At 42.3% G+C, this 576,716-nt stretch overlaps 11 protein-coding genes across 13 annotated transcripts; 6 read left to right on the top strand and 5 right to left on the bottom strand.

Moving 5' to 3' along the window:
* Positions 1 to 7,490: 7,490 nt before the first annotated feature.
* adra1aa (adrenoceptor alpha 1Aa) lies at positions 7,491 to 45,016 on the top strand. The gene is made up of 3 exons (XM_034212429.1): positions 7,491 to 7,706; positions 11,731 to 13,182; positions 44,114 to 45,016. Exons 2-3 carry the CDS (start codon positions 12,285 to 12,287, stop codon positions 44,650 to 44,652), a joined length of 1,437 nt encoding a protein of 478 aa, XP_034068320.1. The 5' UTR covers positions 7,491 to 7,706; positions 11,731 to 12,284; the 3' UTR covers positions 44,653 to 45,016.
* A 2,893-nt stretch (positions 45,017 to 47,909) lies between these two features.
* Positions 47,910 to 61,163, bottom strand: dpysl2a (dihydropyrimidinase like 2a). The gene is given in 15 exon segments (XM_034212682.1): positions 47,910 to 49,651; positions 51,760 to 51,961; positions 52,072 to 52,251; positions 53,914 to 54,084; positions 54,203 to 54,344; positions 55,304 to 55,460; positions 55,571 to 55,691; positions 56,946 to 56,992; positions 56,995 to 57,013; positions 57,101 to 57,181; positions 57,354 to 57,415; positions 57,656 to 57,820; positions 57,982 to 58,166; positions 58,289 to 58,377; positions 60,825 to 61,163. Coding segments are annotated over 15 exon segments (1,755 nt in total). The 5' UTR covers positions 60,867 to 61,163; the 3' UTR covers positions 47,910 to 49,559.
* An 821-nt stretch (positions 61,164 to 61,984) lies between these two features.
* Positions 61,985 to 66,289, bottom strand: bnip3la (BCL2 interacting protein 3 like a). The gene is made up of 6 exons (XM_034212683.1): positions 66,184 to 66,289; positions 64,826 to 65,096; positions 64,664 to 64,745; positions 64,471 to 64,577; positions 64,234 to 64,383; positions 61,985 to 63,552 (listed from the first exon to the last, which is right to left on the bottom strand). The coding sequence occupies exons 1-6, from the start codon at positions 66,233 to 66,235 to the stop codon at positions 63,504 to 63,506; spliced, it is 711 nt and encodes a 236-aa protein (XP_034068574.1). The 5' UTR covers positions 66,236 to 66,289; the 3' UTR covers positions 61,985 to 63,503.
* A 1,270-nt stretch (positions 66,290 to 67,559) lies between these two features.
* On the bottom strand, positions 67,560 to 80,162 carry ppp2r2aa (protein phosphatase 2, regulatory subunit B, alpha a). The gene is made up of 10 exons (XM_034212545.1): positions 79,851 to 80,162; positions 79,392 to 79,469; positions 77,657 to 77,754; positions 77,244 to 77,409; positions 77,009 to 77,121; positions 76,316 to 76,493; positions 75,420 to 75,584; positions 73,838 to 74,007; positions 71,704 to 71,795; positions 67,560 to 71,353 (listed from the first exon to the last, which is right to left on the bottom strand). The coding sequence occupies exons 1-10, from the start codon at positions 79,855 to 79,857 to the stop codon at positions 71,074 to 71,076; spliced, it is 1,347 nt and encodes a 448-aa protein (XP_034068436.1). The 5' UTR covers positions 79,858 to 80,162; the 3' UTR covers positions 67,560 to 71,073.
* A 4,016-nt stretch (positions 80,163 to 84,178) lies between these two features.
* vps33a (VPS33A core subunit of CORVET and HOPS complexes) lies at positions 84,179 to 91,851 on the bottom strand. Its single transcript, XM_034212407.1, has 13 exons — positions 91,586 to 91,851; positions 91,216 to 91,281; positions 90,966 to 91,093; positions 90,678 to 90,864; positions 90,239 to 90,355; positions 89,526 to 89,700; positions 88,712 to 88,905; positions 87,922 to 88,048; positions 86,775 to 86,842; positions 86,492 to 86,629; positions 86,046 to 86,183; positions 85,781 to 85,949; positions 84,179 to 85,060 (listed from the first exon to the last, which is right to left on the bottom strand). Exons 1-13 carry the CDS (start codon positions 91,685 to 91,687, stop codon positions 84,867 to 84,869), a joined length of 1,803 nt encoding a protein of 600 aa, XP_034068298.1. The 5' UTR covers positions 91,688 to 91,851; the 3' UTR covers positions 84,179 to 84,866.
* Positions 91,852 to 92,875: 1,024 nt separating this feature from the next.
* On the top strand, positions 92,876 to 114,187 carry rph3ab (rabphilin 3A homolog (mouse), b). 2 transcript variants are annotated; one of them, XM_034212792.1, is made up of 18 exons: positions 92,876 to 93,181; positions 105,459 to 105,548; positions 105,661 to 105,672; positions 105,827 to 105,952; positions 106,070 to 106,199; positions 106,361 to 106,444; positions 106,539 to 106,707; positions 107,827 to 108,003; positions 108,560 to 108,739; positions 110,213 to 110,292; positions 110,425 to 110,499; positions 110,923 to 111,032; positions 111,163 to 111,289; positions 111,381 to 111,437; positions 111,547 to 111,701; positions 111,788 to 111,869; positions 112,018 to 112,114; positions 112,215 to 114,187. In XM_034212792.1, the coding sequence occupies exons 2-18, from the start codon at positions 105,475 to 105,477 to the stop codon at positions 112,343 to 112,345; spliced, it is 1,866 nt and encodes a 621-aa protein (XP_034068683.1). In that variant the 5' UTR covers positions 92,876 to 93,181; positions 105,459 to 105,474; the 3' UTR covers positions 112,346 to 114,187. The 2 variants fall into 2 exon arrangements, with proteins under 2 accessions (XP_034068683.1, XP_034068684.1); XM_034212793.1 differs by lacking the exon at positions 92,876 to 93,181 and adding an exon at positions 95,482 to 95,680.
* An 11,372-nt stretch (positions 114,188 to 125,559) lies between these two features.
* LOC117543851 (probable E3 ubiquitin-protein ligase HECTD4) lies at positions 125,560 to 173,183 on the top strand. Its single transcript, XM_034212432.1, is given in 77 exon segments — positions 125,560 to 126,212; positions 131,617 to 132,152; positions 133,738 to 133,827; positions 133,915 to 134,042; positions 134,891 to 134,999; positions 135,647 to 135,785; positions 136,126 to 136,296; positions 136,394 to 136,586; positions 136,687 to 136,848; positions 137,219 to 137,332; positions 137,428 to 137,568; positions 137,653 to 137,888; positions 137,998 to 138,140; positions 141,933 to 142,003; positions 142,100 to 142,205; positions 142,319 to 142,439; positions 142,552 to 142,680; positions 143,051 to 143,175; positions 143,617 to 143,770; positions 143,866 to 143,969; positions 144,148 to 144,346; positions 144,490 to 144,609; positions 144,702 to 144,806; positions 144,913 to 145,076; positions 145,243 to 145,488; positions 147,325 to 147,517; positions 148,026 to 148,130; positions 148,227 to 148,315; positions 148,399 to 148,417; positions 148,419 to 148,572; positions 148,843 to 148,978; positions 149,068 to 149,212; positions 149,339 to 149,505; positions 149,693 to 149,839; positions 149,938 to 150,122; positions 150,595 to 150,748; positions 150,835 to 151,115; positions 151,194 to 151,380; positions 151,468 to 151,549; positions 151,663 to 151,865; positions 151,966 to 152,101; positions 152,267 to 152,449; positions 152,534 to 152,698; positions 152,800 to 152,969; positions 153,186 to 153,301; positions 153,401 to 153,504; positions 153,905 to 154,066; positions 154,178 to 154,326; positions 154,543 to 154,622; positions 154,824 to 154,987; positions 155,169 to 155,406; positions 155,567 to 155,703; positions 155,804 to 155,930; positions 156,439 to 156,576; positions 156,738 to 156,874; positions 158,784 to 158,944; positions 159,028 to 159,209; positions 159,313 to 159,518; positions 159,614 to 159,744; positions 159,858 to 160,063; positions 160,151 to 160,333; positions 160,701 to 162,091; positions 162,174 to 162,381; positions 162,465 to 162,688; positions 162,777 to 162,922; positions 163,016 to 163,119; positions 163,487 to 163,610; positions 164,232 to 164,422; positions 164,594 to 164,740; positions 164,833 to 164,952; positions 165,323 to 165,478; positions 165,592 to 165,695; positions 165,975 to 166,196; positions 169,893 to 170,059; positions 170,172 to 170,367; positions 170,497 to 170,719; positions 171,195 to 173,183. Coding segments are annotated over 77 exon segments (13,335 nt in total). The 5' UTR covers positions 125,560 to 126,065; the 3' UTR covers positions 171,332 to 173,183.
* Positions 173,184 to 175,153: 1,970 nt separating this feature from the next.
* On the bottom strand, positions 175,154 to 178,191 carry LOC117543852 (L-serine dehydratase/L-threonine deaminase-like). Its single transcript, XM_034212433.1, has 8 exons — positions 178,056 to 178,191; positions 177,820 to 177,976; positions 177,151 to 177,190; positions 176,911 to 177,050; positions 176,655 to 176,746; positions 176,008 to 176,235; positions 175,788 to 175,912; positions 175,154 to 175,691 (listed from the first exon to the last, which is right to left on the bottom strand). The coding sequence occupies exons 2-8, from the start codon at positions 177,970 to 177,972 to the stop codon at positions 175,498 to 175,500; spliced, it is 972 nt and encodes a 323-aa protein (XP_034068324.1). The 5' UTR covers positions 177,973 to 177,976; positions 178,056 to 178,191; the 3' UTR covers positions 175,154 to 175,497.
* A 7,568-nt stretch (positions 178,192 to 185,759) lies between these two features.
* Positions 185,760 to 360,123, top strand: LOC117543928 (tetratricopeptide repeat protein 28-like). The gene is given in 26 exon segments (XM_034212592.1): positions 185,760 to 186,001; positions 189,702 to 190,001; positions 291,241 to 291,388; positions 296,752 to 296,999; positions 297,001 to 297,028; positions 298,199 to 298,329; positions 323,744 to 324,251; positions 332,932 to 333,728; positions 333,872 to 334,416; positions 335,619 to 336,142; positions 340,660 to 340,769; positions 343,943 to 344,072; positions 344,163 to 344,381; positions 346,164 to 346,323; positions 348,511 to 348,651; positions 352,038 to 352,182; positions 352,300 to 352,479; positions 352,641 to 353,182; positions 353,487 to 353,734; positions 353,832 to 353,956; positions 354,250 to 354,481; positions 354,709 to 354,785; positions 355,427 to 355,450; positions 356,200 to 356,329; positions 357,516 to 357,623; positions 357,780 to 360,123. Coding segments are annotated over 26 exon segments (7,428 nt in total). The 5' UTR covers positions 185,760 to 185,971; the 3' UTR covers positions 359,378 to 360,123.
* Positions 360,124 to 364,061: 3,938 nt separating this feature from the next.
* On the top strand, positions 364,062 to 381,036 carry LOC117543962 (phosphatidylinositol transfer protein beta isoform-like). Of its 2 annotated transcripts, XM_034212658.1 has the most exons (12): positions 364,062 to 364,146; positions 367,593 to 367,623; positions 368,918 to 369,063; positions 369,268 to 369,359; positions 369,505 to 369,512; positions 369,630 to 369,704; positions 369,800 to 369,883; positions 371,970 to 372,047; positions 374,530 to 374,640; positions 376,054 to 376,176; positions 376,801 to 376,879; positions 378,455 to 381,036. In XM_034212658.1, the coding sequence occupies exons 1-11, from the start codon at positions 364,127 to 364,129 to the stop codon at positions 376,846 to 376,848; spliced, it is 816 nt and encodes a 271-aa protein (XP_034068549.1). In that variant the 5' UTR covers positions 364,062 to 364,126; the 3' UTR covers positions 376,849 to 376,879; positions 378,455 to 381,036. The 2 variants fall into 2 exon arrangements, with proteins under 2 accessions (XP_034068549.1, XP_034068550.1); XM_034212659.1 differs by lacking the exon at positions 376,801 to 376,879.
* Positions 381,037 to 385,901: 4,865 nt separating this feature from the next.
* On the top strand, positions 385,902 to 402,969 carry mn1b (meningioma 1b). The gene is made up of 3 exons (XM_034212542.1): positions 385,902 to 390,525; positions 401,353 to 401,394; positions 401,494 to 402,969. The coding sequence occupies exons 1-3, from the start codon at positions 386,946 to 386,948 to the stop codon at positions 401,667 to 401,669; spliced, it is 3,798 nt and encodes a 1,265-aa protein (XP_034068433.1). The 5' UTR covers positions 385,902 to 386,945; the 3' UTR covers positions 401,670 to 402,969.
* Positions 402,970 to 576,716: the final 173,747 nt, after the last annotated feature.

Here is a 576,716-nt window from a genome sequence, read left to right as displayed (position 1 = left end):
CCCAAACGTGAATATCACCGGTACCAAAAGAAAAAAGACTGAAGTGCAAACCCAACTCCCACTAGCATTTAAGCCTCCACCACTCGCAACAAGTTCAGACCGAGCCAAAGCTATTACAAACGCCAAATATCCTTATGTTGCCATGTTAGCAAAGCGCTACCTGGCTGTATCTGCTACCTCTGTCCCTAGCGAGAGGGTGTTCTCCACAGCAGGAGACATTGTTAGTGCCAGCAGATCTGCCCTTTCGGCAAGCAATGTGGACAAGTTAATTTTTCTTTAAAAAAACATGAAAATACAATGACAAGTAAGTCCTAATGTCAAGCTGGCTGCTTAGGTACTAGTACAGTACAGTTCAAATACAGATTATTTCAGTTCATCGAAATGCTGCACCTTAATGTTTATTTTATTATATTTTGTATTTATTTGAGTGAATATTCACAGTTTAATAATAATTTAAAAAATAAATATTTTTTTTAATGTTTTGTGATCATTTTTTCTGCTGTACCGAAAACGTACCGAACCGAACCGTGACCTAAAAACCGAGGTATGAACCGAACCGAAATGTTTGTGAACCGTTACACCCCTACAATCAATGTTAACTTGGAAAGCCACAATATTAATATTTTAACTCAATGACATTAGGTGATATTATTGTGGCACATCAGTAAAGCCTTACATATAAATATATAAGGTGGCAGACGTAATTTAATGAATTTTAACTGAACAATAACTGAATGAGTTTGTTTCAATCTTAGACCAGCAGTGGTACCAAATCTATGAAGACTGCTGCAATAAGTACATTCATTAACTGTCTCATCGATGTTTGTCTGAATGAATATGATACTATTAACAATCATATTATTCCTATCAGCTGTCAATCCCTTTTATGATTCACATATTCATTTATTATTGAATAAACTATATTTTTTGGAGGAGTTAATGATGAATGTTCATCAAGATGCTTGCTCACCCTCCTTCAAATTTGAAAAACAAGTAATTATATCATTATTGATATACAGTTACAACCTTGACTTTACATCAGAAAGAACAAATATTAAAAAAGTGACTAACTGCATCAGTTAGGGTTAAAAAAAAAAAACGTGTATTCAGCTAAAACATATACATCGCTGCAGTAAGTTATTATCCAGTGGAAAGTCCTTGTCTACTGGCCTGGTTAAATCAAAGTGGTTACTTTCTGTTGGCTGGGCAGTGTAGTTTTACACACCGTCTGATTTTACTTTCTCAGGACTTAAAACAGTTTTTTGGGGGCAGACCCCCTCAAAGAAAAAATATATACACACGCATACAAGGTCATCATCTTAATAGTTTGTTATGCTCATCGAGTCATCCGTGAGCAGAGCATCAAGTTGGCATGTCTATTACAGCTGAATGCGGTGATTAATATTTTGTTCAGCAAAACGCCTCACAAACGTATTAAGATCCAAAGCTTTAGTGCGTTTTGATTCAATGCTGAGTACAGCCAAACTTGACATTCTCTTCTCTGTAATTGTAGATCGCAAATACCTCATTCCTTCGGTCTACTTGGGTCCGAAATGCTTCTCGATCATATTTCCAGTCTCGCGCCAGGGCCGGGGGAGGGGTTACAAGACTCGCGTCTTGTGCTGCATTCACTTGCACTCGGACATTAGAGATTTTCTCTCATAAATGTCCGATGAGCCACAACTTTTCTTTCAAAACAAAGATGCCAACTGGGGTGGCAGCTGGGGTGGCAAGGCTATTGTTTAGGGTGGCAGTTGCCACCCGATGCCACCCCGGTAGATCCGCCCCTGAGCAGGGGGACACGTCTGGCACTGCAGGATTTGAGTCCCTGGCGGCGTAGTGTGTTACTGATGGTAGCCTTTGTTACTTTGGTCCCAGCTCTCTGCAGGTCATTGACTAGGTCCCCCCGTGTGGTTCTGGGATTTGTGCTCACCGTTCTTGTGATCATTTTGACCCCACAGGGTGAGATCTTGCGTGGAGCCCCAGATCGAGGGAGATTATCTGTGGTCTTGTATGTCTTCCATTTTCTAATAATTGCTCCCACAGTTGATTTCTTCACACCAAGCTGCTTACCTATTGCAGATGCAGTCTTCCCAGCCTGGTGCAGGTCTACAATTTTGTTTCTGGTGTCCTTTGACAGCTCTTTGGTCTTGGCCATAGTGGAGTTTGGAGTGTGACTGTTTGAGGTTGTGGACAGGTGTCTTTCAGACTGATAACAAGTTCAAACAGGTGCCATTAATACAGTTAACAAGTGGAGGACAGAGGAGGCTCTTAAAGAAGAAGTTACAGGTCTGTGAGAGCCAGAAATCTTGTTTGTTTGTTGGTGACCAAATACTTATTTTACCGAGGAATTTACCAATTAATTCATTAAAAATCCTACAATGTGATTTCCTGGATTCTTTCCCCCCATTCTGTCTCTCATAGTTGAAGTGTACCTATGATGAAAATTACAGGCCTCTCTCATCTTTTTAAGTGGGAGAACTTGCACAATTGGTGGCTGACTAAATACTTTTTTGCCTCATCTGTATATGCATCATTATAACAATATACAGTGCACACATTTGGAGGTAATTTAGCGCCAACAAACCATCCTTCAAGCCACCTATGCCTCCTGAAATAACTGACAGCACAGACATGAGCATGCTGCCGTCTTCACTGTACCTATTACTGAAAATAACAGAGTTAAACTTTGCCCTTTGCTTTATTAATGCTGCCTGTTTCCTTACACATGTCTCGCTGTGCTGTGTGACCGCTTCTTGGCTGCACTCATTAGCTGTCAATACCGTCTCTGAGTCACTGGTACATTTTCCAAATACTTCCCCTTTATTGTCTCCTCATTTGGAGGTTCCATACCGGCAATGAAGGTCGCTGCACAACTTACTACCTCAGTCTGCATTTAGAAACATGGCATTTGACTTCTGCGCTCCTCAGCAATCCCCAAGGGTGGCAAAAAACTGAAATTAATTTACCTTCATGAATTCAAAATGGAGGGGCTCATAATGGCCCTGAAGTAATCAATATGTAACCCTGCTTCTCATTTTTCATTTTCCAGACAATACTTCATGTATTATAGTTTGTCTTTTCTACTGACACCTGTTGATTGAAGGATTTCAATGTGATATTTCTGAAAAACATCAGTAAAAATACCCATAGTGTCATGGGGTTGTGATTTATTAATCTGATGACAGTCAAGACTGTCACCAATTAAATGGGGGCACAGTGTGTTGCCATGTTAGATTAGGCCCTTCCACTAGACCGTAGTGCCTGTGCAGATGAGCTTAGTTTAGTTTATTATAGGACCCCCAGAAGCTTTGCCCTCTTCCTGTTGTGCAGGAAGACTGATGCATCGGCTGAGCACACTGAGCCCTCAGGGTTGTGTGTATTTCTGTGTGTATTTCTGTTGTTGTAAGTCTGCGTGGTGAGAATACGGCAGCATTCGGTCCCCCAAATAACCCCTGGGTATGACACTGAACAGTAAGAGAGCAGCAGTTAGACCATAATTAGAGTGGAGTTCTGCCTGCTGAGATAATTATGTCTGTCTTCATTAGAGCAATCTCAGAGAGCACCACAACTGGAGCCAAATAAAGAGCTGATCCATTATACCACTTGTACATCACGCAATCTCCCTGTGGCGCAGCCTTTTGACTTTTAAACCCAATAGGTTTCAGAAATAATAAAAATGTGCCACAGGTGCTGCAGAGCAACAAGCTCGCGCGCGCAGACTAATATCATTCTTTTATTTTTAGGCTTGTCGAGCCACACGGGGAGGACATAAAGGATTGAGCTTGTGGTTTGTGCTTTGATTTTACTCCTCCTCTTTGGATCAGACTTACATTTCTCTATCTAAAAACTATTGGATGGATTGCCATGATGTTGCATGACCCTCAGAGGATGAATTCAAGTGTTATTGATCCCCTGACTAGTCTTCTAATGCCTCCAGCAGGTCACACTTGAATGATCTTTTTCGGCTGGCACAACATTCGAGATTGATATTCATGGTTCCCAGAGGATGAATCCTAATGACTTTAGTGATCCCTTGACTTTCCCCTTGAGCGTCCATGACGTTGATAATTTATGTTTTAAGTAGAAACTCTACAGCTATTCGTTGGATAGCCACAATTGGTAAGGACATTCATGTTCCACTCAATGATACATTCTAACAACTTTGGTCATCCCTTGACCTTTTTTCTAGAGCCATTATAAGGTCAAAATGTCTCTGTCTATCTGTACTTTATGGAGGGCTGCAGCAAGTTACAATCACATCTTGAAAAAGTATTTTGCTGATCAGTCAAGTGTTCTTTTCTCGTTCTACTGCATTCAGGTTAAATGTGTTTCTAGGTGGGTGGAGAGCCGAGTGCTGCAGGGTGCTCTTCATGAGGAGCTTCATGAAGGAGGACAAACTCTGTCACCTTTATTTTACAATGTCAACTCATCCTTCAGTTTATGAAAAAAAACCTATACAGAGATATAGCACTTTAGTGGCTTCGAGAATCGGATTGCAACATGGCACGAAGTAGCTGTTTTTTAATTTGCCTTTGAAATGGAAAGCATATTATATAATAATCTTCTCTTAATGCTATTCCATTTCAAGGTTAGACAAACAAATCAGTAGCCTGCAGCATGATGTTAGCTGTGTGCATTTACTTCATGATTTAAATCTGTTTTGTTTTTTTAAAGGATTTTGTCAAAGAGTGGAAATCCCTTGATATGCAATTGAGGCGAATGCCACCGTAAATGCCAACGTTACTTGCAAATGCTCCGCTCTGGTTTGTTTCCTCCATGACAGAAGATGTTTTTTCCATTGCAGGGATATTGATTTCAGTATCCTTCAAACTCAGCAGCCCACCTCACTGCATGTGCAGCTTAGATAAGTAATTGCTTTTCCAGCTGGTTAGATAGCAGGATAGATGCAAATACACAGCAAACAACAGAAGAAACCTATGAGCATCGTTTTCGTTATATTTGCAGTTTTTCTTCAACATGGAATGGTTTCACTGGCTTGACAAACACAATTACACAACAGTGTTCTGTTTTTGCAAAAAATACTAATTCAGAAGATGATGGTCAACAATATCCCTAAATGTTATGACAACTGTAACCAAAATTGCTGTGAAAATTGCTTTTTGCTATTTTTAAAACAATCCTTTTGAGACATTGTGACATTAATCCATTTGTTCTGCACACAAAATAGAAATGTCTATTTTTTTAACTCTGTGCCTTTTGCTGATGTAATTGTATTTTAGAGAATTCAGCGGTGCGCTTGCGATTTTCCTTTTGACATGACAAAGTAGATTTTTCCCCAGGATATAAAAGCAGGTACAAAGACTACACTAAAAGCATTGTATAAGTACAGCTCTGTCATTGTTTGAGCAGAGAAGCTGTACTCTACACAGGCAGATGTTTTCTTCGCACACAGGTTTCACATCTCTCTCTGTGAGCTGGCAGCAGCCCCAGGTAAAGCATGATATTTGAGGATGGAAAACGAAGAATGCACAAACTGGCTAAACCGAGGATTCTGAGGAAACAAGAAAAAAAAATCAATGAATTGTTTCTATTCATGTGTCCTTGTGGGTGTGTTAGTGCTTCTTTCTTCTTTGCTCTTTACTATAGAAAAGTCGGGAAAAAATAGAAAAAAGTTGAAACAGACGTTGAATAATAAAGTCCCTGGTGAAATTAAAACGCCACACAAATTGCAATTGATTGAATCGCCTCAGGCATTAACACATGTGTATTGACGAAGTTGTGCAACGGATAGCACAGGGAGAATTAGGGTTAGGTATACACAGTAGAAAAACATTAAAAAAGAAGGGGGCTGTATGTAATGGAAATAATTATCATCTTTGCATGCTTAAAATACATGCTCTGTTTCTATGTGCATATATTATATATATATAGAGGTGACATTTTAGATTATAGCCAGCAAATTATAGTTTAACTATTAGGATTGAAGAAAACTTGATAAAATGCCCCTCCAGAGGAGAAAATGTGATAAAGAGCCCTAGGGTGCCATGAGGACAATATAATATGAGTCATTGACCTAGGGTGTCCTTCCAGTATAGAAAACAAGACGATATTGTGCAATATAGGCTGCACTATTCATGCCAACAGATATTCTGGTGCCCAACTGGTTGCCTTTTAATTGTTTTTGCACCTGCTCCTCAGACAGCCCGGGTCCACATGCTACACTTAATAGGTTGGGGTACATCGTGCTTAGAAAGACAGGTGTAGCATGAATGAGCTCAGCATCAGTATGGTTTGAAGTGATTATAAATTACTGGCGGTGTAGAGAAAAACCTATGTGAGTTTTAATTCCTGTTAACAGATGATAAAGATTTAAAGAGTCTTTAAAAACTTTATTTGACAACCCATAATATAATGAAAAATGTAGCAGTCTATTAATCAATTCATCAAATGACAAGTACTCTTTTTGTAATTTATGAGTTATTTTAGAGTGCGTCTGAATAATTTCAGCTGAGGTAATGACTTATTTAAGTTTATATAAGCTTATACATATATGGCATATGTTTATATGAGCATTATTTATTAATTCTGTTGAAAACAAAACCTAAGAGAAAAACACTCTCCTGGACATAATATAATTATCTAGCTGCATAATACCCTAACAAAAATAATGTAACCCTTTAATATATAAACGCACTTACATGTATGCTTACAACCTGTGCTCTGTTTGAATGAGCATTACTTTATAGTTTTTCTGATAAGATAAGGCTTTAGAATTTAACCAGATATAAGGATTAAAATGATCTTAAAACACATTCTGATTAAATCTGCAATAGTTTTTAGTTCTGCTGAAAACTGTTGCAGGCTATCCATAATTTCTGAAAAATGACAAGTCAATTTTTCTTAAATTATGAGCTATTTTATTACATGCGTGAGTAATTCCAGCGAAGGTATGACTCAGGGATACTGTGAGTTGATACTGTATATTTGTATAAAAGCATTAGTCATTATTATGTTCAAAAGTCAAAAACAATTAAGGAGTCAAATACTCTTACAAACTTTAATCATAGTTTGGAGAAAAGTGTAGTAGGCTATCAATCAATTTAACAATGACAGGTCAATTATTTGGGAATTTATTAGTCATTTTATGGAGCATGCTGGAGAAATTCCAGCTGAGTTAATGACTCTTGTCCTTAAAATAAAGTGCACTATTATAGTGAGAGAAAGCTCCTTTATTATACAGCCAACCCAAAGTCGTGTTTAGCCCCTTAACATTAAAAGTACACCATAGTTAATTTTCTATTTTTAGGCTACCCCCTATGTATTGTGGGTTGTAATCTAAAAGGGTCACCGATATGGGTAAATGTTCTTCCAGTTTGCAACGTGGATGAAACATTTGTGAATGAAAAGTCATGTTGGCAGACAGTGACTGGTTGTGATGACGCACAGGGAGTGATGCTGCGGGGGGGGGGGATGAGGATGGTTGGGTGGTGGTTATGATGATGATAGGGGGATTCTGGGGGAGAGTGGTTCGAGGAGAAAGCAGTGAGTCATTTGGTATCCATCACCATCACCGTCTGGAGAGAGTTGGAGCACCTGAAGGTCGGGCGTTTATCCCGGCAGATGTGAGGGCTCTCCACGATGAGCGCACTTGGCTTTCCCTTTCTCAGCCTCCGAGCGCGACTCAGCAATCACAATCGCGCCTCAGTCGAGCCATCTGGGTGAGCATCAAACTCAAAGTTGAGGTGAGTCCCGTACAATTAAAATGTGAGCATTCAATTGAAGCATTTATTCTGAAAAGTTGATTTTTCTCTCTGGATGCGAATTTAATTGTCATGTTTGTTCATGTGCTGGCAATGCAGATGTTGGATAAATGTCATTGTTTTTGATGAAATGACCGCACTTTTGTTAAAAAAGAACGCTAATTTCTCAGAATCTAAACAGAAATTGTGCAAAAGTAAAGAACCATAATATGTATTTGCAGCATCTAATATTTGACAACATTTAGTTTGAGGCTATAATTTGAAAAGTAGCGATTTATCGCGAACAGCTCGGGAGATAATACGCGCACTAATCTAAAAATAGTTGTATTATGTGACGCTACTTCGTTTTTTTATTTCAAATCTGCTTCAATATATTTCGCAAATTTAAAAATAATATGATGATCCTTTCCATGTCGTATCAGTGTAGTTTTAAAAGTGTATATAAGATAAATGCACTATATGTCTCCTGTAGACCATCATCATAAATCCCAGTCTCTGACATTTTATTAAGCTGGATGTCACTTTCTGTCAGGTAGCACCATCACCTATATTCCCGCAGTGGCTTCATTTTATAGAGCTGGGAATTACCCTGCACATGAGTGAAGAGGCTGCCTTTGACAACATCTGAGCCACAGTGAGTATTTACTGCTGGCCAATTAAAATAGCTGCAGACAAAGAGAAGCTGCATGTCACACTGTGCTCAACATTGTCGTGGATTCCCATCCAACCCTCAACAGCACATGTGTGTGTCACTCTGAATATTATTAAAGATCAATCATGGAAATGAGCAGTGTGCATTCCTGTACTTTATAATCCGCAGTGAAAGCAACAGTTCTACTATCAGGAGCTGTAATACTAGATTTGATTTAATCCAAAATTAATGGTTTTATTTAAGAAATTAAGTCTTGTGATATGAGCTACATTAAATCATATTTGTTTGTTGGAGAGGACAGTCCTTCTATAGGACTCACTACCTGTGGCACGGTTTATAACTCAATTAGCAGGTTAATTCAATTAAACAGTAACAAGCACAACCTCCCACTTACACTTGATGAAAGATGTTATACAACACCTCAGCTGGAATCACTTCAATTGAGATGGCAATAATCAATATTTCAACACTTTAAATATATTTTTCCTTTTTTCTTGTGTTTATTGTTGTGACATTTTTATGCTGCTGTCTCTGCCAGGTCTCTCTTGTGAAATAGATTAGTTATCCACGGGTTATACTTGTTTAATATGGATTGAAATATGTATAAGATATAATATGAGCTTGCTTTACAGTTATTATTTTATAGGTTATCACTGTGTGTGTGTGTGTGTGTGTGTGTGTGCGAATTGTCAATGTTTTTTATATTCAACACAATTTGTATTTCAGTGCTTATTTGTTATGAAAATAACAATTACTTACTGGAGAAAACACGCACGTTCACACACACACGCGCGCACGCACACACACACACACACACACACACACACACACACACACACACACACACACCACACACACACACACACACACACACACACACACACACACACACACACACACACACACACACACACACACACACACACACACACACACACACACACACACACACACACACACCACACACACACACACACACACACACACACACACACACACACACACACACACACACACACACACACACACACACACACACACACACACACACACACACACACACACACACACACACACAAACGGTTTATTGGAAATCTTCCAAATATGTAACTGGGTCATTCGGTTAGTTTGAACAAATTATATTTTCTCTGATAAAAATACAGAAAGATAAACATGATGATAAACAACACTTCAATTTTCACTCTATAATGTATTTTGTACTGCATCACAGAGCAGCGACTCATATCTACATCTTATTCATGTCACTGATGTGAACATCTGCCTCCTAAACTCCTTTAGTATTGAGAGAATAAACAGAGAAGAGCAATATGTGGGCTTAGTCAATATTACTGAACTTGTCATAAAGTAAATCTATCAAGCTTAATATATCCAGTTAGTAGGTTTAATAAAACAGTAACAAACAATTTAAATGCAGCTGGGACACTTAATAATTTAAGCCGAGGTAACTTAATATTTCCCCCCCACACAAAATAAAGATGATGTGATGAGCTCCTTCAGTTCTCCTGCAGATAAACAAGAAAGTCTTACTTTTATAATCACATTAGAGACAGCAGCCGTCCACCTCCTTCCTCTCCTTGTGTGGGTGGGAGAAGCTTTCAGGTGCTGCATTATAATGGCGGCTGAATGCAGTGCTTCGCCGCACCCTATGGCACATATGCTAAACTGAGTCATATTAAACATGTTTAACAGGTGTAGACCCTGTGAGGAGCGGAGATTTGTAGGGCACAGAGAAAAAGGTCAATGAAGGAGGGGAGGGGGGTTAAGACTTGAGGGGACTGCTTAATTCCTTCCCCCTCACTGTGTCTTTGCCCAGTCTTTGTGTCACGTTTGACCCTATTGAAAAATGATGAACCGCTGACAGACAGATACATAGATAGGAAATATTCTCTGTAGAAAAGAGGGCAACTCAGATGAACTTTTAATTACGTCTCAAATAAAGCAGCTTAACAAAATCCTCAAATCGTCAACATGGTCATTTTACAAACCCCATATAATCTAGCTAGTACGTTTAGAGAAGAAACATCGACATAACAAATGTCCCTAATCTGCTCAAACAGGATTAATTTCACATGGAACTAAATCATTTGTTCAGAAGTCAAAGGACAGAACATTCTTAATGAAATAAATGTATCCAAGCCAGAGGAGGATTTTCAGTCCAAAAGCAACCCTGCACTAAGAGAAACTGGATTTTGTGTAAATAAATACAATGGAATAATAGGAATGGAAATATATATATTTTTCAAATAAAGGTTTTTCTTTAAAGGAAAATATATTTCCAGGGCACACTCCCAAATGTTAAGGTATACATTGGCTACATTTCTGGGAATACATTTTAAGACATTTCTTTTGAGAGTTAGATGAGAACACTATCCTTAATCCATGCCATAACTATCAAGCCAAAACTAGCAGACAATTAGTTTAGTTTAGCATAAAGCCTGGCTTTGTTCAAACATAACACAAATGTACCACCAGCTCTTAAGGTCTGTTTAACATGCACCCATTGACTATGGAGTTAAGAGCCAGCAGACAATTAGCTTAGCTTAGCTTCATAAAAAGACTGATAGCAGGGGCAAACTGCTAGCATGGAGAAAACAAATCTTCCTTTACCAGCTAGCTTTAAAATATTATTCACACGTAGTAGCCTTATGTTGTTGCTAAATATTGAACTAAAAAAAACTAAATGTAAAGGTGGCAATTGGTAGGGGAGTTTGTGTTGGAGCTATTTGTTGACTTCCTGGAGGATTAGCTTTACTCAAGGCCATGCTAGCTGTTTCCCCCTGCTGTCAGTCTATATGCAAAATTATTTGCACGCTGGCTGTAGTTTTATATTTAGTGTTTGGTTGGAGGATTAAAGAGGTCAATATGTGATATTGATTAGTTGACAGGAGGGATTTAGAGCAATCCTGAAGGTCAGCTGAAGATCATATTATTGGTACAAAATGGCAATAAGATACACACCAAGTGTTTGGACGGAGGCTGTTGCATGGTTGACTCTTCTGCAATACTGACTCAGCTCAATGCCATTTAGAATATAATTGTTTGGTGTTCCCAACATAATCCGGGAGAAAAAGGCAACTGATTAGTCCTGATAACCTTTTTGCTCAAATTCACATTGTATTTAGTCGATAAAATGAGGCCATGGGTGGCCACATTGAACTGACAGTAACTGTGGCTCAGACATTGTCCCGTGAACCACAGTCTTTATAGATCTTAGGCATCGTGACATGGAAGAGAACAGCACAAAAGAAACAAAAGCCAAGGATGACTGCTTTGAGTTCACCTGTATTTGATGGATGTGTCAATTCTCTCAGATCCTTGTCTTTCTTTTCAAAGGCACTGCATGGCGTTGTGTTGAAAGTGAATCTGCTCCTGGGTCCAACAGGAAGAGCCTGGATGTTGACTACTGCTCACCTACCATCTTATCCAAAGAAAGTGGTGTCTCGCTCCCATTTTTAAGACTTTAAGGGACTGGATTTTTGTTTCCAAACTGCAATTATTTCTTCATAGAGCATTCAAAGGTTTTTTTTCCAACTGCGTTTTTGTACCAGCTGCATACTGTCATCACAGTTTTAAATCCCCACCTTTTCATGATGGATTACTTGATATCAGCCCGGTAGGTTCTTATTCTGCATATATAATACTTCTGTCTGTGTTTCTCTATGCATCCTGTAGTTTTGTTTTTCATGATGCATTGCCAAAGTAATGGCTCATTTGCCAGAGGCACCATCATTCAAATGATGTTGTGACAAGACAGACTTAATGTGATCATTACTCTAATGGCTTTTATAAGAATGCCCGCTTTTTCTGTAGAGAAATAAAATAGGTGACTGTCTATCCCACTTTTGCTGCGCAGGGCAGTGCCGAGCATCAGTTTAGCATCGGAACAGATGGTCCCTGTGCTGGACAATATGACCCCAGCGCCTCTGACACAGAACTGCTCAAACTGCAGCCAGATTTTATTCCCAGAGCTTAACGTGGTCAAGGCTGTGGTTTTGGGCCTGGTGCTTGGCATTTTAATTTTGTTTGGAATAGTTGGAAACATCCTGGTAATCCTCTCTGTGGTCTGCCATCGACACCTGCGGACAGTCACACATTATTTTATAGTTAATCTGGCCGTGGCAGATTTGCTGCTGAGCACCACTGTACTACCCTTCTCTGCCATCCATGAGATTGTGGATCGTTGGGTTTTTGGACGGGCTTTTTGCAATGTTTGGGCAGCTGTGGATGTGCTCTGCTGCACCGCCTCCATCATGAGCCTTTGTGTGATCTCTGTTGACCGCTACATTGGAGTAAGTTACCCTCTGCGCTACCCAACCATAATGACGAAGCACAGGGCGCTACTGGCAGTGATGCTGCTGTGGGTGCTGTCCATCATCATATCTGTCGGACCTTTGTTTGGCTGGAAAGAGCCAGAACCTGAGGACGAGTCCATCTGCAAGATCAATCAGGAGCCGGCCTACGCTATCTTCTCTGCTTTGGGCTCCTTCTACCTCCCTCTGGCCATCATACTGGCCATGTACTGTCAGGTTTATGTGGTAGCTCACAGGGAGAGCCGGGACCTGAGAGAGGGCTACAAGACGGAGAAGTCAGACTCTGAGCGGGTGATACTCCGGATACACAGAGGCAACACAACTGTACCAGAGGACGAGGGCCTCCACAGCCGCACACATTTCGCCCTTCGCCTGCTCAAGTTCTCACGTGAGAAGAAGGCCGCCAAGACCCTGGGCATTGTGGTTGGCTGCTTCGTGTTGTGCTGGTTGCCCTTCTTCCTGGCGCTACCCATTGGTGAGTTGTGTTCATCTTGTATACATTCTTAGGTCTGTACAGTAAAAATGATGTTACAGCCTGTGGCGTGTTATCATAGCTTAGGTTAGCATAAACTGAAAAAAGCGGGAAACCGATCAGCTAAATGCTAAAAGACATCTGCCTTCCACCACATTTAAAGATCACAAATGAACACAGTATTTGTTTACATTTTCAAAGGGTCAAAATCACATTTTAGTTTTAACTTAAATTTGGACAGTCAAGCTCTTTGTTTTCAAAAGAAAGTTTTTAAAGAGTCTGTATGGTAGCTGTTTCCTGGTTCCAAATTCATATTTAGTGTACAGAAACGAGATTCTTATCCAACTCCGGTAACATTGTGTGTTTTTTCTGACAATTCCACCATTCATTTACATTAAAGATGCACAGCGCAGTTGATTTAGCTTTTGTTTTAGAAAATGTTTTGGACTCAAGAGTGGAATTATTGGATCTAGTGTCAAAAGGGGGAGATAGGATACAATTGCCTGAAACCTCCCTGCCTTCCCAATTGATTCAACTTTTTAATTAATATGATTTTGCAAATTAAAAACGGTTTCATATTTGATCACCTGCACTCCCACATATGAGTCAGACACTTCTAGATAGCTATTTAACTTCTGCATTAATTTATTTCAAAGATCCATTCATCGATTCATGCTGCTGCCAGGTTTTCAGTAGTGGAGCATTTGATAGTTTGTTAATTGAATTTCTCATCTGTGGGCGGACACTGTGCAATCATTCAGACGAGCCTTGTGGCCTTTCGTCGTAAATGCTTTGACTTGGCCAGGTAGACTTTCTATAAATAGGCTAGATAAAAATGTTAGATCCCTGGCTGACTCCAGGTGACACTACTCCGGTCTGCAAAAAAAAATCACAGCATCTAAGGCCAGCAAATATTTCAAACACGAATTGTTCAATGAAATGTGAAGCCATTTCTCTGATCCTTCCTCTCTCCATTGTGTCTGTGACTCACAATCCTCTCAATGCCATGGCAGGGCTGACAGATAAAAAACATCACATTGGTGTCACACCTTATTTGATGTCCCCCTCAATGCTCTTCCTCAAGTGTGCTTGAGGGGAATTCACACAGCTTGCCAGTCTTGCATGGACTATAAGGGCTGGTGTCAATGGGGGGACCAATATGTGATATGACAAAACCCACATAAATCACTCTGGGCTTTTTTAAAATGTATTCCATACTCTCATGCTCGTAAATATAGCCGAGATCGCTTTTTTTGTTGTTTCCTGTCTGGGAAAGGAGGAAAAGCCTCAGTTTACCAATATTCTCTTACTAAAGCTAGCGGCAGACTGCATACTGCTGCCAAATAAGTCTCTGGGCATCAGAGGTCGCGTTAACCAAATATTTTCCGTCTATGACGGATTTTTTTTTTAACAAATCTGAAAGCAGTCCGTCATTTTGACAGATTAGAACAAACTCGGAACAGCGCCAAAGTTTCCCCGCAGCGAGGCTCCGGTGGTATGCCGTGTTATGCATGCCCTCCAAAAAGGAAATCATACCGTTTCCAAACCTAACTGTGCCGTACAAATCATTGAAATGTCTGTGAGTTTTGGCTTTACGCTGTGCACGATCCCGCGAGGTGTAGCAGCCATGCATAACACGGTGCATGTGAACTCTGTCCCCCCCCTGTTGACAGTTCACGAGCATGCTTCCCCCTTCCCCCTCGTCAGAGTTGTGTAAAGGCTGATGGGTAATTCTAGATTTTGACAGAAGTTTTACGATCCTGTCCGTCACGGGCAGTGAAAAAGTCTAGCGCAACATCTGCTGGACATAGAGAGATTTATCATGAACCAACAAGCAATGGTCTGGTTTTGACATGTTTAGCTGATTAAGACATGATTGATTGATGTTGTATACTGGAGTTAACATTATTTTGAGAATAAAAAAACATTGAGGAATTTGATTATGTAAAAAAGTCGGCTGTCGGCTGTGCGTGGTGATGACAAGCTGGTTCGAGGGGCCCCCAGTGAATGTTTGCCAAGGGCCCCCACATACTCTAGGTATAGGATCGCCACTGGGAAGGACATCTCTAAGCAGTTGACCAATCAAAACAGAGCCTGTCAGTTTACCAATCAGATCAGACTGGGCTCTGGTTTAAGACAGAGGCTGAAAAGAGGTGCTGCAGGACAGGCAGTATGAGAAATGAAGACCTTTCTGTCATGTAAAATGTTACAGAAGAGGCGCAAAATTCAAAAATTAATCTGAAAATGAGCATAAAATGGCCCCTTTAAAGAATTGAAAAAGATAATTTATTTTGCCTCTGTGTTTCTTTGTGGATTGTCTTCTTATCCCCTTCTCAGGGACTACATATAAAGGACTGTTTACATTCCCTTTGGTTTGAAAGTTTTATCCCTTGTATTTTGGTGTCCTTTTTTACTGTAGTTGATTACAGCTAAATCTCAAAATGCTGCTTGAAAGTATCTTTAGGACTGAGTTAATTGAGTTCCGTTTTGTAAAAAGGCTAAATATGGATAAAAATAACCTTGAGAGAGAATCAGCAGTCAACAGTTTTATTTTTAATTGCACACAATACATTTGACAAATATGACAACTTGAAATAACACAGTTTTCACATGAAAACAGCCAGTGATTTCTTATTGATTTTGCACAACAATACATTTATCGACAGCAGCAATACCTTTCTTCTTTTTCTATGGTGTGTAATAATAGAATTGTTCTTTTGACACAGCTGGGAATAAAATATATGAGCGGTACAGCCGGCACAAAAATAATTTGCTCTCAAATTCTCCCCACCTCTTCTTTCCCTCTCCATATCACAATCTCATTTTTCAACAGCCCACATATACAGTAACCATCTGCAACAGTCTGTCCAATATAACATTTCACAAGACACCTTCTCCCCTTCTACCTCTAAATATAGATAGATAGTAGGGGTGTAACGGTACACGTACCCGTACCGAAATTATTCGGTACGGGCCCTTCGGTTCGGTACAGGTGTGTACCGAAGTGTACCGAACGAATATAACGTTGAACGTAAAAAATTGAGAACGTGAACAACTTCTGGAAGTATCTCAGTGCTGCGTCGCAGCATTCAGAGTAATTTTGCTCACATTGGGTTCAACGCGTCATAGAGCAGAGCAGTCATTTCATTGGATGAGAGGCATACTATAAGAGCTGGTCAGAGGGATGCGTTCAATGTAGTCAGTAATTTTGAGGAACTGTCGAAAATTATGGCGAACGCAGATAAAGTTGAGCTCGAAAATCCTCCAGCATCATTGAAGTCCTCCCGGTTTGGGGAACATTTTCGTTTTGCAGTTACGTACAAGGGAGACGGACAAAGACAGGTGGACCGAACCAAAGCTGTTTGTCGGCATTGTTCAACTAAAATTGGTTACGCGGCTGGCAATACATCAAACTTGCACACTCTTGAAAAAGGCATCACCCGAACGTGAATATCACCGGTACCAAAAGAAAAAAAGCCTGAAGTGCAAACCCACTCCCGCTAGCATTTAAGCCTCCAACACTCGCAGAGAGTTCAGACCGAGCCAAAGCTATTACAAACACCAAATATCCTTATGTTGCCATGTTAGCAAAGCGCTACCTGGCTGTATCTGCTACCTCTGTCCCTAGAGAGAGGGTGTTCTCCACAGCAGGAGACATTGTTAGTGCCATCAGATCTGCCCTTTCAGCAAGCAATGTGGACAAGTTCATTTTTCTTAAACAACAAAATACAATGAACAAGCAAGTCCTAATGTCAAAACTGGCTGCTTAGGGTTCTAGTACAGTAGGCTACAGTTCAAATACAGATTATTTCAGTTCATCGAAATGCTGCACCTTAATGTTCATTTATTATATTTTGTATTTATTTGAGTGAATATTCACAGTTTAATAATAATTAAAAAACCCAAAAACTAATAGTTTATGTTTTGTGAGTACTAGTACAGTAAAGTTCAAATACAGATTATTTCAGTTCATCGAAATGCTGGGCACCTTAATGTTTATTTTATTATATGTTGTAATTTATTTGAGTGAATACATTATTCACAGTTTAAATAATAATAAATATATATATATATGTTTTTGTTTTGTGAAAAAAATTATGCTGTACCGAAAACGACCGAACCGAACCGTGACCAAAAAAACCGAGGTACGTACTGAACCGAAATGTTTGTGAACCGTTACACAAAAACCCCTAATAGATAGATAAATAGATAGATAGGATGTAAACCAGAGGAATGATATGTTTCTCTCCGTAGCTGCAGATTTTACTGTAATTTTATAATATATTCGATGAAACAGATACTAGAGAAAATGAAAATTAGCCATAGCAGCAAGATTTGATATTGGTTTTTCTCTTATTCAATGCAATAGATTGACATATTTTGTCTGTGTTTTCTGTATAAACATTCATATTCCCCCATAAGGTTAATTCTTATCACTGACCTTTCCTTTCAGGCCATCCTAAGGTTGACATTTTGTGGTGTCTAGACAGTTGTGTTAAGTTAATTTATTTAGTTCAGTCCTTTTGTCTTTTGCCTTGTCTTGTGATTTCCTGTTTTATTTTGTAGTAACCTTTCCCTCTCGTTTCAGAGCATTCCTGCCCTGGTGTGTTTTTCCCACCAGTGTGATTGTCAGCCCCTCCCTTAATTGTTGCCACCTGTGTCCCCTTACCTAGTGTGTATATATAGTCTGCGTCTCCCTTTGTCTTGTGTCAGTTCGTCTTGTCTCGTCAAGCCTGCCAGTCATCCCTTGATCGTGTGAAGTATATTTTTGATAGTCATGTAGATGTTTTTTGGTTTAGAGTTTTTGATCCTCCAAGTGAGCGTTTTGTATTTGACCTTAATTAAAAGACCTTGTTAATTCTAATCTGTTTCTGGTGTTGTGCATTTGGGTCCTGAGCCTCGTGACATTCTTAACAGTACGAACTGACCAAAGAATGGACCCAGCCGACCCAGACAGGTTCAGAGCAGCTCTGCGCTCACAAGGCACGCTTTTGTCTCAGCATGACGATCAGCTGAAATCAATTGACCAGGGAGTGAGAGAATTGAGTGGTCGTCAAGAAAGCTTCCAAACATCTGTGAACAGCCAAGTAAACCACCTGGCAGATCAGCTTGTTCGTGTCCTTGCCCACCTGGAAGCTGGATCTCAAACTGTTTCCGCGCTGCACCCCTGCCTGAGGCTGTGATCCAAGGACCTACTTCTTCTTCATGCTCTCGTCTCGCATCTCCAGAGAAATTCTCCGGTGACTCAGGTGACTGTCGTCCTTTTTTAGTCCAATGCGACCTGCATTATCAACATCAGCCTTCTGCTTTTCCAACAGACCAGTCTAGAATAGCTTTCATGATAACACACTTGACTGGTAGAGCAGCAGCGTGGGCTACAGCAGAATGGGCTAGAGACTCTCCCCTTTGCAGATCACTCGGACTGTTTACTGATTCCCTTAAAAAGATTTTTGATCGTACAGCGCCAGGGAGAGAAGCGGCTAAAGCTCTAGTTCAACTCAAGCAAAGAAATCAAAGAGTGTCTGATTATGCCATAGAGTTTAGGACAATAGCAGCAGACAGTGGCTGGAATGATCTGGCCTTGCTGGACGCCTTTGTAAATGGACTTTCAGGCCTTGTCAAAGATCACTTAGTCCCATTAGATCTTCCAGAAGATTTAGACTCTGTGATTGCTCTGGCTATACGAATAGATAATAGGCTCTGGGATAGACAAAAAGAAAGAGAACATCTGCAGTTCGTTCACCAAGCTCCAGGGGGGCCTCCTCGTGGCATCCGGATGAGGGAGGATTCGTTTCCAGGGGTCTGGATCAAGCCTCCTTTGACAAACGCCATCCACCACATCAAGAGGAACCCATGCAACTTGGCCGAGCAAGACTTTCACTGGAGGAGCGGGAACGGCGCCTCGCCAGGGCCTGTGTTTCTACTGCGGGCATCGTGGACACCTGATGGCCGCTTGCTCACTAAAAGACTGGGGCTCCCCAGGCAAGAGGAGGGCGCTGGTGAGCCGACTAACTTCTGACTACTCTCCTCGTACGCTGACTCCTATCCAAGTAAAATTAGGTAAGAAAACCTTAACACAGAATGTTCTCATTGATTCAGGAGAGCAGACGAAAGTTTTATGACTGGAATTTTGCCAAAAGCTTGAACATTGTCACCATGCCCTTAGCTCAACCTTTAAATGCCAGTGCCCTTGATGGAAGATTATTGTTTCAAGTCACTCACCACACAGAACCCGTCCAGGTTATCATAAATCACAACCACACAGAATTCATGACATTCCATTTATTCGACTCCTCACAACACCCTATGATTTTAGGCTTCCCATGGTTGAAAAGACATAACCCTCACATTGACTGGCGTTCTGGTAGGGTGAAGGGTTGGGGAAGAGAATGTAATCATACATGTTTGGTTTCACCAGGAGAAGTTGAAGGGCTGTCTGTAGGAAGGGTTACTTCAGGTAGTGAGGTGGAGACGAAGGAAGTAACTCATGACCATGCCTCTGACTTACCAGACCTGCCCAATGTTCCCTCCTGTTACCACAACCTCAGGGAGGTTTTCAGTAAGACTCGGGCCTCTACGTTGCCTCCTCATCGACCTTATGACTGTGCAATTGACTTACTACCGGGTGCCCCCATTCCCAAGGGACGTCTATACTCAATTTCTGGTCCTGAAAGACAATCTATGACGGATTACATTGACTCATCTCTGAAGGCGGGCCTCATTCGTCCATCGTCATCTCCTGCTGGCGCCGGATTTTTCTTCGTGGGTAAAAAGACGGATCCCTCCGACCCTGCATAGACTACTCTCCCCTGAATGCATATAACGGTAAAAACAGGTACCCTCTCCCCCTCATTTCCACTGCTTTTGAACTGTTAAAGGAGCTAAGATCTTCACTAAACTTGACTTGAGGAATGCCTATCACTTGGTCAGGATAAGGGAGGGGGAACGAATGGAAGACTGGATTCAATACCCCCAGTGGCCACTATGAATACTTAGTAATGCCATTTGGGCTAACTAATGCTCCTGCTGTATTTCAGGCTCTTGTGAATGACGTGCTCAGACAATATTTGAATCATTTTGTGTTTGTCTACCTGGATGATATATTGATATTCTCTCCTGATGAAGAGTCCCATGTTCAGCATGTCCGCCAGGTCCTCCAAGGCCTTCTGGAAAACCAACTATTCGTGAAGGCGGAGAAAATGTGAATTTCACAAGACCACTGTCTCATTCCTGGGCTTCATCATTGCTCCGGACCAGGTCAAGATGGATCCAAGCAAGGTCCAGTGCTGTCGCAAATTGGCCCACACCCACCAAACAGGAAGAAGGTACAGCAATTTCTCGCGTTTTGCTAACTTCTACAGACGTTTCATAAGACATTTTAGCTCCATAGCTGCACCTCTCCACTCACTCACCTCAACCCATGTTCAGTTTTTGTGGACTCTACAGGCCGACAAAGCTTTCCAGGAATTGAAAAGACGGTTTACCTCTGCTCCTGTTCTCATCACTCCTGATTCACTACGGCAGTTTGTGGTGGAGGTGGATGCTTCCAATGATGGAGTTGGGGCTGTGTTGTCACAACGTTCAGCCAAGGACAGCAAACTTCACCCATGTGCTTTTCTGTCACGTAAGTTAACACCTGCTGAACGCAACTATGATGTAGGCAACAGAGAACTTTTGGCAGTCAAAACAGCGCTTGAGGAATGGAGACACTTTCTGGAGGGGTCAGAGCAACCATTCATAGTCTGGACGGATCATAAAAATCTTGAGTACATCCGAAAAGCTAAGAGACTGAACTCACGTCAGGCAAGATGGGCTTTGTTCTTCACTCGTTTTAACTTTTCCTTGTCATTTAGACCCGGTTCACAAAATGTCAAGCCAGATGCACTCTCTCGTGTTTTTGATCCTGAACCCTTGGCAAAGGAACCAAAGCTCATCCTTCCACTAAACTGTGTGGTTGGAGCGGTAACTTGGCCAATAGAAACAGAGGTGAAACGAGCTAACGGTGAGAGCCCGACACCTAGGGGTTTGCCCCCCAAATAGGTTTGTTTGTTCCTCAAACTGTGCGTCCTAAGGTCATTCAATGGGCTCACACCTCGCTGCTCACCTGCCATCCTGGGGTAAAAAAAACCATGTACGTCATCAAGCAACGGTTCTGGTGGACATCTATGGAGAAGGATGTCAAGGAGTATGTGGCCGCCTGCACCATCTGCGCCAGGAATAAGACCTCTTCCAGCCCCAGATGGGTCTGCTCAGGCCCGCTGCCTATCCCCAGTCGGCCCTGGTCCGACATCTCAGTGGATTTTGTCACCGGACTGCCAGAATCCAAAGGTAACACCACCGTCCTCACGGTGGTGGATAGATTCTCTAAAATGACACATTTTATTGCTTTGCCTAAACTGCCATCGGCCAAAGAAACGGCTGAAGTGTTGTTGCACCATGTTTGTCGTCTCCACGGTTTTCCCAAGGACATCGTGTCAGACCGGGGTCCTCAGTTTGTCTCCCGTTTCTGGAGGGAGTTTTGCAGCCTCATCGGGGCCTCTGTCAGCCTCTCTTCCGGTTTACCATCCCCAATCAAATGGACAAACGGAGAGACTGAATCAAGAACTGGAAACCTGCCTCCGGTGCCTGGTGTCCCAAAACCCAGCTTCTTGGAGTAAACACCTCACGTGGGTAGAATACGCCCACAACTCATTGCCTACCTCTGCCACCGGATTGACCCCGTTCCAGTGCGTCTACGGTTACCAACCTCCCATGTTCTCAGAGACAGAGAAAGAAGTCATGGTTCCCTCGGCACACGCACTGGTCAGGCGCTGTCATGGCATTTGGGCTTCAGCACGTCGGGTCCTCCTTAGGACTTCGGCCCGCATGAAAAAAAGCGGCTGATCGGCATCGCCGTCCTGCACCTGTGTACAGACCGGGTCAGAAAGTGTGGCTATCCACCAGAGACTTGCCCCTGAACGTAGTCTCTAGGAAGCTGGCACCAAGATTTGTAGGCCCATTCACTGTGGAAAAGTGTATTAACCCTGTGTCTGTTCGTTTGCGCCTGCCTAGATCACTCAGAGTCCATCCAACATTCCACGTAAGCAAACTCAAGCCGGTCAAGGAAAGCAAATGGTTCCCGCTTCCAAGCCCCCCCCCTCCTCCCAGGCTCATTGATGGAGGTCTGGTCTACACTGTCAAAGCGTCTGCTGAAGGTCAGAAAACGAGGAAGGGGTCAGCAGTTTTTTAGTGGACTGGGAGGGTTATGGACCGGAAGAGGGCGGGAATGGATCCCGTCTAGCTTCATCGTGGACCAGAACCTGATAAAGGATTTTTGACAAAAAGCCATCCTGAACTCGCTGGGCCGTCCGGAGCCGTCCGTAAAGGAGGGGTACTGTGGTGTCTAGACAGTTGTGTTAAGTTAATTTATTTAGTTCAGTCCTTTTGTCTTTTGCCTTGTCCTTGTGATTTCCTGTTTTATTTTGTAGTAACCTTTCCCTCTCGTTTCAGAGCATTCCTGCCCTGGTGTGTTTTTCCCACCAGTGTGATTGTCAGCCCCTCCCTTAATTGTTGCCACCTGTGTCCCCTTACCTAGTGTGTATATATAGTCTGCGTCTCCCTTTGTCTTGTGTCAGTTCGTCTTGTCTCGTCAAGCCTGCCCAGTCATCCCCTTGATCGTGTGAAGTATATTTTTGATAGTCATGTAGATGTTTTTTGGTTTAGAGTTTTTGATCCTCCAAGTGAGCGTTTTGTATTTGACCTTAATTAAAAGACCTTGTTAATTCTAATCTGTTTCTGGTGTGTGTGCATTTGGGTCCTGAGCCTCGTGACATTCTTAACACATTTGTGCTTTAGAGGGAAATATAACTATTGGATGGATTGTTTTTCATTTTGCAATGTATTATTTTCAAGGTCTCAATGCTGTCTCTTTTGCAGGTGTTAGGTATCTTATACGAGCATTTTCAAGTGGTGGGAGGGGATCCCTACAGGGACCTCAGAGATACTGTAGAAGGGGCACCAACTTGCCTTTGAGAATGTCTTGAAAGAGTTTTCTTCAACATTTTAAATGTATCTGAAAATACACATTACTGTAACATATATCAAACATCATTTTAGGAAAGATAAATCAGCCGATTCGTAGGGGAGCAATTTAATTTAATTTCAAACCTTTATTTAACCAGATTGGTCCCATCGAGATCATAGATCTCTTTTTCAAGGGAGACCTGCAGCAAATAGGTTCCACATGAAACATAAAACAATAAAGGACATCATACATTATATTTACATGTTACATTTACATAGTTATCGACATTTACAAGTGCCCATAGTATCAAAGAGCATTTCATTTAGCCTAGCTTTAAAAACATGCAGAGGAATGAGATTGCTCAGTTTCAATTCTTGCTGAAGATTGTTCCAAGCAAGTGGAGCTGCGCACATAAAAGCTGTCTTACCTAAGACAGTCCTTGCTCTTGGCACATCTAACAATACTACATCATGCGATCTCAGACAATAGCTGCTTGCAACTCTGTGTTATCAGAGAGCAGATATAATACGGGAGTTTACCCAACAAAGCTTTATAAATAAACGTGTACCAATGACTGAGCCTCTTTACAGTAAGTGATGGCAAACTTGCCTTGGTATACAGGGTACAGTGATGTGTAAGTGCTTTACAATTTGTGACAAATCTCAGTGCGCTGTGATAGGCGGCATCTAACTTGTTCAGGCAATTGGCAGGTGCATTCATATAGATCAGATCACCATAGCCCAGCACAGGTAAAAAGGTCACAGTGACTAGCCTTTTCCTGGCTTCAAAAGAGAAACAGGACTTGTTCCTGAAAAAGAAACCTAGTCTAACCCTCAGCTTTTTAAGCAGCTTATTGACATGAAGTTTAAAAGTAAGACAATCATCAAGCCAGATACCCAGGTATTTATAACATGCAACCACTTCTAGTACTTGTCCTTGCATAGTAACAATATCTAAAACAGTTTCTGGTGTCTTTTTAGCTTTTGAAAAAAGCAATACCTTGGTTTTCTCAACATTTAAAAGAAGCTTTAGTTCAGCGAGTTGAGTCTGAATAATGTTAAAAACAGTCTGTAATTTAACACCAGCCTCCTTAATGGAGGGACCTGCACAGTACATCACGGTATCATCAGCATAAAAATGTAAAGTAGCTTCATCCACATTTTCACCTAAGCTGTTGATATATATGGAGAATAAAAGTGGACCTAAAACCTTGAGGAACACCATTAGCAATGTTCAACCACTCAGAAGACAGCCCATCAAATTGAACACATTGGGACCTTTCAGAGAGGTAGTTCACAAACCAACCCACTGCATGGCTGGATATGCCAATACTGAGTAGCCTCTGCTTTAAGATGCGAGGATCGACGGTATCAAACGCTTTGGAAAGATCAATAAATAGAGCTGCACAACTCTGCTTATTATCTAAAATACTCGTAATGTCATTCAATTTAAGGTACACAACATTGAGAGTAATCTAAATGTTAACATTACCTTATGCACAGTGCTTGAATTGGAATCAAAAAGGGGCCAGTACTCTAAATCAGCAACTGTTTCAAGTCAATTTATTTATACAGCCCAAAAACAAGTATTTGGCTCAAAGTCATAGTATATCCTATAATGCTGGTGGGTTTGTCTCTTTACTGTATATTTTAGAAAGGCCCACTGCACTTAAACAAACTGACTCAGGGTTCATCTGAGATTAGAGGGGGTGTAGGGGTAAAGTGCTATTTTTATAAGTGGGGAGTAGACCTGACACCCTAGGGGGGTCCGGGGGCATGCTCCCCCGGGAAGATTTTTTTTAAAATATTGAAGTTAGATGCATCAATCTGGTGCACTTTGAGAGCAAAATGAAGAGATATATGGATACCTCTCAACATCCATATGAAACAACTGTAAACAGATTTACTTTTTCTTCATGGATATAAAAGAAAGTAAAGCCTGACTCCTACTGGCGGCTGGTTAAATGACTCCTCGTCCCTGAGTACATTCACCATCTTTCAGCAGGAAAGGAGAGAGGGAATCCTTGTCCGGCGACAAACGCTGTCTTTTCGCACTATTATTAAGCCACGCTAACATTTTCGAAATGCTAACGTTATGTGATGTATTTTCTGCTCTAGTCTATCGCTGCGGCGCGTCATAGGTACGCTGGGCATATTTGTTGTCATGTGTCAATTAGGGGTGCAACAACTAATCGACTTAATCGATTAAAATCAATTACCAAATTAGTTGCCAACTAATTCAGTCGTCGATTCGTTGGTGACGTCATCACGTGTGTTTTACGCGCCGTTAAGCTCCAACGTTATCGTTCTTTTTATCGGTACTGGAGACATTTAAAAAATATATGTCATGTATTGTTGCTACATAAGCATTATATCGCAGTCTTAGTGTCGCCAACTCGTTTCTAAAATGCAAAAAGACAAACAAATGCGTTTATGATGTATTTTCGATCTTTCCAATCCAGAAGAGATCTCTCTCCCCGTCTGTGTGCGAGGGGGCGGGGCAGTGTACACACACGCAGCTGCTACATGCAGCAACACACTGCGGAGATGCGGAGAGAACGCGCTCCAAGGTGTGGTTAAACTTTACCCGTCTCGATGCTCGTTGCCTAAAGTGCAATAAGAGTTTAGCATGTAAGGGCGGTAACACGAGCAATTTGTCTAAACATTTAGCAAAAGTGCACCACATGCAGACGGAGGAATGCACCGGGTTCGACTGTCTTTCTAGCAGCTCTGTAGCCCCATCCACGAGTAACGGTTCCACGTCAGGTGTTATGTGCTAGCAGCAACACACGGAGTTAACTCAATTATACAAACATGGGTTAATGATAAGAGGTAACTGAGTTATTTATTTTGTTAAAGTTTCAGCTATTATGTTTACAGTTCTGTCATCAGATTATTTAATACGATTTGTTAAAACATTGTTGTTTCTTTTGATGTGAAATATTATTTATTTAATTTAAATAAAAAGCAATGTTAGTTTTGTTCAAAATGTGTTTAGTTAATTTAATAATATATGTATTTTTGAATCAAGTATTCATCTTTATTGTCTTCATTGTTAGTTTCCACATGCCTAAAACAACCTCAAGCTACATCTAAAAGTTGATGGCTAAATAAGAGCATTTGAGAAATTGTGCAAGGCATACAGTAATAGTCCAAATAGTCGATTAATCGTTTCATTAATCGATAGATTTATCGATTATCAAATTAGTCGTTTGTTGCAGCCCTAGCGTATCAGGGCCGGACTGGGACAATAAGTCAGGCCGGGAATTATACACCCAGCCAGGCCAAATACCAGTTTTTTGTGCCATTTTTCTGGATTTATTTGTCAATATTTACAGCGTTGCTGCCCATAGTGAGAGCCCTCTAGTTCAAATCTACTAACCAAAAATAAACATATGGACATGTCACATGGGTTACTATTTAAAAAAATGTGCAAATCTATTTAGGAACCTATCCATGTGAACATATTTGAAGTGAGGGTGGACCTCAAATCCTATAGGGGGGTCCGGGGGCATGCTAAAAAAAGATTTTTTTTAAATGTTGGACTTAAATGCATCAATCTGGTTCACTTTGAGGGGGAAATAAAGAGACTACACCCATATGAAACAGAACTGTATACATTTAAATAATCATAAAATCATAAGTACATGGCCATAACAAATAACATACCATATCCAATATGAAAAAACATTGAAACTTGTTTATTTATTTGTTTTTGGTTCATTCATAGTTGTGAGCGTGTCTGTGCTCCCTCATCTCCCTCCTCTCCCCCCTTGCTCCTCTTTGAGGCAAGCAGCAAAGACTAGTTTTAGCTCTCAACAAGTTTACCTTGCCTTTTTTCACCTATAGTTAACATTTTATTTTTATTATTCATGCATATTTTACTAATCACTACCCCCTCAAATGGAAATATGTGTTTACATAAATGGTGACCGAACCGTTTGAGACCAACTGAGCTGAGCTCACCTGAGCTGTAGTTATCAGCCTCTCAGTCTGACCGCAGAGGACTCTCCCCCCACCTTGTTGTTGAAACAGCTCCTTATATCCGTTAGCGCTAGGGTTGCCAACTTCCAGAAATGGAGAAACGGGACACATGCATGTATCCCCCGCGCGCGCGAAGATTTTCGGGTTTCTGGCGGATTTAGTTACTTTTTTTTGTTACTTTATTTCGGTTTTAGGGTTAGGGTCAGGTTAGGGTTGTGTTATTTAATTATTTTGGGGGAGCCAGCCCCTAGGGTGCGAAAATGTTTTTGGGGGTCAAACCCCCCAAAACCCTCAAAATGCATAGAAAACTATGCATACCTATAACACAATACAAACACAATGGTCTTACACCTGCATTAGGCTACTGCATCACATTGTACATCAGCATGTTCAAATCGGATAGGTGGGTACTATAGGACATCTGGGCACCTCGATGTACAATTGGCTATTTTGTCCAAAATGTTAAAAAATAAATATTTGAAAAATGGTATTAAGTAATGCAAAGTATACATGATGTGAACATGCACGGTACATCATTATTAGACTTAATGTTATCCTTCAACCAACCATTTTCCCAGCATTTCCCCATCAATCAGCTGACTGACTCTCTCACACACACACACACACACACGCACACATACACACACACATACACACACACACGTGCAAGCATTGTGCCTCCCCTGTCAACTGAGCGGTCCTAGCGCCCTTCGCATGCAGCACACAAACACACAGGCACGCAGCCAGACACACTGCATTGCGCGCAAACAGAAAACTATAGGTTACTTACGTAACCCCAGTTCTCAGAGTAACATGAAGTGAGATGTCTCACTATGGGATGCGCCTCATCGCGGAGCAAACAGAAGCATCAATCTCATTACGCCAATCCTGATTGGCTGGTGATCTTGACGTCAGCGTCAGGGAATTCACCCCCTATAAGTAGCTTGCGCCACGACGCATGCGTCATTCAAAATAAGCACCTCTTCTCGCTTCACCATAGCAAGGAGGGCCGTCTGGTGAGACATCTCACTTCATGTTACTCTGAGAACTGGGGACAGAGCCCAGGATGCAGCCAGACCCTGAGTCGAAAGAGCTCGCGGACCCGAGGGTGCCTGCGAACTCTGACTCGTATGGGCCCCAAAGCAATTGCTTCCACAAACCAGTGGGAGAGCCGTTGCTTAGTAACAGGCTTGCCCTTATAAGGGTTAGCCCAGGACACAAGGGGTTGGTCATTATGACGAAGCACCCTTGATCTGTCCCTGTACGTGCGTACAGCACGGGCTAGACACGGCAAATCCGACCCCTCACCGGGCGACTTTCATAAATACCTCCCCAACCTGTCATACATGCGTCCGTGGTGACCACTTTCCGTGAAAAGAAAAGCACCCATAGGCACACCTCGTGCTAGAAAAGTCGGGTGCAGCCAGTGGCGCAGTGCCATTACGCATTTCACAGTAACCATCACTCTTTTAGGTTTAGTTTTAGGGCGGCCACCCAGCGCTGAAACTCCCTCATGTGTAAGCGTCCCAGTCGTACGACCAGGATGGCTGACGCCATGAGCCCCAGCAATCGCAGGCATGATCTGAAGAGAACATGTTTGCGCAGCTGGAAAAGAGCGAGACAAGCTCTGAAAGCTTTCACTCTTTCCGCTGACAAGCGAGCTGAAAAGGGCACCGAGTTCAGGCGTAAACCCAGGAAGAGTATAGTCTGCGCGGGGCACAACATGCTCTTCTCTGTGTTTATTATGAAACCCAGGTTGAGCAGGTGCTTTACGAGGACATTTGTCTGCGTAACAGCCTCCTGCTCCGACTGTGCGAGAAGCAGCCAGTCGTCCAGGTAGGTCGCCAGGCGAATATCCTGTTGTCTTAACGGGGTTATCGCGGCTTCCGTACATCGTACAAACACCCTTGGACTAAGAGACAGACCGAAGGGGAGTACTCTGTATTCATAACAGATCCCCTGAAATGCGAATCTCAGATATTTCCTGTGTGGGTAATATACTGGGATGTGAAAATACGCATCTTTCAGGTCGACTGATGTAAATCTATGGGCATAGATATGTCTCATAATTATTTGTGTGAACATAAAAATAATTTGTGTGTAAATATGTGATTTGTAAATGTAAAACAACATCCACAAATGCATTTAAAAGATTTGCAAACTCACAAATACATTTGCAAGTGTAAAACGGATCTGCAAATACGCTAAATATGTTCACAAATAAAAAAAAGATCTGTGAATATCTCTTTAACATTTACACCTTTCGATCAGGCATTTGTGAATCCATTTTGTATTTGTGGACCAAAAATGCGCTTGCGGATCTCAAATCTCTGTTCACGGATCTCAAATCTCTGTTCGCGGATCGTCTTTTTACACACACGGAATTTTGAGACATATTTTCCGCCGGTCTCGGCTAAAATCTACTCGTGTCACTCGGTTATTTTCGGAAACCACGTGATGGCCTGCTGATGACGACATTTCCGCATGATTTCAAAGTAAGAGCATGATGGTTTGTTTAATGCTCTGTTTTTGTATTATAATGAACAGCGGAACGTTAGATGCATTCTTCATCACCATAACCCTGACCTAAATACGGTGCTTTTCTACAGATTACTTTATTACTGCACTGGTAAGGTAAAATTAGGCCGATTAATAAGATGTGAAGTGCTTTGTAACTTCGACCCGCTTGACTGAATACACAACAAACAATGAAGAAAGAGTTTTATCTGGGCTGCTTCGCTGCCAGCTGCTCCCCCGGGACCCGAAAGTGGCGTATAGCCTGCACTTCAACATCAACGAAAGTGCTCGATATATGCTATATTGAACCATTGAACCAAACTAACTGTATCACTATAACATGATGATGATGGTCAGGGCCGTATCCAGGATTTCCTAAATACCGAGGTCCAAACATGCTAGGGGAATTCGGGGGATACCCCCCGAGATTTTTGGGATTTTCATGATCTAGTTATGGTGCTTTTTAAGTCCTATGGGGGGTCACAAATTGGATAATATATCGATTTCAAACCATGTCAGTGGGCTGACAATGTCAGCATCAATTATTTTGAAAGTGTAATACATAATAAGAATCAGTTGATTGTTACTATTAATGATCTGGACATGCAGAAGAGGCTAAAATGATCACAAAACATTGTCAACATCAGTGGCGAGCCGTGACTTTTATACCTAGGCCCTCTGACCCACACCCCTTCCCTCGAGTTATTACGTCACAGCGTATACGTATACTTCAGCAGAATATCAAAACAACGGCCCGGGGTGCAAAACGCAATGAAAGCGACCCTCTACCACACAAAACAACACCTGTAAATAACTCTATTTGTGTTCTTTGAAATTGAAAAGGATATTGCATTGTGTTTGTTACTTTCGTTGCAGTTGTATGTCTTAAGTGTAATTTGGCATGCTTTTATTTTGAAGGCGAGTTAACGCTGTTGACAGGAAGTTGTTGTTGCTATGGAAACAAGAAACGTTTCACAGCGGGCAGAACTTGTCATAAAGTCCGCGATAATAACACCCACCCATTTAGCGGAAAGATATGATTGGTCAATTGTACTGTCATTTGACATTACTCTCTCGTTCAGTTTCTATAGCGGGGCCCTCTGTGAATTCATAGCTGGACCGCCTGGACGTCCAACAGCTCCTCTCTTCACAGTAACTTGCAGAGACGAGCTTCTTTCATTTAACTCTTCACATTCCAACATAAACTGAATAGGCAGATTTGAAGGTTTTATTTCTTTGGAAATGTTATTTTAAATACAATTAAATCAAGTTATTTTGGTAAAACTAATGAAAAATATAACTAAAAATATATATTAAAAAATATATAATTTGTTTTAATGTTTTTAAATATTATTTTGTAGAATATCTTAGGCCCTCACAGAGGGCCCTAACGGCTAACCTACAGCCTCTCTTCCATCTTCTTGAGTCTCTCTGTCTTCTTCCTGTTCATTACTCTCTCTGTCCTCTACGCTTTCTCTTTGTTCAATCTCTTCCTCGTTGTTCACTTTTTGCACCTCCTCACTTGTCGCTCCTGCCAGTGAATCAAAAGCAATTCAGCAATTTAGTTCATTTCACTTGTTTGTTTGCATTCTTTTTTTATTTAAATCTGTTTTGTTTGATTCTCAAAAGAGAACAAAGATGTAAGCAAATTGTGTTTTATACAATTGTATGTTATTATGACATCATCACAAGACTATTGTTATAGACACATTACATTTCTCTCTCTCTCTCTCTCTCTCTCTCTCTCTCTCTCTCTCTCTCTCTCTCTCTCTCTCTCTCTCTCTCTCTCTCTCTCTCTCTCTCTCTCTCTCTCTCTCTCTCTCTCTCTCTCTCTCTCTCTCTCTCTCTCTCTCTCTCTCTCTCTCTCTCTCTCTCTCTCTCTCACCAAAGCTGAGCTTCGACTGACTGACGTAGTCTTCTCATTATATCTGAGTCAGTGTAAAAAGAAAACAATACAATGTTATATCTTCGATGTTTTACTCAAATTGAAATAAAAGAAAAGCATTACAACGTTTGTTAAAAGGTAATCCTTCTGACATTGGATGAATGTAATTAACTTTAGCTCTCTAGCTAGTTTATTCACGCAATTTAAACCAAAGTATAGCCTATAGCTGCAATATAAGTTAGTGTGCATGTTGTCGGACGTCCACTGACTAACGTAGAGCGTTCACACAGGATCTGCTGCTCATATGATGTCCTGATGAACAGAAACACAAGCAGCCCGCTGGACTCAGATCTCTAGATACCTCATCATTCCTCCGCTGCTCCGGTACGAGTCCGGGCTGCGGTGATTTCTTGATACATGTCGTCTTCTTCTGTTTGCTTTAATCGAGGCTACGTAGTTATTCAGCGCCCCCATGGTCAGTAAATGGAAGTACTACAAAGAACCCCGTTTAGTGTAATTATTTCACAAGTTTTGTTATACACAGCTCGGAAAATATTACCGAGGTCCGGACCTCGGTGACCTCAATGGTAGATACGGCCATGAGGATGGTGATGGTGATGAAGAATGCATCTAACGTTCCGCTGTTCATTATAATACAAAAACAGAGCATTAAACAAACCATCATGCTCTTACTTTTAAATCATGCGGAAATGTCGTCATCAGCAGGCCATCACGTGGTTTCCGAAAATAACCGAGTGACACGAGTAGATTTTAGCCGAGACCGGCGGAAAATATGTCTCAAAATTCCGTGTGTGTAAAAAGACGATCCGTGAACAGAGATTTGAGATCCGCAAGCGCATTTTTGGTCCACAAATACAAAATGGATTCACAAATGCCTGATCGAAAGGTATAAATGTTAAAGAGATATTCACAGATCTTTTTTTTTTATTTGTGAACATATTTAGTGTATTTGCAGATCCGTTTTACACTTGCAAATGTATTTGTGAGTTTGCAAATCTTTTAAATGCATTTGTGGATGTTGTTTTACATTTACAAATCACATATTTACACACAAATTATTGTTATGTTCACACAAATAATTATGAGACATATCTATGCCCATATAACCAGTCGTCTTGTCGCACGAGCCGCAGCAGAGATGTGTGAGTGAGCATTCTGAACTTATATCTTTTTAGATATTTGTTCAGAGCCCTCAAATCAAGTATTGGCCGAATTCCGTTCCCTCCCCGTTTGGGAACGAGGAAGTACTTGGAATAGAAGCCGCCCTGACTCTGCTCGGCGGGTACAATAGATATAGCCCTCTCTTTCTAGGAGTGAGAGAATCTCTCTCTCCAGAATATGGGCTGACTCTCCTCGGGCCTGCGAATGCAGAATGCCCGAGAAGCGAGGGGGGGGTGACAGCAAATTGGAGTCTGTAGCCCCGTGTTACTGTCTTGAAAACCCAAGCAGATGATGTGAGCATCTTCCACTGCATGCTCCTTTGAGCCAGTGGAGATGTCACGTCTCTTCCCCTCTGAGTCTCTATTTGTTGTGTTATGGGGCCCTCTAGTGTCTGAACACAGTGGTGCCCCTTTTCGACAATCCCCACCGACACTGCGCATGACGGTGGTGCCTTCACAACCCCAGCCGGCACTGCGCATGCGCGTGACAGTGGTGCCTTTAAAGCCCCAGCTGGCACTGCGCATGCGCGTGGTGGTGGTGCCTTCACAGACCCGCCTGTAATCCGCCTTTTGAGAGATGCCGTAGCTGCTCTCAGAAGGGGAACAGTTGACGGGCTGTTTATTGGTTTCATTGTTTTTCTTTTCATTTTTTTGAGCTGCGCCCTCGGCCTGAAGCCTGGATCCGTCAGCGGCAAATGTTTTATGACAGAAAAATCAACAAATGTGTGACATGTGTTTGTGCGGACTTGAGGATGGTGTTGAGGCATCTCTCGAGGCGGCGGGAACACATTTAGAGCTGGGGAACCGTGGACTTCCAGCTCTGTCCCAGAGGGGAGAAGGAGGGGCTGTCACGCCGCTCGCTTCTTCTTCCTCGACTGCTGGCCGAAATTCTGGGTTGGCTGCGCCTGAGCTGCAGCCGGAACCGGAGATTTTCTAGGCCAGCTCGCCCTCTTCTCCAGCCTGGGCTGGGGACTCGGGGCGGGCTGCGACATCTGCGTCTTCGGTGTTTTTAAACCGAGCAGGGTTCGAGGCAGCTTGGGCGAAGGACTGCTGCTGCGAAGGCAGCGGCTGGACCCTTCAAGGGAGGCAGAGGTGGAGTGCCTCGTCCTCCTTCTTTTTCGACTCACACCTCCTTTGCATGGGAAAATTCCCTCGGGAACGATGGGCATATCCAGCACATCCTCCTTTTCCCGGTCTGGGAAGTTGGTGAGGTTGAGCCATCTCGCTCTTCCCTGCACCACCATGATCCCCATTGCCTTGCCCGTGGCCTGGACGGCGCAGCGTTGGACACAGAGACAAATGTCCGTGACCGCTGCCATCTCGTCCAGACTGGCTGACCCCGGGTTACCCGACAGGTCCTCGCAGAGCTCCGCTTGGTAAGCGGTTAGCAGCGAGGACACATTCAGGGCACTGGCGGACAACGCTGCGGCTTTGTAGGACCGTTCAGTCATTGTCGACTGAAATCGGTCCGACTTTGCTGGCAGCGTGGGGTTCCTGCTTGGTGACGGGCCCATCCTCTGTAGGAGGATGGGCGGTATGCGGAGCAGGCCGAGCTTCTCCATTCCGTCACAATCTAGGGAGGAGGCACCCTGGATTGGGACCTTGTTGCTGAAGGGCCGGTCTCTCCACGAGACCGACACCTCATCCAACATCTCCGGGAAGACCGGAAGGAGTTGCCTCTTCGTCCGCGCTGCTTGGGGGAAATGTTTCCCTTCGTAGCGGGACCTGGAGGTCTCCTTGGCCATTTCAGGCCACGGGATGTCGAGTCTGGCCGCGGCGCGTTTACACACGGCCTGCAGGTCCATGCTCAGACAGGGCGAAGCTGGTGTGCTATCGCCCGGGAGAGCAGCCCTCGCTCCAGGCTTTGCAGCCTGAGCCGATGACATGAAGATTTCCTCTTCATGTTCATCCGACTCGGACAGGAGGAACACCGAGGCGTCCTCTTCGTAGTCCAGCTCGAGGACATCCTCCGCGGCTGAGACCATGGTGAGGTCTAACCGGGAGCCCCAGCTCGGTAAAGCGTGGGGTCCCGTTCCCGCGTGTCTTGTCGTCACCGGGTCCCGGCCTGCCAGGGCGCGGGTTTCCGGTTCTGCAGCCATCGCAGATAATGAACCCCAGACCGACACAGAGAGGGGTTCACTCTCTGCGGAGGGCGCCCCCGCGTCTTGACTGCCGGCCGGCAGGTCAGTGGACATGGGGGGGTCCTGCTCCGACAGGCTAGCTTGGTATGCTAGCCGTCGGCGGAGGCTCTTCACGGTGAAGCGGACACAATGTCCGCACGAGCCGGGGTTGTCGATAGCGCCTCGGGCGTGTTCCAGCCCGAGGCAGGACGAGCAGACCTGGTGTGTGTCTGTTCCCGAGATCTTCAACCCGCAGCCGCAAAGTTGAGCCACCGAGTCCCTGACTCCTCTGGTGTGAGGGAGAGAGGCGTCCATCTTGTTCGCCTCGTGGCGTGGAGAGGACCCGCTCTCAACAGGTAAGTTGGGAGAAAAAAGGTGTTACCACCCTGTCCTTAATCCGGAGAAAAGGACGGTGTGGGTCTTTTATTCCCGGAGAATACTGACTGGTCCATCCATCCATCCATCTTCTTCCGCTTATCCGTGGTCGGGTCGCGGGGGTAGCAGTTCCAGCACAGAGCCCCAAACTTTCTTTTCCCTGGCGACATCAACCAGCTCTGACTGGGGGATCCCAAGGCGCTCCCAGGCCAGCGAAGAGATATAATCCCTCCACCTGGTCCTAGGTCTACCCCTTGGTCTCTTCCCAGCTGGACGTGCCTGGAACACCTCCCTAGGGAGGCGCCCAGGTGGCATCCTAACTAGGTGCCCGAACCACCTCAAACTGGCTCCTTTCGACGCGAAGGAGGAGCGGCTCAACTCCGAGTCCCTCCCTGATGACCGAACTTCTCACCTTATCCCTAAGGGAGACACCAGCCACCCTGCGGAGAAAACCCATCTCGGCCGCTTGTATCCGCGATCTCGTTCTTTCGGTCATGACCCATCCTTCATGACCATAGGTGAGGGTAGGAACGAAAATGGCCCGGTAGACAGAGAGCTTTGCCTTCTGGCTCAGCTCCCTTTTCGTCACAACGGTGCGGTTAAAGCGACTGCAGTACCGCTCCCGCTGCTCCGATTCTCCGGCCCATCTCACGCTCCATTGTTCCCTCACTCGAGAACAAGACCCCGAGATACTTGAACTCCTTCACTTGGGGTAAGGACTCATTCCCTACTTGAAGTGGACAGTCCATCGGTTTCCTGCTGAGAACCATGGCCTCAGATTTGGAGATGCTGATCCTCATCCCAGCCGCTTCACACTCGGTTGCGAACCGATCCAGTGAGTGCTGAAGGTCGCAGACCGATGAAGCCATTAGAACCACATCATCTGCAAAAAGCAGTGGTGCAATCCTTAGTCCACCGAACTGCAGACCCCCTCCCCCATGACTACGCCTCGAAATCCGATCCATGTATATTACAAACAGGATTGGTGACAAAGCGCAGCCCTGGCGGAGGCCAACCCTCACCGGAAATGGGTCCGACTTACTGCCGAGGACCCGGACACAGCTCTCGCTTTGGGAGTACAGAGATTGGATGGCCCTGAGTAGAGACCCCCTCACCCCATACTCCCGCAGCACCTCCCACAGTAACTCCCTGGGAACTCGGTCATACGCCTTCTCCAAGTCTACAAAACACATGTAGACCGGATAAGCGTATTCCCAGGCCCCCTCCAGGATCCTTGCGAGAGTAAAAAGCTGATCCGTCGTTCCACGACCAGGACGGAATCCGCATTGTTCCTCCTCAATCTGAGGTTCGACAATCGGCCTGACCCTCCTTTCGAGTACCTTAGAGTAAACTTTCCCGGGGAGGCTGAGTAGTGTGATGCCTCTGTAATTGGCACACACCCTCTGATCCCCCTTTTTAAAAAGGGGGACCACCACCCCGGTCTGCCACTCCTTCGGCACTGTTTCCGACTTCCACGCAACGTTGATGAGACGTGTCAACCATGACAGTCCCTCAACACCCAGAGCCTTCAGCATTTCCGGGCGGATCTCATCCACCCCCGGGGCTTTGCCACTGTGGAGTTGTTTGACGATCTCAGTGACCTCCCCCGGGAGATTGGTGTTGATCCCCCGTCATACTCCAGCTCTGCCTCTAACATAGAGGGCGGAGTTGTCGGGTTCAGGAGTTCCTCAAAGTGTTCCTTCCAACGCCCTAACACTCCATCAGTTGAGGTCAACAACGTCCCATCCTTACTGTACACAGCTTGGATGGTTCCCTGCTTCCCCCTCCTGAGGTGTCGGACAGTTTTCCAGAACAACTTTGGTGCCGCCCGAAAGTCCTTCTCCATGTCTTCTCCGAACTTCTCCCACACCCGCTGCTTTGCCTCGGCCACGGATGAGGCTGCTGCCCTTCGGGCCTGTCGGTACCTTGCAACTGCCTCGGGAGTCCCCCGGGATAACAAATCCCTGAAGGCCTCCTTCTTCAGTCGGACGGCTTCCCTGACCACCGGTGTCCACCAGGAGGTTCGAGGGTTACCGCCCCTTGAGGCACCTAGGACCTTGAGACCACAGCTCCCCGCCGCGGCTTCGGCAATAGAGGCTTTGAACACCGACCACTCTGGTTCAATGTCCCCAACCTCCACAGGAATGCCCGAAAAGCTCCGCCGGAGGTGTGAGTTGAAGGCCTCCTGAACTTGGGCCTCCTCCAGACGTTCCCAGTTCACCCGAACTACACGTTTGGGCTTACCAGGTCTATCCAGAGGCTTCCCCCGCCACTCGACCCAACTCACCACCAGATGGTGATCAGTTGACAACTCCGCCCCTCTCTTTACCCGAGTGTCCAAAACATACGGCCTCAGGTCCGATGATACGATAACGAAATCGATCATGGACCTTCTGCCTAGGGTGCTCTGGTACCACGTACACTTATGAGCATCCTTATGTTCGAACATGGTGTTTGTTATGGCCAATCCATGACTAGCACAGAAGTCCAGTAACAAACCACCACTCCGGTTCAGATCAGGGGGGCCGTTCCTCCCAATCACGCCCCTCCAAGTGTCTCCATCATTGCCCACATGTGCGTTGAAGTCTCCCAGCAAGATTAAAGAGTCCCCTTCAGGAGCCCCATACAGGACTCTTTCCAGGGTCTCCAAGAAGGCCGTATACTCTGAACTGCTGTTGGGTGCATAAGCACACACAACAGTCAGAGTTTTCCCCCCCATAACCCGCAGGCGTAGGGAGGCGACCCTCTCGTCCACTGGGGTAAACTCCAACAACGAAGCACCTAACCGGGGACTTGTGAGTATCCCCACACCCGCCCGGCGCCTCACACCTTGAGCAACTCCGGAGAAGAATAGAGTCCAACCCCTATCCAGAAGTAAGGTTCCAGAGCCGACGCTGTGCGTAGAGGTGAGCCCAACCAGATCCAACTGGTAACGCTCCACCTCCCGCACAAGCTCCGGCTCCTTCCCCCCCAGAGAGGTGACGTTCCACGTCCCCAAAGCCAGCTTCTGTCGCCCGGGTCTGGTCCGTCGAGACCCTCCGCTTTCACTGCCACCCTTCTGGCAGCGCACCCGACCCCATTGATGTTTCCCGTAGGTGGTGGGCCCGCGGGACGGAGAAGCGGAGGTGTTGCCCACGTTGCCTTTTCGGGCTGGGCCCGGCCGGGCTCCGTGGCAAGCCCGGCCACCAGACGCTCGCCGACGAGTCCTCCTTCTGGGCCTGGCTCCAGAAGGGGACCCCGGGCTTCCTCCGGGCCGGGTATCCTCACTTCTTAGTTTTTCTTTCATGAGGTCTTTTGAACCAATCTTAGTCTGGCCCCTTGCCTGAGACCAATTTGCCATGGGAGACCCTACCAGGAACACAAGGTTCCAGACAACACAGCCCCCAGGTTCATCAGGGCACACAAACCTCTCTACCACGGTAAGGTGCTGGTTCTTCAGAGAGATACTGACTGGTGTGACAGTTAATCCTTTCCTCCTCCGTGGGGAAGAGAAAATAAAAAACTTCCTCGCTACCGTGGTGTCGATAGTGAGGGAGCGAGCTAGCAACAGGTGTGTTGCTAGCTTGAAAAAATCAGACCTACCCTACTTTCCGGGGAAAGAGAACGGCGAGGTCGATTTCAATACTAATTAAAACTGCGGTCGCACTTGTGCGCGCAGTGATGAGCGGGCCCTCGCGTCCGTGCGCCTGTCGGGGAGGGCGGCAGGTCGTCCCGGCGTCAAGCAGACGTGCGCGAGTCCTGGGAAATGAGCCGTTTGTCATTTCTATAATTTTCGCGTCCCAGACTCCCAGGTGCTCCGGCAGCGACCCGGAAACGGATGTCGAAGGAAAATTAATTTCTCTAAAGGGTCGTCGAGGATCCATTATCGAGGAGGCTGTCTGGAGGAGCCGTAACCGAGGATACACTGATTTAGAGGAGAGAGGAGTGTCTCTGGAGGAGCTATAACCGAGGGTACACTGAAGTATTCTCCTGAGACGATTTAAGCCAACAGTGATGTTTAAAAGAGGCGTGACGCATGGCTGGACTTCTGTCAAACTAAGCACAGCTCTGCAAACTGTTCCCGTTGTGATTATAAGTTATTTGAGATGATCAAATGTGCATCAGACTTTCTGCCCTTTACAGTTTGTTTACTCACTAATCACATGTCCCCTGGATGTTAGGTGATGTTACAGTGAGAACAGCTGCTGAGGGCAGTGCAGAAAGAAGAACAGTGTGTATAATATATATCGCTCAATAACAAATGTAACAGGCCTACATGTCACACTTTATCTGTAGGCTTTAGGAGATATCTACAAATAAACATTAGGGTTAGGGTTAGGGTTAGGGTTAGGGTTAGCGAGTGTCTTTTGTAATGAATATGCTGCCAGCAAAGGGCGTTGTTGGACTAACAGTGTGTGTGTGTGTGTGTGTGTGTGTGTGTGTGTGTGTGTGTGTGTGTTAGGGTTAGGGTTAGGGTTAGGGTTAGCGAGTGTATAGGTGTCTGTTGTAATGAATATGCCGCCAGCAAAGGGTGTTGTTGGACTAACAGTAGGTGTGTGTGTGTGTGTGTGTGTGTGAGAGTTGATGTGCCAGGCAAACAGGCAGGCCTCAGTAGCTTATCTGACATATAATTGGTCAAAAATGGTACATTCTCCGTTAGCCTACGAGCTCCCCGTTTGAGCGAAGGACTATTCCTTCTCAAAGTAGCATGACATTGGATATGCGCTGAAGTTGTCCTGGATTGGAATTTTTCCGATCATTCCCCTAGGAGCAGTTTGCAAGAATGTGCTTAAAATGCATGAAAAAACGGCATTTTTTCAAAATGGCCGACTTCCTGGGGGGCGGGGCTAATGGAAGGCAATTTGAAATATGTGTGCAATCATAATAGCAATATGTATACAGGGTTTCGTGAATATTGGAAAAAGTATACGCGAGTAGTTTGGAGTCATTTGGAGTCATTTGTGACATGTAAATCGTAATAAATGGTGTATTCGCTGTTAGCTTACGACCTCCACGATTGAGCTATAAAAAATGTTCTTCTCAATTTAGCATCATATTGGATAGGGGCTGAACTTGTGCTGGATTTGAATTTTTCCGATCATTCCCCTAGGAGCAGTTTGCAAGAATGTGCTTAAAATGCATGAAAAACGCACATTTTTCTAAATGGCCGACTTCCTGGGGGGCGGGGCTAATGGAAGGCAATTTGAAATATGTGTGCAATCATAATAGCAATATGTATACAGCGTTTCCTGAATATTGGAAAAAGTATACGCGAGTAGTTTGGAGTCATTTGGAGTAATTTGGGACATGTAAATCGTCAAAAATGGAAAGTTCTCCGTTCGCTTACGAAGTCGTCGTTTTGAGCGATCGACTATTCCTTCGCAATTTAGTATCACATTGGAAATGGGCTGAACTTGTCCTGGATTGGATTTTTTCCGATCATTCCCCTAGGAGGAGTTCGCAAGAAGGTGCATAAAATGGCTGAAAACCGCACATTTTAAAAGATGGCCGACTTTCTGGGGGGCGGGGCTAATGGAAGGCAATTTGAAATATGTGTGCAATCTTAATAGCAATATGTATACAGTGTTTCGTGAATATCGGATTAACTATATCCGAGTAATTTGGAGTAATTTGCGACATGTAAATCGTCAACAATGGTGTATTCGCTGTTAGCTTCCGACCTCCACGATTGAGCTATCAAAAATGTTCTTCTCCATTAAGTATCATATTGGATAGGGGCTGAACGTGTCCTGGATTGGAATTTTTCCGATCATTCCCCTAGGAGGAATCGGCACGAATGTGCTTAAAATGCATAAAAAACGCACATATTTCAAAATGGCCGACTTTTTGGGGGGCGAGGCTAATGGAATGTATATACAAATATGTCCGCAATTCCATGAGGAATGTCTGTGCCAAAATTCGTGAAGTTCTGAGAAACTATATGCGACTACCACACAATAGGGGGCGCTAGTGAGCAGTTTTTTAGAAAATGTACGTTTTTTTTTTAGATTATCCAAAAAGTCGTGGGCTCTGACGTGTGTCCCAAGTTTTGCGTCTGAAGCTCATTTTATGCTACCGCAATTTAAAAAAAATGTATAGGCCACGCCCACATTCTGAATTTGTTGCGATACTTTAAATCTGAGTTCGTAGTCACCCCGAGAGTATGTGTAAAAAAAAATAATAATAATTCGTCCATCCGCTCTTGAGTTATAAATGGGTGGTGTTTTTGGCGCCCCCTATAGTCTTAAATGTAAATTATTTGGTGTGCCTATTTCCCAAGACAGATTGAACCTTTCCACCAAAATCTGTGGTGAATGGATACATTGTTGATGAGTTATGAGCATTTATTTATAAGCCCCGCCTTTTTGCGAGTACGTTTTAATTAATGGTGAAAATATTTATCGTTTGAACATGCTCATCTCCTAGGGTAATGTGTCTGACCCTCCACCGATGCTATATACGAAGTTTGGTGTTGAAAAACTGAAAATTGAAATTTAAGTGAATATTTAACTGTTTATGTAAATTAGCCAATTTAAAAAAAAAAAATGTAGGCGGAGCTTAGGGTTCCCATGGACTTATTTGTAGAGCAGGTATTCCCGGATATGTGTGCAAAATTTCAGGTCATTCTGAGTTACGGTGCGACTTTGTTAATTTTGTCCGAAATGGGATTTTGATAGGTGGCGCTAGTGAGCAAGTTGGAATATTTAACCCATCGACTCCAGAATATTGTATTTTTCACCAGTCCTGGCGTCCGTGCAAAATTATACAACTTTGTCAGCATCCTAAAGGCCTCAAAAACAGGAAACGCTGGCAGATGAAAAATAATAATAAGAATTCCACGAATAACAATAGGGATCCTCGCACTTCGTGCTAGGACGCCGTTGGGTCCTAGCACTCTCGTGCTCGGGCCCTAACTAGCGTTAGTATTACCGTCTTCTTGCGAAGCAGAAGGAGTAGCCGGCGAGCGCCCGTCGACCGAAATGGTTATATTTGGGTTCAGTCTGTGGACCGTTAAGCTTGTCCGGCTACTATAGAGATGTGCTCTGAAGCGAGAAGAGGTGTTTGAATGACGCATGCGTCGTGGCGCAAGCTACTTATAGGGGGTGAATTCCCTGACGCTGACGTCAAGATCACCAGCCAATCAGGATTGGCGTAATGAGATTGATGCTTCTGTTTGCTCCGCGATGAGGCGCATCCCATAGTGAGACATCGAACGGAGTGTTATGAATGAGAACTATTTTTTATTTTTCCCTTTACACGGGAGTCCGGGACAAACAAAGTCCCGTACGGGACACACCCCTTTTGGCTCAAATACGGGGCGTCCCGGCCAGCGCTGGTCCCGGCTAATACGGGATGGTTGGCAACCCTAGTTAGCGCAGCTAGCTAGCACCAGATGCTAACAACAATACACGTAACCGGTGCGCGCGCTTTCTCGCTCGCTCGCGCCACACACACAAACACACACACCCTCCCGAGCTTGAATGACACACAGAGACCAATCGAGGGCATTAGTATAATCTGTATGAAAGTGGCCATGTCGGCAGGCCACATCATGGAGACAGCCATTCACCCTCTGTGAGGCAGAGTCAGACCCACATTTGCGCAGCGTTGCGTTCACAATACATACATTTAAAAAAATCCTCAGGCCAGCAGGCCACTTAACAGGCCATCCTCCCGACCGCCCAGTCCGGGCCGTCATGATGTGCCGCCAGCGGTACCACATAAAAATAAAAATTAGAAGTGCCGGTACTGCGTACCGGTGAGTACCGGCCCAATTCAAGCACTGCCTATGCAATCAAGTAAGCTAGCTAACCTGTGCTAAAACACTGTGAGGCACACATTTACAACAGCAAACTAGTCATTTACTGCTTTATTTTAAATTATTTTAATAGCTAAATTGTTTGCACCATACGAATATTTAAAAGATTGTTGAAGACCCAATATAATATGCAACTCGCATTTATGCAATTATACTTATTGTTTCTCTTTTAGCAAAGATGTAGGCTACTTTGCCTGAAAAAGGTTGAAAACCCTTGCATTACATTACATTGCATTTAGCTGACGCTTTTATCCAAAGCGACTTACAATAAGTGCGTTCGACCAACAAAATACAAACTTGAAGAAAACAGAATCATATAAGTACATCAGGTTTCATAGAACAAAAACATTTCAAGTGCTACTCAACTGGCTTTAGGTAAGCCAGTCCTTTATTAGTATATAAGTGCTTTGTTAATAGTTCTATCGCTCGAAGTGGAGTCGAAAGAGATGAGTTTTCAGTCTGCGCCGGAAGGTGTGTAAGCTTTCTGCTGTCCTGATTTCAATGGGGAGCTCATTCCACCATTTTGGAGCCAGGATAGCAAACCCACGTGTTTTTGCTGATGGGAACTTGGGTCCCCTTCGCAGCGAGGGTGCAGCGAGCCGTTTGGTTGATGCAGAGCGGAGTGCACGTGCTGGGGTGTACGGTTTAACCATGTCCTGGATGTAGGAAGGGCCAGATCCATTCGCAGCATGGTACGCAAGTACCATTGTCTTGAAGTGGATTCAAGCTTGCTTAATAAGATCCCAGATACCTGTAAAACAAATTGCCTTCCCAGCAATTACACCTGCACTTTGTGTTTACCTCATTAGAAAAAGCGTCGGCCTGCTAACAGTCCAAATTTGGAACTATGGAAAATAATACCGGCTTAACGTTAGCATTATAGCATTGTCTTTAAGAGAATGTTTGCAAACTGATACAGCATTTTAGTTCATATTGCATCTGGTAGCTTGGGAGTTCACCTTTGTTTTCCGATCAATGTAACTCCACGTTTCAGAGAATAATTCAGTTTTAATAGTGTATTGTTCCTTCTGCTGTAATGTTTATCACTGTCATGTGTCTTTTGTTCCCACAGGCGCCATCTTCCCCGCATACCGACCTTCAGAAACTGTCTTCAAAATCACCTTCTGGCTTGGATACTTCAACAGCTGCATCAATCCCATCATCTACCCGTGCTCCAACCAGGAGTTTAAGAAAGCTTTCCAGAGATTACTCGGAGTTCCCTGTCTGAGAAAGACTCCCAGACTCCACCAACATCCTCTGAGCGCAGGTCAGAGCCAAGCAAGGGGTCAGAGCCAGCCTCTTAATCTGGGTCTGGACAGCAAGGGGGCTCCCTGTCGGCTCAGCCCCTCTTCCTCGGTGGCCCTGTCCAGAACCCCGTCTTCCAGGGACAGCAGGGAGTGGAGGGACTTTTCTGGAGGCCCCAAAAGCGGATCAGGGCCAGGCGGGAAGAGCAGGGATAAAGTGGCCAAACTCTGCAGTAAAAGCTTCCATCGGAGCTGCTGCTGCATCCTCAGAAGTGGGACTCCCCTACACGAGCCCCCTCCTGTCGGAAACCTTCCCACGATTAAAATCCACCAACTGTCCCTCTCAGAAAAAGGAGAGCCTGTATAACCAGTAATCCGTCATCCATTAGTCATGACTCCACTTTCAAGGTCACAGATGAGAAAATATTTCCTTTTGCTCCGTTGGATGAGCTGTGTTGTATTGGTGGCCTCTTTGAAACATTAAAGTCTCAACTTTTATATAATTCTGTGATTTTCTGTGAATACATGTCCATGTTTGTCATACATACTATATCTGATACCTTTAAGAAGAAGGCTTTTTTGCTTTTCAACACAAACTATTGTAAATAAACTAAACTTACTACTAACATTTTTTAAAGTTTACATATTTTATATGAGAGAAGACCAGGTAAAATGTACAAAACAAGAGTGTTTTATTTGTTGTATGTATGATTTCACCAAATGTTTCAAAATGCTGGTCAGTGGTGCTCTCCAAAATATGTTGTTTCTGTATTCAAAATGATGTCGGTGTTGCTCCGTACACAATAAAGACCAAGAAACCTTCTCATATTATTATACATTTGTACATACTCCTATAAAAGGGATTTACGAGGACATTTTTGGACTCTTTCTCGTTTATTTGTTGGATGATTCACTGAATAGCCTCTAAAAACGTCTAATTCATCTTGTCACATTCCCACCATATCATGCCCCCTCCGAGCAGTGCCAGATGGATGTCTTAATATACTTCTGTGGAATTTTAGCTTGCTGACCTCAATCCTGACCGGCACATAAGCCTCTTAAAAAAACCATCCGATTTAGAGATGTCGCATTTAGTCATACAGTCGCAGACATTCTTCTCTCAGGCCTTGTTTAAATACTTGTTTTTAGCTGCCGTACACATGCAAAGTATTGACCTTTATACTCTGCTGCTGTGGGTGCTGTTTACCAGTGTGCAAAGGTGAAAAACTTAATCTGTTAGTGGGAGTTTCGAGGCTGCAAAGTTTCACTCTGTTTACGCAGAGGCATCAAAGGGCAAGAGGACAACCTCTGCCAACTATATTGATTTGTTTTTCTCCCTTTGTAGTACCAAGATGAACTCCCTTTGCAAGTGCGAGAGGGATAAGATGCAGTCGTGTGTTAAGTGCAGCAGTTTCCCACAGGAGAGTCAGCGAGAGTGCTTGTCTGTGTCTGCGTTGTCATTGACTGGCATGTCTGTGAACCTGTAAATCACACCAGCTCTGGGCAGAAAGAGAGGAAGCATCCAGCTGCAGCAATAAACTATGCAGATGGTACAGATGACCTAATTCCCCCCCATCTATTGTCACTGTGTGCAGAGAGCGTTGGCATTATGCACAAAACCTCCTCTAATGAACACCTGTGTGCCAGGCTTTATAAAGATACATCATCCTTCAAATGCAATAGCTATAATGAACACCAAATTAGATCTGCAACCTCGTAGGAGCCATATATAGACTGGAACAAAGTAAGAACAACCCATCATTTGTTTTACCTGCACTTCCTTATTATATATATATTTGGTTAAATTATCAAAAGTGTGCATTCTACATATCCTCAGTATTATTTTAAACCTCTGTTAGAAGATTAAGCACTTAACGTTCAATGATTGTCTCCAAAGGGGAAGGAAATGAATCACAAATGCTTATAGTTTTATATTAATGTACTTGACGACAAATCAGTTCTTGACTTAATAACAGCGGTGTGTGTGTTTCAGTGGATTAAAAGCATTGCAATCACTGCTGGTGACTCATGTTTGCACACTTTTCTCAGGAGGGCTCAAAGTCTTCATTATTAATATTCTTTTGATTTTTTTCACAACATGTCACATTTTGGTCAGCAAGTCAAAACACTACTTTAATGTTGAAAAATCAGTCATAATACAAATACTACAACCAATAATAATATAAATAATAATAATAATTACAATAATAGTCAAATTACTGCTATTACTACTACTACATTACATTTCATTTGTGTGACGCTTTTGTTTACTAACCATAAAGATTCAAACTCAGAAAATTCAAACTCTGAAGTGCAGATACTTCAACCAAGTCATACTACTACTACTACTACTACTACTACTACTACTACTACTACTACTACTACTACTACTACTATTACTACTACTACTACTACTACAACTACTACTACTGCTACTACTACTACTACTACTTATAATAATAATAATACAATTAAAATTAAAACAATTAAAACGTATAATTGTAATAATACAATAAACTATAATAATAATAATAATAATAATGATACAATTCAAACTAATAGTAGTGGTTACATTATAATTCAAACTATTAATAATAGTAATAATTAAATTAAATTAAAACAGCAAACAAGAAAATATTGTTTTGTTTCACTATAAATAAAAACTAATAACACATGTAAAAAGAATTACAATAATAATATTACAATAAATAATAATAATACATATATATATATTATTATTATTATTAATATTAATTTGCAACATAAAAATAAATAAATCAACATCAATAAATACGCTTCCCGATGCTTTTTGATGTCTCTTTTAAGCTCATCATGCAGTCCCAGAGTCCTAATTGGACAGACTGGCAAACAGCCAGTGGGTTTCTCTCGTCACAGATCTGTTTCTGATGAGTGCATTCACTGTGACGTTGTCCTGCTCGCTTCACTTGACTGGCAGCGTCCCTGCAGGTGAATGTCTGAGGTGGAGGAGCAGCAGAAGGCTGCACATCACGACTCTGTGCCTCCACCTAGTGTCTCACCGCCTCTCTGAGTCACACCATTCAGATTCACATGGAGGTTTATTGGCAAGGTGGTTTAAGGAATTGTCTTGGTGTTTGGTATGCACAGTCATAAATATAAACTAGAAATACTATATAAAATACTACAAGAAATATGTACAATATAACTGAATTTTGGAATGTGCAAGGGTATCTACCGCCTGGATGTGGCGTTACTTACAAAAGTAGTTGAATTCCAAATTTGAAATTGATAACATTTAATGTTGTACTTCAAATATTTGTGGGATTTTTGGTAAATTATTTAGAAGGTTCCTGGAAAGGATTGCATACATATTACAACAATAGAGATAGGACTCAGTAGGTAGGCTTTTAAATAATTACTCCAATATATGCTTTTGTGACAGGAACTCATGTTTAATCAGGGGTGAAAACATTCTAAGAGCTTTTTCTTTACTAAAAGTATCCAAAAGATTTCACCCTTTGCTTATATTATTTCGATAAAAGTACACAAGTTTTAAAAAGAATTATAGGGTTGACAATTACGTGATTGTTATAATACAATTCTGTGTGATGAACTTGTGTATATAAAATAAAAATAAAGACTCAATACCATAAGTTTCATTTTTATTACTTTAATCCACTGAAGTCAACACAGACAGGGTCGAATGCTGACAAGACCGATGATTCCCCCCCAAAAATCCTGGTATCCTACACAACATACATGACCGATTAGAGTATCACACTTGCTGGGAGAGGGGTAACAACAGTGCTCAACATCACAACTCAAATACCATCACCAGGACACTTCCCCCAATGCAAATCACTTCACATTATAGCTTGGCATACAAAAACTACACTTGACAAGGCAATGAGGAAGAAACAATCTAGTGTTTTACAGTACACCGACAACGTTTTTGTGGTTTGGTGAATACAACTTACTACCTCGAGTGGATGTGGTGCGGTAGAAGGGATGAGAGGGGAAAAACAGGGATATCTGATTATTCATTCACGACACTAACACCGAGAACAATGGACAAATCATCAGCACACTGTGAGGGACTTCATATACATACTGAATTTTCATCAGGTCTCAAAGTTGGTGTTTCCACTTCTTGAGATAGCCTTCATAGATACAGTGTGCTATCAATATCTTACAGAACAGGCAGGCAAGTAGTTCCAACAAATATCCTAAAACATACAAAGCCATTAATACAAAATAAAAAGTTGCAAGCTCACATACATCTTTTATTATTTTGGATTGGTGCAAAACTAATTCTGAAGGAATGGTGACTGCTGTGTGTGTGTGTGTGTGTGTGTGTATGTGTGTGCGTGTGCAAGGACATCATCTGCACATTTACAGCAATGGTCATATAGCACCATGTGCAGAAAGCGCTGTCGGCAAACTTCACATTTGTATGTTTCCTGAATACACCGTTCTGATTATTGGAAGCCTTTTGCTCTGACAACCTTAAAACAAACACCAGGAAAACACAAAATGTTGAAATGAGGGAAAAGGTTCTCAGACAAATTGTTATGTGCCAGTTGAATGAGTGGTTTAACCCTTAAATACCCTTTCTTTTTATTTCAGCGCTTCCCAAAATGACAAAAACCATATACAACACAATATAAAAAAATAAAGAAAGTGCAACTATAACACGAAAGGAAGACCAAGCTGAATTGTTCTGCTGTACCTACACACAAAACAAAATACTGCAAAATTAGGATATACATATACATCGTGATATTCTAGGGTCATCTTTCATGACTAGTATTTTCAGTTTTAACAGTTTTTGTACTAAAACAGCCATTTTACAGAGTTACAACACCAGTGCATTCTTCTGTGGGGAATGGACAGCACGTTAAGAAAAAACGTAAACACTTGCAGTTTCTAAAAAACCTTCTTGTCCAACTAACTGATCTTTTCCGTCAACTTTCCGAGCCAAGAGAGCAAATAACCAGCTCAAACATGCACAGCAGAATTTATACAAAAATGTAAACAAATTAAATTAATCAATAATCAAAATTAGGCTTCAAAAGCAGCAAAAAAAAAGACGCTTCAATTAACTTGATCTTCCTTGACAATGGAAAATGACAGGAAAGATGTGACGTAGTGGTGGTGTGTGAAGAAGAATGGACGGAGTGCTTGTGGGTGAGGAGCAGGGTGGAGTCGGGGGTGACCAGATAGGATGTGGCGGCGGTGGGAGGGGCCTCTGGTCCCGGGCCGCCCTGCGTCCTCCGCCTCACGTGAGTAAAGAGCTTAGCCGAGGTTGGTGATGTTAGCTTTTCCACCGGGAGGAGCCACGATGCGCTGAGTGCTGCGACGAGGAATGTTGTCGTCATTTTGGGCACCTAAAAAATTTAAAATATAATACACTGGGTTACTGCAAGTTAAAGTCGAGAGATTTTAAAACCTCTTTAAGACCACACTAGAAGAAGTATAAAGTAAAATTGGCTGCTAATGGACAAAACAAAGGCCAATAATTATTGGAAATGAATACATTCACATGTTTAAACAGGACAAAAGTAGTTCATAAGAAGATGGTGCTGAGTAATCAGTGTGAGAAAAAGTTTTTAGAGAGTACTTGTCCATGGACAAGTGAGTTTGGCAATTTACTTGTCCGAATACATTTTTCACTTGTCCAGAATGGACAAAAATTGGGGCCACTGGAATCTTCTTATTCGTCATCGTATTTTACATTTTCCCACGGTTTTTACGATACCGCTAACGTAAGTGAGCGGTAAGATTTTACTGCATCACACATAGGGTTGGGTATCGTTTGGATTTGAACGATTCTGGTTATTTTCGGTTATTTTCGGGTAAAAATAAGTCAAACTGGGAGAAAAATATATTTATGAAAAGATTAAGTCAAATCTGTATTCCTATTTATAAATCACTTCATACTGTTGCATTTCTTACGGTTATTGAATACAATTTATATAAAAATAATCTCTGCATTGTTTAGTTAGTTCTAAGTGGTGCAGTTTGAGAATGTACAATTGGCCCAGTCTCCTCTGATGTTACACTGCAACCTGCCTGTGAGACAAAGTCCAACCACACATGTCCAACACATAGGACATAACCTAATAATAATAATAATAATGACACATTAGATGTATAGGCCTAGCGCTTTTCTACAACTCAAATACGCTTACACATGTCCTGCAATACACAGCTGCAGCTGCTCACTGTTTGTAAAAGTAAATAAATAGTATTTTCATTTCAATAATGTACTTTCTATACCCTGCTTCATAAACAATACTGACATCCCTGTGCTCCTCTGAGTCTGGGGGTCCGGGGATGTGAGGACAGCGCGAGGACACAGACAGGGAGGCTGCTTTACTTCATAAAGGAAATGGTGGTCAATATTAACAACATAGGAGTTAAAACGCTTAATAACCTTCATTGTGTGTTAGAGAAAGAACATAAGAAAGTTTGACAAAGATGAGGCTGTTAATCGGGCAGCGGATCCGCTGTGTGTAGAGAGAGAGAGAGAGACGCTGAGCTGCACCATGCAGCGATCAGCTGATACGGAGCATAGAGAGAGCTGCAGTCCGCGGGGCTCGGCCTCGCCTCCTGTCCTCACAACTCTTATTAATCCCGGTACCGGACAATTGTTATTTGTTCCTACTCGGAACCGTGTTTTGCTTCCCAACCCTGCCACTGTGCTACACTTCCCGCCCCGTCTAACTGTACAGAAAGCGGCGAGATGCATTTCCTTAGGAATCGACAAGCAGAACCGAAACTAACACTTCTAAACCAACAATGGCGGACACGTACAATTTGCGAATGAGTTCTGCCTTTTGTAAACTGAATGTATCAATAATTTGTCAATAAATCAGGCCGAAAAACGTCACTTGTCCGCCGGACAAGTCAATTGAAAGATCTACTTGTCCGATATTGTAAATAACACGTCCCGGACGGTGGGACGTGTACTTTTTCGCACACTGGTAATATATTAATATTATATTGATATTGGGATACGAGGCAATATATGAGATGGTATTGTTTTAGATTGTAGTTATCCTAATATTGCATAACGTTTACTTGTCCTGGTTATAAAAGTTGCATCATATTAACTGTTTTTCATTTTCTGAAAATACCAGACTTTTCTAACTGTTCATTTATGTACCTTTACCCACATTACAGAAATTATATCCTCATTACTGATGATTATCATTCAAACATCTCATTTTTAACCCTAATAAAAAAAGAGACATTCTTGCACTTCACGGATGTGCTCAGGGAAATTCTGGATAATTATGTAATATTTTGTCACCGTTCTTCCACCAAGCAAAAAAGAAATACATTTAGATTAATTATATGACTCCTATTGCAGTAAACAGTTAGCAATTTTACCTTTAAAAATCGATACCATTTTATTGATACCTATGCAGACTTTTGTAGTCCTAAATGTAAGTTGTTTTTTTTTTTAAATGAAACGTGTGCTTTCACTCACCAGACAGACTGAAGCTGGACTGGTGGAGGTTGCGCACCGGCTGGGGCCCGGCCTGCTGCTGCTGCTGCTGCTGCTGCTGCTGCTGCTGCTTGGCAGGGGACGTCTTCACTGAGGACACTGTGGACATCATCTTTGGAGTCACAGTCACCTCACACACCGGCCCGTCATAGTGGCCCCTGGGGACTCCTCGCAACTCTGTGAGCTAAACATACAGGACGATTCATCAGACCACAAGCTGTGTTGTTCACCAGCTTCCTTATTATCAGAATTAACATTAGTGTCTGATTAGAGGTCTGACAACATGGAACTCACCCTGCTGCGAGCCTTTATCCTCTTGTAGACATGGTCGGAGAAGGGCTTACGGCTGATGTAGCGCCCGCAGCCCTCGGTGGGGTGGAGGCTGCCCTCCTCCAGCACTATCTTGCCCTGACTGATCACCACCACTGGACCCCCGCGCACCTCTGTGCCCTCAAATATGTTGTACTCCACAGCCTGGGAAAAGAAGAGATTGATCAGAAGAATGCCTTTTGTGCCTAGTTACTATTATATATCAGTTTTTCCTGATACACGTTGTTCAATTATTCACTATGGATATCATGTAGCAGTACATCTAATACCTCATTCACACCAACGCAAATCAAGTTCAAGCACCGTGCTAGAGCTTTTCAGGTTCAGAACCGGTTCTTCGGTTTAGCTCCGGCTCTTTTCACACCGCCCAGAGTCCGACTGGTGCTGCGTCATTGCGTCATCGTTTGCGTCATGACGTAACCGTTTGCGTGCCTGCTTCATAAAGCCAAACCGTGCGGAAACCCCTCACAGCTGACACCGACAACAACAACAATGGCCGATTGTGCTCCAGCTTCCTCTGTACCTCTTCGGAAGACCAGATTCCCAGTAGGTAGCTGGTCTCTTCAGTGGACCACTGCTGCTTGTTAAGTTTCTCCATCGTTGTGTACAAACTGGATAAAACGCGGGCTTTTTTTGTTGTTCAGGAGTTGATCCCGCCCCTGCCCCCGCCTCGACGTAAGCGTGACGAATGCGGTGCTTTTGCTCAAGCCGGACAATTTTTTGGTGCTTGAAACGAACCGGATTCCAGAGCTAAGAGGCTGCTCCGCTGTGGTGTGAACAGGAAAACGCGGTGCTTTTCAAGCTCCAGCTCCGAACCGGCCCTGAAACACCGTTCGTGTGAATGAGGTATAATGCGGCTTTCACACCAGCGCTTTTCCCTTTCTAGCTCCGAGCGGGAGCTTTTCTGGTTCTGCTCCGGTTTTCCTTTTCTGCTCCCGCTCTGTTCACACCGCCCAGAGCAGCCGCTGCTACGTCATAACGTCACCGTTTACGTGCCTGCTTCATAAAATCCAAACCGCGCGGAAATCCCTCACATCGACAACAACAACAATGGCCGATTGTATTGAAGCGCTGTTCGCTTTGGTTATCCTCTTACGAAACTAAATGGAAGGCATCGGACGACTTTACAAGGGACGACTTTACTTGGAACTTTACAAACATCACATGCGAAATGCAAGACTTCTTTGTGGTCTTCAGCATCTACTTCAACCCGCCTCGACGTAAGAGAGACGTAAGCGACGCCGCCTCTTAGCTCCGAAGCTCTTGCCTCTAGACCGACAATATTTTGGAGCTGGAAGTGAACCGGATTCCGGAGCTAAGAGGCGGCGCCTATGCGGTGTGAACAGGAAAAACCGGTACTTTTCAGGCTCCAGCTCCGAGCCAGAGCTGAAAATGCGTTGGTGTGAAAGGGGCATAAGAGTCTATGTTTTGTTCACACAGGACACTGTTTTACTTCATTATCATAATAGATGAATAAAATAAAAGACAACTTGTAATCCCTGTTATAGTAAATTTAACTACAAAGTTTGAAAAGTAATCTGTATTTTTAAAGCAAATTTTTACACAGATTAATTTTTTTCTGTATTGGTTTTTGACTATCTTTTGTTCTGCTCATGGAAGTGTGTTATGTTATAGACCGAATAAAACAGGTTAATACCTTATACGGCCATTGCACCTTTCATCCTAACATCCTGCATTGAAGCCCATTACATACAACCTCAAGAACAAGCTCTCAACATGTCTACAACACATAAATGATTAAAGGCACTGTGGATACGACTAAAAGCAGCAGAGTAGCCCTCTGACCAGGTTGTGGGTCTTCGCTGAGATGATCTTCGTCATATCAGGGTCCCACAGCACGAGGTCGGCATCGGACCCCACAGCGATGCGGCCCTTGCGGGGGAACACGTTGAAGATCTTGGCTGCGTTAGTGCTGGTCACCGCCACAAACTGGTTCTCATCCATCTTGCCAGTCACCTTTTAGGAGAAGAAACCACAGAGTTGCATCTTAACATTTTTAAAGCTTTACAAGGTGATTTGCTCTCAATGACAGGAATTTTTGGATTTTGTGTAAAGTGGGTCAGATCAAACTCACCACACATTTGTCCCAGATCAGAGACATCCTCTCCTCAGTGCCATTGGTGCCCTCTGGGATCAGGGTGAAGTCATCTTTACCGATTGCACGCTGAGAAGTCTGGAAAGTGCAGTGAGCACTACCAGTCACCTGCAGGTCCCCACTAGAGAAGAAGGAACAAAAGAAGAATAAGGATTCATTTCACATAAATACTCATGAAGCTGTGACATTTACCTGCTAATTTAAATAATTAGCTTTGTGTATTTAAAGGGTAAAGCCGTAGATGACATATGAAGATGCACAACATTACAGCTCCCCAAAAGGAAAGACAACAGATGGCTCCTTCTCAATGTTAATAGATCGGGCTTTTATTTCATTTTCATTTATTTTTTACTTGAGAACATTCCAGTCATTTAAGTAAGTTCTTATCACAATGATGTATGTTAAAATGTTAATTATACTGATTAGTTTGGTTTTAATTAGTCATTTGATGCAAACAAAATTAGGAGAGATGTCATGTTTGATTTGACAGTTGCTCTGAGTGAAGTAGTCTCATAGCCTTGGGCCCAGGAATTTGTATTAGTCGAGATGATATATAGATTATGACGTAATATCAGGATCTTTATAGAGACATCTGTAAATAACATATCTCCTTAAAGAGTCAATAGTATGTTCACTAACGGTGTTTCTAGCTACTAGGTAAATAGCAACATTTACACTTACAGTACGGTTAGTCATAGGTGTCGGACTGTTGTGTTTTTATATCAGTGTTAGAAGACTAGCAGATTACGTTTCTGAAACAGGAGTCACAAGTTTGTGTAGTAGAAGTTTCAATTAGATTACAAATGTTCATATAGAGATATTATGGTTACTAGTTGTGCTTTCTAACCTAGCAGCTAGGAGGCTAACACTAACAGGTCGTGGCCTTGCTCGGCTTATGATTGGCATGTGTGGGGGACCCCTACACTAATACACAGAATTACGTCAACATTTGAAGATGGCAGTTCCAGTAGCTGGAGGCACGTCATCGATGTACAGTCTTTGAGTATAGCTAGATACAAATAAAATGCAGCTCTCAGCAGTAAGGTGTCAAATAGCGCTCCAGCTATCTTTAGCTCCTACCATGACAGCAGAGAGTTGAGGTAGTCGGGGGTGGTGGGATCAGGGCTGAGCGGGGGAGAAGTGACATAGGAGGCAGCCTTCGCCCAGTTCTTGCTCCAGTAATGGGTACCATCTGTGCCCAAGCTGGCAGAAATGGGCTCTCCGTAAACCACGGCACCTACAGGAGATGACAAGATGATGACAGCGGAACATGTGGGAATCCAGACGGACACAGGTACAGGTTAACTGTTGAGTAGTAAAGAAAAAGCTTAAAATGTCCCTTCTTACCCTTTTTCCTGGCGAGGGCAATCACATCAGCAGCACTCTTGCTCATCACCTTGGTGATGTAGAGGGGACAGTTGGTCTGGTTGGCTATGGTGACAGCGCGATTGACTGCCTCTGCCTCCACCTGCACACACAGACAGATTAATCAGAAGTCTGGTTTTTCAAGCATCTCTTCTCGCCTCCCACCTTAAGAACGGACTTCAAATATTACTGCTGGTTTATAAAGCACTGAATGGTTTACGGTCAAAATGCATTTCTGATCTCCTGCTAAATAATCGCCCAGAACTCTAACGGTCCGTCCACACACAGGCATGAAAAAAATCTTTCAAAGCTTCGCCCATTCACTTGAATGGGGTGACGTAGAAGATTTAGAATCTTCGCCGAACTGCATTGTGGGGAGCGGAGCATGGCTTTGCAAGCATCGTGAGCATCAAAAGTTGAGCAATGTTCAATTTTTGATGCTCCCGATGCTTTCGAAGCTGGCATCAGCCAATCAAATCCCGTTTATGCAAATCCCGCCAGTACAAGTGCTAGCCAATCAAACCGCGTGCAAGCTGGGAGAGCGAGACCGCAGTTCATTTCCTCATATTTCAAACGAGAAATTACGGTAGCAAATCACCCGGTTCTTTACGACCAGAACTATTTACCGGGATACAAACCGGAGGAACCAGGCATGGAGGGAGGTGGCAGAGACAGTGGGTGAAACTGGTAGGTTTTCGCCTGTTTGGGGAGTTTATATCCAGTTTACTTCGTTTTAACATTGCTATTAGTTTGTATGTCGGGGGCGGGAGATTCATGTGATTGGTTGTTGGTCGCGTTGCTCGCAAAAAATCGCCAAGCTTCAGACACGCCCAGCTTCAAGATTTTTCAAGATTTTTTTCATGCCTGTGTGTGGACGGGCCGTAAGGCCTTCTGGTTCAGCTCTGCTTTCTGTCCCCAGAGTGAGAGCTAAACATGGAGGAGCAGCGATCAGTTATTATGTTCCAAATATCTCGAGCAAACTCCCAGAAAACTGCAGGTCCGCAGCAACTCTCACCTCTTTTCAATCCAGGCTCAAGACTTTTCTTATGCTGCTGCCAATAATTAAATCAAATAACTACCCATATCATACACTGAGCTGTAATTTATATTCTTGTTTTTTATACGCATCTTCTAAATTTGAGCTCATTTAATTACATTCTCTTGGCTTTTTAATGACTTTTGATGTGTTTCTGTTGCACTATATCTTAATGCTTTTACTTTTTGTAAAACACTTTAAATTGCCTAATTCAAAATGAGTTATATAATAAAGTAGCCTTGCCTACACTGTATTGTGGGTACATTATCACAAAACCTATACTCCTTTGGCTAGCTTTTAAAATCCAGCCCTCTTTCTTACCTCCTCTGGGCGGCTGAGCACATGGCCTTCAGGGCCAGTGATCCCAGCTCCAGGATACGTCTCTGCTCCTAAAAAATCCACACAAGGACATTATAATCCAAAATATCAACGACTTCTTACAGCTTATACTTGACAGACTTTGTGGTTCCAGTTACCTCTGCAATGATGTCTCCATTTTCAGCATGCACCTGAGCAATGGCTCCAAGGTCTCTGATGACACTTAACACCTCGTAGATCTAACAGAAAATGATGCACACGGGTCAGGTTGTAGGCAATTTGTCCACCAGAAAAACAACTAACAGCCTCATAAAAACATTAGCTACGACAGACAGCGGTAGAGCCCACTTATATCTCTGTGGGACTAATAAAGGTATTCTGATTCTGATATCAACCTGAAGCCGAGCATACCTGAGAGTCAGAAAGTTGGAAAACATCCTTATAAGCCAAATAGACCAGGAAAGAGTTGACACCTGAAGATAGAAAACGTATGAGAGAAAACAGCCATAGGTGGAATAAAGAAATCAAAAGAAAGAAACCCCAGAGCAAGTCAAATCAAAAGCAGAAATATTGAGTTGCTGTTTTATTGTCTGTGAAAAGTTGTTTACTTGTTCCCCACATGCAACGTCTAAGAGACACTTCTGTGACAGCTAAGTCAGTGATATTTGGATTTGATGAAAGAGGAGAAGAATCTTAAAGTGTTGACTCCGTACCATGGTCCTTCACCAGGGTCTCCATCTCCTCCTGAGTGCCTGTGTTCCAGCTGGTGATGTCCACATGCAGGGAGTAGTCGCAGCAGGACTTGCTATCGGCCCACTCCCTCCACTGTTTGAAAGCTGCAACCAGGCTGACCCCAGGCTCCGGCACCACATGGTCGACTATAAAACACAATCAAACAGGTTGGATTTATTTATCAAACTGCAAAAATTAGATCATACGCTCCATGGCACGCAAATGTGCAACGAGATAATCTAGAATACTAAGCTTTAAAACGAGGGTTTCAAAACACACGTGGGATGATGTGTGATGTAATACGTACTGATCATAGTCGTCCCCCCAGCCAGGGCCGCCTTGGTTCCCTGGTAGAAGTCATCGGCTGACACCATGCCCCGGTCAGGCATCTGGAATCGGGTGTGCACGTCAATACCACCAGGCATCACCATCCTCCCATGAGCCTCTATGATCTTAACCCCACCAGGAACAATGAGGTTGTCACCGATTTGCCTAAAGGAGGAAAAATAAAGAGAAAAATCCAGACATTAAAGAAGAAAACAGGATCAGGCTGATGCTAAGATCATTTTTGTATCCACTAAATTATTATTTGTCAATCTTCAAATGAAACATACTTGATGACTCCATCCTCCATGTAGATGTCAGCCAGGAATGACTGATCATCGTTCACAATCTTTGCTCCTTTGACGAGGAGACGGTCACTCTGAAAGGAGGAGACACAAATCAAGATTACCCATAAAAACAAATTATCCAGAAATCAGCAGAGTAAAAGAGCAAGAAATCAATTCTGTTAATCACTTGCAGATAAATAAACTACTCCATGATTCAACAGGTAATTTGAAGACAAATGACTTTTTAAGAAACCTGTCCTACATGATTCATTCACACAAACTCCTAGTTTGAAAGGAGGGAATACGTCTTGATCAAAACCCTTGACTAAGTGCGCATACTCTTGAGTGGCACAATTAACTCGATCAGTATGAGATGAAAGGAGAGCTCACGAGGCTGGCCTACTTCTCCTACAGGCTTCCCGGGGTCTCTGAGGACCTTGGGGAGAGCTAATGAAGACAAGGGTGGCTCACTGCAACCCTCCCAGCAGGAAACACTGATGTCCAGAGTGGACAGGGACAGCATTAGGTATATTAATAATAGTTGCATTGACAATAGGCCATCAATAAGTGGGTCATAAAACCTATCCTCTCAAGCTCAAACAGGCTTTTGTTGCGCATTGCCGTAGTCCTTAAATTCCTGAATGAATGAATAACTATGTAATATATATATGGGTATGTTCTTCTCTGCGGTAAAGATTGCGATTAATGCTGTAATCTGCAGTAACAGAAATGAATTCATTACTAAGAAATTAATGTACTTATCAAAGGGCTCAGTGTTAAGCAGAGTCTGCTCTAAATGTAATAGTGTTACATAAACTAAAAGGTGTTCTATTATTAGCCTAGCCACATTCATTAAAAAATGTTGGCTAAAATAATAGAAATACCTGTCAGTGTCATGTAATTATATTTAGTAGCACAAGAAACTAGGACCTCCGGGATTATATTTTGAAGACCTCTTAACATTTGTTCCACAAAATAATGCAGAACTATAATTGTTTAATTCTTAACTATTAAACACCAGAATCGTATTGTATTTTATATAATCTTGTCTAATCTTAATTGCCAACTATTTTCATTTAGTAAATTATATAATTAGTAAAATTATCTGATTCCAGCTTCTTTTAAATATGATCATTTTTTCTGTATATTTGCTCGTCTAGGACCGTACACTTAACATCTTTGAGTAGTGGAAGTAACAATAAAAGGCTTTTAAACTAAAGAAGATACCTATTGAATTTTGTATCAGCATTACTGCATAAATGTATGGCTGTAACGAGTAATCATTTCACTCTCAGATGCAGCATGTTTTTTCTTAGTTTGTTTAAATGTTCAATAAGACATTACATGTCAATGAATTAGCAATATTTAGTCTTGTTAGCTGCATCCATTACAAATAATAGGACACAAGTATGATTATTAAAACTATTGTTTGCATTTACTGAGAAAAAGCCATTCATAATAATAACTCCTGTTGCTGTCGTTATATGGACAGATAATTGGACTGTGTGGTGGTACTATGGTGGCACTAGATGTATGTTTGAATGAATTCAGTTACTGTTGTTTAAGGACAAAGTCCAATGTTGGTGTTTTGTCGAGAGCTCTGAAAAGTGAAACCCTCTGCTTTGTTCCAAACTAACAAGTGGTGTGTGAGGACCCTTAGGGTCTGCATGTTGTGTGCCGGATGTTAGGACAGCATGTACATAACCTGCCTCTACCTGTGAAAGATAACTACCTCTATAACCAAGCATTACCCTAGGCCTAGAGCTAGGCCAACACATTTTATAAGACAGTTTGTTGAATATTAAATGATCAAACTCAGTATATATGCTACAGCTCTCTGGCTTATGCAGCTGACTGGTGTAAGCTTAGGGGAAAAAAAGGTTTGGATGGATGCTATCCAATGACCTACTTTCTAAAAGAGGTTTTACTTATTTTAACTATCACGGCATCTCTACTGTACGCCCTTAATACTGTGGTTTCTGGTTGAAAAGCTGCACCACAAAAGCAAAACAGATTGTGTCAAATCCCTGAATTTCAAACAGCATACAATACAATCATGTTTAAATATTTCAACCCAAGCTTATTCCACCTGCAGCATGGGAAGATTGTGCAAAAAATAGCTCTGCAAAAAAGGGCTGAGAGGGATGTCAGAGGATGGAGGATAACAGAGGAGGGGATGGCAGTGAAGGAAGCTGCGCCTAACTACACCCTGCAAACTGACAGGGAGACAGAGGAGCAGCAATAAAAGCTACTGATGGAGGCTAAAACAGCATTGCATTGAACAAAATACTACCCATCTCAACATGAGGACTTGTCAAAGAGATTACTGCAGTGCAAACCCACTGGCTGGTGATCATTGTTCATGGCAGGCTCTCTCATGTTGTGCAGGGCTGCTGGTGACAGCGTCAATGTAAATGAATGGCTAAGCGATTGCTAGCTTTCGGTCTAATCCTGAGGCTCACTCACCGCACGTTGCAAAAAACACACCACAACCAAGGGATGCATGATATATATTTTTAAATAATGAAACAATACTCACTGTAATTCGCGGAATGTTCTTCTTTCCTTGGTATCCCGACATTTTGAAAATTCCTTTAACACAGCTGTGCCCTGCCTGCCTCTCGGCTAACGCTAGCTAGCTCTCTGAAACACCTCAGCTGCCAATGAAAGGATGAATGGATGCTCAACCAGTCGACGCCCTGGGCTGCCTGTGCCTATCTGACAATTCCTCACGCAAATAGATAAAGGTCCACTCAATGCAGCCTGAAAAATGCTATTAAATGAGTGGTTAAATCTTTTCCTAACAGTCCTATCCCAGGATTTACTGCTAGAATAGGTCCCTGAAGACCAGACAAGCACCAAGAAGAGAAGGGCCACAAAGAGGAACCGCGCATGCGCACTGCCCCGCCCTGCTCAGCTTTAGCTCCATGTTTCTTTGATGATTATCATCATCATGGGGCTCAAACAGGTTAATAAGCATCACCTGTTTCATTTGCTGTAGTCCCACCAGCGGGTGTCTCAACAGTAACACATTAAAAAAATATATAACAATTAAAGGCCAATAACCAGGCTTAAAAACAAGCGTCGGAACATAACTGAGTACATTTACTCAAGTAGCATACTGCACTAATATATTCAGTTACTTGTAGGATACTTAAGTATATGCTATTTTATTTATTTTGAAGGCAAATATTGTCGAATAAGTATTACAACTTCAGCTACTTTATAGATTTAGATTATTGCTACAAATAAATGATACAAATGATAAACCAACTGATAAATGATGGTTTCATTACATTTGACCCAGCAGCATTTAGCAGTAATTAAAATACACTCAACCAACTGCAACATTGAGGCGATGAACACATCCATGCATCAATGATTATGAAACAATCATTTAATAGATATGATGCTGAAATGGGCCATATGACTACTTTGGTACTTTGTCCACCTTTGGTAAAAACGTATCAAATACATTTCTATCAGTGGTTATATAAATTAACATAAATAAAAAATGAAGTCATATCATGTTTTGTTATCGTAAACAACTGAATATCTGTGAATCAAATATAAATTAATAAAAACAATTGTGTCTCATCAATACACATCCATTAAAATGATACAATGCTCATTGATGTTATGTAGGAGCTCATATTAATGATATTAAATGTCATTAGTAAAGTAATCCACTAGAGTCTATTGAGCTTCAACCACTCTCTTTTATTTATATCTCAGCCGCTGTATACAGTACAAACTTTATTCAAATTCCAAAACGTTCTGTATTGCACACTGATTAACTGTACATAAGCCTGTTATGGTGACATGTTAATTGTATGTGTTAGCATAAGTTATAAATGCATTAAAGCTTCAATGCATGTTGAGCGCTTTCAAACCAATACTGCTTTTACTGTACATTATGATGAGTGATTTCCATATGATTCATTTACGTCATACATTTACAAACATTGACAAAAGAATCATCCAGTTATCCAATCAGCATCAATATACAGAAGTCACATGCATTTTCTTCAGGAAAAGCTACTCTAGTTTTTCTGGAAGTTCTACACATAACGGACACTGTTTATCGTATCATATTATGTGAAAAGATTGAACAGTGTAACCTACATAAAATCAGATAACACTCTTTAATCAGGCCCCTGGAAATACCTTCCTCTGGTGGTTTCTGACACCAACGCTCTAGCAATTCAACGACAGCACATTACATACACTGACACAATGCTATGTAACAACAATGATATAATACGCATTAATATATCAATGTTTGAACAGAAAAACACAACGTAAAAGGTGTCCATTACATGGGGAAGATCACAGCTTAAATTATTTTCACATCTATAACTTTAAATACCTAAACATATCAGAAAACAGTCTAAGATAAATCACCAATGTGCAGTGGTGAACGATAAACATTTGGCACTTTGCCAATGCTGCTATGTTAAAGAAGAAGATATGTAGGCAAAAAGGTCATAACAAAAATAGCATATGGCCTGGTAAATTGCCATCTGCCCTAGGTTCCACTATCATAATATGCTCAAACAACCTCACTGTAAAATGTTGGAGCTACATACTAGATCAATGTGTAAGCTTTCCAACCTTAAAAAAAATACAAAGCTTTAAAAAGAAACCCTTCAGGAGTCAACATGTGTGGGATTTGTAAATGAATCCCACTGTGCAGCATTGTTTGTTCCCCCCCTCCCCAATAACTGCACCTCGAATGTTAGCTTTAAAAAGTTAAGGCGATAAAAGTCCCACCTGTTCCGAGAGCCAATTTAATTTGTTTGTTTTGCAGATATGGCGCATATTTTTGGTTTTGTACACTCTACCACGGACACAAGTGGAGAGCCTGGGAGAAGGCCAGATTTCTCATAACACAAAATCAAAGCAAGTAGAGAAAACTTCAACCCTGAAGCCTCCTGAAATCAAATGCTTGTCACATATTTTTTAAATTGAACAGCTCTAATAGGATCAGTCATCTACTGGATTCAAGTTGATGCACAATGCTGCCCTGTGTCAAAATGTGATGGAGTGCAACCACATTACGTCAAGTGTATAACGCTATAACTACATCTACATAGGTGACAGAATTAGTTGCTGATTGGAAGGGAAATGTGGGCGTATAATAGATGCAGAGAGACAGCTTGACTACAGGAGGATGGTTGGAGACAGGAGAATATCCAGGCACTGCTTCATCTTCTATTCAGTAAGAGCTTGTGGAGGCTGTGGCAATTCTCTTTCCAATGTACACCCTAGAAGAAAAAAAAATCAGAACTTGCATGAAAAATGTGAAATATCTGTACAAACATGTAATAATTTAGGATTATGACTCTATTACATTTTCAGTTTCAAGCAAAGATCTAGTTTCCATCACTAGTATCTTTATACATGTTAACACATTACTGTTTTTATTGTGGTATACAAATGTTTACATATATCGTAGAAGAGGGTGCTCTTTTTCACTTTATCCAAATCATTTATTTAATCTTTTTATTGCACATTTTACTTTAACATTTCTATGTTTAAATGAATATAGAGTAACTGTCACATAACCCAGTTTTCCCACGAGATGAATAAAGTATTTTGCCTCTGATTCTGATGCTGACAATAAGGATGTACAGTAGTATTGAAATAAGGCCATTCATCCAAGTCAATCGATCATGTTAAATTAAGATATAGATTTTCATAAACATTAGACTGCTTTATTAAAGCTCCAGGCCTAAGCTAAAGGTTTCAGATATATACTGCCGTTATCTTTGACAGTTAGATATCTGTGCAGTGATACATTGACAATGACATAGAATATACTGTCCCTTGCCTAGGGCACATAACAAAGTCATAACAAGCAGAATGCGAAACTTTTACTTTTTTCACTACTAAACCTTGGATTTATGCCCCTGCATAAAGATAGAGCTGCATCAATCCTGACTTACCCGACACCAATAGCGAGGATGTGTGAGATGAGTAATGAGGGGATGAAGACTTTAAGGAATTCAGCAGAGAAGATGCCACCTTTCTTCATGGCTCCACTCTTCCTCATACTGAGAGATACTGAACGCCGGGGGTGCCTGAAGTGGAACTCTCTTTGAGGAATAATCAAACAACCAATGAATAAATGTAAAATAATTTAAGCTTTAAGTGAATTATTGTGGAGTTTATAGTTCGCTTACTTTGGTGGAACGTTTTCCGGTCTGCTCGACCAATCAGCAACCCAGTCTACTCCTTTGTTCATCAGGATGTCTTCGTCTCTGTCTTTCTCTGTACCATCGTCCTCTGACTGTAAAGGTGGAAGTTAAATATTTAGGTTTAAAATAAAAAAACTCAAAAAGGAATTTAGCTTAAGAGTTAAATGTGCTGTTTTACCTGACTATCTCTTGGGCTGGACATGTCCACATCAAACATAATCTGACCCTCATCCTGATCTGGACTTGGAGGCCTGTGAGGACTGAGTCAAGATATTGGAATGAAAAAAAGGAACTTGCAACAACAACCTTTAAAATGCATTTAATGGGCTGTTATCCCTACCTATTACAGGAGGAACTGCTTTGGCTGGATTCATGCTGTGCATCCAGGAGGATCTTTTCCATGTCTCCATTGTGAATTGAGGAGGATGACGGGACATGCTCTAGTCCTCCAATCAGGGTTTCATCACTCTCGGGCACCACGTCCAAGGTCTGCAGAGTTTGACTCATGGCAGTATTTGCGTTTATTTGGTCTTCAGCGGGAGTTATTGGCATGTCAGTCTGCACATCCTGGACCCCTGTGTTCCCATTAATCTCCAGCTCTACCCAAGAGCCTTGACAACACAAAGGTCAAGAGGAAGGAAAACGAGGAAATTAGGTTGTTGTCCAACAGCAAATCGCATGCAACAAAGAGACACGCCCCTGCCTCCTTTTAAATGGAAACAGCTGACCTACATTTCCTGCAGCACATACACTATGCATTTAAATGAACGAGCTGTGCACTGCATCAGTGTTTGCATGCGTTTCTTTGTGCCACTGCCCCACAAACAACTTGCACATTTTACCCAGACAGGAGGGGGTTATGTAATGTCCTATGCACAGCGTGGGTTAGCACACAATGTACACGTTATGATAACCCGAGCCGCCGTTTACGCCCGTTTTAGGTTTGTGCAAAATAATATATATGTATGCATTTCGAATGGATGACCGATGGCACATTTACAAGTATGTCATCATCAGGGCTGCTCTCATGTGAGGTATTGCATAACTGTAGTGCAGTGGGAAACAATCTGCCCAGGCATGTCGCTGTTCAAGCCGAGTGATATTTACACATACAAAGCGGGCGTCTGTTTTTCCTGTCAGTGCAAACGTTTTAGTCAACAAATACATTTGTATCGACTCAAGCCTGAAAACCCCCTTTTCCAGTCAAGTGATTTATTGTTGTTTTCTTTTTCCTATACATCTGCAGGCACTTAACCAACAGCCTACCATTGTCTACCGTTATGTTAAGTTAGAAAGACGGTGGCCTGTTGAATAATAAGGCGACCAATGAGTGAGCGTTGAATTACATATTAATAAAAATAAATAAAAATAACATCAAATAAAAGCAGCATATATATTTGTCTTTTGTCCAAACTTGTTTTCATTTTGGCCAGAGCACGCCCATCTCCGACTCGCTTACACGATTGGCTCTCCTTCCGTCAATCAAACATTTATCACAACGCGATTGGCTATCTTGACGATGACGTCAAACAACATCACTCTCCGCCCCTCCCAAAGAAGAGGAAATACCGTAGCCGATTTAACTTTTACAATAAAATCTTCATTACACGGAGATTCTCAAAAACACACACACTTGTTAAGGATACATGGAGTAGTGTTTGTGAAGTGGAGGAAGGTAAAACAGGCGGCGGTACTTACCGTGAAGCCCGGGCTCCTCGTTATTGTTTTGTTGAGCAGCAGCGGTGGACATGTTGACTACCAAGCTTCAGAATTCATCAACATGACACGCAGGCCCACTACGATGTACGCATGCGCAAAATCTGTCCAGAGTATTTCTCTTTATACATCTATGGTCCAGACCGATAAGAGATTAAAGGGCAGCCGCCAGTTCAGTGATGGATCATGTCAGAAAAACACAACTCTTATTAGTTATAGTACAGTTAGTATAATTTCATTATGTATGCAGTATAGTACACACGTCTATTTATTTCACACATATTTATATATTATTACTTTATACTTTAATTTATTATATGTAATGTCTTGTCTTTTATCTGGACCCTGAGTCTGTAATAAAGTTTTCATTCATTCATTATACAGCATTGTCCATTCTGATTTAAGTCTGAACTAAAATGTTGTTATAGGCTGGCCAATCATAATGTAAACTGCCTTCAATTCTGTATATTTAAATTGTGAATGAATTCGATATATTCTATAGATATGTAACCTTCACTATTCATATGTATATATTTATTTTGTTTCTTTTATTCTGTTGATAATTTGTTATTTGTATTACTTGTCCAATCCCTTATCTACATGCTGCTTTGACAAAATCCCAAATTGGGATCAATAAACTATATCTAATCTAGTTTAATTTGTTTACTTATTTATTGCCTGAATTTACACCTAAGAGATAAATAAAGTATGCTTCTTATTATTTCTGCACCATTATGTCTCTTGCACTATTTAATTTTAGTTTCTTGTCTTAATGTTGCATTGTTGGAGGATCCTGGGATATTTTATTTTCATTTCTAAAACTACACTGTGGCTACTGTGCATGAGTGACAAAACACGTTTGAATCATAGGACTTCACTAGCTGATGACTATCCCTCCGAGCCATCTCTTTGCAGTGTTTAAGACTGATGACAGTAGTAAGGCTCTTCAGTAAGTGCTGCATTGACTTGACTTAACTATTAATGTAGAGAGGCAGGCATTTCCATTAGCAGTGTTTCCTGTAGAGGGTCACCCCTCCTCCAGTTCCATAATAGGGTCCTGGTGTGTTATGAATTGGATGGAAGCTATCATGGTAAGGATGATAAATCCATTATTTCATCATTTTAGTAAGATTCGAGCTGTCTGGCATTTCTGGAGGGATTTGAAGATATTTAGTCATTTTGAAAGCACAGTACAGGGACTCTGCCCTGCTGATGAAATAGGCCAGTTCTACATTTTAAAACAGTACAGGTATACTTGCCTTAGTTTTATACATAGTAATGTGTGTTAAGTGATTATTTCCCATTTACAGCCCATTATCTTCCCAACACGAACCATAAAACAGTTATTTTATTCAGAATTCAGGTTTGAAATTCTTTATTACTTTTTCATCTAAATCGTATTTTATTCCATTTGACAAAGACAAACATAGCTGTACAATGAACCATTTGTAGTCCCCCCCACAAAAAAAACAATCACCCAAACTCTTTAATTCAAGAGCCCCTTGAAAGAAAAACATACAAATCAATGAAATTCACAAAAATAAAAAGTGCATTTTGTTTTAACTCCTGTGATACATTAGACATGTATATAATGCTGCTTCAAGTGGAAAAACCTCAACTCCAATTTAGGCCATTCTCTTGAGACTTCAGGATCCTTAGCAGGGCAAGTTTCTCCGGCCCAAGGTTCATTTTCAAAAACAATTTAAGCAAATTGTATTATTTACCTTATTATTAAAGTACTGAAAAGTAGCCTTTTTTCTTTTGAAGGTAAAAGGTTTTGATCACAGAGCAGCGGTAAATTCCCCTGAGCAGTCTCCTGTCTGGCTCTCCAGAAAATTCAAGAAACATACTTGATTATCGTATTTCTTGTTAACGCTATAAGAAAGGCATTAGGGTTCCTTTGAACATCTTTGTGGTTTACACCATAGCCTTGAACGATAGCTATAATAGACAATATGAGGGAAACTGAAAAGATGATTATTTCTCATGTGTTAGTTTTTTTTTTTTTTTAAATGAATGTAAGAGACTTTTCAATAATGCTCCGGCACTAAAACCGATGACTGCAAAAATGGGATTTTTTATAAAAGCCAATATTACTCAAGATTTTAATTTATTTTTAACAAACCTAGCCTGTTGCAATGAAGTATCGTTTTTATACAGATTTTTGTGTTTTCAAATATTTCTCACCAACAGAATGTTGGAGCAACTTGTTATGGATAATATTTTGAATGGTCAACTCTTTGTAAATTGGTGGCTAATAACTGGATCATTCTTGACTGTGGAATGGGATAAAGGTGCCACATTAAACAGGTTTATACATAAATGACACTAGACTAGTTACGTGAATAATCCTCACACAATCTTGCATCAGACACTAAAGAAAAGTTGTTTTTCAAAATAAAGATTAGCAAAGTGCCTCATTACCAGAGATTACCCAGAGCCCTGAGAGAGAGACACTCCACAGTAGCTTAACACCACCGTATAAAGACGGGTGGTTATTTTGGTGGCAAATCAGTTTTATAAAAAAGGTAGGAGTGACACAATAACTTACATAAATATGATCCAGTCGACCAATAAGCTTCATGCCCTGATTAATGGCTTAATCTGTCATATTTCTTTTTAATAAGGTGGAAACTGTGCTTTTCTCAACCCGTTTGCCCCAGAAAAAGAATTGGCACTGGTGACTGAAGCATAGTGTAGCAGAGAAACGGCAACGTTCATTTGTTAAAAAGTATTTTCCCATGTTCAATACAGTCAGTGATGACCACTCCATACATCATGCGCAACCCAAGTGGTTCACAAATTCTCCTCTTTAAATAAACAAGACTGTCTTCTCCTGCATCACAGGAGAAGACATTTCATTCCTGTCTCGATTTAGTTTTACAATACATGTTGGTTAAAATGTCTTTAACCCACAAGGGCCTATTCTTTCACAGCGAGCTTAATTACTCAGAAACAAAAACCATGGCACAAAATCAGAAAGTTGAGATCCAAATTAACCAATAACCTAACTCTGAAGCATCCAAATAAACATCAGTTACAGTCTGCCAAATTAAAAAAATAAACTGTTATAGTGCTCATGACTACAGAGGTACTGACACCTGAAAGTACTTTTCTTGGGACATCCCACGTGAGAAACGTCACAAAAAGTCACTAGCTTTTAAAGAAATGAACAAAAAGTCATGATAAAAAGGTTTACCTGAAAAAGGCGACCTTCCATCTACAATCAGTCCGAGATAGACAGCTAAAGAAACTACAGTGATCAGACTGTAATCCTATTGCCTCAATTTATACAAAAATAAATCAGCTATAGTGATTATTCTTCTTTTATCACCAGGTACAGTACAAAACATCATAAAAAAATCCCTACCAACAGAAACTAGATCAAGAGATTAAAGCAGTCTGCGACAACACGACAGGCTTTGTGGGGCAGCTGGCAGCGGGACTCAGGTTCGGTGCCAAAGACTACGACAGAATTAGGCTACATCACGCCATCATGCTCTACCACCTATAAAACCTTTTTCCTGTGCTTTATACGATGCTCCAAACATGACCAAGGACACCTCGTCTGTAAGAAAACTCTCAATGATTTTAACTTTAGGGTGCATACAACTGGTTTCTTTGGCATGATAAGCCCTCATTCAACTCCCATGTCCACAATACCTGACGAATGTGTGTGCGGCGCGCGCTGCTCTTGTGACCATGTTAAAGGACTAATCAGGTTGTATATGTTTTTAGCCATTATCTACACATTAATATACATGACTGCTGACCATTTCCATATATGTAGACAATTACATACAAGGAAAATCGACTTAAAGGTTGGAAACTTGCTTTGGATTGGTGTAAAAACCAGATGCTGATATGTTCAGGATACTCCAGCATTACAGTTTTTAGCTTGAAGCTAATGCATTTTCAAACTTCTGTTAGAGAATACCGCTAATCCAAAAGAACAATTTCCTTGTTTCCTCCATTCAAAAGGCAGATTTGAAGTAGCTGACGTAAAGTGCCAGATGTTATAGTATTCTTGAACACAGAAAAAGTATGGCTATTAACTGCGTGATCACCAAATAACTACTTTGACTTAATCAAAGACAACAGGAAATCCACTGAGTTGGAATTAATGTTGATTCGGTTCAATTTAGTTTCTTACTGTGGAGAAATAAACAACCATCTCAGAAATATTGGTACGCTTAGGTCAAAGGTCAGAAGTAATGTAAGCTATTTGTAGAGAATGAGCTAAAACATGATATAACATGAGAATATTCCTTTAACAGCATTACCATACTGTACATTAGGATAGAAGCTGTGAGTGAAATTGGCAACTTGAGAAATACTTGGGGCAAATATGGAGTGTTGACAGCGTGTACTAGAAGCGTTTTTAACCCAGCACGAAAAAGGAACTTGGTGACAGAAAGAAGTTATAACAGAAGAAATAATTTCCTATTAAAACTAATTAAACATGGAAGCTACAGAATCTTAAGTTGCAGCTCTGACATAAAAATGAAGTATGTCACGATGGCACAAAGAAATAAACTACCAAAACGTGTGTATTTAACACATTTTCCCTTTGGTTTGGGATGTAGTGGAGTTGCAAATGGTAGCTTGGTATATAGAGTACTCTTAATGGAGAAACCGTCACTAAATCCCAAATTCTGGACTCAGATCTACAAACCCTGCCTGTTTGCATTTCCCAAACAAATGGAGAATGTGCTTGTGATGGCCTGCTTGGATGTATTGTTTTCCTGTTTTATTGTTGTCACATTCAATACTTAAGTCACAGAGGGCAGATCATATCAAGACTTGGGGATTCAGGCAAAGACGGACAGATATTGTTTGTATGCTTGTATCATCTGAGCGGTTCGACAAATGCTAGTTCAGTTTTTCCTGGAATATGTACAGATTGTTGGTGGTGGCCACAGCAATGATGTTGTCCAGAGGATGCCAGGCAGTGTGGAGGATCTTCTTGTTAAAGTCCAGACTGTCTACACTGATCTCATCCTTTTTGCGCTTCCCACCTGTGCTTACTTTGCGAGGTTTCAGGACCGAGCGCGGCTTGCTGTTCTCCCGCGACGCCTCCAGGGTCACGTCCTGCCGATAGCCTCTGTCAAACATCCTGAAGAAGTTGTTGTAGGAGCCGGTCATCACAACGCTGCAGAGACAGGATATAAGTGAGTGATGGGGGACCAAATGATATTGTTGATCATAAAACGTATCGTTTTCTGCCATGAACTTCTACCAGGAGCATATGCAGAACACCCCCGACACCCTAACCATGTCACACTTATGCTCTGCACGGAGCAGATAACCACAGTTATTGATAAGCCCAGTGTTGTTGGCTAGTAAAGTTGTGTTGAATAAGGCAAAGACCAAAATGTTTGCGTCATTTGGGGAATTCCAAACAACTTTCTCAATTTGCTTTCACAATCGTGACATCTAGCAGAGAAATAACAGTTTACCAAAAGGCATGCTTTACCCTGATATAATAGACCAAATACTAACCTGTCATTCCCATTCCAGCAGCACTCAAACTTGTCGAAGATGCAGTCATTCTCATAGAGCGAACACAATTTACTCCTGAGATATTCATGCACCTGTTTAAACAAAAAAGAAGGGATGTAGAAGCATTGTAGTTATAATCAACAGTTGTGCAAGATTGAAAATAACATTGCAAAGGGATTCTGGATATTGTGAGAATTACTTCTCTATAAATGTGGGCACTGCATCTGCAGAAAAGACACCGATGTAACTTATATCTCAGCTAGGGCTGTACCCGAATATCCGTTTAGTTGGAGTACTATTCGGGTTTCGGTATTTATCAAAAGGCCGCATAATCCCCGCATTTTTCCACACAAAGTTGAGAAGAAAAAAAAGTTAACTCGTCTTGACGTAAAGTGATGATGATGATGACACGACGTCATCAGCTTGCGCATCACAGAAGGTAAACAACACCGTAGAGTGAATGTGTGGAGCTCACACGAGAGAGAAAACACCAAGATGAAAAAATCTAATCCATCTCATTTACCGACGAACATTTCTGCTAAAGACCGGGCAAAGCAGTACCCCGATGTCTTGCACGAAAGTGGGGGTAAACTATTCTGCACCCCGTGCAACTGTGTGTTGGAGCATAAGAGAACATCGACGGTGACGACCCACTTTGATTCATTCAAACATTCAAAAATGCTTTCTGCTGCTGCGGACAAGAAAGCCAAACAACTCACGTTCACCGAGGCATCGACCTCCAAAACCCTTTCGAGGGCTACAAGAAACGAGGTGAGAAGCCTACAAGATTGAAGCTGGTCAGATTACGAACGAGTAAATGAAAACAGAATGAGGCGGAGAAGTAAGTGTGTGTGTGTGAGAGAGAGAGAGTGTGATTAAAATAGCCCAATTGCTTTTACAATAAATAAATATTGAATGTGTTTAATTGAATAGTAAAGGGATTTAACGTTAGTGGCAGGTTGTGTGTGTGAGAGAATAAATAAATAAGATAGCCCAATATTTATTTTTTCCGCATATTTCTGCATATTTCGCAACTTCCCGCAAATTCACCGCATAAAATCACATAAAACCCCGGCTGTTTGATCGCATAATCAAAGATTTTTGCCCGCGTTTTTCTGGAGGGTCTAACTTAACCATAAACGTTATCGTTTACTTTCTCCGTCTTTATATGTAGATATTACTTTTCTCCGTTAATCTCCACATTGTTTCCATAGCAACAACAACTTCCTGTCAACAGCGCTAACTCTCCTTCAAAATAAAAGGATGTCCATAAATAGGAAGCCAAGCCAAATAACACTTAAGACATATACAACTGCAACGAAAGTAACAAACACAATGCGATATCCTTTTCAATTTCAAAGAACACAAATTGGGTTATATACATTAATAAATAACTATAAAACAACAATACTGTAGGGGTCACCAACCTTTTTTAGGACGAGGGCTACTTTAAAAAAATAAAACAAGTCGGGGGCTACTTTTACTCCTTTTTTTTGTTTTTTGCTGTGTATATCTTATATGCACATTTTAACATTATTATATGCTTACCTTTAACCTTTGTGTGCTGTTTGGGTCTGTGGGACCCGTTTTCAGTGTTTACTAAAAGAAAATGTATTGCATTTAATTATTTTAACCTGCTTTATTTGGGGGTGGACCTCACCTCCTCTAGGGGGGTCCGGGGGCATGCACCCCCAGGAAGATTTTTTTTAAATGTTGAAGTGAAATGCCTCAATCTGATGCACTTTGAGCACAAAATGAATTTGTGGATACAGCCCTCAACACTCATATGAAAGGGAGCTGTATACTTTTCAATACTCCAATTATCTTTAGAATATTATCACAACCAATAACAAATCATTTAAACTTGTTTATTCTTATCTTACATAGTTAGCATTCTTTCTTTTTATTTATGCATATTTTACTAATCACTCCCCTTTTAAACTGTTTTGTATTGTCCTATAGTACACACAGAATAACAAAATGAATGCCGTGAATAAACCGAAATACACGTGTTGAAGCGGTTCGCCGCCGCCGCCCCCCCCGAAATATTCGCTGCTGATTACTACCGAATATCCAGAGCCCGAAAAATGGTATTCGGGGCAGCCCTAGTCTCAGCACAGCAACAGTTACCGACCTGATATGTCTCTACTGGCCGGGACTCCATGTTGAGATCCCAGATTTTGACTGACAGGTAGTCGCGGGTCATCATGTAGCGTCCGCTGTGGCTGAACTTCACATCAGAGATGGATGAGATGATTTCAGAAAAGAATGAACGATTGTTCGGGTCCTCTGGCTCTTCAAACTCTTTAAAAAATAAAAATAACACGTGTCATTAGTACACCCTGATTGCTAATAATTGCATTGACAAGCAACATTTTGGAATATTAGTATATGCATCAAGTTTTTACAATACTGCTTCCTCTAAAGATAACAACAGCAAAAATCAGAAGCAGTTTGGGGATCGAACCCTAAATTAAGTACTTACTGAGTCTAAATACTGTTTAACAATATATATCAGCATATTTAGCTGCACTTGCTGCAACTGGCATTGTACAACTCTTGAGAAATATAGGAAGTTATACTTGAGCATTTTTCAGAAGGACACTTTCACTTGTCATGGAGGGAAGATCCCAGGTGTTACCAATAACACTAACGATGTCTCTGTGACACAACCTTCCACCTTTCACACAACTGGCCAGGTGTATGTCATTCACTAATTACAACTTTTTCTTAGGAAACTGTGGCCGTTTCTCAATCGTGAGCACACATGCTGCAGAGCAACTATTTCAAGTATACTACGTCACAGAGTGGCGCAGCATGTTGGGCATTTAACATGAATTTAAACAGTCCTTCGGTGCCACTCGATGACGTAGTATACTTGAAATAGTTGCTCTGCAGCAGTTTTACTCGCGATTGAGAAACGGCCCCAGTCCTTGGTTAAAACCGTTAAAACTGACTTCTTGACACTGGCTGTATCTTAACTGTTAAAACTACCTTTCAAACAAAATGTCTGACTCAAATTCAACTCTAGTCAACTTGTGTGTTGCAGGGTTCATACACTTTTTCACCAATGATTTTCAATGACTTTCCCCATGACCTTTACCTAATTTTCCATGACCAAAAAAATTACTCTCAGCGGTGCCACTGAAAATTGTTTATTTTAACATGGAACAGGAAAATAAGGTCTGCATTTGAAACATGTTGTGCCTATCTAAAACAAATCAAATAGTAGGCTTACTAGCTTCTACACGCTAAAGCTACTAACATCTCTCACCAGCAAAATACCTCGTCAGTTAAATGCCATTTTACGTTTCATTACTATACAGTATTTATTATCATTATCTTATTACTATTTCGGCGATTAGATAACATATAAATTATATTTGATGCAACTTTAGTTACATTTCCATGACTTTTCCAAAACTTTGGGAAAAACATTGTTTTCCATAACTTTTCCAGGGCATGGAATTAGCATTTTGAATTTCCATGACTTTTCCAGGTTTTTAATGACCGTAAGAACCCTGGTGTTGATAAATAGGCTATGGCAACTGCACTTCACGTAAAAGACTGGGCTCACAATTGTAACTGTTTGGAGGTCAAGCTGTCTTGACAGAAATGTCTTTCACTAATGTCCCTATTTCACTGTCCAACATCCAGCCAACACTTCAGAGTTGAGCAGCTCCCCTGCAGGCACAGTGTCAATGAAGCTGGCTTACGTTTGGCGTGCTGGTCACACAGTGCTGATGCCCTCATGTCACACAAGCGGATGGTGCCCTTGCTGCTGCTGTAGACAAAAGTGTTGCATTGGTTGGGGTGAAACTCTGCCGCTGTGATCACCTCTGTCAACTCCTCCATGTTGGTTGGCTTTATGTCAACAATGTCTGGAGAAGTGGGGTTAAGGTCAAACGGCTTACACAAGAAATTCTTACCACTTTAAAATGAACACTGCTATGGATCAGCAAATAAAGATGTTTTTTATAGTTTGATAGGTTGACAAATAAATAAGAATACCTTGCTCTGACCTTGTTAGGGGCGCAATCAGCACTTTTTTTATTTGTTTAAATGCACTTACAATGTCCTGTAGTATTTCACTGGCACTGATACTTTAGAGAGGAAGGCCACAAAATAAAGTCACAAAGTCAGCTCAATACAGGTTAAACACTTCTCTAAACTAAAAATACTGCCAAATGTACACATTTAACTATACAATGTATACAACTGTATGTTGGTGATACTCTATGTAAAAGTGAATAATACTTTGGTGACATCTGGTGGTAGAATGAAATACGACAGACTATTTTAACAATGTTTGGTCTGCACTTAAATAGTGTCTACTGTTTACATCAGCATAGAACTAGAAAATCGTAGTTTGTTTGTCTTTTATAATGCAAAGGATTAATTGTTTTTCTGACTAAATGTGGAAAGTAAAAAACGCTGTTTCTGTGTTGTTGCAGAGGATACATGGGTGGCATTTCCCAGTACAGTAAGAATTCTTGCAAATGCAATGCTTTTCTAACCATTAGAGAGATAATTAAAGTTAGACAGAAATTCACTATTATGTTAAGCCCTACAGTAGCCGGTGGAGGCATGGAGTTAGAGAGCAAAAGGATACTAAAGCTGCGATCGTTAATCTCCAGGTTCCACAGGTTGATGCGCAGGTCATCTGCAGACAGGTATGTCTCACAGTCACTGTTGACCGAGATGGAGTTGATATGGTAGGTGTGAGCATTCGAAAACACTCGTCTAGGGCTGGCCTCCACCATCAGGTCCATGGGCCTGAATACTGGTACCTGAGAGAAAGTGGGGTTAGCATCACTTTAATTTAAAAGGAAAGTGTGGTGTGATCATTTTGTCCTCCGTTTTTATCACATTTTTGACTGGTTGTGTGGGGGGTAAAAAAGGGTTTCACTAAACTGACAAACAGGAAGAGTTAACTGTCTCTTTAAACAAAGATAAATAGGGACTAGCCTCTGTGTAACACGCCAGACTGTTAGACTGAGTCTATATTTGGAAACTATTCAATATATATAGATCCGTGTGTCCCAAAGGGGAGGATGAACATGACAAGGGGGAAAAATGTGGAATGAAACTTCAGCTGGACATTTTTCTGAGCTGACATTTTGACTGCAACCTCAGATGTAATTATAAACATTATTGCTGGATTGCAGGAATGGATTTATAAACCTGTGCTTTAGGTGGTAAGAGATGTCTGTCTGCAATAATGTCTGTCCATTAAAAAACGGTAAATTCTAACAATTTATACATGTTAAATATTGTAGGAAATGATCAAATATTTCATACACACCCGTAGTGTTGTGACGGTATTAAGATCTCTGTATCGCCCATCCTCTTCCTTCAGATTGTAGCCCTCTGGTCTCTTGTCACGCTCACTAATTTTCCACAGCTTTATGGTTTTGTCTGCGAATAAGAACGAGCATGCATCATGAAAAGCTCATCTTCAGTAACAGAATAGTACAGACGGAAAGGTTTCATTTTCAAATGAGAAATATCACCAACTCAGAATACACTGGGTTACTAACCATTTGTAGACAACAGGAACTGTGCTGCGTTCTTCTGAGGCAGCCATCGGATCTTGTTGATCTTCTCTTCGATCTCAAGGCTTTTCAGGTAGTCGAACTCAGGCTCATGGCTCTGGAAGGTGCTGTAAACATTGTATTCTCCTCTGCACTGCGGCTGATTCTTACTCTGAACAAAGACATATCAGAGAGAAGTTTAGGTATTATTTGACTAGAAATAGATCAAAAGACAGTATTTCAGGTCATGTATGATCCGAAGCACCAGCGTTTTCTTTTTAATTTCACAGGCAATCATTAGCTTAAATTCTGAGTTCAGTTCAATTTAAAAACAGCTTGACTAAGCTATGGATATATCAGATTTGAAAAATAAAGGTTGCACCAGACTAAGATCAGTCTGATAAGTCACCAAAACGTACCTCTGGCTCTTGCTGAAAAATGACAACACGTCCTCCTTTGTCCCCAGTGGCTAGCAGCTCGCCAGAGTGGTTGAATTCAACAGTAGATATGATGTCAGCTATAAATAAAGTAGTGTGATTAGAAAATTAAATATGTGTGTGTACAATGTAAGAAGATTTTTGATGCAGGTATGCAGAATTTTGGGGTTTAACATTTTTTACAATAGTGTACAAAATGTTTCGAGGAGTAATACAAATACTGTACAGTGACATGGTGAAAAGACAACAGAGCAGTGACGTACATGTATTTATGCACAGTGCAGGGTGCAAGTGCAATCATGGAGCTACTGAGCACTCTGGAGGGTAAAACATCTTGCCCTTTGCAGCTATTCTGCACTTTTCAAAGACAAGCATTCTCATCAAATGCTACAATACAACAATCAATCCCTGTTTACAGGCTGGCACTGTTCTGAGCTTGTGCAATCCTTAATATAGACTATGGTGTTGTTCCACTCTAAACCCAGCGCACATAGTGCCTGATACGATCTGACCCCATACAAACTCTCATACAAAGCGAGGACAGCGTATTAAAGACTACTATTTCTGTAAAAGCTACAGCTATTATAGTTAAGTATTCAGCCTGTGTACTGCCATGTATTGACACAAGCAATGGCTAACGTCAAAACTTATGCAACAAAGCTTACTGTAAACAACTGTGTAGTTATTTACACACAAATAGGTACATCATGTACTGTAAACATAGGTGTTAAAAGCACTTGTGAAATAACTCATTGGACAGTGGGAAAAGAGGTGGGACAATCTAGCATTTTTTTCCCTTTCATATACGAAGTAAAAGGTCCAGCATAAATATGGAAATGTCCTACTTAGCACAATAGTTGTGCACTTTATTATCCTCATCTACTTTGTTAGTTTGACCTATTGTGGCGCAATAACTAGTTTATCCAGATCACATAAAGATAAGGATAATCACAGATATAATACCTAACCTCTTTTGTAGTGTGAACTACTATATGAATGAAAATAGTTGAATGAAAATGAAATGTTCCTGAAAAGGATTATCTTAAGGAACCAGCACAAAGTTTGTAAAGCATATTGTTATGCTTTGATCACCACAAATTAATTTACCTTCGCTCCAATTAGGATTGCAGTAATAGTCAAACAATATAAGAGCATCTGCATGGCTAGATATCAAAAACTAAGATGTTTGTTTTATGTTGACTTGGCCAATCAGACCCTTCGGAAAAGCAGGACTTTAATGCACTCTGAGACATATTTGAGGTTAACTGATTTCTCGACCAAATAAACGTACTTATATATTTAGTTCCTCATTGATTACGAGGTGCCCTTCTCCCGCAGAAGTAAAAACCTTAAATCTATTCCATTATGATGTGCATTTCCCTCCCAATAATGCCAAATTAGCATCACATGCACTGGACAAATCCACTATGGGGAGTTTAAAAGTTGTGACTTTTGACATTTTGGAGCAAATATTTCTCTAGTCTGCCAATTTAACCAGTCTGGCCCACTGGAAAATCAGCAGGGAAGTGCCACAATAATGAACATTCAGTGAAAACAGGTTAATTCTCTTAATTTGTAATTATCATATAACTTTTATGAAAAGCTAAAACAAAATGTGTGGCAGTAGCATTAAAGCTTACTTCAAAAAAACATGCACAGGATGCCAATCAGACAGTGCATGTTAGCAAATGTTCAGTGGACCAGCACATGGACTTACCTTCAGCAACATCATCATCTATCGCTCCTTTGACTTGTGAAAAGCACCATTGCACATCACTGTTCCCACCGCCGGCCCCTGCACAAAACACATACCCAAGTTTTAACAAACCACCAGCAAAGACAACTTTACACGCGTTAGCATGGTGCTGCTAACTTAGCTAAAATCAGTAAAGTGAGTACATAGACTCTGCTACTTTATTCTTATTGCATTATTTTAGCAATGTAACATATTCACATGCAACAGGAAATCGTTTAGGCATGTTTAGCATTCTAAAACTCTTACTTTCACACTGTCATTAGCACACACTAGCATATTGTAGGTATCCTAGCTTGCTAACTAGCCTGCGCTAGTTAACCACAACAGAGACAAACCCATCATCTGTGCAGAACAGGATATTAAGTGCAGAAAAATGATTAAACCTCAGCCACTCTGGCAGTGTTTTCTCGGTAGTCTTACCTGCCATGGTGAGAGACTCAGACAGGGTGTCTCTGTATCGGGCCCTGGACCGGAGCTGACCCGGGTCGGCTGCTGGTTCTGACAGAGGAGCAGTGCAGGAATACACCGGGGAGTGCTGCTATTAAATCCGAACACCGTCCAAGTCGTCAGCTCGGATGATATAGACAGCAGGACACCGTTTTTTAATTAAATAAAAATAACTGCAAATCCTCAGAAGTGAATTTTAGACTTTGCACTCTACTTTGAGATTTCCCTCGCCTCTGCCTCTCCCAGTATTACTTTCAAAATGGCGCAACGCGGGCGGCGTTCAGCAGGCGTCAAACAGAGAGCGGTGAGACTGCACCGTGACATTTTAATCTTAATTACTCCTGGTCCGTCGTGGATATGGGTCTTTTTGCTGTCCCCAGAGAGCAGGTTAATTGATTTATTTAACGTTTAATCTTCAATTCAAAGTTATTTAGACTTTTTTTCTACCAGAAAACCATGTTATAACGTAACCCCGCCCATGTGGGTTGTATCGGGGATGAAAATCGAACAAACCCACACCCAGGGTTAGTTTTTGGTTCTGAGCAAAAACGAAGCAAACTTTAGTTTAATTTAGAAAAGAAAAGGCCTACATGCAAGAGATGTATCTAAAGATAATTCAATTATTCATCTAAATATGTATAGTAGTTGTGTAAATTATGTATTACATGTTTGGGACGCTACTCCTGACACATAATTAAAACATTAAAATCTGTGTTGGCACCATAGGCTAAAAGTATTTACCACCTGCAACTTCCACTGAGCTTCCAAAGGATCTGCCATATTGTCTTTCGTCTGCTGGACAGATAGCTGTTTTGAAGAATTCCAATCTATTTTAATGACAAATTAACTACCATGCAAACTACAGATTAGTCACATTTACCTGCACTGGGAACCCAGGGCACCTATTTTAGGGGGGACCCTAAAGTAGGCTTTGTCACAACCAGACATTTTGTGTTGTCATAGTTAGTGAATCTCAGCGGTCACTAAATGTTCAATTTAAATGTCCCAACAAGCTATGACAGTGTGACAATGAAGCAGTGCACACAATATCAAAAATCTGAAGAAGCTAAATGTAAATCAGCCAATATTAAATGTATTACACCTGTGCTTCTCCCACTGTGACATGTAAAACAGTCTTCCATGTGTTTGAAGAAGGACTATTGACTCATCCCTCTCCCAATTCCATTTTTATATTTATATTTAAGATGTATTATTATTTTTGGCACTTTCTTTTGCCTTTTATAAGACAGTGTCAGCAGAAAGGTGACGAAACAAGGGGGAAAGATTACAAACTGTGACATTTCAGCATGGTTGGTATTTTAACCCTTAGGAACTTATTATGTGTGATATAAATTAAACATGATAAAGGCCATCACATTTCAATTCAACTTACAGAACAGGATGTCAAGATAGGTAATAAAGCAGGCCAAACATTCAAGTTGATATTGTAATTTGGTCGAGTATTTAATATTTCAATTATTTACCAATTTATTAAAGAATAGTGTGCAATACAATCTTCCGAAGCTCTGGGAGCATAGGGCCTCGGGGCAGCTCGCCTTTCTGGTGATTCAGCACCAAGGAACAGCTTTTTTTGTCACAATAACAGCTGACGTCCCACTGCTTTTATGTCTTACTAACATAAAACGTTTTGACATATTGTACATGTGCTTCCACAAGGAAAAAGACAGCTTTCAAGATTTTATCTACAAGAATACACAATACTGTTTTTTGTGTGCTACATAACCATACAATACTGTTTTATAGCTTCACTGTGGTCATTTTGCAACACAGCAGATATAACAATTTCTAATTTGCACATTTAAGCATTGTGAACAAACACATTTGATGCAAGTTGGCATGGTTAACATGGGTATCATTCAATCTAAGTGCCTGTAAAACCCTGTTTGGATTATTTTTAAAAAACCTAACACTGTAGCTGTGAGCACTAATGCAGAGTGTTAATCAAAAGGAGAAGCAAACATGATCAATCCAGTTGTTATTGTTGAGTGTGGGAGACATTAATAATTGATAGGAACTGCATAGACCACAAATCCAGAGCAGGTCTGCCTGATCAACTTCATTAATGAGCTCTAAGTCTGTGAACAGGCTCATTCGTCAACAGTCACTCTCTTTTCATTTCCCCAACATAAAATAAGTGGTCCATCTGGCAAGGAGCAGAGCACCAAACAGCACCGTGTAGCTGAAGAGAACAAATTTGAGGACTTCCTTGAACGTCCGGAGGAAGCGGATAAACAACGGGTCCACATCCAGATGGTCCTGCTGCATCTTCTGCCTGCGACAAGGTTGAGCCAGCTGTCCCATGTTCTCACCTCCACCCATCCTGCAAACACACACCTTTTTAATTTGAATTTCACAATAGAATACAAAAGTAGAAAACAACTGTAATGTGAACAAGGTGGTCGTTCACTGCACTAACACTCAGGGTAATATAATAAAATAAGACAAAGAACATAAGATAAAATAAATGACTTGTATGTTCCTTAATCCTATACTTACTCAAGCAGTAACAAGTGACATACAGAACCATTTTGAAGTACTTAACTTGAGGTATTTCCATTTTATATGACTTTATACTTTACTACAGAGACAAATTATTAAAAATGAACCTCATAATACATATTTTTCTGAAATGGGCCTTTGTGCAGAGGAAATACTTTATGGTACTTTATATATATTTTATTTGCCTATACTTATTAATAGTATATAATTATAAATAGAGCTATACTATAAATAGTACTTTGAGTCACTTGTACAGTGTAGAGTATATCTACACTGTGGTATTACTACTTTAACTTATGTAAAATATTTGAGTACCTCTCGATGTAAGTACATTCTTTTTAGTGCTTTATGTATTATTTAAGTATGCAGGTTTATTTATATCAGAAGTGCAAATCGATTTATTTCTAGCCTTTTAGAAGCTGAAGAGGCTTTATTGTCAAAAGAACACTATTAATAATTTATCCGTGAATTGCACTAAATTGGTTCAATATTGATCCACTTTCTTTGTCAAAAAGACTACAGATTGTTCTCCAGCATTGATGTTAGACAGACATGCAGCAACACGACTTTAAGACCAAAGAATATTTTTCGTTTAGATAACTTATGACCTTGATCGTTACTTTAATTGCTGTTTTTCCTTCATTTTTGTTTTAATTGACATATCCATGTATACTTTTGTTCTTCAATTTTAGTTATTTCTCCATTAATTGTATGAACCTTGGCTCAGATTAAAATGACAGTTCTCCCTCAATGTATAATTGTATAGAATAAATATTAAAAAAGATAGAAAACGCAGCTTGCTGTGTAAAACAAATACATACATTTTTTCTTTCAAGTAAAAGCTGATGTGAGCCATGAGGGAGTCAGAAAAAATATCCTACTCAAAACAATCCTACTGGTATTAATATAGAGTTAATCTTGTAAATACACTACAATGTCCTAAATGTGTTTAACATACTTAAACTAAATTAAACTAAAAACTCAATGAAGGAACAACTCACAAGCAAGATCAAGATATAATTTATATAGTAAAAATGAAAACTTAAACCAATCATACCTCGGTGCCGTTGGAGCGGGGCTGGAGAAGATAATTAAGTAGCTCCTCTGCTTCCAGTCCTGAAGTCCAAGTTGGTGTGTTGTGCTTTGGGCGTTTCAAGCCCCTATGGCAGAGGAGGGGCCAAAAGCAATGACTGATCACAGATCTGAATCCCCTGGGATTGATCTAATGGGAGTTTAAGTCTTCAGTGCACCTGCTCCTCAAACAAAGGGATTTCAGTGTCAGATATTTAACCCTCAAGCTTGCAATTAACATAAGTATCTTCTGACCCATTGATTCAAGGCACAAGATTTCCAGCTAATCAACATGTAGGAAATGAACATAAATGTACCTAAGAACAGGTCACCAAAATATCTGAGAGCTGTCAGCAGGTCTCCCTATGCTCACAGTGTATAAGGCACGGAGAGGGTATTGACTGAAACAGAGATCAAACACCCTCCTGTAGCACAGTAACCCTCTACCGGAACACGGAGCAAATGGCCTCCTAATTCAATCAGTGTCCATGCGCTGTCAAATCATGTGCGGCTGTGGGCTGAGCTCTCCAGACAGCACATGGCCATTATCGGCTGATCGGAGGCCTGTTGGTGAGCTAATTGCTCCTTCAGAGAGCCGGACCGCCGCTGACGGATACACTCCCATCTCTGCCTTTTATATCCCTGATCAGCTTGCCTTTCTGGAAATGATCAAGTAAAACAATAAGCAAAACATGACAAAGTAATCCAAATTTGATTTCAGGTAGTTAAGACTTTATTTGTATGCCTTACAAAAGCCTTCCAAAAATTAAAGAAGTGCATCTTTATCATCTTATACATGACATCATCTCAAACATCCCAACTATTTGTATCATACGTACATATTTACAGTAACTTCATAGTAAAGCAGGACAAGAAGCCAGAGGACAGAGGGATTAATGAGAGTAGCATTGAACCACTTTTATATTATATTACCTGGGACTGCAAACATTTTAAAGATACCCTGTACAGTTTATACACCTGGTGGAGCAATTATTTTACAGGTTGGTCAACAATTTATTTTTATCCTCACATGCATGAGGCAGTAAATGTTTTCACACGATTCCAATGGTTTTCAATTGCTGGCAGTACTGGACAAAAAAGCACCAGTAAAGGCACTCATGAAAGCATGCAAATAACACACTTTAATAAATCAGCTTTGCAAATATCCTGAAAAAAAGGAAATGCGTTTATCATGTTTGTCAGGCTGCAAGGATAAACACATTTTGGTCTGTTACACCAAGTGAAGAAAATACAACTCCACAGGGCACCTTTAAAGAGCCTAATGTTGGATACACATCAATGAAACACCTGCAGTAGACGGATATAGACATAAAAAACAGTAGCTGAGGTTTTCTGATGGATGGGTGTTTGATGTGGCCAGGTGTGCACGCAGGTGACTCAGGAGGTCTGGGCCTCGGGACGGTCCATGAGGGATTTGATCCATGTTGTACCGTTTAGGAGTTTCGTGGTGGCTATAATATACTCCATCCCGCTGTCTTCCATTTGAGACAGGAAACGAAGAGCGGCTATTTCTGCATACGACACTCCTCCGAGGAAGAACACCAACGTGGTTCGATTCTCCCCCTGCTGACCTGCGGAAGTAAACAAGATGCATGTCACTCACTAAGAAAATATAACAGCTAACGAGAATTTAAGCGTCACAAAAGAAATTTCTGTGTGTTTTAGTCCTTGGCAGTTTTTTTCATACCTTCATGACATTTGCCAGAGTATATTGTATGATATGGTTTTCTTCAGTTTTACAATAAGATTAATTTAGAATTATTTTGCCATCGCTCACTTTAAACAAACAACTAAAAACCCTTTCTTCCAAAGCACCATATTTGGACATTGTCATTGACATGAATTAAATAATAAATACGTCATCCTTCCCTTAGATTTTAGTCCTCCATTATCACCTTTTAAAATCCAATGTAGCGCAGGCCTGTAGAAACAAGTCAACGGCTAAATGCCCAGACTTGCATTTCTAATTAGCACATTTCAAATTCAGTTTATAATTAAATTCATTATTCCCATCAGTGTAACACCTCTTATTGCCAATGTGAAAACATGGAGGAAAACTGAAGGAAAGCACTGGCGGTGGTCACTGACAAATGAAGCACAGCATGTTTTTTATCAAGCCTTCTCTTCAACAGACACGGACAGTGGCTCTGTGGCATTGTCAGCTTTGTGCCATCAATCTCCTGCCGTTCAGCGTTTGACTCCACAGAAACAAAGCCTGTGTCTTATCTACATGCAGCAGGCAGGAGGACGTTTACTCTGTTTAGCGAGCAAACAGTTTGTTCGGTCCTTACGTTTCTTGTGCAGCCCGGCGGGCAGCTGCTGTCTCTCCTCAAAGTGCGGGCCTGGAAGCATCTTCAGCACCTCTTCGATGCTGCGCCACCCGGGCCTGGCTAACACCTGGGTCAGTCGGATGCTTAGTGGAGCGTAGCCACTGTACACGTAGGAGATGTCGTTGGGGTTCTGAGAAAGAAAAAAAAGGTCAGAGGTTAAGATCATCCTTAAAGACTGATGGGTTAAATCATGTATTGTTGTTTCTTCATGTAATAAGTCTTGTACCTGTTCATTGGCATCCTCCATCCACAGTTTGAGGGTTTTTCTTATAGTGGGGTAGTTGTTCCTTGAGTTCGACTGAAGCTTCAAAAGACCCGCCTTCTCTAGGTTGTTCAGTGTCAGTATGTGTTCATAACCATAGGTCTTTATGGAAAACAAAATAAAGACATTATTTAAAACAAAAAATATAATTGATATACTATCGATATTGCATTTTGACACTAGATAGTCTTTTCCTCGTTTCAAAGGCTGCACTACAATAAACTGCTTTTAATATCATTTAATAAGTTAACATTAATAAGGATTTATTCAGACAAATAATAATATTTGATAGTAATAAATTGTAATATTAGATTTTCTTCTTGAGTTCACTAGACGAGTATTTTCTTTGTTGATGAAGGACTATGGGCACAAAAAAGACCAAAATCTAATCTTTCTGTCTGTGACTCTACCTGCAGGATCTCCCTCCTGTAGTAGTCGAACACTTTCTGCTTGAGGCCGTTGTTGCAGACCGACTGCATGGAAACCAGGCGCAGAATCTTGATCAGTGGATCCTTTTGGGCAATGCTGTCTTCTATATACGTGTTCACCTGGACATACAAATAATATTCATCAGAACTATAGGGCACCAATAGATTAGGTATAACATCATGCAAACATTTCTAATAAAAAAAATCAAATCACTAAATACTGATGTGAGACTTAAATAACAATATGAAGTAAGATTAAAAATACCTTGTCCGTTTCTACTCCAGTCATAAACTCCTGCTCAACTGTCAGATTGTCGAAGAAGGCCTCAGATGCTGGAAGAAGAGACATTAATTAGCTTTTTATCACATTATAAGCTTAAAGGTCCCATGACATGGCCATTTCTACTGATCATAATTCCATTGTCGAGGTCTACTAGAATAGATTTATTATTGGTACTCTCTGTCCTACATGGCTTGTTGGAGCTCCTGCCCCCCCCCTCCCTGTGAGCCCACTGTGCTCTGATGAGTCCACCACCGTTACAGCGGAACATCAGTGACCATGCGTTACAATGGCGTTTGTTAGCAAACAGAAAATGACACCAGTAAGGACAAACAGATGAGAATGCTGCGTGGGGTCTGGGTGCCGTGTTGGCGGGACGTTGCGCGGCTCGCTGCTGCGAGGAGCGGACAGTGTGAGCTGGGTGCATTTCCTGCTTGCTGCGTGGGAGCTGCGAGACGTCGCGAATGGATGCGGGAAGGGGGGGGGGGGGGGTGCTGCAGCACCCCCATCTGCGAGGCTCCACTAGCACCCCCCCCCCCCCAGCGCGTCACAGTTTTGCCGCTGAGAGAGAGTGTGTGTGTGTGTGTGTGTGTGTGTGTGAGTGTGTGTGTGTGAGAGAGGAACTCCACCGACCAATGGGTCCATTTGGGTTAGGTCCGTTAGGTCAAGTCACTGTACCCAGGAAGAAAAAGACAAATCTCCAACGAGGTGTTCTGGGGCAGCATAGATTAGACAGGTATTTTCTGTGTTGGAGTTTTACTCGCTACAGGGTGTACTTTGAGGGTTTTTGACTCTGCAGACCGTTCACATGCATAAAAACCTTCATAACACGTAAGGGGGCGAGTAATAACTGGAAAAGCATGACATGGGACCTTTAAACATGTGATGCTGTAAGAGTACAGAAATATGGGATTATATACCAAGTATTAAAACCAGTAGAAAGATAAAAAAAAAAAGGTTTATTAATTATATTCAAAACCAAAACATTTGATTATGTATAATGAAAATGTGTGTTGGTTTTCCCAAACTAACGGCTGTAATTTGTCTTTATGAAAATATAGTGCCATTACAAAATGCACCCAGAATAAAATGTAAGGCAGATAAAGGGGGAAGAAAGGACTTGTTTACGCACTGGTGATGTCCTTGATCAGCTCGGCTATAGAAGTGTGGTTAGCCAGCGAGCTTCGAGCTGCCTGCATGTGAGGCAGCTGAGACACAAACTGCTTGATTTCTCCCACTGTTTTAGCATTATGACGCTCCTGAAAGACAAAAAAAAAAGTTACTTGATGAACTTTTAACATGTTTAGAAACAGCATTTAAATGATGGAAACCACAAAAAGACACCGCTACACCAAAAATGTTTAAATGAAAAATGATGTAACAAGTTTAGAGGGGTATTTTTAGACAGTTTGACCCATCTTCAGTTTGTTCCTATGAAATACAGCTCCCACACGGCACACAATAACCCATTTTGTGGACATTTCCTTCAGGATTAACAATGATTACACAAACGGAATAAATTACATTTGTGAAAACATTTCTAATTGTAAGATTATTTTGTCTACATTGCTTTCCTGGATTATAACCTCTGATGTCACGCTATTTTGCTTATCAACTCTCTCCACTAATGTAGTTTGTGTTACAATCGATATACCTGAGCCGATTAGAGAATAGTATTTCAATTTGGCCTTGTTAAGCCTTCTGCTGGAACAATTAGCACTTCACCTTATCTCTTAGTGATCGTCATCACTTCCCTAACCTCATGGATTTCCGTTATGACTTTAGAGGGTGAAATGCAACAAGGATTTTAATTTAATTTAATTAGCATGCAAATGAGTGTGCAACTACATTTCTTTAAACATTTTTGCATTACACAAAATTACACTATCATCATATTGAAACAAAGATGAGGCAAAACCAACCTCAAAGGCTGCTGAAATTATTTTGGCCTTCTTGCTGAGCGCTGCTCCGACCGCGTTGAAGTTTTTGTCACGTATTTCTGCGTACAGCTCCTCTGCTGAGTTTAGCTGTAGCTTCTTGGGCTCTGTGGGTAAATCTTTACTCGCCTCTCCTTGCTTCTTCTGAGCAAACTTCTCAGGAGGCAACTTGACGTAACCTGTGAGTCAGAGGGAGAAAAAAGGCTGGTGATTAAAATAGAAAAAGAAACAGACATCCAAGAAACACACAGTGTGACGTAACTGTAAGAGTGCATTTACTTCAGACTGTTTATTAACCCAACTTTATTTATATTGCGGGCACAACAACAACAACAACAACAACAACAACAACAACAACGAAACATAGTAATTTACAAAGACAAAGAAAAGGAAAAACCAAACAGAAAAATTTACTAACAGAGAAGAGGCAATCTTTTGATATTAATTAAAATATTCAGAATGAGAAAATTACATTTGATAGATGAGTTAGAATAATTAAATTGTAAAAAATTAAATACAGTTACATAAAAAGCCCTAGAATATTGCAATTATGGTAGACAATTATATAGATACACAAAATGTTTTAGTGTAAGAAAATAATACAGAAAGCAGCATACAGTTAACAGTTTTACAGTAAAGACATGTGGATATCGGTAGGTTTAAGATCACATTTCTAATTTCTAAAAGTTCAAAGTGAATTGATTTTAAGGAGGTGTTGTAGAGGATTCTGGTGCACTAACATTTAAAGCAGTTTTCTCCACACATAATGATGAAAGAGTCAATAAAGGTGTTTTCTTACCGTTAGTGATTCCATAGACCTCGTCGATGAGTCCCTCGTATGTGAGCTGCGTGGCCAGAGGAGTGAGCAGGTCCACGTTGCGGTCCAGGAGGAGCAGAGTGTCGAACACGGGCAGGATCTGATTCTGACTGCCGGCAAACTCCCTCTTCATCCTCAGCATCATGTTGGCAACATGCTGAAAACAAGCACAACATTTCTTCTGTCAAACTCAATTCACTCACCAGGATGCTAACAAGCCTGTGCAGTTAGCAGTGTCCGAATAATATTAATCATCATTTTGGTTATTATTATTTAATGTTATTTTGGTGAGTGTTATTGTTTTGGTCTTATTTCGTAGTTTTTCATATGGTGTTTAATTTTGGCTTTTACAATAAAAGTAAGGTTTTGATTTCCTACTGTATATATTTTTTATAGCATTTTTTATAATAATTTTTTTTACAGTGGATCTCAATTTTTTTTTTTACAACAACCAAAAAGAAAAAGGAAAATAAAAAATACAAGATGAGGAGAGAAGAAAGTATATTGTGCTATTTTATCATTTTGAATTGTTCTATTGTTGTGGTTGTCTGGCCAAGCTGGTGTAAAGAAAATTGAATGCTGAAAATGAGGCCAGGATTTATTGAAGGGGAATATATTTGATTAAATATTGTGTGTCCCGGCAAAGATAAACAATCAAATATGATCAAAAATATTCTTCCTAACACCGCACTCACCCTTGCACATTCTCCTTTCCCGTATATCTGTGGAATGGTGCCATACAGGGCCTGTAAGGTCATGAGGCCTTTGGCGGTGTGGTAGAGGCTGGTTTGGTCATTTTCTAAGTAGCACTCCTGTCAAAAAAAGAGGGAGTAAAAACACACCATGACAGTTAGAAATAAATCACAGCTAGGATGCAAAATAATACTTTTTTGTCCACAGGTAAAATGGCTTATGAATGTTAAAATTCAAAAGAATACATTTGTTTTTTTTGGTTTTGCAGATTACAATTGCCATGTTTTCCCATGGATGAAGTATAATAATGTTATTGTGTTGAAAACATGCGCTAAGTGCTCGTTGATTTTAAATCTTTACTACATAAATCAAATAAATACTTAATGTGTAAAGCATATTTATATATATATATTCCTTTTGGGATGAACAAATTCAACACACCCTGAAAGCACTCTCATACTCCATGGAGAGCAGGTCTCCATCATAGGGGATCAGGTCCAGGATGTACTCTTCGATGTTGATGAAGGAGGCCAACACGCCCTGCTCCTTCAGCCGCTGTTCACACAGCATGCTCCGCCGAGGAACAAACAAAATATGGAAGTCTCGTGGGGAATGCATCTTGTCCTCACTGAAAGTACAAAATCCAGGAAAAAAGTGTTAAAAAGTGTGGACATATAAGACTGTCTTTATCATGGTTTGAAATGTGGGGTTTTTGAGACAGAAACTGACCTGATGATATTCTCAGCGATGATGTCCATGAGCTCCAGTCTGGGACGAACAAAGAAGATGATATTCTTGACGTCAGCAGCGGGGAGTCTGCCACTCTTGAGGGTGAACATCTTTTCAACTTCATGTTCCTGGAAAACCCAGTAATAAGCATATAACATGTGTTTACTATCTGAAAACTTCAGATTCATGACCTGTGACTTGTGTGTGGGCTACTTAACAATAACAAATGCAGTGCACAGAGATCACTTACCTTCAGTAGAGAGTATTGAGCTATCAGTCCAAAAGGTCCCGTCAGATATTCATCCCAAACTATGGCCTGAAGAGCAAGAGCACATAAAGTAATGTATACAAGTAGCAAGATCTGAAAAAACATCTCTATGCGGAAATGTTTGCGGTCATTGTCTCATATGAAGCTACTGGTTACAATAATAAATAGATGCATTGTTTGTCAGTCTATTCACAATCAAAACATGACTTCAGTTTTATAGAAACTGCAAGTATTTTTGAATTATGTGCCGAGCATTGACAGCCCCAAGAGGCTAGCTTAACTGTCAGCTTCGTGGATATGCACAACTGTCACTTTTTCGGCCATTTGACATTTATAAGTGTGATTTCCTTACCTTACTTCCCGCACATTTGTCCAAAAACTCTCGAAGCTCTTTTCGTGCAGCTTCTCTCAAGATGTTTAAATTGACTCTACCGTACGATAGGTGGGCAGCCATGTTTCTTTATCATATACACAACAAATCATGTGATCATCACAGCGGTGAAACTCGATCACGTAACCAAAGAAGATACAATGTCAAGATAGTTCACACAAGCGCCGCTGATTTACACCATTCGAGAAAGCCCAAAAGCCACCCAGCATGTGTATACCTCCTATCGAGCAGTATTTCTAGATGTAAAAGGGTCTCAAATGATCGTAAAGGACAACTTTAACTAGCTAAAGGGCTAGCATTCCACCTTTGACTTGCAGAAGCAACTTCGTGTTGCACATGCGTATTGAATGTTCGTTAAACAACTTAAGTAAAGCCAATTTTTGAGAATATTAGCATCTTTCATGCATACGACTATCGATAGATTTGCCATCTTTTTCTGCATAGTCAACCTGTACTGGATTTATGAGTAAAGCAGTATCAAGTAGTAGTATAGAAGCAATGTAAGTATTCTATATGTGAGAAGCGAATACGGAAGTACTAAAGGAGTAACCTCTTGCTTCACCAACCGTCTTTTCCTGATGGTTTAGGTGTGGCTGAAGCCGATATTAACTCTTCCTATAATGACGTAAATCCAAATTATTTACAGGTGAGGGTGTTTTGTATAATTTAAATACAATTTCTACCCTTATAACACATACAAATATTTCGCAAAAGGAGCAAAAGGGCGAGTATTCATCCTTTATATTAATGCAATACATACTCAATCCGTTAGATGGCGCAATGTCTCCACAGTAGGCCTAAGTATCAAAGTACACATGCTCTTATAATTGAGACACTGATGTTAGAATTTCAGTGTTTTTTTGCGGAAATAGTACAGTTGCTGTAAAACCATATATTAACCCAAAATGTGTCACTAGAAGGGATCGCTAGCACATGTTATAATTGTGTGGGAAATATAAAGATAGTCCAGTATTTTCTGTCAAATAGTAAGGTATTTAAAAAACACACACACAAACAATCAACACAACATAAGACACACTAAGTTAAATTAAGAAATTGTTTCAATTATTTTTCTATTATTTCCATTGAAATGCAAAGTCAACTTTTAAACAACCATCTTGTTTTTACGTGATTGTTATTACTACAGTCAATACAGTACCTTGTGAAAAATGACTCAATAAGGCTGCATGGATGATGATGAGACAAATTTAGACCTGCGCTGTTAAAGAGACAATCACGTCAGGTGATGACTGCCCACTTAAGCTTCAGTCTTATCACTTCAGATCCAGGGGTTTCCTTCCCAGGGTACCAAGGGCTTTCCATCTACAACGCAGGAAAGACAACCAGTCCACACGCATTGTGGAGATCCGCTGTGCCTCCAGCAACAGACTGTTCCTTCAGGCAAAAATAAAAACACGGGTTTTGGTGACAGGCACCATGCGCAATGACTAACTCCGCGGTCGTAACCAGGCTCTGCACAGAAATTTAGTCCGCATCATTCCCTGACAGCTCCCCGAGAGAGGGAGAGGAGAGAGGAGAGCAGGGCTGGATTATCAGGTAAGGCTTTATCATCTCCTTCTAAGGCTTTTTGTAAAACATTGCATCCTCAAACTAAAATCACTGTGGGGTTATTGCATTTGGCATTTTACTCAGTGCGTTAGAATTTCTCATTTACAAGTTGAATGGATGCAGCATTTCATTCACAAGACCGAGAGATGGGCTGGAAATAACGAGGGAACACATTTTATTGCCTGTATTTATTATGTTGATAACACCATTGTGTTTATGAGCCTGTTACTCAGTGAGTCATTTGAATGAAAAAGAAATATTTGTGTGTGCCAGTGCAACTCAGCATAGCTGCTGCTAATTAACCTGTGAGAGGTACAAATTATGTAAATTACCCTTTGATTAATTCCTTTGTTTTAGGAAAACATGTCTTACTGAAAACATTTCTCTGCAGCAGAATTGTGCCGTCATTCATGCAGAGGTGTGCAGATTGCCTTCGTATTTAAAAATAGTTGCATTGATTTACTACAGCAGGCTTTGGTGTTGTGATTATGTACTCAGTTTATGCATGAATGGCCATGAATATAACTCTTGGTTAGGCTCGATAGGCTTTGCTAAATCCCCTTTAAGATTAATTAAAGCAGGACAGTTGGCCGGCTGCACTCCTAAAACACGGCTGCTTCTTTGTTGTAAATCTGACTTAATAAAACAGACCTGGTAAGTCATGTGGGAGATTGTGTGGTTGCAGTCCCTGGGCGTTGCTGCAGGATTTTTAGGAGTGTACACTGGGGCTTGATGTGCCTGCAGACTTTGAGGAACACATCTGTCAAAGAGCTGATGTGGGCAGGGCAGATGTGAACTCCAGCTGTGCCACAAGACAGGTGATTCAGTCATCTACTAGTAGTGCTGTTACCTCATCCTGCACCTGTGGTGTTATTACACTTAGTCAAGAGTAGTGAGTGTGTAAACAGACTTATTGGACCAAACAGGCTCCATGTTTCTGGTGTTAATATGGATGGAGGACAGAAAGAAGAAGCTAGGAATCCGCCTCTCAGTTCCACCATCTCCAACTCCTCCTACAGACCTGAAGCATGGGGATTAAATGGGGGAGGGGAGAAAAAGACTGAATGAACGGTCTGAGAGATATCTGCAGCTGCCTCCTCTCACATGAACAACCACAGTAGTGATTGGACGACACCCTTCTGCTGGTACCTCTCTATTTCTCTGACTCCCTGCCAGCACACTGTTTTCCTCCCAGAGAAAGAATAAATTAGACAAGAGAGAAAAGGGGGAAACTGCTTCTTAGGCACATCAAACAGGAGAAAACGAGAAACACTGGGAGACATGGGTGTTAAAGGGAAAGGTGAAAAAAAGATGGAGGAATGAAGTAAATGCTCTGCACGCTAACTGCATAATTTAAAGCTGAAGCATACAAGACGACTGTAGCCATAATCCCATGTCTTCATCTTGTCTTCCTCTCGAACCATGCTGTCTTTTTAACCATGATGATGAAGAAGATGCATCAATTGAGACAGTTTATTGAAGGACACATGATCCACTGATACTTGTATTGCAACCCATTTTTGCACAATTTTGTACAGTTATAATCTACTACAAACACAGACTGGTGGATACACACACATACACATACACACACACACACACACACACACACACACACACACACACACACACACTTTTAATCATTCTAATTCTCTTCTTCTGATCTTGCTGTTACCATGGCCACAGTTAGTAAAGGTGCATGACTCTATGTTCCTCCACACAATACATATATGGTGCTTCAGACCAAAATCACAAAAATATGTATTTTGGTTTCTGTGTGCTGCTTTTGAGCACATTATAAAATGTGTTCTGTATGAGGGATTATTCTGCCGTTTGTGGCCGAGCTTCAGAAGGGAGTGGCTCTATCTTCAAATGCTCCTGAGATTGGTGGGTGAGAATTGATTTAACGTTCTCTCTGAAACAGTTGATTAGATCTGCGTAAACACTGTGGCATATTGGAAAAGAGAGTAGTAATTAATGTGTCCTATAAGCAAAGTTCTCCCAAGAGAGTGGGGGCTTACAAATCTCAAACAGAGTCAGGCTAAGATCAAATCTTTAAACACACATCTATCTGTAAGCAACATCTCTGTCCACTACCTTTTATAATCTCTGTACAGAGCTGCAGTCATGGCTTCACCCTAGACGACAGAGTGACATCTAAAGTAAAACACTTTGCATTCAAAGTCAATAGCAAAGCTTCCAATCAGGGAGGTTTGTCTCAAAACGCTTATTGTTAGTGTGGCAGTGTTTCCAGGTTGTAACATAGTCTAATTTGCCAACAGAGATCTGCTAAAAGCACCCAGGGGCATTGTACTTGCTTGCTGGTGGGACAGGAGGGAGGGTCAGATATCCAGCTGCTGATCCGTCAGCGCCAGAGCTTCAAAGGAGAGCAACAAAGAGACAAAATCGTGTCCGTCACACAGAGGGATTGATAGGAGATCGGACTTACATGTTAAGAAGCATATCTCAACACACCACCAGCTGCAGGTCAGTTCTGATTAATGGGGAAAAGACGCATACAACAAGCCTTTACCGGTTGTTTTCCCAGGATAAGATGGGAGGAAATTAAAAGAGCAGGACTGGCCGGTGCATCAGCAACCAGTTTCTCAAAGTCTTCACTCCTAACCTCTGGGGCATACTGGGATGAATCACCATCAGCCAAGCAAATTCGAGCACTACTGCAGGCTCTTACTGCAGTTAATTGAGTGCTCCATGTCCGATAGCCGTTTACTTCTCTAGTTCTAAAATAAGGCCCAGATAAAAGACGAAGCCACCGAATTACATGAAAATGTCTGAGAAAATGTGGGTCAGCAGACAGTTTTACTCTAAATTTAAGGATGATTGCTGGATATAGGACATGGACTGCTTATTCAATGTGTTGATTTAAGAATGAAAAACACAGCCCCCAACCTGTAGAGGTCTGTTGGATAGGGCCAACAGTGATAGCAGGATAACAGCATGGTAACTTGTTGGTTACTGGATGGTCTTTCCTGTTTGTTCTCCAGCGATGCGGGACCGGGAGCCATGCCTGCCAAGAGTGTGTGTGTTTTGAAATTCTGCAACACTCTCACATTTAAGGGGGTGAAGAGCCCTCACAGGTTGTTCCACAGATGGTCGCTGTCAACTCCCCTGTCTCACTGAAAACATGGGTAATTTGTCGATGCCACAGACCTAAAACACCAACAAACAACCTTATTGTTTCCAAAAATAGAGTTCAATTCTGTCTGAATCTCAGTTTTTTCCATGAACCCACTGTTCTGTACATGATGTCTCGTATAGGTCCATGCACAGAGAGCGTGCACTAATGCCCTACAGAGGGGACTAACACAGAGTGAAAAGCAATGGTGGGTGGGAGTTGTAAATAATTAAGAAATGCTGAGTGATGTTTTCCTCCTGCAGCGGAGGGTTTTCTTGGTGCAGTGCTTTACACTCCTGTCCAGGTCCAGACCTCAGTGTTGTCAGCTCACAGCCCCTTTTTGTGGGTCGGATGAAGTTGTGCCATGCTGTGGGAGTGGGTGGCTACCCCCTGTTTTTTTTCTTTTGAGTCCTTCCTACCCTGTGAGAATTAGACGACAGCAGCTGAATACTGAGAGGAGTTAGTTTATAAGACCAAATGATCTGTAAAACAATTTGACAATCCATTCAGTAGAAAGTCGATCACCACTTATAACCCTTTCGGTTGGGTGTTTTCCAATCATCCCCACTATATTACCAGTGTTTATGGCCCAGACAGATGTGTGCTGGTACCCGTTATTAGATTGGATTTTTAACTATGTATGAAATTGTCTTCGCAGACCTTGAATTTCTTTTTGACATTCGAGCCACCTACCATCAGCCCAAATGTGTCGCCACAAAATATTAGGGAGCAGCTGCTAATACTTTTTTGGAGGACATGTAGCTACGTGTGAGTCAAGGTATTGACTCATAAAGTAGCAGAACTCATTACATCATTACATCAATAGGCTTTATTTATACAGTAATTTTTCCATATATATTTTTTTTTTTTACACTTGGTGACATTTCTTGCGAATTTTCCATCATACAAGCCTTGTGCTTATTAATCAGACGTTGCTTTCAGGCTGAGATAATAGCATCATTGAATATAGGTTTAACATTGATTTAATATTGCCCTTATTCTGCCCAATATATTGGTACATTTTGACCAATGAATGGCTCTCATATGTCTTTATTTATAGATGTGATTGAAAGACGGATTTAAAAGAGAGAAAATAATACTTTTTTCAGTCTTTCCTTCTCAGGCATGATGTCCCAGATCACCACAGGACTTGAGTCGAATCTGTAGACCGGCCAATTTTCTCCTGTCTGAGGATCTCAGGCTGTTTTCTGCTTCATAATACATGAAACAATTTTATCGCCAAGGCCAGATTCTTGCGAAGAAAAATGAAATATGTTATTTTCCTTCTCTTCTTTACCTCAGCTACGTGGTCTTTTCATTCTGCAGTTTAAAGATGAAAACATATGTGCTGTATTTCACAATTTTGTAATCCTTGGCAGCGATGTAAAAATAGAAAAACACATAGTATGACATTAAACTTATACAAAATATCCATGCTTTACAATAATCCCTTTTTTCTTTGAAGATGGAGCCCTTTAGTGTTGCTTTGTGTAACTTCACAACCTGATAAATTATGAATACACAATCACACAAGGCAGTACAAGCTCAGTAATGGCTCATTTCAAATAATGTTACAGCTGAGCTTGTTTCTCGGGCAATGTGAAAAATGGTGTATGGGTTGCAGGGTTATACGGTCTTTTAATAGGAAAAAAGCACAGTGTGTTGCAGCTTATAAAACATTTATGGTCACAGCGACCTGAAAAAAATGTATATAGTTTCACCAGGAATATTGAATCATTGGTAGGGTGGATATGATGTGCTGACATGAATATAAATACTGATACCTACTTAGCATCAGCAGGTTGGAATCTGCTGATCTAAGCGTGCATTGGTTAATATAAAGGGTTATTGGTGGATGATTTGTTCGTGGCTACAGCAGAGCTTTAAGGCGACATCTATTATTCGTAAGTACGTTTTTAGCCCCTGAGGCTTGGAAATTCGAATGGAGGTCTGATTAAAGATAAATTAAAGTGAAACCAATTGTGGATCTACGCATTGATCTCCGATTCTCATTAACCCATTTAAAGAAATGTCCTTCTTTGAGGATGGCGAGGGAATTGTTGCCCTGGAATGCAAGTGGAGTACCAGAATGTGTTTCAGTGTTATTATATTCAATACATTGACAAATAGGACACCAAGCAGGGAGTAAACGAATATGTTATTATTAAGTACAGTTGGAGTAAACAAAGTCACACTCATTTTTATTAAGGGCTGTTGTGTCTTGAAAGGTTGAAAACATTTTTAGAATGATTCATTTAAAAGCCACATATTCTATTAAAACCTTGCTTTTATGCATTGTGTTTTGCTGATCTCAGTACAAAGGAGATGATTCTGCTCCCTCTACCCCCAACCCCCCTGAAGCTCTGAGTGCTGTATCCATAATGATCCATGTTGGATCAATCCATCAATGTCCCGCCGCCTCATTGTCACTCTCTCTGCTTTCTTCATCTCTTGTTTCCACAAGCAAGTACTGTAATCCTCAAAAGAAATGAGTGATCTTATCGCAATCTATGTCCTTGTCTTGTTATATGTTCTGCATGAATGAGTCATACACCTGCTGTTGGAAGGCAACATTAATCTGTGTTGGCACAAACATGGATGTAAAATATATAGGTTGTGCTTTGGGAGTTGTGTAGTATGCTGTTCATCCCTGAAGATGTGCAGATTCGTATTGACAATCCTCTCAGGCCCCGAGGAGGAGACACAAGTTTCTAAATTGGTCCTCTCCACCCCCATACACAGGATCTACTCAAGAGAGATCCTGCTGGGTGGTTGACTTATGATGAGCAGGCATGACTAGCTCGATGCTCTCACTCCAGTCTTTCCTGTTGTCAACTCGATCATACTGTGCATGCCCGGTGTATTGGCAGACACTATTGTGTGGTTGCTTTCACAGTTCATGGCACCACTTTGCAGAACGCGACATCATGCATGCTTCATGACATTTCAGAGGGAAGAAAAAAAAAAACACAAGAAAATATCTCCCATGAGAAGCATCCACCACCTGACTGAGTCATCTTATACTGTATGGAAGAAAAACACGTACAAGATGACTGTCAGTTGCAGATGACGCAGATTAGTTGCATTTACAACCTCTGAGGGTCACAGTGATGTCACATCTGCAAAATTACAAGGCTCAATATGACATTTTGGTCAAAACGGTCCACTATAATTGGCCTCGGATACCTTTTTTATACGTCTGAGATGTTAACGCTCTCTGACAGCACAGTAGGTAAAACCAAGTACTTTGTCTGAAGCCTATACTGACAGCTCCTTATGAGAAAAGTGTGTATAAGATCATTTGGACTATCTCCTTCATGCTAATTGGACTGTCACCTCGGAAAAAGAGTGCACTTCTGTGATGCAGTAACATCCATTCCCAGTGCTGTAAAAGCTCAGAGTTGTCTGAGTCAGTGATCACCCAGCCCGAGCCTGACTGCCCCCTCCCATCTGTCTCTCTCAATCCACCTCTCCAGGACAATCATGTTAGACAAAAGTGGGATAATTCATTTTGGCAAGTGAAGGAGGGCCGCGCCAGAGAGCCTCGGTGTATATGATAAATTCTGTACAGTCAGTGATGTCTGAGACGTCAGACTGCTACAGAGAAGTGGAAAACGACAATTGCTCCCTGAAGACTCAGTTGCCACTGTTGGCTGGATGCACCAGGGAAAAGTCCACACCCAGAGTTTCTATTCGTAGCACAGTGAATTTGTTGTTATTCTGTGAACCCTGCTGACAGTGCAGCACCAGATTAGACCTGAAAAGATGTACGGAGCCTGACGTTACGCAGCATAATACTAGCATCTGAATGAGGGAGACGGTGGCGCACCCCTCCCTTTCGCTGCCTCTTTCCCTTTCTCCAAGCTTCTACAGTGCCGGATTTTACTGCTGTAAAAAGCTGAGGAGAAGTGAAATGTATTGATTTTCCTTTTAGCCTTATCATTATGAATCCCTTACTGATTCTGTCCTCATACTGCACCATCACAATTCTGGACATGTGAGGCTCCAGAGAGGCTATTAGATCCTCTTGTTGCTCATTTTCAGAAACCTCTTGTCTTCTCTGACTGCTGGTACTTCCCTCAGGACATACACTGCTGTTTCCCCCGGCCTATGCAGCATCACTCCATGTACAGTATTGTCTCAGTATTGAAGCAGCTGTAAGCAGGGACGTGCACAGACATTTGGAGGGGCTATTGCTCTAAACTGGAAAAAGGGCCTCCCACCCGAAAAAAAATATAAGACCAAAACGACTATTACATTAACTAATTTGAACAGTAATTCACATCATCATCAACTACTTGCATTCGGTGACTTGATTTTTAAAATGAAAACCAGGGACGTTTTTAGTTTTGCGGTCCATATCTCATTAAAATATCTAATGTTAGTAACTATTAAAGAAAAAATGGGGACAATTCAATGTAGTTTGACCATTATAACTGCTGTGCAGACATACTAATAAAATAGGGCTTATAATTACCTTAAATAAACTCACTAATGAATTAAACCAGTTCAATACGCATTATTCTTATTCTTATCATTCTTTATGAGCGCTATAACGGTAAGGTATCTAATTACTTATTTATTTATTCCATAACTTAATAAACAGAGATGGTTAACTTAAATTAAAGTACAGAGACATGGCTACAATAAAGCGGGACAGTGAAGGGTTCTCCTGTGAGAGGGCGATCAAGAAAAGAGAGCGAGTGGCGCGTTGAGGGAGTTTACCATGGATGGTTAATAGGAGTTTACGGAGCAGATGAAAAGACACAGAAATAACCGATGGTGTCAAGAGGAATGAAAGTCCCTGCCATGAGAAAACTCAAAATCCATTTTCCAAAATCCGACACTAGAGGTGGTCTTAAAGCACCGGCACCAATACAGTAGCCTATAATACATATTATATATATTAGGGCCGGGACTTTAACGCGTTAATTAAGATGAATTAATTACACAAAAATTAACGCGTTAAAAAAATTAACGCATTTTAATCGCACTTATTTTTGCACCGCGGAACGTTTCTCACTGGATGAGTTTCAGGCGTACCGATTATACTGGAGCACCAACTAACGTTCATGACTTCAGACAACAACAAACCACAGTGAACAACAGTGGGAAATGTTGTTTTAAAAAACGGACGGATGGAAGCGTCGATAAGAGCACGGTTGTGTGCAAATTATGCAAAAAGGAATTCGCATATCACCGCAGCACATCAAGCCTCAAGTATCACCTCAATGCAAAACATATAGCAGCTAGCGTGGAAGCTAGCGTGGACGTTAGCCTCTTTTATCGCGTTCACACCAAAAAGAGCCGGTACTAAAATTAGTTCATGAGAACCTTTTTACCCCCACGAAAGTCCCTGCTAGAGAGCAGAGAGCTGCAAGAGAGCCGGGACTTTCGTACGGCTCTCTTGTGAGAAAAGAGCTATATTTCTGATTGGCTGGGCGGATTGCAAACCACGCCCCGTAAAACTCCCAAAAAGTTTTGTGAAGCCGCCATTTTATTATCCTCGCATTAGCATTATTAGCATTAGCCCAGCGCAGAAACGCAGAGAGACTAACTTATGGCAACACAAAATAAAACATGGGAGCGGTGGAGATGAGGAGGTGTCGGCGTTCTGGCGATTTACTCGGAAGGCTGCTGGGACTCCCAGCAGCTTCTACTGAAGCCAGTCCCCAACTCCGGGGACTTCCGGCCGGGGACTTTGGGCGGCAGTATACGACGTGAAGTGGTTTGCTGCCTGCCAGTAAACCCAATGCAGAAGAAGAAGAAGTGACGTCAGCGGCTTCATTTGCCTAATCCTCCCCCAGTTTCAAAGAGTTCTCATGAACTAAATTCTCATGAACCTTTGTGGAAAAAGTACTGCGGTGTGAATGCGCCTAATGGTATACTAAAATCCATGTGAAAAAAATTGCTTCTCACTGTTCTCAGGTCAAATATTTATATGTGATTAAAAATGCGATTAATTTCGATTCATTAATTACAAAGCCTCTAATTAATTAGATTCATTTTTTTAATCGAGTCCCGGCCCTAATATATATATATATATATATATATATATATATATATAATACGTAACATGTGTAATCACACACTTGGCGATATAGAACATAAATAATAAAAACGTAGGCCTACCTGGTTTAAAACACTTTTGTGTTCATACTGTAGAATGAGTTCACACCCTTTATACAGTCTATGGAGTCACTGAAACGAGTTCTTCATTCAAAATGTTGCGGGCAATTACATAGAAGAAGAAGAAGAAGAAGAAGAAGAAGAAGAAGAAGAAGAAAGCTGGTGTGTTTCCCGCAGCGAGACACTACAATACTAATTGTGGGCTTATCATGTTGATTCGACCATAACAGAGGGGCAGGTCAGTCAAAAAGGGAAAACGGGCCGTTGCCCGGGCAACATTAGCCCGTACCTGTGCACGTCCCTTAGCAGACTTGCCCAAAGGCAATCGCTTCACTGATTTCTGTTGACATCTTGTATCAGCGTTACTATGTCACTCGGAGATTAAATTACATTGCTGGTGTATCATATGGATAAGAGCTTTGTGAGCAATTCGAACAGTTGACAGCACACGGTTTCCTAACGTCATCATTAGCGCTAGGCTGCTCAATGTACACAAATCACTTCAGAGCCTAATGTCTGTCAGCATGTAGCCTACTTCGAATACTCCTACAACAATCCAGTCCTGATTTCTTCACATGGAGTGACAACAACCAACCTACAGAGAGTGGTGAACAGTAACCAAGTACATTTAGCACTCTTATTAATTATAGCTACTTTGTACGTATTAAAGATATTATATGCTTACAGTATATGATATGATGCAGTACTGCACTATAAATCAACCTATCAATCAACAAAGTATCTTAGATTGTATCAGAACTGACAAACTACAACATTAAAATGTTCTTAAATGTATTTGTTAGTTATAAAAACGAATAATATAAACTTTTATAACAATATAAAACTGTGAACAAATGCATTTTGTATTTTAAGTATACATATTGCTGATAATACTTGTGCTGAGGTGACATTTTTAATCCAGGAGTAGTACTTAGAGTAATTTTAAGACCATAGTATTCTTTCTTTTACGTTAAAGGATCAAATTACCTTTCGTCCTTTGCCTATAGATCTTGCAAACTGCTCACCAGCCCTCCCTAGCATCTGATCCCCCCGACTCCCACCAGCATTCACAGAGAAAAAGAAAAACACTTTGGATACAAATTCTCAGCCTTAGCCAATCAGAAACACTGGAGACAATTACTCTTAGTCATCTTTATCAGTACAAACTCACCTCCTCCTCTACCTCCTCCTCTTCCTCCTCGTCCTGTACCGTGGCATAATTGAGCCACTCCTGCTGTATGGGACCATCTGTTTCTTTGATATGTGTGGATGTGGAGTCACAAACTGGAAGCAATTAACATTTCAGCATCATTTCCCCCGGACACTAATGTACAGGAGGGCTGTCTTTGTCATAAACTCTGTTCTGTTTGCAATACTAAACACCTCTACCCCTGTTAGAACAGCTGTCAGCTTAGCTTAGGCTTATAGGAACAGATCCATTGTGTTTTCGTCAGGTCTTTGCAATATTTCCTGGGTCTATTTACTGCTTGAATATGTCGGTGGGAACAAATTGATAAAACAGGCTTGGCAGGAGGAAATGGTACTGATTCTGGCACCAGAAAATGTGCTGTTATTGCCACCGGTAGCCAATCTTTTGTTGCTGTTTCATGCTTAATATGTAAATTCCTCAGAATAATGTAGATAAAGGGGGAAAAAAGTTCTCTTTACCTTTCTGGAAATTATAATTGATTGATCTATTATCTGCAGTGGGTCATGCATTCAGTTTGTGTGTGTGTGTGTGTGTGTGTGGCCTAGCATTACTATACTTGTGGGGACCTAAATCTGTTTACAGTCACGTGTGGGGACTCGCCTCCCTTATGGGGACAAATTGGAGGTCCCCATGAGGGGAATCATTAATTTTAGGGTGAAGACTTGGTTAGGTTTAGGGTAAGGTTTAGGTCTCCAGGAAATGCATGTAAGTCAATGTAATGTCCCCTGAAGTGATGTATACTGTGTGTGTGTGTGTGTGTGTGTGTGTGTGTGTGTGTGTGTGTGTGTGTGTGTGTGTGTGTGTGTGTGTGTGTGTGTGTGTGTGTGTGTGTGTGTGTGTGTGTGTGTGGTGTGTGTGTGTGTGTGTGTGTGTGTGTGTGTGTGTGTGTGTGTGTGTGTGTGTGTGTGTGTGTGTGTGTGTGTGTGTGTGTGTGTGTGTGTGTGTGTGTGTGTGTGTGTGTGTGTGTGTGTGTGTGTGTGTGTGTGTGTGTGTGTGTGTGTGTGTGTGTGTGTGTGTGTGTGTGTACAACCTGCTTTAGTAGCAATAGGCATTTCGGACAATCTAGTCTTAAAAATAAATAAAGACGTGTCTGACGCGGGCCATATTTTGGCCTTTGTCATCACTGAAGAACTGATATTAAGAAACAAGTTGAGTCTCCTTTTAGACCAAAGCATCATCAGATTAATCCATACCCACTAGCCTATATAATAGCATAATATATAAGGTAGGCTAAAAGATGAATAAATCCCAGTTTTTGTAATTTTTTCAATGACATCTTGATCATACAGGAGGCAGGAGGAGTGGGATTCAACCCTTCTGTATTTGGGAAGGGAGAGGGGAGACGGCTGTTGGAGAACCGTACTCTATTGAGAGCACTTTCACTATTATTTATTTGTTTGGCTTATGATGGTCTCCAGTGTGAGGTCATCATTATCTACCTTTTCATTAACCCCAACATCACTGTGTGGCAATTAAAGGAAGTGTATCTGGTGACTTGCCAATTTAAGGTCAGCAGCGTTGTGACTCACACATTTGTACGCTGAATCCTTGCCCATGGTGGTAGTTGGGTCAGTGCTGCATAAGCAAGAGATAAGGACAGAGGGTAGCTAAAAAAAGTGTGGAGTCAACACGCATAGCTTGGACGCAAGTCAAACTTTAAAAACTCATTAATTGCCCTCTCACATAAAGAGGCCTTAATGCAGGGCTGGCAGCTTTCAATGTAATTAGTTAAAGATGGTTTGATTAATTTCTTGCTGAATTAATGTGTCTTTCTTTCCATCCACCTGCAGACTGTGATAGTGCGGCATGACAGATACGGTGGTGAGCAGCAGCTCCGATCGCTGGCAGTCCAACGACAGGCAGAGAACCATGCACGCTAGGTAAGCATCGTCAGAACATTTTGGTATTATTTATTTTCTCTATGTGGCTACCAACACTTCACTTTACTCTTCTTTTTTCATGTTTTCCTCTGATGCGTAATCTGTGACACAGTGAGAAAGAGCAGTAAGTAGACAAACTCTTCTCTTATCTGCCTCATGTATAGCTGCTTTATACCCTTTTCTGAAAGTGGTTTATTGGCATTATGCTGTTTGTATGATAGGATATTGTTTAGTAAATCATAGAAGCAATCGCAACTTGAAATATGTTTGGCTCACAGGGGCAACTGGACCACGCAGCAAGGTCCTGGTCCCGGTCCAGACCTGACTGATGAAGAGAAGGAGATTATTAACAATGTGATCGCCCGTGCTGAGAAAATGGAGGCCATGGAGCAGGAGAGAATTGGGTGAGGGCTCGTCAAACATGCAGCAATCACCTGTTGAGACCAAAGATATGCATACATTTGGACCGGAGGTGATTAACGGTGACATTTTAAGAACAAATGTACCCTGTGCTGCTGCAGGCGCTTGATAAACCGCCTGGATGACATGAAGAAAACTGTGTGTGGGGATGGACAGTCCCGCTGTTTGCTGTGTGGGGAGCAGCTAGGTTCACCTGGGGTCAGCTCAGTGGTGTGTGAGGACTGCAAAAAGGTAGGTATTGAAAGAGCCAATCATTACAAGAAAGAATAAAATATCCCCTGCTGAACTGCATAAACACACACAATAGGTCATGGTCAATGTGCTGTGTACTTGGAGAATAATAACTGTAAATGTAGAGCAGCTGGAAATCTGTCTTTTCTTTTGTCGTAAAGAACATGTGCACCAAATGTGGAACGCAGTGTGGAAGTCGGCCACGTGCTGTGTGGCTGTGCAAGATCTGCCGAGAACAGCGAGAGGTGAGTGCTCTACGTACGCCACTGAACAAATACTGTGATTCAATTGTCTCTTGGTAAGCCTATAGCACACTGTTTATTTGTTCTGTTTTCTCAGGTGTGGAAGAGGTCTGGTGCCTGGTTCTTCAAAGGATTTCCAAAGCACTTCTTGCCATCGCCCATGCCATTGTCTAAACCTGGAGACACAGCAGCCCAGGAGGTGGCAGAGCCCAAAGGGCCGGCAGCCCTTAAGCTCAGGCAGGAAGTCACCCAACCACAAGCACCAGGTACATCTGCAGTGCACCATTCAGATTTGAGTCTGCAGTTTTTTTTGACAATTATCATCATATTGGATTTACCTTTTAGATTGTTGGCACGAATAGCTGGTTTACATTATGTTTTTGCATTTAAAAAAAGGATGTGCCAAACTATCTAAGATGCCTGTCAAGTAACACTTTATTTGTAACACAAAAAAATAAAGTTCTCCAAAGTGCTGAACAGCCACAGAATACTAATCAATAGAGTCAAACAACCATGGAAAACAATAAACTACAGAGAATGTAGTCCAGGTGTCAGCACAACTCAAGCATTGGCTATTATCCATTTAAGGTGTCTTTTATAAAAATCTATTTCATAAAGCTAGCAAGCTACCCGAAAAGTGCGAGCTTGTTAGCCTAGCTTGCTAATATTAGCCTGGCTTTTTGTTGTTATTTAAACACGTTGCTGAAAAATTGGCAGCTCCTACACATCAGCTGTCTGCCATGTAATCTCAGCAGAAACAAAATGATATTTTACTATCATCTTCTTGGTTATCACAATTGTATTTTAAAGATATAGGAGAGTCAAAACCAACATCAGGAAGGTATGCAAAATACTGACACTAAAATGTTTCAAAGCGCCACCTCTTTGAAGATTTATCGAAACCAAACCCCAACTCATTGCTCTTTTCAAACCTTTTATCTGCTTCCCAAATTTGGCAGTACCGCCCACTGTTGCCGAGGAGGGGGTTGAAGAGCTCAATTAAGCTGTCGGAAGGTGCATGCTGTGACATGGGATGGGCCTCAAGGTGGTGCTGGCATGAATGGTTACACTGTATAATTTCACACTTTCACTGTGATTACCTGAACATTGTGATTCTGCCATTAAAGAGAGGGGTAGTTTGAGCAGACTACAGTACAAAGCTACTGCACGTACAGTAGTCAGCTCCGGCAGCTTGTTGTAGTGTATGTAGGTCAATGCCTTTGCAAGGGAAAAGCTGCTACATCAAAAGTATCCAGTGAGACTTGAGAGTATTACTGATTGCACTGCAGTAGGAGCCTGAAGGGGTGTGATTATGCATGTCTCCCCTATGTATAATGTATCTATGCATTTACTGTATATACAGTGCTTTCCTTGCTTGTTTTTAGGGCCAGGGCAACAGGGCCGTGCTGGCTACCCACCTGTGGCCCCTAAACCATCAGTTGTACGCATGGCCACGGGCGGGGCGGGGCCTGATGAGGCGGGACAGGGCAGCCCGGTGGTGATGAGGAAGGCGGTGCCCGTCCACAGCTCCAGACCTCAGCCTGCTGCATCGGCCATGCAGGGTGAGAGACACAGTGCTTTGCTCAAACATAAATATAACATAGTGGTACATTAACTGTTGCATGCAATTTTGAGGTACTTATACTCCACTACATTCTGAAAGCAAAATGTTATAATTCCCTTTGATTTATTTAACAGCTTTAGTTACTTTGCAGGTCAAGATTATTATCACTAAATATACATTTACCATTTAAATGATGGTATTATATTACAAATGAAGCTACCTTGGCATATATGGTGATATACAATTAGCTTCACCCTCAGCAACTGCACATTTAAAGTGATTGAAATATTAATATAATGTGTAATGTAAGAAATAATTATTATCCATTTTATTATTATGCTGAAATGGGTCATTCTGCATAATCAGTACTTTTTTTGATGAGAGTAATTGTACTTTTAGTTAGATTTTGAACACAGGACTTTGACGTACTATTTCTAGTAGTATTACTACTTTGCTGTAGTAAAAGATCAGAGTTCTTCTTACACAACTGACCAAATGTTGCATCTCTAGTAGTGTTCATTTGTGCAGTCTCAGAAGATCTAATTTGGTTTCAGGTCCAGTGGCAGGAGATGCAGGGGCTTACTCCTCTGCTGCAGCTCCTCCTGAGCAGAGAGCACCTCCTGCAGCGAGAGAGGAGAGGAGGCAGCCCGCAGCCTACAGCGCCCCCCCCGCCCGACAGCAACCCCCCCCAGCGGATGAGGAGGAGGACGCCAACTATGACTCTGATGAAGCAAGTAAGTACGCCATCTGCTCTTGGAATAAAGTGGCCGATGTGTATAGTTTAATCTCACCTTATGTACAGTATGGCATGATTGGTTCCTCTTCATTAATTTAAGGTGAATGGCACCAGATGGGATGTTCTGTTTATTTGTTTTAACTTATAGTCATTCAGCATAAAGTATTGGCTGTTGATGACAATGTGGCTGTTATGCTTCGGGATCCTTAGTCACACCGTGCTGATGCTTGATGTCTGGCTTTTAGACAGTTGGTAATAATTCCAATTTCCCTATAGTCGTAGCAAATAGGAAGTATTATTCTGGCAGCGTCCATTGAGCTGTAGAAAATGACAAATGATGAGCACCATATGTTATGGAAGCATGATAATCCATATCAAGGGAAAACAAAATCACTAAGTCAATAGTGGAACATAAGCTATGTAATTGCGGGGTTCTTTCATATATCCCTCTTCCCATTTCAGTGATTCATGATCTGTGCCTGCAGCGTCTCACGGCCTTCATTGTCACTCTGGGGGATCGGTGTTAATTTATTTGATTGAGGTCCAGGAAAATGGAACTGTGCAAATAATTTAAGATATAACAGGGCTAAGAGGATATAGATTCCCCTTGTGTTCGATTCAATCCCGTCCATTGGGAGCTAAATGGCAGAAATAGCCATGGTTTCATGTGCCTGTCCCTATATAGATGTGACAGTAGAGGACTGATTGGTTTGAGTCGGTCAGCTGGCAAATACATAATGAATATCCAAGGCAAAAAAAGGGAACATAAAAAAAACATAAATCAACAGCAATAACTCTACTAATGCCCATAATAATAACAACAATGACCCCAATGAATGTTTAATGTGAATTAGATTGTGTATGGTTAAATGATTGTTGAATATTAATAAAACAGTTTGATAATCATATGAGATTGGATGTCTACAAGTTTGTGTTTTGATGTAAAGTCAATCCAATCAATCAGTACTACCGATCATTAGATAAAGATGGAAGATATAGTGCTTCATTTTGTGTCTTTGTGTCCTTTGAGCATCAAGTTGTTGGTGAATCTCAGCCCAGAAAAGTTAAGTTGTATAGGAAAAATTACCAAATGACTTTTGATCATTTTGTCCCCAAACGAGATGAAACTCCTCCAAAGAAAATCTGTGTGGGCAGCTTATTAGTCTTTTTTTTTCTTTTTTTTTCCTGAACCTAATTTTCTGGATGTCTTGAGAATTGAATGCTTGTATACTTAATTTATTTTATATTATGTGCCCTGCTTTCTAATTAGATTTTACTGAGGGCTATTCTAGACTAGCTGTGAATGTTTCATGAGCAAGGCTCTAGAGTTATTGTCCATCCTTTCTGTCCATTCTGGGCTTTTACTTGTTCTCATTTCTATTTTCACGTTAAAGTGGTTTAATTTCTAAAGGATTTGTCCCTGTATTTGTACTCTTAGTCTAATGTAATGACTGTTTTGTGTCTTTTTCAGCCACCCTGGGCTCTCTAGAGTTCAGCCTGCACTATGAACAGGAAAGCAACAGCCTCCACTGTAGCATCCTCAAAGCAAAGGTACCACCACGCTTCTGATTGTCTCGCATAAAGAGACAATTACAATCAAGAGGCTCCTGAATGGCACTTTACCTTAATTGCTCTCTGCTGTTCTGTATGATGTGATGAACATGGTGCTCTATTTCTCCTCAGGGACTGAAGCCCATGGACTCAAATGGACTCGCTGATCCTTATGTGAAACTACATCTGCTGCCTGGGGCTAGTAAGGTAAAAGACACATCTTTCCTACATTTTACTTCCTTTTTTAAAAGAAGAAAAATATCCTGCTAAGCAAAAAAAGGAGGGTGGTGATTTCAGGCCCCAATGGTTTGATTAGGGGCCTTTCTGCTAGCTCAAGCCTGACACCTTGTGGTCTAAAAAAACACAAGATGATAAAAAATAAATGCGTATTGAGGCATTGCAAGTCAAAGTAGTTGTGGAAGTACATTGGCAGCATTGTGCAACACAACTGTGCTGTGGTGGAGAATGAGGAAGATTTGAGTAGCAAAAACAGATGTTGACGGGAAGCAGCACCGTGTAGATTCTTCCAGAGAGAAAACAGTACAAACCACAGATGTGCTGAGGCTTTTGCCCAGCAGCATGCCAAGAAATATTTCCATTTCCTGTCCTTATCTAACCTTTATCTAACAGTCTAACAAGCTGCGTACAAAGACCTTGAGAAACACCCGCAACCCTGCGTGGAATGAGACGCTCACCTACCACGGCCTGACTGATGACGACATGCAGCGCAAGACCCTCAGGTGGATACCACTCCTCAGACAGTCAAACTTAAATCATACTTTTTATGTTTCAAACTTACTGTGCCCTCAGATGAGTATTTTTCAAGCTGTCAGAGGTCTATCATTTAAGACACTCTCTTGATTTACACAGGCTGTCAGTCTGTGATGAAGACAAGTTTGGGCATAATGAGTTTATTGGGGAAACCCGAGTGGCGCTGAAGAAGCTGAAATTGAACCAGAAGAAAAACTTCAACGTGTGCCTCGAGAGAGTTGTCCCCGTGAGTGAAACTAAATTGCATTCAAACAACACTTTGTTCTCCACGTCTGAAACACTTGTTGACCTGCTGTAATCTCACCCCCTCCTCACAGACAAAGAGAACTGCAACAGCCGGGGGAGCCAGAGGCATCGCTGTATACGAAGATGAGGCAATGCATTTTTGATTTGCATGCATGTCTGAACATGGCAAATTCCTTTAGAGGTTCTTGCAAATATTATCATATATCATACTAAACTTTCTCTCCCCTCTGCTCACAGCCAGGGAAAGAGGGGGGGGAGATGGAGGAGCGTGGCAGGGTCCTGATCTCCCTCATGTACAGCACACAGCAAGGCCGTCTCCTCGTGGGCGTTGTGCGCTGCGTTCACCTGGCCGCCATGGATGCTAATGGCTACTCTGACCCTTATGTCAAAATGTAGGTAGAGCAGGATGAGCTGACATTTGGATTGCAATTGGGGGGACTCTGGAAATGGTTTAAATTAAATGTTATTAATTTTACAGATGTCTGAAACCTGACATGGGGAAGAAGGCCAAGTGCAAAACACAAATCAAGAAGAGGACTCTCAACCCAGAGTTTAATGAGGTTTGTAAGAGAGTTCAAGGTGAAGAGCTGCAATTCACAAACATGTTCATAGCCCCAAATTATTATTAAATCATTGTGTTTGCAGTTTGAGGATGACTTGTGTTTGTAGTCGGCTTTAAAAATGGTCAATTAATGTCTCAAATGTCAGGAATTCGGCTATGAAATCAAACACAGTGAACTGGCCAAGAAGAGTTTAGATATCTCTGTGTGGGATTATGACATCGGGAAGTCCAACGACTACATTGGTAAATATTTGAGATGTGTGATTGCTTTGTTGAAATGAATGCAGATTTCTCACCTGCTCAGCACCACCTGCCTTTTCACGCCTCCCTTCCTTCCCGACAGGTGGGTGTCAGCTTGGCATCACTGCCAAAGGAGAGCGGCTCAAGCACTGGTATGAGTGCCTGAAGAACAAGGACAAGAGGATTGAGCGCTGGCACACCTTGTATAACGGGAATCACGTCACTAGTGATTAACTACTTGCCCCTAAAACATACAGCATGAGCTAAACCTCTCTAGTTTGTTTGCATTCATTTCCTAATGCACTTTTCCGCCTATTTTATTGTGTTATCTATTCTCTCACTACCTGTCCATCAACAACACAGGCTTACTCACCTCCCTTCCCTAATGTAGTATACTCTTCTTTCCTGTCCTCTTCTTATTAACAATTTGCCTCTGCTGATACTTAATCTGCATCTGGGACAAATCATGGCTTAATTTGATTAGATATTTCAATAAGATATGTGTCAATGAACAACTAGACAAGGACTACCATTCCTAACATTGATGTTGTATAGTGCGTTGAACTTGATAAGACATAGATAAGAAAAAAGGAATTGCACTAGCGCAGAAATAGAAAAGCAATATGTTACGGCATCTGAGGTCAAAGACCATCGTTGAAAGACTTGATTGAGCTCATAAAATCATTCGATTGTCAGGGTATGATTTCTTTGATTTCTCGTGTAATGACATCATGCTGTAGTGCAACACCTTGAACTGTATAAGCATGCCAAGCCACAGACACAAGAAAACATGCAGCTGCACCTTCAAATATTGACACTGTGCCCACTGTTCTGAACATATGTATATTTCCATGAAGAAAATGTTTACATACCGATACATTGCTCAGGTTAGAATAGATCTCTGATACACAGATGATTCATAAGTCAGTGGACCATGAGCTGGATGAATCTTTCATCAGTTGCTGTTAATTTGTGACTTAAACAGTTAAACATTAGGAGTATGGTTATTCAAGCTGTGCATTAAGATTTGTGGAAAGCTTTAACTGTGATAAGAAAACTTTTTTTTTTGCTCATTGAGAATTAGCAGGACGATGGATTTTCCTCCTGCTACCTCTACTCTTCTGAAGCTCGTGGTTCGCTCTGACACGTCAGAGGTTTTCTACTGTAGTCTTTACACTGAATGCACACGGTCGGGTCTCCCTAACAAGATTGGTGACACAAGCTATGTCATAAGTATGTGCAGCTTTACCTGCATGCACTGTGCTCGTCACTCTGACGTGCCTGAGGCAGTCCGCTCGCACCCCACCGCACAAAGCAGAACCCCTTTCCTCTCTGCCACACCCCTTCCATAAAGGCTTTAGTGTTTGTTCACTAATCACAGCAAACCAAGGAAAGCACACCTTACAAAGTGGAATGACCTCAATTTATACAGCTGTTTGCAAGTTATTCCAATGTCAAAGTAAAGACAAAAACAAAAAATCCTATGCATGAAATGTCTTGTGGTTCAAGATATATATACTTTTAAAGAAATTAATGCTATTGTAATTCCATAAATGTTTACACTTCGTCCCCATAACATTCCTGTTAATACTTTATACAAGAGGCCATATTCTGCATGACTATGGTGACTATATTGTAATCTGAAAAAACTGGTCTGATAGCATCCACAGGATAAGCTGATTATCAACTGAGCACATCAGAAAAGACTTGATCCAACTCTATCAGTAGCAGATATTGAGATGAATCTAATTCTTTGAATTACACTTTCTGTAAATACACATTTAAATATCTTCAGTCTCTTTTTCTCTGCACCCTACCCACCAGTAGCATCATACACTGTCTTATGTTGTGCTACTTCAGCAACATTAACTTATCAAATGATGATCAACACAAAAAATAAAAACCATAGCTGTCTTCTTCTTAAATATGCCAGTTCAGTGGAATGTTTCTTGCTTTATCTCTATATTTGTATATAGATAGTGCATGCACTGGAAAATATGTATGTTTGCAAATAACTTTGCATGTAAAGATTTTGCAGAGCGTTTACACTGATCAATAAAATCTAATGAAAACTGACAAGCCTCGAGTGTGTAAGTACTTATTTCAGTCAATCAAGACCATCCAAAAGCCTATATTTAAAATGAGCTTCACAAAAGTAATATATGATTCAAGCTAAGGATGCATCCTGATAAAAGTTAAGGAGCTATTATCTTATTGTCTGTAACATTTAATTAAGTTGAAAGCCCCCAAACAATAACCTGATCGACTTTCTATTTTATTTAGCCACACCCTATGTGATGTACAGTATGTCCTTTTTCAGTTGGAACAGCTGTGCAGCTATGCAGCTTTTGTCCTCAATCTGGGTGTAGACAAGTCTCATTAAATCACAGTCAGGACAGCATTTTTTCTCAGGTGACAGGGTGAGAAAATGCACAAAAGCAATGTCATTCTGCAAAAGTGAGGCGTGCCAAGTTCCTGCCGAGCCTCCACAAAGGAAGACCAATAAAAAGAAGACCGCTCAACCCAAACCGTTTATGCCAGAGGCACACATGCCATCAGAGACAGACATCCAGAAGCCGGCTGCTGCAGAAATACACTGAGCCTACAATTCATGAGGAAGATTTCGTCCATTCTTACTGGATTGATTATCGCCCATTTTACAGTGAGATGCAAAGGATATGCCTACAGGTTGTTTTGGCTCTATCATCGCTAATTCAATCCAAATCACAAGGTGTGATTGGATCAGGTCACTCCTGTCTCAGATCGAGGACTGCAAATGACGGAGAGACGCGCATCACGTTTCTACGAGAGGACGCACCCGTTGTGCGCGTCTTGTACCTCAGCCTATGGTCCGAGGATATACGACTGGTATCATGCGAGGTGAATGCCGATCCTTTCATCATAGAAACATATCGCACTCTTTGCAACAGAAGTGGCACCCAGAATGGAGAAATCCATCAGAAGTTTAATATTAGCATGCTGTTGGCTGCAGATACTCCCTGCGCACTGGCCTCTTCTAGTGCGCAAATGTTTACCAGACGCACAAGGAGAGATGTGAAAGTTGGCAAAACTCGGAGGAAACGCGCATGGATTTTCCCAGGGACGATGTGGTGCGGCACTGGAAGCCAATCAGTTAGATACGATCAGTTAGGTGAGGAGAATTCACTTTTTTCTGCACTTTAAATTCCCCAAAAGGGCAGGAGGGCATGATTGGAGATGAGACATCCGATGAGTAATGGGTAGGCCAATAGCATCTCGATGTCACTTCCATAGGGTATTTAGGAAGTTTGGGCCCTCTGAATTTTTTTTAAATACAGACCTTTGGGGATTTCAGGGGGCCCCTCTCTCCAGCTGTCACTATCATTACCACCACTCACTTCATCAGCAGATAGTAGGCCTAGTGTAATGTCTTCCACAGTAAATACAAATTATTATAAAGTAGTTGCCTTTGCATTCATCATACAGTAAAGCAACGTACTGAATTCCCTTATAGAATATTAAACATATAATTGACATTTGAGGTTTAATAAAACAACACAAAATAAAAAATCGAATGGCATTGTAACGAACAGAATGATTATAAACTATTGTAGTCACATAATCAAGATGTCCTTCCGCATATCATACATGTTTTAACAGTCTTTGATGCTTTCTGATTTTAAATGAGTAAAGAGATGATTGCTTCTGGAGTTCTATGAAATGTTCCCTCTGATATGTGGTTGAATTCAAGTCTTGTTCTCCTGCGCAGGGATGTTTGAGAGTGCAGATAGATGCTGCCGTGAGCACGACCACTGCCTGCATTTCATCCCGTCTTTCACTATGAATTATGGGGTCTTCAACCGCAACTTGTACACCGTCTCACACTGTGACTGTGACCAAAGGTGAGCCTCAGAATGCGCACCCAGGGCTGGGTTTAAGGTATTTACCGCCTTTAGGGAAACTCTTGCAACCAGGGATTCTCATTTCCCCACCAGACCTGTACCCTAAGTTAATGATCTGTCAATCAAGGTTAAGACTCGACAGCTGAACTTGATTAGATATGGAAGTTTAAAGTGTGTTCATAACTACACTGTAGCTACTACACATGACAATAAAAGCCTTCAAATTTGAAACTTGAAACTAATGAAAGTGTGGTCCTCTCTGGAATGCTAGTTGAATTAACATGTATCAATATGCCAAGTAAAGGGATTTTGTGATAACCATTCATCCAGGAGTAATAATATACCGCTGCAATCAGCCCTCCGTGTCAGGGTTGGGGAAAAATAGGACCCAAATGCAGATTGAGGAGGGAAGCAGGTTTCAAAATGAAACAAAAAGCGAGCTTTATTTACAAAAGCTGAAAAAACAAGAATCCATGAACAGGTACTGTAGCACGAGGTAGCATCCAAACAAAAGGTGACTGTGACCAACATGAAGGGAGACATGAACGACAAACAATGAACCAACACCGAACACAGGAAGAGACAAGACTAAATACAGGGAGGGGTAATCACGAGACGAGAAACAGCCGGGCAGGGAAGGAGAAACACAAGGCTCCAATCTCGTCCATTCCACCCTGGTTATTCCCAATGCCAAGGGTAGACCTCAATATACAAAAGGAGTTAAAGGAAAAATAAAGAATTACCAGTATGGTGCATAGTCCAGAATTATTTTGCAAGATATCACTCAGACTCAACAATCATATTTACAGATGGTTCCAAAGATCCAGAGACAGGGCGTGCAGGGGCAGCAGTTTATATCCCAGTGAGTAATACACATATAAAGAAAAGGGTAACAGACCATGTGTCAGTATACCACAGAGTTGTTGGCATTGGTGTTGTCATTGAAATGGATAGAAGAGAAATAAATACATAATAATGTAATTGCATCTGACAGCTTTTCAGCATTATCGAGTATACGATCAGGTAGATCTTCATTTAGAAGGGACATAATAAATGAAATATTTCTAATTATATATAAAATGCAAAACAAAGGCATAGCAACTCATTTCATCTCGGTTCCTGCTCATGTTGGTGTGGAGGGTAATGAACAGGTGGATATTCTGGCCAAACAAACACTCAGAATTATGAACATAGACATAGAAGTTCCACTCAGCAAAGCGGAGGTTAAAACATTCATACAGAAATATGCACAAACAACATGGCAAGATCATTGGGACCTTAGTGATACAGGAAGGCAAGGCAAGGCAAGTTTATTTATATAGCACCTTTCAACACAAGGCAATTCAAAGTGCTTTACAAAAAATGAAAGACATTAAGAAAATGGCATTTAAAATCAGTCATTGAAAAGAAAATATAATAAAATAAACATTAAAAGAAAAAATACATGGATAAAAGTTACAGTGCAGTCTAAGATATGAATAGTTCAATTAAAAGCAGTGGCAAAAAGAAAAGTCTTCAGCCTGGATTTAAAAGTAGTAAGAATTGCAGCGGACCTGCAGGTTTCTGGGAGTTTGTTCCAGATATTTGGAGCATAGTAACTGAACGCTGCTTTACCATGTTTAGTTCTGACTCTGGGCCCTGGGGACAGAAAGCTGACCAGTCCCTGAAGACCTGAGAGATCTGGATTGTTAATAATTTAGCAGTAGGTCAGAAATGTATTTTGGGCCTAAACCATTCAAAGCTTTATAAACCAGCAGCAGTATTTTGAAATCTGTTCTTTGACACACAGGAAGCCAGTGTAAAGACTTCAGAACAGGAGTGATGTGATCCACTTTCTTAGTGTTAGTGAGGACTCGAGCAGCAGCGTTCTGAATCAGCTGCAGCTTTCTAATAGATTTTTTAGTGAGACCTGTGAAGACACCATTGCAGTAGTCGAGTCTACTGAAGATAAAAGCATGGACAAGTTTTTCCAAATCCTGCTGTGACATTAGTCTTTTAATCCTAGATATATTCTTTAGGTGATAGTAGGCTGATTTAGTAACTGTTTTAATGTGACTGTTGAAACTCAGGTCAGAGTCCATGACTACACCTAGATTTCTGGCTTTATCTGTTGTTTTGAACATTGCAGACTGAAGCTCAGCGCTAACTTTGATATGTTCTGCCTTGGCTCCAAAAACCATTACCTCAGTTTTATCTTTGTTTAATTGGAGAAAGTTCTGACACATCCAGTCATTGATTTGTTCAATGCACTTACTCAGTGTTTTAACTGGAGCATAGTCTCCTGGTGAAATTGTTACGTACATTTGTGTGTCATCCGCATAGCTATGGTAACTTATTTTGTTGTTTTTCATTATCTGAGCCAGTGGTAGCATGTAGATGTTAAAGAGAAGAGGCCCCAAGATGGAGCCTTCAGGAACCCCACATGTCATATTTGTCAACTCAGATGTGTATTTACCTATAGAAACAACGTTTTTTCTGTACTTTAAGTAGGATTCAAACCAATTTAGAACTGTTTCCGAAAGTCCCACCCAGTTCTCTAGTCGTCGAGTAATATGTTGTGGTCAACAGTGTCAAACGCAGCACTGAGATCTAATAATACTAACACTGAAGTTCTGCCACTGTCTGTGTTTAAGTGGATGTCACTGAATACCTTTACAAGAGCAGTCTCAGTGCTGTGGTTTGGACGAAAGCCTGACTGGAACACATCGAAACAACTATTTAAATGCAAGAAATTACTCAACTGTTGAAAAACAACTTTTTCAATGATTTTACCTAGAAATGGGAGGTTTGATATGGGCCTGTAATTGTTCATTACTGAAGCATCTAGATTATTCTTTTTTAAGAGCGGTTTAATGACAGCAGTTTTCAGGGCCTGTGGAAAAATACCTGAGTAAAGAGATTTGTTTACGTAGATCTGAGGCCAAGCAACGAAAAACATTTTTGAAAAATCCTGTTGGAATAATATCAAGGCAGCAGGAGGAGGATTTCAGAAGTCGAGTAATGTCCTCTAGGTTTTTATCATGAATCTGATGGAATTGTGTCATGGTGTTTGAATTGATATTAGGTGGACATAGGGACAACACATTTTCTGTACCTGATGCAGAGGCACTGACTGCTTGTCTGATTTTCTGAATTTTGTCAGTGAAGAAGGAGGCAAAATCATTGCATGCCCTGGTGGATAGAAATTCAGAGGCTACTGACACTGGGGGGTTGGTTAGTCTGTCGACGGTAGCAAACAAGGCACGCGCATTGTTTTTGTTGGAAGACATCTTTATAGAATTCAAAGGTATGTGGGGGATGGAAGGAAGGTGGGGTTTAAAAGAAGGGAGGAACATGTAATTTCTCGGATGAGAATAGGTCATACAGGTCTCAATCATACATTAAGTATAATAGGAAAGCATCCAACCGGAAAGTGTATACACTGTAGCCAGCCAGAAACTGTTGAGCATGTTTTACTGCTTTGCAGGAAATATAGTACTCAGAGAAATGTGCTTTTCCAGACACTGAAGAAAGCAAAATTGCATGACTTGTCGCTATCAGGGCTGTTAGGGAAAACATCAGGCAATATGTAATGTGAGATTATTACGTTTCTAAGAGAAATTGATCAATTTAAAATAATATAGAGTTTTGGTTCTTTGTTTTGTTTTGTTTGTTTTGTTTATTGTTTTCTGCATAGTCTCTTGTCCACACTCCAGTCCAGTTGGTGGCGGTAATGCTCCTACAAGTTGGTTTGCCAACCGCCAATAAACACTAAAGAAGAAGAAGAAAAGAAGATAAACACAAGGGCAACAGGTGAACACAATCAGACAATCAGACACACCAGGGAAACTAACGACAGGGAGGAAGACAAGACACAGGGAGAACAGAATTGCAAAAATAAAACCATGACAAGACCGACCAAACTAAAACCGTGACATAAAACTAAGATCATGACACTCCGGATAATTTTTTAATGTCAAGAGTGAACAAGTTGCTCTCCACAGTGTTGGTTGGGCATACTTTTCCTGCTTTTATTAAACCTGCAGACATATTTGTTTTATTCTCACTTTACATCTGGTGCTGACAGGTGCATGGGTCATTTTGTTGGCCTCCACACCTAATTTGTAAGTAACTGACACTCACATACATAGATTTCATCCCCCAGCACAAATGCTATCTATTGCTTCAAACTGTGTCGTCTACCGTAAAGGTGCAGACAAAATATGGGCAGCGTTCAAGGATGTTTACCCACCATCTGTGTGTTTATTTTGACTGATATGTTGCTTAAACTGGGCTTGTTATTTTTTCCCCTCACCAGGTTTCGACAGTGCCTTCTTAGTGTGAATGATAGCATTTCCAGCATGGTGGGATACAGCTTCTTCAGCATCCTGCGGGTTCCCTGCTTTGAGCTGAAACAGAAGAAGCATTGCACTCAGTTGTACTGGTGGGGAACGTAAGAGACACACTGAAATTATTACACTATAAACAAGACATTTGTTCAGTGGAAAGAAAGTGCAGGTGGTTATATGGGAAGATTGAGCAGCAGATTTATTGTACTAACATGCCTGCCACTCTTCCAAACCTCACACAATTATAAAGGGCACTGTGCCATTCTGTTTCCACTACCTATCTATGATGTTACTAACAAATTGTCTTACAAACAAGATAAGATTAATGGTTAACCTTGCATTAATGGTATTTAATTGACAAACTGCACTATAATAACTATAATTTACGATGTGTGCGTGGGTGACTGATTCTCGAATTTCCACTTTGTTAGAGTCATTATCTTCCATGAAATTATACATAATTATCCCAAATAGCAATACATAAGAAACTTCTTCTTACTTCAATGAAATGCAAGGAATGTAGTTATAATATAAGTTGGAAATTCAGCATATACGTTTTTTTCATGGCTTGGTTTTAACATGTTTACTCTCCGCAGGTGCAAAGTATCCCAAAGTGCTCCGTATGCTGTCTTAGAAAGCCCCCTTCCTTACACCTCTGAGGTTACAAGCAAAAAAAGGAACCACACTGACAGCAACGTCTTAACAGGTAGCAAAGGGCAAAGCTTTGTGATCAGCCCACACAGAAAAACACCAAAAAGTGAACATCGATGTAGCTCCGGAGGAGACACTTTCTTCCCCAGAAGGAAAAAGGGAAAAGGATGTAAAAGACGCATGAAACTGTTAACAACAGCTCCCTCTCAAATGACCCCAATCTCAAGGGTGCACACCACTACTACTTCAATCACAATGGGTCTTTTTAATGCTTCTAAAAGTAGCACATTGATGCTTAATGAAAAAAGAGTTGTAAAAAAGAAGAGCGTCAGAAAAGGCCTGTCAGCTTACACCACAAAAAGGAGCCATGCTACAACACAGGTAGCCACAACCTCCAATCCACCTGTGACATCTACAACACAAATCACCCAAACTTCAACACCAGCAGTTCAGCCATACCTACCAACAGCATTCACAGCAGTGACTAAAAACATAAAAAGTCGCAAAAAAGTTACAAAACAAAGTCACTGTTGTGGATTCAGGACACCTCTGAGAGGTGACACTTTTCAGTCTCATTGTAAGAGTTGTCTTGAACAAAATACAACATCTCACACCACAACTGTTACAACCTCAACAACTACATATGGATTACCTATCAAAGTGGCAACAGCGAGGACTCTGAGGCTAAAAAAGAAAACAGAAACACCCAAAAGAGACACTACGAAAATAATCTGGAGTACAGCTACTTCTGCAAGACCAGTCACAACAAAACTGAAGAAAGCAGCCTCTGTTAATAAGAATGAGAAGCCCAAAAAGCAGAAGGATTTCCCTTTACTACAGAATAATACAAGCGGGGAGCCTATGGGTAGTACCAGAGCCCAAAGCACACATGCAGAGAGATGCCCGAAGCAAAATATTGTATTACATAATGCGACAGGTGAGTGTATGCAGCTGCTGAACACATGACATCTGCTGGGACTTTTTCTGTATCAGAGGCCTCACTTCAATAGTATGACACTATTACAATTATAAAGACATGTATTTATTATTAGTTAAAGGTGAGCAATGTTGCCACTATGAAAAGGTGATGATAAAATGAAAAACAAACCCAGTGGAATTATTGTATGTAAGGTGGCTGAGTGCAATATTCTCTCAAAAAGCTTGAGCTTCATGCTACCAATGCCCCCTACTGGTGGGACAGGATGTTAATTGTCATCCCAGAGAATAGCTTAATAAACAGATTGACAACATCAGTAGGCAGATTTAGTACGTTAGTTATCTAAAGAATTATGGCTAGGCTACGAACATATGTGAAATAACCAATGTTTATTTTTCACTCTTTCAGACAATCAGCTCCTGTGTGAAAGCCTCATATATCTTGATGAATGTAAATACAAAATCCGTCCTTTGAAGAAGAAGTTTTATCTGCAGAACAACGAATCAAAGACTGCATACCACTGTGATTGTACCAGCCGGTAACTTAACAACATTTTTGAACTTTATGTTGGAGTGATTCACAATCATTAAAAATATAAGCATGGGTTACTACGAAACAATTGGTGTAATTTAACTACATTTCAAACTTTGCATCTTGTGGCTTGCTTTGTGTTTTCTCATGTATTTTCAGCATGATATTCTTAATCCTGGAAACAGCTTAACACAGTTCATGGAGGCCAAAGAAATACAAAGGCGTACACAGCTTTTGGACCTAACTAACCCAAAAGCTATTTTCCCAATAATCCATTATGACTGTGTTTGGCATTCCTAAACTACTTCAAGGTTTGACCTGTAGATTGCAGTGAGACCATGAACAAGGCCTTTTTTCCCTTCTTTTTGTTAAGAGAAAATTATTAAGGCTCTTATCGTTGGCGCCCTTGAAAGTAAAGCTGTCTCCAGCAGTGTTCACAGTCAATACAATAATAGGGGGAGAATAGTCTGATAATAAACTCAAGGTGTGTTTGTCAAAACTATGACAACATGACCAAGTTTATGTAATAGCTCAAATGTTTGTGGTAAAAGACACACAGGTGTTATGTTGTGTATTTTATAATTTCTGGATATCTCAAGAAAGAGACTGGAGACAGGAGCATAAGATTTCGGCTTTGTTCAATTAGGTGTCCCAGTAGGCCACAACAGTGTGACAGGGAACCAGCATGCATTAAAAACCTTTTTCACAGCAGCTATTTCGACAGGTCACAGCAGGAGAAGCACAGGCGTAATTAGTTAATTATAACAAAGACAGCTGCATACCATCTAGTTCTGCTGGTTTTAGTGCCCTTTAATTTAGCATGCTAGATCAACGTCTTACTGAAACCCTTACAGTAAATTAACAGAGCCATCTTTAAAATAATTAGTTACAACAGATATCTAAAAATATATGTGGTGAAAAAGGCGCAACAAGGACCCTCAGACAGAATTCATCCTCTATTGATATCATTCATTACCTTGATTTTTATTTTATATTTCATTTCTGCTGTAAAAGCCTTGTGTTTTTTTAATGATAGCAGGTTGCACGTTTTTGTGTCATGTTTATATTTAATTATGTATAGGGACTCCGACTGCTGATTTTAACACTTAGGTTACAGAAGCATATACTGTAAGACTGTTATGTCTCATTGTTAAAAGGCAGGAGGAAGGCCTGCCCCCACAGGCTTCTTTCTTTCTCTTTGTCTGCTTCTGAGTGACTCACAAATGCATATTGCATACATCACACTCTTGTGTTTTATTCCTGCCTTTTTACCCACTTTATTCCTCTACGTGAGGTTGTAAAATGTCCTCTTCTTTGTCCTATTTTCAGCATGGCTGTTCAGATTGAAGGCTTCGAGCAACCCAGTATTCTCCCCACGCTACTGATGGATTTCGTCTCTCAATACTGCTTTAAACTGCCAAAGGAGAAAAAATGCCACAGCAGAAACAGGTTTTAAGCTCAGATAAGCTTATTAATGCAAATCTTAGACAACCTTTGGTAACAGCAGTGCAAGTATCCTGTTTAATGTGTAAACTAGGTTTCCTTTATAACATATTACCATGTTGGGTCTGGTTCTGACAGTTTTCATATGTTTCTTTTTTAGATGTTCTGGAGGCTTCAGTAAAGCCTCTGACCTACTTCAAGCAGTTGAGATGATGGAGGAAAAAGACACGGCTGGGGTGCGAAATTCAGGCAGTGACAGAAGAAGAGGGATTCCTGTTTGTCTCTATAAGCGATGCTTCAGGCTACAAAGAGAAGCCGATGCTATGGTGCAGCTCACACGGCTTTAAACTAAGTGCATATTTGCAGCAACATTGAATTTGGTAAGCTACACATGTCATGCGTTATTTGTTATGTTTCTTTCTGATGGTGTAGTGTAATATTTGTAAAATATTTGTAAATATGCCACTGATTTAAATGTAATATATTTATAAAGCACAGTAACAAAAAAATTGCAATCGTCCAAGTCGACACAAGTCCAACAACACTTTTTTCAGAAATTAATTGTTAATAAACATTGCAGTGTGATCTATACATACCTTTCATTATCTGATCTCTAAATGTGTTGTGAAGGCTACAACTGTTCAATGTGCAATTTATTGCCATTTCATGAATTCCAGCTCTTACAATGTGTTGCATCAGTTTTTTAGGTATTCACTTTTTGGGTATGTGAAACCGAAATTATTGTTATTTCAAATGAATTCAAAGATCCATTCCTGTGCTACTATACAATCGTACCCAAACATCTCACAAGGTTTTTGGATTTAGGGTTACCAATTTTGTGTTTATTTTTGTCATGGGCTCTATACAAATCTTATAATCTTATATTCTTAATCAAGACATATTTGTATTTACCTATTTTGCTTTGCTTTTTATTGAACAATGTTTAATTTTGATAATAGCCAAGTAGGTTAGACACAATGACCATTAACCTTAGGTGACCTCTAAACCTTTGAGAGCACTGACAACCCAAAAAAGTGGTTTATTGACATTGAAGAAACAGTACATTACATCTCACACAGCTACATGTTAAGAATGATATACACACTAGTTAATTGAAAGACTTGTTAATATTGGACTCTTATGTTCAGTACAGCAAGAAATACAGGTCAAATAAGACTCCATTAATATATTTTCTTTGCCTGATTAGAACTTCTTTGATGGCACCCAGATGATAGTTGACATCCATAGATCCACACATACATGCATTTTTTAAGCATTTGGACTATGTTGTGAATGTATTCTTGATAATTTACACCTATTGCACATATGTCCGTCCTGGGAGAGGGATCCCTCCTCTGTTGCTCTCCCCAAGGTTTCTTCCATTTCCCCCCCATTAACTGTGGGGTTTCTTTGGGGTTTTTTCCTTTTACAATGTGATGGGCTAAGGACAGAGGGTGTCATATTTGCATTCTGTATAAACTGTAAAGTCGCCTGGAATAAATGTAAAATGTGTGAAACTGAGATATATAAATACACTTTGGTTGATTGATAATTGCCCTGTAGTATAATTATTACTGTATTAGGTTGTGATGTTAGACACCAACATTAACTCATACATTTTTGACAGCTTTTATTTTGGCCCGCGGTGCATGCTGGGAGCAGCTAGTTGGCCTTGGAAACATGGCGTCGCACTGACAGCTGGGAGACTCTCATTATCTTCTCCAGCCACTGATACAGCGCCCGGGCCGCTAGCGGGGCTGACTTCGTTCACCATTTATCTGTGAAAGAAAGAGCTTGCTACAAATGCAGTATACCACCTGTAAAAGACTGTCGTTTTAACGTTGCGGCGCAATAACCGATTTAGCATTGGTGTCACGCCCACCCTGCTCGGTAACGTTATAACGAAAGCGTACGGTAAGTTAGCATCAGCTATTAGCCGCCGTTAGCTCGACACGACCACCCGTGTTATGCGAAGAGGAGAGTCTTCTAACTGCCTGTTTCTGCTCGGCTTAGCTCCGTTAGCCTAGCCAAACCGTAACGCTCTGCCCCGTCAAACACCATCGTCAGTAGCGACAGTTATGTTATTGTAGCTCGCTAGCAGGCTAACTAGGGCGTTTTCTGTCATTCTGTCACTGAATTTTTAATGTTCGACCCCTTTGGCATCACTGTCGGAGGAGAGAGCGATGGGCTCCGGGGTTGTGGACTCGTCCCAGTGGCTTTCGGTGAAGGAGGAGACCATTTTCCTCCACGACGGACTCATTCGGGTCACAGATCTGGCCGAGCTGCCCAGTGAAATTGGAGTGTCGGAACAGGGGGACACCGAGCAAGAGGTGGGTTAAAGCCATCTGACACACACTCACTCACTCAAATGTTTATATAGATAGAAACACACACTCATAGCTATGGTAATGGTGTCTTTTTTAAATTGTATTAATGTGTTTTAACTGTCAGCTGCAACACACCCTCGGTGGAAACGGTAGAGCTAACGTTAGCAAGTGTACTGCCTTGCATGTTATTGACCCACTGTCAAGGAAGCGACCGTTGTCAAATCACTTCCTGTCATCTCTTCCAAAATAGAAGCTCTGCACTGCACACCGACCTGTAACCTAATCACACAAGCAGCCACATGTGTAGTTGATACAAACTATACATCAGAGGTGCAGTAAGTCTTTTACTTAAGTAAGAGTGTAGGAATACTCTGTTACAAGTAAAAGTCCTGCAATCAAAATGTTACTCAAGTACAAAAGTACTAGCATCAGAATATACTGAAAGTACCTGTTATGCATATTGGCCAATCAGAATAATATAAATAGTTTGTTTTGATTATAATTACTGGTGCATTTAAGTGTTATGAAAGCTGGTAAAGGTGTAGCTAATTGTATTTACTCTGTATGCTGCAGGGTAGCTTGTGAATTGTACTCTAGGTATACATAAAGTCCTATTTCAGTGTTGCTTATGTTCATCATTATCATCATCATCATCATCATCATTTTTAATCAAATTCTGCAAAGTAACTAAAGATAGTAAATACATGTAGTGGAATAAAAGTACACACTTTACCTCTGAATTGTAGTGGGGTAGAAGTACAAGGTAGCAAATACAAATAACTGAAGTACTCAACTAAAGTACAAGTCCCTCAACATTGTAATTAAATACACTTCTTGAGTCAATTCAATTCAATTCAAAACCTTTATTTATCCAGGTAAAATCCCATTGAGATCAATGATCTCTTTTTCAAGGGAGACCTGCAGCAGTAGGTTCCACAAGAAGACATAAAAACATAAACAACAAAAGGACATAATAAATTGAGTAAATGTACTTTGTTACTTTACACTACTGCTATACATTCATGTAGTTTCTTCTAATGGCACATGCAAGTTATTAATATTGATTTGATCTGCTATATCATTTTGTTGTCATATAACTGCATATGCATTGCTGCATGCACTGCATTTGCTCCGGTGTCAAGTTGCACAGTTTAAACTTCATTAGTAGTGCCAGTGCAGCAGTATACTTAGGCAGGCAACTTCTCAGATTGCACCAGACAGTGAGCATCTCTTTAGTTGAACAAATGGGAGAGTTCAGACCACTTTCTTCCGTCACAACATGTTATGTAGGCCTATGTAGCTGATGACCCACACACTTAAATGATTTAAGTTAACATATCTCTCCTGGTGATCAAACTTGTATGATTACTCAAGTGTGGCATACTTTATAGTGACCATAACATGATTATTGACTGATGCAATATGTTCTTGTTCCCTAAACAAAAATAAGCCACGTTATGTCAGATCAGACGCTAGAAAGCACTACTATTTTCTATGTGGCCTTGATTTTTTTTCTCCCACTTTTGTTATTTTCTGAAATGTATCAAGTCTTAAATATGTGTGCCTTGGCAGAATGTAGTTTAATTCCAGTGTTAATGTTAAATGTAGTGCAGTAGATGTTTATTATTCGAGACTGTAGGCTTTTATTTTGAAGGCAACATCTCTGAACGCATGGGTCTATGTTGTTGCATAGCAGAGACTTTACAGTGATGCTGATGGAAACTTCGAGCTAACATTGTTACATCCCTGAAATTCCGGTGCCCTACCATGTCATAAAGCTTTATCTAGTAGTATCCACCAGTGTGGGTACATTGCCGCAGTAATCGGGTCACATGACCATGTGCTTGGGTCTAATGCCTGGTCGTGGTATATAATGATGTGGCTAACAGTGATGGTCAACCACTTAAATCAATGATGCCTTATGTTAGCTTTTGCTTTTATGTTTTGCCATTGCTGCAACTGCCATTTATCTTAGCATTAATATTTTAAGACATTTTTACGAAGTAGAATTATATAGTTTTGGTTCATTTATTTAACTTTACTTTGTGACTTAAGGGCGAAATATGTTGTTACTATTCCAATATTTTGAATCTATTACATACAAAAAGGGTATGTATGTGAATTCCTGTTTTAGATGCACAAATGCAGTCTCTGCAATAATATCATTATTTTGTTAACATATGCTACGATAAAAAACCACTTCAGCTCAAAAGTCAAGCTCATAAGATGGGACAAGTGGCATGTTCCACACTTTAGATTGGGAAGTGTTATTTTTAAGTGTATATGCTGAGATATGTGGAAGGCTTTTTGTGCTTATCCAAATACATTACCTGCTTGAGTTAATTTTAACAATATATAGTGTGGTGCATTCAACTGTTAGTTACGCTGATGGTTACACCAAAGTGTAACCTCTTTTATCCTTACCTACAGTATTAGCCAAGTTTGTAACTGGAGCTACAAATGACCGGTTTGTTATTTGTCCATCTTCAATCCAATTCACATTTTAAGATGTATTGGTAACATAACCGGCAAGTTATCAGCTTTAGTAAAAATTGTGTTGGAAACATAACAGCTGCAGATGGCTACTTTACAATTCAGCCATTAACCACATGCTGTTCTGATATAAGTACATATGTCAGCAGCCCCAACAGATGACAAACCACTGGTTAATTAATGAATGTGAATGGGCAGGTTTGAACCCCTCACCCTTTGTTTGTTTCTTGTTTTTCAACTTATATATTTATTTGGGGGCTAAAACGTAAAACAAATAAAGATAATGTCCCCAATATCCTTCAGTAAATTCAACACAAACCGAGCAGAAACAGTACATGTACGTGGTTGAGACTCAATAGGTTTGCATTTGAATTAAAGCTCTTACACATATATAAAGCTAAAGTAAATGTCTTCACATTTTATAAAGCAAACCTTTTAAAGAACAGAGTAGCCATGTTTGTTGTTGTCAACGTCCTTTGTCGGGTAGGTAGTAGGCAGCTCAAAACAAGACATAGGTCTCTCCACTTGTTCTAGGTTAACTTCTGATTCCCTACATCTCTTCCTTCTTCCTATCGTAGGTGTTTTGATGCTGACTATTTTTATCGGCATGCAGCATTGTTTTGCAGAGCAAGGTGGAGAAGGCCAGCATCCAGTTAAGGAGTGTTACTGTAACATTAGTAGCATTTCTGAAATTGAATCGATAGAAATTGGGCCTGCTAAATGGTATAATGGATTTTCTTCTAGTTCATGATTCGTGGGCTACAGAGTGTGATCAATAACTGAAATGCTGCCTAAGTGCACATGAAGCACATTGTTTCACTTGTGAGAGGCTCTCCCAAATGTGCCTTGCTATCTCTGACCATTACTTTGTAGTCCAAGTAAGTGTAGACACAAGCTTTTATCCTGTGGAGGTGATTCATAGCTGTATTGTGGAAATGTTGTGTTCCACTGAATTTCATAGCCAAGTTATAAATAATTAATTTAGCTTTAAATTAAAGTGTTGGCTGCATATTAGCCTACAATATAATAGTCTTCTTCTTCTGGACAAACTGGTTGTTTTTGTCTCTTCTGAAGGTAGAACATCCTTACTTTTGTTATTATCTTTAAGTGGAGGCCTACTGACTATTGATAACGCTAAATGCACTGCAATTAGAACTAGAAAATGCAATTCCTGAAGAAATTGCTAGTGCGAATGCTTTATGCTGAAAAGCTGACGCTAAACTGCTATGCTGAAATGTAATGTGTAAGAAGAAAGTGAAGAATTTAGATTGAAATGATACATGAACACTGGGGGCTTGAATGTATGATGAGAGAAGAAAAGAAAGTAAAAAGGCTTAGAAAAGCAGCAGGATATTTGAACTGCAAACTTTTGAACTAACTTGATGGCGAATGATCTGTCGCCATGCCAACGGCATTTGATGACATCCCATAATACGCTTAGATGCGTTGATGGCTGCATCGTTACCAAACCTGTGAAGTTTTGGGCCGTTTGGAGCATTTTCACTGAAGTTATGAGAAAACCGTGTTTCATGGCGAGCATTGTGTTGCCATAGCAACGTCATTTGAAGAAATCTCAACTGTCCCGTAGATGTCTTCACGGCTGGACTGTTAGCACACATGTGAAGTTTGAGCACTTTTTGAACATTTTTATAGGAGTTAATGTATAGCGACATCGTCTTTTATGGCGAGGGATGCGTTTCCATGGAAACGGCGTATGATGACACCCCATAATTGACGTAGAGCTGTTGAGGGCAGGACCATTAACCATTATCTGAAGTCTGCTGCTCTAATTATGTCAATTGGAGTTATGACATCATCGTGTCCCATGACACAGGTGTTTATATTTGAGCTAACGACGTGTCCAGAGATCAAAGGTTTCCATGGTGATCAGTGAGAGGAGAGCATTTTCATTGTTCTGAATGAGAGATAAACCTCTTACATGTGAACGTTTTGTTAAAGAACCGTAACAGATATCGGTGAAATTTCAAAGCGTGAAGCATGTCAAGGAACTTGAGCATCTGAAGTGTACTTTTTGTGTACTTTCTGGTTAATAATGTGTAGGGTTGGGAACCCAAACTCGGTTCCAGATGAGAACCGATAAGAAAATGCCGGGTACCGGGTACCCATACAAAATACACAATTTCGGTTCTACTTAACGGTTCCTAAACGCGGTAGACCCTGTATTCCACCGGGTCCGTCTGCGCCGCAGCGCTGCGGTGACCCGGTGGAATAGAGGGGCGGACTAGCCATCTGTGTGTTCTGGAGAATCACAGAACGGCCGGTCGTCAGCGGGCCGTTGTGGTGGGGAAAGGTGAGGCTGAACTTACAATGGGGTTTAATGGAGACATGTTGAAAGTCTTTGTCACTTCATGCCCTCAAAAGGCATTTTGTTTAATTATTTTTGCTTAATTATTTTTTATCTTTCAAGCTACGAGATGTTTTCCTACATTTGTCATGAAAAATTATGTCTCAGGAATGTAGGGTTTGGGAATTATGGCAGTTTAAAAAAAAATGAAATCTGTCCTCCACTCTAGCTGTGACATCACACACTCTAAAATCTGAAGAGGGCCTCTTTAGCAAGGTCTGAACAATGTTTAATATCTCTAAAAGTAAGAATCAGATTTAAAAGTTGTGTTACACGAATAATGTCAGCATTTTTTTCACAACCATAAACTCAAATCCATGTCAGTTATTTAAATTATCCTCTGCCGTGCTCTTCTTTTATATTTAAATTCATATTTCTGAGTTTAAATTCCCTCTGAGGAAACACACAGTGAAATATGTCTGTTTTTAATACTTCTAAAGTTGATTCTTATCTAGAAGGTGAACTCTGTGAAATGGTAACAATTTTGGACTGCTGTTAATGTAAAATGTTTCCTTTTTGTCTCCTTTGCTATCTTGCCCTGTCCTCCAGATTCTAACATTTGAGACAAAGAACCCGGTAGAGCTTGCTGAGCGACTGCGTGCTGTCTGTGGAAACCAGAGCAATGCATACGCACGCCTGCTGGAGTACCGTCTCAACGCTCTGCGTGGCCTGTGGGGGGCGCAGCGGCAGCTAGCCCTGGAGGAGCAGCAGGAACGAGAGGGGACCGGCGGGGCCGATGAGGAGACCTTGGCCTTGCTCAAAAGACAAGGTTTGCTCCAGCAACCCGAGCAGGCGCCGTTCACCTCCCGCGTCGGTCTGCTGCTGGTCTTCCCCCTTCTGCAGTCGCAGACTCGCAACGACCCGGCACTCTGCGGCGTCACTGCAGAGGTGCTGCTGTCCTGCCTCAGGGACTGTCAGCCGCTCAGTCTCAGCAAAGAGCCCGCCGACTGCCTCAACGGCCTGGAGGGGCTGCTCTGCTCCTGGCTGGAAGACGGTGCCCAGGAGTCAGGCCAGCCGCAGATCCTCCACACACACCGACAGAGGGAGAACGCTGCTGCTGCACTCGTGGCACTTGCATGTGCTAGGTGAGGCCATACATTCTCCCCTTCATTTTTCTTGAGATCCCATTGATGACTCTTATAGACAGTGTACTAACAATATAAATTGCACAGTAGTCAACCCATAAAAAAACAACTATTATTATATAAACAAATATTTATACAATAAGCAACAAGAACTCATTCAGAAATAAAAGCACAACAAAAGGGACACAAAGTATATTAAAGGAAACACTTCTGAGTTTCATTATTACCTAGATCAATAAGTCAGATATTCCATGCTGCCAAAGCTGAAACAGGTAACACAAGTAAGTGACCTTTTAGCCTGCTGCTGTAGCTTCAGCCCTTATGTTTTACAGTTTGTGAAATGAATGAAAGAATGGCATTGGGCCCTCAGAACAGACAGGGCCACTTACTATTTGTTATATCATATGCTTATATGAAGCGGTGGCACTAATTATTTTTATAACAAATAATTGTATTGTTCTTTGCTCATTTAAAAAAAACCTAACAAACACAACAACTATAACAAGAACAAAAGAACGTGTCAATGAAATACAAGTGGTTTGTTGTCTTTTGCCTTTATCACCTAGCCCACAGAAGGTGATTATAGGTGACGGAGCAGTACGGTTGTTTTTTGGCATCAGTGCCTGAACTCTGGCTTCTGCTGGTGACATCTGATCTTGACTTGTCAAAACCAGAGCCCTCTCCCCTCTTTGTCCAGCCTGTGTCGAGGCTGAGAGCCCTTTGTTACGGGGAACCATCCAGCCCTGGTGCCTTTCACCGGCAGTGGGAGCTAATTAAAGAGCTATCAGCGTTGCTCCCTCTCATGGGGTCGGTTAGTAAATTCACAATGTGAGAGGGTTAAAAGACTGCCGCCATGTGTTTTGACATCAGCTGTTGACAAGATGTTTAAATAGTGAGGCAGGGAAGGAGACCCAGACATATGACTCATTAATGTCTGTCATCTGTGGAACATATAGACGGTGATTCAAACATGGCAAAGCACATGGCTCTACCATGAACATTGTGACATATTTGCATTTTATATATATATATATATATATCAATTCATTTTTAGCTTCCTTGCTGCCACACATTGCATAGGATGTTCTTGACAGTTAAAATACACACTATAAACCTTATAATCAATATCACCTTGTTGTTATCTGGCCCTCCATTTCCTTTTTATGCCCAGTTTTTCAAAGCGCAGTTACAATGCTCGGTTCTTTTACTAAAGAGAATGCCAGAATAGCACTTCAGTAGACCTCTTCCTGCATATATTTTCTCTCTGAATATAGAAATACTTGAATGTGTTCAGTTAATAGTTCAGAGGAAAAGCAGTAAGTGAACACTGCACACGTCAAAGTAGGTTGCTCATTACGTCCTGCTGAGAGTCGCAGTGTAATAATAATAATCTCTCTGCTGCATTTCTTTTTGACAATATATTTTATAACGATTCAAAAAACAGCATTTAAATTTCCAGCACATTACATCAGATCTTTCCCATTATGCAAGCCGTGTATTATTCCACTTATAGTTCCAGAAATTCTTAACAATGAGCTTTCACTTGTGTTTCATCGTCTGATTAATTTGCCAAATTCTTCTCCAGGGGATCTCTGAAGACCTTCATCCACACAGTTCACCTCCTGCAGAAACAAACCGATCTGGGCCAGCTTCCTGTGTCAGATGTCCTGTACAGGTGAGAGCATATTTTTGGTTCATTTAAAAAAGAATGATTAGATCCTTTTTCCATTGTGTAACCACATTGTAATCTCTCCTGCTTCAGACTTTTGCTCCTGGAGGGAGGTCCCGGCTCTCCGTCCTGCCTCCTGGGGGGCAAACATAGCGTGTCCTGGGGTTTTGAGGACATGCTGCCCACACCTGATAATTCTGCAGGAGGAGTAGAGAGTAAAGGTAGAAACCCTTCCTGTCATTTGTTAAACTATAACCATAAATAACAGGCTATAATAGATGCAGTATGCGGTTGTGATTAATTACATCTTGTATGTCTCGTTTCCTTCATAACCTCCCTTCCCCTTTTTTAAAATCTTTAGAATATTTGTAATGCTTTTGTCTGTAATGCAAGTGTAGGAGTGAGGAGAGTGTGTTTAGTTGTTAAGGCTTATTTTTGCCATATTTTATTGCATCCGACAGAGGCTCATTACTGCATGTTGTCTCTCTCTCTCTCTCTCTCTCTCTCTCTCTCTCTCTCTCTCTCTCTCTCTCTCTTTCTCTTTCTCTTTCTCTTTCTCTTTCTCTTTCTCTTTCTGTCTCTCTCTCTCTCTCTCTCTCTCTCTCTCTCTCTCTCTCTCTCTCTCAGTTTCCTGCTTTATTTCAGCTTTACCATAATATAAGAACATAACAAATATAATATTTAAAAAGCCCCAAAATAATCTTGAAAGACAAATAAAGATGTGACTGTGAGGGGGTAAAGCAATGGAGTGGAGAGTAAAGTTCAGGGTAAAACAATCCATCAGCTGACCTTGTAGAGTGTCAGACGCTGATGAGCCATATATCCATAGAGGATGTTTGCATATTTACATTTTAATGTAACCAAACTCGAGATCAATTGTCCTGGATACCTGAATGAATCAAAATTGAAAAATAACAGATGCCATCACTTCCTTGTTTAGCACCCTTATCCTCTGCTCCCACTTTCCACTTCTTCCACTCCAAGTTGATACCCCCTCCTCTTTTTCATCATGATTATCTGTCATCTGTCTGTATGTTCTCTTATATTTTTTTGTCCCTGTGTCCTGCAGACACTGACCTGGGGCGCTGTCTAGCCACCGACGGGCTCTATCTGTACACCACCAACTCCTCTGGGAGAGGACTCAGCAAGCTTGGCTCTGGTTTACATGGGACACTGAGGTAATGTGACTCCCCTCCTCGCCTCACTTTCTTTTTCAGCAGCATGAGAAAGAGAGAAAGACGGAAGAACAGGGTGAAACCCTAAAAATACCCCTTGTCACTTACCCATCCCAAGGCACAGGGTTATTTCCTGTATGTTTTTTGTATCTGCAGTACACAGTCACATCCTGTCGAACTGTCTTGGATTGATTTGGTTGATTTTTTAAAAGGAACAAAAGGACATTTTGTGCTCTGCATCCTAATTACATGCTGTGCTAGCACATAATGTTATTAAAGCAAAGGACAACTCCCTTCTACAGTTAGTTTTGAGTTCAAGGATCCCAGAGTTACTTGCAGAAAAGCTACATGTGCCGGGTTTAGGAGTTAGGTAACTGTACACTTATAACCATACGTGTATAAACCATATAATTAACTAGAGCATTTTTTACAACTTATAGCAAGGGAAACAACTGTGAACTTTTGACATTGTCAGCACTGAAAAGGCTACTCACGATGCTTAATTCTGTGGGAACAGGTGCATTTAGTTTCTTTCAATCCAAAGAGTGACCCCTAAACTGGGTTTGCGACCAAAAGGTCCACCTTGAAATATTCAATAATCACACAATACAGAGCATGTTAACAGGTGCACTGTGTTTGTGTTTGTACAGGGGTTTTGTGTACTGTCGAAATGAAGAGCTTGAGCCTGGCTGGCTGGTGTTCAGCAGCGGTCGCCTCCTCCACCGCCCATCGTCCTTCGATGCCAAGCCTCATCAGCTGTGCCAGGTCATTGACCCCTTCACCCTCCAGGTACTTTATACTATAGTCCACTATTTGAATTTTGAAGTTATATCATTCACTAGACCTGTAATTGTACGTCTTGAAGCAATTCTTTTTTATCAACACGAGTGAGACAAATACTTATTAATCATTTTAATGCAATTTATAAAAATGTAAATAATTTGATTATGGAAACAAAGGATAAAGGCTCACAATGGGGCAGCCAAAATGCAAATACAAGAGGTGATGATGAACAATTGTTAATTGGGTACAAAAACAGGGTATTTTATAAGCTATGTCCATGCCAGCTCTTAGTTGATATGGCAAACGTAGGTGTAACCAAGGTGTACATTCACTGTGCTATTTTCAGGTGTGCCAGATTGTGCCCATGCCAGCCCACCACTTCCCTGTTGGCAGCAGCATGACCACGCTGCACCTCTGCTCAGATGGAACCTACCTGTACTGGGTCTGGTCCCCAGCCAGTCTTAATGAGAAGACACAGAAAGGCCACTCTGTCTTCATGGATGTCTTTCTCCTGTCTGTGAGTACTGTTTGCCCTGCCATGCACGGTACTTCCATTGCGTGTATGTCTGTGTTCCCTGTCTGATGTTTTCTCTCCCTTCCTGTCCTTGGTGCAGACACAGACAGGGTTGTGTGTTGCAGACATCTTGCAGGAGAGAGTTATTTTAACTCGCAAGGAAGGCGAGTCTTCAAAGTGCTTGAATGAGCTTCTCCTGAGTCGAATGTCACGCTTCCGGGCCTCCCATTCTGCCACATTGGCTGCTCTCACAGGCTCTGCAATCACCAACACGGTCAAAGAGGAGCAGTCAGGTAACTCAACAGCAGAACTTCAAAATCAACATCAATCCATGTTGGATATTATGTTTACTGAATATTTTCTGGTAACAATTTCTGATTACCTCTTTTACAGCTGTCAACACCAGCTGTGGGCTCCCTCTCAAGACCCTGAGAAAGACCCCTATATATGTGTGTGGAACCTACCTAGTGATGCTGGTCTCACCCCCGGGTGTATCTGGGAGCTCAGCCACTCGCTCCCTATTTGGAGGAACCAGCAGCCTGTCCTCTCTGAAAAGTAAGAGCATGCAGTCATTTGTAAATCCTCATTGAGTTTAGTTTTTTGTCATAAATTCCGACATTTATGCAGTGTTTTAGTTTTGATGCTGAAAATACATTACAAAGGATCATGTTTAGCATCTGGATGACAAAACATGTTCTGATTACAGCTAAAGTCTTAGGTTAAGATTGATTATAGTTTTGTTACATTACATTTGATCACAGACAATGTTATACATAAACATTAATAAGCCCTGTTGAAAAAATGCATCATTTTATAATCGATGAAAAGTTAAAAAGAAATGTTGTAGAAACCCAATGCTTTTAACTAAAGGTTGAACAATTGTAAAAAATGAGTTAATTCACTAATCTTAACTTTTTTTGCACAGTATTAGCCTCCAGTCTGGTTTTTAACCTGGCTGATGGACAGTTTAGCAGCCGCGCAGACCTCATCGATGCTCCTGGCAGCTCTCTCGGCAGGGGAGCACAGGTGGCGGGGCTAGGTGAGCAACACTTTTGTCACCTTAAGACTCTAATATGTTGAAATAGCAGAGGTGCCAAATTAAGTGACATATAACTCTCTTCTTTGGCTTCATAGGAGCATGTTACGATGCACTGAACAACCTGATCTGGACGTGCTCAAGTGATTACATAGATCAGTGGTGCAATCCGGGGAACCAAGCCTTCCATCATGTGTGTCACAGGCTCGGTGTCAGCCACATCATCAAAGAACCCAAAGGTAGAAACATATATCCCTGAAACCCAAAGATGCTCTTTTTATTATCAGACTTTCTAGACTTCTGAGATATGTATTCATTTACAGACGAGACGGTGGCCACCGGCGAGGTGATCAACCAGCTGCTTCATCATGTGGGCGCAATGTGTATACATCAGCTCAACCTGCTGGCAGCCAGCAGCAACAGCCTGCCCCTGGGGGCCCTGCTGGGCAAACAACACCCCATCGAGGCCCGTCACTTCAGCAGCATCTGTGACATTATGGAGAAAGCCATGGTCAACGGAGACACCTGTATCATCCGCTGCATCCTGGTGGTGTTCCAGGTCAGTTCGAGGTGCAGCTGGGGACAGTTTTGCAGAAAGTGACTCGGCTATTTCCTCAGATTCAGAAATTCCTGTGGTTGAGTAGTGTTTTTCTCTCTGGCCTGTGCAGGTGGTGTTTAGGTTTTTCAATCCTCAGTCAGAGCAGAATAGGGAGAGTGTGCGTCGCTCAGGCCTTCTCCTGTGGCAGCTACTGATGGCTCCAGTGGATCAGATCGGAGCAGAGATTCAACGAGAGGTGTGCCTCGCCATCAGGTAAGTCTGAAATTCAACATTAAGTCCAGGGGCCTCATTTATAAACGGTGCGTACGCACAAAAGATGGCGTACGCCAGTTTCTACGCACTGTTTGTGATTTATAAAAAACGGAAACTTGACGGGAAATGTGAGGTCCTCCACGCAAACTCTAACTCATGCGTACGCACTAAGCACAAAAATGCGAGAGACGAGAAACTGCGACACCATTGGCAGAAGGAAGAATGGAGAGAAATATGTGGAAATAATACCATAAATAAAATGTTACCTCATTTATCATATATGAAGAATTAATTTTCACAAATGGATTAAAGCCAATCTTAAAATGATTTAACAAACGCCTGTTTGAGACTCCTCAGTGCACACAAACACATAACTTGGAGGAATAAATAAATACGGAAATGTTATTGATCACCCCTCGAATATGTTCTCTTGTTAAGAAATGTATTCTCATAAATGATGCGGTAAACAGAAGGACAGAATTACTTTAAACTGACGCCGTTTTGCGTTTCTATAGATACGAGCATGGTTTTATATACTATCATGTTTAATCATGTTTTATGCCGTTCGCCAATAGCCTACTTGAGAAGTCGCTCGTAAAACACAGGAGTATGGAAACTAAGACCACCATATGTGGTAAATTGTACAGCTAATATAACACAACGCATTAGTTGTATTTCCTTTAACTGGTGGATTATGGTTATATAGTTGCTGATCGACAGCTGGAACACAAACCACCAAATATTTCAGATCCAGTCGTCATGACTCCACGGAGAGATTCCCTGATCATTTCTTACAGTTTCTCATCAAGGGGGTGTCTCCTGTCCCCGGTACAAAACACACTGCCTGAGGAAGGCTATGTGTATTGTTTTTATCATTAAACTTTTTCGGACCACTTATTTATTTATGTTGGTGACGATCCGACCTCCATGCTGCTACTCTGGTTTAAACTGCATCCACCAAACAATATGATTTATCTCGACCTCCCCAAAATAACCTAAATCTGACACGGTGTGAGATGTCTTTTTTAGCTGTTCTGTCGTCATTTCCTGCGATCTTCTTCATGCAGTCAGTCAGAATGAATGAATGGGCGTTTCTTTGACTATTTATAGGCAAATATGGGCATTACGTGAAGCCCGCAAAAGCTGCGCCGCATTTCGAGTTGATTGTGATTTATAAAGGGAAACCGGCGTAGGATGTGCCGTACGCAAGACCTGTGCCGGTACGCAGTCTTTTATGAATCGGAAAGTGTCGGTGCGTATTTATTTGCTTTGTCCTACGTAAGCAACCTTCCCACGCCAATCCTACGCAAGGCTTTATAAATGAGGCCCCTGGACACTATTAATAAGTACAGTATATGTGACAGAAGTAATTGTTAACATTTTGTTTAAAAGATTAGATTTATTTTATTATCTATCTCAGTGCAAAATCGTAGATAGGAGATACAAAACACACGATTTAAAATATAGAAATACAAAATAAGTATATTATTTGTAATAGTGCAAATTGACAGTTAGCATCCAATAAGTTATATCATTAATTACAGATTGCAGCTTATAAAATAGCAAGTTTTCTCTGACTAATTCATTCTGAGACTAATGCAATTAAAGAATTATTGAATATGTTCTGGCTGACCATTTAACAATCTTGGACAGCTTGTTGTTTTGCACTCAAGTTGCTGTACCCTACTGTTATTTTATATGATATGAATGTTATGATAAATGCTTTCAACCAGGCTTCTGTTCCATTTCACATACGTGTTGGCAAAAGCAAAATCTCCACAGCTTCCTGATTTTAAAACAATCACTAAGTGGCTCCCTTAGAAATGCTGTTTCAGATCTTATTAAAATTAGGGTCTGATCAATAATAGTGCCTAAGTAATACTTTTCCTGCAGGCTGATTATTGAATGTGACACAGCGGATATTACTGGTTCTAATTGCTTTTGTTTGGATTATGAATGGTTTTGTTTTGACCATACTCATTTCCAGTTACCTTGTCTGACACCAGCCTGAAGTACAGTGACCTGGCTGAAATCAGCCTCCTCATGTATGGGGTTGTCTATCAGTAGGAGACTAAAACGGGCCTTATTATAAGCATACAGTGGGGCAAAAAAAGTATTTAGTCAGCCACCAATTGTGCAAGTTCTCCCACTTAAAAAGATGAGAGAGGCCTGTAATTTTCATCATAGGTACACTTCAACTATGAGAGACAGAATGGGGGAAAGAATCCAGGAAATCACATTGTAGGATTTTTTTATGAATTAATTGGTAAATTCCTCGGTAAAATAAGTATTTGGTCACCTACAAACAAACAAGATTTCTGGCTCTCACAGACCTGTAACTTCTTCTTTAAGAGCCTCCTCTGTCCTCCACTTGTTAACTGTATTAATGGCACCTCTTTGAACTCGTTATCAGTATAAAAGACACCTGTCTACAACCTCAAACAGTCACACTCCAAACTCCACTATGGCCAAGACCAAAGAGCTGTCAAAGGACACCAGAAACAAAATTGTAGACCTGCACCAGGCTGGGAAGACTGAATCTGCAATAGGTAAGCAGCTTGGTGTGAAGAAATCAACTGTGGGAGCAATTATTAGAAAATGGAAGACATACAAGACCACTGATAATCTCCCTCGATCTGGGGCTCCACGCAAGATCTCACCCCGTAGGGTCAAAATGATCACAAGAACGGTGAGCAAAAATCCCAGAACCACACGGGGGGACCTAGTCAATGACCTGCAGAGAGCTGGGACCAAAGTAACAAAGGCTACCATCAGTAACACACTACACCGCCAGGGACTCAAATCCTGCAGTGCCAGACGTGTCCCCCTGCTTAAGCCAGTACATGTCCAGGCCCGTCTGAAGTTAGCTAGAGAGCATTTAGATGATCCAGAAGAGGATTGGGAGAATGTCATATGGTCAGATGAAACCAAAATAGAACTTTTTGGTAAAAACTCAACTAGACGTGTTTGGAGGAGAAAGAATGCTGAGTTGCATCCAAAGAACACCATACCTACTGTGAAACATGGGGGTGGAAACATCATGCTTTGGGGCTGTTTTTCTGCAAAGGGACCAGGACGACTGATCCGTGTAAAGGAAAGAATGAATGGGGCCATGTATCGTGAGATTTTGAGTGACAACCTCCTTCCATCAGCAAGGGCATTGAAGATGAAACGTGGCTGGGTCTTTCAGCATGACAATGATCCCAAACACACCGCCCGGGCAACGAAGGAGTGGCTTCGTAAGAAGCATTTCAAGGTCCTGGAGTGGCCTAGCCAGTCTCCAGATCTCAACCCCATAGAAAATCTTTGGAGGGAGTTGAAAGTCTGTGTTGCCCAGCGAGAGCCCCAAAACATCACTGCTCTAGAGGAGATCTGCATGGAGGAATGGGCCAAAATACCAGCAACAGTGTGTGAAAACCTTGTGAAGACTTACAGAAAACGTTTGACCTCTGTCATTGTCAACAAAGGGTATATAACAAAGTATTGAGATGAACATTTGTTATTGACCAAATACTTATTTTCCACCATAATTTGCAAATAAATTCTTTAAAAATCAGTCATCATGTGATTTTCTGGATTTTTCTCATTTCTCATAGTTGAGGTATACCTAGGATAAAAATTACAGGCCTCTCATCTTTTTAAGTGGGAGAACTTGCACAATTGGTGGCTGACTAAATACTTTTTTGCCCCACTGTATTTGAACAGAAGGACATTAATGCTGCACTGTATAATCAGTTATCATAATGATATTTAAATTTGTCGTCTTTGTTCATATCCCCTCTTTCCCTTTAGCTCAGGCCTGAATACTCTGTATCAGGGGGAGGCTGAACTCAGCAAACTGCTGAAACTGGTTTTAACTGAAGGTGACTATGACACTAAAGACACATCTGAATATAACTTGCTAGCTGTGGTGCAATCTAATATATCTAATATTCTGTATATTTCTGTGTGACACTAAGGTGAAAGGAACAGCGGGTTGTCTCATCTTCGTGATGTCATCCTGACCAACCTGGCAGACCAACTGCAGAAAAACAGATTTGGGAGTGAAGAGGATGACCACTACAGGTAAGTCGCTGTTCTGCACAGTAGGGTGCAATATCATTTCCAGCACAGCACAATATTGTGTCTTATGATAAAATACACTTTTTCTAAGTGATAATAAGCTCTCTCTTTGACAGATTGAGTGATGAGCTGCTTCACTGTATCCTCAAGACTGTAGTCCGGGAATCCTGCCTCGTCATTACCAAATGTCAGACTGTCGCCCGAGACGACTTCCAGAAGCTGCTCTCCACTGTGCCAGTACGACCATCAGCTCAGCAGAAAGACATGCCATCTGTGTTGATTAGGATCAGTTGTTTTGTGAGATGGCACTCGTATTAACTTGAGACGTTTTTTGCCCCCCTCTCTGCAGGTGGTCTCACCCAGTCTGCGCTACCTCATGGCTGTTCAGAACCACCTCCTCAGTAACACTATTCTTATCCGTCCCGATGATAACGATGACAGTGACAGCTCCTTACAAGGGGAAACAATCCAGGTAAAGGTAATAACCCCCTTTTAATACCCCTACCTCTGTGCATGTGGAGTCTGTTTGTGTGTGTGTCGATGAGAGAACAACCCACCAACGGAGCAACGGGAGATGAATGATCTTTTACGGCATTGCAGAGTCAATTGTGCTCATCGCCTTTATCAAATATCAGTTAACAGTACTATATAAATTAAGGACATGTTTCCTTTTCTCATCAGTAATCATGGTTACTGATAACAGGATGCAAGTGAAACATCTCACAGCTCAGATTGTGCTTCATTTAAAGAAATAATGTTTGTATAACTTCCATTTTGCATGAAAGAGATGATAATCGAAAGTCTTGAGTTACGTAAGTTTGGGTATATTGTGTTTGTTTGGTCCTCAGGAGCTGCAAAGCAGCATTCTCTCCCTAGCAACCAAGATCCTGGTGGGATGTGATGAAGTGCTGGAGACGCTGCAGCAGGTGACCACAGCGCTCATCAACAGCGACATCGCTGACAGAGAAACCAGGTAAACCTTTCACTTGTTTTTTCTAAAGTATCTTCTCAGGGTGGGAAAATAAACCTTTGGTTATCCAGCCACAGAGGCTCCTCTATACCTTTTTTATTAAACATATTCATAATATTGTATCTTATTATATTGCCTGAGCAGACCTTTTAAACTAATCTGTGTTGTCAACTGTGTTACAATTAAACCATAAATGTAACAAACGTAAAACCAGACTTGATGTTCTCTTAGTTCGCTGTAATGTGCTGTTTCACCATGAACCAAGATTTAGCTTATCCTTGGTAATGCTGCAGCCTCCTTAGAAAGATTAAAAGAGTGCATTTTTGGACGCAGAGTTTTTGAATCATTGTGGCTTTGTCTTACCTCTTCAAATGTCCTTGTTTTTCCGCCAAGACTCCATAACATTAACATTACATTTTTGCCTTTTCTCTTCTTCTTGTTCAGGTTGAAAGGCCTGGAACAGGTAACCAAGGCGACCATGCTCGGTCACCTGCTGCCAGTGTTGCTCACGTCTCTGATGCACCCCAACCTGCAGACCCTCACCCTCGCTGACGCCCTCATGCCTCAGTTGGTGCAGCTGGTCCTCTACACCAGCCAGGTTGGAGTCTTCCCAGTACAAAACACAATTCCTCGATTTAAACAAAACGTTTAAAAAGCAATTATCAATAAAGTATTTGCTTCCACTCTTTTCAGACTGCCCTGCTACTAAAGACTCAGTCCCCGCTTTTCACTGAAGAGCCACCACCTTTGAGCGGCTCTCTGGCGCCTGGGGCGAAGGCTTGTGCTGCTGATGACAAGTATGTTTTCTGAACGACTATAATAAGAAGTGTAACAACTAACATGTAATGAAGCCATCTGATAAATACATGCTCCATCAAAACATCTCATACAAAGGCATTTCATGAAATGGCAGCTGTTTTGTCTGTCCTATGCTCAGCTTTCTTAAACCAGTAATACATGTATCTGTCATTTTAGAATTCTTGATGAACGTGAGGAGCCTGGTTTCCTGACTGGGCTGAAGATCCCTGCCCCATGGGCTGCTGGGAAAACAGTCGAGACGGTGCACCCGGTGAGGGACAATTACAAGTTCAAAGAGACGGTCCACATCCCAGGAGCCCGCTGCCTGTACCTTCGCTTTGATGCTCGCTGCTCATCACAGTATGACTATGACAAGGTACTGACTCCTGCAATACACTAACTGTATGAACAATGGCCTTAATACTCAGTATCTCTTCCATACAGTGTGTGCAGTTTCTCTGGTATAGAATATCACTGGTTGCGTAGATTTTACAGGAAACATTTTCTCTGATATTTTAGTTGGTTATCTACGCTGGCCCTAACACGAACAGTCGCAAAGTAACAGAGTATGGAGGGAACACTCTGGGATATGGCAGTCGCAGTGTCTTGGGGACAGGATGGCCCAAAGACCTGGTCAAGGTAAGAGCAGCTGTTTTGCACAAACATACACAGTGAAGACAAAGTGCACATACAATTTTGTAGAGCTGCATTTTTACTATGTTGTGCTTTAGGTTGAAGGAGACACTGTGACGTTTTCCTTTGAGATGAGAAGCGGACGTGAACACAACACTCCCGATAAAGCCTTGTGGGGGTTCTCCTGCACCGTCAGAGCTCAGGTAAAACGTAGAAGTACTTAAATACCCATATTTGGCATTTAATGCAAAATACTGCTGCATGAAGAACAACAGCTAATTCTGAAGATGTCTTTTTCTTGTCCTTTAGGAGTCATCCGAGGATGTCTCTGGAGGCCTCCCTTTCCTGGCAGACCTTGCCCTGGGGCTGTCAGTGCTGGCTTGCTCAATGCTCCGCATTCTGTATAACGGGCCAGAGGTGACAAGAGAGGAAGAAGCCTGCCACGATTTACTCTGCTCAAAGCTGCTGCAAAGGTGACACAGCTAGACGAAAATACCAGATAAATGTCTCCCAGTGATATTGATTTCCCGTGTGATAAATATAGTACAATGTAAGAATTGGTGCACGCTCTCCAGTGACACATAGTTGAACACAGCACAACTGTTTGCAGACTGATGACAGGCTGTGTGTTTTCTCTAGGTGTCAGTGGCAGGTGGAAGCAAATGGTGCGATCTCTCCTGCCCTCACGCCCAGCCCCTCACCTCTGCCCCTGACCATTGAGGAGGACCGGGAGTTCACCTACCCCTCCGATGTGCTCATCCCACCCCCAGGCCTCATGCCGGGAGCATACTTTGACCTGCCTCGTATCCGCCTCCCTCCAGGCATCATGGGTAGGCTACGAGAGGTGTCTGGAAGAGCCCGACCTCAATTCCGTCCTAGCATCAAGTAAGAGGGTCATGCTGTCACAGTAAAGAGGGTATGCATGTGACATCACTGTAGACAAGGAAACAACATGGAAGTTTTTACAGACTACAAAAGGCTAAAGAGAGGTGAAGCAACATAAACAGGGCTGCACATAACTGGTGCTCCGCCAAAAAAAGAGCACCGGGTCATTTGAAACAAAGCGCATTTGCGTACCAACATTGAGAGAGGGAGAGAGAGAAGGGAGAAGAGAAAATAGAGGAGAGAGAGAAGAGAGAGAGAGGAGAGAGAGAGAGAGAGAAAAAGATATTTGCGAGTTGCATATGAACTCAGGGCCGGCCCGTAGCACTGGCTAGATGTTCGCCTAGGGCGCCAGACTTGGGGAGGCGCTGCGCTGGCAGTTCTGGGAGGGAAAAAAACATTTTGACCGTTGGGGCTCATCCTAATTTTCGGCCTTGATGTAACAATATTCATAATGAAGTAAATGTAACACCCTTTTCACCCCGGTTACATGTTTCATTTGCCCTGTACGATGGGCGCTGTAAGTGATGAAAGTGGGGGATGTTGGCTTATCTGGCGCCCGCAGCTCACAGCCAAAGCGAGTGAGCGAGGGAGAGAGGGAGGGTGCACCGATACCAGCGCTGTTGTTATTCAAATCTGGTGCCGTGCTAGCTGCTCTAACGGATATAAGAAGAAGATGTTTCTACAATAATGTGGAGGGAGAGTCCTCTCCAGTCAGACTGAGGCTGATAAGTTAACTACAGCTCAGTGAGGTAAAGGACTCTGAGTGTTTAGATAGTTCACTTTAGTCTTAGTTCAAACGGTTTGGTCACAATTTATGTAAACACATATTTCCAAGGCACTCCTTTATAATTATTGGGATAAACAGGTTTTAAATCATTCCAATGTATACTATAGGACAGTAACCAAAAATATCCTTTAAAACTGGCGAGATACAAAAAATGCATAAATAAATAAATGTTAAGGTAAAATAAGATATGAATGAACAACACAGATCAAATAAGTTACATTCATTTTTTATTGGCTATGGTAGGTTATTGGTTATGTTCACATACTTATTTGATTACATCCACTTGTCTAAGATGACAACAGAGACTTTCGACCCAAAACCAGCTGTTGACTTGTGGGTGCAAGCAGCTAATCGCAGACTCAACCAGAGAGGAAGTAGGAGGCCTACATCATCAGCTACCATGTCTGACAGAGAGGAAGACAGTGAGGAGAACAGTCAGGAGGGAGTGATGACAGCTTGTAGGATTACTGCTCGTGCTAATGTGTCTTGTGTTCACCTCTGCATGTGTGTTCTGTGTTCACCTCTGCATGTGTGTTCAGTGCCGTGTGTCTGGCAAATAAAGACCCCCTCAAAAGTTACGGTTTATTTAATGTTAAGGATGAGCACCAAGCAACATCTCCAGGTGCTCCTTTGAGAACCAGGGCAAAGAAGTTATGTGCATCCCTGAACATAAACACTTAAACTAAGCCCACTGTTTTGTAACTGAGTTTATAATGAAGATAAATATATTTTCAAACTGGTTCAAAGACTATAAGAATAACCTTGTCCTTGTGATTTTGATTAGTCTTTAAGACATTGTGCCTTTAAAGTAGAATATATAGACTTTTTTGGGTCTTGCATTATTTTGTTGATGCACTAAATGTATGATTTAGTTTTGATACATTGTTCCTTTAGTATTGCGGCTTTACTAAGTCATAGCAGCCATAGTTGGTTAGCTTTTGTCTGTTTATTGGATAAAGTGAAACTTCTTTAAAATAATTGATGATTCTCATAAAACTGTTTTGCTTTCAAAAGCATAACTGTTTTGTTCTTAACCATTTGTTTCTAAGGGAGGTGATCAGGCCCGATGTGATGGAGGAGGTTATAGTATCCTGTGTCATTAAACACCTGAGCCTGGTGGATGCCCTTCAGTCACTCGTCAACTACCAGCACCGCGAGGATCACGCAGAGGAGTATGACCTGGTCTGTAAGATTATGGCTGAGACCTTCAAGAAGATCAATGCCATGGAGCGTCAGCTGCAGGTGAGCCACAGTTACACAGTTTATAAACTAAATGCTTTGAATTAGGTTGCTTGCTATTAATGGAAGACATACCGTGCACACTATGCATGTTTGTCTTTAATTAGGCTGCTTTGAAAAGTTTAAAATAAAATACTAAAGTACTTCCTGTTTGCTACAGGGAACAGTATTAATGGGAAATGTAATTTGCATGCTGTTATTGGAAAGCTATTTTTATTAACAAGCAAGTTGATTTGCAGTATATTAAATCTACCTTATGATGTTGTTAGTCATCACTGTGCTGCGGATTTGAGAACAAAGGCAAGAGAGATTTTCATTATGGGCCGCATATTAAACTAAAAGCTTACATATTAGAATAATAATCCAAACAATAGAATAGGTTATCAATCAAATAAGGATAAACAGAAGACCTGAGATTGGCTTAAAAAAAGTAAATCAGGCTTCCAACCGGAACGGATATAAAAAGTGTGCGTTTTGTTCTGTGTCTAATTATCTCCTGTGTTGCTTTCAGAGTGTTGCAGAATTGGAACAGAAGTGGCAGAATGAGGTAGAGGAGGCCCAGCAGGGGAAGCTGGAGAACAACACTCCTTTCTTTCACGACTACCACTTCTTTGAGGTACCCTGCTCCATATACACACATTTCCCTCTAGAATTATACCCCCACTATTACCATTTGCTTTGATATTCATAATGTAATTCTTTTTTGTACCAGAACAAAATTAAGGAGCTGGAACTACTTTGCTCCCTGAAGGAGGTTCCCCTCGATTTCAGTGATCTCGAAAATGTTGTCCTTGCATTGAGGTAAGAAATGAAACATTATCCGAGCACTTGATTGGATGTCAAAGGTCAGTTTGCGCTGTAACGTCATGATTATGTTCCTACAGGGAGAAGTTCTTTCAGGAGGGTAAACACCATGCACCTCAGAAGCAGCACATCACTGGCCAAAACGAAGGCGCTGGTGAAGAGTCTGATGAACCGCACTGAGCTGCTGCTCCATGTTACCATAGCGCCACATTGCAGGAGCCTAACCACCACACCTGCAGGAACACCAGGTCCAGGTACACATACTCATTATGTCACACACATGTCCATCAGATAGTGTATGTATGCTAACTTTATGTAATTCACACAGGAGTTTGGCTTAAATTATATTTTGAAAATCAATATTTAATCACAGCCTTATACCTGAAAATCAATATTTCCATCTCAGTGTTTTTCAGTCAGTTAGCCCTGCATGATTGGTAGGTGTTTAAGTTACACCAAGACATCAATCATGGTAGACAAAATGACAGCGCGATTATTCTTATCTATCTCTCCTGATTTTATAGCCTCTAAGTCAGTGTCAGACGCTAAGTCGGTGAACCCCATGGTGAAGCAGCCAGTCTTTCTACGCAGCATGTCTGCACCCTCTGACTTGGAGATGATTGCTAACCAGGACCTGGAGTTCACACATGCGCCCCAACGGTATTTGTTTATGTTTCTTTGATAGAATTAAAATGAAAATCATTTAAGTGAACCTGCATTGAATGTATTCCTTAACTTGTTTCCTTTAGGAGGCGACACCACCCTACTAGTCATCGCAGCAGCTCCTTTACCCTGCTGCAGTCTCTAGCCATCGAGGACAGTCGTGACAGACCCACATACAGTGTGCTGCTGGGACAGCTCTTCGCCTTCATAGGAACTACGCCTGATCAGGCTGTGAGTCTCTTACTCATCACTCACTCCTTCTTTTTTTTGTACTTGTTTGTTCCAAAAGCTGCATAAGAATCAGTAGGTGAATTCTGGTCTGACATTTTAAATCTTTTGTATCCGTTATTTCTGTAGGTGTCAAGCAGCAGTTTCCTGTCTGCCGCGCAGACGCGATGGAGACGTGGCAGCACGCGGAAACAGGCACTTGTTCACATGAGGGAGTTGCTCACTGCTGCTGTCAGAGTTGGAGGCGTAACCCACCTGGTGGGGCCTGTCACTATGGTGCTGCAAGGTGGCCCAAGGTAAAAAGGGAGCTATAACCGCCATTAACGATCCTGTCCTACTCTACACACATATATAGGCAAACAAATGATTGACATTTTATTCATGTCCTCAATAGTACACTTTTGCAATGTAGTTATAATATTACAACATTTTTGTATGTGGCTGGTTCCTCTATAAATAAGTGTTTGTGTGCACTGTGTGCAGGATCGAGGAGCTGACCTGTGGTGGCATGGTGGAGCAGGTGCAGGAGGCCTTTGGAGAGACCATGACGTCTGTAGTGTCACTATGTGCTCGCTACCCCATTGCTTGTGCCAACAGTATTGGCTTGCTTTGCACAATCCCCTACACCAGGCAAGATAATTAATCTGTCATTACCTATATTTTGATATGTCTCTGGATTAGTTCACCCTATGGTTTCTTACCCTCACTTGATTTCCATGTTGACATAGGAGTGAGGAGCAGTGCCTGGTTCGGAGTGGTTTGGTCCAGCTCATGGACAGTCTGTGTAGTTTGAGTGGTCAGAGGGAATGCAGCTCAAACGAGAAGCAGACTAAAAAGCAGAAGGTGGCCACCATGGCTTGGGCTGCTTTCCAGGTGCTGGCTAACCGCTGCATTGAGTGGGAGAAGGTGGAAGGTAAGACATGCTTGTAAATCCTTAATACACAGGTACATGGGTATTTAAAAGAAAATGTATTTATTCTCCCTCGTTTAAAAAATAAAATAAAAAATCGCAATCTAAATGAAAACTCAAAGCAATCTGATGCATCTGTTACCTCAATATACAAGAAAAGTATGTATGTACGTGTGTAAAAAGTGGTGTTAGCAAGGTTAAACCTAGCACTATTTAGAGTTTTCAGCACAAAACGCATAGAAAGAAATACATTATAAAAGTATCCGTGTTCATGTACCAAGGCCTAACCCTGATCAGCTATAAACCTCAAAATATCTGTCGTCCTGAAAAATGAATTTGTGTACTACGTGCGTGCCTCGTTATTTGCAATATTAATTTTTGTAACCAAGGTCAGATGGAATGAATGACCACTACAAAGTTAGTCGTATGTTGTAATGAAAGGTTAGTAAGCATTTTTTTCTTTTTCTTTTCAAAGGTGGGTCTACCGATGCAGTGCACTCTGGTTTGGCACGGCAGGTGTCCAGCCTGCTGACCAATCACTTGGCCCGAGCCACAGAGTGCTGTGGTAACCAGGCCGCTGGCAATGATGCCTTACAGGATGTGCTCAGTCTGCTCAATGACCTTTCCAGGTAACATTTTGGATAATTTATTTATGTGTATGTCCTCATATACATTATTTGCATTCATATTATGGTTGCTTTTTGTTGTATTCCAGGAGCCACATAGGGAAAGCCATCCTGAGCCAGCCAGCTTGTGTTTCTAAGCTCTTGTCTCTGCTGCTTGACCAGAGACCTTCTCCAAAGCTGGTACTTATTATCCTGCAGCTATGCCGAGCTGCCCTGCCTCTCATGAGTGTGGAGGACTGTGGGAACGTGGCCCTGCCCTCGTGGAGCTACTCTATCAACACGCTGGATGCTGAGCAACAAGATGCCAGTGACCCTGCCTCGCGCATTGCTTCCTTGCTGTTAGCCAAGCTGGCAGACTATGTAGTACCAGGTTGGTCTTCTTTACCTTGGAATACTATTTTTACATTTTTTCCACAAATTCTTCATTTTTACACTATTCCCTCTTTAGGCTGCCAGACCCTGCTCTCCCCCAGCTCCTCTGAGCCAGACACTAGTCTGTCTCGCGCCAGTTCCAAAGGAGCCCTGAAGTCTGACGAAGTGGGGGAGGAGGGAGAGGCAGTTGATGGTAAGCTATCCATCTTCATCCATAAGAGAGAGGACCAGTCATCTCATGAGGTTCTACAACCACTTCTTAGGTATGTTTGCCCCTAATATCTTTTATTTGATTTCATATTAGCAAAATAGTTTCTGTGAGCTTTCTTTCCATCCATTCCAAAATGCAGCAGCTCAGAGGGACGTCCCTTTCGACTTGGCACTGGAGCAAACATGGAAAAGGTGGTAAAGATGGACAGAGACATGACAAAGGTAAGACTTTTACTAAGAAAAACCCAGCAATTAAAAGCATTACCAACAATATGAACAAGTGTGTAGCTTTATTCCAAGTGCTGTCCTTACCTACAATTCTGTAATCTATGTAGAGTGGCAACTGTGAAGTGATCACAGAAGAGGCAGCTGCTGCCTTGAGGAAGGCCAACAAGTGGGCCCAGTCAGGTCTGATAGTGAGCGTCGGTCCACCTATGGAGGCTCTGGTCCAGGAGGCTGCAGGAGGCATCACCACTGGAGATAAGAAGAAAACCGCTCAGACCGCTGTGTGTAGGGACAGGAATGCTGATCTGGCCAGGTATATGATTTATCATTCAAGTTGTGCATGTGTGTGGTTTCTTCTGGTCATATTTTCCGTGTGACACCATTTTTCCTTCTTCTAAATTTGCCCTGATCAGGTCGGACCCTGTGAGGCCATTCATCAGTGGCCATGTTGCCAACAGTATGGCTGCTGAGGTTATTGCTCTACTGCACAGCCTGCTAACCGCCCCCGAGTCCAACACCGCTCAGATCTGGACTAGCACAGCTGAAAAGGTAAAGGACTATTATGTGTTGTATCATGCTAATTCTCATTGATGGTAACTGAAACTTGTTGTCGACTGTTAAGAATAATCGACATAGATAATTTCTATCTGCACTGACATGTATGTGATTCGGTTTCGATTAAACTTCATGCTTTTACTTTGGGGTTTGTTGTAGGTTCTCTCCCGGGCCCTGATGTTTATCCCTCAGCTGGGGAAGTATGCAGAGAGTATTCTGGAGAATGGGAGCAGTAGTGGCAGGAAACTGGCTAAGCTGCAGGCCATTGGCAGACAAGCTGTTGCTGCTCTTTGTGCCCTCGGGGGCTTCAAAGAAACTATTAAGATCGGCTCAGAGGTCCAGGTTAGTTAAACGAGACGATTCAATACAAATAATTATACTTTTGTACCTTCTCCTGCTGTAATTCTTATCGCATCTCATCTGCAGGTGGTAGGTAAAGGAGTGCTTGGCAGTGTGGGCATAGTTATGTCCATAAATGAACAAGAGGGCATTGCAACGGTCAAGTTCCCTTCTTGCGAGTACAGGAGAGCTTGCCAAGCCTCAGACATCCTGACGGTACCCATATCACGCCTCTGCACACCCAGATCTGAGGTATTGATTCAGAATCAAACACAGTAATACATATTGCTTTTTAAAATATCAGGTTAAATCTAACTTTTGTCCCACTTTCACTTTCTTCCAATTCCCAACAGGCCCTCCCCCTCTATAAGCTCTCAATCACAGAAAAGGTGGTGCAGGCGGTGCAGTCCATGCTTCTGCCACAGGAGGGCAGTCTCTCCATTCACACTTCTCTACCAGCTACAGGAGATGGCTCCAGCCCAGTAATGGCTGCAGTACGCTTGCTGGCTGAAATCAGAACCAGGTTAGTATAGTGAATAAACAATTCCACTTCAGCTGTCTTTTGGCTCCTCTAAGTTTTTTGTGTCAGGTGAAGATTTAGAAGACACATTTAAAATGTTGGCACCTATTAAACCCATAGGTATTTAAACTATGATTATATGATATAATAAAAAAAGATTTAATGGCAGTTGACAACAAAACCATAGCCAAAAATCACCAGGTTCTTGTTGTTTTCCAGGGCATGTCTGGTGATGGCGCAGCTCCTGGAGGATAGCTCCTTCTGTGAGGAGTTCATCCAGCAGTGTCCTGCTGCGGTCGAGGTCCTGAACCTGGTGGCCCAGGAATGCAGCCCTGGTGAGCTTACATGCTTGTATTTTCCATATCACATAAGCAGCCAAAACCTTTTATCTGCAGTATAATATTTGTCTGACAAAGTTCTGAACTCTTGTGCAGGGGAGCGTCTCGGCATGGTCGAGGCTCAGTGTGAAAGAGTGAGAATGCTGTACCGGGACTGCGCTCGTCCTCCTCCTCCACCACTGCAGACAGACCGACGCCAGGTGGGAATTACCATATTTAGATTTGGTTTTTATTACTATAACCAGTAACAAACACAAGAGCCTTAACGTGTAACCTGCATGTATTCTGGATACAGCTGAATATTCACAATTATCATGGATGATGATGGAAAAGAAAGTAAGGTCAGAAAAAGTGATAACAAAAATGTTCCTTCATCCGAGATCCTAGCCTCGATCTTAAAAAGTGTTGATGAAAAACGACTGAAGTCTGTTGAATACATGGTTCAATTTACCGACAGCTGAAAGCAATATAATTATAATATGACATTCATATATTGCTGTAGGCCTTGACTCAATCTTCAAAGGCATTTTGATCAATTAAATAGTCAGAATTGTCGGCCCCGCTTATCTCCGGATCTCTTTGATGTGCTTGTCTCTGCAGCCCAAGGAGATCACTTGGTGTCCTTCCAGAGTGTTTCCCCCTGTCCGTGCCTGCATGTTCTCATCCCGCCTGACCTCCGTCACCTTCTTGGCTGATCCGAGTGCTGGAGGAGGGCTGCCCAGAGGCACCTTCATCTACGCCACCTGTCCTGTACCAATTCAGGTGGGCACATGCATTATATTTGCCATTTTCATTTATTTTACTATGAGTGAGAATAAATCAAGCACTGATACTGCAGCTAGTCTTCAATTTACCTTTTCTTTGTCCCCACAGGCCCCGTCCTTTTACTGGGAGATAGAAATTGTCTCCTATGGAGACTCTGAGGAGGACAGTGGCCCGATTGTGTCCTTTGGTTTTGCCACAGAGGCAGAGAAGAGAGATGGAGCGTGGACCAACCCTGTCGGCACATGTTTGTTCCATAAGTATGTTTGCCTGAATACTAACTCTGAGATCCTTTTCCCACTGCTCTGACTTGAGTGCTGACTGCTATCCTTCTCTTCGTTATGTTCCATCTCTGTGCGTCTGTCTCCTGTCTGTCTGTCTGTCTGTCTGTCTGTCTGTCTGTCTGTCTGTCTGTCTGTCTGTCTGTCTGTCTGTCTGTCTGTCTGTCTGTCTGTCTGTCTGTGTGTGTGTGTCAGTAATGGTAGGGCAGTGCATTATAACGGCTCCAGTCTGCTGCAGTGGAAGAGTGTCAGGCTGGATGTGGCTCTACTTCCTGGTGAGACAAGAGACTAAATATATTTTTCTTTATATTGTCTGCTATCTCTTTTTTAAAATCTGTATATGTAGAAATCCATACAGCAATGAATGTTATGGATTTAAACTAACCTCAAGCTGTATTAAGTGTTTTAAAATATGTCATTACCTCCTAACATTGAGACATTGCAGAGAATGTGACCTTGCGTATGTATGAACACAGGCGATGTGGCTGGAATAGGCTGGGAGCGCTCCGAGGGGACTCCTCCCCCCCCTGGTCAGGCCCCTAAAGGCAGGGTCTACTTTACCTACTGTGGTCAGCGGCTCGGCCCCATCCTTGAGGATGTAGCTGGTGGAATGTGGCCCCTGGTACACATTCAAAAAAAGGTGTGTTTGTGTTAACTAAAGCGACCTTGAAATCTTTATAATTAAACTGTTGTTGGCTATAATTTGGCTTATCATTGATATTTAATATGTATTAACTGTATCGGTTTCTTTACTGCTTTAGTGGTGCCTTTTTCCCTCAGGGTTGTTTTAATCTTCTATTATTCTTTCCATTGTTTTGTAGAACTCAAGGATCCGCGCCAACTTTGGATCCCGGCCGTTTGCATACGCAGAGGGCCAGGCGCACAGAAATGCAGCGGACTTGTGTGTAGATCTTGCAGAGGAAATAAGTGCAAATTTTGAAGCACTGCCTTTTGCTATGGCCTCAGACAGCGATAATGATGCAGGTGCAAGTGTTACCTCTGACTCTGGCTCCCATGGACCCCCTTGTCGTATTGCAGCTGTGGCTGTTGCTCAGCAACGTAGGTTCTTCACTTTTATTTCAGCCTTCTCATCATCAAAGTGCATGCTTTTTCCTTGACCTATTTGATTTAGCATAACTCTTCTCCACTTAAAGGCAGGGACTGCGCTACACTCATACCATTTGTGTATATCATTTTGTGTGTTTCCTTGCTGGTACAGAGTACAACAGCGACCTGTCGTGCCATTACAAAATTGAGCTGAGCTATGAGAACCTGGTGACCTCTGGACCTGACCCTCATCCTCCTCCTATCGCAGATGATGAGAGTGATGACGAGGATGATGATGATGTCCCAAGAGTGAGTCGGGTCTCCGCTTTTTTCACCTTCAATGTTGACTTTCAAATGATTTTTAAGTTAACAACCTTCATTGTTTATTGTGATTTGTGTTTGGCCCTAGGAGGACCACTATGCCTTGCTGGTAAAGGCCTGGGAGACCAAAGTGTTCCCTACCATCCGTAGGCGGTTCCGTAACGAGGCTGAGAGGAAATCTGGCTTGGATCAAATCAAAGGAGCTCTGCAGCTAGGTAATGAATGAAAACATATTAAAACATAACCTTAACGTCTAGTGTAACAAATGAATCATTTGATCAAGACGATGCATTAATTGGTCAATTGAGGTCAGTTACCTGTAGCCTAATTTAGAATACCAGGATGATGAACTATCATGAGACATTTTAATGTTCGAATCTTATAATGAATGCATCACATGCATCATTTAGCTAATGAACTAAAACTTCATAACCTATGACACAATGTCTCCATGGTTCAGAACATTGATAATGTCAAAAATATAGAAGCCTGTATTCAAACTGCTTTGGTATTCCCCCTTTTAACAAATTGGAACAAGGTAAAGTAATTATAGTGCAGTTACATTTGACATAAGATTAATTGACAAAAGTTATTAACCTATTTAATGAGTTTTAAGCATTAGCTTGACGTCAAATTCTATTAAATGAAACATTGGCGAAGCCTCAAACCTCAAACAGGGAAAACTTTACATCGTTTGTCTCTTGTGTATTTTGCTGGCAACAGGCATGGTTGACATTGCGAGACAGACAGTGGAGTTCCTGTATGAAGAGAATGGCGGCATTCCCCGGGACCTCTACCTTCCTACCATTGAAGATATCAAGGACGAAGCAAATAAGTTCACCATCGACAAAGTTCGCAAAGGTACCATTCACCTTCATCGCTACACCTAACAGTTAAAATGAGTTTACTCCCAGGTGCATTGTAACTAAGCTTTGTAGTAAAATTGTTATTTTTGCCAGATTGTGATGTGCACAACTCTGCAAATGATTTGACCTTTAATATATTTTGCTCACTGAACACAGGCTTGACTGTGGTCATCCGCTCTCCGGACAGCAACAACACCAACAGCACCACCGGAGGGACGGCCCTGCCCAAGTTTGCTATCCGGGGCATGTTGAAGACCTTTGGTTTGCATGGGGTGGTGCTCGATGTGGACTCTGTGAGTACAATACTTAAGGCTTCAGTGTTTCAAGCCATTATTGGAAATGTTCACTGGTTTAATGAATACTAATATTTTATTAGAAACATTGTTTCAAACATTAACAATAAACCAGTTTCGTTCCCTCAACTAATTCACCAGGCTGGTCTAATATTTGTAAAAATGTATAAAAATACATTTAAAAAAAACCCTGAAAAACAGCACCATCATACTCAGCTGCCGCTCATCACTGATTCCAGATGATCCGCCCCAGCTCTCATGCATTTCTTAATTAGAAGCATTATTTAAATGTCTCTGTCTTATAAACACATTACAGTTGAATCATTCATATCCATCATCTGAGTGATATCCTTGATGTCATTTAACACAAGAAGACAATGTTACCAGGATGGTTTAGAATAACAAAATGACTAATTAGACATTTCCTCTGGATCACACAGTGGAGAAAAATACTTCTTCCAAAGCAGCAAATCTTAATTGCAAAAGTATTGGTATTTTTCATATTTTGATAAACTAAAAAGAGCATTTTCAGTAAATTAATCTTATGTCATTCCATAAAAAGCACTTCACTGATATATTTGAACGTATTAGACACTAGGGGTGTTGAAAATAATCGTTTCTACGATGCATTGCGATGCGGACGTGGACGATTCGGTCTCGATGCAGTGACGGAAGATAATCGGTTATAGCGTAGTAACGTTGCTTCCTGATTTTCCGGCCGCGGCTTTACTATAACTTTTTTTTTTTCTGTCACTTTAATATCAAATCCACCAACACAAGAACACCAGTCCAGAACCAACAGCAGAAGGACCCGCTCTGAATCACTCTGTGTCGCTGCGGCTCAGAGACACAGGGATTTATGTTTTCCAAAAATAATCGCGTTACAATCATGTCAGGTTTTTGGTGGTTTTAATTAAGTCTTGGATTGCAGAGTATGAATGTCCTCTAGCAATTTTCAGACGATATATACGTGTGTAAAGTTTGTGAAGGCAGGAGGAAAAAAGCTTCCGCGATCACCGTCTCCTCTCCGTTCCTCCAAACCCCGCCCCCTCTCTGAAAATAATGAGTGACAGGCTGATAGTGACCCGATAGAAACTTTATTATTCACTTAATCACTGAGATATAATGAAGCTAACTTAGTCTCATACATTCATGGGATTTATGCAACAGTTAGACAGAGAATGTAAGTGTAAACCCACATGCAGTATTTTTGTTTGTATATGCTGTTGTAAATACTCCTGTTGTCTGCTGTGTTCAGACTCAAGTCCTGTGTGTGATGCCACATTCAGGACATTCAGTGTCCTTTCTTTAACAGAAGACTGTTGCTAGAAGCTGCAGCTAGTTGTTTTTGAGGATGGAACAACTTCACACACGGAGGCTAGACCTATACAATTCATTTATATTGGTTTATAAATGAATGTCAAGACATTTATGTTATTGATTTCTGAAGCACTTTCTAAATAATAAAAAGAGAGTTCATATGTATTTACTGCATGTATGCATTGATGAAAAATAAGCCATGTGCAGTAATATAGAAAATTGAGGATGCAACGCATTGGTATGAATCGTGATGCATCGGGATATCGAATTGAATCGAATCGTTGACAGGATAATCGTAATCGAATCGTGAGACCAGTGAAGATGCACAGCCCTAGTAAACACCTTCCTTAAAGATACATGTTCTGCAACTTTTTTTAATATTCTCAACATATTGCAACAGTTATTTCACAAATCTGTCATTCAGGGCCCATCTAGTTGTATACCGCATTTAAACATTTGTTTGGCTTGCCTGGTATCAACTATATCAATTGACCTTTTGCATAGCTTAGATTCCAATTTCACAATGTCCTCCTGTGCTAGATTTGAGCAGGTCATATAATGTTTGTCTTTTTACTATCATCTTATCCAGGTGAATGAGCTGGTGCAGGTGGAGACGTACCTGCGCAGTGAGGGGGTGCTGGTGAGGTATTGGTACCCTATAGAGATGCTGGAGCGCCCGCCTGCTGGATCTAGACGGACTGCAGCTAATGGCTTAGTCTCATTGGACAGTAGCAACATTCAGATTCATAGGTAATGTTTAAACCTAATGAGCATGATTTAAATGAATCCTGCACCAGTGCTGGAAATAAAATCTGTTTCACACTTTCCTGTAGGGAGCTGCTTCGCTGTGAGAGTGCGCTGGCTCGGTTGTACTGCCGTATGGCCTTGCTCAACATCTTTGCCCCCAAGAATCCCCACACCTTCACTCGTCTCTTCCACATACCCGCCATCCGTGACATCACCTTAGAGCACCTACAGCTGCTGTCCAATCAGTTACTGGCTCCCCCTCTCCCTGGTGAGTGAGATTAACCTTTCTCATTAAATCACAGGATATCTCAATGTGATGCTTATAATCTTCTGTGCTGAACGCTCTAATGTGCTCTATGTTCTTCTTGCAGATGGCACTATTAGTTCTAGTTCCATCCTACTGGCCCAGTCAATGCTCCACAACCTTCAGGGCCAAAGCTGCTCCCCCTCTGAACTTTTCTTCCAGGGCAATGCTCAGCCCATCCGAGAGTGGCTGACAGTGGCCATCACCCGTGCCTTGCATCAAGGAGAGGAGAGCCTGCTGGAGCTCACAAAGCAGATCTGCTGCTTCCTACAGGTCAGCTCATGCTTGATCTAATACAACTTGCCATAGGTTAACTACCCAGTTTGTAAAATTGCTAATCTTCTTTATAATTATTTTCATTTCAACAGAATGCACCAGAGCAGTTTACATCTGAGGAGTTTCCTGTGACCGAGTCAAAGGTCAGCATGGATGTCAGCTTTCCAGGTGCGGCATTTGTGATTGTATCCTGCAAGGAGAGCCAGCTAGGATGTCGCAAAGAGTGAGTCCATCCAGAAATATTCAACATCTGTAGCCCTTATGAACTCAGATGTGTTACCATCCATTTCCTGCTACATGCCTAAAAAGTCTACTCTACCTTTTCCACTCCATTAGCTCCAGCCTTTACAAGGCCCCCTGGGCTCGAGTAATGGTGTACGGCCTGGGTCACAAAGTGCGCAGGAACGGCCAGCTCAATCTGATGGAGGCGGTGTGCTATCCACTGGATGCCTCACCCACCAACACAGGCCTTACTCCCCCTCCCACCACCAACCAATACCCCTCAGTTATCATACCGACTGATAAAGTGCACATCAAACTGGGTGAGTGTCGAACTCGCAAAATGGAAATGGATCCAGCTGAAAATGAATAAGTTAATATATTTAACCATCCCATTGTTTGGACTGTAGGAGTGTCGCCCCCACCTGGTGCTGTGTTGGTGTTGCACTCCTTGCCGCTGGAGTTTCCTCTGGCCATGGCATTTGCTGAGCAGCTGTTGACGTGGAAGCTGGGAGAGAGCAGTGAGCAGCGGTCAGAGGACGAGCTGGACACAGTGCCATCATCTGTGCTGCTGCAGGTGGTAGAGCTGCTGGGTAGGTTGACCTCCAGATAACACAACACTCTAATGAGCCTCATTTATCAACCTGCTTGAAGTGGCTTCATACATGGTACCCTAGTATAATTGTTGACCTTCTTGGATCCTGTTCCTGATTGAGTCTTATGACCTTAGCACTATTTAACGCTTGGTTGGTGTATTCTTTTATTAAAAAACACAGAAGTAAAAACAAATAAACTCTCTTGATGTAAGATTTAAAGTCATGATTTTACACTACACTACTCTGTAGCATTTTCCTTATCCTTCACTTCTAGCTCCATAAATAACAAAATAACTTTGAAAGCGTACCAAGCATAATTACATGTTTCAAAAACTTTTCTTTGTCGTCGTTGTTATTGTTTTAGGTGGTTTGCTTTGGACCACTGATCTGGCTCCCTCCATAAAGGAACTCATCTTTCACTTGTTGGCTGAGCTTCTGCGAAAGATCCACCACCTGGAGCAACGCAAGAGCCCCGTGGGTCTCTCCAGCTCCATCGCTCTGCTACTCAACCCCTGCCTCGCAGTGCTGATGGCCCTGCAGTCAGAACTCCGAAAGCTCTACGACCGCGAGACTCAGGGATGGACTGCTGGAGGGACTGGAGCAGGGGGGTCTTCATCTGGAGGTGTAGCTTTGGCTCTGGGATCGGAGCAGAGCCGGTTCTCCACCTACTTCCACGCTCTGATGGAGGTGTGCTTGGCTGTAGCAGAGGTGACACTCCCCCTTATTGTTAGTGGCTCTTCAGTGGGAGCCCTGTCCTCCACCAGCGCCCCTAACCTCAGCGACTCCTCTTCATCTTCGTCGTCATCCCCAGGCCAGACGCCACAGAGCCCCAGTCTGCTCTCCAAACGCAAGAAGGTGAAGATGAAGCGCGAGAGAGCAGCGGCGGTGGCAGCAGCAGTCTCTGGGAAACGGAGAAGTGGAGGAACACGGTTATCAGAGAGTGACAGCGCTCTGCTGAACATGGCAGGCAGTAAACCTGAGGACATGCTGTGGTTCCACCGCTGCCTCACACTCCTGATGATCCTTCGACACCTCGCCAATAAAGACCCGCAGGGCTTAAGTGTGACCAGCGATGCAGTGACAGACGCCTGCCAGGCCCTGGTGGGCCCCACCGCCCACAGTCGCCTGCTGGTGCTCTCAGGTATCCCCACGCACCTGGAGGAGGCCGTGGTCCGAAATGCTATCCGCAGGGCCTGCAATGCACACGGGGGGCTCTTCAAAGATGAAGTCTTCATCCCTCTGCAGGAAGAGGATCCTAAAAAGCCCAAAGCTGGGGTTACAACCCCTCAGGACGGTAAAGTTGGACCTGACCCTGAGCGCCCCTTCCCCCACACCGGCGGCCCAGAGAGTCCTGACAGCTCGAGCAGCGTGACTCCAGCTATGAGCGTGAGCGCATCGGCTTCTACCAGCCAGACCTCCATCTGCAGCTCCTCTCAGGGAGTGTCCCGCACTGCCAGTGAACTTTCTGTCGATCAGGAGATGTTGGCTGTTCCATCCCACAACCCAGCGGCTGCAGCTTCGGCCGTTACGTACCCCCAGCATGGCACCCAGGACCCCCACACTGTTTCTAGTCAGGAGAGTCTGGACACCTCGCTGTGCAGTACAGGAAGCCTGGGCAGTCTGGGCAGCTTGGGGGAGCCTCTGGACAGCGCAGAGACACCGTCAATGTCAGATGGAGGCTCTATGAACACAGTCACGTCACTGGAGAGCAACGCAGTCATGGCCAGGCCCATCAAGGGCTATGCTGTCATTGAGGTGATTAATACCACCATGTTAGACCTAAGCTGTGTGATTATGTGTCGTTGAAATACACTCATCTTTCTTTTCTTACTCATAGGTTCGTTCTCGGGCTAAAGTGGAAAAGATCAGAGCCAGTCTTTTCAACAGCAGTGACCTGATTGGCTTGTCCAGTCTTGAGGGTGAAGAGGATCTCATGGAGTTGACCAATGAGGAGATCCTCACAGCCTCCAGTGTTAACCAAAGCCTGTTTGACACACAGGGAAGCTCCGCCCTTGAAGACTACTTCCTGGAGAAGTCAGTCAGAGGTTGGTATTTGATTGTTTCTTTTCTGCTTGACATTAGTTTTGCCAGTCTCTCACTCTTAAATGATCTGTCCCTATATTTAAAGGTGACAAGCTGGTACCTGGAGCACGAGAAGTCCTCACAGATGTTTTTAAGAGCTGCTCGCACTCAGAACAGATGCTCAGCCTCACACCCGCCAAGCCACTTAAAGTGTCTGATATTTATCTCAGCAAGGAGCAGATCAACGCTCAGACCACTGGCAACCTACTGCATACTTTCTTTACCAACGTTAGGCCTCCAAAGAAAGTACTTGAGGACCAGCTCACTCAGGTAAATAACATATTGGCAGTGAAGTCATTTTTTTTAAACCTTGTATATGTTTCTATTAACATGTGTCAACATTATTTATTTGTATCAGATTCTAAGAAAGTATGGCACTCCCAAGCCCAATAAGAACAAATACAGCAAAGCAGGAAAAGAACAGCACCAAGGCAAGGTGGTGAGCACCAAGAGGCCGATCACCAAACCTCCCACCAAGGAGAAGTCTGTGCTAAACAGTGTCAGGTGAGTAATAGGTTTGTTTGACCTTATGTACATACACAATACTCTTTGACACTTTAATTGAATGTGATTTCCCTGATCTCTTGACTCTGCCAGGACTGCACTGAGTGAGAAGAAGACGGTCCTGAAGCCAAAATCTCCAGAGAAATCCAGACCTGATGAGAAAGATGTGGAAAAATCTCCTGCTAAAAAAGCTGAAGGTCGGTAGTGCTACACACTCTGACAACACAACATATTCAAAGTTACAGACAGTTGGGTAAATGTGGTGTTTTCAAAAACGTAGGTTAAATCATTTGCATTTTTGCTCTATCATACTTAAATATGCGGTTTGCTTTACTCCGCTCCTTTGCTTCAACGTTGTGGTTTTTTATACAACATCTCAATACACTTGGGTAAAGGTGAAGATGTATTGCTTTTGTCTGTGTTTTGTATGACTGGAAATTACATTAACACATTGGCCAGATAAAACTAACAAATTGAAATATACGTTTGCAGTCTAGTAACCTGGTCTTACTATGATGCATTCAATTCCTGTTCTTAAACCACATACCACTTTGTCATCTTTAGCCCCAGAGGAGAAGTTCCTCACACTCGAAGGCTTCCACAAATTCGCTGTTGACCGGGCCAAGCAGGACATCCGCAGCGTCTGGAGGGCGATTCTGGCTTGTGGTTACGACCTCCACTTTGAAAGGTGAGACTGGGGGAACGTCTAACCCCAATGACTGCTGTAACTCAAACACTGTCACATTCATGAGCTGTCCTGGAACCAAACATGTCGTTTTGTTTTGACATTATGGGCTCCTTCAGAAAAATATGGGTCACTTCTGATTCATCAAGTTTTACTAGCTTTAGCTTTAGCTTTAGTTTCACATACATCAACTAAGTGTAGTGCAACACATCAGATGGTTATTTATTTATTCAAAATTAGAAATTAACCCACAAATCTATTTCTCATGTCAGGACTATTTATTAATCGATCCAACCTATTTCACTAACTACACTAGTACTTTTTGATTTCTTTTATTCTATAATGGCTTTTCTTCTCCCAATCCAAACCTTTATTGACGAGTATGTGCTTACTCTGGATATCATTTGATATTTATGTATTTTCTATTTAAATTGAAGAGCAAGTCAAATTGTATCTTTAAAGAAATTGGACACACATCCAAATGATACTGCTGTTAAGCCCCTTTCATTATATAGATGTTTTGGTCATATTTTCATAGAAAAGCGCCGACCACAGAATATTGAATTACCTGTGTGTCTTTATTAAATATAAGTGACCTAACGTTGTGGCTGTTCTCTGTACCAGGTGCACGTGTATAGACACTCGTCACGCCCAGAAGGCCTGCAGGAAATGGGGTTTGGAAATGGACGTGGCATTGGTCCAGTACATCAACAGGCTGTGCCGTCACCTGGCCATCACACCGGCCAGACTGCACCCCCATGAATTGTACCTGGACCCCGGAGACACTGCGGATCCTCGTGTGGCCAGTCTGCTCAGTAAGTAAACCTCTTCATTGCTACTGTCTGTTCTGTAAACAGAAGGCCAAAAACCTTTTGTTGTTGCTTGAATCCAATGCACAAGTGTTACATACGGGACATACTCTAAGTCACACTTGCTCAGTTTCTTCTTCTTCTACTATAATAAAACATGTTGTCCTTTGTGTTCAGATGTGCCAGTGGAGAGCATGCGCCTGCGCTTTGCTCTGCTGCAGTCCCTCAACAACACTCTGGAGAGTTTCTTCCTGCCGCTCGTAGAGATGAGACAGACACTCACCTATCAGAACAGCATTGCAGCGCTCTTATGTGAAGCCAAAGGTACACAGGTCAACTTGTTGTGAATGCATCAGTGTTTTTACCTTTTTAAAAGAAACCTTCCTTGCTAAATACGTGTCATCGTCTGCTTACAGGTCTGATCTACTACGACACTAAGGTCACTGTAATGAACAGAGTACTGAATGCCACAGTGCAGCGGACAGCTGACCATGCTGCTCCAGAGATTACTCTGGACCCTCTGGAGATTGTGGGAGGTAGGAATGCATTCATATAACATATAACACCCCTTGTTGTGCAATACCAATTATGTGCAATATATATATATGCCGTTAATAACTGTGCAATATATACTGGCTTCTATATCTCAGATCTGTTACAGGATGTGTATTTTGTAAATTGTGTAATTTTTCTTTTTAATTTTGTATCTTTAAGATTTTTTAATGCATGCTTCTTGGTTAATATTAAGCTCTCTTTGGCTCATTTCTTGCTGTAACAAATGCAAATGTCCCCTCTGTGGGACGAATAAAGGTATTCTGATTCACTCACAGGTTTATTGTTTCCTATTTTATTCCATTTGCACTGGATCTTTGCACTCATCTGTCGATGTCTTCTTTTTCCCTTCAGGTGAGATCAGATCATCTGAGAACACGTATTTCTGCCAAGCAGCGCGCCAGCTCTCCTGCGTGCCGTCGTCTCAGCTCTGTGTGAAGCTGGCCAGCGGAGGAGACCCGACCTACGCCTTCAACATCCGCTTCACTGGAGAGGAGGTTCATGGCACAAGTAAGAATTTCTCTTCACATTGTTTTTTCTCTACTGCCCTACAGTCTTTTACTTGTCAAGATTTCTTTTGTTAGCCCTCACTGACAAAGCTGTGATACATCTGCTTCTCTCAGGTGGCTCCTTCAGACACTTCCTATGGCAGGTGTGTAAGGAGTTACAGAGTTCTGCTCTGTCTCTGCTGCTCCCCTGCCCCAGTGCTGCAGCCAACCGTAACAAGGTAAGGGTTTCACTGTCTGACACTGTTTCAGGATGTCCTGTTTTACACACTTTTTCTTCCTCTCAACGAGGCATATAATGTTCGATCCTGCATTGACCTCACACTGCCTGAAATCAAAATGTTTCGTCACTGTTTACAAAGCTTATTACTATGCAATGTTTTGAGTTTGATATCAGTGACTATCCCAAGACTGCATGCTTTCTGCGAATCATATCTGGCACAACAAAGTTAATCACAGAAAATGAAATGTGAATCATTATAATTTGTCTCTGTCCTCAGGGGAAGTACATCCTGACGCCCTGCCCTATCAGCTACGCAGAGGAGCAGTTGTTGCACTTCTTTGGTCAGCTTCTTGGCATAGCCATCCGCGCAGATGTTCCACTTCCTCTGGACCTTCTGGGCTCCTTCTGGAAGGGTCTGGTGGGCGAGCCCCTCGACCCTGAGCAGGACCTGCAGGAAGCCGATGTGATCACCTACAACTACGTCAAGAAGTTTGAAAATGTAAGGGACCAGAAGTGAATCCCTCAGGTTTCTCCCTTCTACTAACAAACAAGTTGTTTATTGAGGCTTTCTCTTCCAGTATCAGACTTCCATCTAACAGTGTTGATGATATGGTGGGTAATTTCAGGTCAAAAACGACATGTCTGATTGATGCTCTTGCCCCTGCTAAAGCAAAACCAACCTCTGGTAATAAAGCACCATGGAGAAATGCCACGCGAGTGAGGCTGCGCAAACAACATTGTAGAAAAGCGGAACGCAGGTGGCGCAAGTCACATCTTCTCATTCATTTTGAGATATTTAAGGACAGTCTTCATAGTTATAATCATGAACTACGGAACGCAAGACGCTCCTTTTTCTCTGATATAAACAGCAATAACACCCGTGCGTTATTTTCAACTGTTGACCGGCTATCAAACCCCCGCATACCAATTGCCCCTGAACTCCTCTCTACTGAGTCATGTAACAAATTTGCATAATTTTTTACAACCAAAATTGAAAATATAGGATTAACGGTGAGTGCCTCCATTTCGGGAAAGGGGTCTATGGCAACCATTCATTCTCTTAAAATACACTTAATCCGCAAGACACAGTTTGATCCCATCAGCCATAATGCCCTTGAAGACATAGTGTTGCATTTAAGTTCTTCCTCCTGCTGCTTGTAGAGGAAACTTCTGTGTAGCATGCAATGGAGTCACCGACTCAGGAAGGAGACACGGGAAGAGTCGGAGCTTTGATGTCAAACCACTGTGATTTATTTGGAGTTGGTACCAGAGTATTCACATCACAAATCCAAGAGTCAGAGGTTCTGACTTCACGGTAGAGTTGCCACGTCAATTCTGGAGAGCCTCTCTCTTGCCAGCCCATCTAACTGGTTTCGCAGAGAGTAAACAACATATTTGAGGAGATAGCCTAAACAGTGTGGGAACACAGAGCTACTCGCCTCGGACACTTATGACCTCGAAGATTTTACCTTGGAGTCCACAAATACAGAGAAGGAAGTGTCCCAGTGTACCCACAACACAGACCATCTGTATCCCAGTATTGACCGGTCACAGAATGGGAACAATAACATTATTGGCTAAGCCGCCTGTGTCCTTAAAGAAGGTAAACAGACATCGAGGTTTGTCCTGTATGTTACAAATTGGCGTCTTATGATAATTATTTCCATAACACTGCTTAGATAGTATTCCCACAAGCTTCCTGAACATTTTTTTTAACTGCATGGCATCAGAGCTACTAGAGATAGTCAACACCTCCCTCAGCTCGGGACAGTTCCCAAAAGCACTAAAAACAGCAGTAATCAAGCCTCTTTTAACAAAAAAAACAACCTAGACAGCTCAATCATGCAGAATTATAGGCCAATTTCAAACCTACCCTTCTTGGGTAAAATTATAGAAAAAGCTGTTTTCCATCAACTCAACTTTTTTTTGGCACAAAATAACTGCTTTGATGCTCTCCAGTCTGGATTCAGAGCCCATCACAGCACTGAGACCGCACTTACTGTATGAGGGTCTTAAATAGGGATGGGTATCGTTTGAAATGTATCGATTCCGATTCCGGTTCTGCTTATCGATTCCGGTTCTTATCGATTCCGGTTCTTATCGAGTCCCCGTTTCGATTCCAAAATTGTAAAAGAAAGAGTTCAAACGTTTTAGATAACAAAAATATCGTTATTCTTTTAAGCTTTAACTGACATTTTTACAAATAAAAAATATACATGCAATACAAATGTATTGCACAATAGCTGTGCTTTATTTTAACTGAGCTATGCCTGTGGCAAGCTATTAACAGGCATTACACTGTGCCTTGTCTTTTTCTTTTTTAGTATAGTGGAGCCTCACTTCAGAGTGTTTACCGCGACCCATCTTTGGTGTTATGAAGTGACTGAGCTCGTGAACTGTCTACTGGAGGGCGGGGGAGCCTCGCTGCGGGGCAACTGTGGACCTCTGTCGCCTGTCAGTGCAACTTACATGATGCCGTTATTAAGGGCGGTGCCGGCTGTCAGCGTACTGAGCCGGCCGTCAACGGCCCGCTGACGACCGGCAGTTCTGTGATTCTCCAGAACACACACAGATGGCCAGTCCGCCCTTATCCTGTATTCCACCGGGTCACCGCGGCGCAGACGGACCCGGTGGAATACAGGGTCTACCGCGTTTAGGAACCGTTAAGCAGAACCAAAATTGCGTATTTTGTATGGGTACCCGGTACCCGGCATTTTCTTATCGGTTCTCATCTGGAACCGAGTTTCGGTTCCCCACCCTAGTCTTAAACGATATATATTTAAACACAGGCAAGGGACAAATAACTATTTTGGTACTGCTGGACCTCAGTGCCGCCTTTGATACAGTGGACCACAAATTATTACTGGACAGACTAGAAAACTGTGTTGGTTTATCTGGCAAAGCACTTAATTGGTTCAAATCGTATCTGCAGGACAGGGACTTCTTTGTGTCTGTTGGTTCTTTTTTAAATCGCAACAAACTGCAATGACTTGTGGAGTTCCCCAAGGGTCGATTCTTGGTCCAATTCTATTTACCATATACATGCTTCCACTAGCCCAGATCCTAAAAGTTAACAAAATGTCGTACCACAATTATGCAGATGACACTCAGTTATACATTACAATAAAGCCTGGCGACTACGGACCATTACAATCCCTCACCAACTGCATGGAACAAATCAGTAGCTGGATGAGCAACAATTTCCTACAATTAAACAAAAACAAAACAGACAATTATCTTTGATGCCAAAAGGGAGGAATGGGCTGAAGTAAGCGCTAAACTAGAAGCAAGCGCTAAACTAGAAGCCCTACTGCTAAATACATCGGAAAAGGTGAGAAATCTAGGCGTAGTTCTGGACCCCGACCTCAATTTCAAATCCCATATAAACACAATTACTAAATCAGCATACTATCACCTGAAAAACATAGCCAGACTTGGAACATTCATGTCTCAACAAGACCTTGAAAAACTAGTTCACGCCTTTGTTTTTAGCAGGCTTGAATACTGTAATAGTGTATTTACAGGTCTCTGTAAAAAATCGGTTAGAAAACTACAACTAATCCAGAACGCCGCTGCCAGAGTCCTGACAAAAAAAACAAAAAGAGTAGAACACATTACTCCAGTACTCAGATCACTGCACTGGCTACCAGTAGCTTACAGAATCGATTTTAAAATAATATTGTTAACTTATAAAGCATTAAATGGTTTGGGACCCCAATATATGTCTGACATGTTGCCCTGTTACGAGCCCCCCAGAGCTCTGAGATCATCGGGGGCGGGCTTACTCATTGTTCCCCGGCTCAGAACCAAACACACCGAAGCTGCTTTTAGTTTTTATGCTCCCCACAAATGGAATAAACTTCCAGAAAACCTGAGGTCTTCACCAACGCGGAGTTCTTTTAAGTCGAGGCTAAAAACACTACTTTTTACAGCTGCTTACCCAGAAGCCTTTTAACTTGTTTTAGCGCTTACCGTATTTACAATGTCGTTTTTAAACTATTTTATATCTCATTAATGCATTGTTTTTATGAAACTGTAATTCCATTATGTTTATGTATTATGTTCCTCTCTGTTCTACTATCATGTGTTAATGATCATGTAAAGCACTTTGAAATGTGCTATATAAATAAACATACCGTACCTTACTAACGTAGTTCTAATGACGTTAATGAGACGTGTGTTCTCTACCCTTCAGGCGAGTGATGAGGCGGAGCTGGAGGCCCTGTGTGCTGAGATCTCCTCCCAGCACCACTCGGGAGAAAGCCCCGACTCCCCCAGCCGGCCCTGCTGCACCTTCACATACATCACTATGACGGGCGAGGAGGTGGAGCTTTGTCAGGGAGGTCGCAGCCTCATCGTCAGGTACAGGAATCACATCGTTGTCTTATTCCATCCTCATTATCAACTGTTTCTAACTGTCTCTACAATAGTCTCATTCTTAATCTTAAAATGTTGTGTGTTTGTGTTTTTAAAGCTGGGACAATAAGGACATGTATGCGCGGGCAGTGCGGAGCCTCCGTCTGCGGGAGCTGCAGAACGTGGAGTGTATGACGGCGGTGCGTTCAGGGCTCGGCGCCATCATTCCTCTGCAGCTACTCACCATGCTCATCCCTTTAGAGATGGAGCTACGCACCTGCGGCCTGCCTTACATCAACCTGGAGTTCCTTAAGGTAATGCAGACACTTGTGACAGTAAATGTTGAAGTCTGTTTATATCACCAATAAATATGTCAGTGGTTTACATGAGAAACACCTTATTTCCTTACAGTTAAGTATTGATCAAATGTAATCCCTCTGCAGGCTCACACCATGTATCAGGTGGGTCTGATGGAGACCGACCAGCACATCGAGTTCTTCTGGAGCGCGCTGGAGATGTTCACTCAAGAGGAGCTCTGCAAGTTCATTAAGTTTGCCTGCAATCAGGAGAGAATACCGTTCACCTGCCCCTGCAAGGACGGGGGGCCTGACACCGCCCACGTCCCCCCGTACCCAATGAAGATCGCCCCTCCTGATGGAGCTGCAGGTAATGGCTAACAAGGTTTCAACAGAGCCGCGATTAAACTGTGCTGTCCATCTCTCTATCTTCTTAGTGCTGTTAGTGCAGAAAGTACTGATAGCTATAATCAAAGCTCGTCTTGTCTTAAAACTTTAGACAGACCTTGGACATGTTTGTGATAGCTTGCTTGTGTCTGTAAATGAATAGATTTGTACAATTGACGTATGAAGCTGTTACATGAAGGAAGATAAATAGTTTCTGATGTGTGACTTTCACATCTTTCCAAGAAGAGGGATCTATTGTAGTTTTCAGACTCACTATTTTTAATCACGTTCTACTTCAGTTATCTATAGATAAGATAACACTTACTTTTATCAGCTAAACAGGCCTATTATCACTTGTTCCTGCAGTTTCACGTAGAACTCCAGTGGTAATACCTCGATTCATTGTGCAACAGAAGCGATTTTGTTGTGATGCACCTTGCTGTTTTTCTCCTCTCCAGGTCAGCCTGACTCTCGCTACATCCGCGTGGAGACCTGTATGTTCATGGTGAAGCTGCCCCAGTACAGCTCTTTGGATGTGATGCTGGAGAAACTGCGATACGCCATCCACTACCGCGAGGACCCTCTCAGCGGCTAAGAAGACTTGACAGCCCTACGTCCACAAGCGTCCCCTTCCTCTGAGACACACCACTTTAATTTCATTTTGAGTTGCTGTTAATGCTTTGCATGTTTATCCCTGCTTTCTTTGTTTTTACACAAATGCTACATTTTTTTTTTTTATTTAGTTTGAGGCATATTTTTGTGAAGAATTCAGGGAAGTTACTCTGACACTGTTAACAAGTGTCTGTGTTGCACTGAGTTTGATGATGGCATTGAAGTGAAACAACTGTGACATAGTTTTGGTTTTGACTTTTCCCTTCCCCTACATTAAAAAGAGGGTTTAACAACATTCAGTCAAGTTCTGTGAATTGAACAGCTTAACAGGATGTCATCAGATCTGCGGTGACATTATAGTATTGAAAACGTTGCACTGCTGTGAAGGCAACACACAAACTGTTACTCTCCTAAAGCTTAACCTAGCTGCCTCTCTCTGTCTCCCCTCTGTGGGGGTGATGTTCTGAAACATGCCTTTGCTGTAGGAGCCTCTGCAGAGGGTGATGTTGGAGAGAAAACCACTGATTTCCACCGAATTGAGTTTTGAGGTACGACTACTAGCAACATTAAGGAGATGTGTGTTGCTGCCTATTTTTTCCGCTATGAGAAAGCAGAAGATGGGAACAAGTGCTGTACAGGATATGATGTAGTTTACTGCCTGTTTAAAAAAAAAAATGAACTTCTAATGGACAAAGTAACTTATGCCTATATAAACTGAATACATTTTATCCAAGTCTCTGAAGAGAGGGTATTTAAGTCGTGTAAAAAGTCATACTAATCTATTAGTTTATGAAATTGCTCTTTGATTTCTCTGAGTAGCTCTGGCGGCATGTTAGGGCAGTGGAGAGGAGAGGCCTGTCGGATCTGATATGCCTGCATTTCAGGTTTGTGAAACCTGTGTTGCTTTGTGAAAATTGGAAGGAGAATACATTCTCAAAAGCCGCTCTCCTACTTTGTTTGTGTGCTACTGCTACTGAATGTGCAACAACCCCCCCTCGCTCCCCAAAACACACTGGGGGAGGGGCGGCGGATTATCTGGAGTTCTGCCTTTTTATAGTTTTCTTTATTAAAAGAACAGGATTCTGCTGTTTATTGTTTATTTTTTCTTTCTTTCTTTTACCCATAACCAAATGTTTAGCTGTGTAAAAATAAAATCAAAGAAAAAAATGTAAATAGACTGAAGTTATGTTTGATGGCAATTTTTATTAATTGCTAACTCACTTCACCTTATAATTTTATTTTTTCGTTTGCACTACTCTTCCAAGAAAATATTCTAAAATGAGCAAACTGGGCGATGTCTGTTGGATATCCCGTTTGTTGTGTTATTTTTTATGAATTTTGGAAATACCAGTAATCTTATCACCTTTTGTCTTGTACTCAGATGGATTCAATTTCTTCTACTCATGGTGAAACATGTTTTCTTGTGTGAGTAAGATCGCCATTTTGCTTAGAACTGAAATACAGCCCAGAATTGACACATAACGGATATTGGATTGTTGAATTGCTTGCGAGTTTTGATTTTGGTTCAGTTCTTTGAAGGGTGACACACCGCTGCTAACAGGGACGCTCTCTCCTCTACTTGCTCCTCTTCTGGGGGAGTAGATAAGGTTATAAAAGGACATATCCATACAAGAGGTGTTGCGAGAAAAATGTGTGCTGTACATTTACTTGATATTTATTACAATTATTTATGGTTGCATTAACTTAACTTTTACTGTCTTACCTCTGCACATCAGAAACGTAACATATCTAAAATGGATTATACAGATGTAAAGAATCGGATGGCATTTGAGATTTCTGTGTCACAATAAAGAAATGTCTTCATGTAAAAAGAACTCTGTCCTGCTTTATGTATTTTATATATTGCCCCCTTATATATTTCTGTGCTTATTTTAGTAATTTTTTCTTTAAGACATTGCTGGGATAAACATTCAGTCTGGTTGGGGAAAACAGGTTTCATAAATGTTTTTTTGTTTTTTTACTATCATTTGCATAACATCTGAACAGTGCGGATATGCTTGTTACATGTGTGCACAGACAATGAGTGTTGGTCATGGTGATTGACGCCTGTGAAAACATGTTTTTCCTGCTTTAGGACATGCCCTTTATGTAAGGACCCTGCGACTCTGGTTTCGTCACAACTGCTTGTAAACCAGACACCTTCAGATCTGGGCCAGGCCAGTTCCAGCTGGATCTCCAGTCATGCTTTTCACTGACTCACTGTCCCTCCTGCTCATTATACGCTCTATTCAAAGAGTACTATCCGTAACTATAGGAGCAAGGTTTCATCAGTAAACATCAAATAATTGGTCATATTTATTTGTTACACTGTAAATTCAGTTCATAAGATATATTTCCAATTGCTCCAGAAGCTAAGCTATACTGTGGACTACCAACAGTGTGTAACTGAGAACAGCGTGTTCAAACAAATACATCAATCTATATATAAGTAACGTTTTTGGTATTTTTAATTTTAAAAAATGTCATTGATTGTTCAAACAATGCACAGTACAACACAGAATACTGCACACACCCCAAGCTAAACAGCACATTCAGTAAAAACAGATATAAATGTAATTAAACAAACAATGATACAAAATAAAATGAAATACGTCACATAATTAAAACTAGTATATGTATATAAACCCTATCAAATAAATGTAATATTGTTTCCAGTCTACTTTTATAAATCATTTCAAGTACCTGTCAGTTTAGGCGAGACAGTTATTATAAACTGTATCAAGTTGTAATATTTTAAACGTTTAATGCCAAGTCTAGGTTTCCCAGGAGGAATTCTAGAAATGTCCCTAGCATGTTGACGTGTTGGTTAAAGAACCAACTGTCCCTCACACACACATACTGTAAGGGCCCTGCCAATTGCTTTTATGAGCCCCAGACCAATGAGAAACTTTGAAAAGGGCCACATCCCCCAAAACTCCAGCCAATTGAGTGACTTCTGTTCAGTGTGTTCAAAAGGTGTGGAGATGTCTGCTCTGGTCATGCGATGTGCGACTGACCTATAAACAGCTTCTTCCTTTAAAGTGCCCCTTCATCTGGAAGGCAAACACTGCTGACTAAGAACCTAATTTTAGGATGTCTATGTTGACAAAATTACTTGTGCTACTCTGCTTTGTTTTTAAGTTGTAGGTCAAATATACAACTTTATATTTAGCTAATTTATTCATAAAGCACCACAGCGGCTCAAATATGTAATTGTGTATGCATTGTGTCTGCCAAAGCACTCACTGAGGAGAGAGGAACCTTATTAGAGAGTAAGCTACTGAGGCCGGGGCTATTCATGAATTGTCTTACAATGAATAGTTTAATGCTATGGGAGGAATAGTATTTAAGCTGTAGCCAAAGTAATAACTTTACATTGTCAGACATCCAGAAGTCATGTCAAGGGGCCATCCATGACAAATGCAATACATAAATACATTGTATAAACACACAACTAATATAATGAAGCATTTTTTTGGGATGTTTGTTTAAAGAGATAATAAGGAATAACCTAATTTGGAATTTCTCTACTTGCAATTTTGACATAAATGAGAGATAAGCTAATATTGCCTGGACTATTTACATCGTTTTATTATAAAAAATAGTATTTGTAGAAATCTCATATAAAAATAGTAAACACATTAAAAGTAGAAGTCCACTTACATATTCATGTTCATACATATGCATGACTGTAAGTTAAAGCTTATGTTGTGAGGGAGTGGTCTCATCTCTATTTTATATACTATCCTATCCTCAGTCAGGAATAAGAAATTGTCTCGGTGGAGAAATGATTCTTTAGGCAGAATATTCAGAAATATAATTTATTATTTTTTAAATACAATTCAATGTACAAAAGCAGAAGAAAAACATACTGGCAAACTTAAAACCAATACAACCTGAAAGTGTTGGTGTACTTTTTTTGTTAAAAGTCGAAAAACTACCTCTACCAGAACAGCATCACAATGATAAAGGCTTTACAAGATAAAAAACAATCCCTCCAGCATCTCTGTCCACATGTCAGCGCTCAGGAGTGTCTCAGTCTGGAATGATTCGGTCTATGGAGCACGTGAATGACGGGGGTTTATGGATCGAGACCAGCAGATGAAGGAATAGAGGAAAGGTCAGAAAGACCCGAGGTAGTTGGACGCACTAGACGATACCGAGCTGTTTTTTCAGCCTCGCTAGCTGCTCCATGCTGATGTTGTTGCCGCCGCATACCACGATGACCACCGGGCCGAGACGCTGTGCCAGCTTGCCCTCACCCTGCAGCCTTTTGATAACGCCGCTGTACACGGCTGCCAGGGCGGCCCCGCAGGCGGGCTCCACCAGGACCTTCTCATCATCTGCAGGAAGAGGACACACCAGGAGAGAGATCAGTCTCACTGCAGCAGTTTAAGACCTATTTTTTGGATCAGTGTGTAGGAGCAGGTTGTACTCACCAACAAAGTGTTCCACAGCTTTTACGGCCTCCTGGTCTGTGACTAATTCTGAGAAAACCGTGTGCTCCCCCACCAATTTAAACGTCTGTGCAGACACCCTTGTCAGGCCCAGAGTGGTTGCAACACTAGAGAGCAAAGAAGAAGGGTTAATCCTAGGAACTATGTGAGAAAAAGCAGATAATGTTATAATTTGTGTATGATATCTTTGTTTATGAATTACCTGGTAATTTCAGGTAAAGTGACCAGCTCCCCAGCCTTCATTGCTGCATTGAGGCTGTGTGCTCCAATGGTTTCCATGGCTACAATGGGCACGTCAGCCCAGCATGCACGGCGCAGTCCCTCCACCACCCCGTTCAGCAGGCCTCCGCCTCCCACTGACAACACGATGGCTCCCGGCTTCACCTTAAGGTCCTGCTCCAGCTCCTTCACCAGAGACGTGTGGCCTTCCCTGCACACATGAACACAACACAGACCCTGTTAGTTTCAAAGTAATCTGGATGCATTTTTATTAAAATGTGAGAAAGAAACAGCCATTCCTTGAATGCATCATATCAGGAGATTCACTGTATTTATGGTTGTTGGTAACATTTTGACTGTGACATGTGATCACCCCATAAAGTAAGCACTGTGATAAGATACCATGTTATGTGACATAACACTTCATACATGTATGATGACACCGCATGATAAGACACAGTTACTATCATTTGCACATCCTAAAAGTAATTAAATGTTCACATCTAACCACGCCTCCATCTCTTATCTGTTCATGACAGATAGATATCTATGCAGGAATTCCTTCACAGTACATAGTAATGTATATGCTGTCACAACCCCTGAACGACAGGCGGACTCAGATAAACTCACCAGATGAGCGGATCATCAAAGGGAGAAATGAATATCCAGCTGGGGTTGTTTGCCACAAGCTGCTGTCCGTATTCAATGCTCTCATTTAGTGCCTGAAAGAGACACAACATCATGTCATGTGTTGAACCATTTTGCGTTGTCAGCCTGTTTAAATTGCAATTCAAATCTCTCCAAAATTCACCTAATCCTATTTATGCTTAAAAATATGACATTATGATGTAAGGATTGTAGTAAACAACACATGAGATTAGCTTACCTTGCCATAAATCACCACAGTGGCGCCCTCGTCCTTCAGCCTCTCCACCGTTGGGTTTGGTGTAACACTTGGTACTACTATAGTTGCAGGAACCCCGAGCTGACGGGCGGAGTAAGCTGCGGCCATACCAGCATTTCCACCTGTTGGAACCAAAAGGCTTCAAAGATTACACACTCAAACACACCGGCAGAGGCAAAGATAACTCTAACATTGATTTAATGTTTTTGCTTCAGTGCTTACCTGAACAGCAGACAAACCGCTCACACCCTCGCTCTGCCCACTACAAGAAAAAGAGACATAACAGTCAGGATCAAAAGACAGAGTGTAAAACAATCCAAGTTGTCTGACTGGTATTTACTGGGTCATTATGGTCAATAGTGGAATGTAACAAAATTATTTTCACTTTACTTAAGTACTGCTTTTACATATTTGCACTTATCTTGAGAATCTCCTTCTCATGCTTCTATAAACTTAAATTCCCCCAAATATCATTGGCAAATACCATACACTTTACTCCAGTACATTTGTTTGACACAAAGTATCTAGAATTGGCTCAACATTGACAAACTACAACATTAAACTACTCTTACATTTATAAATAAGTGATAAAAATCAGGATAGATATTTTATAATAATACTATAAAAGGAGCCATTTTGCATTCCGTGTACTTTTTCCGTTTACTGTTATACTTTGAGTACATTTGGCTGATAATACTTCTGTATATCTACTCAAGTAACATTTTGAGGTCACAAATGTTACTTTAAATTGAGTATTTGAAGATCCAAGTATTTCTACTTGTACATAATTAAAGGAAATTAGTAATTCTTCCACCTCTTTTTGAATCTAAGTTTAGCACGACACAACACAGGAAAGGTCCAGTCACCCCAAAACAGAGAAGAAGTACTCACAGTTTTGCAGAGGTGTCCGATGCCCCTGATCTTAAATGATCCGGTGGGCTGAGATGAATCCAGCTTGAGGTAAACTGAAGTCCCAGCTACTTTAGTCAGGGGAAGGCTCTGCCTCAGCGGAGTGGCCACATGAAGAGGCTGATGGTTCTTCATCTCACTGTAAACAAACACATTATTTGTCAAGTAAAATCCAAATAATTCAAATACTTTTCATTTAAAAAACAAAATCAAATTACCTTTTTAGATGTATTGCAGGATAACAAGTTGGGTTAAATATCACTTATCCAAAACGTCCTTTACTTCTTGACTCTAGCATCTTAAGTGCACATATATACTCAGTGGTGCTGTGGGCTTGGCAGAGGAGGCCCACATATTGGCCAATCAGTGATAGGCATTTTGGCACCAGACCCTCCCAGTGACCGCGAGGAAGAGGATGATTGGAATTCCTCCCATTTATTATCATCCCATTATCCCCCATAATGTTGTTAATCTGTTATGATCCAAATGTAGACTGTTTTTTTGTTGTTGTATTTTCAAACAACCTTCTGTGGTGTAAATGGAGAGCATTTGCGCTAAATTAGCACCTGTTAATTAAAAAAGGTAATATTTTAATCGCTCTTCATGATAAAAGGGTGCAAAAACGTATTTTCCAACAGTCATTAGTTCGTTTCACAGTTCTCTGCTTTGCTGTGACCCCGTGGCTGTGACATTTTTACTCGCTGTCCTTGGCGCGTTGCTCTCCCCTCTAAAGGAGTTGCACCCTCCGCAGACATTACCAAAAGAGTCGCTACTATTTTTTGCCGCGATGGAACAGCCTCCGTGTGCACTGTGCAGGGTTCAAACCTGTATGATCCGGTGGGCCGGTCAGTGGCAGCTGCTGGTATAAAACGCTTTAATAATAGTCAGCTAAGTCAGTCTTTATAAGATAAGATAAGACTTTATTCATCCCGAAGGAAATTGTTGTGCCAGAGTAACACAATACAATAAACACAATAAAAAACACAGCAGCAAAACTGTACACTAAAAGTGCAGCAAAAAGAGCAATTAAACATCCACAGACAACATGAAACGAAACATAGAAGGTCACACAATCAATGAAATTATTATTAGCAGTAGTTAGTAGTGCAAAAAATAAAACGTAGTGGCAGTTACAAAATTGCACGTTATCATAGCATTATTAATAATACTAATAATATAATAATATTGCACATAGTTATATATATAGCAGTGAGTGTATTGCAATGATGTTAATTGTCTTGATATGTATATTGCACATTTATAATGAAAATAGTTTTTAAATCAAACAATTGGTGGAATGTAATTAAGAAGTAAACTTGCAGGCTACGAATTGCAGGTATTTGTTCTTGATTTGAGATTAAAAACTACAATATTGTTTTATTGAATGATTCAGATTAAATTATCGGGCTATATATTAAATATTGAGAATAATAAGCCCCAGATACAATATTGAAACCTGAATAGGGGGGGGAGTGGGGACGAAAACACTCTTTCCTCAGGTAATCAGAGACTAATTAGATAAGATCAACCAAATGTCAATATTAAGGTTACACTAGTCTGACAATTATCTATACCATTTAAAAAAGATTAAATATTGTTACCAATATGGAAAGAGTCACATCACAGATCAGGAACATTTGCATTGCAACAAGTAGAAAAACACATTCAATTTCAATGATGTATTTTGACTCATTGAGCATAGTGTTATAGAAATACAGTATTATTAACTTACTTAGTAATATTATGAAATAACAGTGATTGAGTTTTGTTGTTTGGGCATAGACACCTTCAATCAATGTGCCTCTACATATTTTAGTGTTGCAATTTGTGCAGAAAATTAAATGAACACATTATTACTTTATCAACTATCCTATCATTTAAATACCAACCAATGACAAATGTATGTTAAAAAATACTGTTACATGGTCTGTTATGATATCGCTGCTAAGCCTAGGAACAGTTGTAAACAAGAACATCATGTGCTAGCTAGACAAGCTACCCTTGACACATGCATACCATGTCACTTACACAAAGAAACAAATGATGAAATCTACTTAAGTTTAGATTAATCACTACACATAATGCTCACCTACTCATTGTGTGTTTTAGCTGCCTTGATTTTGAGCTCATTGATGTAACTGGTTCTATTTTGTGAACCTCTTACAAGCCACTTTAGTAATAGGCTTACTTTCCTTGAATGTGGTCATACCAACAGAGTAATGAGTTTGAGATAAAAGAGAGAGTAGAGGAGAGTTTATGTACAATTAACCTGCAATTCAGTAGACATGTATCACATTTCAGTAAGTAAGACCCACAAGGAGCTGTTACAGTGATACAAATACTGAAACCAAACTACTATATAGCATTGTTAACTTCCATAACTACTGTATGGAGCTGGACCTTTATCATGCAGTGTCATGTACTCATAATCACAATTACATTTTATTGTATGGAAGCATTGTTAGAAATAAAGTCTGAGTTTTGAGAATAGATAACACAATGACCAATGCTGTTTCCATTAGCAAAACAAAACAATTTTCAGATTTTGTGTCAAAAACTGACCTTAAAATTCAGTAAAAATGTTCAGATTTTTCGTCAAAAACTGACCTTAAAATTCAGTAACAATAAAATAAATTGATTCAGTTTTGTTTTAAGGTCTTTGTAATCATTTTGATCATAAATCTTAAAAAAACACAAGTGAACACAAAAAGACAATGTTTTCACATGATTAATATTACACTTATTGTACAAGGCCCATTGCAGTTTAAACAATCTCGTGTGTAACACATAAAAAAACGACACACTATGAGTTTTGACTCTTAAGCAGAAAAAACAAAGGTGAAGCCTATTCAAATGTTAACTATGGCCCTTTTTTAATGTAGTAAACCCTGTGCAAGTAATACAACACACAGTATCAGGAACCCTCAACTGCCACAACTGAATGCAATGCAGGCAGCCACAAATAAACACTAAAGAGATGCCAACGGAAAAGGCTTATTGCAAGACTAGCTTGTTCTTCTGATGGAATTACATGGCTGCTGGTGTCGAGACTAAAGGCCACTCTGTAAAGGATTGTTGCACCATCTGCTGGTGATGGGCTGCACACACAAACAATATATGTTTTATCCAAGTGCATTTGGTCAGTCTCTCTTATTTCTTGGTTTTATAAGACAGACTGCTTGCATATTTATGCGAAATTAAGTTTGCTATCTCTTCTGTGGCTGCAAAACAGTTTAATGAGGGTGGAGATTTTGTACTCAAAACAAAACTGAGGGAAACTGCAGTCAGCTGAAAATTCTCTGACTTAACTAAAATCCTGCTGCGTTCAAGCAATGTCTGCAAATAGTGTTCTCCTTCTTCTCTTTTGGTTTTAAGGCACAACCAGAGATGGCAAAAGTACACACATCCTTTACTCAAGTAGAATTACAGATACTCGTGATTAAAAATACTCTGGTAAAAGTAGAAGTACTGACTAAACTTCTTTACTCAAGTAAAAGTAAAGAAGTATGGGCTTCGAAATGTACTTAAAGGGGACCTATGCAAAATGCAAGTCTTTTATACAGAAACATGTGTCCTCTCTGTGTAACGAGATTCTGAAAGTTTCAGGAAAAAAGATTCGCTCACCTTTTGTCCTGATCCATTTATATAAAAACCTGTCTGAATTTTGGCCACTTTATGATGTCTCAACGATTTTTTGGCTTGTGTAACCATTAGCCAATTACCAACCAAGGTAACCCCCCCCCCCCCCACCTTATCACCTGAATCTCCTCCTAGAGCACCATTGTGTTCTTTTTAACCAAATATCTCTCAGAGGGGCGTGGCTCCTTATTTTCATCTAGAGTGAAAGACAGAGAATCAGCACTTTTGAAACAGGGCTGAAACAGAGGAGTTTATGGGATGCTACAATGCATGATCTGTTGGGTATTTCAAGCCAAACACTTCAGAGACATGTTTTGTATCTGAGACCTATTATATATTGATGAACAACAGTATGATAGGGGACCTTTAAGTAAAAAGTACCCATAACTATGAGGGGCCGTACAGGCCATAATTCATACTGGTCCTCTCACGCACATACATTCTCCTTTTACATACATATATTTTCACTCTTACATACATACATTCTCCTTTTACATACATATATTTTCACTCTTACATACATACATTCTCCTTTTACATACATATATTTTATAATATGCATGTCTGAAGAGAATATATGTATGCAAGAGAAGAATGTATGTATGTGTGAAGACAATATATATGCAAGTGAAGAATGTATGTATGTGTGAAGACAATATATGTATGTGAGAGAAGAATGTATGTATGTGAGAGATAAAGTATAGTGGAAACGGAAGGAGTATGGTTGAAACGGAAGGCAGGTCATTCTTGCGCTGTGATTGGCTCAGAAGGTCGAGCGGGGCGGGCTCATGTTCAGAACTTCTGATTTCAAATCAACATAACATGATGGAGGGAGATGATTCGCGTAGATTGCAGCAAGCATTAGGGGTTTTAAGGAACATTTTGTCAACCCCTGAAACTGTCACATCCCTGGCCAGGTGTCCTTGCGGGTGCGTTCGCTTTACTTATCAGAGCGTGCCGTAAGGGCGGTTACCCTTTGGTTTATAAACTCCCGCCTGGGATGGACTGATGCATTAGATTATGTGCTATATGGAGGGGACTTTGACAGAGTATTTCTCACAAAGTACACAGTAAAAGTACTTCAATGTATTGTTAGTAGCAGTCAAACTAGTACCGAGTCCAACAGTGTCAGTTTTATGAAGAACTTGTGGTAAAATATATTTGTAAAAAGAAAATGAAGAGCTACTGATTTGAAAAAACGGCTCTCTGTATAGTTTAAATCTCCTAACAATGTTGTCCATTTATTCTTCTCCCCTCGAGTCCAACAGTGTCAGTTTTATTAAGAACTTTCAGTAAAAAATATTTGTAAAATATGAAGAGCAGCTGATTTGAAAAGACAAACGCGAGAGACGGCTGAGTGACCTCAGTGCAGAATCGCTGTATAGTTTAAATCTCCTAACAATGTTGTCCATTTTAGACACATGCCTATTATATTTACAGCCTTAATAACATTCATTTTCTGGGCTCAATGTGTGTCTTGGCCGTTTTCGTTGTGATCATTAAATTCACCTTGTTTCCCCTTGTTTATAATTATGTTCAACGTTCCAAGCAAACGAGTGCTTTTTGTTTTGAAATCACTTCCGCGAGTAGGGGGGCTCGCTACAATGACCATTAGACCATTTAGTAAGGTAAAAAACAAAAAGCAAAAACGCCTCGCAGACACTCTTCCGTTTACTTGTTTAATAAAGAAAAACAAGTGGTCCGTAGATACACGGAGTCATCTAACCCTAACCCTCTCCCTCCATCATGTTGATTTGAATCAGAAGTTCTGAACATGAGCCCGCCCCGCTCGACCTTCTGAGCCAATCACCGCGCAAGAATGACCTGCCTTCCGTTTCAACCATACTCCTTCCGTTTCCACTATACTTTCTCTCACACATACATACATTCTTCTCTCACATACATATATTGTCTTCACACATACATACATTCTTCTCTCACATACATATATTGTCTTCACACATACATACATTCTTCACTTGCATACATATATTGTCTTCACACATGCATATATTATAAAATATATGTATGTAAAAGGAGAATGTATGTATTTAAGAGTGAAAATATATGTATGTAAAAGGAGAATGTATGTATGTAAGAGTGAAAATATATGTATGTAAAAGGAGAATGTATGTATGTAAGAGTGAAAATATATGTAGGTAAAAGGAGAATGTATGTATGTAAGAGTGAAAATGTATGTATGTAAAAGGAGAATGTATGTATGTAAGAGTGAAAATATATGTATGTAAAAGGAGAATGTATGTGCGTGAGAGGACCAGTATGAATTACGGCCTGTACGGCCCCTCATACATAACTACCAACTGTCTTATAGAGTAACTGACCTCCCTTTATATTAATAGAACAATAATGTAATTGTTAGCTAATGAATGTTTCGATGCTGAACAACGGCAAAATGACAACGTTTTCATTGGTCCCTCTTCTTAAAGCCCCAGTCACACTGTCCGGAAATTGACACCAGATGGACACACGATAAAGGAAATGTTCAAATTCGGCTCTAATCGTAACAACATCGGGCCATTCGTGAGGGCCATCGTATGACCGCCGGTGGTGGAGTTTCTCAGGCTCCGGCAGCAACTTCGTGAGCGGTGGCAAAATCTTTGGCATGCCAAAAAATTGCCGAAGGACCTTGCGAAGGTTAATTTTCGTGTTGAATTCGTGTGTCCATTTTGCCCTCCGTAAGGCACTTGTGAGGGCATCTTGTCAAATCGTGTCATCTTCGTCTGATCATTGGTGCCATCGGGCATTTTTCGCCTCACAAAGACAATACGAAGGAAACAAGAAGCTGCCCGATTATTTTAGGAAGGCAACAGACAAGGCAACTACGTAAAGCCCTCGCAATGCCGTCGTGTAGCCAGCGCATTATAGTACGATGACATCGAGATTGCATTTATTGAACAACAAAATCATGTAAACATATTATGTAAATAACCCAATTTGTGTTCTGTGAAACTGAAAAGTATATTACATTGTTTTTGTTACTTTCGTTGCAGTTGTATGTCTTAAATGTAATTTAGGTTAACTTCCTGTTTTATTTAGATGCTTTGTATTTTGAAGGCGAGTTTACGCTGTTGACAGGTAGTTGTTGTTGCTATGGAAACAACATGACAGAGATAAGTAATATCTTCTAATCTACATATAAAGACGGAGAAAGTAAAGAATAAAGTGTATGTTTAAATGTTAGCACCCCCCAAAGAGGCACAAGCTCTTATGTTGAGTCTGGATACATTCTAAATCATCAGTAAAGCCTACGACCATATTTTTGTGTGTGGTTCGGGTGCCATTGTGTGGCCTTCTGTAGGCATCGTACTTGCTTTGGCTGTTGCTTGGCTGTTGACCAAGTTCGGGGCCATCTTCGTGCGAAATTCACAATTCCATATTCGTGTGTCCATCTGGTGTCAATTTCGGGACAGTGTGGCGGGCTTTAGAGAAGACCAGGAAATGAAGGATACACAAATCGTGTTAAAATCAATAGACACGCAATGACTCTAAATAATAATGATCGCGCCACCAAACACAGATTAAAACTAAAGTAACAAATCTGTTATGAAAATGTAAGAAGTAGAAAGTACAGGACTTTGAGTTAAAAATGTAAGAAGTCAAAGTAAAAAGTCGTCAGATAACAAAAAACACCAAACAAGTAATTCAATTAAATAAATCTAATGTTTTCATATTAAGATGATTGCCGCAACTGCTTTAGCCTTGTAGTCACATCATTTGAATAGCTCATGCACTTTTGCAGTGTTATTTATTTGCAATGATAGGTAAGTTAGTAAAGGCAAACGGTGCATATCGTTAAATAAGCTGTAAAAATGTTATTATGTAAATGCCAGTAATTGTACCATTATTTTATTAGCAATCTGTACTTGCTGTCATAATTTAGGAAGTAGGTCTACAACCCAAGAGGGTGAATTTAACTCCTAACGGCTCATTATTTCTGGTTGAACAATTTTACCTGAACGCATCATCAGTCAGGCCAGGCCAGGTTGGGCACCAATAACGTGCTGCACGCGGGCGAGGTGCCCCTTTTCCTCTTCACCCTGAGCCCTTACAAAGTCTACGAACGCCAACGACCTGGAAGTGAGCAAACATTTGCTTTGAATTGCACTTCATAAATAGTTTGTAACACGTATAAAAACATGCACATCAAAACTAAGTGATGCTTCTTTAATCAAAAATGTCCCTTTCATTGGAATAACCTCCCTCCTCACAGCGGTCAGAAATCCGCTATGGCAACAGGAGGAAAAACGTCAAGAAAAAAGGAAAAGATTTGACAACATGGCGCACTTTCCTGAGAAAAGTTTCTCCTGAAGGCAACACAGCTCAGTCTTCGTAGATTTTCCTCGGAGTTTAGCGACTATAACGTGGACCTTTCGGCTAACTTTCCAACAGCACATTGAACCAAATAAAAAGACCAGAAGGAGTGTGATGGGATGAGAGCGATAACCCGTGGCACAAACCAAAGCAGTCAGACAGGATGGAGCAGCAAGCGACTCTGAAAGAAAAGGTAAATAGACAAAAAACAACTACTTTCTACACTGTCATGCAAGCTGCCATATGTGTAGTTGTTGGCATTTTGTTGCCTCCCCCCTGAATAACACTTTTGTTACCTCGCGTCCTGGACAGGAAATGCCAAATGACCATTCCTGCGAAAAGCTCGTAAAAGCCCGATTTTCCAGTCATGCAAACTGTGCTGGACTGCACAGAGGATGTGTGTGCTCTCCTGGCTCACACAATAGCTAACATTAATGTGATTCAAATGCAAATATAAGATCTTACACATTACAAAATAGGCTCTAAACATAAATCATACTTCTTTTGTTTTGCATGAACAAAGTGGCTTGCACAGTGGCAGTTCATTTGTGTGTACAACCATGATTACACCACATTATTCCCCAACAAAAAGTAAATGTGTGCATTACAGACTGTGTTTTTTCTATGGAGAGTTGACTTAATCTCTGTCTCCTCGTGATTAGGTTGGCAGGGTGTCCTCTGTGTTGGTGTAGGCTCTCATTATCACTCCCTCTCCACCCTTCCTGCCCACATACAGCCCAATGAAACACATGAGACAGCACTCACCGTGGACCTTCCTGTAAAATATCTGATCAGTTCACTCCTCTCTGGTCTAGTGTACAGTGTTTATCTGAAAGGAAAACCTGCATGCTCTTCGGGCCCCTGGGAGAACTAATCAATAATAGATGTTTCTCCTGACATTGCTTTGGAAGCAAGTCTTTGAATTTCATCATGCGTGACAGTGCTGTCAGTTGTGCTGTGGACTTCACTCCCTCAGCTTTGCAGTTTGTGTACTTCTGAGAGGTGGGTTGCTAAGCTCTCCATAGGATTTACAGCAACAAACCCAGCAGCTAACACTTGTTTTAAGACCTCCTTGCACAAATCCCACTGTTTTACATCATTTTGTTGTAGCTTAATGGATTTTTTTAACAATGTGAAGGTGTTACATTGGCTTTAAAAGGTACACTATATTGTGTTTCTTAAAAACGGCATACCAATTCTTCAGTTTGTTTTAGTTCTTGGTCATTGTCTTACTTTATATAATCTATTTTGGCCCTACAGTATACTTGCCTCACATGCTCTGTAATCACCTAAACACATACTTTAAATAGATACATGGAGATACAATATAAAGCACTCATCAAAGGTGGAAGGTCAAAAGGTGCAAGAAAGCTACTGATCGCTGCAACTTGATGTTGGACCTACTTAAGCCCTCATATTTGCTGCGTCTACTCCCCGGGCCTCTGGAAGTAATTACCCAGCCTGCCATATCCCAGAATTCAGTCCGAGGAGGAGTGGTGAGAAAGCGGTATAAAGGACGGCCCTAAAAACATGCATCCCTGAGATGAATTTCCTGATTCAGTAATACTCACAAACCTTTCCCGATAAATGGATACATCACTCATCTACTTAATCAATTACACTATTTGGTTTAATGCAGCTACAGCAAGACTTGCACAAATTGGTCTTACATTCAAATGGTTTGCCTTTTGGTTTGTTCAGGAGAGTAATACATTGAATATTAATTTTTACAATTATAGATTCAATCCCACATTATTGCCAATGACCTTGCTCTAAGGCAGGTTTAAGGCTTAATCTTATTGTAGGAGATTTAGCAGCGCACTGAAGATGTCTTTATAAGGTTGAACTTAACACTATTGTTGTGTGTTTAAACTTAGGTAAAACGGCTGTGAACATCAGAATAGTTATGGGCTTTGTTTTAAACTGACAGGATGTGAAAGATCAAACTGTCTTTGCCAAAGGCATACCCTATTTTTAACCTGGATGGGTCTGTTCTTCATAAACAAAGGTGAGTTAACCTTATTTGGACTGAAACCAATATCCCATATGCTGTACAGATGTGGCGGTCTCTCAGAGGTCAAAACACAGAGCAAAATCAGGAATCTCACGAGAGACACACACAGACCTAGCTGGCAGAACAATTCACATTGTTTTGGAAATCGAGTTTTTAATTTAAGGTTATGTCACAATACACCCTCAAAGATAAACTGATTAGTTAGTCTAAATACAATATTTGTATACTGCAGAATATGTGGACTTCAGGTTTTCTGTAAGGTCTTTCTTTGATTTGAGCTATATTAAAGTTTATAGAGACTTAACCCTCATACAGTTATACTAGGCCAAAAATATATGAATCATATCCTCTCTGTTTTTTGTTTTCTTCACAGCAGACAGTGATGTTTACTTTACATAACAGGAAAACCACAATTGGAACAAATAACATTAACAACTGTTTAGTTAGGTCAGTTTCCCAGAGAGCAATAAAACTGTTAGCATGCACAATACAAGGGTCCTTTAGCTGGCTAAACTGCATCAAACTAATGGTTTGTTTTGCTATTCCAAGTGTCAAAAGGTCTGTTCAGCACATTATCATACTCATCATAACACTACAGTGCTTGTTTTCATTGCTTTTGTGGGAAAAGATGAGTCAGTTTGGCAAATATGCTTTCTCATACACTCTTTTGGAAACATGCTGAGTCATATCACACATTGAAACACTATACACCATATTCGATTCTGTATACCATCCACAAAAAAAATACATTTACAGTTGAAACACGTTAAAGGTCCCATGTCATGGCCATTTCTACTGATCATAATTCCATTGTTGTCTACTAGAATAGATTTACATTGTTCAATGTTCCAAAATCACATTGGTTTCTCATACAGCATCTATAGTATGTGTATTCACTCTCTGTCCTACATGGCTTGTTGGAGCTCCTGCCCCCTCCTGCCCCCTCCTGCCCCCTCATGCCCCCTCCTGCCTATGAGCCCACTGTGCTCTGATTGGTCAGCTCGCCCACTATGTTCTGATGAGTCCACCACCGTTAAAGCGGAACATCAGTGATTATGTGTTACAATGGTGTTTGTTAGCAACCAGAAAATGACACCAGTAATGACAAACAGATAAGAATGCTGCGTGGGGTCTGGGTGCCGTGTTGGCGGGACGTTGCGGGGCTCGCTGCTCCGCCCTTTGAGGATCGAGGAGCGGACAGTGTGAGGTGTATTACTGGTGTCGTTTCCTGGTTGCTGCGTGGGGTCTGCGAGACAGCGAGACATCGCGGAACTCAGCCTGAGCACACACATACACTCACAGCCTGAGAAAAGATAAGGCTGAGTGAGTGTGTGTGCCGGCGAAACTCCGCGGAGTAGCGCGGCTGAGAAAAGATAAGGCTGAGTAAGTGTGTGTGTGTGTGTGTGTGTGAGGAGCTCCACGGATTGTTCCATTTGGACCAATCCGCGGAGCCGTTTCGTCACTATGCCCGTTTACGTCACTTTACTCAGGAAGAAAAAAATGGAAAAAGAGAAATCTCCAGCGTTCTGGGGCAGCATAGACAGGTCTTTTCTGTCTTAGAGTTTTACTCGCTACAGGGTGTACTTTGAGGGTTTGTGACTCTGCAGACCGTTCACATAAAAAGCTACATAACACACAAGGGGACGGGTAATAACCGGAAAAGCATGTCATGGGACTTTTAAATAATCTTATCTTGTGTGTTCTATACCTTACCCATTTCCCCCTCCTATTGCCAAGGTATTTGAATTGTATTACTCAACTTTTAAGAACTGTTATTTGTTTAAGTGCATTCCTGTGGGTTAAGTTTTAAGTTTTTTTCGGTTAACATTTTTTTATTTGACTGATTACAGCTGTCAATCCCCTCTGTGTATTTCTTCAGTTTTCCATATTCGGTTCTCGGACAGCGGGCAGACCTATCCAATGTGTTTCTGGAGACGACGGGGCCAGGTGTGGGCTCAGCAAAGCAGAGTTCATGGAGAAAGTGCAGCAGAGCAATGAGGCGTGTCAGCGGGGTGACTTTCAGGCGGCCATCCATTTGTACACCAACGCCTTGCAGGCTGACCCACAGAACTGCATCCTGTTCAGTAACCGCTCAGCAGCCCGCCTCAAACTGGGACAGCACCAGGCGGCACTGGAGGACGCTGAAAAAGCCTGCGAGCTCAATCCCAAGTGGCCCAAGGTAAGTTCGCCTCAAGCACTTTATCTATGGAAACACTAAAGTATGAGGACAGTAAAAACATGAGGAAACAGTCCTGAGGTTTTCACCCTGTACATCATATACATTTTATCTTCTTAAACAGAGATTATTGGCTTTCATAAGTGCACCAGTTGTGTCTCATTGCCAACAATTCTTCATTTCGTCAAATCTAATTTATGGGCTCTGATGTCCATACAATTTCCAATTTAAACTTTAATTATCAGGATTTAGCTGCATAGATTTAAATGGGGAGAAGTGTGAAGTACGTTTGATCAAACATTTTGCTGAAAAAGGAACAAGTAATATAAACTAGTACTATAGTTATCTTGTTGTTGTTTTGATCACACATTTTAGATGATTTACAAGTTTGTAAGTGTTTCCAATTCCACTCACATCTTCACTCCTCAGTTGCATTCTCTCTGCTGATCAATACGAAGTTTTCTGGGGTCTTGTCTTTGATCTTGTCCAGGCCATGTGGACTAACCTGTGATAGATTTCACATTACTCAGCCGCAGAGATCACTCGGAGACCAATTCCTCTCAGTGATAGAAACGCATTGATTTCACAATTTAGCATGGAGAGATACTTTTGTCTTTGGAGAGAGAGATTGATGATAATGTGGTAGAGTGGTATTGATGATAATTTGTCGCTACCAATGATGAATCAGCGGCCACCTCTTCTTTGATCTGAGGTCGTGTATCTTCAGCTGCTCAGGTAGGTTTCCTCTTCAGTAAAAATGTGGTGCTGCAGTGGGAACTGTCACCTTTTATTACGTAGATAATGTTGTGTACTTGCTGCATTGTGAAAAAGTAAATAGACCTACATACATTTAGTCCTTCTAGCAGTTCTCCATACTTTTGTTGGAATGATTACACAGCTATTGACCAGCTGTTGTTTTAGAAGCTTTTTAGTACACTACTGTTTCTATATCGTTTTATTTCAACCAATTTTACAACAATAGTCTCTCCTGCATGTTTCCACATCTCCCTCTCCCTCCATCTGTAGCATCTGAACATTAGTAAATGTCGTTCATTCTGGAACAATTTCATAACCCTCTGAAGCCAGCAAGGCCAAAATATAATTGAAAATCACTGCCAAAATCATTCTCCTCTTGATATGCTATCCAAGTACAATGAAGCTCTTTGTGGTCTGGCTGGGGGGATGGTTGGCTTAATCTAGGCAGTGTAGCTCTGCTGATTCCTGGATTTACTCCCTGACAGCTCTAACTCTCATGCTGACGTTTGTGTTAGCAGACTAGCTGCAGATGTATAGCCTGATCCTTGTGTTTTACTATGTTACATGAGGAAAAATGATTAGTATCTCTGTGGTATTGACAATTATACTGAAGTGTGCATGTTTTGAAGTTTCCTGAATCACCACTAGGGGTCAGTGTTGTCCAACTGGAGGGATTTTAAGGGTTTTGTGTGTGCAGGACAAAAAGGCATTGAGGTATTTTAATATCCAATATGCTTTTTATATGCAGTGGGTTAAAGGCCATGTTTATCATGACTGGCTTTCATACAAATATTGAAATGTGCTTAAAAATGTATCAAAGCAGCCGCAATGGAGGCCATTTTTCTACTTGATTAATCTGCGGTCGGAGGCAAAGCCAAGGTCACAACCACTCCATCTTTCATTTTCTTATCTGATATGTCAGGGAAAAAAATACCTTCTCTGGTCCTATAAGAGTCGGATAATTTGATATCATTGCCCTATAGTAGATCATATATGACCATATATAATCAATACACATGAATGTATTGCAACTCCTGTATTCAGTTAGTGCTACCTCAAAGAATTGATTATTTATGGTGGTCTTGACACTAATGGCGTTGGCCTCGGGGAAATAGAGATTTGGGGTTGTAGAAGTCCATCTGCTACGCCTGAATGTTTGATGAAGGAACAGGGATTAAATCACAGGAGTGTGCTGGCATTCAGATCCTGTGTGAGTACATAATATCATCAATCATACCCGGCTATGACTGCACTTCTGGATTGGCCCCGTCAAACCGTGACAGGCGTGGTTTTGCTGCCCCAAGCACCAGCGAGCAGCCCACCATCCTGAAGCCCACAGAAGCCTGTGAAGGAGCCCCCTGTCTAATCTGTCAGTTTTGCTTGCTGTAAGTGCCAGAAAACACATTCTGAGAGAAGAAAGAAAATGTGTGGTTTAATGACCCAGGACAGCTTTAGGCCCTTTGTATCTCACCCTCTTACTGAATATAAAACGCTTAAATGAGAACAAAATAGGGTGTCATTTCATAGACAAGGTGTGTGTCACATTTATTCTCTACGAGCTAGTGTGTGAATAATCTAGCTGCTTTTCTTGTGCATGATTCATTTATTGTATGATGACACTGCAGCAAACTTCCAGTATCACTTTAGGATGGAAAGCGTCTTTTAGCTTTTGCTGCCAGTGAGTATTTTGTGATTCTGTATTGCACCCTAGTTGTTTTTTAGGCGTGTACCAGTGACTGAGAGGACAATACCCTCTCTAGATGAATTCGCTGTCTATTCTGCTCCTCCATCTGGTCCCTCCCTCTCAACACGGCTGTTTCAGTGACATGGTAAACAAACAGCATTTTCTGCTATCCCTGCCATTCTCCTGTGTGAGGCTGACAGGAGAGTTCCCAGGGAACCAGAAGACAAGTGGCACTGCATTGTCTGGGGAAACATCTCTATCATTTGCATATCTTCTGATTATAGGTTATGATGGTCGAGGGTATTCTGTCTCCTCAAGTGTTTATCTCCAGTTTTCACGACACCTTTCAAGCCTTGTATCCCAGATGAGGCTTTTTTTACCTGAGTTCATGTGCACACATTTTTCTTTTTCACCAACATTAAAATGGCTATTTACATCCCAATGGAAGGGCCTTGGGTATAACTGAGACGATGAGTGTTTGCATTGGAAAAGGTCATTGTGTGTGGAGTGCTGAAAGGGGACTTTAATTACAGCAGCAGCATATCCAGTAATTGTGTAAGGAGTGGTACTGACAGCCTGATAAAGCATAAAGCTTCTCTTTCCTGCAGTGCTGGGTGATGACATTAGCTTTTTGCTGGTAATGTACAAGGAAAGGAAGACAAAGAATTGTGTGATTTGACGGCCTCATCCTTTGCCACTCTCAGCGGCGCTCTGCTTTTTATGTGGATGAAAACCACTGGGGTGTAATGCTCCCCTGTTGGTATGACAGTCCGTTAAACCAGCTCCCATCTGATCTCAGTGTGTGTAAAGCATAAAGAAGCTGGCTTTTGATCTCATGTGGAGAGTGGTTATAGCTCTTGTACCTTTCTTTTTGCTTTCATCCTTACCATCTGAGATATTTATTTCACAACATCTTGGTGAGCTGTGCTTTTATTTTGATACATGCTGAATACTAAAAGGAAAACCTCCAGTGAGGAACAGCAGGTGGGCATAAATATGTGTTTTTGTGTTTGTCGAGCAGAGAACATGTATTAGGTGACCTTTTTGTTGTAATGCACTATGATGAGTTATCCATGAATCATTCATGAGAATTCAGTGTACAACTTAAATCTGTCATCCATCCTGCTGAGTGGCTTTGTCTAGCCACTAGATTGGTAAACCAGCCCTGACTTTTCCTTTCGCAACATAATTGCGTCAGAATTTTTAATTAGCTACATTTTGCAAGAATTTAAATCAGAAATCAAACAACATTCTAAACAGACTCAATCAAGAATATAGAAAGCATCATATTTGTTTAACATCATCATGTTAACATTATTTTCGAAATGTTTAAAGCATGCTGGCGTTAGCATGTAGTTCTCTAAGCACCAATTTGTCTCAGTACACATGAACTGATATATATCATAGATATGAATTTATAGACTTTTTAGGGCAAAACATTTAAAGGGGCCTTAGAATGCTCCGTTTCAGGTTCCTATTTGTATTTTGTGCCTCTTCTTTGACATGTTAACATTCTTAAATGTTCAAAAGGGGCTTTATTTTTCTCATCCTGCCTGTGCTGCAGCACCTCTTTTCACCCTCTGTCTGAAACCAGAGCCCAGTCTGCTCTGATTGGTTAGCTGGCCGGCACTGTTGTGATTGGTCAAATGCTTAGACATGTCCCTTAGCATATCATAGTGTTGTGTACTTCCTGCATTGTGAAAAAGTAAATAGACCTACCATTTAGTCCTTCTAGCAGTTCCCCATACTTTTGTTGTTATGATGTTAGTGATGTCACTATGTTACGGAAGTTAACACAGAGTCCGATGGACGCGTTTCAAGGAGGCGGGGGAGTGTGTGGGAGAGGATTTTAGCCTTTGTAGAGCATTGACATGCACACAAACCAATGTAACACACTACAGGAAAGAGAAAACCCCCAAAGCATAATAGAGCCTCTTTAAACTGTGTTCTTTTAGATTCAGTTCTATTTGAAAAATGTCCATCAATTTTTTGACATGTTATTTATCACAATTACCCCAAAATGGAAATGTAGACTAAATGTAACTCTGGCTATATATTGGGGCTAACATATGTATCCATGAATATTAATAATATCCCTTGATGAATATTCATGATTAACAACTGACATCAACCTGCATACCTGTATTATGAAACAAATGGGGATAAAATATGAATGCCTTTAGCTTGTCATGCGAATACTGATGCAGGGAATGATGTAAGGAGGATGTTGCTCACCATGCAGCATCTTCAATCAGATGTGTTGCTTCTCGCCTTCTCATGCTTTAAATGACTGGGTTAAAGTGGAAAATGGGGCAATGGAGGTCATCTCCAAGTGCACATCCTTCTCCAGATCCTCCATTTCATTTAATTTCATTGTTTATTTAGCAGGGACAATGCACATTAATGAACACGTAAAACAAAAAAATGCAAATAGTGTAAATGTGCCGGATTTTAGCTTGGAGCTCATTTCCATCCGCAGTCCCTCACATAAAACATTTAAGAACATGACAATTATACACATAGCAAAAACAAATACATGATATGCAAAAAGAGCAAGAGCAGCACACACAAGTATTTACCACATGGCAGTACAATCTAGTAGCAACGACGTATAAAGTGCAAGATAAGATACAAGAGCTACCTAAAGTGCAAGAGGAGAAACCCCTGTATTAAAGTGCATTTAGCGGTGAGTGCACGTCTGTTTGTTTCTCAACCATTCTTTTAGTTAACCTTTCTCTCACACATCACCTACTGTTTAACTACCTGGTCACATGATAGTACAACAACATTAAAACCACTGGAGTCATTGTACAAACAAACACTCTAGGGTAACAAGAGGTGCAGCGAGAGGAGATTGCATTATTCCACTCAGAAAAAGTTCTTTCAGTCAGTCTTCATTTTCTGTTAAAGCTGCTCAGCAATGGAACTCAATCCCACCTCCAATCAGAGACCAGACCACATTCACTTTATTTAAATCAAAACTCAAAATATGGTTGGTGAGGAATCAGCTCTGCCAACACTGACCCAATCTTCTGCTCCTTACAACCCACTGCCTGTGTTTTAACATGTTCTTTTGTTTTGTTTTATTTGTTTTGTTTTAATGTTCTGTATTTTAAATTGTTTTATTTAAGTATCCCAGTAATGTCTGTTGCATGTTTTAAATGTATTGTATTTACTTGAAAAATAGCCTCTTGGCTAACTCTGGCACATTTACAGAAATGTTCATTAATGTGCACTGTCCCTGTTAAATAAAACTAAAACTATTGAGAGTGGGACAATCCCGTATCTCAGTTGGGAGGCTATTCCACAATGAGCTGCCTTTAATGGAAAGGACATTTTGTCCAAAAGTGGTCCGTCTACGGTGGACCTCACAGTCTCTTCTGGTTTCTGACCTAGTGCAGCGTCCAGTGTGTTTTCTGTGGATGAATTCGCCAGTCCATGTAAACATTTATAAATAAAGCACATACATACATACATACATACTACATACATACATACATACATAGTTGTACTCTGTTGTCCAGTGATCTATCCTCTGCCTCCTGTAAAGCTTCACAGGTCCGTCGGTTATGTCCTGCGCGGCTCGGCCAGCTCCAGTTCAATCAGTCATAGAAAGTCCGAAGAGTTTTTGCAGGGAGCGAAACGGCAACGTAGCTGCTTAATGTCTTTGGGTTTTTTGACATGTCTCGTAGTTTACATTGAGTGTTGACAAGAAACACGTGTAGACGAAATATGTGTTTTTATTTTGATGTTTTAAGGTACGCAAAGGCACGTATACTGACACAAGTGACGTTACGCAATTCAGATTTTTGCCGCGCATGCGTACCAGTTATGTGCACCCCTGCTTATATACACAGATACAAATGATATAGACAATAATACAAAAAGAAAAGACAAAGAAAAAATATAGGGAATCATGCCACCCCGTCCCTCCCCCTTCCCACCCATCTTGCCATTTCACAGAAAATCCTACCTGATGCTTGTTAGCAATCGTCTGAGTTCATCTATCTATTATATTATATATATTATTTATATTATAGCATAACAATTTATCCACATCAAATACATTCATACCTTTTTTTCCACATAACATTTCATCTGTTTAAGCTGAATTGAGATTGACTCCTAATAATCTCCAAATGCACCAAGGTGTGCATATATGTACAATCTTAATTTACACGAGTGGTATTACCAGATCAGCAGCTCTTTTAATAGCCTCTAATGTTTGCTTGATATGTTTCTTAAAAGTCAAGTTCGAGTCCAGTATGACTCCAAGATATTTGAAGTGGGAGACTAGTTCTATTTCTGCTCCGTTTAAAAATATGTTGGATCCTTCGATTTTGACTGGTCATTTACTGAACATCATGTATACTGTTTTTTTTTCATTTAACTGTAAGCAAATGTTGTTCAGCCAGTGTTGAACCTTGTCCAAAGCATTAAAGAGACAAGATGAGATCATTTCAGTGTTTTTCCCGTGTATAAAGATGACCGCATCATCGGCATACATTTGCACATTCAACTCAGGACATACATTAGGCAAGTCATTAATGTACAGGGAAAAAAAGTAACGGTCCAAGAATGGAACCCCAACAGGGTTGACAAGGTAGGGCGATTTTGCACCGTTGACCAGAACACACTATTCAGACGAGGCAGATTTCTGGATTTTACCTATTGATGACTTCCTGAATTTTTCAGGGCCTCAAACTATTTAAAATTGAGTGGTAAGATTCTGTGACATAAACGAAAAAATGTATGACTTGCAACATAATGATGAAAATTAGTGGCATAGAGGAAGAGAGACATTTATAAAGTTATAGAAGGAATTGGGAATTACAAGAATATTTTAACTTATCCAAAGCTCAAATATGTGACGGCATATTAGACCCTAGCAGATCTAATTTGCAGTACTAGTCCTAGACCCTCCCCTATTTGAGTATTAATAGATTGTTCTCAGTTATACAGCATATGCTCAGTGGTTAAAGCTTTGGTTTAATTAAATTGTTTTAAAAGCACCCGTGTGTAATGTGGAAAGAATGCTCCTATGATCCTCGCAGAAAAAGTGATTCCTTGCCAAAGATTTGGTTCAAGCCTTCAGTGTTTTGTTGTCTGTAATATCAGAGCTCGGTGACCTTCTCAACAGCACAGCAGTGTTAGAGGTTTTACGGATATACACTTATTACGACAGTGTGCATCCCCTGCTGTCTCTTTTCATGAAGTTGTGTGCTTTGGGTTAAAATAAGGTCTTCCCGCCTGTTTCCCCTCTCTAGCACTGCACTGCTGCTGTTTTCCACTGTCGCGCCAGAACTCACCACGGAGAGAGCCGAGTCATGAACCACTAATAAGAGGGTTCCGTTTTGCTTCTACCCAGCCGAGGCTTGAACTAATGAACAAATCAAATGAATGGCATGTAATTATAGGCCAGAGAGAGTGGGACGGACAGAGGGTTGGCGCTAGCGGGCACAAACCCCAAATTATTTGTCTGGAAAATCTGTGAAATGAGCGGGAACAGTTCAATTCAGTTTTTTTCCTTACGAAGGCCCATTGTGGCACATATGCAAGGGCCATGATGGAGGGAAAGTGACCAGACACAAACTCACACACTCTTTTGATTTCACTTATTTAGCAGCTATGTTGTTCTTTCAAAGATGAGAGTAAACTAATCCTGAGCTGCAGTTTTCTGTCTCATAAGCAGTCTGTGTGTGCTTTTCTGAAAGACACTTATTTCTTAAATTACACTGTTTAACTGTTGTGTATCCCATGTGATAGTCTTCAGTAATATGCAGCATCAATGTTTCTGAGCTGCTGCATTGTTGTGAACCTGAAGGATGCAATTTGCTGCCAAAATCATATCCCCTTCTCTCAGTCTAGTACATGAAAAAACTGTTAGAATCAGCTCACATTAAGATTTCTGCTGTGTTGACTTGCCAGTATTACAGCTCAGGCATTTCAATTATGCTAGTAATATGACTGATATCATTTATATCCGGAATAAGGCTGCTGTTGTCAGTCCACTAACTGAATAGACTGTTGATGTGTTCAGTGTTTTTTCCTTTTTTCTCCCATTTTGGCTTCGAAATCCTGCTTCCCCGGATCGCTGTGATGGTGGCCAAGTGGTTTTCCTCTCTGCCACCCAGGCGCCCTACCAAATTGTAGTCTTTAGTAAAATGTAATCTGCTTTCAAGAAACAGCAGACGCACAGACATGCAGCAAAAAAATGAAAACAAGCCTTTCCTTTTCCTTTTTAACACTAACCATAAACTATGTTACAGTATATATCTTCAGTGCTTTCCTGGAGGCCACACAAGCTCTCAAAAAAAATGTTTTAGTGTTGCATGATGTAATGTGATTTGATGTGTGTGTGATGACCTCCCTCTCACCCCAAAGCTGTCTGTCTCTACGCTGTCTTAGGGCAAGGATGAGTCAGAGCTGATGTCACCCTCAGCGTAATCTGTCAGGCTATCAACACCCTCGAATACCTACTGACCGCTCACAGATGCATGATCATAAACCCTCGCCACCCTAAAAATATTGAAACAGATTCAGTATATGTGGGTATTTCTGTTCTGGCTAATTTGTCCGTATGACATTTAAAAAATGTGTGTTACTTTTTGCATAAATTGCTTTTCTTTTTTTTGTTTTGATAGCCATTTTGCAGATAATCTGTTCAGAAAATTAAATGCAGTGGCCTCTTTGTCCCTGAAGAAATAAAATGTGTCAAAGCCTAGGTAAGCACCTTAAACAAGAAACTTTCAATCATGTTGGAGAATGTCTGCGCACTCAGAAAGCTTTTTCCCTCCGGATACATCAATTGATTACCAGCCTAATAGCTTTTTGCTTGCTATTACATGGAAAGAAATGTCAAAAGGCCCAGAGAAAGCAAGCTCATTGCCATGCTCATGGCATAACACCCTGTCGCTGATAGTGGATCAGCTTTACAAGCCCGAGGAAATGAGGAAAACAATTGCACCTAGCATATAACCTCTTAGTTTATACAGATGCTTTTTCTTTTTTTTCTTTCAGGGGTTCATTTTGTTGTCAGCCTCGTATTGTGCCGGTCCCTCCCACCTGGGAGCTAGGCAAGGCTCGGGTCCCGAGACCTGGATGTCTCCAGAATTAGCACAGCCTGGCCCTGCTGCAGGGAGGAAGTTCTCCCATTGGGGAAATAGGGTAGAGCAGAGAGCAACCTGCTAGAAGCCCATTAGTATACACTGCATACGCATTGCACGATGAATAACAGAGCAGAGAGGTTTTTCATCTGCTCTGATCTGCATCCTGTTCCCATTGCCTTCGCCTCTGAACTTTGGGTGACTAGTACGCTAATTATTTCTTGTATCAGTACCAAGAGCGCTGTCAGATACATACCAATATTACAACACAGATTAAAATAAAGAAAAATCCTTCTACTGATGCGTAATATCACAGATGTATTGTTATATTTTCACCCCGTTAAGGAGGTGCAATGTTTTGGTCTGTGCTTTCTCCTTGGTGGAAAGTGTTCCTCTTTTAGCTTGTGGTCTGATTCATATGGCACCTTTTCATGATGTAACCTCCTTCCTACAGTAGAATGAGTCATTTGCCCTGGTTCCTCCCAGAGAAATAAATTGGTAGGGGATAAAGATGCCACTAATTTTGTTTCCAGGTGGCTGACTAGCATTTTTGGAAAGAAGCATAGCAGAAAATCACAATAGTTATTTCTAGAAAGAGGAAACATATTGGTCTAGACCAGTGGTTCTCAAACTTTTTCTGTCAGGCCCCCCCTTTGGAGAAAAAAAAAGGTCGGGCCCCCCCAACACAAATAGTCAGGCTCAGTGGCGGCGCCAGAGATTTATTTTGGGGGTGCTGTGGGGTAGCTCAAACATTTAGGGTTTAATGTACCGGGCGCTACAGTGGAATTTTCTACTGCAACACTCCCCACGCAAATACACAGTGTACCCGCGACTGTTACAATGAAGGCTCGATAATCAGCTCACGGCATATAGGTGTAAGCAGGGGTAAAGTGCTATTTTTATAGGTGGTGTGTGGACCTCACATAGGGGGGTCCGGGTGCAAGCTCCCCCAGGAAGATTTATTTTTAAATATTGAAGTTAAAAGCATCAATCTGGTGCACTTTAGGAGCAAAATGAAGAGATCTATGGATACATCTCTCAACACCCATTTGAAACAGACCTGTTAACAGATTTACTTTTTATTTATGGATATTTTACAAATCACCCTTTTAAACATTATTCTTTTTTTACTGTCATATAGTATTTCATACCTGTTTTTCATTTATTCTCTTATTTTTGTATAACTATAATGATCATTTAAACGTGTGCCTCGGAAATAATTGTTTACATTAATGGTGACCAAAACATTTGAGACCCACTGAGAGAGTCCTTTAGCTCACTGAGTCTCTCAGTCTGACAGGAGAGGACTCTCCTCCACTTTGTTGTTGAAAAAACTCCTTATATCCGTTAGCGTAGCTCGCTAGCACCAGAAGCTAACAACAACGATCTCCAGTACCGGTGCGCTCTCTCTCTCTCTCGCGCACACAAAATGAGTCGAGCTTTAATGAAACACAGAGACCCAGACGTAATAGTACTGTACTGCATCATATTATTTTCGAATCAATAATTTTTCAAATTATGATTTTTTTTTTTTAATCATTTTTTTTTTTTAATAACCATTTTTCCTCCTGGTCTCTCGCGACCCCCCTGGCATGCCTCTGCGCCCCCCAGGGGGGTCGCGCCGCCCACTTTGAGAACCACTGGTCTAGACCAAAGTTTTGTTTGGAACTTTTCTCTCCGTATCACTATTAATTTAATTGTTTTTTACTGTCAGCTTTGTCTTTTTTTACTCAAACAAAATAAAGATTGATTGTTTATTCTTGATAAACCTGTAATTCTTATGTTGTACTCAGGGAATACATTATTGTTCCTACAAAAATATAAACGCATTTCATTTATATATGTATCATTAAAATTACGGGATATCATTATGGGACCTAAGATCTTCATTGCCATAACTACACTGTAGCTACTGTGCATATGATAATAAAACCCTTGAATCTTGAATCTAAAGGGATGCTCCAACCCAATATGTTGTCAATATCACTTTCTCATTGTTGCAGGCTTTAAATATGGGTGAATAATATTTTTGCAGTTTTATCTCTGATGGAGAACAGCAGCTGTGGTCGGCCTGATTTCAGTCAGTAACTGTGTAAAAAGAGAGAAAATCTTTTTTTAAATCTTCTCCTCTTATCTGCTGTCCAGCTGTAATCTCAGTATGCCCTAAACACTCAAAACACTGCTTTGAGGATAGTTTTGTACATCTGTAAAGCCTTGAAGCTCTGCCAGATGATGCATATTTATGTATTGCGTGCATGCTGGTGAGTTTTCATATTCTATAGGTGGAGCTACACTGCTCTAGAGTGCCATTAATAGTCAAAACTCCACATGGTAATTGAAATAAAAGTGTAAACGACATCTTTCCTCATTATTCAAATAGAAACAGGCCACATTACTTTGCAATTCACAGTATACAACTGTGTAAAATGTCAGTGCACATTAATAGAACACAATCGTTCAATAATGTCACTTAAAATCTGTCACTGTTTAATGCAATCAATTGATGTATCAGCAAAAAACAGTCCCATTTGTCACCGTTGCTCATATGGAACCACAGCATGAAATGTAATCAGGCTTTAGTTTAAATATGACCTAATTTTGTCCGTAAGTGAGTGCTGCATGGTCAACATTTTTCTATAATTACTGAGTTACATGGCATGTCGTACATGATTAATGATGGATGATTTCTAATAAATAATGGATGTTGGGAAGGCAGTCTGCAACAAAGAATGCAATATGCAAACTAATATGTTAACCCCTGTTATAATCTCAGATCCTTCCCTTAAACTGTTAAACAGGACCATTTCATATTCAAATCCAGTGCAGTTAAAGATGTATCTTCTTTTTCAGTCTAAATGTCTTGGTGTGTAATGACCTCCAGCCTAATTCATTCTTCTAAAGTGCTCCTTATAGATCTCAGGTTTCGTTTTTAGGCAGCTAAATTACTCACTTGTGTCAGGTTATTACAATTAGCTGTTTGAGTGCTTGCACTCTTGCATCTTACCTAGATACTTCCCTTTAATTCTTTCTCTCCATAATGAGTTTTACAGGGGAATGCACCAGCAACAGCAACAACAGCAACAGCAGCAGCTAAACGGAAAAGCCCGGGGAGATGTATTAGCTAAAAAACCTTGGAATGCAGGTGGTGTATTTATGTGTGCGAAGCTGACAAATGACTTCCGTGGTTATGGATACAATCACCGTATTTGACCAGAGGGTAAGCTGTTTCAGTCAGGCGTTAAACATCTCACACACATACGTGCACACGTTTTCTCAAACAGAACTTGAGTGTGTTGCTGTTTTAATGAGCTTGACAATCAAATACACACTCAGTGACCAGAAAAACATAAATCTCTGCTCTGTAGCACACTGAAGCATCTTTGGCTGATATGAGCTGGCAGACATTATGGTGCCGTGACTCCCTTGTTGAGGTGTTGAATCTGAAAATGAAGATATTGGTGCTTGGCGCTTTCGTCTCAGGGCATGCTTCAATGTTTAATGGGATTCCTATCAGGGGGGCTGTGGTGGCAAACTCGTTAACATAATTTCACCGAAATGTTACTCAAATCATTCAAGGGTGATTGTTTTGCACCTTTACAAAGTCACAATGTTGATGAAGTGCCATTATCAAGGAAAGATAATGGAAACATGATTTATGAATGGATACATTTGATCCAGCACAATGATACTGGATGCTCTAACACTGAGGCTTTAACAAAAACACTCAGTGACCACCACTCAGCTCTTACTAAGTCTATAATGTTTATGCTTGCTGATAACACATGTCTATATTTTAAATCCATTTATTTTATGGTTTTACACTATACATAAGGCATCCAGGGCAATGATATAGCAGTAAACAAGTAGTTGCTTTGTAAAGATATAGTGGAGAAATGCCGTTCTGTAGAATGAAGTCTCACTCCATGTGTGTGTTTCAATCTTAATCTGAATTTCTCTGTGCTTAGTTTATGTAGTCAGTCTGGTTGTGGGTGCATGCTAGTGTATGTGAGTCGTCGTTGTTGTTGGTTGTTTGTGATTCCCACTGGCTAGCTAACGGCTGCTGTCCTTGTTAATGGGGCGGTGGTGGCGAAGTCGATAGGGACGGTCCTTGGCAACTGGAAGGTCACCAGTTCAAGTCCCGGCAAGACCAAGTGCTACCGAGGTGTCCCTGAGCAAGGCACCGTTCCCCACACTGCTCCCCGGGCGCCGTTCAAAATGGCAGCACACTGCTCCTAACACTAGGATGGGTCAAATGCAGAGAAACTATTTCCCCACGAGGGATTAATAAAAGTCCATCTCTCTAATGCTGCTCTTCTTTAAATGGATAAATATTCTCCAGTATTGCCGTGTAATTGACTGCTTTTTCCTCCTTAGTTTATTGAAATGTACCTTATAGATAAAGTTAAAACTGAGTTTTCAATGATGATGCAATATGAACATTTGAATAACACTGAATGTTTTGCAATACGAAGGTCTGTCTTCTTAGCCTTGCTTTGCTTCGTCTGAACCAAGCATTTTAAATAAAGGACTTTTCTGCTAAGCCTTCCTGCATCCTGCATTTGGGTCCACGCTGCTCCTCTCACCGTGACAACTTCAGCCTTATGCTGTGTTGTGACTCTCCTTTACTTGTGGCCCAAACCACCTGACACCCCCCATGTTTACCTGGCACGGTCCTCCTCCCTCCGAGCCAATGTTTTGAAGTGTCTTTTTTTCTGCTCCTTTCATTGTACGCCTTTAAGTTCGCTGCCTTTGAGAGGAGTAGCAACTCTGCGATCTTGGCAGTGCTCAAACCGCCCTCCAGGAACCCACAATCATGCCTTTCTCCACGGCTGTCCACGACCATGATTTAGGTCCACTTTTGTTAACCCATTCACATGCAAAGTAAGCGTGGAATTGGACTTGCTGTTGTATGCACCTGTTTGTGTAGCGATACACATGCAAATGAGTAGGACCACTTTGACTGCAGGGGCAAGGGTTTTTATACTTCTGATCACTTGAGTTTAGCTCATTGTATTTGTAAGAGACCAAGTCTGTCTCAGTATAACTAAAGGAAGGACTGGTTTGGATTAACCAACGCGTGTTATTTGTAGTTCTTTTAGCCCATTAATTGATGATTCCAATGATAGAAAATGTATCTCCAATCAGTCCATTGTTTCTGTGAATTTCAGCCAAAAATGCAATATTTGTTCACAAATGTGATAGTTCATGTCATTTACAGAAGTTGGTATACCCCCATTGGTATATAGGGTGCAGTGTAGTGTGTTCTCTTTGCTCCATTTTGGGCTTTATAATCTTCACACAATATTTAGTCCTCTCTCTGACTTGCAACGGCCAGGTGGGTCACCCAAGATACAATAAAACATGTTTTACTCTATTGGAAAATAACAAAGCAAATCAAGATGCTATGTTTCCAAGGCGTTCATTAAATGCAAAGGGCATCACTAGTTATTGATCATAATATTGTGGATTGTTAGACTAAACACTGAGTCACAACAGCTCCTTAACCATAATCATTATTTCCAATCGTCATCTCTAATGACTGTCCAGTCACCCTGGGCAACCACATTTAGACTGCCTTCTTCCACCTAATTGAGTGTAGTCGCTGCTATTGACAACTTCTTTTTTGTGTTAAAAATGTTCGTTCCTTTTGTCTACATGCAAAGTGTTGAGAGTGAAAGTTTAAAATCAAAAGGAAATGGGAGAAACCAAAAAAAAACAACATAATCCATATTCCTGTTCAACAGGAGATGGCAGCTTAAAAAGATTAGGCAGACATCGCTACAGCAGTCACACATGGACGCAGTCTCTCATAATATGTATACAAATAAATAAGGAAATAAACATAAATCTGAAAATGTGGCGAAAGGCAAAACATTTGAACGCTTGTTTAATGCAAATCTTGATACAAATAATAGCTCTAAAGGATGTAATTGTTACTAACCCTAATATGAATTACCTTGCAAGTGAGACGTCCTAAATGGGTGTGTTAAGGTTTGTTTATTAGTTCAGAGTATTTTGCCTCATTAGACGGCTGAGTCAGTTAATTTAAGGGAAATACATTTGATGTTTACCTTTGAGAGAGTTACTTTGGTAGTTATGTTTTTATTATTAAGTCCTGTCCAACTCGACACACAGCTGCCATACAATAGTCATGTCTGAAAGAAATAAAGGGGTAAGCATCATTACCAAGTGAATCAACACTGAATTGCCTTCACTCATCTAATTGTTCCAATGTTTCCCCATTGGACTAAAGGAGCAGGTGGCGACAGTGAATTGACAATCAGCAAATGTCGTGTCACACTAATGCTACTACGTTATGTCATTACTACAAATGTTTTAACAATTATCCTGAGGAGGGGGAGGAGGATAATGACGCTGATGTGAACATCCATTATGTCCTCCCACATCTACGCAGGTGGCATCCTGCAGGCGCAGTGGAGCAGCAAATCCCACAAATGCTCTCTTTTGAGAATAAAACCCTCAAATAAAAGCTTGTGAGCAGGTGCTATGGTTTTTTTTTTTTCTTCACTCTTTAATGCTGATCAAATCAATATTTTATTCTTACTAATCCTGTTACAGCTAATGAAAATCGTTTTTTGTGATTAATATAGATTTTCAGTCATTCGGTTACATCTTAATTTAAAAGAATGTAGGAATGAATGTCTCCAATTAAACTGGGGGAATTGTTGCATCCATAATTGAGGTCTTGTGAGCTCCTTCTGTTTATTATTGATTAATGCTACCTAATTAGGGCTTGGCACCTAACTATGTTGGTTAAATGATGTAAGGTTGTGAAAGACAAGAACGCTGTTAAAAAGAATATTATTAAAGAAACATGATTTGAAGACATTGTAGCTCCACCAGACCTCCTCAAAGATGTAATTGGAATAATGCTATGTCGCTAATGTGTGATTGTAGTTGTATACATGATGGGTTGAATCATAAGCATTAAAACATTGTGGTGAGGTTGTGCTTTAATTAACAATGCTGACAGAAAATATATACAACTACTAAACCTTTTGTCTAGTAAAACATCCACCTATCAGATTATTGCGAGGAAACCAGTGCAGTGTAGGTCTTTTTACTCTGAGAGTTGAAGCAGCCTAATCAATCACTTTAATTGTGACTGTGCAGCAGTGTGGATTTTACCCACTGCCTTTCCTATCAAATGTTTCCATAAAAAAGAGTCTGCTACACTGTTTTCTATTTGTCATTTGACACAATTACCCGAATGCTCATTTTCAGGTTCATTTTTGTATTTTGTGCCTCTACTGCAGGGGTCACCAAACCTTTTTAGGGTGAGAGCTACTTTCAAAAAATAAAACAAGTCGGGGGCTACTTTTACTCCTCTTTTGTTGTTTTTTGCAGTTTAGCACATTTTAACATTATTATATGCTGACCTTTAACCTTTGTGTGCTGTTTGCGTTTTCAGTGTTTACTAAAAGAACATGTATGCAATTTCATTATTTTAAACTGCTTTATTTATTTTGAGGGCCTCACCTTCTCTAGGGGGGTCCGGGGGCATGCACCCCCAGGGAGATTTATTTTTAAGTTAAATGCATCAATCTGGTGCACTTTGAGCACAACATGAATTTGGATTCAGCTCTCAACACTCAGATGAAAGGGAGCTGTATACTGTTCAATGATCCAAACATCTTTAGAATATGATCACATCCAATAACAAATCATTTAAACTGGTTTATTCTTATCTTATGTTACCTAGTTAGCATTCTTTCTTTTTATTTATGCATACTTCACTAATCACTCCCCTTTTAAACTGTTTTTACTGTTCTATAGTACATTGGAAGGATTTCTTACTTTATCTATATTAAATAGATAAAGGTGTGCTCTCCCTGGCTCTCTCTCTCTCTCTCTCTCTCTCTCTCTGTCTGTCTGTCTGTCTGTCTGTCTCTCTGTCTCTCTCGCTCGCTCACAGAGGCTGTGTGCTCCTCCGTGGCGATGACGGCTTGCGTTAAAATAAATAAATAAACATATTTGTAAAGTGGGGGGACACAAACGGGATTTTGAAAAGAGCGGGGGACATGTCCCCCCTGTCCCCAGTGGAAATTACGCCATGATGCGTGTGTGTGCGTCAAGTGCAATAAATATAGGCTATGCAAGTTGCAACACACAGAGTAAAACTCTGCCCCTCATGTGTTGTAGGCTGGCATGATAGGCTGTTCAATGGGGCTGATGTGTTGTGTACATTCTGCCAGAAGGAAAATCAGCGGGGAGGTGCCACATTGCTTTTCTTTCCGACTGCAACGCTGGTCCCGCAAATCAAGCAAGAACGTGATTGATTGATATTCATTGTGGGGGTGGGGGAGGAGGGGTGTTAGATAGATATGAGTTGTAGTAAGTAGATAGAGTTCGCTATGATTTAGGTTTCGTTTATGCATAGGGTAGATTCTTTTAATTACATTTCCTTTTTGTTTTGTGTATTTTATACATTTTGGATTTGCTTTGCGACCTATTTTTAGAACATGCCCCGCGGGCGACTCACGTTGCCCCTGCAGGCGACTAAGTGCCCGCGGGCACCGTGTTGGCTACCCCTGCTCTACTGTGACATGTCTCCATGCTTTAATGTTCAAAAAGGTCTTTATTCTTCTCATACTGCCTGTGCTGCAGCACCACCTTTTACCCTCCGTCTGAAACCAGAGCCCAGTCTGCTCTGATAGGCTAAAAGATGGGGCATCTCCAGTTAACCAATCAGGTACAGTGTGTTGGAGCGCTAGCCAATAGAAGTGCGAGTGCTTTATAGTGATGTCACCATGTTACGGAAGAAAACAAAGTTGTCCAATGGAGGCTGTTTAGGCAGCTTTGGGATTTTTAGCCTTTACAGACTATTTACATGCATAAAAACATATATTACACACATGGAAACTATCCCCAAAGCACAATAGGGCCCTTTTTAAATGTCCCATGTCATGCTTTTCCCGTTATTACCCGTCCCCTTGTGTGTTACGAAGGTTTTTATGCATGTAAACGGTCTGCAAAGTCACAAACCCTCAAAGTACACCCTGTAGCGAGTAAAACTCTATCACAGAAAATACCTGTCTATGCTGCCCCAGAACGCCTCGTTGGAGATTTCTCTTGTTCCATTGTTTTCTTCCTGGGTACAGTGACGTGCCCATACCCAAATGGACCCATTGGTCCAAATGGACCAATCCGTGGAGCCGTTACGTTAAGTGCGTGGATTGGTCCAAATGGACCAATCCGCGGAGTTCCTCACACACAAACATTCAATCTTTTCTCAGCTGCAGCTCCGCCGATTTCTCCTCCCTGAGACGGCGGGACGCGGCGAGGCTGTGAGTCTGTGTAAGAGCACACACACAAACTCCCAGCCAGGCTGCAGGTGTGTGTGTGTGCTCGGGCTGGTTTCGGGCTGGGATTCGCTGTGTCTCGCTGTCTCGCAGACGGCCACTGGGCTCACAGGGAGGGGGGGGGGGGGCAGGAGCCCCAACAAGCCGTTTAGGACAGAGAGTAAATACACATACTATACAGAGATGCTGTATGAGAAACCAATGTGAGTTTGGAAAATTGCACAATATAAATATATTTTAGTATACCTCAGCAATGGAATTATGATCAGTAGAAATGGCCATGACATGGGACCTTTAAGCGATATGAAGTAAATAACTGTACACCTGCGATGTTGCATGCTCTGCCATGTATGCAACAATAACACCTGTATTGTTGCATTACATTTCCTTTTCAGTTTGGTTCTGATAACATTCAGTACGATGATCAGCCTCAAGAAATTCTCTACTCATTTACGACAAAGAAAATATGTGAAACGACCCGTATGAAAAGGAGGTCAAAGCCTTGGTAGTGCACACAGTCCTTGGGAAATATTTAACAATGAGATTTAAAACGGAAACTGTTTGGGAAGTTTGTCAACAGAGCTCGGAAATGACCTCTTTCATATTTCAGGGTCACTGAAATCCAAACACTTGGAGGAGCATTTTTTGTTTTCACCTTGGTCAAGACTGATGTAAATGTAGACCGTAGTGGTTAAAATATCAGCCTCTTTTACCACATGGTAAAATAATTAGTATTTATTTCAAGACTCACAGTTGTTAGTCATGTCTGTCAGATTACGAGTTCTTCCTGCATCACTGACACATGCTTCTTGTGCTCATTTAACATATAGAACTCTGATATTGTATATACAAAATAGACCCATTGATCCTTTTTAAAGGCTGATTAAATTGCAAAGATGATATTCAGTGATCATGAGTGTAAAACTATTTATGTCCCAGCCTTTTAAAGTTTGTTTACAGATACAGAGGCACTGAGTATCATAATAAAATATAGATGCATGGCGAATCAGAATGTTTCTTATTACTTCCACAGTATTCATTGACTCATAAATAGAATAAATTACACATTTACCCTAAGCATTTGCATGTTTATTTATGATGCAGTCTCCTTTTGATTTCATCGACGTACTTCATGTAATTGCATATTTGCATCCGCACAGCTCTCATTTCCCCGAGCAACACTTATGGCACAACACATTCATTCATGCCACATGGGATTTTACCATTACAAAGTCTGTGGTAAAACACGGTTACATTGTGGGGGTCGTTTTGTGGTAACGTTCACTTTTTATTCCAGGAAAAATAGGGCAGCAAAGGTATTTTATGTGATATGTACTATATCATGCCGCATAATGTGATATACCGTGCAGCTATTTTAACACTATGTTTAAAATTATACAAAAAAGCCAATTTGTATATTTACTAATGTGCCTTTAATGTGATTTTATTTGTTTGCCTCTCTGTTTGTGCACACCTGGATGTCAGCTTTGTGGCTGTAAGTGTTTGGCACAGTTGATATTATACCAAAAGCATAATTAAACAAGGCGCTTATGTGGATGTGCAGGGAATTAAAATCTCTAATGTGTGACACGTTTGATTAATAAATAAGCGTGTTTGGCCATTTGGGACAGAAGGAGGGGATGACTGATAGGCCTGCAAAGTCATCGCAACCTCAGTTGATAAGGACATCAAATATGCATCTAAATATTGCCGTCACACAGTTAACCTCATTGTTTTTTATTCATTTCAGTGGTTTCTCAGCAAATGAAGTACTACCAATGTGGCTGAGATCATCTGGGACAAGTAATAAAGCTACGATATATATGTATATAGTATCTCGGCTATTTGTAATATTTGAGCATCCTTGGTGAATTGTCAAAGGCTTCCAGTTGTATGGCCTAAATTATGCAGGCAGCCTTAAAGCAAAGCCAAGCACTATTGATAATTCACTAGAGGTTTTATTCTGAGTGTCTTCTTTCATTTCATCCACTCCAGAAAGAACTCTCACAGAACATGTTGAAAAACTAACCTTGCCCCAACTCTTCTCCGTACCACACGATCATGAAACTGTCTCCTTCACTTGTTGCAGAGACCCTACTTTACCTGACGTGTAATCACAAGTTGAAGTGTGTGTGAGTTTATTTTGTATTTGTTTAGAAGTTTCAGTGTCATCGGACTTGCATTCTATCAAATTAAATATCATTTTCAGTCTTGTTTGTCAGGCTTTAGTGTTGATCGTTTTTACAATAGTGTGATAGAAAAGTGATATTTAATTGAATCTAAAGGCTTTGCTACGGCTAAGAATAGCTAGTTTTCTGCCAATATTGCCACTAATAGGGATGAAGGCTGTGCTGTGGTCGTATTGCTCTCATTCTGATCATTGTTGATCTATTCCCTTGATGAATCGTAACACATTGTTTGATTGCTTTGCCGTCTCTCATCTTTATCCCTTCTGCTCTGTTATGGTCAATACCCTGGACCGCTTGGTGCCATTTCACAGAGATGGTTCCATTATGGTGTGTGTGTGTGTGTGTGTGTGTGTGTGTGTGTGTGTGTGTGTGTGTGTGTGTGTGTGTGTGTGTGTGTGTGTGTGTGTGTGTGTGTGTGTGTGTGTGTGTGTGTGTGTGTGTGTGTGTGTGTGTGTGTGTGTGTGTGTGTGTGTGTGTGTGTGTGTGTGTGTGTGTGTGTGTGTGTGTGTGTGTGTGTGTGTGTGTGTGTGTGTGTGTGTGTGTGTGTGTGTGTGTGTGTGTGTGTGTGTGTGTGTGTGTGTGTGTGTGTGTGTGTGTGTGTGTGTGTGTGTGTGTGTGTGTGTGTGTGTGTGTGTGTGTGTGTCAAGATGCGCACATGGAATACATACTTTAGACTGAGCTTTAGGTGAATAACAACAAAAAGTGTAGCATGCTAACACCTTAAACTAAGATGGTAAACATGGTAAATAATGTACCTGTTAACATCAGCATGTTAGGATAGTCATGTTTCCTTGCTAGCGCATTAGCATCAGCTCATAGGCAATAGGTAAACACAGATTTAATGAGGCAAATGAATTATTATATGAAATAGGAGGAAAATTGCCAATATGTTTCGTATCTGCCAATAACCTTTGGACGTTGACACTGGTTGAGTAGAATAAGAGTTGACAATGCCGGTGTGGAAATACGGCCTGTGTTTGAGAATGTATTACACCCAGGGTAGTTAGAGCATCGGTGGTTACAGGTTGTTTGATTGGCTGGATACCTTGCTCTATCAGTATGTCGTGATGGGCTGTAATATGTCTGAAGAAAGTCTGATACAGCTGTCACAACCTCTGCTCTGATCCTTCCACAGAAAGAAAGGCAGGCTGGGTTTCATTCTCTTTTATGAGGAAGGTTTTATTGGATGTGGCAGACTAATAAAGAGTCTCACTTTGGAGTTGAGGTGAGGGGTCAAAGCCGGTGATAAGGGTATAGATGAGGAGGGATGGGATTTTCTGTGTGTGTGTGTGTATATGAGTGTGGATATGCGTCTTTTGGGCCCTGGATCATATTCCACAAATCCTCAGGGCACAGAGGGGAGAACTGGACCGGGATTACAGCGTCTCAGTGCTGTGTTCCTGTCACTCACAGAGAAACACTTCCTGCGCTGAAGAGTCTGAGAGGGTAGAGGGGTGAGGATGAGAGAGAGATATCATGCTGTTATCACTGAAAAATATCATTTATCACATGACAATCTATTAGAAAGATTGAACTGACCATCATAGTAAGACATCATTCTTACATGACATTAATGAAATGTGAAAAAAATCGTACTGTTGCTTACTTTAGCTGAAAATGGATCACCCAGGATACTGTTTTAAAACAGCCCTTTTATTCTCATTTCAGGTAATATTTGTATTTTGAGCCTTTTCTATGTTTACATGCTTTAATGTTCAAAAAGGTATTTATTTTTCTAAGACTGCCTGTGCTGCAGCGCCTCTTTTCACCTTCTGTCTGAAACCAGAGCCCAGTCTGCTCTGATTGGTGAGCTGGCTAGCTCTGTTGTGATTGGTCAACAGCTTAGAGGTGTCCCACCCACATCATATTTATTTATGATAAGATTTTCAAGCTGTATTGCTTTCAGTCAATCCATGTAGTCGAGTGGAAATAAGAATATAGTTTTCTTGGTAAACTACTGGATGCTCGTTTGACCACTGTGGTCTTTTTCTTTGTAATAAATTAAGTAAATGAAGCTGAGTGTAGCAGTAATGTGCAGAAAGCCTTATTTTCTTTGAGTTTTTATTAACCCTATGTGCATATTCTGCACATGTTGACGTATTTGGTGGAGGTGGGAAACAAAGGGCTTATTAGCTTCACGGCTATGCGACACACATTGTTAATGCCACATATTGTAAACCTCAGTCCTTTGTGGAGGTGGTAATAAATGTTCCATATCTGTTCCCCGTGGTGTGAATGCTGTTGTTATGGTGGGGGTTACGGGCGTATAGAGGGTTGCACTAATTAGGACCTCTGCAGCTTTTGTGGCATTCTCATTCTGCCAGTTCCCTTGGTGGCCTTTTATTAAAAAAAAAAAAAAGTCTTTACATGGTCATGCATTATTCACAACGCAGGTGTCGATATGACCCTTGGCGACATCAGCTCATAAGACGGCACACTCCAACGCAAAACTAGATCCCACTCACGGCGGTGCATTGGCATGGAGTAGTATGCATGAGGGTATCTGTGCAAACAGATGCTCGGGGATTATGAGCTTTCTTATAGTTTGGTTGTTGTTTGGACCTAATTTCTTTCCTGTCTGAATTCAATTCTTTCCTGTTTACTCAAATGAGGGTACATTCTGGTACACTATTAACCATATGTATCTATGAAAGCAGTTTAATCAGTAGATCTAGAGGTAAAAGGAGGACTGGCCGTATTTCACTGCTGTAGATGTCTTTTTAAAGAAATCCCTGTAAGAGCTGTGGTCATCCGTGCTACAGCTGGCCCCTCAGTGACCTTTCATTTTCTCTATAATTGCCTTTTTTTCACATCCGTTATGGTGTGAATAACAGAAAATAATATTAAAAGCTCTATAATTTAGAGCTTTTCTTCATGCTTTTTCATATCCTGTCTCATACACCTTTAGTCTCTCCATCTTATTATGCGGCCTATACTGGTCCCATTGTTCACTAGTGAGGTCTCATAGGGCATGTTTTTCCTTAATAAACAGCTCTCAGTGTTTGTCTAATTTCTCCTTATTAATGTGGGTGCGTCTGGCACTGAGCCGCTAGCTCTTGAGTATTTAGAAACCCTAATTTGCCATGCAGAGACATTGCTGTTTGAGGCTAGGGGAAGAGACAAGGGCATCATCATTAATGTTTCATGATTTAATCATGATACCTCCTCTGGTCTGCCTATGAGGGCATTGGATGTGTGTGTTCTTATTTACATGTGTGCACTTCTACGAGGGAAAGTGAGAGCGTAAAAGTTAAAGGACACAAGATGAATTGATGTGTTTGTGAAATTTAGGATTTGATTGTTTATCATATTTGTCAGAAGGATGAAGTCACCTCCCTCTGCCCTTGGTGACACTGAATCAGTATCGGTGGACTATCCATCACCCCACCGTGGTCAATGGGGGTCACTTCTGAGCAGTCACCTGTTAACGCAGCTAATGGAGGTCCATATTTGCATAAGGCTGAGTAAAGAGGGGACTGGAGCTGGATAGCAGACAAGCTGGGCGGGGCCTTTCTCATTGCACAAATGAGACCATTCATCACAGCTTTGTTTGCCTGTATGCACCTTCTCATGAACAATTAATGTGCTGCAGTCATTTTAATGCTTTTCTCCTCTTGTTGTATCTTACCTTCTCTTTGTCTCACTTTCAGGGACTACAGTATAGCTGCAGCACTAACCCCTCCCTTTGATGGGAACTTTTGGTCCATTTATTAATTTTGTATTTTCATGCTGAGGCTGAAATTATGTTTCCTTGACAGCCAAGGGGCTTCAACACATAAAAGCTTTTGTTATGCCCTCTTTGCCTTACCTGTTTTATTCTTAACTGGCTTCTATGTGTTGCCAGAAATGTGCTCCAGGCATTTTCTGATTCCTCAGACGACACAGAGAGCTGTGTATTATGCTGGTAAGATTCATGCACTGGATTAAGTTCTAAAATCGGATGTGCCAGGTTCATCATGATCATTTACACCACATGTATCAGCAATATTTTGATGCTTCACATGCCTTTTAGTCAGCCATTAAACAGTGTCTTCAGCAGTCCTTTTCTCAGAGTAATCTTGTGTTACTTAATTGATCCATATTTTTTACGTGTGATCAATATATATTGTAGGATATTTACCTAACCAATTTGGTTAAAGTGCCTGGCTGCACGAGGTTATAGAGACAGAGGCCCACCTGGGAATAGATGCCGATATAACCCGGACAAGAGTTGTCAGCATAAATCAGCTGTCACTTACCATTAAGCAAACACGTCCTTAAGAACATTTCAATTTCTTTGTTTAAGCAGACTGCCTAATGTTGTCTATCGGGTTTCACACAGGGGAACTATTTGTCTCAGCTTCTTTAAATATTAAAGCACAGACATGAGTTATTTCTGTGTACATGCCAGCCATGTTTTGTGAACTGCCTCGGCTAACGGCGCCATAAAAAGAGAAGTATGAATAATAAATGATAATGGCGATAAACAATGGGTTTCGGTTTTGAATCTATCTCTCACTGGTTGCATTTCCACGCATGGTGTACTTTAATACTGGCCCTATTATTATATAATAAAATAGGTAATCGGGTTCACTTTTACTTTTACAAATACATTATTATCATATTATTAGTATGTTAAAAAACATCATACGTATCATTTGGTATTAACTATTGCCTATACTAAATGTATATTGACTCGTTTTAACCTTTATATATACAGTCTATGGTTTTAACACCAATATTGAGCAGATAAAACCCAGCAACCCTACTTATAGATCAGGATTTCATAATGCATTATGTGGTGGAGTTTGAGCGGTTGTATACTAGGGAATAAAGGAACACATTTTTGCTGGAGCTCTAGACGGTTAACAACATTATCTCTGACCCAAAACATGTCCTGAACATTGAATATTAATTTTCTACCATCAAATGGGAGACACAGTGTCCCACAGTTTAATTTAGACTGAAGCAAAAAAATGACACATATTGTATTCAGTGTTTGTAATGTTTTGTTAAATGTCTGTTGTCTTGTATCTTGTCTTAATATTTGTCCTTGCTGATGTTTGAAATAGAGCTGCCATAATGCAAGAAAAATGTCAGACTACATTTGACAATAAAGTTGTTTGGCAGTCGTATCACATCGTATTGTATGGTATGGTATCACAATGTATGGTATCACAATGTATGGTATCGCATCGTATGATATCGCATTGTATGGTATCGCATTGTATGGTATCACATTGTATGGTATGGCATTGTATGGTATCACATTGTATGGTATCACATTGTATGGTATGGCATTGTATGGTATCGCATTGTATGGTGTCGCATTGTATGGTGTCGCATTGTATGGTATCACATTGTATGGTATCGCATCGTATGGTGTCGCATCGTATGGTATCACATTGTATGGTATGGCATTGTATGGTATGGCATTGTATGGTATCGCATCGTATGGTGTCGCATCGTATGGTATCACATCGTATGGTATCACATTGTATGGTATGGCATTGTATGGTATGGTATCACATCGTATGATATCGCATTGTATGATATCGCATTGTATGATATCGCATTGTATGGTATCGCATCGTATGGTGTCGCATCGTATGGTATCACATCGTATGGTCTCGCATTGTATGGTATCACATCGTATGGTATGGTATCACATCGTATGATATCGCATTGTATGATATCGCATTGTATGATATCGCATTGTATGGTATCGCATCGTATGGTGTCGTATCGTATGGTGTCGCATCGTATGCTGTCGCATCGTATGGTGTCGCATCGTATGGTGTCGCATCGTATGGTGTCGCATCGTATGGTATCGCCTTGTATGGTGTCGCATTGTATGGTGTCGCATTGTATGGTGTCGCATTGTATGGTATCACATCGTATCGTATGGTATGACATCGTATGGTATCACATTGTATGGTATCACATTGTATGGTATGGCAATGTATGGTGTCGCATTGTATGGTGTCGCATTGTATGGTGTCGCATTGTATGGTGTCGCATCGTATGGTGTCGCATCGTATGGTGTCGCATCGTATGGTATCGCATCGTATGGTATCGCATTGTATGGTATCGCATTGTATGATGTCACATCGTATGGTATCGCATCATATGGTATTGTATGGTGTCGCATCGTATGGTGTCGCATTGTATGGTATCACATCGTATCGTGTCGCATTGTATGGTATCACATTGTATGGTATCACATTGTATGGTATCACATCGTATCGTGTCGCATTGTATGGTATCACATTGTATGGTATCGCAATGTATGGTATTGTATGGTGTTGCATCATATGGTGTTGCATCATATGGTGTCGCATCATATGGTATCGTATGGTGTCGCATTTTATGGTATCACATTGTATGGTGTTGCATCATATGGTGTCGCATCATATGGTATCGTATGGTGTCGCATTTTATGGTATCACATCGTATGGTGTCGCATGATATGGTATCGTATGGTGTCGCAATGTATGGTATCACATAGTATGGTGTCGCATCATATGGTGTCGCATCGTATGGTATTGTATGGTATCGCATCGTATTGTATGGTAGTGTATGGTATCGTATGGTATCGTATTGTCAACCTGTCACCTTGAACTTTACAATACTGCCATTAATCTGAAATTATTTTACTTGGGTAGGTTATATTATAAGCACAATTATTTTTACTTGTAGACATACGCTGTCTGTCATGTCGCACTGCTCTGTGTGCGTGAAAAGAAAACGTGAAAGATCAGACCAGTATTATGTTGTTTGATCTGGTGGACGAGGTCCAAATGACTAAAGTCAAATACAGGCATTATATTTCATCTCAGGTAAATTGGTCATCATTTCACTTGTGTAGTCACTTTATTAATGAGAAGCAAAACAGGTATTTTTGTAAATCCAATACACATATATGATATAAATCATGCAGTTGTTATGTTCATGTTGCAGATATTCTCCACACTACTTGAAGAAGCAGCAGCAGTTACTGTCGTTTCTACTCGGGGTGGCAGGACCCCCCTCCACAACCTCTCTGAGGCAGAGTGATAAAACATGCATTCAGAGACCTTGGGAATTCACACACATCTGTGCCTTTTCTTTAGCACACACTGTTAAACACACTGTTTGCAGATAGAGATCTCGGGATGAAACATTAACAAACAACTGACACCCTGAGCTAGATTCTCTCGTTTGAGTTTCAACACAAGGAGCATTACTGCATTAAGCTATATCAATATTAAGACTCGGTTATTTTGCCATCTGGGCTGAAATACCACAACAGAAATGGAGAGATTTATTTAGCTGTTGCTGTTTTCTCTATACTGTGATAGAAACAGCCGTGAAGCTTTGAGCATTGCAGTAAGGATGGTAATAAAGATGGATTAAAAATCATAGAGTTGTTGTTAGAAAGCAATTGATTTAAATGTCAGGGAGCATCTCGCCCCTCCCCCTGCTCTGCTTTATTGGATATTGTCACTGGGATTGTGTGCAGTCTGTTCTTCGGAGACTCGGTGAAGCTTGGAAATCCTTGCAGTGGGGCTGATGTGTAAGGGACTTTGGGAGGGAGGAAGACATGGTGGTAACATCAATAATTCACAACAGTATTGCTAGGGAAACAGGATGTAAAGGTATCGGGGAGTCATACCAATAGGAATAACACATCTCTCCATGCACCATGCAAATGAACTAGACCCGAGCTGCGCCATTTATTTTCATAGCATTTCACAGCGATATAAATGTATTGAGCCCATACAAATTCTTAATGATTGCATTGATTTCAAAGAAGCCGTTTTCTTCCCACAAGCTGAGAGTTTAATTTACTGGTGTGTCGAGGCTTCTGGTTTTATAAACCCTGTACTTGAAGGAGGAAGAGAAAGGTATAAGGAACCCAAAAGACTATTTCCCGGGCTTGCTTATTAAATGTCCAATCATTGCCGACGGTGCAATGGCATTAACACCATAAAGCACCTCTTCGCTATGTAGCCGTCCGGGGAGAAATTGCTTTTGCTTGGTGGAAACTTGAGTGTTTCCTTAGCATTGATTTCTGTTGAGATTGGAGGGATGGAAATGGAGTTTAGGCTATCATTAAAACTGAAACACAGAGGGATTTCTTAGCACTGCACGCATTAGCTGCAGCTTCTGTAGCCTTTACCACAGGTGCTGAGTGGGCTTTATGAAGCGCTCCCTCTTGTGTTTTTGGCTGCTCATTTTGGCTGCTTGGAGCTGGTCCTTGTTATGGATATAGGCTTAATCCATTACCGCGCTGATTGCCAGTGTGATTTCTGTCACACCCTTCCCAAGGCTTGGGTCAATTACAAAGCTGGCAGTAAACACATCAGCTATTCATGGGGAGATCAGATGAAGAGTAATAAGTCCGATGATTACCTTTTTGATAAGCAGGGAATCGGATTATGATTTTGGATGTATGTTATGATGAAAGACAGTTTTTATTTCATAGTCTAACATTACCTGTATCATTCAGCTCACTGTACTAGTGTTTAGCTGCTTTTCCATCTTATCCACACTCCCCAGTGACTCTCTCCCTCCCTATTGCCCCTCCTCAATTTTCTCATTAGTGATTAGAGCAGAGTTTCCATTTCCAGGCTATTGACTGTGCTGTTGGAAGCTGAGAGCCCATTACATACGTTGGTCCCACTAATTGTTTCCAGTCATAATGAAGTTCCTCACAGTGGAAGAATGGTAGTTAAGGCACATTAGGTCATAGGCACGTACAATGCATTACTGTGAATACAACCTGTCTGCTGTTTCTTCAGTCATTCACGTCATGATTGTGTATTAATTCAGTGTTGATAAGGGATTCTGGATGCCATTAATGGGTGTAATTATTTAGCATACCTCTTAGCATAGTCAGACCTGATTAGTTTTCCTTTTCCTTCGTTGGAGGGCAGACACAAATATGTCTGCAGTCGACAGTGAGGTATAGTATACTGTATGTGCGGGCTGTTACAGACAGGACATGGGAGTCGAAGATTTGTGACAGTAGAGCCAGTCACTGCCAATTTTATTAAAGGAAGATAATGTATTACCAGCCAATACTGGCTGTCTCTTGCTCTGGATGGCACTTCTTAAAACGACATGCAAAGACACTTAATGTCTCACCGATGGACGTACATTCCATCGAACCATTTTAAATCCTTTGCCTTGGATATGGTCAACATGGCGTATAGGAGCTGCAAAATGGCCCAGAAAATCTTTATTTTCTTCCAGCAACTTCCTCCAGGTCAACCAGAAAGACTTGATCCCTTTGAGAATAGATAACAAATATAAAATAAAATGTGGCATTGCCATTTGATTGACATAATATACAAGAGCAACACATGTGTAGAAAAATGTTCATCTTACCATATATACAATGGGTTACCTAGTTACCTAATATTACAGGCAAAACAATTACTAAGGAGACTGGTAAGAAGGAATTAAAATCAAAAGTATAAATAACGTACTAATGCCAGAATAAGAGCAGCGCAATTGAGTTATTATAGAACTAGTTTATTGACCGGCCCTTGGACCTATTTCAGGAGTTGCCTTATTTCTTGATTTGAAGAGTTGGATGACCACAGGCAGGAATGAAAGTGTGCCAGCCAAAAGGTGGATCACATTTGATTGGATTGCATTTGGTTTGAAAAACTCAAGTGGACAAAATGGATGTTATTTTTGAATTTTTATTTATGATTTGAATATAATGCAATCATTCTACTGATAACACATAACAAAATCAGAAGGAATGCATTTGAATACATGGTTTTAAAAGCACAACTTTCCAAGGCTAGGAGTTCAGTGGTGTTTGATGCACGCATTGATGCTGAGATCAACACACACCAAACACGGTGTATGGCATTGAAGGGCCACACATTAGTCATGGCTGCCTACTTCGGCTTTGATTCACAATAAATTAATTTGTTATATACTAAATTGATTCTTTGTTTTTTATTAGGTAGACAATCTAGATATGCTACATGTGCTATTATATCAGGAATAACATCAAGCGAACTGTCTTTCAATAAATGTTTATGTGTGCCCTAGGATTTTAAGAGATGGTCTTTGTCAGTGGAATGTCGATAACATTTTAGGCCCAATCGTAAGCTACAATGCACTATATAATTGCATCCTTAGTTGTGCCCAAAGATGCAGGTGATTGAAAATGCCTTGTCCTTCCCAACACATTTTCTGGGAATCAACCTGCCTTTTGCCACGTTGGAAACGGAGCCCACCGACTTGTTTTCTTTCACTGTTCCTTTGTACATATCGTACAAACACATTACATTAATGATGCATTAAGCTCTCTGTCGACGCAGCCATGCAAGAGAACATCATGTTCAACCAGTCAGATCAAGAGCCTGCATGTTGTTCAAACACTGAGTCACAGCATGGCAGAATGACAGCAGTGTGAAATGGAGAGTGATGACACCAGAACAAAGAAGGGGTCTGGTTGAGATGACCCTTAAACGTGGCACACCGCACTCTGCTCCAGTCAAGTATTAAAAAAAAGATTCTACTCCATCTCAGCCCCCCCCCCCCCCTCACTGCTCGCTCCCCTACCTGCCTCTTCAATATACTGACATGGCTTCTGTCCATGTCACATCTTTCTTCTGCGGCTACACTTCACTGAGGGGCCAGAAACACTGAGCAGCTGCGTCATGATGCATCGTATTATGGCGGGTGGACCTCATAATACCAGAGTACTTATATCAGAATATTGCTTGCCATTACAGTGTGGCTTGGCCCCAGGGGGTAAGCAGCAGAGCTCTTGAAGAATCAGTGGTTGAGTGATCCTCTTGAGTGATTAAATGCAGGAGTTAGTCTTGCAAATGGTCACCATCTTATTCTTATTCATCTTGAACTGTGCCTATGTCTTTTCCTTCTTCTCTCTCTTTCTTTCAAATACAGCTATAGCCGTTTCTGTAGGAATGATGAACTGGTGTTAGCATCCCAGCAAAAGTAAATAACCAAGTATATGAATTATTGATGGAGTGCATGGCCTTTTTTTCAGGAGAGCCATCTTGATTCTCTCACTTAAAGCTCTCAGTTGCAGGTCTGCTTCCTTATCTGTGTGCGTTTGTATGTGTATGTGTGTGCGTTTATGAACTTGGAGAGCCGTATGTGTGTGTACCAAGTTATATATTTACTGAACAATGCACATGTAGAGTCCCTGCAGTGGATTGCTTCTCATTTTAAACAACTCTTGAGTATAGAGCAGGTGGACATAATAGGAAGCACACACTCACGCACATACGTACACACACACACACACACACAGCTGATTGGTGCCTCTGGGATGCAAAATCCCAAAACACACCTGTAATTACCGCTTATCCCCACAAAAACTGCCAAAGAGAATGAAACAAACACTTTTGAGATTGTGATTTGAAATCCAATTGAATTGTTGGACTTGTCTCCCACGCTTGTGTTAATTCCATCATAGAGAACAGCGAGTCACAGTTACTGCAGTCCCCATGCTTAATAATCTCTGAAGCAATAGTTAAAGCAACTTGCTTTTGATCTAAGATGAATCAGCATCTAGTTTAAGACGTACACGAGAAATGTCAACATCTTCCAATTTTGTAAATAAGAGAAGGTTAATACATCTAATAAGCAAAACTGCAGTTTTAAACTAAACAAACGTGCTTGTCTTAAATCATTGGTGTAAAACTGTGCTGATGGTGGTTTTATGTAAGAGGTTAAACCGTCCCACAATACAATTCCAGTCACAATCCCTTTGAGGATGCTCAACAATAACAAGTGTTTTTGGCAGGATGTTATGGGAGTTTTTGGACAATAGCATCTTGTTATAAGTCCAAAGCTTCTGCCCTCTTATGCTGGAAGCACAATCATGCAACATGCTGAGAAGGATGATCAAAAAGCTGATGCAAACTCAGACTGTAATACGGAGTCACTGAATGAACTGTACAGTAAGACAGTCATTCTCTGCGGCTGATATCACCACGGACAATTTTACTCAGTTCGTGATGCAACAGAATATTTGTTTCAGCAATAAGTTTACACTCTACAGCGTATGTGGAGAGAAACTCATGTGGACATTCTCAGTGAAGACGCCGGAGTCCTTTGGTTTAACATGTTTAGTTTCTTCATTGATTTTATCAGTAGACAATGAGGGAGTTTAACATTATGGATTAAACAGAATACTGTAGCATCCTGCACTGTATGCATCATTAATTCAATTTAAACATGATTTATTTACACTTCCTAAACTTGATCAAATGTAATATTTACTGTAACACAATAATATTGTATTGTTGATGAGAATTCCAAGGTTGAATTGCCCTCACTGATAATGGCATATACGTACTGTATGTGTACACTGAGGTCAGCCTGCAGTCATGCAATTCTTCTAAAAAAGATTGAACAGCATTTCTCATTCTCTACATTTCTGCCATTCATATTCTTAATTGAATTTCATTACTCTGCCAATCACAGTAACACATTGTGACCGCATCTACACAGTAAACATTTTTTGCATACATATTAAACTCTTTTGCACCAAACAGCTACTGCCTACCTCAGGTCCTTTCAGCATCTTGCTTCATTTGCATGTGCCTCATATTTGTTTAAGCCCCAGAGACTGTTGACGTGTGGTAATGCAATGCAATGCACATGGAGACAGACATTCTCACACGCCTGCTAGCCTCTCCATATCCAGCCATCTGTCATGTTAACGGCTTTAAACGTTGGCGCTTTGCATCTCTTTCATGGAGGCTAAAGTGTCATGAGCTGCTGCCCCATCGTGCTGTGGCCCTAAAGCCATGTAGCAGCAGAAAGCCTACTTCATTATTTAAAATATCAATGAATTCAATAGTAACTGTGCTTTGGATATTTTATAATCCAACTTGTGATTTTGATTGGTCGGTGTTGTAATGCATTGGCCTCTCTGCCCCACAGACCATCCAGTTCTACAGAAAATGTCATTAGTCATTTGAGACTGTATTACAACGATAAATTATTTAAACTTCTATAAATGTATTCTAGGGGCGGCTGTGGCTCAGGGGGAAGATGGTCCTTCTTCAATCGGAATGTTGGTAGTGTTAAAATTCTCTTCAACCCCCCCCACCCTCCAGCTTGAAACGAAACAAAACACTCACTTCTATTGGCTAGCGCTTCAACACATTGAACGTGATAGGCTAAGGAGTGGGTCATCTCTAAGCTGTTGACCAATAAGAACAGTGCCGGACTGCTAAACGAGAGCAGTCTGTGCTCTGGTTTCAGACAGAGGGTGAAAAAAGGTGCTGCAGCAAAAAATAAAGACTTTTTTGAATATTATGTATGTAAATATGTCACATTGGAGCACAAAATACAAATATGAACCTGAAAATGAGCTTAATATGTCCTCTTTACCCCCAAATTACTTCAGAGTGTGTAAATGTGTTTGAATGTTAGTTTCCTTGAGCAGGTAGCACCTTGTATAGAAGCCTCAGCCACTGGGTATCCATTACTGGAAAAGCGCCAAAGGAATGCAGTCCATTTTAGTCTGCCCATCACACTGTACTCCTTAAACACTCTAAGAACCATATTTTAGATATTTGTAAAATGTACTTCCTTCTCTACATCACACTTACCATTGTTTTCGTCTTCCTGTCACTGAATGGCAGGACCTTGCAGTGCGTTTGCTACCAACTCCACTGCCTCCTTTTCACTTCACATAAATGCTCTCCTTCCTCCCCTTTTCCACTTATTGTTCGGCCTGTGAATGACTCTGCTACCTTATCAAACCTCCAGCTCCTCTAGCAGCTGGTTTAGAAATAAACAGGGTGGTGGTTTCTGTGTTGGCAGTGTCGCTCTGATCTGGCGGCTTGTAGGCGGTGTAGCGCTGCATGCTGCTCCAGATGCTTGAAATGACGGCGTCCACACTGCAGCCCCCTCGCTACCCCCGACTGCTCGCAGCTGCCACTGAAAGACTGGGATTTCATAGACGCTCAGTCGGCGTTTCTTCACGGGCAGTGTGCACAAAATTACACTTCATTACTGCAGTTTCAGCACATCAGGATCTTGCTCAGCGCTCTCTTTTAAAGACTATTCTTGACACATTTGAATAAGATAATGAACGAAGCAAATGTTGGAGCACAGATGTTTTTTTTTTATGTTTCAGTGCCTCATGAACACGGTCCAATTATTAAAATACAGATAAGATGTAAAGGAGCCTTCACTTTTCTCTCTTACTTTTGCTCACACGCAGAGTCCTAGCTCTGGGTCCAGTGAGAGCTCCAATGAGGGGGTCATCTGAGCTTAGCATGGCAATTAATCCTGCCACTCACCAGGAGTTGCTTCAGAGCGGTACTGGTTTACAGTGGAATCATGCTATGCACTAATTAGCGGTTAGCATTGACAGTGTCAAGGAGAAATAGTGAACTGGAGCGTGATCATGTGACAGCACGGACCAAAGAGACTAATGCTGTCTTTTACATTCTTATCACTCAGTGGGTGGGTTAGCCTGTCAATATCCTCTTCCACAATTCTACCCCTTTTCTTCATTTATGCATATTTCTTTACAAATCTCATCTTTCCTGTTTGCCTTTTTCCATCCTTTTTTCCTCTACCCTTTTCTTTCTTGGCACCCAGCCAGCCCTCTGGCTGTGCGCCTCACAGTTGCCATGGTAATGATATAGTTTCTCATCTCTCTAATGTGATGTCTTATTAGGTTTCATTGGGGCGTGTGTCACTATTTTATTTCACGCACCATTTGGTGAGCTTGGGTCACCTGTTGAAAACCTCGTGCCTGAGAGGTGAGCAGTGAGTGCGCCGACAGTGAAGTGTAAAAGAGTGTAGGTACGAATGCGAGGGTCCTGATGAAGAGGACAAGATTGAGTGAGACGGAGCGAAGAGATATGTGGGGCAGTGCCTGCTGTAGCTACATTATATTTCCTTCTTGGTTCGCAGTGTTAACTTGCAGAATAGATAAATGAATCATAATGTGAAAGGCGCTCTTGTCCCTGGGTAGCTCTGTCTTTCTCTCTGTTCTGTGAGGCTGGCACACCGGGGAGGGGTTTCAGCTGCTACCCAGCAGGAGGCACTGTGTGTGTGCTTTCAACCATCAACTGAGAAGGCACTTTATTTGCAGTACAGTTTGCCACTGTATCTCCATCTGTCTTGAGAGGGATTTGTAAATGGGTTAGTTGATGTGGACCATTGATGATGGTGATCCAGTAATAGGAATACTGCTGCCGTCACTTCTGTAGACACATTTTTTCATTTTCTCTCACACTGTTGGAAATATGCTCAGTATTTGTGCTATATTTTTGATAATCAATATTCGTTCTTGCACTGGAGGCCAGTGTGTTTGCTTAGAACTCATCCTTTTGAGTTGTCAGTGTGCTTTGTATTGTTCTCCTCAGTGTGTGTCTGCAATTATAACCAGTGCTTTGAACTGCTGTGAAGAAAGCGGTGGGAAGGGGGCTGCAGTCAATATCTGATCAATATTAGCCCAGATGCCACTGTCAAACACATCAATAGAGTTTCTTCAACGGTGGTTTTTATCCCCCACCGTGCCTTATGTCAGCCCACGGGGCTTTTAAAAAATTACCCTCTCTGCTTCATCTGTCTTGTCTTTGCAGATGTGCATTTCCATAGGCGGCGTCCGTTGAGACATGACAGCTAGCTCTATGCGATTGTGGCTATTGAACTGGCAATTGGAGTGGTAATTGCACATCGCCACTTCTGTTAATTTGCCCAGGATTGCGGCAGCTGAATGAAGCCGTTCGGTTTTCTCACTATTTCGAATTTGAAAGTACTCCATATTTCAGTGCGGGTGTGAGTGTTAAAATGATTTTTAGCAGCCAAGATGACGTGTGTTTTTTGTACTTGAAAAAAACACATATTTTCTGGTGTTGAAGTTGGCATCACATTCTATAGTTTTGTTCTACGACCAGAACATTTTGAATAGACTCATCAGACTTTATATAAAAAGCAGAAAGAGGAATATTTTTCAATCTCATGCATCTCTCTTTGATTGGCCTTTGTAGTTAGTCGAATATTACATTTACACTTATACATGATGCTATTAAAAATACATTAATGTGCATGTTTTGAACTTTTTGCATGTTTTGAACTTTTATGCAGTGGCCTCATAACAACATGCGGGTTAATTTACACAATCTCCACCCACCCAACTGTGCTGAAATACACCTTTGAAGTTCCCTTGTAGTCACTTTTTAATAATGCTCTCAGAAACCTCATTTTGCCTCTGCGGGCGAGGAGGCAGGTGACACAAAATACCAAATGCCATCTTCCTGTGTGTGTTTACGATGAGACTTGTGTAAGCACCAAAATGCCGTGTGTACAGTTAGCATTTGGGTCTGTGTATGAATAGCTTTCGAGTTAAACCCTCACTAACTAGGTGAAGCATGGTTGGAGTTTGTTCTCTTACGGTGCCCTTGTTTTTTTTTTAATGTTTCCTAGCCAGGCTCATAATATAGGAGGGATGGTGTTTAGATGGCATCTGTTGTCTTTCCTTCTCCTCTGGGCTCTATGCCAGTCGTGTGTTTGTCAGATGGCAGTGCTGATAAGATGGAGGCTTCTAATATATCTTGACAAGTTCTCCTTGTCTGGGTCATTTGTAGTATTTTGAGACTTTGGTTCATTATAATTTGCACCTACATTAATCACAACTTAAATTAAAATGCTGCCCTCTGTGCACACATTCAGTAGTGTTGCGCCAGGAGCCAGGTCTGTTCAAAGGATATCATTAGCATTTTACCCATTATAAACCCTGAAATTTATAGCTAGCTATAGCCTAATAGGCTGTCCTTGAAAATACATTTTGTATGTTTTGTTTTCCTTTATCAGCCGATGAACATAATTCAGCATTTGTAAAAAATGGTTTATGGTGTTTACACCTTACACATGTTTCATTGCACATGTCACAAAGAAAAAAGGTGCACAATTTAATAATGCATTCTTTCAGTTTAATAGTTTAAAAGAGGCCCTATTATGCTTTTTGGGGTTTTGCATTTCCTGTATTGTGTTATAGGTTTTTGTGCATGTAAATGGTCAGCCAGACATTTATAAAAGGTGATGAAAAATAATTGTTTCCCCTCGCAGGAGAACTGGATCAGTAGTATCATCAAACTTCTAAATTGTGAAACTATCAGTTATACTGTCAAATTTGTTTAAGGGATCTCTAACATCCCAAACTGGTAGTATATTGACATACCCCAGTCCAAGATCGAAATACATCTGAAATAAAACCGTAGTAAATCTAAGCAACACATAATGAGAGTAGGAAGAATGCAAACAACAAAGACTAATGGTATGAGCGTGATCTGCTGAACCTCATGCATAAATGATAACATTGAGAGCACAAATGATTGAATCCTACCCAGAAATGACTAATTTAAGAGCACAAATTATTGAAGCGTGCACACAAGTTTGTTTTCTTTTTTTCTCTGTAACACCTCATGTTAGCCTAATTGTTTCTCATATTCAGAATTAGTATAGTATCTTGCCAATAAATATTAGATGATCAATGCAAGGACTTTTACATTTTTCAGGTGAATGAGTATTATTGTCCTCTTGCTTAGCAGCTGCTACAGAGGTGTCCTTTAGTAAAGCACCTAACCTCAAACTGCTGCAGAGGAGCTGCTGATCAAGATTGATGTTCACACTGCAAGGAGGATGGTGTTGATGTAGGTAATGTGAATGTGAGGTAGGAAGACTTTTACAAAGACATGATTTTGTTTTACATGCTCTCATGCTGCTGGCAAGTAACTAGGAGTGGATGCTCACTCGTATTCACAAAAACAAATTATATAAAATTAGATAATCTAATACATTCATGTCCTAACACGACATGGCAGCATCAGGACAATTTTCCTAACTGCTACATTCAGCTAGAACTCGAGCTCCGTCAGAAAGGGAATTAATTACCCTGTAAAATGTGAAATTTGAAGGTGTCCACTCTTCCGCTCTCTTCTCTGCTTGGGAGCAGCATATTTAGGTCAGGGAGATTTGGGGGTGGCAGAGCAGCTGGAGAGCTTGTTCTGGACTGTCAAAGCTGCCCTGTATACCATCTGGATGAGCTGATAGTGCTGCAAAGCCAGTTATCCTCTTTGGAGAACTGTGTGGATCTGCATAGCAAGAAGCCTCAGAGGCAGCTCCACCTCGGGTGCATCAGAACTTCAGGTGATAATGACCTGCCTATCACATTACCACCATTACCCATCACATTGTTTACTTTTGTTACACATCGTGTGTGCGAGTGGAAACACACCTGCATGCACACCAACACAAACAGAAACACAAATGTAACCTGGCAGTGTTCACCATACAGTCAAGATTTTGAGAATACATTACAGATTTACCCTGAGCTTCATAAAGTAGTTTCTACTTTAAACATCTATGGACAATCTCACTAGAGCTAGGGCTGCACAATTAATCAACATTTCATTGACAAAGCAGTATGGACTAGTGCACTATCCAAATAGCGGTAAATGCAATATTTGCTTAACGTAAATTATTTTCAAATGTAATTCTGAATGAATTATTGTGATGCTGCAAAGAAGTCCTACAAATGGTACACTACAGACATGTTTGATAGAGATCCTTTGTAAATGTTCATTTCAAAGTTGTTGTTAGTGTAAGAAATTAAAATCAATATTGAATGACGTAATTTAGCTTAAACACACAGTAAGCTTAAAACTGTTTTATTCTGAAAACATTTCCGGTTAAGTTTACTTTGAAAAGCTGTATTGAAAGGCGTTACCGTTGTCAACAAGTGACCATTTCCGGTTTTACGTTAACATCGATTACAGCCGTTAAAATGCATTAAATAAAAAGTCATGAATGAGTGTATGAGGAGAAAGGGCGTGTGGAGTTATACAATGAACACACAACGTCTAAATCCTCTGTTATGCGCGATATCGGACATTGGAGAAAGGAGGGCGGACCCCCTACGTCACAGCCGCCATTGAGAGGAGGAGTGAAGGAAGAGATACGGGCCGTTTTTCAATCGCGAGGATGTGGCTTGGTAGTCGCGTACTTCCAAGTCACTTCCTTCAGAAACGAAGCAAGTATGCTTCCAAGCCACGGCTTCGGAAAACGAAGAAGAATGGAACAGGCTAAGAAGTGTGCCACTCTCTCTAACGGTTTCAACATTCACTGTACCGAAAATAAATACCTCACGATGTCTATCTAATTATGAACTTGCTTTACTTTCACGGAACACATTTTTGGTGATAACAAACAAATGTAACAAAGTAACATATTTACCAACACATGTTCTATGCCACTATACTTACATTTAAATGTGTGCTGCGTCGGATCAGCAATTCTCCGCAAGGGTTTTTGAAATTGGTCCGTGCGCAAAGCATTATGGGGATTTTAAGGACGCAAAGTCTACCCATGTGCAGCCTCGAAATTTCCCCCAAACCAAGGACGCGGCCTCGGTGGAATTCCAAGTATGCTGGAGATTGGAACAGTCTTTCGGCGGCACTCGATGATGTAGCATCCTTGAAATATTGGCTTGGAAGCTAGAATCCTCGGGATTGAGAAACGGCCACAGACTGAGGACGAATGTGATCTCTGGCTCTCCATCGCTGCAGCCTTGGGACCCCAGCTGTTGTTCCAATACCTCTATGTTTGTTTCTGAACCACGCTACTTAATTCAAGTACCAATTTGAACCTTTTACGAGACTCCATTAGTCTCTTATTTTAAACTTCCTCCTGGACGCGAGAACAACGAACACAATCTAACATTAGTCAGTAATGTTACAAATGGATCATTCCCATTACAATTGCCAATCATATTGCAATTGTAACATCAGCCAAAATAATTGCAATTTGTTGGTTTTTTCCAAACTGTGCTGCCCCAACTAAAGTTAAAACAATGAGTGGATCACCAGACAAATAATGGCCTATTAGTACTATGTTGATATGTATTTAAAAATAGCTCACATGCCATTTTGGTGAGTTTTGGCCTCCTGTTGAAAAAGTAATTGATGTTGCAGCTCTAAATCTCGCAGATTTGTTCCTCAGCCTGTCATGTCAGTACTGTCATGCCCAGGATGTCCAGGCTGTTCCTGACGAGTCAGCCAAGCAGTCACAATTTTCATGCTCAGCAGCAGCCCTTTATGCCTCAGTATTAATCGGCACTGCCTTATGAAGATTGAACACTTAACACTGAAAGCTTTCACAGCCAGGATTCACTTGTCAGGTTTGAGAAGAGTAACACAAGTTTGCATATTCTGATATAACCGTGCAACAGACAATATGAGCATTGGTGTACTGTGTAAGCAGCAGCCCCCTCCTCTTTGTGCCTCCATGCATCTCTCATTTCCCCACGGTTCAGAGGCTTTCTGATAAATCCAACTCAACGGAAATGCTTGAACAGTTGATGGGGAAAATCCAGTTCTTTATCCCTAAATCCACTTCTTGTTGAGATGCCATTTACTGTAGTAATCGCTCAAGCACCACTTCTGCTGAGCCTTTTGTGGAACGCTCTTCTCTAAGTGGAAGGTGGAAATGAACATCACACCTCTCAATTGATGCCAGTTATCATACCTTTGGTTTCATCCCAAAGTGTTAATAAATGTTGTGTTAATGAGCTCATAATCCAGTCTTTATGCAGCCTTTTTGAGTGTGATTTGCTTGTCAGTTGGGGTCAGATGTTGATTTACACACAATTGTACAGCTGGTAGTTTTCACTAAGCAGTGAAATGGATCAACGGTGCTCAATTCCTGTTGCAAAACTGTGGCTTCCCATACATTATCAGATCTAAGCTGCTACAAAGGGAGATAGATTTTCTAATCTGTCTTTTATTTATTATTTATGTATTATTTCATTAAATTAACACAGTTATGAAGCTTCGATAAATCGTCCTTTGAGAATCTTCCTGATTTTGTGACTTTGTTCTAGCTACATATATAATTCATGTAGTTTTAAGTATGAGATGCTATTTGTTTGCCGTTACGTCATCTTGCTTATCTCCACACGGACCGCACACTGTGTGCAGTGAGCTCGATGAAAGACAATAGATGATTGATGCACACAGAGCATCCTCACATCTGTTGTGCTCCTCAGGGGGAGTTTTGAGGGATGCCCATCCCCTTTGAGAGGTGCTGGGGTGTGGGAAGCTGCAGTTGGGACATAACATGGAAACTCCACAACTCTCAAACTCAGCTTTCACCAGCATTACATCATCCCTTGGCCTTTTTCTACAACCACATCAAACGGTCCTGAAGCGAGGCTTGTTTACAGGGAAGGGCCGTAGATAGCCTCCACTTGGCTTTTGGGTTCTCTGGAACCTGTTCTTGTTTTCATGCTTTCTGGCACCTGTGGACCCAAAATATAATTACAATTTTTAAAAGATATTCAACTGTCAAAAGTAGTTCTCTGTTTGTCAAGTAAAGACGTGTTTAAAACGTACAATATCTCTGCGTTGAACAATGTAGCATCTTTATTTGTTTCAATTATGGCTTTTGAGTAGAGTCATTTAAAAAAGTAGGGGTAGAAATAAAATGAGTGTTGTCTGGTGTATAAAATGTCTTTATTTATCATTGCACTAAGTTATTCTGGTCATGGGTAACATATTTTGCGTGCGTCGAGGCTATGGATGTGTTAAGAGAATTGGCGTTGTAAGCAGGACCCCATTATTTAATATGAAGCCAAAAACATTTGACTTGCCGAGAACAGGTATAAACATCTTAGTCTGTAATGTAATTAACGCAGCCTCTTCTATTTTCATAAAACAATGCCCTTTGTTGTCAACGTTCAACTCTTTCATTTGTGTTTAGCACCTGGTCATGACTCAAGTGATTCAATTCAGCTAAAGATAAATCCAGCAAATGAAGCTACTGTCACATTAAGTACCAGTGCATGCATCTTAATATCGCACAGCCTTTAGTTATGAATTGCCACACATTTTTATTAAGTGCTCTGACAAAAGGGCATGACACAGTTATGAAACAAAACACGGTTGATTGAAGTGGCTGCTTTTTTGATGCGTTTCAGTCGGCTGCTGATGGAGATGTTGTGATGTGATGAATGCCAAATTGAGTCCGATAAAGTGATGAGTCACAGAGGAGAGTGTCAGCGCTGAGGCCCAGTGAAGGCTGTATCTGTATCTGGCCAGGCTGGGGGCGGAGGGTGTGCGCCGCAGTGTGCGGGTGGTGATGGATGAGTAGCGAGCAAGAGAAGGACGAGGCATGAAATAGAATGAGGATGAAGGACAGAGAAGTCCTGGCCGGCAGCGGGGGGGGGGGGGGGGGGGGGGAGACAGAGACAGAGATGGAGAGACTGAGAGTGGAGGAAGAATGAGGGTTAGAGAGAGACTATTGAGAGACTACTCTCAAAATTGCTGATGTTTGCTCCTCTGATCTGCACCGGGGCTTGCCGTTTAAATTTGCATTTACTCAGACAATATCAGGCAAAGTGTATCAGGGAAGTATTCTTTCTCAGCTGTCACCCCGCTGAAGGTCAACATGTCAATGAAGGAGACAGTGGAAGCACTGAAACACTATTAAAATAATAAGAATTCCATTTTCTGTTTTTACAGTGACCACTTTCACCTAAGATTTTGAGGCAAGTTTCCTTCTGTTTTATAAGAACGATGGCTAAACATGTTTTCATTCATTCTAAGATGTACGTTTAAACAGTGTAAACATTGATACCTTTTGTAAGAAAAGTAAATATAGTTAAAGAGTATAGAGACACTAAATAAATCCCAAAATTCTCTTAACATACCAATTTGTTTTGTTCATTTGAGCACAATTGGGTTATTGATTAAAAATATATATATAAATATTTAAAGCCTGGTTTAAGACTATATTTGATTTTCCACCTCTTGTAACAATAAAACATTGTGTGCATCAATATAATATTGATGGGCTACTCCACATGTATAACATTATCTTGAGGTCTATCATTTGAAGATCACATAAAAACCAGACAAAATTCAGTATATCAAGACGATTTATTACTTTTAACACATTAAGAAACCATGTCCTAAACTCTCAACCAGCACCAAACTATTCTATGTCTGTGTGCTTTATGCTCTCCAACGTGACTTGGGATTGAAGATGAAGAGATGGGCTATCATGCTGCGATAGACCAAACTCAGCAGGCGGTTTAATTCTCATTTATTCCCCACCTTCTTTCCAGGATGATGCAAGATTAAACACATTCATATTCCATACAGCATCATATTAATGTCAATATAATTATCTCCCTGTTCCCATTGTATCCTGAATAAGAAGAACACACTCCTGTGGGCTTTTTTTTTTACCCCATTTCTAATGACCTTCCAAATGGTCATCCATACTGGAAGTCCTGCTGTGGATCTGCTGTGAATTACTGCTGAATTGTGGGTAAATGAAGCTTTCTTTCCGGCTGTGAGCTGTCATGATCTGTTTGAGCAAAGCGGGATTGTATTCATGCGTGCACACATGCTCACATACAGTACACACACGTACACACACACACACACACACACACACACACACACACACACACACACACACACACACACACACACACACACACACACACACACACACAAATACACACACACGCGCCATGGAGGCTAAGAGAGAAGCATTCATCAGTCAGAGTCGCGCTGAGGGTGGCAGCTTAAAGGATGCATTATCCTTTCTGTCTCTTATAGTCCTTCTCTTACTTTCTCTGTCATCCATTAGTTTATCCGCCACTCCTCTCACCTCCTCAGTAATGATACTCTCTCTGTCTCCCAAATTCATAAATAGCTTTGTTGGCATGACCATAATGACAAAGACGACCCCAGTTTCCCACTCTGTTGTTGAATACATTTCATGAATACACACAGTAACACACATGCATAGGAAGCGAAGAGGCTGCCAAGGAGCATATTTGGGGTTTGTTGCCTTGCACCTCTCTACCTACCAATTCACACGCTGTATTTATTTTCAGTAGGACAATCACAACATGCGTCTATACATGTACCAGTGTGTGTGTAGATATACTTTACAAGAAGAACAATGTACTTGTTTTGAACATGAAAAAACAAATCAACTAAAACATCCCCCCACCCCAGTTCTTAACCCTGCAGTATGTAAAAAACAAACAAATAAAAGCAAATTAGTGATTTCTGTGCAGGATATAACGCTCTCTGTCTTTCTCCCTTTCTCTTCCTGGCCATCCTCATGTGGCCTGACCTTCCTTGGGTTGTCTTCCTGTCTGCAGCAGGGGAGAGGGTCCGGCTGTTACCAGTCCAGCCAGATGGCAGGGTCTAGCCTGGGACTCTAGCGCTCGGACTGGGGCAGACCTACTGGCCAAACTGGTGACTGTTGCACCAGACAGTGGCTCTGTGGGAAGCGGCTTTTCACGCCACTGTAACTCCCCCCATGGTCAGAAATGCTAATTAGCTGTCTTAAGCATTCAGACAGGTGAGGCGAGAGTCCTGGATTTGTTCTGCGGCTTTAGCGCAGTCACAGGTGTGGTTTCAGTGTTTCATTGCAGCCTCTCAGTTGACAGGAGGCTGAGCTGGAGTGGGTTGAAGATGATTCGAGTAGAAAACAGCTGACAAGGAGGTTTGACAGCAGGGGAGAAAGTTGGTGGGGGTGAGAGGCAGCATGTGTTGAGGAGTCTGATAGGAAAGGACTGGAGTGTTCCTGTCCTTGGAATGGAGTCAAACCCACTATGACTTCCTTCTTCTGCCACATCACCTCCCGAGCCTCGACATGATGCGCATCAATAACACAGGCCCTGCTTTATTTCTTGGGGAGTATTCGCTGCACCTTGCCCGAGGATATCCTGTAAACCCCTCGTTAATATTGGCAATCATAAAGTATGCTTTGCATAACCCTCGTTTCAAAGAAAGCAGAGAGCGCAGCTGTTTGACTCAGCCCCTCTCAAAACACCCGGTGCATGCTAATGAAGCCATCCTGCTGATACATTAGAGCTGTTATCAGAGCGGTCAGGATGAGGGAGGACAACTAATTCTGGTGGGGCAACAACAGCACTGCGTTCCTGTAACTGAGCTCTCTGTATTCCAAGCCATAAGTCAGCGGTTGAGATGAAAGAGAGGCCTGCCTGTGCTACATGGCTAATTTAAGAGATTAACACCTGTTCTACCAAGGCAGATTAATCCTAATCCTGCTTTAACCCCTTTGATCTGAAGTCAGAGTGATTTAAGGAGTAGACTGGCCTAATCCCTTCACATCAGTGAGCAGGAACAGGTACAGTGGAGTAGTACAGTGTTTACAGTACCACCATTTTGACTTACTTTCCCTTGTCTCTACACCCAAACTGTGGAAGCCATTACTGAATCCTCCCTCTCCTCTTCAAAAGGGTTAATTCTCATTTGATGCGCGCTCACAGTGTTGGATTAGTAGGAGCCGGAAAAGCTGCCATTGGCATAATAAGCCTTGAGAATTAAGGTATTATAGCCTGATCATTGAAGAAGAAAATTGTTTGTTGAAGCAGTCACCAGTCTGGCCTTTGCGGCTCAGCCCTAGTTAGCTTTTTAAAAAATTCATTTTAACAACCACATGCGACCAAACGAGTAGAGGATCTCAGAAGTAGTTAGAAATTGGCGCTATTAATTGTAGTCTGTTCAAGAGATCATCGGTCATAAATTGTGGCTTTAATGTGCTTATTATGATTACCAGATTGTGGTGTTTGACTGAGCGCGCTTGCGTGTGGGTGTATTTGTGATGGCAACACATGGATACATTTGATATGAGAGAGAAAGAAAGGAAAAAAAGAGACTGTGGGAGAATTTAGATAGATTTGGTGTGGTGACGATGGTGGGAAGAAAGGTAATTGAAAAAGAGAGGTATGAGTTTGGTTTGGGGTTTTTTTTTTTTTTAAATGAGGGACTAGCGATGGGTGGGTCTGACCGCAGCGGGGTTTTGTGTGTTTTTATGTGCGTGTGTGTATTTGTATTCGTGGAAGCAGATAGACACAAACACATTGGAATACATTGTCCTGCTCCGTGTCTATGTTTAGTATATAGACTGAGGAGGACCACACAGGATCTCTGTGTCATGCGTCGGAGTATGTGGCAACGCTGTTATTATTGATCCCGCCACAGACGTCAAACCCAAGCGCCTACTTCACTGCTGGCCTGATTCAAACAATATGCTGGAGCCTGTTTCATCCATGTCCAAGAACACTGAATTATTAAACACATATCTAAAGCAAAGGTCCTTCTCTTTTCACGCTGTCTTCACACAAGTTTACTCTTGAGGTCTTAGGGGATAAACAAGCCCTTCTTCATTAGCGTAATTGGGAGAAGAAAAATAAAGAAGAGAAAATTAGGGGATGGGACTTAATAAAGAAAAAAAATATCATAATATTAAGCCTTTATCACACTGTGTGAAGAATTATTGATTAAACACAATAATGTCTTCAAAAAAGCCTTCAATAGCATTTCATTATCGTGCACATTACAGAGTACAGATAAGGGGTTTTATGTTTTCTCTGTGGGATTAAAACGCTTTTGGGTGCATCATAAAATAAACATTTACACTCCAGGGGCCTCAGTAAAACAGTTTAACATTAGGTTGTATGCGTGGATGTTTATCTATTTAGGTGTAAGTAACTTTTATACCTTCAACCCACAAATTGACTCTTGACTTGAGACCTAGCAGTCTTGTGATTAGCCAAACCCAAATATATTCTTTTAAGTTCCTTCATACAGTTACCATCCCTTTATTTTGTACCATTAAAAATAGTTTTCCCAGGTTCATTCAAACATGTTATAGCAAATCTGGTAAAAGCTCATTGACACTTGTAAAGTACACGTGTTGAAACAAATACATTCTAAATGCTTGCTATGTATTTGTGGAAATGGGTGTGTTGGTTTTTGAGCCTCACAGTGAAAGAAAATACATTTAACTCACAAAGGGCTAAAGCAATTCAGTATCACCTCGGACTGTGTGAGATGTTATGAAGCAGAATAAGCACAGATTGTAGTTGTTAAAAGTCCTTACTAAGGCAGTGTTACTAGTGAACAAGGTGATAGTTTTGTCACCTTGTTCACTAGTAACACAAGGTGCTGGCGCCATTATTTGTTGACTTCCATGTGCTGACATTTTTTAACAGGGTCTCCTGCCCCTTTCTTTTTGCCAATTTGTTCAATTATTTCTTTACTTCAGTCCTTTTCACTTCTACCCTTTTGGCCACACATTTAGACACTTATTCCCAGAAACATTTAAAATGACAACCTTTAGAACCGTCAATTGTATATGCTAGTAGCTTGGATCTTGGTCTCATGGTTGTTGAGTGTGGTCTGCCTGTAGCACACATCACTCATCATGCAACCCGCTGACCAACAGGTGTTGATTTCAGGGTATAGAGAAATACATTTGAAAAATATGTATTCTTTACACTAGAAAACAACTTTAGAGTAGTGATGCCTCCAGCTGAACACTGACCGGCCTAATTCCTCGCGGTGTGAGTGAGTGAGTGAGTGTTTTGACTTCACTCTCTGCCGTGAGTCCACTTTGAGATGAACCTCTCTGCTCCCTGTGGACAGGACCCATCAAACAAATACGATTTTGAATTGTTTTCAGGGCCCGGAACATCAGCCTTTGCTGGGGGGGGGGGGCATGCTGGGTGGTCAGTGCATGTGACCTTCTCATAGCGGGGCTCCCTAACCCCCATCCATCCCTATTAGAGGACACTTATCAGGGACAGCAGCCAGAGTGACACAGTCCCAGCTGGCCTTCCCTGGAGAAAATGCTGTGCAGTGCAGGGAAAAAGATCCCTATGGTGCACTGAGGTGTGTGGGTGTGTTTTTGAGTATGGGTGTGTGTGGAGTTGTTCTCAGCAGATAGGACCCTGTGACTCTGAGATATGCACAGGCTCATTAATTAGAGGCTCTCATTATCCCCCCTCAGGCTCCAGACACTTAATCAACACCAAGCTCCAACTAAGACACATGCATGCATGTACACACACACACACACACACACACACACACACACACACACACACACACACACACACACACACACACACCACACACACACACACACACACACACACACACACACACACACACACACACACACACACACACACACACAACCCCATGGACACCCATCTCACATGATCCACAGCAGGCAAAATTCTGACACAACATCATCCAAGAATAGAGCACTGTAAAAGAGGTGAATGATTGAATGATGATGAGGGTTATTTGTTTTCGGTGATGTACGGCACAACAGAGTGGGTGGGTGTCACTGCTGTTTAACACTTTTATTATTATAATGCTGTTAAGCATTTCAGAACAGCTTCATCCGTCTGCCATGTGTGACAGTGGAAGCAATCTGTCAAACACTGTAAATTATATTCTCCTGTTATAAATGTTCATGCAGGGAATATGATTTCGTTTTCAAAGGCTCTTGCCTTCATGAATCGGCCATTTCAGTGATGATTTCTGTAATATTTTTCTATATTCTTAAATGTATTCTTTATTATTTTTTATACTGATGCTATCTTCTATACAAGCATGAAAAACTTAGACCTTGTAAAAGAATGTGCAGTATTGTAGGAGTACGTATTGTTAGAGCTGTTTGCATATTGCATGTCTGTGCATGTGACATTAGGGTACATATCTCTGGGCTCTTACTACGCAATGTATTGCCTTGAAATTCCATCCTTGTAATTAAAAGGCCATTGTTTATTTGAGTGGGGGACAGATAGCGCACAGCGACACTCCAGACTGACTTAAGAGCGAGTGTCTGTGTGAAAATATATTATCCTCAGACATTCTGAAGAGCTTTTGGAGTGTTGCTCCTCAGTCGGGTTTTCAAAGACCTTTCTGACAGTTATTTGTACTTTTTACACCAAGTAGAATTATTGATAAACAGACGGATACATGACGGCTCATGTTTAGCTGTGTTCAAAACTACATTAACCACAGCAGATGTGATGTGAAGACGTACAACTTCACTGGTTCTACAGAACTCTCTGATTTCTGATGATCTTAACTGGAACTGATTTCTTATATGTAGGCAGATTAAGAGTCTTTTAACTGAAAATGTGGCTCACTGAGCAGCAACTGAAAGGTACTAATTGTTCATTCCAGCAGAAAATATGTGCCTTGTGGAAAAAAATAAAAGCTTCAAGGACATTTTATTAGACACATTTTGTGAATCAATGGCAAATACTGTAGTAGCGTTCCTAAAGGGTTAGTTTTACACTGAAAACAAATCCAATTACTTTTTAATTCATATAAATTGCTAACAAACCGCAGAATAAGCCATGTTTTTCTCTTCTTGTAAGACAGTTGACAGTGACATTGGAGACAGAGCTCTTAGTTCTGGGTGATTCACTTTTTACATTAAACACGAGTCAGTCTTTATTTTTGTACAGCTTTCTGATTCAGACGACACTTTATCATGCTAACCCATCTTTATGAAACCAGCCCACGATCACAACATACAGTGGAGACATTTTTGAGGGCATGATTGGCAAGAACAAGAAAAGGAAGCGCAAACTTTTAAACAGCTCCAAGTTGTGGAAAATGAAAGAGGGGGTTTTTGTTTCCCTCTGAAGGCTGGAGTCTGATTTCCTGTGCGGCTCTGATTGGGAAAGCAGAGGCACGCACAGGGAGCCTGCTTCTGTATGGGGATGCCAGATGACAGGCTTCACTACGAACAGACTGTTGCTGAACAGCACACTGAACTGGCCTTTGATCACTCATCAAACATGGCTTTTATGAAACAATCGCTTGTGTAAACCTGTTTTAGAGGGTGGGACTTCAATGTCTTTGAGTGAGCGTGTGTTTGAAAGAGAACATCAATGTAAATAGTAGTCGTAGGATACAGGAGTCCGTCACTAGCTGACCATAGGAATACAAGTTATGTTTTGTAATCTATTGTCAAAATATAGATGCAAACAATGAAACTCTGTGACTACAAACGTGTGCTTTGATCACACAAAGTGTCTTTCTGCCTGAGTGCCGGCTGTGGACTAAGTTTCCAGCATTTTGCACACAGCAGGAGTTTGTCCATAAGGCCATATGCCAACTTGCCCCCCTCCTCCTTCTTGTCTTTTGTTATCTGAATGACCCTAAGGTGCACGACCGACCCATCTGCCCCTGAAGAGACACCCGCTTATTGACCAACTCTCAGCTCCATAGAGTCCATTACCTAAACCAATTTAAATCAGACACATTTCACCTCGCTTCAATATTGACCATTTCTTTGACTTTCCTTTTCACCTCAAGATAATACCTGATGAATAGAAACAAATGTACTTACTGGTTTTATGCTGTCTCATATCCAGTGATGAATGCATTTTGGTGTTGTGTTGCAACAGCTGTGTTCAGCACCAGAAGATGTGTTGTAACTGTTGATAGCTGTTTTCATTCAGTGACTGTGGCAGTGATCGCGGTGCGAGGTTTCTATACCAGAACAACCATGGCCTATGCTTTCAATTTGATCCAGCCCACTTCAATATTTAATGATTAAAAAGTCAGCTTTTTAAACCTGGAAAAGCTCCGACCAAATAATGCCAAACACAAATCTTTGGCAATGTTATGCGTCTGATGGCCGTGTGCAGTAAAATATTGCACAGTTTATGATATGTGACAGCTGCTCTCAGAAGAAGGAAGTAGGCAAAGCGTGCACAAACAGGGCTTCATTTGTCTCCGGCGTCCAAGGCTCTCCGCCCTTTGTGAATCATGTGAAAGAATTCAATGTGCTATTCACATACAAATATTCAAGGATGATAGATACCAATGTGCTATCAAGGCACGAATCACTGGAGTGATGTTTTGTGAATCTCCTCAGCTCATTATCACCAGTTTGAGTTTATTATTGCAGGTTTTATTTTTCAGACACACTTTCCAATTTAATGGACTGTATGAAGCTCTTTAGTGATTCCGATCCTGAGTGCTAAACTACGGGAGCAACGGGCTGAATTTAACATCGTAAGAAGCCTCCTGCGCTCTGCTAATATGAAACATGGACTGGTCTAGCAGCTCAACTACTGATTATGTTTACCCACAGCTTTGCCAAGGCAGAAGAGGCAATGGACTTTTACCCAACGCAAATCAAACCAACACTGGAAGGCGGCTCTTTAGTGATTCTTTAAGAGATTTAGGGGGACATTACATTGCAAAATCGTAATACCTAAAGGGATGTTAATGTGAAAGGTTAGAATTAGGGATGCACGATATTGGTTTTTTGAAACCGATACCGATACCGATAACTTCCTGCTTCTCAATACCGATAACAAAAAAAAATGTTCGCCACTAATTATTTTAACGCGATTAACGCATGTGTATTTTTTTTCCTCGGCCGCCCCGTAGTTTCAGAGCGCATCGAGTTTAAAATACCATCTACAAGCTGATGCTGACAGCCCCGCTCCTGTCGCCCGCTTGTGGCAGACCACACTTCCACGCTCACCGGCAGGCACCGACTGGCCATCTGGAGGACCGGGAGGGTGTGTGTATGTGTGGCCCGAGCGAGCGAGAGAGAGAGACCTTACGTGCATTGTTGTTGTTAGCATCTGGTGCTAGCTAGCTGCGCTAACGGATATACGGAGCTGTTTAAATGAAAACAGAGGAGCGACATTTCGCCACAACTGCGCCGAGCACTTGACTTTATGCAGGAAGCCAGACAGTGGGACATTGTACGAAAAGTCAGCACACTCAGCACGGATAGTGCGCAACATGATTGCAGCGTCCAGGCAGCTCCGGTTTGAGCATATGCCCCAACGCCCATACCACCGACGACATGTTTGTTTACTGTCCTGGCTTCACGAGTTAGGGAGCGCTGGATTTGTGAAAAACTCCCCTCTTCCTAAACCACTAATACCACAGTACTGGCAAAACGGGAGGAGCCGAGTGAAAAACAAGCGCCCCTCATCCCAATCCACCCACACCGCAGTATTTTTTTCTTTTTTTTACCCAAAAAATATATTGTATATTATCGGGGCTATTAATACTGGTATCGGGTTTATCGGGATGACGTCATAATTCATAATATCGGACCGATAATTATCGTGCATCCCTAGTTAGAATGTGACTGAGATAACAAAAGGATTCGTGATAATTCAACCATTTTTTCTGTGACAATTTCCCATAGGTCCTGCTAGTCTATCTCGTCAAACAAATTTAAAAACGAATTTGATATGTTTTTATCATAATGAGACCAGGCTAAAAAGTATAAATTCCTCCATGTCATGAACCATATCGCATATATATGTCAAAATAGTTGCAATTAGTTATTTTTCAAATTGTGCAGACCTAGGCCTTACAGTATGGAAAACACAATTATGTTGAAAATATATGTAAAGTATACTGACAACTTTTACTTTGTACCCAAAAATAGTTTTGACGTTCCTCCGCAAATCCCCAAACCATAGCTCAGTATCCTGTTTATTCAGCATGATGGACTGGCACAGCAGGGTGGCACGTGGCTACAGAGACCGTTCAGAGGTTCATTTCCTGGAAATGTGTCCTTGAGCAACACACCAAAACCACAGCTTGCTTTCTGTCTGGAGGGCAGCGTCAGTGTGGTGCGTAAATGTGAAGCGCCCTCTTCGGCCGGCGGCGCTATGACCCAGCTGCTGCAGCCTGCCCAGCTCCACCGCTCCAAGTCTGCAAAGCTGGAGGAACGCATGGAAGGAAGTCATCTGAGAGCTGTAGTCCAATTTGTTGCTGTTGCTGGAATCAGGATATCCTTCCAGCTCCTCGCTGAAATTCCAGGGATTTTTTTTGTGCTGGTTGTACACCCTCCTCCCCCCTGAAAGTAATCTCCCCGCTTGTCGCTCTGTCTCCGCCGGCCTCTCTTGGACTGTTTATCCACAAATACTTCCAAAAGTGTGTTTCGACCACTGAAAAACGGGATTTGACAGCTGTGATTTATTTGTTCTGCATTTCGGCACACATTCCTCCTATTTCCTATGGATCGAAGAGAACAGATTGGACATAGTCTACCCGTGTTGCGCTGGACTAATGGTGTTGCCTACATACACGGAGGACTTCGGTTCGAAAAAGTTTAGGAATTCATTTTTCCTTAAACACACTCCAGATTGGTGCTGGAGGGGCCGACTCTGCGTGAGGAGTCAGGAGGGAGTGGGTTCGTAACGGACTCGTACTTTGGATTTACGCTCAGGAACCTTTCCCTCAAACACTGTCAGTCGACACCATGTGTCTCTGATTTATTCTCCGATCTCAACTGTGGATTTAACCGGTGTACGATTTGTGTTGACTGGACTGTCTCAACTGAAAAACTGCCGCAAAGCTGATACTCGCACATCATCATGCATCGCTTCTTGGAGAAAATCTGCTGCAAAACTGAGGGAAGTCGAGAGGCAGCATGACTTGCGCTCTGGATTTCTTTGAATCTACATTCCATTATCCTATAATATCTTAATGCTGTTCAATTTTGGTTTACAAATATGATGAAATGGCAGCCCCGGAAGAAGGTGAGTCTGGCTGATATTTGTCTTCCAATTATGGCGATAAATAACGTGTTTGTGTTAGAGCACAAGTTGAAAAGAGGTGGCTCAGTCACACACTGCTGCTCTTTCTATTCGCTTACTACAAATTATGCCTATAGCACTAAGCAGATCAGCAGTATGCTGTAGGCTTCTGTACTGATCAGTTAACAAAGACTACTTAGAATGATGAGCAAGTTTTTATAGCATTCATTTGAAGATCTTTCTCCTATTAATACATGTCCCCTCTACTACATTTAAAATATTGTAAGAGAGGCACTTATCAGCTGTTGTGCACTGCACTAAATACAACCTATACTGTTCATGCATAGTGCTAATCCGGGGTATGACATGTATTGCTATGTTAATGTTTTATATTCCTGTGCTTTGTATGTTCTGCACCTCTTAACAACATCATAAAGGCTATCATTGTTATCTGGACTAATCAAGAAATCAGTGATTAATGTATCCTGTAGTGAATATTTTGAGTTGTGGGCACAAAAAGTGTTGAAACCTGGGTTAAAACAAACTTATGGCAATTATCCATATTTATAGAAAGTGAAAAATTGCATCTTACTAATATTTGCACCTTAAACTTTCAGAATGAACTGGCACCCCCTCATTTGATACCTATATATTATAGAGGACTGTAAGAGAACTAAAACATGTTCCTTGCTTTCTTTTTTCTACAAGTACACACATATTCTTCAACACATTTGTATTCATCATGCATTCTTATTGCCCCATTTTCGTAGCCTTGGAGTATTACAACATGGAAAATGTCTGAAAATCATCTGGGGTCTATAAAAAATGGAATGAAATGCCTATGGTTTAGATTTTTACCAGCAGGGGGCACTTGTCTGACAAGAAGCAGCTTTCCTTTGCAGAAGTGGGCTTTACACTGGTCTAAAGTGAAAGAAAAAAAATTAAAGGATGGGCTCTATCACATCATCCTAATCTTTATGTTCCCCAAAAGACTTTGAACAACAGCAACATAAACGTGTGCAAGATTTTTTTCTGTGTGGCCCAGATTGTTCTGCCCTGTCAGCTGAGACATGATGATGTTGTGTCTGTAACTACCCAGTATAAATAGCACTGGTTACACATACAAGAAGTAGTGTAACCACTACTACTGGCACTGTTTGTAGCTGAAACCCACTTCATTGTGTGTGATCTAAGTCATTTGCAATCTCTCTGCCTAAATTCATTTTGGTTTGTCGTTTGTTCCACATCAAATGTCATTAATGAGGATAATCTCACCCTGAAAGATGAGATGAAAGTAAATAATCAAAACCAAGCTTCTTAATGTTGAATTATCATCAGAAAAAGATGTGAGCATACCCAAATGATTTTTACAGCTGTGCAGTGTATCTGCCAGAATCATCCCTGAGACCCCCTTTGAGGACTAAAAGCCTTTTCCCACTGCGGGAATTGATTCCCCGCCACACTGTAGTCATATGAGCTCAAGCTTAAAATAAATCATAAAAGTAACACTGTCCTTCATGTGCATATTCTCTTTCATCACAGACCTGGTAAGCGTCTGCAAAGGGTGAGCAAACAAGTGTACCAAATCTGATGACTATCATCAAGGAGGGGATAGTTACTGCTTTTTTTGTGATGTTGATTAATTAACCTGTTAGTCATGTTGCATGCAAGACGCATACATATGATCACAAGCAAGAAACACTCACAGGGCAGTGAACAATCATTTAGATTACTTGCGATTCTGTATGATATTGTCTATTCACCCTGGCCTTATGCCAATCATGTCGCCTGACTAAGATATTGAACAAAGCATAGGACGCTGGAATAAAAACAGCTTTTGTGCTTCGCATAGTAAAGAAATAGATTTCTGTGTGAAGCAGTTCTCTCTTCTAAAAGTGCACACACAATGATGTCACAAAAGATCCTTCAATTTCCCAATCCTGCTTCTTGTTTATCCACTTTTCAATCTGTCTCTTTACTCCACTCGATGGGAATCAATAGAAAGTGTAGGAGCATCAAATTGATTCGGGCTGAGTGTCCTGTCCACCTCTTCATAATGGATTTGACTAATGAGTCAAAATTACAAATATGTGATGTTGAAGAGAAAGGAGAGCCATTCCCTTAATTTCGCGGGTAGATTGCTCATCTGTTTTGGAAAAAGGAAAGGAGTCAAATCTCTATCACTGGGGATTTCTATGATTCACTTTTTACTGTCATTTTTGATGTAGTTGCTCTGAGCACCAGAGCTAATTCAGAGAGTGTCTATTACACAGCGTTTAAATGTGATGGGGGAATGATATGACTCAAGGCTGCCATATGTTTTTGATAGAGGTTAGATATATACTCCTATCTGTATGGCCAGTGACAACCAATGCTTAAGAGGAGATCGCCCTTTTGGAAGGCTAAGCCCTTTTCCCTTTAAAGTACAGAGCCACTGATGTTTTGTGTTTGTGAGGCTGAGGAATGCCAACATTAGACCCATGCTGTGCCTAGTAGCATATGTGGAAGGGTGGGTGTACAGCGGCGGCCGCTGCAGTCGTCTGTGGTCAGGTTGTATTAGAGGAAGGTAAGCATTAAAAAATGTGGACAGCACCTGTCCTGAGGGGAAGCTAACTCGTTGAGTCAGGTAAGAGATGGCAGCGAGCCTAAAGTGCACTGAGAGAAATGAAAGCCACCAGGTTGCATTCAGAGAATGAAGAACCTGTGGGATTGTGGGTTTTTAGGACATTGGATTGCTTTCCTGTGTTTGTGTATGTGTGCACACAAGCACATGACATGAATTATGGACTCCAGTGGCTTGGAAAGTTTCTATGTGAATGATATCTGCCTGTATCAGAAGGGTTTAACTCTGAGTTCAACTGTGATTTTTCTTTGTCCAAGGTTTTTTTTATGCAACAGCATTTTTCTTTTTGCTACCAGATGTTTTTTTCTATTTCTAAATCATCTTTAGCCCATGTTTTCAGAACTGCTCACAACCTGTTAATTTGTTGGGTGGTCTCGTATTACGAAGCCAGGCTCTGCATTTGGAGTTCACATTATGCCCTGTGGCAGTGTGACCAAGTTCAAAGGAAGCCACTGTTTGTTTTTGTGGTTGTGCCAGATGTTTATGTGGGTTACACACAGTTGACGAGGCCTTCTCACCTGAGAGGGCAGGACGCCCTGCTCATGTTTCTGTGGCCTGGCTCACGGGGAGACAGAAACTTTACCATCAGCGGGCGCACTCTTACATCTCTGACCATGTTCATTGGCTTTTCACATCGGGGAGTTTCTCATGCTGCTTTTCCTCTTTGATTTAGTATTATTTATGAGGTCTCCTTAGGGGGGGAAAGGGCTATCTCTGCCTCCAGTGCTCGGTCTGTCCCCGTGACGTCTCCTGGCTAGCAGCAGCCCAGCAGTTATGGAATACATTTACAACAGGGGAAAACCCATCAGAATGTGAAGAGAAGCGCTGCAAGACACATCTGAGCAGAGAAGAAAGCGGGTTAGGCTGTCAGTGGGAGAAGAAGTCACTTGGGAGAATAGAGTGCTGGACATAGATTGAGATACATCAGGGAACAAATGAAGACTAGATTGTAGGATTGTAGGAAATTGGATATTGAGCAGAATAATTGCTGTAGACCTGTAGACATTGACAGGATCTGAGATGGTTGGAATTTAAGAAAGTGGGAGAAAATGGGAAAGGGTTGGAGGCTGGAGAATAAGATGGTGCAGGAGACCTGGAATTTAGGAGTGAGAGACCCTAGAGTGATGCAGAGGAGATAATTAATGATAGGGAGTGATGGCACCTGCTGTTCCTGATGCTGTGCAGTATTTATGGCCCAGCATGCCGAGTGGAACGGGATGCGGCTGCGTGGCCAGCCCCCTGGCTCGTCCTCATGGGGCCTGAAAGGAAAGGTGTGGGGGCGGGGGCTGGGTCAGGTAGGAGGGCGTTACGAGGGGAACAGCGACTCAGCAATTCAGCTGAAATGTATGTGCTGTACTCGCTCTGTTAATCCTGGTCCACTGCCTCCCAGTGGGAGAGCTGGACAGAGATGGAGGACAGGATAAAGAGCAAGGCCTTCCTACGTCTTATCGTGACGATATGGTCTGCTGTACGCACACGCTGAATGTAGGCTATATGCCCGGTAATGCCCTCTAGGGAGTCCACTGTCAAAACACAACAGGAGAAACAATTGAAACAATGCTGACTGGGCCATCCTGTTCCCATTAATCCTCATTCCTGGGACCTGCAAATTCCTCTGAGTGTAGAGATAGATTTTTGGCTAGAAACTGGTAAATGCTAAGATTGATTTATGTGTAGAGCGATTCATTTGTAATGTTTTCCTCCAAGCCTCAGAGCACTCATTTCTGATTTGCTACAGCTTTCCTTTACCTCCCAGTGGTTTTGTTGGAGCAAATGGAGCAGTGTTTGAGTTTATTGAGGTCATTGTTCCAGGGGTGTGGTCAGCTGCTCGCAGGGCTCAGGAGGTGCCTGACTCTGGGTGCCTCCACCGGGGAATAAAGCGGACCTGACTTGATGGACCACATCAATAGGAACACATTTCCTTGTTCTTTGAGGTGGAACAGGCCTTTGCAGGACTTAAACTCTATTATTTTCATTCTTTTCATTGGCTAAGCTTCTGTATTATGTACTCAGTCTTGCATATACTGAGAGCCAGGGTTTCAGACATAAGCTGGCTAAAACATGTTTTGAATAAGGGCTGTCAGTGGCACAAAAGACACATCCCCTCAGCGTATGGCCTTAAAAAACATGCACACTTTTCTCTGTTTCACAACATTTATCAGAGTACAGCTGCCAACACCGCAGTCACAACATTCCTTAACTCCACACTGGACTGGTTCCAGTGGGCCGGGCATCGTATCAGCTCAGGCTTCTGGCCTCGCAGCTGTCTCCATCCAACTCAGTGCTGTGTGTACTGACAGACATTTGCTGCTAGTGTGTTCCAAAGAGGGCCTGTGATCCAGCCTGGATGGAGACGTGTGAAGAGCACCACTAATACCACCCTGCCTCATGCTGACGCCCCTAAATCCCACTAATTCCATCTCTTCTTTTGTCAGAGATGGGATTCATAAGCCCCTCTTTGAAGGCTCAATTTTCCAGGAGTGTGTCCCTGGTTTAGCTGTTGGCTTCATGTGTCCAGCACTAGACATTTCATTCCTCAGATTGACGGCCTGGTCTGGCACCTGAGTGTTCAGTATCTAGTCCTTGAGTAGATTATTGATGATTATATTGACCGTGAAAAAACAGAGTCAATTAACCCCTGCATCTTTATGACCACTGCCCACTTGTATAAATGGCACATATTACAAGAGAGGAGCAAACTGGATTAACCTGAGCTTTGCTTTCCTCTTTAGAAAAGTAGTAAGTGCTGTGCAATGTTTTTACAGTCATACAGTGTAGCAGACACACACAGACGGCCTCAGTGGAGTGCTTCTCAAGGGGTCACAGAAACAACCAAGCCCAGAGCAGATTGTTTTAGTTCCCCTCACCGTCACTCTGGCCTATCTGGCCCTGCCTCTCCTTAGTTTTCCTACCATGTTGAATGTAGTGAGGGGAGCTAAGAAAGGTTTTTACTGCTGGCTGTAAAATGCTGCAGGAAGGAAGGAGAAATGGTGCCGAGCAAGACCCACTGAGCCTTTCCCCCCTCTGTCTCTCGAGGATATTTATATGAGGCTTATACTGGGATACTTATGTCAGGCATATGTTTATAGTCACTAAGATATGTGGGCCAGGAGCGCTTCAATATAGTCCATGGGCTTGTCTCCTAAGGGAGATTCATGATTCCAGCACCCTTAACAAGGCAGACAGACAGGCAGGTGGTGACTGACAGGCACGCTGAGATAAATTCAGTAATGAGGACTACAGAACAAACCTCTGAGGTCTACCTACCGTGCTCCCCTATCTAAAATGATCTCATGCCTCATAGATTTTATATATTTAACTAGAGGTTCTGTTGCAGTCTAATAGAGCCGTAGCTACTTACAATATAATGCTCTCTTTGCCTCCTCCCCCCTCATCTGTGCGCTCTACAGTGTTACCTCCTGTTGTGCATGTTCTTGCCTCTGCAAAAATAAATCTTTTTGATTGTTGTTTGTTTGTGTCACTATCTGCAGCCTACATTTGTGGATGTGACTTGAACTGTAATGCCTACCACAGCCTCCCAGCTCCAGAACATTTCATTGCCACCTTTCCTTAAATGAGCTTGATGATAGGAAGGATCTGTTTGTGTGTCCATGAATGCGTGTGTATTTTTGCATTTCAAAATGCCCTTGATTTGAGTTAGCCTTGAAGTCTCTTGGAAAATGATTGTCTTGACAGGTGAGCGATATCCTTGTGTCCGATAGGAAATGATATATGGAAACGCTGCGATATTATCATCCATCAGAGATGGAATACTTTTCTATCTTCTCTCTGGCAGTCAGTTATTCCCCTCCTCCAGCCCTCTCTCTTGATCTATATTCATGTGACCGAGGTCAGAGGCCACATTAGAGCATGTATTGTTCAGCAGTCTGAAGAGTGCTCCAGTTACCAGTGTGAAATCTCAAGCATCAGCGGCTTCTTAGTTGTTTAAATATACTCTACGAAGCAGAACGCAGAGGGGTGGGCCAGACACTACACAATGTCTCTGGTTTGAAGTTACATTATTTTAACTAATGCCTGCCTTAATAGCCATGTAAAATGTGTTTGCCGACTTCGCCACCTGTCTGGGTGTTCTGCATGATGGAATTAGAACATGTTTATTGCCATGAATGCTACTCAGTCTTTTGCTATAAAAACTGGTATATGCAGTCGGTCCAGCTGCTTGAATGAGGGCTGTAAAAAAAGATACATAATCGCTCATTGGAAGAAAAGACTATAACTTGGCACACAGCAGTTGGTGTAACGCTTCAGGTGTGAAATCACTCCCACAATTTACATTTTAGAGTATGGGAGCCACCCTTCTCTGCGTCTTATGAACAATGTTGTCTTTTTCAGAGAAGGCTGCATCTGTTGTCGTGCTATTTCCCAGGCATAATGGTGCAATAGTGTCTTTTGACAGAATAGTATAGTTCAGCTGCTCCATTAGGTCTGTATGAAGCTAAGGCAAAGCTCAGGTGTGGAGATGCTGACTCAAACTGCAGAGCCCTGTGGTATAATGAATGAATATTTTGTGCTTTACAGACACTGAATGCGTCTCGTTTGTTGTTGCTGGGCAGTTCACTGCTTTACAACACTTCCCTGGGGACATTGTTTTACCATAGCCATGGTGGCTGGCATTTGGTCATGTGAAAGTATCCATGCCTGTGTCTGTCAGTGGACACGACTGCATGTGTCCATCATGCTCTGAGCAGCAGCAGAAGCCTTCATACAGGTCTCAGTAAGGCTGCACAGCTGAACTCACACACTTACTTCCTACCTGGAAGGATACCGTTTCTATTTTCTTCCAGACAACTGAGATGTTGTATTATTTATAGCAGTGCAGTGCACAGAAGCTCAAAAGCTATCATCTTGAAACTCATATGTATTCATATTAGGTTCTCTATTGCATTATAGTTAGTTTGAGCTAGGCTGTTGACATTCACACCAACACATCTATTTCCCCCAGCTTTCTATCCCTCCAGCCCCTCACTCCTCCATCCCCGCATTGTGCTGCTGCTCCGAGCTAACAGAACAGGGCCTCGGGCAGAGCAGGTGCGGGCTGCTGTGATGGTGGCTCTTCTGACGCGCACACACATGCATGGAGGCACTCAGGGGAGACAGGGTTGGCTGTGGTACCGCTCTCAGTAAAATGGAAGAACAGGATTGTTTGTTGGACAGGAGGAAGAGCTCTGTGCTCGTTGTGTTTTGTGGTCGAGAGTGAGCAGGTGTTTAGAAATTAAAGCAGTCCTTCATGTGCCAACATGCTCTTGGTCCCGATGGTACAATTGTGATCTGGTAAAATCCTGTGCGCTGCAAATCTGTTGACAATGCTGGGTGTTTCGCTGCCAGTTTGGGTTTGAAGTTTGTCTTTCTGGCAAAAAATCAAATTTAATTGAATAAGTTGGTTTGTGCCTGTTGCTGTGATTCTACAGTTGATGAAATTACATGGCTTAAGGCATTTACACATCAATATAAATCTTGGCCTAGATGCATTGATTTTGGAATGATACGATATAAAACAAATTTGTTAATAAAGAAGGGATACTGTCAAAAACAGTACGGAAGAGGCACAGTTACACAAATGGATTAATAGTTACTTTCTTCTTTCAGTGGTGTTTGTCCTATTCTTTATTTCTTCACGTTGTGCTTTGTTCTGGAAAAAAAAATGTACTTGACATTTAAACGGATTTCTAATCAAAATGAGAGACACATGTAATGTCTGTGTGATTGAGCTGTCAGTCTGATGGCTGTTGGCAAGACAGCTTTGATACAATCCTTAGAAATCCTTTATTTCAGCTACAGGAGTAATAATTAGAAACATTTTGAACAATAGTAAAATTGCTGATCAGTGTGCCGCTTTTCCTCAGTGCTCAGTATATGTGAGACATGTTTCCTTTGTAAATGGAGTTTGTCGGTCTTCTGAGCACAGTATGACAAACAGACAGATGGACTGGCAGGTTGACAGATAATGGAGATGCGAAAGTGGCGAGCGACACTCCTTCTGAGACACCTCTTTGACTGTTATCACTGCCACTTGTCCCCATTCCCATAAAGAGACACTCATTTAATTCCCCATGCTCGTTTCCTGAGATGACGGAAACTGTCGCCCTGGAAAGAAAATGGCTTGTATCAGACAATGTACACAAAACAGAAAGATGTTATCCATCCAGAGCGCATTCTGTTGCTCCCATCAGCTGTTGATGCACGTGCTTAGTTGTCTCAATCAGAGCGCGTCTTTAAGTGCTTTCCTGTTTTGGGAAATTAGCGTCAAATGATCTTGTTTGAGTGCCCGTCTCATCTTGGCTTGTGTGATGGGGAGTCCCGGGGGGGGGGGGTGTATGAGGATTCAGATCGGAGGTTGTTGAGAGGAGGGGGAATTATGAAACCTGATTAGAATATGGTTTGAGTTAATTAACTAAGGATCTTTTTTTTCTTCTCATTCCATCTATCTATTTGTAATCTAATTATGGTGGTTTTCCAGTTCCTATCATAGGAAAATGTAACTGGTCCCACGAGGAAGGGGGGAGAAATGATACCCCTCCCATTCGCTCACCCACCTCCTCCTTCACCTCCTGGTCTCATCCTCTTAAAGCTGCTGAGGAGCTAACAGATGTGATGTCAGAGCAATCAGAAGGCTTTGTTTCCGTCAATGCTTAGTTTATTCCACCGGGCGCTGTGAAACTGACACCATGTCTGTCAAAGATGCTGTAGGTGTCTCACCATTTAATTAATTTAGCTTAAAAACGGCATTAAGCGTTACAGAAACAATGACCTGATTTCTTCACGTGTCATCAGACTCTTGCTAACACCTCCACATGTTATGTTTCTGTAGGCAACAACTCCACACGTGACTAGTTGAACATAAATTGCATCATGCTTTTATTATATGGAGAATAATGAGACCATTGTGATTTGATATTGTAACAGCGCTATGGTAATAGTAGCAAATGGTGTGCTTGAGTTTTCCAGCTGCAGTGTGGACCCCAGACATAATTAGGAACAGATGGCGGAGGACCTCTCATATTCGTTTCTGTTGTACTTCCTTCTACCGTCTTTGTTCTGCCTGCTTCTACCAACTTCTGTGTATCTCTCAAACTTCTCGGAGTGAAGTAAACTTCTTGATGCTGACACCCTCTTTTGTTTCTGCTTTTTGAATATCTGAGCAGCTCTTGTCATGGTAGCTGATTGGAAAGATCAAGAGCTGCTCTTCAACTCCAGTCTCTTTGTACAAAGAAGTTAAAGGCCAAAAAAGCAATTCAAGCATTTCTGTCTACCCTCAGAGATGACACTCATATTAGTGCCAACGTCTTGCTTTCCTGTCTCGCATCTTTTTCTTCCTTTTTCTTCATTGTCTGAATTCAAACCCCTCATCTCTCCCCATCTACCTCTGCATATCCTCTGTACTCCATCTTTATGTTGGTGCCTCTTAGGAAGAAACAGCCTTTAGCTGTAAATTAGCCCATTTCTCACATTTCATTTCCGAAAGTTAAAGCAGGTAGAGAGTAGTGGGGGGAGAACATGCTAGCCAAGCACATTGGTTGAACTGTGAATTCATTAGTCTCCCTGGGCCAAAACAAGGGAATAAGAGTTTTTCTCATTAGCCAGAAATCATGTCCTTTTCTGTTGCCTGTACACAAGCCTCTTATATACCGGTCGTGAAATGAAACGGAAGCAGGCAGTTAACAGAGAACAGTTTACAGCAAACCAGACTCAGTGCTTTCCTGAGTGAAAGACATTTCCATTATTCCACCAATGTGTAAGTCCATAAAAGCATAAAATTAGATATCTGTGGAGCATAAAATTAATTCTGAGACCTCTGCAAAAGGTCAAAGGATATTTTCGAACTAAACCCACGATTAGCTCCTTGTTTGACATACAATGTTAATGCTTGGTAAGAAGTCACCCAGTGTGGAATTGGTATGTCCAGTTACACATTAATCCAGCTTTGAAGTCTTTAAGTCTTTTGTGACCTACTAAGGATTAGGGAAGAATTTCCCATATTGTTCTGATGCGTGTACATAACATTTGAGACATCATTGAAATCCACGGTTGCGGCGCATTTTTGCTGCTGTGGCAATCTGTTCGCGTTCGCTGTCCCATTTTCCCCTGTCGCCACTTTCCGCTGTTGGAGATTAGGGGAGGAAGGGGAGTGTAGCAGCCAATTACAGTTATATCTTTGTCCACTGACTGCAGCCCCTCTGCTCAGTCAAAAGAGCAACCCTCTTTTCTCAAGCAGCCCAATTTGTCAAGATCACTCATTCAGATTGGTGTCGTTTTTGAGTGGGGGCTGGTGTCTGCCTTAAGAGAGGAATGATTACGGCGGAGGCAGATGAGAAGGCAAAATGCAGATGATCCTTAATCTCTTTTGAGGAGTCGCACCTCTTCTTGCTTTTCTTCACCTCTTTATCTTATGATCCCATTTCCTTTTTGTTCAAGGTCTTCCCGGTGTCCCATTGACCTCTCAATTCTTTCTCCTTGATTCCGCTCTCTCTTGATATCCTTTCTACTCTTCATTATCTCTTCTCTTTCTGATTCCATTTCCCAATGTACCACCGTACCATTTTCGTCTTACACTTTCTTTCCGCTTGGCAGCAGATTCCTTTCATGTGTGGATGACACTGCAACGACCCTATGTAAATGTGTAGGCTAATCTGAGTTTTCATTAGTTTGTGTACATGAATATTGCATGACTGGTTCTCCTGTGCTATCCCAGATTAGTGCTCAGTTTTTTCCCGTGGTTAATTGAAAACCATTATAAGTGACTGCAGTCAGGAGTCGTGCTCCAAAAAGCTTATTTCTAAGGCTGTACGCTCAGGCTGCTCTGATCTCCCTTACCCTCCGCGCCCCTCCCGTCAAACCCAAAGCCCGCTTTTCAAATGGACACCAATCAAAAGGCTCTTCTGGGAGAGGCAGAGCAGAGTGTTGGGAAATGAGGTTAAGTGCGCAGACTGACCGACCTTCAATATTGCTACGCCCTTCCTTATCAGAATGTGACAGCCCGTGAGAGTGTGGAAAGGAAGAGCTTCGTGGGACGGGTTGTAATTGGACTGGGATACCAGAGAGTAGATGAAGCATTCAAGACTCCAACCTGTCTATTTTCAGTGCATGTAGGGTCTGAGATCACACATTCAAATGTTTTTGACAAGAGCTTCTGTATCCTTTCGCATGCAATAAACAACACAACATCCATTTTCAGAACCTTTACATCCCGTATTCATTTTGGGTGGTAGAAGCCGAACATGGAAAAAATGTCAACAGTGAGTTCCTAATTTTACGCTCTGTATTTTGTTGCTGGTAGTTAAAATCTTCAGAAGAGTGTCTGTGGGGTGCTATTTTAAACAAGCCCCTCTCCCCTTCTCTATCTGATCTTGTGTTGTTACTCGGGGACATGGGGGGGTTGAGCAGAGTGTGTCGAGACTCTTTGGAAACAAGGTCCTCCATGTTGCCCCTGGACACGTTCCCCTTGTCAAGCAGCTAATTTTATGCAACCCTCATCATGCCTTTGGAACAGAGAAAGAGATGGAGAGAGATATTATCTTCGGGGTAGTGCCAAAATAAGAGGAGGAAACTGAGTGGAAACTCTTGCTATGCATAAAAGCAAGCGCTATATCATCATGGGAGCATGTTTTCCTGCTTCCATCCTCTTTCCTCATTTATGATTTTGAGACGGCTGTTGACGGTCTGATTCCCTTTTTACGTGCTCGGGAAATATGCGAGACGTTTACACATCAGCAGAGATGGATATATATGAATAGATGTGTATGTTTCACAGAGTGCATTTTGAGGCTGCCAGTACCTGTGGCGAGTGTTTACTCATACCACAAGACTCTCCTCATAATTTCCTATATTTTCCACCCCATTATTTCTCTGTCAAATATTTGTTTTTTCTGCACTTTCTCACACCTGTGCTGGTTTGTTTAAAAAGAGCAACGGAATTCTATTTTCTACTTTGACCTTGATCTTCTGCTGACACATTTGTGTGTGAGACGCACATTATTTTTCCAGCTGAATACTCAAGCATTTTCCTCTGTTGCAAAACATGTCATTTCCTTTTCCTCTTCCCACACCTTTCCCCCTCTCTAGTACCACCACATGATGCTTCAATGCTGGCTTCAGGAATGGAAATGAGATGCACGGTGGCACTGTGTCAAAGAGCAGCAGATTGAACATTAGCCTGAATGGTCCAGCAAATGTTTGCAGATTTTTTTATTCAAATTAGCCCAGACTATTGGCACAGAAGCCAAGGATGCAGAGAGAGCTCGGCGGTGGACACCTGCTCCATTAACCCCACATGATGTGTTTGAGTGTGATTGCATGAATTATCACAACTACAAGATATAATTCTGTGTGTGCTATTTGTGTTTGCCTCTGTGTCTGTACATGTGGCCCATGAGAGCATGAAAATAGAGAACAGAAGTTAGATTTATCTGCCTTTAGCATCTGATTAGTTGTTATGTGGGGTATGTCTGCTTTGTGTTTGTTTTCCCAAAAGCAAAGTTTTCCACTTTTAGTATAACAATGAAAGTAAACCTGAGCAGAGGGAGGGCGGCTCCTGCCTGACATTAGACAACATTATTTATGGTGTGTGTGGCTGTCATTGGTGTTTGACTTATTGCAGGGTTACAGGATGTGGGTGGATTTAGATGGTACTTTATCACTCTTACCTCACCATTCTTAATCAAGTCACGTCCCACCCTGTCAGTGTGCTGGGTCACCTCCAGTATCTGTATCTGTGTGTTTGTGTGCTTGTGTCTGTATGTATAGTATATACTGTATACGTGTGCTGCACAACACCACTTGATACTATCGACTTGGGCCACACACCATTTACCTCCGGAGGCTGATGTCATTTGTAGACCAGCATTCAAACTCTCATGTTTATGTGCAAAATTAGAGGACATGACTGGATGCACTGAATATATTAGCTAGTTCCTGACAGTTGATTCATGGCAGAACATCCCATTATACCTTCCCCTATGTCGATTAACCGCTAGACTACAATACTGCAAGAAGTAGACTTAAATTCACTTTAGATTCGATATATGTTTTAACATTTCATTTTGTGCAGTCAGTCTTGTGCTTTTAAAATGAAGGCATACTGTAGATCATATCATCAAAAGAGTAGACCATTGCTTTAACATTGCACTTCTAGTCGATGCACCAGAACCAGATTTATATTCTTTTTTTATTCCACAAATGTTTCTTACTTTTCAAAACCTTGCACCTACAATGCAATCCACAATGCAACTCAACCGCTGACAGTTAAGTTCTGATGTGTTGCGTTTCTTGCAGTTAATACCACCTTAAGCTGCCAGCCTCAAGCTGAGATGAGCAGCGGGCTACAGAGATCTGATAAGTTAAATCACTTAAGGCAATTTACAACATTTTGAGCAGCTCTTATGGTGCAACCATAAGCTTTATACAACTTTTCACACATATGCAGTAATACAACCCTAGACTTGAGAACCGACTTTGATGTGTATGCTCGATGGAGTTCCCCTTTACCTTGTAAGACTAACTCCTTGTTGTATACAACTGTAATCTGACAGTGTCACAACAAGCTCTCCTCTTGTGTGGATCTGGGATTTTATATCTTTACAGTATACAGCATATCGCCCACAGCCCTCCCTCTGTCCTTGGCTGGTTTGTTTGCGCTGACAATGGCTGCCTTGTCCCACTTTTAACCTTAGTCTGCAGGCATGACTGATGGGATTCACCAGCCTCCTTCCTGCTTCACCTCTCACCGATGATATATGTGTGGGTAGAACTTTACCTATGCTTGTTTGTCTGTGTGTGGTTTTGAGTGTGTGTGGGTGTGTCAGGTCTTTGACTTTGACCTATACTCTTGTGTTTTGTTTTTTACTGCAGGATTTGTCTTTGTGTGATTTAGGAGTAGAACAAGTGTCTGCAGCTCTCCATCACACATGTGGTTTGACTAAGTCTCGGCTGACTAGAGATCATGTCAGGCGGGTATTAAATGTTTAATGCTAGTGGATGTAGAGGATTGCCTTCTACTTGTCCTGATTAAATATTTAGGGGCGTCTGAATGGTGCATTTGACATTGCTAGGTGCTTAGGGACTCTGTTCTCTGTGTGAAGTGTGGGAACATAACTGACTGCCAGCTGTCTGTTTGGCTATGACTAGGGTACAACTGGGACCTCTGTGAATATAACTGGTGGCAGACTCAGAATGGGAGGTGAGAGGCGAGGTTATATTTAGCCATGTCCTTCCACAGCCTGCTTCCTCTTTATACAGCTCACCCCTGCCTCTGTGAGAACCTTTGCTTTGTCCTTTTGAATATATGGGACACTGGACACGGATAAAACTTAGGTTGGCATTACAAACCCAATTTAGATGTCTGCAGACAACTATGAGCCATGTATTTCTTAGTTCAACTTGATGGAGACAGAAAATGCTGCCAATTTTCATAATACTGTAAAATGGAGTATACATTAACTAAAAAATAGTGTTTCCGACTACAGTAAAAGTTCTCCAAAGGAAAGAGATTGAGTTTATTTCAGTTTCCATCTGGAAAAACCAGCGAGGCTCAAGTACAAAGACAGGCTTGGATTAATATCTTAAATCAAAGAGCCGCTCACGCACCGAATGGCATAATCCATTTACCTGACATCTTAGTCCACACTGAAAGTGGAAAAGATGGCAAGGCAGCTGTATTTATCAGGTTGCTGACAATTCTTCATAGCGGACGCAGACAAAAACTGTTTGGTATATAAATAAATGAATGTGTAATGTATTCAGATCCTTTGTCAGCTCTTTGGCTGCTTGGTAGATCAAGTGCCTTCATTTCTCCTGCACAGATTACAGCAGATTTTACTATTTGATATTTAAACATTGGCAACAGAACTTGAAATGTCCAATATAATATTCACTGAGCTTTGATATAAAATAGCAGATAAATCTTGCTATCATAAAAAGTATTATCTTCACAAGTGCATTGGTGTGTATCTATTTAATGGATCGCAGTAGGCATGACAATAAATGAATAAAAAAATACTGAGTGTGAAAATAGAATGAGTATGAAACCGTGTAGAGTTGGCTAGAATAGATAGTTGGATCTCAGTTTCTGAAAAAGGACATATAACTCTTCCCGTTGGGAGATGATCTGCAGAGGTCTCTCCCCTTCTTACCATATCCTTCTTCCTTGGTAGCAGTAAGAGGTGTAAGTATATCAAAAGCATATCCTGACATGGGACCCCTCGGATCGACTCAGTAGACACCTGGTCGCACCACAGTTCACTTAACAGCACTGGCTCACACTGGCTTCATTGTTCTGGGAAGCTCACAATGGAGAGATGCACACGGAGGCGTATTCTGCAGAGACACGATGCATTCCTCTGAGGTTATGATGTAGTGAGCGTCCTGGCACTTTCTCTAGCGCACACATACTCACATCCACATGGCTCATACAATCCAATAGTGTGTCACCCAAAAGCAGTCTGCAACTGCTGAGATAAAGAGAAGGCAGGCAAACTGAGTCCAGCTGGAGAACATTCCCTCGGGTCTACAGAGGAAAACAAAAGTAAGCTAAGAGCATGTCTGACTTAGCCTGTCTGCTTGGCTGGCCTGTTGGACGACCCACAAAGGGACGCGGGGGATTGATCAGAGGAGAAGAGGGCCTTCACAGGAACAGCCTGGAGGCAGGAGAAACCTTCTGCTCCACAGTGAAATATACTTCTGAGGAGACAAATGCTCAAAGGATGAAAGCAGACTCAGATGTGATCGCCGCCTTAGCTCAGACATGTCCCACGATGTACGTAGATGCTTTGATAATAGTTGGGTGAAAGGCTCTGCATCTACTGGTGGTTGGCTGGTGCTTGTATTTGCTGGACATACCCTAATTACCGTACGACAGATAACTCGGGTTCTTGGAGTTATTGAGTGGCTCTTGAAAATATAACAGTCAAACCAGCCAAACTCTCTGAGTACCATAGAGCAGATGTCCTTTCATGTTTTGATAGAAAAAAAAGCTTTAGAACTTTGTGGGGGCTCAACTAATGATTTAAAGTGTGACTTGTTGTGGTTATACTCACAATAAGCAGATTTCATGGCTGTCTTCACCTACTGTCTATTCTTTACAATATTCTAGAGGTTTTGTGGTTGGACTGTAATGCTATTTTCATTGTGTGGTTTATTGTTTTCGCTGGTATCTGTTTGTTTGTTGTACCATTCTCCTCAGGAATGTTGTTGGGTCTGCTTTTCATTAGCTGGACTGCAGTAAGGAATCTGACCCATGATTTAAGGAGGGGGGTAGGAGGGGTTAAAGCATGTATGCTATTGTAATCCTTTCGTGCCTCTCTCTCGTAACATTGGTCTGAATCACCGCTCATTAGCGTTCCTTTGATCCTGAAGTTCTGACTCCAGCACTGCGGTGTGCTGCTAGTTAATATGTCAATGCCTTAACATGACTGATTGGTTGACACATAACACTTTACTTCTAACTTCTCAAATTGTATTTTTGACTCACCAAGGGCTGCAGCTATCTTAACTTATTAAAGTCATTTTTTCAACCACCATTGACATAATATTGAGCTAGTTATTGGTCTCTCGGTTTATTGCTATCTAAATATTTGTCTGTGTGGGATTAAAAAAAGCCTTAATGCTAAGAATTTGGATTGATGATTTTTAGTAATCACATTTCTTGAGGAATGGTAGTTTAAGCTCTAGATGTACCACACAATTGGCTTTAAATGTCATCATATAAACTGCACCCCCCTCACCCCTTACCCCCCACACACACTCACATACACCCAAGGCAAACAGTGATGTTGTGCCCAGTGTTTAGGGAACCTTGCTGTGTGGATCAAGGCAGGATAAGTGGTAAAGTATGAAGGAGGCCTTATAGGCCCTGTTATGGCTGAATGGTTTAGCTCTAATCCGATTGAGCATGCTGGGGGGACTTGATGCGGGCATCAGGTCCTCACAGCCAGACAACCAGTGTGCTCACACCTGCCACTCCATTCACCTCAATGTTTTAGCTGATTACCGACAATAATTAAAATGTCTAATTATATCTGAATCACCATCAAGTAGGATTTGTAGAAATACAGATTATTAGCTTGTTTGGTTTTGGCTCAATTACCCACTTACCTCCCGTGGGAGCTGTAGCTCGTAAGCAAGCTCTGCCAGCTCGATATCTCCAGCAGCTCCCCGTAGCTCCCCCTCCTTAACACCTGCAAGCATTCACACTAGGTCTGCCTTTTGGTCAGTGGGACTGTGTAATGATGTGGGGTTACCAAAATATGTTTTACTGGCTCACACATTGGCGGCTCTTGTTGAAAGAATGAATATTCAGAAACTGTGTCGCATGTAAGGAAACAGAAGAGCAGAGTAAATCATTCATAACAGCATGTCATTGGGGTTGTTGAAGTTTGTCCAATCAAACCCACAGAAAACATGAGCAGGTTTCTTGAATATTGAAAATAAGGAAAGGACTTCTTCAGATTAAAAGCAAGAAACCAGTGGTGGAAAACGTGAGTGGCAGAAGCAATCCTCTAAAGCAATCTATAGCAGCCCATCCAGCCTTGAAGGAGCTTACAATAGCTCGGGCCGTTTCCTCAGCATTAGCAGTCTTGTGTGGGATGCTGTATAATCTACCTGCCAGATTAAGATGACATGGTCATTGTCTAGAAGAGAGAATTGAATTATGGTGTGTGAAGGGGGTTTAAATGAGATTATGGGGAAAGAACTCATCCAGCATGCGTGAGATTTGCAAAGTCAGGAGCTCGGCACGACTACACTACACACCCTTTCACTTTTCTCATGCAGTGTAAGCTATTTTACATACACTTAAGCACCAACACAAAATATGTGATTGTGAACATACACACACACACACTCACATTTGCTCTTGTACGCCCATACACATTTAGCCCATATTCCAGGTCACACTGCATCGGGGCTCATATGCTGCATCCTTAGGAAGAGATGATGATTTCCTTTCTCCTTTTCTTTTTCGAGTAACATTGCATCCTCTGTCTGTGACTCTGTTTTCAACTCACTCAAGTGTTTACTGCGTTGACTCGCTAGGGTTCCCCTAACACAAGTATATGGGCTAATCCCCAGGAAGAGTGTGATTAGCCTAACAACTCTGCAGCATATTTAGTACATGTATCTGCTCTGTTTAAGCGCGGCTAATCTCTTAGCATCCCCAAACTGCTGAGTTCTCATGATCCTCCCTCTTCATGTTTACACTTAAACTCTATATCTCTTTTCATGTTTTTCCTCAGGCTCAGGCTGTTTTTTGCTTTCCCATGGAAGCGTGGCAGTATATGTGGAGGCTGAGTGCATGCACGTGTGTCAACCTGTGCATGTGTGTGAAGGGGTCTGCACTGTGTGGCAGTTTAATTCCTTTGGATGCTGTTATCTTAGAGGATCTATTTACTGTATGTGTTTCCCCTGAGGGACAAGAATATGTTTAGAGATGCTGCAGCAGCAGCTTACCATTTATATTATCATCATTGATCATCAGGTGATAGGACACACAAAAGGCTTTACAACAATAGTGATGGTATCAATTAATCACATTTACAGTATTGTGCTTTATTAGATAGGATGTGATCTATTCCCTCTGAACTGTGTTTCTGCCACACGTACACATGCATGTGTGTCTGCGCCTGCACTTCTACTAATGGTAGATGGATTAGAATTAGCAGATGGACTGTATTTGCATTAGCCACCCGGGTGATAACACAGACGGAGTCAATCTGGTGTGCAGGGCTGAGACCAGGTTGTTGCTCACTGGGGTAGAGCCAGGCCAGGACACCCCGTCTGGGACTCACAGCAGCAGGGGGTCCGGGTTGGGCCCGGAGTCCAGTATGTCTGCATATGGAAGCTAATATTAAAGAGGTCAGTAGCACATTGGTTAAGTGGAAAATTGGATTTGTGTTTGTGTGAAGATTGAAACAGGTAGATACAATTGGACATTTTACCGTGGTGCTTCTCTGCAAAGGTGAAGAAACAGAATATAACAGGAACATAAAAGGAGAGGAGGAGGTTACAAGTGGCGAAAGGCAAGCACAGTGAGAGGAGGGAGGGCATGTGAGGGGAGCTCAAAAAAACCATTGCAAGTGTTTTGGAGTCAATTAGTTTTCTTCCTGATATATTCTTGCTTTTTTATTTCCCTTTGTTCTCCATTATCTTGCTTGGTTATCACAGTCCCAAGCTCTCCAAAAACACTGTCACAGTGTTTTGCTAGGCGAGGCTTGTGTCTGTGTCAACCAACCATCACATTCCCTGCAGAGACGGCCAACTCTTTTCTCTTCTCTCTGTGTTTCTCAGATATCTATTCCACTCTGCTTTCTTGCTTTGAAAATATATACAGCATGCTTTCAAGAAAAACATTTTCAATGATTATGGTGCACAATGCATCCAAAAGTTGTGAAAACATTTGTTTTTCTATTTTACTCTAACTTGAAAACCCTATTTTTCATAACCAATGCAAATTCATATCCCCATTGAAGGCCATGTGTGTTCTTCTCCAATATGTGCCTTTTACAACACCATTCAGCTACTGTTTTCTAAATGCTAACAAATGAGTCTTGAAGAGGTCAGGCAAGCCAGACTGCTGTGATTATTGCTCATCAGAATCCATACTAATCGATGGGAACTAGCCTAGTAGAAAACAGCAAATGAGAAGCATGAGGTTGTCGCCGTGCTGGTGCCACTAACAGCCACATGCAGACTGTGCAGGGTTTGAAATAAGTGGCAAACTTTTCCTGCCAAAAGCAGACGGCGAGAACTCTTTTTATAGATGCAGCTCTCGAGTTAAGAATTAAGAAGTGATAGCAACTTGGCTCGAACTACCCAAGGGTCCTTTGCAGTAAAAAGACACAGACGTACTGACAGATACTTAGTGGGTTGTTTTAGCGGCGGTTTACAAGCATGGCAGTTGTGGAACAAAAGTAGAGATGAAGGCTAGTATGGTCTCCAGAGTTTTTAAGCTTTCGTGCAGACTTCTATTTTGGGAAAATGATTCTTTGAGAGAACAAGAGAGTTTGGGAGGAGGGTAGGAGAAGCAGCTTTTTTTTATTGCACCCATTACATGTCATCACTCCAAACTAATCATGTCCTGGAAATTGAGCCTGAGAAAGACTGCTGAGCTTGGATTTACTCTGGTCCGGCCCCCTTACCCTCCCCCTTTTCTTTACTCTTTCCCTCTGTCTCTCCCATTTCTTTCTCCCACCCTCAAATCGTTTTGCCTCTTTATCTCGTTCCAATCAGTTATCCCCCTCCCCTCCTCTCTCCATATCGGTGCCCTCTTTTATTACTTTCCTTCTCTTTGCTTACTTTTTATTCCCTCTGCTCCATTTTTCTCTTCTCTCCTTATTCAGCCTTTCTCTGCGTCTCTCATTCCCTCTCTCTTGTATTTCACTCTTAACTGCTGAACCAGGGAATAGCACCCCAGCTCCTCTGTCCTTGATTGTTTGCTATCAGAAGAGCAAGAGAAGAAGTGGATTTTCAATTAAATTGGATGTCATTAGAACGACGCCGGCACTCTGCCTTTCCAGGGCAGTCTTCAGCTCGGGCAGCCCTTGCACATGCTTTGATGATGGCTCATTTTCATCAACGCTGTTCCCTTTTCTCCCTCATCCTGTCTTAGACACTTGAGCTCCATGTCTATGTGTGATCATCTCAGAAGCACAGCTCTCACACCAGTGGTCTGGGCTCCAGCAGACATTAATCACAGTCATAAGGTGGAAAAATGCTAAGTTAAAATGCTGACTGAACCAAGATAATCGCTTTCTGGTAATTGCATTGGCTTAATAGTACCAAGAATGCTATCTCCACATGACAGGTGGTCACGAGATGTGGCGTGATAAATCGCTGCATGATTTACAGAGAGTGTTGGAGTAGCAGTTTTGCTTTAAAGGTGAAGTGCAAGCATTTTAAGAGGAGAGACGATAAGAAATGGGATGGGAAGTGTTACAGGGGACTTAACCATGACACAGGGGACTTGGGGGCTTTGAATGGTTGAATCCTGAATGCATTGTGGGAACTGGTTATCTTCCAATACAAAAACACAAATAATTCAGGTCTGGGTGAATGAGTTTGAAGCGCAGGAACAGAGGTGCCTGGGGACAGCATACAGATTACATGCGTGGTATATCCCCCAGGGTGTGAAGAATGCACTTTATTTCTCTAACACGGTATTTTCATACATATTTGAACCTCTCCTAGCTTTGATTACAACTCACCACAATGTCAATCTCCATTTCTCCCCACTTCTAGTCTGTCACCCCTCTATGTGTGTGTGTGTTGGGCTTTTCTGTGTGTATATATGCGCACATTGTGGGGAGAAGGGGGGCCAGTTATATTAGATTTGGCAGATGCAGCACAATTTGTCTGACATGTTGAGGGAGAAGATTAGAAGGGGAAACACAAATTGTATTCAGTATTACACTCTCATCTCACAGCTGTAGCAATTGATTTTTTTTAAAGTACACATCGGAGCGCCTGGACCGCCGATAGCTGAGAGGGGAGGTGTGGAGAACTGCCATTATCAGGCCAAAGACTCCAATTCACACATGTAAAAAATTCAGAATGAAAAGAGGATAAACAGCAATAATCTGTTTCTGCGGGTGGAAGCGTGTCTAAAGTCATTTGGGGGGAACCCGCTGTGTATGAGTTTCTCCACTGCTCTGGCTCATTGTCCTTTACTACATGGCTCGGCCTAAGCCTGCCCTCTGGGTCAGATTACTCACAAAATGCCTCATAGCCTTTCCAGGATTCCCCTAGTCTGGGTTTATCATTCTCACACACATTCAGCTAACCCGCTGGAAAGCAAGGGCACTGTTTTAGCGCGAGACCACAGTTTTTCTGCCAGTTGCCCAAACATTGTATGGACAACAAAACAGTGAGAGAAATGCACCCATCAGCAGTGGATTGCTAATATGGGTCAAGCACCTGACGAGCCTTCACAGCAGTGAAAAGTGTGCGGACAAACGAGTGGAATAGATTGAGATATCTGTGCTAAATAAACAGAGTACACATTCACACCCCTGCTGCTCCCTGACCATCGATGAGGTTGAACTTTAAATGGAAGCACCACTCAATGTCAGCCAGTTAATGCCGTCCTTTGGCGATAAATGGTTTCTTAATGGTTAGTCAAAAATGAGTGTAGTCTCATATGAAATGATTAGTGATGCATGGCTGTGTTAGAGAGGGAACATCAATCAAGCCTGAGAGAAAAGATGGCTAATGACACATGTGTCTGAGAGGCAGGGCCGAGGGGGCGGCGGGTGCCTATAGTGGCGGGGAAGCTGCCTTTCACACTCAAATATGTATTTTTGTTCGCTTTGTTCTCTCTTCTTATCTGGGAACTTGTAATTATTAGTTGCTCACACGGACCTCATTTGAAAAGTTCACTCTCCCTGCTTCCTCTTATGAAATGAGTTGAATTTATTTTATAAACAAGAATCTTTATTGGACTTTTGTGCAACTAAAATTCACAACAGAATCCCCTTGTATTGCGACACCACAGCTACAGTCAGGTAAACATGTGTGCCTCAGAGTGTGTGTCTGCTCTGTTGCTGTTGATGTAATGCCAAGCTCTTCTTTATGAGTCCCCTCTTCTCCATGTGTTGAGCTCTTCTGACGTCAGCACGACTTCGTGAACCCTGAAGCCCCACATATCATGTGAGCGTAGGAACAGAGGAGACTCTCAAACTCTCTCTTTGATCATTCTGGAAAACTCAAACCAGCTCCCATCATACTGAGCCAGTGAGTGGGAACACTTTCACACAGTATTTACCTTGATGGGGAATTGAATCTGACTTGGTGGAGGAACGTGACCCTCCCGGGGTTTAGAACAAAGTGCTTGTGTTTGTAAACAGATGCATAAATTGCATTCTTCTGAGCTGTGAGTAACAGCTCGCAGACTTGCACAGCCTGCACGCGGGGGTGTATAATTTCAGCATCCCCTGAGCTTCCCAAGGCTTTGGTTAAACATTCCGGAAATACCATCCTTGCGATCCGTCTTTGGCCACCATGCCGAGGAGTGGCTTCCTGCTCCTCCTCCCCTTGAGGTCTTGAAGTGTGTGCTGTTCCCTTATGTAGCGATCAGTTGGCACTTCGGGCTCCATCCATCTGTTCACACTTTCTCTACTCTTGTGTTATTCATAGCTGTCACTCAATGTGCTGTATATAATCCATGCGTTCCCTATGGAGGGAACATTATTAGTGTGTGTTGTTTTATTAGATTGTGACACTGGCAGTTCAATATCAAGGATACCATCTAGAATATTTTAAATCATTTTTCAGGGCTGTGGTTAAACAACTTAGTCCAGAGTCTTGTATGCCAGCTGCTATAACAAAACAACAACAAAACAATTGGTATTGGCTGTGTGATACTATAAGGCTCATAGTTTGCAATATAGCAAAGATAAGGGTTTTTATATTCAAAATATAAGGATATCATGGTGTTTGGCCTGTGATCTCTCACGTCTCATGTGTGGGAGTGCTTGCCAATATAAGCACAAGTGTTATGTAGTGATGTCACAATGTCACATAAGTAAACAAATGAGTACAATGGAGGTGTTAAATGCAGAGGTGGAGGGTGTTGGAAAGGAACTCCCTCTGGCAAGAACCTTTTTGATTTCAGCTTTTACAAACCACAAAAAACAATGTTAAACCCTACAGGAAAGGGAAAACCCCAAAAAGCAAAAAAAAAAAAAACCTTTAATAAAAAAAATGGCCCAGTTTTTATTATAATTGTATTTCTCTTGAAGTAGAAAGATATTGAGAATCATACTCTATAGCCAGGCTGCTAATTAAATGATAACAACTGGGTTAAGATAACAAAGAATCAGGTCATGGGCTAACAACCCAATGCCATGCATCCTGAAGCTGCATGTCACACTTTATATACCTTCAGAGAAATCATAGCATGGTTTTGCCCTAATTCTAACTCAATTACAGCCTTCCCTCTTCTGAGCCCCGAGCTTAACCTTATCTTAGATGGCCATGAACCATAACTGATATAATCATAGCAGTCCCTGTGTGGATGTGTTACCAGCACATTATCAGATGTAGTAAATCAGTTTATGGATTAATCAAATTTAGCCCCCACGTCTTTAAATAGCTGTCCCCCCCCCCCCCCCCCCCCCCCCAGTCTATTCCTCCTGCAGTGGATTCAGCTGAGCGCTCTGCCCATTTCCAGAGCATTCAGGTGTGGCACAACCTCCGCACTCTGTTAATAAGGACGTAATGGCTCCATATCTGCTCCCAGGACAAATGAATTGAATCAGTTCCGCAGTGTGATTAAGAACGTGGGGCTGGTGTCCTGCGCTGATGTTGTAGCTCTGGCTGAGTGTAGCGGAGTTCAGGGGGGAGGTCTTGGTCCATGCTCGCTGGATGCCTGCAGCACCTGCCTCCGCTCAAACACACATGATCAAAGCTGCTCAGCAGGAGACCTGACTGCAGAGTTAAAAAGGAAATATTTCTGGTATTTTTAATATGGGAGCTATTTGACTATTTGAACCTGTGACACTTCCATTCAAGTAGTGCGGTAATTAGACCCATATTGTCTTTTGAGGGAATTCATAATGTAAAACATTAATCTTTCACATGAGCTGCATGCATTTTTCACATAGACTGAAAAGAAAATCAGAAGAAGTAGCCTCTTCAAAGTATAAAAGCAGTCATCACCTCTCATGTTTCTGTGTCATAATGATAAAGCATATATACATATAAAGAACAAAGGAAGCACACAAAGCAATAGCACACAACCAGCCACCTAATTAGGTATTTCTGTAGCCAACAGCCATAGATAATGAAGGGAAGCGGGGGTTGCTTGGAATTGGTTTGACAGCCTTTTCTCTGTTTCTATCTCCCGCAGCACCGCCCTTTTGGTCCTCTGTAAATACTATTGAGATAAATTAGCGTCACTGATAAAAACAGGCCTGCTTCACAATAAACGCAATAAGTGACGGTAATTGTCTTTCTCAGATTACATTTCTAACCTTTGCACTGCGTTCCCCTTCTCCTCATAGCAAGCCGTTCTCTTGAGCGCAGAAGCATTAAACTGACAAGTTGTGTTATTCAGATACAGTGTTACTTTGTGGAGTTTAAGAGGCACTTTCTCTACTATTTCTTTGACTGCTTGTCATACACTCCAGTGCCACTGATGGAAAGAGTCATCACTCGCTGTCAGAGCAGCCCTGCTCAGTGGACACATGTGACAAACACCTCTTGGTGCTTTGATCCTTTTTGAATTGCACTTCTCTGCCATTCACTTCACTTCTAACAGTTATTCACACTATGCATCTAAAGTCTTTTCTGGCATTGACACAGCCAGAATATCGTACATTGATGCATGTATGGTAAGCTGCAATATTGTGTTATTTTTTGGAGGAAATCTAAGCTGTAGCCATCCTCAAGAAGACAGAAAGTAAAGTGATGGATACAATAAGGCAGAGAGATGTAAGGGTGGGTAAAAAGATAAAGCTAGTGAGAGGGAGGGAGGGACTGAGAGACGGAGGGATGAATAACTGTTTGACAGGTGGAATGAAAAAGCCGCAGAGGGTGTTTGGAGCAGTGTGGTTGGAGTGTGTGCGGTGTGGTGTGGCGCAGCACAGCGTTTGGGTCATACATCAAACTAATACAGCAGGAGGACATAGCCTAGCACAGCGCTATGCAGAGCAGGCGGAGAATAATGTGCTGCGCTTGCACCCGCTCAATCTGATTGAAACGCACAGCACAGACGCTACATTTACTCACCCCCCACATGCACACTTTATAAATCTACTCTTGGCCTGTATATTCTCCCGGATAATCCGAAAACAGAAACACATGGGTTCTCCATCATGGTGGGAGGAGGGTCTGCCGCAGCGTGTGTTTCAACTTGCTACATGTTGCTGTGTGGAGCTGCTTTGCCAAGGCCAGAAACACTAAAGTACAGGGGCATGGTGAGTGAATTGCATAGCGTGCAATTAATAAAAGCATTAGGTTGCCATTTAAGAATGGGTTTAGCTTCATCAGGATGTATTCCTTTGTAGAGAAAGAGAATAATAACAGCAAAGGGTTCATTTGTGTGTATTTTATAGTAGATGACATGCTGACTTATCTTATCTTAATACCCCAAATTCGGGGTGGAGTCTTAAAAGCTGCTGAAAATGGACAACAAGTATTTATATTATATGACAGGGCTATAAATGTTTTAGCTATCTCAATGTAGGAAATAATCAAGTCTTCATTTAACTGTGCCTGGCTCTCTGCTGCTCTGCTCTGTCTGAAAGCCTTTGATCACTACAGCAAGATTCAAAGCCATTCTGATGTGAGCTCAGAGCCTCTTTCTCATACTACTGACATTTACATTACCCAGCCTGGTCTTTCTTCAGCCCTGATAATTAGCTCCATCACTGCAGTGCTGCAAGAGTATGACGATATCTTCTCTGGAAGGATGCTATACAGCAGCGATGTGTTATTATAAGGCAGCCTGTAACACAAACTCTAAGCTAGGCATGGGAGGGCCCACATATCAATCACACCTAACGACATGCAGCAGAGGAGATGGGATATTCATGCAATGAGTAATACATTGCTATCCTTACTGTGGGTGCATCTAATTGGCAGAGGGTACAGGACTGGAAGCCTGCCACCTGCTTACTCTGTCATTAGCATAGGGAGTGTGCTTTACATTTGGCACCTCTCACCTCCTTCGGGGAGCTGTGGATTTAGGTGGGCTGAGTGTGGACCCTTTGCTGTTGCACCACTCTGACCTCAGGAGGTGATTAATTAAGGCTCAGGGACCTCAAGATGATCGCACTTACAAAAAAACACACGCAGAGGTGATGATGAGGAGCATTTAGATACCCCCCCGTCCACCCTGTCGCGCTCTCTCACCTCCCGACCATGAGGCTGATTGAATAGAGTCATCACTGAGGGCAAGCTTTTCTCAGATGTGGGTGGGCTCAAGGTCTGCATTGGGAACAGAATTGGATTCCCCCACCACTAATAAGGATTTGTTCACCAGGGAGTTAAAAATGGATGGAGGTTGTCTTTGAAAGCTGTGCCTATAGGGGTTTGCCATATAGCGTTCGATCCCACTGTTGACCAAGATGCTATTTTCATTATTGTGCTGGTCTTGTCTTGGTCTGTGTTCATTAGAGTAGAGGAGTGGGTGTGCACTGTACTTTCACAAGGGTTGAAATTGGGGTTTCAAGGGGTATGAGAGGGCCCCTCAGGCGGTGAACTGGTCCTTTGGAGCATTGTGGGATTTGACAGGGTAGCTGTAATTGCTCCTCAGAGACCAAGAAGAGTCAGCATCATCAAAAACGAGCACTTCTGAAAGGGATTCACTCCCAAAAGGAAATAAATGCTGCACAGGAGGAGGGAGACCTCAAGAGAGCCGGGCAGGAAAAGCCATTTATTCATTTTGTTTTAATAACTTTTATATTTGTGGAAAAATTACCTCTGATGTCTTCTGTAGGTTCCCTCGGGGCATTGAAATCTCCTGCCCCTTTAAACGCTACGTCCTTTTCCTCTCAGCAATTTATTTTTTCTTCCCTCAAGTGTATTTTCTTTTCATTTGTGTCAATGGTTTTGTATTGAAAAACATGAGAGAGTAAGGCCAAGGCTCAGGATCCCCCAGGGCTAGCTCTGAGGCTCTCTTTCTGATGCCGCATGATGTTCAAAGGCTCCTCCAGTTTTCAGCCCAGTTGAAAGCCAAGTGTTTAGGTTGATTCACAGTAATGGCCGTGTCCTATGCTGCACTCGGTCACGAGAGTGGCTTGGGTCATGGGCAGACGAGGGACGCTGCCATTTGAGGATGAATAGCCTGTTATAGCCATATTCACATCTGCTGCTTGGAGATAGTAGTTGTGGTGTAGCACTTGAATTGATCCTTTCTGTGTGAGGTCTGTCTGGAGGCTGTGATAAATATACCTCTGTAATTGACCACGGTGTCAGAAACCACTCACTTTTCTTTGTCTGGATGTAGTGAATGTTGGTTTATGACTGAAGGGCAGAGACAGCTGCGGGAACTGTGTGGCAGCATGTGCTGTTGTGTAACTGTGTGTGTATGTGGTGGTGGAGGATGGGGGGGGTGGGCATTATCCAGGTCAGATGGGTCATCACTGGAGTGATGGGTGTGTTTTTGATGGGTGACCTTACCTCCTCACCCTTCCACCTGCCTCCTCTCTCTTCCATGCTTCACCCTCCTTCTCTCCTGAACATGATGTATCGCTGTACACCCAGAGAGAAGAAATATGATGGTTTAATCGTATCAGTAGGCAATTAGTCCTCCACCCCTGCCCTGTGTAATGCAGATTTATTCACATTAATAAGACCAGACCTTCATGGCTGACTGCCTTTAGAAAAGACCCCTTTCCATAAACAATAGCTGCCGTCCCCTTGGGTGGGACCCAGTATTTGACCCATGATGAACTCCTGACCAGAGCTGCCATGTCCCCCTGACTCAGTGCAGTGACACTCTCGATTGTGACCCACAGACAGCGAGAGCGAGAGACAGACTGAAAGTTTGACCCAGACACACTGGAATGCAAATATGGGGATCTGGTGAGATTATCCTGCCGGCTTAAATATCCATGGTGCTTCTGTGTGCGAGTCACCCCTGCCAGAGAGGCCTGGTCAAAGAGATAGGTGCCTTTTTTCTTTTAATGTTGCAAAATGTAGTTTCACTGGAACTGATTTATTATTATTTTACTTTTTTTATTTATTTTTGGCACTACAGTACGTTCGGTGGGGGCTCAAACAGAGTGCAGTGGTGAAAGATATACTGTTCTCTAATCTTATCATCTCTTTTGTGTGTATGCAGTCCTAAACCGGGTGCCTCATAACTACGTTTGCACCTTATCCTTACATTCTCACTCTCTTTCTCTTTCTCCTTCTCCCTCCCTGCCACATTGAGATGGTTGAATGGAAATTATTCAGAAATGAAAAGTCCAGGGTTCCGTGGCTCTTTGTCAAACCATATCTGTTCGACTCAGAGAAGAAATAGTAGCAACTGGGGCACACATTTCTTAACTTTGCTGAAAAGCCGTTTGTTATTTAGGCAGTGTAAGCACTGTCTTTCTTTAGCTTGCAGCGGACTCCTATATGAATGTAGCAATGTTCTTCCCTGTAAACAATGAGGGCCAGTGTCTTGAGTTCATATTCTTTATTTAATTTTTTTTAAAACCTGCATTTGCCCTTGTATTTTCCCCGCTAACATTCTATACAGGGTTGCCGAGCATCACCATATGGAGCAGGACCAGATTTGCGAAATCCATTTATCTCCAGGGGCGGATCAAAGTGCCTCAGGGCTACATGACATTTTATTATAAGGTGCCTTCATGGTTGACTTCAGCTTTACTGTTTGTTCTTTAAGTGCTTCTGAAAGTCTTTGAAAGGTCTAGGTCTTCCCCAGTCATGTTCTATAAACTCAGGGGCTTTTTTGTCATGGATGGCTGGATGGAGAATGAATTGGATTTATAAGTAGTAATTTTGCTTAATTGTGCTAATATTTTTGAGCAACATGGGCACACCTCTTTGACAAACATTTAGTGTAAATTGATATTGGGGATGTTCTTGTTTTTGCTTCGCACATTCTCAGTGGCACGGGACATTAAAAATGTCCTTCTCGAAATCCTTCCCTCCTGTTCCGTGTTGTCCCTGCTCAATCACAGGTAGCAGTGGAACCTGGGACTTCTCTGTAAGCCTGGTGTCACTCTCCCAGAGCCTGAAGACAGCAAAGAGAGGAAGGGGATTTGTCTTCCTTTCCCCTTCACTTATCTCTTTTGTTTGTCCTGCTTTCCATAGATGAGCAGCAGCCCTCCATTCTCTTCTCAAGCGAAACTAAGTGCTGCCGCTACTCTCGACCTGCCGGCTCCAAATTGGCAGCCTGACCTTCTTTTTCTTCCTCGGGCGTCTGCACAAAGTCATACCTCTACCATGGGGGAAAAAATGCAATTAAGAGGTGACATAAACACTGAGCACCCGTTGTAGCCTTGCCCAGGAAGAAGGAGGGGGCAAGGCGGCTGCCATTGTGACACGCATGCATAGATATTGGTCTATTAATTGGGCTTTACGCATTGCAGGTTGACATCAGGGTGAACAGAAACGATAGAAAACAGTGCGTCTGACTCGGTCTCACTGAATGAGCCTTGACAGGGGAGTGGTGTCTACCTTTGACCTGGCTTGTGTTCACATTAAGTGAAACTGCTCCCTGACCTTTTGTTTTGATTTGTTGTAGGCAATTATCACCTAATGTTCCTGATCTGATGACAAAAACAGAATATGGAAAGCAGGGATGCAAATGATAAGCACTGTCGTCCTCACTGGTATAATGATACCTTGAAGTTACTTAAACTACAACTTTTTTTTTCCTTGATAAAATCCTTTATAAAATATTTGGTCATATTATGAAATAGTTTACATGTCCAACAAGTTTTAAATAAATGATAATACATTGTGGAATGTATAGAATTTACTGGACAGCATCATGAAAGGAAATACATAACACATTTAAAACAAAACCTAATGCATTATTGCAGTAATTAAAAGTGTATTGGCCAGTGCCAATCAAAATATAATAGGCTAACTAATGTGTTCAAAATTATTGATACAGTACAAAGACATCCTGTCACTTTGATTGAGTTTAATAACTTAAGAAACTCTACAAGTAACATATAAATTACCCTCAGTTAAAACACAATAACCTTTTTCGTAATGTGATAATATAATATCCTGCAGTTTTTATTTCAGTTGTACTGGAAGCCCATTAAGACAGTCACTGAGGGAGAGTGGTGTTTAATTGCCAGCTTAGGTTTGTGACATTTGAAACGGCGCATCAAATCTGGCCCAAAGTCCAAAAGGTGTTGTGAGGGAGGGAGTAATTACTCTGGTGTCTCCTGGCACGGGTTTAATAAGAGACAAGGTGATAAAAGCGGGCACAAGCTCACTGACACATTTAAATGCAACACACAAACGTAGACAGAGCAATCAAATACTTTTTTGCTTCTACCATGGTGAGTTTGAAACCTTTTGGCAGTTTTCTTTACCCATCCTTGAAGTATTTGCTTTAATTTTGTCCTGAATAAAAATGACACAAAACCTCGTAGTTAGCCAAATGTTCATTTAAGCATGGTTAACCTGTGGTCCCAAGCTTACATTTATCTTCAACTCTAAGAACCTAAAGTGCTGCTAGCATCTAATTGTATCTGCTATATTCTCTACATGTTATTAACTTACCTTCGTTTGACCTCTTCAGAGGCCCTCTCTAAGAGTGATCTATCTGCTTAGTTACTGTAGGCTTGTAAACAGCCCACCGCTCCACCATGTCTGTGCTTACCATGTTTGTACAGTTGATGAGTCGTTTCCCTGGCCCTCTCCTCAGGGTTGTTTGGCTTTCAGACCCCTGACAGAGGAAAGGAAACCCCATTGGGGGAACATGAAGCATTACAGGTTGAATGAAATTCTCTCTGAACACTCCAAAGCTCTCTTCATCTCCACAAGCTCTTGGGAAAAAAGCTGCAGAAAAAGGTCTAAAACCAGATGCTAATCTAGCAGCACTGAAAAAGCATTTTTCCCCTTTTTACCCAAGAGAGAAAACACTTTAAAAGAAGCCCAGCGTGATAGGCCAACATAATGAGCCAACACTGGCTGATATTAGGAAGTTCATTCATAGAGTAGCACTAGAAGATGGTTTAGTGCAGGATGTTATCTTAATGGCACAACATGATAAATGATGCGGAGGATAGTAGGAGATAGTTAGGAAATATGTTGTATTATTTTTTCCAGCACAAGGAGCAGTAACATGTTTTGCAAATCTGTGTGCTTTTGTTGTGTGCTGACATATAAAGAATAATATGTGCTCACAAACGTCAGATAAACAGAATGAAATGAAACTGTGTGATACCCTTTGCTCATGGTTTATAATTAGCCCAGTAAGCATGATATAATATGCTTCAATATCTGTATTGTAGTTAAGTAATAGAACATCACTCATACACAGGGCCATCTAATGATAAGTTATGAGTCCTACTTAAATGCTTTAGAGGGTCTGTGTGTGTGCGGGTGTGTAAGTTATTGCAGGGTCTCAAACAGGGGCTAGTGGCTCAGTAAATGATGGCAGTGGGGTTGGCTTCCTCCACTGGGGTCATCACTCCTTGGGAAGCCAGATAGGTAATTCATACACCTTAGCTACATCAGGGGGGGGGGGTCACTGCCTTTTTCCCATTTATCACACCACTTCTATTCCTAAAACCCCCCCTCCCCACTGGTTTGCTCTCAGATAAACTGTTGCATTTATACAGAGAGACGAGTAGTGCAGTGTGCGGAGATACACAGCCCTCAGTATTTAGTTTGAGTCACAGAATAATTCCTCTTATTAACCAAATGGTGTCCTCTAGGTATCGCACCGCAGAACTGTGAGTGTAGGCCGGCAGGTCCGGACAATGTTCTAATTTGAATTTGCTGGTTTGCTGATGTTCATTTGCAAAGTGGTGTTGCGGACCTGCACCTTGCTCGGGGTAATCATTAGCACGAGAGGACAACTTAGTATTCTGCTCAGCCGAGGCTCTGACATAGAAGGGTCCCTGGCTTCTGTTTCTATTAGTGTCTAGGCCTGCGGCTGCACAGCCAACACTTCAATGAGCGCTTTCTCAACGCGTGGCCATTTCTCTGCTGCAGTTGCTGCCCTTGTAGCTCTGTGGCTTAGGGATATAAATGTGACACTGGAGAACACCCGTAGTATTCTCATGCCCTACCCTTCTTTCTTTTTTCTTCTCTACTCCACACACGATTTCACATCCAATTTTCCATCGCCCGGTGACGCCCATTACCCTAAGACCCCCAGCTACTGCAGGATCACTGGACTCCCCTGTGAGTGTGTCTGCGTTTGTGTATTTGTGTGTATGTGTGTGTTCTCTTATTGATCAGGGTTGTGTCTGTGGGCTCCTGCTGCTTTTATCACTGCAGTGTTGAGGCTGGGGAGGAGGGAGTGTGGAACATAGCATAGAGAGCCCCAGGACAGTGTGTGTGTGAGTGTGTGTGTGTGTAGTTGCGCGCATGGGACAGTATTCACAGTGGGATTTCAGTTATAGCTTTTTCTCTAAGGTCTTATGTTTGCAGCAAGCACAACCATTTGCAAAGTTAAACAGGCAATCATTTCCGCCTATTGTAACAGTCCAGCAGGAGAAGGGTAACAAGGTAATTCATGAGGAATTAAAGTCAGTATACACAGGAGTGTCTAATGTGAAAAAACAAGACCACTTCTATATTTGTCTTTGAATTAGTATCTGTTCTTATGAGCGATTAAAATGTGATGTATGTGAAATCGATTTTATGGACGCCCCTGAAACACTCCAGTTTATTTTCAGAGAAAGAAAATAGGCAAAATGAGTTCAAGGGAGGGAAAGACTGGCCATGATGAAACCAAGGGAATGTGGTGTATTTCATATTAACGAGAAGTACGGTACTTGCAGCTAAAAATGTAGCGGCCTTATTTTACTCAGAGCAAAGTGAAGGTGAAGCAAGGAGAATTCATCCTTATTTTCCACCTTTCCTACCTTCTTTATCTACAGTACTGTAGTTATCTGCTCAGTGGGTGTGGATAGGACTCTTATGATGGATTGCACTACTGGTCCTCTTGAGTGCATGCATGTGAATAAATGGCTGCAGTGTGTGCATGTTCCTCCCCTTCTCTCCCTCTACCCTCCATCTGCATGTCTTTTTTTCTTTCCTTTTTCCACAAAGTTCTCCTTACTACACCTCTCCATCCGTTTCTCTGCTTTTTTTGGACATGTGTGCAGAAATGTATGCTGGGACACGCGTATATCCACATATGGCTACCCACACAGACGTGCAAACACACTCAGCAGAACGGCTAACACTAACACCATTCCTCCGTGGCCACAGTGATTAATTACTTTTTTACAAAGCAAATAGAGTCCGGATCAATCTTTTCTCCGTGTTCGTGTGATGTGCTGTCACCAGTAATTGTCAAACTCTGTGTTGTATGAAATGAGGGCCACTTTCACCTCTTCCTGGTCCTAAGCTAACCATACTTTAGCTTACATTTGATATGCTCTTGCTCTCCTTGCTTCCATGGCTTCACTCTCCCCTTCTTTCCCATCTTCCTCTATATCTTCAGCTTCTTTCCTTGTGATGCAATCCCTTCCTTTGGACCCATAGTGGTTTTCAATATAGCTGTGAGATAAGTGGTCATGTGATCTAATTGTACCTGGTTTAGTGGCTGCCTTATGCTTTAATGCAGCATATATAAAACTCTAGCATCATGCCTCTTGCCATCAATGCATACTAATTGGCATCGCTCTGCCAAGCTGATCAAACACCATTAATCTATTTGTAGTATATATTTGTATCTAAATGAGATAATTAATACATTCCGCTACTACAGCCAGCTGGATGTGGTGAGCCCCATTGATTGTTGGCACCGACAGTATGACTCATAGCCGTGAGCAAGTGTTTTTATTTGGCTTGCTGTGTGTGTGTGTGTGTGTGTGTTTGCCTGTGTGTGTTTGCCTGTGTGTGTTTGCCTGTGTGTGTGTGTGTGTGTGTGTTTGCCTGTGTGTTTGCCTGCGGTGGATTACTTCTACATTAAGACCAGTTGCCCGAGGACTTTTGACTAACACATTTACTTTTTGTTGAACATATTAAGTGTCCACAGGTGGTACGTAAACCTGTTCACTTTATGGAATTACTGGACAGGCCATCGAGTCGCGCAGCGTGCATAGACATAGATATCAAAGCCAGGGAAATACAGCTAACATGATTAGCAGGCGGATGCTATTAATGATGCATGGTGATGGCCAAAGAACACCAAGGGAACTTGCTGTTTAATGAGCTAATACAGAGACTGTGCAGATGAGTAACAGGACCACTCAGTGTTATCAGAGGCAGAAACGTCCCCTCCGTAGAAATATGCCAATTAGCCCCTGCATGCATTTCCAAACATTTAGACTACCTATGTTGCAAATGTATTATCTTTTCAATTTACACACGGCATCTATTGCACGTCTGTCCGTCCTGGGAGAGGGATCCCTCCTCTGTTGCTCTCCCTGAGGTTTCTCCCATTTTTCCCTTTAAACTGTGGGTTTTCTTCGGAAGTTTTTCCTTGTACGATGTGAGGGTCTAAGGACAGAGGGTGTCGTATTGTCATACTGATATTTTGTACAAACTGTAAAGTCCACTGAGACAAATGTAACATTTGTGATATTGGGCTATATAAATAAACATTGATTGATTTATTGCTATGGGAGTTGACTGTCAGAATTTCAGTCTAAAATAGTAAGTAGTTGTTGCATGTGCATTACCAGCTTTGTGCTTGTTAAAATGTGCGGCTGCAGTGAGTGTTTTCTTTCCTCTGTGGGTGTAATCATTCCTGTGAAAATGAAAATACTGTTAAGCTCAACTACATGACAGATAATTCTCAGTAGGAAAGCAGCCCTGAACCACTATCTTCATTAATAATGAAAAGTCCACACTGATCCACTCATAATGGTCCTTTTTTACAGCTTCTCATATTTTCCCTTTGCCAGCGATGTGCTGGACCATGTCATATATATGATAAGTAGAGGAGCCTGTCCACGTGGGACTCATCACACACTTAAATTGGTGCAGCATGGAGTTCATATCGCAGTGTGGACGAGGGGGAATTAGCAAGTCTATATATAAACCCCTGCCGCATGTGTTGTGAATTAAAGTGCATTTATCTGGTAATCGCTGGGGAGATCTCCGTGTGCACAAGCATGGCAAAGCAGTGGCGCTCCACAACAGCCCAGTATAATGATGCCGCTATTGCACTGGGAAATGGAAAGGAGAAACAGGTCATACACAATAAAGAGCTCTGATAGCCTGGAAGGCAGCAGACATAGATAGTGAACTAGGAAGGAATACCAAGAGGCATCTCTATTTGTCCTTCATGCTAACCTATAGCTTTCTTTCTCGACCTCATCCTCTGTCTTCCCAACTCTTCCTAACTTTAAGATTATGCTAACCCTTTGGGTTACATCATTATTGTGTTTCCTCATCCTGCCCCCTTCTCTCTCTCCAGTCTTCTCAGGCCTTATCTGAGATTGAACTTGCCTTTTACTCAATCATGTATGACTCCTTACTTGCAGAATCAAAAGCAGAAGGGTATCATGCCATGCTTTTCATTACAGCTCTCCATAAAGGCCCACTGTGAGTCTTTTGAAGTATAGCAGGGCAGCTCGAGAGAAGCCACTCTGTCAGGCGGCCTGTGCTGCTGACTCTTGTTTGATGAAGCAACTTCCCACCAAGACCAGAGCAACCTAATGATCCCAACACAAGTGCTGACACTGGCAAGAAGCTGTGTGTACTGTGTGAGGAAAGTCATGATTTGGTGGATCTTGTCTCTTTTTGGGATCTCCAAACTCAGCAGGCAATGATAACCAATCCCATAAAACACCTCAGGCTCTCAAACACTTATTTCCCTTGGCAGCCAATGTTACACACCACTCTGAACAGCTCTCACTTTGTAAAGGCTAAGTACATAGTTTGTAAAAATATGTTGCATTTTTTTTTTACAGGGGCCTCTGCCTCTCACTAGAAATTCAATACATCAGATGGCAGCAATGTTTGAGAAGTGAAGCTCAGAGACGATGTGAGAGGGTCAGTTGGACATGACTACCTATCCTAATGGCTAATGGAGATGCCTGGTTTCCCCATGTTGAGAACATGTGTCTCTCAGCCAGTGTTTACTAAGAGGAGGGTATTTTTCAGCCATGCTTGAGTTCACTGTCAAAGCTAATTAAGGGAGTACAAATGAAGATGGAGGATGTGGTGCCTCAGGAAAGGAGAGTACAGCACTGGGGCCAAGTAGCCCTTTCTGTCTGCACTGTAGGGCTAAACACATCAGGGACACATATGGTCAGGGCTGCTCATTCAATTGGCTTTTGCATAATCAGTACCTTCAAATAACGAAAGGATAGTAGTAGTTATTGTGATTTGTTTTCAATGTTCTAATGATTGATAGGAAGGTCTGTTGTGTCAATTATCCGCAGAAATTGGTGCTCCATAATTGATAACACTTTTTGGTATCAAAAAAAGAAAGAAAAATGTAAGCCTTGTAGGTATATTGTGATAAAGCCTTTTATGGCCACCTCTTGTCTCGTCAGGAAGGAAAGCACTTCTACAGTGTAGAGTTTTTTTCAGGTTCACCATCTGGCCTTGATTGATTAAAGCTCCTTTAAGTAATTAATGCCTACTTTAATTGAGAGTCAGCCCCTGTGGCTGTCGGTTTCGTTGCGCAAAACTCAGACAGAGGCGAGCCAAGGATCTAGTGGAGAGGGGTGCGGAAATCTGTTTAGCACCCTGACCCTCTCAGCCTCACAACTCAAGACTCTTAAGATGCTAATGAGAATACAAGTATGCTAGCTTCATCCATGTGACAAATCAGGCTATAAATCATAGAGCAACAGTGTGACATGTTTTTTTTCTTACATTGGAATTAACATGCTTGGAGTTAGCTACAGGCATATTGCCATTTTATCTGTTGGTTTCTCACTTTCCATTGGTTTGTTCCCTTTGTGAAAACCCTCAGTTATGGTGGACATGCACGTAGCGGAAAGCAAATTGAATTCCCTTTGCCAAACAGTGTATTGTGACAGCATGTCTCTCCACGACCCCACATCTTGCTTCCATTGTGCTGTTTCATCTGTTTGTGATAAATGAGAAATATCACTTTTTCCCTTCCATTTCACTTCAACTGTCACAATGGATGTGCACACCATGACACTTCCCAGATCACAAACCATGACCTTCTTTATTGAAGCTTCTCTTTGTCTTGTAGTTATTGTTTTTATAAAGCGTTAAACCATCCCCCCAGTGAGATAATACAAAACACAGTGAATACAGAGTGCTCAGCATTGATTCCACATACCTGACTATGACCTTTTCGAATCTGAAGTCCGACGCTGGTTGCCAGTTTGATGTGAGCCGGCTAATCGATCCCTCGCAGCCACGAGAGAGTACTAAAATGTCTCTCACGCTGAAGTCTCTACCAGGCATTCTGGATTTTACCTGGGTCTTATTGTCGCCACTCACTGAATAATAAAACATTTACCCTTTAATTGCCGGCTCCACAAAGAAAGATCAGTTTAATTTGCTCTCATTAAAGCCATCTAATCTAATGGGCTAATTAAGGGCTTCTGATGGACCAGCAATCACCAGTCTACAACGCCCTTAGGGAGGTATACATCAATGCATCATTAATATTTTATTGTGTATACCTACATGCAGATTGTAATGTGCTTCCATTTGACTTGCTACGTGGATGTGGAGTATGTTGTTAACATACAATCTTGTCATGGGGGGCTCCACAAAAGCCATCCTGGTCAGCATATTGGACATAGCAAAATCCTGAAAATGCAACATTTTTCATCGATTGGCTGGATTAATGCAGAAATCGCTCATTCTGTGTGAGGAAAAATGAGGCTGTCACTGTTTTCTCTCCACTGACACAACACATACACACAGATAAACACACTCACGATCGATGTAGGTCAGGGGTGGTTGCTGGTCTAGGGTTTGGGGTTATTAGATTGGGGAGAAGGTAATAGACAGGCAGCTGTGTCATGATTCTATCCCAGTGACCCCGGGGCCAGAGGTGTATGTCTGGCCCGAAGCGAGGGGTGTGATGCCCCCACCGCAGCCTCTGTGAGGACCGACCTCAGACCTTTTCTGTCCTGGGGGAAAGAGACCTCTACCTTCAGAGAGGCAACAGAAGATGGGTAGCAACTCACTGCCTTGGCTTGAGAAAAGTACTTTTATACTGTGGCTTTCAGCTTGTCAAGTTGAAGGGCAGAAGGCCCAAAGCAGCAATCATTCCATTTGACTTTTTTTTCCTAGGTGTTCCTAGCTAATTTGTCATGGCCGACAGTTATCCTTGGATATTAAATTAAGCAGTTGACATTTTGTGTACCCTGCGAATCGACTGTGTCACCTTGAAAGTGCAGAGGCAGAGATTTGCAAGGGATGGCGGAGGCACACGTCTGAAACCCTGGCCGACACATGACATTTCTGGGTCACATTGGAAACCACGACAACGGCACCTATAGTTAAAGAGCTAAGAAACGGAGGAATAAAGGCAGCAATCCCTTTGTTCCTGTCACACCATTAGTTTTAATCTGATCCCGGCATTCTTGCCTGTGTGGAAAGCTGATTTCAAGTCATACAGCTTTGTTTGAGATGGATGGGTGGTTTTCTTGAAGGGTTATTGATGTATTTTTCTTCAGTTTGTATTTGTGTCTGTGTGTGTGTGTGCAGAGTGTTTGCAGCCCGCTGTCCCTATTTGATGGTCTGATTTGGGTTCCATTATGTCGGCAGCGGGGTTTCTGTTGAGAGTTGTCGCATTGGCACCAACTGCTCTGTGGGTGATCAGAAACCATCTGCAGCAGGCATACCCTATCACACCACAGCAGCGAAGGGTGTGGCTCGATCTCAACGGAGTTTACGCGGCTTCTATTGATTTCCACATTTGAGAGTATCTCTATTATTGTTGATCACCGATCAGGACACAGCAAGCCTTACAAGTCCTTGGGCTACTGGAGCACAGCTGGAGCAGACAGTTCAATGACAGGCAGCCTGAAATGTGGGCAAGGAGTTATGCTGTTTGTTTAGAGAGAATTGATCGTTTGAGATTGTTTGTTTAAAATTGTACAACTCTTAAAGTGTGGCAGGAAACAGATCCAGCTGTCTGTAAATACACAGACTACATGGGCGGGTTACTGTGCCCTTAATACAAATTATTTTATAAATGACCATGCAATTTAACTTCTTGCTAGAGATGACAGATTCAGGATAGGGTAAACAAATAAGTCTTAGTATGCGTTTTGACTTGGAAGCACTTTACACATCGCATGGTGCAACTTAGGGAAATGAACTTAGCTATAGGAAACATGTATAGGCTCTTGGATATATAAAACAACCTCTTGACACAACATCTGTGGAAGACCTTTCATTTTTGTCAGCATTTATTCTTTTTTTATTTTAAACGGTTAAAAAATAAACCTTTTCAATACACTCGATTGTGTATCAGGCAGGATCTTGAGTGTGCACATAGCCCAACAGTATACAGTGGGGCAAAAAAGTATTTAGTCAGCCACCAATTGTGCAAGTTCTCCCACTTAAAAAGATGAGAGAGGCCTGTAATTTTCATCCTAGGTATACTTCAACTATGAGAGACAAAATGAGAAAAGAAAATCCAGAAAATCACATTGTCTGAATTTATTTGCAAATTATGGTGGAAAATAAGTATTTGGTCAATAACGAAAGTTCATCTCAATACTTTGTTATATACCCTTTGTTGGCAATGACAGAGGTCAAACGTTTTCTGTAAGTCTTCACAAGGTTTTCACACACCGTTGCTGGTATTTTGGCCCATTCCTCCATGCAGATCTCCTCTAGAGCAGTGATGTTTTGGGGCTCTCGCTGGGCAACACAGACTTTCAACTCCCTCCAAAGATTTTCTATGGGGTTGAGATCTGGAGACTGGCTAGGCCACTCCAGGACCTTGAAATGCTTCTTACGAAGCCACTCCTTCGTTGCCCGGGCGGTGTGTTTTGGGATCATTGTCATGCTGAAAGACCCAGCCACGTTTCATCTTCAATGCCCTTGCTGATGGAAGGAGGTTGTCACTCAAAATCTCACGATACATGGCCCCATTCATTCTTTCCTTTACACGGATCAGTCGTCCTGGTCCCTTTGCAGAAAAACAGCCCCAAAGCATGATGTTTCCACCCCCATGTTTCACAGTAGGTATGGTGTTCTTTGGATGCAACTCAGCATTCTTTCTCCTCCAAACACGTCTAGTTGAGTTTTTACCAAAAAGTTCTATTTTGGTTTCATCTGACCATATGACATTCTCCCAATCCTCTTCTGGATCATCTAAATGCTCTCTAGCAAACTTCAGACGGGCCTGGACATGTACTGGCTTAAGCAGGGGGACATGTCTGGCACTGCAGGATTTGAGTCCCTGGCGACGTAGTGTGTTACTGATGGTAGCCTTTGTTACTTTGGTCCCAGCTCTCTGCAGGTCATTGACTAGGTCCCCCCGTGTGGTTCTGGGATTTTTGCTCACCGTTCTTGTGATCATTTTGACCCTACGGGGTGAGATCTTGCGTGGAGCCCCAGATCGAGGGAGATTATCAGTGGTCTTGTATGTCTTCCATTTTCTAATAATTGCTCCCACAGTTGATTTCTTCACACCAAGCTGCTTACCTATTGCAGATTCAGTCTTCCCAGCCTGGTACAGGTCTACAATTTTGTTTCTGGTGTCCTTTGACAGCTCTTTGGTCTTGGCCATAGTGGAGTTTGGAGTGTGACTGTTTGAGGTTGTGGACAGGTGTCTTTTATACTAATAACGAGTTCAAACAGGTGCCATTAATACAGTTAACAAGTGGAGGACAGAGGAGGCTCTTAAAGAAGAAGTTACAGGTCTGTGAGAGCCAGAAATCTTGTTTGTTTGTAGGTGACCAAATACTTATTTTACTGAGGAATTTACCAATTAATTCATTAAAAATCCTACAATGTGATTTCCTGGATTCTTTCCCCCCATTCTGTCTCTCATAGTTGAAGTGTACCTAGGATGAAAATTACAGGCCTCTCTCATCTTTTTAAGTGGGAGAACTTGCACAATTTCTGGCTGACTAAATACTTTTTTGCCCCACTGTATCTACCTTGCCATATGCCAAACCATACTCCTGTTGTTTATATCCATTTAGCACATCTATTCAATTTTCAATTAATTCTTCCACTAAGCCTGTTAGCCCCAGAACTAGAACAAGGATAGACAAGTGCAAACAGCAGACTTGCCCCGGGGGTTGAGGACACCCCCGGGGCTACAGGGTACTGAAGAGGAGCCTAAGAAGGAGGCAAGGACATATGTGGAGACATTAATCTGCTAACAGGAAAGGAGCATCTAACAGCTGCGTCCTGCCGCCAAACTCCCCAATCTTAATCTTGTCAACTTTCTGTTTAGCTGCTCGGACTTTGGGTCTTATTGTGAACCACAGCGCTGTCACTGAAAGAAAAGCGCCCAATGTATTATAGTATGTGTGTTGTTAGAGAAAAGGGAGTGTATGCGACTGTGCATGAGCATGTGTGGAGAATGTTGGAGCCCCGTAGTGTGTAGCACAGTGTACCAGTGTGAATAACTTCTTCTTTGCATCATTTCCCTCTTCAAGCATAAAAACATGAATATTTAAAACTACATCAAACAAGCATTCATGAAATATTTAAATGTTCGAGAAACAAAAAAAGCTTTTATCCTCTCTCTTATTCGTATGTGTTTTCTAGCCTCTCTCTTTCTCTCCCTCTCGATTTTCCTCACACATGCGCACTAGCACTCTCAGATTTTACCCACGGGTGACAACGACAAACCTTCGCACTCGATCCACTCTTCTGTGGTATCAGCACATTGCTGCTTTAAATAGAGGAGGCAGCAATGCAAGAAGGATCAATAATTTACCCTGGATTGAATTTCAAGCTAAACACATGTTTTTTAAGTTTTAGTTTGTGGGTGTCATGTTTTACAAGATAGCTAACAGATGCATCACATTTCAGGAGAGAACTGAGTCATTCGCTAAAATGCATCCTGTTTAGGAAGATAGTTTTTTGCGAAGAGAATAATCACCGACTTGGAGCATAATGTAACATGTTGATAGGGCAAAGATAATTTGTGGAGCCCTGTATTTTTCCTGTAATTCACACCCCCCTCCTTCCACTGTATCTCTATCTCTCTCTCTGCCTAGTTAAGAGAGGCTATGCTAATCACTGAAGCAGCAGCTCCAAGCAAATGCTGCTGTGTTTTTAGAAAAGGTCCTGTCAAGTGTGAATTAAGAAAATAGGTTGTGTAGGGGATAGTGTTGTCACGATACCAACATTTTGGTTCCGATACCGATACCAAGTCAAGAATTGCGATTCCGATTCTTTTTCGATACTTTTCTTAAAAAAAGGGAAACAGTCTTAAATGTAATTAATTATTGTGCTTTATTTCACACCAGAACCAGAACCATAACACAAACTTTTAAACAATGAGAACAATAAACAAAATAAATGACAATAATTCGTATTAAATAAAATTAAGCATCATCTCAAACAACTTTTTTGTTTTATAAAATATAATTGTTTTTATATTTTATTAACATTTAATAGTACAGTAATATAAATAATTATTGACAAAATGTATATTGCAGATGTTAGCCACATTGGTAAGTTAGCTAAAAAGATAGCCATATTAGACAGTTATCAATGCTTAGCCAAGTTCATGATGTGTTGGCTCCCTTGGTTTGCAGGGATCTAAAACATTTCTCACAGACAGGCCTCGTGGTGTCCGTAGGCTTGCCCTCACTGTCAGAGATATAGCTCAAATACTTCCAAATTTAGCTTATGGCGTCTTTGTTGTCAACAAGCCGAGGCGCAGCGGCAGTTGCACTCCCACTTGCTGCCATGCTTCTCGTTTTCTCACATGCTCTGGCAGCTAGCGCGTGGCCGCGTGCACGAGAGAGGGGAGGGACTTAGAACGTGCTTGAGAGGGGCACGGCTGCAGGGCAGGCACGGCTGCAGGGCAGGCACGGCTGCAGGGCAGGCACGGCTGCAGGGCAGGCACGGCTGCAGGGCAGGCACGGCTGCAGGGCAGGCACGGCTGCAGGGCAGGCACGGCTGCAGGGCAGGCACGGCTGCAGGGCAGGCACGGCTGCAGGGCAGGCACGGCTGCAGGGCAGGCACGGCTGCAGGGCAGGCACGGCTGCAGGGCAGGCACGGCTGCAGGGCAAGGAGTGGAAGCAGAGCACTGAACACACACGGCTCTTATTAAAACGGCGCTTTCTCACCGGAGTACTTTTCCCCGTCATTCTTAAAGTACCGATACTAATGAAACGGTGGAATCGTACCGTTTTTAACGGCAGGGTATCGCGGTACCTTTCAAGTATCGGTACCACCGTGCAACACTAGTAGGGGAGGGGTACAATCTTGCTCTCTACTCTCCCACAATGCCTTATGCCAATAGCATAGCCAACCTTTTGATGTTATATCTGCAAATCTGCATATTTGGTGCTTCCTTATGCTAGCATTCATCTATAATGTAAATTCCACTGAGCCCACTGTTTTATAGGAATATTGGTTGAATTGACTGTTGGATTAAATGTGTTATGGCTTTGTGAAGCTACATGATGTGTGTTGAAGGCTCTAAGAGATTAATGGAAGAAAAAGAATCCTATAAGGCTATACGGCACATTAATTCTGTCATTTCTACCGTGCCTCTTTCTTTTATGCATTTATTCTTGTGCTTGTGTTTGCAGTATTTGAATGCACTCTCCACACAGTCTATTCGTTTAGCCTTATGTAAAACAGCATATATGGTAAAATAAAGGGATTAAAGGAGATGGCATTTTTGTTGGAATATTTTTGTCCTCTCTTTTCCTCTTTGTGTTCTCAGTTAGGGCACGCTGTTCAAAAGAATAGAAGAAAGATCACTGGGTGAGCAGTCATATTGTAGGCTAAATCTAATCAAAGGGAGAAGTGCTTTTAAATGTCTTTTGTTCCCTCAGGCAAAACGTTTGTGGGCCTCCCTACTCCAGCCAGTACGTCCTGCCCAAACTCCACTGCCACTAGATGCAATTAATATTGAGCGGATACCCTGGCCTGCACTCCCCTCATATAATAACAGTGTTAGAACAAAGGTTAATGCTTTGAATCTAATCTCGGTCCTCGTCATTTTCAATGGAGTTGTGATGCAAGGGAAGGGAGATAGAAATGAGGAGGGGGGCAGCAGGTCTGGAGAGAGATTGGTAGTCAGTGGGGGGCTCAGACGGAAGACAAATTAATTTACTGGTCTCTATAATTCAATGTCATGTCTCATTTTCTTTAATCCTCCCCGCCTTTTTTTCACTGCCGAGCTGTGCTAACAGAGAAGCTTGGGAAGACTAATGAAAAGGCCTCTTAGATGCTAATAGCCAAATTAGCCCTGGTGTCACTTTTGGAACTGTGAGTGGAGCGACTGTCGGCTCAGTGAAGAGGTAGGACCAAACAGCTGCCTGGACTGCATGTTATACACCGGCAAAATAAAACATTGAGTTGAAAAGTTAGGGCACTTAAATGTTACACATATTTTGTTGTTTCGTTGCCACACACCATTCTCGCCCTTTATTCTCCCTTATTCTCGGCTGCTGAAATCAGGCTTTTCTGACACACAAACCCAGATACGGACTAGTCTGGTGTCTCTGGGGGGATTTAGTGGTTTGGATCGTGAGTTATGAGTTGGATATTGTTCCATTTTCTCTTTGCTGCTTTTAAAACTGGACCCAGACTCAGGTTTATCAAGTCACTAAGATTATTTTCTGATCAGGCTTCAGACACAAAAACATGAGTCACAAACTTGCTTGGATAAAACATCTATTTTCTCTGCCGAGTCCAAAGGAAAAATAACGTATTGATGGGGCTTTGGATCCCAGAGACAGCGTCTGTTTTAATTTTCAATCTGAAGAATGTTCCAAGACAATTTAGTCTCTCACAGAAAGATACAGTATGTCAGCACTGCGTGCAGTTTATATCTCAGTTGTGCTGAATTATTATACTCACAACAATGTGACTCTCTCCGCTCTGTGAAAAACAGACTGGATGACAAATGTAGTTAATTTCTGTCTGTTTGAAGAGTTTTTCACATTCCAGACACATCTGATGTAAAAATATGGCAAAAACAGACTCCGGCCAGTTGTGTTATTATTTTACAACTTTTACAAAGGGAATGAACAATCTGAAGAATGTATGGGTGTTGTTTTTATTGAGCTACAAACGACTTGAGTAAGTAGCTCTCTCTCATCTCCTTTTTTTTTCTTTCTTTTTACTTTCTTTCTCACACAGCCCAAGAGAAAACCAAGTTCTGTACTGCTTTGCACTTTACTCCCACAGCGAAAAGGAACAATATCAAAGAGAAAAACAAAAGAGAAGGCAGCCAGCCAGCCAATATCTGCATTTATGTAAAAACATATAATCCAATTAACACATACAAAAAAACAGTGATCGCTCTATTAATGGAATACAAAGGAGAGAGGGGTGCCATGTTCAGAAAACTACTCATGTGGAGAAAATGCAAATGGCGTGAAATGAGTGTGTCTGGTAATGTGTTTGTATAAAGCTGCATGCTGTGGCACTAGACAGGAGACTGATGACTCTTACCTTTCTCTCTCTACAGGCATACTTCCGACAGGGTGTTGCCCTTCAGTACCTTGGTCGCCATGCCGACGCACTGGCCGCCTTCGCCTCCGGGCTGGCCCAAGACCCCAAGAGCCTGCAGCTGCTGGTGGGCATGATAGAAGCCGCCATGAAGTCGCCGTTACGAGGTGAGTTGTAATTGATTTAATTAATGTATGTGTCAATCAATTGTCTTAAAAATATGTCTGGGTTTTTTACTGAGTATATATTTGTTTAGGTTAACCAACTACCAAGTAGAGTACCTCCCTTTCATTGTAATCGTTAGATCCTTAAAGTCATAAAAAGATGTGCTTGAAGCCAAATCCAGAGTCCAGATTTCCCCTCTCCATTCTTTTGATTTACGTGGGATTTGCCTTGAAGCTGCAGATTGGAGGCGCTTTATCCAGTTCTCTTTAAACATCCATGGTCTCAAGCCCCCAGGAAGTGCGCTCGGCATTGAAGCACATTTTCATAGTGGCCAAACAATGACGCTACAACTTCCGTGCCATTGGGCCCAAACATTATTTTTCCAAATGACTGGAGAATCTGCGTATATTTTAGTTTGAGGTAAACCAAATACCGAGTCAGACACTTGAATAGCCCTTCTTTCAATCACTAGGTCCTACGTGTTGTTACATGTGCTTAAAGCTTTAAACCACAGTTCCAGAGTCATTTGAATGACCTGAGACCAGACATGATTCTGACGTGAGGGAGCGGATTGGAGACGGGGCCAAAGGAAAATGAAAGTGCGCATCCATATTGGCCCAATGAATGCGGAAGATTGCAAGAAGGTCTCGGGAAGATACCGGTATTTCTGTATTCAAGAGTCAGGCCATTTAGCTTTAGGCACCACTGAACAACTTTCATAGAAATGAACAGGGCGCCGCCTCCAACGCTTTATCTAGTTCTCTTGATAAATCTATGGTGTGTCTGGGTGTCACTGTCTCTCTGCTTCACCATCTCCACCTGTTTTTGCTGCTGTCTCTGAAATAATCCTCACTCTGTCAGTCAATAAGCCTGTTGTGGTGACTTTACCTGTCAGGTTTTTTACCCTTTCAGCAGACAGGCCATCTCTCTATCTGTCTGTGTTTCTGTCTTTGTGACTGACTGTCAGTGTCAAGTACTTACCTCGGGAATTTGAGGCCTGACGCACATGTTATTGTCAAACGGGCTGTATTCACACTCACAGATAGCCCTGTTTATCTAATGAGCATCCAACACTAATGCTATTGTCTGTGTGTGCCCATGTATAAGCCTTTTTCCTCAAGCTGAGTGGATTTGTAAGTAGTGCATTCAAGCCAAGACTGTAACTAAAATGCGTTCTTTCTGTTTAACATTAATATCTGTTGTATCAGCCGAATGCAGTGACCTGATTGTCCATGAGTAATCAGTATGGGCCAGCCTAATGAGCCTCAAAATAAACCTATCAACAATTTTGGTTCAGATGACCACTGCAGAGAATGTAATATTCTTCAGATCTGGATGGCACCGGCTGCCAAATTAGACCGAGTCATCCTGCAGTCTTGCTTTGTCATCGTCTCTTCACCACTGTGCTGAAACTGCGTATGGGAAAAAATGCCTGGTTTTATAATCCAAAATTTGCTGAACTGAACAATGAGATGAGCAGCTCTGAAGGGCTTTGTTTGGTGAGGAATCTGTTTCCCTTTGATTGAAAATAATATTCTTGTGCAAATGCAGAAGGAAAACAGAATAAAGAAAAATGGGCCCATCTGAGCGGCATTGATTGTATAATCCTGACACTGGAGCCAAAACAGGAAAAGGGTTTGGGTGCAAGCCCAGAGCTGAGCATCATGGACCAGAATGGGTCCTCTCTGTAGGGCAAGACCAACATTCAGCCCAAGCTATTTAATCTCTTAATTGTTTACCCTATTTCCCACGGTGCAAAGCAACCAGCAGAGAACCTAATCCAAGGTGTGTCGAGGAGAGGTAGCTAGGTCAAAGGATTAAGAGCAGTGATCCTCTCACAGGGGCTCCTGGCACAGTGGGACGATAATCAATGTTACGCCAGCAAACAGGGAGGATAATCAGTGTTACTCAGCCAAGGTCCCCTGATAAGTAAAAGGTAGGCGAGCAGTGCTTTCTTTCCTTAAAGGAGGAGGAGTGCCACGTTCCTGCCAGTGTTTGTCGACCACATACTCATCCCAGAATTCACCTTGATTGGCTGAGCCACCGAATGAATTACAGTTGCCATGCTAATGCCAAAGTTTAGAACATTTCCTTTAACACCTTGAGCCAAAATATGGCTATAAGTCCATTTACATAAAGTCATTGTACTCGGCTGGTTTTAACCTTCTTGTTATGGGTTGTAACTACATTGCAATTACATTAAAAGAAAAGTGTAATCCATTTGTAATTACACTTTTATCTCTTTATAGCAGTTCTGCAAACACAACATTATTCCCATATGTGTGTAGACTTAATGTTGCCTCCATATTGCCAAGAAAGAACTGATTGTATCTAGCTGTGATTGCAGTGTTCACTTATCTCTGTCCTTATCTTACCGAAAAACATCTCCCACACACTGTGATGTTTACAGTCCCCACGAAGAGCACCTTTGTGTTTATTTTCTGCCACAGAGCAAAGGGATGCATCTGAAGACAGACGTACCAAATGAGCAAATAAATAAATCAGAAGGACAAATAATAAACCTCAGATAACTTTATCAAGGCATATTTCTTCAAGGACACAGTGTGAAACAATTCATCAAAGCTTGCCTTGTTTCGACAGTAAGGTTAACAATTATATGTAGAATGCCCCAATTCTTAGAGTGTCATATACAATTCAACCCAGACACACACTGCCACTCCTGATTACATAGATGAAGGTTTCTTCTCATTATTTTAGAGTCAAGCAGCTGTTGTGCTCTCATGCGATTCAAACTGTATCTTCCATAACAAAGGGGCTCTCACACTGGTGGAAACTGCTGCAGTATTTTCTTACTGTACTGTATCTGTCTCCCTGACTGCCACCTCCAAAAATCCCCTGCAGCGATATTATCCCCAATTTGTTAACATTGTCCATCTGGATCATTGGATGAGCTGTGGGAAATCAGCGTCTCACAATTTTATATATTGGAATCTTTGTTTCATTATGCATGGTATCACAGGGGCAATTGTTTTACCATTCATCCTGCTCTAGTTCTGTCTCTCATTTAGCTGCTTTGGGCCAAAAAGACTGCAAAGGGTCCATTAGTCGTTAATTATCGGATTGTTTTCCACATGTGCTTACTGAAAAGCTTTTCTTTCTTTCAAAGATCCCTACAGATAAACCATAGAGGAGATGGTTCCCATCGTGGCAGTTATTGATCCTGGCTGGATAATTTCCCATTAAAAACATTGTCCTTAAACTGGAGGATTTGGTGCCTGTGTTCATTAGCATCTGTCCTACTGAGAAGCCTTTGAGCAAAAGTGCTTTTGATTATTAAAACATAAGCACAAGAGGGGCCGTTATTTAACTTTCTCCGACACTTAACCCCCCTGGAGACGACATGAAAGGGGAGAATTTGATGGATCATTTAATTATGACATTATTACTTATGGATAAGGGGGATAATGTCTCATATTTATTTAATGGTCATCAGATCCAATAAAAAGACCAAAACGTACAATGAATTGATTCTTCTTACACCAGAGTCTGTGTAGCCAAAACCTAATAAGGCATGTACCATAAGCTCCCATAGTCCAATACTATAAACAAATATATCCATATATGTTTTCCACAACATTTGCACTGTTTATATGTGTTTCTATCAAATGGCCATTGCCGTTTATGAAAACAAGGTTAAGTCACTTTCTAAAAACCTCATAGCCCAACTTTTTTAGGGAAGCTATCAATCCCCGTTTTCAGTGTAGTTTGTGGAACACTAGCAAATACAGGAGAGAGAGTGCATCAAATGTGTTTTTATTTACATGAGATTTAAACTCTTTGACGTATTGCAGGTATTTTCGTATATGAGAATATTGTCATTACAGTGAGGTGTGGTCCTGGTTGCATAAGCTTAAAAGCCTCTCTGAAAAGAGGCAAGAGGAGAAAGATGAGGCTTAAAAACACTCTGTTATGAATTTCTGTTAGCAGTGTGCATATCAATGAGGTGAAGTTGTAATTCTTGCTTCATATCTTGATACAGTAAAGACTTTAGCATTTGACTTGTGTGTCCGGTGTGTGTACTGTATGTGTGTGCGTGCCTGTTTATGTGTGTGAAACAGCACGAGCCGATGTTGTCATAACAACCTGCTTATAAATGCAGCAGCCATGACACCTTTTAAAAAAAGGATTCTCCCCGTGTTTTGATTTATGACTCGACTCTCGGTGTCACTATGAAGGCAATTACAAGCTATGAATGGATATTATATGCACGCACTGACTCCGTAAGCACGACATTATGCCAAGTGCTGGAACAGAAGCATTGCTCTTGAAAGAGCATCATCAGTTATGCTTTGGAGTGCTTGTGTGAGGAAGCATCTCATATTGTGTGTGTGTGTGTGTTTCTGTGTCTAGGTGATTTAGAGTCTGCGTGTTTCTATTAACTATTGTGGTTATTCACTTGTTTTGCCTAAATGTTTCTCTGAACAAATGAAAGATGTGGTTTATGAAAGCTTGTGCCTTATGCTGCTTTTTAGACCACACACACAGCTTGTACAGGCACATTTTACACCATGTATCTTCTCTTAAGAGCTTTGACCTAATTAGTAGCAATCCTGCTCAAAATATTTGCAAATACAGGGCCATGAGAATTAAGTATCCCCCAGATACCCTCCTATATTTTACAGTACATGAATGCAAATATAAACTGACACACAAATGCATCAATAGACACACTCACACACAGTTGGGCATGCCCCCCCTTCCTGTTGTTCGATGTTGGTGTCTGCCAGAGGGCTTTGTAATCTGGAGGGGCTGTGGATCCCAAATCCCGCGTGGCCCACCATTGATTTATGTCATTGTGTGCATTTTCAGCCTCTTCAAAGGTCACCTTGTGTGTCTCCTTTGCTCTGCATTCCTCTGCTGCTGCTACTGTTGAGCATTAGCTGCATTAGTTTACCCTCACTCTTTAAACTCGATCTCGAAACCCACTCAGCCCTCTCTCAGTATTCCTCTCAAACAACCATATCAGCTGTCACGGAGAGAGGGAATGGAATTTGTGGTTTCTAAAGACAGTTGCCCACAATGGTCTAAACTTGTGGAATTTCTATACACTGTTGTTGGAAATTGCCTCAGATTACCCCAGTGGAGGGAACAGAAAATGCTTGATATCTTGTTTCAATGTCAAATTGTCAGTAAAAGCCGCCACTCAGCCAAACTCCAGCGTAAGCTTATCCAGGCAAAACACAACAACAACTCAAGAAAAGTAGAATTCAGATAAACATGTAACACAGTGAATATGGTAAAAGTCAGATATTGTTGTCAGTCACCACATCAGTACAAGGTTATGTTTTCACATTTTCTGGGGCCTGTTTCTCATATCCGTCTTACTCATGTCCTTCCTGTGCAGAGTCTCTGGAGCCCACCTATCAGCAGCTGCAAAAGATGAAGCTGGACAAAAGTCCCTTTGTGGTGGTGTCTGTGATTGGCCAGGAGCTGCTGACAGCGAGCCACCACACAGCCTCTGTTGTGGTGCTGGAAGCCGCTTTGAAGATCGGCACATGCAGCCTCAAGCTCCGCGGGCTCCGTCTTCTCCGCCCTCTAGCAGCGCCCACTGGTCCCTGGGGCAACACAGAGAAGAGCACTGGCTACATGCAAGCAGGACCTGGAGGTGGCCAAGACCTTAGGTAAGAGGCATGAACTGGGAAATAAGGATTATAAATGTAAATTAGTGCTTCAAATGATGATTCTTTTTTTCTTAAAAGTGCAGAACACACATTCCCAGAGCCAAAATTACCCTCTTAAAGATACTTGATTCATCCAACAGTAGAAAAATCTAATTGTATGTAATGTACAGAGATAAAGAACACATTGGCCGCTGTAAAGCTCAGTGGTTACTACTGTTTAGAATCTGGCCTGTTCCCTTTTTGCGCGTCATTCACTCTATCTCCCCCTTTCATAACTGTCACTCTCCAATAATATAATCTGGCCCCAATAAATCTTAAAAAAATAAAAAATAAACTCAAAGTAGCAAATCCACCACTTTACACCAGACAAAATTGTGGTTAAAATGTAATTTTTAACAGACATTGCTATTCTCAACAGGATGAATCCTGTCTTTTAATCCTGATACTGTCATCAGATCAGAATTTGATCCTATCACAGAGCGAAGTGAAGCGATAAGAAATACAAAAATTAGTTCATATTTTTGCCCTTTTCTATTTTTCTCCATTTGAGTCCACTGCTACCAAAATCTGAGCTAACTAAACTTTGCATCAGAATTGGCCCGTTTTTGGCCTAATAATAGATCTTACTAACTATATATGGGGATGCTGTGTGGGTGTACAGGAGATAAGGTATGAGAGAATAACAGTTAAGGAGGATAAAAGCTTAAGGTAATTTAGGAGTAAAAAAAACTACAGAGAGTAGCACAGACTGGCTCCACTGTTCTCACCCCCACACAGTTTGACACATGACTGGGCAGAGCAGCTGGAGATAAGGAGCTGTGGTTCTCAGGTGGAGCGCAGAGACTTGCGCTTTACTTTGGCCCTGTCTGTGGGGCCTCTCTGTCAAGCAGAAATAATAAGGCTTTCCCCTCTCACCCTCTGGAGCATTGAGATCAACACTACCAGCTGTCAGAGAAGCCGCTCTACTGTGGAGAACTTTTAACGGCCACTTTCCCTTTTAAGGGTGCAGTGGCATGTCAGTGGCATATATGTGGTTCATCACATCACCGTTCAACAGTGGCAGTGGGAATATGTGAAACAAACACCAGTTGCTCTGTAATTTCGTAGGCTGTACTGTAAAAATGCTTTGTTGGCTATTTGGTTTCATCTCTTTTGGTTTTCCCTCTTCAGGTGACCAAACAGGGGAATGCCGCGCTCATGGCAATCTGGGCTCGGCATTCTTCTCCAAGGGAAACTACCGCGAAGCGCTGACCAACCATCGCAACCAGCTGGTTCTGGCCATGAAGCTGAAGGACAGAGAGGTAGATAGCACACACTTGAAAGCAGTTTTTAAATGGTTAGAGCAGGCAGACTGTCATAGCAGAGGACAATGAGTTGAGGTTAAAAAGTGTTTTTTTCTGAGTCTCTTATCATGTTGTAGGTGTGGGATTGTGCTATGCCCAGCATTCCTCTGTTCTGTATGTTTAGAGGGTATCTGAAGGAGGAGTCTGAAGGACACAGAGATGCTGCTGCTCTTTGTCTATTTAAAAACACGGGTGTCAAGTTGGTCCCGAGAACAGATGAAGGTGATGGGGGGAGGAGAGAGAGTGAGGCAGTCGAAGGAACGGCCAACAGGATAGCCTTAGCAGCTGCTTCACCTTATTATCAATGCAAACCATTTATGCAGATATTATGCAGATGTTTATCTGGTCCGTGTAGCAGTAAGTCTGGGGCTTTGTAACATACGCCTGTTTTGGAATGCAATTTACACAGATTAATGTGTTTGAATATGGGGCAGAGAGAGGAAGAAGAGTGGGAGGGAAAGAAGAAAATGAAGGAGAGGGAGGGGAATTACTTAGACGGACTGATCCATTTTTTCTTGACTGTCTGGTGCCCTCTTTCTCTCCTCACTCTGTCTCAGACTTCTTTCTTTCTCCCTCTCTGTCTCTCTCTCTGCCCGACCTCTGTGGTCATTGTTTGTGGGGGAGACAGGTGCTTGTTCCAACACAATTCCCGTCAAACGAGGAGAAGAATGGCGTCCGTTTCCCCTTCATTCCTTATCCTCCACAGCAGGCTGGCAGCCCTGCTTGTTTGTGTTCCCTGATATCAGGAGACATTTAAACAGTCCAGTCAAAGGCAGCACAATGCACCAGGGTAAAACTAACAGTTGAAGAATGAGGCCAGAGGTCCCCTTGACATTTCTCCCTCCCACAGTTTGACGATATGTGCAGGGCGGACGTATGATTATGAGATACAGACAGCAGTGCCAAAAACCGCTGTCATGTAATGAGGTTAGAGAAAGATGGGTCAGAAACATAGAGGACACATGCACGTCTGCTGTGAGCGTTTGAACACATCATTGGATGTAGCAGTAACTGGCCAGCTAAATGTCTGATTAAATGTTTTGTCTGCGTGCAAGTGTGTATATGCCCTCTACGTATCCGATGTACGGACTAGTATGACTCACCTCTTAATGATGTTTAAAGACCTAGCAGTACAGTATCAGTATATCAGTATCCAGCTGCTGTAATCCATAGCGGACCACACTTTCTGCCACTGAGGCCCAGGCTGCACACATGTAGGAAAACAATACCCAAAGTGCAGCCCATGCTTACACACAAATGGCAAATCGGCCACTTATGAGGGCCCTGCGCCTGCGGAGGTCATTGAGCACCTTTAATAGTTGCATCATACAGTATAGAAAACGTCCTGATTGGCCCTGCACGGCCCACCCTACAACCCCCCCTGCCCTTGTTCCTCTGAAGGCCCCCTAATCAGAGTCATATGTGTGTCACACCACCTGGTCTCCCTCAGAACACACTGGAGCCTGGTGGAAAGCTCATTACGTCCAGCCTGATGTTTTTGTTTCTGATGTGGACGTTTTATCTGGCCTTTCTGAAGCTGAGGTCACTTCCTAGGCCGGGGACAGGATGTTGATTCCGACTGGATTTCCAGTGTGCGGCCTTCAGTCTAGCAGTGAGGTGAAGAGACTGAAGAAGTGGCATCGATTCCAATCCTAAGTGATAAAGGAAAATATGCCATATGTGAATTCAACCACATTTAATAATTGCATATAGAATTTCCTGAGCTTTAATGAAATCATATATGTTTGATGTGATAAAAGGGCCTGATGGAACATATGGCTTTGATATGACGTGGGATGTTGGTTAAGAGCTTCAGGTTTTGTGGGTAAAAAGAGCTTGGAAGATGATAACAGACACATTTAAATTAATTCGATACAGTTTGTGCGTGCGTGTGTGTGTATTTGTAAATGTGTGAGCATGTCTGGGTGTGTGCAACAGACCGTAGTCGCTCTAGTTGTTTTGTCTGCTGAAAGATTTCCAATTTTAAAAGAAATTTAGTTTTATTGAAACTGTAGTTCTTTGTTGTTTTGGCTGTCATTCCTTTTCATTGGGTTATCATTGTCCTCATCTGGGAATGTGGTTGTATCACTGCAAGAGAAAATACAACTGAATTGTAAAATTACCCAAACCGTCAGTTTTAAACATCCAACATAACTTATAAATATAGTGCACTTGCTTTTTTTGTTTTACTTAATTTAAAATGTCTTTAGATAATCTGACTAAACTGTTAATTTACCGCCTGTGTTAGTTTAAAGGGACCTTATTATGTTCATTTTCAGAGTTCATGTTAGAATTTTGTGATTCTACAATGACATGTTAACAAAAATGTTTGTATGCTTCTCATACTGCCTGTGCTGCAGCACCTCTTTCTCTGTCTGAAACCAGAGCCCAGTCTGCTCTGATTGGTTAGCTGGCTGGCTCTGTTGTGATTGGTCAATCGCTTAGAGATGTTCCAACCCTTAGCCCATAACATACAATGTGTTGTTGCACTAGCCAATAGCAGCGCAAGTGTTATAGAGTGATGTCACTGTTACAGAAGTAAACAAATGAGTCAAATGGAAGCGTTTCAGGCGGGGGGAGTATGTGGGAGAGAAACTTTGGGATTTTAGCCTTTTCAGATCATCTACATGCACAAAAGCCTATATCACACACTACAGGGAAGGGAAAACCCCAACAAGCATAGTACCCCTTTAATATTTTTGTTGCATACTTCCATTGTAACCTGATTTAAGCTATTACCTTCCTCTATGTGTAATGTATGGCATATTACTTATACGACTGTCGATAATGGGTGGTAGTGTAACTTAAAGCTCTGGTTTACAACATCACTTCAGCAACTACTCCACTACAGCCTGCACAGTGCTCTGTCACTGTGTGTAATGAAGGAGCAGAGAGAGACACAAAACAGAGATTCCAGATGAGTTATCTATAAATCAAGAGGCAGTACAGTCTCTGGGTCTTGTTATATCAGGAAAGGAACCATCGATGGGTTCTCTTTTCATCCTCTAATAATGAAAGAATCTCTGTTGTGGCTCTATATGGCACAACGCAGCAAAAAAGGCAATGACCACTCTGTGACACTAATAAATCCCCCTGATTCAGACCAGGATAATAATCTGAAAAAAAGAAAACAGAAAATAAGGCTGAGCTGGAGAAAGGCTCAAAGAGTGAGTGCTGCATGCAGTCCAAACCAGTGAGGTCATAGGCTAGCGTGAAGTTAGTGTTTTTCTTAAGCTTGCTGCCTTTTGGAAATATCCTTAGCAGACTTTCAGCTGTCATATATACTGCAGATAGAACATAAACACACTCCCTAGTCTTTCTAGCTGCGTGTGCCTGTTCCAACTTTTGTTTTTGTCCCAGTTTCCACACCTGGCGTTATCCAAGGCCTGCCAGCAACCATCTTTAACAAATGCCTTCTCTGTCATTGTGAAACAAAGCTGTTAAACTATGTCTTTCCTTTCCAAACTCCCTTTTCCCGTCCCCTCAGTTTGTCTGTGACGTTCTCATCTTAAATAGTAGGTTCAAGTAGAAGGAGGTAACCCCTAATTTTGGGGTGTGAGTATTTAGGAGAAACTGAGGCGGGCTGGCAGTGGTGCACTCTGTAATTATGTCTTGTGTGATGTTTAAAAGAGGCTCCGCCGCTGACTCCCCCAACCCCAAGTTGAAATGGAAATCACGATCAGGGAAAAGGAAAAATAATACAAACCATTTTTTTTTCCATAGCCTCAACAGTTTTTACTCTCTCCTACCGCCATTCTCCTTTTTAACTCCAGCTTTGTTTATCTATGCTTTCTTTCCCTCTCCCTCCATCTGCCGAAAGGAATTTACTCAAACTTTGCCCCTGACTCTGAAAGTGACACTGACTATGTCATCATGAGTGTTTATCTTGCCTCTAGTTAGGGGCTGTATACATTCTGCTGGACCCTAGCCGGTATAATGAAGCGGAGGGCTGAGAAATGAGCCTCTATCTAAGGGGTGAGGAAGAGGGCTAAGTGTGGGTGTTTCTCTTGTCAGGGTCAGGGTTTGTCAGTGTTTGTCAGCACTCTCGCAGAGGGGATCATTAAGGAGTCATTAGGGTATGGACGTGTGCCTCCAACGCCTTTCTTGGGGCCCACGCTAATAGAGGATGGCAGAGGAGGGAACTTGGAAACCCTGTCTCCTTCCTTTAGCCTCAACTGATTTTCTGATTAAGAAGGAGGATTTGGGGATGATTACAGGGCCTAATTTAGCTGAGATGCTAGGTAGGGGTAGAACGGTGTCCGACTAAATAAAAGGCAACACTTCTCTTGCTAACAGTGCACACTTCACAGGGAAAGGTAGTATATAAGTGCACTCAGCTGTTAATACTTCTCTAGTAAAAACACAATAAGACCTACACAGAAATACTTGCTTCCCCACCTCCTGGTGTGCCACTGAGGCGCAGAGCTGTCCGTGGTGCAGCGGTGCAGCGGTGCAGCGGCTCTAACAGCATGTCCAGCCCGCTGTGCCTTAATGACACACAGGCTCTCCTCGGCCCAGTGGTTTAGAACTGCTCCACAGCAGCTCGCTTAGCCATGAATCATGAGAGATGGACGGCAGGCACCAGCCAATGGACCAGACCTGGGAAACGTGTGTGTGTGTGTGTGTGTGTGTGTGTGTGTGTGTGTGTGTGTGTGTGGTGTGTGTGTGTGTGTGTGTGTGTGTGTGTGTGTGTGGTGTGTGTGTGTGTGTGTGTGTGTGTGTGTGTGTGTGTGTGTGTGTGTGTGTGTGGTGTCTGTCTGTGTGTGTGTGTGTGTGTGTGTGTGTGTGTGTGTGTGTGTGTGTGTGTGTGTGTGTGTGTGTGTGTGTGTGTGTGTGTGTGTGTGTGTGTGTGTGGTGTGTGTGTGTGTGTGTGTGTGTGTGTGTGTGTGTGTGTGTGTGTGTGTGTGTGTGTGTGTGTGTGTGTGTGTGTGTGTGTGGTGTGTGTGTGTGTGTGTGTGTGTGTGTGTGTGTGTGGTAGGTAATCAGAGCACATCTGTGTTTCCATATTCCAGTGTCATGTTGTGTTCATGTACCTATTTGTCTTTGGACATTCCAGTGTGTTAGCGAAGCACTATTAAGCACATTACATTACAAAGAATGTAGGATTGTAAAGTGAGAGTAACATTTGAGATGGTTTTCCACCTTAGAGGTTTGCCTCAACTGCCCTTGAGATTTACTGTTCTTGAGTTGACTGTTGCAGCACATGTGCACATTGGTTTTACAAAAAAGAAGCAGCAGATAGGCTTGTGAGTCAGAAAATGCATATGTGAGCGTGTGTGTGTGTCTAACTGACGACTGGAGATTTGTGCTTGTACAGGTTGCAGTGTAATGGTGTATGTACTGACTGACCATGTCCTGCAACATACCGCGATTTGACCCAGAACATCGCGCTCTGTGTGTGCAGGCACAGCAAAAGTGTTCATAAACATGTATTTCCTCTGTATGCACATATATGCAAACATGCGTGTGTGCTCTGCATTTGCTGCATTCAGGGTGACGCAGCTTTGTGTCTCCCCAGTGGAGCATTTGGAAGGCTGTCAGAGAGATGAATGACTGCCGTTATATCGACTACTGCTCTCTGCCTCTCTGCTACCTCCTCCCTCTCTCCTTCCTCAGTTGCCCATGCTCCATTTCTCCTTCCCTCCGCCCTCTCCCATCATCTCAGTTTCCTTTCTTTACTTCTCTTCCTGCTCCCTGCTTCCCAACACCTCCTTTTTTTCCCTCTGTTCATCTTCTCTTGTCTCTATCCCTGTTTGTCTGATCATTTCTCCATTTGACAAAGTCTCAGACCATGTCACCATGTTGTGTGGCAGATTGGCCTTTAGAAAGAGCAGACACAATCCAATGGTAAAGGATCCTTTGCTATTACGGGCTTGGATTTTTAAATTGTCTCCACAAAGCTGAACGCAGTATGGACTTCTACATATACTGATCAAAGTGTCAATACACATGAATCCCAAGCCCCTCTGCTAATGCTACTCTAACAATACCTTTATCTAAAGACGGCAGTGCCTTGTGTGGATTGAACTACTCACAGTTGGGATGTTGAGTAATATATCTTGAATATTACACCTTGTCCGTCTTTACCTCCCATGCGGCTCCAATCAAGGGCAATACAGAGGGACAAATTAGATAACAAATAAACAGTGACATGGTCACAGGAGGCTCCTTGGCTTTCTGATGTGCTGCTGTGGAGCACTATATGATTATAGATGACAACCACAGACACATAGGTAGTGCTCATCAGAGGGAGGCGGGAGTCCAACAGGCTCCTTGGGGTTTCCACTGCACCACAGAACACAGAGTACGCCGTTGAGATTTTAATCATTAGGAAAATCTAAAATCCGATCATTAATCTTGTCAGAGGGGTTTGATGTCAAGCGGCGGGAGGGATGAGGACAGAATGTGCCAACTCATCTTCCCTAGATAATGGCTGGCGATAAGGGACAGAGCCCGATTAAAGGCGTCATCCAGCGGAACGTTAGTTCAAATGGCTTTGATTGAAACCGATTGTGATTCATTGTCCACAAATGAAACACTCCCACCTCCACTTCAGCCAGGCTTTTAAATGGTCCCATATTTGACTGACTTCCAGGAGAGTCCCCAAGTAGTCTGAAGAGGCCGGCTAATGTGTTGGCTTTCAACCTGTGTGATTAGTTCCTTATCTGATCTCATCAGCCGAATCACTATGATAGTGTTGGTGAGTCCTTTTAATGTAAATTCAGATCCCAAGCAATTTAGGTGTTACGAACCGTTAACAAAATATGCATCGGAGTAAAGACTCAGGGCACAACTCCAGTCTAAAACATGCGCTCCCTCATTCTCCTCCTCCTCTCCATCCTCAGTCCAGCCCCCATCCAGGCTGGTCAAAGAACCATTTAAAGCTCTGGAACTGCATCTCCTTCTCCAGCCCGATCGATAGTGGAGCTGTCAGCAAGACGAATGGAGGCTTTAGGAAGTCCATTTTAATGAAGGAGAAGGAGCGAGGGAAAGAGAGGTACTTGTAAAAGTGGGGGGGGAGTGGAAGGAGATAGGGAGAGCCACTGAAGGTAGTTATGAAGGACAGGAAGGAAAAGAGAGAGAGAAAATGAAAGAGAGAGAGAGAGAGAGAAAATGAATGTGTATGTGTTTATTGAGCGTGTGTGTATAATTATGTGTGTACTGTGTCCAGTAACAAGGGGAGGGGAGGTGTGGACTAGGTTGAATTAGCTACAGTAAGACCTATTTGTAGCTCAGCAGTGTGAAATGGCTCCTTAGCTATAGTAACTTACAAAGCACCCCCCAACACAGAAACCTATATTAGTGGACTGAGGGGATTTCATCTGGCCTGCACACCAACACCACATCAAGTCCTCTTGCTCATGAATCATATCAGCAGCTCTGTTGTAAAAATATATTGTTGTGACAAGGGAGAGCTACAAATCCAAGGCAACTCCCTGCACAACTGCCCTCAGCCAGCACACTGGCTCGCATCAAAAGATTTGTGTAAATTAGCATTTAGAAGCAAACGATGTCCTCTGGAGCAGACATGTAACCTGGGATTCCATTGATGTTGTCGTTTGGTGTTTGCAGCCCTTTTCAGCTGAAATCCTTTACCTTACGTCAATATGCAGAAAAGGCTGCATGCTAATTGGTGATTAGGAGCTGAGGTCAGAGGTACGCACAACCAGTGGTGTAGAGTAACAATCTCCTCCAGGCAATGGCCCAGCCCAGCCATGTTTTCACTCATTTGAGCAATTACTGGCCCTGATTAGTCAGTGCGGCTGTGGAAATGTTTGTCGATTTATGCATATGGCCAAATAGCTCCTCTAGTCAGCCAGAGCTCCACACACCAAGAGTGCTCAATGCCCGGACAAAACCACTGGCATCCAGACAGATGAAAGGAAAAACTGACACAGAAAAGCAACCTTTAATGCCCTCTTGTCCATCTTTACTTCCTTCTTTTTAAGGAGTAAGCCTTGGTGGTATTTTAAAATAGTGCCCATATTGTGTGAGTGTTCTTAATTTGTTTATTTATAAAATGTATCGATTTCATTTCAATATCTTCTGCATTGGCTAGAAAAACAAACTTAACCCAAAGAAAGCAATGCATTGTCCTGTTTATATCTTGTATTAAAGTGCTTGGGTTATCTGATTACATGTTGTCAGCTCTATGTACAGGTGTCAATGGACTCAAGTCACATTGTGATAGTATAGAGATCCAATCCACAGACCATATTCAGACGTTTTTTTGGGCTGCACTCGGCTACGTTCTTTTAGTAGTGACTACACCATGTGTCCTGGGCCAACTGCCTAGTCAACTTCTCTGCTTATGCAATAATAAGTACCCAATTGTGCGCCAACAGCTTCACGTTGTAATGCAACAACAGACAACAAAAACATGTTGTCCAAAGTTTCTAACCAATAGGCAATAGAAATATCCCAAATGTAACTGACTTGGACATTGCACCGGGTAAAATATCGACTCTGTATTGTTTTGATTTGTTCTTCTAAAAGAATCTGACAGACTAGCTAGTGCATTGCTACCTCCGGTCGATTGAAAACAACAATGCATTTAATCTTTGCAAACAAAAGTGTATGTGTTCATTTGCATTCAGAGCAGGGTAGTGAGTTGTCATCACAAGTGGTCCCTGGGGGCACATTCTAATGCCAAGTGTGAACTGAAGTACATCAAAGAAGACAAATCAACAATGTGCGCGTCATTCCTGAGATGATGCGCACATCGTATATTATATGATCTTATAATATACGTGTGAATTCATGTTATCAATGCATGACATATTTACATTTAAATTACTTGGCACAACGACAAGGAAAGGAGCTTCATCGTCATGATGAGGTGCTGGATATATTGTTCTTTGTTTGTTCTTCCTGTCTCTTAAACAAGATTCATTGTGAAGAAAAGCCTCTCCTCCTTCTTCTTAGATGTTTTTAAGAGTGAAATCAAAGATAGAAAGCAGATTAGTCCTCACTACTCACCCATCTGTATATTAGAGATTCGTTTTTCCTTAGAGATAAGGTGAAATTCAGATGGTGCGCTGGAGTTTTTAACCGGCCTGAGTTTGGGGAATGGTTTCTGTATTACAAGGGAACAAGGGTTTCCCAGGGAGAGAGAGGTCAGCGCAGTTACAAACGTTTGATGTTTGCATTATATATAGCTGCAACTCACACTAGGATGTAGGAGACAGCATTTTTGCGGAGTGAGGACATAGTCTCCTGCAAGACTCCCTGCCATCGCGCCAAAGTCTTGGATTATGGCTCCTCAATTTGGCCGCACTAAAGCCTCCTAACAACTTCTATACAATGAGACAGTCTCTTTCTCTCTCTCCACCCTCATCTTTAGCTTTTGTCCCAAATTACAGCAGTGTCAGCATTCTTGTCCCTGTGGCACAGTGTTCAGACCTTCCCCGCACTCTCCTGGACCGGAGCCCTGTGTCGGTATGAGGAGGTGGAATGTGTCTTTGTGGAAATCGCTTAGAGAAAGCAATAAAATGGAGAGAAAATACGAGGCCCCAAATGAGTGAAATGAAAGTACTCCATCTTAGGAGGGGATGGAGGCCTACGGGTTCTGCTTATACTTGACCTTGCAGCACACATATTAAGGTCTCTAAAAAACAGTTGAGACAGAACTTCGCTGGCTACACATCAACCTGCGGAAAAAGTTTATTGTATGTTCTGTCTTAAATAGAGAAAGAGACCGGGTGGAATCGAGGTTGTAAAATATTCAGTAGAGGTAAAGACAGCTCTGGTATTTTATTGTAGCTAGACTCAATTTTTGAAAGGTTAGTAGCTGGTCCTGTCAGCTAATTTAATGCAGCCATTGGTCAAGGTTTGGCCATCTCATGTTGATGCCACTCACATGAAATTGCACAAATATACTTTTTGAGTGCCGTCTTTTCATAACAGTCACAGGTGTAGATTTTGGATTTATATTCGAAAGAAATCTTGGATAAATGACCCAAATTCAACCAAACTAATCATATTACTTTCTAAATTGAGATTTGATACTTGACATGCTTGGACAAATACTAAATGTTCATCTTTTCTACAAAATGCGCTGTGCTTTAAGTTATTTGATTTGATTATTGTTCAATTTTTAAGTATCTTTTTCAGCGTTCACATTACTCTTCAATGCATATGAAGCTTACTGCTATGTGTACATGGCAATAATGGAAGGTGACACAAGTGAAACCTTAGGGGGACTTTGGAAATTACACCCTTGACTTTAGAAGTGGTTCCTAGTAATATTATCTTCCTGCAAAATGTCCATAATGAGGTCACACAGTGTTTGGTGTTTAGACATGCTTCTACAGACTGCTGCTTGTGTGTATTGTGTGTTGTGATTGCGGCGATGAAGCGCTTGCCGCTATGTGTGTGCGTGTGTGTAATGAGCTGGGCATCTGTGAATATGTGCATGGGCACGTTTTTCGGCTTCATCGCCATTCAGAGAGGCTTAGCGTGATTAGTGTGATCCTCTGAAGAGTTAATGATGAGAGAAGCAGTAGCTCCACAGAGTCCAATCACACAGCAGCCTCTGACAGCATGCGCAGGCTTATCTTGCTCTACGTATTGTTTGTGTCTGCACGTGTGTGTGCACATGTGTGTGCACCGCATTGGTTTTACTGCGTGGGAACATATATATTATGGGATTTCAGCTATCATTTCTCACATGATAGTGTTTGTTATAATCTACTCCTGAATACCATTAGAATATGCATGATTCCTTTGACTAGATGTTTGACATTTGAGGGTTTATGGACATACAGAGAGGAATTTATAATCATATAGCTTCATTATGGTAGTGTCAGGCATAGATCTGGCTCAGGAGGGGCTCTTGGTACCTCTGGGTCTAGTTCAGGCTACACAGCACATTGAGGAAGGCCGATGGCGGTTTCCCCTCCCCACACTCCAGAGGACTGACTGACAGGCTTAATGACACTGTCGGGGTTACAGCACGTCTCCAACTCATTTTACAATGTGATTGAAGTTCGCAGTGGGTAGCTTTTCATCAGTGTTGAGCAGACAAAAGGGACCTTTTCAGTGTTGTCTTTTCATGCGTGTGCAGTTTGTGTGTTTGCATGTGTACGCCTGCATTTCTGAAGAGATGCACAAGAGAAAAATCGCTTTATGGTTATTTTCAGTGCTGTGTTGGTATATCACGTTCCAAGAGATGATGAGTTTTGTATGGGGTTGTCTCTAGTGTGTACTCCGCTTGTTTATTGCATACCATGTATACACAATCAGATACTTACTGGCAGACACTAAAACTGAAGAGACTGCACAAATAGGATTCTATGTCAGGGTCAGCGTGTCATTTAACCAGTTTGCCTTTGTGTACTACCCAAATCTACATGAACAATTAATTTGAACGTAAACAAATTCAAAGTCAACATTTTCAAGTCTTAAAAGCTGGACGTTTTGTTTTTTTGGCCGATAGGGAAGTTTTTTAAAAAATATTTTATTAATCCCCGTGGGGAAATTGTTTCTCTGCATTTGACCCATCCTAGTGTTAGGAGCAGTGTGCTGCCATTTTTGAACGGCGCCCGGGGAGCAGTGTAGGGAACGGTGCCTTGCTCAGGGATACCTCGGTAGCACTTTGCAAAATCGCAAAACAGTGTGATTTTCCTATTCGATTTCGGAAAAATGCAACAACAAAAAAACATACGTATAACATTCATAATGTTAACATGCTTTATTCACCTGGATAATGGTCACATTACTTCACCTCATTATCGCTTAGCTTAAAGGTGGGGTAGGTAAGTTTGAGAAACCGGCTCGAGATACGCTTTTTGTTATATTCCATGGAATGCTCTTAACATCCCGATAGCAATGAATATCTTAAGTGTTTTGACAAAAAATCCATGAAAAAAAGTCATCTGTGGAAGCCGTGGCGCTGTAAAAAGCACGACCAATCATCTGAGTCGGCCCAGCTAAAATAACTGGATGGCCTTCCTGCCTGTCAGCCTTCCATCTGTGCCCTCATTGGTCATGTGTGCGTCCGTGTGTGTTGGAGGAGGGGCCCTGTAAGGAAGTGGCAGATTTTTTTCGGTTGTGTATGTTCAAATCCTAGCGCACTCGAGCTGGTTTCTCCAAAATTACCTACCCCACCTTTAAGGCGACTAATAATGGGATAATGAAGTTTAGTATTCGAATTAAGTCACTTGCAATCACTGTTTTTAAGACACAGAAGATTTGGAAATTCACGAGTTGGGTATTTTGTGACGTATTTTATGTTGAAGGAAAAAACATTAAATCTCTTTTGCTTTGTGAATAAAAAATGTTTTTCATGCATCTTACCAAAAATATTGACTCCAAGTCGAGAGAACAACAAGTGGCAAAATGCAGACTCATTTCCCATTTTAAGGACTCATTCCCAAACCACTGGAAGGAAATAAGAGTAATGCAACATACAAAAAAGTGTTACGTAAAGAATCTAGTCTTATTTAGTCTCCATTGTACATATCGGTGAGTCCATTGGCTGCACTGCTCAGCCAGGCTCCGGTTACAGTCCACCTTAGGCTCGGGCCATTTGCGGCTGCAGATGTGGGATGAGTCATGTAATAGTTGTTAGTGTTGGCTCAGCTGTACTTCTAACCCCCTCCTCCTCCTCCTCCTCCTCCTCCTCCTCCTCCTCCTCCTCCTCCTCCTCCTCCTCCTCCTCCTCCTCCTCCTCCTCCTCCTCCTCCTCCTCCTCCTCCTCTTCCTCTTCACCCTTCCTTTCTCATTCCACCCCTTTCTTTGCTCCCTTGTTCTTAGTTCCTCCAAATTAGGCAGCTCGCCTTTGTTAAGCAGCAGTTACAGTAGGCATATGTTGTGGCTATGAAGCCTGCATCCTCTCACTTAATGGCAGCACAAAAGTGGCCAGTGATTGTTCCATCACTCTGGTGTGAAGAGGCCAATATAACACAGACAGAAATCACTTTATTTGAAGCCACATTGGTGTTTTTCCTATCATTTGTTCTCTAGACCAGTGGTTCTCAAATGGGGGTACGCGGACCCCTAGGGGTACGTTGGAGTACTGCAGGGGGTACGTGAGATTTATTTTATGTTAATGAAAAAAAAAACGTAATTAATGCATTTAAACAAACTACTAATAGTAGATTAACTACTTTCTTCAAAAGTGTACAGTAATTCTGGATAATAAAATGGGAACAATAAACGGGGTGCTCTCTTTTCCTCTCCCTCTTGTGACAGCCCGTCAGTCGCGTGCAGCTCGCTGAACCTGTAATAAGTGACCCGACAGTAAAGAATAAATATATGTATAACTAGTTTAGCTAGTTCCAGAGTAGATAAACTAGCTAAGTGTGTTAGGTCTAACTCTTAGTGTATTTTCCTCGGCTCAACGGTCCGTCACAGCGGACAGAGCTGTGATCATGCAGAGCTGCGTGTTCTCCGTCAGCAGCAGCAGCTGATCTGATCTCTGATCTCTGATCTCTGATCTCTCTCTCTCTCTCTCTCTCTCTCTCTCTCTCTCTCTCTCTCTCTCTCTCTCTCTCTCTCTCGCGTCCGGTTATACTTCACTCGCGTCTATGTCCAAATCTATCAGATCTAGCTAGTTCTAGCTAATGATATGACTGCCTGCTTATCAAAGGACCTAAACAATAGGCGTGTGGCCGCAAAGTATAGCATATGTTAAATATGAGGGGTCAAAATCCCATGCTCATAAAATGCTCATATATATTTTTCTCTTCATTCCCCACGCCCCAAAATAAATAAATATACAAATTTTAGGAAAAGTAACGAAGTTTGATCAGTGTGGGTTTTATATTAACAGAGTTACACATATTTCAAAACTCAAAGTGTAATAACCGCAATTGCCTCCCTGTCAGAATGACAAAGATCCTCAGTGAAGCACAAGCCCATGTTTCTCACTACATTGTAAGTACAACTTATTAAAAAGATCAGTTCAATGCAGCTAATGTCGTCTTCGTGTTATTGCATGATGTTAAAATTGGTTTGCCATGAATTTAGTGATGGATTGTAAACATTTGAAATGTAGCATTTAAGTGTTTCTCAGTTACAAGGTTGTTGTTTTAATAAATCAGACACTGATGGTGCAGCGCTGTACTGTACCTCTTTATATAGGCATTTTTTCCCTAACCATTGTTTTTGTGCTGATCAGGGGGTACTTGGCTGAATTTTTCTTTCAAAGGGGGTACATTATTGCATTTTTTTTTAGAACCACTGCTCTAGACTGCTGGAAGTAGAGTTCGATTGGGGCTTATGTGACTGCTTTTAGTCAGCTGACACTCTTCAGCTCTTGCTCAGCATACAAAGTTTCCCCCAGCCAGAGCAACTTCTTTTAGCTTCAGCTTGTCGTCAGTGGGGAGTCTTTAAAAGAGCCAAGTATTCCTCCTGCGCTGGCAAATCCCCCTTCTACATTGCGTGACTTGAACACAACATGCATTCCAGAAAAACATATTCCCCTCTCTGCTCTCTGTTTCTTTATAGCTCTGCCTCCTAAACACCCCTTTTCTCTCCATGTATCTTTTTCCATTAGGATGCCTTCCTCAGGAGGCTTTTGTTTATGTTGCAATTTTGTTGTGGGCACAGAGCGGGTAGTAGGAGCAGAAAGCAGCTCTAAGCAACATGCATCTCGGGTGGCTTGGCTGAGATGCCAACTTAATTTGTGGCTGAAGGGCTGTAACAAAAGCCAATCACCCTTCCACTCTGGCTTCTATTCTGCCAGAGGCGAGAGATACAATCAGGGCCCCTGCTAGCAACTATTTACCCTCTCTGTCAATCAGAGTCCTGTGGCGTGTGCTCGCAGCTGGAGACATCGCTGGCAGGTGGCCCAGCAGCTCCCGGAAAACATGTCTTAAAAGCAACGACTATTTCCTGATTGTCCCTTCCCTTCTCATCTGCACCACACCCCATGCCACAACCTGACTCGCGCTTGATCTCTCAGGCGGTGTTTATACGAGAACGAAATGGGTTGTATCTGCTACTTTTCTCTCGCGTATAGCCCGTTCGTTCACACGAGGCCGTAACGGAACCGTGGAAACGGACCCCGCAAACGATAACGAGTCCCAAGGTGGATAGATCTGCAAACAGAACGCTCTGGGGGGCCAAACGGCTCAGTGTGTGTACGATCATTTCCTGATAACGATTAATCCATAGCCCCACTTCTCCCCACCTCTGCTGCTCACTGCTGTAGCATGGTCAGTAGCTACTGTCAGTAGCTGCTGCTACTGCTACTGACCATGCTACAGGTGTTAGTGCAAAACCTACAGCTCCTCTACCACAACCATCAGCAACAAGTGGACATGGAGAATTACATGAACTACATGTTGCTAAATCTACCGCGGGGCATAAACAGAAGGGCGCTGGGGCAACCATGCTCGGGGGTCTTCTTCGCTGCTTTTGGTGTATTTTGTGGCAGAAGTACAGCGCCACTTACAGGTCCGGCATATATACTACAGCGTTTCCAGTGGTCTCGTGTGATTAAATGATTTTGATAACGAATTTGGTCCGTTTGCGTTTGCGCTCCCGTGTAAATGGGGTCTCATATGCCACCATCTTTATCTTTCTGGCTGCCAGCTCCTCAGTAGCTCACATCACATGCAAATGAATGGCATCAGTGGAGATCAGCTGTACCGTCCTGGGAAATGTTGGACTTAAGGAAAATAATTAGGAAATTCTGGTTTTGATCCTTCTCCCTTTACGCACACAGACACACATTTAAAGAAGGGACACAGTCCCCCCAGGAGGCAAATGTGTCTTACATGGGACATGGAAAGGAATGTTGCTGGGATTTGGTTTCCATCATGCTGCACTAAGGGAGCTTACCTTCGTCATGGTCCTAAATCTCTGTCACAGTGGGAAGTAGTGTGTGCACACACATGCCGGTGTGTATGTGTGCAGATGTGCATACTGTGTTTATAGATGTGATAATACAGCCCAGTAGTGAGATCCTCTTTTTAGTCTTTATCAGTAGGTCTAGTTCTGTCCGCCTGGGGCTAAAGCGAAGGACCCAGTGGTGCTGAAAGCATGGGGTCAGTCTGGTGTGGCCTGGAGCAGCCGCAGTCTACAGAGCAGTGAGGTGCAGAGGTGCTTTGGAGGGACAGCCCAGTCTTTTGATCCCACCAACTGCTGGTGTTGATGCTGTGTTCCCAGGCCACAGTAGCCACCTTCACCAGGCTTGTAATTACATTTGGGGAATAAAAGCACAGAGGGAGGAAGGGATTTAAATGGTTTGTGTGCCGGGCTGGAGGTAGAACGAGGTCCTTTCGCTCGCTCAGCTGCATGTCATTGCAGATTTATTCACCCAGCACGTCAGAGCATGATGACAAGACTGGTTATTTTATGTACAGGTTAGAGAGGCGATGTTGTTTTGACGAGGGTTATGTAATTTATTTATTTTACACATGTTGACCTTTTTGTATAAAGGATTGAACCGAAGGGAACATTGAGCTTCACTTGGTAGTGTATATATTACAGTAGGTATACCTTGATCGATCAACATGGCCCTTTTTATGGCTATTTGTCATTATTGAATGTTATCAACATCAGTGTTGCAACACAGCTTTAAAGTGAAAATCTAATTTAACCTTAAAAAAGTTAATTTTAATTTAAACAGGACGACATTAGCTTTTCTCTTGAATCATTCTCTGCCATTTACTTAAAGGATTACTAGTTCAAGCAACAACTATCTAAAAGGATAACACATTTAATCATTTGAAAGAAAAAAAAACCCTCTGTTTCGCCATGTTGTGGCAAGGACACTGCCCTCTTTCAGTAATAGCCTGTTATGTCTCGGTGTTGGTTGGCTTGGCTGAGTTCAACAGAACAGAAGAGACACTTTGTCTGAGGAACCAAAGGCCAGAAGAAAAGAAAAAAGAAGCCACTGTTCTATTGCTCCTGAATGTAAAAATTACTTTTGCAAGGTTAAAGCCATGGGCAAGCTGTCAACTTTCATAGCTGCTGCTGAAACAGGAAACAGTACTGTAGCGCTGGCTAGCTCTCCTCTCTGATCACCTTCCTCTTCGTTTCTGTTGTCTTATTCAGATCATTCAAAGACAGGGTCTCAAAGAAAATAATAACCAAATGCAGAACTCTATTCTGAAGCCCCTATTATAGCATCTTTGACATCTTACTAGTTGGTAGCTTCCTCGTAGGCGGTATTCTTGAAGTCATTAGCTAGCTAGCTACCAGCTCAACATTAGCCCAAACTGTGGTCACATGGTTTGTGTGTGTTTAATGTCACAAAACAATGACTAGTTGTTCTCACACCTAATTTGAATCAGATTTTTGGCAAGGTTGTTTTTCTAATATATGTAGTCACTACCAGTACCAACACATCAATGTTTTATGTCAAATATCTTGTTGGGATTAGATGTTGTGAGGACATTGAAGCTGTCCCTATCCAGTTTACTCATAACCGTTTCTTACACATGAATAAATCAGAGACACTGAGAGCCTTCTGTCCTGTGATAGTCCCCTCTGTAACCTCTGTTTCAGCGCTGTTGACCCAATATTGACATGACAGGAGGTGGGAATAAGTCAATATTCTTTTCACCACTCCAAAACTACACACACTGACTGTAGATCAGGACATTTTGTTTTTTAAATATAAAAAAACCTCAAAGTGGCACAGTTTCATGAAACAATATATCCTGCCAATACATCTTATTACCAACGGTTTCTCTTTGCTTATTTCAACATAAAAAATATGAATCACCCCTTTACATACCACAAAAGAAAAATCCTTAAAAAACAAAGCAATTGAAAGCAGCCATGCATCCTTCTATTTCACAGAGATCTGATTTGGTCTAAACCCATTAGGCATGAGTTACCTGCTGTTGCACATGGATTAGAGGAGAGCGGCACAAAAGCTCTTTCTGCTCTCAGCTCTTTCTCATAGAGAACGCCGAGGTGCTGAGAGGCTGGACATTTGGTTGTCACTCTTCATTTCGTTCATTGTGTTCAGGCTCCTGCAAGGCAAGAGCTCTGGTCAGCTCATATTGATCTTGGTCCTCAGACCTTAACCTTGTTCTCTTATCTCTCCTCTCCTCTCTCCTCTCTCCTCTGCCACTTTAGAAATGGAATGTTTCGTGTACCACTGAAAAGGGTTACACTATGTGTATGTCAGGCCTGATTTGTCCAGTAGTGTGGGCTGTCAGGGACAACGCCTCCCATCCCCGGGCCGCCAAAATGCCCTTGAATAACCCTGGACTCCTGCGTCCTTGGAGTGACTGCCCGGCCTCCTGCTGGAAAGCTATCAGACGCAAGAGGGGGCCTGCAAGCCATGCTATATTTGGCACTGTGTCCTTAGACCCGGAAGGAAGCCATAACAGCAGCTAATTAGCTAATAATGGATAGACTTTGAGATCTCTATAGTTTTTGCTGTAAATGTAATGCATTTATATATCGCTTTTCTAGTCGTTGCCAATCCTCAAAGCCCTTAAACAATTCAGCATTCCCCCACTAATTAATACAGAAGCAGAGGCTCAGGCTACCATAGAAGTTGCCACCCGCTAATCAGGAGTAATCAATATTCACACCCTTAACCACTTTGGCCATGCATTTGCCACCCATGCTTTGGATTTATATATTTCTGTTGTCAACAAGTAATATGTGATTCAGATTAGACACAGCAATTTCTGATCATGTCACCTTAAACTCTCCTAACCCCTACTGTAGAAGTGTTTTTACAGAAGGACTTATCCACTCTTCACAGCATTATGCATTTCTCCCTAGCTTGAGGCCTTGCAAAGTGGCAAACCTTGATGTTTACCTCGAACTCCTCCTGCAATGACTTTCAAACAACACTGTGATTTCCCCTTCTGTCCCCACAAGGTCTCAGAAGAATTGATTCCCTTCACCAGCAGGCATCACACAGCTATGCCTGTGGAGATTTGACTTCAGTACAGAAATAAACAGCAGCCCTTCAAGGCTTTGCTCTGATTTAGAGTACATTAAGATTCATTCACAGTGCCCCGCTTCCCCTGTGTACCACCTCTTCAATTTCCTCCTCAACCAGACTTAAGATTCATGTGTTTATATCAGAAGGCAGGAGGGCTGTTTGTGCATTTGAACAATGCCGACATCCTGTCACAGGGGACAGGCACTGGGACTTAGGTTGGGGCTGGAAAGGTGGAGCCTTAGCTTTCTCTCTTTTCCTCTCGTAACATTTAGCCGTTTTTATAAACCTTGTTTTGTCTAGCGTATTGTCAAAGAGAGGACGCTTGAAATATCAAACCCCCCACACTACTCGAAGGGAACCGTCAAGTTTTCCACCAACACAAATGGAGACTGTCAGATCCAATTTCATATGGGGCCTCGTGCGTTTCTTCCTCTTGGCTGCCTGTTCGCCACCAACTCTCACAATATAGCCGCAAACAAACACACAAGCATATATGCCCTAGTGTAAGAGCACAAATACAAGCAAATACAAAAATGTGGCCACACACACACACACACACACACACACACACACACACACACACACACACACACACACACACACACACACACACACACACACACACACACACACACAGACACCAGCCACAAAGCTCTGGGATACATTTTGTATATTTGTGTAATACTTTGTGTCACTGTTTAAGTATGTGTGAGAGAATGTATCCTGGGTCTCTGGAGTAACCACAAATGATCCACCATTTGCCTGGCACCACTGCACAGACTACCCACAGCTCAGGAAAGAAATATGTTGTTTCACTAACATAAGCATTGCCTGCACTGCAGCTCGTCTCTATCTTGCTTCTTGTTATGCTGTTTGGGTGTTGGTGTGTTTATGTGTGTGTTCCTCAGTGTACAGTATGTGTGACCGTTTGAGTGTGTGACCGTTTGAGCAGCAGATAGTCTGACAGAGAGCGCAGTAGCTGTCACGAGTGCCCTTACCCGTAGCTTGACCTTTAGTGACAATCAATCCTTTGTGAACATGTCCTGTGAAGGCTAAAGGAATTATCAAGCTACAGGCCTTCTGGCGTCATTTATCTACAAGCTGGAGGTCACACAGGTCACAGAGAAACAAGTGGCTCCATTGGTACCACAACACTGTTAATAAATCCGATCAGCTCTAAAGTTTGATTAGGGGAATTGGTTAACAGCCTGGTATATAAAAAAAGTCATTCATTAGCAGGCTTTCCAATATAACTGAAGGACACTACCTGTTTTGCATTGATTTTGATTCTGAAAACAACACAGTTATGGCTTTTTAAATCATTTAAAAATGTGGAAAGGTAAAAAGAAAAGGGTCTGCAATTGGGCTCTAGAGGATTTGAAGATTAATTTAACTTTGCCTGTGCCGGTCTTATCAGCCACAGTGGACTGCTGAATCTGTCTGTGTGTGTGCATGTACTGTATGCTGTTGAGTGTGAATGAAAGAGAGCAATCAGGCCCAGCTGTACCTGCCCTCCCTTGGCAGAGCACAGCGTTTGCCTGGTTAAAATAGCAGAAGGTTTTGATATGGCAGAGAGGCAGTCATTTGGCTGATCTAGTGGTGGCTCCCATAGGATCCATATCTGCGCGCCAACACTGAGCGGGGGAAGAGAATGAAGCATACACGCGTAAAACCAGCTGAATATTTGATCATATCCATCCCTGCCCCCATCCTGTACACATACAACCTAATATTGCCTCCTCTATTTCTCACTCCCACCTTTATCTCTAATTTATGCACACATGCACATACATGTTTCTTTGCACATGCACTCACGAGAACATGCCCCATGAAGAAAGCACATTTCAAGCTTCTTTGAGCAACTCTCTGACGGGTCTGTTCCGTCTCTCAGTTTATTACAGTTGAGATGTTTCCTTTTTTGTCAAAATGCATCTCCGCAGGTGAAATCAGATCTAAAGACATCCTCGCCCAGGGGATGTCTCCAGCATTCTCTTCTCTCATCCTTCAAACACAATCTCTCCCGTAGCCTTTTATCTGAGCCCCTCCTCCCCCCCTGCTCTCCCCCACGCCCCGCTCCTCCCAGAGTGCAGTTATGTTCCCTGCCTGCCAGCTCCTGTTGCTGCTGGAGCCCAGCTCGTTAAGGGAAACACTGGAGCATGGTCCTCCTCACCTTCCCTTGCACTGCCTTTAATTAGACAGCTGTGTGTGTGTGTGTGTGTGTGTGTGTGTGTGTGTGTGTGTGTGTGTGTGTGTGTGTGTGTGTGTGTGTGTGTGTGTGTGTGTGTGTGTGTGTGTGTGTGTGTGTGTGTGTGTGTGTGTGTGTGTGTGTGTGTGTGTGTGTGTGTGTGTGTGTGTGTGTGTGTGTGTGTGTGTGTGTGTGTGTGTGTGTGTGTGTGTGTGTGTGTGTGTGTGTGTGTGTGTGTGTGTGTGTGTGTGTGTGTGTGTGTGTGTGTGTGTGTGTGTGTGTGTGTGTGTGTGTGTGTGTGTGTGTGTGTGTGTGTGTGTGTGTGTGTGTGTGTGTGTGTGTGTGTGTGTGTGTGTGTGTGAAAGCTTGAATACATGGACAATGTGTCTGTTGTGTTTCTGAAGTATTTGTTATTTGTCACATGAGTCATCTTTTTTAAGTGATTGGTATCAAAGAGTAGCTTGGTTGTTTCTCTGATCATCATCCCTATCATTAAATAACTGCGCTGTGTAGCTTTTGGACACACATATTTGGTAAAGTTAGCCAGATTTGAATGCAGAAATCATTGGCTTATTCATTAGTGAATTGTCAAAAAAAACCAATTTGGATAATTGGTCTAAAATGTTAGGTTTAGTAATCTATCAAGCAAGAATTAGCTGGTTCCAGCTTCGTAAAATTAAGGTTTTGTCCATGCTACTGCTAAGTGAATTTATTTAGGATTGCAGACAGGAGGTCTGACAAGATGAGAATTAGACATGTCATCTTGTCATCTTCCTATCCCTGGGAAGTAGCATTCTGCATTTGTCTATATTTTCTGAAATATTTAGTGACTAAGCGATTTACAACTTAATTTAATTATTTCATGCTTTGAATCTTGATTATTTATCTTGATAAGCATGCCAATTAAGGCATTACTTGGAAAGATAACGTCATGTTTCTATATTCCAGTGAATGCAGTTAGTGCATGTGTCTGCTTTTTTGCTAGCAATGTTGTTCCTAGGCAAATTGCCTAACATCTGTATTGGTACAGTGCAAGAAGGGGTTGTTCCCATAGAATCAAACCCATCCCCTCTTGTCAAGAGAGAGTGACTCCTCTCCTCTCCCATATAATCCCATTAACAGCACTTTACTGAAGTAGTGGCTGCCCTGCCCTCCTGCAGGACAAACTGTGGGCTCTTTAACACCTTACACCTCCTTGCCCTGCTAGTCCCTCTCAATCTCAGTTTTTTTTATGTTGTCTTTCTCACCCTCAATTTTTTTTAAATAAACTAATATTTTGTGTGTCATGACAAAATTCTTACCAACAAACCAGTTGTACCTTGGTGATGTCTGTTCAGGTATAATTGGTAAAACCATGTCAATCATATCGAATGACATGTAGTCATCTCCATGACAACCGTGCTTGTCCCATAAGCTCTGCCAGCCGGTGATGATTATTTGCTTTGAGTATATGAGAGCTCATAGGTTTAAAAAAAAGAGGATTTTCAAAGGCAAGGCGAAGCAGCACCATAGCTCAAACACAGCAGTGGAGTGGTGGGCAGAAGTGTGCTGTTCCAGAGTATGAGATAAAACACACCAGGGAAACAGATCGTGCACCAAGCCCAGCCAACAAGAGCGGTTCTGCTGCATGACATAAGGGGCTAATTATGCTAAGTACAATGCATTACCTCTCGCATGTGCAATGAAAGCAGCCATTTCTCTGATGTGCTACAGAATATAAACACACTTAGCAGAGGGGGCTGACAGAGGAGAATCAGTGAGGAATCCTAAAACACTGTCCTTGTCAGAGGAAATAAATAGAATAATGATGCTGGAGCCAAGCATTTCTGATTAACATGTCATCTCAACACTCCCCTGACGCCTCCCTTCTCCCTTTCTCGTTTCTCCCGGGCAGAACTAGTTTACCTTTCATTAGGAGACCCTTGGTGCAAAATGTGTTTGCTGATAAGAGCCAGCAGTTTATCAACAGTTTATAAAGCACGGCGCTAGGATTAATCAAATCAGCACACATCCGGAGAAGGGCTGGACTCTGTAAACACAGTCAGATCTGACTCTGCAGACGGATTGAGAGAAGTGGGGGAGAGAGAGCCAGAACAGGGAGGGAGGACAGATAAGTGCAGGAAAGAAATGGAATCAAATTAGAATGAAGTCAATTTGGCAGAAATTATGTATTTCGGGCAATTATTTTCTCCCAGACAGAATGTTATTTTGCGTCATTGTGGGGAGTCGAAATGAGCAGTGGTGGGAGAGGGCTGCAGTCAGAAGCGATAGAGATATGGTCCCAGTCTCTGTCCCTGAGCCAAACACAGTGCATCCTCTGTGACTAGCAGGGCTGGCTCCTCATTATCTTGGCTTCCATCTGAGGAGAAAATGCAGCGTTGCAGGCTCACTTTAGAGGGACACTGATCACAGGAGCAACTCATCTCAACTGGAGAAAGATTGCGCCTCCCTCTCTCGCTTTCCCTCCTCCTGTCTCCCACTGCATTCGGTTGAAGACAGACTGAGACGAGGAATCCTCTAGTTTTTTTTGGCTGAAAAGTGGAAGTTTGAGTCGGAGAGATGGAGCGAAGCTTCAAAAGGCACATGTAATTGAGCAGCCCTAGATAGGCTATCTGCGAACATGAAACAGCAACAGTTGTGACGGAGGATAATTGCCTCCCTGGGCCTGTATAATGCCTTGTCGAGTCTTTAAACTTGAGCAAACTGCTGGAAGTCCTTATGTCAGCAGGTAATTGGTTCCAGGCATCAGCAGCTATGGGAAATGAAGGAAAGATAGGTATAGGTGGGGTGTGAGTTTAGAAAAATAATGAATGAGTGATTCAAAGAAAAGCATCTTTACAACCAATGAGTTTCATTATTTGCCTATCTTGATGCATATATGAAATAATAACTATATGTAAACTGAGCATTTAGGTTGCCAGCACTCCTGATGCTCTAAAGCCCAATGCAAGTATCAGTGGCCAGTTTTGCAACATATGGCTTTGAAAACTACTTTCATAAACAACTTACAGCTGGAGGGACATTGGAAAGTCAGTCCTTTACTGCAGCTCACTTTTGACCTTTTAGTTTCTGGCCCTAAACGCCCCCAAGATGAACCTGGTCAAAATGGGCAACAGTGTGGCCTTCACTGTCAGGCCATCTGTCCTCTCTGCTGGCCTTCATCCAACCCCCTTCCTTGCTGCAGGATGCAAAGCGGGACCTCAGGAAAGAGATGCTTTATTAGCTGGCCCTGCGTGATTAATTGAACATCTGCTCACACAAAAACAGCTGACCCCAATCCCAGCTGTTTACCCTCTGTATAAACAGTCAAAAAGCCTGCAGTGAATGTGTCACATAGGGGGTCAAGACTGCCTCTTGAGAAACCTCTCCATCTTACTGCTTAAGCGCACCTTTTGTAGTTGTAGTTAGGGATCACAGGCGGACACTGCTAGAGAGTATGGAATCAATCAATCACATTTTATTTATATAGTACAATATCACAAATGCAACATTGTCACAAGGGGCTTTACAGTGTGTGGAGCATAAAACACCCTCCGCCCTGAGACCCTTGCACCATACAAGGAAAAACTCCCAAAGAAACCCCACGATTTATGAGAAAAGAAGAAATCTCAGGCAGAGCGGACAGATGTGCGGTAGAGGTGAAAAAAGATAATTCAATTACAAGATAGAATATCCAAATGATGATAATGTGAATTTATTTAAAAAAGAAATTCAACAATCTTATAGGTGCAGCCAAATAAAAATAATGTGGTTATCAGGCAGGACCGTGGCAATATGATAATATTCAGAATATTGTTCTCTGTTTTTAGCTTGAGAGGTCTTGCCAGCAGTCAGTCAGTCAGCTAGTTGCCCCCCCACGACTCTGCTGTGAAGCTAAGCCCCTCTCCTCTCCCCCCCTGATTAGCAGTGTCTTTGTTCCACTGGTGGTGACACGCCATGAAGCGTGATTGCAGTGGGCAAACTGACGGCTTTAAAACAAGCCTGCTGCTGCGCTGATCTGCATCACACTTTACCCCCCCCCCCTTGCCCAGCAAAGACTAAATCAAATCAGGTTTTTGTTGTTTGGTCTCTGAGTAGTAAGCCCCCTAAGAGATTTGGGAATTTGTATTTGTTTTCTTCTTTTTTTCCATTTGATGTACAATACTTCTGGCTAAAAGGACGTTTAAATGTGGTTGGGGAATCTGTGATGCAAGGGCAACAAAAAGCCTCACTGATGATAGAATATGGGTATAATTAATGGGACTGATAATTTGAAATGTTACGCATAATTTAAAATCTTGCTGTTTTCTTACTTGTCTATATTTCTGTCTCTTTATCCATAGGCTGCTTCAATGGCGCTGAGCAGCTTGGGCCATGTATATACAGCCATTGGGGACTATCCCAATGCCCTCGCCAGCCACAAGCAGTGTGTCCTGCTGGCCAAGCAGTCCAAGGATCAGCTGTCTGAGGCTCGCGAGCTGGGGAACATGGGGGCCGTCTACATCGCCATGGGAGACTTTGAAAATGCTGTCCAATGCCACGAGCAGCACCTGGGCATCGCCAAGGCCCTGGAAAATAAACGAGAGGAAGCTCGGGCCTATAGTAACCTGGGCAGTGCCTACCACTACCACCGTAACTTTGACAAGGCCATGTCCTACCATACTCATGTTCTGGAGCTCGCCCAGGAGCTGGAGGAAAAGTCCATTGAGATGAGAGCCTACGCAGGGCTGGGTCATGCTGCTCGCTGCATGCAGGACTTGGAGAGGGCCAAGAAGTACCACGAACAGCAGCTGTCTATAGCTGAGGGTCTGAAGGACAGGGCCGCCGAGGGGAGGGCCTCCTCCAATCTGGGTATGTATGCAATTACTAAAATAATATGTTGCTGTTAGGCCAAAGTCTTTCTTATGTACCTGATGGATTATCATCTTGCTTTCTATTGTGAAACTGTCACAATAGGTGATAATATATTTCATCATTATTACAAATTTGGGGGAATGATTTCTGCCAGTAGTTTCAAAGATAAATGGCCAATCTTCAAAATTATGAAAGTAAATGAGAGACAAAAGTATTTGACTTCATCAGCTCCGAATACTAAAAATGTAAATTAAAACAGCACTGAACTCATAAAAGGTTTAATGTTGAAAACCATGTAAATGAATATATTTGTTCTATATCCACTTGAATATGATGACACTTGACACACACATTTTTATAAAGAAAAATGAAGTTTCGGATTAAAATCTGGTCAAATCATGATACTAGGATATATTTTTGTAATATTGTAATTTATTAATTTGCCAATGCTACACCATACCCTAACCCTTAAACCAGATTTAACAGACAATTCCCCTTTTTTTGCTGAAGCCCTCTATTGTTGCTCGAAACACCACCTCAGTGTTTCTGTTGGGCACAACAGTCAACATTTTCAACTCTAATGTATGAGTATTGATCACTGGAGTGAATCTCTCAGGGACACTTCAGACTGACTTCAGTATAAGACTTCTCCTTAGAAATTGATAAGTGGGATCTCCCAAAGTACTCCAATCCCTTTTACACAGATCCAGGTATCATCTCATCCCCTTTAATAGACAACCACTGACAGCATGTACAGTATCTAGTGATGCTGGTGTGTCGCCCTTTGAGATTCCTCTTTGATCCAAACAAGCACAATGTTGCATTAGTGCCCATCTGCAAGGGACTGCCTACTAGTTAGATTTAGTTAGAAGATATAGTTGGCAGATATCTTGCAGACTGATGTAGGTGTTTAGTGTTTGTTTACTGAAACATGGGGATTTATGAGCGTTATTTAAACTCAATATGACCTAACCTACTAAAAGGAGGGATGAGAAGAAAAAAAGACTGCGAGGTGTCCTGCCTGCTCTTAATTGTTTTGGGGATAAAATGTGAGAGCTTCCATTTCCTGCTAGTGTCTTCACTGTGCTGCTGGGAACCGTCCTCTGTTTGTCTGCATTTAAATGAGCTGTTTACCCACTGTTGTTTTCAATGATATTTATGGTAAGTGAGACCTGAGTGTTTTTGGTATTTTAAGGCAGAGGACAGCAGTATGTTATCGTATCGTCCCTATTTTATGCAAAGCTGTTTTTAGATACAGTATTTAAGGTTATGTATAATGTTCCTCGGTGAACGTTACCCAGAAGATAATGTACGCATAAGGTTGTTGAGTCAAGGGCTTCTTCAAGGGAGCTGGGGAAGAAGATGGTGCATGTTAGAGCCAACAGTATTTGTGAGTTCAGGGAAGCAATATGGCGATAGAATGCTAGTAATACACTGTTTGCGTAAAAATAAACCCCATAAAAAAACGGAAATCTCTTCACAATAATATGGTCTTTCCTTCTCACCGGCTTGGACTTAATCACGTCTTCAAACAAAACGTTTTTTAAAGATAAATGAAAAAACTAGATGGTTGAAATTAATGATATACCATCAAGTCTTTTGATTGAAACTTAAAACATACCAATTATGCCCTTTACAATTCAATGTCTTGGAGCCAAGTCCTGTGAGAATATCATTATTGGCAATGTTACTTTGCGGAGTCAGCTAATATAATGATAAAAGAAACCTTTGGGATCAAGGTGTCCCTTTGGATATTCAATAACCCATAAGTAAAAAGTATATGGCCAATTCTCTTGCAATTAGTCCAACTGTTACAACCTACGCTGGGAGACTTATGATAGCCATCAATGCAGTAGTAAACCTGACTCTAATGGACAACTAAGAGCCATAATAGTTCCTCCCAGATGAATTATTCTTTAACCCAATTTGTAAAAGTGTGCAAGCAGAGTGAGGTTAATCAGCCAAACATAAATTGAAGTCGTCCTTTGACCGGCCTAATGGTCGCCCGTACTGGAGTGCTCTTAGCACTAACACGCACCTGATTTTAAAAGTGAGCTGGTGACTGGTTGTCATAAATAAGGGGCTGCTTTAGTGAGAACATTTATGAACATACAGTGCATGTGAGCTTTATTACGAGTGACTTAATGTCAGGCAGACAATGTATTCCTAGCTGTAGTTTGATTGCCATTACGATGGCAAGAGTGCTCGTATTCATTATTAGTTGCAACGGAACGCTACAGTTGCTCCCGTCCATGACAGGCTAATGATAGTGTAATGATGAAGTGTCAAAGATCTCCAGCTAGGGACAGAGCAGAAGATAAGAATGAGTGGGTGGTAGCTATAGAGCGCCATGGAGACGCCCTGGGCAACCTGCACCATCATGTGGTTGCGAAACCTCTTGACACCAGAACGACCTCTTTGCCCATTTCAATGCTGCCTGATCTCTTACATTTTGTCTATTTCTTTCTCTCTTTTTTCACTTTTTGAAGCCTTCTTCTCTCATTCTCTCCTCTCACCCCTGCTGATTGTAATCTGCAGCTGTCAAGCTCCCAGTAATTGAAACTGACTTGATGAATCGCTTAATTACCTTTAATAGCTGATTCAAGAGGAGCTGAATAATGAAGATAACACAGAATGAAGTGGAGGTTGTGAAGCATCAGTCTGTAATTGCCCCATTGTTGTTGTTGTTGTTTGCGGCACTGGAGTGTGCATTGTTACTCCGTCTGAGGCGCCCGTGATCCTGCTTAAAACAATGAGATATGAGCTAAAAACTAACAGGGTATTGTTTGAGACTTCAAAAAAATGCTGCCTTTGCGCTGTGCACAAATAGGGGATAGATGATCGAGTGAAGATTAACGAGCTACGATAAAAGTAAAAAACACTGAGGGAGATGGGAAGGAGAAGTTGCAGAAACAGCGAAGAACAAACTTGTATTATGCCCTCTCAGCGTGTCGTTAATATTGCGTGTAGTGTGGGTGGAGCAGCAGCTGACATGGCTCTGAGGTACACTAGTATAGAGATCGCCATGCTTTAATATCTAACCATGATGCCCAGCGGTACCAGCAGCTCTGGCTCAGCACACTCTGACCTATAAAGGATATGAGAATGTTGCATTCCAGCCCCATTTATTATTCATTAATTGGCCAACTTACCCCCTAGTCAGCAATATTTAATATCTGAGAGAGGACTGAAGGGGTAGATTCCCATGTAGCTCATAATTTCTGGTATTCATGAAACAGAATCTAAATTGTATTATTTCCCCTTGCATTTCACTTCAAAGAGACTTTGAATAACTTTGTTTGATAGCGTCTGTGTCGTAGCCTGGACCCGCTCGCTTTTTCCTCGATTCCCATCTCCTCATTTGACCATAGGTCTTAAAGAAGTCACTTGAAAAGGTCGACTCCATCAGAGAGAAAGGCTCGAGGTAACCTATTCCTAATTAAGCACCACCTCCTTTCTTTTATCTAACATCCTCAGGGAATGCTTTCCGCTGATGCTCACAAAAACAAAGGAAAAGGAAAACAACAGGAAGAAGACTTCGCAAAACAACAGAATCCGACAATGTAATGCTCTGTATTCAATCAGTAGTATCTAAAACAGCACACAACTTCTGTATGTTATTAGTTTCAGACCTTTTATGCTAAACCCCTTTCAAATGCTTTCCCCCCTCAATGGACATGTGAGAATTGAGCGTTGGAATCAGTTTTGGAAAAATACTCTGTCCAGACATCTGATCACCAGATTTACTAACATACTAACAATGTCACGCCAGCAAGCAAGTTGAAATATAATAACGCCAACACTGAGACATCTGATTGTGATAGTGTCAGCCTTTTATGTGAATTGCATACAAATAGTCAGAATCATGGAATAATTAGCAGATAAGATAAACATCCCTACTCATGAAATGCTTTTACAACAACTCCATCATCATTATCATCATTATCATCATTACAACTACAAAAACAATGGTTGCATATACATAAATAATGTACCTTTTCAAAACTGATTTCAGTCTGCCCACAGCATGGACAAAACACAGACAGTGACCAGACTTGCCTGGGGGCACTGAGGCAAAGAGATTATTCAGTTTTGTACCAAAGCCTTTTGAAACAGCCCTGATTGAAGATATATTATGAATCTGACCAGGAAAGCGAGCAGGGGAGAGCTGAATTTACAGAGGAATTTAGCAAGCCTAATGGCCCAGACAGAATGAATGAAAGAACGCTGTAAGGAGGAAAGACAGGGAAGGAGCCTAACGAATACATAAAAACGTGCATTTATCTGAGACTGGTGACATTCTAAACTGACCACTAATGACTGGGTAAATATCCTGAGTAAATATTAGCAAGCTGGCAAATGGAAGAGAGGGGGTGAATCTAGGAATAGTTGGAAAAGAGGAGGGGGAATCTTAAGGATGCCAGTCTTGAGTTACTGTCCTGGAAAGATCTTTGCAGCTTGGCCCCAAATATGTGTTTGTTGGAAAAGCAGCAGACGCTCCCTGACTCCCCCTGCATGGCCTCCTTCAATCTCCTAACAGAGGACCCTGCCAGAAACTGGACTGAAGCCCTGCGAAACATACTCCTCTAGTCTTTTGCTTACACTAAACTTTAGCTCAGTGTATGCAGTTATTATTATATTCACTGTGGAGCTATTAAGTGAAACAAAAGAGCTGTAGCATTCTTTTACATGAAGCAACTTGGTGCCCTGCATAAAGCACATCTGCTAATTCAGCAGGAAATGTGATCTGTTCCTTAATGGAGGGGGGTGCAAAAATGTAGTTCTGACGGAACATTATTGTAAAATGTAGTAGGGGGAGATGTCATGCTTGTGGTCGGTAAAGCAACAGTTTGTTTAAAGGAGTGGTGAGGGTCAGCAAGAAGGAAAAGGAAAGCAGCTAAGCTCATGCTGCAGGCGTCATGTACTGTACTGTGTTACTGTTGACGACCACACACACATTCATCTATCCATACCCTGTCCTTTTTTATCTTCCCCTTCCTGTCTCTCTGTCAGTCCGACTGCAGGAGATGTCTGTGTCTGAGAGTGAGGATTTGCTACCTTAATCCCAGACCCCCAGCTCCGCCCCCTTCTCTCCTCCTGCGCACCCCAGCTGGATCTAGACCCTGCCTCAGCTCACTGCTTCCCCCCACAGATCATAACACACACTATTCTATATTGTACAACTCGTACAGCCCAGTTAACCCACTTTGCATATTATAATGGAAGCTTTTGACTTCCATTCCCCCGTTTCATTCTCTCATAGATAGGATTATGGTGGAAGTGAAAGTAACCCTCCATATTATAACATAGTTATCCATATCTTTTATTGAGGGGGTTACACATTCTAGGTTTTAACCGTTTCAATTTGGGATTTTTCCTTCTCTGTGCTCGATGGTGACTAAAACGTGTGGTTAAAATAAATAATAAATGTTTTACCAAAAAATAGAACCCTAACCTAGGGAACGTGCTATGAGAATTATATTTTCAAGACTTGGTAGGGAAGAACCTTCATCCATTTGTACTAACTCTCAAATCATTGGTGCAAGCAGCTTTGTTAATTCTCTCACAGTGACAAAAGGATCTACAATTTATAAAAGGAATTCAGAAGTGATACTACATACGCTTGCTCTGATAAGAGCAAACATTTCGTCCATACTGCTTAGCCTCATTGGAATACACTTCAAATGTTGACTTCCCTTTTGAAATGTTTTATTTTTTAACAGGCGTCCGCATAACCTACGCATCACAGCCAACGTTTCAAACGGCAGCAGGATAAAAGAGACAGCGCCATGAGAAAGCGTAGTTAAAAGCTAGTATATATCCAGCTTATAGCATTTTACACATTCCAATCTCCATGGGCTGAGAGACTTGAATAGGCATCAGCATTTCCACAAACCAGCATCCTGTTCTGGTTTCTTGTTCTGTAAATTATAATGTCGACCTCATTCTGAAATATAAATGAAAACCACACCCCAGTCATTCCTGGCTCAGCATGGTCATCTCAACTCTATTCCTAGTGGCAGCTCAGTGGCAGCAGCACCATTGTTGGTCAAATCCTCTTAGCTGACGGTAGGCAGCGGCGCTCTGGACCTCCATCGCTCCCTGGAAGAATGACACAGTGATTTACTCAGAACAAGACACCATCCTTCAAAGTCATCACTGCTGCATATCCCTCTATGTACAGCCAGCTGTGTAATGAAAAGTGACAACACATTGCCACGCTTTTAATGTCTTTGGTTATGGGGGGATGGAGAGGCCTCTGGATGGATAGGGCGCTGTATGAAAGTATTTGAATGATATGGTGTGTGCTTTGTCCTGGTTTTTCACAGTCATCACCTTAAGCTGTGCGCATAAGAGAAATAATTAAGCCATATTATTCAACATGTGCATTTAGTATGCACAACATACTTAGGATGTTAGGACTACTCAAATGAGATATGATTGTAATTTGGAAAACACACCCACTTGGGCCAGAATTCCCGTACTAATTCCACATTTTTGTGTTTCATCAGTTTTTAGTAGCATGTTCAGTATGGCTTTATTTACAAAATCCTCTTGCCATATGGGGGATGGCAGAAAATATTTCTAGCTTCAAGTGAGGCTCCAGGCATAGCCTAAGGCTCATGGCAATTTTGGCTGCAGCTTCCAAGCCAAGCCTCAGACCTGGCTATACTCCCCCAGCCTCTTTCCCCTGCTGTCCCTTCCACCCCTTTGCCATCACAGAGCCCCAAATCCATTGTTAGCCTCCAGCATGGAACATGTTTGCTGTTAATACATCAGTAGGCATTATATCCTCAGTAAGATCAGCCTCCATTGGGGAAAGCATAACCTTGAGAGTGACTTTGTGGCGAGAGCTGTCAGTGCTCTTCCAACTAGCATGCTGTGAATCTCAACATGCTCCCACTCTTCGGAAAAAATCCTAGAAAAGGCAAAGCTGAGAGGTTTTTCCAAGATGTAGGAAATATCTGTTCCAATAGAGCCTAATTTCATTCATTGAATTTGTGAAAAGACAGTTGTAGTGTGTTGGTACTGTAGAGTCCAAAGCTTCACGTGGATTTTTTTGTTTGTCATTTGCAATCTGTATACTTCCTTTATTTTTTGCACTGCTTGTCTCCCTGTTCCTCTGTGAGATGCCTGGCATACCAACTCCTCAGGGCAGTGAACTGATGATTACAAGGTCAGTTCAGGTGGTATCACTTTAACCTGAGAACACAAGCAAGCAGACAAACAGCAGAACAGTTTAGATTTATCCGTAGGTGTCTGCTACATGCTGAATCATGGTCTGAATTGAGTAGGCAGAGGATCTTTGATGGTGTTTTCCCAGAAAAATCCAATCAGGCACCCAATTTAGGCAGCTTTAAGGGAAACTAATCTCCTCATTTAGACTTGATTTTAGAGTGAAATACTGATGATTCAAATTTCCCATGGGTATTTTTTCCATGCTCAACAAACTATAAAAGATTGTATGCACTTTATGTATATTCGTCTGAATAAACGTACCTGGTGTAGTGTCAAACCAATATGCAGCCCAGTGGCTTATACTCATTTCCATTCTCATTGGTCTAATATACTGCTTCTCAACAGCGCCAACATCTGAATGCATAGCCACATCTATCGTATAACTTCTGCATTTGTTTGTTTATTTTCAATCCCTCTGTTTATGTAGCCTGTGTTCGGGCCCATAATGTGGCAAGTTTCGGATGAAATAAATGGGAAAGCACACATGGCGGTAACTAATCCCGGCGGCACCATCTTGCTCACCACAAGCCACAGGAGCCCCTCTCCAGCCCTCGTTCCCACCCATTCTTACCGTTTCCATTTCTGGTGTCCCGTCAGCGGCTGTACCCCCGTCATAGCAGCCCATTAGTCTTCATGCTGATGCAGCAGTGATGGCCAGGCTGGTGGATGAATGACTATGTTATTTTCTTTGCAGCTGCTTTTTCTTTCTCCATCCACCAGCCTGCAGCCCTGTCGATTTTTCATATTATCAGCGCTATTATTAACATTGAAAAGGCTGGGTGACAATGCAAAAGGAGAGACCCAGAGATTAGTAGTGAGTCTTAGAGGGAAGAAAGGAGATATTGTAGATATGCTTTGATGTCTCTTTACTCTCGGCTGTGTTTTAGTCGGTATGGGAATGTGGGTATGGGTGCACATTTGTTTGGGTTTTGTGTGTACAGTATGTGCCAAATGGTGTTCTGACTCTAGGGTAAAGTTATTATTTTTAGGAGGGTATTTTATCAGAGATTGCACCAGGATCTCCATTATTTATTGTTTCTCAACACTTTTCATTTATATAAAGTAATACGCTGAGCTTTAGATCAGCTTTTCACACTCTCACCCACTTTTACTCCCTCAGTCTCTCATAACCACTTCCAACCCTTTGGAAAATTTGTTGATTTTGGTAAATCCCTCAAAAACAGCTTAGACGATCAAAATATTCTGTTTCGGGGTTATAATAACTCTGTTTGATTGCACTACATTTTAATGACCATAATTCTTTGAGAGAGTGTGTTGTGTAAGCAGAGAACAGATGGCTCCGAGAGCATATTCTAACAACCAAATGACTTGTTTTGTACATGAAGAGCTGACTAGGCACTTGAATTTTACTCAATTACAATTTCCCCTTGAATGGGTCTTTAACTTCATCCTGTTGCTCTCTCTCCTCTCTCCCCAGGCATCATCCACCAGATGAAGGGGGACTATGAGACCGCACTGAAACTCCACAAAACACACCTGGCCATTGCTCAGGAGCTGAATGACTATGCTGCTCAGGGCCGGTCCTATGGCAACATGGGTAACGCCTACAATGCCCTGGGAGCCTTCGACCAGGCTGTCCGATACCACCGCCAGGAGCTCCAGATTTCCATGGAGGTAAATGACCGGGCCTCGCAGGCGTCCACCCATGGAAACCTGGCCGTGGCTTACCAAGCCCTGGGAGCCCATGACCGTGCTCTGCAGCATTACCAGAACCACCTCAACATTGCTCGTGAGCTCAGGGATGTCCAGAGTGAGGCGCGGGCTCTGGGCAACCTCGGCAACTTCCACTGCTCTCGAGGAGAGTTCCCTCAGGCTGTGCCGTACTATGAGCAGTACCTCCGCTTGTCCCCCGACCTTCAAGACATGGAGAGCGAAGGGAAAGTTTGTCACAATCTGGGTTATGCCCACTACTGTCTGGGCAACTACCAGGATGCCGTTAAATACTATGAGCAGGACTTAGCTCTGGCCAAGGATCTTCATGACAAACTGAGTCAGGCCAAGGCTTACTGTAACCTCGGTTTGGCCTTTAAAGCGCTGGGAGACTTCACTAAGGCAGAGGAGTGTCAGAAATACCTGCTGTCACTGGCCCAGTCCCTGAACAATGCACAGGCTCGCTTCAGAGCTCTGGGGAACCTCGGGGACATATTTGTCTGTAAAAAAGATGTGGCTGGAGCCATTCAGTTTTACGAGCAGCAACTGGCCTTAGCTCACCAGGTACGCCCACACAAATTGAATTCAATACAGCATATACCAGAACCATTCATCATATAAATAGGAAATGTCATGTGGAATGTAATGTTGATATCACTCATATCACGTCCCTCATGCTGACATTATGAAATTCTGTCTTGTTTCAGGTTAAGGAGCGTAGGATGGAGGCATGTGCCTATGCCGCCCTCGGGGCCACCTACAGACTTGTGCAGAAATATGACAAAGCTCTAGGCTACCACACCCAGGAGCTGGAGGTCTATCAAGAGCTGGGCGACTTGCCAGGAGAGTGCAAAGCCCACGGTCACCTGGCAGCTGTCTACATGGCTCTGGGGAAATACGCCATGGCCTTTAAGAGCTACGAGGAGCAGTTGGAGCTAGGTCGCAGGCTGAAGGATCCCGTAGTGGAGGCTCAAGTGTACGGGAATATGGGCATCACTAAAATGAATGTAGGCGTGATGGAGGAAGCTATTGGCTATCTGGAGCAGCAGCTGGCCACTTTACAGCAGCTGAGTGGCAACGAGGCCATGATGGACAGGGGCAGGGCCTATGGAAACCTGGGAGACTGTTATGAGGCTTTGGGAGACTTTGAGGAAGCCATCAAGTATTATGACCAGTATCTGGCTGTGGCCCAGAGCCTCAACCGCATGCAGGACCAGGAGAAGGCCTACAGAGGCTTAGGCAATGGACACAGGTGAGTCTGCTTTCAACAAATGTTTCAAACTCACTTCCCTCAAGGGTAGGAAAATTGCTTTTTAGTATTTGTAAAACGCACCAGTGTCAATATCCCCTAGCTGTTGCAGAAGCAGATAATTGTATTTACTGGGTATTACTAATAATCACGGTAATCCTACTTTGCATATTATCTTCCTCGCTGCGCTGACTATAAAGGACCACCATAGTTTAGAGACGATGATGCTAGCTGTCTCAGCAGAAGCCTAGTGGCCCCGGCCTTATCTGTATGCAAAGAGGCTTTGGCACACAGACGTCTGAAACTGAGGGAAGCACATATATTTCAAGGAGACCTCTTACATCTTGTCGCTCTTCTCCCTTCTATTTCTCCTTATGCTTCAAAGAGCCCATAGCATCCTAGGAGACTACAGAGCAAATGAAACACGAGAGGCTTGCTGAAATCCTCATTTCGCAGATGATTTTCTTCTCATTGTGCGTCATCGGCGCGGCTCCACAGCAATCACGCACGGCAGTATTAGCCATGCACATGTTTAGGGGGGAATAATAGACACACTCAAACCCATCTCGCCTTCTAACAGCTCTTAGTCAAACACATGCATTATCACAAATCATTAATTAAGCTTAAGGCTTTCATTCTGTGAATGCTCCATTTTAACCGGCATCCAGCAATTGTTGAGATGCCTGAGTATGTGAATAAAGTCTGTTTGAAGACTTTGAAGGCTGTGAAGGGGAATGAGATGTTGAGAACAGGATGAATGCCTCTCTGTCAACACATACACTAGAGGATGGAAGTGAGAATCCTTTGACAGATGACCCATCTTGTAATAAAGGATGGTACACAGTGTTACAAACAGAGCTTCAGTTTGACTTTTTACAGCCATTCACACACATAGTCTGTTCACATCAGCAGCTATCTTCATTGTTATAAATATATATTATATTTACAAAACAAATTATCTTGTGAAATTATCTAGTGTTATCTGGTTTTTGTTACAGGAGACTTGATATGTATCTGTATGAATCAAGAATACAGTTTCCTCTAGATATGAGATAAGCAAATCGTATTTTGAGTGTTGTGGGCATTGGAGATATCTCTCTATTTGTTCAATTTGACAAAAAAGCCAACGACAGATTTACTTTAGGTTGTCTTGTTGGTTTCTTATCTGACTCCTAATCTCATTGGTTTTCTGCCTCTACCTGCAGGGCCATGGGAAACCTACAGCAGTCGCTTGTGTGTTTTGAGAAGCGTCTGGTAGTGGCTCATGAGCTGGGGGAGTGTGGAGGCAAGGCTCAGGCCTACGGTGAACTGGGCGCACTGCACAGCCAGCTGGGAAATTACGAGCAGGCGATTTCCTGTCTGGAGCGTCAGCTGACCATCGCCCGTGACACCCAGGACCGGATCTTAGAGGGTGACGCCAGCTGCGGTTTGGGCACTATATATCAATCTATGGGAGAGTATGAGACGGCCCTGCGATGCCACCAAAGTGACCTGGAGATTGCGGAGGAAGCGGGCAGTCCCGCGCGCCAGGCCCGCGCCTATGGGAACTTGGGCCTTACCTACGAGTCGCTCGGGAACTACGAGCGGGCGGTGGTGTTCCAGGAGCAGCACCTGAGTGTGGCGGCTCAGACTAATGACTTGGCTGCCAAGACACTGGCTTATGGCAGCCTGGGGAGGACACACCACGCACTGCAAAACTACTCACAGGCTGTCATGTACCTGCAGGAAGGTGAGTGAGTCGGGGGAACGGCAGAGAGGATTGCCTTTGTTGCCCGAGTTGATAGGCTTAGAGTTTGTGCACTCATGAATATGAAATTCAGAGCCTATTTGTTGCTAAGCCTTTGCCACATTTTTAGTGACTGTGTGTATGTGTTATAAGTGCACAGGGGGATTTTGTGTATATATTATGCGTCTGTGTTGTCTTCTGTGCCGTATAGGTAGAAGCATTTGTGTGTGTATGTCTGTGAAAACAAATCAGGATGCACGCCAAGGCATTTTTTGCTGTTTACTGCTCGCAGTCCTTCACACCTCTATATCTACTTTTCTCAGAGGGTTCTTTGCAGTCAGGTGGCAAAGAATCTTTTCACACAGTGGCTGACAGACTACTGCCTCTCATGCTTCATTGTCCCCTGCAGATTACGGGGAAGTAAAAACCTGCAGCTTGGCCCCTCAGAAATTCATTATGTTAGTGACGGTGCAGGACGGGTTTGTCACCCAGGATGGGATAAGTGGAAGCCTCCGTGAATGTGAGCTTAATGTCCACATCGCCTGCCTAGCCTGTGCCCGTTAACAGACTTCATTCTCAGCACACCCACCGTGTTACGACCCAACTCAGTTTGAATCCATGAAAATTGCAGCTTGTGTAAGAGGACAGTTGTATATTTCACCCAGCAGGGAGTGAATGCAAAGGAGCAGGAATAAATCTCCTCTCTCTCTCCTCTGTCCGCTCTATTAGAGTTAGCAGGGCCTGCAGTGACCCATACACCCTCTGCTTGCCTCCTTGTTGAGCTTTAATGGAAACAAAGGCGACAGGCCATTCTGTCTCCACCCTGTCCTCCTGTTGTCCCCCGCATTGTCCTTGTATTGTTCCTCGGTCTGGCTGCGAAAAAGAACAGTGCCTTCACTATCGCTGACAGCCAATTATTTCTGGCCAACCTACCCAGACCGAAAAGTTGGCGAGGTTTATTCTCCCTTCAGTTTTTCTATTTGTTTCCTCTCAAACTACTTGTTGTGTGTTTCTTTTTTCTGTTCTTCATGCTGCACTGCTTGTTTTTTGTTTATCGAAAAATATTAATTGGAAGAAAGGATAGAAAGGCAGCTCCGAACTAGTGCAGATACTGTTGACAACTTGTGATCTCCAAATCATTGCATGTCTTAAATGTGTGTACTTGTGTGTATGACGGTTATCCTGTATCGCACAGTAACACAGAATAACAAGGCTTCAGTGGAAGACACATGAAGACACCAATTAAGTGATGATAGGCAGACATTATTTCTGTCACTTCAAGTGTTCACACTACTCCACAAGTTCCTGTATTTTACATTAAATGGCACTACACATTGCTGTCTGAATATTAAACAAAAGAGGCATTTCCCACCGAGATCCACCTTTTCAACGATTAACTCGGTAGTGTCATTAAATCAATGCCGTCATTGTAGCGACTAATGGACGTATTAAAGTTTCTCCACGCTTCATTTATGGAACCACAACTAATGGAGTAAGAATATTAACCTACAAAAGCTATTCTTGGTCAAATTGTAACTAATGCTTTATATTTTAACCTGGAAAATGTGATCGTATATTGATAAATACAGACTGGAATAAAAAACAGAAAGTAAATAAGCAGATATTCTTATAATCTAATCAGTTTTGAAAATGTAGCATTTAAATAATTTGTATATGAACAGATTATGTATTTGTATCTTGGTTTACATGTACAAAATACATATGAGATTTAACTCCTATAGTTGAGGATTGTATGAAATCTGTAGGATGTGTAAGAAACAGGCCTCAATCATGTGTAAAACGGAGCATAAAACATAGCAGGATCATGTACCGAGTATATAAATGTTGTCTTTCATAACATGCGATTTTATTCAGTGTTATCAACACTATAATAGAACTGAATCAGGATTTGTAATACAGCACATTCATGTAGGTAACCCTTTGAACAGCTTGTCAGGAGGATTAGAAATGAAATGCAGTTGGATGATAGGTATCACAGTGTGAAATGTCTGGACCTTTCATCATCATATGTGGACCCCTCGCAGTTCTCCATGTGTCTATTTTTACGCTACAAATGTTGAATGTTGGTTGCTGGTGAAATGTCAGTAGGGATTTGTCAGATGGCAAAGTGAGCTGCTGATAAGCGTTCTGCTTCTAACCTTTGTAGATCTATGTGGCTATTTTTCTTTCTCTTTTTATATTTTATTTTACTAATTTCTACTTTCTTTCTAAGAGCGGACAAAATAATTTACCTCATCATACATTTTAGTAATTAAAATCTGAAAAAGGATAAAAAAGAATAAGCCTAGCTCACATTATTTCACACATTTAAGGAAAGCTATTTGCTTTTGACTTTCATGTGTATGATAATAACATTATCTACACTACATGTTAGAGATCTGTAGTCAAATGTTGGAATAGGGAGATACAGCAATAAGAGTGTATATTTTGAACATGTATTTTTTTCCTTCAAGGATTACTAGTATTTCCCTACAAAAAATGATATGCTGCACTTACTGTAAATGACCCACTCTTATTTTCTGCATGCGGTCATGATCAAAGTGTCCTGTGTTGTCATGTGTCATGAGCGTGCATGTGCCGGGGTGTTTTGTTTCCGCCACAGCACACTTGCGGTTCTACAGTGCGTGAGATTTCCTTGTTCCAGCGCACGTGTATGTTGTGTCTGCACGTAGAGCTTGTGTCTGAAGCCAGAGGTGCGTAGGCCCGGGGGATGGAGAGAATCTCTCCCCCAGCTGTCAAGCAGCCTTTAAAGTGTTCTCTAGTTGCTCTTCAGGGTGCAGCCAGCCACGGCCACATCCCTGTGTCAGCTTCTGCTACGTGACTGTGCCTGCTAGGCGCTCCGAAGGCACGTGAGAAGACGGTGACAGACACTGAATGATACAGAGCGGGAGAACAGAGGGAATGAGAGAGTTGGGGAGGAAAGAAAAAATGGAGAGAAAGAAAGAGAATGGCAAGCGGGCTGAAGGGAAAGACAGAGATCAGCATGAGTCATGATTCCCATGTATTATTTCACTGTCAGCTGGAGAATAAAGAAAACATAGAGTTGGTTGACACTCAGGCTTGATCATAAAGTACTATCACAGAGCTTCTCAGAGAAAGAAAGCTTTTTCCGGTGTGCGTGGTTGTGTGTGTGCGTGCAGATGAAAGGCTTCGGCGTTGGAGTTGAGATGAGTGAGGGGTAAGGCTGTCAGAGAATGAAAAGGATAATTTAGATCTGTTTCCTCTTTCTTGCTCCAGTGCCTAATGAGCTCTAAGCAGTGCAGATTCCCTGCAAGCACTGCCACCCCAGTCAAGATGAAACAGGTAGAGAGAGCAGAGGGGGGGCCGGCAGAGACACAGGCACCGAGATGAGAAAATGAATACGGGAGGCAGAGGGAGAGAGGAGCACGGCAGATGCATGGGGGAAGAGGGCAGGCAGGCAGACCGAGGGAGGGTGTGTGCAAAGATAAGGCGAGGGGAGAGACTGTTGCCGGCTTCAAAGGCTGCCGCCTAACGTGGCCGTGGAGGAGCCATGAAGTCTACGGTTGCGTGGTGTGCTGGGTCCTGCGGAATAGTATGACTGTTTCAGGTCACGCTCTCTGTTCTTGGCTTATCTGGTCCAGCCACAGACTGTTTTCCAGGAATGCCGGGGAAGCAGACTCGGATGAGGGTGGCTTGGCCCATTTGTCTCCCCTCTTTGACCAAAAGCATGTTTAGACACCTCCATTGCACTAGCAAGAGGAGAGAAAAGAGGGCCTGTGTTAAGTGAGACTGTGCATGAGCAATAGCCTATTGCAAACAGCAGACTGCTTGCTGTGCGTTTAGCACCTTGCAGGTGATACTGTGGTCTTTTTTCTTCATCATTGTACTCTGTGGAGTGGCATTTTCATCCAAGTAATTGGGCAGAACCAAGTACTCGACAGGCAGGCTGAGGACACATGCAAAGATGTGACAAACGCCTCACTGCTTGAGGGATTGGAAGTGAAAAACAAACTGCATCCTCGCCAGTTGATCTTACACAGGCACTCACTGAACATGCACACTTAGACACACCCACACACACATGCGTACACAGGCACATTCAAACCTCCCCTGGCTTCCCAAACAACTCGTCACAAAGTAGGCTTTGCGCTGTGAGTTTGCACTGAGTCTATTATTAGCTCATCACTGTGTTTGCAAATATTTGTCGACGTCTTCATGATATTGTGTGGCTTCTTTTATGCAAGCATTGGGAGCGCGTTTGTGTTTGCTCAGCCAGTCGATGCTTACCATTGATTACTATGCAGTCCGATTAGTGCTCTACCAGCTTCCCTCCATGGCAGGAGTGAGTGTGTGTGTGTGTGTTGTAGACCTGGTGTGAGCAGTATCTTACAACTGAGGCCAAATATCCAAACCTGTTCGCTGTCAGAACATCAGTCCCACGCTATGCTTACATCTGTTACTCTGAAAGATACCTAAGAGTCTGCCTGCTCTGAATAATTTTTACTCTCATCTGCTCCCGTTTCCCCCCCTCCTGACAGGCCTGCGGCTTGCAGAGCAGCTGGCTCGGCGTGAGGACGAGGCGAAGATCCGCCATCGTCTTGGGCTCTCTCTGTGGGCCAGTGGGAATCTGGAGGAGGCCCAACATCAGGTAAAGCTTCTCCTTCTGCTGCCTCTTCTAGCCTTGACTCTACTCTCAAGCCGACTCCTCTCCTCTCCTCCATCTGGACTCCTTCCAGCTGATCCACCTCTTGTAGTTAAGACTGACCTCTAATAAGCGCACATCTGTTGGTCGGCAAAGACTACAAACGAGAGTAGGGAAATAGATGATCTGGAGTGTGAAATGTAAGTTTTAAGTAAAGCCCAATGGTAAAATAAATAACCCATAGGACGAAGAACAACAGGAGAAGAGGTGGCTGTAGGGCTTGAACATGGCCGCTGGCAATATGCTGGGGTGTCTGTCAAGCTGGTAAATGCTGTCATCTCAGCAGACAGGCGACAGATGACTGGATATTTTTTCGTGCATGGTCTCGGGAGTCCCAAGCCTCCACATCACACATACACACACTCCCTCCTCTTCAGCCCACTGCCCACCTGGCAAGCATGGAATATCCCCTTAACATCTCTCTTTACAGTCTGTCCACACACCACAGCTCAAGATTTGATTTGATTTTTCTCTGCTTGTGTATCCACACATAAGTCTGTGAACAGTCAGCCAACAGCAGTTGCTGTCTCACGTGTGTCTGTAGGGATGTTATTCAGCTGCTTTCATTTTCAAAATCTAGTCCAAAACATTTCTGGTATAATACGCACACGCTACGCACATCTATGTGACCCAGATAGCTTTCTGTTTCTGTCAAAAGTAACTTTGTCTGTTTGCAATTATCTGTAACAAGAGTTAGAAAAGAAATACTTGACCAAGGTGGTGACTATGGCAAAGGCTCATGACTCATATTGAGGAATTTGTGTTGGATTAAAGCAAAATATTATTCTTATTCTTATTCCCGATGCAACATATTTTCCACTGCATATTTGCTTTCCAGTTGAACACTTGCCCTTAAAACCTTAGTAGGGCATGTTAACAGTGGGCTGATTTTGTCCTAACATGCATAGATCCCGTGTTTTTCCCATGTGTTTCTCCCCATGTCAGATTGTAGCCCACAGGGTGAATTGGTGCTGAGAAAGGACACTGTTTTCCTCAGTGTACATCAAATGGTTATTCATGAGCTGGCCTGTTGCTACAGATGACCTTGGTTAATTCCCTGACCCACTTCAAACCTCATTTTTATCGGCTTGTATTAAAATTCATAAAGCATCCATAGGTGTGGATGGAATGAGAGTTCTTGACCTCATGTTCCTTATTCTCTAAATATTTCAATCCAATTGTAGTACAGAGGAGCTGCGCATCTAAAAGCTGTCTTAGGGAAGACAGCTTTTAGATGCGCAGCTCCTCTGTCTTGGAATAGTCTGCAAATTAAATGGAAACTGAACAATCTGGTGCCACTAAATGTTTTTAAAGCTCGGTTGATGCTAGTCAATCGGAAGCTATTGGTACCTGTTTATGTGGATAATTATGTAAATGATGCTGTATGATGTCCTTTTGTTGTTTTATTTATGTTTTTATGTTTCATGTGGAACTACTTGAGCAGGTCTCCCTTGAAAAAGAGATCAATGATCTCAATGGGATTTATCTGTATAAATAAAGGTTTGAAATGAAATGAGTTCAACACTATGTCTGTGATCCTGGTGTTCACAGTGACACGCAGATTGACGTGTCCTGATTATAATCAGCTATTTTACCAGCGCATACTCCCTCTGAGATGCCCTCACATTCATATGTAAGGAGAGCATGGATCAATACATTCATGTTTACTTAAGTAGCAGTGCTCTACTGTAGATTTTCTTTATTCATCTGATATCATCTGCCACACAGAATGAGAGCTTATCAGGCAGGTTATTTTACAAAAATCATTAGAGGCATGCAAGGATCAACCTCCACAGTGATTCAGTGACATTGACATTCACTTAACCTGCCAGATAAAAGCCATGTTAGTGTCAGAGCTGTAAAACATGGCAGTGCTATCTGAATGCATAGCAGCTGAAGAATGTGGCAGCTTTTTACCTGTACCACAGCCAAGGCGAGTCACTGCGGACGCAGCACATTTGGGATTGTTTCCCCTTTCATCTGTGCCAGAAGGGGTCAGGGAGGAGGAAAGGCGCTGTGAGAAATTAGTTTCACTCTTAAAGGGATGTCTGCAAGGCTTACAGATTAAACTAGCACTGCAGCAGTCTGCCCACAGTCCTATCAGCAGAATCAGCCTGAGACCAGCAGCTCCGTCTACTTGCACTAATGCAGCAGAGCTCACAGATTCTATGCTGATCTCTACTCTCCCCGTTCACTCTGACACACTTTTCCTGCATGACCTTGGGATATGCCAGGCGAGCTACAGTGTATGCATATTATGTGAGCGCGCAAGGCACACGCTATTTTTTTCTTTCTCTTACCCGACCCACAATGCTGATACAATCCACTTCATCCACCTTTTCTTCACTGCAGTTCTTTGTCTTGTATAAACTGTGATCAAAGCAGTATGAGCAGAGTGCTTTGGCCTCTCTGCTGGCCCCGGACTCCCGGAGAGTGGCTCTATAACGGCCCTAGTCACCCTACAGGGCTGCTATAGGCGCAGAAATAGGAAATCAATAAAGGCTCCCATGAATCAGCACTCCTGGCCAGCTCCGCTTGGCCAACGTGCAACACTGTCCATTGTCTCTTTTCCCTATCTCAATCCAATGTCTAGCACTGAATAGAAAGGTCTAATAACGCAGACAGGCCTAGTGCGTTTACAAAGATTATCCTTTTTGTCTTTCCAAGATTCCCAGGTAATGGTTTAGCTTCTCGTTGCGCTTTCCCTTGTCCAGGCGAATAGGAGCCGAAGAGAGGTTTACTTGTGTTGTATGGGGATTCATCAAGCTACATTATGTTACTTTCCTCAGTTGAGAAAAGCAGAATTGGAGGGCAGCGGGTCTCATAAGTGATGACCGCTGAGGTGGGATTGTGCCATCTAGTGGCCACAATGAATCTCCCTCTTTAAAAGGCTTGTACATGGTAAACAATGTACAAGTGGTGTATGATTTGTTGGACACTTTTATCCGTAGTGTCTGAACTGTGCCCTGACTGCTTACATTGTATCATCAAACCTATAAAACCTGCACTGATGCTTTCCACAATAATCAGAGCTAAAATTATGTATGATGTTATAACTTTTCTTTGAAACTGAGCCAACTACGAATATCTAATGTGTTGTTGTTGTTGTTTATCCTCAGCTCTACCGGGCTTCTGCACTGTTTGAGACCATCCGCCATGAAGCCCAGCACAGCACAGACTATAAACTCTCCCTGTTCGACCTGCAAACCTCCTGCTACCAGGCACTCCAAAGGGTCCTCGTCAGTCTAGGTATGCCCATAGACACCTCTCGTACCTTCAATTCTTCAATTTGTCTAAGCATATACCTGTTAATCAGTTCTGACCTCTGAATCCACACAGGCCACCACGATGAGGCTCTGGCGGTGGCGGAGCGGGGTCGCACACGAGCCTTCGCTGACCTCCTGGTGGAGCGGCAGACAGGCCAGCAGGACTCGGACCCCTACACCCCGGTAACAGTGGAGCACATATTGGACACCGTCAACAGCCAGAGGGCGTTGGTGCTTTATTTCTCAATGGCGGCTGGCTACCTGTACAGCTGGCTGCTGGCTCCAGGAGCAGGTAAGGACCGACTCTCTGGCTATGGCTCTGTTGTAAAATAGCTTTTTGTAGGAATGTTAAAGACTTTCTCCCTTATTGTTATTATTTCCTGCCTTAGAATTGTTGTTCTGGTGTAACTCACTGTATGTGAACAATCATATTGGGTGAATAGGTTTCAAATTTCCCCTATTTTACTGACTTATAACAGTTGGCCATATGGTACTGGTAACTTTACACTTTGGCAGAAAACCCAGGAACCACTGTTTTTTATTTCGCCTTAAAGTTGTTACATTCCTTGAGAAATATTGCATACAGAATATGTCTTGTAATACACTAAGGTTACGTGCATATTCAATTACAAAAACGGAAGGATGAAAGCTAAAGGCCATCCTATTATTACAAAAGGATATTCAATAATGTAACACAAACTGTAAATATGTGGACATAAAAAACTCTCCGTCTGTATTGAAGCAGCTTTCTTGTACAAAGTGTAAAGCTATAACAACTACACATACTTGCTTCAAATCAAAGTGTATGAAAGCCTAGAGGCTGTAGCTTGTTGTCAGCTGCAGGGGTAAGAAGGCCAGCTTTTAACACCAAGCGGCAGTGCCACCTGCCACTCTGCTGTTAGGATTTGCCCCCTGCTTCGCTTCTCACCCCAGAAGGCATCCCCCAATGAACCATGCTAATTGAAAGTGACACAGCCAAACAACATCGGCAACATCTCTGCACATGCCAACAGGAAAACACTTAGCTGTTGTACCAAGCCCAAACATAATTTGGCTTTCTCTTTTCATCCTTTTTTTCTGTTCCCTTTTTTCTTTGGATTTTCTGGTGGTATTGCTGTACTTTTGCACTTCTTTGTGTGCTTCTTATTTTGTCTCTTTTGTTGGCACACTGAGTAACACCACACAGGCAGAGGGATTAAGATGCAGCTTGTTTATATGACTCGTGAAATTCCAGTTTCACAAAAAGAATAGGCAGACTGCGGGTGAACTACAGTGCATGTCACACGACTCCCCGTAGCTGTTCCTTGGCTCTCTTCTGCTCTCTGCTGTAATGAGAGGAAATGAGAGCCGTGACCCATGTCCCTTGCCACCAAGCCTGAACATTTGATCATATCCAGCTCCCTGGCAACCAGATGAACTTGACCCCCCCCCCCCCAGCACTAGTCATACGGAGGGGAGGAACACTACAGGGACCAGTGGAGATCTTCAAAGCGCTGAATATTACCCCAAGCTAATAGGGAGCCACTTGCTCACTAATCGCCTGTCTGTCACTTCCTGGCATTCCCTGGCATCCAGCTGGCACACAAACATGGCCTACTCTAAAGACTCACTCAAAAGAGCTTCTAAAGGTCCTAATTACTTCAGTAGTGTAAATTATGTGACATTTTATAGACCGGAATTGCATATACTGCCCATTCAATTACATTTAATACAAAATCGACATGATAGCACATCTATTTATACAGCACTGACACACCCACAAACTCACACACCTACACAGTACACACACACAGCCTGTTCTCCATCCCAGTGTACTCTTCCCCGCCCCACTCAGATGTTTCTGCTTGACACTCTCATGGCGGGCGGCAGATGGCACAGGCAGCCTACTCTTATATTTTATTGAACATTATTTGTTTTATTCATTTTGCTCAACATATGCACTGCTGCAAACTGCCTCACTCACAGCCTCCAGTTGAAACCATCCAATATTCCTGACATGAGCGAGTAATTCAAAAGAAGATAAGCAATTTAACTAAAACAGCCAGTCGTTTTTGACACTTTTCTCTTTCTACAGGCATCCTGAAGTTTCATGAGGTGTATCTGGGCGAGGGCATGTCAGAAGTAGGGTCTGACTTCCAGGAGGGGGGCAACGGAGGGGTGGTTTGCGGCTCCTCGCTGGAGCAGTACATCGCTAGTGCCCGTGAGGCTCTGGGAGTTGAATCGTATTACAGCAGGTGAGATTTTTACAGCTGTCACAGTGAAAGGAAACGTCTACTGTTTGTTTATGAGCTCATTATGCATGTGAAACACTAATTTAGGACTTTTTGCTTGAAAGTTTGCACTGCTTGCTCTTATAACTAATAACCCAGTACCTATTTAGTCTACATCCAACTTTTTTATGGTGTCTTTTTCCTGAGCAGGGATAGCAATAATGGATTAGCAGACAAGGAAGAAAACATACCCACATAAACTTTATTGACAAACAAATGAAAGAAAGCCAGTACAAATCACTGTTTGATTACCAAGTGCACTTGGAAAGCGCTAGACAGTCATCAGAAGCCAGTGTAAACACTACATGACTCCTCATCAAGAGTGTAGCCCAAACAAACAACAAAGATTAACACTTTCACTTACACTTTAATCCCTAGAGCTAGTTGTAAAAGGGATTATGTTATCATTCAGAAAGTGTGTGTTTGTAAAAGAGTGTTATGCCCCATTGCACCCTGTGATGACAGGCTTCTACTACCTTTCTAAAGTACTCCGCTCTCACCACAGTGGAATAAATGAGACGGAATAATGGCTCTTTGGATAGCCAGACTATTGAACCCACCAAACAAACATTAAACCTGACAACTAAAGGAAGAGAGGATGGGATTTCCTGAGAGTATAAGGAAGAATGGGAAGAAAGTTGTGAAAGAATCAATGGAGTACAATTCAAAGAAGCCGAGGCTGGTGGTTAAAGAGCAGAACAGGGATTGTAGCCATATGGGACTCTACAGGAGGAAATGGAAATGGTGGCGAGATATATCGACAGCTAAAATCACCCTTTGACATCATGGCGTCTACACACCATTTGACATTGCCGTTGTTCTCTAGTTGGGGTTTGATCCATAGTGCCAAGCTGGTCTGCCCAGTGCCAGCCTCCGCCACCCTAGCAGCCTGGCCCTCCTGCCCCATTACCAGCTCATTTACTACTCCAATGGGAAGCTGTACACACGCCACTGCGCCTGGATGGGCACAATATGGCACCACTTACCAGCCCATTCATTCTCCAGAGTGGAGAAAAAGAGAGGCAGCACTCTGAAATGACATGGATGGAGAGGAATGGGGGAGAGCATATGTGTGCGAAATAAAGGATGATGACAGTAGAAAACATTGTATTAAAGAGGCCCTATTATGCTCTTTGGGGGTTTTATGTTCCTATAGTGTGTGTTAGGTTGTTGCATATAAATTGTCTGCAAAGGCTAAAATCCCAAAGTTCATACACTCCTCCCCCTGCCTGAAATGCCTCCATTGGACTCCTTTGTTTACTGCCGAGACATAATGACATCACTATGTAACATGTGCGCTTCTATTGGCTTGTGCTCCAACACACTGTATGCGATCTGCTAAGGGGCGTGACATCTCTAAGCGGTTGACGAATCACAACAGAGCCAGCCAGCTAGCCAATCAGAGCAGACTGGGCTCTCGTTTCAGACCGAGAGTGAAAGAGCAGTACTAGAAAATAAAGACCTTTTGAACAGTAAAGCATGTAAACATGTCACAGTAGAGGCACACAATACAAATATGAAACCTGAAAATTAGCATAATATGGTCCCTTTAACTAATTGCTTTTTTTGTACCATCATCTTTTGAAACGGATTTATATTCTGCATCCAGCATTTCTTCAGTGCACGTACATCTGTCGGTATGTATACACCCCCGGGAAAATGAATCTCAAAAGAGATATATAATGCAAGGATTTCAATGAAATGGTGGCGTTGGTGGTTGTGGCAGTGGGAGCATGAGATGATGAGAGATCCATGGTGCAAGAAGCTGACATAAGAGTTACACGATGTGGGTGCATCAGAGGAGAAGTTGAAGCATGAAGGGAGAGATAGGGGGGTGGTGGTTGAGAGGTAGTGATTGTGGGTTGGGGGTGGTTGATTCCCCACTGACTGGATCAGCATCGCTAGCATTATAATGAAAGGATTTATCTCTGCTTACTATCAGGGTGTTGGACCAAGCCTGGGAAATTAGGCCAAGTGTTTGTGGGTAGAACAGTGTGTTTTGGGGGGAGATCAGCAGTGTGTGTAGTTGACTTAACCGCTGAGAAACAATGTAAGTCTGTGTATTGTCTACTTTCCCCAAAGTGCCCCTTTCTTGCCAAGAAATCTCGGCGGCTGTGCATGTCTCTCACTCTTTCTCCATCTCTCTTTCAGAGGGTGCTCGAGCAGCGAGACAGAGAGCGAGGCAGGAGATTTGTTGGACCAACAATTTGAGGAGCTCAACAACAAGCTTAACTCTGTCACCGATCCAACGGGCTTCCTGCGCATGGTGTCCAGAAACAACCTGTTCAACAGGTAGGGGATGATTCACAAATCACCTGCACGTTCCAACCCTCTCACTGTGGGACAGCCATAATTAACAAGCGCTACATAGACCCGCTTTCTCACAAAATAAAAGAAGATGAAAAATATCTGCTCGGGTAAGGAGATTCACGGGTATTGTGGTTCATCTGTGAAAGGATTTTCTTTTCCATTGTTTCGCCAGCGCAGAGGCAGCATGTGAATCCTTCTTATTAAAATAGACTGAGAAGAGCCAAGCTGCTAAAGCTCTTATCAACTGCCTACTCTGATGGGGCTGTGTGTTTGTGCACACGCGTGTGCGTGTGGTTTTAAGATGTTTGCACTATCTGTGTTTTTTTGTTGTGCAGATTTATGACTATGATTGGTTATTTCAGTGAGTCTGCCAGTGGCCCCTTCAGAGCATTATTTAACGATACTATGCTAAGTATTCATTTACACTGAGATGATTGGTAATGTATACAAATAGAGTGTGTGTCTCGGTCATATTTCCCTGTCCTCGTCCACAGTTGAGCTGCTCTTTGATGAGAGGGTAATTCCAGCTTTAATTGAGTCTCGGTGCTCATTAAGCCCCTTTAATGGGCTGCCGGTAATAATCCGCTCATTCTTTTGGGCCTCAAAAAACTCTGAATTATAAAGCTCCTCGTGCTTAGGAGCCTATCGTCTATCACAATGTTAAAGCAAGAGAAAATGAAGAAAATATCATTTCAAGCCATCTTGGGGTTTCATGTACATATGAGCTTTTCAAAAGCTCTCAATGACTTAACTTCTCTCTTTAATGTTCCTCTAGTCTAACATGTCAAGATTTAGGCTATTAGTGTTATTAATACCTCAGTATTTTCACAGTTACATTACATTGCATTACTGACAATTAAGAGAAAGAAGAAATATAATGAACTCTAATTGGATGACATTTCAATCAAAATAGGTGCAAGAACAATATCCTCACATTAAAAGACCAGTGCTTCTTTACGTGATATCTTCACTCTGTGTTATCATCGATTGCCCTATTTTAACACAGAGATTGAATCTTCACCAGAGAGCTTGCAAGGATTACTATGGGAAGGTGATAATGAAAGTCTCCTCGTGTCTAATCCCCTCAGTGTGTAATTGAATACGTTGTTATGCCCAATGATAGCATAGTGAGATTTTTTGAGGATCTTGATGAAGTTGTCAGTGAATGAGCTGTTAGCACTGATAAAACAGGCATCAAAAGAGCTGCCACTACAAATACAATTGAATTAGGTCAGTAGAAAAAGCCTAATGTGTGTGTAATAGAGGCTAACTTGTCGCCCTTTGTATCACCTCTCAGATCACACTTGAAGTGCCAAAAATAGGCAGCCGCCGAATGCAATCTTAAGCGTTCGAGTCACGGCTTTCAGTCTTTTCTTTACGCTGTCTCCCTCTACACTTGACACTCACCTTCTCTTGGCGTATCCCCTGCCTCCTCTCTCATTCTTCCTGTCAGGCTAACAAACGATTGTTTGCTTTCCCATGGAGGCTCATGCCAAGGCCTGGGAGAGAGACAGAGTGTTGGGAGGCTGGAGGAAAGCCAGTGGCCGGGGGCTACCAGAAGGGCAGGATAGATGTCTGTTGGCTGGGGCCCGGAGGAAACTCTGGCTGGTGGAACAGATGGAGAGAAGTGACATGTGCGGCCATAAAGCTCGGCCCGTGTGCCTACAGCACCAAAGGCTTCTTACCCCATGGCCACCATTAGCACAGTTATCAGTATGTCGCGCGTCTCTGGCTGAGCAGGGGAGCTCTCACCCCCGTCACACAGGAGACAAGCCTCAAACACACAGGGATATATTTCTGTTAGTATTGCAACAACACTTGTTGGAAGAGGATTGAAGGGTTTTACAATCTCATTCTTCATCAGCTGGAAGTCCTGAGTACTGATTGTAAGTAGAGAGGGTCGCTGTAAAGATGAGATGAGCCCGCTCTCAGCCTCTTTTGGTTATGATTCTGGCAAGCTGATAGCATTCAATGCTCCTTCATGTTTCTGTAGGCACTATACTACCACAGTGCTATACTGCCATCCAGTGGAACGTTTTATAATGACATCATGTTTTCTGAAGCAACGCTCATGTGAAATTACATATGTGAGTTCACCTAGGCCCTAGGGATTAAAGTGCATAACAATAGAGATCCAGTATGGCCTGCTATCATCTGCCTTTTGCTCATTTTGTTTTCGGATCTGACAGATATCATGTTAGAAAAAAAAGATGGGTCTCTGATAAAGAGTGTTAGATCTCACCCTTCTTCTGCAGCAGTAAACTGCTACCACACACAAACTCAGAAGAGTTCCCTTGCTGAGTTTGCATCGTGCTAGATATTTGATGTTATTGTATGCAGTAGTTAGACATGAAGCTTTTTCAGCTTTGTTTCCAGCACACATGCGAGGCTCATTTTTTGCAGCAGCATGGCTTGATGTTTAAGGACAGTTTAATACATGAGACTCCTGTTTATATGCAGTACTATTTTTACATGTATTGTGTTATCATAGAATATACTTTTTCTCTGTAATGGAGACTCCAATTATTACACAGTATTGTTCTTAAGGTTCCCAAAGCATTCATAGTTTAATTCATGTTGACTCAAGGACACTCAAGGGGGGGCTTAAGTAGTATGACATTTTGAATATCTGTAGATCCAAAGGAATGAAAATCATTGTGTAACTTAAAGAAAACAGAAAAGGGGATATTTTACATGCATATTATTTGGGAGCTAACTGAAAATGCAATATAAAATCAAATTACATCAAATACAATTTTATTTATGTAGCCCAATATAAAAAAAACACATTTGTCTCTTAGGTGGCTTTACATTTGTTACAGATCAACAAACATGAATGACAGTGTAATATATATATATATATATATATATATATATATATATGTCATAATAGGTAACAACATACACTGTATAATTGACAAAATGGTAATGTGAATTAGGGCTGCTCGATCATGGCAAAAGTCATAATCTCGATTATTTGGGTCAATAATTGATATCACGATTATTAAAAACGATTATCCATTTACTTTGATTTAAAAAAAAAAAATGTTGAACAGTATGTTTTTAACAGTTGATTACCCTGAACTTTAAGTATAATTTAACTGAAAAACCAATCAAAAAAAAAAAAAAAAAATCGTTTTATTTCGATTATGTTGTTTTCATAATCGTTGCAAGCCAAAATCGTAATTGCAATTAAAATACGATTAATTAAGCAGCCCTAATGTGAATATAAAATATAAATTCAATAAAATATAGTGTATGGTATGAGTATTTTCAATATGTGATAAACTCCCTCAAACAGCCTTGGGTCGCCAGCATAACAGTTTGAGGCACAAAAATAAAAACAGTATTACTTTATGTTTGTGCAGGAGCTGCCAGAGTATGACCAGCCTGTTCAGTAACACCATGTCACCCGCCAAAGACGGTACTTCTTCCCTGCCTCGTCGCTCCAGCAACCTCGGAAAGCCTCCACTCCGGGCACTTTATGATTTGCTCATTGCACCTATGGAGGGGGTAAGTACTACCTTTATGGGTCATTGCTTGAATATCGATTTAGTTGTGTGGCAGAGAGAAGAGTGTAAGAGGAAATGCAATTATGTGTAATGTTAAACTAATCCTTTTGTCTGACAGGGCTTGATGCACTCCAGTGGGCCAGTTGGCAGACACAGACAACTGGTGATGGTGCTGGAGGGAGAACTGTACCTCATCCCCTTCGCTCTGTTAAAAGGAAGCTCCTCTAATGAATACCTCTATGAGCGCTTCAGCCTCATCGCCATTCCCTCCATTCAAGGCCTCGGATCAAATGCAAAGGTTGGCCTTCTTGTTCATAAAATAATGCTAAATTTCCATTTGAAACTACGTGATGAGTACTTTAATTATCCACAGTTTCTACCTTTTCAGTGTCCTACAACATGAAGTAATCTCTGACAGGTTGTAGCGGTAGAGTGTAACCTTTAATATTGTGCCCCTAGACGAACTCCCGGCGCCCTGGACCAGCTCCTTGTGGAGGTGTCTCCATGGCGGCAGTGGTGGGGAACCCCCGCCTGCCCTCACCTGTCATGGACCGCTGGCTGTGGGGACCCATGCCCTCTGCAGAAGAGGAGGCTCACATGGTGGCAGAGTTGCTGGGCTGCCAACCCCTGGCTGGCCCTGCTGCTACCAAGGAAAGGGTGATGAGCGCCCTCTCACAGGCTGAGTGTGCTCACTTTGCCACCCACATTTCCTGGAAATTAGCAGCTCTGGTGCTCTCCCCGAACCCTGAGAGCGTGCCTGGTGGGTCGAGTGCCAGTGGGGGAGTAGGGACATTGGGGAGAGGGGCCGGGGGAAGGAGAGGCAGCAGTGGTCGAGGCAGGAAGGGCTCCGGAAGCGGCTACACCATCCCCGAGTCCCTCCACATGCAGGATGACAACAGTGACTTGGAGAGCATATGTGATAGTCCCCCGCTGCAGGAGTTCCTGCTCACAGCTGCAGATATACTGGACATGAGGTTGCCAGTCAAACTGGTGGTGCTTGGGTAGGTTGGCTGATTGAGGGAAACACATTTAAATAGAGTCTTTATGTTGATTTAGGTCCTGAATTTTCATTTTATTTCTTAAAGTTCTATGGGAAGGCCATTGTATGTGTAAATCTGTGATGAAATTAATCACTCAGTAGATGTGAAGTGATGATTATATTATAACTATTTTAGAAAAACGAATTAGAATGTAATATAATAACCTGGACAGATAATAAAAGCAAATAATGCTTGACATTTTATTTTATTAAGCATTTTATAGCTTTCTTATTAAATGACCCACTGGTGTGTCATTTGGCTACAGGTCGTACCAGGAGTCCAGCAGTAAAGTGACTGCAGATGGTGTTGTGGGATTGACCCGGGCCTTCCTGGCTGCCGGGGTGCAGTGTACTCTCGTGTCCTTATGGCCTGTCCCTGTCGCAGCCTCCAAAGTTTTTGTCCATGCTTTTTACACTGCCATGCTTAATGGGACCAAAGCTAGTGCAGCACTGGCAGATGCCATGAAGAATGTCCAGACCAGCAAGCAGTACTCGCACCCCTCCAACTGGGCAGGTTAGAGATGTGATTCACCCATAATTATACATTCCCATGATAAAAAAAAAAGATAACTTTGAAATTAAGCTCTTTTTATTGCAATCTTTCTCTTCAGGATACATGCTGATTGGAAATGATGTGAAGCTTAACAGTCCCTCTTCCCTCATTGGCCAAGCTTTGGCAGAGATTCTACAGTATCCAGATCGAGCACGAGATGCTCTGAGAGTTTTACTCCACCTGGTAAGACATGGACCCAAGAACAAACACACGCACACACACACACACACTATATTTGCATCACTTTTGAGAACATTACATTAACTTACATTACATTGACTAACCCAAAAGGTAACTTTTCCTGGAGTCTTACTTAGACAATAAATGCTACTTAGCTAATCATATCCTTAAACTAAACCTAACCTTAAACCAAGTCTTAACCCTAAAATGCACACTTGAGGATTTACTATATGGGCGTAACAACCAAAGACATGTGAAAAAATGATGCTGATGCTGCACATGTCTGGTACTTGCAGGTGGAGAAGTCTCTTCAGAGGATACAGAACGGCCAGCGGAACTCCATGTATACATCCCAGCAAAGTGTTGAGAACAAGGTGGGGGGGGTCCCTGGCTGGCAGGCTCTGTTGACAGCCGTGGGCTTCCGTCTTGACTCTGTGGGCACTGGTATGCCCTGTGCCGTCTTTTTCCCCACTGCGGATCCAGGAGACAGGCTCCAGCAGTGCAGCACCACTTTACAATCACTGCTGGGTAAGCACACCGTCCAATGTTTGACTGATCGGGTGATATGTGTTTGTTATGATATGTTTTAACACTGTTTTCCATATACAACGTAGCCAGCTCTGTCCTCTTTGTTTGCAACATTTCATATCACTCCACAGCCGACCTGTTTAGTCAAAGCGCTACTTAGTTTGGGGGTATTAAGACCATGCCTTGTGTGGGAATAATGAGTATCTCTCTTTGATCTCATCCCTCAGGTCTGCCGCCGCCAGCTCTCCAGGCTTTGTGCAAACTCATCACAGCTTCAGAGGCAGGAGAGCAGCTCATCAATCGGGTAGGCCCCTGCAGCTCTGAGAAAATGCTGCTGGAGTTTTAAATCTAATGCACCAGATAGAAGGTGGTCTTTGTCTCAAACACCTTTGCTATTATTCATTGTTAGGAGCTAGTAGGTCACTTCCTTTCACTTTCTCTGAAACTCTTATACTGCTTTGTACCACGAGGTTCTTGCTCGAACAGAATATCCATTGCGTAAGTTAGTTACGTCAAGATTCAGTACACTCTTAACGCACCAGCAACTCATGCTGCAGCTTAACCTGCATTGCTGTGCAGCATAGAAGCCGAACGAGCACTTCAATTACAAAATCTTTACTACAATCTAAGTCCTGTTCACTTCTACCCAAGCTCATGACCCAAGGAAATTAATCCCACGCCTTTATCCCTCTTTACGTGTAGCATGTGGCTGTCACATGCTCACAGTAAAGTGAAAGACTATCCAGTTAGTTGCTAATTAGTTTTTGTTGCCCTATACTGTAGATACTGGTCTCTATGCAGAGAACATCAGACATGCTCAACCTAATCTATGTACTGTATGCTGATTGCATCGAGCTGTAAACACTTCTGTTGTTACCCTTTGGCCTGTGTGCATGCAATTAAAAGCCTTTTCTCTCTCCCCTGACCCTAACGTGCGATCTGAAGGCTGTTAAAAATATGGTGGCAATGGTAAGTGTGCCTTCACCTACCTGCACTCTTTCCTATCCTAACCCTTTTCCTCCAATCTCCTCTTAATGTTCTACAACACTGAAAAAAACCTCTTTCTTAGAAGCTGCATGACACTAATGTTCAGTTTTGTTGTTTTTGTGCTGTTTTGCATTTGCATGCATTGTAGCCAAACAATCATTGACTGTGTTTCTTTTTCTTTTTCATTGCTGGTTCCTGCAGTCAGATCTAAGGGATTGTTAGTATTAAAGGATTAACAACCCTGGTTCATTACAGGTCAGAGGAATGTCTTAAGGTGGTGAAGGGGATAAAGCTATGATGTAAAAGAAAAACTCTAATAATTGAGCAAAAAAAAGAGTCAGCAGACGAGGCATGTTTCTACTTTTAGAACAGTTATGTCACGTTAACAAAGGTGTCCCTGTCCCTAACCAAGTAATCCCAAACATAACGGGCAAGTGTGCTCCCAGGGAACTTGTAAAACCCCATAAAGCTGACACCCTTTCAGCTCGGCTCCCCTGCAGGTGTTCTGTTGATCTCAATACTCAGAAAACATGTTTTGCTCTACACAGATGAAAATAAATATTCATTGAGAGCATGCAACTATAACACTTTGATGATTTAATTTTTGGTCTCAAATCATGTTTTTCCATTAATTTCATCAGTAGATTTGACCAGTTTATTGTGTTCTTGTAATCATTCATAACCACACCATGCCTGATTTCCCTGTTTGTCTTCTTTTTCTTCTTCTCCAGCTCCATCAGGTGCTAGTCCAACTACAGACAGGAGAAAAAGAACAGGATTTCTCCCTCCAGCCCATTCAGGTGTCCATCAGTGTGCAGCTATGGAGGCTGCCAGGATGCCATGAATTTCTGGCTGCTCTTGGTGAGTCAACTGTTACCTAAGAAAACCTTCTAACTTATCACCCACCATTCATCCATGTGGACTCTCAGACTGAAGTCGAATAGTCCATTTAGCTTAGGAACCTTCCTAACCGAGTGAAATGACCCGGAAGTCCCTCAGTGGCAGCCATGATAAGTGCCATTCGAATTCTCTAGATGATAGGAAAGGAGGTTTCAAACTTCCTTTATAACCTCCTTTAGCTTAGGAACCACTGGACCTCCCTTTACGAAAGGAGAGGAGAAAATGCTGCCCCACAATGCCTTGCAGCCGCAGCATTTGCAGTCACACAACAGTCGGCCGTTCACGGAAACAACCGATTATGACCGAGAAATGATATCATGAAAGTTATGGTGCTTATTAAGCATTTTAAAACGTATGTGGTAAATTGCCAAAGTGCTTTGTTTTGAACGTTCATCAGTATTATAATCAAAAAGAGAAATATGAACGTTAGTTTTTACTGAAATTATCAAATAAAGTCAACATTTCACAGTCTTTACTGAGCTGTGTGGAGTTTGTTCAACTTTTAAAATATGTTTGAATGGTGATATACACAGTGATAGATGTTAAGGACTAGCGTTTATAATAAATACATTTTGTATTTATTTTAAGATCTTTTAATAGTTCATACAATCATACGTATTGGGATCATTTGTATTAATGTGGACCGGAGGGAGAGGGTGACGAGCATAAGTTTCACTTTCCTTTTTTATTTAAATTCCAACTTTGGTCATGAAGAATATGTTTCTCTGTTGTCCCCGTTCATAAAGCATAAAGCAACAGCATCAGAGCACGGTGCAGAGTCTCGAGATGAGTCCCTCGTTCTTATTATACATCCATGTTGTAGTCCGCTGTATAGAAAACTGTAGTTTCCATAGTTTCCCCCACAGCAGCAGACGCACTGCTGTCATGACGTCCGCTGGCGCATCATAAACACGTCAGATAATGAAAGTGCAGTCAGATTCTCTAGCACCGCTGTCTCTTCTCCTAAATCCTTTTGAATTCTCCTATCCACTATCCCTTAACCCTGTCCCTGTGACGTTTCACACAGAGGTCAAGGGATAGACGATAGGGTTGGACGTTGGGAGCTGATTTTTGCACTATTCGACTGCAACCTCAGATTCAGTGGCAAATGTATAAGTTATAACTGTTGATTTTTGTGTGTGTGCAGGATTTGACTTATGTGAGGTAGGCCAAGAAGAAGTGGTGCTAAAGACAGGCAAGCTAGCCAACCGCCGCACCTTGCACTTTGCTCTCCAGTCTCTGCTGGCGCTGTTTGGTAAGATGCTTTTATGCTCTTGTTCATTGTATAATTTAAGTTCTTTTAAATGTGTTTTGATTGGGCATTTTAATCATCAATGTGCATTCAATCTTGCAATCATGTTGTTTTCACCAGGTGTCACATGATTTCCTTTTCTCCTTTTCTCTTGTCCAGACTCCACAGAACTGCCCAAGCGTCTAAGCCTGGATAGCTCATCTTCCCTTGAGTCTCTAGCTTCAGCCCAGTCTGTGTCTAACCCCATGCCCATGGGATACTCAAGCCTTCCTTTCTCTCCTCCTTACCTGGACAATCAGGCCTCAGATGCCATCTCTGTGTATAGCCTCAGCTCTGTAGCCTCCTCCATGAGCTTTGTTTCCAAGACAGATTGTGATTTCCTTGGTCATCGGCAGCGCGGTGGGGCCACAGCGCACTACTCTATCCACAAACACCCTCATGTCCCCCGCAGTCGCTCGTCTCCTCACGGAGCAGCTGCAGCAGCGGTGGCTGGAGCCCGGGGGGATGATGAGGAATATGAGGGCTTTTCTATTATCAGCAGCGAGCCACTGGGAAGCCACTGTGACTCTCTGCCCCTGCCCCCAGGCCACAGCCAGCGCCACCGTGGAGGCAGGGGGGTTATTGGTGGGTCCAGCACAGGAGCAGGGAGAGGCTACACTGTATCAGTATCATCAAGGGGCAGTGTCAGCACCCCCACATCCCCCGTTAAAACATGCCTGGTGCCCAGCCCAAACTCACCAATCCAGAAGGTGGGAAAGGTGAGCAGCTCAGATACAGGTGAATCGGACCAGTCCAGTACCGAGACGGACAGCACTGTCAAGTCTCAGGAGGAAAAAGCTGTCCCTTTGGACCCTCAGGAGCTGGCACAGAAGATTCTGGAGGAGACTCAGAGCCATCTACGGGCTGTGGGTAGTCTTCAGCGGGCCGGGCCAGAGGGTGCAGCAGCTGTAGGAACCTCAGTGCGAAGCAGCGCCTTCCGCTCTTCTGAAACTAGTGCGTTCAGCCGTCCTAACAGCAGTGCTAGTGGCCGAGCTCAATCTTCCCCCAGACCCAAACCTCCCTCCCGTTCCTCTTCTCTTCAGAAAATAAGCTCTGGCTACAACAGTCCTGCAATCTCTGAGTCTTCCCAAAGGGAGGGCAGCCATCCTTCGCCCACTCTGGACAGCCAGTTCAGATTGAAGTACCCAAGTTCTCCATACAGCAACCACATCTCTCGCTCTCCGAGTAATGTGTCTCCCATTTCAGGTCACCTTTCCCCGGCAGGAAGTGCTCCATCCCCTGCCCTGTCGTACTCCTCTACAGGCTCTACTTGCTCTACTTCGGCTGATATACCTGACTTGGACCGGCTACGAAGAGGGGTCATTGATGAAAAAGTCCAAGCTATTCACAATCTGAAGACCTTTTGGGCTAACGCTGCGGCCCAGCACCAGTCACACCTAGGTCCTGTCAGAGCTGTCCACGGTGCTCCTGGCCCTCTTGCTTCTGCTGGCAGGGATGTACTGAGCCTTCTGAACCTCTCTCCACGTCGTTGCTCCCCTAATGATAACCAAGACAGCCTGGAGCTGCGGGAGCTGGGGCTGCAGTCACTAGATAGGAACAACAAGAATGGACACAACTTCTCCAACCCTAGACAAATGGCCCCGTCACCTACAATTTCCACAAGCAGTAGCCCTGGTCCTCGTTCTATCCGACTACCTGCTGGCAATGGATACAAGTTCCTGTCGCCTGGGAGATTTTTCCCTTCCTCTAAATGCTGAGACATTTAAAATGGTCCCATACTTTTATCTATCATTTAATATCCTGTGCGCTGGAGGAGAGGGGCACTTTTTGAGGACTACTATTGGTCCACTAAGTTTGACTGACAGAAGGATTTGATTGGTCGGAGAGTGTGATCCCACAGAGGCACATGAATGCTTTAGAGAGTGTCTTGTCTTTGTGCCCATAACACTGTAAATGGCAATGAGAAATACTCAACGACCTGATACTGTGTTTGTGTGTAACTGTGTGTCAGGTAGATGTAAATGCCATTTGGTATTTTTCTTTGCTGTTTGTGTGGGCCAAGATGCAACAGACTGATTTTCTCCATTTTATTTTATGTTTTTAAATGTAATGGTTATTGTTATTATTGTTTGTTATTGTTATTAATATTATAATTATTATTATTATTATTATTATGTTTTGTAAATTAATTCCAGTGTTTCACAATCAGTATTAAGCGTTTTTATATTATTAAAAAGTGAACAAACATGTACCATGTAAAGAAGGATAGAGTGGGAAAAAAAGATTTAATATTTTTTATGAAATCAAAAGGGCATTTTGCCTGATTTCTTTGTGAATTGAGTGTCTGCTCTGAAGCATGGATTCTCTTGCTATTCAATGTTAAGTACCATGTATGACTTTTTAGCCCATGCTTTTTTGAGATTAAACATGAAAGTTTAATGACAACCATCTGTCATATATCAGTAAACTGTTTCAATAAAAACATCATGTTTGCTTTCTTGTTTGCTGACTTTTGGCTTATTCTGTTGAATGGTGCCCTCATGGAAGGATGGATGAAGGGATGGATATATAGAAATATAGATAGATGGATAGATATTATTTTTAAAAGTCTTCTTCGCCATAAATAAAGTCCTTTTGCAAGGGTGTCACTTTCTGTTCAAAAGTAGTGGGACAAAGAGGGTGAGAATATTTCTAAAATGGTCGTGTGGGTAAGGTATGAGGTCACAGTAGATAGAAAGGGGGTGGAGTAGCTATTTTGTTTAATGACTTATTTCAATGCAGACTATGTATGGAAACTTTGCTTCTTTTGAATATGTGGCCCTTCAGTTGAAATGCTCCTTTCGAGCTCTTTTCCTAAACATCTACAGACCACCCAAATACTGTGCAAGCTTTTTTGATGATTTTACCGAGTTGTTATAGTGTCTGTGTATTGACTTTGACCGTTTAATCATTGTTGGCGATTTTAATATCCATGAGGACAGAGGGGCTAAAGAACTGTTTTGTGTTATCGACAATTGTGGACTGACTCAGCATGTCAAGGGTCCGACGCACAATAAGGGGCACACGCACACCCTGGACTTAATTGTATCAAAGGGTCTGAACATCTCTAAGCTTGTGGTGACTGATGTTGCGCTCTCCGACCATTCCTGTGTTTTCTTTGAGAGCTCTATTACCGTCCATACAACTGTTAAGAAAGAGATAACCACTAGACGTCACTTAACTGAAAATGCAGAGGAAATGTTTGACCAGATTTTTACTTCCTCAATTGCCCCTGCTAACATCTCAGTAAATGAGCTAGTAGATCATTTTAATTCTAAAATAACAAATGTAATGGATGCCATCGCTCCCATTAAAATAAAGGAAGTATCTGGCAAGAAAATATCTCCATGGAGAAAAGCCATGACTGTGAGAACAGCAAAAACTGAGTGCAGAAAAGCTGAACGCAGGTGGAGAAAAACAAATCTCCAGGTTCACTTGGAAATATATAAAGAGAAACTCGGTTTCTATAATCAGGAAATAAAAAAGGCACGACAGTCTTTCTTTTCTGACATCATTACCAAAAATAAAAACAACTCACGTGCCTTGTTTGATACCGTCAACAGACTAACAAACCCCCCAGTGTCAATAGCCTCAGAATTTTTATCCACCAGGGCCTGCAATGATTTTGCCTCCTTCTTCACTGACAAAATCATGCAAATTAGACAGGCAGTCAGTGCCTCTGCATCAGGTACAGCAAATGTACTGTCCCTGTGTTCACCTAAAGCCAATTCAGACACCATGTCACAATTCCGTCTGATAAATGCTAAAGACCTGGAAGACATTATCCAACATCTGAAATCCTCCTCCTGTAGCCTCGACATCATCCCGTTTTTCAAAACTGTTTTTCATTGCTTGGCCTCAGATCTACTACACATAGTAAACAAGTCTCTTCAATCAGGTGTATTTCCACAGGCCCTGAAAACGGCAATAATTACCGCTACTAAAAAAGCATAACCTAGGCGAAACCATTATGAATAATTACAGACCAATATCAAACCTTCCCTTTTTAAGCAAATTGATTGAAAAAGCAGTTTTTCAACAGTTGAGTAATTTCATGTTTTTTGACTGACGGTTTTGATGTGTTTCAGTCGGGCTTTCGACCTAACCACAGCACTGAGACTTCACTTGTTAAGGTCTTAAATGACATCCACAGACAGTGGCAGAATATCAGTGTTAGTATTATTAGATCTCAGCGCTGCCTTTGATACTTTTGACCACAACATATTGCTAGACCGTCTTGAAAACTGGTTGGAAGTTTCAGCAACAGCTCTAAACTGGTTTAGCTCCTACTTGAAGGACAGAACAAACTTTGTCTCAATAGGCAATTACAAATCAACCCTGATAAATATGTCATGCGGGGTTCATCAAGGCTCCATTTTAGGACCTTTGCTTTTTAATATTGATATGCTACCTCTGGCTGAAATTATTAAAAAGAGCGATCTAAGCTATCACATATGCCAACACATCCTCACTCCCAGGTCGGCCTATGTTGACGTTATGTCAAGTCCTGTGTCGGCTTTTTCCAACGCAAGGGGGGGGGCCTTAGCGTCCATTTTCAACGCAAGAGGGGGGCCCTTAGCGTCCATTTTCAGCCTTCCGGGATGTCCATATGCTTCTATGGACGCTCATGGAAGCACGGCATTCGTTTGTGTCGGCTGCCCTTAAAGGCAATGTGAGCGTCCATTCTCATTGGATAACGGAGAATTGTACACCCGGAAGTAAGTATTCCTCTTACTGTCGATTGATTTTACAGTGATATCTGCACTACTCATCGACTAAAAAACACCAGAGTATCCTTGTTAATTACACAACATTGATTGGTTTAAATTGTGTGCAATGCTTTTGTATTTTTCCCCTTCGATTCGGAGAAACAAATATTTTTTCGGAGTAAAGGATGGCAGAAGACACCCAGATTTATTTTAAAATTACACCGGGAGACTACTCTCCGATTAGAACACTGAGCAAGTGCATAGAGCACATCACTGACTGGATGACTCAGAACTTTCTCCAATCGCACAAAGACAAAACTGAGATCATTGTTTTTGGAGCAAAGCAGGACCGATTAAAAGTAATCACAGAGCTTCAGTCGGCAGACTACAAAGTAACTCACAAAGCAAGAAATCTGGGTTGTAACAGTCACATTACAACAGTTATTAGGTCTGCATACTACCACCTGAAGAATATATCAAGGATTAAAAAACTAATGTCGCAACAGGATTTAGAAAAACTTGTCCATGCTTTTATTTCAACTACTGCAATAGTGTCTTCACAGGGCTCACTAAAAAATATATCAGAAAGCTGCAGCTGATTCAGAACGCTGCTGCTCGAGTTCTCACTGACACTAGAAAAGTGGATCACATCACTCCGGTTCTGAGATCATTACACTGGCTTCCAGTCTGCCAAAGAATTGATTTTAAAATACTACTGCTAGTTTTTAAATCACTAAATGCCTTAGGACCGAGGTATACTGTATAGACGACCTCCTCCATCACTATGAAGCATCCAGGAGTCTAGTCTTCTGGGTCGGGTCTGCTCTGTTCCGAGAATAACCACTAAACATGGAAAAGCAGCTTTTAGTTATTATGCCCCAACAATCTGGAACAAACTGCCTAAATCATGCACGTCCGCCGAAACACTTCCTATTTTTAAATCCCGACTAAAAACGCACCTATATTTGCCGCTGCTTTTAATTGAGCTGCCCACACTCACACTACAGTATGCCTTTTTAGTCATGTATTCTGTACCTGCTGTGTTTATTTATGTATTTAATTTCATTACCTTTGCTTATTATGCCTGTTTTTAAATGCCTTTTTAATAATGTATGTAGCCTATGCTGTGTTGGTAAAGCACTTTGAATCGCCACGTGCTGAAAAGTGCTATATAAATAAAATTGCCTTGCCTTGCCTTAGGAAGAGTAATGGAAAAAACAGGCAGAAACTAGAACAATAATTATTTAACGTACTGTACTGATCAGTGCATGCATTTTTTTGGATCCTTTGAGAATTATAGGCAAGGGACTTCTAAGCTTTGGACGATGCAAATTCATGTATTCTATTAACATTGTTTGATGTGTCATATGTTGTGTAAAAAAACTAGGCCTACTTGTTGCAAGATGTTTGACAGAACACTTATGCTTGTGAACAGATTATGCTTTAAAAAGTAATGGGGACAAAATCAGCCATTCCAAAAAGGGATGAGGACATATCTCCAGCGTTCCCAGTGTAAAGTGTACAGTGTAAAGTGTTCTTCGGGAAAAGTTTTGTAGCTCAAAAATGTTTGGGGGTTAATACATACAGTATTTATACAGTCTATTGTTAACACCAATTAGCTGGTCCATTCCATGCCTACTTCTGCAAATCAGGCTCAGGGGGGAGGGACCGGGGGCCCCCCCTAGCTGCAGCTCATGACGTCAGCAGCAATCAGCGCTTGTTTGGAAGTTACAGTGGTACCGAGAGGAGCGAGCTACCATGGTTCTCATCAAGGAGTAGTAAGTCCGATGTTTTCTCTTTTATCCGGTATCTTTTTTGAAAACGTTAAACCAACTGCAAGCAGTGTTAACAGATTCGCTTGGCCTGGGCAATTTTTTTACCTAAATTTGACACGAATGAAAACTTTTTCATCTTGGCTGTGTCACTCACACGAGGGAAGGGTGGGATTGCTCTAGAGCTGCTGTGGCCTACCGGCGTTGACAGCGCTATGGCTCTGTGTGACAGCTTCTGTTGTACCTTACAGTTTCTCGTGGTACCTTACAGTTTCTCGTGGTTTCACCTTCAGTTATTCGCTTCTAAATTCTTCAGTCTATGCTTCATGTGCATGTTATTTAAGATAAGGGTAACGGCATGGGTTCACTCCTTTTTGTGAAACTTAAAATTAAGTTGAGCTACGAATTAGCTCACGGTTTGCTAATGCTAGCCAACCTAATGGTATAGCGTTGACATGAATGGATATCACTTAGCACTGCTAATGCTATAATTTGCAACTTTGACAGTAAACGTTACACATGTTGCGGTGTCCACTAATCGTATCCAAGACTTGGACTAAAAGGCACATTTGTTGGTTCTCGCGTTGAAGGAATTATAATATTTCCATCAACTAGCCTGCTAGCGGTAGTAACGTTAGTGTTTAGATGACGCTAGCTAGCTGTTAGCTGTGTGAGTTGTGAAGTTGGATCTAAAGATGCTGGTGTTGACATTAAGGGCTAGGACACTAAGCAAACCCTCAGCAGTTATTTAGTCATAGTTAGAGTCGGACTTGTGTTTAATGAGTGCTTGCTGAATTTGGAAATGTAGTTTGTTACTTTACGTTCAACAGTAAAGAAACTGTTGCGTTTTGTGAGACAGGAAGTCTATAGTGTTTATACTGTTTCAGGCTCGAGTTTTCTGCTGCTATATCTTAATGAAGTATACAACTAAAAGCCTGTACCACGGGAACGTGACACAGGTCTAAACATCAAAACACAGATCAAACACCACAATGTTGCATACTATTAATGCATCAATTAAATAGGAGCTTAATTATGCAGATCAGCAACGTTTCTAAACATGTCTCGGGTTTGGTTCAGGCCTTTCATCTCGTTTGCTTGAATATTAAAAAATATGTGTTGGCATTTGTGATTAGTGGTTTTATTGGGCCCTTTCTATTAGATTTGTTTTCCTACAATGAACCTCAACATGTCATTCTGTTTTGCATATTGCAAGTACTTATTTACACTCGGCTGCTTGTTGTTGAGGCTTAATGGGTATTTCTTAAGTCCATATACTTAGTTCTAACACCCTGTTGTTCCTATGGATATTAGGAAAGGAAGGATGAGGATTGCTGGTTTAATTCTGCAGGCCACACAAACTCTGGCAATACAGTACACAGATTAGAGTTATGTAAAATCATATTACCACTGTGTTACAGTCCAGAAATACCCCTGCACCTCAGCACTGTGCTGCCTCAATAAGAGTACCTCCACTGCCATTCAAAAGTTTGGAAACACATATATTGATGTTTTTCTATTTGACTTCAATAATGGCTATTGTATTATAGTTTTGGCCCTGAATGAATAATAATTACATTAGTTAATAATGTCCCTACAGGGTTGCATGATTGAACAAAACTTGTTTCTTTCAAGATACAAAATACCATTATTTATGTTAGGTGACCCAGAGCTAAACACTGTAGCCAGGAAGCATTTTTTCTTTGGGCCCTCTGGACTATTTGTGGTTAGATTAAATGGGTATGAACTAGGGATGGGAATTTGAAAGCAAATGTATATTCGACTCCCAAAAAAATGGTTAATTGATTAACCGAAATGTACATATCATATATATATATAAAATAAATAATTAAAACGTAACTTTTAAATTAAAGAGGGATCATACGCGAACAACATAACGGATTAGGGTAACGTAACCCTAATACAACAGAGATCAACAACCTATAACAGGGCCTATGCACAGAATGCAGCTCTTCAATACTCATTCTTGTTTAAGAATATGAGCATGTCTACATGCTCAGGGGAGAGGCGGGTGCGGAGGCGATTCACAATCAGGCCAGCTGTAGAGAAGACCCTCTCAGCTGGAATTTGGGCATAAGATGAGGTTTGAGTCTGCGTGATCTGCGTGTATGGAGGGGCAGCAGCCATATCATTAGCTAGATCTGATGGATTTGGACATAAACGCGAGTGAAGTATAACCGGACGCGAGAGAGAGAGAGAGAGATCAGCACCTGCAGCTCTGCCCGCTGTGAGGGACCGGTGAGCGGAGCAAAACACACCTTTACGGCCCATCCACACTACAGCTTCGACAGCTTCAAAAACGGTTTCCAACGCGTCTGCCCCAAGCCCCCAGGAAGTGCGCCGGAGTCTGATGAGAATATTCGTTGTGGCCAAACGGCGGTACTACACTTCCTTTAGGTTGCTGGGCCCGGAAACACTTTTTCCCATTGACTTACATTGGGAAAGAGTGGTCTGTAACTCGTTGGATACTTTTTTTTAAACTAAATAAACAACCCAGTATGAACACTTGTATAGCCCTTATTAAAAACATTCGTTCCTCAAGTTGTCAAAATGTGCTAATAACGTTATTCTGAGAGTTATTTCCCTCTGCATTATGAACGCGCATCTAACCCGCGGGACCAGTCAGAAATTATTTATAAAGAAATAAAACAGAGCACCAAGTGTCAGTGTTGAATACAGCCTAGCTTTAGATGCATGCATTGAGAGAACTTCCTCTGCCTACTTGTACCACCTCTTGCACTGTATGGTTTGTGGTCATTGACTGAATTGTCATGCTCATCAGGGTAAATGATGCAATTGGTTCTAACCCTAAGTACCCTTACCTCACCCTGAAGTAACAGTCTGTCAGGACATGTACTCTAACTATGCAACAAGAACACACTGTCTTTTAATGTTCTGATATCTTGTCGGATACAAATTAAGATATTGTTGTTGTCAAAGTGCTGTGCCTGCTGTCACTTGTCTGCAGCACATTTGTTGTTTTAAGAAATATTTGTGACCTAAAATGGCCCACTCCTTACATTTCCCTCTAAAGTCCTCCTCATTACTATTGCTCTGCTCTAATGATGGGTTCCTCTCATGTTGCTGAAGTCAGCAGTTTGTCAAACTGGGCAGTAATGGTTGTTACCTCAGGAAGAGCCACAATGACTGGCTTCCTGTTCTCATACAGTCAGAAGCGTGAATTATTGATGTTATTTATAAGGCATGGTAGTGGCAATGCTGCCCTCCTGCGGCTGTTAACTTTGTTCATATTGTGTGGAGAAGTGTTTTTAGAAAGTGTATTGTCTTTCTGCACCTGCCTTGAGGTGAAGTTATACTCGTTCACTTCATAAACAATAGTGCAGTGCTTCTGACAGAAGTGCCTAATAATAAACTGTGTCTTTAAGAAACAAGTATGTTTGAATGTAATCACACTTCTCTTTCTCTTGCAGTCGAGTGGTTCTACCCTGTAGTGTTGAGGAGGTGAGTCATCTTCATTACCTGAACAACTAGATTAATGATGTCAAATGCTCTCATTTCATTTATTTCTTCTAACTTTTTTCTTGTACATTTTCACTTAGTCACATTTATGTCTGGGGCAAACAATGGCTCCAAAAAGTGATTGCCACCTTTTTAAAAAATAATCTTTTAAATAGTTCAAAAATACTGCTGCAGCACTTTATTTTTGACCACATCGACTCTATTCTTAATATTTGTTTATATGGATCACACATGTTCTTATTAAGAAATGTGTCTTTAAGTTTGAAGAACATCAGATCAATGGTATATGATATATATAAATGTTATTTGCTTCATAGTTGGACACATCTATATTAAGGAATTGATTTTGTTCACTAAAATACATTTTACACTTGCACCTTATGATCTGTTTTATTATTTAAGTGTATCAGAGTGGTGGTTTATAGGAATTAGTAATTATACCTAATTGTAATCAATATTTCTCAAAAGATTATTAATCCTCTCAATTAACTTATGGTGAATAATAAATGCACCTCTATCTAATATGTCCAGTGGTTGGCTTCTGGTTGCACGTTAAGGCAACACGGTTTCATCAGGGGGAAAAGCATCATTTGTTAATCATGTGTGTTGCGTAACGAGAGCTGGATTTATTCCTACTGCCTTATATGGTCATTTAAATATCTTGGTGACTAATGTCGCATTTTAAAGTTCATACCAAACAATTGAAAAATGACTATTCTCTTCAGATGGGAAACACTAGTAAGAGCTCTGGTAGTTTAAGCAAACATCCGCCCTTCTGGTTATCCGTCTGCCGTTCAAACATCATGACATGCGACACTAGTTAACTTGGCCTGCAGACTGAAGGGTAAACTTGTAATGCAAACAACAGACTGCCCAGATTAAGCCTGCTGTAGTCGTATTCTGATTTGGAAAGACAGCAGTATAATAAAAAAATAAGACGCTTGCTCCCACACTAAAAGTCTTACATAACCTTCTTTGACTATTGAGTTCTGCTGTAGTTTGTCTTGGCAAGTTATATAAATCTGCAATTTATTAGAGTGCCATCAGAACAATGAGAGTTACTACGTTTAATTTTTTTAACGCATATCAAGTGCTGTGTCTCTATAATCATAACATAGACATAAGACACAGCTGTAACCTAAAAGTGGATCCCTACCACGACTTTGGGAATCCACAAGTGGCCTAAATGAGCTGGAACTAATGAATGATTACAATTAAAGCTGTAATAAGAAATGACAGAGTGACTGATGATTTATTTATTTATTTTCTGTTGCAGTACCAAGTGGGACAGCTGTTCTCCGTGGCTGAAGCGAGTAAAAATGAGACGGGTGGTGGTGAGGGCATTGAGGTCCTCAAGAATGAACCCTATGAAAAGGACGGCGAGAAGGGACAGTTCACTCACAAAATCTATCATCTAAAAAGGTATTTGTTTGTTTTGCCTTCTCAAAGTGTAATGGCATCGTGCTACCAGGCAGTGGCAGCATCGTCTTATCTTTGTTGTGAAGGATTTCAGGTTTTGGTTTCCTACCTGCACAATAGAAATTCTGATAACTGAGGTAATACGTCTTCCCTCTCCTTTTCTTTACCTCCATTTACCCGTCCCCCTCCTCTTTACCCCGCCTCCAGTAAAGTCCCAGGGTTTGTCAAGGTGTTTGCCCCGGAAGGCTCCCTGGAATTTCATGAAAAAGCCTGGAATGCCTACCCCTACTGCAGAACCAGTGAGTCCCCTCCCTATATCACTCTACCCTTGCTTTACCCTGAAAACCTAAGTCTTCTCCTGTTACACGTGACTTTATAGTGTTTTTATTTGTATCTAATGGTACGTTTTTCTCTGTTTTCTCCTCATGCCTCATCTTGATCCAGTTGTGACGGTAAGTAGTCTTAATGGCTCTTAATTTGTTGGTTATCTTAACTGATTCCTTCAACTAAGTTTGAGGTGCTTCTACATACTCGGTTTATACCTTAATGTTATCACCTCTTCTCTCTAGAATGAGTATATGAAAGACAATTTCTTCATTAAGATTGAGACGTGGCACAAACCAGACCTTGGAACACAAGAAAATGTGAGTACCTCTACACCTTGTCTAGATTAATTTATATTTGAATATCAAATTTGTATTGGTAAGCTCATCTTACTTTTTTTGTCATGTTTGTTCAGGTGCACAAACTAGACAGTTCCACGTGGCAGAACGTAGCGGTGGTGCCCATTGACATCGCAGACAGAAGTGAGGTGTCCGCTGCGGTAAGTAGAACCTCTTCTTGCACAGAAGTAAAGATAAAATAAAAAAGTTTGGTGCCTTCAAGTGGACAAGCCTGGTCATTACAAAGAAATCTGCTGAACTAATCCACTTCACATAAGGGATGTTTAAATTAGCGTTATTTAATAAATGTTTGATAATGAATCATCTTTTCATTTTAATGTATTTTTTTTTAGGAGATTTAAAAAATATATTTTCTTCAGAGAAACATTAACTTTCAGTGAACATTTAGAGAATATATAAATGGGAACATCATTACCACTAATCATTTGGATAACACATTTACAACTGTATGTATTCAACAGATCAGCATTGGTTACGCCCGTGTTGCTTTATCTTAGTGAGTTTTACTAGAGAATTCAAATAAGCCTTCAGGCTTTCTTGTGTTTTTAACATTTGTAATGTGTTTTAAACATCACATAAGATACATTTAAACAATAACCAGAAGCTTGAATACCATTACACACATGTCTCTCTGGCTATCAATGGATGGCAAGAACCGACTATATAAAATAGCATGATGTAAATACATCAACGTAAGCACCACTAGATTGAAACCTTTTGAATCTTTTAAAAACCATACACACAATTTGCGCAGCCTTAGATGCCCTCATTGATATTTCAAAATATGAATGAGTTGTTACTTGATACTCATGGAATCTCTGAAATCTTTTTTGAAGATGTTGCACGTTATTGCTGTTATTTGACATCACATTGCCTCATTTCACTGTGTGTGTGTGTGTGTGTGTGTACGAGAACATTTGGCTGAGCAGCATTGCTCTCTGAGTGTGTGTACATGTTTGCTTGCGGTGGGTAGTTAACGAGGCGGAGGTGTTTGCCTTGCTGGAGGAGTGTGTTGTGTCTGAGGACCCTATCAGCCCTCAGCCTCAGGCATGGCTGCAGGGCCTGGGGCGTACTGCCACCACAGATGAGTTTGTTAGTGTAATTAAAGCTCACAGCGCTTCGTATGCCGGAACCAGACAAATACACACTCTTGCACTCTAACACACACTGTTTTACTTGTGGAGTAGCTCCTTTTCGTCGACCACGGCATATCGATTCACAGGCCTCATTAGTGCAGCACAGCGTATTGTTATAGTGATGGAGCTCTCAGCATTAAAACAGCCAAATTATTGTGTGTGTGTGTACGGTCGGGTTTCTATCTCTTTCCACACGGTTGGCACCCTCCTGTTGGCCGATAGCCCTGAAAAGTAGCTTTTAGCCGCAGGCGCATCATGATTTATTTAAAATTGCTGGGCCCTTGAGCTGTTAGTAATTTGAAAGCCATTTCATTTATTTGTATTACTATTTGTCTTGCATTTTTTATGAATTGAACTTTGTGCTCAGTATTTTTCTACATGCTTAAAAAATATGTCTGCCATGAAACCAAGATCTTTCTGTGCTATGGCAAATAAATGGTTAGTTCAAGAAAAAAGGTTTAGCTGGACATAACTGTGAACATATATTGTAAGGAGTGTAATTGCAGTTAAAGCAGCTGTACTTACAGTAGACACATGCAAATGCATTCAATTGTGCAGCAAGCAACACAAACTCAGCACATGCAGGTAGATGCAAGCAAATTCACGTAAATGAACTGGTATCAGTGTTGCCTAATTAAACAGATGTTGCTGGCGGCATGAACGCCCCATAGAGTCTCTTGTCTCCGAGCCACTTAAGGTTCAGGTCAGGCTACATGACATTATCTCTGAATCGTGGAGGGTTTTGGAAAATGTGTAAAGTTAGTTAAGAGCACAGTGAGGGAACAGCAGTGTACGACAAACATGGCATTCTGTTACCTGCTGAATGCGCTAATGAAATAAAATGAAACTATCTTTTGGTTGGTGCTTTGTATTAGATAATATTCTAAAGATAATGTCTAAATCTAGACCTGCTTTCTTTTCATATCATGCTGATTTAAACAAAACGCCTAATCATTGCTCAAGTTATGATGTAGCAGTATTCACATAAAAACATTTAAATCAGGAACACATTACCTCAGCCTGTTGAGCAGTTTGTGTCTGCTAAATATAATGTGCTATGTATCAATTATATAAATTGCTCTCACTGTAGGACTACAAGCCAGATGAGGACCCTGCCAAGTTCAAGTCAGCAAAGACCGGCAGAGGACCCCTGGGGCCCGCCTGGAAGGTAACACTCGTGAGCTATGCAAGTCACATATTGCATTCAAACACAAATGGCAATTATTTTCACCAGAGATGAACAAAGATATAACCCACGTCTGACCCCCAGACTGTTTAGAGAGGATACATACCTGGTTGCTATTCAGCTGAGGTTTTACTTGTTATTTTCCCACTGTAATTGCATAAGACCTTGCATAATCTGTGCAGACATTTTCCAAAGCACTAACACTAATAAGTACATGTGGTAATAAAATGGAAAGAATATGGAACATCTGTAAATCGGTGGAGAGCAGACTGTCCTCCCCACAGAGAGGCCTGTGCCAACTCTGAAGAAGCTGAATGATCGTGCTAGGAGACACTACGCATGCAACAAACAATATCCCACTGTTAAAAGCCAAACACATTTACAGCAGAAGGTATGTGGGAGTCTCTCAAACACATTGGAAGTGAGTCCAGCAGTCTGAGAAGCAATTATTGAGCTGGGGGGTGTTTGGTGGTGCCAGCATCAGGCTGTGGGGAGGCTACTCTGCTACTGGTATGGAAGGATTAGGATTGTGAGATGACAAAATGAATTAAGGAAAAGACAGGAAATCTTTTAGGGGAAAACCTGCTGCAGTGTGCAAGACTGCTACTTGGGAGAAGATTTGTTTTCCAGCAAGACGAGGACTCCTAAAAAATAAAGCCAAAGCTACTCTGGGAAATGCATAAATAGTCCAGACCTCAATCCAATCAAGAATGTGTGGCTGGACTTAAAAAAATGTGTTTCACTCACGGTTCCTATGCAGCATGACAGAAATGGTGGTCGATGTGTTTGAAATGTATGTAGACCTACATTATGTTGTGTTTTTTTATTTTATACCTTTCATTCATTTGGATCAATTTGTAGAGATATCTTTTAAAGAGTCCTTTTTTTCCACCATCGCCCGTTATAATGTGAGCAGCTCTGTGCACAGGAGAGCACTGAGCTGGAGGAAGGCTAGACTGGGGTCGGCAGATCTGTGAGGCAGCAATTTGATGAAGACAAATCACCTCTTTTCAGCCCTAATTGGATGTAATAGAAATGTCTAGTCACCGGGTCAGATAAAGGTTTTACTCTGAGCTCCGCCTGCCACGCTGCGGGACAGAAGATGAAGACACAAATGGGAAAGAAGCCGTGTCAGGACATGGGTTCTGAATTTGACAAGCAGCAGTTCTGTATAAAGACTGATGTGTTTTTGATGGAGGGTAATAAGTCAATAAGATATTGCTGCTCCACACAGAGAAACTTTGTCAGGAGTTGTTGCTTTCCCCTCTAAACCCTCCGTACCCTCACAAAGGGTCCTGCTCACTGGGAGCACGGAGTGTTTCTACTCTGCAGCGGAGCCCTCAAAGTTCACCATGGGGAAACTTTTCTCTGCTTCAAGAAGTCAAGAACAAAGGCACCCAAACAGCTTTAAAAAGTATGAATAAAGAAGCACAACTTATTTTTTTTGTGTGTTTTTAATTAGATCACTTTCCCGTCCGCTATGGACATAGAAAAAGACTGTTTTTGAAAAGGTGAGGGGAAGAAAAAAAGTAGTTATGTGACAACAGAGGCACAATTTCTGCCAGCTTCTCAGAGCAATAAAACTCTTGTCTATCTCTGCATGCACACATGCTTGCATATCGGTACCCTTTGTATTTCTGAAAACTTCTGCTCCTTTGAGTGGGGCACAGAGAGGGAGAGAGGGAGAGAAGAAATGTCACCGTAAGTGTTTTGATGTAGAATCCGTTTCATGTGAAGTTCTCCTTTAGCGATGACAACTTTTCTAAACCCACTGCAAATTTAGAAATGTTTCTCATTCCCCCCCCTCTCCCGCTCCCCTCCATGATCGCAGCATCAAACGGCAGTGGGATGAGGGTGATTGTCTGTGGCATTTTCTCTTGGAATGCCGAGCCAGAATGAAGTGATTAATTAAACGGGTGTTCTCGGAGGGAGAGTGTGTGTTCTGGGGGCGAGGAGGTCCTAGGTGTTAATAATGTAACCAGCTTTGCACCGCGACGCCTTTATCGCCTAGCGAGCGCCGTTTTATCTGCTTTCCGTGGCCACAAAGGCATGCCTGTCGGGAACGGTGTCGCTGTCAGGGCGGAGGCAGAGAAATGGTCCCTTCATCTGGAGTTTATCCACTTTGCTCTGCCCCCACCCACCTCCTCCGTTTCTTCTCTTCACAAGGAGACAGAGTGCAAGCGGCGGATGGATTTAGAAAGTGTGTTGTAGATTAGGGCACTTTTATCTCTGCACAGCACATCTTCATGTTGATAATTATTTCAGCAAGCTCCATACCCAAAGCATTATGTATTAATGATTTTTATGCTTTTGAATGTTGCAAAGATTAGTCTTAAATCATATTCTTTCTTCAGTTTTTAGGATTATTCTCTCATTGGAAAGTTTTTCCTGCGTTATTTATTCTGATAGTGTCAAAAGTGAAGGCTTATGCTTCGGTTTGTTTCTGCTGTTGTTCTCCTAACAGAAAGAGCTGGTTAGTAAGACGGACCGCCCGAGGATGTGTGCCTACAAACTGGTCACAGTCAAGTTCAAGTGGTGGGGCCTGCAGACCAAGGTGGAGAACTTCATCCATGAGGTGAGAGTGACATGTTCACACAGTTAAACTAGTTCACACAGTCGATTATCTAGGCTCTGGCTCTGAGTTAAAGGTTGCCGAAGCAATTCCTGACCGACCTGACTGACCAATACAAGTACTTGTTTACGTATTGTCTTTTGAATTGAAATGTATCATAAGTTTGTGTTTCTGTTTTGACACATTTGTTTTGTCCCATGTCATTTATACCAGTTTACGTACCTTTTCTATACATTTTAAAGAATACTCACTAGGCATTAGGCTATAAGTATGTGAGAACTAGAACCGAAACTCGGTTCCAGATGAGAACCGATAAGAAAATGCCGGGTACCGGATACCCATACAAAATACACAATTTTGGTTCTGCTTAACGGTTCCTAAACGCGGTAGACCCTGTATTCCACCGGGTCCGTCTGCGCCGCGGTGACCCGGTGGAATACAGGATAAGGGCGGACTGGCCATCTGTGTGTGTTCTGGAGAATCACAGAACGGCCGGTCGTCAGCGGGCCGTTGACGGCCGGCTCAGTACGCTGACAGCCGGCACCGCCCTTAATAACGGCATCATGTAAGTTGCGCTGACAGGCGACAGAGGTCTACTGTTGCCCCGCAGCGAGGCGCCCCCGCCCTCCAGTAGACAGTTCACGAGCTCAGTCACTTCATAACACCAAAGATGGGTCGCGGTAAACGCTCTGAAGTGAGGCTCCACTATACTAAAAAAGAAAAAGACAAGGCACAGTGTAATGCCTGTTAATAGCTTGCCACAGGCATAGCTCAGTTAAAATAAAGCACAGCTATTGTGTAATACATTTGTATTGCATGTATATTTTTTATTTGTAAAAATGTCAGTTAAAGCTTAAAAGAATAACGATATTTTTGTTATCTAAACATTTGACCTCTTTCTTTTACAATTTTGGAATCGAAACGGGGACTCTATAAGAACCGGAATCGATAAGAACCGGAATCGATAAGAACCGGAATCGATAAGAACCGGAATCGATAAGAACCGGAATCGGAATCGATACATTTCAAACGATACCCGTCCCTAGTGACAACTGACTCGAAAATAAATGCAACCTTCCGGTGAAAGTGTTTTTCTCATTCTTTGATTAAGTCAGTCAGGTCTGTAATATTAGATCAAATGCATAAATAAATAGATTTTCCAAAAATGTGATAATTAATAATAAACACATTAAATGATTAAATACTGTTGACTGAAGAATTAAGCCCTTTAAAATGTCTCCAAGTACAGATTAGTTCAGTACAATCATCAGACTGGTATGAACCAATGCATTAAAGGGTTATACTCTATGTATGGCATCATAGCCTAAGACTATTGAGATATTATATGTAACTCATATCCCCCAGCCCTGATTTGAACAGCTAAGCTCTAACCCAGACTACCTCTGTGTCCCTCAGCAAGAGAAGAGGATCTTCAATAACTTCCACCGCCAGCTCTTCTGCTGGATTGATAAGTGGGTGGAGCTGAATATGACAGATATTCGTCGTATGGAGGCAGAGACACAGAATGAGCTGGATGAAGTGAGTGTATAAAATGAAATGACCCATTATTTAAAAATAAAACCCCATGCTATCTAATGTACTTATTATTGATGACGTGTCAGGAGTGTACAGATTACACACCACTACATTTCATATCCTGAACTCGAAAGGAACCAGTAGTACACCTTTTTAGTTTCTATTCTGATGGAGCTGTTGTCTTCCAAGCATTAGACTTACAATAGTTCAATACACTAGAATTATTAAGGTGATAAAACAGGAAGCCTGCTGGAAAACATATTTCCCGCTTAACCCCATTAGTTTCTGTTTTTAAATAAAGTCTCTATGCTTTTTCATACCCTGGTCACAATACCTGCGGGGCTGTGAAATACTAAACATATTGAATTAAAGAGAAGGATAATGACATCCTGATTACCATTGCTGTATCATTTGCTTCCCAGAGAGTAACAACAATTTGGCACCCTTTTCTCTGACATTTTGCGGAACAAATATGACTTCCTTGATCCCTAATGCATTTCAGAATACATTTTGAGATACATATTTAACTGAAAGGAACAAACCTTTCCATGGTTACCTTATCCTTGCTTCCCCCACATGCTCCCTAATCATCATTTCTGTGATTTACTGTATTTCATTTTTGTCTAGATGCGTAAGAAAGGCTCTTTGCGAGGCACTAAGGCTGCAGACCAGTAGCCAGGCCATGTGTAGGTCTGAGTGTTGCTGTGTAAGTTCTCTCTGGTGCAGGCCAGTCTCTCAGAAGCTCTCTCTGCTCCCTGTCTCTGCTTCTGTAACACTGCATGCTGCCTTCACTCTGTTCCCTTCGGTGTTCGCTATTTCTGTCCGTGCATGTGTGTGCGTGCATGCTTTCACTTGCAACACCGTAGCTCAATGTGAATTAGTTAATCAATAACACCAGAGAAATATGACGCATGTGCTAGGTCGTTAGGTGTTTTGCTGACCTAGTGAAAATCTTCTACCATGAGTGCCTGTTGCGTATGTGAACACACCAGAGACTGTACATATATACGGTAAACACTTGCAAATGCCTTAACATCTGAGCAAACCTTTGTCAGTATTACACGTGCTATATTTTAAGAGGTGGCCAGCACTTCAACACATACACAGAAGGTATGCTCTCTACCAGTACCTGCAAACTTGTACTCCCCATAGAGCAATTAAAGGCACAGAAGTACAAAAAACAGTCCTCAAATTGAAAGCTTTAATTTCTGTGATTCACATCCTCTGTTTAAACCTTACCACTGCTTTGCTCTTGGAACTACGTTAAATATCAGTGTGGGAGCTTTTGGCCGTACAAGGAGAAGAAGGGAGGAATCTGGGCCGAACTGGCCAAAGTGGGCCAGGCTCGAACATTCCTGGCCAACTTGCTGCATTCTGTGCTTAGAACCCCCCCCCCCTGCCACATCTCGCCCAATTCAGCATGTGTTTCCCATTTTCCCTTGGAGTAAGTAAACGGACGGTTACCATCAAAGAGGGCTGTGGTGCAGGGGCCGACGGGGCCCGAACTTCTGGGCTCCGGGTTGGCAGGGTCACACGGTGCCCACAGACAGTCGCTGCCATTCACACTGCAGCGGGTGAAAGAGAAACTCCACGTGACTGAGAGGATGCACTCAGTCACGTCTGCCTCTTCTTCTGTTTACTGGTCGGGAGCTGCAGAAGGGGGAGGCATGAGGGAAGGGAAGGACAAGAACGAGGGGGGAGGCTCCAAGATGGATCCCCTTTCCTCATTAACATACAAATGGAATTCTGCAGTTGAGAAGGAGTCTGTGCTGTGATTGAGAAAAAAGGGGGAGGACGGGGAAAAGGATGGAGAAGTCGGAGGGTGAATCCTCCTCGTACCATTTCATCAGATCTGTCTATTCCTCTGTTTAGAGCCACCGTTAGTTTGAACTCTTCTATTAAGGTGTGTGGCTATCAGATTCCACCACTAATTGACTTTCCAAAGCCATCAGCCTCAAGGTGGGAGAATTTGAAAGTGATGCTTTTATCTACCAAAAGACAAACAAGAGCCCTGATGCAGACTGTTGGAACAGATTTCTAAGGAAAAGGGCTAAAGATGTCGGCCTGCAAAAGGACATGTGTGGTACTGCTTATGGTTTGTGGAACAAGAAGGACATCTTAGTCCATTTATGAATACAAATGTGTCCAAACATAAGCACACTAACCAGCAAACATGCACGAAGTGGTTCCACTGTAATGCAAGCCTCCAACTAACACGCCTCTCCCCGATTTAGCTTGCCCAAATCTAACGTATGGTGTCTCTCTCTCTGTTTCCCCACAGCTTCGCAGACGGGGAGAAGTACGAGGAACCAGTGCTGCTGCCGACTGAAAAGGCAAAGGATTTTAAACGCCCACAATGACAGGAGTGATGCAAACAAAAAAAAGAGGGCCTCTTTGGTGCCATATTTTTTTTTTCTGGCTGTGTGGGGGCAATCATTAGAGCAGATCCCTGACTTTCACCCAATCATAGACCTTTCTATACACTGAGGAAAAGATTTATAGAAACCAACACGATGGTAGTGTCTGATAAGACTCATTTTGATCTCCTGGGCAGAGAAAGGCCCGATATCAGCATCATGTTATTGACGACACCTAGCCTTCAGGAGAGATATGAACAGGAGCTGTTTGCAGTAGAGATACATTTTTACAAAGCACATTTATTGGATTGATTCCACTGTGGCAGGTGTTGGACCAAACATTTCCCCTGTCAGTTTTAGACTTTCTTTCTCCAAAACATTCCTCTCAAGATGATGCCCCGCCTGACCTCTCTTTGTCTCTTCCTCGCTCTGAACTGTACACATTGGGGCTCAGGGGTTTGCATTCCCCGGCATGAGTGTGTGTGTTTGTCATACTCATGTTCCTTCCTGCCACAGCCTCCATTAAGAGATTACTAACACCCTTGGCGCATTTGCCCGTTGTAATCTCCCCCCCCCCCCCCACATCAGCCCACTTTACCCAACACTGCATCTTATTATCACTGACAATCATGCCTGTACAGGTATTCACTCTCGTACACACTTACTAGCACCCCACACATGCATGCATATGACGCATATACATCACGCACATAAGAATAAACATGTGAATTCATTCTCACACGCTCACAGGTGTGGATGCCTATGCAGTGACTGGTCTCCTAACAGCGTACGCTGGGCAGATCTATGCACGCTGGTGCAGCTAAAAGGATGGTACTTTGAAAGTGTTTACAGCTCCCACTGATTCCTTTTTTCCCCCCACTCCACACACTCCCTGTTCTGAAGACATTCGCACAAAACATCCAACACACCATTCACCTCCATAGCAGATGTCCCCAAAGAAAGAACTGCACTGAAAAACAGCCACAGATGGTGCTGCACCCCTCCAGCCTCCGTCACAAGCCAAACTGCACCGCACTGCTCGCCCCACCTTGCCCAGCCCTCCCCAGAGGCCCGTCTCTCTCCTCTGGTTATCTGAGGTAGACGCTCTCCTAAAGGCCTCTTTTCTTCTGCTTCACTCTGGGTGTGTTTACAGGCCGTACCAGGGCCCAGTCGACACCAGCACCACACACTGCTCGCCGTAATCTCCGGACCTATATCGGGCCTTTTATACCTATCGTACCTCTGCTGTCAGCTGTTGCTCTAGCTACCTCCCTTTTTTCTGACTGGCAATTTTCCTAACACCAAAAGGTTAGCACAAGCTATGAGCCTACTACCCGTTAGGATTAAATCATGTCAGGCAGATCTTTATGAGCAAAGTTGTTGGGGATCAGTCTCTATTTTACTTCCAGGCTGTAAAGTGCATGTTTCCCGATATGTTTAGCAGTGCCTGAATCATTGCCATTCCTTCAGCAAGCTAAAACGTTGCCACCAGATAAGCCTTTACGGTACAGCGTTTGGTGCAAAAGTCTGCAGATTTCCCATCAGCCTTTTAATTGACATGACATATTAATGACTCTTCAACTCCATAGTGCACTTTTTTCCCCTTAGGCTACAGAATCATGTGGCACTAGCCTACAGTGATCATCAATAGTGTTACATACATATACAGTACAAGTGGTCCTCATTCAATCCTTGTTTTTTGTGATGTTTCAATGTCTGAAATTGAGCAACGGGGATTGGGGTTCTGTTTTTAGAGATATTTTCAATATATGCTATTTTCTCCAAGACCAAGATTCAATGAAATAATCTGCATTCTCCTAATGTGTTTATTTGTGTAAATGTATGAGATACTATCACTTAACGGTTTAGTGGCTTGTCCAAAGGGTGTGAATGGATGTCTGATATGTTTACATAAATTCAGCAAATGTGGTTAGTATTAAAGGAAAATTGAGAAGCTAAATTTTACTTCACAAAAAACTTCTCAGGTGAACATAATGACACGATATTTTAGCTATAGTTGCTCACCAGTCGACCCAATTAATTCTCTTCCTTTCACCAAACCATATCCTTTTCTGGGAAATATGGTACACTTAGAAACCAGTGGGAAGTGGTATATACAGCAAAGAAGACGGCCAGAGATTGTATGCATATGTCTCAAATAGCAAACAGTGTGAAACAGTTGGTCTTCAGTGTAATCAATGTTTCCAAAGTCTATCTTAATGATTCCTGCTGTGTGTTGAATAGAGAAGCCAGTGGCTAGAGAGAACAACCTCAATCAATGGTTTACCGTCGCTCACGACAATGTTTTGGGGGAGAGGAAACTGTACAGTCTTATTCTAATTTATGAAACTGCTTGCTATTTAAATGTTTCTGATCAGCTTTTGAAATTCAGGGGACATGGTAGTGAATGTATGATTTTGTGCCTTTTCTTTCCGAAATCTTGTTTGTGTGTGCCATAAGTCTACGTATTGTATCTAAATATCAAATAAATTCAACATACATTTCAGATTGGGCTTCCGTCGTCTGATTGTATTGAGGTGGTTGTTGGAGATTGAAGGCTAGACCTAAAGGGGACGTGGTAAAACTCCTTTCCTGTTGGGCAATAGTTGGATTAAGATTTCTGTCTGTGTCCCTTTTTTTCCCCCTCTGGTATAAAAACTTGCAATAGCAAGCATAGATTTGCCTGCCTAAATGCAGTATTTACATTATATACAGCTTTTTAACAACTGTCTACAAACGTTTGCTCCCAATAACCGACTGGCTTGAGCTTCATATTAAATACATTATTTACTAGTTTGGATGAGGTCTTGTTCTCTACTGTAAAATGCCTTTTGGATAGGATAAACTTCCCCTCAGAAAAAGTTATTGGTGACTTCATCATGGACTAGACTTTCAGTGACCTGCAGGTCAGAAGAGTCGCACAATAACAGTGGAATCCGTGCTAAATAGCAGGAAGAGCCGCCTGTCTGCTGCCTGAGATATCCGCCTTTTTTATTGTTTGTGGAGGAATAGTCACATGTGCCTGCTGCAAGGAAACCAGTCATATCTGCCCCCAGAACAAGCAAATAATGCTATTTCTAAAAGCGGAGATGGGCAGGCTCGCCCACACACCTCCTGTTAAGTGGCAGCTCACAGTGGTCTACAGTAGGCATGAATCCATCCATCCATGTGTCTCTCTCGCAGAGATGATGAAGGGACATGTCATGAGTGAGCCTGTGTCGCTTAAATAGACGAGGCAACAGATGAAGAGAAGAAATGGATCTCAAAGGGAGGATCAAGACTTGACACAGCAGGACATTCAGGCATGATGCCGAGGAAAGACTTGACGATCAGTGCTAAAAACACTTTGTGATAGCCAGAACGACCAGCTTATTGCTTTCAACCCATAGGCAGGAGTAACAATATTCTGAAATGTGTCAAAATTAAATGAGGAGGCCTCCAAAACTAAGAAAAGAAACCCACTGTTTGTTGCACCACATTGCTGCAGCTCCTGCTACAAGACACTGGCGAGATCTGTCTGTTTTTAAAGGGGAAAGGCGCAGTTAAGATTTAGCTCCAAGTCATGTCCGCCCCTACTATGTTTGTGTGTGCGACCTTCGCCCGGGGCCAGATTTGCTCAGGGGCTGCAGGTTTTCTTGGAAAGGAAAGTTATTTCTGGCGGGTTGGTGTGATGTCACTAGTGTTTCCTCATCCTCCGGGCCTGGGTCAAGTTTAGCTCCAGAGATTTTCCTGTTGTTCTGGGAAAGGTGTGGAGCCAACCGACAAGGAGAGAGGGTTAGGGGGGGGGGGGGTCTCTGTTGCATCCCTCCCCTTTATACAATGGTTCTTCTCTGGATGACAGATGCTGCTTAACCCACTCTGACCCAGGGAGTTGTGATGCCTCAGCTGAGTGACAGGCCCATAGAGAAGAACTAGGCTCCATGTTGCCCAAACGGGTTCGTGCCCCCCCCCCCTTCTCCAACAAGGGAGGAAACAGTCTCTTTGGGCGACCCCCCATGTAATTATATGTCTATCTGAGAAACGCCATGAATTAAGGGTAGAGGAGGTTACCCACTTCTGCTATCTTGTCCCACTGAGTGAAATATGGAGACAAATTGAGTGCTAAATCACTACAGAGTAGAGTGGTATTGTGACATTACTTGAAAGCCTGTTGACTGTCCATTGTCATGAAGTTGCCTCTGCTGCAGCAGCAGCAGCAGCAGCAGCTTTCAGCTGCATTTATCATCACTGGGGACAGAGGGGAGAGAGAGACCATGCCATCGGTTTGTCATACTTAACTTGTCTGTCTCCATCTGAGAAGACTGTAGTCAGAGCTAGCAGAAGCTGTATCACAGGGGGATTAGTATTTCGGTCAGATGGAACAATATCTTTATTTCTTTTTTGTGCTGTTGAGCTGCTCCTTGTTTCCAGTGTTGTTATTGGGTTTTGTGATACAAGAAGCCTTTATGAGTTGAGAAATGAACATGAATCATTATATTCCTAAGGGGCTTCACAGAGCAGTGATGGCCGCCTCGGCTAAAACAGTTTGATATGCAGTTTGTATGGGTAAAACTCTAATGATGCTACATCCAGCTGGCTCTTGGATATAAAAGCACTCCTCTAGCAAGGTGATACTGAAAAAAACTGTTGGTTGTTTTTTCAGCAACACACCACACAAGCACAGCAGCTCTCAGAACATCTCAACATTGTCTTTCCTTCTCGAGAAGACGATTACTTTAAACAATGTCTCCTTCACAACACAACCAATGTCTCTCCCTGCCTCCTCCCTTACAACGGCTGTCCTCTCAGCTGCAAGAAATGCACATCCACTCCCCCAAATTTCCAAAAATACACATTCTCCTTCCCAGCCCCTTCCAATGCCTTGTCCTGACATACAGCCTCCTCCTCTGGAGCACAGTCTGCTTCTGTTAGACAGCCGTGTGTGCTTTTTTATAGAGCTGCTTATTTTTGTAAACACATAGAATTACCTAAAACATTCAGTAAAAAGCATATTAAAACGTTGAGTATAGTATAGAATATCTCATTATATTTGAAAATCTAAGACATGAATTGTAATATTACAAAAACAAATATTGCATTACTTCCCGTTAACCCAAATACAGGAAATACTGATTGAGCCACTGCTGGACAAATACGGCCAACCTACTGGCGTACAAAAGATGTACTAGAAAATGGCATATTGATAGATTTTGTGCATGTTAACAATATATTTTCCTGTACTGTATCACACATCCTAGTTTTAAAACTGAGTCAACTAGTGAAATGTCTATTGTTTAGCCTTTGACTTATATTTGTCAGTATATTGCCCATAGACAAAAATGTTTGGCCAGTTTTCGAAGAAAGAGTAAACATGTTGAGTAAGTAATTTTCCCTAAAAAGGTTTTCCTTCCACTGAATATTTACAACAACAAAACAATACTCAGTGTGAAATGAAAAAACAACAGAACACCAAGTGATAAAAGGATTAGTGGCAAAGGATCTCCCTTTTTACACCCTTTCAGTAATTGTATTACATTAATAAACACAATTATAGTATCCGTTTGTTATAAATTCAAAATAACAATAACAAATGGTATTCCCAGAATGCACCAATTTGGACCTGCATGCCTTTTTATGCTCTAACTATTTTCTGAATGCTGCAACATGAGCGGTGGTCGTCGCTAGGTGGCACTGTGTCTGTTTGGTAAAAAGTCCTCTCGGTTTCCCCCAGAGCTGTCTGATACAAAATACTCCAAATGCCCACTGTCCACCATGTCGGGAAAATGAAAATGTAGAGTTCTTATTTCACCAAAGAAAATATCCATGGTGGTCAATGGAGGAAGTATATTATATTTTGTATTCCCAGATGTTTACTTTATTTCATATAATGACTTCAAGTTTTTCTGTAAATCTAAGATTACCCCACGTAGGCCTACACAATCTATGAGAATATTTTAAAACATCTTTCTTTTTTGTTAGGTTGTTTAAAATGTAACGAGGGAAAATGAATGTGAACGCCATGTCAGAATTACCAACAAGATCCAAATTATCTCCAAAAAATGAACTAACTGACTGATATAAACACACTAACAGAAAGTGTAAGGAAGCAAGCTACAAATAATATTCAGGCACTTTCCGAATGACACAATAAGAATTAAAACATCTTAAACATGCATAACTATGGCATAACATTTGAATATATCAGAAGGTAGGTTATTTTTACTATTTTTACCAAGGGACTCGGCAATTAGGCTGTCTTATAAATTGAGACTTTTGTCTGAAACTCGCATAAACATAAAGATAATCTTTGCAATAATTGAATGTCTTCTTATTAGCCTATTGCACCACTATATCTTACACAGATAACTTCGGTCATTTTAGGCCTACAGCTAATTAACCCATTAGGTACATTTTCCTAATTTAGCCTAAGAATGTTCTATTTTAATAGCAAGAGAATGTTATTGATTATCGGAACTGAAGCCCAATACAATCCACTTGATTTAGTTCAGATGGTCTTTTAAGGAGGATTATTTTTCGCCGTTGGGATTCACATAAGACACGGGCGAGTTTGATTGGTCAGAGAAGCGTGAGTGATACACGTCTTATAGCTTAATATTAATATAATGCATACCTTCATCACAACATCAATATACAATCCGATATTTTGGTTCACATTTCAGATATTTAGTAATTTCTCAGGCAGTATGCTATATATCCACCTATTGAGATCAATGTAGAACTATTTAATTGTTCCATGTTGCATTTCTCATATACACATAATATTCAGCTTGTGAGCTTACATTAGAGATTGACATCGATTTTTGTGAATTGACTGTCTCTGAATTATAAACCCAATTCGTAACTGGTTGCTCTTATATTCTTTCTACAACAGCTTGTTAACTACTTAGCCTGTGTTTTTCAATAAAGTCCTTGCAATACATGTTATTGCATTGGGTTGATACACTTCCACTTAATGAGTTGGTGCAATAACTGAACAAAATATTCATGGTTGAAGAGGACTAAAGCAACATACTTTAAGCTCTGTTATTCAAAGGATATGAGAGTTGCAGGATCGTTCCTCACCTCAATAATTCTGTGGTAGAGGCAACGATGAACAACAAAGGTATCCCTTTGGAAATAAATATAAATATCTTTAAGACGAGTTAAAAAGTTAGTGTGTTTTTTAATGGGACAAATACTGCGTAATCTATATTGTTAAAAACATTATATTATGAGTGAAAGTCCCTTTTTAAGATTTGATTCTCACTGAAGCTGTCATGGACCACCTTAAAAGAGTTTGTCCCGCCCTCGAAGCTTTCTCAGGTCGTTCTGATTGGCTGAGCCCTCGTGGATGGAAGCGGCTGCAGAAATGCAAAACTTGTTGCTGGCTCCTCTGGACGCGTTGATCTCACACAGCGCCAAGCGGCACAGCAGAGTGTGAGTGTATCTGTGAATCGCTCCCAAGTGCACTCAGACCACACCAGACAATACTCGGTTAACGGAGGGACGCACACGTTAGGAGCGAAACGCATTGGAAGGACTTAAGGCAAAAGCGCTTCGCTGCAAGCCGCATGACGGGCAGCGGGTGAAGGATGCTGTCAAGCCGCTCAGCAGTAGTGGAGAGCGGGTAGTGCATGCCGCGCTGCTCCGGGATCAGTTCGCGTAAACGGACGCCCCGGTTCACCGGTTCCCGGTTTGGAGAGCCGTGTTTGTGGACTTTTCATCACACTGGACTTTTGGCTACGTGTCTTTTCAGTAGAGATTTTGAAGGACATAGGTGGGCTGTATTTATTTAAAGAACATTTCCCCCTCAAAGCTACATAGTTAGTTTTGACTTTACGGCACCACTTGGACTTTTTTCCCCTTGTTTCCAGCATGGGACCTTATACAAAAAGTCGCTCCGGGACATTTTACTTTGGACTGGAATAATTAATTAGCTGAAAGGGAATTGCCATATTTTCGATCAGTCCAAATTTTTTTGTTTGATAGACATTTGTTTTTGTGCCATATTCGCACCAAAGAAATGCGCACAGACACACTTTGGAATATGGTAGGTCACTCATGAAGCAAGTTTAATAACAGTGTTTTATATTTGTTTGCGTAATCAAAGAGAAAAACAATAGCAGTCAAGTGCACGCATAAATAAGACAGCAGAGACACAGTTTAAGTGCGTATTTGGACACAGTCTGTCCTCTCTTCCCTACGCGTCTTTGGAGAAGTTGAAAAACAAAAACAATTTATTCGCAACCATTAGAACTTATCCTGTGATATTAACATTTCATTTTTGATTAAGCGTTTGATCAGTAGATTCATACAAACATTTCAATAGTTTATTGTATTTTTTTAACTTTTTGCTCTTGGAGACAGACAGAAAAAACAGACAGTGTGCCGATGTCTGGCAAACTGGCCGTCATGTGGGATTGATTGCAGGGGAGTATGTTTGGGCTGGAGCAGTTCGGTTCTCAGATTAATAGCAGAAACCCTGGCCAGTCGGAAAGAAACATAAACCACCCGAGACTGAACATGGGCTCCCATTATAAAAGCCCAGGTTTTCACGCTGGAGGCCCACCAGGAGCCGTGGAACCCGGCATGGGTCCTCTGAGCGAGCCGCAAATGCTCGGGCTCAATATGAACATTAACGGAGAGCAGTACGGGGGCTTTCACCCACGGGGCCACTCGGACATGCATGCAGGCGGTGGGCTGCAGCAGCAGCAGCAGCAGCAGCAGCAGCAGCAGCAGCAGCAAGGACCCATGCATGGATTTTTTAACAACCAGCAACCTCATCAAGGACATCCTCATGGCCATCAACCTCACCCCCACCAACCTCACCCTCATTTCAGTGGGAATTTTGGAGGCCCAGAGCCAGGGTCATCTTGCCTGCATGGTGGCAGGCTAATGGGCTACAACAACAATGGCATGGGACCACAGCAAGGCTTTGGAGAAGGATTTGATCCTCTCTCTGAGGGACAGGCAGGGGATGGCTTTCCCCAGCAACAGCAGCAGCAACAGCCGCAGCAACAGCCGCAGCAGCGGCCCGGTAACATGCCTGATTTTACACATCACGGGCCCCCCAGTGGTAGCCATGCTGTCCCTGCTCCCTGTCTACCCCTGGACCAGTCCCCTAACAGAGCAGCATCCTTCCATGGTCTCCCATCCTCCTCATCCTCATCATCTGAGTCTCATGGCCTGGAGCCTCGGCGGATGCCCAACCAGGGAGCAGTAGAGGGATTAGAGTATAACTTTCCAAGTGAGCCTCCATCTGGACATTTTGATGTACATGTATTTTCCCCATCAGAATCAGAATCTCAGTTACCCAATTTTGGTCCAGGAAGGCCAGTTCCAGGCGCTAATTTCCCAGGGAACCCTGGCATGCCACGGACACCAGGTATGCCCAGCACCTCTAAGGGACACCAGCCGCCACAGCCCCAGCAGCCTCAGCAGCCTCAGCATGGAGTGTTTTTTGAGCGTTTTGGAAATGGCCGGAAGGTGCCCGTGGGAATGGAGCCGGGGGTCAATGCAAGACATCCTCTCATGCAGCAGCAACAACAGGCCGGCTTGATAGCCAGACAGAATTCATGCCCCCCTGGCCTCCCCCGACCCCCTCAGGCTGAGCCCGGCCCTACTAACCCTAACATTCTGGACGGAGGGGTCATGATGCCTGGCCAACACAACCAGTTTGAATATCCCATTCACAGACTGGAAAATAGAGGTCTGAACCCCTATGGGGACCCCATGTTTAATATGCAACAGCCAGCCCCTCCTCCCTCCCAACAACCCCCAAATCAGCGACTGCAACACTTTGACTCTCCTTATATGAACATGGCGAAAAGGCCAAGATTTGACTTTCCTAATGCACATGGCGGTGAAGGCTGGTGTGGTGCTATGGAAAACCACCTCTCTCCATCGGCCTACCCCGGCCTGCCTGGAGAGTTCACCCCACCTGTGAGTGAAGGTTTCCCACCAGGTCCGCTGCAGCATCCAGGGCCTGAGCAGCAGTCTCTGCAGCAGCGGCAGAATGCAGCCATGATGATAAAACAGATGGCCTCTCGCAACCAGCAGCAGAGGATGAGGCAGCCCAGTCTGCAGCAGCTGGGCCACCACGGCGAAGTTCCTCCTGGCCCAATGGCTCACGGAGGCCCAGTCGGGAGCATGCCACAGCCCAACTTTGACAGGGAGAATGCTGGCAGAATGCCCAACATTGATGGACAAAATCCTCATGTAACTCAGGAGAACTCCTGGTTCCAAGGTTCCCACCCACCAGGGGAGATGATGTCACGGCGTATGGGTGGAGCGGGTAATGAATCAGGGCCCCACGACATGGGGCTACAGCAGAACGGGGCTGGAATGATGTTTAGGCCTGGCATGGGCATGCAAGAGCCCATGAGAATACAAGGAGATGGGCATGTACAGGCTCTCCATTCCCCGGGCATTCACTCACAATTCAGTGGGAACATGGGCAACCTCTCACAAATGCAGTCTCCAGGAGCAGGGACAGGGCATCCGAATGCAGCAGCGGAGAGGCGGCCAGCTGACTTCCCTGCACCTCCAATGGGAGCACAGCCAACGTTTCCCTATGGGGGGGCTAACCGTCAGGGGCCAGCCCACAATGCTCCCCAGGGGTTGAACACCTCACCAGGGAGCTACCCTCCTCAGTCTGAGTTCCCCCCAGGCCAGCGGCCGTCTGTTAGTAAGCTTGGAGCCCTGTCCCTCGGGAACTTTAGCAAAACCAGCGCTAAAGACAGTGTTTTCGGCCAGAGCTGCCTGGCGGCCCTTTCCACAGCCTGCCAGAACATGATCGCTAGCCTAGGGGCCCCCAATCTTAACGTAACATTCAACAAGAAAAACCAAAATGAGGGCAAGCGAAAACTGAGTCAGACAGAGCAGGACATTAATAGCAGCACATCTAATGGGACTGGCAGTGCTGGACCTGAATATTTTCAGAGCGGCACTTCCCAGAACAGCCAGATGCCTGGCACTGGGAATAGCAACTCCAAGCCTGTAAGTCAAAGCCAGACGGTGCAGGGGGAAGCCAGTGCCCTCTCCCCAAATTACAACATGGACGCTACCCCATGCAGTGAGGGGAAAGCAACAACAGGGAATGGGAGAGGGAGAGGAAGGAGAAAAAGAGACAGTGGACATGTGAGCCCTGTCATTTTTTTTTCTCCTGACAATGCTAACCCTGTTGTAAGTCCAGGCCAGCAGACCCCCTCTGCTGGCATTGGGGAGAGGGGTGGGGGTACGCCCCACGAGAAACACCTCCAATCACCGTCTTGGGGAAAAGGAGGCGACCTAATCTTGGGGGACCAGGCCGACCTTATGTCTTCTTTGGACAGTGGCATTCAAAGTGTCGCTAAGTCTGACAGTAGCTCACCACGAGTGGACTTTCCTGACGATGTCAGCACCCACTATGGTAACGAGGATGAGGTTTCCTCCAGCTCAGATGCAGGAGGGGCCTCAGCTACCAAGCCCAATCGCAGCCCTATGATCACCGGCTCACCCAAAATGCAGAGAACTGACCATGGTTTGATCAATGGACAAAAGCCCCTTGTCATGGGCATTAACAATCATACTACCTCGACACCAGACAGTTATGGACTTAATGCTGGTGGGGGCACAGGGGCCAATGGGCCGAGCCACCCGGGCACTCCTGGGGTGGAGCAGGTACGCACCCCATCCAGCACCTCTGGCCAGGATGAAATCCATCCTCTGGAGATTCTGCAGGCCCAGATCCAGCTCCAGCGGCAGCAGTTCAGTATCTCTGAGGACCAGCCCCTGGCTATCAAAAATGGCAAAAAGAATGGTGACTGTCCCTCACAGAACGGAGACAATGAGCTGGCAAGCTGCAGCCCGGATGCTGGGAAGGGCTCAATGGGCACTATTGACCTTGACACCCTCATGGCAGAGCAGCACGCCACCTGGTACGTGCCCAGTGACAAGGCCATGATGGACGGGTCAGAGGATGACAAGGCCATGGGACCATGGGAAAAGAATAAGAGCCAAAACAGCAGCAAAGAAGGTAAATAAATCATTCCTATATTTCACCCACTTTTCTCTCTCTCTCACACATTCTGTCTCTCACACTCATGCAACACAGGCTAAATGATGTATTTTGCTTTTAAAAATAGTTGATTGTATTTCTTAAATTGCTATTTATTTTATCTGAAATGCAGTGTGACACCACATTCATAATAGATTAATTGCTCTGGTAATGCTTATAATATACAGGACCTTTTGTCTATTATATGCGCCCAGAAACAGCCGTCTCTGTTTAACAAGGGTCTGTGCATTTTAGAGCTTTAGTGTATAGTAAGATAATACATTTAATGCTAGCGCCATTCAAGTCTTTAGAAGGAAAAAAAACGATTTCTGCGGTGTTTTTGTTTCTATAATGTGTCCGTGTTAAAAATGGGATTCAGAGTGGAGCAGTTTTAAATGCCTTCTTACTGAACTAAGTCTTCCTTGTGCCTTTACGACAATATAAATGTATACATTTCTTCATTGTATAGGAACTTCAAAAGAACAGCTCAAGTAAAGTAAACATTTCCTGTGGTTCTTTATCTCGGTTTTCAGGGTGAACAACTACATTGAGAAGATTAATAGCTTTTTGAGGATATGCGTTTGCGCAGCGGGGTTCCCCTCGCCTTGTTACGTGTTTGTTTTTGTTATTACCATGGGATAATACCGAGTTGGTGAAAGTGGATTGATTTTAGATTGGCAGCACAGGATTTCAAGGATTACATATCATTTTGAAAAGAATAGAGCCATTCACTTTCAATTTTATTTTCCGTGGGAAATAGTTAATTTGTAATTATGGTAATATTTTTAAGCATTTAGTTTAAACGTGTAGTTAGATTATTGTTAAACATTTTGTAATTATCTATATGTTTTTGCAACATTATTTATTATATTTGTAATTGCTTCCTCGTGTAGTGTAAAAAATGTATTCCTTGTCTTGCAATGCAAAGTTTGTTAAGGAAACATTTACAAATATTTTCGCCTAAAGGCACAGAGGCAGTTTTTCATCTTAACGGAGATATACATTTTGCAGTTGTTGGTATAGATTAAAAGTAGTTTTATCTTAATATTTGTATGATGGGTCTTAAATCCAAATTCAGGTACTTTTACTGTTACGTTGCTGTTGATAAGCTTCCACTATAGTTGTTTCTTTTAAGAATAGTAATGATTAATCCAATTGGAGTTATTTTCTATTAATATAATTTTAAATATAATTTATACTACTTCATTATTATTATTTTGTTCTTGTTTTTTGATATTAGGCTATGTTGTGTGCTTTGATAGTAGGTGAATATAAAACAAATGGTATGCGTTGTAATGCATTACAATTGTATAATTAGTCTTTTTAGAATATATTTATTTTATTTCTTTATTCATTTATGTTTTTTTGTTATTTTACGTTTGCTTTATTGCAAATATTTGCAAACCAAAGCAGTACACAGAAGAAATACCAACAGTCAGGGTTAAGCTATGATATATGGATTTATAATAATGTGACGGTACTTTATATAATTGAGGAAAGCGCCGAGCGCGTCTCGAGCGCCTCTTTGTTCTGATCAGTGCGGGTGCAAAACGGCGGGAGCGCGCACGGAGCGGAGTCTTGAGTCCAGGCGCATTGTTTATATGAGCGCAGGGTGTCGGGCGCTATCACTAATACCGTTACTTCTTAGAGCACTGTAACTTGCCCTTTCCACCGGTGTAGCATGCTAAGTTCTCCGTCACCCCTATTATAAATCCATAGAAAACTAACAAGCAGTGCACTTTGTAATTTGAGCCATGTGATCAGAACTATATGTTTCACTTTTTCCAGTCATTTATTTTTCTCATGATGTGTCTCCACTGGTCTCAGCTAAATCAGAAGACACATGACAGGATCATTGAATAGTGTGGCTTTGATGTTGCTATTTTTCCACCTATTGTCAAAAGTTTTATTTTAGTTCTACAATTAAAAACTATATTTATATAAAGGGGTGTCGAAAAAGAAAGAGAAAACCCCCACTGATGCCAGGAGATAAGTAACATCATCACTTTAGATATTGATTAATGAGGCTATTCTTTTGAGTCGGAAACCCAACACTGATAAGCAGTCAGCCAGTCACCCTGTTACTCTATCTGTTTTAATTTCTCTGGAGCTGATAGCACTTTAAATAATATCAATTCATACAAATCAGTAGATATTTAATGCAGAATAGTTTTATTTCTGCTCTCATTTCCTCTCCTCTCTTTCCTTCCATCTCCTTGCTCCTTCTCTCCCCTCTCCTCCCCTCTCCTCGCTCAGCCCTCCCTGCATGGACACGAGGCATGCAGCTCTGGAGCGATCGATAGCTAGTTAGCACAAATCACGGCTCCTGACAGTTTCTCATTTGAGTGCTTCAGACAGCAAAGATGAAAAAAAGGGTGGAGGTGTATTTGGGAAGGGAGGGGGATTCGAGATTGAATCTGATGCTTAGGCTACACAGAAGGGAGCAAAATAACATAATAATTTAAGATAAGTCATAGCCCACAGTGTAGTTCCATAAGAGCATCCCACAGGCTTTTCCCACTGCAACAAAATATCCACCTCAGTCTTGCGAACAAATTCTACCATTAGGGAGATAATGTCAGTGACACTAATTTGAAATAAATCAGGCCAATTAATTGTACGATTAGCATTAACTTAACGTGGTCAAGAAAATTGAGGATCATTTTATAATTTATGTAATTCCAGCGACACCGAAAACGTTTTTTTCCCCACTTATAATACATTTTTTTACATAACCATCAACACATGACCTAACTAGTTGAGGTTTTCCAATGGAAATATTCTGAACGGTTATTTTGGTCGGAAATAAGAACGTTTGTTTTTGTAATGAAGTAGATTTGATTTTTGCTTGCAGGTAAAATGGTTCTAACATTCCAGTACATGTATATATGTCTGTTTCTGTCTCTCAGTAGAGCCGACATTATATAATATTAAATAACTAATACATTCAGTAATGATAGACCATAATTAACACATTGATTTTCACATACAAATGTAATATAAATGCCTAAATAAAAAATCTTAATTGAAAATGCATTTAAATTAAATGTTTAATGATAATAATATTGCATAACTTTGACTTAAAGTAGAAGGAGAAATACATTTACCAAAAATGCAAATAATATGAGCTTATTTGTTCCTGTTTAGACTTTAGACAAATCGTAAATAATGCATATTTTTGGTTTTTCACTTGAAAGGGAAGTTATCTGTAACTGCTAGATCATTTAATTTAAACCGGTGAATCATGATGTAGCATGTACGTGATGTTGTGGAGGAGTTAGCTTCAGAGGAGTTAACTGCAGTGAAAGTTAAAGAGCTTGGAGGTCAAAGGTCAGTGTGGTCGTATGAGGTGAATGTTTACATCACTCCATGAAGTTTCACTGTGTGCTCAATGCAAAGTTGTGTGAAACTTTGCGAGTTGATTTTGTATCAGCGCTCTGTAAAAGAAGGTCTACAGGAGTCACAAATATATATTTCAAAAAATAAATTCCATATTTAGCCAACCTCCCCTAGCGAGTACAAGTTATACTCTGCTTATTTGTAGAGGAACTGTGAACCCTGTGCATCCCAGCCTCTCTGTGCTCCCTGTGTGCCTGTTTAAAGTGATGCTTGCTGCAGCAATGGCCCCCTTTGGACCCCACATTTGGCATCCTCTCTCTGTGACAGCATGTAGCTCAAGTTTTTCACCGAGGCGCAGTGATACCTGCAACTGTAAGCTCATGGCCTGCAGAGTCTTGTGTGCAACACGGCATCATGTCCTCCCATGTAGTTGCACGTGAGCAACTTTCCTTGTACGGTGTCAGTTAATATTTGTTTCCCCTTTTTGTGTTTCTTTTACACTCTTCCTCTTCCTTTCTCTTCTATATATCTTAGCCAGAAGCCGACCGTTCATTTGGAAACTCATGCACAGTCGTGATAACAGGCAACCAGCAGGCGTAGGAAGTGATTCAGTTATTTGTATTTTAACTTTTGCCACACACACTGCTGACTTCTTTTTTTATCAGCACAGCTAAAACACTTCACAGTTGACCTTGTGGACTAGTTTCACTCTTCACTCTCAATAATCAGCCCTTAAACAGCTCTAATCATGATCAAATCTCTTTCACTCCGACTTTGACAGGTTTGAAAAGAGGGAACTTGCATCTTATCACACCTACTAGAAAGCACTTAAATCCACTGAAAGAGCCGTATTGATATTTCACCACGGAGAACAATCCTGTGAGACTACCTGGCTTTGACATTTCCGTACGACAACAACCCCACAAATCACACCAGTAATTTCTATTTCCTTTTTTTTTTAAAGAAGAAAGTGATTGGCACATGCCTGAATGTGAGAAAAACAGCTTGGGGCAGTCTATGTTCTTTACCGGTCATTACAAGGTGTTTCATATTGACTTTTTACAACAACACACATTCACCAAGCACCTCGCACACTCCTGTACAGCAGTAATGATAATCACTATGATAATCATAGCAATTAGCCTTCGTAATAATGTTTCCAGAAGTCATAATTCATCCTCAGGCAACTCCTGTAAGTCTTGGTTATTGACATGTCCATGGGAGGGCTTCAAAGAACAGTTAGGGTTTGTCTGTAAGTGCAGATTTCTGAAAAAATAAGGACGTGATTGTGTCTTTCTGAACAAAACTATCCCCGATGTGGACTAGAAAATGAATGTTATCGTGTTCTATTTCTGCTTTCGCTGTTGTATGCATCTGTGTGTGTGCTGGTATGCACGTGAGTGGTTGGCGAAGGGCAGGTTTGTAGACACTGCAACTTGATAGTGTGGATTTGTAAGGTGTAGACATAAAGTTTGATCTATTTAGACTAGGTGTCAGGCTCACGGCTTCAGCCCCGATCTCAGGTGTCTCGCTCGGTGGAACACGCTCCCTTAATTCTAATGTGTTGAAAATATTTAAGAGTATTCACTTGACTTGTAAATAGTGCAGGACTGAAAAGCGCCCATCATGCATTTAAAGCTTTTGGAATTTAATACAGCGTGTGTGTGTGTGTGCGTGGATTTGTGTTTGTTGATATTTTAGGTGCGTGCGTGCGTGCGTGCATGTGCGCTCTATGTTCTCAGGCCTTTCGCAAGACATTGAGCACTAGTGACAGTCAAAGGAAGCCTATTAAAGAAGCGTGCTTGTGACTGATGAAGACAGAAAAAGATGAACAAAGATGTCAGGCCTTGCTGGATTTTTAACTCTTCAAAATAGCAGCTCATCCGGTGTTTTGTTTTCCCTGAGGAAGGGTGTTAGAATAAAAAAACTTGTCTCAGCATGTGGTAAATATTCTCCTTGGATGCAGCAGGAAATGGAAAACTGTTTATCAGGAAGATGCACAGAGCGAGGCGTTCAAACCTTCGATCATGGATGTCTGTGCCCCCCCTCCAAATGTCCAATATTTTGTAAATTGAATTGCAAAAAATGACTCCAGAAAGGTGTCCTGGGTTCCCATTTAGCCCGGTATACAATAACAGTTTTTAAAAGGTGTGTGTGTTTTCAGGTATCTGTGGAGGTTGTCAGGCTGCCAGCAGCAGTTATGTTATGTAGACACACAGGTAGTCGTCATCAGGCGCCTTTCATTTCTATTGAGCAGTTGACAAATGGATTATGACATTGGAGCTGTTTCTCCTGGGTGACAGACTGAGGGAGTGATAAAGAAAGTAGAGAGATTTCTTTTTTTAAGAACATCTGTAGTTTTTCTCATGAGGCGAGATGGCTGTGTAAAAGCTCTGATTTGCATTTACTGAAGAGAAAATAAATCAATTTAAAACATTTTCCATAATATCATGCTACATGAATATTGCTAATTCTCAAAGCTGGTGTGTTTAAAGCACACATTAATCTATTCATCAATTTAAAATATGTCCCCACATAATAAAGTAATTAACACACCAGCAAAAGAAAACGTTAAGAATATAATTTTGAAATTTCATTTAATTACACAGCAATCTCTTTGCCCTTTTTGCGATTCACAAATTGAAAATTCCCACACTATTATTTTCATCATAAACAAAATCCTGTCATGCACATGCTTCTAACCTCAACATTGCCCCTGTTTAAACATGTGGTTGACCTTTTTCCAAATGGATGAAATCACAGAAAGTGTTGCAGCTCGATGCTGAAACAAAATAGAGACAGCGAAGTAGATCAATATGTCACCGACTTGGACGACATGCTGGACAGGTCCTGGACATGGTTGTGAGTTATGAAAGAGGCACTAAATCACATCCCATGTTCTGATTTGTGTCTGGTTTCCTAAGCACTTCTTGCGGCCAGGGGGGGAGGGGGGTGTGTGTGTGTGTGTGTGTGTGTGTGTGTGTGTGTGTGTGTGTGCGTGTGTGCGTGCGTGCGTGTGTGTGTGAGTATGAGAGGATGGGAGGATGGGAAAGGGTGTGTTGCTGGAGAGAAGTTAACGTATGCTGGGGGCAATGCCTGCCTGGGCACGTATTTTCTCCATTTATGTTGCAGGCCAGAGAACAGAGAGGAAATTCAAACCTAAATAACCCCTGTGTAAGAAATGCCCCCCTCTCACTACCTTCAGATATACTCTCTCAGAGGGAATGGTCACTTGAGTGGGGATTTCAGGGAGCCTCATGTGCCCCCTACCCACCCTGGGGCACAGGATACTCGGGGGAAAGTAAATCTGTTAGCCCTAATCATCATATTTTCTTAAATATAACAGTACTAAAGGGATATTAGGTTTTCATGGTAGCTTAATTATTTGGCAGCAACCTAAATGTCCTGTCACTCTTAAAACAGTCATGAGAGGAGCCTTAAGTTGTTTATTTCCAGAAAATAAGGCGTTGTCTACGGTTCCGTAGCTCTCTCTTTTTTTCGACTTCGACTAAATCCGACTTCTTCTCCGTGGATTGTGATGGGTGTTTTGTGCTGACAAAGACGGAATCCTCTCACAAGGCCATAGTGGTAGTTGTTATGCTAAAGGAATCTGACCTGATGTCACACACTGTCATAGGAGTGGAGGCCTTTGGGTGTTTTTGTCAGTGAGCGGAGCCTTCTGATTGGGCTGGTTTGTGTTTAGAGAGGACGGGGTCACGCCCTCAGGAGCACGAGGTTAAAGGTGAAGTGTCGTCATGGAGGTATAGGGCTTGGGATAGAAAAGGCAGAGGCCTGCCGCATGGGATTGTGGGGCCTAGGAAATCAATGTGACGGCTCTGAAGAACATGCTCCAAAGAGAAGCTTTGAATCTTCTGTTGAAGAAATATATTCTCTGCCCTACTTTTGTATTTAACAAATGGTGACAATATCTGTGTCAGCTTCAAAAGGTGACTGTCATTTTCCTGACTGTTGTTTTTAGGATTAATTGAAAAAAATAATTGCATACTTATTAATAAATTGCTAGAAAAAAACACAGTCTCCAAGCAGCCGTTGTTTACCTCCCTGCGTTGCTTGGAGTGTGTTGAGTGTGTGTGATATGACATGTAAACCCGTGTCAGGCCGTCAGCTCCCAGACACATTGGTGTCATCCCGACAACCAAAGCTGTGCGCTGTGCTCCCAGCCTTCATGGCATTCAAGCTCCACTCATCTCTGTAAATCGTCTTTGGCTGTGTCTGTGAGACGTTCCAAAACCCCACTGCAATGTTTGTGTGTATGTGTGTGTGTGAGCTTCATCATCAGGCGCTAAATAACAAAGTACTGCACTCAGGGCGAGAGGTATAGGGATATAAGTGCATCACATTAAATTCAGTATTTACTTAACACATCACAGTGGTAATCTTGCCTGGCTGTAATGTGGTTAAGGATATTTAGGTGTATTTGTGGCTCCGCGCAGCTGCTTGCGCTGTTACTGTTCCCTCTTTATTAGGTATTTTCCCCCTCGCTTGTTGATGCTAAGCACTTGTTCCCCTCAGATGAATAGGCTATTATTGAGATATTACCGCGTATATGAATTCCACGTTAGTCAATGAACAGCCATAACAAGATAGATCTTATTATATATATAAAAAAAAGATTTGCCTGCTTGTGAAATGTCATGGTGATTTGCGATTTAGACGTGATTTCACACTGCCGTTTCCACTTTTGAAGGAATGCGCCACCATGGATAATGCTTACAATTTAAGAGTAGTTTCTTGATTTGTCCATAAAAATGACATCCTTTGAATTCCCTTTGGCTACCCTTTAATACAGGCTGATATTTTAATCCTGTGGTCAAGTGTCTGGCTTATTTTACTAGTGGTGGATTTAGCAGATGCTGTTAATTACAAAGTGTATCGTTACAAATGGCAATTGGCCTGTTCCGAAGCACTTATTGTTTTTAGCTTGAAGAGCTGATAGAAAAATTCACCATTATATAAATATATATCATTTTTAACAAATGCATAAAACAATAATTGATGAGCTAATACCTGGTCTTGAATACTTTGATTATATAATTTGTGAATCTGCGTGGCCTAGAAAATACGGTTATCATATCATTTGATAATGTGTTTTTATTTCTCAGTGTATTTTCCACATTTTGCATTGAAGCTTAGTGGCGAGTCTAGCTGAGAATGCGTGTGTGTGTTTATGTGTGCATGCTCGTGTGTGTGTGCGTGTGGAGCAGCAGCTGAGGGCTGGTATGGCAGCGGCGGCAGTGGTTGTCGTTATGTGTTTCTTTGGCTGTGTGTGTTGTCAGTTTGCTGTGTGTCAGCAGTGAGCCAGGGGAACGCTTGGCTGCCTATTCAGGCCGGTGCGGACCCTGCTGTGCCCAGCTAGCATGAGCTGCTGGCGGACGCTTGAGGGCACAGCGCTGTGAAGAGGGGAGTGTGAGTGGGTGAAGGGCTGAGGTGCGGTTGAATATAGGCGGAGGGGTTGATACTGGCAGGGGGTGGGGATCCGCCATGCTGAGGTGTATGACTGGACCCTCTGGCAAATGTTAGATCTTGTCACCGCCACCACCATCACTGCTCTAAATCCTCATTTCTTTTTACCCCCTGCAAACCATAACCCCCACTAACACCACGTCTGTAGTCCTCAGGAGGGAGATGGAGATAGCGAAATGTAGAGAGATCGTCAGTCAGAGTGAAACTGGGAACAACAGGAGGCTTGGCTGCCTGACCTTTTACCAAATCCCCCCCACTTTTCCATTCCAGTAGTCGCAGCCCAGACAGGCTGGGGGGCAGGCCTGCCTGACTGCCTGCATGTCTGCCTGCCTGCCTGCCTGCCTGCCTGCCTGCCTGCCTGCCTCTCTTGGTTGTCCTCGCTGCCTGGCCTTGGTTGGCCAGCTCTTCCCCGCCTGTGTTTTGTTAGCACTGTGTCACTGCTGCCTCCGTGTCTGTAAAAGCAGAGAGGCAGGGAGATGAAAACAATAAGCAAAACAAAATGAAAACAGTTTAAGTAGCAGAGAACGATGAGTTAAAAAGGGGGGAAATGCTATGGAGGTCTGCGCGGCGCTTCTCCCTCCCTCAGGTGAGCAGCAGACTGACTGCAGTGTTGTGATCCGCAGCCTCTGTGCCCAGACTGTCGTCTATCACAGCCTCTCCCTGCTCTGACACATGTAACTCAGCTTGTCAGAGCTGTTTTCTGCCTGTCTCTACACTCAGACACCCTGAACATTAAAGCTCTGTCTTTGTGCAGCACACTGATCCACTCACTATCCTCATGGAGCAAGGCGCTCTTATTCTTTTTTAGAGAGGAGATGGGTGAATAAGCGGACTGATTTTAGCAAAGGATCCCTAACATCTTCACAGATTCCTTTTCTGTGCTTTGGGCTTCCTTGAAGGCAAAACCAAAAGCACAGGATGCAACACAAGTGTCATAACACATAGCCCCACCATTACCTCTTTCCTAGTTGCTGTGTTTCTCTTTTCCCTGTTGTCTTTTGTGAGTCTTCTTCAAAACTTTTCCCCATTTCTGCCCTCTCCTCCCTCAGTAGGCCTGTCTCTCAGCAGATGAAGTGTGACGCTGCGCTTCTATGTATAGTTTAGTCAAGCACTTCCTGTCCTCGTCAATCTTCCCCATGACTAATTTCTTCGTTACTCGGCACAAAGTGATTTTTCTCCATATGTGAAGCACGCATCTCAGACGTCAGCATGAACTCTGTGGCGCAGCTGATATTTTAGATGAGTTATAATCAACCTGTGTATGGATTTTCCTGTAAGATTGGTGCAACCATTTAATATGAGGCTCCACACCTTAGTGACACAGGGTCGATACCGTGGCATGGTCATTATACCACTAAATTGGGTCAAACAGGGTTAAAGGCCAGTTTTCTCTGTGCCCTTTAACCCTCTGACCGGAGGTCGTGCAGGAGCTCTGCAGATTTGCACGCCTGACTGAAGGTGTGTGTGTGTGTGTGTGTGTGTGTGTGTGTGTGTGTGTGTGTGTGTGTATGTGTATGTGTATGTGTGTGTGTGTGTGTGTGTGTGTGTGTGTGTGTGTGTGTGTGTGTGTGTGTGTGTGTGTGTGTGTGTGTGTGTGTGTGTGTGTGTGTGTGTGTGTGTGTGTGTGTGTGTGTGTGTGTGTGTGTGTGTGTGTGTGTGTGTGTGTGTGTGTGTGTGTGTGTGTGTGTGTGTGTTCACTTGTTTATATCAGGGATGAGGAGGAGGAGTGTGAGCAGAGGATGCTTCACTTACAGCCTCCTTTTCTGGTGGTATTGCTTTGGGGGGGGGGGGGGTGGAATAGTGTTGAATTAATTTCACAGTGCAGATTTAGAGTGGGAAGTGAAAATGACACTGGTTTAATTAAAAGTGTGTATTTTAAACGGTTCATCTGTATTGGATGCCAATAGCTGGAAGTTGTTTTTCATTTTTCTGGAGTCTTAATTAACCTTTTCCTCTTCTTTTTCTTCTTCTTCTTGTCTGCAGAATCAGAGCTGTCCCAGAGTAAGGCTGGAGCCGCGACCCCAGGTGGAGGAGGAGGAGGGGTAGGGGGAGGGGGAGGAGGAGGAGGAGGAGGAGGAGGAGGAGGAGGAGGGGGAGGGGGAGGGGGGGGAGGAGGAGGAGGAGGAGGAGGAGGAGGAGGAGGAGGGAGCAGTGGAGGGAACCACCTGCAGTGCCTGTCAGTCCACTGCACAGACGAGCTGGGGGACAGCAAGGGCCGAGGGGGGCCCGTCTCGTCCTGGCGCTCTCTCCACTCTGATATCTCCAACCGATTTGGGACTTTCGTGGCAGCACTGACTTAATACAAACAGCAGGCCCAGCAGGAAGAAGATAAAGAAGATACAAACGAAAGAAAAAGCTTCAGAGACAAATAATGATGTTGAAGATGATATAGTGTTGAAGAGGCAACTGCGAGCAACTCCTGCCTGTTCAGGGACAGAAAGACATTTAAACTCCTAAATGCTAACATGACACTCACTCTCTATCACACATGCAAACACACTCACTCACTCACACACACAACACACACACACACACACACACACACACACACACACACACACACACACACACACACACACACACACACACACACACACACACACACACACACACACACACATACACACACAAATACCATGTTTTTTCTGATACGTGCAGTCACACTTTAGGAATCTCACACAATGTTGGACGATGCAGCGCGGGCTCTACTCAACAATGCCCACATCTGGAAAACCTCAAATCAATATTTGTTCTTATTTTTATTTTCTTTGTCAAAGAAAAATAAAGAAATGTCAAAGGAGGAGAATACAAAAACCAGAAGAGGAAATATTCAGTTGTCATTGGCTTTGATTGTATACCAGCGTTGAGTTTTGTGATGCGACCATGATGTCATGATCTTTACTCGGTTTCTTATTACAGCCCCTCTCACCTCAGTTAGGGTTGCATATTTAATGTGTATTTTATCACAATCCCCTGAATTTACATCCTCAAAAATATACACAGAAATTGAGATCTTCCACCTCGGACTCACATGAGGCCTACTGGTTCGTTAGAAGTGGCCTCAGCAAAATGGGCAGAGTGGTTTTGCATGAATGTAACTCAACTCCTTTTTTGTGACCATTTCCTTGCTTGTCTAAGAAAGATTTAACCTCTATCATTTGCTGCTCTTAATCATTTATGATTTGTTAAATAGTTGCAAGAATAACCCTCATTCTCTCCTCTCACTCACCTCTATCAACCTTATGAGCTCAACCGCTTGCATACAACTCAGCCAATGAGAACTGAAAAATGGAGATCAAGGGATTGTTTAATAAGGGAATTGAAAAAAAAAGACTATTGGTATTGCACATGTATAATAAGAGAAAATTTGCTGTGTGTTAGGCAATCTTGTAATCTTTAAATAAAGCTTCTGTTGAATTTGAATTTCTGAAACAATAGATGGAGGACTGTGACGGCAATTTACGAACTGATTTTTGTTTCTTTTTGTTTTCTTTTTTTAATAATATGTAAAGTGCAGTCGTCTGTTTTCCTGCATATTGTATATATCTGTATATGTTTTATTGAGTAACTAAATAACAATAAATATGACGTTAAAGGTGGCATTTGTTTGTCCTTTGGCAATTTATTGTGTGTCAGGCATACAATCAAAAGTAATTGTGTAGTTTGGTATTCTATGCACAGTAAGTGTTATTTTCTAGTAATATTTAAAGCTGTAGAATGTTTTGTGTACCATGAGGATCATCAGTGAATTGCAGATGTGCTACTGTACATCCAATGACCTCGATGTGACGGGGAAGTGAACGGATGCACAAACTGTCTCACATTTAATCCACCCATCCTGCCATCTTTGCTCCGATCCTTTAACATATGATTTATCAGCAATGGCACATGTACTTTCAGGTTAGTCTTCAGATCATTGCTCTAACCTCTATGCTAACATTTGCAATCAATATCATTCTTAAAAACTATCTGCAATATTTGTATTTCTCCAATGTCAAGTCTGCTCAGGTTTGACTGTTGTTTTTGGCGACCCTAGACCATCTCACCATCCGCTCCTCACGCACGCACGCACGCACGCACGCACGCACGCACGCACGCACGCACACACACACGCACACACACACGCACACACACACACACACACATCCCCTCCTCCCCCACTCCCCAGGCCCTCTTTGGCTCACCTGCTCTTTATTGGCCATCTGCATGGATGCTTAATGCTAATCAATAACTCCCCTGTGTGTCAGCTCTGAGGTGGAGGCGTCAATGCTACCTAACAGGGCTAGTGATCAACCTGCACCACTGCTGTCTAGGACACACACACATACACACACACACACACACACACACACACACACACACACACACACACACACACACACATACACACACACACACACACACACACACACACACGCACACACACACACACACACACGTTATTCAGGTGTGTTTGTGCTTGCTGCTGTACCCTCTGCCTGCTGTGTAGGATTGCAAAGCCTGTTGTGAAAGTGATGCTCAGAGATCTGCGGCGTTAGCAAACAGCAGACGCTGGTTTTGTGAGAGCCTGTCATGTCACCTGGGAGGCCCTGTTAAGCGAGGGAGTGTGGGGGAGAAAGTGGGAAACGACTGGGGAATAAATGCTGATTACAATGCTCACTGAAATTGAAGCTGGAGATTCTGTGCTAGGTTTAGTCACTGAATCAGTAAACTATTGTCTGCATACATAAGACATCTTATGCTTTTGTGTACACAACTGTTTGCATGTCATTATCTTTGCTAGACACTGTTTAACTCTTAATCCCAGGACGGATATAAAACCGTTTGGTGGCAATTATTTTGTCACCTTTCTTTTGTTCACAGGGGACACAATGTATAAAGGACAGCAGGTTTAGTCATTAAAGACACTGGTTTGACAAGTGTTTGGTAATGCCAACACAATAGACCAACAACCAATTAATAGATTAACAGGTATGTATTTTCAGGGGTGTGTGTAACTGCTTACGGATCAAAAAGGAATCCAAGTGGTTTACTTTTGTTGACTTAACTTTGTGCTTTGTATTTGCGCAAGCCAAGGTGTCTAAATATTCTCAAAAAGTCACCTCAGTGTGTGTGTGTGTGTGTGTGTGTGTGTGTGTGTGTGTGTGTGTGTGTGTGTGTGTGTGTGTGTGTGTGTGTGTGTGTGTGTGTGTGTGTGTGTGTGTGTGTGTGTGTGTGTGTGTGTGTGTGCCAGGAGAAGTCTGCAGCGACACAATACCTGCCTGTCTGGTTTTGCTAACGTCCTTTACTGCAGGACCGGGGCTTGTGCTCACAGCTTTGTGATGAGCACAGACATTTGTTGAACACAAGGCTATTGTTGTGTTTCTGACGCTCTGCTGACTAGTTTTGCAGCCCTGGAGACGCAAGACGAGAATGGATTTCAGTCGAAAAAGGCGTCCTCTCCAAGAACCTATGTCAGTAACAATGTGTCGCTGTTATAAATCCTGATTCAACAATAATTAATAACCAGCGGATTAATTGACGTATGTCATTCCAAGCTTTAGATTGAAAAGTTACCCTGTTTTCCTGAACATGCATGCTGCATAGCTACTGAAAGGAACAGTGACAAAGAAGCCTTTCGATATTGGCGCCGGTCAAGATGTATGGCGCTGGATTTTTTCCTTCAATGGGCTCCTCTGCGTGGCAGCCATATTGGGAGGGAGAGAACTGTGTGGTCGCCTGAGAACTTGCGTGTTTCCCAGCCAACGTGCATCTAAAGAATAACAATTTCACTAGCCATGAAGACCATCCATGGAGCCATGGGGGCCGTGGCCAGAAAGCTCGGGCCAAACACTCTCCTCTCATGCAGCTTTCTATGTACTCCTATAAATACATCTCCTATTTGTATAGAGGCGATATGCATCTTTGGGAAAATACCACAATGTTGACTTAAGAGCACCCTCTACACCCCCTCCTCCTCTTTTACAGCTCCCACCCCTGTCCAAACTCTTTCTACCCCTTACTGAACCTTTCACTGCCTGAGAGAGAGAAAGAGAACGCAAGAGGGAGAAGGAAAGAGAAATGAAGGGCGACTGGGAGTAAAAGAAGTGTCTCTTAGAGGCCTCCACGGTCTTTAAGCCACTATGGTATCCACCAGAGCCCTCACATACACTCGGCCTCTAAAGGGCTTTTGTCCTGTAAAGAGGGGGTTTGGCTAAATTGGGGGTGCTTGTGGATCGGCGGGTGGGATTGGGCTTGGTGTAGTATATTTGGCTCCCACGTCTCCATCACCGGAATGGTAAACTTTTTTTTTTAAAGCTAAGGAATTGAGAGGTGGGGTAAAGGGGGCTCTGGTTTTTTCGGGGGAGAGAGGTTTGGAAATCTTCCAAACAGTGCCTTTTTGCTTTCAAAGAAGGCTCCACTTGTGTAAATGTGCTCTTTGTCCCTTGGCCTATTGTTTGAATAGCATTGTGGACTTTTTGTGGGAAGCTCACAGGGGCCTGGGGGGCCTAGGAGGCCAAAGAGGGACCAAAGGGGGCTTTGCCTGAATGACTTGGACCCAGGATGATAGGGCTGAGAAGGTACAATTAAGAAATGTTCAAACACGCATCACACATTAACATTTATATACACAAACACTTGCACATTCTTAAATACAAAGAAACACTCGCATATGAATATGAATTAAAGGTATTGACTTCCTAAATGAGAAAGTGTTAAAGTTGGTGAGTTAAATGTTAACATGACAGGACTTGTCTTTCCGAGGACTCTCATTGAGGGTCCCTCTTCGCTGATAGACACAATATGAAAACAGTCTGCCTCCCTCCCCCTATAAAGGGATTTTTGACAGAGCCGAGTGTCTGCGGTCTCTCTCAGCAGCCAATTCATGACTTCCATCTGTCCTCTTTAAAGGATGCCGGCAGGTGGAAGAAAACCACGAAGCATTTGCGTCGGGGACCATTTAATCTCCCAGAGTCCATAGGTCAGTCAAGTAAAATGTTTACCCATGTTGTAAAGCTGTAGAGTTTAGGTATATTAAAAATACTGTGAGTGTGGTGGATCTGGGATATGGTGCAGCCAATTTGAATAACATGACTTTGACTTGTGTTGTGATAAATTCCTTATAATATAAACTATTGCATCATTCCAGAACACATCAGTTTGTAATGATGTAATACAGTTGTAGTGATTCTATGTTGGTGCAACAGGTGCATTTAGTTTCACAGACCACAAGCAGACTTACATTCAAATCCAATGAGGATAATCCAGTGATGATAAAATAAGGCCTAGTAAATCTCTAAATTCCATGTCCGGAAGGTCTATGGCCGTAGTTTCTGTTACTCTTGCCCTCTCTATTTGTCTCTAAATACCCGTCACAGCCGTATTGCCAAACCTCAAGCCTTCCCTATCCTCCCCACAGTTGGTTAGATACTCTCCTCTCTGCTGGGCTCTCCTCTGCTGTCATCACCAGTGACCTCTCTTTCCTCCGAGCCCCCCTGAGCAGCACTCAGGCTTTCTGCTGGAAGGTGATTGAGCATGGCACCCTGCTCCAGCCCTGTCCTGCTTTGTCTGGGGACGTGTGCCTGTGTCAGGAACCACAATTAGTGGGGCGCGTCCCCAACCATTAATCACAGAACAGTCCTGGATCTCAGCGCAGCGTAGCCCACAGCTTCACTCAGTGACAATTTGCTCAGCATCAGCATCCATATGTTGGCGGCTATTCAAAAAAGTGAACACAGCGATATTAGATTCAGCATGTTTGTTTTTTGTATCTCTTATGAAGTCTCAGCCATCAATGACTCACTGTAGATACATTGTAAATACCTATAAACTACCCGAAAGGAGCCAATACAATTGTAATGCATACTGTTTTAGTTTTAATTGTCTTTTAATTGAAGTGCATTTCTAACTAAAATTACTAACTTTCCAACCAAGATCAGATTAAACCTGGCGTTTTAAAATATTGTCTTGACAACTTATCGGTGTAATACTCTACTGCTAAGATTCAGCAATGTTTGTTTTTTGTCGTCTGATGAAGTCTTAGCCATCAATGACACAGCATTTAGATACATTATAAATTAATCGACCCAGAATTGACAAAAAAGAAGACTATATATTATTAATGCATACATCTTTGTTGTATTTAAGTTTATTTGTATTTCAATTTGTGCGCATTTCCAACTGAAACTAACATCTATACTGCCAACTTTCCAGAGCTTTCCTTTCCTTTTTTCTGGGACTCTGAATCCTTCCAGATCTGATCAAACTGTGCACCTTAAAAGCTCTGCTGACATCTGAAATATATTTAAAATGTCTAAATCGATGAAGCACTTTACAGACTCAGATGCAGCAGACAATGCTTTCCAATGAGGACATGGAAACAATGCATGCATTTTGCAGAATGTCCCCGAGACAGAGGGCAAATACGAGCCTGACCTCGTGAGAGAAAAAAGACACATCCTCAATTCCCTTCTCACCCGGAGTATTCAGATCAATACTGTGGCAGGATGTTAAATATTTGTCATCAGACGATCACACATTGATGAAACAAATCAATATATGATAGGAGGGAATGAGGCAGGGCTATGTGCTTGCTTACCTAGCTCCTAAGGGATGGGGAGGGAAGGAAAGATGGAGGGAGATGGAGATTTGTGGCTCTCTGGGGATGAGATTTTTCTCTTGGGGACTATCTATTTTCTTTTTTTTTGTAGATGGGGGATAACCATGAGGGAAAAGATGAGGGGACTTGTGTGTGGGGGTGTGTGAGTGTGGATGAAGAGATCTCTCTGAAAAAATTCTGGGCGCCGCTGTTAAGTTGAAGCCTTTGTACTACATCAGTTAGCTCGGCTCTCTGATGCCCACCATTCATTCGTTACCCACATATATGAAGACAGCACATAGATTATGCTCACAAACCTAAACATATGTGCTGAAGTGCATACACAAACACCCACACACACTCTTTATCTCTGTTTTGAACACACACTACTCTGTATGCTCCTCTTCTCTGACTGTCTTTATTTATCGCATAATGAATTTTGAGGCCAGTCTCTTTCGATCTCTCTCTGTCTGTTCCCCTTGCTTTATAAAAACAGAGGAATGAAAAGCAGCCAGATGGTAGCTCAGGCCTAATATAAAATCAATACACTGCCTCCAAGAGAAGTGAAAGGGGAAAAAAAAAGAACATTCAAACACCACGGATGCCAAAATAGAGTTCTTTGGTCTTTCCTTTTTTCTCCTCTCGCTCCTCTTTCTTTTGCTCTGTCTTTTCATCTGACACACACACACACACACACACACACACACACACACACACACACACACACACACACACACACACACACACACACACACACACACACACACACACACACATACACACACACACACACACACACACACACACACACACACACACACACACACACACACACACACACACACACACACACTTCAACCACGGTCACCAGCTTTGAGTAGACTGGAACTTCCCCACCTATCGTCTCCCAACTCACCAAGTGTCTGTTCGTGCGTGCGTGTGTGTGTGTGTGTATGTGTGTGTGTGTGTGTGTGTGTGTCATCCCAAGCACACCAGAATGTCAGGACATCTCATTGGGCAGCAAATTGAGAGAGAGGAGGAGGACATGGCAGAGATAGCCTTTGAAGAGGGAGAGGACTGAGGGCCATTGAAAAGTCATTAGGGTAATGATAATTGGCGCGGTGAATAAGCAAAGAGAGAAAAGGGGGAGGAGAGTATGTGTGTGTGTGTGTGTGTGTGTGTGTGTGTGTGTGTGTGTGTGTGTGTGTGTGGAGTGGGGTTAACAGATGCAAAGAGGTGATACGTTACAAGTTAATTTGATTGACAGCCACATGTCGGATGGTGAAGTTTGTGAACCTAGATGCACCAGTGAAGTTTTCCACGCTTGTTTTATGTGAACTAGAGAAAGATTGTATGCTATTGAAATAGTGTGTGTGTGTGTGTGTGTGTGTGTGTGTGTGTGTGTGTGTGTGTGTGTGTGTATGTGTGTGTGTGTGTGGGTGCGCGCGTGCGTGTGTGTGTGTGTGTGGTGTGTGTGTGTGTGTGTGTGTGTGTGTGTGTGTGTGTGTGTGTGTGTGTGTGTGTGTGTGTGTGTGTGTGTGTGTGTGTGTGTGTGTGTGTGTGCGTGCGTGCGTGCGTGTGTTTGTGTGTGGGTGCGTGCGTGTGTTTGTGTGTTTGTGTGTGTGTGCGTGCGTGTGTGTGCGTGTGTGTGTGTGTGCGTGTGTGCGTGTGTGTGTGAGGGGAGCAGTAAAGCCTGTCCCCTGGTGACTGGGCCTGCTTGCCGGGTGACAGATAGCCCAGGGAGAGAGGGGACACCAGGCTGTTTAGCTGATAATTAAGGGGGTTTTATCTTAATTTGAGCTGTTACTCTCCTGTGATTTATGAGTTTCTAGTCCAGCCCTGCTCCCTTGCTCTGCCCCTTAGCATTGGGAACAAGACAAAGAAACCTCTTCTGTCTATACACATACACTGTAACACATGTACATGTGCATTATCTCAAACTCTGAAGCATTGACACACAAACTGATAATTATACAAGGCCCAAGGAATATATTTGCGCATTCATTCTCAAAGGAGTACAAAAGCACACACTATCAGCACACTGGCTGATTGATATCTGCCTGCAGTGGCGCAGCAGCTCTCTCGTATGGCCTTTATTCATCCTCAGACAGGCTCTGGTGGTAATGAATCATATGAGAAAAGGGGCTGAAGCTTTAACCTCTCACCGGCCGACCCAGGAGAGAAACAGAGCTGCGCAGGATTGAGTTCCTACGAGGTGGAATGACCGCAGGCAAGAGTTAACTCGATCTTCAGCTGGGTGGGGTACAGGGTGAAGAGAAGGCAGGGTGGAGGAGTGGGGGGGTAGTACAGGCAAACAATGCAAGCCACTGTTCCCAACCTATCAACCCCCGGGGTCACAGAGGAGAAGACATGCTAGTGCAACCTCATCTCCTCCAGTCACCTCTCACATAAAGGCCGGGGATTTCTCCTGCGCCCCGGCTCGGATGTTGTTTTTACCCAGATTGTGGGTAGGTCTTTGGCCGGGCTTGTTTCAAGCTGCGTGGTAATAATCCCAAAGGTATTTGGCTGGAGGGAGGGACCTTCACACCTCTGTCAAAAATGGTGGAGAGCAGGAAGAGTGTGGGCATTGTTTCGAGTGTATAAGCCAAGACTTCAGCCAGGACGTCACACTCTCTGTTTTTACCTCATATTGTCTTTTGTCTTTCTTGATTGTCTACATTCAGGAGATATTTTTATCTTGCAATACACCTATTAAAACGGACAAAGAACTTCTAGGAATGTACTTTGTGACTATGTTGTCTCTACAGTTGTCAAAACAAGTTTAAAAATAGTTTGACAAAATAATAGAATAGTACATCAAACAAGAGGAAGTCCTCTGTGAAGGAATTCATACATGTTTTTCTCTTTGTAGAAAAACACCTAGTCAGCGGACATGTATGTGCATGTGTTTGAGACTGTGTGTGATGTACAACAGGGTTAGGTGTTCACCGCTGGAAGTTCCCCCATTGACCCTTGACCCTTATGAGTCAAAAACCTGTTTGTGTTTCCAAATGATCCCTCCTCTTTTGCTCTTATCTCTTGCCTGGTGGAGGGGGAGGGCTGCAGGGGAAGTAGGGGTTTCAGCCAAAGGCAAGGAGTCTTCTCAGGCTATGAAACCTCATCTGTCCCCTCCTCCTTCATCCATCTAGGCTCTTAACTTTCACCCCTGACCCTGTCACACCCTCCTCTGGGCTCCAGCAACAACAAAAAAGGAGATTAGGGAAATCGACAGGCTAGAGGGGATTACTGTAGCCCTTTTCATCTCGGCCTGTGCTCACAGTTGACACAGTCTGTTAGCAGTACTTCAACTTAATCTGAGTGCAGTTTACTTTTTAGTTTGTGTACTTATGTAAGCCGTGGTTTATACATAGACTTAATTGTAGCAAAGTCCACAGAAATAACAGAAGCCATCAGTTCCGTGTGCCTTAGGCAACGTACTTACCATATACACCACTTACATTAATAAACACGCACAGCCACATGCAGCACACATGTGATTGAATGGCCTAGCTGAAGGAAATGTTGACATGTATTTGTTTCTTTCTGTCAACATCATAGGCTGTGTGTGATGTTCAGTGTGCTGTCTATGCAGAAACATCAAACCCAGACAGGAAGTGGAGAGCCCCAACAGGAAGTCGGTGGATTGAGTGACATGTGGGTTATGGTGGTGTCTCGGCCCAGTTCAAATGTTGCACTTACCACTTTTCTGCCAATGTTTCTCTAGCTTTTGAACAGTTTCTGTTCAGGATTCTTGGTGCAATCTATCAAACCTGTCACCATGTTCAACAATTTTGAGTAACATAATTGTAATCAAGGATGCATAATCAACAGGGTTTTGAACAATGCCCAAGGAAGTCTACAGTAGCTAGAGGATTGTGGTTCCCTTGATTAGCTGCAAGCATTAGTCCTGTTATAACAGATATTTGCTTTTATCCATAAACCAGGTAGAGACCATCTAAGATGAAACAGAAGACTATCATATGGAATCTTGGATCTTCATCATCTCTTTCAAACTTGTAGAATAAGACGTGCCCAGTGAGGAAGGTAAGTTAATCAACTGCAAATTCTGACTCTTTGGGTTTTTGAACAACTTACTTTTGGTTGAAATGCTTCAACCTGTTTAAAATCAAGTATGAACACTAGAACGGAACCCCTTCTATGTTGTTTGAATAAAAAAAGAATGTGATACAATTTCCCAGCCAGGCTTATATACATTTGTATTGCTTAAATGACACATAGGTAGAAAGTGAAGGTAGTAGTGTCGTTTATAAGTGAATTGATTGATTATTATCTTAAAAGTATGCTGTATTCTCCCTTTTTTAGCACAGCATCCAATTTCGGACACACCTGTGCCTCTGTATTATAGTTAAGTCCTTCTTCCATCCTCCTCCTTCTCAGTCTCCTTCTTCTGTCTTCCTTTTAGCCCGGTGAAGCGCCCCTGAATTGCCTTGCCTCTCGGAGCCTGGCAGCAAGTCAAAACTATGTGCTCGACCCTTAAGAAGCACGTCTGCTACCCGTTAAGCCGTTTAGCTCCTAATACCAACAACAAACACTCTTTCTGTGCTGGCCCTGGGCATGGAGCACAGTGAGCTGCCTGTGAGAGAGGTCAGACAACTCTATAATCGGACTTTACCCATCTGCCCTCTGCTCTCCCACACTGAGCGGCAGGTTGGACTCCTCGGCAGGGGACTAAGTGGGACACGGGGACACAGATGCCCATTGACACTGCACCATTCACAGAGCTTAAGCCCTAGCATAACCACCAAGTGATCTCACAATGAGCAAATAATTTAATGATGTGGTATTTGTGTGTTTTGCTTTTGTGTGTGTGTACTGTATGTGGTTAGCACTTGTGAGTAGGAGTGACTGTACGGGTGTGTGAGCGCCGGTGTTATGAACATTCATAATTGTGTGTGGAGCGGTGTGTATATTTATGAAGTGCTAGTTCAGACATTTAATTTGCCACAGCCCAGTGAATGTGCAGAGAGGCGTCTCAGTAGATGTTTGCTGTCACCACTCTCCCCCCCTCTCTGCCTCCCAGCATTCCTTCTCCACCAGTCTCCCATCTTCTGTACTTGTCTTCCAGATCCCTCCCTCATCCCTGCCCCCGCTCCCCTGTTCCTGCACCCCATGCTGGGCTAATTTTAGAGCTTCTTCCCTGGATCCCAGAATCCAGATGGAAGTGTTTCTGCTCCACAGAGCGCTCCAACACTCCTTCGGGGCATGTTAAAGGTGTGCTGGAGGGGAGAGAAGGTGGAGCACTGCGGAAGGTGGGGGTTGAGGCAGGTTAGCTCAGAGCTCAATGATCTTTAACCATACCAAGGTGCCATGGTAACAGGAAACTTCTTCTCCGATGGGTGATTTTCTTTTCCCGTTGTTTTTGTTTTCCCCCCATCTACCATTCACCTTACTCACTGGAAGAGTGCTGTTCTCCACTCAGGAGTGTAAGCTTGCAGGTGATTGGTTTAACAGAGTCCCTGGTGGTCTATTAGCAGTTAGAGGGTACACCAAATAGTGTGATGAACACAGTTAGAGACAGCTTTCTGTCAGACAAACTGAAATGAGGCAAACACAGCTGCACAAACATGCTAGGGTGTCAGCATTAAATGTAGTTTTACAGAGTAAGGTGAGATAATGTAATTTAACCCATATGTGTGTATTTATGGAGAATAATTAATCTGTGGAGCTGTGAGTTTTTAGTGTATAACCATCAGTTGTCAATAACGAACATCTGAATTTTCCAAATGAATTCCTTGATTACCTACGACGAGAACAAGTCTCTGTACCCAATATCTGTTTTGGGTGACATTGAATTCCAAACACACCTTGTTTTGATGATCTATGAGCTGAGTTTTGTCTGATAAAATATTTGGCCCAGATTTGTTCACTTTAGAATAGTTGTAAAACACATGGACAAAGGCAAACACATTCTGGTACGCTTGGGTAATAAACAAAGGCATCTTGCAGATGTATTACTTTCAGTGAGTTTAGGTTGTCTTCTGTTTGATGTAAGCTAACACAGAAAGGCTATGCCCCTCAAAACAGAGAAGAAAAATGTGATGCTTTCCTCAAATTGAGCCTCTTCTCTTTTGTCTCACAAACTGTGATTGAAATTGGAAGTGTTCTACCAGCAGACAACAATGATCTCAATGACCGCAGTGCTGCCTATAAAAAGCAGCAGCAGCAAGTTACAAAACAAACTGGGCAACGTCTCACTTTGTCGTCTGTCCACATGGATTTGCTTTCTTGTTGTTGTTTTTGTCCTAGCTTTTGGGCAAAATCCTTACATGTAGGCGTTCATTCAACTGCTCTAACAAGCCTACTGGGGCATGAGCTGAGCTATCTGCGGGACATGAATCGGACCTGGCCAAGGGCACAAATCACAGCGATGGAAGAAGAGAGACCCTGACAGCAGAGGGTTGCGGCTCAGCTTTCTCCCTCCTCCCCTTTGCTCCTTGGTGGATTTTCTGCTTTTCCTGCTCTCTGTGCTGCTGTTCAGAGCTCTGTTGGCTTGTTCAAATTAATCTCCATGCACGACGCGGGAAGAGGACAGTTGTTTCTCTTGCCTGGACTGCTCTGAGCTGTGCTGAGAACTGGTGGGTCAGCCTGTGTGTGTGTGTGTGTGTGTGTGTGTGTGTGTGTGTGTGTGTGTGTGTGTGTGTGTGTGTGTGTGTGTGTGTGTGTGTGTGTGTGTGTGTGTGTGTGTGTGTGTGTGTGTGTGTGTGTGTGTGTGTGTGTGTGTGGGGGTGTGTGTGTGTCGTTTTTTGGACGTAGCGGGGATGTGATTCATCATGTGGTGGTCAGGCGGACTCAACAGGCATAACCACAGCCAGCCACACCAGGCCATCTGAGACCATGCAGCGCTCAGGCATGGTTTCTCACTACACACAGCCTCACTCTGAACACCCCAGGGAGGCTGCAGAGGTGGCGTGTGAAACACACACCAGGGAGAGACTGGAGGCGGCATGAGCTCATATTTGTGCGTGTTAATGTGAGTGTGCATTAACTGTAAGCATGTGCAAATGTGTTTCCTAAAAGATGCATACTTGTCAGCGTTCTGGAGGTATAGAGCACTATTAGAGAGAAAATCTGAGAAAGCAGGAGGAAAGCATGTCTTTCTTTCCGTGGCTTGCCTGTGGAGAAAGTTTCCGGCTGTGGCTGAGGCCTCACGTTCGTGAGGGGGAGGCTGTATTTCTATCCTCTCTCCCTCTTCGTGGCACCATCCCTCTCTCCTTGTCCATGTGTCTCTTTCTCCCTATGGATAGAGCTGAAGGACATGTCACCACAACATGGCACTGGATAAGACAAGCCCACCTCTCTCCCTCCCTCCTTCCTCCCCCCTCTGCCTCCTAACTTCCTCTCCCCACACACTCTCTCTTTTTTCAATCGGTCCCCGCAAACACAAACACATAAACAAACTCAATTAGCTAATGACACTGGCCCCGCCATTGGGTGGTCCTAATTAACGTTTACTGGCTGCCTGATGTCAGCTCTCAGGCAGTGATTAATAACTAACCCCCTACCAGTACACACACACACACACACACACACACACACACACACACACACACACACACACACACACACACACACACACACACACACACACACACACACACACACACACACACACACACACACACACACACACACACACACACACACACACACACACACACACACAGATATTCACTCACACTAACACAACATGCAGGCAGTAAGCGCAGAGGTGAGGGGTGCTGCTTTTCTTATTATGATATTACCATGCAACTGTTTAAGACTCAACATGTGCCAGTTGGCCGCAAACCAAACCTGTTAAAAAAAATAGTTGACAAGCAGTCCTGAGAGGTAGAAGCTGTAATATGATCATCAAATCCTCCGTGCTGTAAAACAGATTAGAGCCTGAGTGGAGCACGGTGGAGTAGAAGGAGGCTCACTCCAAACATTGGGAGCCAGCAGACAGTGTGCGAACAGGCCCTGTGGAGCGCTCCTCAGGAAAACTGCTGTTTAGCTTGCAAAGGGTTAACATCTGTTGGGCTTGCAGACTCCCCGCGTGTGACGCACTGTCTCGATGAGGGAAAGTCTAACAGGAAAGGCAGTCTAAAAAAGGTCCCTGTGCAGCAAGGGCCCAAGGTACGTTTTCTTTGGCCCTCTCCTCACATTTTTTGCACTTGTTTTTCCAATTTGCTTAACTACAGTACAGTTCAATGGTTTTCGGATTTGCAGATTGCTGCACGGTTCCTCTTTTATATCCGGTGGTGGAAGCTTTGCCTTTTATTTCTATTGTGGGGCTCATTCTTCTTCTTTTTTTTTTTTAAATCTACCTTTTCGGCTGTGTCTTATTGGGTGTCTTATTTGCCTGCCGCTGGCCCCTCTCACCCTCTGCCACTCTTGTGCCCGTGTTGCCCATAAATTCCCCACTGTTGGTGCACAATCTCTCTAAGCAGCTCTGTGATTTATTGTAATAAAACATTGCACCTGACCCAAAGACTTGTGTGTTTAATCGTGTGTTTGCATGTGTGTGTGTTTGCATGTGTGTGTGTGTTAATGTGAATAAGGTCAGTTGGACACAGCAGTGACAAGGCTTCATATGTTAATATGGTGCACATGTGGCTCTGGCATTGGAGGGTTGTGGTGGTCAGAATGACCCCCTACCCATTTCCACCCCATCCCATTCATCCCCACTGAATGTGGCTCTCCATTCACGCTGTTTTCACAGAGGAGGGAGGGAAGGAGGGGGGAGATGGGGGGAGGAGGAGGCGAGATGGTGGTCTCAGAGGGAGAGAGGTGGTCTTTCTCTTCTCCCTGGCTCAGAGGGAAGGAAAAACAATTGGTGTGCAAATGGTTGCTTCTCCCTTATTCCTAGATGACCCGCCCTTCCCTCCCTCCCTCTATTCCCTTCCTCTATCCTCTCTCTCCATCCCTCCTTTCTTTCCTCTCTGGATGTCTAGAAAGAGGGGCGCTGTGGAGAAGAGGGCCGAGCATCTGTGTAAAATCTGAATAAATAAAACAGCGGAGGGTGTATTTTGTGGGTGTGTGTTTAGACTGTGTTTTTCTAAGTGTTTCTGGCGTGTGTGCGAGTGTGTGTGGTGTGTGTGTGTGTGTGTGAGTGTGTGTGTGTGTGTGTGTGTGTGTGTGTGTGTGTGTGTGTATGTGTGTGTGTGTGTGTGTGTGTGTGTGTGTGTGTGTGTGTGTGTGTGTGTGTGTGTGTGTGTGTGTGTGTGTGTGTTAGCTTGTCTATATGCGAGCTAGCCTGTCAAAGGAGAAAGGCCCCCAGTGTCCTCTGTAATTTTCATAGGTCAGAACTGACAATGGCCACTTTGATAGAGAAGCTGTGGAGATGTAAATCAGCCAATGGAGGGAGACAAAACAACTGTCCTCCCACTGGCCCCCACACCCTACCAAAAAAAGGGGAATTTAGATTTAAAAGAGTGAGTAAAGGAAAGAGAAAGAGCAAGAAAGACATCCCCTCTGCCTTTATTTTGATGATCCCTTTCAGATTCTCAGGGAGTTGGTGGTGGTAGCAGCGTAGGAGACGGGGGAGCAGTAAAGACTGTGGAGCCAAATGAACTATTTTAGTCTGTCCACCTCATTCCTGGGAACGCTTGGAGCATCTTCGCCATTGCCTGGCACCTGGAGTGGGTCGCTGGGAAGCAAGACAATAGCATTGAGGTTGGTGGGTCGTCGGAGCACGGTCCTGCTCGGCTCCAGACGTGGATACGCTCCATGCAGGCCTCCCCTAATCCCATCACTGCAGCAGCAGGGCTGAAAAGACCCTCTGGAGAGGGCGGGAAAGACTCCAGCAGCAGTCACATTAAGAATATGCCTCTGTAGGATATGTAAATAAGCCTATATGAGAACTTCTAATAAAGGATGGGAACATTGAGTGCAAGTATGTGTCCGTTAGTGGATCATGGAAGGAGCAGGCACAAGATGAAGTCGTGAGCAAACTTTGAGAAACAAATTAGAGATGAAACTAACATGCTTACAACTTGATAAGTACAGATTAAAGTCGTAAAGATGCCACGAATAATGGATGTGTGCCCATGTGCCCTGCAGGCCCGGGAGCATGGAATCTACCCAATTTCCTCAGGAGGATGACAAATTGCTTCTAAATGTATGACTCTAGTTTAGGACATGAATGGGCTTGAGGGAGGCCCGACAACAGGAGTCGTCGGTTAGCGAGGCATGCTTGCGTATAAGTCTACATACCACAGAGGTTCCACGCAAAAAGAGTGTGAAGAAGGGTGGGGGAGATGTTTCACTTGCAAACCTGCCTCCACTAATGGTTGTGGTCATTGAGAATGGTATGTGTTGAGTTTTTTTTTGAGTGAGCGCTGCAGGGCTGTGCGGAAGCCTCAGAGTGTGAATGAGCAGTGAGGCGGTCAGTCAGACAGACAGTGGTCAGAGATAAGCAGATGAAAGCCCTGGGGATAGCTGGTGGGAGAGAGATTGATCCATCAAAGTCTGCAGGCGCCCTATGTGACATTTGATGCCACACTCATGCAAACAGCACATTGATGGTTAAAGAGTTTGTAAAGCAAAGTGCAACACTGAAAATAAGTCTTTGCAATCATTTAGACAGCAACCTTTCATTTCCTTTTTTTCCCGAGATGTATACAAACTTTGATTGACTAATCTTTACTTAACTTGACATAAAATGAATCACCATTGTTGTGATGATACTATTAATAAGAACATATAACATTTATACAAAACATACAAATGTTTAAATCTTAATTATTAATTGATGGATTTGTTCATTAAACTTTTTTAACTCAATTTAAGTGAAAGTTTTGAGGAGGAAGCTTCTGTCAACTGAAAATTGGGTGGGTTTTACAGATTTTGCTCTAGCTGAATATTTACAGGGTTCATTATACTTGGAGCATGTTTCATGACTCTCGGGACCATGAAATCCACTCAAATCCCAAGTAAAAAATGAAAAAGAAAGAAATCCACATAGATTGGCAATTCTTGTACCTGGCAGCAGTGATAGATCACTAGTTGGAGTACTATTAGGGTTAAAACAATATATGTATAGATAGTAATTTGTCTTTTTTTGCACCTGTATTGGTTGGGAGCTTGTCTGTTCACTGTTTGCATGGAATACAGGTTGAGAACCACCGGTAGAAATTAGATAACGAACTCTGTTCACCTCCAGTAGGTGCCAAACAGCCTGAGGGTTCAGAGCAGTCAAGTAACAACAACTCCTGGGTATACAGTGCAGCTGACAACAAGTACAGACCCTTTTAGGAAAGGGCAATATACCTCATTAAAATGTACATCATTGTACTGAGTAATGATTCAGTCATGGAACTGATCTGTAAATGGTACAAACCTCTACAGGGATATCATTTTCAACTATTGATTCCACCTTTATGAGAAAAAAACTTAATGGGCTGCAGTAAAATGTTGATTTCAGCCATTGGGTATTATGACTGACCATTTTGGTCATTTAATGGCTCACATATTCACTCTATGGGACCCTGTAGTTACTCGCTGCTGGCTTGTCTCTGCTGTGCGGTGCAGTTTTACTAGGTATGTGAGCCTGGCAATGGGGAGCCGTGTGAGAGAGTTTGCTCAGAGCTCCTGTGCTGTGGGAGCGACACACCAAGACACAGAGAGCGCTCTGTTCCAGATATATGAAGAAGAGGAGCAGGAAAACGATGGCACTGAGGAGTCATGAAAAAGTGTCTTTGTGTCAGAGGGTTGAAAAACAGCCCATTTAGAGTGGTCTGCCTATTAGCTGAACAAAGACAAGGGTCTGTCTCTGAAATCTGCTGCAAAGACTATTTAGTGTGTATACTGTATCAAGGGACAGCAAACAGGATCTTCTTTTGCGCAGGGCCCTGGCCGTCCCCCATCTTCTTAGAAAAGACTCATCCTTTCTCTGCATTCCTCCTCTGCGCCCAAGATCCTCTCTGGCCCCTTTCTCTCTCCATTCATCTTCTCATCTAAACCTCTCTGAAAACAGCTTTCCCTGAGCTAAAACTGCAGATAGTTGTGTCTGTAAATTGCACAAACCCTGCTAACCTAAACGTACTGTAATCTCTCTTGTCTCACTAAACTCTTACGACAGGGCCAGTGGTTGTTATGTCTCTCAGTGACCTCTTCTCTCCATTTTGCTCTCCATCTCTCCTTTCCTCTCTCTTCCATCCAGCTGTAAGTCACTTTAACATCGCTCATGATTCTCCTATCTCCTTATTCCAGCTTGTAGCCATATATGACACTGCTTTCAATTTTTTTTGACGTAGACATGTTGTCTTTGAGGCCTCTAGTCAACATGATTGTTTGGGACACAGCTGTGGCTTCATGCCAGCTTGTTCACCATGGGGCAGTTTAGTCTTGTTTATTTGTGCCTATGTGTGAGGCAAAGCAACGTAACTATTCTATCGGGCATTATAGTTATTTTGTAGGCATGTTGGGTGTGTCAAAACTCATTAAGTCACATATTCTAACATGTAGAGTTATAAAAATGGATCACTCTCACTTGTGAGGTGGTGGCATTAGTATTGTATGTCCTGGTGGTATAAATACACAAACAGTTTTGTTAAGTTGCAACTCATTGATTTACCTGAGGCTGGTAATAGTGGGGCTTCCTGTTTTGGAGAGGTAATGTGATCTCACCTGTACTGCTGCTGCACACTCCATTGACTCATGGACACCTGCATGGATGATGAACTCTGACCTGTCAATCATTTAGCCACCACTAATGCATCTTAATCTCACTCTGTTCATCAAATGACCTTTGGCTTCTGGCTGTTTTGTCACCATTCTCTTTCCTTTTGTGGTGAGGCAGGATTGTTCCTTTGGGGGTAATTTAACAAACAGCAAGGAACCAAGCTTGTGGGAATGCAGAATGTTTTTTCCTTTGATTACTCTCTTGGTGAGTGGTAAGTAGGTATATTTACATTACCCTCCTTTAGTTTCAATCAATGATCCAGCCATATACATATTTTTAGCAGGGATATAAAAAGGGAGGCAGTAAAGGAAATGATTTGGCCTCATTACATTTTTTTAATGAAAAGCAATGATGTTTTTCTACTAATTTGAAATAATACAGATTTAAAAGGGCCCTTTTAAGCTATTTCCAGGTTAATTTTTTGCATTGTGTGCTCTATTATGATATTTTTACACGACTTAGTGGTCAAAAAGGTCTTTATTTTCCTCATACTGCCGCGACACTACACTACAGGAAAGATACAACCCAAAAAGCACAATAGGGCTTCTTTAAAAACTGCAGACAACTCTGTGACAACAAGGTTGAAAAAATAACTTGATTTATGCCTCTCAAAGCAATGATAAATGAGCATACATTCAATGAATAATTTAACCTTTTAACACACAATGAGCAGATCAGATGGAAATAAAAGCATGGCGTAGTGTGCTGACCAGCTAACCACAGCTGAGATATTCCACCAGCCTAACTCATACATATTTAAGTGCTCTTTTTATTTTCACTATAACGCCTTAGAGGGAGCTTGCAGTCAGGAAATAATCATGATTAGGTGGCCCACGGTATAGGCAATCAATAGCTCTGCTTCATATTGACACATTTTTAAAAAGTCTCTCGTAACACTTTCTTAGCGTTTACAATTTTCCAGGAATTATGGAGGCACCCCCCACTCTCTCCCCCTCATCTTCATGTTGCCTCAAGAGTCAGACTGTTTTATCAAAAGGTGGTGTTCTGCTCAGTGGTATCTCTAAACCGTACAGTACAATGTGTATCTTTTCAAATTCTAATTTTAAATCCTTGGCAAGCATTTGGAGTAGGAGGAGAAAGCCTACTCCCAGTGTAAGCACTGAGCTGTTTGGCACGGACTCCATCTGCTTGAATGTGTGTAGGACAGTGTAGATCCGTCCAAGGAATGTTGTACCGATGCCATGACCATATTCTAAGGGCTTAGGTCTAGTCTAGACATTGCATTTTAACAGAAAAGAGGCATGCATATAGTATATCTGCTTTAAGAGACACCTTTTGTGTGCAGTGTCATTTGTGAGGTAAAGCGTAGACAGAAAAGAAGACAATGAACTACAAGAGAGTCATTTCAAAAATAAATACAATCAGTGAATCTTGAAGGAACAAATCTGAGATAAAGCATGTGCTGATTTGACTTATTCCACAGAAACAGGCTATGCATTGCTGAGCTCCCTGCTGTATAATGCACCATCAGGAGATGTCGCAACCTGCACAGAATAATCCATACGGCCTTTCCCCGGTGCCTCTCCTCTGCTCATCTGCCTCTTATTCACCTCCACCTTGCTTCCCCTCTTCTGTCTGGATCTATCCATCCCACGCCCCCCCCCTGCTTGAGGATGGGGGCCAGAATAATGGGAATAAGTAGCAGGAGGAACCCAGAGCAAGAGAACGAGAGAAGGTGAGATGGAGAGCATCCTCCTACAGTGACCGTATAGAACATGATGTGCACTTATGTGCTTTGTACTTGGCGGAGCTGCCCTTTATGCTCATAGATTTTCAGATGATGTTGGGAAGGAATCAATGGGACACAGCCAGTACCAGGAATGCAAGTCCATTGGAGGAAAGCTGCAGTAAGATAGTATTGGGAAATAGATTTTCCTCAGTCCGCTCCCCCCTCTCTCTCCACCACCACAAGCTTTCTCTTCAATACTCGCTGCAATTACTTCACAGTCAACGGAGAGAGATGGAGACTTGGCAGAGTAAATGTGTGTCTATCTTTGTGTGTCTCTGTTCGATGGGGACCTTGAGGAGTGGGGATTTAAAGTAGGTGCTTGTGTAGGTGCATACGTCCAGGTGTTCACCCTGCATAAGGTACCGTTCATCTAACATTTACCTGTATAACAACGCAAAAATCCACCAGAAACCACAAATTCCATACTTGTGCAGGCATGTGGAAACGAATGGACACACACACACACACACACACACACACACACACACACACCACACACACACACACACACACACACAACACACACACAACACACACACACACACACACACACACACACACACACACACACACATCCTTGTATTTTATCCCCTCAGGAATCTGGAGGAAGGTGTCAGGTCTGTCTCTGGTCTATCTCTGGCTCTGCGCACAAGCTTCCCTCTCCTCCCTCTCTGTCTCTCCCTCTTTCCCTCCATCTCTCCTCCTCCTCCTCCTCCTCCTCCTCCTCCTCCTCCTCCTCCTCCTCCTCCTCCTCCTCCTCCTCCTGTTCCAGGCTTCACTATAATCTCTCTCCTTCCTCTCTCTGTCTCCCCCTCCACTTCTGTTGGCCTCCCCATCTCGTCTCTCCTACTCATTTCTCTCACCCTCTCATTCTCTGCCTCTCTTTTCTCCTCCCCCAGACCTCTCTATCTTCACTCTCCCCCCTCATCTTTTTTCGCATCTGCCTCTCATTCCCCCCCCTTCTCTCTTTTTTCCCTCTCCTGTCCTCCTCCAGGTCTCTCTATCTTCCCTCCCTGCCTCTAATTCTCCCAGCCTCTCTTGCTCCCTGCGCGCTTCACTCTGCAACAATAAATTACGCACAAACTCAATGTACATCTCTTTGTTCTCCCCGCCAGATAATTCAATTCATTTTAGCCAGGCTCTGCATTCTGAATGATGAATGCATTGACTAGGCAATTAAACAGGGCTATGCATTAAAGCGCTCCTAGTGAGCTCCCATACATGGACTGCATACTTTCTTGGACCAATATTCAAACACTGCCATTCGTTTCTGCGGAGAAAATTAATTCACACATTTTCACATGTTCTGTCCTCATTATGATATAAGATAGCCTCCTGTTTTCACCTATTTTCGCACATTCATGGATATTCTGAGTAATTGCAGGAACTAATTTAGGGGTTTTCTCATTCCAAAACCTGAAAAAAGCGGGGAAATATTTGGAAAATTTGAAGCATGGATGATAATGTTGGTGCCTCCATCCTACAGTGAGGCAGATGGAGGACTGTCTGCAAACCATTTGGGGTTTACGGCACTTTACGGAGAGGTGTCCTTCAAGAGGTGACCCTGCAGTCCTTGGAGCCATTGGCGGGCGGTTTCTCCTCTGTCCTCCATCTTCCTCTCTGCCTGTGGCTTCCTGTGGTGTGATTAATGTTTGCTCAACAACATCCTGTCTGTATACCCTCACACTTCACTGTCAAGACGTGAGGGTATGTCAGTCAGCCGTCGGGGGCTGGATTAAAGGCATAGGGTGATGTTGGTGGGCCAGAAAGGCTCGTGCCCAGGTAAGGTGCCCTGTGAATGTTTGGTAATCGGAGCACTCTGGGGCCCCAGTTGGAGTGATACGTCGAGATAGCGATCAAGACCAAGGGCAGAGTAAAGAAGAGATAATGGGGGAACCTGATAGGAGAAGGTGACCAGAGGTCTGGGAATCTTCGTTTCCTTCTTTAAGCGGAGAAGAAAGAGAGATTTACGCTGGCACCTGTGCTGCACATTGTCTCCAGGACGAGCACCCACTTTAAATGCTGTGGGATTGTGGGAAGGCAGAAGGTGATTAATGGGGCGTGTGTAAACAAAGCCCTTGAAACAAAAGCGAGAGTGTAAAGAATAGAGATAAGACCCGACTCCAGTCAAGTTTGGCATCATCCCTCTTCCACTAACGACCTCTACTGTCGCCCAGTGATGGCGGGGGCAGCGAGGATGGGGGAACTTAGAATAGAAAGAAAGAGAGTAAAAGAAGCCCTGACATGCACATTCATTCTTTAAATGAAAAGAGATAATTGTGAGAGGAACCGACCTGTCTTCATTCTTTGAATAAATAAAAACGCATGACCTGCCTGAAATATGGACAATGCCATTACTGATTTAATTTGAATAGACCACTTGTTATTGTGCCTTGCTGTGGCTGGCCATGAATACTCAAGTGGTTGATGTGACTTAAAAACAGTGTCGGAAAGATAAACCCGGCCTGCTTTGAAAAAATAACCACATGCAAAACAGGTCAAGTATATCTGATTCAAACACAGGTGTTGGTCTTCTTTAGCTTTTTGCAATAGATTTTGGATAATAAAAACAAGCCCTTATGAGTGGTTCGTCCAATGTTGCCACACTTCGTCCATCTTGCATCATTATGACTGCAATCATGAAATGAACCACTTTGAAGATGAGTTGCGGCGATCCTTACACCTTTTTTTCCTCCTATTTCCTCGCTCCATCAGCCTCAGTGTGGTCAAGTGAGGGAAAACATGTTTAGTAAGCACAATCAATCTTAACAACAAGCTCAGTGAATCTTAACTGCTGGAAGCATATTCATTTACACTCTTCAATACAATATATTTGACAAAAGCAGACCAATTAAACAGATTGATTTCTTACAATGATGTAAGCACGCCTTAATCAAGACAGGCTTGTTCTCTGCCTATTTATGAAATACAGCCTGTCAACCTGTGGCACAGCCCTGTGTTTACATAATGATATAATGGAAGAGAAGGCGTCCATGTCCTCCCCTCCAAATATTTTAGATAAGGCAAGTTAGCCTCCCCCTGCTTCCATCCGAAACCCCTATCTGTGGGCAGGCTGGCTCATTCCACGGTGCTCTCACCACATAGTGAGGGAGCTAAATCATTGGAAACACATCACGTCATGCTTAATCCCCAGGATGCTCTCCTCACAGGAACTAACGTGTCAGATTTAAGGGAAGGAATTCAGGGTCAGAAGAAGAGATTTAAATGAAAAGGTTGAATGAGTTGTATCTTTCTTGTTGACTGAACACAGCAGGTGTAGTTGCTTGGTTCTTGCCATTTCCCATCCCTCTAGTGTAGTCGTGTCAACTATGGCAGGTTCAGCAGCGGGTCAAGGAGAGAGGCAAGCAGCCATCTTATTACCCACAACCATAAAACACCTTACTACTGGAAAGAGGCCTGACTGTAGGACAGTGCTGATCAAAACTCTCAGTATGCTTTGGATTATAACATATGCACGCATATGCATAATAACTGCTGGATTGATTATAACTGTGGTATTTGTTATCATGCAATTGTTTATTCCATGCAGTCATGTCATATTCTGTATTTCTGTTGTCTCTTGCCTTCATGTCTCAGTGTGTTTACGTTTAGCTGTATGTTGTCAGTGTGTCTGTACGTGTCAGTGAGCTCCATTTGAGCGAATACACCAGCCATCCGCTCATCCCGTCGACCATACAGTGCTTCCCTGTCTCCTAGCAACTCGCCTGGTGCCTGCGGCCGGCTGTTACCTTTCCGTCAGGGCCCGTGATTTCTCCCGGTTGGAGTGAGGTGACTTTCATGTGTGATGTGTATTTGAGAGCCCTCCTCCTCCTCTTTCTCTTTTCGACTCCCCCTCCCGCCCTTCTCCGCTGGTGCTGTTGGGGTGTTACGTGCAGGAGCAGCCCTGCTGTCGAAAAGCATTGGTTCAGATTCCTGTTCACTCCCCCCAACGGCAATGGCTCTTGGAAACAGGGAAGACTTAAAAGAGTAGAATCACAGTGACTGATCACTGGATGTGCTGTTACAAGAGGAAATGCTGAGGCCCCTGTTGGAAGTGAACCTTGGAAGAGAGAAAAAGACACAGCAAGAAAAGTAAAAAATAAGAAGAAACTGTAACAGAAGGAAGTGAAATGTTTTGACAGGATGAGAGGGAAGTGCAGAATAATAAGAGAGGGGAAGAGTAGGCACCCACTTTCCTGCATTTTGTTAATGGTTCCAAAGAAAAAGGCGCAGAACAGTAGTCTTCTGAACCAACATGCATTTTAACACATGCTATTGAAAGCCTTGTGCAGGAACGTCAGAGTGCTCCGTGGCAATGGACATTTTCAACACTTCATTCACACCAAAGAGCCACTTCAATAATTCATCACTCATTCTCTGCACAGCGCCTCTCCGCAGCAGGCTAATAGTTTTCAACACCCTTTAAACTCTACTTTAACACACACATGGCTCACACACACACACACACACACACACACACACACACACACACACACACACACACACACACACACACACACACACACACACACACACACACACACAACACACACAGCTCACACACACACACACACACACACACGCACACACACACACACCACACACCACACACACACACACACACACCACACACACACACACACACACACACACACACACACACACACACAATGTATTTTTGGTGCAATAAAGTGCACATGACAACACATTTTTCACAAATAAAAAACTAAAAACCGTAAAGTTTATTTCACGAAGGGAAGCTATTTTAATGTTTTTCACACTACAGTGAACAAGTCACAACTAGTTTGATGTAATGCTATTAGCACAAATGCGATGCACATTTCATATGCTTGAATTGCAGGGGTTGCTGGAGTCTAATAGCAGCTCATTCTGACCCTATGATGACCCTTGATATGGCTACTCAGCAGTACAGTGCTTACAGTCTGAAAGGGAGGCCTTAGAGGGATTTCTGGTCTGGGAGAGTGAGGTCATTGGTGTGTTTTTTTGTTGTGAGAGAGTATGTGTGAGTGTGTGTTTGTATTTGTGAATGTGTGGGCTTATATGTACGTGTGGGATTTTTCATTGTGCCAGGGGGATATGGGTTTGGAAAGGCTAATTTGGGTTTAAGGGCACTGGGCCCTTGCCAGGCGCACCAACCAATTTCATATGCCATTCGTTATAGGACAGCCACAGCCTGCATACACACATACACACACATGAATCACCAATCCCCCCTCCTTTCCTTTCCTTTCCCTGAGCACAGTCATGCATTCATCTTGACTTCAGCGATGAAACACACTGTACGTGGAAACCTGTAACAGTCATTTCTATAACCAAAATGCTTATTTACTGTACATGTCCCCCACTCAAAATGTCCATGAACTCTGTAAAATGTAATTTCTGAATAATCGTTACCTCTTCAAAAGACACAGAAAAATGATTTCTCAAGTAGGGCCTATTTATAGAATTAGTACATTTTATTATGAAGAGTAATTAATAGAAGAACAAAAGAAAATCCTTATATTCACCTTTCTATTATTTTTCAACATGGCACATGTTTTAAACATCAAAACTGACCCACATTGGTCTTCTTCAGGAGGCAAAGGGATAGGTTGTGCTTTGTTTTCTCTATTTTAACCAATCGGATGGCAATTTTTTTAACTCTCACTGCTTCTCTGTCTTTGTTGTTGAAACAGTTGCTCCTGATTAGGTTTCAGTCAGAAGCCTTGAAAAGGATGGAGGGTTGGTGGAGGGGCTCCAGAGGCATCAATGACACAAATAGCTTTTCACTCTTCTTCCCCCCTTTTCTCTTTCTTTCTCTCTTACTTAGACCCTGCCGTTTCCACCCCTCTCCATCTGCAGTCTGACCTCTGCTATTCTTCACTATGATTCCTGTGTGTTCAAAGGCGGCAGGATGTCAGTAATTGGAAGGGATGTGATGGAGCGGGGGGCCCCTCCTTGGGGCTTCGAGGCCCCTAGCGCTAGAGAGGTCAGGGAGAGCCTGTCTCACACTGACATGTAGGCTTGGACGGCAGCATCCAGTCACAACAGGCCTGAGGCAGCGCGATCAGCAGCAGCTCTGTCAGAAGAGGAGCCGACGAGCTGGGGAAGGATCTGCTGCTGCTAAACAGAATCAACCACAGATCTCCCATTGGAGGACTGTACTTGTGGATCAAAACCGCTGCTCACTGTGTTGCTCCGATTGCCACACTGCGGTTCCTTTAAGACACTTTGTCGCCTTTGAGCTAGCAGCTAATGCTCTTTTCTTTTACAAATCTGCCCTCATACCTGTTTGCCTTGTGGGCAAGGGGTGCATCTCCAATTAGCTGTGATCGAATCTCTGGGCTACAGGGAACTTTCCCATTGGTATTGCACGGCAGAGCGATTAGCACACCTCTTCACACAAGCTTAGACCACAGAGGCGTGGAGAGGGCGGCTTAAGAGGCTACTTTAACCACATCAGCTTTAAATAAAGATATCTGGACTACATCAACATCAATAAGACCCCCACCACCATCGGCCTGGGTCCACACACACATAGACACTCAGTCATACACGTGCACTGTAAACACTCAAATGTGTACTGACAGGCAGGCAGGCAGATGCTTACACACAGACACACACCTACATGAATACATGCATATATGTTCATGAGAAAATAGTAATGCAAGCATACATGTGTGTGTTTATGTGAAGAGACAAATTACACATTACACACACAGTAAGTCTCTGCCTTCAGCATTATGTCATCTTCAGCAGCCCGTCGTGGTTGAGGGCTGTCCTGGTGTAGGACGATGCTGATTTGGGGAAACACCCAGCTGACACTTTGGCCCTGGCTAGCCATGACATAGAGCTGCGCCTGCCCTCCTAAAACACTACCTGGGGCTTTGCCTGTGCCATGTGGGATTATGAGTGGAAAACATTACCAACCCACTGTCTTCCAAAAAACCTCTCCCACCCCACCCAAAACCCTGGCATTTCTACAAGGACATGGCAATGAGAGCAGGCAAGGCTGATGCCCACTGCTGTTACCATCATGTTAACCCTATGTGGCTCTGTCTGTCTGTCTTGCCCCTGGGTGGTCCCATGCTCGGACACCCCTCCCTAGAGGGACATGGCCTCCTGCTGGGCTACAGCTCAGCCCCGCTGCGCTATAACCCCCTCCCAATTTCTTCATACTCCTCCAAGATTCACCCAAATCTGAGTGACTTCTCCTTTCTGTCTGTCTCCTTAAATCTTCTTAGGTCATGAATAATGCTGAGAAGTGACATTTTCATGCACACAAAGAAATTGTTTGTGGTAAATTGCCTTTTTGTAATTTTTGTTGTTGTTGTACAGTATGATATTGTATCATACATCATTAATGGATCCTTTTCTTGGTATAATTTCATTTCATTTAATTGTTTATTTGAAGAGGGACAATGCACATTGATGAACATTTTTAACAATTAATGCTTCAAAATGTAAATATGCCGAATTTTTGCTTTTAGCTAATTTCCATCCGTAGTCCCTCACATACAACATTTCAGAACATGACATTTATATACATAGCAAAAAATAAATACATGATATGCAGAAAGAGCATGAGCAGCATATACAAGCATTAACCATGGCAGTACAATGTAGCAGCTATGACATATAAAGTGCAGGAGAAGATAAAAGAGCTACATAAAGTGCAAGAGAAGATTAAAGAGCTACCTAAAGTGCAAGAGGAGAAACCCCTGTATTAAAGTGCATTTAGCGGTGATTGCACATTTGTTTGTTTCTCAACCATTCTTTTAGTTGACCTTTAAAACTGTTAAAAGTGGGACAATATCCCGTATCTCAGTTGGGAGGCTATTCCACAATGAGCTGCCCTTAATGGAAAGGACATTTTGACCGAAAGTGGTCCGTCTACGGTGGACCTCACAGTCTCCTCTGGTTCCTGACCTAGTGCAGCGTCCAGTGTGTTTTTTGTGGATGAAAACCCCTAAGGGGGGGGGGGGGGGATGGGGTGGGCCAGTCCATGTAAACATTTATAGAAAAACACATACTTTTAAAAGACTTAAAATTGTCAAAACTCAAGAAATTGTGTTTTTCATGGATGGTACAGTGGTGGTATGAATTTGGCTTTCTGTCAAAAACCTTGATAGCTCTCTTGTACAGCTGTTCTATTGGTTTCAGGTTTGTGGCACAAGCAAACGACCAGTTTGTCAAACAGTATTCAATGTGGGATAGAATCATAGGTCTGATTTGTTTAACATTTTGCAAGTTGAATTTAATGGTATTGGATACTTTCTTAATATGTTTCTTAAAAGTCAAGTTTGAGTCCAATATGACTCCAAGATACTTGAAGTGGGAGACTAGTTCTATTTCTGCTCCGTTTAAAAACACATTGGATCCTTTGATTTTGACTGGTCGTTTACTGAACATCATGCATACTGTTTTATTTACATTTAACTGTAAGCAAATGTTGTTCAGCCAGTGTTGAACCTTGTCCAAAGCATTTCAGAGACAGGATGAGATAATTTCAGTGTTCTTCCCGTGTACAAAGATGACTGCATCATCGGCATACATTTGCACATTCAACTCAGGGCATACATTAGGCAAGTCATTAATGTACAGGAAAACAGTAATGGTCCAATAATGGAACCTTGTGGAACCCCAACAGGGTTGACAAGGTAGGGGGATTTGGCACCGTTGAACGAAACACACTGTTTTCTGTTCGAAGACTTGTATCGAAACTGCCGAAAAATTGAAATGAGTCAGCTTTGTAAGGAGCACTTGGTGGTCAACAGTGTCAAAAGCCTTCCTGAGTTCAAGGAAGACAGCACCTACATATGGGCTTGTGTCCGACATACATTTAACCTTTTCCACAAAGACACAGTTAGCTGTCTCAGTGGAGTGGTGGTGAGCACGAAAACCAAACTGCATTGGGTGGAGTGGAGCGAAGCCTTTGTCTAAATGTTTGGTGATTAGTTTTGTCACCCATTTCTCAGCTATCGGGGGAGGATGCTGATTGGTCTATAATTGGACATCGTGGCCACCTTCCAGGATGATGGAACCTCCCTTGTGCTGATAGATTGATTCACTAGCATGGTAATTGGTATTATTAGACCGTCAATATGTGTCTTTATGAAGTTGGTGTCAAAATCATATGCATAGCCTTAGAACCTAACCCTGAGATTATATTTTTTACCTGCACCTCTGTGATTTCCTCCAGGTCAAAAACGGGGTGTGTATCTACAATCTGGCTAGGTGAGACCTCAGATGGCGGGAAGAGCTTTGTAATATCCAGAGCACTATTTCTGAAATACTCATTTAGAGAGTTGGCCAATAGAGCAGGTTCTTTTATCAGGGCATCATTGATTTTTAATTCTAGAATATTATTTTCCTGTTTTGTATGTTTACCTAATAGTTTATTTAAGATTAGCCAAACTTTTTTACCGTTACCTTTCGCACCTTCAATTATATTGATGAAGAAGTTCGCTTTGGCCTGTCTTATTTTTGGTGTTACCTTGTTACGAGCATGAATGCATTTCTGTATTTCAGTGGATAGTCCGGATTTCAAGCTCTGCTTTAATAGTTGGTCTCTAGATTTCATGAGATTCCTGCATTCAGCCAGGGAAGACGATGTTCCTTCCTATCTCTAAGGCACCCTCTCCTTGAGAAGGAAGACATTGTATCTTTCATTTTAGATATAAACAGATCACTGTTTTCACCAATATCTTCAGAGGACAGAGTGTCCCCCCAATCAATCATTTTCATAAAACCATAAAACGTTGTTGCAGATTTTTGGGGATGAAGCGAGAACCCAAGGCAAGGGTTTTAGGTGTGGCCATTAACCTTTTTTTTGTGAGTTTCCTGGTAAAAAGAACGAGATTATGGTCAGAAAGACCAGTCAGGAAGTTGTAGGTTTTAACTATTCGGTCAGCTTTGTTAGAAATAAAATTGGAGGCCATTTTAGCTACAGCATATCATAGAGCAGTGGTTTTTGACTTTTTTAGGTTGTGACCCCTTAAATAAAGCACAAGTCATTTTTATATTTATTTATTAGTTTTGAACAAGTTTATGTTTATGCAACACCCTTAAGAGGCCCAAATAAGTTAGATTATCCAGTTATTCAAGGCTAGAACATTAAAAAAAAATTATATTATATTATTCTATGAGCCTTCAACGTTTTAGGAAAGTTGTAGGAAACTTTGTCCAAGGTTACCATCTTCATTTACTCAATTTGTTGGTCTTCATTGGCTACATTGTGAAATACCAAGCAACACAATCTTCCAAACAGCAGCTAATTAACTTACTCTACTACTATCATAAAAAGCCACTAACCACCAACTTATTAACATGTTTATGTTTTTGATTTATGTTGGGTCATATTCCTTCATGAATGTTGTTGTTTTAGAAAGCGAATCAGTGTATTTACAAAATGTTTAAACTTTTACAATTGACATAGGACATTCAGTACGTTTTACAAAAAAGTCAAATATCGTTGAAATGTACAGAGGCTCCATAAACGCCTCACACGCCACGTTAACGCGTCAGACTGCCATGCCCAGATGAGCCTCTGGAAAGCACGCAGAGGACGCTAGCAACACAGGTGTGTGACAGAAGATCATTAAGATTAAAAATAATAAACTTCCATTGTAAGATTTATAGGAATTTAGTGGAGCTGACAGTATTACCAGAGAGAGAGCAATCTGCTAAATTGTGTTTTTACTGTTGGGATAAACGATAGCCTGGCGTCTCCCTCCAATTAAATGGACTCTCGTGCAAGTTAGCTACCCAAAGTTACTGGTGATTAGCATTGACATATCACTCCAGAATAGTTTAACTGTTTGCAAATTGTGTTGCAAAGCCAGCCAGATATACCGTGTTTGTAAAATGTGAAGTTAGCCGCCCACCCCTGTTTTTCTCAATTGTGGCCTGTAGCCTACGTTATTTGTATGTATTTTAATTATAGTTAAAGCTAATGAGTATAGGCCTACATTGAACAAAGAATGTAGAAGCCAAGATAAATGCATTATGTTAATATACAATCATTGAGTTAAATCATGTTTATTGAATGGACTGTTTATGTACATTGTAACAAGCTGGTCACTAAAACAAATCATTCGGATTATATGATAGCTGTTGTCCAAATTTGCGTGCAGGGTGTTTTCCTAATGAGGGACTGAGTATGGATCAACATGGCTGCTAGTGGATCTCTTCATCTCTTATGGATTCTGACATCAAGATGTACTGCCATTCGAAGAGGAAGGTAAGAACAGAATTAAAATAAACGTTACATATTTTTAACAAAACGTAAAGTTGTTGGTCATTTTGGTTTTCTAAAATACTAACACTTTGAGTTAAATAAAAAGGAGTGTACCAAAGAAGTGAACCTCAACATATGACTTTTTTTATATACATATTATTATAATATTTTGTTGTACTTTTTCCTTAGTCAATGGTAGTGTTTATTGCTGAATGGAGGTCTTACTGCTCTGTGTGTTGAGTACTATCGCCAATCTCTGAGTGAATTTAGTGTACTGTGGTGACACGTTATTGGACATAATTCACCTTGCTTATTGTGTTGCCACACGGACCCTTTAGTGGGGAACACCTGTAGCTTTAGCTGCCATTCCTGCTAGCTCATCATGGCAGAGCAGTGCATGTGTTAACCTCTCTGAAGTAATGGATAATAAAGATTGGAACTCCATTCTTAATACACCGCCTCCGACTCTCTTTTCACGGCACTACACTGGTGACCCTGACTTTTCCGAGAAAGTTTCCGGAAAATTAACGAACATGGCTGAGCGCGATGTTTTCATAAGCTGCCGGAATTCTGGGAGCACACCGCGGAGGCATGGTTCGCACACGTGGAGGCACATTTCGCCTGCCGACAGGTCCGTGACGGGGACCTAAAATACTACCATGTGGTAGCAGCAGCGCTGGGGAGCTCCACGTCATCCAGGTTGGTGGGATTCATCGCAGCCCCCCCACATCATGGCAAATATGAGGCGATTAAGGCCCTTCTCCTTAAGACATTTAGCTTATCTGCTAAGGAGAGGGCCCGCCAGATACTTGACATTCAAGGCCTAGGAGACAGCAAGCCATCCCAGCTAATGGAGAAAATGCTAAATCTGCTAGGGGGGGAAGATCCCCGTATTTTATTCACGGAGATTTTCCTGCGTCACTTGCCTCCCCGGGTACAGACGGCGCTGGCCAACACGCCTGTCACGGAGCCCCGTGCTTTGGCTGAGGAAGCGGATCGTTTTTTCCTGGCTACGCAACAGCCCGGGGCAGAGACGTTAGCCGCGACGCTCAGCGGCCCACCGGCAGTCAAGAAAGCGTGGCGGAGGCCGGACACGGCTGTGGCTAGCCGGCGTGGAGACACCGGAGAGTGCGTTTACCACGCACGTTTCGGGACAAGGGCGAAGAGATGCATCGCTCCGTGCAGCTACAAACCCCCGGGAAACGGAGGGGCCGGCGCTCAGTAGTGGCTCTGAGCGTCGGCGGCACGTGCAGGCTCCTCTTCGTCAGCGACAGCGTTTCGGGGAGCCTGTTTCTGTGTGACACGGGCGCTCAACGGAGCGTAGTTCCAGCGTCGAGTGAAGACGTCGCCCGTGGGGGGCACGGACCGCGATTGACGACGGCTAACGGCAGTCCCATTCACACGTACGGCGTAAGGCCTATGTGTTTGTGCATCGGAGGACAGCGTTTCAGCTGGGATTTTGTGACAGCGGACATTTCTTTTCCCCTCCTCGGAGCGGATTTTTTGTGTGCTCATGGACTCTTAGTGGACGTTAAGAATAGGCGTTTGGTTGATGCCTTAACGTTTTCTTCCCTCGTGTGCACACTTGTCAGGCTCGCTGTCAGGTGCAGACACGTTTCTCAGACTGTTGGCCGAGTTTCCAGACCTGTCGCTACCCACCTTCTCTGCGCTTACCACTAAGCATGGCGTGGAACACCACGTCACTACCGGGGGGCCTCCTGTCTACGCCAGGGCCCGGCGGTTGAACCCTTCTAAGCTGGCTGTAGCGAGGGCGGAGTTCGCAACCATGGAGCGCCTGGGCATTGTCCGCCGCTCCGACAGTCCTTGGGCTTCCCCCCTGCACGTCGTTCCCAAATCGAACGGCGGGTTCCGCCCGTGCGGGTATTACCGCCGACTCAACGACGCCACTACGCCTGACCGCTATCCGGTGCCGCACATTCAGGACTTTTCGGCGCATCTGGCCGGTACGGGGGTGTTTTCCAAGGTGGACCTGGTGCGTGGATACCACCAGGTGCCCATGCACCCCCTGGACATTCCCAAGACAGCAGTGATAACGCCTTTTGGACTTTTTGAGTTCCTGCGGATGCCTTTTGGACTCAAGAATGCCGCTCAGACGTTCCAGCGCCTGATGGATTCGGTGCTGCGGGACCTGCCGTTTGTGTTTGTTTACCTCAACGACATACTCGTCGCCAGCGCTTCAGTGCAGGAGCACCTGTCCCACCTCCGAGCCCTTTTCACACGGCTCAACGAACACGGATTAATCATCAATCCTGCAAAGTGCCAGTTCGGGGTGTCGGACATCGATTTCCTGGGGCACCGCGTCACCAAGGGCGGTGCGACACCTCTGCCAGCGAAGGTGGAGGCTGTTGCGGCGTTTCCTCGCCCGCTCACAGCCCGGTCGCTCCGTGAGTTTCTGGGGATGGTGACTTTCTACCACCGTTTCATCGCCCGGGCCGCACACATCATGCGGCCGCTGTATGAAGCGTTGAAAGGCAAGACCCCCGTCCAGGAGATCGACTGGACAGCAGAGGCGGACGGCGCTTTTGCTGAGGTCAAGACCGCGTTGGCTCAGGCGGCTTTGCTGGCACACCCATCATCTACGGCTCCCATCTCCATCACCACGGACGCGTCAGACTACGCGGTCGGCGCAGTGCACGAGCAGTGGGTGGAGGGCGCTTGGCAGCCGCTCGCCTTTTTCAGCCGCCAGCTGACGCCTAGAGAACGCAAATACAGCGCCTTTGACCGGGAGCTCCTCGGACTTTATTTGGCCGTGCGGCACTTCCGTTTCATGCTGGAAGGCCGTGAATTTACGGCGTTTGTCGACCACAAGCCGCTCACCTTTGCCATGTCAAAAGTGGCGGAGCCTTGGTCGGCACGTCAGCAGCGGCAGCTGTCCTACATATCGGAGTTCACTACGGACATTAAGCACGTGGCTGGCAAGTCGAACCTGGTTGCTGATTGCCTCTCCAGGGTCGTCATCGGTGCCGTCCAGTTGGGCCTGGACTATACTCGCATGGCGGCAGACCAGGTCACAGATCCCGGCGTCCAGGCCCTGAAGGTGGAGAGCGCGGGGCTGCGCTTGGAGGACGTGGTGTTCGGCGACGCGGGCATTACTCTCCTGTGTGACGTCTCTACGGGCCTGGCGCGGCCTGTCGTCCCTGCCAGCTGGAGGCGTCCTGTGTTCGAGGCTGTGCACGGCCTGTCACACCCCGGCGTTAAACCTTCGGTCCGTTTGGTAGCGGCGAAGTTCGTTTGGCAAGGACTGAAAAGGGACGTGAGGACTTGGGCCAGGGAGTGCGTGGCTTGTCAACGCGCTAAGGTGCACCGCCACACGAAGGCCCCGTTGGAGCGTTTCCTGGTGCCTGAGAGGAGGTTTGATCACGTCAACATTGACCTGGTTGGTCCGTTGCCTTCCTCTCAGGGGTTTTCCTACCTCCTCACCATGGTGGACAGGACGACCCGTTGGCCGGAGGCGGTTCCGCTCGTTTCGACATCAGCCGCAGACGTTGCCCGGGCCTTCATTGCAACGTGGGTGTGTCGTTTTGGCACCCCGTCAGACATTTCCTCAGACAGGGGCTCTCAGTTCACGTCCGAGCTCTGGAACGCTGTGGAAGGCGGTTTGGGGGTTAAGCTGCACAGGACTACCGCTTACCACCCTCAGGCTAACGGTCTCTGCGAGCGCTTTCATCGCTCCATGAAGGCGGCCCTCAAGGCCGGCCTTACGGACGGTAACTGGGTCGACAAGCTGCCCTGGGTGATGCTGGGCCTGAGGACCGCACCTAAGGAAGATCTGCAGTGTTCTACAGCGGAGATGGTCTACGGTCAGCCGCTGAGAGTTCCGGGGGATTTCCTCCCAAATGCATCGGCTCCCTGGTCGGCGTCGGCCCAGCGGGCTTTCCTGCGTGACGCCGCTGAGGCCTTTGTTCCGATCCCTACTACTCAGCACGGTACTCAGGTGTCCCAGGTTCCCGCAGAGCTCCGCTCGGCGGAGCACGTGTTCATCCGGCACGATGCGCACAGAGGCCCCCTGCAGCCCCCTTATGATGGGCCTTTCCGGGTCTTGGAGCACGGGGACAAGCACCTGGTGGTCGACCTGGGTGGCAAGGCCGAGCACGTCTCGGTGGACCGGGTGAAGGCTGCTCACCTGGACTTGGACCAGCCTGTGGTGCTCGCTCGACCTCCGCGACGGGGCCGCCCCCCGGCCTCGTCCCCTGTCACGGATTTAAGACCTGTTGTCCCGGTCCCTCCCCTTCCGGGGGCCGCACAGGCGGGAGTCACTTTTCCGACTCCCGTGCTCAGGAGTCGTGGGGGTCGGCGTGTCGTTCCTCCCCGCCATGCTGATTTTGTTTATGTGTGAATTCTGGGGGGGCTTGTGTGGTGACACGTTATTGGACATAATTCACCTTGCTTATTGTGTTGCCACACGGACCCTTTAGTGGGGAACACCTGTAGCTTTAGCTGCCATTCCTGCTAGCTCATCATGGCAGAGCAGTGCATGTGTTAACCTCTCTGAAGTAATGGATAATAAAGATTGGAACTCCATTCTTAATACACCGCCTCCGACTCTCTTTTCACGGCACTACAGTACCAAGTTAACCAGTGACCAAATCGAACTGTAAGATCTTGGGTCTGAAGATGTCTTAAGGCGCATTTTCACTACAGGGTATTAGCGCGGCTCGGCTCGCTCTATTTTGCTTTTTCACTAGGGGTAGTAGCCTACCGGCTTACTGGTACTTTTTTAGAACACCTCAGTCGAGGTTCCAAGCGAGCTGAAAATATGCTCGCTTGGATCGTAATCGTCACAATTCTTGCGCGAGACAGTCCAAACAGACGAGCTACCGTCAGCAAGTATTTCTAATTTCAACAAAGTATTTTTAATTTCTACGAGGTACAGACATTCCTCCATCTCGTTGCGGATGAAAAAATACAGCTTTAGCTCGGCGGCGCAATGCGAAACGAGAAAGTGTACCAGGAGGTCTCTACACTGGCCGCACACGGCTTCACGAGGACTTTCCAGCAGTGTAGAGAAAAACAAAAAAACTGAAGAGTGATTATAGAGCCGTCAAGGACCACAACGGCCGGAGTGGTTCCAGTAGGAAAACATGCCTCCACTGCGTGGTTAATATAGTTACTGTAATATCTTGGATATTAACAGACAACGGAACAGTTGGTTATTTAACAGGACGCTTTATTGCTCCCTCCGGTGGTACTTTCGCGACACCCCCACTTACTGTAACTGTCGTAAACATGCCGTAACGTATATGACAACTCCCCTTGTAGTCAGTTAACAATACTATGACATCTCCCTTTTTCCCTTTTAACAATATCAACACATATCAATAACTTAGATATCTTTTCTTTAACAATATCAACACATCAATAACTATGACATCTCCCCCTTTTTTTTTTTTTTTTTTACAATATCAATACCCTTTTTTTAAATTATTGAACTGTCCCCTCACAGGTCAAGTCTCTGGACAGGTCTAACAGGTCTACCAGACCTGGTTTGGATCAGTCCATCAGTGTACCTTGTTGGACCAGGCGAGCCATGTTCATCTGAATGTCTGGTGTGTTATTCCTGGGATTTGTGTCGTCGTTCGCTGGAGGCCCCGCTACGGGCACCTTTTGGAGATGTCGACGGTTACGTCTGTACAGAGCACCCTGCTCCGTCTCGATGAGATAAGACCTCTGTGTAACACTCTCACCTGCCACTACTGCAGGTGTGGACCAGGTATTTTGATTGTCCAGTCTGGTGAGAACATGGTCTCCTCGCTGCAGTGGTGTGAGCTCTCTCACGCCATGGCGCTTGTTATAGTAGAAGGCCTGTTTGCTCTTCTCCGCAGCATCTCGAGCTCTGATGTGGTGTCTGCTCGGCCACTTTGGTTGCAGGTTCTTGGCCAGAGTGGGCAGCGTCGTCCTGATTTTCCTGCCCATTAGGAGCTCTGCCGGACTGACACCCGTACTGCTGTGTGGAGAAGAACGGTAAACCATTAAAGCAAGTAGGGGGTTCTTTTGTCTCAGAATCCCCTTTGCCGTTTGGACTGCACGTTCAGCATAACCGTTTCCTTGTGGGTTGTGGGGACTAGAGGTTGTGTGCTTAAAGTCCATGTCACAGGCAAAGCCTCTGAAGACATCGCTGCTGAACTGCGGTCCGTTGTCACTGACAACCTCCTCCGGTATTCCGTGCCGGGCAAACGTGGCTCTCAGCTTCAAGATCACATGTGCACTAGTCGTGGTAGGCATGTGGAGTATCTCCAGGTATCTAGAGTAGTAGTCAGCTATGACTAGGTAACTCTCTCTCTCATGTTCACATAAATCTATGCCAATTCTCTTCCACGGCCTGTCTGGGAGAGGTGTTGACAGGAGAGGCTCTTTGTTCTGTGCTCTCCTCTGCTCACGACAGTACATGCAGTTCTCGACTTTGTGTGTGATCTGTGTGACTATGCCAGGCCACCACACCGAAGTGTTGGCCCTGTCTCTGCACTTGTTAAGACCTTGATGGCCCTCATGTATGCGTTCTAGTATCTCTGACCTCAATCTCCCTGGTATCACTATTCTACTCCCTCTGGTCACTACCCCATCATGCATAGACAGTTCGTTCCTAACGGGAAAGTACTCCCTAACACAGGTGTTTATGTGTGCTAGGTGTTCAGGCCACCCCTCTTGTATGCACCTGATCACTTCTTGGAGCTGCTCGTCCGCTGCCGTCTCCGCGCGGATGCTGTCCATCTTTTTCGGCGATGCTGGAATGCTGCTCATCACAGCTGCTACGTAACACTCCACGTCTGTGTCTCTACTGAGCTCCTTGTCTTCCTGTGGGCTCCTGGACAGTGTGTCTGCCACCACCAGGGTTTTCCCCGGCGCATATTCAGCCTCCGGGTTGAACCTCATCAACCGCATGAGGAGTCGCTGGCAGCGGAGTGGCACATTATCGAGATCCCTGGAGTTCATCAGTGGGATGAGGGGTTTGTGATCCGTAATCAGTTTGAATGCTGGTAGGCCGTAGAGATACATCTGAAACCTCTCACACGCCCACACGCTCGCCAGGCACTCCTTCTCTATCTGAGCGTACCTGGTTTCAGCGTCGCTCAGTCGCCTTGAGCAGTATGCTACCGGTCTCCAGTCCTCGCCATGGAGCTGCAGCAGGACACCGCCTATCCCATAACTGCTTGCGTCTGCTGAGACCACTGTGCTCCTGTTAACATCATAGTACACCAGGGTAGGTGACGTTGTGAGGAGCTCTTTAACTCGCTCAAAGGCTGCTTGTTGCGCCGGACCCCACATCCACACTGAGTCTGCTTTTAACAGTGCATATAGTGGCTGGCCCACTGTGGCGATTCTGGAATATATTTCCCCAGGTAGTTGATCATGCCGAGTGCTCTCTTTAGTTCCTGCACGTTTTCTGGTGGTTCAAGTTTGCTGACTGCAGACACTTTGGCCGGGTCGGGTCATACACCATCTTTGTTGATCACCTGACCCAGGAAGTGCAGCTCCTCCTTTCTCAGCACACACTTCTCATTGTTCAGCTTCAGGCCTGCAGACTCCAGTCGATCCAGAACCTTCTGCAGCCGCTCATCATGTTCGCTGGTGTTGCTGCCATGGATGATGATGTCGTCCATGTAGACGGCAACGCCATCCAGCCCTTCCAGCGTCTCTACCATCTTCCTCTGAAATATCTCAGGTGCGCTGCTTATCCCAAAGGGAAGACGTTTAAAACAGTACCTTCCGTACGGCGTGATGAAGGTGGTCAACCTCTGGCTGTCTTTGTCCAGTGGGATCTGCCAGAACCCTGACGCTGCGTCAAGTGATGAGAAGACTGTGGAGCCGCTGAGCTGAGCTATCATCCCCTCTGATGTCGGCAAGATGAATCTCTCCCTTTTGACAGCCTTATTAAGCTTCTTTAAGTCCACACAGATGCGTGTTTTTCCAGACTTTTTCTGGACTGGCACCATGGGTGCGCACCACTCTGTTGGGTCAGTCACGGCTTCAATTATGTCGTTGGCTTCCATCCTCTCCAACTCCTCTTTCACTGCACCCAGGAGCGGTATGGGGACCCGGCGTGCTGTGCATACTGCATAGGGCTGGTTATTGTCCTTTAGAGCTATCTTCACAGGCTGTGTTTTCAGTAGGCCAAACTCCTGTTCACTGGTGTTGACCTCGCCCACTCGCTTTACTAACCCCATAGCTACAGCTACTGGCCTGCTGAGTAGGTTATTCACACTCTGCCCTCTAATGACATAGAGCCTGCATGTGTATGTTTTTCCCTTGTAGCTGGTCTGAGTTATAAACTGCCCTAAACAGTTCAATCCACCCCCGGGACCACTCAGCACCTTCTTTGGCCTCTGTAGAACCCTTTTTGGCTCCAGTGTTTTGTACACAGTTTCGCTTATGATACTACAATCGGCTCCAGTATCTATTTTAAATTCTACAGGTGAGCTGCCAATCTCTAATGTGACTGTCCATTCATTATCATTGTGAGGCATGCTATTAACTGAGCCCAGATAATAATACTGTCCATCTTCTGATCCCTCACCCTCAGTCACTTCTCTCACCTGCTTGCTCTTGCACACCCTTTCCCAGTGTCCACTTTTCCCACAATTATTGCAAGTAGACCTCCTTGCTGGGCAGTCATCCTGCTGGCGGTGTGGCATTTTGCCGCACCGCCAGCACTTCCTGTGGTCATTCTCACTCTCTCTCTCCTGTCGCCTCTCTCTCTGTGGGTGCCGCCACTTCTGTGTTGCACCTCTGCTATGCCGTTGTGCTACTTCCTGCACGGCGTAAGCCCGCTCCCCCTGCTGGTTAACTTGAGCTTTTACCTCCTCTGATTGACGCGCCTCTTGTACCGTCATCTCCAGAGTGAGGTTAGGGATCAGCTGTAGCCTCTGAGACAGATCCTTGTCTAGAATTCCCACCACGATTCTGTCTCTTATGTTTTCCTCACGAGCCGTTCCGAAGTTGCAATGTTCCGACAGCTCATATAGTGCGCGGATGAATGTCTCTGTGCGCTCTCCCGCGCGCTGCACTCTCTGGTTGAAACATGCCCGTTCATGTATAACGTTGCGTCTCGGGATGAAATATGCGTCAAATTTAGCCAGTACAACATCATACTGCGACTCATTTTCCTCTTCCCCGTAGGTAAAAGAGCTGAGAATGTTCTCTGCTTCCTTCCCGAGCGCATACACCAGCGTGCTTACTTGAACTGGACCTTCTTCTTTGTCCAACTTAGTAGCTGTCCTGTACAGTGTAAACCGTTTCTTCTAGTCTGACCATTCGGCGGGTTTCTCGAAACAAAACCTCTCTGGTGGTTGAAACTTTGCCATCCTCGACCACTTCTGACACCATGTAATATCTTGGATATTAACAGACAACGGAACAGTTGGTTATTTAACAGGACGCTTTATTGCTCCCTCCGGTGGTACTCTCGCGCCACCCCCACTTACTGTAACTGTCGTAAACATGCCGTAACGTATATGACAACTCCCCTTGTAGTCAGTTAACAATACTATGACACATATGTTCACAAGTCTTTTTTTGCAAGTCCAAGTCAAGTCTCAAGTCTTTGGTCACGAGTCCAAGTCAAGTCTCAAGTCTTTGTGGGGTGAGACTTGATCAAGTCTCAAGTCTTTGGTCACGAGTCCAAGTCAAGTCTCAAGTCTCTAAAAAATAAAAGTCTCATGTCTCTTCTGGTTGTAATAAGCCTTCTATTGTCTGCTGCTATCCAGTCTGTTAAGAATACTGCACAGCTATATCTAAGAAATTCAAAGCATTTACTGTATTATTATCACTCCTATATCTATTAGCATACAGTATCAGTACTGATTAGTTGTTTGTTATATGATCACTTTAAACAGGCTATTGCAATGCAATATGAGGAAAAACATCACACTTTAGCTAAATGCAAACAACTTATAAGCAAAACACTTCAGAATCAGAAATCAGTATCACAAATACTTTATTAATCCCCCGCAGGGAAACTGTGTTAAAATTACTTAAAAGTAAACATTTGTTCTGTGCCATTTGCAACTAAAAAACTATTGCTGCAATATTATCTGAAATATACTGAACTGGTGATATTAAAACATGACCTGTTCCAAAAGAGATATCTACCATTAACACCATTTACCAGCCAAATGCTGGTAAATCATGCAAGTGGCTGGTACTGTATGTTGCACGCACCAGCCAAACATAACAATGGCAATCTATTGAGTGGCTGGTAACATTTCAACATTCACTAGGCTAGCCATTTGGCCAGTGGACAAAAATGTTAAAATTTGACCTCTGCAACCGTATTGTTTAATTACACTGGGTCTCTAATTACATCTTTTAAGTCTACTATAAATAAACATATTCCTCTATCCTCTAACTCAAACCCAGTGTAATGGTAACCTGATAAACCTGTAACATTAACGTTACGTGGTCAACAATAAACCTGTAACCTGCCTATAAACCGACAGATATATTTATGTATGTAACTATGTATTTTTCTACGTTTAACGTTAGCCAGTAGATGGTGGCAGCGGAACGTAATGATTAACGTTACCGACCTTTTTTATGTCATGTCAAGAGTTGGATGTCAACGCCACTCAACGCAAACAAGTATGATAAGCAAACATTCACTCATCTTTTCAAATATTCAGTTACAAAGCTAGTAGCAAGCTAAGTTAACATTACATAGCTGATGCTGAGCTAAACATGTTTGCTAACCGTCCATATGCGTTAATGTGACTGACCTCTCCGGGTGAGTTTTCAAGTGCCTGATGAAATTTGACGTTGTTGCACCAGCATCCTTGATTTTAATATTGCAGACTTTGCAGTGTGCGCTCCTTTTGTTGGTGCCGCCGGCGTTTTGTTCGAAGTTTTTATAGTTGAACCTAATTACAAGCGGTACAGCTGCAGGTGTGCCGCCGGTCGCCATGGTGTTACCATGATGTTAATGTTAAAGGTGGGGTAGGTACGTTTGAGAAACCGGCTCGAGATACACTTTTTGTTATACTCCATGGAATGCTCTTAACATCCCGATAGCCGGCCCGGCTAAAGTAACTGGATGGCCTACCTGCCTGTCAGCCTCCCATCGGGGCACAAACTTATCTCGTGCCCTCATTGGTCATGTGCGCGTTCGTGTGTGTTGGAGGAGGGGCTCTGTGAGGAAGTGGCAGATTTTCTCCGGTTGTGTATTTTCAAATTCTAGCGATCTCGAGCCGGTTTCTCAAACTTACCTATCCCACCTTTTAATACGCCAAAAATAGAAAACACAATGATTGTTCACGAGTTCCAAAACACGAGTCCAAGTCGAGTCCGAAGTCTTTTGAGCAGGAGTCCAAGTCAAGTCTGAAGTCTCTGTGTGTGCGACTTAAGTGTGACTTGAGTCCGAGTCACAAACTCGAGTCCCCATCTGCTATGACAGTTACTACCCTCGTTACTAACTGTAATGGAAACGCAGCTTAAAGTGAGCCGAACCGAGCAAAGGTGAACCGAGCCGATCCGATCTGCGCTAAAACCCTGTAGTGGAAATGCGCCTTTAGAGAACCTCAGACATTGACACCTTAGATACTAAACCCAGGATCAGTAGCTTAGATTCCCCACTGAGGGAAAGGTTACATGTTACACTTTCAGTAACAGACCTGAGTAGTTCACAGTATGACCTCTGATTTATTTTATTAATGATCGGAGTACCACATCTTGAAAGCAAATAACTATATCCTCTTTAAACAAAGATAAAAAAGACATCATCCTATGTAATTAAATTCCATCGGTGACCAGCTAGGCGGCACATGTCTTGGAGGGGTAAGAGCGTGAAGTGAGAATTCGAAACAGTTTGAGCTGGGTAGGGATGGTTGAATCACATATATTTCTAGCTGCCAGCCTCATTGGGAAGTGTGCTTACAGGCTACGTTCTCCTCCACTGTCAGTCCTGTTTCCTGGCCAACGTACAGCTGAGGTTTTGAGAGACTTCAGCCGGAACATCACCTGACCGTGAAGCTCTCCCCTTACGCTATAATGAACTAGCCCAGGAAATCAATCTGCTGTCTCCTGTTCAAGCAATATCATCTATGTGATCTTGATTGTGCATCAGTGGACCACAACATACAAGTGAATGAGTAGAACTGCATCTGTTCACCATCCCTCTTTGTCATCCTGATGAAGACTTGCGGGGTGAATAGTATAGATGACCTGAGCATGGCAAAAGGAAAGAAGGCATGTTACAGGAGGTGAAACCGGAGGAGAGAGACCCAGGGAATCCAGGACACCTGAGCTGGCAACTTGAGCCCAAGAGAAAGAGAAAACCTCCTCCCAGGGGAGAGTGGTGGAGCTGGACAGGGTATGAGTCGGGCCCCAGGTACAAGTTGAGCCAACACGCTGCTCAAACAGTAGGATGAGGTTTCACTTCAATGGGATTATCAGGTGAGCCAGGCTGGTGGCTCACTTAGATGTACAGTACACTATATCTCATTAGCGGCACAGCCAGTGACATCTCCGTATGGGATGGGCGAGATAAGGTGTGGTGTCCAGTGGTTTTGATTAAAAACGAAAAGGTTTCTGAGTCCACTCTGAGCCTGCCCATTCCTTTGTAATCTCCTTGGCTGTAAAGCAGTCAGTGAAGTCGAAGGAATGTGAGGTATTTCCAGGGTCTGACAGGGGAGTGTGTGTGTATGTGATTAGGGGGTTTAGGAGGGTGGTCAGTCAGTGCTCACCCAAAGCACTGCAGCAGCATGATGCCTCCCAACACACATAAAGAAAGCCTTGTCTAACGCTATACCTTCATTCACTTTCCTCCTAGAGAAGTCTGGTTTACACATGCTTTTCTCCAGTTTCCTCTTCTTTGGTTTGTCTCTTTCTTCACACACACACGCACACGCACACGCACACAATTCAGGCACACACAAACTGACTACTAAACTGGCAAAAATGATAATTATATAAATCTTAATTAGTTTCCAGGGATTAAAAGTGTGCAGATTTGGTGAGTGAAGAAAATACTAACAGCTTGAAACCATGATTATCTCACTGCGTAGGTATAAAATTGGGGTTAATACCTGAGATGAAACAAACGGCTTAAAAGTCCCAAACCTCCTTGTGCCTGCCAGGGGATTCTGGCAGCATCATAATGACAGGGATTGAAATAATGTTCCATCACAGAAAGAAAACACAGAATATTCACAATTTATTCAAGAGACATATTTCATCTTACTAGGCTTTATGGGTCTCCGTACATCTTCTAAATAAAAGATGATGAATTGTACGCGCAGCCGTGTCTCGTAAAACAGGAAAAAAATCTCAGTGTTCAATGATAGATAAGGTTTTCCTATTTTCTTTCATCCTCAGTGTTGCAGCTTCTCTCTCTACCCCCTTCCTCCAGTTTCCCTTCCTCCTCCTCTCTATGTTAATGCAGTTAATGTACACAGCATTATTGAAAGTGTCTGTGCTTGCAGCAGGATTCAGATATTAGGTGGCTCATTTGGTTAGCTCATTGACTGCTATCAGATTACATGTCAATGACCTTAATGACCAGACAGCAACACAGAGCAGGGATGAAAAGTAGATAAATGAACAGCTGCATGGTTGGTTTGTTGTCCGCTGGATGGATGCCTGAATGTGGCAAGGGGCAGATGACGGGTTATTTGTCTGGGAGTTGGGCAAATAAGGTGCTCAACATCAAGACAGCATACTCCAGGAGCAATATACCCAGACATTTCCTGATCCAATGCGAATTTGCTGACATAATCAAGGTTCTTTATTTGTCATACGAACATAGCTACAGAGTAGTTATGTCGATGAAAATCTTAGGTCACAGGCTTCTCCAACAGTGCAACACAATAATACAGAAAAACAGAAAAATATAGTGCAAGTAAATGTTAAAAAGTAAATACAGAAAGAAAAATAGTTTAAAAAAAGTGAAATACTGAAATAAGAGTCTATATGCAAGCTATTGGAATGATATATTAGATAAATAGATAAATAATTACTAAGTAGCAGATGAATGTTATGGATGTTGTTACAACAGTTCAGGTGTTTAACAGTCTTATTGCCTATGCCTTATAACCTTCTAGTTGCAACTTGTAAATAACTTGTACAAAGACTCTCGCTGCTTTCTAAGCTTGTTCAAACAGGCAACAGCATTGTGTTAAAAACCTTATTTATTGAAATGATGCCACCACACATGGATTACGCAACGGTGGCAATGCAGAGGGCTACAGCAAAACACCACAGGATCAACAATGCAACATTATCAGGCAAGACACTGGCCAATCAAATACATGCAAGCACACGTTCCTGTTTTTTTTTGTAATGTGCACGCTTTATTTCTACTGTAACTAAGTGGAGTTCATGCCCACCAACACAGCCTATTGAGTTATTTAATGCAGGTCTATTCAGTTTTATGGCCAGTAGAGCTTTTCTTTCATGATTTTAGGATGCTAATTTGGCTGTGTTTCAACTTCTTATGTGATTCAACATATCATCCTCCTCTATGATAATTCTACCTTGTTTATCAACTTGTTTTGTAGAGATAGTTGTCGTTGCAATTGCACAGTACTTGTGTGCTCACTCTATGATGGAGAAACATGCCAATTTCCACTGTATTGTATACTGCAAATACATGAATGAGGACTTAATTGCTTCAAGCTTCCATATGCTGAAAGTGCCAGTCATCGGTATCGGTAAAAACTCTGATTGAAACCCTGACCCCATAGCATTTAGCACATTTAGCTGAAATGTTGTGTAAAGTGAATAAGCTCTCTCTACTTCTCTGACGGACTACTGATCATAGCAACTCACAAAGTTTAGAGAAGTACAGTTTGAGTGTGTAGATGATTCAGTCATGTCTGAAGGGATACAACATGTCAACAATAATAAGAATAGCTTGGACTTCTGTGTCTAGTTACTAGGGCTGAACGATTAATCGATTTTAAATCATAATCGCGATTTGAAAATGATGCAATTATCAAATCGCAAAGCCTGCGATTTCTTTTTACATTTTTTTTTTTTCCTTGTGTGTCAGTCATCCACACCAATCAGAAGTGCTGTGCTCCACATGTACCAGCCATTGTTAACCAATCAGAAGTGGCCCATGATAGAAGGTGATAGACAGATTGATCCAATCACCTGCCAATTATTTTTGAAAGTGCCTGCCCTTTCCAATGGAGCTTTCCTAGATGGTTTGGTGAAACAAAGCATCTGAGTCAGGTTAGTAATGCTCCATCACATGTTTTACATGTATTACAGGGTGAATCTTAAACTGAAGTAAGTTTAGTTCTTTCACTCGTAGCTCGGGCTGCGGGGTGCTAGAGATGGGAGCATGTTAATGTGACCTTCCTAGCCGGAGATATGACCGTATTTTACAATACATTTCTGTTGGGTCGCTTAAAAACAAATATCGCAAATCGAATCGCAATCGCAATATTTGTCAGAAAAATCGCAATTCGATTTTTTTCCCCAAAATCGTGCAGCCCTACTAGTTACCCATTCTTCTGCTTCTTTAAAGGGGACCTATCATGCAAAATGCACTTTTTTGTACGTCTTTTATACATGAATATGTGTCCCCGGTGTGTCAGGGAACTCACCAAGTGTCAGAAAACACAACCCTCTCTCTTTTCCTCCATACCCAAATCTCTAAAAACGGGGCTGCAACGGATCTGATACAGACTGATACAGATTTGAAATTGTTCTGACGTCAGAAACGGGGTGCTCCGCCTATATGGGCAACTCTCCACCTATCAGGGGAATGAGAGGTTGCGTGGCATGGTAAGAGCATGGTAACAGCATGGTAACATGACGCTCGTGCCTCGCCCCCTCCTTTGCAGGGGGGCGTGGTCAGCTGCAGCTCATTTGCCACAGAATCAGCCCTTGTGAAGACAGGGCTGGAATAGAGCAAATAGAGCGAAATGAGGCATGGCTAAAATGCATGATCTGTTTGGTATTTTGAAAAAAAATGTATATAGGTATGGCCCTACAATATATTATTCAAATAGCATGATACGTCCAATTTTAAATAACATTTTTAAACCAACATTTGTCTTTTTACTATCATGATGTACACTTTCAATTCGTAAAACAGACTTACATCCTGGTATAACACTTTCTGATAACAGGTACACATCCAGAGAGTTTGCCTAAAACACATCTTGACATTTAGATTATTAAATCAGAAATACATTTTTAATGTTAAATGCACATGTTGCATAATATATATATATATAATATATATATATTTAAATATAATTGTACGCCTTCCAGTAACATTTTAAATTAAGAAACCATTTTTTTTTGTAAGGCCTTGATATCATGCCAATGTCACAATAAGTACCCTGGGCAATAGAAGTGTGAAAAGGTTCACTTACACGATGTTTGTTTCTTTATGCTATTTGTAGATCAGGATGATTAAATAAGTGCGTAGAGAAGATGGTTTTCTGAAACGGCTCAGTGTTGATTCTAATGGGTGATACTGTGCTCCTGGCAACATCAAGAGTGACATTAATACAAAAACACATAAATACCTTTTTAATTAAGCATATGGCTGGGAGTCTGGCTGTAAATTAAAGCAAAACTAATTGATGAACATATTACACTTTAAACTGATATGTTGACTTCATTTTCTTTTACAGTGAGGTGTTGTGAAAGATTCATCTGCTCTCGTGTTCTTCAATATATTCACTACTGATAGAAGCACCCTGATCTCACTGAATTGACATGGAAAACAAAAGGGAAACACTTGCATAAAAGTATTATTTTTGCTACTTTCCATGCCAAAAATTAGGATGAAGGAAGCGTTGAAGCATGTCGTCTAGTCCACCATTTCGAACATTGTGCAGATGTGAGGCTTGGCTCAGTGAGGCTCGGAACAAACAGAAAAACTGGCCAAGTTCCTGCTGAAACTATAGCCTGAAATTAGTGATGATCCCTTAAATGCACTCTGACTGAATAAACATGATGAACATACACTTGGTTTAGGTAATGGAGATGACAGATATTATCAGCATGAACTGAGAGTAAGTTGATAACAAGATGAGGATTGAAAGGATACTGGAAAAGATATTGTGAACTCATTTAAATAAAATATTTTTATTTTGCGTAACATCACACAAGACCATTGAACTGTGATGCATTCGTTGAGAAATGTAATTTTGCTAAATCTAAAATGTTTGTATTTTGATTCTTTATATGAAGCTGTATTTTTAATTTTAAATTTTTTTAAATGTATTCTACTAAAATCATACAAAAACAAAAACGTATAATTCATACACACAAATGAACAAAATTAGTAGAAGCGGGAGGGCTGAAGCATAGCTTATGGGGAGTAGCCCTCCCGTGCATCATCATTAGCATGAATATAATAATGGCACTTATTTCGTCAAAAACGTATAGAAATGAAGTAGTACAAAAAAAATAAAGAAAACTAATGAAAACTGGAAAAAATTAAATAAAAGTTAGGGCAAGGAAAAAAGTAAATGCATATATAAGTAATACTAGGAATATCACATACTTGTTAGCTGGAGTAATCTGCAAATATAATTGTTTTTACTTTAGTTTTGAATTGTTGATGACTAGTAATACTTGAGAGGTCTGGGTGAAGTCCATTCCACGTTCTAACTCCGATTATGGATAAGCTGTGTGATTTGATGGTTGTTCTACAGGGCTTGCTACACAACCAGTTAGGATGCCTGGTTGGGTATTTCCTGACTGTGGTTTGGAACTGCTTTTGAATGTTAGTAGGCATTTTGTTATGGTAAATGTTGTGCATAATCAGTACTGTTTTAAGCTTAACTATATCAACAAATTTGAATAGATTGAGTTTTTTAAATATGGGAGTTGTGTGTTCATATTTACCAACACCACAGACTATTCGTAATACTTTTTTTTTAGATGTTATTATTTTTTGTAGATTTGTTGCGTACGTGTTTCCCCATATTTCGGAGCAGTAATAAAGGTAAGGGAGAAATAGATTGTTATAAAGAGTTCTGAGTATTTTTTCCTCGAGAATGTTCTTAGTACGATACAAAATACCTATTGTTTTTGACAGTTTAGTTTCTATATAATTTATATGGTGCTTCCAGTTGAGTTTTTCATCAACAATGAGTCCTAAAAATGTACATGCACCAACTTTCTCTATCTCAGTATTGCAAATCCGTATAATACAGTCATTTCTACTCTCAGACTTTGTATTGAATAACATGTAATTTGTTTTGGCCACATTAAGGGATAATTTATTAATTGCAAACCAGTTACATAGTATTTCTAATTCTGCATTAACAATTTTAACAAGATCACCAAGATTATGATGGGAGCAGAGAATGGTGGTATCATCGGAAAACAAAATGAATTTTAACATGTCGGAGGTGTTGATAATGTCATTAATATAAATCAGGAACAGTTTTGGACCTAAGATTGATCCTTGAGGGACTCCACATGTTATAGGAAGATTGTTTGATTTCGCCTCGTCTATGTCCACATATTGTAGCCTATTTATCAGATAACTCTTGACCCATTCTTTGGCTTGACCCCTTACAGTATGCCATAATGTTCTAATTTGTGTAGCAGTATGGTATGGTTCACAGTATCAAAAGCCTTTTTAAGGTCAATGAATATACCAGCTGTAATCATTTTTTTCTCAATGTTGTTGGTAATTTCTTCAACCAGTTCAATTACCGCTGAAGAAGTAGAGTGATTTTTCTGAAATCCATATTGGCTGGGGCATAGTATATTAAATTTGCTGAGGAATTACTCCAGACGGTTGTTAAAGAGTTTTTCCAGGATTTTTGAGAATTGTGGTAGTAAAGAAATGGGTCTATAATTATTAAAACTAGATTTATCACCAGATTTGAAAACCGGAATCACCTTCGCGATTTTCATTTCATTGGGAAAAATACCTTGTTGGAACGATTTATTGCATATATTTACTAGGGGGGCTACAATGTTTGGTGCGACTTGTTTAACACTATTCATACTAAGTCCTAAATAATCTTTGGACTGTTTACTGTGTATTAACAATATCAAGCAGTTCATTTTCTGTAATTGGGTTCAGGAACATACTCTGTTGGTTGCAGTTTTTCAGAAAATCATCCACTTTAGATGAAGTTGGGCTGATTTTACTCGCCAGGTTGGGGCCAATTTCAGTAAAGAACTCATTAAAGCTATTTGCAACATCCGTTGGGGTTTTTCCTTCGGTTTGGAATTTCTTAAATTAGTTTCTGTTGTCAGTTATTTTCTTCTTAATTATGCTATTTATTACTTTCCAAGTGGTTTTCATATCTCCTATGGCATTTTCAAATTTTTCAGAGAAGTATCGTTTTTCACAGTTTCTAAGGATTGTAGTCAATTTGTTTTTATACAATTTATAACGGCTTTCATCTTCAGTGCTTTTACTTTTCAAAAATGTCCTATAGAGTGCATTTTTCTTACAGCAAGCGTTTTTCAGTCCACGAGTGAACCAGGGTTTTGAGTCATTATTATTCCTGTTGCCAATCTTAATTTTAATATATGGACAACATTCGTTCATGTTTTGCATGAAAATCCTTACAAACGCATTATAGGATTTGTTTACATCTTGAATCTCAAATACTTCTTGCCATTTTTCATTTAATGTCCGCTTAGTTATGTATGTATTTTGTTCTTTGTTATTTACAGGTTCTTTTCCGCAAATTGTGAATATTGGCAGGTGATCACTGACATCAGTGATGAGGACCCCACTATGATGTTCCGTTTCAAGGACGTTAGTGAAAATGTTATCAATTAACGTTTCAGTAGTGCTCGTTAACCTGGTTGGTTTGGTTATTAGAGGGAGAAGCCCGAGAGAAGAAAACATATCCATGAAGTGTCTCGCCTGTTGGAGCGATTTGTATTTTAATAAATTAACGTTGAAATCTCCACACACATAAAGGTTATTAATTCTATGAGGTTTGAGCATTTTTTCTACTTGTTCATTAAATTCCTCAAGATTACTTCCAGGCTTTCTATACATGCATGAGACGAGTATATGTTTTTTCTGTTTTAGCTCAATGTCTACGGTGACAGATTCAAGGAGGTTGTTGCAGCAGAGGGAAAGACTTTCTACCAATTTCGCAGAAAGTGTGTTTTTAACAAACAGTGAAACCCCTCCACCTCTTTGGAGTTTGCGATTCATATGAAAAGCCACATAATCGGGTAAAAAATTGTCAACAGTGTTTGAGTCAGTTTGCCAGGTCTCTGAGATCGCAATGATGTCAAAAGATCTATTTATGAGTTGAAGATATAGTTTGATTTTGTCACTATTTGCATTAAGGCTACGGCGTTAAAGTGTATTAATGAAAAACCATTAATAGCTTTAAGTTCTAAGTTAAAAAGTGTTTCTCTATAGTAGCAGCAGTTGTTGGTAAGATTCCTGAAGAAATTAGAGTCTGGGTCAATGTGGGAGTCGAAGCAGTTATGTCTTATTAGATTTTCATCAAAGAGATTTAAATCCTTAGAGTTTACTCCGGTCACTGTGGTCACTGGGACTGGGTGATTTGAGTCCATGGTGCATATACGGAGGTAAGTTCATGACTGATCATACAATACAGAGGATTTATTTTAACACACAGGACAAAATACAAAACTGAATATAACGGATTATTATCGAGTGGTCGATGTAACTTTTGATTCACGCTTAATGAATGAAGTGAGGGAAAATAGCGCATAGATGTAATTGCATTATTTGTTAATACTTTATCAATAGCGGAAGTAATATTCTTATCCTCAGAGTTCATTAAAATATAGATAAGTCCTCACTGTCCTTCACAATCGATACTTTTCCTTCGTTTGTTTTGATGAATATTTTACAGTCCCTGGTCCAGGTAGCTTCGATTTTGTTCCTCTTCCTCAGGTCTCTCGCAGTTCTTGCGATATCCGCGTTCCTTTTCGTGAGGTGCTCGTTAATGTAGATTCCGGTCCCTTTCAGTTGGCGTTTATCATCATACGAACTTTTGTCTTTCTGCTCACAAGTTTTATGATCACCCTTTGGAATCCACTTTCCGACGGCTTCCCAAGTGTGTGGCAGATCTCAATCTCCTCAGACTTCAGGTACACGCCATGATCGTTAAGTGCTTCGAGCAGCTGTGTTTCGACCGAATCACGTCCGTCTCTGTCTGTAAAAGGCGCAGAATCTCCTTTCACTACCTGGGAATATGGTTTTATGATTTTTAATCCGGTCACGATAACATCCTCTTTTCGGGTGTGTTGTTCAAGCTCCTCGATCCTTCTCTCCATCGTGACAATCTTCTCGTCTTTTTCCTTCATTATCCTCTCCATGCTTCCGATCGTTTCCAGCAGTTTTTTAATTGTTATGCCGTCATCTTTTCGGGTCTTATTTAAGTCACTTATATCCTTGGTAATACTGGATAAAGCGCCCTTAATTTCTAGGAGATCAGCGTTCGCTGCGTTCGCTGCATTCGCTCGTGTCGCCATTTTGCATTTTAGGTCGTGATCTTTGAAATCCGCAGAGGAAATTATTTCTAAATGCTTCCACATCAGGAGGCTGTGGCAGTGTGCTGGACTTTCGAATCAGAGGATAGCAAGTTTGAGTCCCACTGCAGTCAGCATGTCGTTGTGTCCCTGCGCAAGACACTTCACCCCAAATTGCTCCTGTGGGGATTGTCCACTGTACTGAATGTATATAAGTTGCTTTGGATAAAAGCGTCTAACAAATAACATCACACAGTTGATGAAGAGATGTATTCTCTGCCTGCTGGCTGGGCCTCGATAGCCACGATTGTTTGGAAAATGGAAACCCACCTAATGTTTTTTCTTTCGGCCCTCTTCTTACACTCTTCTTACATGCCTCCACCCATTTCTTTCCCACCAATCCCTCTCCCCCTTCTCCCTCTCTTTGGGTCATTAGCATGTTGCTGATGGGGGCCGGTCATCCATTGAGCGGCGCGGGGAGGTTTGGCCAGGCTGCAGCAGGCCTGTCAGGGCAGGTCATTAAGAAAACGACGGGTCGGGGAATACACAGACAAGGTTGATTGGTTTCCTGCAGCCGTCAGCAGAGCCCTGCAGCATCTCCTGACCCTGGGAGCCCCATCTAACCTGCACACATACACAAACACATACACATGCACCTGCACAAGAACACAGAAAGCCTCATACACACCCCTAACCTAGCCCTCACTAAAGGCTAAAGACTGGGAAAGGACAAGGGGCCGCAGCAAGGTGATGATCCTGATCCGCACAACCCAGCCTGTTGCCAGTTTTTAGATCAGCTAGTAATAGTGTGCAGCTTGGCACTAATCCAGACAGCACGCCTGCTGCTCACTTCTGAACTGACCGTATGAATAGACAACAAGTCCTGTTGTTTATTTTTGGAGCCAAAACTGCTGTAACAAAAAAAAAAACTGAAGTTGACCCCAGTTTTCTTGAAAGGTCACATGTGGGATTGAATGCTGCTGTGTGCTGGGAGAGGCTCTGCCATGCGTGCATAGATGGAATGCTACCCAGCATCCATCTCTGCTGTCTGTTGTGCTGTGAATGTCAAACCCAGAGGCTCTGACACCCACCACCCTTTCAACCCCCCCTTTACGCCCCCCTACCCTACCCTCCAGTCCCAAGCAGCCCCAGCCTACCTGATGAACAGAGCTTCCTGCCTGGGGCTTCTGTGCTCCAAATGAGCCTTATAATAATGTTACTTCAAATGTCAAAGGCAGGGTTATTAGCGCATGTGTGTGTGTTCCGGGGTGTGGTGCATGGTGTTTGGGAGGGGGGGGGGGCTGAGTTTCTTGTATAGCTGCCACAGCCTTCAATCCATCCTTCAGTGTAATCAAATGCATTAATGTGTAAAAATGCCATTTAGCACAACACATCCGACGGGCTGGTTAGTAGGCACTGATAGACAGATAGGGTTTGACTGACAGTCCCCGGCTGTGGCCTGTCTGTGGGTGTCAATGACACACAAGCCATTCTTCATGCTTAGGCTCAATCATAGAGCCCGCTTTCTACTTGTGGAATAGCTATGCAGTGAAAACATAGTCACTAAATGACACACAAGGACACACCAACACACACTCATGTAAGACAATGCACAAACTCTAACATTAACCCACACACTGTGATTGTTAATGCACAATATAATTGCTAATGGGACCTGTCTTAGGGGTGAAGTGGTGTTAACCTCTGATCAACCCCAGGTCAACCACTTATAGGCTAGATAGAATTCATTACATTTTACCCACTTCATCATCAGCATCTGACTGACCAATTTCACACCCATGACAATGACAAACACTCGAGCCGAGGAATGAAAAAGGCAAGCAACGATTTTAGCAATGACCCAAGTAGATACAATTTATTCTCTGTCTCGCATATGAGACTCGTTGCATTTGTGATTGCGCCATGCTGGCCTGCTGGCCTGCTGATTGGATATTTTTTGTTTGTGTTTATGATCCGGGCAAAAATGTTCCCTCAGCCAGCTAGCCTGCCCGCTAACTATTCAGTCAGCCTCCAGAACTTGTGTCAGGAAGGCTGTGTTTAACTCACTGCCTGCCACAGCACAACATAGCCAACCAGGCGGCAATTAAGATGTTAATAGATAGCTTCAGAAGGACGAGAAACCAGAAGGAGGAGGAGGGGGGGGCAAACCGCAACAGATTTCCAAGACTTCTAATTAATAGCGATGGCAATTAAAGTGTAATTCAGCCCATTTCCCTCTGTAGTGCTCACTCTCCCTTGCCTCCAATTGCCTTTTCTCACTCGCCAAAAGCACTAGGATTATGACGCAACCTTTTTTAAAAGTTAAATATTTTCATGTATGCTGTTGGCAGTTTGGATAAAACACCCATGTAGACAAAGTGGGCAAATAACTAAATTACCGAGTCATCTCCTTGGGGCTAATCCTCTGCTGCTTTATTGAAGTATATTTTTGATATGGATGAATGTTTTGCATTTCTATCTCATGTCTGTATGTGTGTGTGTGTGTGACAGTAGCGCCATGTAGTAAGGCAGGGCCAGGTGAATGATAGAAGCTCTAATTAGCAGGGTTGTGGCTCCTGTGCGGCGCTGCTCAAGAGACGAGTCGTCGGGGACTCTGAGGTGCCAGGCTCAGTGGGGAGTACTCAGAAAAACAGCCTTAATTGGCGAGAGATATTTATAGACAAAGCACCTCTTTCAAGGTTAGTGGGTTAAGTCTGTTCAGCCCTCGATATGGGGACCATCATGTTGGTGGCAACAAACAGACCGCTGCCAAAAAAAACTGCCACACCTCCCCAACTCTCATCACCATACATACATGTACATCATAAATCCAATGCTGCACACATGTACCTTCCCCATGCACATAGACATACTCCTGACACCCTCCGTGAAAAAGTGAGAGAGAATAATGGGGAGAGAGAGAGAGAGAGAGTTAGGAAGATATGGATGGAAAAGACAAGGTGGGGAGGTTGCTCCTGGGTTGAATCCCTCATTGGATGCGTCTTCAGCTGCCGCCCAATCCTCCCGGGGGCCCCTGCTTCTCCATTTCATTAGTTTGTCAGCCTGCACGAAGGATTGTGCATTAGGCCTTTAATTTAGTGGATAGCCAGGGGCTGGTTGTGTTGCCTGGTGTGACTCTCAGCTCCAACAGGCTGGGATCTAACTAGGATCAGCTTAGCTCAACCTAATGCAGATACCCAGGCACGTACACCTCAGTGCACCCACCCAGTGCGACTGTAGGAGGTCCATTTATCTACTGTGTATGTTTTATAAGAGCACTGCAATATATGGAAGAGATGCAACGTTAATAAAACACCTCACTACTTTAAAACTGATGAAATGCCCAAAGCTTGAATTAAGCACCCCTATATAATGTTGAAAAATGAAGGAACCCGTTCCCTAGTTTAGTTTGTTTAATATTCTGATTATCTGTCTCAATACGACCGCACACATTGGCTTTACACCTAGTATTATAATAATAATAATAATAGTTTACTTATATGTGATGTGTTTTGAAAGTCTTCTGGAAACCTGTGTTTTGTTGTGTAAAACTAGGAGTATTACATATATCTATCCATCTACTTACATCCATCAATCTCCTGTAATGTATTTATGTATCAACTGTTTGTAATGAGCTGTTATAGAATTAGTCACACTCTTTAGAGGGTCTAACCAACAGCCCAAGTTGATGGCAGCTTTCTTCAGTGAGTGTGAAGTGATGCTGGTAGCGTTACCCGTGGCATCAAAGGCTTTTCTCTTTCAGACTGAAGGAACTGCACTTTGAAGGCCTGTCTCTCAATGTCATTCAAGATATCTATTCATCAGACTGACATGCAGTGAGGACTGGGTGGGATGTGGGTGGACTTCCAATAGGGCAACATCTGTATGCCCCAATGCAACCAACAACAAGCGCAAGTACACATTCTGAACTGCCCAATTATAAACACTCATGTGTGCATTACCCTGAAAGCCTTGCACCCACGCAGTGGCAGGAGCGATGTTACACGGAACAAAGAGCAAAAGACAAAGCCCTGTGCGAGAGAGCAAAGTTGTCCATCTGACACCCCAGTTGAAAATGTCCCTTCACATCTTCTCTTGTTTTCTTCTTTAAGTACTGCTCCCCCCTTCTCTGTGACCCAACCCCCCCCTCCGACTTTTAACCCTCCAGCATCCCTCACTCTCACTCCCCCGCCCTGGCTAGCTCCACGGCTCCCCCTCCATGTTCTTTTGGGATGGGGGAAGAGGCTAAAAGGGGTGCTGTTGGTGGGGATGGGGGCCCTTCTTTTGTTTCCTGTTACAACATGCATTTCATGGGGAGGCCTGGCTTCTGACCCTGCTGAGCACACACTGCGCCGTGGTTGGGAGCTCCGAGGGAAAGGCCCATCTGTGGCATCCATCAGGGCTGCGCTCCCCCGCTGAGGTACTGTCAGAAGCCGGAGGGGGTGATGGTGGTGGAGGGGAGACTTGCGGGGGCACTAAAGGGAGGGGCCGGGGGGGGGGGAAGAGGTTTGTAAAATAATGGGAATGAGGAGGGTAAAATCAGGCTGAAAAACAGACATAAGGATCACAGGGTCCTCCCCAAATTTGAAGTGGAGCTGAGGGAACGGCTCGTGCGTGTGTGCGTGTGCGTGCGTGCGTGTGTGTGTGTGTGTGTGTATATATATATAAAAAAAATTGGAGCAAAGAGTGTAGACTAAACACTAAAACATATGGAGCATAAGAATCCCAATGGAGGAAATGGGAAAGGCTGACAACAAAACCAAAATTCAGTAAACAACAGAAATCATTTCAACTATTTAAGATGCTTGTTGCATAATATATTACATATACATTTGTAATATGGTATTGCGTCATACAGTACAATACTGAAAAAACACCAATGCAACTTATTTTCAGTTTCTCACAGGGATTTTTGGTAGACGTAATGTTTTTAAAATGTAGCTGCAATGAATCATCAAATCATCTTCTATCACAAAGACCACCTGGATATTTGCGTGAACCCTAGGACACACACAAGAGTTGACACACATACAAATGGATACAGATGAAACAATCGTTTTATTTTCTGAGGGTATACCAGAGACAGAGGTTTTTAAATACCAGGAGCCCAGGTAGAAGCTGCGGAGGGTGGAACTGAAAGACACCAGATGTTGCTCTTTGCCTTCCCTCTGCCATTCCGGTTTCTCTGAAGAGTCTCTTATGTTGTTGCACATACCTGAGGCACTACAGAGGGAGAAAAGTGGATTGGTTTGAAGGTCAGTTTAAATAAAAATACTTCAGCAAGTATGACAGGCAGGGTGTGCTCTGGATAAATGCAGTGCTCTCATGCCAGCTCGCTGAAACTGATTGATTGACTTGTAAGATGTCATGGACAGGCTGGGGAGGCGGAGAGAGTGAGGGAGGCAGAGAGATGGCGAGAAGGATATGGCTACTGTTGGATGGAATATGAGACATATATGCGTGTGTCTGCACACACACAGCTGGCCAGCTCTGGCCTGGTTCTGGTCAGTTGCCCGTGGCCACGGTGGGCGCAGGAGTCAGCTGTCAGGCTGTGACGGATTGATACAGACACCCCCACCCCTCTGCCTCCGCCCCTCCCAAACCTACACCTCCATCCCTCAATCTCTCTACCCCCTCCTCCTCCTTCTCCTCCTCAGTAGCCGGCCCATGCCTGGTGGGCATGTTTGAGAGACCTATCGAGGGGGGGTGGAGGAGGGGGAGCCAGTCTCCATCTTCACTGTGGCCTGTATTAGAGCATGCCCCCATGTCACCCTCACTCAGACACTCTGTTAGCTTCATATCTGTTAGCTGTGTTAGCTGCTTGGCTGTGGTCCTTCTATCACTTCATTTGGCCAGCTGACAGCAGCCTGCTGGAGGTCCCTCTGTGCCTGTTGCCCTGTACAATGTGGACTGGATGTCTTACTCTACTCCAGCATCTTCACTCCTATGTGGATGATGCTTTGGAAGCGTATTGGACCATTCGTGCCAATGTTTTCATCGGTGCAGAAACATTTGTACAATGTCTTCCGGGGGTTCTGGAGTACTTCTTTCTTATGTGGTCATCCAACCCAGTCTCATGGCATTTCGTGTTCACCAACACGATTTTTAATCTATTGATTCGTGTTCACTAACACGATTTCCCCCTTTTTTTCGTGTTGCACAGCACGATTTTAAAAGCAATGTATTTCTACTGGTAATGACGCTCATGGAAGCACGGCATTCGTTTGTGTCGGCTGCCCTTAAAGGCAATGTGAGCGTCCATTCTCATTGGATAACGGAGAATTGTACACCCGGAAGTAAGTATTCCCCTTACTGTCGATTGATTTTACAGTGATATCTGCACTACTCATCGACTAAAAAACACCAGATTATCCTTGTTAATTACACAACATTGATTGGTTTAAATTATGTGCAATGCTTTTGTATTTTTCCCCTTCGATTCGGAGAAACAAATATTTTTTCGGAGTAAAGGATGGCAGAAGACACTACACTACCCAGAATCCCCAGCTATCGTTTGGACTACACCATGTGCTCTGTTTGACAAACCCCGTGATAGTCCTCAAGCTCTGTGATTGGAGAGTGTGCTCCGAGGGTTACGCCGAGCCTCGAACAGCACTTGAAATGGGATGGAACCACGCAGACTGTCCAAAACTGGATTTGAACGGGTCCACCGCGTCCCCCCCTCCCCCACCCCGTCCCCAGAACTACACATGCTGGGCATTGCTGGCTATTCTGTTTCGCAACATGTTCTCTATCTATGGCACGTCTCTACTGGGAGTTGTACTTTTAAAAGACGTTTTCGTATTTCCCATAATAAGAAGTTGCCAGTATTGAACTGTGTACATCCCTGGAGGTTTAGGGGATAGGAAACACTCAAATTTAAAACATATAATTAATAAATGGGTGGAAATTGCTTGTGCCCATAATGGGCAGCATTAATATATATACACACATGCCAGCTAAGGTCAGAAGAGCTTTATTTAACAGCTGGTCTTATGTTTGTGACCCCTGTTGTTAATTGATAACATTACATTACATTACATTAATTGATAAGCCTGAAACATGCACTTGTCAAGGTTCAGAGGCACATTTTGCAAATATGGCAGTAGCCATCGATCAGCTTAAGATAAGATATACTTTATTGATCCCAAGTTGGAACATTTGCGTTACATCAGCATTTGTAGCAATTGTATGCAGTGGTGTTTATTTGTAAATCATTTAGTATAATCACACAAATTCTATGTTTTATATTTAACAATTCTGTGTTCTTTATTTATTGATTGTTCAATACCTGACAAGGCCGGAGATGAAATATCTACATACATCTTATAAGAGTATAATACATTATGTATAATATCAGTTAAAATAAGTGCTTCAACATAGTTAACATTGCTGGAGGTACGCACAAATATTGATAGATGTCTTGTAATGCACTATTGAGGAACCTGCGACCCAAGTTTTTCATTCAATGCAGAACTACATCATAGTTGTGTAGGCCTATATGATATGTCCCTTTATATCAGCTGTGCACCTTTATGGTGTAAATACAGCCTATCTACCAATTGGATCAAATATAAAAGTCAGCCGAATTAGTGTTGATACTGCAAGGAGACGTATTGTGTGAAAAGAAATGTAAGATGTTGTTTAATGGCTGATATATTTATGATCCACGTCACGTTTTCAGTTCCTCATGTTTGTCGAGAAGTCTTCTCATCAGGGCTCTATAAATACAGAACTACGGCAGATATGTAATATTTAATGCAGCCGAACCGTGTATTACAATGCCGTTATGTGATGACTTCCAAAGAGAAAAGCAAGCACACTCGGAATAAAGTATTATTATTATTTTTTTAAATGTTTTCGGTCTGTTTCCGGTATTTGTTAATGACGATGTGCTGTGAGATGTGAGACTGGAATTGCACAGGGGAAAATAACGTATCTTTAGATGCGGATTTTGTTAAACTAATACGTTTGCGCTGTGGACCAACACTATACATTGACGGGGAAGGGGGTAGCAATAAAGATAACACCATTAAACAGTTACACAACATAACAGAAATAATATCGATAGCAGCGTCCCTAGCAACCACCTTGGTAACAATGAAAACTTCCTGAAGTAATCTTCGTAATAACTAGCAAACTAAAGATCATGTACATCCACTGCACACATAATCTGAAATAACAACTCATATTTCTCGCATCAAATGACATCAAAACGCATTTTAATGGCCAAACTAACTTTAAAATAGGCATTTTCCACCGAGAATAAAACGAAGTTCGGCCATGTTTTTTTTTTCTGCAGGGAGAAATTTGAAGATTACGTGACATAGGCTGCTTCTCAGGTCGACTATTTTCATTTCCTCGCTCCTCGGTCCTCGGTCTCACCGGAAGTTGATTTGCCTGCGCCATCTTGAGTACCGTCCCATGGCTCTTATTTCTGCCGGAGGACCGAGGATCGAGGAGCGAGGAGCGATAATGGAGGAGCGATAATCGAGGAACCACCAGACCAGGGTTGCGTTCCGATAATCCAAAAATTAGCTCCTAAATTCTAACCCTATCTCCTATTCCTTGACCTCTGAGTGAAACGTCACGGGGTTAAGGGATAGTGGATAGGAGAATTCAAAAGGATTTAGGAGAAGAGACTGTGGTACTATATACATATTCTTCATGACCAAAGTTGGAATTGAAATAAAAAAGGAAAGTGAAACTTATGCTCGTCACCCTCTCCCTCCGGTCCACATATGATTGTATGAACTATTAAAAGATCTTAAAATAAATACAAATGTATTTATTATAAACGTTAGTCCTTAACATCTATCACTGTGCATATCACCATTCAAACATCTTTTAAAAGTTGAATAACCCCACACAGCTCAGTGAAATGTTGACTTTATTTGATCATTTCAGTAAAAACTAACGTTCATATTTCTCTTTGATTATAATACTGATGAACGTTCAAAACAAAGCACTTTGGCAACTTACCACATACGTTTTAAAATGCTTAATAAGCACCGTAACTTTCATGATATAATTTCTCCCATTATCGTTTGTGTCCGTGAACGGCCGACTGTTGAGTGACGGCAAATGCTGCGGCTGCAATGCATTGTGGGGCAGCATTTTCTCCTCTCCTTTCGGCTAGGGAGGTCCAGTGGTTCCTAAGCTAAAGGAGGTTATAAAGGAAGTTTGAAACCTCCTTTCCTTTCATTTGGAGAATTGGAACGGCACTTATCATGGCTGCCAGTGACGTACTTCCGGGTCATTTCACTTGGTTAGGAAGGTTCCTAAGCTAAATGGACGATTGGACTGGGCCCCATCCTCCGATGAAATCCTCAGATACTCGCCCCGCCCCCTTACTGTGTATCGCTCACTGATTGGACGATGCAGTGCATGCACTGATCTCATGCTTCTTGACATGAGCCGTTTCCCAGCGGAGTGAAGAAAATACATGAACCTCACGGGACTCACTCCTCAGTTTATACTGTGTTTTGTTTCAATTCCTGTTTCATTTAGTTACACATATGTGATATATCTGAACAACAAAGTGGTCAAAAATCATTTTATTCATTTGTTGGAAACATTTTCATGATCGCTTTTTTCGTTTTACATTTACATTTATTGTCATTTCCATTCAGTCACTCATTAAGTGCTATTAAAATGTTAATGTGCTACATATCCAAACAAACAAACAAACAAACAAACAAACAAAGTGTGCAATCCAATGAATGTTAATCTAACTGGGTTTTGATAGATAACATATCTCTTTTTCTTCTCTCAATTATTTTATTTCTTTTGTGCACTCTAATCAATATTAATCAAACTATTGTTTGTTTATACATTTTAAGAATGGCGTTTATCTTTTTTGAGAATGAGTTCTTATTTTATTGTATTTATTGGGATCTACAACAGATGATACAAATGTTTGTGTCGGTAAATGTGTACTAACAGAGGCGGGGGTGTGTGTGGAAATAACGGGGACAGAGCTGGCTGCTGTCAGACGATCAGCTGTGCAGCGTCATGTCGCTTCACGGGACGCTCTGGAGGAAAGGACGTCCCATTGCTCTTAAAACTCATTTCCCTGCTTCTCGTGGTTTCCTTGTGTCCCTCCATGCTTCCCTGGTGGGAGGGACTAAACGCAGGGAAACGACGCAAGTGAGGGAAGCAAGGATTTCATTTAATCGACCTGAGAAGCAGCCATAGACGCCAGCCATTGGAATGAATGGCATAACCCTCGGAACACACTCTCCAATCACAGAGCTTGAGGACTGTCACGGGGTTTGTCAAACAGAGCACATGGTGTAGTCCAAACGATAGCTGGGGATTCTGGGTAGTGTAGTGTCTTCTGCCATCCTTTACTCCGACAAAATATTTGTTTCTCCGAATCGAAGGGGAAAAATACAAAAGCATTGCACACAATTTAAACCAATCAATGTTGTGTAATTAACAAGGATAATCTGGTGTTTTTTAGTCGATGAGTAGTGCAGATATCACTGTAAAATCAATCGACAGTAAGGGGAATACTTACTTCCGGGTGTACAATTCTCCGTTATCCAATGAGAATGGACGCTCACATTGCCTTTAAGGGCAGCCGACACAAACGAATGCCGTGCTTCCATGAGCGTCATTACCAGTAGAAATACATTGCTTTTAAAATCGTGCTGTGCAACACGAAAAAAAGGGGAAAATCGTGTTAGTGAACACGAATCAATAGATTAAAAATCGTGTTGGTGAACACGAAATGCCATGAGACTGGGTTGGGTCATCACGATAGAGCATGGAGATTAACATTGTGTGTTACAAGTGTTACAAACTGGGGGTGTGCAGTTCAGAAGATCTTGGTGTTTATTAGGCAGTCTCTAAGGAAAGACACCATTGAGTTACATTGTGTGAAGTTGGATCTGTTGCTTTTAGAGCCTGACCAATACTAGGGGCTGAAAATGTCAGCCTCTGTGCTAGTGGATTTTTTCAAGTTGATGTCCCGCTTAAAGGGAGGGAATGCTCATGACACGCATTTTTAAATAATTATCATCCGATAAAACAGACCAGTCTCTGCCAGTCTTTTTTTTTTTTTTTAATCCGATGACGTTATCAGTGATTTTAAACTGATTAATTACCGAACTAACATCAACCCTGTGGGCGGCGCCATTTTGACGAGTCACATGACTTATTTTACCGGAAGTGACGTGAACTATGCGTTTGGTGTCGATGACAAATTGACGGACGTGCTTTGTTCATGTTGTTTACTCTAGTTACTCTCACAATTCTATAGAAATATGCCTCATTGTATCGCGAAACATTGCCACAATTCGGATAGGAACAATCCACGGAATGCTCGGTTCCATCTATTGCCAACGGGTAAGCGTAGGAAGTACGTTCGGAGGCAGTGGCTAGCGAAATGTGCTCGGCCCGAACCGAAAGATCCACAGGCGCATGTATGCAGCGAACATTTCAAGTTTCCAGACGACTACTCTGAGAGTATGATGAAACATAAAATGGGATTTATTAATCAACCATTACTTGATGGGGATGCAGTGCACTGCCAATGCCAGCCAGCGTAAGCACATTACTCAGCAGACTTTACTTATTGTTTACTACGTAAGGAAGCAGGAATGGCAGGACCCAGAGCGCACGGAGCACAGAGCGGACAGCAGATAACGGAATTGCAGTGTTATTGCTTATAGATGATCAGAACATTTCAAAGGGGACACAGTCACATTGGATATTAACCTATGGATTAACTACATCATCGTTTTTATCGTTGTAATGCCATTGAAGACCAGTTTAGACCAGACAAAGACCAAGGTAAGCCATGTTAGCCTAGCGCATGTTAGTACCTACCGCCACTTGTTTTGATGTACGTTTTTGTTGATAACGTCGCGAGTTTGTATCTTTCAGTGTTGAGGTGAGCACCGTTAGATTCTGTGTCTTTACGATCATAAACGATGTGTTGGATGTGCAGCTAGGATAAGTAATAAGGAAGCTAGGAGTGATTTTCACTGCAGTAATAAGTTAGCATTTTTCGCTCGGGGCTAATTCAGAGGCTCACTGTTAGCATTGTGTGTTTTTTTTGAAGAAACAAATAAAAAAGATCAGTTAAATTAGTTTTTTTTCCCGTTATATGGATATAAAATATTCATAGTTTATTAAATAGTAAGCTTCCTTAGACGTTGTTTCCTGCAAATGACACGATTTTGGCCCCGGAACCGGGTCCGTGGGGCCTAAGAGGATAACAGAGTATGTTTTTTATTTTTTTTACAGTTGTATTTGGATGGAATGAATACCGATAGTGATAATTCAAAGTAAGTCCGCCTGGACTTTATTTTTCTAAACTTGACGAGTCCAAACTCAAATACTCCGCCATGTTTTCGTCGTGTGTTTACAAAGTGAACGCATAGATGACGTCACGACCTAGTTTTTCGGATTATGTGACTACTAAAAATGGCCAAAATGGCAGCTGCCTGACGGAATATACAGGTTTTGATAAAAAAGAGCTATAAAATCATTATTTACCGGGGAATATCGCTGATTTCTTCAGGGTATGGTTTAAACATAATGTTTCACTAAATACTAAAGTTTTGATTAACTATCTAATGACTGGAGCCTTCCTTTAAGTAACAAGCCTTAAACCTGACAAAGATGTTGGTTGACCTATGATTGATAAACATTCAAAACATCAGATAGTTTTGCCACAGTTCTTCCTGGAAGGATTTGTATAAAAATATGCCGACACTCCCGCCTTTGTTCCTGTAAGACACTAGTCATATTTAACATTGCCACTTGAGGTCATATACATCATTATACATACAGTATTATCAGGTAATTTATGGCATTTTTCTTAAGGCTCTCTGAATTTAGAGCCAGTCATCAGTTGAACTACCTGATATTTCTATATTTTCGAAAAAAGCTGATCCATTAGTGCTCACTAATCAACAGTATTTATTTAGACACATGAACTTAGTGTCTGCTCCATTCTGTTTGCCTCTTGCTTTATCCCAGGCTTGTTGTCTCTATCTACATTGAGTTCTCTGCCTATATTTATCAGTCTCTGTCTCTCCTCCATCTTTCTCCGTCTGTCTGCCTGTCTCCCTGTCTGTTTCTCTCTGTCTATCTCTTTCTCCCTGACCGGTGTGAAGTGTAATTGAAGGAGCAGTCTTCACATGGCCCACAGGCATGGAGGGGACATTGTGTGCGCTGTGGCGGCAAATTGCTCTCCTTGCTGCTCCGAGCCTATACCTCTCCTTCACTTCTTTCCTCCTCCTCCTTCTCCTCCTCCTTTCTCCATACTCTGCCCATCCTTTCACTTCTCTATTAGTCCACCCTCTCTATCACGACTTACCTCTCCCTTCCAACTCCCTCCTCACCGTATTATTTAACAATTCCATCTTTGTCTGCAGACCTGTGATAGGTTTAAATTACTTGGTAACATTTAAAAATAAATGTTAAGCACACTTTTAGTTCATAATGAGGGCATTCATAGTCAGATATATATATTATATTTGCTTTATATCTTCACTCTTAGGCGCACAGTCTTTTCTCATTCACTTTAAAAAACATTACAGATGTGACTGATAATGAATGACAAGTGTCTTATTGAATTTCTTTACATGTCATAAACTATAGGTGTGCTGGTGTGGATTTATTTGAAACATACTATGCTATAAAATAATATAAAGTATCTTAAGGTATGATTGTATGTGTTAAGGGAAATAACTATGATAATGCATGCCTAATTATAATGTTTTACTTCTCATTATGTCAATATGTGCGTCTGACCGTCTGTGTATTGTGTTTGTTCAAACGGTGTATGAATGATGATGTGTATGTCTCTTAATGTCCACTATGTTTGTATATGTACATGTATGCAGAACTGCAGGACGGACTCCAGAACAAATGTCCTTATGGGGACAATAAAGTATATCGTATCGTAAGTGATTTTTTAGACATCACTATATAATAATCACTTATGACGCAGCACATATTCATCTTATTATTTATTTTTACCAGCCTTATCATCAACAACTAATTAATAATTAGTCAAATGCATCCATAAGATAGATTTAGTGCATTTTAGGTAGTATTTATGTTTTTCGATGATGCATTATAAATCCCCTTATAATGTAATGTAGATTAAGAAAGTGTCCCAATATATTTCATATGATTTAATAAATTAAGAATACTTTGTGTTTATTTGTTAGAAAAGTGGCAAAAGAGATGGAAAAGGACAAACTTTTGTACACTAAGTGTGTTACTTTAGACTGTATGTTTGTCTTCCAATCAACTAGACAAAAGGCAAACCAACAGGTCTTGTCCAAACAAGTAAAACTGAAAGTTTTTTTAGAATTGAGTACGAATTGAGGGTACATGAGGAAGAAAAAAGGTTGAGAGGAGAGTGAACACACACCCACCTGGGTTAGTGAAAGTGAGTGTCTGTGATAGGGGATGTGAGAAGTCTCCTATATGAAGAGAGATTTGAGCAGCCTGCCTGGAGAGAAGCACACAGAACGGGAAAGAGCTACAGAGAATGAGTGAGGGAGATAGACATAGAAAACCTGAGGGAAGGAAAATGGGGAGAGGGGAGAGTGATATTCGGGCCGAGACGAAGAAGCGCATGCTTCATTAAGTGAGGAAGTAATCCTGGCTAATTAAGGCTCTCCATGACAGCACTGTCAGGGATGACTGATCCTTCAAATGGCACCTCCTTCTCCTGACTGACAGCCAGTCTGCTCTCACTGCTTTGAAGGTGAGAACTTTCTTACTTATTCCCACAGCTTTTTTTTCCTTCGTCGCCTCTTATCCCCAATTCAAAGTGTTTTTCTTTGTTTTTGAATCTCATTATCATTTTGTAGTGTATGCGTGTGTGAAGGAAAAGCGTGTTATGACTTGTGTGTGAATGTGTGTGTCTGTCTGTATGTATGCTTTCTATCCTACAGTATGGATGAATGTGTGGTTACGAGTGTAGTAATTGCTGCAGTACCTGGGCAAATACGAGAGGAAATCACTGGATTGAAGGCACAGCCCATTGATTGCTTGACTAATTAATCAGCTGCATTGGCTCCATGTGGATCCAGGCTTATTCAGTGGAGGATTGGCGCAGGCCCCTTTATGAGCCTATAATGATTCCTTAGCCCACTGAATCAGGGCCTCATCAGGCCTTTAGCTCAGCTGTGGTAATAGTGCACAATATAGAAGCTTTGAAAGCAACCTTGCTTTGGCTAAAAGTTCATTTTGTCCTTAAACGTAAACTTGGATGCGGTTGGAACATCAATGCATCGACCCAAGCTCTAGAAGCGTGTTTGACTGGGATCACATTCTCTTGTGGAGCATCATGTTTAGCTCTTATTTATATTTAGGGTTCATTTTCTCAGTGGGGTGCTTTCTCTATATGACCCAATGTGAGCACCAACGAGAAACCCTACAACCACATGTGCACACTGACCTATGCCTTTCACAGAGGAGCAATGTTGACAGTTAGTGTCCCCCTGCAGGAGAGCCCACATGAAATGGCAACCTGAGCTGAAACCAGAGAGAGCAAAGGCCATGGTATATGACCCAGACGCCCAGACAGGGTTGTACTGTCCTGCCTGACATCAATCCTTGCCTGCCCCCCCGCCCAGCCTAGCTCAGCCTAGCCTGTCCCAAAACGGGGGACTACGACCGAACGCTCGTAAACATGCCTATAAAAGTCCTGTTTGTATTGCACCAGAAGGCTCCCCTGTCCCAACCCCCAAGGCTCACGTGAGCGCGCACTCACTGATGATCGACTATCTTGGGGCTATGGCAATCTGAGTGTCACAACAGGTGTCTCTGTGGGTATGTGTTGCACAATGTCCCTGCATATGTACCATATCATTGTTCTGGTATCAGTAAAACTATTTCATGTTATTAAAAGCGTAGTATTATGTACTGTACGAGAAGCAATACATAACACTGTAAACGTGAGTCGTTCCATTTGCATATTATTTTATCTCGATGTATATTTATCTGTGAGTGCAAGCCTGTTGCTCTGTGTTCAGATACTTAAAGAGTAAGAGTCCACTTTCCTTGGCTCCATGGGGATGTTTTAATGGGTGGCTACATTAACACAGCTAGGCTCTAATAGCCTCCTTTTAGGTTGTTTTTTCCCCTCAGTGCCAGCAACTCATGAAATAGATGATTTAACAGCAAGAAGCCTCTGCATCACATGCAGAGTTTGAGATAAAAGCCAAAAGAAGATGGAGATGCAGTAAGCTATCAATCTAGGGGATTGGGCATCAGTTTATCCATATTCTCCAACCATGGGTAAAATAGATGATATAAATTGTAATTAGCGGTTGTTCGTCGAGTATAAGGTGTTTATCAATCAATCAATCAATGTTTATTTATATAGCCCAATATCACAAATGTTACATTTGTCTCAGTGGACTTTACAGTTTGTACAAAATATCAGTATGACAATACGACACCCTCTGTCCTTAGACCCTCACATCGTACAAGGAAAGACTTCCGAAGAAACCCCACAGTTTAAAGGGAAAAATGGGAGAAACCTCAGGGAGAGCAACAGAGGAGGGATCCCTCTCCCAGGACGGACAGACGTGCAATAGATGCCGTGTGTAAATTGAAAAGATAATACATTTGCAACATTTGCAACAACCACATTGCATTCAATGTTCAAATTGTATGTTGTTAAATATGAGTAAAACAGAAGCATTAACCACATTGCTTATAGACAGGTTTACCTATTGAACATAACTTGCAAAATGCTCCATCTTAGTGGGCACATGGTGGTATCAGAACAGCTGGCTGTCATGCTGCTTCTGAGATGGACAACAGTGGCTTTCTCCCATTCAATCCCATAAGCTCCCTCTGTAAGCTCCCTGGTTCCCTCGGGTGGCTGGACTGGAGTTAAAGCAGTAAGACCCAGGCAGTTAAAGTTTACAGTGTCGTAAAGAGGTCTCACGCGGGCCAGCTCTCTAAAGATAACGCTAAATACACAGTGATTACAGTGTATGGTCAGCGGGTTGGAACTTGGAACTGCAGATGGACACGCAGATTATTTGTAGATTGTTACTAAACTACATGTTTAAGCATAATATTTATAACTGTGAAATTCTGCACATGTGGGTAAGTCCACAAGTAGTTCATGCTTTACTATCTTAACACCACTTAACATATGCTGACTGAGCTTGATTGTACAAGCATGCATGTTATTATCATATAAAGATTTCCAAGAATTATCATTATTATACCATTTGATTGTAATGGTGCCTGTGACTAACACTGCAGAAATGTAAAATAAGCTAAACAGATGACCACATGAGACTTCTGTGGCTTTACATCCCCTAGTTTCCACTTTGCAGCTCCCCGGTGAGGCCTTGTGTGTGAATGCATGAGAGAGAGGGAGAAAAGGAGAGAGATGGATCGAGAGAGGGAGAGAGTGATTGTGTTTTAGAGTCAATGAGCACATAGGGCCGTTTTTAACCACAGTCACAAGACGCCAGTATAGGGTTAGAACAGAGATGAGCTCCTACTCTCAGAATAGTCCCTCAGAGGCCATGAGGCCCCCGCCACTGACCCTGGCCTGCATTCCAGTTGGCAGACACACAGTTGTTGGGTCAGACATGGTTCCTGGACTGGCGAGGGACAAGACGACATGGGGGGAGGGGGGGTTTAAGTGATGCAATGTGGCCCATTTTACCGCTGACAACTGCACTCCTATTTACTCACCCCTATTAGGGGAAATGGAAAAGGTGTTGTGCGTGTGATTTATCTTTTTCTAGTCTCTAACTGCGTTTCCAACAAACTTCCACTGTGTCTAAGTAAACCTTTTTGCATGAGTCCAGTAGCTTCATGCTTCCCTAAATCCCACATCCCTACCTTTTCCTGCCCAGCGACCCCTTACCTCTTTACACCCCATCCCCTGAAGTTCAACAGTAAAAATATCCCCCTATTGCTTGCATTACGCATGCCTGAAATAGCTTCCATTGGGAATATAATGTATTAAAAGACTACAAAGAATACATCAGGACTATTTCTATTAGAGGACAGATAGGTCAGTGAAAGGTGAAGGGGTACAGTGTCAGTACAGAAAGCTGACACTATTTTATTATGTCAGGGAAATGGAACGTTGTGCATTATTGGTGCCCTTGGCATTGGATGTATGATCTCATTCAGATCAATATAAGCCTTACACTTGAGGTGGTTCGGGGTCAAGTTTGCGTGCAACAACATCACTGACTTAACTGACTTTTTTTTCAGATTTCACATGTATTTGTTGTTGAATATATGATTAACACAGTCACAAACAGGCACATCTGCAAACTGCCCAGTACAACCACAGTAGCACAGTAGCCTGGTTCAGGGGTTGTTGCTTTCTCATCCCACAGTTTTCACCCATTGGCACTTCAGTCACAAGCCAGCTTCTCTGACCTATGAGCTACTGCTACCCTGAACAGAAGTGTAACAAACACTCTGTGTGGGGACTAGCTGTGTATATGGAGATTGAGCACTGATCTGTGTCCCCCCAGTGGGAATGAGTTTATGGAGTGGCATGGAAGAGTTGTATGGACTCTGTCTTTTATTTTCAACACCCTACTCCCAGGTGGTGACAGCCCGGTGCTAAGTGCGGTAATAGCCAATTGATTTTGTTCTCTTTTTTTGTTGGTGGCTAGACATAAATCAAAGTGTCTGTCAGGACCTAGATGTAGTGTGTGAGTATGTGTGTGTGTGCGTGTGTAATGGGGGTAGTAAGGCTTCTGTTTGGACTAGGGGAGTGTCAACAATTAATCCAGCCTCTGATCTGCAGGCCACCGTTTTCATGACCCTCAGTCACAATCCAATTGGGACTGCCGCTTCATGAATGGGCTTATATCAACACAGGGAGTTCTCCTAGTTGCACTGGATTTTTACGCCATCGTCTTCTGCTTTCCCCTAGTATTTAATTAAAAAAACGAATATACATGATGTACAAAAGACATTATTGAACATTTATTAAATGTTTATAATGTAATGGAGTAATATCTAAAACACATTTCAAAATCGTATTTTGCTCTTCGTCAAATGAGCTTAAGTTACGCAAAATCGTGCATTTATTTAGTGGAATTTTCTTTTCTAAGAAGCTCCAAATCCCAGTCCCCCTCCCTCCAGAATCCAAGACACAGGGCGAGAGCTGGAATCATAGAGAACACAGATGTGAGCAACACTGGAACCATGTTAATCCTTTTAATTCAATTATGGTAAATAGGGACAGAGCTTCCTTCTAAACAAAACACAGTATGCAGGAGTTCAGCAGGCAGCGGCAGGGGGAGTCTCTGATGTAGGCAGGAACCCAGTGGGAGGCCTGGGGGTCTCCTGGGATACCTCCCAGCTCCCAGGACCCCTACTGGGGCTCTCCCCCCAAAGGCTTTGCCTGGACCAGCACAAGCCTGCGGACTAGGGTGGCAGGGCTGGACAATATGCCCGGGACAATGAGCTTTGAACCACACACACAGTGGGCCTATGTAGCCAGCTGTGGCCATTCCTATACAGACCTAGTAGGGAGATGGGGGGAGAGGGTTGGGTGGCGTGTAATGTGTCAGGATTGAGTATTAAATGGGGATCTGCCAAAGTGCTTTGGGGCCTAGCTAGCTCATTCCTCCTGAAATGGTTCTGTGCAGCAGTAACCTGCTAACCCAGGCCAGACTGACACCAGCACCTCCTCCACTATGAAAGAGAGAGTCTGTTCCCCGGGATGAACACAGGACAGAGAGGGGGAGCAGAGGGGGCTGAGAAAGGGAGTATGTTTTTGAAACAGTTAGACAATCTGTTTGGATTAGGCCCACTGCCGAAGAGACATGGAAATGATTGGCGGACGAGGGGAGGAGAGGAAGAGGAGAGAGGGAAGGAGACAGATGGAGAGGAAAGGTGGTGGTGGAGGGGTTGAGAAGAGGCAATGGGGGGAGGTTAGGAGAGGAGAAGGGTCGGAGACTGGAATCTCAGGATCTAAGGCTCTTTTGGCTTGATGGTTCCCAGATGTTTGCAGGGCCTCCCTCGTCCCTCCTTCCCCTCGGTGTTGCTCTGCTGTGGTGAATACACAGGAGCCCAGTTAGCCATGTGGGACAGATGGGTCAGTGGCTGTGTGGAGATGGGCCTCCTGAGGACCAGGGGAAATGGGAGGCGAGAGGCATACTGCTCTCCCGACAGCCACAGGCCAGAGGGGGCAGACCGGGCTATGTTTTCTTATCCTCCTCCTACCCCAGGCACTCTCAGATGACAACGGATGCGTGTGATTGTGTGCAGATGTGTGTCACTGATTTTTTTTGTATATACCTGTATGAACTTATCTTTAATGGCAATGACCACAAACTGCTGTAGCAGCTTGGAGTGAATGAATAATAGTTGGTAGAAACGTGTCGCAGTCCTTTGTATATCTAGCACACACTGCAGTGTCTACATTGCAGTGTCTACATTGCAGACTGCAGAACACAGGTGCCTGGTCACACTGTAGCCAGTGCTGAAATTCTGGCGTTGCTAGATTTATGGCCTCTGGCTTCAGCCGGCCATGTTTCAGAATGACGGCGTGTTCTTGTCCACATATCTGCTAAAACGCTTTCATTCTGTAGCTCTGCTCCGCACTGCCTCTACTGCCTCAGTCCTCCTCAGCAGAAGAAAATGTTGTGGCCGTATATTAGCAGGTTGTTGACTGGTGACTGAAGCATACATTTGTCAACATATTAGAAGGTGTCAGCACTTGAACAACAACGCTCCTTGCATCTTTCCATCTTTATTACCTCAAGTAGTATTACATAGTGCATACGCATTCCATTACCAACACTATCTTAGGTTAAAGTGACTTTTTGTGGTTTCTGTAGTGATGTGCTGATTGTACATTTCTCAGCCGATAACGAAGCCGATGTATAGAATGACAATTTTGGCCAATGTCGATACCAATGTTTCTCTGTTATCTTTTGGATTATTTATTCAGTTTTGTGGCAGGTTACTTGGGGGCAGTAAAAGTCATGCGCCACATGGATACATCTACAGAAACACAAGTTTTCCTGACATCTGCGCCACTCGGAGATGTGCTGGGTGGTGAGCTTTATTCATCCAAGTGTTTTTATCCCAACTGTGAGTCAAAGCTGGGTGGCTCAGAGAATGTAAGCCCTGTAGTTAGAGAGGGCTTTAGCAGGCTGCTGTATCACTTAATTGTGAATTGATGTTAAAGTGTTCCCACAAATGTTCGTTTGTAGACTGAAGAGTTTGTGTATACTTCTGGACACTTTCAAACCAAGAGCCACACGAAGGGAATATTTCACAGTAGCCCTCACTTAATTTGTGGTCATGGTTGCCAGATATGGAGAGAGACATTCTATCTCCCTAGAGAGGGGTGGATATCCTCCTCTGGATGTGGTGGGGGCAGGGTATTTTTGGAGCATCTCATGGTTATTACAGGAGACCTGGGAATGTGTGTGTGTGTGTGTGTGTGTGTGTGAGATTTGGGGGAGCTGCTCTGTTCAGGATTCCACAGCTGGCCCATGTCACTCCTTGACCCTTTCCCCAACGTATCCCCCACAAAATAAAAAGTCTAGACTGCGCTTTGACTCTCGCCACTTCAGAGAAGGCATATGGAGAGATGGGCAAGATAAATGAAGTCGTAACTTTCTCTTTCCCTTAAGGACTGAGTTCAAGAGACCGTCTTCATGGCAAGACACGGTGTCTATTAAGCCCATTAATAAATAAAGAAAGGCAATAGCGCCACCAAAGAAATAGATATCACACTATTACTTATTTAACCACACTTCTGAATTATTTATTGTTTATTCCAAATGATCATTTTTTTCGAGTGTACACTTTCAGCTTGGGTATCCCATGTGAGCGCTACCAGCGGTGGATGATTTGGACAGCCAAGTTCAACTTGGATGAGTTTGTGAGGGGGAAACGCGTGGCTGCCTGTGCAAAACTACTGCAGGGGGTTGGGGAAAAGATCCTTGATGATCGTGTTACTGACATCAAAGAATCAGTACACCAAAGTCAACAGCCAAGCAGTATTAAACACCCACTAAAAGACAGACACAGACTCTCTCTCTTCCTCTCTCCCACTCATTTACTCTGTCTTCCTCACTCTGTTCCTGAAACATTCAGGGTCCGTGGAGAGAGATAAATTATGGGGCTAGTGGCTTTTTGAAGTCTGCTCGGCATCAACATCAATAAACACCGACCATGGCCCGCCTCCCCGCTCCTAAATTAAGTACTTATTACCCCCGGTGTGACTTGGCCATGTGGACCATAGCAACAGTGTGTCTGGGCAGGGCTAAAGGCCTGAGTTCGGCCATGAAGAGAGTCAGTTGGAACAAGTGGAGCATATGTCCTCTAATGAAATAAAGACCTGGGGTACATCCAAGCTGAATGATTTACGCTGATGCACAGTGACCTCTGAGAATTCATGAGACACCGCTTGTGTGTGACTTATTGACTACCTGGTACACATGTCCTTATGGATAATAATCATCCAGTCCTTCCATAGTCTTTGTCTGTTTTTTGTTTTTTGTGTTTATAAATTGTATACTTCCTGCTAGGGCACACACTTATTATTACTCATCATCGTCATCATCATCATCATCATCATCAAATCACTCCCATCACACTGACACAAAAAGGCCTGGGTCAGTTATGCAAGATCGGTTTCTGCAGAACTATAAACTAATAACAGAAGCTGGCACCTACATCAAATTAAATGCCACAGTTCCAAGTACAAAAAATGTTCGGCAGCCTTAAACAAAAAAATGGAGAAGCGCCAAAGCACACTGGAGAGAGGAGAGAGATAAGTAAGCTAATTCTCTCGGAGCACCCTTTAAAGTAGTGCCAAGGCCCTTTCTGGTGCCATTGCACTGCATCTGCCTCTAGGGAGAGATGAGATGCTGAGTCCACTTCTCCTCTCCTCTCCTCTCCTCTCCTCTCCTCCTCTCCTCCTCTCCTCTCCTCTCCTCTCCTCTCCTCTCCTCTCCTCTTGTATCCTGACACACGCCTGTCTGGCCACTGCAGCAGGGAGATTGTATAATCCAAGTGTGTAAAACAGTCTTTTACAGCATTGTAAAGATTTACTATTGGAGTAAATAACGCTGGGAGAACAGGGCTTTTAAATGGAACCCAATCAATATGTCAGAGGACGCTGCAGTAGAGGACAGGGCTGTGTCTGACGCCACACATAGGTGGGCAGATCAGTGAGCAGTACTCCCAGGAATACCAGCAGGAGCTCACAACACCTTACCTCAGCAGAAAACTGCCAAACAACACCTCAGCATGATCAATAATTCTGTATTTGGGATGGTAAACTGCTACAGAACCAACTACACAAGATGGGGTCCAGTGAAAGTTAAACATGACACTGTGGGTCATGAACTTGTCACAGATGATAAGATCTGCAATTTGTGTGGTGTGATGTGTAACATTGTCAAAGATGAATAATATCCCTACACACATGCATATACATTAACACACCCTGGTATAAATTCAACACTTAGCTCCCCCACACGGACGCGCACAAGCACTGGTGTGCAGAGAAATGCAGACATGCAATAAATTCCCAACCCTGCAAAAGCAGAGTTCACACACACACACACACACACACACACACACACACACACACACACACACACACACACACACACACACACACACACACACACACACACACAGCCCCTATAGACATTCACACAGAGACACCGCGGCCTCATGAGCAATAAATTGCACAGCCCATCCAACAAGTTCATTTCCGGAGGCCAGAGAGGATGGGTCCTCTGACTTTGGAGTCAGCAGCCTTGTGAGGATCAATGGCTAGAGACGGAGAGTGAGGAGCAAGAAATCGAGCTGAGATACAAAAATCAATCAGCAATTTAATCGCTTTGGGAGGGAAGACTGAAAAATAGAAGGCAGGGGAAAATTCCACCGCTTTTTTACTTAAAAAAGCAACACTTTGATTTAACCCTTTGACATATTGTATACATCTCTCAGTTTTATTAAAGCTTTCCTCTATGACAGGAGAGGCTCCAATGGGAGCAGATCTATTTTCAGACTCAAGATCACACAACTGCTGTTTCTCTGCAGGCGTAGATGAGACGCGGTTAATGTGTCAGGAATAGCACAAGGCATAAATGAGAAATTCCATTGTAGAGCTTGAGCTTTTAACTACAGGCATGCTTTTGTCAAAGCTTGCACACAGTCATTATGTGTAATCTGAGAGCATCAGCAACCTCACTGAAAGATGCACATAAATAAGTTCCTGTAGCTGGAGCTGTGAGGTCAGGGTGAGTTGTTTTGGGGAAGTTTTAGAGCATTTTACTGTTGATGGTGAAAGTGCTTGATGAAGGAAAATGTCTGTGGAGGATGTGGTTGATTTGGGGCAGGGTGTTGAGGAGGAACTCCTTTTAGGTCAATGTCCGAGGCTTGGAATTGACTCTATTGAACGAGCAAGCTTTAGACTAATAAAATGAGTGACAGCCTCTGGCTGCAGAATCGAAGATATGGATCCTCTGAGGAGAAAAAAAGCAAGCTTGAAAAAGGAAAACATAGAACCACTACTCCAATCACCTTGGCTAGGGGAAGAGACTTAATAGAAAGGGAGTAAATTAATTGAAAAGGGTTGCCGTCTCTGTGTGTGTTCATATAGTTTTTCATTTAATGAATAGAATATTTAACAACACTTAATAATAAATGATATACTACATAGTGTTATATAAATGTATGTTCTTTGGATTAAGTGTTACAGGTTTTTTTTGTATTTGTCGGTTGTGTGCCCAAGTGACTGCTGGTGTATGTACACGATCGTGCAATCGTGTATGCAAATGTGTGTCCACATGCGCATATATTTTGGTGTGTGTTAGATTGGTGGGGCGTAACAGGCTGATTCCCCCAGAACTCAGGCATTGCTGAAACTTAGCAACAGGAGCCAGGGGCCTCCTTCCCCAGAGAGACTGGCTGCCGAGACACATTCATTCAGAATCTTGGGCTGGATTAAAAATTCATGCTGTTTACAACAACAAAAGCCCCCCCCCCCCTTTAAAGAATATGAGCCCTTCTGAACAATGGCTTTACCAAACCGGGAGCAGATCGCTGACATCTCAAAGGAGACCAGCGCTTGTGAATAAGTGTGTTTTAATGTGTGTGCTGCTAACAGCGAGTGTTGTACTTGCTCAGTGTAGGCACACACCCTCATAGGCAGTGGTGATATAAATAATGACACTGTTTACTGCAGCAGGGAGTGAAAACAGCTTACGGCACTTGAATAAGGACATGATTTCCTCAAAGTCATACGCCTTGTCATGCTGTTTACAGCCATAATAAAGGAGCATATTCTCTAACGCTGCACATGTGTCTGGAGGTGCTGGTGCGCTTTCCTTAGAATGATTTTGATTTTGTGAGTGTGTGACCCTGCCTCGACTCATTGACAAATGCCTGTGTGCTGTGCTGTCCTTTTGATTTGTTGGCAAAAGGGCCGCGCTTATGAGCTCTATTCAGCCTTAATTAGCACACTCCACAGCGATCATTATATCAGGTTCCTGTGGTGACGTCTGATTGCATTGTCCCTGTGGGGGGGGGCGAAGCTTTACCGATGGGGGAGCACCACACACATACAGTACACGCACACATTTATCTCATAAGACCACACACGGAAGCGCATAAGGAGGCATGGACATATAAAAACATACTGTACCGCATGAGTGCACTCAAAAATACAATGTCAAGATGCACTGATGTGAAATACACACGGATATAAAAAGGAAAAAGCACAAGGGTGCATAGCCAGGCGCTCACATGAACAGTTACCCCCCCCATTCCATTAATGCCACGGCGAACAGGTGCAAGGTCGAACCACTACGCCAATAATAGATGCTCCTCATCATTCTCAGAAATAGTTCTCTCATAGCCACTAAATGTTTCAGTAAGGTTGTGTGCTGTTTGTATTACCGTGACGTGGATGAGGTGAGAGGCCATGTGTGCGCGGGTCATGGAGATCTCCTCTGTGTGTGCCCAACCCTGACCTTTGACCTGTCTTCTCCATCAGAGACAAGAAAACAGCAGAGTGGCTGACAGCACGATGTTGCACTACCTTGTCCTGCGGGGCTGCTGTGTTCTGTTATTTCTGCTTGGGTTAGCATATAAGTTAACACTATAGGAAACACTTGCGTCACATACTCAAGGCATTGCTTTGTCACAAAAAACTAAAACGGTGGCCTACGAATGGTGCCATTTTAAAGGTTAGTCAGTGGAACTCTCAGTTGGGACTGGAGTTCATAGAATTGATAGGATGGTGTTATTTCATCAGAACACTGCGTCCCAACAACTCACAGCTATTCCTGAGGGAACATTGGCTCATGGGCCCAGTGACATTGCATGATGAGAAGAAAGGGGTGATGCCCCCCCCCCCCCAACCCCCAACCCACCGCCAGTCGCGTCACGTGCAGGACACCTGTTTTTTCTCTGTGGGCTGCTCTCATGGGGGCCTGGTTCAGGTTTCAACATGATTTTCCAGAGTTCAAAACCTGCCATCTCTTAGCCCTGGCATCCCACTGTAGCGGTGGCTGAGTGACAGGACGCTACCTTTGACTGTCATGTGCTCTACAGCACTGAGCCTCTCTCATCATGGGGCTGTCATCAGGGCTGAACTTCTACTGGAATAACAGTCCGCTTGGTATGAGTGTATTGGAGTGCATGTGTATGCAGCACACAGCTATTCCTTATGTCTGTTGCTTTTATTTGTGTTTCTATATTTATTTGCAGGCAGTATTAGTAGCATTGGATTTATTTTTCAAAGTGCAGATGCTACACTTCTAGTTAAGATCATATTTTTTCTAATGTTATACACAGTTACATGCAGTGATGAAAATGTTTGCACTTACACAAACTAAAAAGTTAGAACTAATCTAACTCAAACAGTGCTCTTTGAACAGTATGGGATAAAGGGTAGACCTATTAAGTGACCTCCAAAGTCATATTTAGTGAACATTTAAAAAAAAAAAAAAGGAGCTAAATCAAGTAAACATTTAGTTATTATTATCTAAATGTATCTCTTGTCAAAACCATTACATTACATTATACAAATACCTCAAGTTGTTTTGTATAATGTAAACAGTTATTTAATATTCCAAACCTTTTATTTTTCTGATTTCTTTACATGCCACTTTGCACAGCAATGATAAACAGACAGTTTTCTGTGATCAATATTCAGGTTGTGCCTTGTGCCTCATTAAAAGTGTATTGCTGCCTTGAGAAGGCCTTTGTTTTAAATGACCTCATCTGAACATGTGCATTCATGTTGCTTACTAGGAATGAGTCTCTGTTAGACACGGGCCTTGGGCAAAAGCAAAGAATTCATTCAAGTCCTTGAAATTCACTATAGGACGTCTCAGGAAGACTTAATTGAAGCCTTGGGTTGATGTTCCATTAAATGAGAGAAAAGTGTGTAAAATAGCACAAATAAATGTTTTACAACATAATGTGTGTTTGTGTTAATCCAATTTATGGTTGAAGAGCGGCCTGCAGAAAACCTTTAGCTAAGCTTGTTTGTAGTCACTCTTGGCCACTTGATGCCGTGTGTTCTGGGTTGCGACCATCATGTGGGTTTGGTTCCCCTGGCATGTCAAATGTAAAACTTCCCCTGGTAGCAGCTACAGCACCATGACTGCTCATCCTCATTCAGTCTTCAAGAGGCACCGGAGAGGCCACTTGATAGCAGCCACTGAATAAAACCCAGGAATATGATACTAATGCTAAGCAGGTAAATGCAAAAGAATAAGCTGGCCTCTTTGTCACTGAGGAAAGAGCAAGTGGCTTTTGTGTTTGTGAATGAGGCCGAGATCATTCTATGAATACTCTGCTCGCTTGCCTCTCTGTGGGATTGAAATGCCAACTATCTCTCCATTCCACCCCTCGTTGCTCTCAGCCCTTTTTTGCCATCGCTCCCTAAATGCAAGGCCCTAACTTACACAACTTGAAAGAGAGACAGAGAGACAACACACAATTTTACACATGCGTGCACACAAACAAATAAGGCAATATTGATTGGAGCCAGGGCTGCATTCACACTGATGCTTCTCAATAGATCAGTCATGCTCTTGCAGCTTGCCCTGCTGCAGCCCTGCAGTTTAACACCACTAGCCTTCTCCAAAGGACACATTCAATCCACCTGACACCTAAATAGACCCACTAACCCCACATACATTGCAATGCATACTGTGCTCCTTAGAGCATGAACAAGCTCTGAAAGTCTAAATATGATTGTTTTCCGAACTGATGGCTATTCCAGTTCTAATATTACAATAACAAAATGATTGATCTGTAGGAACGATGCTTCTTCGCTTGCTAGGTTAACGGATGCGTGATAGTTAATAGCCTAATGATAAAAGAATATCAAAGTAAAACATGGAAGACAATTCATTAATTTGGGAATCATTTCCGTCCATGTTACTTTAGAATGATCACGTCTCCTGATCACTTCACTGTTTATTTACAAGTGGTGTTATTCCGTTTTTCTGAAATGTGTTTGTGTTACATAGAGGGCACATATAACTCTCCTTCAGAGCTCAAGCCTACTATAGTCACACTTACTTTTGATCCAAAAGACACATTTTACGTCTCAAAGTGTGGGAGTGGGAGTTTTCAACAGTCCTGATTCACACTGCCACCAACCCACAGATTGGCTGACACCTCTGAGGGAGTGAGAGCTGAATCATAACGTGACTTTCTCTGCTGCATAAGGGCCAGAAGCATCTTTCCTCCGCCTGGTCCTGAGGGTGGATTTGGTTGATTTGGAGAATGTCAAACAGAAATGGCGTTTCGCACACCGTACGCTTGTTTCATGCTTTAACAAATCTGGAGTGGTCACACACATCTCTCAAGACAGATACATGTGTGTAAACATGTGCACGATACAAGATAGAAAAAAGTGATATGTCATTTCTGTTTGACCTTTTGCAGATTAAATTCTACACGCCGCTGCTCGTGTCTGTGCATCATGACTCTAATGCACCGTTTCTTCAGCATAGAAAACCATACAACATAACTAATCTCTAATCCTTTTCATATTTCTTGAACTTGTTCCTAAATTATCCAAACACCCCCCACCCTCTCAGGCCAAGCCTCCCCCTCCCACCTGTGCAGTTCCCATAGAAGTTGTCTGCGGCTGCATCTGTTGCCTGCTTGGCTAGTCTGCGGATTAATGACTCATTAAGGAAGAAAGCGCCCTTACGTACGCATGCTCGCTCGCACACACACACACACACACACGCAAAGTTTGTTTAGTACTATGTTGGACATTTATTTAGCATGTGTTCATTTACACGCATTCTGACATGCAACAAACACATGCGTTTTAATATTTGGTCATGATCATACACTGCAGGAAAAAACACATGAAAAATATCACAGATATCGTATTAGATTGTAGGATATTACATTTTTGAAAACAAAATCTACAAAGAGTGCTCTAACCAGTGCAAATCTGCCTTAGTCTGCAGGTTATGCTGACTCCAAATATCCATCTCAAATAAAGAATTAGAGCTTTTCACGAAATAGGTCTTTTTTTTAGTATGGATTTCTTTGATTGGTTGACTGGTGTCTCTCCTGTTGCAGTCAGCTGTGGTTTGAAATCTGGGATTTAAGGGACAAAGGCTATGTTTTTGGGTTCCCTGTAAACAAAACCGGGCATATGAGGGCCAATAGAAGAACTGAGTTGGAGTTGAGATACAAACCCATTTTAGCAAGTGTGCAAGCTAAAAGGAATCTTCATCAGACTATAGCTGATTGGTTTGGAGATTGCATTTTAGCCAATGTGTTTCAGCCCCTTTGCTCTCTACAAGCACTGTTTACAGGTATTAAACCAAAGCCGGTTAGAACCTGATTTGTCAATGCTGCTCAGACTTAGAAACCAGGAGGATTCTGATACCAAGCTCTTATCCTGTTCCCTACAGATTCTGTTTATAGAGATTTAGGCGATTGTGGTTGCTACTTATTGCTCCCACTTCTGCTCCACCAAGGCTTTCTGTTCTTCAACTAAGTTTGGATTTTGTGGCTCTTGCACTGCTCCACCAAGATGACAGGGAAACGCAAATCAAAGCTCAAAAACATCCCTGTCAGGGACCTTTGAGTGATGGCACATATGACGCTTGTATGTTTTTCTTACGGTCTATGATTTGTACCCACAGTTATGCCATAGCAGCCACTGGGAATAGTTTCAGACAGTAGTGTTGCTATCTGGTGGACAGGATTAGGATTCCTTCAAAGCAGGAACTGAGCCTAATGGTTTAATATCCAGAGGTCAGGCAGTAAATCACATCAATCAGCAGATGGGTCTTCCCTCTTCATCAACTGACAAAATGATGTAAGTGGATGACCACAAAGTACTGTATGTAAGACCAGAAGAGACAGGGTGTTGCTGTGTATATAGTGAGAGCTTCACAGTACAGCAGAGTCACGAGACATTTATTTTGACAAAGAATCGACTCCGTTGGACTTTTTTTTTCTGCTGTCAGACACAGATTCAAACAGCCCTAATGTTTAAAAAACATTTTATATTTTGAAAGCAAGGCACTCTCTTGGACCAGAAAAATGCACAAGATTATCTTCCAACACACACACACACGCGCACGCACGCTGCTGCTCTACCACCTGCACTGCAACACTAAGGTCTTTACAGGAAACATCATCCTGGTTGCTCTTGTGTTTTCCTGTTTCGGCCCTGCGGGGATAGAGGCCACCTCACTATCGAGCAGCTCTGTATGTGTCTGCTCATGTAGGACATGTCCCGTATATGTGTACGCACAGCTAGTCTCATGCCTGAGTGAATCTGCAGCGGGCCCTGGGCTGGGAAGGCTGTCGAGGGCAGCCTGTACGGGCAGGAAAGAGGTAAACTCACATTCCTGAGTTTAGATAAGGCAATTCATTTTTGGAGTTTATTAGCGGAGGAGTTTGAGCCTGAGCGCAGCGGCGTAGGTGTTTGCATCTGGAGGAGTCGGTGTCTGGCTCTCCCTCTCTGACACACACGTGCACACTTTTGCAGGCTTTAAGAAAATGCATGGATACAATAACAGACACACCTGCATGCGCTCTCTTGTTTCTGCTCACCTGTGCTTCCCACTCTGTTTTTACCTTCGGGTCAGTGGTAACCGATCACTAATTTTGTCATGCATAATCCATGGTTTTGGTGATGAGTCAGAATCCTATTTATTCTGCAGGACGGTATTAATGATAACATATCTGATGAAGTATGTTGTATATTCCAATTTTGTAGGGTTAATGCTAAACTCATTTTTATTTAGAAATCCGAATAATATGTGTTTATTTTGATGTTTGAGGAAGTGGTAGTTTATATCTATTCCAGCGCAAAAAGACAATCATTAAATCTTGTGCAGAATGAGTCAAGTAAAATACTTAGCCTAGATGGAATCTAAATCTAAAAAGAATAGTGTAAGCATATGTTCAAGTGGCATTCCCTTCTGCTTGCAGTCTTCTCTAAAGGCAAAGCAAATCAATATTAATAGTCCCTCACAAATGAGCAAATTTCCCAAAATGTTGAATATGTTTTTTAGTAATGATTATTTGTATTCTGTTGAAATGGTCCTGTAACAACAGTTTGTACTGCCCTCTCAGATTGCTGTCATGATGTCAGCCTGTTAACTGCACATGTTTTTCGGCGACTCAGGGACTTCGCCATAAATATCCCGCTCTTGCTTGTGGTGTCTGAAATTGCTATTTGCATAGCTCTTAACATAGTATTGCTGTAGTGTGAGCCGTGCCTTGAATGGCAGAAGGAAAGAGGAGCAGGGTTAACAAGTGCATGGCAACAGCCCACAGTGCAAAGCTTGTCACTCACAGAGAGGGAGCCCAGATTGTTCAGTAGCCTATGAAGTGTCAAGATGATGTGGAATGTGACTTTCAGGTTTCAGGAGCTCTGAAGGCCACAAGTTTAGCATCTTTCCTCTCTTTACCCTCCATGGTACATTCCTCTCTGGTGTGGAGGAGGTGGGGAGTTGTTGCACACACACACCCACACACGCACGCACACATACACACACACACACTGGGTTGTATCTGGATTTCATCACCATTGAACAGTCCAGCTCCCAGTTAACTCACACAGAGAGGTAAGTGAGGCAAGAGCTCTTTAAAGTGAGAGCTGTCGCAATCAGTGTTTAAATACTGATCTTGAAAGGGAATGACAAGGGGTTGAGGTACATCAAAACCGCAAGGACCTTTTTAAAACGAGAGCTAAAGTCACTGGTTTATCTCTCAGGCATTACCCACTGTTAGTGGTTGATGGTGACTTGTACACACATACAGTATTCAAACAGTCTCAATGGCTACAGATGATTTAGCTACCTGGATTATTCAGTTCTGTTCATTGGTTGGAAGGTCTCAACATGGTGTAAAAAAGGTTTGAATTTCAAAGCCAAACCCGTTTCACTAGAATAAACGACACCTTTGATTTATTTTTCCTCCTATCGTAACATTTGGTAATTAAATACAGATACAGTGAATGCTAATTGGAATGGGAACACACTGCCAAAAGCTATTGTTGCTTTCCAATGTCAGCAGCCAGATTTGAAATGACTAAAATGTGTCACTTCTGTTTGCCGGAGTATTTTAACGTAAAACAATGGGATAATAAGTAAAGGACAAAAATATTGACAAATATCCCCTGCAATGTATGATTGTAGAGCCCTACTTGTTCATTGCCTCAGCCCCCTCCCCTCATCCCCACCGCAATCCCCCACATTACAGCCATTTACCTAATTGGATAAAACGACTCCTGGATGTAAGCCAAAGGGGTTTTATAGTCCATGTTTGCGATTCGGATGTTTGATTATAAGCTCTCTTTGATAATTACTCCCAGTTTGCTACCAGCCAGCCAGGCCCACTCTTTTTATCGTTTCCTCGCCGTGTTGTGAGCAGCAGTTGTGTGTGCCCAAAATCAGCCACCAGGCTGTAAAAGGTACCACAGCATGCCTTCTGGGCCCAACATCATAGGCGTGTTCCGTGCCCAGTTTACCGAGGCTAATTATCCCTAATTCGAGGTAATGGCGTGATCAAGTGTTTGCTATTATCACAGATCCCCACTCACCCGCCTCTTTCAAACTGCTAGTCCTTCAAAGGTTAGCATTCCCTAGCTTTGTTGTGCTTCTCCTGATTGGTCTCCTGTTTCCACTTCCTACATACTAACACATTCCATCAATTTCCCCCATCTGTTCCCTTTAGCATGGACTGCTCTACACTCACATGCATCTGAAACACAGTTAATGCATCAAGGATTCATGATTGTAAGTGAGAGAGATAGCTAGCTTCACCTGCACCGGCCCTGAGGGGGTCCTTGAAGCTGATGTGGTTATCAGTGTGCTGAGAGGAAAGGAGACATAATCCATTCTGTGGCACATGGGGGTCTTTCATCGACCTTTCCTGCTCTAAAATGAGTCTTTCCTGCAGGTCCTACCCAGGGCTGCGATAATAGCCGGTCCTTACCATGCTCTGCTGATATGGCCCAGCTCTATTAGTCTCGTCTGCATGCTTTAGCTCATGTCAGTTATGGAGCCACTCTACCCAGGGGGCATTCATTGGCAACTCTGGAAGGTGAAGACCCTAAGGACATACTGAAAAGTTGGAAAATGTTATAACTTAGTGCACTTTCTTAGCATAGTGCTGGGAAGCTCAGGGGCAGTTATTTCCTAATTATGCTCTGTTCAGACTAAAAAACTTTTTCTTCACTTTTGCCTCTCACTGACTGAAAGGTCAGGTTGTGTTAATCGTTTCTGTGTTGAATGAGTTTCCATGTTTTTCTTCAATTTTGGATTAAAATATTGGATCTGTGGAAAATTATATTACTTCCTCTTCTATATTTTTTAAGTAGAGGAAACGACTCTTGTTGGAGGTGTTTTGACCCATAAAAGATTCAACTCAGATTTGAAATACACCTGCATCTTTTGACTTGTTTCCTTTTCATTCTTTAAAGCCTTTTCTAAGATGATTGAAACGCTTTTTTATGCACTTCACTCTCTGTCACACTTGCATGCATTCCTGCATACACACACAGGTAAACACACACTTACACACATGCATGCAGCACCAGTGATTACCATTGTTCTAATCCTTTTATTTTATTTCCCTCCCCATCGTTGCCTGCTCTTTGGCAGCTTGCATGCAAATGTGGTGGGTAATGAGCAGAAAAAGGCATTGAGAAAGAGGGGGTAGAAGAGAGAGGGAGAGACAGAGAGAGACAATTTCTATGCCTCTGAACATTCAAAAGAGCAGCACACCCCCATTCTTTGTACTTTCCTTTGGCGTGTGAGCGTGTGTGTGTGTGTGTGTGTGTGTGTGTGTGCGGTGTGTTGGTGGGTGGGAAGGGGGGCTGTTGCTGTCATGTGTCTGACAGATATTGAAGATAATTGTCCGCTTTCTTCATCTTGCCTGTGTAATTCCACTGCTGCTGCAGCTTGAACAACACTCACCTGGGCAGAAGAGGAGGGTAAGGCGGATGCAAGAGGGAGTTGTTGGGTGGGGGTTGGTGTGTTTGGTAAGAGGAAGAGGAAGAGGAAGAGGAGTACACTCTAGTTACTGCTGTTAGTGAAATCTATGTTATACTCCAAGTGGAATCATTTGGGTTTTGTAAGAGGCGGCCTATTCTAACATATAGAATAGGTAGACTGGAAAGTGTGTCCAGTCTACCTTAGTGAGTAGAAGTCAAGATGGTGTCGCTGGAAGAGAGCACATGGCAAAGTTATAGAGACCAGAACAGGTGTCTCATTCGGTGGAATACATTTGAATCACAAAAACCCAGGAGAGGATTATTCAGGCATCTCCAACCCTGGATGGCGGGATCTACTATTAATGAGATGGAGGGATTCAGATTTCCAGTCCAGCTCCTGGCTACGCATGGGAGCTCTGCACTGTTAAAATGTTGACTCTGGGGGACAAATGGATTCGGGTGGGTTCGTGTCCTGGAAGTTCCTCAGCGTTAGTTACGATGAACCGCTCACACTGAACCCTCTCCAAGCACTGGAACAGGTTCAACTTTCATCTAAAGCAGCTACAATTAAGAGAAGCTACAATAACCTGTCCTTAAGAAAAGGCTTTGAATAACATTGTTTAATGGGTCTTGCTTTGAGAATTTGGTGATGTAAATGACTGATTGAAACTACAGAGAAAACAATGGAGTTTACCGCTTATTACTGGTGTTTTAATTTGCTTGGTTACACAAGACACTTGGCACACTCATTCATTCAAACATGTGTGGACAAAATAGCATGGCCTAATGATTTCCTCCACTCTGGAATGTATTTCACATTATTTTCCTTGATTAAAGATACCTATCACCATCTTAGTCATCTTGATTCAGTAAATCTGTTGCAACAGACGATTGAAACAAGCTGGGAATTATTGTTGGTACCAAATGGACGAGAAAAAAAGGGAAAGAAACAGAACTTGAACTCAGCCCTTGCATCTGTTGTTTTTTCCTAAGTTCTAGGAAAGTTGGGGAATGGGAAGAAGGCCGACTGTATTGACTCGCTTCTCCTCCTTTCATTCCAGACTTCTTCAGTGCTTCCACTTACCCCTCCTCTTTTAGGCTACGCTGAAAACACTGGAATATGCAGCCAAATCAAACAATAGTGGGTCCCATTGCTAAGCAGTGTCTAGAAGGACTGGGCCAGCCTCCAAGCCTGTGGTCACTGGAAACACTGGTGAATGCTGGGATAATACTAGGCTTTAACAGAAGCAGCACACCCCCCTCCTCCACCCACATGTACACTGTGACACACTGCGCGTGCACAGACACACACATGAACACTCAGCATGGGCCGGGCTGCTCATCATTGATTCCTATTTTGCTCAGTTCTGATGCAACACCAGCTGTAGAGGCTCATTTGTTGATCACATCAAACTGCTCCTGAGTCCTTTATGATGACACATAGCTTCAGCCTAGTTTCTCAGCTCAGAGGTGAGGTCACCTGTCCACATTGAGGTCACCCTGTGACTGTGGTACTGTATGAGGCGGCCCTGGTGTCTGTCTAGGACTCCATTCAATCAATGGGCTGCGAGTTCATCCTCTAATTACTGCAGTGGGTGCCCTCGCCTTCTCTCGGCAACTTATCAATAACACACTTCCCTTTCTTCCCCGGGAGCCATAAATCTTTGGTGCTCAACCTCCTTCAGTCTCCAAGTAAACGGCCTAGAGGAAGCCTGGACACATGTGTTAACAATCGTTGACAGGTCTACCCCCCCTCTCTTGTAAAGACCGTTAGAGAAGGGAACATGTTTACGTTTTCTTATTGCTTCACTGACTTCACAGCATTGCTGTTTGCTTCCATACTTCTTCTTTTTCTCTGACCATTTACCTCTCTCTGAGTTTACTCCGTGCTACTTCTTTTTCTTTCTTTCTTTCTTTCTTTCTTTCCGTCTCTCCGTCTGGATCTTCGGTCTCCCCCTCTGTGTCTCTATGTGTTGTTGTCTATCTGTTTGTGTCTCTATATGGCCCTTTCTTTCCCTCTCTCTGTCTGTCTTTCTCTGCCAGAGGGGCCAGGATTATGTCTAGAGTAGGGGGAGATAACCTATGGGCCATGGATGAAGGGATTTGGAAGATGGAAACGTTTTTTTGTTTTTCTTAGTAAAGGTGGAAGGGTGGGCAGAACGATGCTGGATGCAGCATGGAGCTGTAGGAATGATCACCGCGTGGAAGGTGGGGTATCAGGAAGAGAATGACGCATGGATGAAAAGAGGAAAACCCTAACCAGAGCACATGCTCTTCATTTAAACACAGACTTGATACTTACAAAATAAGCATCTTATGATATTCATTATAACCTCAACAACACAATGAATGGCAGACTCCTAATCTTAGAGCAGAGCTAATTCACCAGGGTCCCTCAGCGCTGCGGGGAAACTGAAAAGTTAACAGTGACAACCTTTGTTCTATAGATAGAAGAAACTAAGGGGAGAAAAGGGAGTTATAGTTAATGTGAAGGATTAGAGAACTGGCTAAAAAAAGCAACAATGCTTCCTCGTCCCCTTTTATCTCCAAGGTGCAGATCCAGAGTTGACGTAGGAAAAAAAAAGCCATGTCATGACACTTTAGTGCACGCATACACACAATCTTCTACACATAATTTTTTGAGAACATTTAATTCTATTGTCCTTTTTGTTATTTATTTTGTACAAAGATGGAGCAGTGAGCTTGTGCAGGTTGAACAGTTCCTGCATGGAGTGGTGCTCCCCAGACACATCCCATCGTGCTGTCCTACAGCTGAGAGCTCCTATGGCTTTGAACCCAAACAGGGTGTGGCAATCCCATTACCTGCCTGTCCTCTGCTGTTCGCTCACTGCGGCACGGTGGAGGAACAGGGCTTTGAATGGACAGGTGGTGCTGTAGGAAGGTTGACATGCAGAGGGACAATATAAATTGCTGTCTTACCATTGAAAATACTACAGCGTGGTTTGATTTCACAGTACAGGTAGAGGGTGTAGATAATGGAGGTCATGGCTTGCACTTATGTTGCTAGTGGCTGCTGGCAAATTGAAACTTTTTTTGCAGAGCTCAAGAATCCATAATGGGAACAATACAACTATTTAAAAAGTGTAACAATTGTAAAAAAATGGTTGCAAATGCTATTAAAATGTATTCATTTAGTTAATACCAGATTAATACACACAACTATACTGTGCATGATCTCTACTGTAGAATATGATGGCATACTAGCAATAGTTTCACAGAATAAATGTCTTCTGTGTAATGTTTGATATAATCTTTCAAGGAAGGGAAATAAGATTTAGTTTTTTAACTTTTAAAATAATAAAACCAAGATCCCTCTTTTTGAATTCAAGTTGATGTCCAAAGTACTCTCTAATATTTTCCAGTTACTTACCCAATAGAAATATACAATTTTCTCCCGTGTAAGATGATACTCTTCTACCGAGCTGGGTTGTTTTGTAGATTGTGTTTTACTGTTGTAGCAACCCTGGTGCGTCTATTTTGGAGAAAAAGAAAGCTTAAATAAACATTCATAGCTAGTTTTGTGTGTCGTCTGTGTGTGTATATGTGCGTGTGTGTGTGTGTGTACTACATATGTGTTTGCATGCTCCAGCAATGTGCAACGCATTATGTCCTGGCAGCCTGTCCACATACATAAGTTTGATTCATATGTACAGTAGTGCTCCAAGAGACTGGTTTTCTTTCCAGGAGTTGCCAAAGATGACTCACTTTAGCACTCAGGGTACTCTGTCGAAGGCAGTGAATGCCCTTTTTAGACCAGGAGGACAAACAGGAGAGCCAGTGGTCAGTGACAGCAGATACATCTTTGACAATGAGCCTCTGCTGTGCTTGAAATACAGTTTCCTGTCTTGTTTTTGCTCGATCCCAAAGCATAGCGTCTTGAGAATTTGCCCAGAATTAGCATTCTCTCTTTTTCATGTTGTGGTGGCAGTGCCTGGATGTGTGTGGGAGAGAGGAGGTGAGTGCAGACTTGGCACATGGCCTGAGTTCCCACTGTTCAGAACGCATCATGCCAAGGTTCTTTTAATTAGGCTGATCAAGTGTTTTGTGGGAACTGGACCCACGTTCCATGCCACTAACACATCCTCAAACACGACTCCCACTCCCCCTCTGCATCCCTTTATCCTTCACATGTTTCCTTTGGGATTTTCATCTCCTTTTATGATCACATTAGAGACACTTGCTACATTTTCCCTTACTGTCTGCCAACAGATTTTTTGTTACCTGCAAAGAATTGAGATAACACATTAACACTGCTATTTTTCTTCCTTTGTATATTCAACAAAAAAATAATTGGTTGTGAACTTGTGATTATTGGAGTCCCGGGCAAATGTGATTCTTCAACAAGTAAATGACACCAATTTCTAAACAGATTTGTAATCAGTTTTCTGTCATTGAATTGTATTCACAGTGGGCAGTGAGCTCACTTTAAGGCCTTCAGAATTTCCCAAACTACTGCTTTGCTAAGTATAAACAGTCATTATGTTTGAAGGCAGTGATAAATAAAATCTTCTACTCACCAAGCACACATTTTCACTGGACACAACAAGACCTCTGAGCTGTTAAGTCATCTGACCCAAGAAAAAAAGTAGCTTTTGGCAATGTGATTTGCTTTGTATTTAAAAACATTAGCACCTTCTGATTTTTTTTTCTTTATGTTATGAAAGAAGATAGCACCTGTGCACCGGCCTCCTGGAGTGTGCTGTCCATCAGCACGATGTTGTGTGCTGCTGTTGTTAAAGGTTGCCATGGTAACAGTCTTCTTTATTTCTTAGGGGGCCCAGCGGCTTTTGGGTTGCATATTTTATGCGTGGAATGTAACTCCCAGAAAACGGGGAGGTGGGGGGGGGGATGGGGTTATAAAGTACAAGTGGAGCAGCTGATCTTTAGAGTATAAGTGTGTAAACTCACGCCTCTATGCATCTCTACTTAGCAGACATGATATAATAACAACTCAAGTCATGGAATTTGGACCAAGACTTGTTCTCTCTCGGACTGAGACAAGTGAGCTTTACGGGAAGAGTGTAGCGGAGTGCTCTGCTGTGGCACCTCTCCTCCACTGGTACATTTGCCTGCTCTCTACTGACTCCTACAGCATTTCTGCCCTCTGTGTCAGTGCTTTCATTGTGAAGATGTGAATCTGTTTGATATGTAAAAACCTTTACTCCAACAATAGGCCATGGCAACAACAATATGTTGGGTCAATATCCTTGTCGTAATCAAATCAATTAAAGATACAGTTTGCTTAACCAGATCCCACTCTCTCTTCTCAAAAACACTAATTCACTCATTTGTATATATATTGTTCTCAAATTGTCCCTTGAGGATTTCAATGTAATGTATAAGCTGTAATTACTCTGCTGACTTAATGTAAATTGTGTATTGTATACATTGTATCAATGTTTACATTATTTGGAGTTTGTAATAATGTACATTGCCTTAAATTCTGTATATTTATATTGTTTATTCAATACATGGATATATATCCTTCACTATTGATATGTATATATTTACTGGTTAACTTCTACTGTTGATGTGTTTACTGTATCTTTACTGTTTGTTCATTTTCAATTTTATTATATTTACATGCTGCTGAAAACACATTTCCGAATTGGGTTCAATAAAGTATATCTAATCTAATTTCACTTATATGCATTGAAAGCATGATTTAATGCACAGAACTGTCTAACTAGAGCTAAATATATAAAAAAATATAAAGCCTCTATTGTCTACAGTAAAAGTGTTTCCTTCTCTGGGATCCTAGACGTAGATGTGACAATTATTTGTCACAAAAAGCAAGGGGGTAGAGGTACGATTTATGGCACAGCAAAAACATAATTTTCTTTCAAATGGTATTATGACAAGTGACAGATATAGGTTCATTATTTATCAACGTCCCTCCCCTGCCCTGAGGACCCCCCTCACAAACCACACATACACACATATGACGTAAAATAAGTTAAAGCCTCTCATTACAAGCCCAAGCTTGGTATCCCCCTGGGAGTCGTGGAGATAAGATCCTGAGCGGTAACATCCCGGCCCCCCCCCCCAGCACCTCACGGTCCACTGCCCAAGTCCTGCCATGAAATACAAGCCTACAGAGGTCACAGTGATTGACCTCTGTCGTAAAACGCCAAGTGTGATGCATGCTCAGACACTGTCTGTTCACAGATCCACGGCTCGCTGTGTATGGTACAGACATGTGGGGCTTTGTACAGCGTGTTTGTGATTGTTTCTGAATTTGTTTGATATTCTTTGGTGAGTGGATCCATCCAAATGGCAATATTTATTATTCAGCACATGTGTGTCAAATATTGCAGGAGATTACAGGGAGGGATTTTGATCATTTATTTCTTCTTTAAAAAAAAAAAGAAGTATTCCACCAGAGCTCGTACCTTTGTGTGTTTTTGTATGGATATTTTCTTGTGCAAGACAGATTTAAGAGTAAGCATGCCACTAGGTTGCTTTCTCTCTTGCTGAGCTCACTGATTTGCATTGAATATCCTTCCATCCATCCTTTATTGCTGGGATAAGCTGAGAGGAAATGAGCCATCGCACAGAAATGCAGTTTCTGTTAAAAAGGGAAAACTATTTGTGTGGGTCAAAAGGAGTCTATTCTCATGTCCTCATCTGTCACCAGTTGTGTCCCCGGTGTGTCTGTACAGGGTGTTTGAAGTCCCATAACACCGGGCTGTGTCTGAACACCATCTAAAGACCAGCATTGGCTCTGTATATAAACATGAAGTTGGAAATTATTTCCAGACCCCAATTTTTTTCTCAGTCTACCATACTGCTGTAGTCTCTCCCTTGTTTAACACTTTCGGCTCATCTGGAGAGAAAATATATCTAAGACTTCAGCCCAAATGGTGCAAAATACAATCATGTGTACAACTCTTTCTTTGCAGGTTCCTCTCCCCTTGTCAAGTTGGATGGCAGTCACCAGGTGGATGTTGGATGTGAATGCAGGAGCAGCACGGTCATCACTACGGGCATACAGAGGAGCGAGAGGAAGGACAATAGAGGTGAGTTATCCTCAGGGGGAATCTCACAGGGGTAAATGAAGAAGGCCTGTGTTGCTTTGGTTGAGAGGTCGGTGTTTAGCATGCAGGGGAACTCTTCGTGGAGGCACGTAGAAAGCCTAACCATATCAAGGCAACTTGGAGTGAAGTGTCAGAGTCAGCATTAGATAGGGCACCTTCTTTAGAGGTGCTGATATGCAATGATAACGGCCACATACCCATCCTGTTATGTTCATCAATAGAAATACAGTAGAGGGCTTGTAACAGGGAAAACCTGCAATGTCCTCAGTAAAGACTGTGTGTGTGTGTGTGTGTGTGTGTGTGTGTGTGTGTGTGTGTGTGTGTGTGTGTGTGTGTGTGTGTGTGTGTGTGTGTGTGTGTGTGTGTGTGTGTGTGTGTGTGTGTGTGTGTGTGTGTGTGTGTGTGTGTGTGTGTGTGTGTGTGTGTGTGTGTGTGTGTGTGTGTGTGTGTCCTAATGAAATTCAGTATCGATCCGGGGAAAATAGACTTTATACATCATTCATGCTCTCTATCAATCACACCCTGCTAAGTTTTCCAAAGCTGTTTGTTTTAGAGGAGTAGAAAGAAAAAAACTCTGAGCAGAGCAATAATTACTTTGAAGAGATTGTTTTAAAGTCTTTCCTTTAGCCTTTTATCAATGTGTAACAAGCTTATCTGTCAAAGACAATGTCCATTGAATGGACTGCTTAATTTGAAATTGATTGAAGTTGCTTTGGTTTACTTGGGGGAAAAGTATTTTCCGCAGACCTGATAGAGACTTGGGAATTTAAAGCTACGCCAAAAGACAGGTCACAGTAAGACAAGGCATGGTCCCTCTTGGAGGGAGAAGTATATCTCTGAAGAGATAAAGATACATTTGTCCTCCCAATATTGGAGATAGTGCCATCTTCTCTTTTGTACGATTTGTTGGATGTATAATATAATCCTATAGGGTGGATACAGACGAAAAGCAAAGAAAATAAACACAGGACGTGGTAACCTGACACAGGAAACCCAGTGAATGCTGGGAGTGAGCAGTGAACCGTACTTCCTGTAGGACAGCACAATGGTGAGCGGTGGCCCCGGATTCCTAAAAGAGGCTGTAGTCACAGGGACAAGGAAGGGCAGCCCGTGTCCTCCGGTCCAGTGCTGATAAGAGCATAGATAGAAATGACATTTATGTCCCTCTCACTGCTTCGGGAAAGCAAAACATCCTGAGGTTGCCTTGGTTACCCATTTAATTTAACATTAAAGAGCAAATAGCAAGTGAGAGCCATCAAATGTCCAAAGGGTCAAAGTACGGTTACATCACCACATGTCCCCTTCTGAGACTAACTCTTCCAATGGGTGGGAAAAGTCGTTTAACCAACTTCTCCAGTAGAACAAAACATCCCAGTATCAGTCTTCACTGAGTTTGCTCCAACACTTGGCTTATTTCCTTTTTTCTCCACTTCTGTCACTCCCTTCACCTGCTTTACTTCCTCTAATTCATTCTGTAGACTTTTTGGTTTGCAGATTTTCTACAATGCTTTAACCATCTGTCTTTTTGAGATGCGTTTGACAATACTCTTCCTCTAAGTTGATGCTGCATTCACTGCAGTTTGAAAAAGGTGGGAGAACAGGTTGACTTTTTGGAACAATCACCAGGGAGAGGCCATGTTCAAAAGCACATTGGTGGTCAGTCATAATTGAGTCAAAACAACATTAATAATATCTGATGACTTAGTTTTGGAGATGTAGAATTACTGCTTGAGATTTAAATGACGTTATATTGGATATCTTTTGTCACATTTGCCACATTGTTTAACCACTTAATATTTATACTTACTTATACTCCACTCCCGTTCATTCTTGTACTCTTACTACATTTATAAAAAAAAAAGATTTGCTACATTACAAGATAACAATATCCAATATTATGAAACACATTATTCTAAAATGAGCCATGCAGCATTGTAAATACTAGTAATTCAACTCATTGTACTTTAAGTATATTTTGATGCAGTGCTGTTTTACTTTTACTAGAATACAATTTCAAATTGAGGACTTGTAACAAAGTATTTCTATGCCGTGGTATTGCAACTACAAAATATCTGTGAATTATTCCACCCCTGTCTAAAACCATATCATACTTTTAGGGTCATTGAGAAGCACTGTACAATTACATAACTTGGCTGCTAATTTGAGTACGTTTTTGTCAGTGTCTGCTCCACCCTTCCTCTTCATCCCTTCGTCCTTCCTCACTGACCTCTCTGTCTCCTACTTCAAGCATGATATGGTGAAACAATACATGGTGCTATTGTCTTGTAGTGATTATGCATGATAATAATAGTATATTATGTGTACAATAGTATAATAATGTGTAGTGTATAATAATAACATAAAATCATTCTCTTTGGTTCTAATTTCTCTCCAAATATGCTCACTTAAATATTGTTAATGGTTTATTATATTCAGCCCATATATGTATTTGTGTTACCTGTGTAGAGAAAGGACATCAAAGGCTTATTCCTAACAAAACATATCTGACTTATATAATAGATAAACATTAGCTTGGTATTTCAACGTATTAATGGTCAGTTTCTCTATCTGATACACAAACGCGCACACACACAAATACACACACACTGAGATCTCAGGAATAGTGCTTGGTGTCTGCTCATTTTTTTCTAAATGCCACGTCTCTGTGTTTTTTCCATGATACCCACACAGACCAAATGAAAAAATGGAAGTGGGATGTCTGTGCTTCTTATCTGCCTGTTTTGTTTTGTTTTGTTGTTGACCCCGTGGCGTGAGTGCGTATTCACGGCCAGTTCCTGCAGGCCCTCCCTGTCAGACCAGGCATGCGTGTTAGCTCGCCCACACCTATCTGCAGCATTGTCCATTCAATATGATTATCGCTGACCCACACAGCCTCCTGTCTCCGGGGCTCACATGAACCAGTACTTCCTCCAAGGAAGGAAACGTTCGTTACCCACAAGCCGGTGTCACACGACTACACTGTACAGACCCAAAATGGCAAGTTTGACTGAAAAACTCATCTGCAAACGGATTGTTTATACTCCCTTCCTAGATATGAATTTACGCTTTCACGGAGGAATCCTAATTATACATGTGTTTCACAGAGAGAGGCCCACATGAAATTCACTTTAGCACCATTTTATTATGACGAGTCAAACTCCCTCTCACTTGATGGCTCCCCCTTCTCACTGCATTTCTCTTGAACACACACATCCACACCGACACATGCACAAACAGTTGGGCAGTGAGACTCAGAGGAGAGAGGGAGATCATTTGTCTCAATCTGCAGTGATGATAGTATATCAGAGGCTGGAGGAGTGGAGTGGGAGCAGGTGGTGGAAGCAGGCTTGGTAAAGGGACCACAGAAATCAGATCAGCAGCTCCACTCAGAGCCCCCCCCCCCCCCGACCAACCAAACATTAGCACAGGGTTAACTTACCTCCACCTGAATCCCTGTCAGGCCAATTAGAGATGGCAGACACTGAGCAGAGGAAGCAGGATCCTCAGACACAGACTTCCACCTGGACTTCCAGGAGATGGAGCTCCCAGCTTTCAGCCTCTTTTAATGTGACCAATTTAAGAAAACTTAAAGTATATTACTGTGATCTCCACTTGCTAAAAAGCCATTGTATCCTTACATCTCTCTATAATTTCCCTCCCTTGAAACTATATTGATTTAATGGCATTTAATGTATCATCCATTTAACACTGAGTCGCTTCCTCACCGCCTCATAGTCATAGTCTGTCTTTTTCTCTCTGACCCATCCACTTGTGGCAACAATAGATGGTCTTTCTCTCATTCATACAGTGTAGTAGTGTATAGTAATACTGTGGTGGTTGCTATAGCAACGCGCTAGTCAGACGATCTCATTACTGGCCCTTAGACATTTCTTTCTCACTCTCTCTCTAAGGAATTACCACTTTTCATTATGATTTCCCTCCCCTCTCTCGCAACTACCCCTCCTTCTTTATCTGTGTCTCCCCCTCTCTCCCTCATCCTCCCTCCTCAAAGGTCAGATGTCCTCCATGGTAGGGAGAGAGGAAATCTGTAAAAGCGTTGAGGTCTATTCAGTAACCCCCGTCTCCCCCCGATTGCACCCCACAATCATTCTGTTCCTTTCTATAGCTGCGAAGAAAGGAGCCAGAAAAGAAGGGAGGGAAGAGAGGAGCCTCGAGTCTGCCTTTCTTTGGAGCACATTTTTAAATCTGTTTTTTTTTTCTGCCCTTCTATTTTCTCTCCTCAAAGCTTTTCTTTTGTGTGGAAAATAGCTCCTTGAACTGATGGCGGAGTAGTGGTCTATGTTGACTTTTTTTCTAACTGTTCCTGTCCACAATCGGCAGACCCTAAATTCACACACATGCTTATAGCTTTATGCATTGAGCCCATACGCATTCATGCAGGTTTATAAAACACACATACACATATTTTGCATTGTCCGATATTTGCCTAAGTATGCATAAATGTTTATCAATTCAATATTATTTGTATTCATACACATCTTAAAAGCCGGTTATTCTTAATGAATATAACTTTCCTTAAAAGACTAAACTGGTGTGTTAGCATGTTTTTACATGAATTTGCATGCAATCGCTGTGTACTGTTGAGTGGGGTTTTCCCACCTTCCAGCTAGGCCATTCACGGTGAATGGTTTGAAGATCAACTTGCAGAGACAAGAAACTTGACTAGGAAATCCATCTCTGTGAACTGTTTGTTCTCGTCTAGGTTACATTGTGATTATGGTCCAATTGAAAGTGCACTCATTTGAACATGTAGGATATCCCATGAAGCCATGCTTTTCCCCTGCTACCCAGCTCATTGATGAAATAGTCTGTTATGGTAAAGATGGCAGACCCTGTATTGCCTCAGTCTTCCCTCCACTGTATCTCAGGCTTTCACTCTTTCATTTTCCGCCTGCTACAAAGGGGACAGTGGACAGTGGGCAGATCCATAAGCCCTATTGCTCCATCATGCATTGATCCATATGGGGCTCTATTCAACTGCATTGCCTGCACAATTGATCCAGGCCTCTCTGCTGCGGTAAACATTTTACTCGGCTTGCCTCCATCCTGATCAATAGCCTTCTTTTAATAATGTATCTCATTGATCAGTTTGGCCCCCGAGTAAATTGATCAATTATTTTAATCTTTTTTTTTTTTGGCGAGGTATCAAATGAGGGGCAAACTGCTCTGGGTTAAACGTTTATTTCGCTTGTTCTCTTGGCTACTGTAATGAGCTTCCGAATGATCTGCCCTCTTCAGGGGTTATGAGATATCATTCCAAATATGGTGTTTTATTAAATCATGACACTAATGCAAAACGGCAGGGATTATCAGTGTTATCAAGGCAAGGACCACATTGTATAGCTTGTGACAAATCATTTCCTTCTTGTCAGAAAGGACAAAAAGGACAACTTCTTTTGAATGCTTCGTGTAAGGTGCTATTGTTGCTGTGTTTCTCTGTGACTGGCGGCATGCTGATCAGGCTCTATCTGTATCTTTCCTTCATGTACTTCAAGGGCATTGGTCATCAGCATTGGTGAGGTAAACGCACTCCACCCACCACATCTCATTACTAGTCCTAATTATCCTGACAAGTCACAGTGTGTGTGTGTGTGCCTGTCTTGATTTCAAAGACACAAACAAAGCTGTAAGAGCACACAGGAGCACACACACCATTATTTTTGGCACAGACACAAACATACACTGAATGCATAGACATAAAGCAGCGAAGCAGCTGATCAATAGCCAGCTTGTGTCCCTGACTTCATGGAAGGGAAAAGAAAAGGTATTTGAAATCCAAAGAGTTATCAGAGGCAAGAGAACAAACAGGGAGGAGGGGTAGTCTTTGTTAGCTTGACCTTGCTGGGATTTATCTTCTTCACAGATATTTTCACAGATTGGACCAGGATAACACCGAGCAAATTCAAATGGTACAAAAGAAAAGGCAGATATTCAAATACTTGATCATTACACATACGAATTCCCTCCGCTTATGCTAATACACACAAGCCTAAACATTCATTTCTGGCAGATTCTCTCTGATCTGCCCATGTTTCCATCAGGATTTTCTGTCTCTGCTTTGCCTCCCCGCAGGTTAGGGAACAGACCATTCCCATGGCAATCAGTAGCTGATCAGGTGTGGTGAGCGTCGCCATGTTGAGCGCTACCTCATTAAAGTCTCATCTTCATACCCTTCCATCCCCACCTATCTCAGATGACGTGACAGAGCCCAAGGCATTTTAAACGCGTCCCAGCCACCCCGCCTTTCCCCATGCTAGCCACGCCAAAATGCTCTGATGATCATCTGTCACTTGCATAAGATGCTCCTCTACGGCTCGCTCGCTCTTCCAGAACATGGATGTGAAGTATTTGCAGAGTGGAGCTGAACTTTTTCTACAATGCAACACACGCCTTTTCACGCTATTGTCATGCAGAATCCCAGTGGATGCACTTCACTTCAGAGAGCATGACAAATGTTTGACAACTGTTGCAGACATTAGTAAAGATGTTAAAAAGAAACATAATTGAAAGAAACAGGATTTTCATCATTTGTCTGGTTTGTAACGACATGAAGGTTTTGTAAAAAGTCACATAAAGCTTCTATGAAAAGTAGTCGGGAAGATGAAGGAAAGCAGAAATGAAATGAATGAAAGGCTGCTTCATTTCTTTCAACTGCATTTTTTAAGTAAATTTAGGTTTTGCATGTGCAAACGTTAGAACATGCATCTTTGTGTGAGTTTGACTGCGTTGGTGTGCACTATAGTGTGTGTCTATAGCGAGTACGCTAATTGTAAAGGATGTGGCAGGTTAAGATAAGGTTATCTTGACGCAGAGAAACGTCTGAGAGAGAAGGCCAGAGCTTGCAGACGGAATTAGATTGATTAGAGGAGCCATATTTGGGCCAAAGTGCTATTTCCAGATAGCCCTCGGTGAGCCTCATCCCCCTCGCCTGGCAATGCTCTGCTTTCGTCTTCACCCTCACCCCCGGCTTTCTCTCCCTGACACTCCTACTGTGCAGCAGGACAGCTGATAGTGCCACAGGCTGTCACTCACACACTAACTGACTGGCCACTGCAGGGCTGAGATAGCCCCAAAGAGTCCCGCTCTGACATCCTCTGTGGGAAAATACGAATAATTAAATGCAACGATGTATGCACCGTTGCAAGACAGAGTTCCTTTCTGGTTGCAAAATGGTGTCCTGTGATTACTTTAAAGGCTCAACACTCAATTCAACTTCATGTGTAGTAGAGTGTAACTTAGCCTAAAACTGATTCTCACCGCAATTCTGTGGTTTAGTGGAGAAAAAATTCTCATTTTATAGACTTCATTTCAGACGAGGATGTGGCGAGGGAGTCAATCCCCAAAAATCCAGCACTCAATGCCTGCCATCAGGATCCTCCATTAGCCAAGCATTAGAAACAAATTAACTCTTCTCAGTTGAATGGCTTGTCAGAGGAAGTGTGGGAAAATCCTCTATTAGGCAGGAGTTAAGTGCCTATTGGGAAGCTGGAGATGGAATCCTGCCTAATAAAGGAATAGTCAACCATTGGAACACCGGCTGAATGGAGGAGAAGAAGTGCTAATTAAGAGAACAAAGTGTCGTCTTACAGGCTAGGCCATTAATGCGAGTTTTAGGGCTCATCTCACTGGCATCCCCCGATTTCCTGAATATGACAAGGTTGTGTGTGATTGCGTGTGTACCCTGCGTATGAAAGAGAGTGATAAAATGTGTTTATTTCTGGTGGTGACAGAGTGTAAACAGATAAATAATGAATTTTCAGTGCTCCCAGAGGCCACACTTTTTTATACTAGTCTCATCTCTGTTTTCGACATGTCATAAGCCTTGCAATGAACACAGTGCTCTCAAACTATTTGGGGCGTTATGTCTCAGATGAGCCGAGCCAAGTCAAACCACAGCTCCAGTCTCCCCTGCCTCACAAACGCTGAGCATTTTCCAATATTCAAGCTGTGAAAAGTGAGAGGGATGGCGAAACAGCGTCATGGACCGAACCGGGCGGAGACTCAAAATAAACTCACGCGGGTTTGGCTGAGCACAGGCTCCATCTTTGTTTATCTTAGGGAGAGTGAGCATGGGAGCCCAGTGATGAAATCAAAAAAGGGAGGAAAAAAATTAAACACAGTTGAACAGGCCAGTGTATTTGGTTGGTGTTGCCATAGTAACAGAGTGCAAGGATGCAGATAAACAGCACGTTGAGTACTCATGGAGGAATGCAGCCCTTCTGCCTGCGGTTTGGAGAGGAGGTTAACACTTCTCTTTCTCAACAGCTTCACCACTCAACAACATATGGGATTGAGAAGGGGAGCAGGAGAGGAGATTGCACTTTAATTGCGCACATCCACGGATAAAAGGGAATATGTTGGAATATTTGGAGAAAGAAAATCTGAGAAAAAGAGAACGATGTGTAACGGTCGATTGCATATTATGGCACAAGTTGTTTCAGTGTTTTCACTTAAAAATTGGAATCGGAGAGAGAAAAAGGGGGAACATATGAAACAGAAAAAGGACTATGGAAAATTATAGACGTTATATATACGTTCTTCCATTTTCTACAGTTCTCACAATGAAAGTTTGACTTCTCTATAGTAGATTGCACTAAAAGAAACCTGTCATCATTCCTCATACAGTGCAATGATCTGTACTAATGAAAAAACTGCCTCCGAGTTGTTCAGTTATATTAAAAGTAACAAGGATGGGTAGGAGCTATGGATAAGCAGTTGGGAATGGTGGCAAGTAGAAAGGCAGAGTGGCAGAAAGGGGGAGATGGCAAGGAGAAGCCAATTTGGTAAGGAATGGTGGCTGTGGCTGGCTGATAAGAGGCTCTTCTTCTCAGCTCCCACTGACAGAATGGGGAGGCCTTGTCTGTCGCCCCATTAGCAGCCATACCTACAAGGCCCTGCCTTTTCTACAAGGCCAGCCTTCAATAGAGGGAATACATGGAAAATGGCTACTTAACCAATGATTACCCGATTGAAAGGTACCTGTCATGGGAGGGAAGGGGAGGGGGGGAAGGAGAATAGGAGAGACATGGAGGGGAGGATGGGAGTGAGTGATTTCGGTGCTGTCTCGGCACTGAGATGAACGTGTCGCTGTGAGATTAAACCAGGAGTGCGTGTTTATTAATGCCATGTAGAGGGGAGGAGGGGGTGGGGGGAATTTGAGAGATGAGGGAGGAGAATTACATAGAACTGGACTGGGGGGTAGCAATGGATGTACAGTAGACTGGAAGTAAAAACAAGCCTGCCCATGTTTTTTTTACAATGTTCAATGGATAACTTCCTGCTCCTCTTCTTGCTTTTCTAATATTTTATTTATGTACTGTGTTCAGGTAGTTAGTAAGCCTTTCATGAAAAACTGGTTGAGAAGTCCACAAATCATCCCAGAGAATAGAAGTGCCATGCTCAGCTGTAGTCCCTCCAAATCAGAACAAAGAAATGTTAATCAGAGTACAGCTCCATCACTGCACGGCATCCACCTGTACTTTCTTTTCCTGCATAGTGGCTGCCTTTCTTCTCCTCTCTAATTGCTTGTCGTATCTGTCCCTCTGGCTCTTTGTTTTCACGACTCGCTCTTATCACCTCACCATGCTGCCACCCACCGGTGTCAAGCAAGCCACAACATTTCTGCCCGGATCTTGCGAGGGATGCCCTGAGCCGCAGCATTTTTAATGGTCCCTGTAGGCCTGGCCCACAGTGCCATACGAGTGGCTTTATGGAAGCTATTATTAGTGTTTACTCACTGGCACTTACTGGGTCCACAAGCGTCCTGTGCCTGTTCGTGTGCAGTGAGGCACCGCAACCCTGACTTCTGATTTTAATGTTATGGGTAACGTTATGGCTCTGTCTCTTCGCTCAATCGTTAACTCTTTGACCATTTTATGGGGTATTAATTGAGTTGTAATTTTGACTCAATGAAACCATGTAAGTGTTTAATGCCAATTTAACTTGGGATCTAATTGAAAACAGGCTCTGTGCTCTTGCACCGTGTCCAATATGACGGAGATTAGCTGTTTTTAAAGTTCCGTGTACTATTTATTGTTCACAAGCCACATTCCATGTGTTATATATATCTAACGAAAAAATGCATGCCAACTCAGCAAAATCATTTAAATATGTTCTTGCTATCTTTTTACCTTAAACAAAAAGACAAATACTTGAGACACACACATGCATACATGCGTGCATACGCACAAAGGAAGAGAGTAAAGAGCGGTTTTGGATGGCGCTCTGGACTGATCACATTACCTCATCTCACATGTATTTCAGAGGCCTGAAACCTGATATGCATGCAATTGTTATTTTAAATCACCGTCTGGGAAAGTTGGACCCAAGGTCTACAGAGTCACTAACCCAGGGGGGGTTTGGAAGGGGGAGGTGCAGAGGCAGGATAGGCCACAGGGGCAGGTGGTGCGTTATGAACTGACAAGTTAAGGGCTGCAGTTTCAACGAGGCAAGGAACATTTCTTGATCGTTCAAAATATCAATTACATCTTGACTTTCTCCATTCATACTTTTGTATTACACCTTTGTTAACGATGATTATATTAATGCAGTTGAAAAGTCTAATTCCATTAGAGAACTCAAGGAATGTTTGTTAATTCATGATTGAATGGCTGACTGTGAAGTAGTCTGGAAACTTCTCTCCCCTGTCTTCCTTCCTCATCTGCCACCTTATCTCTTGTATCCCTTCTATATCATCTGTCCAAATCTCTGTTTGTGTTCACACCAGCAAGGTTAATGTGTGTGTGTGAAGGGAGAGAATATTGCGTGGCGCTGATTTCAGATCCATAAGAATATATTTCACCTCTCAGGGCTGGACAGGGCTGGACAGGCACGGTGCCAGAGGCCACAGGATAACTGCTCCTTGCCTCCTATCTGCAGCCCAGGTTAATTAAAGTTCCTCACCCCCCCCCCCCAAAGTATGCTTTTAAACAGAGTGCTATGTGTCATTGGATTGTATTTTAGTCCTTATAATGATGGACTCATCGTGTGTATCTGTGTGTGTGGACATACTGCACACTTCATTTCATCAATTTGTGCACACACTTGAAGCATGCATGCAGATTTAGATGCTGAAATTACCAGTAGAATTCAGCCGTCTTCCGCAAAACGGCGTTCTGTCTCTCGACGACGTTTAACCTTGATATGTTTGATAAATGCATTATGCGTTTAGCCCTACAGCATCTGTGTGTGCTCTAACTGTGTGTAGTACTCTACATGCCCACAGGGGAGTGATTACTGCACCCGCACAAAGACGTTGACGTAGCATCACCTGCATAATGAATCCACCAGAAACTTGCCACCGATTGGGTTTCAAGTAACCCTACACCAGAGGCCAATGGGAAATACTGTAGAAGAAGAGACTGGGGGTAAATACAGGAGTTCGACTTGTGGATCTCTCTCTTGAATAAGCCACCAAGCCACAGGCCCTCACATTCCTCTATAATGATGTGTAATACTTTGTATCCACAAGGTTAAGTATGAGTGCAGTAGGCTGCCTGCGGACTTATATTCGGGAGTCTTACTCACACCAAGGCAACTTTTTACACTATCAGTGTAAAGTGTTAATGAGCGGGATGAACGATTACCTGGGGGAGAGTCGGGGTGACACACACATGAACACACAGACATAATACCATGCATGTGATCATTCAAACATACAATAATATATACACACACACACACTCAAAATATACAAACTGTTACGAACACATAAACATGTATGTTAATACAAACACAGATGTAAATTGTAACCAAATGTGGCCACAAACACACACTGCAATCATAGATATGTGCACAACCATGCACACACAACACACACTTTATCCTCATGCCAACAAATAAACAAACTTTGTAAAACTACGGTGTATGAAATAACTCCATTATGCAGAAACAAACAGCGCATTCAAGCTTGTTTCAATAATTTCCACTACGATAAAAAAACTGCCTCATACCATCTCTTTTTCAAAACTAATTTATTTTAATTTCGCCTCTTTCTTCCATCCCCTTTCCAGATCATTTGGCTGTGGCTACTAGCATAACTGTACTTACTTTAGAATCCACATATAGAAACCATAAGCATTCAACTTTATTTCATCATTTACTTTATTGGAATGGTTGAAACTCTGTACTCTGCTGTAGGGCAAATAGCTTGTATGAGGGTACTAAAGTCCTTCTCTCTCTATATTGCTTTTTTCTAGTTTCCACCACTTTTCCCCTCTTTTTCTCTCGCTTTTCTCTTTTTCCTAGGCTGATTTATTGGATGATGATCCCTTCTTTTCCCTCTAAGGGTGAGCGTGTGCTATGGGCAACCAGCCAACAGGACTTGCTTTAATTGATGTCAGTAATCTGGTCACCTTGAGAGATAGTTAAAAGGGCAAATCTCTATTAGCTGTAGTTTATGGCAAGCAAATGAATACACACACAGTCGCGCACAACAAAAACACACTCTTGAAAGGCAATTTGTTGAAAGCTGCACAGGACAGAGAATGTATATGAATGTAATACATACTGCGGATATTAGCGACACTTTTCTGAGCGCTAATCTCTTCGACTGCTGTTTGCTGTGAGTAAACATGAAGGTGTAGTCTCTCTGCCGAAACCCCTGTTCCCTTAAATGCTGTAAGAAATACATTTCGACTAGCGCAGAGCCAAGATAAGTTATTTCTGGTTGGATAAGCACGAGGGGATGTATCTGAGCGAGCCAGAAGAATCTACATTAAGGAGAGATATCTGTTAATTAAATCTGTCCCTGCCTGATCTCTATCTGTAACACGTAACTTACACCGCGGCTGCTGCTGTTACTGCTGGATGAACACACACTCACACACACTCGTGCACACAAACACATGCACACATACATAAAACTTCTCTCTCTCTCATACTTTCTATCGCCCCACTGAAAAGAAAACACATTTCCTGACATAAAAGCAATACAGAGTGCCTTAATATATTTTCAAATGGGCGATATTGTAAGTACTATGATACCTAATGTCTTTATGCCAATATAATGTGCATAAAGCATAATGATCATAATGCCAGCCAGACAGCTTTCAAATTGTGTTTTCTTATGCATGCTATGTAGAAGTAAAGAGCTCTTCATTTATATTAAGAAGGTGATAAAAAGCACAACTTTATTGATCATTTCAAATCATTTTATGTTATTACAAATGCAGCATCTCCACGTTATAATACAGGAAAAACAAAGGTTATATGAAGCTTTCTGTGGCTACGATTATGGCTTTTTCTTGTGTGTGTGTTCAATTTTCTTCAACGTCTTCTTCTGCTTCATATTTATGTTTTTCTTCTTCTCCATCCCCTTGTTCTTCAACCTCTCAAATGTCTTGGGATTCTGTCTGGTTGTTCCCGGGAAGGACAGGGGCTTGGAGGTGACTGGAGGGGGGTGAAGACTGGGGGTGTATGCGGACCAGATGTCTGGGCTTTCATGAGGCTGGGGAGGGGTAGTGGGAGAGGACGGCCGAGAAATGGGGGGACATGGCTGTTCTCAATTACGCTGATCAATGGAAGGGGGGAGGGGAGTTTGAGTGAGCAGGGTTCCTTGGGTGGAGGGTGAGGGGGGGGGGGCACTCACTGTAAAAAAAATTAAATAAAAAGACACACTTTGTTAAGAATGAGAAAAGTTATAAGTTATCACGTAAAGACGGATATGTCATATTTATTATGAGATCAACCTTGTTTGCCTCACTAAAGTTTCACAGCTGACATTCTTTCCGTTTGAATACAAATAGTAAAAAAATAATCATGCAGTGTTTTAAGGCTCTTAAGGCATCTTCACATGATTTACTCAGAAAGTACCTCTCTGATGGATTAAAGTCGTTTTCATGCATGCTTTGAAGCTTGCAAATGCTACAAATAAGCGTTTGCATAAAGTGAAGGTATTCATTATAGCAGTGTAGGATAGCAGTAATGACCGCTTGATTTGCTTCTTCAGACTGTGACCATCATTTCATTAGAGTGGCTTCAACAACAATAAAAGATCCGGGACTAGATGACAGTTGAGCTAAAGCCCCCTTAGATCAAGTGGTAACTCTGCTCAGTGTTTTAATTAGGATTATATGTCCTCTTTAAAGGATCCTTTCTCTGAAGCCCTTCCCATTTAGAGCCCTATAGGGTTACATGAGATTAAAAGCACTTTTCCATCTTTACCCTCTGATACATCTTTGAAATTGTGCTTGGTTCCCTGTCTCTGGAACGCTTTATCTGAGGGGTGAGAGGAGGGGTAAGGCATGGTTTGGGTGGTATGCCAGACTTTTCTTCTTCTTTTTTTCCCTTTTTACATCATTTGCTCTGAATTGACTTATACATTTAGTGACTACAAGGTGGACGTAGTAGTATTTTCATTCATAATATCACTTTGATCCGGCGCAGGAGAGTGTCGCATTACACACTATAGCTTTACTGTGTCCTCCACTTTTGATACAACAGGCCTGTGTCCAATCACAGAAATCTTCCCGCGTGACCTCCGACCTTTACTCCCATGAGCAGAAAAAGAGAAAGGAATTGGTTTCAGCAGAGGGAGGGGTTCAGGCTCTCTGTCTCTAGCTGCAGACAGCTCAGTCCCCCTCCTCCCCCTTACATTTTTTTGCTTCTTCTTGAAACTAACTTTATTCTAAACACTTGAAAATCCTCCACATGTGCAAGCAATTAGGATTCACGACTTGCTCTGGATGAGATAGACACACAGAAACACAGCGAGGCTAGCACACACTTGCATAAAATATAAAGACAGGCAACGACAGAGACACAAATAGATAATGCATTACCAAGAAATGCACACATACACAAATATTTGCCTAACTGAACACATACAATACATGCACACACTGAACTGTATCATGAGTATACTGTATAATTTAACAATTCAAATAAGGAACGGTGAATCTCATCATATTCATTTGATTTATTCTGCCCACATATGTCACAGCATTACTCACGTTTCTCATTTAGCACTATTTGTTTTGGTTTGTTGACGCCAGTTCCTTTCTAAGTTCCCAAAGGTTCTTAGGGGAACAACTAATGCGTTAAAAAGCTGTGGTTTCCTACATGTGCTCTTTCACCATCATGTGTCAGAATCACCCAAATGTAATACTACCAGCTCAAACTGTCCAGAATAATAACCCAACAACAGGAAGGAAAACAATCACAGATTGACAGAACTGCCCTCTGTTCGTGGAAAAAGGTCCAACGAGGTTCATTGCCCAAGAAAACGCAAACAAAAAGGATTTCTGTCTTCTTGCTACTGTTTTATTTTCTTTCAGATTGGCATAATGTTACCCTGAAAAAGGAATTAACAAATGTTTTGATGCATCAGGAAACACAAGTGTGGCAGTGGCGCTCTGCCATGCAAAGTCTATGGAAAGCTGCAGACTCCGCTTCGGGCTAAGTGGGCTACAGCTGTTTAATTATTCGACGTGCGGCCAAAACAAAAACAATTAGATAGTTTAACTATTGGTGTTCAATTGTGGCCACAGAAAAAACTGCAGCAAATGTACAAAACTCGTCCTGTGACTCCTGGGACATGTTGACCAATGTTGATATCTTTCTCGCCTGACTCTCATTAACCAACCCCCTGATGCCCAAAAACAGTATTAATTGTGGTGTACCGCTCTGTGCTGCTACTTGTTGCTTTTTAGCATGAATGACTTTTCCTTCATAAATCATTTTTGTGGCATTTAATGTTTTCCCGGTTCCTCCGAGTTACTGAGTTACCTGTCAGGGTGTTCTGTGTTCAAATTGGATTTCATCAAATGCAACCTCTGAAAAAGACCGCTAGACTTTTTGTTGTGCCTGCATGAGCCCACAACTCTATCGACAAAACCATCACCAGTACCGTGAGCATGAAGCACTCCGGTAGCCTACTCAATGCTGCTCTCTCCATGACACAAGCCATTAACCACTATGAAATATATTTGAGCTTATTATTTATTTTTTGTATGTGAATAATATAGTTTGTATTGGATGTGTCAATTGTAGATGTTTCACTTTTGTTGTTTACAAAATAATATTACGGGCAAATCAGGATATTGCTTTACACCCTAATGACAAAGAAATGAGAGAAAATGGAAGCATGCCATGCAAAATTGCCTGTAAATGAAAAGTAGTGCAATTGTGAAAATGACTCGGGAAGAGAAAGACGTTATAAGCATCTGTAAACAGTTGAAAGGTAGATTTGGAAAACATGCAATTTCTTGGGCCGTTTGCCCACTAAAACGTTTTGAATCAAAGGTAGGAGATTTGTTTGCACTACTCATCTTGAAATAACCTTAGCTACGTTCCAAACAGAAGCTTTTCTAGCCCTAACCCTGGTTGACCATTAGAGGGTAGAAGCTTTTGTACATGCTCCACATTAACAACAATTTAGTTAATTAGCTAACAGTGATTTGTATACCAAGGGCTAATTCCTTAAGTGGCTGTCAGATGGACATGTGGTGGCTTTGGTTTAATTGATTATATGTACTTTTACCCAACAGTTTGTAGAAGGAATTGGCTGTGGCGTTGTACTTTACCAAGATGTCCAGGGAATAACCAGCAGATGGCTGAAAAGACACTGACCAAGAAAACTAAAAGTTGCTGCTTTTGCTCTTAATTTGATTTGTTCTTGAAGGAATCTCCTGGAAGATTTTTGTCTGAGCAGATTATGCCTGTTTGATGGTGAGTGTGACATGTCACCTTATCAAACCTAAATGGTTAAAGATTCACTGAGGTAACATTGGTGCGATGTGGATAATCATTACATTAATGACACACGCTCACATGGAGTGTAATCTAAAAGCAATTATGAGATCAGTAACCTTTTTAATCCAATCATCACCCAGAGTAGACGCTGTGTGTCACGGTGTATCACCTGAACGGGTGGCAAATGGAAACATTAATAAAATGTTAATCAATCACAGAGAAGGGGAGTAAGCTGACAGGTAGGTCAGATGGAGTTAACATATTGATATAGGCGTTGACTTTCTGGGCGAGATTCTGGAGAAATATTACATTACACACATCTGCCCAGAATGCGTGTGACAGATTTTCCTGCTAGTTTAATTCAATATACCTTACACTGTATTTTCCAAAAAGTGCCATTCACGGTATATAAATAGCAGCAGACGCTCATACAAATGCACACTTATGAATTCATGCATGCTCAAACACAGGCCTCCAGTTTTGCCACAGGATGCTGTTTTCCAGCTGTTTAAACCACGGCTCATATTAGCTGCTTAGCCATTGGAAGGAAAGGCAGGTAGGATACCAGTAATTACTGTCTGATTGGTAGAGTGGATGCAATTAGCAAGTTTGAGTCGTGAAGATTTGCATACATATAAAAAGCTTGGTGAAGCAAGGTGCGGTTCCTGTAAAGCCTCTTGTGTAAAGCGGTCCACTCTAAGAGTAAGAAGGAAGAAAATATTATTTAATTGGACAGAAACTATCCAACAAATGCTGTGGAAAATATCTACAAGAACAATGATGTCATGTCAATGATGGCCAGGGTTTTTCAACCCCATCCTTGTGTCATTACAGCCAGATCAGCACCAACCATGAAACCCATATCATCCAATAAAAACATTTCGGAGGAATCTCTTTGCTTCCTGTACAGTATCTGTGGGCTTCCACACCGGCAGCCCAGTCTCAGCAGTGGCCCTCCCTTATCATAGCACATTTAACAGGGGGCTAATCCAATCAGGTGGGATAACAGGGTGAGTGGAGGAGGATCAGGCGAGTGCTCCTCTGCTTCCCATTAGTGTATGTCTCTCCAGCCGGGCCTATCCTAATCCCATTTCCCCATCTAAAGCCTTAACCCAAACAAGCACACAGGACAATAATCTCGGGTCACACTCCTGTCGGCTGCCCCGGGACTCCTGATGCTGCTAATGGATGGCTAGCCGGAGAGATGCCAACACACTGCAAGGGGGACTAGATGTGGCTTTTTCAGCCAAGGAAAAACACCATCCAACAGCTTTTTTTCATTTGTTTATCCCCCCCCTATTGTTTTTCTCTTTTCTCTCTTTAGTAGTGTGGTGTATTGTTTGAGCTTCTACCAAACACATTTAGCCACACAGGAAATCTTAGCATAGATCCCTTTTCAATTGAGTGTGTCAACAGCATCGCTCTACAAACACATTAGTCATTTTATTACTCAGCATTCCTATTGCCGTTTAAAAAGGACATTAAGTTGTAAAACAGAATAGATATAGATTTGTGACATTGTCAGGATATACATGATATTTTCTGTTTCAGACAAAGGAAAATGAGAAAGAAAGAGGGAGAGGGGAGAGAGAGATATTTTGGCTCTGGATCCCCGTCTTTCTGTCCCTGTTGACGGCACATGTGCCCCAGATGCCGGGTCCCAATCCAAACCCAGGCTCATCCAGACGCCACCCTGAGTGTCTCAGATCGCTTACACACTCTCCAAGGACTTTGGAAAGAACAGCCTCATCCACATTTCTTTTGGTTTCCATAAGAAAAATGTAGCCCTAACTTTCTAATGGGTTCCAACTGAAATATGGTTGGTGGTGCAACAGCTTGTACCTCAAACAAGGCTTTTCAACTCTGCATCTTCATGTTCCATGTGGAAGATATTAGTTTCCCTCTTATGCTATTGTACGACTTTGATTGTTGGATTTGAGTTTTCGGGGAGAAGGTGGAAAATCTAACCAGACGTAGAAAGTCAAATATGTTTACTTTTATTTAGAATATTTGCTGCCAATTATGGATATACTTAAGGAAGACTTGTCCTTACATCTTTCCTTATCCACCCCCACTTCGCTACCGTCAGCTAGCTGAATGAATGGCTGAATGGTAAAGGTGCTTTCAGTCTGTGTGGACACAGCTGCCAACTGCTATTAGACTAAATCAATTATCTGCCTGATTTTTCTCCTCAGAAACAAAGCTAATACCTTAGTCTGATTGCTGTCTGTTTAAGATGTTCTGTTGAAACAAGACTTGTATTATAGGTTTGGAACAATCTTGTGAAAAAAAAAAACCCAAAAACAAAATGTTCTTGTTTGCTTAGATTAAAACATGTTATATTAACAAGGAAGTACTCTTGCATTTTTATCCTGCAGTGAAAAAGTAAAAGGTGTAAATGGTAAATATACCTAGTTTTACATATTCTGTATAAACATGTTTGCTTTATTTTACGAATGTCTGAGTAAGCTCTCAAGTTAATCAGACAAAAATGGACTTTCCTATATATTCCAAAATGTTACCTTTTCCAATCGGCCTATTTCAGTTTATGTTTAAAATGTGTCAATTCAAACACTTAAAGTGAAAGGTTCAATGTTACATTTGGGAAAACATTATCGGTCATATGTAATTGTTGTTTTATGGTAACAAAAACGTCAAGTTCTGCTAATGCCTTTGACATACATCGAGCCGACAGAGCAACCTGAGCATTCCTTAAGTTTCCTCTTTTTTTGGCGCTTTTGGGAGCTTTAAACTGCTTCTCATAGTCTTTCTCAGCAGATGGAGTTTGCTTTGTTTTTATGGATGAAGTCCAGCTGTCATAACATGTTACATGTGACAGCATGGAGGCACTATTTTAGGTGCATACAGTCTGAATGGTAACAGGTGGTTGTATATAGTGCATTGTAGCCCCTGTATCTGTTCAAAGGTGGCTCTTTTGTTTTCATGCTGTACTGCAGCAGCTTACATTTGGCTTTTGTGAGCTTGTGTAAAGAGATTGTTTGCCACAATACTATTGTATACCGGCAGCTGAGAAGAGCTAATGGTCAACCATTTGCTTATGTAGTTTCTACATGGGATGTGCACTAGCCACCCTTGATTCAGTTCCATCACAACCTCTCATTGGCACCTAAACAAACGGTAAACATGTTGGAGAACCTTATTTTCCTTGGTAATTGTCAACAGGCTTATCTCCAATTCTTCCCTCAAATAGACAATTTGAGAGGTTTTCTGTTGTCAATTAACTTAGCATCAACTAATGACTGCATTGTAAAAAGAAGATTGCATTATTACTGAAAAACTAACTAACTTTTCAAAATTGTTCCAAAATTGTTGACAGCTGTGGAATGTCGTAGGGGGAAAAGTTCAGCCATCTAAATCATCAGGTTTTGGAGTCAGTAGATTACAAAAGCATGGTCTTCTTGATAAATGCACCATTTTGACCTCCATTCAGCAGTGTTATGGGAAGAAATTCATAGTAACACTAACCCCAGTTTCTTCACCAACAACTCAAGTATACATTATGTAAGGCATTTGCGTCAGGGAAGACTCACTTTTTTCTCAACTGGCAACAACACTTAGCACTCTGTCCACCCACATGTAAACTAGTTAAAAGGCTGTGTGCCGCCAACATTAAGCTCCATCAATCAAGTGGTTAAGGTTACTGAGGGGTTTGGGCCATAAAGTGTGCCAAGTGAATTTGTACGAAGCTTTAAGGCAATGCTACCTCATAGCCTGAAGGGCAAGAATGTCCCTGGCATCCTCTGTACGGAGGTGTTTGGGAAGGCATACTGCTGCAGTTACCAGGTTGGTTGTTTTCTATTTGCTTTATATATTCCTGTAGCTTTGAAGAAAAAACGTCAAACATTTGCTCGAACTCCAAACAATTGTACACACTTGAAGAAGACTACAACTCAACAGTCATGCTATTGCCTCCATGAGGCACACTTGTATTCCCTGTGTGATTATCATACAAACACTTTGTTGTGACAATCTGTTCAATGTTTTCATTTGCCTTTGACTCCAATACATACCAAGAAAACCCCCAAATTAGGATTCTCAACCCAAAATTCTAATGGGAATAAAAAATGCTCTCTAAAAGAAAATTTCGCGGACATGCAGCCACGGTGATTACAAGAATTTGAGAGGTCAGCTCAGGCAAGGCTATTGATCGTTACATTTACTGCAATTTGATTGGATGTTAGGTAAATTAACTTTTGAGTGTCTCTCAACAAACAAAAAAAACATCAACAACAACAATGTTGTTACATATCTGCTGACGCTCCCATTAATAGCCTACGGTAACTATATGTATTATACAGCGAGCTTGGCACTGCTGGAAGTTTGACTTGGCAAGTGACCTATCAATCATAGTTGGGTTGACTAATCATTTACTTTTGAATGATGTTGATACAAATCTCCTATCCAGCCATTTTGAAGCCAGTATCACTGAAGCATCTGTTGTTACACTGACAGTCTATCTTGGCTGAACATCAGACAGACAGGCAGCCATTTGATTGTTGTCAAATATCAGTCCAATAAAAATGCCCATCAACCATAGTGGCAATGCTACTGTATTAATCGTCTAACATCTCTGCTCTTCAGTCTTGGGTGTCTGACAACACATATGTGGTACGTAAATAAAAACATTGCAGTCATGTTTGATTGTAAATATGACACATCTTTTATTCTTCTATATTTTTTCCTATCTTAATAGTTGTGTTGATGACGCCTTAGAAAACAGGTACTGAATGCACATACTACTACCTTTACTGTTTGCCAAAAAGTGTCAGAATAACTTGATGTTTGGTTATGCTGCTCTTCATGGGAATTGCATATGATTTAAAAAAAAAACAGCTTTGCTACATAATGGCTTCTGGGAAACATAGTTCAACTGGTAACGTTACTACTTGAAGTGCCACTTTGCAGTTTACCTTGTGCATAATTATATGCTCATCTTCACTGTGTGGCATCAAACTTCCAATTCAAAATAACTGTATATGAAATAATATTTGGCATTTCATGCTTGGGAAGTCCCATAATCTCCAACTGTTAAGGAATTGCTTTTGCCCACAGACCAGTGTGGGGCCTGAGGATCAATTTCCCCTTTCAAAATAAACACAGTGGTCTCAATGGAGACTGCAGAGTATGCATGAGGGCAGAGGAAGAAAGTGATGGAGGTATGGGGGAAATGGTGGAGGAGAGTTTGGCCCTGGAAGTCTCCACCTGGTGGGGTGGTTGAGGGCCAGCGAGGAGGCCCCACAGTACACAAAGCTTGCCTTGTGTGAGATAAGCGGCGGGCACCAGGAGGGCCCTACGGCACTATTTTCACAATCAGAGCCAGTTTGTTTTCTCTAGGCCTCAGAGCCGCGCTGTCAGGAGAGCAGCATGCTGGCAGGGCAGGAGGTTGTGTTGTGTTGCAGCGTTAGGGGGAAAGGGGGTCTCCTGCATGGTGGGCCAGGGGTTTTAGGGGCACCTCAACATTTACCTCCTTTTTGACTGTATTTGTTTACTTAACTGATCCCTTACTAGATTTCCTATCTCTGTAGTTTTGAAAATTCATTTATTATTCATTTATTCTTCTAACCAAATAATTTGGGGCATTATGTACTTTATTATGAGCTTACAAATCTGCACATGCCAAGAATATACTTGTTAAATATGTACTTATATTGTTACCTTTACTTGATAGTTTGCTGCCAAAGTCTGATTTGTTTTTCTTTCTACAATAACAGCCCTAGTGCTCCAAGTTATATACCAATACTGAGATTTGTTTTTGCTCAAAAGTGTATTTTCGAGCTTGTTGGTTAACTCCATTGCTAATGTTTCAGTTTTTTTTCTTTTGGCAATACAGTTGTGGTGTAATATTATGAGTGTTTATAGTGAAAAGCCGCAGTGTAAAAGACTCAGTTATAAGAATGTGTTCTTGGTAAAGACTATTCGGGAAATGATACTAAAATGTAATTAGAAACAGTTGTTTTACTGTTGTGAAGATGAGATGCCTAGAGCAAGTATTTTGAGACCCCTAGGTTTCTTTCCAGAAGAACAACAAAGAGGTAATATACAAGGAAAATAGATTTTTCATAGAAATTGTGGCTACATTTAAGAAACTGCAATATGCAGCCCATGATTCTTTTGAGTGCTTATCAGATTTTAGGGTCATTTCTCATTAGGAACTAGCGGGGTATAAGGAGTTTTACAAGCTTTGTGTAAGGATTATTTAAAAGTGGTTTCTCTGCAGGCAGGTTTGATGATTTTCCTTCCCGTTCCATAGTATGTCTTGGCCCATCGAAGGGGGCCGGCTGCCAGGACTCTTCTCAGCTCGCTCCCCATAGACTCCTGGCTCCACAGAAACAGGAAATGGTAATAGTATTGCGCTGCTTTTCCTCCCCCTATCTGTATCCCAATTTCTCTCTCTTTCTGAATGAACAAAAAGGAGAAAAAACAGACATGTAATAACATATATGTGTGGAAAAATCGACCTAGACCGTAAAGTAAACTAAAAGTTCACATTGTATTTTTGTGCTTTCTTTGAATCCATGAAGAAAAAAAACTTTCGGTAAATGTTATATAATCAATAAATTATAGTTGTCAGGCTGTTGTTTGAAGAACAAATCTTGACCTTGACATAAGTCCACCCGATAGTTTCCACAACCAGAGATTTGGAAAATCTGATTTTATTGTTTTATTTTTTTCTATCAGAAGATGCACAGGTTTGGAAAGTTGTTTGAAAGTCATACGTTTTATCACGACAAACACAGCCTTTTAAGTTTTTACTTAGTTATGTGATACGTTGTTCATTTAACAAAGGATGGTTGAATTGATAAACAAAAGAAAACATTTGTTGTATTGGTTGTATTTTGTCTTTCAGCCACCATTCAGAGGGTCAGTTGTGTCCGTTTACACTACAGGCTGTGTAGTCCCTCCACAGGTGGATGAACACACACACGCCCAGCCTACAAGTGTTTATGAGTCCCTTCACCCCTGGCCGAGCATGTGGGGAAGCCACCCAGCTCCAGTCATATGAGAGGGATCTGCTAACTAGCCCCTGCGGACACTGCCAGGTTTTATAGTAAATCAGGGAGCAAAACCACAATTGACTAAAAAGAGATAGGCTTGCTCTGACTTCATAGCATTTTGTGGTCTACATTTCTCTTTGAGTTCTTTTTTCTTCAAAGTTCTTTCCCTTCTCCTTCTCCCTTTCATCTTAATTTGAAATGCAGCTGGATCCACCACTCCTCGGAACGGTTTTCTTTGTTTTAGCCCTTTTAAAAACAGCGTTTTATCGTCTTGGCTTTTGGAAGATTTATATTTCATGAAAGCCTTAATGTGTTCAAGAAGTCCCAAAGTCAGCTGCTATAATGGTTCAGTCACCAAGGTTTTGTCCTTCAGCACAGTTCTATAGGTTGTTGTCCACACCTTAGAGGATCCTGCTAAATATGATCCCCATACTGCTTTTTTCTAGTAGAGACGTGAGTGAAGAGTCAAGATGACTTCTGTGGGTCACAGATGTGGACAGCTCAAGCCAAAAGCACCAGTTCTCTATGCCAAAATATAACCATAAAAATCTGCTTGCGATAAGTATGCATGAAACCAAAATGTCTCTTTTCCTAGAGCAGAACTGTGGGATCTACCCCATCAACCATGAGCCTAAGTTACACAGGGGAGCTGGAAGGGAGTGCTGGGGCCTGATTGGGTGGAAAACCATCTGGGAGCCTGAGTTTATACTGAACAAAGAAACCTGCACACAGAAGTCATAAAACATAGTGTGTACTCGCACACATTCTCTTACAGGAACCATGAGTTTTGTGAGGCATATATTCCACACAGACGCCACCTGTAAATACAGATACACCAAATAACGTAACTTTTGCTCAGGCTACACCTTACTCTTGTATCCATTTTTGGCATTCCTAAACCTATAAGTAGTGCAGAGTCCTGGCATCGCTGCCAAGGGTTTCTCTGTCCAGTGCCCGGCTCCACAGCTCTCAGCCTGGGCAGAGGCGGGCAAAGTACAGGGCGTCTGTTCTTGTTCCCAGAGTTGGATTCACTGTGTTGCGCTCTACCCCTGTGGCTTCTCTCAAAATGCCAGTTAGGTGTTTGGCAGAGGAACATTTTTCATGTTATTTCTCCACGATGCAGTGACGGATAGGAGCAAAAATCCTGCTAACACTTATGTCTGTAAGTGTGAATGCCCATACGTGTCTGCTCAGTTGTGTTTATTTTTCATTTATTATTTAAAATACTTTGTTCACTGTTTTGTTACTTATGCACATCGTTTGGTGCAATACAATAGATCCACAAAATAATGGATTTGAAAAATGAATCCTCTTGTATCATGTAGACATTATATATGAACAATTGTTGTACGTTTCGTCATTTTTTTTTTTTTTTAATTGTGTGGACAGGCAATGTAAAAAATTGTTTTGTGAATATTCATTAATGAGTACTTTCAATCCTATACCAACACCTTACCATGTCTTCAGTGAGGGAAGCTTGATCGGAACATTTTGTCTTTATGTAATAATATGCAAATTGCCTGCTAATTGGCATTATGCTTTGCAAAGTAAGACTTCCATTTAGTTCGCTGCTATTGAAACATATATTCGCCCTTGTCAGGTCTCTCCTCTTTTTCTCTTTGTCACACACACACACACACACACACACACACACACACACACACACACACACACACACACACAGTTTACTCATGTAATATGACCTGGAGGGGCGCCAGCGAGCCCAGGGAAGGTCCGTGGCCTGAGGCCGCCGACACCTCTCCCCAGCCCTGTTGAAATGTTTATTTATAACTCCCTTCCAGCTCCACCTCCCCCTGTCGTCTGCCAGCCACCATGCCAATCCAAACACACTAGGCCTCTCCAGACTGGTCCAGAGCATGATTTCAGAAAGAAGAGAACCCTTTCCTCTCTTTTTCCCCTTTCTCTTGCCCAAACTCTCCCACCCTTTCCCTCCCTCCCGCTCCCTCTGTCTCAGTGGGTCTTCCAAAGAGTAACGCTTATGGAGAGGAAAGGAAAGTGAGGGGATAGAAGAAAAGAGGGAGGGAGGCAGAGGTTCACTCCATCCAGCCTGGGCTGCTAAATTGGTTTCAGAGCAGCAGTTGGACTCCGGGGATGCACGGCACACACTGCCGACTAGCTGTGTTTGCTTTTGTGGGGTGTAGGAAATCTGATCTCCATCCATGTAGCCAACCCACATCCCACCCATCACTACCACCAAGAACGAAGGGAGGTATGAGGACAGTCACCCTTAAACAGGTATCATTGATACTTTAGTAATAGGAATAACAAACATTAAATCAGAGTGTGGAAAAGTGCATATTTCACTAAAACGTTGGATGGTTACATCATACCACATGATCCGTCTTTGTTACAAGCAGGAAGTCACATGTCTGTGGAAGGTAGTATGACATGTTGAGTCCCCGGTGAACCCAAAGCTGAAGGCTCTCTAAATAGGTTTAATTGGGCCAATCCTAGCTGTGCCATGCAGACATTACCAGGCAGACACAAGGCTACAGGGAAAAACAGCGCACCCAAGAGACCTCAGGCACTGTGTCCCTGAATCCGACGTAGTGCTGCTTGTTTGCAGCTCATTTGGTATACTCACATTTTAAGGACACACTGCTTACACATCGCCGTGTCCAAGGGAGCCATGCCAAATTACCAATACCTGTTGTTTATCTAAAAACACATGCTCATACAGAGCTATGATTGGTTTGTTGCCCAAGGCATAACCAGAGCTCTCAAAAGTGGGAATTGTTTACCTCCTATTGCCTGTGTGTGTGTTTGTGTGCTTGTTTATGTGTCTCTGTTTATGCGTAAGTGCATTTGTCTGCATGCTTTAGCATAGGAGTCGTTGTAACAGCCCTCTCCAACTCAGCCGCCGAGGTCTGTGACATCCCCTGCAGCGAATGTTCAAATGTAGATCAGCCATAACAACATTGAAATGTATACCACATTATTTCCACTCGATAAATGAAGCTAGTATCTAATAAATAATAGATGATGCGTCAAATATTTATTCAAACAGCTAGAAAGGAAGAAGGACGGAACGTGAAGACTAACACATACATGTATAAAATATGTTATATTTACAGTATATGGTAGTAGACAGCGGTCCAATTAATGCGTCCATCTTCAAGACAGAGGAGGGACCTAATGTGGTGTAAGGGCCACAGTGTTGCTTTGATGTGCAAGATACTTTTCTCGTGATTTGTATGTGTGCGAGTGTGTGTGTGTGTGTGTCTCATCTCTCTCTCGCTCTTTCACACATAATATACACACACACACACACCCACACATGCAAAGACAGACCCTCGTTCGAGGCAGATCCTCATTTCTCTCCCAGACAGTTTGCTTGCCTTGCATCCGAATGGACTTGTCTTACATTGCATGTGTATATGATGACAAATTCAAAATGTAATTTACTCTGCCTTTTTGCAGCGTACACCAACTTCTTTTATTTAATAAATGATCATCCTTTAAAAGCAACCAAGTGTTGAATGAACCTCTACACACACTGAAACGCACATTCGGTTACAGCCAATGGTTGTGTGAGTATGTCTCTGGTAGCTCCAAGTGTGTGTGTGCACCATAGACTGTATATATAAAGGTGTGCACTCAGTGAGTCGACTGTGTGTGTGGTTGAAGCTTTCTGTGTGTGCATTTGTGTGCATATATTTTTGTTTGTGTGTTTGTCATGAGTAAGTCCTGGGGGAATGCGGTCTCCACAGTAACCGTCTCTCTTGGTGGTCCATCATTAATAGTCTGTCTGGTGTTGATGATTTAGATTCAGTCAAAAAAAAAGAAGGGGTGCAGATCAAGTGAAATCCCATAAAATAATTTAACAACTTGGCATAATAAACAGCTTGACAAGTAAATAAATATTCAGTAAATCAAGAGGTCAGTTTAAGCAACCTTTTGTGTGTGTGTACGTCTGTGTGTGTGTTCACGTATTTGGTGTTTGTTTTTCCTCTTTGTCTCATCCCTCCCCCCCGCCTCTCCTGAGTGAAGAGAAATTGAGAAACCAATCTAAAATCCATCAGGACTTCCCTGCCCACAAGCCCCGCTCCCCCAACCCCACTCCACCACAGACCCACCACCCAACACACACACCCACCCCCCACTCCTGTTTTTTGTGTTGCAAGCGTCTGGAAATTGGATGAGATGTTCGTTTAGCGGGCAGCTGGTCTGGGCCCGATATGAATTGCGTTTCCCCACGCCAGGAAAGGTCAAGCCCCCTCGCCTTGACGGAGTGCATCGGCCTATTGAGTGGCGCTTTAGTCCATTTACCAACCGCCAATGGCAAGGCGGCAGAGGGGAGTGAGGGAAGCACAGGACTCTGTGTGGAAGGGAGAAAAGAATGGCAGCACGTCGGATATAAATTCATTGTTTCTCATCACCCAGCTGGGGAGGGAATAGCTGGGAATGATTGCAGGGATGGGGGAAGTGAGGTAGGAATATTACCGTGTGAGTAGGCAGTGCCTGGGTGACAGAAAAAGCTGAGGACCTCTCTTTAACCACCATTGGCTCCACATTCAGCCTCCCTGCCCACAATTTTGAAAGACAATGTGTAGAGCTTGCCTTGCCTTTAAAAATGAAAATCTGATGTGTCCTCCATAAGAATGTAGTTAGAGTAGAGTGTTCAAAAGGAAAGAAAATAGGTTGGTTCCTCTCATGTCATACCTCAGGAGATATACGTTTATTTTGTATGAGAACAGGAAATGTTGATACTTTTTTTTTAAAAGAATATATTCCAAAAGTAAAAATAGGGACAATTAATAGGTTGGTTACATGCTGGAAACAGACACCTCAACAGCGCACACACTTCTACGCCTCAGGGCTCCTATCTCTACCTGCTCCTCCCTCTCTGACTCATACAGTACACGCATACAGAAAAAGGGTAGCTGTCCCTTTAATTTTCATCCCTGCGTATCTGGAGGAGTTAAGGCAAAGCAATTAAAACAAAGGCATATTTAACATGGGGTTAATGATTGGCTGACCCTGCAGTCAGCATAGTGACAATATCTTAATTATTGAGAAACCTAAAGTCATTACGCCTACGAATGGCCTGAGGAGCGTCTCTATTGATCGGGATCCAGTCCCATTACAGCCCGGACCAATGAAGCCCCCCCCCCCCCACCATTATAGACAGTCTTTTTCTCTCTCGTTCTCTCTCTCTCTCTGGCTCCTGACTCTGTATTTCTTTCTCTCTTGCTCCCTCCCTGCATCTCTCTGTCTCACTGCAAGCTATTGGAAGTGTTGAACGGTGAGACAAGAGCCAGAATAGGCTCGTGGGCTTTATTGCTTTCTTAAAAATTCATAACCGGGCCTGACATTTTTGCTGAGGAACGATTATTTTCCTCCCTCCCTCCATCTACTTTCCTTTATGGTCCTTCTCATATTTTTTGGGTTTAAGTGGCAGAAGTGTTAAAAACCAAGCACTTATAGGATTTATCACTTCTCTTATCCTATTGTATATTAGGTTAAAACACTTAACTGTAATCCTATGGCTTGTGTGTTTTAATACTTACCCCACTACCATTTTATTATATTCTTCTAGTTTAAAACAAGTACTTGATGCTTTAGCACACCAATACATTTTGCACACTTCATTTCAAAAATACTTTTGTGCTATTTCTCTGTAAACCATACATGCATTTGCTTTAAGTTCCTGAATTTCTGTCAACATTTTAGAAGTTTACGGATGGGTCGGACATTTATATTATATAAATAGTATACATAAAGAAAGACCAGACTCCTGATTTAAAAAAAAGCGTGTGGCTTTTTGTCGGTGGTGTGAGTGTTAGTGACTGCAGAAATGATTACAGTGAATATGGGCACATAATAAATTGAAGAATGCTTTAAGGGTCTTCATGCATGACAGTATTAAACTCAGCTGGAAGCATCTCATGAATCGAGTGTAACCTATGACATTAATTAACCAAACGTTTAACCCCTATTCAAACAATGGCATTACCTAAATATGTTGTCAATCTGTTTATTAAATTGCTTTTATGACATAATGATATTGCTAAACATGGACGATTACATGTCATTTCCTCATTTAATGTTTTTATTTTATACATTTTAAACAGCAAAACGATGGTCACAATGTTTGCACTGCATAATAAGAGCATAATGCTATGCCAAATAGATCATTGTTACGTTACTTTGATACAAAATGAACATTTCCCGTCACTTGTGCTGACGTTCGTCGTATGAGACATATCTAATGTTTTATGACTGCAGTTATAATGCCTCAATAAGTATCATGAGCTCCTTTAAGCACGACCATAGCAATATGAGTGTCTTTATCGTGCGATGTAGCATAGTAGTCATAGTAACCATAAAGATTTGTTATCTGACATTACCTTTTAGTGTTACTGATTTGCATGCTTTATATGAACTCGGCCTTGCTGAGTTATTATGGTTGAATTTAAGATGAATGTAAAGACTTTGATTATCCCAGGCATGTAAGCGTAACATTATGAATGTCTGTTTGACTGTAGTTTTATTGCTAGGCATGTTTGGTACACTTGACAGACATACAGTAAATGTTATATTTTTACTTTTTTAAAGGGACCATAGTATGCTTATTTTCAGGTGTCATCGTTGTTCAAAAAGCTCTTTATTTTTCTCATACTGCCTGTGCTGCGGCACCTCTTTTCACCCTCTGTCTGAAACCAGAGCCCAGTCTGCTCTGATTGGTTTTCCAGCGCAGTTGTGATTGGTCAACCGTTTAGAAATGTCCTAGCCCTTAGCCAGAGGAGTCAAAAGAAGCACTAGTGGTATGTAGTGATGTCACTTTGACGCAGAAATAAAAAGGGACTACAATGGAGGCGTTTCAGGTTGGGGGGGAGAGAGTGTGTGCAAGAGAAACTCCCTCTGGGATTTTAGCCTGCAGACAATTTACATATAAAAAACCTATACAACACACTACAGGAAGGAGATAACCCCCAACACCATAATAGGGCTTCTTTAATCTTTGTACTTTTGTAATTTTATCAAATATAGACAAAAATGCCACTCAAACCCTTTTCGCCCTCGCACCTTCATATATCAAAAAATGAAGGTTAGTGTACACATGCAGGTTCATGTATACAAACATTTGCTGTTTGATTGATTGAGGACTGCACCCATTTATCCAATAACCCTGTCATTTGACTGCTGTGAGGCACAACCCAATTCCATCTCTAATGGGAGGCCAGTGTGTAGGACTGCATGTCATGATGTATGTTTTATGATAAATATAGAAGCCAGACAACGTCTCCACTGTCACACTGCTTCCTCCTCTTGTGGCCCCAGAGTGAAGCAGCATGGGGAGAGCTGAGATGTAATTACCCAATCAGTGTGTGCCATCCTTATTAAAACACTACTAACAGTGCTCCATTATTGAAATACCCCCCACCGGACTCTTCTTAATTCATTAAATAAATTAGCGCCAGCGCCTTTAATAATTCATAGAATGATGTCTACGCTTTTTTTCTCCCCTGCTGATGCTAACTATGACAAAAACCCTGGAACTGAAGGAAAAGAGAGAAAGATAATACTGAAACGGAGTGGCTAGTCATGAGGAGAGCAGGTGATCAGCGTGAAGGAAAGGAAACCACAGATCTTGTGTTATCTGGAAAGCAACTTTTCTCTGCATCTGAAATAATTATTACTCTTAAGTTATTTCTAAATGTTTAAACTTTGTGAGCTTTGCTTTATTGTCCTTATGTATTGCAGTCATCAGCTTGAAACACTGAATTAGCCATATACACTTAGGGCAAAGCTCCTATGCTAGGGCACATCTCTATTTTTCCCACTTGGCTTTCCGGGCTGTCTCCTATGTCCCTCTCATTTGTGTTGCATTAATGTGCTAATGAGAATATCCTTGAGCTAGGCGGCGAAGCTAAAAGACAAATAAAGTGAGGAGTTAGACGAGGGATCTCGCTGTGTCTCTACGTTGCTTTAATTGACACATCTGCATCCCTGATGAAATATTTAACGCCTCTGACGATGGTGCGGCGACGCGTGGCGATCAGCGCTGTGATGCCGATGGTGATGTCGACATGTGATTGGGTTATTGATGTTATTAGTGTTGGCTTGCTCCTGATAACGATTTATCCAGCTTTTTTTTTAGATCAATTAGTGTTTTACAATGCGATTGTCCAAGATCTTTTATTTATTTTTTTTTTCATCTTTCATTTCTGTTGTTGCTTCACAGGGCATGGATCTCTACCAATGACATCTGGGTTACATCATGTGCACTTTAAATTGCTATGCCACATTCTTGTATCAAAAATAATTCAAATACATTTGGAGATTTGTCTTTCGGCCTATAATGCAATTTGGTTCAAATGCTGACATTATTATTCTCAAAAGAATGGCACTTACAATATCTACCCATGTAAAAAATGACTTGGTGGTGTAATTTTGTGCTCAGCTGTCAGCGAGTATTGTGGATGATGAAAGTGAAGATATGAGGTGTGTATGATTAGCCCTGCAGTTAGGACAGAGGAGAGATGCCTATTTATACGCAAACATCCTGCGTCATTGATTGATGCAAAAGTGTATAGAATGGGATTCATGTGTATGTGTGTGCTGATTCTCGTCTGTATCAAAGGAGTGTGTGTGTATGCATACATGAGAGATCTAATACACTGAGCGCGTGTGCTGCATGTCTGTGTAGTCACTGTGTTTGTGTGTGTGTGTGTGTGTGTGTGTGCACCATGTCTGTTGGGATGTGGCGGCCCTCTCAGCCATGTCAGGGACAGCTTCGTCGAGGGTGGCAGCCGGGGAAAATGATGATGATGAAATTAAAATTCTGCGCCCGGCAGAAGGGGCTGCCGCGATTTCACTGGCGGCTGTGCGCATCGATCTGTTCCAGCATTTGACTTTCAACCATGACAAAACTGTGGGCAAATTAATTGTTCTCCAGGATATTAGGCATCAGAGTCCATTAATCCTCTCTGGAGCGCCACGCCGCATGAATACTAATCGTCTTTCCAGGCAGCCGTCTCATCCTTTGCTCCCTTCTCTCCTTCTCCTCTCTTTTTTCTCCCTTCTCTCCTTCTCCTCTCTTTTTTCTCCCTTCTCTCCTTCTCCTCTCTTTTTTCTCCCTTCTCTCCTTCTCCTCTCTTTTTTCTCCCTTATCCCTCTTCTTTTCTGACTCTTCTTCTGCTCTTTTAAAAATATTCTCTGCTTGGTTATTTCTTTACTCTCCTCTCTTATTGCTTGTTTCTGTCCACATGTTTTTCTTAGTCTCTGTAGGTTTTATTATCCAGCTTCTCCCCCCAAAAAACAACAACAACAAAGCTAGTGTTGTTTTATCTCTATCTATTACCTTTTCACAGCCAAATAAAAAAAAATCTTCAAAAACAATCAAGTATCTGCAGAAGGAACATTACCTTCATATTATTGATTACATTTTAGGCTTCACAATTGGAAAGAAATCAGGACCTGAAAAAGGTGATGATTAAGAAACATGCAGAAAATAGTCTGTCACGCCACTGGAATGGGTTTTTGAGTTATACAGTACTTTTCTATATATTTCATCTATATTACTCTGCCCAGATAAGATTGTGCTAATGGTGTAATATTAGTCTCTATAAGGATCAGCCTGGCATTTGAGAGGGAGAGAAAAAAATAGCCCCGAACACCAATTATGTAAGATATTAACACATTAGTCGGCGGGCAATCTAATTGGATGGCAGCCCCGTGCACCATGACAACAATCACCTAGACCCTGTTTATCTCGTAATTGATAGTCTGGAGCTTAAGCAGCAGAGGCATCACAAATGCACACAGCACAGTGAGGACTGGCCCTTCCTTTCAGACCACACATTGATTGGTTTTTATTTTCCTCCCTCTAACCAGGGTAATTTTTTGAGTTTTGGGACGAGCCTCGGGTATTGACGTTTTGCTGTGTTTTGATAGATGGCCGCTGGGCTGTGGCAGTAATAGTGTAAGTTATCTGACATTCAAGCAGGCGGGGTCATGGGTCCAGACACAATATATTCACAGCCCTTGCTTATTGACAATCCATCGCAAGGTATTGGCTACATCCCATAATAAATATGTATGCTGGAGATTGGTATTTTCTTTTTAGGCACAAATAATCGGTTTCCAGTGTATTGTTGAGCTACCAGCCCAAGGGAAAGGTCTGGCATCATCATAAACTAATCTGAAAAGCATTATAATAACAAATCTATTGCCTGGTTTGATGAAACCTATATTAACTAGACATGAATGACTATGAGGGAACCATTAATTGTGATCCACAACTACATTGCACTTGCATGGAAGCAGCTGTTTTCGATATGATTGGAGGGTTCGAGCTCCATTTACACTATTTAAAGATGAACATTAAAACATACTCTTGGCAATACTAATCCAATGTTCCCAGTGTACATTTCTCCTTAAAACTGCTAAAATGAATATTTCTACAATATTTCAGAATCAATTGGCTGTAATGTGAAACATATCACTTGTAGTGACAAACCTGTGAAGAATTATAACCCAAATAGACAATTCCCCCATCTCTACTGGCCTTTATTTCACTTTCTTGTTCTGTTTTTTTGGCAACTTTACTGTTTCGTTTTACTCTCATGGGGTCATTTATTTTTAGATTACATTGTTTAGTGTTGTCAGACCCCAATGTATGCAACCGTGTGATACCCATCACTTCCCAACAGGAAGTGATGGGTAACGTGTAATTCCTGTGAAGCGCACATTCAACATCTTTCATCTTGTGCCAAATGCAGATTTCGTATAAAAGCTTTCTTAAAGTTTAACAGTACTAAAAGCTTTGCAGTTTTCGCTATATGGCAATGGCTGTTGAAAGACAACATTTTCACCTGAAGTATTAATGTAATAAAAACCAATAGGCTAATTTATTGAATATGATTTTTTATCCACTTCAAATTGCAACTCATATGAAATATTACATTAATATCGACCATGAATGCCCTGGACTGCCCTGGCCTTATTAAAGTACATTTATATTTTGTGTTAACAAAATATTTTATGTCTAGAACTTTTGGGCGAAGTATAACAATGTATTTAACGATAACATATTGCACTATAACATCCACTTTATTGTAGCCCTTCTGAACAAGAGTATTGCAAATTTAGCACATAGGCTTTTTGGACTTTTATTGTACACACAAGACTTCAACTATTTTTAAACACTATTAAAATCAGCGAGGTGTTGTAGTGCTTTGGCTCAAGTCTTGAAGGGGTGCTATACATTTTTCAAGCCATCCGATGTCACTGTGCTTGCTGAGGTTGAAGCCCTTAAGCGTCACATTTATTTTCTGGCACAAAGCCTCATTTAACAAACAGACAAAGTTTACGACTAGCTTTGTGAAGATAGTGAAGCATTTGGCAACGGTGAATTATTTGACAAATGCAACAAATGCTCAGGTTTCTTCGTTTCTGCTGGTGTGTCAATAAGCCACTCTTTGCACGTTTGCCATATAAACTTTATAGCCAAAAAAAAATCATTTAATGCAGGGTTAAGTGGTGTCATTGAGATGAAACGCCATTAACACATATATTCTGTATCTTCTTGTGCCAGCACTTCACTAAAGCATGACCCATATGCCTATAGTATGTAAAGTATTTAATGGTGTATGTCATCCAACATTCATCCTAGAAGCCATTTTTATGGCAGCATGACATCAGATGGAAATGTTCTATGTCTTTTGCATCTTTTTATACTCACTGCTATAGCATTAAACCATCTGATTTATTTAGGAACCTATAGATCTTGACAAAAGCTTATACCCAAAGTGTTTGAACAATGTGTGCGTAACATGTGTTTGCAATGACGATTCCAATGAGGGGTTTTAAAGGAAGACTCATTTGCTGTAGAGCCAACGCTTTCATATTTCGAGGCTGCATTATTTTGCTCAGAATTACCTAATGAGAACATTTTATACTGAATTTTTAATGGCTGCAAATTGGACCAAGTCTTATGAAAAGCAGACTATTATTCTGGTGTTTTGGACCTCTAAAAGAATGTTAATGACAGAGGGAGAGCATAAGGTGAACTAGGAGTCAGAGGAGCTCAGTGTAAGAATAAAAGAATGAGCAGGACAAGGAGGGAAATAGAGCATGGAATAGAGTAAGGGTGAGGAGGCAGGAGCAGGAGAGCGAGTCCCTGGTGGGCACTTCCTGGCTAAATCTCTCCTCTGCTCGCTTGCTGCTTCTCCTCTCTTCTACTGCTAATTAATTGGGCTGGGGAATCAACGCTCTCATCTTAAATCTGCTCCCTAATTGAGCAGTCCTTTCTGCCAGCGTCAGACTGCTCAGCATGCGTCTTCCGCATGATTTGGAGCTAAACGCACTGTCACTTTATTACCCACCACATAACCCGTAAAGCACTATTACACCAATCAGATAGTTACTACAATTAGCGTGTTGCTATTTCCGCGGCTCTTCATTACAGAGCTACTCCATCTGACCCACAGAAGGTGAGAATAAAACCATGTTCAGCGTACAGCGTTGGCTCTGTTTGGATTATGTCTTGAGTTATAATTTAATTTTATAACATTAATTCACACAAAGACTAATGTTTTAGAAACAGAATATTTGAATGGATCGCTGGTTACGTTTTTTTTTTTAAAGATCTCATGTCATGGCCATTGCTACTGATCATAATTCCATTGTTGAGGTCTACTAAAATAGATTTATACTGTGCAATTTTCCCAACTCACATTGGTTTCTCATACAGCATCTCTGTAAAGTATGTGTATTCACTCTCTGTCCTAAACCGCTTGTTGGAGCTCCTCCTCCCCCCCCCCCCCCCCCCCCCCCCCCCCCCCTGTGAGCCCAGTGTGCTTTGATTGGTCGCGACGTGAGAGGCTCGTTGATGCGAGGAGCGGACAGGCTTCCGGGTCGGCGATACAGCGAGAACAAGCGAAACTCATCCTGAGCACACACAAACACTCACAGCCGAAGTGAAAACAATAAGTGTGGCTTGATATTGAGTAAGAAAAAGGTTTATAACGCTGTGAGCATGGGTCTGCGGAGAGCATGGGTCTGCGGAGAGCATTTCTCCGCGATCCCAACTTAGCAGCCCGAAAAACGTTCGCCCAGTTAAACAGTCGTGGTAGTCGTTTGTTTTAAACATCATAAATACACGAACAACAATGAATACTTACAGGTTGTGTACCCGAATCTCCCGCTGGTCCAAACAAAGTATACGGAACAGCATCGTTCTTCAGTGCCCTACCCTGTACATATCCGGCATGAATCGCTGAAAGGTTTGGGAAGCTTTGTTTTGTGAAAGGCTGGCAGAGGGTGTGGCCTCTGGGTATTCACATGTCAGAGAGCCCAGGAAGTAAACAATGGAAAATGAGAAATCTCCAACGAGGCGTTTTGGGGAGGTCTTTTCTGTGTTAGAGTTTTACCAGTGGCGAACCGTGTCTATCACAACTGGACCTTCTGTAGACACACACACCCCACCGCCGCTGAATTGTCATCTTGAAAAGAGTACTCACAACAATTCCGCAACAACTTCATCTTCACCTGTTGCACTTGTCATTTCAACGTTAAAAACAATAAAACGGCATTAATTGCTTCGTCGCATTCAACTAGATCCTCTGTCTCGAGCCAGTTAACTAGCGGGCCTTCTAGAATACCCTGGAACCGAGGGAAACTCTGAAAGAATACGCCCATTGGCTACAAATCAATATATGATTGGTTGATCAAACTGTCAGTCCAAACGTACGCTCTCATTCAGTGCAACGGCCAGGGCATTCGATCAAGGATGTAGAATACCTTGTTGAAGGATATTCTACCCAGAGACCCAGAACAAGATCTGATTGGTTGCTTTCTTTTCTAACACAAAACCACTGAAATGCGTAGTGCATGGTCCCAGAAGGACAAGCAAATCAACGTAACACTGTAATATTACAGATCAACAACACAGATACGATTCTCATTTATTCATTTTATATACATTTTATTTATATAATTACATCGATTTTTTGTTTGTTTTATCTGAGTGTTCCAGGGTATTCTCTGAATACCTTGAAGGCCCTGATGGTTCGCCACTGAGTTTTACTCCATAAAGGGTGGACTTTGAGGGTTTTTGAATCTGCAGACCGTTTACATGCATAAAAACCTTCATAACACACAAGGGGACGGGTAATAACCCGATAAGCATGACATGGGACCTTTAAATAAAAAATTCCAGCTCACACCAATGATAGGCTACACTAAGCCGTGCTGACAGATTATCTCAATGCAATTTTTTTCTCACATTTTGAGAAATATGCTTAGCATGTAGAGCTTATGTTAATAATTTGTATTAGCGATCTTGACAAATAAATAGTGAGATTGATACCAATTAAGGTACTGTGTTTCTAAACTATAGAATTTTTAGCCAGGCTAATTGTGTGTACATGTTTCCAGTCTCTGTGCAGAGCTAGTCGGCTGCAGGCTGAAGCTTCATCTCTACAGAACTGTACATGTTAGTGGTATCTTTACAATGATCTGTTGGCAAGAAAGCAAATAAGCGTTCCTCCCTAAATGACAAACTAACTATTGATTTATTGAAAGGTAAAAAAAAAAAAATGAAACTGAATACAAGTAAATGTCATATGATGACAGGTGATTTAAAAAGTTGAACAGTTATAATATTAACATTTTGAAATGTGGCAATAACACAAATATTTGTATATTCAATCAATCAATCAATGTTTATTTATATAGCCCAATATCACAAACATAAAATATACTTCGTACATACAAATCAATTGTATTAGTGCAAGAAGAAATAGAAATACATTTTCTGTATTTTTAAGCTACAGAATCTTTGCGCACAGTTTTTAGTTTTAGTTTTTGTAGAGCTACACCCCTCATCCTGTGCACCTTGACCCCTTTCTATATAAAGATGTGCTCACTCTCTTTTTATGCAAAGTCTCTTGTCCTGTGGTCATGTGTGATGGAAACAGACAGGATTTATCATCTTATTTGAGTCTCAGTCAGAAAATTAACCACCGACATAGGAAATATAAAACAGATTTAAATACTTCCCTTGCGTGGGAATTTAGTACATTTGTTGATATTTTAAACACACGGTAGCCCATACAATAATGCTTAACGTTAATAGGTATCATCTTAAGTAATTTGTCCTAAAACTCATGTTATGCAGCAATTAGTTTGTAATGGCTTAATTATATCGTTTTGTGGTAATGTTGTTTCTATCATTAACTGTGTAATCCATCAAGCACTTTGGGTTCTATATAAATACATTGCCTTGGCTATATCCTTTATGTCGATTCGTAATACTCATTCACGTCACATTTGCATTGATGCCTTATACTGTTCTTCTTTTTGCATATCATATTTATTGAGGAAAACTGCCATTGGCCTACATCATAAGTTATCAATAGTGCTGAACTGCTCTGTTGCAGGGACAACTGCAGAAACCTACATAAAACACACATGTCATCTGTAAAATAGCAGGCGCACAGTTGTATAGTCGTGCACAGACATATGATGAATTACTTCTTTGGTGTCTGGTGGTCTGTGGTGTTGAGATATTGAAGTCTTCTCACTTTTTTGCTATCATAAATCATAACTTACTGTATGGCTGTTTTTATAGGATTAACCGTGGAAACATAGGTAAGGGGAAAAAGTTATAAGGTGTTTGAAGCGATAGGTCATGTCAGATCATATGTCTACCTTTCACTGAGAAATGTTTTTTCACAGGAGTAGCTTTCAGGAGGAGATCAAGCTTAGAAGAAATGGTGGGCAAAATATGCCTGAAAATCAAATCTGGTTCTACTTATGAGAAACTCCCACCCACTTCTTCTCTTGTTTCCATGGTGGTGAACGGCCACATGCACACATTAGAAATGGGGTCTAATAGTTTGGTGTGAGCATCTGTGTGTGAGCGTGTGTGTGTGTGAGCAGAGTGATGGTCTAGCACCGCAGTTCTTTGATTCTCTCTTGGAATGAGGGAGTGATGTCATTGTTCCTCTGGGGTTTCAGAGTTACTGGGATGAGGTCGCGAGGGGTCAAGACAACCTTGGATTCATCGCTCTTCCCCTCCTCCCTCCTCTCCAGCACCATCACTTAAACACTACCTTGCTTCTCCTCCATACGTTTCTCATACAGAAGTCACCCCTCACCCATCTCCCTCTCACCTGGATTGGATTCAAAACTTGTACTGTTTAAACCTCGACCCTTCAATGTTTGATACTGAGAGGTAAAGGGAGGGCTGCCTTAAGGAGGACTCCAGATTTGTTGACATTAAGAATGCGATCATATGCTAAAGCTATCAAATTCCCACCATTTCCATAAAAACCAAACGAGAGGTTAACATTGAGCTTTGCTTGGACTTTCTCACTTTAAGCTCCACGCTTTTTAGTGCTGATCATGACAGGTGTATGTACGGCTACCTCCTGTGTTGAACTGTTGACCAGGGAGGAACGCCAGAGTAAAGACAGATTATGTTTCACCCTGATGGTTTCCCAATACGTAGAAAATCTGTGAAGGAGTCCGCAAATGGCATTAATACAAGCATCTGGTATATTTATGAATGTATGCATAAAAAGTGCAGCTCATCTGGTATGTGCATTTAGTCTAGATATGCTGCAGACTTTGTCTATGACTATATCCTGTAATCGAGAAATCTACTCTTATCTCTGCATATACAAACAGCTTATCGAACAAAAACACTACCCCGCAACAGACACATAAGCACGGATTTCATTCATTTTCAAGGATTCATGGCTTTTATTGTCATTTGTACATAGCTACAGTGTAGCTATGTCAATGAACGTCTTAGGTCACAGGCTCCTCCAACAGTGCAACACAATTAAACAGATAAAATAATGCAAGTAAATACAAAAGAAATAGAATAGATATGCGTGTCTTGTTGGTGTTTTGTTTTCGAGCACATGTGGCTATTTTGTCCTTATAATCGAAACGGGGGCAGAGTAAACATGGCTTTTGGGACAAGGGGAACAGCGGGTGAGTAAAAGTGAGCTCATAGTGGTCATTATCCTTTGCTCTATCCTTGGACCTCCTACATTCCCAGAAAGCACCTGGTCCCCCCTTCTCCCCCCTTTCTCACTCTCCCCCATTGCCCCAGCGCAGGTCCTTGCATTAGGGCAGGGCGGCCTCAGGGTTCGAGGGTCCCAGCTGTGTAAATGTTTTCAGTTGCTGTGTGACTGGAACAGGGTCCTTCTTTTTGATCAGACGCCAAGACAAGCCCGGCCTCGGTTGTTCTTGGCAGCTGCTGGGGACGAAAGAATGTCAGCATGACTTTAAAAATATGACGGTTTGTAATTTGGACCACAGAGTGAAAACTGAGCCGCTGGTACAGTTTGTGATCATCTAATTATGCCACCCACTCCCTCCCCCTTCCCTGAATCCCCCCCCCACAAAATCCTAACCCCCTCCTTTTATTCTTATCCAGGAATGAAGCCGTAAAGCTGCTTTGTCCCCTGTGAATTATTTTCGGGGTAGGCGTAATGGCTTTGTGCCCTGCTGCATTACTTCTCCCATGTTTCCCTCATTCTTCCTTCATGGTTGCACAGTTTTGTGTATAGTTTGATGCTAACCTGCGACGTAGTAAACTGATTTGTTTTAAATATTCAAATGGCTCAAGTATGATTGCACCACTTAGAAACAACTCTGAAGGAATTAGCAGGTTTTAATTCTGTATTTGTAGAGGTACTTTAGGTCAACACCTGTTGGAAGAACACTTTAAGCAACATGGCATGGGTAGTTTGCATCTTTAGCAACCAGACAGTGATAAATTCATATTTTTTGATAAATAAAGACATTTAAATTGTGCTCAAGATAATCTTTTGTAGTTAACCAATAAACCCGCATAAACACATTGGTGGTATAAACAAAGAATTGCCTACATGGAGGCAGCTCAAAGCACATTACACTGGAATCTGTGCTCATGTGCACATGCACGCAGTTGTCTGGCCCTCTGTAAATGTGCCAGGTTGTCTGTGACAGTATCAGAGGGGGGCATTTCTCCCACGTAGATATAAAGTACTCCGCAAATCCCTAAGCGCAAAGCTCAAGCATAGATGTGTCAAATATTTAACAAATGAATGAGTTTTTAATCTGGAGCTCAGGGGAATGGAGCGTCATGATAAGGTTCTTTTTTGTTTTCCCTTCATTAGCATAATTTCTCTGGAGTACATGTACAGATTCCGTCGGCTTTGTTTGGGATCCCCACTGAGATCTGAAATGGAGGCACAGAATCACAAGGAAAACCTCTGAGATGTTACAGAAGCCTATAAGTACACCAGTAAAGGCGAGCGTTGCCAGCAACACAGCTCCTATTGTGTCTCTGGCTGTTCATCCATTTGCCCATAATTGGGTTAATTGACAACTTAAATGCAAGGTTTGTTTTTTTCTCTCCTATTGCCTAATTAAACTGTTGTTTTTCCCCTTATCCAATAACAGTGTGCACGGTGCCAATCAGCCAGAAACCGCAACTTAAAGCCATTAAGGGCTGGATGGAGGATTACAAATGTTGGACCACCTCTAATCACAGGGCTATTCAAAATCCACCTAAGCGTGGATGAAGTGATACATTAGGCTTAAACACACTTACAGACCTACTGCAGACGTTTGAAGTTATGTTGCCTAATATATACAAAGAACTGAGCTAAATAACTGATTGTCTGGAATATTATACATATAGATCTCCTCTCTTAAAAAGTGCTAAATACTCAAATGTTGCCTTTTAATGTGAGGATTAATGCTTACTTTTTAGTTCTTAAAAAAACGAAATCATTACTGCTTCTGACCAGGACTGGGTGATATTCCCTTCAAAGTGATATATTGATATTTTTATATATACACCAATATATCATTAACCAGTATGATGATTTTAAATGAAGACATTTAGGGCTGTTCATGATGCCCAGGCCTAACCCAACACTCCTCTGTAGAGAATGATAAAATAGTTACATTCAACTAAAATTAATTTACATCTTACAATACCAAGATTCTATATACACTTCATTTTTTAAATATCCAAGTCTTTCCATTACTTTTTTAAGGTGGCATTTTTTCTAAAAGTTTAAACGTATTTCTGTAAAGATTTGTCGCTTTGGATAAAAGTGTCAGCTAAATGTAATGTATGATGTATTATGAAACCCGGCAAAGTTTACCTTCCGGCAGACAGTGGATGTGTGCGTGACCTATACTGTTCATGAGTTTTTTTTTCATTTGTGTCTGTGAAAAATGGGAGACATGGGAGAAAGTGATTGGAGCACAACACTAAAGCACGTCTCTTTACGGTCGCTAAAAAACCATTTGTACTAGATGCGTGCGTTATAGTCATTTCATAAATCATAGTACATGTCGCGATACATCGAGTATATTCGATATATCGCCCCGCACTACTTCTGACAGATAGAAAGTGAAGAAACTACATTTGGATAACCAACCCATTTTTACCTGCAAGATGACTTATTGTAGATACTGTCTGTACTCTGAACTTTTCCCCTGTTTTATCACAAAGCTACAACAACCAGGACAACTTGCGTTCATAATACAGACACTGTGCTCACAACAATTCTATTTAAAACTCATGTCAAATGCCTCTAATGGCTCTGAGGTTAAAAGAAGGAGAAAGACAGTGGGCGAGTGGGAGGGAGAGCTGAGAGGGTGGCAGAGCGAGTGCCCACAGATACAGTAAACAAATTAAGTCAGACTTTATTTTGAGGGGCCGGCTGCACTGAGCATGAGCTGGCGTCTAGTCTCAGTGTCAGCCAGAGGACCTTTATGCGAGTACACAGTCCATCTCACGCCTTAATGAGGCAATGGAAAAGCATACAGGCCTGCACATCAACAGAAAAACAGCACCCAGAAAATACCAACTTAATAAGGCAATACAAGCAAATGAATGATTTTTAGAATCATGTTTTAAACAAGTAGTCCTCCCTGAGCACACAGAGATGGAAGGGGTGAGAGGAAATCTAATAAGGGAGTGTGTGTGTGTGTGTGTGTGTGTGTGTGTGTGTGTGTGTGTGTGTGTGTGTGTGTGTGTGTGTGTGTGTGTGTGTGTGTGTGTGTGTGTGTGTGTGTGTGTGTGTGTGTGTGTGTGTGTGTGTGTGTGTGTGTGTGTGTGTGTGTGTGTGTGTGTGTGTGTGTGTGTGTGTGTGTGTGTGTGTGTGTTGTGTGTGTGTGTGTGTGTGTGTGTGTGTGTGTGTGTGTGTGTGCATAAACAAATTCTTCTATAAACCTGGCAGAGCGGAGGCTGCCACAGACATCAGCTCTGCATTTGCATATTCATGGCTCAATTTGCACTTGGCTATGCAAATGTATGCAAACATCGTTTCAGAACATTTCAAAAATAGAAACCAGCATTCCAAACGACGTTGTGCCTCTTAATATGCAGCCACACAAGAAAAAAAAAATTAGTGGGGGAAATCGAACAGGGCAAGTAACGGCTGAATATCTGATTTAAAACTGAGAGCCGCGGTGCAATTTCCTGCAAACAAGTGAAAGCAGGATAAACCCTTGGCTAGTGTTGCCGTAGTGTAATGTAGATATAAAGCGATTGAATGTTATTTTTTGGATGCCCTTCCCAAACCATCGCTGTGTGTGTTGTGTTTTAAAGACCCACAATATGCCAATATGTTGAGATGTTCTTTTTGCATGTCTCCCTTTGGCTCATTCTGTGCGGTAATTAGGCTTGGATTGGTTTTTATAAGATGATGGTAATATTATTGTTTCCAGACTCCACCACTAAGACTACAGTAGAAAAAACATAAAAAATAGCATTATTTGATTTCCGTTGCTCTATGCTTGAAGAATGCTTCATTATGAATTAATTTTATATGGATTTCCTGATCTTGGCAGCCAGTTGAACTCTTCCAAACCCAAAGCAACTGGCCGTGTCTTCCTCTCTGTTCCGGCTCATCTACAACACGGCATTGTCTACACTGTGGCTCCGCTGCAGAATGGGGAAAGTTTTTCTCGACACAAGATGAATGGAAGGGTAAGAGTTCAGCAAAATCTACTTTTGCTTAAATCCTATTCATCTGCTGGGCACAAGGCAGGGTAAGCTGTTCCCCTGGCACAGGGTCTGTCTGAGGGGCCGTGTGGGGCCTCCGGAGCTTTATCTCTCCTCCCTGTGCTCCTCAGGATAAACGGCTCCACATGGAGCCCTAATCCCCCTCTTCACCCAGTCCATTTTCCTTTCCTTTCCTTACATCCCTGCATTCTCTCCCTTTTTTCTCTCTCCTCCCCTCTCTCTTTCCCCCTGCCTCACAAATGGCAATTTCTGGCCTGTGGGGACTATGCTCTTTCGTAGACGCGAGACAAACAGTTCACCCACGAGAGGCTTGTTAAACCCTCGCCACAGTTTAAGCCTGGTTCTGCTGTTGTGGAAAATGTGTTAATTTTATGACACTAAAGCCAGCAGTAAAAGCAAAGCCCCGGCTAATTAGCCAGTGGTGTGAGGTGAGTGGCAAAGAGTGGGCATGCCACTGCTCGAGGTGCCTTAATCATTGTTTACGAGAGAGCTCAGCAGGGTTTTGGCTCTTGCTCTCTTTTTTTCCACCTTCTGCAATAGTGCCCATTTAGCCTCCTCCCGCAATTCTATCATTACTCACTAAGCGGTATGCTATTCTTCACAGCAAATAACAACATACACTAGTTAGACACTGCACCGCAGGCAGTGATGTACTCCTTTAAGGAATGATTTGTGCCAAAGAAAATTAGACTTGTTCTTTTTGTATATATTTCATTACATGGGAGTAAATGCAGCAGAAAATACCCTTTACCTAACGGATACATAATCACAAAGCATTGTAATTCTTCTTCCTCATGAGGTTTATTTAAAGAGTGTCCCTTAATGGTGCTGCTTCTCATAAGTGGCTACAAGCCTCATTTGGCTTTGTTGGGCTCGTACAATGAGTGAGAGGGGGTGTGGGGGCTACCATTGAGAGGTAAGTGCATTACCATTCATGGAGAGAGAGAAAAGGAGGTTGTGGAGCAGAAAGTGGCTGCTGCCTCTTTAAGATGGGTTTAAGTGATCAACATTTCATGCAAGGCTGCAATTGGTGGTATAATGTTGCTCTTTAAGAGAGTTGCCTAATGATTTCCATGTGTGGACAGTGGGTTTTGGAAGGGAATTTTGTGGAGGCAGGGGCTGGGGGCCTGAGACTAGGCCAGACTGTGAAGTAGACTGGTGAGGTCTGGGGAGCTTGGAAAGCCGAGTGGAGAGGAGAGAGAAGTCTCACGGAGGGGCTCAGAAAAGGCCAGCCATATGAGATTACAACATACCTTAGAAATGTGCTCGTCGGGAAAGTTTGTGTATTTTGGGAAGTGCTCCAAATTTTCCACAGACAGCTTTTTATTTTGTGGGTTATCTCACTCTCCCCCGCCTCTCCCTCTCTTCGTAGTTTGGACTAATTGTGTGGCGTAGCGCCCGCTGAGTCAATATGAGAAACTCTGCTCCCTTTCCTTCTTTTTTTTTCTTCCCTCACCTCTCTGTCCAAACATTCACTGATAGTATGTGTATTTTTGAATGCAAAGGATAACATGTCTGTATATTTTCCGAGCGCACGGGTTCAGGGTGCTTTTGTAGGTTTTATTTAAAAAGGATGACATTTTGTAGCGGAGAGAACCAATGTTTCCAGTTTGTGGCTGACAGAAAAGCAGAGCGGTAGCGAGATAGGCTCTTAGGGGAAACGTTCCACTGGTGTCCCGGGAAAATAAACACAAGAAATTAAGATGTTTGATTAAACTTGAGGAAAGGTTTCATCTGATATTATTAAAGTAATTGTAGTATTTATTATTTATATTACCCTGATGCACATATGCACCTCAATCAGTTAAAACGCTACTTCCTAAATGCCGCTCATTCTTATTGTGCAAATCATTTTCAGTTGATTAAAACAACTGCAATTCAGTTTTCCTCGATACAATCATTTTAAAAACACCTGACCTGACGCATTTGACTTGTTCAGGTTGGACAGCAGAAGCACAGCTAGCAGTGAGTACAGGCCATGCCTCCACCTGCTGTTCAGCTCTCGCTCAGTTTAGTCACACATCAGCAGCTGCTGTGGTTGTAGTGTTGAGCTCCAAAGTCCTGCTAACCCTGACCCGCTTCCACAGACGTGGTCAGAGGGCTCGCTGCGGCCACTTGAACCCAGCGCTAACTGCCTAGCTCAACAGAATCTCAAAGTATTATTTTACATTCATGTAGCCAAAGTTGTGTTGTCATGGTCTATACTGAGAGGATGTGCCACTGTGTGAAACAACTCTAACAGTCAGTTTCAGGGAACAGTGTTGACTGATCGTTTTGCTATTTCACTGCAATCCTGAAGCTACCAAGTTGCTTATCTGGTCATTCAATTGTTCTTTTCTGTTAAGACATGTTATACAGAGCTGAAGTGTAAACGTAGAATGCTGCAATCATATATTTAAAGCTAAATTCTGCTAGTTTCCGTTTTTTGAGTGGGGCTATGTTTTGAATCCTGCGAGTTGTTGACTTTTTAGAGTTAGCATCTAAAGCAGGGGTCTCCAACCTTTCTTCATCTGAGAGCTACTTTGAAACAATGAAAGTGGCCAAGAGCTACTTGCATCACATCGCTTACATTTATTCACATAGCACTCATCAGTTGAATTAAGCTATACTTTTGTACACGTACGAAATTGCAATACCTAAAGCTTATCACAAATCTTAACTTCACATCAAGGTCCAAGAAAACGAAAATGTCTCACATATTATTATGGCCCACATAGTAAGTAAGTCACTGAAAATTCACATAAATGTCCTTAATCACCACCTGACAAGCATCTTATGCACTTATGGTCAAATAAGTGCATTCACTCTTTATTACAGTCACTCATTATGGCACTGCATGGAGTCCACCATAGGTGTATGCTGGACCCACTTAGGTTCACTCTAATAGAGTCATTTAAATGTTGATCAGTCAGTCTTGTTCTGTATTTAGATTTCATGTCATTCATGCCAGAAAAAGCTGCTTCACAAAGGTCTGTAGAACAGAACCAAAATGAAGCAGACGTGTTCAGTGCTGCTTGGTGAATGTTCTTATTTTCTGGGTCTACAAGGCTCCAGAAATGTTGTGAGTTTTGCTGAGACTTAAGCTGAACATGATTTTGGAGATGTATAACCTCCATCTCCATCTCCACAGGATTGACACTGAACAGTTCAGCCATCTTTTTCCTCTTCTTCTTCGTCTTGACATGAAATTATAAACCATAATAAATCAACTGTAGCCTATAGGTCTAGCCTCCCTATATCTGTGTGTGAAATTGTTCCATCCTCAAAAACAAAAAACTAATAATTCTGCAGTCTAGCTGCAGCTTCTAGCAACAGTCTTCTGTTAAAAAAAGGACACTGAATGTCCTGAATGTGGCATCACTCACATGACTTGAGTCTGAACACAGCAGACAACAGCATTATAAAAACAAAAATACTGCATGTGGGTGCACACTCACATTATCTGTCTTACTGTTACATTAATCCCATGAATGTATGAGACTAAGTTAGCTTCATTATATCTCAGTGATTAAGTGAATAATAAAGTTTCTATCGGGTCACTGTCAGCCTGTCACTCATTATTTTCAGGGAGGGGGCGGGGTTTGGAGGAACGGAGAGGAGACGGTGATCGCGGAAGCTTTTTTCCTCCTGCCTTCACAAACTTCACACAAGTATTTATCAACTGAAAATAGCAAGAGGACATTCATACTCTGCAATCCAAGACTTGATTAAATCCACCAAAAACCTGACATGACGATAACGAGTGTTTTTCCTAAAACACAAATCCCTCCCTGTGTGTCTCTGAGTCGCAGCGACAGGGCCTGATTCAGAGCGGGTCATTCTGCTGTTGGTTCTGGACTGGTGTTTCTGGAGCTGGAGAAAGCAGACTGGTCCGTGCGTGGTGTCGCTGTGCCGCTGTCACGTCTGTTCCTTGATCACTGCGTCACGGACCAATTTGATATTCGTGTGACAGAAACAATTCTAAAATAAAAAAACGTTATTGTCCAGCCGCGGCCGAAAAATCAAGAAGCAACCTTACTACGCTATAATCGAGCGGCGAGCTACTGAAAAGCTGCCCGGGAGCTACCTAGCTCGCGATCGACGTGTTGGAGAGCCCTGATCTAAAGTGATGAATCAAACTAAAGTATTTTAAAACAAAATCGCCTACGTTGAACCTTACGGTTTCGAGATGTTTCTTGTTTAACTAAATTCATTTGCATGATAACAATATATTTCCATTATCTCATGACAAATTATTTCAATTTTACAGGTAACTTTTTCTTTTACAACAAATTATCTCGTGTGATTTGTCATATCACAAAACTATACTGAAACAAGGCAAATATCCATAATTCCCAGAAGAGACATTGCACCCTAGAGACATTGTATAACATGATTGAGGAACACCTGATATAACAATACAATTGTTGTAGTTATAACAATAAAATATTTCTTAATAACTTGTCAGAATGTCAAAAAGATTTTACGATAAACCACAAACACCTTTTTGTCATGGTGGCATCAATATGCTACCGTATAGCTGCTGAATATCATATTAACAGGATTTACATTTTACTGTGTGCAATACTGGTTGACAGCAGAATAAGCATTATTGTTATAGCTTAGCAACAGGACTGTGATTTGCAGTTTTAATTTGTAGATTTAGTGTTTACTGAACATGTCTGAGTATTTAGATAAAAATAAATCTAATATAATGTAATTTACTCGTTGATGGGAAACAAAATCCCAATACATGGATAACAGGTGATATAGACACACCGAGCATGTCGCAGGAAAAGGTATTTATCTGAGTCTGGCTCTATTGCCGGCTGCCCTGCTCTCTGTTCCCTCCCTCACAGAGATACTTATCAGCTTTTAAAGGCGGCGATTCACCCCTATCACCCATCAACAGCACCTTGCGACATACGCTGTCTCACCACTACAAATCCCATTACTTTTATCCTTAGCTAATACTGGGGTGCTGTTGCCTCCTGTCAGGGCCCATGGCACAAACAATTTGCTTTCTTCCTCCTTCCATTTCACAGAACTGCTCACGGTCAGAGCGAGGGGGTGAGGCTGGTTAGGGTGAGCTGCAGGCCCTGAAAGAATTGTCACACAAACTTTGAAATGGTTGCCAGAGTTAAAGTAGCTCGAGGGCCGAAGAGTTTGATTCAAAAGTATGTGCCAATGTTATATGACCATCCTGGAGAGTCATACCTAAACAAACTTATACACTGATCATTTAAAAAGTGCTTTTGTTCCACCCTCAGCCATATAATATGTGTAGGAAGCCTTTATCTGCTCTGCAGTTTTATCTTGCGTACAACAGTACTCTCACACACACACACGCACACACACACACACACCGGCCCGTCATCCCTGATGCGTCGGGGCTTGTTGTGTTCACTCTCGGCCCGACTCCGCCTGCCTGATCCTGCTGACCCAAGTGCATTCCTTTCTGAGGTGATTGGCAGCCCATGCAAATACTACACAACCATGACTGGCAGTGAGAGCCACTCTGTGCCCTTCCCACAATGCCCCTGGCCCCTCCCCGTCAATAGACGCTGAGCTGGCGTCATTGTCCAGATACAGTGACCTTTTACCTCTCCAAAGTTAGCGCTTCCTGGGAACAAGCCCAGAACTTTTCTCCGATCCGTATTGGAATGTGTGACATGTAGGCATGATCTCTCTGTTTACCTTCCCTCTCCCCCTGCTATCTCTGCAGGTTTTTTCTTCTTCACTATCTCTGTCTGTGTCGCTCTCCCTCTGGCAGTCCCAGCTGCGAACACAACATAGCGGGGGAATGTTTTTTTAAAGCCCACTAAACAATATTCTATTAGCATAAATTTGGTTCTGCCTTTCTGCAATGTCACAGTCAGATCTCTTTGCTTTAACGATTGAAAAGCAAACAGCTTCAGGTGTTGTTTGTGGGTTGGCTTTCCTTCTTGGCATGACAAGGCCTTAGGGCACTAAATGCATTACAGCTCTAACTGTGTCAAATCTCAGAGGGCTGGGAGGACCCCAGCCAACCTGTGTTCTCTAATGTCACACACCAGCGGTAAGCCAAGTCAATAAAATGAACACCCGGTGATCAAAGAGGTGACAAGGATGCTCATGACAGTGGGATGAAATTCCAAGATACTCTACGAACAAACACAATGCGGTGATGCAAACCCTTTGCATACACATCTTCCCCTGCAGCACACTACGTGAGTGGTAGAAGAAGTGCTTGGAGGTATTTGGATCATTAATAGATCCCACCACTGTGCTGTTATGCAGTACTGTACACTGCCTGGGAATATTCCCTAATGATTTCCACAGACCTCAAGCCTGCTCCTTCCCCCCTCCCAGCTTAATCTGTTATTCCTTTTGTTCATATCCCTTTTGTTCTTTCTCTTTATATTTTTTGCTTCTATTCTTTAATTACTGTTCCCACCCAGCGAGGGCCCTGTCTCTGTGGCCCCCCCAGGTCCCAAGAGAAGCAGGGAGACGCGACCATGTGGCTTTGCTGACAATGACATGAATGGCCACGGTGGCAGGGCCACCTCTCTGAGGACTAGGACATGGGGGAAAGAGGGGGCAGGGGAGGTGGAGAAGGAGAAGAGAAAAGATGGAGAGAATGGAAAAGGGGTGGGAAAGATGAGCGCAGGGAGCCCCGGTTCAACCCTTATTTCTCTTTCTCTATTCTCTGCCGTTGGGAAGGAATTCTCAGTTCCCTGGGTGGTTTCAGAGAGAAAGGTGGAATGAGGGGAGGGGAGGTGGTTTAAATCACGGAGGACAACAGGCAAACAAGAGGCAAAACTTCAACAAATCCCGAGTTTCTATTAGCGCTTCAGCCTTGGTGATGTAACAGCTATGCCCAGGAGGCCAATAAAAGTTAATGACAGGATTATTTTGCCACCAGTCAAGCTCCACAGAGGACTTTGAATCGGTACTTATGGTGGTCAAGAATGTATTCACAGCATGCTCTCCTGATCCATAAAAAGCAGTATGGCACCCACTGTATAGTGTTGCTGTGAGTTCTCCAGAGAAGAGGGTAGTAAAGACGGCAATGACGATGATAGCGTTGATGATAAAGGTTTTTTTTGGTGATGTTAATAACGTGTAGTTAAACTATTCCAACCTTTGCTGTAACATAATGCAGAAAGTCATAGAAATGTACATCCTGCTGTGAGCAATGGCAGACCCTGTATAAGTGTATAACAGTATACACACATATCCATGCATAAGTCCATATTCCCTCCAAGCTGACAACTTAATGCTGTCTCAGCCACGGCAACAAGATGAAATCAGATTGGCAGGATATCATGAAAATCCAGACGGAATGTGAGCTCATGAAAAGCTGTAGAAAAAGAATAATTTCTAAGCTTGAGAAGGAAAGCGGAGTCGTTACCCCCCTCCGCCCCCCGCACACACAGCATAATCATCCCACCCTTACCCTCCAACCTATGCACGCTAGTCGCTGCCAACTAGTCCATGTTCATTCCACACACATCTCCTCCAGATAATTTTTGTTTTAATAGAATCGCTTAAAACAATTAATTACTGTCGCCTTTTCTCCCCCTATACACCTCTCCTTTCGCACCCCCCCTCGCTCAATCCCTCTCTCACTCATTCCCCTGCGTCGTAGGAGATACAGGCGGTAATAAAAAGGCGTTTATTGGACGATTTTCTGGAGGCCCGTTGGTTATTAACATGTAAATTAAATCATCACAGCTGTTCCATTTTCAATCAGATGGAGTTTGAGGAAGGCGGGGCGCAGACGAGGACCCCAGTGCACTGATTTTATTACGCACACCTTCATTAGAAGCCCTGCAGCCACGATCACCACCACAACAATCAACCTCCTGACACACACACACACACACACACACACACACACACACACACACACACACACACACACACACACACACACACACACGCATACACACACACACACGCATACACACACACACACACAAGCTGACAAACAGGCACACACACACACACACACGAGCTGTTAATGCAAGATTTTCTAGCATATAGGCTACTCCCACACAAGCTCTGATTCTTAAAATGAATGCGTTAGTTAAAAAGTTTTTTTATTTACTGCACTTCGGAAATATTAGTTTGGAAAATATTATTATTTTGGGATCTTTCAGCCACACCTTCCAGTAGTAATGTCTATGCATTGCTGGCAGTCAAATGCTCAGTGTTGAACATGTGTTTCACCGAGTGCCTATCTTGTCCCGTGAGCTCTCGTGAGCTCCTGTGAGCTCCCGTGAGCTCCCGTGAGCTCCTGACCCAAACATGAAAAGTGACATGCTCTTAAAGACAATGACGCCTCATTGATGGCTGTTGGAAAAAGCCCAGTGTCTTAGAGCAGAAAGAAAGCACCCAGATTCATCTCAGCCCCCTGGAGACGAGCAGGCAGAAGGCAGGTGAATGGCCGTAACTCATAGCCATTGTCAGAAAACGCAGCAGATGATGGACTTTACCAATGATCATTTTTCTAATGCATATATATGTTTTAAAGGCCTCGGAGACGGCCAATCTCATAAACGAGCAGTGTTTAAAAGCGTGGGGCAGCGAGACTGAGTCTGTGATGAGATATTGGTAAGCCAATGTAGAAAGGTTAATGTTACCCACGAAACGTGCTAATGGTCTCAGTTTGACAATGGCCTGTGGGGAGTGTGGTGGAAACCTCATAGAAGCTAACTCATTGACACATAAATTGTACATTTTCTACAATTTCATTATGATCTACACCGTCTTACTGTGACATATATCAATAGGGATGAAGTAGATGGTCTTATTTTTCTTGCCTTTCCCCTTAACTCACAGGCCTGAGAGGATATTGATCTTTCATCTCTTCAGAGGAAAAATCACATTATTGCCGATGGAGAATAAAGTGCCATACTCATATGGAAATTAAAGCACAGGGAGCGGCAGCACGCAGCAGTAAAGTAATGAATGTCGAAACATTAATAGCATTTATCTTCCTAATAAGTATAAATGGATGGAGCTGATTTGCAACATATACTACATAAATAATGTGCATTGTAGTTATCGGCTTAATGAACATACAAGAAGTGGTTACTTCAGATGTAGAGTGAATGTTACGCATGACGAGTATCTAATTATCTTATTTTGACTTGGATAACGCACAATATATTAAAGATACTACAAACGAAAGTGCTAAAAACGTCTATGTGGATAACCCCTTTTAATATTTAGATTGTTTCCTACTTTTATGGAGATGTTTGCCTTTGAAGGAAAGATGCAGAGATGCTTAATGTGGAGATTGTATAGCAGAGAGAGGGTGCTGAGGTTTGTCTCTGTTTGGCACTGAAGAACAGACAGCAGCTTGTATGGGTAGTGGTGAGATAATGGATTGACCTCTAGACTGCCCGCACAGAGTGGCTGCATTATAGCAAAGCCAGTGTGAATAAAAGAAAAAGATGGTTATTTTTAGCACCCGATTGAAATGCTGAAGGAATCTGTCAGCGGGCTCAGAGTGTAGAGTTGTGAGGGAGATAAAATCATATAGTGAAAGATAGAAAAGGAAGAGGAAAGGAAACATTTGAAAAGCTGCTGAAGGAAAAATAAGTAAAGAAACTGGTGGATATAAACATTTGCCATTTAGAGGCAGACAGCGATACTGCCGCCTACATTTACTTAAAAAAAAACAATAGGCACAATCCTAATAGGAGATGCACAATTTACATAAATTATATATTAATCCAGATTAATTAGCATATATATTTGAATTAGGATTTAAAAGCTTTAAGGCCTATTTTGATTATTCCACTATGACTCCAGACTCTGATCACTCTGAAAAGGGATGTCAATTTGTATATTCAACATTTATACACTATGCTAATAGTGGCTAATACCGATATGCAGATTTACTTAATTACTAAATGGATTTGACTCTACTTTGCCATGCTTTGCCAAAGTCAGTCAAGTATGTTTGTTTTAGTTTATGTTCAAAGAGGCTTACAGGAACTCACATCCTCCAATTAATGCAAGAGGAATTAACTTGATTTTGGCTGGTTTCCCATTTTTTTTAAAACAATAAAAGCCCATCCTACAGTTCCTCCTCATTTTACGATTATTGCCGTCCTGAGAATCATCGACATCATCGCTCTAATTTGCCTCATTAGTTGCAGTAGTTAGGGTAACGATGATCCTCCTATAATATGTCACCAACCTTTATGTGTAATCCAGAAGAACTAAACACGCCTGTGTCGAGCCCTATTAGAAACAGAGAAATAATACCTTTCTCTATTGAATATATCAAGCTAGTAAACAGTGCAGTTTATTGGCACAAGCTGCTGTTTTATGACTTAATCTCCTGTCCTGTGGTAACGCAACTCGGCTACAGGTCATATTGCTTTATTGTTGTGGTGCTAAATAATCAATAACATGGTTGTTCGAATGCTATTGCCAAGCCAGTTCCGGATTGATCTACAGAAGATGTTTAAGATTTTGCCGCCTTTGAAATGACAGGTAGAATATCACACAGAAAGCCATCACAAGGTGCCATCTCATGATCAAGGATCCTACCGACAATCTGCAGTCAGTTTTAAGTGTTTGAAGATGCTGCAGCCAAGTAGAAAAACGATATTTACGGATACAGTCTTTTATAATATACCACTGCATGCGTTGCTACTTTTCTCCCTTTTTCTTTAGCATCTTCTAAGGTAGTTAGCCTACAGCATTTGTGGGCATGTTAATGAGATAATGTCAAATTGCTATTTACGATGTGAGGCACAGTGTTAAACAACTGAACTGCTGAAACAATTTCATAACATTCATCTGCTACTTAGTAATTATGTATCTATTTTCTATATCATTCCAATAACTTGTATATAGACTCGTATTGCACTATTCTCACTTTTTTAAAACAATTGTTCTTTTTGTATTACTTTTAATATAGTATATTTTAAGATTTTTTTAATATTGTCTGCTTATCTCTATGATTGTGTTGCATTGTTGGAGAAGCCTGTGACCTAAGATTTTCATAAGTACTCTGTAGCTATGTTAGTTTGACAATAAAGAACCTTGAACCCCCAGTGAGGGTTTTGAGTGAATCTTAGTAGGAGACTCAGGAAACCTATTTATCCCAAAGGTGTGTCTCCCAAGCTAACAACCCCTACCACCCTTAACCAAAAACCTAAGAATACCCCCCCCTCCCCTCCCTGCAGGCCCCCAATCTCTGTGTCACATGCAACATTGATCGTCTGTTATATTACATTGATCAGGGGTGATAACTTGTAATAATTGGATGTTAAATTAAAGAGCTCTCTCATAGTTCTTGCCATCTTAATTGTAATTGTCATTGGGTGGCAGTTATAATGATGAATGAGGGATTGTGTTTTGCGCAGTGGAGCATGACCCTGATGAGTAATGCTCCATGTTGGCTGCTTGGCATCTCTCCATATCTCTGCCTTCACTTTAATATGTGCCCATGGATTTAGGGGTGGCAAAGAAGAGAGGAGAGAAGAGGGCGGGTAAGCAAGGTCTTGAGGCAGAGGATTAGGGGAAAAACAACTTGTGAAATGTGTGTTTTGCTCTTTCTGTCAGTGTGTATGTTTGTGTACAGCACGGTATAGTATCCGTCTTAACGCCCTTGTGAGTCTGGGCCCGCCCCCATATAGCTGTTTAGATTCCCTGCTGTCGACTCGTCCCGTGCCGAGGCTGCCGTGCTGTCACCTGACCTAGGAGTGTCAAAGCAGAGTCCTTACCCCTTATTATGAGAACATGAGGTCAAAGGCACAGCCGGAAATGACAGACACCTCCTCACTTCTCGACCCCTGTCACATCTCATCCATATGAACCCCCACCATAGGCTCCATGTTGCAGACAAGGACACTATACTACTCAAGTTTATCATCCGCAGAATGCATCCTCCAGGGGGACAGCAAGGTCCTTTGTGGAGAAAAAAAGAGAGACTGTTTATAGCGTCTACAGTGCACTTGCTAACCACACCACTCAGTCTGTCAGATGGTTTGTATAAACATTTCCATTTGAAAAATGAAAGTTTTGTCACAAAGGTGAACAACTAGTATTTATTAAAATAATTAACAGTGTTGTAGAGATGTGCAATGGATCATTAACAATTCCAGTAAAAGCTAATGCATCTTTTCAACAGCTTACGAGTATAACCTTTTGTCCTAAGCTGATGAGCAAGCAAACAAAAAATGATTGTGGCACCGCAATAGCTGACAACAAAGAGTTACAATTCATAAAACTGTCACCTGCTTTAGCTCGGGCTCAATAAAAGCTTACAGGAAAGAAATGACCGACTTGTTGGAGCAGGGCCAGACGGTCACATTAAAGCATGCAGTTTAGGCTGATACAAAGAGTAACCAGTTTAGAACAACACTACTAGCCCACACATAGATACAAATGCTCTGCTGCAGACACGTAAACATGGCAATGCAAACAGCCCGGGACATGCTTGGATGCTTTCACAAGCACTGCGTCCCATTCCAAATATGCAAACAGAGGCAGAAGTAGATAGTGAGCCAGCAGTTACCGTACCAGAGGAAGACAAGTGGGGCAGCCTTAGCATCCAAACTCACAAAGCTACAACGCCTAGAGTAAGCACACAAGTACCTACAGTACACATACACATTTTCACACATACTCACACTTTCTAAGCCATCCTCCGAAGGCTAATACGGCAGCAAATTACCATATTCAACAGGCTCATCTCCCTGTTCTCATTAGCAGATAAACGATATGCCTATATTTAAAGCACTATCACACATTAGTGTCATCAGGAAACGTGTGTGCGTACCACACAAGTGCACTGACACGCTCACACACACACACACCATCGTTTACAGTAGTGAGTGTGTGCATCTTAACTCCACAGGATCATCCTCCATCCATCCTCTTCCTGTTGTGTGTCCCTGCGCTGCGCTTGCTGTCGGAGTTTAAGTTGGTGTGTGTATGTGTGTGTGTGTGTGTGTGTGTGTGTGTGTGTGTGTGTGTGTGTGTGTGTGTGTGTGTGTGTGTGTGTGTGTGTGTGTGTGTGTATATGGAGATCCCTGGTGATGTGGAGCCAGCTCAGTGAGCTGACAGTGGGGGGGGGGGCAACACTAGCGCCGGCGATTAGCATGAGCTTCCATAGGGTGCCGCAGAGGCTGCTGGGAGATTCCATCTCAGGCATGGACCTGTCTCTTCATCGGAAAGTGACAACCCCCCGTGGCACGACGCGCTCAGCTAGACAACTCCGACAAGCGGCTGTATCGGAATCTCCGAAGCAGATACGTTTTCCTACCTTCATCCGCTCTTCTTCCTCCACATCTTCCCCATAATCAACATAATCACAATCTTCTTCTGCATCCTGACCATTAATTGCCATATCTTCATTACTCTCTTGATTGCTTCATCGGCAGATATTACAGCAGTACCATTATCATCAGTGTTAATGGTGCTGCTCGCCATACAGATGTTATCAGCCTGACAGTAAACACAATAAGTGGTGTTCAGCCTCATTAGCTCTCTCATAGCAATTCTCTTAATGGAATAAAAGCTAGCCTTCTCATGGGCTCCAACAGTAGATAGTAACCTTATGATTCAACAAAGTCAGTGCTCGTGCTCATAAGCGCTTTATTTGATCAGCGATGACAACTACCCCGAGGAACACAGCTGTCTTTCTTGTCTCTGTCTGAATGCACTCACGACTGACAGGTGAGGGTTGATGTAAAGCTTGTTCAGAGATACATTTGACTGGTCTTATGTATTCAGGTCGGTTGATACAGAGGCATTCACATCTGAATGCTTTGACCACTAGAGTACACAGTGTGTTGGCCCCTAAAGGTCCAAGCGCTGTGAACCTCTGTGAACCCCCTCCTCTTGTCTCCGCTCTTCTCTCTTCATCCGTCCAGCCTGTCAACTAGACCGTCAATAAGTATGCAGGGTGGCCACTGGCCTGCCATAAGCTATTTCATTGGGATGCTTTTCTAAGCACTATAGCTGATGGCTGGTGCGATACAGTCTCAAGTTAATACCAATCCTTTTGTATGACATTAGTCATCACTAATGACTCTACATTCAAATTGGAATCCATGTGGAAGCTCTCCACAGATTCCCTCCTGGATCAAAGTTGATATCTGTGTAATATTTGTTTTATATAGCTTTTCATGCCTTTCATACTGAACACATACTACCTTTTATATGACTTAACTTTTATGATGTTCCACAACAAACGAACATCGAAAGTTGTTTAACCGGAGAACATAAAACTTTATTCAAAAAACTGGTAATGAATATGAAAAATAGGTGGTATGAATAAAATTGTAGCACAGTCTGGTAATGTGTAAGGCCCACTGACACATGTATGCGTTAATGGTCAATACAAGCAAAGTTGACTTTACTTCGTTTAGTCAAGTCATCATTTAACTAGCCGAGGTATCATGACATTTCAAATCAATGCCAACTATAAATGATTCATAGTGTTGAACACCCAGCAGTAGAAGAGCAGGATGCATGCAAGAATGACATGGATGACATAATCATGTTAATCTCTCTTTAACTTCTATTCTGTTTGATATCTGTAGTGAAGTTTCTCTCTTTTCTGGGCTCCTCAGGGCCTTCTGCTCATCTGGGGCTTTGCTCTTTGATTATGTCTTTGTTTTTCCTCATGCTATGTCTCACACTCTTAAGCTTTCCTTCAGGTGTAACCACGCTATGATCACCAGTGGAATGAGAGGTATGCACATGGGCTCAAATGCCTAGAAAAATATACTGCAATGTCTATTTGGAAGGTGAATTACAAACATTTTTTTATTGCATTATTTAAGGTGCTTTAGTTTGCTCTTTTATTGCTTTTAATGTTTCATACTTTGAGAGGATGACCAGCGTTTCCTCAGGTTGAGACTTCCCATAATGCTTTTATAATGGGCCTTACCAAGTACTGTAGATGCAGTTTTATTCAACAAAAATACTATATATTATGCTTGATATATAAAGATATATTCATATGTTATGCATAAGCAGTGTGGTCTGCCACATTGAAATACATATTTTTCATTGTCAAATGTCATTAATTATTTTATAAAATGCAATTCAATTGTAAATGACACATCTAAGCATACATTTCAATTAAATAATTGAGTCGTTCATATTGTATTAGCATTGGTAATGAACCCCTTGCATTCAAAGACAAGATTACTCTGCCTATAGGGGACAATTGTTTTTAATACAATTAGAATGTGAAGCAAATTCCAGCCATTTCACTTATTTTTTATATAAAATGAGCGTCCTATAAACTTGTCGTTTGACTGAAGGGTTACTTCCTGCTATGTTTCTGCCTCATTAATATTGATTCCCAGTGGGATGGATGTATGTTTCTCCGTCTGTAGTGCACATTTCAAACTCCGAACTGCACACACACAGAACATTCTGACAGGCCCTCAATTTCTTTTTTTCAAAATCACGAGTTAAAATTTGGGTGTTTAAAACATTTATGACTGATTAGCAGATAACTTATCCCTTTTAAAGCCTTTCATGTATAAATCATGTGTATTTTGATTTGAAGGGGCCGCTTCTGCGTTATTGATGAGACGCTCGACTCTAATCAATTAGTAATTGGAGCACAGCTTTTAAATAATGCATTTATTAGGCCTTGTGATGTGTTTAATGGCAGCCCCTCGCAGTGCAAATACGTCTGAAGTGCCCTAATGAGTCTTTTATGGGCCAGCCCGGGGAGAATGGCTCATCTCACTCCGTGACATTGCTCCACAATATGCCTTGTTTACACTGAATTGACGAGTCAGAAAACCAGTGCATAGAAGTTCTTACAAATTGTTACCATATGTATTATGCTTATTACCATGAGCCCTATGGAAAGAGCATTTGTTCATGGTTTTGTTTCGTCTCATCAGTTTGTTATCTGTGTGTCTCCCAACTTGCCAATTAGTAGCCTCATGCAATAATCAGCAGCATTTATCTGCACAAAGAAAGCTGAGACCATTACAAAACAGTTCCGCTGAACTTTGACAGTTTAATGTCGCCACAACAAATCATTCAAGTCTTTTAGATACCATGGAAATTCCTCATGAGATAATTATCTGGTAAAGCACCACCTGTGTGGAAGAAGCACACCACCTGCCTGAGGACAAACCCCTGGTGAAGGCCTGAGCTGTTTAGCCAAAGTCTATATCACCAGCCAGGTTATGCACACCATCCATCATCGTCAGCCTGACTGTGTTTGTGGTCTGTCAGCAGCGTGTGTTTGTGTGCACATGCTTGGAGCGTGTGTGTGTGGGAGAGCTGAGTATTGTTGGAGAGCTGTTGCTCTCCTGGCAGGGGTGGGTTTTAATTGGAACACCCAGTGAGTGGTATGAGTGCCGGTGTCACGTTGAAAACTCTACAGACAGGCCCACACTGATTCTCTCATACGGGGAACTACTGTCTCCTGAGGGGCTGCAGATTATAAAGGCATTCACAACTTTAAATACCCATGCATCACATTCCCTTACTGACTGTGCATGTGTGTGTGTGTCACATACAACTGTATTTATGTACCTACCTGCCCATGTTCTGTCTTTCCACCTTAAGGATCTGTCAAATATATTCTCCTGCTTATATTGATATGACAACTAGGCTGTTTAAACATTAGCGTATTGTTATTTTGACTTGAGATCACAATCAGCATGCAGATGGGTGACAGTAGACACACTGACTGCTGAGTGTAAGTCTTATGTCAATAATGCATGCATGTGAATATGTTACCACAACAAATCATTTGGCTGTTGCACTGGGGGTTTGTATCCTGACGTTGCACATATACTGTATGTATGTGTAGTTATGTTAGAGGGATTCTTTGTTGCCACAAATATCATTTATTAAATGTAATCTATCCTTATCGTCCCTGTCTAAATACCTGGTAGTTTTCTCCTTCCCATCTTCCTCTGCTCTAATACTTTGAGCTGTGTACTTCTGAGTCATATTTATCCACCATTATTACAATTCCCTCGCAGTGAGTCTGTTACTTTATTCAGTTTTTCTCTGTGTTTCTGTCTCATTTGAATTCAACTCGCAGCTCCCCACTCTCTTCCACACAATTTATATACACATGCAGCCCTGCATACATTCACAAACATACATGCACACACACACACACACACACACACACACACACACACACACACACACACACACACACACACACACACACACACACACACACACACACACAGTAATATACAACATCAGCCCTCCCCACGAGAACAACCAAATACACACACATGCGCGCGCTCGATGTTTCAGCGGGAGTGGTGCCTGACAGGAACAAGTGACAGCTCCCTAATTACCTCCTCACTGTAGACGCTGACGCTGCCTGAGACGCACTGCTCATTTTCCTCTTTCCTCCCCTTTTCCTTCCTCCCCTTTTCCTTCCCCCCCTCCCTCCTCTCTCTCTCCCTCCTTCTCTCTCTCTCTCTCACTCACCCACCCACCCACCCTTATATTCCCTTTCTTCCTACCCACCTCTTCTCCTATCTCCCCTGTGGTGAATTATGCATGTCCAGGAACTCCCAATCTGCATTCACACCAGCCCTGCCGAGACCAACCACCTATATGTTCCCTTTGTCCGTCCTTCTCTTTCCTCTTCCTACACATTTCCACTCACTTATCTTGCGTGGTGTGGAGAATGACACTCCTATCTGATAATATAGTCATAAGAAATGGAGAATGTATAAAGGTATGGCGGTCCTCGATCAATAAACACTTTAGAAGTTGTGCTTGTGGCTGTGGTGAAGGGGAAAGGCTAAGGGCATCGTGCTCAGAATTAGCCCTCTTCATTGCAGGCCACTGGGACCACTTTTTCCCAAAGGTGTCTAAGTTTGAAGGAGGGTGAGGGCCCGGGGAAGCAGCCTGGGATCTCATGAGAATGATAACATTCACCCTGGAGTCCCACCACACAACAGCGGCCCCTGTTCCCCCGCACCAAGCCTCTACCCCACCCTGGGTGTCAGCTCAAAGGCCCAGATTGCATTTCCAGTTGATGCCTGCTGGCCCCACAGGCATGTTTTGTTCTAATAGAAAATGGAACCCTCTCATTCCCCCCCTCGTCCCCCCCTCGCAGTGTGATTGTCCACTGGGAAGCCAGTGCACAAACACCAATGCTATCTAATCATGAGACGGGGAATAGGAAGGAAAAGCTAGGATAAGAAGTAAGGTGGGGAGAGGAGGATATGGGTGGTGGAGGAAGAGAGCAATAGAAAGACAGGAGGAGGGAGAAGGAGCGTTGACATCAGGAAATAAAAAGAGAGTCAGAGGGCAGGAGAGTCAGCGTGAAAAGGAGAGAAACTATCCTAGGAGAGAAGAGGAGGCAAGATAGTACGCAGAGGGAATAGAGAGGAAGTACACAAAGCGGGGTGAGGCAGAGGGTTTGTTAGTGGCATGTAGGCAGCTGATAGAGTGTCACTGACAGGCGTCACTCAAGGGAGAGAGTCGCCAGGGTGCTGCTCAGATGAGCCACTGCAAACAATGCAGCTCCTCCTCTGCACAGAGCTGCCATACACAGGCTTTAGTCACCATATTGTCATAAAACAGTGACGGGCTGACGTGCTTTCTCTGTAATCTGGACCGGACCTCTGGATGCTTCCCACTGAAATGACTGTAATCCATGCATCCAGAAAAACAGTATATCCCTTTATGTTGCATTAACCATGCTGTGGTTTAAGCCTTGCAAACTAAATAATCTTTAAAAATAGTATAGAAACATCATTAGTGATGTGTATTAGATAGCTATGGAGGTCACCTTTGGGGGTCTTTGTAAACAATTTAGTTAGCAACAGATTTGTCCTGCTTTTGTAAGCCATTGGCAGATTACACAATACTGTGACTGCTTGGATAATCATATAGCATCACAAATGTGTTTTTTAAGCAAACAGTATTTAACACAAATCTTATGATACTTAAATTCAGCTTCTCTCCTTCATTTTATATCAGGTTCTTTGAGTTCAAGGCTAATAGCAATTCTTGTAGTGTAAAATGTGTCCTTTTGAAATGAAAATAAGCAGCAGCACTGATTTACTACTGAAGTGAAGTTTAACAGCAATTTAGTAGTTTTGAATAGCTTTTTTTAGTGATCAAGAGGGATGACTGTTTTTCCTCTTTGAAAGTTATTAACTCTGCCAAGTAGCACAACAGCACACTTAGTCCAACACCGGTGTTTTTGCTGGCTCCAGTGAAAGCTGTGACTCATAAAGGTTGCCTTATAATTCCTACACTGCCAGCAGAGTCTTACTTTACCCTTTTTGAGTTTTAATCAGACCAATTATTTAACAGTTTATTCAAGCAGTTTATTTATCTTGCTCCAAATTAAAGCAGACAGCATTTGCGAAAAGCAACACCTGCTGTCAGCTGTGAAAATCTGCAAAAAATCGGTATCACTAACTACGATAGACACCTAGACCAGAAGTAAATGAATATTTAAGTCATACATCATTTCTACATTATCGTTACAACCAGCTGAAAGCTAAAGAAGTTACATCTGCAAATCTTCCTTCCTAATTAATATGAAGTAGCATTTCTGTGTTGTGAGTAATATCTGTGAACAAGGCTTAATGCCCAACTTTTTAAAGCATCTTAAGTAAACACTTCTACAGTTAAGTTTAGTTTAGATGTATTTAGTGAAAGTGACATAATATATAGTATACAATTATATGAAGATAAAGCATGAAGTTAGGCGTTAAAAAAATACAAAGGTATATACAAAGTTTATTGTGGCAGTGACCAGTGTTGAGGGAAGTATTTAATTGTCTTATTTGATTATTGTAACTGTTGATTCATGGGAAATAAGCATAGATCGAGGTGATCAAGATACAGATTACTATAACCTTTTTTTTTTTTATTAAAGTGCAATATTAGTCATCTGGCATGTCATATTTTATTAGTTCATCATATAGCTCAAAAAAAACCTTGAACACATATTTTTTTCCAAGTTATTTAATTATGAGAAATGCATGGTCAATAATTGTTTGGCCAATTCAAGCAGCCCGCACAAATGCTATGAACACAGTGGATACGTTTAGACGTGCCTGAATGACCAGCAGAGGGGCCACCACTCTGTGAGACACCGGCTCCTCAGTCTGTCTGCCTCCAGAAAGGAGAGCTCATTTCAGAGTTTGTACTTAAGGGCTATCGAGTTCCTGCAGGATGACTGTTCATCTGCGAGGGAGAGGAGAAGGACAGCGGAGGGGAGGGTCAGGAAGAAGCAAGCCGTGTGGCTGTAATGGCTTTTCAGGGTAAATTAAGACACAGGGAGCTGTTTGGGTTTGCCTTTGCGGAGGGGTGACCCTTATTCCCACAGGTCGCCCGTGCCTCCTCACCATCTCCCAGTCGTCACAATAGTTTCTCCTCCCAATCAGCTTCAGAGCACCGTTTATCTGACTGCCACTGCCCATGATTTATTACCCCAGTCCCTGCCACTGGGGCTGAGTGTCATCAGGCCTCTGCCACTCTTGCAGAGTCACTACATGTCACCCGGACCTCTTGTTGGGCTGCAGCTGTCTGCGGCGGGCTAACCTTTTGGAGCAAGGCAAAGCAACATATGAAGGTAATGGTTCGGCAGGATCCGTCACTGTCAATTTTATTTGATTGTAACAGACTTGTACAGTTACATGCTTCCATGTAACTGTGTCCCCCCAACACAAACACACACACACACACACACAGCTTCAGTCTGTACAGCTTGTTTATAGGCCAGCGGGGTATAGACGCAGATCCTGCTGAGGTATGTTTAGTCTATTTCTATTTGGAGACGCTCCCTCCTCGTTTTTCTCTTTCTCCCTCTTTCTTGTGGTGGGTCTTGAAAACATCTTACAATCCTGTTGTCCATTCATGTTGCTGGCAGTGCATCATCGTGGGTAATAACCACTTATGTAAACACACTGATTGCTCTTGCTCTTAGATCCTCATGAATGTTCATCAATTATTTTTATGATAAACACTCAACAAACATTGAATATCATGCTGCTTTAGTTTCAGTTGTTGATATGTACGCTGAGGTGATGAGAAGTGAGAATAGGTTGTATAGTGATAGATGAGGGTAAAGTGTTTACCTAATTATAACGCTGACATGGGAACCTCATCTGGATTGTCCATTCTTCGGATTGGAAATAAAATGAGGTTAGATCCAGACCTGCATTTTGCAAAAGTTGCAACCACTTGTGCTAATGTGCCCTATTCATCTGCGCAGTTCAGCCTTTTTTTATCGTGCTGGAACAAATTCTGCTGTGATGCCTGAAATTGCAGCATGAGAAAATGACAGTGCATGGGGAGGGAGAGTGGGGGGGGTGAGTGAGGACTTAAGCACGGGTGAAGAAACGTTACGCTGTTGCTAATTACTGCCTCATTAGCGGCAGTGCTTAGCCATGTGGACAATAGCAGCAGAACAGCTGATAAAAACACATGCAGAGGCTACAGTTGAAAGAACAGTGCTGTGTTTTATGTCTTCATTGGCTCTCTATACATTTTAGCGTAGCGTCGTCCAAAGCACTGGGGATGGAGTTGGTAATTAAAGCAGTTAGTATGGTGTGATGATGGATATTCAGGTTTTGGTGTACAAGTCAAATCAGTGCTCTTACGGTGGAAAGAAATGCCAACAGCAGCCTATCACACACCTTCATCCCCACACCTACACCTTCTGCCTCCACCCTCTCCTCCCTCCCAACCTTCCAGGCGTCCAGATGTTGCTGTCACCCCTGTTCTGCGGAGGCACTGCAGTGTGGAACTGCCTGAAGTGATGACAATAAACACCTCCGCCATAACCTGGGCCTCTGCATTTGCATATTTGCCAGCTTTAATTTGAGGGGGAAGTATGCAAATGTATGCAAAATGAAATCCATCTCCTAATGACATGAGACGATTAAACAATTTTTATGCTTAAATATTCTGTTTAATGAAATCAAACGGGCCCACGCGCCGCGACAAATTTGCAGAGGCATGGGCAAAATTAAAGGATATCACAAAAAAGGAGAACTAGGAAGAGAGAGGGGAGGAAAAGGAGGAGGGAAATGCCTGTGGTTGGCGTGCATGACAGCTTTTTAAAGTGTCCCTCACAAGAAAATCAGTAAGCTCCTGAATTCAAATAAGATTTCTATAACAATTATTCAATCTGTCAGTTTCCCCCTTTTCATACACCCACTTTCTCAGTTGAAAGAACAGCGGGTGATGAGGTGCAAAATATACTTCTAAAATAATACATATAAGTATTTTTTAGTTATTCCAAAAAGTGTTTTCTTGCAGATGGAAGCGTTGCATTAAACCAATGTTTAGAAAGCTGATTTCCATTTTACTCTCATTCTCTTAGCTCGGAAATAATGTTACCTTTGTTAATACACAGTTTTACCAAAAGGAAAATAAAATGATTTCCTTGTCCGTGTCAGCGCCTATGGACATGATCACCCAGGAACAGAATCCATAACGAAGGAGACAGCACTGTGATTAAAGTTGGAAACAGAAGGAGAGGGAGAGAGTAATGTAATATGTGACTGCTTAATTGTGGCTTTGCAGGGAGCTGGTGACTAATGGCCTTTCCACAGAGCTGTTCAGGCCATGAGCTGCGCATTAATATAAAGGGGGTTATTATTATGTTTTAGCTTCAGACCTGATTAATCACATGGATTTACTTACAGCTCAACACTTTATATAGGGAGCAGTGCTGTTGTTAGGCAGCCATCAAGCTCATGATAAATAATGCTTACCTGCTTTGAAATGCAAATGCAGGACAAAATACACTGTACATGGTCCAATCAGAAAGACTTGATCAGTCCCAGAGCGGGGAAGTGTACAGCAAAGGGTACAAAAAGTTAGTAGACTTGTATATCAATAAAGGGGCAAAAAAATATAAATACATATGAATGGAAACAAAATAAGTAACAGCATTAAAAGGAAAGATAGTAAATATATACAACTGTCGCAATATTAGTAGTAATAACTAGTAGTAATAACTTATAATTATATAAAATAAAAAACAATTAATACGTTTTAGAAAAAGTTATTAATGCACATAACAGTGATCTCTAACTATGGTGAAAAAGTCTGAGATAGCAAAGTGGGAGGCAGTACCAATAAAAACTAATTGTAAATCTCTCGTATAAATTCAAGAAATAATAAAATACTAGTATGAATACAAACATAAATTGTTAAATACTAGTATGAATAAACAAATTCAAAATAATAAATAAAAAAATAAATTGTAAAATATTTTAATTAGGTTAGTCTGCCAGATGGATGTGATTCCTAGAAAACCCAGAGCTATGAGCACCACTGTCAAACTGAAAATAAGGCTGCCTATACCGAATATGACCTCTTATTTGCAGGATGTACATCCTCCAGTGATTATTGCAGCAGGAGGAGTACATGAGAGGGAGGATGGTGGCGGTGTACAGGAGTGCTGGACTGGATGACAGCTGATTGGGTAGGCTCAGTTAGCCTCGGTGTAGCCAAAGAGCAGCGAAGGCCTCGGTCGCACCCAGAGGCTGGGAGGGATTTCTTCAGCCTGATGCTTTGTTGCCTCCTAATCCGGTTGGCTTATATATTATCCCTGCCTTCCCTCCGACAGCAGGCTAATAGAGGAAAGGAGCCGGAGCTCTCCTCACGGCACGCTTCTCTCTCCAAACAGCTAGAAGAGAGTGCTGTGTGTGTGTAAACTGTTGATTACCGCTAGTACAGATGTTAAAGTGGACACGGACTGTGAGATAGAGAGGGAGAGTCACACACACACAGACATGCACATACACACAAACATGGTTAACTGAAAAGAGAGGTGGGGTGAAGCTGAGCTTGTTGTAGCGCATCGATCGATTTCAGGCTCCTCCAGCAATATCCTCTGCTCATACACCTCAGAGCGCCACATGATGCAGTGCTGGGAGAGGGGGGAGTTAAGGTGGTTTGGGGGCAGTTCCCCTGGTTGCATGCTCCATGACACCCTGCCAACAGTTATAAAGCCGCCATGATGTCAGACGCACAGACAGACCTGGGAACACAGTCCATCTCTGTGTGGGTCTGTCAGACTGTGTGTTTGCATAGGTGTGTGTGTGTGTGGTAAGCTTCTGAATGTGTGCCAGGTTTGCGGTCTGTGCATAGGGAGCACCAGCAGTCTGTTTATGCGTGTGTTTGTGTACAGTATGTGTTTGAGCGATGTCTTTATACTCCTTACAGTACATCTGGATACATATGTTAATGTTCAGGATTTGAGGCTGGGTGCAAGAGGAGCAGGAAGAGGTGGGGAACTGGATTATTAACCCTTAACATGGAGCTTGATGTGGTTTTCTAAAATTATGGCGCGGGGGGGATTTATGTGATCCCCATAATCCCGCAGGCCTTGATGCTCCAAATCCATTGTCATGCTTCACTTTTATAGGGGGAAATTTCCATGACTTCAGCTCCTCACTTAGATTGCACTTTGCATAACCACAATCACACACACATTCAACATTCTGTCTGAATACCCCGGCATCACATTTCACAGGGCAGGTCTTTGATGTTATTACACTCCTTTATTTGCGGTTTATGTGCTCATGACAGTGGGATGATTATATGTAATGCCCAGTCCAAGAAATGGAGAAGAGACTAAATGAAAGGACTCCTGGTAATAAGACTTTTGTCCCTTTTTTATATAAAAACCAAGCTGGGATAAAATGTCCATTTAGCGGAAAGGCAATTTAGATTTTTTCTTTTTGCGCTTTCTTTTGTTTGCGCAAACATTTGTGGATTCAATCAAATAAAAATATCACCACCAACCATTTCAAATGAAGCAAATTAGGTTATTTATAATCAATTCATATTAAAAAGTTTGACTCTAAATTGACCTTACCAAAAAGGGCTATCAGGGGCAACAGATGCTTTGATTGTATAAAATATAGAAAAATGTAAAAAAACAGATCAAATTGACAAAAGGGTTTGATTGATTGTTTCGTTCCCTCTGATATTTGAACATGTAATGGTTTCTCATCACATTTGCATGAACATATGCGTTCTGTCTTCGAAATGAATATCTGTGAATGTGTCAGGAAGTTAATTAGTATGTGTGTTTGTACGTCATCGTGTGTGAACGTGCCGTTGTTATTATATGTATGTGTGTTACTATGAGTGTGTTTTTTGCATGTCTCGCCCTCCCCGACCCTCACTGAGAGAAGACACAATCCCAATCATATTTGGCACGGCTGGGGGTAAATGTGACTTGCTAAGTCATTCTTATTATTTTATTTTCTTCTAAGTGAAAGATGGTGAGGATCTTTTCACTGCTCTCCCTCTTTCTGCTCTTTTCCTCTCTGACACATAAAAAACTTTCTCCATCCCCTAACCTTTTTCTCTCTCAAACTGTGTTTCTCCTTCTTTCCCTCTCGCTTCTCTGCGGGATGGTCATTTAATCCATCTAACCAGCTGGAAAGATAAATATTCTTTAGTGGAGTGTGAGACCCCTGCCTCTCCACTCACACAGACCGGAGATGAGGGGAAAGTCTCCCTCTCCGCAGAGCTCAGAAGCCCAATGTCTTAATAAAGTCTTCCACTCAACCAGACACTGACATAAAGATGGCTGCAAATACTCCAGCGGCCCATATAGGCTTTCTCCTTTTATTTAAAATAAATGTGTATTTGTTCTGTTGACTCAATTTAGGCCATGGCTGTCATGCATGAAACCGCATAAGGTATTTTTTGAGACTAAAAGTTCTTGGCCATTTCAATGAGTGTTTTATTGTGAAGGAAAATAAGATGACGGAGGATAATGTTTTTTTGTGTTGAACTCAGGCTTAAAATCAACTTTGTTCTACAAAAAGTCCATAAGGATAAGCCTCACACGTTCTTATATAGTCGACACACCCCTATATGTATGATTTATTTTCCAGACTGCACTTGGCTGATTATCCCTGAAGGAGGAACGTGGATGGGTTCCTGAGGCTGACTCATGCTTTCTGTTTGGAGAGGTCCAGTCCGGTGCGAGCTGGCCCGAATGGAACCTGTGTTTACACAGCCTCTCAGGCCAGACTGGGAGGCCCTATTTTCACACCCAGGTGCTTTCCAAAGAAAACCTCCTGCAGAGGCCCCTCGCCTAAGGTACACCACACTGAAAACCATACATACTGCCTCATGTTCCCCCTGCCGTGATGCATGCTTCAGTTGCACACTTATTATAATAATAATAATAATACAGAAACTCAGTATAGAATATTATGGCAAACGCACTGCATGGTATTTTTCTGCTTCGTAAAAGTAATATTTTCCTCTGCGCACACGGCAAATATTCTCTATTTCTTATCTTGGCATTGCTCACTGCGGGGGAATTTGGTTCCGCTGTGTGTGTTATTTGGTTGAGGGAGCTTGAAAAGTTGGTATTCCAGAGGCTGATAACTCTTCACACAGCTTCACTGCTGGAATGAGTCAGCATGACCCCCTCTGCCTCTTTAGGAGTGTCAGACGTTGGCCTTCAGAGAGATGTTCAGCACAGGGTCAGAGGAGGGATGCTGCAGAGGTGGGGAAGAAAGAGACAGCACCCACTGGTAACAGAAATACTATGTTCACCCCTTTGAATTATAAAAAGTATGAATAAATCAAAACCTTAAAATACTGTTTGCTCTCTTGTCATGGTAAGGCAACACTCACTCAAAGCATTCTCAGAAATAAACACATGAAGACAGCTGTGCGTATGCTTTTACACACACAAGCCACCCGCAGCTGAAAATATCGCTGCAAAAAACGGGTATGCATATATGTATATAATAATTACATTCCATATATCTTCCAAAATCCCATTTCCATCAGTGGTAATTCTGCTGCACAGGAGTAATGGGTGTATTATGCAGTTATGACAGGCCCAGTTCCCTCCCTGTTCCCTCCCCACATCATCTGACATACAGCCCAAAGAGTACAAATATGCAAAATGAGGATTTTTTACTTGAAGACGTGAGTGGAGGTAAAAGAAGAACTCAGCTGTTAGAAAGAGAGACAGAGACGTCTCTTTCATTTTAGATGAAAGTTTTGATGATATTTTATTTTGTATTCTTTATATATATATAAACACTTTATAAACACCACTACACACATGGTGGGGTAGGAATCTGACCTTAAGGGTGACGTGCCCAGTAGGACACTGACCATGTTCCCATGAACCTTAAGGCATGATGGCCCTCTGTGGGCGCACAAGGAGGAATGAATAAATGAGTGTATAAATGACTTGGCCAGTGATTGAGTGAAGAAATTATTGAGCTGGTAAATGAACAAATGTTTGAGGGAGCGAGCGAGGGAACGGCCGGGACATTGAGTATGTGTCTGACTGAGTAACCGAGCCACACACACTAGAGGCAATCCAAACAAACAGCTCTAAGTGCTGCAGTGTTCGCTGAGGGACCTGGGAAAAGCCCCATCAGCCCAATGAATGAGAGCATTCTGCCCCCTCGCAGCCTGTTATTAAAATCAATTAATGACGGGGAGGGAGGCCCCTGTAAAATCTGACTTGTTGGGCTCTGGGGGTCTTTTGCGACACGTTGCCTTTCTGGATCACTTGTGCCATATGGAACCTCCCCTCTAGTGGCACATAACTCACTTTTATGAGGGCTTCATTGGCTAATGATGGAATAGTGCACGAGCGCTGAGCACGGGAGTGTTCCTGTCCCCGTGCCTGTCACTCCCTCTGCTGCCGGTGTCTCTTTCACTCTGATCTTTGCTGAGACACTACTGTTGGGTTCAGAGAGTGCGTCTGTGACAAGAGGTGAAAGGGAAACGGGTTAAAAGGAGCAAAAGGTTTATTTGTATTTTTTTCACAGCACATTTACTGTTTGTTTAGACACAGATAGAGTGACAGAGAAGATCCAGGCTTAGCACGACAATATAAACTGTGACACAAACACGTTGTGTTGTTGCACATCTGATGTATCTTCTACCTTCCTGTCTTCATTGTTAAACACTTCTGTTTCTACACCTGCAAATGTCACATACATTAACACAGAAATGTGGCATGCCAATAGACACACGCAAACTATCTCAAACAAATTGCTTCTGTGTCTTGGTCCAGCTTCAGGCCAGACAGGCCCTATTGAAGGGGAGATTGGCCGTTATAGAGGGGCATGGTGACCCTGCTGGAGGATGGAGGCGCTCCATTTACCAGCGCTGAAGGAACCGAGCACTCATTTTAGCAGAGTCCCACAGGGCGAAGGGAAAGGAGACAAACGCTGGATCTCTTCTGTTTTCACTGGAGCGGTCTCTTCCCCATGACTGCGAGAAATTGCTCTGTTTTCCCATTTTTCCTGAAGAACGAGTTATGTTTCACAGTTTCACTCTCCAATCAAAGTCTCCCCCCCGATCTCACCACCATCTGTTCTTCTCATTCTCAGCTCCACGTTGACAGTCGCACCTCGGTCACACGCGCCGGAAACATGCTCACTGGGCAATTTCTCAGGGATCACTAACTAGGCGCTCCCTTCTCCTAAGAGACGAGTTTAGCTGACCCATCAATTACTTTCTCTCGGGAGAAACGTAACATGATAATAATTATGATAATGACATGACATTGGGATAATGACATGATAAGGAAGTATAAGAGGAATCTGCCCCCTGTGCAGTAAGCGCTTATCATGTCAGCAGAGGAGGAACAAGACCTGACAAGAGATGCATTTAGCGCCTGAAGGTATAGAAGCGCTTATGTGTATGGCAGGTGTGTGGGGTGGTTATGAAAGTGTCACATTCAGACGTCTTGTATATTTGACATGCTTAAACAGCTGATCAGATGACTGTAATACAAACCTGCATACACATTGTCAGTTTCAGTGCCAAGTTTTTGACAGTTGTTTTATGACCAAAGAGTTCACTGTGTCAAATTGATCATGTTTTTGAATACAGTGAGTACATTCACATGTACTCACAGTATTCCACTGCCTCCTATAGCCTATATGCAACCTCTCTTCATCTTAACCCAGCTCCTATACCTCAGGGCTGTTTGACTGATGTCGGTGTGGATGTGTCAGAGCTCAGCTAGAACACAATATTTCTTCTGCTTTTGCCCGACAGACACCTTCATCAGAGACAAACCTCCCGTCTCAAGCCACCAGGAGGAGAGAAGCAATGGGGAAATCCCCCTCGTGCCAAAAGGCCAAGCAGTAAGTTCACCACTCAGTAATTCAACACCACTAAAGCCGAACACTGTCACAGTAAAACATGTTCATGTAATGTCTACCTCCCTTCACTCTGTGTTTATTGTGTGTGCAAATGTCTCCTTTTACTCACACTATGTGAAGCTAAACCAGTGTAAAGTAGCCATGACGTGTAGGGTGCACTTTGGAATTGGGTGTGATGGATAGAGGGGCAAAGCTGTGATTGCAGTCCATAGCTCTATCCGTCTTCTAAAGCCGAGATCTCAGAGAGTTCTCACTTCTCTAAATATTGAAGATGAAGAAGATGATCAATATGAGCAATAATATGAGAATAGTCTATTTATCCTCTTTACTATCGCAATAAATAGTTATTTGTAAAAAAAAATGTAATCAATACCCTAATCTGAGTATCAAATAAAAAAGTGATGTCACCTGATTACTTTCTGTTAACTTAATATAAAATGCATGTAGTAAAAGACAGGGGGGGAAATTATTGAAATATTTTTTTAATTGCGTGTTATGTAAAACAACAGAACAATGAAACCTTAGAAAAGAAGAAACCAAGATATTAATTATCAAACATGTGTCATAGTCAGGGTTGGGAGGGTTACTTTGTAAATGTAATCAGTTACTGATTACTGAATACATGGCTCTGAAAGTAATCCGAATACAGTTACAGTTACGTGTCTTAAAAAAGTAACGTAATCAGATTACTTTATTTTTCCATCACAGATGGGTATGTTTTGGTGTAGGCCTACAGGAGACACAAAAAGCAAAAGGAAACTGAACGTGTTTTTACTGTTTTAATGGCTTATCAAGAGCACAACTGAAACATAACATCTGAAACGATGCAACAACATAATACACTTTTTGGGGATGCAGCTTGGGATGTGAGGAGTGAGGGACACGGCTTAGAACGGGCGTGTCGCATTCTGTCACTCATGCCAGTGTTGGCAGGACATTAATTAAAATGTCGAACTCGGACTTCATTTTAAGGACATGTCGGCCAGGGGTGTAGAGCTATATTTGTTTAAGCACCGGATCGGCAAAACAGGAGACTCTGTGCACCACTCTGCCTTGATCTATGAATTCATGTCCGTGACACTCACAGTAGCCTATCTGCTGCCCACAGCTGTTTTATAGAAGGGAAACCTCCTTCACTTCATGAAATCTCTGCAGCACCATGAGGCAGCGGGAGGGTTAACTCAGAAACGAGCGTGCAGTGCCTTTCACGCATCGCCTTCGCTGTGTTTACCTTCAGAATCATAAGGCTAAAGAGCGACCGCAGGCTGATGTGTTTTAACCACACACACCTCTACACCAGTGACGTGCGGTGAGGTTCATGGCTGGTGAGGCACTGACTCTTTCAGAGTCAGATTTACAAATATTATATTCTGACCTTAATCGAAATATTCTGTTGTTTTCAAAAGCTTTTTTGGTCTGATGTTTCGATTCATTTTAAACAGACCGTTCAACAAAAGGATACCCACAATCTAAATATTGGATTGTTCTTTCTTAGTAAGATCCAATTTTCATTACCAATGTGGTCTTACCTTGACTTGAAGATGAAGTCCATGCTATCCTTCTGGACAAGGACAACAATCTCTATTACTTTTTTGTAAAAGTCCTCCTTATCTTCCTCTAGTTTCAAAAGTCTAGTTTGTTGTTCGCGTCTATACCGTCTCTGCGTAGAATAACAGTAGCAACAAGGACCTGTGGGCTCACGTGCGCCCCCTTCAGTGCGGCAGAGGTTATGGCTGCCTCCCCTGGTGCTTTTTTCATTGCCTTTGTACGGCGAGCCTAAATATCATATACGTGAAATAAGTTATTTAGAGACTATGGATGGCGAGGATAAATGTAATAAAGGGATCTACAAACATTACATTGGTGACCTACAGTGAGATGGTAACAGGCATGCGCTTAGGGCCCGCTTTCCAGACAGTTTCTGTGAGGTGACGCATTCTGAGGTGAGGCAGAGCTCATCTGTGCCTCACCTCACCACACAGTAACTGGCTTGAGCGCGTTCACAAAATAAGTGCCCGGGCTAAATTAGTGCCCGGGCTAAATTAGTGCCCGCGCTCCAGCAAGTTACTAAAAAAGAACTCGGACTTCATTTTAAGGACATGTCGGCCAGGGGTGTAGAGCTATATTTGTTTAAGCACCGGATCGGCAAAACAGGAGACTCTGTGCACCACTCTGCCTTGATCTATGAATTCATGTCCGTGACACTCACAGTAGCCTATCTGCTGCCCACAGCTGTTTTATAGAAGGGAAACCTCCTTCACTTCATGAAATCTCTGCAGCACCATGAGGCAGCGGGAGGGTTAACTCAGAAACGAGCGTGCAGTGCCTTTCACGCACCGCCTTCGCTGTGTTTACCTTCAGAATCATAAGGCTAAAGAGCGACCGCAGGCTGATGTGTTTTAACCACACACACCTCTACACCAGTGACGTGCGGTGAGGTTCATGGCTGGTGAGGCACTGACTCTTTCAGAGTCAGATTTACAAATATTATATTCTGACCTTAATCGAAATATTCTGTTGTTTTCAAAAGCTTTTTTGGTCTGATGTTTCGATTCATTTTAAACAGACCGTTCAACAAAAGGATACCCACAATCTAAATATTGGATTGTTCTTTCTTTGTAAGATCCCATTTCCATTACCAATGTGGTCTTACCTTGACTTGAAGATGAAGTCCATGCTATCCTTCTGGACAAGGACAACAATCTCTATTACTTTTTTGTAAAAGTCCTCCTTATCTTCCTCTAGTTTCAAAAGTCTAGTTTGTTGTTCGCGTCTATACCGTCTCTGCGTAGAATAACAGTAGCAACAAGGACCTGTGGGCTCACGTGCGCCCCCTTCAGTGCGGCAGAGGTTATGGCTGCCTCCCCTGGTGCTTTTTTCATTGCCGTTGTACGGCGAGCCTAAATATCATATACGTGAAATAAGTTATTTAGAGACTATGGATGGCGAGGATAAATGTAATAAAGGGATCTACAAACATTACATTGGTGACCTACAGTGAGATGGTAACAGGCATGCGCTTAGGGCCCGCTTTCCAGAAAGTTTCTGTGAGGTGACGCATTCTGAGGTGAGGCAGAGCTCATCTGTGCCTCACCTCACCACACAGTAACTGGCTTGAGCGCGCTCACAAAATAAGTGCCCGGGCTAAATTAGTGCCCGGGCTAAATTAGTGCCCGCGCTCCAGCAAGTTACTGTGGGTTTACGAGAGGCAGAGCTTGTCCCTGCCTCACTTCTCATCGCTACCCGTAGTTGTAGCGGAGCTCGGCAAATTAGCTGATTTTGACTATAAAAAGCGATTGGAATCATACATAAATCACATTTACAACACAGATCAGTGGAGACATTTTATTATTATTACTATTTAGTTTTTCTTTAGTTGTTTTTCCGTTACATTGTAGTATGGCCAGACTATGAGTATGACAGGTGAGGCTCTGCCTCCCCTGCCTCCCCTGACTGCACGTCGCTGCTCTACACACACACACTACTTAAACGCAGACTTTTGTTTCTCCATGTTTCGTTGTTATTGTTTCACTGAGCGGACCCGCCCCTTTTTTTTCGCTCCCTTTTTTAGTCCATCTGCGGCGGTAAAAGTTTTTTGTGCGCTGTGATGATTCGACTGTACCTTTTTAATAATGAATATTAAATGTTGTGAGGAAATATTTCCATCAATAATTCCAATAAGTAATCCAAAATGTATTCACTTCAGGTTTACGAAAGTAACTGAAATCAGATTGCTTGTTTTTCAAATGTAGCGCGAGCTGAATACAGTTACTTGATTTTTGTATTCTGATTAAGTAACGCCGTTACATGTATTCCGTTACAACCCAACCCTGCCTATAGTACACTATACAACAACAATAAAACACATGAGCACAAACTACAGTTTTAAAAAAAATAATCTGAGTTTACAGAAAATGCTCAGTTTTAGTTCAAATAAAAAAGCTCACGTCACTGTTTCGTGAACATATAGTTTCACCTACTGAGTTAAACAAAGAACAAATTAACCAAAGAAAGGGAAAACCATAAAGCAGATCCAGGCTATATGCATATACAGTAGATTCACCCCTAAAGTATTAACCTACAGACCAGTACAAAGAAGAAATAAAATCTGCTCCTTTTACAACAAACACAATATGTTTTTTGTTTAGTTTTTAGTAGCATTGTTATCCTGCTAGTAATCCACAATTGTTTTAAATGTTCATGTAATCCATCTTTTTTTTATGTAACTGCAAGGTAGTACAGTAACTTTTTGGGAGATTTTATGTAATCCCGTTATATGTAATAATCCGTTACTCGCCAAGCCAGGTCGGGATCTAGTGTTGAAGGTAAAGGGAAATGTATTTGAGCTCTTTCTATTTTTACATGTTGGGAAGTGGGGGATAACTGAGTTGGCTGCACCTCCTTGCCTCAGTTCAGTGCGTGCAGCAGCTCATATTGATAGATGTTGTCCAACTGTGAAGAGAACAAGAATCTTCCTGCAGGGAGACCGAAGATGATCTCAAAACCTTTTAGCGGAAAAAATGAATTTATGGAGCGCAGTGGATTTAGAACAACCCAGCCATTTTATACTGTATACAGTATATATATATTTACATATATCCATGGGACACCAGGGATTCCTGAAAGAGCTAAACATTAATTTAAAGACATGACCTGATCAAACCACAAAGAGGCATTTTGCCACTCTCATTCTGATTTGTAGTCGATGGCACTTAGGTTGAAAATGCTCAATAGTTCATCATCCATATGCCAAATACACAATTTTTTATTTCTTGCTAATTCCCTTTCCAAAGCGTCCTTATATTCCCTTCACCCCCCCCCCCCCCCATAATCTGGCTGGAAAGGTCAGTTTAGCATAATGACATCATACAGACGAGCATGGGCAAACCCAGATTACTAAATATGACTCTAATGTGGCTTTTCAGATGAAACAGCATTAAATGACATTAACGCCGCTGCATTCATTGGCAGCTTTAACGGAGATTGCTCAGGACTGGCCCTTCTTTACCCTCTTTGTATTTTTAATGAGGTGACAGAGAGAGGCAAGATTGGAATGGGATGGTCTTACAACGTGCTGAGCTGGGATCAGATACAGTCCGTCTATTTGTGTAATATTCCATCAGCTCTCCAATAGGGCTGGGGTTAACCTCTTCAGTGTGACTGACATTTCTAGAGCACAGGCACCATCGCTGGCAGAGCTCTAGGGGACTTTTAGAAAAATATTACAGCCATCATTGGCATGATGAGATTGCGTTGTGTAATGTTTCTTTTAATTTAGACCCAGATTAACATTTGCTGTAAGCTTAGGAGCTGAACAAACTGGTTCATGATTATCACTGTGGTTTTCCAAGCTTGTGAATTAGATGGCCAATTGCTCAAAATGTTACTAATTCAACATCTGTTTGGGTTTCATGCCATCAAAGCACTTGTTGCTGCTTGTACCTCAAAGACAAAGTGGAAAACATGCAGAACTCTAACAACATAGCAAATGTTGGGTGGATTGTCTTGAACATCATCTGTTTGTTTCAAGAAAGATGTTTTTCTGCTCATCTTTGTGGCAACAGCAACATATTTTTAGGATAGGGAAATTAACACCGGAGAGTATTTCGATTGGAAAATAAGAAGAATGACGACACAGGGGTCATGAATTATACCAGGGATGGGCAAATGAGCGGCCCTCAGATTAATTTATAGACAACGTAATTAATAAATTACTTTTTGTTTACTTGTAGTACTGATACCGTCCACTACACTCCTAGTTACGTCGCGAGCTGCGTACATGATTTTGTTCGGCAGCCAAATACCGCAAAAATAATCTGTGACGCTTTGTGTGTATTGTGTTTGTTTCCTCTCTGAAGAACCAGCACCTTACCGTGGTAGAGAGGTTGTGCCCTGATGAACCTGGGGGCTGTGTTGTCTGGAACCTTGTGTTCCTGGTAGGGTCTCCCATGGCAAATTGGTCTCAGGCAAGGGGCCAGACTAAGATTGTTTCAAAATACCTCATGGAAGATGACACAGGAAGTAAGGATACCCGGCCCTGAGGAATCCCGGGGTCCCCTTCTGGAGCCAGGCCCAGAAGGAGGACTTGTTGGCGAGCGTCTGGTGGCCGGGCTTGCCGGAGGAACGGCCCCCCTGATCTGAACCGGAGTGGTGGTTTGTTACTGGACTTCTGTGCTAGTCATGGATTGGCCATAACAAATACCATGTTCGAACATAAGGATGCTCATAAGTGTACGTGGTACCAGAGCACCCTAGGCAGAAGGTCCATGATCAATTTCGTTATCGTATCATCGGACCTGTTCGGGTGAACTGAGAATGTCTGG

Source organism: Gymnodraco acuticeps, unplaced genomic scaffold, assembly GCF_902827175.1.
Source record: "Gymnodraco acuticeps unplaced genomic scaffold, fGymAcu1.1, whole genome shotgun sequence".
In the NCBI taxonomy this organism is placed as follows: Eukaryota; Metazoa; Chordata; class Actinopteri; order Perciformes; family Bathydraconidae; genus Gymnodraco; species Gymnodraco acuticeps.
This window is presented reverse-complemented; position numbering and strand designations above follow the sequence as displayed.

Excerpts from the sequence above, each read along its gene's own strand:
- adra1aa (XM_034212429.1), top strand. The coding sequence starts at position 12,285 with ATGGTCCCTGTGCTGGACAATATGACCCCAGCGCCTCTGACACAGAAC. Across the intron at positions 13,183-44,113 it reads CTTCCTGGCGCTACCCATTG|GCGCCATCTTCCCCGCATAC; the intron begins GTGAGTTGTGTT and ends TTGTTCCCACAG.
- bnip3la (XM_034212683.1), bottom strand. The coding sequence starts at position 66,235 with ATGTCCACCGCTGCTGCTCAACAAAACAATAACGAGGAGCCCGGGCTT. Across the intron at positions 64,746-64,825 it reads AGCAGTTCCTCCTGTAATAG|TCCTCACAGGCCTCCAAGTC; the intron begins GTAGGGATAACA and ends ATCTTGACTCAG. Across the intron at positions 64,578-64,663 it reads CCAGCCCAAGAGATAGTCAG|TCAGAGGACGATGGTACAGA; the intron begins GTAAAACAGCAC and ends CCACCTTTACAG.
- ppp2r2aa (XM_034212545.1), bottom strand. Across the intron at positions 77,122-77,243 it reads GTTCCTGTTGTCTACAAATG|ACAAAACCATAAAGCTGTGG; the intron begins GTTAGTAACCCA and ends TCTTATTCGCAG. Across the intron at positions 71,354-71,703 it reads TGCTGGAATGGGAATGACAG|CGTTGTGATGACCGGCTCCT; the intron begins GTTAGTATTTGG and ends CTGTCTCTGCAG.
- vps33a (XM_034212407.1), bottom strand. The coding sequence starts at position 91,687 with ATGGCTGCCCACCTATCGTACGGTAGAGTCAATTTAAACATCTTGAGA. Across the intron at positions 91,282-91,585 it reads ACAAATGTGCGGGAAGTAAG|GCCATAGTTTGGGATGAATA; the intron begins GTAAGGAAATCA and ends CTTGCTCTTCAG. Across the intron at positions 85,061-85,780 it reads CGCCGGGCTGCACAAGAAAC|GTCAGCAGGGGGAGAATCGA; the intron begins GTAAGGACCGAA and ends TTACTTCCGCAG.
- rph3ab (XM_034212792.1), top strand. The coding sequence starts at position 105,475 with ATGACAGATACGGTGGTGAGCAGCAGCTCCGATCGCTGGCAGTCCAAC. Across the intron at positions 106,200-106,360 it reads TGTGTGAGGACTGCAAAAAG|AACATGTGCACCAAATGTGG; the intron begins GTAGGTATTGAA and ends TTTGTCGTAAAG. Across the intron at positions 106,445-106,538 it reads TCTGCCGAGAACAGCGAGAG|GTGTGGAAGAGGTCTGGTGC; the intron begins GTGAGTGCTCTA and ends CTGTTTTCTCAG.
- LOC117543852 (XM_034212433.1), bottom strand. The coding sequence starts at position 177,972 with ATGAAGAACCATCAGCCTCTTCATGTGGCCACTCCGCTGAGGCAGAGC. Across the intron at positions 177,191-177,819 it reads TCGGACACCTCTGCAAAACT|TGGGCAGAGCGAGGGTGTGA; the intron begins GTGAGTACTTCT and ends TTTTTCTTGTAG. Across the intron at positions 176,747-176,910 it reads CTGTGGTGATTTATGGCAAG|GCACTAAATGAGAGCATTGA; the intron begins GTAAGCTAATCT and ends TGTCTCTTTCAG.
- LOC117543962 (XM_034212659.1), top strand. The coding sequence starts at position 364,127 with ATGGTTCTCATCAAGGAGTA. Across the intron at positions 372,048-374,529 it reads CCCTGGGGCCCGCCTGGAAG|AAAGAGCTGGTTAGTAAGAC; the intron begins GTAACACTCGTG and ends TTCTCCTAACAG. Across the intron at positions 374,641-376,053 it reads TGGAGAACTTCATCCATGAG|CAAGAGAAGAGGATCTTCAA; the intron begins GTGAGAGTGACA and ends TGTGTCCCTCAG.
- mn1b (XM_034212542.1), top strand. The coding sequence starts at position 386,946 with ATGTTTGGGCTGGAGCAGTTCGGTTCTCAGATTAATAGCAGAAACCCT. Across the intron at positions 390,526-401,352 it reads CCAAAACAGCAGCAAAGAAG|AATCAGAGCTGTCCCAGAGT; the intron begins GTAAATAAATCA and ends TCTTGTCTGCAG. Across the intron at positions 401,395-401,493 it reads GGCTGGAGCCGCGACCCCAG|GAGGAGGAGGAGGAGGAGGA; the intron begins GTGGAGGAGGAG and ends GAGGAGGAGGAG.